Source organism: Sylvia atricapilla, chromosome 6 (assembly GCF_009819655.1).
Source record: "Sylvia atricapilla isolate bSylAtr1 chromosome 6, bSylAtr1.pri, whole genome shotgun sequence".
Classification (NCBI taxonomy): domain Eukaryota; kingdom Metazoa; phylum Chordata; class Aves; order Passeriformes; family Sylviidae; genus Sylvia; species Sylvia atricapilla.
In genome coordinates, this window is record NC_089145.1 from 45,623,047 (window position 1) to 46,199,762 (window position 576,716).

Genomic DNA, 576,716 nt, shown 5'->3' on the forward strand with positions numbered 1-576,716 from the left:
ACAAGGAGTGTGGGCTTCAGTTCATCACCTCAGGGCTCACTCTTGTCCCAAGCAGCTGATTAGCAATTCTGCAGTAGCAAAACTGCACTGCCGCATAAGCCAGGTTTAGATGGTGATCCTTTAAACAGGAATGATCTCTGTCAGAACAGCTTTCTTAAATCCTGAGAGAGATGCTGCTACTTGCACTTAATTGTTTTTCTGTGTATTAGCTATTTAATGGTATTAGAATAGTATGTGCTCCCATTTACAGAGGAAGCGTTTATCTGTGTGCCTTCACCAAAAAGTGGGTTTGATTAATTAAAAAAAGGAGGACGGATGGGATTGCTGTGAGGATTTGAATGTAAATGCACCAGCAGATGCTTCCTGATCCTCCCAGCAGAGTACATCACTTTTAATAAACTCGGAACAGATGGCTGGCTGCAGTGTCAGAGATGATACGTATCAAAGTGCTCTGCACTCCCCTCCCAGACAACCCTGTCCTCAAGTCTCAAAATCCAGAGGGGTGAATCCTCACCTGCAGCCCACTGGCAAAGTTCCCTCCACTTCAGGGGTGCTGTGCTTACTCATTGCAGCCATGGAGTCCTGCCAGGGATGTGCAGGTTTTCTGCTTCATGAGCCCTGTGGAAATGTGATTGAGGTGCTTGCTGGAATGCAGAGCCTGTAGTTAGATTAATCAGGCTGCACAAGAAGCAGCAAGAGATAATGTACAGCTAGTTAAAAGTTTAGGTGCTCTTCTTTCTCCTCTGTGGGAGCTGGATCCTGATGACTGCAAACAGGAAAAGCTCCTCTTAATTCAAAAAGCTGTTGAGCCAAGCCTGCAGGACTAAAGTGACATCTCACCGAAACATTTGGTGTATCAAAATTGCAACTAAAACTCTTTATGTGTTCATTTTATCTCTTGACCAAAAAGACAGGATAAGAATCCCATTTAAAATGGAAAAAAATTAGAAAATGAGTCATCAGTGCTTTTTTGGGTCTTTCTTTCCTAGGTCCCTCTACAAAGAGGATTTTGTCCAAAGAGTAAACTGAGGCACTGGACAGTTCAATGTGTTGCAGTGGTCATGTGGGAAGGGAATGGCAAAGCTGAGCATAGAAAGCAGGTCCCCAAGCTTTTATCATGGGCTGAAACATTTTCCCCAGTTCCTCATGTCCACTACCTAACTCATTGCTACCTTTGTTGCTGCTGGTTTGGGCCAAACTGCAATGAACTGCCTGACTCCTCACCTATTTGCTGCCACCTGAGGGGGCTGCTGACAGTAACTGTGGGAGCTGCTGGCTGCCAGGTGAGCAGTGGCAAAATCTGTGTGACTGCTGGAAAGGAAAAATGAGCTGTATGATTCACTAGAAAATAGAAGGCAATTTTATGAAAACAGGGAGATGAGTCAAGCAGGTCTTTCCCTGGACTATCACTAGGAAGGGAGAATATTTGTCTTGAGGAAAACTACTGCTCAGGTGTTTCTGGCAGCTGTTTCAAAGACCATAGAATTAGGTTAACAGGCTGACTTCTAGGTATCTTTACCATCTGCAGCTCAAGCAATGTAACCAGAGGCAAATGCAGATCTTATTCCATAAAATAAGTTATGCCTCATTCCCAATGCTGGGAATGGAGAATGTCTGGGATCTTGTTAGCAAAATTTTCAATGTGAAATCCTCATGAAGATAAGAGCTGGCACTAGAAAGCTGTGTTCTGTGCTTGGAGAATGAAATCTGGCCTTGGTGCCGCCTAGCAGGAAGACAAGAGGGAATGAAATTCTAAGCAGAAACTGAAGATCTATGCTGAGACTGCTTTTGACACGTCTCTTTTTTTAGCCAAAGCACAACAGAAAAGCATGTGGATATTCAGCAGAAGGGATGGCAGACAGCACAACAGAAAAGCATGTGGATATTCAGCAGAAGGGATGGCAGACTGACAGTGGAATGTCCTGGAGAGGGTGATAAATGTGCAGCTCAAAAGTCCTTTCCCAGGTTCCTCTTTACACTGCAAACCTCCAGTGAAGGTTTAGATGAGCTATACTGGGTCTTGGCACCCACCATTCTGTAGGACAGAGACAATACCTATGGCAGGCAAGCCTGCAAAGCACAGCACTCTGAGCTGCACTTTAAACCAGATCAAAATTTTCTGGTGTTGGTTAGGATGAAGTAAGGACATAGTGTTCAGGGAAAGTGCAGGATGAAATTGAGCTCTTTGGAATTAAAATTACAAAACAGGGCTAGGGGTTTTAAAGAAAATTGGATGGATAGGAAGGGGGAAAGCAAATAAAATGTCAGGCAAGATATTCTGGAGAGAAGAAAAGAAAACACAAATAATAGACATTGTTGAAAGAAACAGAGAGGTTTGAATGCTCTTGTTCAGCATCTCAGTGTGTGTGTGTATGACCCAGTACTTGACCAGCATGGTCCCTGGGTATCACACAACATCCCATAGTGCTGAGGATAACTGCCAGCCTGTTCTTTCTATTGCACTTCTATAGAACTCTCCTATAAAGCTCTGTGCCCATTCATTTCTTGTTCAAAAGTAAAATATTATTGTATATTAGAGGAGTAAAATTAAGATGGCAGTGTGATTGATAAAATCAATGGCAGGGAAAAAATACTTCATAAAACTTAACCCCTGCCAGTAAAATTGAGGCTTTGCTGCTGGATGAATGTCTGTCTTGGGAAGTTCTTTATTTACAGCATCTGTAAATTTGTCACTGTAGCAGGGACCATTGGCTGCAAGAAGTCAGTGACTGCAAAATGAACTTTCCCATGAGTACAAACTTATCATTCAGCTCTAATGATCCAAAGAAAAGTTTTTAATTAATCCATACAAGAAAACCAGGGTTATCACCCAGGGTTTTGATAGGAATAGAAACACCACGGTCAGGGTCACCCCAGCACTATGGAGGAGCTCTGTGTTTTCTTGCAGAAGCACCAACTATGTACCAACTATGGATTTCAAATCAAAGCTCATTGCTCCTGCTGAAGCAAAGAGCCTGTCCCTGGATCATTCCAAAGTCCATGTGAATCCTACTCTGATCCCTCAAGAGTGTATTTGAGGGTTGTGGTTTAACAAAATAGGAGATTAAATATGATGATAACCTTCTCATTATTCATCTGTTGATCTCTGCAATACTAGTCAACATATCCCAAGGTCATTTCTAGTGCTAAAATGATACTTCTAATATGAAAGATGAAAATGAATATATCAATATCCCTCAGAAATGGGGAAGCACCTTCTCTTGGTGTGTGGGACATGGGGTGGGTGTCTGCCTCCGGGCTGAGTAAACACAGCAGCTGGAATAGATGAGCCAAATCTCCAGCTCACTTTTCCTCACTGCCATCATTTCTTTGCTGTGTGGTGGTTTTATTTTACCCCTGAGAGTCTGACTTCTTTAATTAGGTTGGGGGTTTTTTTTATAGGAGTAATACATAAAGATTTCCTTTTCTCATCTCTGGCTAAAAAGAGGATAACAGCTTTGTTAGACAATTGAGTATTCTTCCAATCAAACAGCAACATGTTGTCTCCAGGGAGTTTTCTTTAACCACAGAACACAAGCAGCTGCTGTAATTGTGCTGTTCTTGTGGCCCTCTGGAGGGGCAACCAGGGCCACTGCTTTTTCTGAGAGCATCTTTGGCGCAGCACAGGAGGGAATTCTGTGCTTGGATCCACAGTGTGGATTTCCAATAAGCCCTTCTGATTAGCCACCTCTTCCAATTAATGAAGCTGCTCTCAGAATATGAAAAATTCAGTCCTTAGCCTAAGTCAAGGAATAAACCCCAGATGGTTGTTGCTTTGAAGCAATTGCATGTAAAATACTAAAATAAAATATAAAATACAAAATCTAGTAAAACTGGAGTGATTTTGATATCCAGGAATGTGTGAACAAAAGGTCAGGACTGAACTCCCAATTCTCTTTGTGGCTATTGTACAATGTGTACCTGCTGTTTATAAAGTGTTAATAAAGCATCAATAGATGCAATAATAATTTTATAAACATGAGTAGCCTGTGATTCAGATGGCTATAAACATATCAGTTGATAATGGCAGAGATGGGCTTCAGCACAGTAATAAATAGGGCTGATCAAAATATGGAAAAGTGTTTCTGCAAAATATTTCAATGAACCAGAATTTTTTTCAGTTCAAAAGGTCTGAAAAATTCATACTTATATTTAAAAAGTCTGATAAAAAATATCCCATTTAATTTCTGTTTTCATTTTTAAAAATCACAGTCAAAATAGATGCTAACAATTTGTATAATCATCAAAACCTGTGTAAAATAAGCTGCTAGTCAACTTCCAAGGAGTGAGCTGCATTGCTCTCTGAGGCACTGATCCTGCAGAGAGTTCCAACAGAAATTACTTGGGACACTTATTTCTTTGTTAGGCCCACACCCATTCCTCCACATTTCACAACAAATTCAAAGCAAGTGAGAACTACTTTACTGGACCTCTAAAAGCATGGGGAACACCTGTATGGCTTGGCACCAATAAATCAAGTTAAAAAGCAGCAGGTGGTGTCTGGAAGCTAAGGAAATCACACATCCTTGCAGGGAGGGCCAGAAGTACATACATTAAGAAGTCATCTCTTGCAGGAGCTGAGAAAAGCTCTAATGCCTGGCTCCTTCTGTCCTTGGACAAGTCAAGTCAAGGCTGCACTTAAACTGCTCAGGACAGAGCTGATGCAAAGCCACTACAGGAAACAGGAGAGTCACTCCTGCATAGGCTGGGGGCAGAATGGCTGGAAAGCTGCCTGGTGGAAAAGCTGCCTGGGGGTGCCATTTGACAGCAGCTGAACATGAGCCAGGTGTGCCCAGGTGGCCAAGAAGGCCAGTGGCATCCTGGCCTGTGTCAGCAATAGTGCAGCCAGCTGGACCAGGGCAGGGGTTGTCCACCTGTATATGCAGAATTCAAATTGATTTCTTGTTTTTACTTTTGTTGATGAACAACACTGACTGATGTCTTCCTCTATTTTCGTTTGTTTTTAAAGACATTCTCTGAGCAGGTGTTCTTCCTTCTTATAGCTGTTATCCTCACTTTATTTCTTGCCAAAATATACTTAAATTATATCCTTGCCACTGAGGAATGCATCCCAACCCCAGAGAAGGAAGCTAGGTCTGGAATTGAACCCCAAACCCACTGGAAAGGATAAGTTTTTCCATTGATCTATGTTTGGGTTCAGGCTCTCAATGAACAATTTATTTAGAAATGGAAATCGCACATTTTCTCCTTACATTTCCAGTTTCTCACTCTGTGAGTCTGTCAAGAAGCTGCAATATTTGCCTTAGTACAGAAAGTCACATATTCACTGCAGCTTTAAACACAAAGTGAGCACAATACCCATTTATCTCCTCTACCTGGGGGAAACTCTTCTATTTCTGCTCCTTTGGGATTACACATGACAACAGTTGCCTCCTATGTGGCATGGAACACAAGGATTTCACCATGTTTCTGGTTGTCTAGCTGCTTCCATCAAACAAAAACTGTTGAGAGCCAGCAGATCATGTTTCAGTAAAAACTCTTTAAAAACCAGAAAGGGAAGCACGGTCTGGACTTTTTTCTTGTTGGTTTGGGCTTTTTAATCTCCTGGAAAGTAGAAAGTGTGGTTTGTCCTGAAACATTCTCCCAAGCACTTAGAAGCAGAGACTGAGTGTGAGCTCAGCTGTGTGCAATGGAGAGATCTCTGCCAGGTCAGTGGTTTCCTGACCTTTCCAAACCCTTTCCTCCAATGAGAGCAAACTGGGAGGTGCACGACTTCTTCAGGATCTCCCATTTTTACCTAGGGCTCATCCTGCGATGTGGAGGAATCTGTCAGGACTATTTTGTCTGCACAGCACATGAATAAGGGGGGCTCAGAGACTTTGCTGCATTTGAAGGTGCCTCACGCCCTGTCCCCTTGCCCTGCAGAAAGTAATGGCTGCTCCCCAAGGACAGGCACTGCAAACCCTACTCTCCTGTGACGAAAAAGCATTGGTCAGGTAAGAAACCTGAACTCCTGCAGGCTGAAAAACAAGCCCAGTAACAGTAATTTAAGATTCTGTGGCTGTTCCTCAAGCTGCTCTGTGCTGATGCTCTCAAGCAATTTAATACCTGAAAGGCTACCTCCCCCTGTTCATTGCTTAGTATAGAAGGAAAAGGCTTGCTGTGCCTGTAAAGAGAACATTCATTAACTAGCATTAACATGCAATTTGATGTTCAAAAACTGCCTTATCAACAGAACATCTGAGGTAAGGGCCATCTGCACTGCACAGGCTATCCAAAGCTCTGCTCAGGTTGTGCAGAGAACAGCCTGACCCAAACCAGCCTGAGTGGATGGAGGGAAGTGACTGAGGTGCCAGCTGGGACCAAGAGAGTGGGGATTTTTTTTCTTTGCCTTATCCAGACTGAGTAATTTCCCTGATACAGGCTGGGGCAACTCTTTACTACTAGCTTACTGCTGGAGCATATCTAAACCATCCAGAAATCCTCCCTATCCTCTCCATAATGTCTTTTATGTGAGGGCATAATAGATCTTTAAGGATACTGATTCCTGAGACATCTATGTGTGGCCATCCCTAAAACAAAAGTCAGGGGTTTTTTAGGTATCCCCAAAAAGTTTCTGGGTCACTGAGTGAAGACTAAAAATATTCTAGTGACAGTGCTCTAGTGAGAGCAGGATACCCCAGGATCTCTTTGCATTATGTTGCAGGTAATTATATGTTGTAGGTAATTAACCTGTGGGACTCTCTGGCTAGTAGCCAGGTTTAAAGGAGCCTCATGAGAACAAGATGACTCAGATTGTTTCTCTTGGAAAGGACATGAGTAAGAGAGAAATGTAAATATCATGAAAGCCTCACTGGACTAGGGAAGAGATAGAGTTTTTGTCTTTCCCAGCTTTTAGAATAGAAGAAGAGGTAATTTAAAAATAACAGATGAGATATTTTTGCTGTGTTTAAGCAAGCTGTGGTACTTAATGCCATAAAACTGAGGAAGGTACCACGTTTAAGAAGAGACTCTCAGAGGGACAATCAAACTAGCCACTTCTAATTAGCACTAAAACATTGTGGAGCACTGTAAAATAAATAATCAGGGCCAGTGCCCAGGTTTTGGAAGGCTTGGAAGCTGGGATTCAGCCTGGCACACAGGCAGGAAGAGGCCCTAGTCCCACCCCAGCCCTTGACCCTGCCCCTGGGGGAGGGCCCAGGGTCTCCAGCTCCCTACTCCAAGCCAAAATAGCAATTGTTGTGTCCCAGTGCACCATATTTCCAGGTAGGTGGTTCCAGGGATGTGCTATTGCCATTGTTTGAAGAATAATGGTCTTGAGGGGAGAGCAGTGCCCTGAAAGTCCTTAAGTCTGGCTTTTGGGACAGAGATATGTCGGCAGTACATCTATAAATCCTCACACTTTTCCCTCATCCTTCTGCAAGAATGGCAGGGAAGCAGGCTCTGTGTTCAGCTGCCTTTTCATCTTCTTAAGTGCATTGTTTCTGATCTGAGCAAAGGGAGATCAAAGAAAGCATCCAGAATGCAATTGGTTTAGGTGTTTCATGATTCTATGTGTTTCGTGATTCCCTGCCATGAGCGGGGGGGGTGGGGTGGGGGGAGGAAGGAAAGGTTCTAATTACAATTGCTTTTTAATTAGGGATTTTCCCATTTCATCTCCTTTAATTGGAAAAGTTAGCACAAGTGCCTCTAACTTACATCTCAAAAAAGCACCTTATCATGCTCACAACCTTTGAACTCTGGCCTTGTGGGTAGCCCAGGAGACCCACATTACCCTGTGGCTCACTTGATTTTCACTGAGCAACCGGTCTGGAATGGACAGACTGATTTGGTATATAAAGGAAGAGGGATAAAAAATGATCTCTACAAAATACACCACACATTCACTTAACGTTCAGAACCTGGGCTGGTGCTGATGCTGGCTGAGGATCCGTGTGTTGGCTGTGAGCTGCTGGCAGAGTAGAGGCTGTCTGATGGGCTTATGGAACCCCCACAACAGGAGTGCTGCTCCATAGACCTCAGTCATTCTTGTCATTATTTTCTTCCCTCAACCCTCATGAACCCTGTTAGTGCCTGCAGGTCAGTACACAGGACTGCCTGCCTCTAGCTTCAGAGCTAAGTTAACAATATCAGTTATGTTCTCATGAACTTCAGACCAGTCTAGAATGTATAGAGTTGTTTTACCTTACTGAATATGTACATCAACATCATATAAACTTTGCTGTCACAAATCAAATAAAACCATAGCCAAAGGAACAATCAGTAATTTCCAGAGAAGGCTATTTGAGATCACTGTTCAGGAAGAACCTCTGTCTCTACAACTTTTTGCAGATTCAGTGGGGCTTACAGGAATCAGTGAAGGTTTTCTGTAACTGCCAGGTAAACTGGACCATGGCACTGGAGGGATGTGACATTTTCCAGTTTGGTGTTTGAATAACATTTAGAACAATTATGTTGAGATCCAAGCTCTTTGTAAGGCTGTCCAGATGGCATTCTGTGATCACTACAGAGAAGTCTTTTCTTCCATCAGGGAACATTCTCCATCTGCCCCAGTGAGACCTGTGCATACCAGACAAGGAAGAAAATGGATAGGCAGGGCTAGCTACCATCAGGTTTGGCAAAATGATGGGCTTTTTTTCTGGGGTATAAGTAAACCTTTCAACAGGAAAATAAATTAATTTCAGGTTGGTGCAAGGACAGTCTACACTAAGAAAATCAAAGCAAGTCAACATCATTTTGACTCTGACCTGAAAAAGAAGAGAGGACTGCCTTTGAGCAGCACAGATGAGTATTCACAGCAGCAATCTGAGATTTGAAGCTTATTTCTATTTACAGGCAGACAAGCAAGGCTTGTATGAGGGAACTGAGAGGTGAGTGGGACTGACTAAGGTGAAAGAAGATAAGGTGTGATGTGGGGGTTTTAATAGACTTTGCTAGTAATTTGGCAATGAGCTTACATTCAAGTTTTTCAGTCAAACAGTTATCAATTGATTTCATACACAAGAAGGCAATTGTTGCCCATTTTTTGATTAGTGTCTTCTTGGTTAGGGTGTGGTATTACCTGTGCCTTGGCTTCAAACCTTTTTGACATTTTCATGAAAATGACACCTCCCCTCTTTAAGTGCCTCAGTACCCAGATTTGTAAAATCACACCTGTTTGAAATGCAATGTCAGTGTTTCCAAGCACAGAAGAGTTAATTCTTAACTCAGTTTCTCTCAATCATAATCTCTCAATCAAATGACCTTATGCAAAGAAAGATCATATATCAATTTATGGCTTTTAGGCTGACCTTCTTGTTCCCTCAGCTCAGAGTATGGACAATGCAACAGTGCTGGGTGGCTGCTTCTATCCATCCAGACATTGCCATCTTCTCAAACCACTTGCAGGCTGGGAAGGCAAGTATCTCTTTGTCCATCTGCACATGTTATGTTGGTGACTGCAGGCAGGTCATGGTATATGGCTCTCCACAGTCCCACCACACTTCATGCACAAGAAATTGTGCAGCTATAAGGAAAAATAGAATTGTTCTCTGTAGACATCAATGGCATGTTTAATAAGGGTGGAAGTGGTTAGAAAAGTCCATCTTCACTACTTTGCCACCCATTGAAGATCTACTCCTGTTTTCCATATATTACAACACAAACTACTTTAGAGACTCACAAACCTGTTCTTCCCTTGGAGTCTGCTTCAGACATTGCCTTTCTCTGAGTGGCAGAATACATTTCACTTTTTTATTTGATCACTTTTGCTCTTTTGACATAAATCTTTCCCTGGCATGCTTTACTGTGACAGTTCCTAATATAGCTGTGCCTAATGAGACAAATTCCAAGAGCAGAAGTACTGATTGCTGGATTAACAGTTTCATATAATTTTTTTCTAGGCCAAGAAATAGAAAAATTCATCATCCATCACATGCTATTACAGTGGGAGTATGCATGCCATACCTGGAAAGCATTTAGTTTTTCCTTTGCAATGAACTTAATGGATGCAAGACCATACCTTGAGAAAGAGAAGAGAAAAACAGTAGTTTTAGGCACTACATATCCTGTTAAATTTTTCAAAAAGAGGCCCCAGAGAAGAAAAGGACTTCATGCAAGAAACTGGATTATAACTGAGATAATTTATTGTCCTAATAAGATAGGATTTTTATGTAAGCACAAGTAAATATTGACTAGGAAAACATAGCCTGATAAGCAGATCAATCTGTTTCTCACTTAGGAATACATAAGAATTTACAAGCTTAATAATGCTCAGCTTTTCAGACTCAGAGACTTAAATGCTCTGGTGTATCCTGGATGAGGGAAAGGCCATTGTATATGGCCTCCATGCCTCCTCCTCAGTATATAATTCAACAGCACACCCTGAAAAAAGAGAAAAAAAAGAAAAAAGGAACAGAAAACCCCAAAACTAAACAACACAACAACAACAACAACAAAAATCTCTTAGTCCTGGAGGTTCCCCATGGAACAAGAACTGTCATGGGTGTTCATTTCATAGACTTACAAACATTTAATCAGCCATCACTGCCATCCACAAAGCACTGCTCAGAAGATCAATTTATTTCCATCTTTTCTCTGTATTTAACTAGAAAATACAACTGACAAGAGGAGCTTTGATTTTGTATGAATGGCCTTTTACAATCCAAATATGCCTTTTGAAGCATGCATTTAAATCAGATAGATATTAGAGGACATTTTGGAACACTTTTTCATGTGCACCTGGAGAGAGAAAGGGAAAATGATGGTGCAGTCTCTACTGCCTAATCTCATAGAAAAGTTCTTGTCATCTTAGACAAGATGACAAGTGACTACCTCTTAGATTCTCCCTAATTCCTTGAGTGCAGGGCTCCCCAGTGAGCAGAGTGAGGCAGAGTGGGGAAGAAAGAAGGTTTATTTTTCTGAATTTTGTTTTTTAGTCTAAGTCCCTGCATTTTGTGACCTCTGAAATTGCTTGAGGAATAGAATGGAGTAGTAAAGCTGCTATTCCTAAAGTAACATTGTCCTAAAGAACCATTGGAGTCACTTTTAACAAAATCCAGCTGGCTGACCTGATAGATGCTCCGCCCAAAGAATAGACAGTCATTTTTTCAAAAGCATGGAAATGCTTGTGACTAAGAAAATGATACAATTCGTTGTTTCCTCTCTCTCCCTTGTCAATGCAAACTGGCAGCCAGGTAATCTTGGTTACTTCCACTTTGGAGTGTATTTGTAATATTTGGAGGGTATTGCTCCTTAAGGAGTGTTATAAAACATTGAACAAAGGGTAGCAACCTATTAAAATTTTGCTTGTAGAGTCAGATGGACAGCAGATGCACCAGCCTTTAATCTTTAGCCCAAATAATATCCTACTAACAAACCTTTCATCGAACTGCTGGGACTTACCATGTCCATTGGCAAGTCATTTTCATGGTGACTAGTTTGCTGGAGTGGAGGTCTTTAAAAGACATCTAAAAATTTCAGCACCTGTTCTAAACTTTCACGGTCAGTGAAAGACAAGGGGGTCCTGAGAGGGCAAAACCATCTGCAGATGGCAGTGCTGGCCGAAACACACGAGGTGCCTTACATTTGGCTACAGGCACGTACAGAGAAGGCACATGTGCAGAGGTGTTGCAGGTTGCCAGTGTCGAGTGAGGTGCTGGAAAAGCGGTAACCTGGAAACACACCTCAGAGCCCTCCTGTGCCTGCAGAGTGAGAAGATGGAGCAAGCAGAGCCCGACACCTTCGCACGGGCAGCCGGGGAGGTCGGGGCTCCTCTGACACCCGGCGAGTGATGGAGGCTGATGGGAAGCCTGTGTGCGAGGGGAGGGGGCAGAGGAGGAGGTGGCTTCCTCCTGACGCCATTTCCGAGGGCTGAGATATATAAATGAGCCGGTTGCTGCAGTGCCCCATCTCGGATCTTCAGCCAGGGCACTGGCGTAGATATACACGCTCCGTGCTGGTCTCCCCCCGGCACTTCGCCTGGAGCCCCCACGCCACGACAGTCTCGCCCTCCGCCCTTTTCTCCCTGCCTCCATCTCGCCAGCACCATGAGCCGGCCAGAACTGCTCGCCGTCCTGCTCCTGGCCGTGCCGGGTAAGTGGGGCTGGGATGGGTCCGTGTCTCCCCGGCCCCGCGGCAGCGCTGCCCCCGCCGGCCCCGCTCCGCCAGCGCCTCCAGCACCGCGGACAGGGACGGCCCGAGCCTCCAGCACCGCGGACAGCGGCCGCCGCAAGGTCACTGCCGAGCGCCGCACGGGCCCTGCCAGCCCGGGCCCCTTCCCTTCCCTTCCCTTCCCTTCCCTTCCCTTCCCTTCCCTTCCCTTCCCTTCCCTTCCCTTCCCTTCCCTTCCCTTCCCTTCCCTTCCCTTCCCTTCCCTTCCCTTCCCTTCCCTTCCCTTCCCTTCCCGACGGGCACAGGGCACACCTCCAGCTGCTGCACCCAGAGACCACTTCCATCAGAGGGGGATGCCCCTCTTCTCCACTCCCATTTTTTCAGAATAATGTTTCTCTGCTTATCTCCCAGATTAGATGAATAACAAGATCTCTTTTTTCCTCCACTTACCTTACAGCCGTCTCCCTTCCTGTGACAAATGACATGAATAAAGGCGACACTAAGGTAAGGATGAGCCTGTAGTGGAAGAGTCAAATGAAGAGAAAGGATGTGATTTTTCACCTCCACCTAGGTGGTTGGTTTTGGGCTGCTCCCACTGAAATACCCTGTAGAAAGTGCTGGGAATTTGCATGAGATCCCTCAAGAGATCCCATTTCTGCTACCTTCCTAGCAGAAGTTATCCTTTTTTGCATCCACTTTTGGGCAGCCCAGGAAGTCCCTCAGGATGTGACAGAGGGATCAGGCAAGCTTGTTTAGAGAAGAGATGGAGGCTGGGTATAACTCTCCTTAGTCCTCCTACTTTCAGCTTTTCAAACCTCCCAACAGGAGGTGACTCAAGGGAGAGTGGGGGGAGAGATGTGATTCAGAAACTGTGTGTATTTGCGGGTGTATACATTTGAGTTTGTATGTGTGCTACTTAAACATGCATGCTCTGGAAAAATAGGCAACTGGTACTCTCAGCTTGCTAATCCATCCTCAGCTCCTGCTCAGCCTGTCTGGATGGCTATGAGCAGTGCAGGACCTGGCTGACCTCTCCAGCCCTCCTTTACAGGCTTCTGTGCACATATCTGTGTCACACCCTGCAACATTTATAGCTGCACTTCACAAACATGTGCACTCCCAACAGCCTTTTGGCACCTAAATGCTTGGATGAGGGGGTTGCCCTATGTTTTTAACTATGTCAGACACGACTCCCTGACCCCCCCTCCTCCCCCCTTTCCCATTTTTCGTATTAGCTGATCTCTTGGCTTACCAAATTAAAATTTCTTTGAAAATTCATGTCCATAAAGAAAAGTCCAGCCTTTTTCCTCTTTACTTCTTGAACCATTTCCTGCTATGAAATCTTCTAGCCACATAATGTTTTTCCCCAGGCAGCAGCAGAGGAAGGCACACTGATGCCAGTGTCAGCCACAAGGCTCCATTGCAGGTTACCTGCAGGATGTGTGCCATGAGCAACACCTCCCTGTGTCCTGAGACATGCCTGGGCTGGAGAGCAGTTGCTTTGTTAAGGTTTTTAGCCTTCTCAGCCCTTGCTGGGACTGAGTCATGAACTATGAGACATTGGGTGCCTTCCTCAGGCTGCGTGCTGCTGAGGGAGGGGACTCGGGACAGGTACCGACCCCTTAAACTTTCCATACCAGAGTGGGCATCCTACGGGACAACCCATTAACCATATGATTTTCCTTGTGAGGTCTATTCCCCAATACATTCTATGTGTGCAAAATGGCACTTCTGTGACAGATGGTGCAACTCTATGGAAATGTTTCCAGCAAGGAAGGACTTTCTCAAGACTGCCCCCATTCCCTGGGTATTACACTGACACAGGCTGTAGCTGAGAGCAAAATCAGCTTTCCCTTGAATTTTCTGCAATTGGAGGAAGCCATTAAGGCTTTCCTGCCTTCACCATCCTCTGGGACACAGCATTTCAGGGAAGGAATTCCTGGTCTTATGGAACAGATTAGGGCAGGGATACCATCACATGAATACAACAACAAGCATTGCAGCTCTTCCTACACACCATGCTCTGTGCCAGCAGCATTTGTGGGTGGCTCAGGGTTGTGCAATGGGTAGTCAGCACCTGCAGGCCTTTCCTGGACACCTCATCAGACCTTCCATACACCAAGGGCTTTCCATAGGGAGCTGAACAAGACCAAACCATTTACAGTGTCTCTCGTGTTTGCCCACTCTTGTGCTTGAAGGACACTATTTCTCACTTACAATCATACATTTTAGGAGGGCATAGCTGAGCTCAAATATGGAGAAGTCTGTCCTTGTAAGGAGACAACCCTTTGGAGATTTCTGTGTAGGGACATTGTGAGCTGCTCTAGAGGGTCTAGTTACATGCTCAGGGTTAGATGATAGCTATGGCAAAATTCCAGTCTGAGTTTCTGCACCGGATTAATTACATTCATTTGGAAAGGATCTCCTCCATTTCCTGATGCAGGCTGTTGTTTCATGACCTTGTGAAGTCTCACTCTGCAAGACCTCCTCTAACAAAAAGAGAGTGTTGTGGGATGACTGCACTCTTCAATTCATTACCTTACAAAGCTCCTCCACAGAGTTGAATATGTTTCTGTGGTGAGTGATGTGTCTCTTTGTGCTCAGACAAAGACCTTACATCAGCTTAGAAGTCTTGAAATACTTGAATAGAATATTTCATTGAATCGGAGTCTTGCTTCTCATGCTGCGAAAGTCTTCACTTCCGAAGCTGCATCAAATACTGCTACAATAAGTGGGTCCAGAGGTTAGAAAACATGAGAGGGAAATATCAGAATTGGGATTTTTTCTATTTAAAGATGGAGTGACTCAAAGTCATCTAAAATCACTATTAATGGATTGCTTATGATATAGGAGAATGATACCAGGGAAATTCCCATTTTGTTGTTTTTTTATTTTTTTTAATCTTTCCAGTAGCATTTGTAATCCATTAGGCAATTCCCTCAAACTGTGTAAGGTGTAGAGTTCAGCATTTTACGGCTGTGATATGCAAAAGCAGAATTCTCTCCTTACCCAGGGTGCAAATTTGTCCATTCCAACTGTCCAGTGAATATATCCAACTGCTTGAATGAACAGCACTGTGGATGACTGGGGACTGCTGACTTGTGTTTAATTTCTACTGCAGCCACAGCGCTCCGCTCTCCTGGGAATGGTACATTGTGAGGGAGGTCAGGGCTCTCAGGGCTGCCTGCTGAAATCATCAGGAGAAAGAGGTTCAGTGAGTGGTTTTTTTTTTTTTTTTTTGCCTCCAAGGCCTAAATTGTATTATTTTTTTCAATTTAGCTCCTCTTTTTTCCCCACAGGCAATTGTGAGCCCTGCATTCCTCCTAGACTGGTTTATGAATAATCATCCTTTTGAACTAAGCAACTGATTCCTATGATACTAATCAGCACCAGACTGTAGTTAATACTTGTGTCCTGTGTGATCATTTGAGTCTACGTGGCCACACACTAGGGCTCCCAGTAGTGTGTCTTGGCATGGCAAAGATGCCTGCAATCTCAGTGCAGGTGACAAATTAGATAAATAACAGTTCTGGTTTTACACCAACAAAAAGGGCTGCTGGAAAGGGTGGGCCCAGAGTTCATCCTGTCTGAGAAGCTGTGTCAGAACTTCTTTGCTTTCAGATGACCTGCCATCATGTAGAGCTCTTCCAGTCTATAAGAGATGGCTTGAACACTCGAAGTACATGGTCAAACACTTCTCCAGAGTGTCTTGTCCTTTCTAGGCTTAAGAGCAATATTTCTCATCTGTGTTTGAAAGTAGTTCGCCTCACCTCACCTTCTGTGCCTGGCTTCAATCTAACTATGATGTCTTTCCCAGAGTTTGAAGAACTTTTAAGATTTCAACGTCATCTATTGAATAGCTATGGCCATATTTTTCTCTCTACAATTTCCCACTGAGTGCTTTTCTGAGATGCAGATTGAGATTTATTGACTTAAAAGAGGATGATTTTGGATTTTCTATGTATATATTCAGATATCCTTTACTCTCCAGATGTGTTGAGACTCTGGGATGGTCTGAAGCCATGCAATCCTCAGCTGAATCATGTGTCATGTGGAAGAAGCTCTTTCCACCCTCACATGTAATTTGCTCACTTCTCAGTTGCAGGAGGTACCTTCTGTTCCTGCGTTAAGGAAAACAAGAACTGAACATTCAGTTCTGACTTGACCAGAAAAGCAAGACGATCTGTGCCATCATCTGCAGTACTTTGGCCTTGGTAACAAGTAGGAGCAAAAGACAAAAAACCCAGTTCTTTAATTTGTATTTTTGTCTCTTTCTAGGTGATGAAGTGCATTGTAGAGGTCATCTCTGATACTTTATCTAAGCCAAACCCCCTGCCGATCAGTGAGGAATGCCTAGAAACTCTCCGAGGAGGTACTGCCTCAGACCTAAGGCTGGGTATCAGCAAAAGCAAATCTGGCGAGTAGGGGCTGGTCCTGCCCTGACCAATTGAGCCTTGGCCTCTAGACCCCTGTCAAGGGGTCCCTGACAAGTTCACCTTCCTCTTCCACTGGGCTGTACTGGGCCCCAGGAGAAGGGATGAAGCCACTGCTTGTCCCAGGCCATGCCTCATGCTGGCACTGTGGCCACGGGGGGCACTGGGTGACATTAAACTGGCTGGTTTTCATGGCATCTTCCTCTCCGTCTTAATCATATGGTTAAGAGATGTGAGAGCAAATCAGGCCAAGGGAAAGAAAAGAGTAAATGAAGAAGGAAAGGGATTTGGGGTTCTATTTCATTTCCCGTGGCTGGGGGAAGGTTTGCTTTGACTGCTTTCTGTACTAAGTCTCCCCTGTTGCAGATGAACGAATTATTTCTATCCTTCGCCACCAAAACCTATTAAAGGAACTTCAGGAAATTGCTGCTCAAGGTACAGTGCCACTATATTTTTGGGGAGATGTAACTATGGGGAAGATTGTTTTCTTCTGTTGTAGTGCCTTATAGAGTTTTATTGATTGTTTGGTTTTCTGTTTGTTTGTTTTATTTTTTTATTTATTTGAGATCATATAAATATGCCCTAGGAAATGTAGTTCCAAGATTTTCAGCAAAGACTGTGTGATAGAGGACAGGAATTTTGTTTGTAATAACTCCAATACGTATCTGATAATTTCAATAGCTATCAATGTAACTTGGTGGTTACATTGAGGTGGGAGAACTCAAAAAGGAAACACTGTAATTTGATTCAACAAATAATCACCAGTTCCCGAACTAGAATGTCTAAAGACAAGAAAACCTCTGCTGTGTGTGCAGCTGAAGTCTAGCACTAAACCCAGGCGTGGCAGCAGGGAAGCCCCACTGAACCATGAACAAGACTTGCACCTAAAAGACCCCAGTAAAAATATTCTTGAGCTAGTAGCTATTTTTTTATGGCTTCCTTAACTCAAATGCAAGTTTCTTTGGTTTGGAGAGGTGCAGGCCACTCACCACTGGGCAATGTGGGAGCAGCAGCAGCACCATGGAGCTATGCCAAGGGGTGTTGAGGGAAAAGAGGGACATTCTCAGGTGCCCAGTTGTCCAGAGCTAATGTGCAGATTCCAGGCAAGGCTACTTTAGAGGTAGTCCAAATCCCTCTGTCTGGATGAGGCTGCAACAGGGCTCTCCCCAGGCTGCAGGGAGAGCACCTCCTGGCCTTCCCTACTCGTTCTCCCTGGGGTAACCAGGGGGCTACTGGGTATCACCAGAGAGACAATGACTAGGGCATCTCTGTACTCTGCTCCTGTGTGACAAGTCTGCCAGAGATGGCTGGAAGGCAGTGCCACCAGAATGCTTTCAGAGCAAGGAAGCCACAGAGACAACAGGGAGAAGGAAGAGGAAAAATTCAGGAAGTCAGAGTTGGGAAAGAGTCTCATGCAACTCCCAAAGCCATATTTTAGTGACTGCCCAAATGGCAGAGGGGCCAGATGCTCAGTGACCTCAGATGGACTCTGTGGATGCTCTGGCGATCCAGAAGAAAGAAGGCATGGTCTCTTCAGTATGCTGGGATGTGGCTGCCCAGGCACACCAGGGATTTGAGGAGGAGCACTCAGGCAAGCTGTGCCACTTAGCATGAAGTCCATGAGAAGGGGCTCATTTCATGGAGGTGCACCTTGCTCCACTCTTTCTTCAGCCTGAGCCCATCACACCACTTTGTCCCAGGGTAACATGAGATCCAATCTACCAGTCGCAGACACTGGGGGTGGAACTGTCTTGTAGACCAAGAGAAAAGCAAGAGTGTTAATCTAGGTGTCCTCTGTGCTGGTGCAGCTGATTCTGGTCAGACTGGAGAGCCCATACCATTCAGTTCTGGACTAGAAAGGGTTGGCAGCACTGGCTCTTGCCCTTGCATTAAGGCATAGAAGCCGAGCATGAGCTGGGTTAGACAGGGCTTGTTTGGCTTGCAGATCCCATTGCTGGTTGCCAGGACAGCTGCAGCCTGACCTCTAGCTCATGCTGCCTTCAGACACTTCTCTCCAGGGTGTTGCATTTTTCTAGCAGGCTCTATAATCCCAGAGCTTAAGTGTGGGGCCTTGGAGCCCCAGACTACCCCTGCAGTGGGAATGAATGCTGCTTCTTCCTCCCAGCACCCAGGGGAGAGGGGCCCCCCATAACCAGGCTGGAGGATGCGGGAGCTCCCAGTGCTCACCTCAACAGAGCTGTGTAGGCAGAATCTGGCAGGAGGCAATTTTTATCCTTCAATAGTCTGGTGATGAAGTCTTTTGTTGCCCTCAGTGTGCTGCAGTTCAGCACCTCTTATTCCCTAGAACTCCATCAATATTAGTTTTCCTGGCAACCCTGCTTCTCTATTTAGAGACCATTTTCTATCCTGCAGATGATGTTTTTGATTGTGGTTTTGTTACTGCGGACATTCCCTCCAGTCTCACTCCTCTCAGCTCCCAGGTAGATTTTTCCACTGTAGCAAATACAGAGGGCACCGAACTATTTTCCTACCACTACTTTCTGAAATACAGAAGGGACTGTTGCCTTTCCCTACCTTTTTGTTACTTAACACAGGTGCCAATGAGAGAACTCAGCAGCAGAAGAAAAACAGCGGCTTTGAAGATGAACTTTCTGAAGTCCTTGAAAGTCAGAATGACAAGAACAAGCAGAGAGGTCAGCGTCAGCCTCCACCCCCGAGAAATCCAGGTCAGGCTGTAAACAAGGATCTTCTTTCAAACAGCCTTGATATGTCCATCTGCTTCTCTTGTAGGCATCCTCTTTGATGCTGCTGCTAGTGTTTGCTTTCTTCTTATTTACCAGCTCAAACAACACTACAACAACTCAGTAGTTTCTGAGTTGTAGTAACTGGTGATGGTCAAGTTACCAAAGTGATACTGACTTTTCCACCCTGCTGCTGAGACTTTCACTGGGTTGTAACACTTAAAATGTGTCACAGTCAGGGAAATCCTGCACTGAAAGAGTCAGTGATACAGGCAAGGGTGATCGGGGTTTTTGCCTGTCACCCTTGTTTCCAGGTATCTAAGATATTAAGTAATGAATCTCTGAAGGAAAAATTGAAATACACACAGTACACACACCCACACAAAACACCCATATCTTGGAAAGATCATCTTCAGCTGGGATTTCCCCTTGTCAGCATTTCTCTGCCCTGACTAAAGACAGGCAGTTTAGCAGAGAGGAGGGGCTGGCACCTTCCCTTTTCCTGATCAGGAAGACACAATGCCAATGTGGGGTGATGTGACTTCTCATCCAGCAGCAGCTGGGTGCCCACAGAGGGTCTCAAGCAGCTCTGGGGCACATGGCTGGCCCACAGCAGCACAGTACTGCTGTGTCACCAGTCCAAAACTGCTCAAAGCAATGAGGAGTGACACCCCTAGGGGCTGCTGCTGCTGCAGCCAGCACCACCAAAATCCAACAGGTAGGATGGTTGGCACTGCATCTCCCTACTGCCAAGACACAACTGAAACTCTTGCTCCGGCAGCATGGAGATGAAGGAAGACAAAGTGAACATGAAATGTGGCACATGGGCCATCCAGGCCCGCTGACAGTCTGGTGACACCAGCACAGTGTCACTGGTGGCCTCCAGCCTTGTGTGACCAGCTCTCTGCATCCCCTCATCCTGGCACACTTGTCAGCCCTCCTTGGGGCTGCACTTACCTTTCTGTATCTCTCTGGGGTTTAAACTCTCATATTTTCTTTTGCAAAGGGTTTTCTCTGGCTAATAGTGTTAAAAGAGGCCAGTCTCCCTTGAGCAAGAGCAAACTCAGGCCACATTAAGCTCCTGCAGAGACACCCCTCCTCCCTCCAGCACCCTGTGAACAGGGCTGGCTGCCTCTTCAGCCTGATGGGAGAAATAAGGATGTGATGTGAGTGCAGCACTCAGAGCAGGGAGAGCTGTGCAAGTGCCATATCACTCTGCTAAATAATTTCATTTTACATGCAGTCTGGTTTCATGCAGGGTGAGTTCGTGGCTGGCATCTCAAGAGATGGTGATGAGGACTGTGCTGCAGCAAAATGCTTCAGCATATGTTTAACTTCAGCCTGGCAAGTCTCTCCAGGTGCACAGGCACCAGAGAGAACACTGCCTTGCCTGAATGCAAACATATGCTGAAGTGACTTGCAAAAGTTAGCAGATTGCTGAGTGGAGCTGAAGCTCCCAAAGAAATGCTTGGCCTTTGCTGGTTGTGAAATGAGCTCTCAGCAGAGGTGTTTCTTCTTGTTTCTCCCTCTGTAGATGCAGTAGGGGAGCACCCTGAAGAGGAGCAGCCCACAGGGTCCCTGGCTGAGCTGGCAGCACAGAAGCCCCAGCAAAATGAAGACTCAAGAGAGGAGGGCAAAAACAGCCTGGAGGAGAGAGAACCCAGGCCACAGGATACCGACCTTGTTGAGAAAGAGGATGGGGAGGAAGCTGAGAGCAATGACATCAGGGATACAGAGGATACCCATCGAAACAAAGTTTTGGACAACCACATTGGCAAAAATTTTAGTGAGGATGAACAGCAGCAGCAAGGGGATGAAGAGGAGGAGCCCAGAGGCTTCAGGGACAGCCTGGAGCTTGAGGATGAGGGAGAAGAGCCATCCAGGAAGGGCAAGGAGCACAGCAAGGAGGTAGCGGGGGAGCGTGTGGAGCGGGAGGATGATGGAGATGAAGCTGCAGAGGAGGACCCTACTGAAGCAGAGAGGTCACTCGATTTGGCTGAGGAGGATGAGGAGGCTGAGGAGATGCAGGGAGGTGACAGTACGTATCCCAGACTGCATTGATACCTTCCTGGGGTGAGCTGAGAGCACTGAGACAGATGGGTTAGAGGCTTCAAAGCAAAAAAGTTGAGTCAGGGGCTTACTGGGTTTACAGAAACACACCGGCCAGCTGCCACCCAGACCCCACCACAAACATCTGACATGGGCCTTTGCACAGCAGATAACACAGGCCCTGCAGCTGCCTTGCTGCTCAGCTCTCGTAGCTCATGGGGACAACTAATTCATCTTCCCTGAGCTTCCTACAGGGGTTCTGACTGCTGCCTTCAAACCCCATTACTGACATGGCAGTGTGAGAGTGGGTCTTTCCAGAATCTTGGGAAAGCACACTTAAGTCAAGAAATACATCTCGCATCACCACTGAAGGCTCAATTCAAAGGTGGACCTTAAACATGTTAACAATTGTGTTCACTGCTTTGTTTGATGCTCTTTCAGATGACGATGATGAGCTGGGATTTGGAAAAGACGTCCGGAGCTCTGAAGAGGAGGAAGAAGAGGAAGAGGAAGAACAACCCCGGGCACTGAGGGGAGGAAGGCATCACCTGGAGGATGAGGAAGAAGAGGACACCTTTCAGCCCAAGGATGCCAAAAGCAATGAGATGGAGGAGGAGTCCTCCAGGGAATGGGAAGACACCAAGAGGTGGAACAAAATGGATGAGCTGGCCAAGCAGCTGACATCAAAGAAGCGCATGGAGGAAAATGATAGTGAAGAAGACCCAGACAGGTCCATGAAAAAGACATTTAGGTCCCGCAAGTATGCCTTCAGCAGTCCTGAGGAAGGTGTGAGAAGGTCATGGAAGCGTCACTCAAAGGAGGACAGCAGTGAAGGAGGCTTTCCACTTGCTCCTATGCCTGAAGAAAAGAAGGATGAGGAAGGCAGCGCTAATAGGAGAACAGAGGTTGGTGTACATAGGCTTAAGAATAAATCCCACCCAGTTATCCAAACTACGCTTGGAGATGTGGATGGTATACTGGCATTAATGTAGCTGGCAGTGGTCCTCTGTGACATTAAGTTGATGCTGAGTGAACCTGTAGTCTTTCAGCCTCAGGTATTATTGAAGTTTGCACCCGGTCGGACCTTTGGTTTTTATCCTTGTTTTAGTGACTAGTGCAAAAGCATTCCCTGCCCCCCAGAGTCATGTCTCCAGTAACAGGACTTCTGTACTGGCCTGTGCTGGACATAGTGACCAGGGCTAGAATTGGAGCCTAGGGGTAGTCCTTGTGTTCCAAAGCCCTTCCAAGTCAAAAGGAATGCTTTCCTTATCTCAGGGATGGAGTGAATAATGTCAGACCTCCAACAGAGGTAAATCAGGGGTGTAGCTGTGGTAAGAGACCTGAGGCATTGGGGTGGAAATGGTTGACAGATACAGAAATACATCTGAATCAGGCTTCCAAAGTGAGAGATCTCCTTCCTTGATACCTTGTGTCATGCTAGGTAATAGCTCAGCATGTCCCCAGCAGCCAGGAACCGCTAGTGGGTTCACCTTTGTGCTGAGGCCCAGCTCCAGGCAGAGTTGATTTGGGACAATGCAGGGGACTGGGCAGTGGGGCTGGGTTTGGGCTTTATGGGCCTGGGACAGGCCATAATGGAGTGCCTAGGAACACACTGGGGCAGCAGGTGAGTGAAGCCAGTTTGCTCTCTTGCCTCCAAAACACTCCTCTTTCCTCAGTTATGCACCAAACCATTGGCCAAAAGTTGTCCATCAGCATCCCCCCCATGAGAGCATCTCCAGTTGTGTTGGCTCAAAGCAAAGCCAATGTCTCAGCTCCAAACAGGGATGCAGCGGAGTGGGTGTCCCATCTGCCTCCCACCACTGTCTGCTCACATCCCACATCTCTTGCCCAGGGAGGCTGCTCCCCACCTGCTCCTGCAAGTGGCTTTGGGCTGCACCATTTCTGCAAGGTGGCAGATTCACTTTCTAAATGGGGATTGGAACAGAGGTTGCTGATGCTGCAAAACTGCTGTGTTTACAGCTGCAACAAGACTTTTTTATTTGGTTGGCTTTTTAAACTAAATCAGGGCCTCTGGGAGTCAGCGAGGAAGGCCAGGCACGCAGTGTGGGAAGGACAGCCTCTGGGTGCTGTCCTGTCCCCTCCCTTCATTTTTGGGCCATGGGGCTGTGTGGCTTGGGCAGTGAGGCCAGCGTGGGTACAGGTAAGGGCTGAGAATGCTTTCCCCTGCACTTTCCAGTCAGATGCGTTATCCTCCAGCAAGGTGAGCCTCAGCCAGCTGCTCCCTAACTCACTTCAAACAAAATGTAACAGCTCTTTGGGCACCCCGGGCACTTGCAGGCACCCTACTGTAGCCAGAGCTTTCCCAGGGGCTGAGCCAAGGTCCCAGTGCAGGGGCAGGGTGACTTTTTTCCCTGACCAGGAAAATAGCTCAGGAAGAGAAAAAAACCCTTATTTTTACATACTTCCTTTTCCCACTTCAGCCACATGCAGTGCAGTGGCTCAGTCTGTGGTTGTGGCTGGCAGCTGCTGAAGACAGCAGCAAGGCTTATCTCCCTCTACACAGGAGAGGGGCTGTCACCTTGACTCTACCAATGGAAAATGGTACAGCATCAAGTTTGCTCACACAGAGCCTGCTGCTGCTGTGCTGAATGCAGAGAGCCCAGGTGACCACAGCTGTGAGGGACAGGCAGGGCTGGGGCCGGCAGTGAGGCAGGGCCAGCTGGACATGACCTGAGTTCAGGCAAAGCCATGCAGTCAGGCATCTGAGTACCTGTCCTAAATAAAGCAGCTACAGGTGACAGCATAGATACACAAGAGGGGGTACAGAAAGACCACCAAGTGATGAGCAGCTTGAGCCTTTGAACTGATGGCTTCTTCAGTCACTATTTTCCCCTATTGGGAAAAGTATCTTCTGCTAGTGGAGGTGCAGGCAAAGACCCAGGGCAGGGTGGGGAGAGGGGACACGGCTGTCCACTGCACGGGCAGGGCACATGCTGCACTTCCCGCAGTGGCAGGCAGCAGTGCCCCTCCTGACACCGCTGACACCTCCTGTCACCCCTCCTGACACTCCTGACACCGCTGACACCTCCTGTCACCCCTCCTGACACCCCTGACACCGCTGACACCTCCTGTCACCCCTCCTGACACTCCTGACACCCCTGACACCGCTGACACCTCCTGTCACCCCTCCTGACACTCCTGACACCGCTGACACCTCCTGACACCCCTCCTGACAATCCTGACACCGCTGACACCTCCTGACACCCCTGACACCTCCTGTCACCCCTCCTGACACTCCTGACACCCCTGACACCGCTGACACCTCCTGTCACCCCTCCTGACACCGCTGACACCTCCTGTCACCCCTCCTGACAATCCTGACACCGCTGACACCTCCTGTCACCCCTCCTGACACTCCTGACACCGCTGGCTCAGTGCTGCACCCAGCGCTTTCGGCAGAGCCTGCCCCGGCTCCCCAGCAGCCGTCTCCCTCCAGCCCCATGTTCTGGAGGCACAGCCCCGTTGGGGGCCGCCCTGCCTGGCAGGGGACGGGGGAAGAACGGCAGCTGCGTGTCTTGTCCCCATCACTAGCAGCAGTAATGAAACATTAGGGCAGAAGTAATCTGTCTTGTGCGCACTCGTCTATCCAGAGGGACAAATGAAGGGATGGGGCAGGGACGAGGCCGTGCTCGTCAGCCCCAGGCAGGGCTCTCAGTAGCTCTGGGGGGCGAGGGCTGCCCAGCTGTGGCCGCTGACTCGTCCTGTGTTGTGTTTCTGCCGCAGGACCAGGAGCTGGAGAGCCTGGCCGCCATCGAGGCCGAGCTGGAGCGCGTCGCCCATAAACTGCACGAGCTGAGGCGAGGCTGAGGGCCCCGCGCCGCCCAAAGAGCGCCGCCGCCCTCCTCCCTGCCGCCGCCTCTTCATTTCCCGATCTAAGAGCAATTAAGCCGAGCAGAAGCACCGTGCCTAGGAACCGACCTCGCTAGCGCCCAGGCCTGCCTCCCTCGCCATAGTGTTGTGCCCATCGCGCCGCCTCACCTCATGCTCCTCTCTCCACACGGATGCCCACACGCCCGCGGGTGTGAAGTGCGACCTACATGTGTATTTTCTGTCTGGGTGGGGTTTTCTCCCTCTTTTTTTTTTTTTTTTTTTTTAAAGACAGGACAGCTTTCTAGAAAGTTCTTTCACCGGTAGTTTCACTGGGTAAAAAAACTGCAATAACTTGTTACCTTTTGATTAAAAGCTGAGAACTCTGACTGTAATATATTCTATATAAAAAAAATTTATCTAAGGAAAAATAAAACTGCAGCGGGTTCCTTCCTTCGTTTTGGCAGCTTCAGTGTCGGTGGTCAGCAGGGCCTGTACAGTCCCACAAAGAGTGAGGGAACAGAGGGCTCCCTCACCACAGACACACCGGGATGGTGCTTCCCTCCTTCCCTGGCCTCCAGCGCTGCTGCCCTCAGGGCCCGGCATGGAGGACACTTCCCTGTGGCATGGAGGATACTTCCCTGTGGTCCCAAGCACTGCGGGGCTCTCCCTGCCCACTGCTCAGCCTCAAGCACTGGGTGTCCTGAGTGCTTCAGTGAGACTTGGGTCCCATCTGAGGCTCACCGATGAACACAGAGATGTGGAGACCCTCATGCCATTAAGGGAATTTCCAACTGCCTTTCCCTGGAAAAGTGAAGATTAAAGATATCTCAGATGTAAAAAAGGGCTTCCCATCCATGGATCCTTGCAGACATTGTGCAATGTTCTCCCTGGGTTTCACAAGTCCATCACCCACCCCATGGCATCCCCTTTCCCTGTTTCCCCATTGGCATTGGGGCCTGGTGTCCTGTTCCTCTCTTCCCTATGGTCACTTGTCCTCTGCCCTGCCCCTTGTACCACCCACGAACCTGAGACACTATATAACTGAGAAAGATCACATGTTCCCTCTTTTTGGCTCTGGGTTCACCTTCAGCAGGCTGGAATAAACGCTAGCTGGAAATTGATCTGGGGCTGGGAGCCTTCTGCCTCTCTTGCTGAGCCAGCCTGGTAACTGGTGTGTGGTTGTGTGACCTTGATTGATGCCTGAATACTTCTCAAGTAGTTTCTCTACGGAGAGGCTGACTGGGAGTTAGAAAGGCTGTAACTGTACTCCAAAAGACATACTGTTACACGGATAGAACATAGTTAAAAGTTTAAACACTGGGGCAGTACTTGACCAAGTCAAGCCATGTGGACAACACAGGAGTAGATTAGAAAGAAGCAACAAATAGGCCAGTCAGGAGGAGAGCTACCAGTCTGTGCTCCCCAGAGGTAAAGGGCCATCCTGAGGAGATGCCCCTCCTGTGCACTGGCTCACAGGAGCCATGGTGGCCAGCTGGCACTGTGCTTACAGGCAGAACTTCTCCATCCTTTGACCTTCAGACCACAGGGCAGCTGGAGGACCAAGGGGTGCCTGGGTTAGAGAAGCTGGCCCCAAAAATCTCTGAGCACTGATCATATTTAAGATGTTCTATGTGCATTGGCAGGAGAGGGAAAGATCCACCACTGCCAGGGCTGTATTCCAGATCCCCCAGTCTGAAGCTCAGTTCTCTCCCATCGCTTGCAGTGCACAGAACAGCTGAGATGTTCAGAGAATGGCTACCAGGCTTTAAACTTGACTTACTTCTTTATTCTGCAAAACCCTCAGTGCGGTTGGCCTGTGGAGTGCAGTACAGGGGGGTGGGTGTGTGAGGTTCCTTGGCACAGGAGGTACGTGGTGCCCAGAGCTGTACCTCACCCACAGGGTGAGCTTCCCCAGGGAAGGCCAGGAGCTGCTGGGCACTGCCCTTGCCCCCAGCCCTGGGCAGCCACTCAGTGGCGAGAGGAGGTGTTGAGGCCAAGGTATGGCCCAAAAGCTGCCCTGGCACAGGGCACAATCCGGGACAAGGCACTAGGCAAGAGCCTGGCCGGGGAAAATGCACCAGAGCAAGTTGTGAGTCTTTCAACTCTATCCTGAGGAGATCATACTCTCTTTAACCTCAGGGAAACATGGAGGAACCAAAGTGAAACCAAAGGTATTGCACATAAACATGTCAATTAGGGAGTTACTATACCTGGAGAGATCATATTATACATATTGATATTCACCTAAATTTTAATTTGAATACTGTATTTTTGATCTGAATATTGTATATTGTAAATGTACTGTATTTACAGCTGGAACAGCTTTCCCAGGGAAGTGGTCAGCACTAAGCCTGACAGAGCTCAAGAAGCATTTGGACAATGCTTTTAAGCACATAGTGTGATTCTTGGGATGTCCTGTGAAGGGCCAGGGGTTGGACTTCATGATGCTGATGGGTCCCCTCCAACTTGACATATTCCATGACTTAGTTTCTCCCTTTTCTCTTTGTGAGAGTCTCTGCCAGTAGCAGTATCCATTCAACTCCTTGCAAACTCAGGCCTACACGTAACAATAAATGCACAGAAACCCTCAGACGCCCACCACACCTCTACCAAAACAAACAAGAAGTCCCCACTACACAAAAAAACCAACCTCAAACCCAAGTAACCAAACAACTACAACTCTCACAGAAATGCAGCCACATTCAAAGGAGTTAGACAAGGTTGTTTTTTTTTTTTTACAAAGGATGGCAGAAGCAGACACAGTCCATATCTGACACAAAATCTACAAGAGGAAAAATAATGTTACTTGATGCAGCTACTATAAATACTGTCTTTACTTGGATATTCAAGTAATCACAAATATTTGGGACCCCAGGACTTTTTTCATATGGAAAGCTGGTGTTCAAGGCCTGAGTGTGGGGCTGCAAACAACTGCACTTGGAAAGGCTGTGAACATTAAGTTCCCATGAGAAAAGACCTCCCCCAATGAGCTGCTCACCTCACTGCCCTATCCACTCAGAAAGAGGAAGCAAACTATAACTTGTTATAAGGCATTTATTTTCATTATGTGTTGGAAAGGGACAATCCTCTCTTCAAAACAATTACAGAGATAATGCCACAATACCTACTGCATATTGCTTTACTGTTGAAACCAAAACATTGTCCAAAACAGGTGCTTGGCAAACAGAAAGAAAATTAATATATACCATTGAAATTAATGTTGTTAGATGAAAGCACCATCTCCATTGTCTGATCTGATCAGTCATGCAATTGAAGACGCCAAATAGCAAGTATTTTGGGTTTTACAGTAAGCCACGATCTTTCAAGGGTTTATATAATTCTATACAAATTTAAGTACAAAATGGGAATTATGTTTCAGAAGTCATAGTGAACCAGGCTGAAGCGAATCACAAGACACACTTGTTAACACTGTACAGCTGGATTTGAACACAGATACCAATGAACTTGCTAAACTGAGCACACGCACACAATGGTCCCCGAGATTCAGCCATGCTTGGGTGGGAAGCCATGCTGGAGACTGAAGGACAATATCCAACACTATTCACACCCAGAGGGCCAATTCCCACAGTTGTTTGGATCCCAAGGAATTGTTTTTACTCCATTTTAAGAATGACAGTGTTTTTAGTATGTGGTTGTCACAAGGGTATACACAAGCTGTATCAAATACTGAATCAGAAATAAATAATAAAAGATACATCTAACACATCTTTTATTTTTTAATATTTTTTTACAGCACTGACTTTACAAGAGGATAAACAACTCATTTTTAGGGGCTGCTAACATCTGAAACAAAGAAGTCACTATTTTATACTCAACATATTCTCAACTTTTTAATAACTTTATATATGTATATATGACTTTTCACACAAAAGTTAAAATAATTTATATCTAAAACTACTGTGTAAAGAATGAAGGAGGAAATAAAATGTGGGTTTCTTTAAAAATGCTGGAAGAGGAAGACCTGATTTTCATGAACTCCATTCGCTGTTTTCAGCTATTTCTGGAGTTTCAAGAGATTTCCTGGCCATCAACAGAAACTTCCCAACACATCGGGAGCCCTCTGCAAACTCATGACATGTTGGGTAAGGTCACCTGCTAATGAGTTTGTGTGGACCACAGGCATTTGCTATCATCAGCCCAAGTGGATTCAGGGTAAGAATGATGGAGAGGAAGAAAACATGACCCCAGATTGCTATTAAAAACCACAGAGTGAAAGTCTAGACAACTGGTATTATGTCCACTGGCCAGGATTTTACTCCCAAAGCCCACCCTCCTTGCCCTCCTTCTGCATCACAGATAAAGGAAGTTTTTCTCTTAATGGAGTTGTTTTTTTTTTTATTTCCACAAGAAAGCTGCCCCAAGAGCAGGGTGGACCAGACCCCAAGAGCCACCTGCACACACAGAGCAAAAACAATTCCCTTTTCTTGCTACAAATGCTACTGTGCTTATGTTGCTGAGGAATCACTCTAACATCTCCATTTATGCCTGGATCCTCCCAAACTTCAACCATCTCAAGTAACTTTTGTGGCTATGTAAATGTGACAGAATCCATGGAGGATATGAAACCTATCCAGTCAAAAGTCAAGTGCTGATGGCCTGCATCCACATAGGGTAAACAGTGAAAGGAAAGGTAGTAAAAATGTAGAAAGTATTTTCTGGAGGTTACATTCCTCTGAAATAGATATTAAAGCAATATTACAAATAAAATCAGCAATGTGATCTGCAATGGCATGTCCATTTTTCTATGAAAGTGAGAGATTATATTAAAGGAAATATTTTAATCTACATGAAGCATTTTCACATATTCCTAATTACAAAACACACACCATAAAGTAATTGTATACTGAATACAGAAATCAATACATCTCTTACTAAAAAAGAGAGGGGAAAAAATTAGCAGGGTAATGCAAGTGAACTCCTGCAAGTGTGTGCATGGGGGGACTGCTATAAACCCAGACTCAGCTCATGAAAAAAACAAAATCCAAGATTTTCTGCACAGCTGTGGAAGGCAAGGCTACAAGCTAGTGTGGAAAAGCCTGACTCACTTGTCACTGCTGCCATGCAGACCTGAGGTGTTGGTCTAAGAACTGAGAAGTCTGGATTTTTTTAATTGGATGAAAACAAGAGCATTTTTCCTGTTTTGTTTTTGCCACAGGCAATTCAAACACCTCTGATCCCATTTATTCTGTTGCCTTTGGACTGTGTTCTGCCTCTGTTATCTAACCACTGCTCCACCTGGTTGTTCCCTGGCTGGATACTGCCCACAGTTCATCGAGAAAACTTGAGACTTTATCTTGGGCAATCCTCATTACCTCCTGATGCCTCTGGGTTGGGTTCTTAGCTTGTAATCATCTACAATGAGAACAAATTAAACTGGTAGATAGAATTCTGTCTGTGCGATGTGCTGCACACCTCCTCTGCAGAAACATTCCCACATTGACAATGGAGATCTTTAAAGAGCTTTAACATTACAACAGTCTGAATAGTAATAATGAATCTATCCTACCTACTGACCAGCCCAGTTGATCAGCTCCTCAGTGGATCAGCTCCTCAGCACAAAGGTTGCACAGCCAGACACTTCAATCAAAGGCAAAACATCACTGGCCCAGTGGTTCTGCATTACACAAAGCCTGTAGCTGATGCTGATGGCTTGGTTGCATTTCTGCAGTTGGCTTTCACATAATGATCAGCATGTTCTGGCACAGGCTACAAAGTCAGGCACAATGTGGCCAAGTTAGTTAGAGGGAGAAGAGGGTGACTTTACAGGCAGCAGTAACATCACTCAAGTTCTCTTAAACAGGGAAACAGATCTTTGCCTATTGAAGCTAATTACATAATTACAGTGGAAACCAGAGTCTCATCTCCACCATGCTGACACAAAACCTGGAGAAATTCCAATCAAGCTAATGGTATTCTTGTGGATTTCAAACAGTGAAGCAGAACAGTAATAAATCCCTAAAAAGCTAACTGGTGACCATGTAATTTCAATACAATTGCTCCCATCAGCACAGTAACAGCTATGCCTCTGAAAACACAGAAAAACCTTTTTCTAACCCACAATAAAAAGAATTTAAACAGACATTACGGAAAATCTCCTCAGATTGTCTGCAATTTTAAGAGCGAGGGCATTCTGGTATGGTCTAATGTTACTACACTCCTCTACTTTTACAAAGAAAGACAAGACTACAGAATATTAACTAACTTACTGTGAAGCTTATCTTAAATCAAAACTATCCTGAACTTACCAAATGAGGCAGCAATTCAGAAAAGCACTTTAGCACAAGCTTAATAACATACTCATGCTCAAATGTTTTGCAAGAACGTAATTGTATGTCTGGATACTCGGTAATTTACAGTTTTGGCTTTTACAAACTGGTCTCCCAATTTGCTGCTGTGATTTAGCAACATTCTAGTACACGAGCCATTACCTTAATTTCTGCAAGGAAATATAGTGGTACAGCAAATGCATGGTAACTTATGTCAAAACTCTATTGTAATGCCACATCACAACAGGTACCTGCATAACTGCACCTGGTAAATTAAAGTGATAAGGATACATTCGATAAATAAAAAATAAGTTACAGACTATGGGAAAAATGTCACTGATCACAACAATGACCTAAACTTGTTTTCTAGTTACTGCCAAGGTCTGGAGTAATATTTAAATATAGTATTTCTGCAGGCATTCAGAGAATTACAAAATAAACTTCTAACAATCATTTGTAAACAACTTTAAAATGCACAATTATATTTCAGTAGTTTATTTTGGAGAAAAAAAGCAGTGCAAAATAGGCCAACCAAAATTCAGAAGGCAGCCAGGAAAATAAAATTCTTATTTGATGTTCTAACTAGGAAACAGCATACAGACATTTCCATTGGATCCAACACTCAGATTCATGTAAACATACTTAGTTTGAAAGGTCTCGAGTTAGTAACCCAGTTCTAACATCATTGCTTCATCCCCACCACCCAGTAAAGAAACAAAACCCAAAAAACCAAAAAAAGCCCAAGCCATTGTAATAAAAGGGTGCAATAGGCAAGTCTACAAACACTCCACCAGCTGGTTACAAGAAAGTACCATACAAAAATATGCACTGGCAAGTTCCTTCCTGAGGGCATCTTTTGTTACACATGTAACATAAAAACACTTTTTATTTTTTAAACAAATAAAAACAAACCCCAAACTATAGATGTCAATTTTCTTTTAGTCATGGCTTTACGAAAGGTTTGGTCTATCAGGAATACTTTTATAAACCCTTACCTATGTACATCTGACTCACTCACACCACAGCCATCCAAGACCTGCGAGCTGCAGACAACACGGGATCCAGCAGCCTCAAAGCATAAAAGGGTTATGAAGCGTGCCCAGCTCAGAACTAATCGGCAACACTTGAGGAAGTTGGCTGTGCTTATGTGCACCCTGGGATCTGACTGATACCACACTCATAATGTTCTTCCAGTCCCTACATGAATATTTTAAAGTTAATAATCCCTCCAGAGGTGGAATCATCTTCTATTGTGTAAATCATCCTGAAAAATTCAATCCTGGCTACAGGAAATTCCCAAGAACAGCTTTTTGGAAGAAGACCAATCTCTACAGAAGAAGACCAATGCCTACAGAAAAAGCATTGTTTACATAAAAGAACTGCTACATAACACTCTTCAAAACTTTTTCCCCTCTAGGACTGGTACCATCAGGTAGGGTGGTGACATCTTTTACACAGTTTAATCTTCTCTCCATGATCTACCTGGGCTTTAAGTTCTAGACTCTTTCCTTTTGAGCAGCCATCTAACACATGATACTAACCAAACTGGTATTAAATGCTGCAGTGACAGATGCTTTATGAACATGTGCTATAGAAAAGACAGAAATTCCTGTATTTGCAAGCTAGGAGCTTAACTAAGGAAATTTTCCTAACACCACCCTTTTAAAATGCATTTTAGGGCTAATAAGGGGAAGAGAAGGCCACTTCTTCTAACAAAATAGTGTTTCTGTTCTTAGCACTTGGATATTTCCAATATAGTGTTCAGAACTGGCAAAAGTTGCAGGAATTCTCAACAGCAGAAGCTACTGCCATACTAGAGGATATCTCAAAAGATACAAATTGGCTGTGCTATAGTTTACAGATAGTATAAAGCACTGTTGTAAATTACCATATGGCCTCGCCTGGCAGCTTGCAACAAAGTAATGGGTTCTCCAAGCTAGAGCTGTCCTGTACTTCTACCCTCTATGAAGGTACACAATTTTGTTTATATTTTACAGAAAAAAATGCACAACTGTGTGGATCTGTGGAAGGCAGCGACTGTGTTACCTCTCAGGATAAGCAGATCAAGTGTGCTGCTCCAAGGAAAATGCACAGCTCTGCCAGCCTTTTCCCAGAGTCCTCACGAGTGGCAATGGAAGGAGAATCAAACTCCCCGCTAAGAGACGAGGTGCTTTCATTAACTCTTCTACAATTTCAGTACAAGCAGACAATAGAAAACATGTTATTTAATCTACTAAATGACTCAATCTAAATACCGGCACCCTCTCCGGGTGAAACATCTTGCTGTTGGCAAACATGGTTAGAAGCCAATTTGAGTGAAGCAATGAGGCCTGGGGGGAGAACTGCTAAGCTGGAACAGGGGTGGTCACCTCGGTTCTGTGCCCAGGCTGCTCTGTCCTACTCAAAGTGCAGTGGCTTCACAGCAAGCTACCTGCCAACATCAAGACTGGTCAACATTTCAAGAGATTTGGTTTAGTGATACTGAAGTTGTCTTAGCTTTCTTATGCAATGGCCTACCTGCAAAAAAGAGGAATGGGGAGTTTTTTTAGGCAAATAAATCTCTAGCACTGTTACATTCAGACACTGCATTTCAACATTATTATCTTCTTGATACCATGAGGTCCGATTTTAAAATGCTGGTCACCAGTGATTACAAAGAACAATAGAAATGAAAGAGCAACCCTCCCACAATGAAAGGACTAGTGTTAAAACACGTGTGTGTAAACTCACTACAGATTTGCAACTGGAATCTGATGAAATGGATTTGGATCACTTTCTCGCTCTTCCCCTTTCAGTCCGTTTCATCAGCAAATTAGGTTAAATCAAATGGAAAGTTTTTTTATTTTGCTTTTTTGTGTGGTGTTTTATGTTGGGTTTTTTTCCCGTTTTTTTGTCAATTGTATTGTTAAAGCCTGATCTGCTTGTGGGACCACAATGTGTATCCCTGGGGCTTTTTCTCAGTCCATGGCATTGGCAAGTTATTGAGAAGAAGCTTTTGTTGCCAACGTAGCGACGCAGTGCTGCTGGAAGCTGGGGGACACTGCTGAGTTGCAGCCAAGTCTCTGGTGTTGCAGTTTTACTGAGCTGTTGGTCTCGCTGTCCACAATCCAGGAGGAGTCTTTTCCCATGACGCTGAGACAGCCTGTGCTAGCACAGCATATCCGCTCGTCCATGATCCCACCGCTCTGCTCTGCCAGGAGCTTGCTGCGGTTTAGCTGGGTCACCTCAGGTACCTGACCCTGCAGGACAGCAGCTATGTGGTTCAGCAGATCTGTGAAAAATTCGGAAACGCCCTCATAACCTGAAGAGAGAAAAAATGAAGGAGAGAAAAAAAGGCAATTAAGTAATTTCCTCAGGTTCTTTGAAAGGCTTCTTTTAACAGTTTGTTTCTTGGAGTGTCCATGCCCTCCACTGACCATAAAAAAGCTGATAATAAAACTGATTAAAAAAAGATTTTCTCCATGACATCATTTTAAGTGACAGCAGAGGCAGATCGGCATAAAGGGGAACAGAGACTCTTGCAATATAAGTATTTTTCCAATGAGAAAAACAATTGCTTTTCAGATTTGCTGCTTCTTTTTCCTCCCAAGTATATATACGTGTATATAATTTAAGGTATATTCTATCATCTGTTGCCAAGTCCAGGCTTTTCCTTAAGTTACAAACTCTCTGGTATAACACTGCTCTTTTTCATACCATTTCTAGGTTTACTATGGCAAGTAGCTCTAATGCAGAGCTTTCTTGAGGGTTTGGATCCTCTCCAGAATTTGCCCAGCAATTTCCTCAGTTAGGGAAACCTCAGGGGACAGAATGACTGACTTTATACCCTACAGAAAAGGCAGCTTCCCATTGAGGATGAAGTGATGGGATGCTTGTCTAACCTAACCTAACTTGACACTTAAAAAGGTTTGCTGCTACGTCTGAAAAAACACCTGAGGGACTGGAAATGTGTATCAATGATACAGTATTTGACAGAAACATCATTTGTTCTGTCAATCATTTGTTTCAGTGCTGAAACCACCTTTCTGCATGTTCTGTTATGTGATTCCAGACAATTTACAATGCAGCTTAATGACAACTTTCCTGGTTAAAACAGTTGCTCAAATACCAGGACACATGACACTTTTGGTGACACAAAGGGCACAGGCGTACAGAGCTTCTGGGTCTATTTTAAACACTGTGCTACGGGCACAATTTTATCATTGCATTTCATTTTAAAATTGAACCAGACATGCAACATATGGGTACAATGTTCTGAAATAGATATTAACTGCTACTGCATTGCCTAAAATTATTATCAGTTTGCCTTAGCATTAAAAGGTGACATATGACATTCAGTGTTACTTAATGGGATAGGCTGATTGTTTTAAAATGTCTATAAAAGTATTTTGGAAGTGACCTGGTATTAATACAGGATACTGAAGCAATAAGTAAGTTTAAAAGACCCATGTGAATAGCACACATTCACACAGCAGCACATGAGCACAACCAAAGACCACAAAGTAAATGCATACTTTAAAACACTTTTAGTGATGTAATCACTGGGCAGAAGACTTCCTCAGATCCATAATTAATTCAATTTTAATTTCCATTCTTTAAAGACCAACTTCCTTAGGCAATAAAAAAACCACCTTCCTAGAAAACATGAAGTAAGACTATAATTTCACCTATAACAAATGTAGGGATTTTATGGTGTATTTAAAAGCTGTATGTCAACCAATTAACTCTTATCTAGGCTGTTACATTACTTTGGATTTTACTGTATTTGGTCCCAATTCTCCTAGATACTTAACAGGTCACAGAAAACACCAGCGATGTGAGACAACATCTTACAGTTTCCCTTTCTCAGAGGCCCTTGAGGGGGTTCACCCAACAAAACTCTCAGCTCAAACCACTAGGTTTCCCAGTGCCCCACATGACAATCCACTAGTTGGCAGGGGGCAACTGGGACTCCTGGGGCTGGCCATGGGAGTCAGAACAGGATCTCCACCCCTTGGACAGAAGTGCTTGTTACACTTTCTTGCTTATGTAAAAGCCATGGGATTAGCCTTCAAATCTACTCAAGAGTGCTTCAAACACCCCAGGAATAAGCCATCTCCATAGTAACAGCTTTAATATGCAGCGAGGAGATCCATAGTATCCCAGAGTGTTCCTGTCTGCACACTGGAAACAAACTAGCCTTGTAGGAGGGCACCTGGAAAACTCACAAAGAAGTTGCTTTAATTATTTTAATAGGAATAAGATGGCTAGTTCTTCTGTCCTGAAATCAGCAGATGTTACTGAAAGGAAGCTGTATGTAACAGGCAGGCTCTGTCTGTGCAAGTCCTCTGCACACTGGGTATGTGCAAGTAATTCTGGGCAAGTAATTCTGCCCAGTCACTCAGAAGAAACTTCACAGACTTGGAAAAAGGAAATATAAGGAAAGAAGGAAGAGAATAAGCTGTCTCAACTCTTGGTTTACAGGACACCTGGGAAGACTGCAAACTGTGTGTATTGCCTCACTTAATTCACGTAGGGCTCCTGTAGTTTTCTCAAACTAGTCAGTTGTGGGACACCACTGTGCTGCAATGATAACTAAATCAAGAAGCGCAGATTAAATTACACCTTCAGAAACTACTGGCAATGGATTTGGGATTCGTGTCACACAGGGAAATCAGTGGGAGGATCTAACTTCTGCATGCCTAAAATGAAACTTTCATGAATCCTGCTCCAGCAGGTGCTATCCTAGCACTGCCCACTCAAAACAATTTTGGAAATGCCTGTCTACAAGATGCCTGAATTTTGCTATACTGGGAACAGTCTCCAGAGTCCTCTGGCTGAGCATGGATAGGAAAGATGTCCACCCAGCAATGCATCTGAAAACCAGTGCCCACCTCTGTGAGCTTTGGTGGAGGCAAGAAATGGCTATGACCATTTTTAAGCTAGCATTACACATGCTACCTGCCTGATTTTTCTCCCTGATCTGGCACACTCAGCTTTTCTGCATCTTTGCCTGGTCAGAGCGAAGTGGACAGCCCATATCCCACATTTACAGCCATGTTTCTACGTACACAAAAATACACATTCAGATTTGATGCTCCCAGCTACCATGCAGATTCAGCAGAGCCAGCAGTTCACCTGCATGGTGATAGCCTGCAGCTGCTGGGGCTGGGTGAGCTCAGCCACAAGACAGCAGGCTACCTGGAACCTTTTCTCTCACTTATCTGAGGTCAGACAAACATAACTCCCACATGCAATGTGACTGTGCCTACAGTTTGATATCTCAGCTGGTAACCACTGATAAATATAGTACCAGTAGTTTCCCACAGAACAAAACACACAATAGGCCTTTCAGACATTTATCTTTAAAATCTTTTTGAAGAGTTGCTCGTGCTAATGGAGCAGATAACAGACAACATCCTCCTACAGGTACACCTGCTCTCAATCCTGTTGTTAAACTCATCTCAGATGACAGCCATGGAGTGGCAGATTCAAATGAGCTTCAAGCCTGGTAAACACAGAAGACAGCACACAAAAAAAGGCAGCAAGCCTCTGGGCAGCTGAACAAGGCTTTGGTCAGGCTTGGCCCCAGGCCATGGCTTGAGTTCCATGGAAGAGGCTGTGAATACTCTTTTAAAGGGCATCTCTTCCCCTTCCTTTTCCAAAGCAGTGGTGCAGAGATAATACTCTGGAGGGTTGGCTCCAGTTTGGCTCTACTGCAACTCTTGAAGGCTAAGAGGATTAGAGAAAGAAGAGCAAGGGAGGGCACTTCCTGGGACTGCACTGAGTTAGGAACAGGGAGGTCCCACTGCTGATGCAGGCCACTGGTGACTCTTTTGAGCTGGGCTGAGTGTGAACTTCTCACTAGCAAGGTGCTGGCTCTGTCAATGAAGTCAGTCATTGTAACTCTTCAGTCTTTAATCATACAGGCCCTTGGAGGGAAATGCAATTACCTGTGCTGAACACGCTTTTGAGCAACAGAGTACTCTGTGCCAAGACGTAACTTTGCTTCTGTTTCATTTTACCCCATTGCTTCTTCTCTGACCTCAGCAAACCTTGAGAACAGGGGTCATCTCAGTTCTGCTACCTTTTACAAATATGAAGCCAGTTCTTCCTCTCCCCTGCTTTCTTTTCTGTATGTCTGGGCCCTGCTGCTATCCTCTAGCTTTTCTCCAACTAGTCTTCAACCTACCCCCTGATGATAAAGTCAGTGGTTACCATCACAACCCACATGTTCACCACCAAAAAAACCTGCTGTGTGACACACAATGTAGATCTGCACATAAGAAACTTCCCTGCACTCTCAAGTCTTCTGCAAGGACTAAAGCACTATTAATTCAAAGTCCCGTCAAAGACCAATTACTGTGCAGACTGAAACACAGGACCTGGGCTCAATACTGAAAACTACTGCCTTAGGGTAGAAGTACAGCAGAGCAGTTCTGTAAACTTAAGTGACAAGAAGAAGACATTGGTCCTCTCTAAGTACATGTTTGCCACATTGCTGTTCCCCAATGTAGATTTTTCAACATTTCAAGAGAAGGATTCAATTTCAGTCTGTGCAAAGTACCAAATCCAAAATAATACTTGAAAAAAACCACCCAAAACTGAAAACATAAAGCACCAAACCAAAATGCAGTATACAGAATTGCAAAATAATGTCCTGTATCACTGACTTCAAAACCCAGTGTCTGAAATATAATCCTATTCATAAAACTGATATGGCTCAATCTAACACCCAGTTCATGTTGTTTCACTGCCCTGGGCAGAAGAGTGTTTTCATAGGTTCTGCAAATTGCATAACACCATGCAGTAGAACCATGCTGGGAAGTGACCTGAGAATAGCAGAGCTGAGTTTTAAGAGAAAGCCAGTCGCTGTGGAGATAGACAGACAAGGCACTAGAGGGCAGTAGGAATGAGGACCTGATTTGGGAGCTCAGGACAAGACCTCTAGATGCAAAGACAACACAGCCGTATTGAAAACTTAAAGTCTTCAATGGCAGGTTAAAGAAACTACACAACAGCTTGTGTAAGTCTCTGGAAACAAACACCATCCATTTAGGTGATGAGATTCCCAGAGAGAAAAACACCCTACAAAACAGTATCAAATGAGATGAGGTATTTTTTTCCTGGGTTAGACTACTGAATTTAGCACAAGTGACAGACCATTACTGCCTCACCCTTATTCACATTTACAACTCCTTTTAACAATTCTGGTGATCAAGGAGCTTGTTTATTTGTTTCCAAGGCATATGTTGCACTTAAAAAGTGGAGAATTTAGTACTCTTTTCATTTCAGAATGAGGGCTAGGCCCATACAGGCTGGGTCCCAGCACAGTCCCACACTGCAGTTCTTGAGTTTCCATTTGCACAGGAGGGCACAAAAGCTATGTTACAACTGGCCACTAAAATTTGACTGTATCTCCTAAGAGCTGATACTTCAGTAGCAAATTCCATATCTAGATTAGGATTCTTCCCTTCCCAGACTGAGCTCTATTTGATTTCAGAACCATCTGGTTGCTGCTGTCCCACCACCAGCCTGGGAAGCAATGATATGAGACAACAGCAGTAAACCTTGCTCCACAAAGCAGGAGTGGAAAGGCCTTTCTTACCTGGGAATGCATTTATATCAATTACTGCATGCTGCCCAGTCTGATTGTTAATGATGATATCAATTCCAAAGAGAGAAACTCCCAGAGCTTGCCGCAGTGCTTTAGAGATTTCCCGGATGACGTCGTCATTTGGCCGCTCAAATACTCCTTCAATTTTATCCAGCTGGAATGGAAAAAGACACATTACGATGGGACTCTGAAGCAGCTTTTTTAGTGGAAAGATTGATTTTCAGAAGTTTCCAGGTGCATAGCCACCAAATCTAATTGCAGAGAACCAGTGGCATGAAACCGAGAAAGACACCAAAGGGAAACTGCTTTCAAAATTCAAAATCCTTCTTAAATTGGAGATTCATCTGCTTTAAAGCATCTAGTTCTTCCTCTTCATACTGGTGCAGCTATAGAAGCAAAGCAGTGTAGGAATGAATGGAAAATCAGACTCATTATTTTGAGTACTAGATCTACACCTTAAAAAACAATCATGTGCTGCAGAAGTTCTGGCTATCATTATTTCAGTGTAGATCGAGGTCTATCTTAAAGGGCTGATAGGACAGACTTCTGCTGTTAGTTTAATCTGAGTCATATAATACAACTCAGCTGATATCTTAGGGGCATAGCATACCTTTTATGTGGGTTTTCATGTAGAAATTATTTTGTAAGTATTTATTAAAATGAGTGACTCAGGTTACTTATGACTGGAGGATGCAATCTGCTTCACTTTTTAAACAAGGTGTTACACAGCAGAAGTATACTGTTAGGCCTACAGAAGCATGACTGGAATATGTATTTGTATGAGTGAGATGGCAGGTAAACCACAGGAGCACACTCTCTAAGTCTGAAAGCAAATTTTTAGTAATGGCTTCTCCCTCAACATAACAACAAAAGGAGTTATGACTAGCACAATTACAGTTTTAATATTCAGCATGCCTACCAGTGCTGCACTCAAAATTCAAAATCAAATATGAAATTAGCAGAGTTTGTGAAACAAAAAAGAATCCCAAGACTCAAGAGATTGAAAGGACCCAGTGCTGTAAAGTGACTTTCAGTAGCCGAGTGCCCAAGTACTTGTTAGGATTCATATGGTCAAATCTTATTAAAAGGGCTGGTAATGCTAGCATGAAACTGCAGTGTGCTGGCACTGCTGGTCTCAAAGGACACCCAGAAATGGTCCCATGGTCACAGCTCAGGCATGCTCACATGGCAGACAAATACTGGCCCGCTGTGGCCTTGTGCCAACACAATTTCTATGCTTTAATTTTCAGTGTTTGTCTTTCCTCACAGAACTGAGTCCTACAAGGATAATTTATGCTTATTAATCTCTCTGGACAGGAAAAAGCCAAGTGTTTGCATTCAGAACCCCCTTTTTCCCTTTGCCTAGATTAGCCCTGGGTAGTTTGGGAAGCAGCACATCCCTGCTACAAGCTCTTCCTCACCGGAGCTCGGTAAGGAAAACCAGAGGGGGACACAGTCATGCTGGTTCGTGGTACCAAACAGACCTCAGCCTGCAACACAGAAGCAGACAGCTTGTGAAAGAGAGTCACTAGCTACCAACATTTCCATAAGAAAGGATTAGATAGGTTTCCAGCTGCACTACAGGGAAAGAGACCAAGTGTACTTACCGCTGTTAAGACAGATGAGGACTCTGGTTTGGAAACATTGTGGCTATTGAAAAATATTGATTCTCTGTCTGCAATTAAAAACAGGTTGTAAATAACTTTATAACAGATTTTAATTTCCAAAGGAATAGTACAACGAACAGTAGGTGGCAGTGCATCCCCATGAATCTCATCCTGGTCTCAACCATATACCCCAGCCACAGGGCTCTCCTGCCGGCTGGCACTTGGCTGCCTGCACAGACACATCACCCACGGTTCTCAGGCCACAGATAAACAGAACTGCACACTGGGTAAACAGAAATCAGTTTTCCTTCCTTCACCAGAGCAAATTCACTAAGTTCGGTCAAATAATGAAGTTAATTTTTACTAATGTGCCATACTCAAAGTGACAGTTCCAAGAGGAAGGTGTGTGACAGAAGGGAGAAGCTGCAATCACTGGAGGTGGTAAGCTGGTAGCACCCAGGGTACAGTGATAGCCCTGTGAACCTGGGCAGGGCACTGTCACCATGGCAGAAAGCAATATATTTTGTGCCCAGGACCTTGTTCTTCTTTTGGAGGCACCACAGGAATGCAGGAGACACTCTTGAGGTGACAGAAACCACTAACGAAACACAGCGGAAACCATGGGGAGAATTACACCAGCACCTCCCACCCTGCTTTCTCTGTGCCAAAGGTTTTACTAGCTGAAAGAAATCCTCCACTATGTCTCCTTTAGGACTCCCACCACAGCAGACTGATGGCATCACAGAGACAACCTGCACGGAACACCTGGACCTAAGTCTCAGCATGCAGGTGGCAAGAGTATTTCTGCTATGCTAGTCTCTGACTGGACATTCAAGAGCAGCCTCAGGGCACATACAATAAATACAGGAAAGCTGTGAAAAGCAAATCCATGTCCACCCTGCCGTTCGACCACTAAAAGACTTCTTGTCTTTCCTCTTGTTAAGAAAGATCTTGTACTTTCAGACATAGCTCTTTCAGTGTCTCACAGCCACCAGACCTGCTTAACCATCAGATCTGCCAGGTCAGGCTCCCGTGGCACAGCCTCCTCAAACTCTCCCAATGTGGGTAAGAGAGAGAGACACTTACCCTCGTCTGCCAACAAAACTTATTTTTACGTGGACTTCCAGACAACCTTCAAGTCTTACACTAACAGATGAGGCATTAGCTAAGGCATTTTCAGACAGATGTCTTAAAATGTTCCCTTCCAGCAAAAGTACAGACCAACTGTCTTAACAGTTTATATGAACACAGATTCTGGCCTACTCAATTTCATCAGGACATGGAGCAGAGCTAATTGTAAATACAGGCATACATAGCTACAGACAAGAACTTCTACCAGAATCCTACCACACCTATACTAACAAAATACATATTTGTGTTTGAAATGCAGTGGGGAGCATACACGGACATACTAGGATTAGCAGAAAACACTAAGAAAAGTGACAAAAATCTAGCATTTAGTCATTCATCTCCTTTAGTCTGATCCCATCCTCACTTCCTGGATTGGTCCAGTTGCTATCAGGTCATGCTCGCTCCCATCTATGTGCTGCTAATTTTTTTATGCTTTTAGTAGGCCACAGAATGCAGTTCCCTGGAAAGGAGCTTTTTTCCATAAAGGAAATCTAAGTAACCTTTAACAAAAACCCTTCAACTGCTTCTCTCCAGTGACATACAGAAGAATCATTCCTCTCACTGAAAAATCCATTCCCCCTTCTCCCCGGGACAACTGATATGTACAAACCAAAGGACAATTCCTACCAAGATTTTTGACACTGGGCCTCACATGAAGAGGGAGGCTCATTTAGGGCAGAGTACAAGCAATCTTTAATTTAAAACACATACATATTCAAGGTAAAAATAGGGAGAGGAAGTGCTGAAATGACAGAATCCAGGAAATTCTCTCCAAAGCACATCTATAAACAAACTCCGGAACAAACGACACATGAACTTACTGTGAAAGGAGAGAACTTCTCCCCCTTTCCACATGACATAAAACAGTGTCTAACAGGTAAGACTCAGGTTACCATTGCATAAATATTTACTATATGAATACCATTCGAACATATTCCAGAGCAGGTGAGTTATCTCCCTTCCTATTGAAATAATACAGAAGAGGAAACATAGTATGTCGAAACCAGCTGACTTCACTTCGGCAGTTTTTTCACAGATATTTTCTTCGGAGATGTCTCCTGCCGAGGCTGCAAGAACAGACATTTTCTTTTATATCAGTACAATGTACCTGAGATGCCTGCAGAGAAGTTCTTTAAGGATGGTCTTTTCACCACGGTGTAGGATTCCCCGACCACAAAAACTTTATAGAGCACAGCATTGTGATTGATGAAGCTCTGAATGACACAAGGGGGGCGAACAGCTTTGAGGCCTTCCTGGTTGAAGATGATCGCCATCTGGAAGCACACGCACACACAAGGTTGTGCACAAGGCTGGCAATAATTTCATGCTTACCCACACCTGACAAGCAACAAGGGAGAACATCTACTGGTGGATATATATTGACCATGTGCAAATTCCTTCTCCACATCTTGTTCTATTTCATTATGCTTCATTTAACTGACACAGAGCTCTACAAACACCACTGGCAGTGAAGTTTTCATTTTCAATCAACATTTTATTCACAGCTCTTTGCAATTGCATTTGCTGCCTTTAGCTAGGAAGCCACTGCAACTGCAGGTACAGTGAAAGGGTAAAACATCTGACTAACAAAGATGACCAAGCGTGTATTGAATACAAGCCTGCAGCATGAGAACAACAGAAGGAACAGCTCTGTGCACTAGCTACACAAATTCTTCCCCACAGCTCTATTTCCCTGATTTGGTTCAACCCAGTTGCAACAGACTAAGCACCAGGGCTTCATCCACACCATCAGATAACATTTCTCAGACTCCAGAAGTCCTACAGCTAATAAATGCTGGCCTATCAATTTTCCTGCTTGGTTTCATCCCATTACTCCATACAGATAGTCCTCTTGAAGGCATTGGAATAAATACGCCAGAAAGGAAGGCATTTACTGGGCCTTATGAATGATCAAATAACTGTCTGAACACATGCATAGTAACTCAGTAGATTAACATTTTCTGAGTTCAAGTCATTGTGTGCATTCAATACCTGCTTGCAGCTGATATTCTTGCTGTCTCTATTACACTGCACAGAGTCAATCTGTGAGTGGTAACAACCTGTGCAAGAAATTTCTCTAACAGACAGAATCATCCATCAAGATGATTCACAGCAACAACATCATACCTCATTTGTCTGTAAGTGGTGGCAAGGAAAATTATTCTCTTTCTCCTCTTGTGAGATTGTTGGCATTATAGTGTCTACAACATCACATTGGCAAGAGCTGTGCTATTCCTGTAGTGTTCTGTTCCACTATTAGTTAATTGTTTCCCACAAATAAACATAAGATGAACACACTCAGCCTGTTTTAGAAGTGCGGAAAGCCAGAGTTTATCTTCTCAGCACAGCACTGATCTAGGCTATTGGAAGCTATGTGAAGCTTCTCTTCTGCAAAGCTCTGTGCTGGCAGCCCCATGGACTAGCACACAACCCATATAACTCCTGTGGTGTTGTGTTATGCTGGGTCACTGCAATGTCTCATGGTTTTTAACATGCATGAATAGAGCTCCAAGAATTTGCTTGCAGGGTGCACTTGCTCTTTGTCATCTAGCACAGACCTGCTGTGTCTGGCAGTAACGTGGGTACAATACTTGATATCATAATTTCCAAATAGCATGTCTCATTATAAATGCAGAGGTCTTTTGAAGGCAAAACAAAACATTTGCACCTAGAATTTTTACTGACAATGTCCATAAGGAATTCAGTCTCAAAAAACATAGTCATTCCCTGCCTTTTCCTTCTTGTCCGCTCAAATGCTCAGAAAAAAAGAATTCTGGATACGTTTCTTCAGGCTATGAGTCTCTCATGACAGCTTTACCAAAGATTAGTTACGTTCCGACCTGCTGGCAGCTAGGAAGCACAACTTCCAGCCATCATCTCTGTTCAAGTTTAACAAACTTGGTGCTGGCAAACTAGGGGTCAACTGCTGAGCAGCTGAGGCCACTGCTAGTGCAGAGGCCATGTAGAACTAGGGACACCACAGAAAGGGTGACACCACAGAAAGGGTGACACCACCTCAGCTTAACAACAGCATGTATTACATGAGAAAAGTGGAGTCTGCCAGCCTCACCTGGTGAACTAATGCACCAAATCCAAACTCACACAATGAACTTAAACTCAAGCCTGCACCTTCAGCTGTCCCTGTTAGCCAGTACCTGAACTTTCTTAACAGCCATCTTATAGAATAAAAGCAGATTTCTGGTTAGTGCTCTAATTTTAGTGTCAGCTCTGCACTGGAAATATGGATTTACCAAAAGCCAGATCTATTAAAAAATGGATTTACCAAAAGCCAGACAAGGAGTCATTAATAAAACACACAACTAATTCTTTTTTATGCTCCATCTTTTAGACAGACTGTACTGTAAAGCAGGTATTTATCTTATGCTTCCTTTGTAATTATTGACCATGAGCAATTCCAAAACAGTTCCACTCTGATCATAGTTTATTCTCACTCCTGAGAATTCAGCAACTCCAAAAGTGATTACTACTACAAATACTATGTAAAGTACTATGCAAGACTTCAGGTTTTTTCCAGAGGTCCTACTAAGCTCTAGTCATAATTTCCTGTGATAAAGTGCAGACTATGACTGTATTTTAGTCTAATTTTTGCTCTGGCAAGAGGCGTAGATGTGTCTGCACTGTATGAAAAAAGATCAAAAAAGATTCACCAGGGAAATAAAGTCCAAGCCTAACTGGACAAGTATTGAGAGGTTCATGCATTTCAGTTTGCAGTTGCAGAGGAACTCTTGACAGAAAAATCAGCAGGAAGATTGGAGTCTTAAATTCATTAAAAATCCAGTTCCCAAGTGATCTCAGGAATGACAGCAAAAATTTATAGCAGCTACTCCAGCAAATTAACAGGACTGTCTGTTGGCTTGTGAAATAAGTCAAGGTAAGGCCTGCCTGAAAAGTCTCACTGCATTTTTAATAGGAAGAACTGGTCAGTCAAGATTTGAGCCACAGCCATTCTGCTCATCTAGATTTACAATTTACTTCAAGGTCTTCAGCTCTCAGACATTGCAGCAATGTCTCATAGTGCAAGAGCAGTTGGGAAACCTGGACTGATGGCCATGTTGTTAACAATGGAAGCCAGGAGTTAGGAGAGCCAGAAGCAAGGGCTGCATTCTCAAAACTGATCTGCAGTAAGCAGGAAGGGAGGAAGCACAAATGGAAAAGAATTAAAATAGGACTCAACTCACTTATATTTTGAGGAAGCTAGTCTCATACGTAATGCACTCCTTCCAGGAATATACAACCATTTTAGCTGCAATTGCCTTACAGGAAGGCAGATAAGTTCTACCAGTCCTGTTCTCCCCACAGACCCCACTGTGTTATTACAACTGAACATTGCCTGGAAACCATCTCTATTTGTTACTCCCTTCCCAGCTCAAGGGAAGGCGCCAGCTGCTCCATCTGTAGCACAAACCCACTTCTCATCTGTAACACATACATATTGGAAAAGTAACTTTCTGGGATGGAAGCTTTATTTAGCAACCTCTTATCAAAGGAGAGACTGAAGGAGATTTCTTGCAGACAAACCTGACTGGAGATTACAACCTTCTAGAAGCAACAATATATTAGAAGCTAGAAACTGCTAAAAATAACTTGCTTGACAGGAGGTTCAATTTAACTCCATTTCAGATTTTTGAAAAATAATGGTGCAATTAAACATGAGGGAGAGGTGGGGAAGAAAAGTTTTTTGGGCACAGCCCTCATGCTCTCCACTACAGGATTAGAAATCAGCAGCCAAACCACCACAGGGGGAGTGGGGGACAGGACACAACTGGAAGCAGGGGAATAATACAGCAAAAATTTTTAACTCACCTCATGAGAGTTGGTTCCATGGGCCACTCTGGTTTTACAAACTGGGTAAAGAAAAAAAAAAAAAAAAACACCACTGAAACAGAACAAACAAACTCTTTATAATCCTGTTCCCACCCACACATGCAAACACTGGAGTTCACCAGAACAAGGCATTGACCGTAACAGACACCAGTGACCGTCTTTGCTTGGACCATGTCCTCAATCACTGCAAAGCTTGGCTTGCTCCAAGCTCTACTCTCTCAATTCCTCCCTGTAACTAAGGTGCAAGCACAGATCCTTATTAGGACTGGACAGAGTTGCAAAGCATCAGCTAAGAAGTTAGTACTAGTACTAGGATTGCCATCCTGTCTACTCAGAGAGCATTTTCACAACTGCATAACATTTTTTCTGAAGCTAGAGCTACTTTACAAGTACCACAAAACATCACTGTCCTTAAAACAAAGGAACTGGGATACAGTCGAAACCAACTTATTTTCTTACCTCCCTGCTTTCAGGGAACAACAGGAAATGTAATGAGCTGAACCAAACTAAGATATAACATATTTTTCACAGGCAACCATAGAAGGGGACAGAAAAAGGCAGAAAGCCTAGCAGTTTTTCTTCTTCACATTTATCTGCTCTCTATATCCTGATTCTCACCTTCATCCTGATTAGGAGGAGGAGTAAAACCAGTAAGAGGAAAGAAACAACATGCTACTCCTACTATGAGGCCGGAGAAGAGCTGAAGACCCTAGTCACACAATGACTAGAGCTGATGTTACTTATGTGTTAAGCAGAGGAGATGAAAACTTGCAAGTAGTGGGGGGTGGATAGGACAAGACCTCTTTGCAGGTTGTTAGAAGAATCAAATTGCCAGGCAAAAGGATAGGGAGCTATGAAAGGGAGATAAACTGCTCTAGAGTCCAAAATAACTTGGTAACTTGAAATTTTAGAAAGTGATTTATGATGTCTCACAGACAGGCTCTGGAGAGCTGGACCATTTTTAAGAAAAAATAAAAATACAGACAGGAAAATGAAAAAATACTCCCAGAATACCAAGGTATATTAATTTTCAGGGCTATTTTGTAATTTCATTATCATTTAGTGGGTTTGATTCAGATCTCCAGAATATATGCTGCTGACTTCTGAGGGCTATTCAGTCGTACTGAGGGCACAATGTGAAGAGGAGGGCAAAGCCATTTAGTGGGATTTAAAGTACTGCTCCACAACCTGTCTTCAGGAGACCTGCCTCATTTGGGAGAGCGATGGCAGGGACAGCAAAACATGCTCTGTCCATGAGACTTTACCTCTGAACCTTACAATGAGGCAAGCACCAAGGGAACAAACACCGACTAACGATCCTGCCCACTTTACACTGCAAGGAATCAAATAAAGGAACCAATTAAAGCACACGCCCCACAATGAAACTTGCTACAAAGCACAAAGAGTTCATTGCAGCTGCTTGAGCTGTGGGCCCTTGGAGTCTGTTATCTGTGTTAACCCTCCTTCTTTTTACCCTCTAAGATTGTATTTCCCTGGACCAGGGAAAGGGAGAGGTGGGTGAAAAAAGAGGACAGTCAGCAAGGAATTGATTTTCTCAAGAAAAATAATGAATGCAGCTGGCAGGAGAAACATATTGCACAAGTTCAGGGCAAGAGGCTAACTTTGTTAGAACTATTAGCATTTCCCAGGAATGCATGTTTAATTGTAGCAAGGTGTTGAAAGTAAGGAACATCAATAAAAGGCAAAGTAAAAGCTGATAGGGAGGGTGTTTGTTCCCATTCCAAGCAGACTGCCTCAGAGCATTTGTTTCAGGAAGGTTTTAATATCCTTGACACTTTTGGCAGTGAAACCCACACTCCTACAATGTTGGCTATGTTTTGGGGGGTGCATATGCAGCATTTAGAACCTCCTAGAAGCACCAAAGAAAAGCCCATGTACATACTGAATGGGAATGCCAGTCCATTCTTCTCTATAAGCTGTAAGGTATCTTCTCCACAGGCACTTGTCAGCTCCATAAAGGGTGGTGAACAGATCCTCTCATCTGCAAGAAAATAAAGAGACTCGAATGAAGATGAGGGGTTTAGCTCCTCAGCTGCATCATTACCAGCTCTCTCCATACTAGCTGCTTCTTGACAGTCAGCTTTTATTCATGCACCCAAAAGGACTGTGAGCCACGCCTGAATTTGGGTTTCTAGAAACATTTCAGAAGATGAAAGGCTCAATTTTCAGACAATCTAAATGGCAAAATAAAGCCAGTATTTTCACAGGCAGCAAAAATGAGCACCTAGTTAGGAACACATACCTGCAAAAGCCTTAGCAGGCAAGGTGAAAAGCAATTGAGATCTTAGCTCTTAACTTTACACCTACAAGCATAATTTTCTACAGCATTTAACAAAAAGCAGAATGGTCTGGAAACATGACTAGAATAGGCAGTCTCACAAAGCCATATCTCCTGTGGGGCTCCTCAGTGGCAGATTCCAGCATGTCTTTACTTCAGACAAGGTGTCAGAACATTCTGCTGTTCACTGGGATGGCTCTGCCATGAAAGCAGTGTTCATTTCGTCTGGCAAAGCCAACCAGAGCACAGCTGTGACACCATCATGTCAAGACTGCTCAGCAAGCTCTGGATAAAGAGAAGAATCATGGGAACCATGGTAAAATTCAACAGAGCAGGTCTGCTCCAGAGTTTCTGCCAATGTTGTGCTTGCTTACACACTGGGGTTGCAGGAAGTCTGGAGTCAAAAAGCAGCCCTCTTAGTGACCTGGTAACATGACTTGCTCTAGAATGCACTTTCTGTTCACTGCAGAAGAACTAGATTCCCCTGGGAATGCAGCAGGAAAGGCAGAGACCACTGTAGGACTCATAGAACTTGCACATAAATAGCTTAAGAGGGCTGGTTTGCAGTTCAAGTGTACAGAGAACCTTGGCTTCGGCCATAGCTGAGACAGGTCAGCAGGCCCACAGGTTTTCAGACAAAAGCTGTGTGCACATTGACAACACCAATTAAGTCAAATCAAGGACATCACATAAGTATGAACGACTATTTAAATTACCTCCTCAGTGAGCAGAGCCTTTAAAAGTGCTACTTTCATGGAGTTTGAGCTGTGGCCAGGAGCCACAAATGAATTATAACTTGAGTTAGCTGCACAGTACTGAACACAATTCAGAACGGGTCTGCCAAGACTCGCTTTTCAGAATTATTTCTAGAGAAACAGGATGACACCTTCCTCCAAGAAGCAACTGGAGACAAGCACAAATGGTGGGAGCAACTGCATCTGGCAAACTCAAGTCACAGGCTTATATCAACCAGCAACTTGTCTTGAAAATAAGCAAAACATGGCTAAATCCAAACAGGTGGAGGCCATGCTGTGCAGATGGTGCAGAAACTGAAAAGTGCATGTGAACTAAAACCCCAGCAAAGCTAAACATAACTCATGAGACAGCCATGCATTCAGAAATCCCTTTATAAACATTGTTTAGATTAATACTTTCCGCTTCATTGTAAGTATATATATAAAGAAAACGGAATCACTGAAAGTAACAGAGATGCAAAACTCTCTATATTTTGGTACACCCATCTCAATACATCCCCAAACTTTTGGAATATCTGAGAACTCTGTTCATTAGCAGTGTTGTCACTACAAGAAGTTTTCTGAGAAAAGGCTATTTTCATACATTCTAAAAGGAGCAGAAAGATTGATGCTTTGAGGTCAACCTTTACAAAACTAAACAAAACATCCCCGATTTCAAAGCTTTCAATCTGCTGCTATGAAAACAGAAAGCAGCATCCAAAAGTGACAGGTACTGTAATATTTACAAGCCTTTGCCAGAGTGAAAGTTCCTTAGTTGGATGAATTTAGGGAATAAGATTTAGTTTACAGATACTTGGGAACAACTTTGGCTTGGCAGCTCTCCCACCCACATGCTTAAGGCTCACAAATAACTTGCCTTTCAGACTGCAGATGTAGAGGAACCTATGGTTCCATCTTGCTTCCCTCCGTTTCTCTCCCATGCAAACAGGAATGGAAGACAGGGAAGATTCAGTGATTCTGCTGACTACATTAGACTTGCATGGGGAGATGAAGGAATGGGAAAACAGTAATTTCTTTGACTTTGTACTTAGAAAAGACCACCTGGATCAACAAAAAGTAGTAAAGAAGACTCTTAGCATCTCAAAGTGCTCCCGCTGAGTTTGCACAGCACTGTCATTTTGTCTACCAAGAAGGCATTTCTAGCCCACTGAAACCTCTAAAGCAGACCATTAATTCACAGCCAGACCTGAGGACAAATAAATCCTCACTCAACACAAGATTTCAGTAGAGCCTACAGCTAGAAAACTGCTGCTCTGAGTTTAACTGCGCACACTGAAATTCTAAAGATAGCTGTAGGTTTATAAAAAAAGTCCTCCAGCTGCCAGCAATCATCCTCTCTTCCTTCCCAGGGTGGCAAACACATGCTAAAGCTTTCTCTCATCACCAAATTTCCACTGTCAGAGTGACAGCAGTCTCTGCACACCTTCTTTGCACTGAGGTCCAGGACAGACCTCACTCAATGGCTGAGAGTCAATTCAACACTGATTTACATCAGCTTGGAGCTACATCATGTGACCCACCCAGTGCAAATGACCCCCGTGGTACACTCACTGAACCTTCCCTCCCCTCCTGCTGAGTAAGCTGCTTTAGTGTGAACTTACTGAGCTGTGGTCAGGTGCTGGACTCTTGGCACTGTCACTGCTTCTTTGCAAACCAGAAGTGACAAGACACCATGGGAAATCATTGCCAAAAAGAACAACAGTAATACACACAAACAAGGACACGTAACAGTCTAGAGATGAGAAGGGCATCATGATTCTGGCTCCACTCCTGACCCTTTGTATTGATGCTCCAGCCTAACCCTCTAGTCTAAAGCCAAGCACTATCCTCATTTGCACCTGAGAGCCCGGTGTGGACAAAGCACTTTAATAAAAGTAGTCTGAGAACTACTACAGCATGAGGCCACAGCCATGTCACCCCTCCTGTGCCGCTGCACTGGCCATACACCACTAGCAGAAGTGACTCTGTCAGGACACACCTGATACAACCCAGAACCTGTGCACGGAGCTGATGCTGATGTTCTTCTATCATCAGTACTCAGCTCTGTGCTGTGCACTGAGATGCTGCTGAGTGGAAGAGTCTTCTTCTAAAACATCAGGTTTGGAAAAGACTCTGTCTCATCTTCAACCCTTGGCTATGCACAAATGACCTTAAAGCCCAAGAGATTATTTTGTATACAATTTCTAATATTTTCACATTGCATCTGAAACTAAAAATCAGGCACTTCCTCCCTCGCTCTGGGTGCATACACTGCATCACACAATAAGCAGATGACCACAATTATTTACTCTGTCTTCCTTCACGCAGCCTGTGCTGGACTGAAGATATCAACAGGAAAAGTCTGTCCGTAAGTCTACAGACTGCTGTGAATTAAGATTCTGTACATTGCTATAGTGCACATTTAGAGAATGATATTTATTTTCTAAGCATCTGGATGTCTTAAGAATCCTGCCTTTGAAATATGTCCACAACTTCAGGTGAACCTTGTCAGGTCCAGAACTGCCAACTTAGCACCAACATGGAAAGATTCTTCACATCAGAGTGCTCAGCATTCACTTCAGAAAGTACCAAAAGCATCAGTAGCACTTTTGTTGTTAAAAACAACATACTATAATTAAATTTGAAAGTCAAAATTCTGTCACTCTGTTCCTCCCCAGTCTTCGTCCTCGTTTTTGTTGCATGTCTTAGCACAAACTTTGTGGTATCTGTTTCCCCTATTTTCTTTTAGATAGTCTCCCTTTTCTTCAAGATTATTCGATCTCAGAGGGAATTCTCTCTCTCTCCTCTTTCTTACTTTCTGTATTTTTTCTCACCCCAATCCCCATCTCTCATCAAGGCTGTCCATTTTTTCACGTGCTATTTCTGTTCTTTCAGCGCTACCTACACTTTACCCCTCCATCACCTCTGGATGGAGCTCATGCCTGGAGGGATCTCGTTCACTGCAAGTGCAGGGGGAGCGTTTGCAGTGGGACTCCTGAGGACAGCAAGGAACTGGCACTAGCAGGTCACAGGTGAGAGGCATCAATCACACAGCATCAGGGCAGGCAGCTCTGCCACACCCTGCTGTGGGGTGAGCCTTGTCAGTGTTGTTCCATTCCCATGGAGGAACAACATTGTTATGAGGGCTTGACTGACGATGGCCAGTTTACAGGAAGAGTTACACGGCTAACCAACAACAGAGAGGTGAAAGAGCCAAACCAGGGTGTCGGTGCCAGGAGGGGATTATTCCACATGAAGTTCAACAACAGCGACAGGAGCAATGGGATGTGAAGATGGCGAAGATGCAGACTGAAAACTGCCTAGGGAAAAGCATTTTCTGGCAGTGGGAACTGGTGGAATTCTTCGTGCTCAGGACTTGCTTTAGTAAGAGATGCTGAGTAATGCTTCTCTACTCAGGGCACCCTGGTGGCCTGCAGACAGCCTGCCAAAACAGTCACAGGGTTGGGTTTGGACACCCAAACTCTCAGAAGGCAGAAGAGGCCAAACACTCAACGCACATTCCCATTCAGTAGCCAGGCAAAATGGATGGAGGAAAAATAAGAGAAATACATGGCTGTTCCCAGTTGAACCAAATCTTAAATATAAATCAAAACCACCGTGACAGGGCCGTACAAGACAGTCCTGGGATGGTTTTTGATGAGGGTAAATAGTCCTTGTACTATAGAAGTTTGAGAAGTACCAACACAGTGGACAGCTGTGAGTAACTGTGGGGGGAAAAAAAGCGTGAGAGGAAGAACTTATCTGGATTTCTTTGGTCCTTTTGATTTTGAAGAGGTAAGAAAACAAATAATAGATTTCAGATCCAATGTCCTGCATTCATAAACAAACTATTTCCTTGTCTTCAGAAAAAGAGTTTAAAGAGAATTTATGGTCTGTGAGAATAGCTCAAAACCTGTGTCTAGAAAAGAAATACAATGGGAAGGGCACTCCCTACTAAACTTCAGATTTACTGTCAAAACATTTTTCCCTACCTCATAATTCACCTTCCTTCATCACCTAGCTTAGGGATTAGGAAGTGCAGCAGACAGGCTGAAGAAATGAGTATTTATTCTCAGCACTGCCAACCTCTTTCCACAAGACCACAATGCAGTGAACAAACACAGTCAGACTCTGAACTTCCATTTATGAAGTGGGGAGAAGGCTTCACCTCCCCTTGGCCATGCAGGGCTTTTTGGAGCTAGTTTAAGGAATTCCAAGAAAAAGACTTTTTGATGTTACTGGGGTCATAACAGTAGCTGAGCAAACTGTTTGAAGCTTCAGTCTGAGCACCATCAACCAAAATCCTGAGAGTGTTACTGGAAAAACATAAACCAGAAGGTATTTACTGAAGAATATAATATTTTTTGCCCAGGCTCAATACTCATCATTAGCAGTGCCTTCTCTGTTTACACACAGAAGGTAAAAGATGCACCAAATGAGGAGCGTGCTGAGGACAAGGGAAAGGTAAAAGAAGTTGGGAAACAGGCAGAAGGAAGATGCAGCTTGTCAAAGGAGCACAAGAGGAGGTCTGGAGTCCCCCAGATGTGCAACAGACTTGGCACACCTCGATCCCCTAATTCTGCTTACCAATTCCAAATGGAGCACAGCTTGTGCCTGAGTTACTCTCTGTGGCTGGAAAGGTTGTCAATATTATTCCTGAAAAGACTGGGTATGCAATCTCCATGTCACAGCATGCATTACGCAGAAAAATGACAAAGCTGCTTTGAAAAGTGCTGGTCTCTACTATAAACACCCTTAAGAAAAGCACAAAACCATCTATGTCAAAATCAGGACTGGCTCAACACCTAATGCTCACGGAGCAAATGTTAAGCCTTAAACTACCAGAAAGATTTACAGCAGATGGGAACAAACTCTAAACTTCCTAGTTCGCTGGAAAAAGCCACTCTTCATTAGACTAGTTTGCACTGTGATTTGAAAACATTTAAGACTGTTTAAAAATAAATATATTTTCAGTAAACTGTGCTTCACTGTAGCTTCCATCAGCTTGTGGCACTCTGTTCCTGCAGGAATAGAGAGGATACACAGCCAGGGCAACGTCTTTCTCTCCTAATAAAATAAAGGGAGGAAATCTGAACTTCCAGCTCACCTTTGCCTACTGAGTTAATTTTCAACCCAAAAAACTCAACCACACAGAGAAGCTGGCAAGGTTTTTTTAAGCATGGAGCTGAATTTTATCTCAAAGGTATTGTGAACTACTACATGACAGAGTATTTTGCCCTTTGAATCCCTTTATTGACTGTACATTTATAGCTTTGGACTGTAAGTTCTGCTAAGGTCAAAAGTTGCTACATCAAGGAATCAGTCAAGAGAAGCCAATCCCAGCTTCACAGCAGCCCAGTCCCTATGAACTGAAAGAACCCCTTCTTCACTCCTCCCTCCAGTAGATAATTTTTCAGTTGAAGCTTCATAAACCTGAAAATTTTATTCATAAACCCCACAACTTTAACAGGCTTATTTCAGCACTTTTGAGCGGTATTAAAAATACTCTCAAGTTGTTTTCCCTTTCCCTCAGAAATGCATGTGCCTGAGGAATATTGGCAGAACAGATTTAGTTCAAACATATGTTGATCTGTACTCATCACTGAAAAAAATCAATGCATATATGAATATCCATGTGTTTGCATCTCACTCTTTAAGTCTCTGAGGGGGAAATTCCAGTTCTAAGGGTAAAGCAGCTGTATCTGGGGAGCATTTGGCAACACATTCCAAAGACACAAGAGGGCAGAGCAGACTCAGCTTTGAGGGCACAATTTCAAGCTTGAACTAGCTTGACATACAAGGAACTGCACACTGAATATCTGTGTTAAATGGAACATTTGCAGAGCAACAGTCTTGGTTTTTAAAAAAGAGTGATTTTGAAGCATCTGGGCAGCAAGTGAGGAAATCTCACAACTGAATATAAATATGAAACTATTCAAAAAATTTCAGAATAACTTGTCATTTCCATGCAATTTAAGATTGCTAATTATGGGTTTTGAACATGATGAAATCAGCTTAGACTCAAGAGGAAGTATAAACCATAAAGAAGAAATAAAGGCAAAGGTCATAGTAAGGCCAGCCTGATGGACGTTTTTCTCCCAGATGAGCTCTTCCTCAGAAACAACCATTTCATAAAGCTATGGCCTGCATCAGATCCTCCTTTACTTTTCAGCTCTAGACTTTCATTTTATGCCCACTTTCCTTAGTGAGCAGAATCTTTCTGATTCCTGAGAAAGGAATTCACATCATCCTTTGGGTGCTCAGGCTGAGAGAGGCAGGTTTTGCAGACAAGCTTTCTGCTCACTTGTGCTGATGGAGCCTCACAGGCACCTGACAGTAGAGGAGCACAGCTACAGACATGGCCTCAGTTAAAACAGAGCTGTGGTGAAACACAGCCGTTGACACAGACTGATAAAAGTGTGCTCAGGACCATGTAACAATTTAAGTGGTGAAAAATTATCTCGTTCAGGAGATAGAGTAAAGGCTGGGAGATGGGTGTTCAACATCAAATAGCCTCATTTTTCAGCAGGTAAAAGGGGTTACTCACCACCTTGCAAATGTCAGGGACAAGAAGCTTTGCAGTTGAATTAAAAAAACCAAGCACATCTCACCACAGAAAAAGGAGGCAAATGAACTAGCTGTCTAGGAGAAGGAAATAAACCTTCTGGTGCTCCTTGGGCTCTTTGTAGATAAGAATGTAAGACAAAACTCTCTTATGAGTAACGAGAAGGGTGGAAAAAACCTGCTAGAACAGCTTTTGTTGAAACAGTAACATTTATTCCTTATAGCATTGAAGCTGTACCAAAACTTGGGGACTCATTTTACAGGCAGGAGTGTTTCCAATGTTACAGAAAGAATGAAAGCAATTTTCCTCATCAAAGAAAAAAAAATGAAAGGGAGCATTTTGCAAATGCAAAGAAGCCTTCTCTGCATTTTTGCCCCAATAATGTTCTGCTCAGAACACTGGCATTGAAAGTACTGGTATCTGCAATATCCCAAAGGCATTTCAAGAAGACAGACTATGCAAAATATACTCTGCATGTCTGCTCTACATTAAAATGCAAATGTCAGAATCAGTGTGAATACCTGAACCCCAACTAAAAGCAACTCCACTGGCTCTAAACAGTAATTAGTATCTGCTGTTTCATATGCTTACCTATATATGTTGAATACAGGAATTATACTTAGCATTGCCATTTTCAAGTGACAATGTCCCCAGTTTTAGTATTCCTACCAACATGGACAACCCTATAATGCAGAATGATAAAGAAGTCTCAAAACCAAGTGCCAGTGTCCAAATACAATCTTATCCCATTAAATACAGAAGGTATATAATGGCCCAGATGCAGGAAATTTTATGCTTCCTCTCCCAAATACTTAGCTAAAACATTACTTACACTACTACAAAACAATTTCCAAGTTGAATTTCTACTTTCAAACTACACAGCTACAGGACAGGAACTGGTGGGATATCAGTTTGCATCCCCCTGGCCTACATGGTGGATAGAACACACAGCGTTGTGCACTTCCCTGTACACACCTTGTACACACCTGATTCACAGGAGAAACTGAGACAGCACCAGTTTGCGCCACATAATGAGATGTTCATCATTCCCAGGAATCTAAGGTAAGCTGTGAAGACTCAATGCTGAACTCCTTACTGAATTCATTTGTATGTAACTCTACTCACTTAAAACAGTTCCTCTCAGTTGAAGAATCAGTCTTATATTATACAGCGTGCATTGTCTAATAAAATAGAAAATGCATTCATGGCAGAGGGCATGATGGCAGACATGATGTAGGCAACTTTTTCTTGTCTGTGATGGAGTTCATTTCAAGATACTAGAGTACCCAGATGAGTAGAGTCCACTGATGCTCTTTAATCTAAGAGGGTTGATGGACCTTAACCAGATCAGTTTAATGAGCTTTTGGAAGATAAATCCTGGGAGATACTATACAATGCATGTCCCAGGCCTTCAGCAAACACCACTTCTAATCTACACATGCTGTGCCAGAGGCAAAGCAGCAGCCCACAAGGAGTGCAAAGTAGTGACAAAATTCCCTCCAAGGTAGAGGTAATCCCAGGGACACACTGGATCTGGCAGTACCATTCAGTGCTTAGTTCAAGCCCCCATAGCAAGACTCCTGCAGCACCTGTGCCCCAGCTCCAGCCAGAGAGGAACACAACCTTTGGCTCCTGTTACAAACCATACCAGTGATGACAGGGGAAATATGAATAAATACCTGCCTTTTTTTACTTTACCATCCCACATGTATCTTAACACAAAGTAAGTGCAAGAGTTTACATACAGATTTAGAAAACACAGCAAGATCATGGGGTAACACTGAATAAGAGGAGAGGCACATTGCTGTCACTGCACAGCTGAGCAGGGCTGACAGCCAGCCCTGTGGCTAGGTACCTCCTGCCACCTGTGCTGGGAGGCCATCTCTGTGCTTTGAGTCCAAAGAGATTCGCCAGAGATCTGGTAACCACTTAATTTGAGTTCTTTTATGTAAAGCAGCCACTCAGAGCACAACTACACAACTGCAATGCACTTATTCCTGTGCCATGGGTGAAATGTAAGAATGTGGCATTTCAATAGCAACAGTGGAAAGAACTGTTTGCAGATACCTAAGCAGAGACTTAACTATCAACTCAGCAACACAAACAAATGATCATGGTCCCGAGTCTGTATGCAACATGGGAAACAAGAAGCTAATCCCCTGCCCTAACTATCCTTGCATAGGTTTGCAAACTTCTCTAATGCATGTGGGACTTCTACCTTCTACATTGCTCACCATTCAGAGCTTGCACTTTTCATGGAAGGAACAAACTCAAATGAACAGGCTTTTTTATTCAGAAACAGTTTGTATTTTTAATTGAAGATCATATAGATAATCCTGCAGCACCTTGGAAAAATGTAACTGAAACACTGGTTCCGGCCTTAAAGGATTCTGCTCTACACTTGTTTGCAATGCTTTAATTGGAGTAGGGCACATCAACCGAGACTGCTGCCTACTACAGAGTCTGGTATGATTTGATGATTTTTCCCAAGTGAGGTGGATTGGGCTCACTCCAAATCAATGAGAAAAAATAACTCCTGAGACAAACAAGTTATGAGTATTTTAAACATCAGAAAGAAAAAGACCTATCTACATGGGAAAGCTTTGTTAGTGTATATTTTCTGTTCTAATTATGTTAGTATAACTATAGCAAAGGAATGCACACACACCATGTTGTTTACATTGGATTAGTTTCTGTTGCTAAAGTTTTCAGACAGTCCTGTAAATATTAAGCTATTAGAGAGTGTCAAAAGGAGGGCAGTGAGATGGTGAAGTGCCTTGAGGGGAAGCTGTATGAGGAGTGGCTGAGGTCACTTGGTCTGTTCAGCCTGGAGGAGACTGAGGGGAGACTCACTGCAGTTACAAGTTCCTGAGAGGAGAAGAGGAGGGGCAGACACTGATCTCCTCTCTCTTGTCACCAGTGACAGGACTCAGGGAATGGAGTGAAGTTGTCAGGGGAGATTTAGGTCTAATGGATATTATAAAAAGGTTTTCACCCAGTATGACTGAGCACTGGAACAGGCTCCCCAGGGAAGCAGTACTAGCACCAAGCCTGAGAAAATTCAAGAAGTGTTTGGACAAGGCTCTCAAGCACAGTGTGACTCTTAGGGATGGTGCTGTGCCATCAAGTTGGACTCAGTGATCCTTATGGGTCACTTCCAACTCAGCATATTCTGTGATCTCTTTTCATAAACAACTGCAAAGCGCACTGGGTAGATATCCCACACCAGATCCCAACACTCTCACACTCATACGTGTGAGAAACTAATGGGAGGCAAGGACTAGCAGTCCTTACCTACTACTCTGAAACCATGTTGGTGTAGGAAGCTGACACTATTTCCTTGCTGCCGACAGGCTGCCAGGAGAAAATCCTGTATTACATGATTCTCTCTGGCATCACGGAGAAGTGGTAGTGGCTGCTGAATGGGAAGGGGCACATGCCCAAGCTTGGTATTTCTATGGATGTCATCTGCTAAAATGCCAGACTTCCAGCAGAATCCAGGACAAAGTGGTTTCTACTTCCATTTTCTCTGGCACTGTAAGACTAGGTCTTTGGCTGCATCTTTGGTGCAATCAATGCCTGTGTCCCTGGTTTGACCCTAGGTATGTCAAGCAGCTAGCAGCAGCCAGAAGCCATTTATTCAATTAAAACCTCAGTACTTCAAAGCAGCAAGTCCAGCACTTGATCCCCTTCAATAACACCTGTGAGGAAGGGAGATGGCAATAAAAAGGCAGAGGGGGAAAGACAACTCCACCAGAATGGAGTCCTTGACTGATGTGCCAGCATACATGGGAGCACAAGGAGCCTCCTGAGTCTGGCTGTGAGCTCCCAAAAGTCGTGTGCCAGTGAATAATTGTGACAGAAAGGGAACTTCATCTCACATGGCTCCAGCCAACTTGTATCTGCAAGCTGTCTGTGTACCAGCAAAGCCAATGGAAGCAGGCACATTTGGACAGTGATTTTACTTTATACATTCAGCAGTTTAAAACTAGTAACTTCTGGACAAATCTATCTCTACCTACTGTTTGTAAAATCCTAGTACTGCACACACATGTAAGTTTTAGCTAGACAGTGTGAAGTGCAATAAACAGCCCTTTGCTGCCAGACAATTATCTTCACAAGAACTGGTGCTGCAAAGTAATCTTCCTGTTTTTATGAAATGTGCATTCCTGTCTTGCAGGGAACAATGCTGACCTGTATAGTCTGCATACAAAAAGAAATATCTATCATTTTCTGGCTTCAGTTACTACACTGACTCCTTATTCATGAACTTCCTACTATCTCCTGTCAAGTATGACAGCAATGAAGGAAGAGATGTCCACATGCAGAAAATACCCAGCAAGAAAGTCCAGAAAAGACAGACAACTTCTGGCTGATTTTATAGAATCATAGAATGGTTTGGGTTGGAAGGGGTCTTAAAGACCATCTTGTTCCAAACCCCTTGCCACGGGTAGGGACACGTTTCTCTAGATCACATTGCTCAAAGCCCCTGATCCTTGAGCACTTCCAGAGATGAGGCATTCCATAACATCTCTGGGCAACCTGTTCCAGTTGCTTCACCACCCTCACAGTCAATAATTTCTTCCTAATATTGAATCTAAACTTACTTTCTTCCAGTTTGAAGCCATTCCCCTTTGTCCTATCACTACATGTCCTGGTAAAAAGTTTCCTTAGTTTTTATGTAGCAACACTGGCCAGGACAAATTCTGAATCCTATTCTCTACTTTAGCACACATTAGCTCCCAAATAAACTTTCTAGTATAATTTTACTTGTTTAAAATGGAGTGCAAATATTGCCCTGGACCACCTGACTGTAGATGTGTTTCTGGTTTTGTCTTGGGCTCCCCAGCACAAGCTTACTGCTGTTTCCTGAATCTTATGCTTGTAACAACTTATGAGCCCTTATACTTCCTGCTCTCTCCTAACTATGGAGAGAGGAACTCCTAAGTATGGAGTTCCCCTCACATAGTGAAGGGAATGTTTTTGGTTTGCTGTTTGTTTTCTGTTTATCTCTTTGTACTATACTTTGTACTGCATTGGGCTGGAGGAGTTGTACCTGCCTCTGCAAGTAGCTCCCATCTGCTGACATAGAGACCAGTTGTACTGAGGTATACTTTTTTTTCCCCATTGGTTTATCCATTTAAGACTTGATATAACAGCAATCTCCAGTCAGTCAGGATTTAAGGCACATGGGAGGTGCTTTCCCTAAAAGTTAAAGTATTCTAAACTTTTTTGTGCTTTCTACATGTAATGACCAGGTCTCCACTTCTCTCTTCTTTATGAATAAAGCAAAAAATTCAGTGTCTAGGCCCTTGAATCCTGGAGCATCCTCTAATTAGGGGACAGGCCACAAGTCTTCTAGCACACTGCTGGCTGTCCATTTGTCCATCACCTCCTCTTCCAACTCAATCCTGCCACCATCTCTGACCTTTCCATTTGCACCTACACACTGCCATCTTGTCACAAGCTTTCTCAAGGATAAAATCCTTTTGTGACATTTCTAAAACTAGGTCCTTCCTCAAGTCCCCTTTACCAAATATCAAGCTTATACAGTTTTTTTCCTTTCCCCTGGCAGCTGGATCATTTTAACATCTGACCTAATGAATGAAAGTTGTGAAGAAATGTGTTACATTACATTTATTAGCTTCCTCAGTGAAGTATATATGAAAAAGCCAAGTAATACCTCAAGAGGAAGAAGCCTCATGGAGGAAGAAAACTGAGGTACAGCACAGCCACAGACTGGATCATTTATAAAATAGGAGCTGAGTGTGTGCAGGCAGCTGTGTAGGAGCCTCTTCAAAATTCTGGTCACCTGTCCCCATTTGCCTAGATGTGCTGCACCTACACCAAGGAATACAGGGGATGCAGACTCCTAGAAGGCCTGACTATATCATACACACCCCTTAGCTGTCCAACACAAGGGGGCTCTGACCCCTGTAAGTTGGTAAAACAAGGATTTTCCCTTTCACAACAGCCAGTGACAGGACACATGACAGTGACTCAGAAACAGAAGATGCCTTGAGCCACATGGACTCATCCATGTAAAAAACACCACCATAATTTGTGGCTCAGAATATCTGTAAGATCACTGAGGAGAATAGTTCCCCATGTTTTCAGTGTTAATTCCCACTATTCAACAGATCCTTTCCCAAACGAAAAACAATGTCCCGTGTCTTCAGAAAATGCATTTCATTGAAAAGTAAATAGTTGAAAAAATTTGATTTGTACCTGCTGTCTGTCTTCCAACCCACTTTTCCGTGGTTGTCCATGCTGCAAAGGTATGTCAAAATCCTATGCTCTACAATATGATATGCCCTGCATGAAAGAATTTAAATCACAGGCTAAACTCTTCTTAATCATGTTGTAATAATAAAAAGTTTTAAAGACTACCCAGTCAGAAGAATGCATGATTCATACTATACCAGTTGTAGGATCTGAACTCTGTTCCGTAGGTGGATTAGAAAGTTATGGAAAGAGCAAAATTCTTGGCTAGTTTTCAGGAAGAGAAACATTGCTAAGCTCAACAAGTTAGACAACTCTCAGCATGACCTATCATGGTTTGTATAAAAAGTCTCTGATTTAGTAGAAATGCTATTTCCTTTTTGTCTGATCTATTTCATGACCTTTTTCCAGGCTTTGGGAATCTGGGTACTCATTTTCTTTTTGACAGACTGAAAATGCTGTAGTGAAGTCAGGGCAACAGAAGACATTGAGAGACAGAGCATTTTCAAAATGAAGAACATACCTGTAGGTCTGGGAAAGCTAAATACTTCAAGGACAATTAGTAGATTTCTGAGACATGCAGTCATGTCTTTCAGTCAGAACTTTATTATCTGCTTCTTACTAGATGAAATAATTAGCTAGTATTTGCAAAGATTAAAAAAAAAAAAACCCCAGTATATATTAATATTAGACTTTTCAACTAGCTAAATGCAGATGAAGGGATGCTCATAAAAAAATCCAGGCTACTATCATTGATTTTATTTATTTAGTACATTTTATTTATATAAGCCTCTCCAAATACACAAGGTTCCATATGCATCAAGGTTCCTTCATTCCTGGGCTATCCAATAGCAATTTCATTTTACTGCTAGGGAAGCTGAAGCAGTCCCTCAGTGAACTGATGAAAGCAACAGTGGGGTTTGGTGGTAGGCTCGCTCAGACCATACCTGCAGTTGTCTCATGCTGTCATACAGCACTCCTTGTTTGGAGATATTTCCCTTTTTACAAAGGCAGCACTCATCACCAATCCATTTTACAGCAGTGAAGGCAAAGAAACAAAACCCTAGAAGGGCTCATCAAGAGAAAGCCTGTGGGCAGGGGTGGAAAACCTCACCTTCTGTGCCTGACTCCATCTAAACCAAGAACTTAACCACTTCTGGGGCTGCTCTGAATCAATAGCCACTTGCAATGCAACAGCTGAACAATCTTTGTTGAGGCATTTAAATATAGGGAAAGGAAACAAAAATGCAAACATACTGAAGTAAAAAAGTGCAGTGGAAAAGTTTATAAAAGCTATGAACATTCACATAGAGTATAAGCATTTTAGTTTATTCCAAGAATGTAGAATGTGATTCCACATAACATTAGGATTTGCAGAGATACATAACACAGACACATAGATGAAGCTTTATATGAGATTTCCTTGTGTGTCTGGAAGCTCATATTCCTGTCTGTTTGCTGGGTTTCAACTTGGTGCTCTTGCATTGCTGTGATAATTAGTGATTGCGTATTTTGGACCTTGTGCCCATGGATGATTTTCTGTAAGTGTAAGCTGTGCCACCAGCACTATGAAGGAGTCCAAATGTGCTCATTTCTGTAGGGCCTCTCAAACACAAGGATCTGCATATTGGTGCTCAAAGAACTTCAGAAACAAGCACGACATAGGCTGTACAAACACATCAGTTCTCTGAGGTGAAGAGGCTGTTCTTCCTGACTTGAACTCACATTTGGAGAGCATGAAATTATGCAAACAGAGGACTTCTGAGACCATGAATGTGCCCTGACAAGAACATTTCAGCTTTCCTTCCTCTTCCCCGAGGCCAGCACCGGCACCATTTGAGAGAAAAAGCCTGAGTGCCATGTATTAGGCAGCAAAGCAGTGCAAATACATATTTTCTGGATAATTCGCTCACATTACCAGAGAAAAGGGCAACAGAAGACATTTAGGCCACTGCAGACAAGGTGCTGTAAAATTTAACACTTGTATTAAAAGGCAGGAATGATGTACCTTTGGTTTCTTAGGGAACAGCCTTCAAAACCTGACCTCAGCAGCTTCTCTCTGAGATGAATGTGGAGGAGGATGCTGTTATTTCTCAGTGCTGCTGAGTTCAGCTCAGCAAGAAGGGGAAAGCACTCAGGAAGGAATGCTCTGTTTTCCCAAACAAGGACATGTTAGCACCCTACCGGGATACCAACCCAGGCAGTACCAGCATTTGTTTTGTTCCACTAACTCTGACTATTAGTCACATCTATGTACTGTCTGCAGCAGCCAGTACAGCTGTAGTGAGACATAGGAGACTTGTACAGACAATTCCAGAAACACATTCATCCTGTGCCAAAATACAATAGACTATCAGTTAAAGGGAATTCTCACTCCAAAGGGGTGACATTTTGTCTCCAAAAATGTACCAGGAGTCAGAGGCAACACAGGACCTGAAAACAGTCAGGAATATATCAGGGTTCAGTCTTACAACATGCTTGTCCTTGAAAACTCTTAGTTTTAGCAGAACAAGAGGAGGAAATGCCCTGAGGACTCTTTGAAACGTCTCCACAGGAAGAGACGTTGCAAGTATAAATTATACCGAGTAACTGAAAAAGTGGGAAAAACACAAGTGTGTTCAGAACTAGAAAATCACAGCAGGTGTCAATATTTTCCAGTCTTCAGGCATGTAACATCAACATTTCAAGCTTCTCCATCAAGTGTTTAATTATAGTCTCCTTAGGTTCCTTAGGAATACAGTATACAGCTGAGTACAAAAGCAGGAAACCATTGGGAGATTTGGTGCTTTACTAAAAGGGGAAGCAGAGAACACTCCAAGTTTCTTGTGAAAATAAGATGATCATGCCTTGCATAATGCTGTGAAGGGACAGCTGTGACCCTGACAGTAGTTAGGCTTTTGAAAGTGCCAGAGGACCACATCCAACATGACAGGAGAGCAGCAAAGAGCACATGGCAGTAAGCCTACCTCACTCGTGCAAAAATCCATCACTACCACTATTTGATTTTGCAGACCACTTTCATACAAATACACAGAAGAGGGAGGAATCCCGTCTACTCTGTTCACCTGAGAGCAACAGTTCAGGCTTCCAGGCAGGAACAGGCAGCTATGAACAGAAAGGAAATGAAGTCTAACAGAATTCATGCCCTGCTGAACTCACAGCTTGGTGCTCCTTCTAAACGAGAGATTGAGGACACGACTTTGGTTCTCAGCACTTAGTACTGTCATTATGGACTTCAGGGGCTGCACTAGCTAAACGCACCCTTGTGGAACCAAACTCATTTATTTCCTCCTCATAGCCCTGTTCAGGGCACAAGCACATGGGCTTTACACTCCAGCAGACTCATGGAAGGTGCCATTCCAAGACAGACCAATGAGGAAACCTCAAAACCAGAAATGCCCCTTCCTTCCCAACTAACCCTCATCATTCCCCTGCATTTTCTAGGGGGAGGCTGGTGAAGAAGGCAAGCACTCTCCCACAGTTCAAGGCTCAACAGAATGCTTGTGACATTCCCACTTATTTCAGACATAAGTGAGCCACGGCAGTATGGCAGTTAGCATGTGTATGTGCCACTGGAATAACCAGTGGGAAACCAATGCAGCCACCTTGCTGGAGGAGCTGGAAGCTTCATCTTCCTGTGGTGCCAGGACTGAATCCTACTGTAAAGGAAAGCAGAAGTAGGTCTTCTTCCTAGGAAGATTCAACCTCATGTCCGTGGAAGGCAAACACAGAGAGAACCCAAGGAGGGTAGCACTGCCACAGCCTCTGCTGGCTAAACAAGGCATGCCAGGGCACGGAGCTGGTATCTCAGCATCTTTTGAAACTTTAACACTTCTACAGTATATACTTTATTCAGTTCATATTCTTCACCATGAGGCTGAGCTAGATGCTTATTTGAATGTGCTTTCAAATCTGTAGGATGACCCCTGCCCTGTATACCACGAAAGACTAATTATGTTCACTTTGGCAATAGTTACTGGTCTGTGACTGAAATAAATACACTGTCTTCAATGCCTGTGTCTTAAGTCTGCTCGAGTTAGAGAATATTCTATAAACATATCCCTGCCAACAAACCAATGCATTCATGGTTTTTTCCCCCTAATACTGATACACTTTCATAGCTTTTCCCTTATAAATATTTGCAAGCTTATCTCAGACAAGAAGAAATTAATTTCTTATGAAAGGCAAATAGCAGGACACATGTTTCATGTAGCACAGTGAAAAATGAAGTATTTCAAACATGTGCCAACTGGGAAATTATCAGTTCTTCATTAGCAAGAATTTGAGTTAGGTATGAATGAAGTTAGCAACCTTTCCTCTCTCTTTTCTGTTTATCCTACTAAGCAGGAAATCCCAGAGACCACATTTACTAATGTATCTTTCTAAAAAGTGACTTTAGATTTCTAAAGGATTTACATGTATTACAGTTCATGATCACTTACACACACTCCTCTAATCATTTTTCTTCAGCTTCTCTCAAAAAATACCAAAGGATTTTAATTTCATTTCATTTTTAACCTTTGCATCCCATTTCAAAAGCACTTATATTCTGCAGCATGAGCGTAATCATTATGTTTTGCCTCACACAGAGCTGCCAAAATCCAGGGTTAAACTGCAGTCAGATAAAGTTCAAATCACTTTTTCAGGAGAACACAACCCAGGACTGGCTCAAAAGTTGCTCCTCAGCACAAGCTGGGATCCCCACAGGCAGCATCCCATGCCATCCAGAGGGTACAACCTGCAGGCACCAGTACCAACATTTTTAACATAATTTCACATGTATTTCATTCCAGCTACTCATCAGAGAGCCTGAAAAAATGTCAGCTGTCCTTTCACTAGAACACTCATCTAACCGTAATACGACCAACAGAAGGAATGAGATGGAACAGGACTTAAACACACTGTATTAAACAAACCAGCTTTAGGTTTCCTAGTATTTTTAAGAGACCAAAAAGATTCATCCAGCCAGGATCAGGAAGATGTTTTGTTACCCAGGATAAGACCAATCCTTTGCATTATCCTAATCCTTTACATTACCAGGTTTGTGGACCCCTGTGATGTTTCCAAAAACTGGAAAAGATGTATATTTGTATACATCCCATTAAAAATGTTCCCAGTATGCACCTTGTTTCTCTATATTTTAGTTTTCCTTTAAGTTCCCCCCATCCCTCCCCTTTTCTTTCAGTCTTTGCCAAGGAGATCTTCAGTATCCCTTACTGAAGGGACTTTTTTCCAGTATCAGGACAATGCCAGATCATAATGGCACAAATCAGCAGGGAGAAAGGCTAGTGGCAGGTGTCCAGGAAAGAGTATAAAACCACAAAAGCTTACAAGGATGTTGTCCCTGTCACAGACCCTTGCAGCAGCCCTTTAGGGACTTCTTCAGGAAAGTGAAGGGTTTATCTGCTCTCAACAGGTTTTTCGGACATGAATCTAGTTTCTTTTTTGAATGCACACAAATTAGCATTCACAGCACTCTGTGGCACTGAATTTCCTTGTTTAGCTATGCAGTGTAGGATAGTGAAAATGTTGGGTTTTTTTTTTTAAGCTTACCACCTACTACTTTCATATTTACCAGAAGAAACAAGACATTGCTGTTCCCATTCATCAGCAGCATGCTGCTCCTGATTCACACAGGCCTCCATTGTGCTCCCTCCCCTCTCAGCTGCTTCAAGAAGTTTTAAACTCTGCATTTCAGTTCGATCAAATCCTTTGCCAGTGAAGCTGCTGTACTGGGGATGGAAAAAAAGAGTCTGGACACTATAATGAAGCACTTCAGTAACACAGTGCAGTTTCTGTCAAAAAATCATAGACTTTTGCCTGCAAAGACTTGTTCTGAGTCTATAATAGAATTCTTTACAGCACAAGCAATCTAACAATTTTGTATTCAATGAGGAAGATCTGGAGAAAACATACTTCTGCAAGCGTGCTTTGGGACTTTAGGCTATTTAGGTTGTGTTTCAATGTACCACGTTGTTATGCAGTCTTTGTGAGGTTAGAACAGCCACTGTCTGAAACAAAATGAGGTATTCAGTTGGAAGATGTTGGTGAAATGCAAGAAAATACTATGCTCGTAGATGCAGGTCAGATTTTGAACATGGTCTCCTACGCAAAGTCCCTACCTCTCATATTAAAGTGAACTAAAACAAAAAACCCCTAGTTATTAAGAACTAGAAACTGCTCTAAAAAGAATATGAAATAATTTAAAAACAGCTCTTAATTTAGATTGTCTTAGATCAGAAGGGAATGCATTTCCACAGAGTTATAAGGAAGGTGGTAAGATGCACTTATGCAGCTACACAGCATTAAAAACACCCCACATTCCTTTTGTGTGACTTAGAAAACTAATCAGAGGCCATCATCAAAGAGTTATTATGTAATATCTGTGCAATTAAGTAAGGTTGTAAATCCTCCCACCCTTGTGTTCAGAAGGAGTGCAAAGAGTCTTGCTCCAAAAAAAACCACCACAATCCCAGCTCAGAAATTGGTAGTGCTGGTCAGATTTTCATCCACAATTGCATCTAGATACAAATTTGCAGACTAGCAAACATGTAGGTAGGGCACAATATTCAATTGAGATGCCCGCAGAGAATCAGAATTCCCACCCAAATACACCACATATACCCTTGCCCCACCGAAAAACACTTACCTAATTTAAAATTTAAAATGCCGTATTATACATCTTCTGTTCATTTTCAGATCAAGAAGATAGACAATAACATATAGCTGGAAACAAGCCTTAACTTTAGGTAAACTTTAAATCGAGAATCAGATTTTGTAGCTGGATTAGATTGGGGATTTTGTATTTGCTTTGTAGCAGCAGATGTGTCTGGTGTGTGGCTCAGCTCGAAGAGTTAAGATGCTCAGATTTTGGTTTTGAATTCAGAAAACTCCATATAATATTTACTCTCCCTGCTCCCAGAAGAGATGTGTTCAGCTGATTACACAGGCATCCCTAGTCCCATGCAGCATGAAAGGAGTCAGATCTGAGCAGCACCCTTCCACAGCCCATCTTCTTCCTTTTACCCTGAAAAGGAGCCATAAATTCAGAGGCTGCTGCGATTCTGGGCTAGCACATACTTGGCAACGAGGACTACACCATTACTGGGTAAAGGCGTAGTCTGGAAGGAAAGTACACTTCTCCAGCGGGATGCAATGCCTATGGCTAGATCCAAGTGTGACACAGAAATAACCTGTTCCCTGCAAAGCAACACACAGCACACTCTGCACAGTGAGCTGAGGACACTGCTGCTGCTTTAGGCTTTGCCGGCCCCAGCCGAGCACAGCACTTCAGGGCACTGAGACTGAAAATCAGAGCAAACAGATGTCTCTAATCTCGGTAATAGCACTTGAACTAGTAATTACATCAGAGGTTCTCAGGAGAGTCGTTCACAGGATGATGGTGAGAATTTGGTTGATGGACATTTTCCCATGAAGAAAAATCCTTCAAGTAAGGACATCATCATTATGTACCATAAAGATCAGTACTGGCAAAAGACACTTCAGGAAGCCCTGTGACAAATAGCAGACTTGTCCCAATATTAATCTTATCCAGCCATCAGCTAGGGATGTCTCAAATGGTAAATGTAATAGAAAAAATAACAAATCCTATTTTAGGAACAGCAGTTCTCTGGTCAACTCAGTTTACCAAAGTTTAGCTGCAGCCCTACACAGAGACATCTATTAAGTTAATTAAAACACAAACATACAGTCTGGTTTATTTGAGCTACATTTGGTGTCATACTGCCAGTCCATGGACTTTTACTCCCCTACATCAAACTCTGACTTTAGCATATGTAATACTTCATTTTGAGCAAACAAGCCTTCCTACAGGATAAGGATCACCACATTAAATTATCATTATTTTAATTACCATGATAACTCTGGATATGCTGCCCAGCCCTAAAGACATGTTTTGTTTCAAACTACAAAGCAGTGTCACTCTTCTGGACTGTGTTTAAAAGCCATGACATTTATTTAACCCTTATAACAACCAGTACAAAGCAGAAAGTTAAATTGCACAACTGAAAGGGTAAACACCAAGTTCCCAGCAGTATTAATCTTTCTCTGATCCCTTCTTCCAAGAGGCTGCTTCTTGCAATCTGATGAAACTTGAAAGCTCACAACTACTTTTGGAGATTAGCTGGTGAAGCAGAAAAGAGTGAGTTAGGGTGGAGAGCAAGTGTAAGAAAAGTGTTTAATTCTACAAATTTCCTCACACACAATCCTTGTGGCTTGTCTTATTAAATGTGTTTTATATTACTTGAATGACTGCCTATACCGAATTTCCATAGCCTCTCTTTAGTCAACAAAAGCCCAGCACTGACACCGGCCTTAATTTAAGACTAAAAGGACAGAAGATGGAAGAAAATAGGTAGCCAGGGGTCCCACCAGATCTCTTAAACAATTTATTCATATAAAACACTTGAGATTTTTACTTCACTTGAGGCAAATTGAATAGTGAAAGGCTATGGAGAGAAAAGAATGGGACACTCTAATTTTTGAGATGTTGACAGATGAGGAGAGGGAAAAAGCCTACTGCTTTAGTTTCTGCCTACTTTTGGAGGCATTGGGATCTGAAGGCTAAATATTACCTCTTTTCATTGTTCTTGCTTGTCAGAAGTATTCTGCAATGGTAAGAAAAACATCCTTGTCTCAATTACTAAAAGTCAAAAGCCTAGGCATTAGACCAGGCATAATACAGTGCTACTGCTGGTATGGAAGGACACTTGCATGTTGTGTATTTACTCTGATAACAGTCTTACCCCAAATGATCTGAACACAGAAACTCAGGTACACTCCAGCTACTTCCTGTTAAGACACAGATTAAAACTAACCCCCAAAATTTTATTAAACACTACAAGCCCATCAAGACTTGTGCTATAATGCTCACAAAGCTTATAAACTGGCAAATACTGAGCAGATCAGAAATCCTCCCCTGTGGGGGCCCTGGCACCACTAAGAGTTAATAAAATGGGAAGGCCAAAATGAGCACACATTTCCAGATGCTTAGAAGACAAACAGTACCTGTAAAGCTCCACACCCAGATTTAGCATGTGGATAAGGAAACTGCATTCACAACATTTTGCTGGGTGTTTTTCCTAAGAATAAGCACTCACCAGTGGAATTCTTGCCCTAGTCTTGTACCTGTGTAAAACCTAGAATTAAGCGGCCTTAGGTTCTCTTGCAAATAACCTTGTTTGATGCTTGCACCCACTGAAGTAGAACAGATGTTGTTTAATAATGTTTTTCTTCTCACTAGGTGAGAAGAGAGCAGCAGTATGAGAAAAGCTGCTTCGAGCACTGATGTCACCTGGAACTGAAGATGAACAATCACAAACTACTTCATCTGTCCTTCGTATCCTCTTTTATCACGTTATTTGATATGGACAGAGAAAGTAGATTCTTGAAAAATTTTTTTTACTGTTTGTTCTCCTAGAAGTGTAACTGCTTCCTGTCATGCCCTGTCAGGAAAATTCTCATGTTTCAATAGCTATTCTCTCTACACTTTGTACTAACTTGGATTAAGTTATAGCTAATACTTTGTAGAACAACTTTTAAACAGCTCCACAAGAAAACCCCACCCCAAATTCCTAAATATTAATTACTGACTTCTTTTGCAATATCCTTTTCAAAAGCAGTACGAGTATTTTATACTCATGATTATTAATGCAACCCCACTACACTGCTTCAATTTCCGTTTCTTCTCAATCTACCTTCTCTCACTCATGTTTCCTGTCTGCTTTTTAAGGGAAACAGATAAGTATCCTCCTGGAAAAGGTCCCTGCTCAATCTTACATTCATAGATCATGTAGCCAGAATGAAAAAAGGGAGGCAGAGAAACAAGAGAACAACAAAAGGCCAGAAAACTTTCAGAAATTCTTTCACAACATCGTTCTACATCAAAAGGCAGTGAACTCAGAGATCTGACCCACAAATGTTGGTAGAATCAAAGCAGCCAGATGAGAACTGCTGGAGGTAAACCAGGATGACCTGAGTAATTCCATTCATCTTCCACTTGCAAAACAACAAATTACCCCTACTGTGTCCTGACCAGGGGAAACTCAAAGCAGAGCTAAGCACAATTCTCATTTCATGTAGAGACATGAGATCTGGGACCCACAAAAAAAATTACACGCTTTTAAAGAGAACACCTACTGTCCATCTGCTGCTTAAAATCTTTCCATGGTCCTTCCCACTTCAGGGCTCTAGCATAACAAAGGCTCAGAAGGGGTCCTGGGGAGCATGGAGGCTGGCCTTTCCATGGACAGAAGGAGCTGGGCACCAAAAAACATCCACTCTTCATGGGAGACAGGTCTGTCTCCCCCAGAGCTGTCTGAGCATTGTGCCCCGCTGTTCTATGGACTGTAATTTTCTTCACTCTCAAGGTTTATTTTGAGGTCTGAATTAGATTCTACAGAGTTTCTAAGAGGAGTTCCTGGGTCTAACAAACTGCAACTTCGTTTCTTTGCAGAAACAAATTTCACAGCAGTTCCTGGTACAATGATTTTACAATCTCATTTTTCAGCTTGAAGCAGGATGTGCAGGAATAAGCAGAAGGCATGAAGGCGATGGATCAGGCTGAGGGACTGGTAGGCTGGGCTGATGACATCCATCACTCGACAGAAGAACCTAAGGCAAAACTGGGATTCATGCTGCGAGTAGGGATTGCTCATTTCTGAGAATTAAGTCAAAACATTTTCTTCCTAATTAAATCAATCCTGAGATTCCAGTAAGAATTTCTGATGTATGCTTGCTACTTAACACTCAGAGCAAAACTGCACCACTCACTCCCATCTCAGATTTCACTTTGGTTTGCTGAGTACAAGCTTGCCCCTTCACTAATATTTTGACATCTGCTTTGCTATACTAATTCCTGCAAGTTGTATCTAATATCCTAGGAGCTGCTTTTTGTAACTGCCACCTGTCCAAATAACTCCCCTTCAGCACCAATCATTTTTCATGGAATCACAGAACAGTTTAGGAGGAGACCATAAATATCATCTAGCTCCAATGCACCTCTCGTGGGCCGGGATGCCTTCCACTACACCAGGTTACTCCGAGCCCCATCCAGCCTGGTCTTGAACATTTCCAAGGACAAGGAGTCCACAACCTCTCTGGACAACCTATTCCAGTGCCTCACCACCCTCACAGTAAAAACTTTCTTCCTATTATCTAATTTAAACCTGTCCTCTCTCAGCTTAAGGCCATTCCCTCTTATCCTATCACCATATGCCCTCGTGAAAAGTCCATCTCCAGCCCTTTTGTAAGCCCCTTTTATGTACTGAAAGGCATTCTTTCTTTTTCTAAAAGCTCAAATCCACTTGGAGGTTTCTTGCCAGCCTGAAGAATGCTGCCTTGTATACCATCAGTTCATCTGTGTTTTCTCCCCTCCTATTTATAAAATACACTTTCTTCCAATAACTATCAACAACCAGGACTTTCACACTACACAGTGCTTTAGTGTTATAGTCTGAAGCATTTCTACAAAATGGCTGTGAAATCCAGCATTCCACCCCCTATCCTTCTACTCACATAATAATGTTACATTAAATATGATACAACAATATTTAACCTACATCTCTTTAAGATGTGCAACTGTAAACGTGCAGTATCAGCCCTTCACATTTCACAGCTGACTGAAGAATTAAGTAGAATTCTCCTTTGCCCTCTTCAGATTTGTCTAGATGCTGGAAAAATGACAAACTACGAAAATGATTGAAATGATGCTATAAAAGTAGGCTCTCAATTGGTCTAGGAACTCTCATTCTAATCCGTGTTTTTCTACTCAATTTTGGTTTGCTCTGAGCAAATCCCTTATGAACTGCATGTCGAGACATTTCTATAATGATTGAGTGAACAAGTATTATTTATGGCAAGATTTATGTAACTACCTACACGTGGGAAGCTCCATACAGTGTATTTTTAGCATCAGATACTGAAAGCTTCAAAATAATGACAAAAACTCAATGTTTAAAGAAACCAGGTCACAGCTCAGAATTTAGCTTCCACTAAATGTAGTTGCAAAGGGTTTTCTCTGTATACAGCTACAATTAAAATCTATGTGGACACCATGGAAGCCTTACCATCTTCCCCTAGCATAGCAGGATCATTTGTATTAAAGTGGCATTGCAAGGCCTGTACTTTGAGCCCTGTGCAAAACACGCAGTAATAGGTGGTCTCCCCCTCAGAAAAGTCTCAAACCAAATAGGACTGATGAAGGACAAGGGTGTGAAATGAAGAAACAAGGAGATGGAGAGATTAATACCTATTCAGGTACCATAACTAAGTCTTGAAACAGGATCAAGCCTTCTGAGTCCCGGCACAATGCAGTTCTACAACAAGACTGAACAACTTCAGTGTCTCTCTGCACTTCCTGGCTGACACAATACCCTAGCTTTAATGAAGATAATGACAGTGCTGTTCCTAGATTAATACTATGTGCCCTACAGCCACCAAAACAACACATCAACACTTTATAGTCTTTACAAGTTGTGCTACACTGTGTATAAAGGCAAAAAAAAAAATAATAAATTAAAAGACACAACCAGAGCACAACACAGAAAATGTTTCGAAAAATTCAGTTGTTTTTCTCATATCAAAAAAGAAGAGAAAGTCTCCTTACACTTAGGTTTCAATGAAAAAAACCAACTTGTCTGTAAGCCTGAACAAACAGTCAGCTCAAACAGGTCAAATATATTATAAAATATACAAATTATACAAATACATTCAGCTCAAATAAACCTTTACACAAGGAAAAAATAATTTTTCCTACAAAGGCTAACCAAGTATGGAAAGTTATTAAAAGAAATTCTTTTGGACGAAGTAATATAAAAAACAAAGACTGAATAAGAGCACAAAAGGGAAATGGATCAAAACCACCTACATGTCATGATACACATTACATTGACTATGAAATGCATTTGTTTTACTCTTCAGATCCAGGTTCTTTGATTTTCATCACAACTAAAAAAATACTAATGAACCAATGCAATTCACTAACTTAAAAGGTTAATAATGCACCTGAAATTTGGTGTATTTTTATTTAGGAGACAAATTTTGTTTAAGCATTCTTTTCTATTCCTAAATCAGAAGGGGAAAAAAAACCCCATCTTGATCGTAGGATTAGATAGAGAACTATGACACTTTTGTTCCCGTAAGATAAAATTCTTGCGGTAAATCTAATATATAAATAGGGAAGATAAGACAAGTACTGCCAGCTTCACAGAAGTTTGTGCACATGTAGATGTGATTCTCATACAGTAAATGTCTATTATGCTTTCAACCCAGCTCTGCCTCAATATGAGCTGGTTTTCTTTGTGCACCTGCTCAGGCTGCAACAAGTTGTAAAACAAGACAACACAGACAGCAATTTGTGTTGTTACAAGATGTTATTCCTCTTTGTGGGAAAACCTGTAAGCCTGGACTTGAAATCAGAAGGGATTCTCAGCTGTTTAAGTATCCAGACTCTTGAGCCACCTGCCAGCTGAAAGACATTGACAGAGAGAAAAATAAAGTCTCTTTAATCCAAGGGAAAATGGTCATCAACTTGCTACATCATTTACAACACACACTGCTCTATGGGGCTGGATGGAATCCACCCCAGGGCACACCAGGAGCTGGTGGAAGAGCTCACCAATCCACTTTCAATCACTTATCAACAGTTCTGGCTCACCAGGGAGGTTCCAGACAAACGGAGGCTGGCAAATGTGCTGCCCATCTACAGGAAGGGCCAGAGGGAAGATCTGAGGAACCACAGGTCTGTTCTCCTGACCTGGATGCTGGGGAAAATCACAGAGCTGATAATGTTGGAAAGTTGCCCTCTTTGCTGGGTAAGATCTGGCAGGATGGCCAGACCCCGAGACTGGTGGTGAATGGTGCTGCATCCAGTTGGCATCTGGTCACTAGCGGTGTCTCCCTGAGATGAGTACTGGACAAAGTCCTATCCAATAATTTACTGGTGACCTGGACATGGGGGTTAAGTGTACTCTTAGTAAATTCATGGCCAATACCAAGGTGGGCGGGAGTGTTGATCTCCTGAAGGGCGGGAAGGCTCTGAAAGACAATCTGGACAGGCTGGATCCATAGACCAAGACCAACTGTACGAGGTCAACAAAGCAAAGCACCAAATGCTGCACTGGGGTCACTCACAACAACCCCACACAGCACTGCAGGCTGGGGGCAGAGTGTCAGAGTGCACAGTGGAAAAGGACCTGGGGGTGCCATTTGACAGCAGCTGAACATGAGCCAGGTGTGCCCAGGTGGCCAAGAAGGCCAGTGGCATCCTGGGCTGTGTCAGCAATAGTGCAGCCAGCAGGACCAGGGCAGGGGTTGTCCCCTGTACTCAGCACTGTCGAGGTCACAACTCTGAATCCTGTGTTCACTTCTGGGCTCCTCATGACAAGAAGGACACTGAGGGGCTGGAGCACGTCCAGAGAAGGTCAGCAGAGCTAGAGAAGGGTCTGGAGCACAAGTCTTACGAAGAGCAGCTGAGTGAGCTGGGGATGCTTAGCCTGGACATAAGGAGGCTCAGGGGGAATCTTACTGCTCCCCACAACCACCTGAAAGGAGGCTGTGGCCAGGTGGGGATTGGTCTCATATCCCAAGCAACAACTCAGAGGTCAAGGGGCACTCAAGAGGCCTCAAATTGCTCCAAGGTAGATTTATATTGAATATTAGGAAAAATTTCATCAATGAAAAGCTTGCCAAACATTAGAACAGGTTGCTCTGGGAAGTAGTGGAGTCACCAACTCTTGAGTTACCTAACATACAGACGTGGCACTTAGAGTCATGGCTTAGTGGTGGGCCTGGGAGCACTGGGTTAATGGACTCCATTGTAAGGGTCTTTTCTGTGTTTCTAACAAAGTGGGGAGAAGGAGAAAACCTGGCTAATCTTTTCACTGGCTCACCCTGGGTTTCTGGAATGGGTGGATGATAAAGTGCTTACACCAGACAGGCCAGGACTCAATAATCCTGGTTATGGTGTTTATATTGTTGATAAGCCTGGATACTAAACTAACAGAGAATGAACCATTTCCTTGCAGGAAGAACAAAAAAACACCAAAACCAAAAAAGGTTTGGTGTGCACAACCAGTCTGTCTCGCTCTCTCTTTTTTATGTTCTTTATTTGTTCACAAGCACAAATATACCACCTGTTGAAGCTTTCTCAGCTGTTTTGTTTTTTCCCCCCTCACCTCTGCAATACCTTAGGTGGCTATGACTGCTACATTCAGTGCATGAATCTAATCCCAGCCAGACAAATCTTCACAAACTAACTGTTTAAAGTCCTCCACCCATACCTGCCTCCAGAGACCAATGCTTGTATTTGGCACAGGTTCCACTACAGTTTCAGCTATTTGGTTACACAGTTTTAAAAGCTTTTCTAACCAGTTAAATGATGGCAGTTACACATGCTGTACATCTTGAGCCTGTTTCTCAAGGAATTTCTCCTACTTCACAACAATGACTTTGAAAATAATCAGTCTAAAGGAGTAAGACAAGAGGGAAGAAGCAAAACATGGCATCCTCTTGGACAGGCGTGCACTTGCAGAGAACAGCATCCCCAGAGCAGTTACTGCCAAAGGTGCAATTACCACCCGAAATGGTAACCCTGCCCCAGCACCTGATTAGGTGTAGTCATACAGACTATAAAGCTGCTTTCTTCTGGTACTGTTCATCCCTCCCCACACACAGGAAGTTGAGTAAGAGCATCCACATCAGAGCTGTCATTCACTGGAAGGAATGGAAAACAACACACTTGATGAAGACGAGCCCACAGAATCTCCTAGATGGGACTCTCCTGTAAATCTAGACCCCCACTGGTGTGAGCAGCTTGTGTTTTACTTTTATATTCAACTAGTTTACAGCTATATTAGTCCTTAATGTTAGGTTCAAAACAATTGGAGAGGCCAAACTGCCTGCAAGTGATTGCACTTTCATCAAGGTATGAACTAAGATGCTTTTCAGTGAAACATAAAGCAAAGCTTGTTTACTTTCACATCAAATAAAGTGTCCAAAAGAACAAGTCACCTTTCCTCCTGGGACTTTCGGGCCATTGAGCTGTAGAGTAAGAGTATGAGAGAGGAAGGGGATGAAAAGAGCTATTTTCTTCTCTTCTTTTCCAAATCATGAAATCTGAAAAATGCCAACTCTCTCCACTGCCCATTTTAGGCTCATTATAAATGATCATTTCTTCAGTGAAAATAGAATTGGTATTTTCAGGTCTCTTCTAACTTTATTTTCTTTCAAAATACCGAAAACCAAAAGCAATTACAATCAGCTCTAGTATCTAGGGCGCTCACCTCCCCCCCAGTGCAGGACCTTGAGGGGAAGCATCACATATAGAGAACCGTCTGCATTTCATTAACAGCTTATAAAACAGAAGGCATACAAAAATTGTTGGGCAGTGTTGGAAGACACAACACTGAGAATGACTACAAACCCTGGCAAATGCAGAGCTCTACACTCCCCATAGCACTTCTGCTATCTAGATGAACACATTTTAAGACTTAGCAGTTTAACTAACTGGCAGCCTAACAGCTGATTAGAAATTAATGCTAACCACAATAAAATGCCTGCATAAATTTTACCCAAAAAACCCTATCAGACTCCAAGTTTCAAAGGCAGCAAAAATCAACCAAAACGCCCTACTCTGCAATCTGCTGCATGGCAACCTAGGATAGAACTATGAAATGCTAAAGAATTTATAGTAGAATTCATTTTCCTGCAGCAAAATAGGAGTGTGCAATTGAATTTTCTTGGTGGGAATATCCCTCCTGAAGTGCACTTGCCTCCTTGTCAAATATATAGCGAGTTTTTAAAAAATATTGTCTTAAAAAGGAACTAAAAAACTGTCCCCAAGAGCAACAATGAAATCAGCAAATTACACAGTACAAGAAATCATTTGGTGTGATACACTTCTCTCCTTTTAGAAAGCAAAACTAATTGCCCAATACTGAGGTAACTGCGGTTTATCTCCTAGCAAATGCTTGTGAGGCTTCCCAAATCGGCAATTAGTGTCTGTCCCATTGTGCTTCTCTGTCTAATATCTTATGCAAATTATACAATTTATAGCTTTAGATTTAATGTGTGGTTGCCAAAGAATGCCCAAGGCAAGAGCAGCCTACTGATTCAGGAATGCATTGCTCAACTGCCTCACTCCTGTGAAGCAAGTGACAAACTCATTCCACAGATTTCTCCACTGAGGAAGAAATACTTGCTCTTGCTGCACCACATCCGTATGAACATGTGCAGCCAGCCCACTGCTCCACTCTTGGCATCTCTAAAAAGCAGAATGAAGCCAACTTCAGCCCAGAAGTCAAATAGCCAGAGTAACAGGACTATGTCCAGGTGAAACATGCTGGTTTTCCTGTGGGAGCACAGCCTATCATATCCAGGTCTGGCTGCACTGACCCATGGAAACTGCCTCAGTGGAACCCGAGACTTCTCAGACTGCTTGACTCTTATGCCAGCACAGGTAAACATATGTGATATGGGTCTTGCTCTGTGCTGACCCTGCACAGGACAGATGTCTGTTAACATTGAGCATGACCTCATTAAGATCGCTGGCTCAAACTGTCAGTAGTTGATGATTTTCATTCTGAAGGACAACCAACATCAGGAAGTACTAGTCTGGGAAGGCTACTAGGTTACCTAGCCCAGCCTCAGTGCATTCGGAGAAGACAAAATGTGCTCAACAGCAACACTGGCAGATGTTCATCTATCCAGTCTGTTCCCAAAGCCTCTAGTACAGGAGATTTATAACTACTGCGTTAGTTTGCCCCAGCACTACAACAGCCTTGCTATCAAAAATTTTACCTATACTTACCCCTTCTACTAATGTTTAATAAGCACATTCATAGGCTTCCCAAGTGCTGACTAATCCTCAGAAGGTTTCTCGGAGGGAGCAGGGAGGTTTGGCTGGCATTTTAGAGATCAAGAGAACAAGCAGGACTGTTGTCACAGCCCTGATTCTTAACAATTAATGAGATATTAGAGTATCAGGAAGAAATTCTTCACTGTGAGGGTGATGAGGCACTGGAACAGGTTCCACAGAGAAGTGGTGGATGCTCTATCCTTGGAAATGTTCAGGGTCAGGTTGGCCAGAGCTTTTTTTCCACTGGTCTAGTAGAAGGTGCCCCTGCAGGCACCCCATGTTCTTGCCCATCCCATGGCAGAGGGGTTGGAACTGGGTGATTTTTAAGGTGCCTTCCAACCCAAACCATTCTATGATTCTATGACTAGAGATCCTTTAAGTCTCAGAGACCATGCCTTGCCCACAACGCTGCATGTAGATTAACTGGATTACATGCAAACCAGAACTTAGCACAGGATGGGGCTCATACTCTGTGTCCCTGCTACTTGCCTGCATAGGTACACACCAGTGCCTAAGTAAGGTGATGTGATAGAATAAACTCTCAGTTTTAAGTGAAGAAACTGCTTCAGTGAAGCTCAGCTGTCCCACAACCAAGATCTCAGTGGACCCTCAAACATTAAAAAAAATACAGATCAGAAAAGATAAAGATCTTCCTGAACATTAACGTCTTACATCACCTTCATAGTATGTTTAGCATCACTTGCCAAAAAAAGAAAAAAAACCCTCATTCAGAATATTCATTTGTCAGCAGATGGGTGGTGGGTACATGCCTGCAAGACTGACACTCTGCATCTCTGCAGGAAAGATTTCACTGCTGTTGGCTTGCTGGCACTCAATCAGATACAGAGCAAACACCCGCATGGCATCCTCAAGCTGATTAAGAAGGACCTGGGATATGAACACTCCCTCATGTAGGAAACCCAATGCCATACCTAAAGTTACCACTCTCAGTAACAGCTGAGTGCTCCCTTCCTTCCATGCCCCAGCAGACACCACAGACGCTGGCAGCTGCACTGCAGCAAGGAAAAAGCTGCAGTTATTCTGATCATAGAGTAGGCTTGTTAGGACAGGCAGGTGGGTGAGACTGTGAAACATTATCTGTTCAATCATTTTCATAATTACATAGGAGATAAAATTTGCAACTGGTCATTCTTACTCATGATTTCACCAGGGAGCAAGAGAGGAAATGATACAAAATGTTTTAAAAATCAAAAAGTCCCAGTGTATTAAGTAACGCCCTGTCCCAGACAATGCACCAGCATGATCTGGAGGGTGACCTCCTTGATCCTCTAGTAGAATATAATCGGATAGAAAAATTTCAAGAGTGTTCAGTACCATTCCCTCCCTGTCATGCATTCCCTGTCAGGGCCTGTCCCACAATGTCTCAGTTCTGTCCTCTCATGAACAGACTCTTTTGTCTTGCTCTACAGGGTCTTGATACAGTAGAACAGAGAGCTGTCAAAGAAAAAAGTCATAATCACATCATCCAGCCATATTTCTGAAAGAATAACAGTTTTAACACATCTGGCTCTATTTGAGTTCCCATTTAACATGCTGAGTGCTCATAATGATTTCTACTAAAATACCAAGACTTTATTCACAGGACAGTAAAAACACTAAAGCATTACTACTTGCATGAGGTTTAAAAGTTATGGAGTAGAGAAAGTGTTTTAAATCCTCACTGCACTTTTAGGCATTCTTGCTTCCCTGGAGATGAGAAATGAACACTGGAATTACCAAACCAAATGAGAACACAATTAAACTGACACCATGTCATCTCCAACTTTTCAGCTTGGCAGTGGGTTTCAAATCAAAGAAAAGGGAATATATATGGTCCCACAATAGATCCCAACTCATGGAATTTATAGTTCATTATGGAGTTTCTTTTTAACATTCACCAGTCAGTACTACACACCACCAACCACAATGGTTTGTAAACCTCTCAAACCTAGTTGTGAATGTGTCCTACCTCTTTCAGCCCAGCTATGATCTTAGTTGGTATTTCATGGCAACTGCACAGCTATTCAATGGAACTCCAACTCTGACATAATAGAAAAAAGGGGAACATCTCTCCATTTATTCATGTTTTGTTTGCTCAGGTTTTGTTCCACCTTTGCTACCCCAAGAATGGTTTTACTCTTCACTTGTAGCTGTCTCTTGGCATTGACCATGTTCCTTTTTTCAAGGATTCCTTTCACTTCTAACGCATATTTTTAAATTCAGGAAAGCAGAACTGAAAACAGTCTTTGGGAAAAATAAAGTTTTTTATTTACACAACTGTATGCTCAGCGTCTTCAATGCTATTTTTGGCTACCATAATCTTTTTGTTTGATTCTGTTGGCGTGTTCTCTTTTGACTACTGAGGCTGAGGGGGCAGAAGTTTCCAGTGAGCTACCACTGTGACACTGAGGTCTTTCCTGTGTAGTGAGTCAATGCAGAAGTTAACAATGCATGTCCATATAATTTTTTATAGGCTCAAGAGACTACCATAAAGAGGATCTATCATTATGCTGAGTCTTCACTGTCTTTTGGTAAACCTGTCTGATATTGCTGTCTCCCTTTGTCTGGAGAAAACTAAACAATTTGTACTTATCTAAAAAGTTTGGTATCCTGTGTTCATCTACCTTTTCCATCATTAATAATAAAAGTCCTGAAATGCCACTAGTAGGGGATGTTTGATTTGCCACACTGAAAAGAATTGATTTATCTTCTCCACACCTTTGGTCTCTGTCAAGCACTTTCTGATGCTTCAGTTTACTTAAGATCTGCCCTCTGAGGAGTGACTTTTTTTTTTTTGGAAGTTATTCCAATGTGCTGACTTGTTTTCAGCTATCCAATTTCTAGCGGACAATTTCCAAGAACTCTAATCAGCCAGAAGGCCTGGAGGCAACTAGAGCGACATGGACAGCGCCAGTTGAGGGATACACAATTTCTATTATTCAGACAATCAGCCAGACCTCAGTACCTGGTAAGGTAATGGAACAGTTTATTTCGAGTGTCATCACACAGCACTTACAGGACGGCCAGGGTATCAGACCCAGCCAGCGTAAGTTTAGGAGGGGTAGGTCGTGTTTGACCAACCTGATCTCCTTTTATGACCAGGTGACAGCCTGGGGGATGCAGGAAAGGCTGTGGATATTCTCTATTTCAACTTTAGCAAGGCCTTTGACACTGTTTCTCACAGCATATTTCTGGATAAGCCAGCAGCCCATGGCTTGGACTGGAGCATCCTTTGTTGGGTTAGGAACTGGCTGGATGGCTGGGCCCAGAGAGTGGTGGTGAATGGTGCTGCATCCAGCTGGGGACAGTCACCAGTGGTGTCCCTCAGGGGTCTGTGCTGGGGCCACTTCTGTTCAATAATTTTACTGATGACATGGAGAGGGTATTGAGTCTTTCATTAATAAATTTGCAGATGACACTAAGATGGGAGGATGTGTTGATCTGTTGGAAGGTACGATGGCTCTGCAGAGAGATCTGGAATGGTTGGATGGATAGGCTGAGTCCAATAGAATGAAGTTTAATAAGCCCAAGTGCTGAGTCCTGAATTTTGGCCACAATAGCCCCCAGCAATGGTATAGGCTGGGGCTGGTGTGGCTGGACAGTGCCCAGGAGGAAAGGGACCTGGGGGTGCTGGTGACAGCAGCTGAACGTGAGCCAGCAGTATGACCGGGTGGCCAAGAAGGGCAATGGCATCCTGGCCTGTATCAGGAATGGTGTGGCCAGCAGGAGCAGGGAGGTCATTCTTCCCCTGTCCTGGGCACTGGTGAGGTCACACCTCGAGAGCTGTGTCCAGCTCTGGCCCCTCAGTTTAGGATGGACTTCGAGACACCTGAGTGCGTCCAGAGGAGGCAACGAGGCTGGTGAGGGGCTGGGAACACAAACCCTGTGAGGAACAACTGAGGGAGCTGGGGGTGTTCAGCCTGGAGAAAAGGAGACTCGGGGGTGACCTTATCACTCTACAAGTTTCTGAAGGGTGGCTGTAGTCAGCTGGGAGTCTCTTTCTCCAGGCATCAACTGACAGATTGAGAGATCACAGTCAAAGCTGCACCAAGGGAAATGTAAGCTGGAAATTAGGAAAAAGTTTTTTAGGGAAAGAGTGATAAAGTACTGGAATGGTCTGCCTGGGGAGGTGGTGGAGTTGCCATCCCTGGATGTGTTTATAAGAAGACTGGATGCTGCAGTTGGTGTAGTTGAAGTGTTAGGACATGGGTTGGACTTGATGATCTCTGGAGGTCTCTTCCAACCTAGTGATTCTGTGTGATTCTGTGATTTTAACCCCATTTAAGAAGCAGTGGTTCACTCTCAGTGTACAGAACTAAACAGATTGTATATTTACCTACAAATGGAAGGAGTTCTGAAACACGCTCCACATACACCTTGCCCACCAATAGGATATGAAGGGATGCAACACATGGCTGTGACAGTAGTGCTTTTTCTTCTCAGCATAGCATCTTTTTGTTTTCATGAAAACAAAATCAGCTGAATCAGTTTTGTTTCCTTTACACAAATGCAGTGACTTGAACCACAATTACTGACACTCCAGAGGCGCCAACTGTCTCCATACAGCCTTATCAGCCCATGAATGCATTTGGATCTCTATTCCACCCCACATGCAGCATTTATACATCAGAAAAACAAAATATCAGCACTTTCCAAGCACTACTGTAAAAAGGATATCCCAAATAGAGAGAAAAGCAAGATGTTAGCAATATAGTGTATCAAATGACAAGTAAAAGACCTTGTGCAGGAAGACTATCAAGCAACTGACCGTAGAGGTTTAGTTCTCCTCAGTCAAAAACTATTCAAGAAAGTCATACCATTTCAAGTCCCTCTCATCAACCTTTACACTTTCAGCCCCATCCACTCGAATTTCTGAAAGCCATTCGGGAAATTTATGAGACAGACCCAATGACTGATGCCAAGAACATAAATGCACTCAAAGCTTTCATGATTTCCTTTACTGATACACTCAGCAGAACAGTTGCACAAAGCCAGCAGATAAATGAAATGGGAGCCAATAGTGATTCTAGATGGAATGTTAGTGGCCCTAGTGGTAAAGGAAAGCATCCTTCCAGGCAATGTTACCATCAGCTGATTCCATGTAACCCTGATAAAGCTTTAAGGTCCTGCTGGACTCTGCATGAGGAGAGATTAGAATCTAACCAGGCTTACCACATGTTGGCTAAACACGTATCTGAGAAAATGTAAGGGATGCTACTTTTTTGGTCCACACCACAACTGCTTCTTCAGCATTAAAAGTGACATAAACACATTACACCAGAACTGGAGCAATATTCTATCAGCCAAACCCTGGTTTCCAACTCAGATGAAAGGTCCTGTTTTTCAAGACTTATTTCTTGGCCTTTGATCTTGAGACAATACGAGTAGAAACACTGTGAAAAGCCACTTACTGCAAAAAGTATTCCCAATTAAGTTTTACATCGATACTTTGAGCAATTTATCTTTCAATGCTCCTTCACTACTTTTTCTAGCACCCAGATACTTGGGAAATTTGGATGTCAGCCAAGGAAATTTCTGCTCAAGAGGATGAGAATAACTTGTAACACAACCATAATGGAATTTAAAACATCTAGTTTATTCAGTGAAGACTTCATCATGACAAGAAGAATCCCTGCTCCTCTTTTCCTAATTCTAGAGAGACAGTAATCCTCAAGAATTAATCCACCTTCTGTTCATAAAACCCAAACTGGAGATGTCTTAGGAATGCCCTACAACCACAGAGTGCAGTCATGGCTTATATCCTTACCCCATAAAATGCAGATTCAGTCAATCTTCAGATCCACCCAAGCCCCTAACACAAAATTCATAGATGCTGTCACTTAAATAGATATAGACCTTTCCACTTTTTCAGCTTTATCAAGTAGAAAAATGCTTTGAAATCGTGCATGTAGATGTAAAACAAAAGTTTCCAACACTGGTATGCTATAAATGGATAAAAGATCCAGCCTTGTTTCTTTTCAGATTCTGATAAGCAAAAGAGAGTGAAAGCGGGGTAGAGATTCGTTATATCCAGTCAAAAAAGTACAACAGAGTTAAAGAGTGCACCCAAAAATAACATCTGAACTTTACAGGCAGGCTTATTTTGAAAGCTCAGAGGCCATTAAGACTACTAGGATCCAAGATGAAGATTGTTTGTTGGTTCAAGGAATTATGACTGGCAAACTGCAAGACAAAACAATAAAAATGTTTTCTGTATTATTCTCTGGGCGTCGTGCCTGTTGGCCTGCAGAGTCACTTGAACAGCCCCAAGCTGATGGATCTCAGGAGGTCAGTGGCAGCAGGCTGGCCGACTGCCACTCCCAGCTGGAACAACAAGGACTGTGCCCATCATATCCACAGATGCCCCCAGCTCTCTCCTACCTATGCTAGGACAGAGATCACAGCTCAAAATAACGAAAACCTGAAGGGGGAGAAGATAGGCAGCAAGGGAAAGGAGAGCTGTTCATATTTTCTGATAATGAAATGGCTGACTTTCAACAGTCTTACCTTGGAAAATCCTTTTTAAGCTGCTTTAACAAGAGCAAGACATGGTACAAAACAGAAGATTCCAGGTTCCTGTTGGGGCTTCCCACTTTCTTTTCCTGCCACCTCTCTCAGGACAGGATTAGTCTTTTGGAAGCAGCTGTCTAGTTTAAATTTCAAAGCCAGGGCTTGCTCTCATAACACCAACATTTTGATGTCTCTGTTATCCTCCTCCTAGCTGAATGAATGAGCTTACATGAGAAAGATGTCAGGTGACACTTCCCTGGGGCAAATATCCCAGTGTGCTTCCAGTTTCACAGAGCAGGACTGAGACCTACCAAGTGTTGGCAGCTGGGCATAGAGGACTGCCATGTGCAACACTGCTGTGAGCTGAGGCACTTTAGACAAACTGCTTACAGTCCCAGAGAATATCAATTCCATTCCAACTCCTTCCTTCCACACAGGTGTACAAGTTTTCAGACAGAAATTAAAATCTAGTGAGTGAACATCCATCACACATTTGAGCGAGGTAATAAAGACCTCTATCTGCATGTGTTCTTGGTGGAAAAAGTGCATACAATCAACATGGGAGACTTCTGCACCCCAAAACTCAAGTGGTTATTTACAGTAGCTGACATCAGCCCTCTAACTAAAGATACTTTACTGGTATGTCCCACAAAAAAGTGAGCACCAGGTGGGTGATTAAGAGGCTTTAAAGTGGAAATAAAAATTTGGCTTCAATTTAATAGGAGCTTCAAATGAAAATAAGAGGTGTCTGAAGTTGACCTGTGTGACTATTCTTCTCTCCCCTCTGACCAAAACAGCTCTGAAAAGTAGGCCACAGAGAAAAGAGGCTACAGTTTCAAAGGTGAATGCCTAAAGCTATGTATATACTGCTATTTTCATGCACTTTTAACTGGGTGGCCTGATTTTGAGAAGTTCTAAGTGTGCACTGCTCCAGCAATGCACACACTCCATAATGTCCAAAAACCCCATCCCTGACTACCTGCTTTGGTGTTAGATTGCAGATGCAGTTTTCTACTCAATAACAGGTCCACACTTTCTGTTAGAACAATACCCACAGAGATTGCTTGGCACAGAGACTTGCTGTATCAGAGTAAGTGTCTGTACACCTGGAGACGAGTCCCTGCCCAAAACAATGTGGCATCCAGAGAGGCAGATGAGTGTCAGGAAGAAAGAGATGCAAAGGGGTGACATTCTATGTCCAAAATCATGGAAGCAAGGCAGAACCAGCACCAAGCAGAAAACCCCAAGCCCCAAATCAAATGTCTTACCTATTTCATCATACTGAGCTTGCCTCCTAGTAACAAAAGATGCATGCAGCTGTGAGGAGTATTTCTAAGACAGACAGAATCTGATAAAAAGAAATGCAGGGAATAGAGGATGCTGTGATCTGTTCTATCCCCCAAAATGATAAAGGAGCCCATACAGCAGCAACTGCATCACATATAATAGTAAACAATCAAATATAAATTATTTTGATTATGTGCCGGGATAAAAACATCAAAGCTAAAGGGGTGCATACTGTTTAGAGTGTCCTGAGGAAATAGCTCCCATACTTCAAAGACAACTGCTAGGAAGAGAGAAATTAAGGAGTTGCAGCTTGGGTCAAGCAGGAGTTCTCTTCTAGGAGAGAAAGACTATTGTCTGTACAAATTTTAGATTTGGAGCTAAATCTAAGAACAACAATACTTTAAAACAATGGAAGAAAAAGCCAGGAGTAAGTGGTTAAAGAAATGAACTTCAGGGTCTGCAAGTTCAAACGTTATCAGAGAAACCAGTAAGTCACTTGAGACAGAAGAGGAAGCTGAGTAGCAGATGGGAATACCAACTAGATAGCACAATGAGTGAGTAGCATATTTACTTCACTTTTTGTTTAAGTTCCTTCAATTTGGATTATTATTTATAAGATACATAGGGAATTTCAAAAGCTTTTAATCTTTAAACAAAAAATGTAATGTGAAAAGCTGAGTTAGTGCCCAGTCACAAGGACCATACATTACTATCTTAAGCATAATTTTAAGTCTCAGATTTTGAATTTCAAACATGAAGGGTCACAGCTTTTCAACACAGCATCAGAAAATTTAGTTATTTTCATCAGGTTAGAGCTTTAAAAAGGCAGACAGTTCCAATCATATACTATCCTGTTAAAAATGAAATTTTTATTAAATAATGCTCCTAATCTTTCACCAAACATCACCAAAACTGATCAAGAGCACTTTTATATAAAAACCAGTTCTTCAGAGATAAGTAAACAAAGCAATACAACTGCTGAGAGAACAACTGTGACACTAAAAAAATCTGTTCAGTGATTCATTTCAACATAGACCTGCCAGCTATATAGGACACTAGCTGGGAATGCAACCTTCATTTCTCAAAATCTTTTTAAAAAAATATTCAGAAGCACAGGTTGCAGAATAGCTAGCTCTTTTAGAGCTTGCACTCAAAATAACAGAGACCAGGAAAAAGAGGAAGCCACAGCTCCAGACAGACTACTTATTCCAAAATAGTATCCACTAAAAATCAATGTTGAAGTATCTCTTAAAGCTATTTTTTTTCCCCAGAAGAGAGTCCTACTTCCTTCCAAGTGAGATATCACTGTCTATACTGAATAAAGCCACAATCCCTGCAAATCACCTCAGCACTGCTAGTAGCATGCTAGCACATCAGGTTCAAGGTGAATCCTGGAGCAGGTTGCTCAGAGAAGTAATGCCATCTCTATCTGTGGAGAAACACAAAAACCCAACAGGACACGAACCTGAGGAACCTGCTTTAGAAATTGTGCTTTGAGCAGGGAGCTGGCCAAGAGGCCTTTTCCCACTTCAGCAATTGGGCAAGTCTGTGAGCCTTCTATTTCCACAAGGACTGAGTGGTCACAGTGTCAGACTAGGACATGGAAAGCCCTGGTTCAACTCCGTGCTTCCCCTCAGACCACTGGTACAGCTCTGGCTTAGTTACTGGCTCTCATCCACCTCAGTTTCTTTAGTGACCACAGACTGATAGCAGAGACAAAGAGTGTCTCAGCCACAAAGTGTCTCAGTAACTCCTTCTCAGGAGGCTGAAACAAAGTACTTATCACTCAGACACTTGACTCCATAAAGAGCAAGATACAGGACTTTCAGAAAGCTTAACCGTGTCCACATGCCCAGTCTAGACACTTCAAATAAGGATTTCCCTTTTCCAGGAAGCATGGCAAATTCTGTGTCAAAAGGACTCGGACATCTGAAAAATAATTAGAGTTAAAAATCAAACTATTTATAGACCATGGGGCCCTACCGCTACAGAAGACAGTCACCTCAGCAGAGCATCTGGTCACCCTCCCTTTAACCTAACTGGTGCAAATCTTTAGTTATACAGTTGTTGTAAGGTCTACAGGGTTAAAACAAAGTATAAACTGAGAATCATAAATAAAGATTAATCATTTATAGTTACTTAAAAACATAATTGACATAGAGGCAATAATCACTGAAATCCAAAACTGATCTGTAAATAAAATCTGAATTTTGTTTTTGAAAGACTTCAAACAGCAAAAGGCTTCTCCTTACATATAAAGTCCATCTTTCCTGAGTTACAACACTCCTTTGGATTATCCCTTGCACTGAACTTAACCCATCGCATTAATTTTGTATCCTGTGATAAAAAGAGCTCTCTAGTTACAACTAGTCTTCATTAGGATATTATTTTCTTAGTAGTTACTTCAATAATGAAATTCCAGAACAATAAAGATGTGGCTCCTAAGAGTTCATGCTATTCACAGATGCATTACACCTTGTTTGAGTTTTCTGAGTGCTCATGGCCTTGGGATATGAGATGCTAGCTGCAACAGAGAAAAGGTAACTCAGCAGGTGAAAACAGGGAAGGGTAGAAAAACCCACAGCACTGTCTAGAGTAGTGTAACTTTTCTCTTACTGTAGATCATCATGTGCAGGCATACAGAGGCTGATCTACTTAGGCCAGAACAAGAAGTTAGACAATTATTCCTTTCTCCTGAGATTTCCCCTGCTAAATACAGAGCTGGTTCAAGGTCTTGGTCATGATATTTCTCATTATGAGACAGAAATAAGATAAGGCTGAGGAGGAAAGTTCTGGGGGAGGGGGACAGAGGGTCAGGGGAAATACCGTCACCAAACACTGCAGCAGCCAGTGACAAAAGCTAACACCATTCCTTACTTCATTGCTCAGCTTCTTTTTAAATTGTCAGTTTGACCTGAATATAAATTTCCTTTTTATTTTTCCTCCTTAAGCACTTCTTTTTCTCATTAGTTTGACCAAAGGACGCTGAAATATGCGGAAGACAAACTACTTGGAAAAACTGGATGCTCTCCCAAAAGTATTGTTCTCATAGGGATAATAACTGTACTGATAGCAATTTAAGAAAATGAAGAACAAAACCAAACCCTACTGAATCTCTCTGCTGCTAGAACAAAATCCCAATCACTCCCTCAGAGCGCAGGTTTCCCTCAGCACCTTTCTCCCACTCACAAACAGCAACAGCCACTCAAAAACAAAATCCTTCTAAACTAATTGAGCATTTTCTTCTCAAGAGATTTCAAAGGACTACAGGGAGTGCTGTCAATTGTTAGTCCTATTTCTACATAAAGACTGTAGCAGTGGGGTCAGGCAGGTTATACACAAATAATATGTCCATAAATCCACAACTATAAAAATACAAATTGCTGAGCCTCTTACCTGCCCATCAAGATAGTGATAACACAATCTCAGTGGTATTTCCAATAACATCCCATTAGAACATAGTTCAGAAATGCAATTTTCCTCCATTACAGTCATCTAACCTATGAAACAGTTATTTCAGAGCTATTCTAGATTTAAATTCAAAAGCCAATAAATGTTTCAAGAACATGACAGCAGCAAAAGTAGGAAGGAAATGAAAGACTAACTTAACCCAACAGTTGCAATGGTTATAAATGAGAAGGTAAGAGAATTTTTCAGGTTGAAAAGGAATGACTCCTACCATAGAATACAACTCAAATGATACCAATTAAGGACAATAGTTTATGTCAGGTAACAAGCCAGCACCAGATGTGCATTTATGTTCCTCCTAGCAATTAGCTTGTGCAATGGGCTTCCAACACTTCTCAATCTTATCTCTATTTACACTTGAATTTTTCTTTGGTCCTTTCCAAAAACAACTTTTCTTTCTCCCTCAATTTCAGACCTCAGAATTCTTAGTACAAGCTGCTGCATTTGTACATTTGTCATTTCAATTTACCAGCACACAACAAGAAGATAATGTTTTCCAGAAGATTTCTGAGAGTGCTCACTGTGGTAAATATGCTCCCCATTAAATCCACATCGTATTTTTAATCAGATACAAACCTCCTTTGTGTATATGGAAAAAGAAGAGCACAGGATTCCAGAGGGCAATCCTGTGACACAGGAATGCTTCAGTGTTTGTGCTCCCATGGAGAGACACTGCAAGGGGCCCAAAACCACTACTTCAAACTTCACATATAGCCTCCAGAAGGAAGCTGCTTTCTTCTCTAGTCACAGTAAAAGCCTCCAGGGAGCACAGATATTGGCCTACCTTGCATGTATGCCTCTATTTGCCGAATTAGCTCGTAAGACTTGGATCGGTCCAGAAGTGTACGAATAGCCGGGAGAGGGTCTAGGACAATGGTTTCTGGATGAGCATCAATGTACTCCTGCAAAACAACACAGAGGGAAAAAATGGCATTAGATTGGCTGAAGAGTGTAGAAAAATAATGAGAAGAGAAAATAATGGGGAAGAGACTACATAATGTCAGAAGTCCAGCTTCTCTTCAAGGGGAGCCAAATGGACTTAGAAATTCCCCAGATAGTCAAAATACTGACACTTGAAACAAACAAAAACATCACAGCTAACTGGTTTAGATACCAAATTCCTCCTGTAGACTATCAGTAGCAAAACCTGTGCTGCAACCACATTAGCTCACAAGGGAGCCAGCAAAGTGCTACAGTAAAAACTGTGAGCAGCGCTGAGGAAAGCCATTAGGAGAAGAAAGATGGCACACAGCTATCTTGGGGTCAGCCTTGTATTCAATTACTGTAGTGAACATCACAACTATCTGAACTAGGCTCAGAAATACATCTGGGTTCTTTTATGTTGTTTTTATTGCTGTCTTCCAGCTGGGCTGAAGACAGTGTTAAGGGCTGGATGATAAGGGCTGAAATTTCTTTTGGCAGAGCTGAAAAGATGGCTGCCTCACTGCGTCTTCCTACTTCTCTATGTTCATACTCTCCTTTTCTGACTAAAAGAACAAAGTAAAGTTAATGACCTCATGGGTCTTCATCTTGATAACTCAATTCCCCATTCACTGAGGTCATGACTGCACTACTGCATCTTGGCCAGGAACACTGACACAGCTGCCAGGTATTGGCCTTGCAAACCTAACAAAACTTCCTTCTGTTTCTGAGAACAGAAGCTGACTTCCTACATCTTTGCCCCAGCCTGACTCTATAAAGTCAGTGGGAAACACACATCCATCTTACTCTACTAAAAATCAGACAAATATATCCAAAGTTAGTATCTCTGTTTCACCCAACTTCCCCAAGCCATCCTAGTATTTCCACTTATTTCTTTAAATCACATGCAAAAGCTCCCGCATTTAATAGACTTCCACAAAGTTCTACTTCATTTAAACTGACTGTTTCAAAGAAGAAAACATATGACAGAAGATACTTCAGAGTATGAGGAGGTTATCAAGAGATGCACTTTGCTGGAGAGAAAAAAAATGGCATAATCTATTCCCAGAAAGTGATTTCACTCCAGGTACTAACTGGGCATGCCGACTTCTCCACCCCAGCACTGAGACACTGTTGCTTTCTGGTGATGAACAGCTGATGGCTGCTGAAAGGAGATTATTCATTTCAGGTCAAGAGGATCCAGCATTGGGGTTTAATGAACCTACACCATCACCCACAAGACACAAGCAGCTTTCCTTCACAGGGCACGAGGCACTCCTCAGTGGCAATACTTGTGTCTGACATATTTAGTAATCCCTGCAGAACACAATATGAATTCCCCAAAGATATATTCAACCTTGCTGCCTCATGGGAAAAGGGATAGCCTTTTGCACAGGTGGTCATCAAGATTGTCAGACCCAGCTGTTGTCTCACCCTTGCAGTATGGCCTGGACAAAAAGCCTCATCAGCTCAGTGGAGCAGAAGCTGGGTTCATTTCCAGTCACTAAACCCCAGAACATACAGTTTTCATGAGTGTTTTGACCCTAGTACTTCCACAGTCTTAAGCAGAGCAATCACCTTATAAATACAGACAAAATTGCTTCTTTTATAGAGCTAGAGTATCTTATTACCTAATGCCTCTTAAACACCCACACACGTCTATGCATACATACCCTTTTACGCAGCACCTAAAACGCACCCTGTGGAGCTAGCATGATCCAGTGATTAGGGTGTCAGCTTGAACCTGCTGATACTGAAACTGTACTTGAGTATGTCAGCATCTCCAGAGCTTAACAAGACAGCTCCTTAAGTCCCTCTGTGCATCCGTTTAAAAGACAGGGAGTTACCACACTGTGTGTCTTTCCCAGTACACAGAGAGGATGAGCTCCTTACAGACAGCCCACACCCTGATGGGGCACGAGGCAAGCACAGCACCCACACTGAACATGTCACAGCTCTGAAACGTGGCCTCAGGCACAGCTCCAAGAGCAAGCCACCTGCAGCACTTCTGATGCATGTACGAGGTCTTTCTTTTACACTGTGGTGACCACCCATCTGCCTCGACCAGTCTCTGGTTCCACCTTGACTTCAAGCTCCCCGGACTTCTATCCTGGCCCCCAGCCCCTACTCTGCATATACTGATCCTTCCCCTCACAGATACATTCCTCCTGCCTGTGGACCCCATTGCCTTTACTGTCCTCCAAGGAGGAAATGATTTTTCCATCTCTTAGCTCCTTGTGTACCTTCCTGAATTTTCCTGATGCTCACCTCAGAATTGAGAACTATCCTTGCTTCCCCAGGATTCATGTATTCTACTTGGTAATTTGTTTCATTTTACTCTAAGTATTTCCAGAGGAAGCCTGGCTTTTTATGCTTTCTGTAAGGGAACTTCACAGTGCTTTATTTCTAATGGTAATAGCCCTAAAGACTATTTAAAGACCATCCAAGCACTAAGCTTGCCACAGCATAATGAAGTTTAACAGGAATAAGGCACGACCTAAAGGTCATTCTACACCAGTCAACATGTCAAGAGAAATGTGCATCTAAGCTGACTTTCAAGTGACCAATTTCTCATCCTGTTGCCTTAAGGAGCCTCCAAAGAGCTCTGTAAGGCAAACATGAAATAACTGATGAAGATGAAGGAGGGGGGAGCTGTTTTCCAAAGGCCATTTAGAGTCCAGAGAACTTTAACAATGTTAAATGTTAATGTCAAGTAGAACTGCACTGAGTACAAGGCAACAGTCCCTTCAAACACACAAAAGCTTTTGAGCTGTAAGCAAATCAGCTTTCTTTACAAAACAAGGAAATTTCTCAGCATTAAATCTATGTCAGGTACTATTCCCCAACTCTTCTCCATTTGCAGGCCTAGGAACTTGTACCACCAGAAAGCACAGGAGAGGTGAAACTCGGAGCAGTGAAAATCTGTGTCAAAGCAAAGATCTCAAACTTCAAGTGTCTCCTAGAGCTCATCTGGAGACAGACCACACACCTCTCCTTTTAACTGAATCCAGAAACAGCTGCTTTTCCAAGAGACTCACAATGCAGAACAAGGTCAGTGTCCTTTCTGTATGAACACAGCTAGAGGTAAACTGCTGAAGCTGTGCAGGTGACAGGAGTATCAAAATGCACTCAGGTCCTCATAACTCTGCATCTCTTCTCACACACTGTTTGTTACTTGGATATCCGTAACAAAGCATTAACTCTGCATTCAAAAACAAAACCATCCAGTTGCACCAGGATTGCCAAAGGAAATCACCCAGTACCCCCTTGGACCTTCAGGCTGCCAGCACTTTCCCAGGCTCCTACACCAGTACATCACCAACACATGCAAAAAAAAGTTTCAATAGCCATGTACAGAAAACTAATTCAAATAAGTAATTTTAAAATCTGAACCTTATTCCAATTCTCTACAACAGGAAATTACAACAAGAAAAGTCCGTTTTGTTCATTTCACAGGAACAATTATGGTAGCTGATGTGAAACCTTTCATAAACTTTGATTCTTACTAGAAACTGGTGCACACTCAGACATCGTGTACTACAAATATACTCAGTTTTCAAAGCCATATACTTTGTCTAGAAGGCAGGAACTGGTAGTTTCGTTGTCTTTCTTACCAAGAAGGCAGAACTGCAGCACCAGTAAGTGACCTGTGAAGATCACTTAACATACTGGAAAACTCTTGGTGTAGCCTAAGTAACAGCACTTTTCCCATGGCACAGACTGGCTCCACTACCAGAAATACAGACCTGCATAAACAGGAAGGCTTTCTGCCTGATTATTTTGAAAGCAGATGAGATACTATAGACATGAACTTGAAAATGAAGCATGTGAAGAAGGAAAAAAGAAACACTGAAGCCAAAAGAGTATAGCAGTATTCTCTTCAGTACAGTACAACCCTTCAACTTTGAAATGTCAAGTCTTCTCTCGTCCTTCCAGCAAAAATAACTATGCTCTCTACTTTGGTGCAGTTACTGAAGACTGATATGCAACAGCAGACTCCAACCATCCAGGCAACAATGTGGAAGATATTTAGGCTTTCCAACAATAGATTGAAAGGGCTCTGTCCTTGGGCTGCAGTTCAGCTTGACCCAGACAACATCTATGTTTGCCTTTTCCTCTTTCTAATCTTTGACATAATAAAAGCAAACAAGAAGAAACAAGGAATTTTAGCAGATCCTCCTTTGTTTCTATTCCAGGCCTGGTGTTAAGTCATGCTTTGTACCAGTCCCATTGCTGGCAGAAGGCCAGCAATGAAACTTGAAATCAGAAAGAGACCAATGATTTCATGTTCCCTATTAAATACCTCTGGATATAACCCAGCAATTAAAAAAAAAAAAATACTTTCCTTGAGAAGCCTGTGTATAGACGAGAACAGAACTGCTTGTCGTTTTACCTAAAAAAGGTAGATAATGATTTTTCTTTAATGTTTTAACAGGAAGTTGATACAGTATCTACTGCAACTAATAGCTCATTAGAAGATAAGAGACTCACTGATTCATTGACTTGCTTTTATTACTAAGTAATAAAATTTATATAATGTTTTGTTTAATATTAAACAAAGTTCCATAAAAATATTCCAAAAGAAAACAACTATGCAAAAGAAACAATAATGCCATTTGGATTTGTGTTTTCCCACATACAGAAACATGACAATGACTGCTTGTAAAAACATGTCAACATTTTCCAAGGGAGAAAAAGATATAAAGACAAGCATGTCTAAAGCATTTGCATCGGATTTAAACTTAAAAGCTCCTTTTTGTTGTCTTAGGCTGTGATGGTCTCTTTCCACAGTTACCTCCTTCCAAAAGGAAAGGTGAAGGCATGTTGGGTCTTCAACAAATGCTCACCTCAAAACTGTTTGTCTCTAAATCTAAGAGATTCCTGCAGTGGTTAGGAGAAATGAGGGGTGTGGCAAAGGGAAGGGGGAACGTTCCTTCCCTGTTAGATTTCTATTCGCTGTGTATCTCAAAGAAACTTTCTGAGTACTCAGCTGCTCTGTGCAGGCTTCAGAAGTCCTTTGCTGCTCCATCTTGCAAATCCTACCCACAGAAAGCTATCCTAACCCCTAGCACTTGGATGACAAATTTTTAGTTAATTTTGCTGTTTATGAGGCTCTTCCAGTAATTTAAGATGTCATTATTTTTCAAATGGGTAAAACACAGGTATTAGCCTGTGAATTCAGGTGCAAGTAGACCATTTCAATTTTGTATTAACCTGTCCCCCCAATTAGAAAATTATTACTAAGACATAATAGTTCCCTTTGATTTTTTGCTTGCCTCTTCAGCTGCAAAGTCCCCTACCTCCCTTCCCTTCCAAAATATCTCCCTCATTTTCCTTCCTCTCAGTCCCAAATCCTTCTAAGAAAGCTTTTCAAGGTTAGAAGCGCCCATCCCGGACCACTCCAGAGTTGGAGAGTCAAGAGTTGAAGGGCAGCAGGGGAGGAAACATTTTAAACTTTCATCAACCTGACAGCAAGAGACTAGGCATAAAATCTGCATCTGATCTGTCTTTTTAAGTAGGCTAATGCAAAGAGAACCTGTTGAGAAAAAGCTTTGAAATACAAATTAATAACCCTATTGATTTTACATCACTGGAGCCATCATTTTGAATGCAAAATGAAGCTGCAATGAATGAAGCTACTCAAGCCCCTGTACGGCTACAACAGGCAGCTGCTCAGAGAGCATTTTGCTCTAATCAAAGTATAACGAAGATTCCCCAATGTCTTACATAAGCCAAAACATACTCAGTTTTCAAAGTCATATACTTTGTCTAGAAGTCAGGAACCGGGGTAGCTGGTTTTCTTTCTTACCAAGAAGGCAGGAATTGTAGCACCAGTAAGTAAAAGGCACCCTGTCTCTTCACCTGACTTCCCTCCATGTACCTCTGGTCAAGAAGGAACCACCAGGACTATAACCAATTTTCACAGTTAACTAATTAACTGTGTTCAATCCGTCCAGCTCTGTGTTATAGCGGGTAGGAAGGGAAACTGACCATCACCTCTGTAAATAATGATCATCACCTAAAATAAGGATTTAAGTGTCCTAAAGAGGAAATAACAATATTTCTCCACTTCTCATCTCACACGCTACACTAGGTGCTGCATGCAGTCTTTGTTTTGGCTTTGGATGAGATCACCAGGCACTCATCACTGATTTTCAGTGCAGTGGACAACAGTTGGCATCCACCAATATTCTCCTGAGAAACTGCAGTCCCTACCACATTCAACTAGCTCAAAGACCTCAGAAAGCTCAGCCCTAAAGGTCTTTTGGAGCTAAAAATGCCACTGTCAACAGGCAACTCCTCCATACCACTTTCATTCTCCTGTAATTTTTTTTTTCCAAGACAACTGAAAACAGTCATACAATGGCATGCCAAGAGGCTTCCTGTTCTATTAGCACTCTCTGCCAGACCCTACAAGGGCTCATCACAGACTCCAGAGAGCAGGGACACAGAGTCATGTAAATACGACGCCAGTTTCCTCCTTAGCTCTTTGCAGATTAGATGGTCAAGGCCTCTATAACACACATCTGAAAAAAAAGTCATTCTTAGAAAGGTCATAAATGGAGTCTGGCAGACCATTCCTCCTCCTGTGGTCAAGGATCCCTTGCTCTCTGCTTCCTGGAAGACTGCTTTATGGAGCCAACAGTAAGACTGCTGCCAGGTATCATCTTGCTGTCACATTTATATTCAATAGCAGGAAAAAAAAAGCATAATGAATTTTGCACTGTTTGGTCTGGTTAAGATCATCAGAACTTTTTCAGTCAATTTAATCAACAATAAGGGAACCACACTATTTCCACTTGTGTGTAAGTGCCAGAAATACCACAGTGCTTATATAACACCTCACCCATACAAACAGCTTTCTTGCAAGGAGTAATTTTTCATTTTCTAGGTTGCTCATTGATTTTAGTTTTAAAAACTCAAAACAACGCTGCACCACAACTTTGTAGGAAAGTATTCTTACAAATTCTTTTTCTTATGGAATATGCTTCTTTTAATTTTTAATGATTATCAGTATCTTAAAAATAATACAGGACAGATGGAGACTGGCAGCAATTTCCAGGTAACTTCTGCCCTGGATACGAAACTACGTGACAGTATACTCTAAAACCACATTTTGGCACATAATTCAAAACAGAAAGACCTGTGCTCTGCACCACTGGTTCTTGGTTATACATTTTACTACTGTAGAAGCTTCCTGAATGCCAGTGATGTGGCACAACTCAGTCTGTTGTGCCACAGAAGCAAAGCTTAAGGCCTTACTTGCTCAGGGAGAGGATATCATTCATGTGCCTGCTCACAGAGGCCCTACCCTCTATCTCGTCCTCTATCTTCCAAAATAAAAATGTTTGGAAGGCACTGGGAGAGAATCTTTTTAAGACACTTTTTCTTTGGGAAAACAGTTCTCTGTACCACTACACCCTGCATATTTCTCTCCTTCAATGTAAACTTGAGGGGGAAAAAATTAATGTAATAGGATTTTAAGCACTAGAAAACAGAGTCACTCACAGTAATCTTGATGTTGCAGAAATTAGCATTCCAGGAACTGGGAAGACTAGATGGAACTGGGCCAAACTAATTGAGTGGCTTCTGTCATGGAGAGATGCACATAAAGTGATCTGCAAACACCCATTCCTCTTTGTGATCAGCACTAATACTCTCAAAATGACATAAGAACATTTGGTGGGAAATCAGATCTAACTAACCTTACTGATACAAAACAAAACCTTCCCAAGGTGCAAGTTCATTTTAAACTGACAAGATCACTTTTGCTGGGCTGTCAGTAGCAAGGCAGCAGTGTGCCAGACAGCTCTCTTCATCAAATCCCTAGAAACTGCACAATAATCAAACAATTTGCTGCACCAAAATCATCCTCCTGCTTGAAATACAGAAAGAATCACTTACCTGGAACCTGTGAACCAACTCCAATGACTGGCTGTCATTCTGGTCTGCTTCAAGGATTACATCTGTCAGTTTATGTATGATCACATCCAAAGGGCCCTGATCTTCAATGGGTTTGGTGAGGTCAAGCTGAAGAAACCACAGAGAAACATTTTATTAATATATGGAGGATCCAGGTTCTTGTCCCTGCCACCATTACAGGTGTTGCTGCTACACAGATGACATTTACTTTACACAGTGCCTTTGTTTTGGTATGTTATCCAAATCCCTGAGAATTGACACATCACTGAATGTTAGAAAACTCTGCTCAGACACTTTTTTCTCAGCAGTGTAGCTCTAATTCCATGAAAAACTGTGAAGTCATCAGCAAGTACCATCCATTCAGACATCTTCCTGTGCTTCTCCACCCTAAAGCAACATATGGCTCTTCAGCTCAGTTTCCCGGTATGTTCACAGTTTCCTGGTACATTCACATACATGCAAAAGGAATGAGCTAACAAGGATTAACACCACTAATAAAAGGAAGGTCTGCTGTGTCCTTCACTCACTGGGATTGCAAAAACAGCACCCATGACAGGAATAAAGGTAACACAAAAGCAAGTGACTCAGGATCTGTGGAAATTCATCTGCTACTGAGACAGCTATTTAGCTGGTAAGGAGGGGTGCAGCTCCCAGACAACTTCCAGTAGCAGACTGGCTGTTACCTGGGTAGGAGACAAAGATTTGGGGGGGATGTGCAGAAAGTTTGCTCCAGACAGCACAGGAAAGCATGAAAACAGTGGCAGTGTGTTAGAGGACTTGGTCCCAGTACCAAAGGAGGGCTCAAGAGCAGAGGAACCACCTGCATGGAAAAAGGATTGAGGAATTCTTTCCTGATGAAATATCAATGCAAAGAAGGCTACTGGACCTATATGAGATGCATGCAAGGATCCTAAGAGATCTGGCCAGTGTTACTTGTGAGAGCTTGGATTTGTCAGAATCTAAATCAAAACTATGGAGATTCCAACTAAATCAGGAAAAAAAAAAAAAAAAAAATCGACCACAAAGGCACAAAGGCAGTCTGGTTACAGAAGAGTCCCACAGAGGTGGCAGGATCTCCATTTGTCAAGATTTTCAACACCTGACTGGGCAAAGCCCTAAGCAACTTGGTCTGAATTTAATGCCAAATCTGCTTTGATGAAGATGATGTTTTGCAGACCCCTAAGATGCTCATGGAACTTAATGATCCCAAGAAGCTACTTACCAGATTTAACACTAGTTCAGTGTAAGTGCCAGAATGACCTCATGTTCTAGCCAACACACTGGGCTGCTCACAGCCCAAAAGCTCTGAGATTCAATTCAGCCAGTTGTGAGATCAATGGCAACTTAACCTTGTAAATGCCAAACCAGAAACATTTTTGAGAGGAAAGATGGATGTGTGCTTACTAAAGTTAGCATCTGATTTTACCTGCATAATCCTTTCTATTGCTGCTTTCTTTTTTATTCAGCTCTAGTAAAGAAGGGTGTGAGAAGCACAGAGGGGAGAGGAGTACTGGGCAGAACAGGCTGCTGCTGATACTGTTTTCTGTCTCATTAGCTAGAGTTCTGTCCTACTAAAATTTCCCGCCCTACAGAAACAGCCCTGCTTTGAATTAAGAAGTGAATGCCTTGAAGAAGGTAAAGATAAGACAGGATTAAACCAATAAAACTAAACCGGCAGAGATCTATCAGCCTTATATTAACTTGCTAGTTGCTAATGTAACTGATCCACAGAGCTGAATTACTTTTCTTGGGTAGGCACTCTTATGTGGGCCAGGCTTCTCTGAGCAGAATACCTGAAGGTACCCATGGCACAAAAGCAAATTGAAAGACTGTCAATTCCTCCCTTAGAGACCACCTTTGCTTGCCCATTACTATATGCTCCTACTAACAGTTATGGATTGGGGCCCTTGGAAGTCCTTATGCAGATTCCAATACAACTGGAAAACACAGTGTGTGTCTCTTTTCTGAGGAGACAGACAGAGGCACCACCCACAGGTGGGCAGCTGCTCCCTACAAGCCAACAGACCAACAGGACAAACCTGGTGTGGGTGCTCAGGGATGGGTAAGATGTGGCTTACAGAAGGTCTGGCTGTCCTGACATGTTTTCACTCACGAGTAGTGCAGCACAAAGGCTAAGGGACAGCCTAAGTATCTGTGAAACCAAGGCAAAATGAATTGAACCGCTGTTTGGTTAAACGAAATGGAAGGAGATAGTTAACTTCCTCAACCAAGTTCCAGAAAAATCAGTTAATATCCTTAAAAGAAATCTCAGATGACCACAATGCAGCTTCTGACTTTTTTCCATCTGCCTATCACATCTGGAAGGACACAGCAAAACAAAGGGTCCATTTAACTAGGTCAGAAAATTCATGGTTGCCGAGGTACAAAATTCTGAATTAATCAATTTTCAGGACTTGCAGTTTGAAAAGTGGTAAGAAGCAAGTAAGTACTTGAGATTGGTTACCCCTCCACATTCTTCCTGAACTTCCAGCTCGATCTGCACAGAAACATTCAGAAAACAAGGAAACAGTCCTCCCTTTCAGCCTTGACCCAAGAATAGAAGTAAGCCTTCAAGGCAAATCCAGGCATTTCCAGCACATGTTTTCCACAAGCATAAGACATCTGGGCAAGATAACTTCTTCACAACAGTTCTGTCAGCTAAACACAACAGGCAAATTTTGAGAATGAAACCAAATGCATGTACTTTACACATTGAAAAGCATTAAAAATGCTCCCCCCAGCACTGTTTGGCTTCCCTTTCAGCAGTAAAGTAGTAAAGCAATGTAAGAAACGACAGCATGATAAAGCAGCTTCTCTGGAAGGAAGTTCAGGATCACTTCAATTGCCACAACAAGGACAGCAGGTACATTTCAGCCACAAAAACCTTCAAAATTTGATCAAATATTTTGTGGATTGGAGGATCAAACATTTGCAAGAATAAGTTCTCTGTGTTAGAGCCATGCTGCAGAAAGCAAATATTCCTGGGCTGTGTGGAATTTGGAAGAGATCCACCTTCCTTTTATGCACTAAGAGAAAAAAATAAAAGTAGATGGGAAAAAAAAAAGAGATTTGAGAAGGTAAAAAGAAGCCTTTTCAAGCAGAGTATCAGACCCAAAAAGAAATCAGTGAAAGTGCAAAATCTCTGATGGCCCTCTGCTGAGAAAAACACTGATTCATTGTTTGTCATCAGCTGGAATTGGAGCCCTCCTACTTCCCTTCCCTTTCAGCATCTCTCTCTGAAGGATCTCTGCATTTGACATGATCACCCAAAGGTTTGTTATTGCAAAGAACTAACACCATAGCAACAGAAGTGAGAGAAAAGATTTACCAGCACCAGCTTGAAAAAACAGAGATACATCTATGGTGTCTTTTCTTCTGTGAGGTAGGCTACAGCCTGCAGCATATTCTGCTTGCCCTTCTTTATGTTAAAAAAATAAAATCCAACCATGTATTGGTTTCATGGCATTGTCACTTATTACCAAAACCCAGCAAAACTCAGGTGCATGATATGGAATAGAGTATCAATGCTTTACACAGTAAATATGCAAGACATACATGTGACACAGATGGGTGCACTGTCTCTGGGTAAAAAACTGTCTGGATGGCCATGCACAGAGAGCAGTGATGAATGGCCTTAAATCCAGTGGGCAACAGGTCACACCTGGTGTTTACCAGAGCTCAGGACTGGTGCCAGTGCTGTTCAATGTCATTACCAATGATCTGCACAAGGGCAGTGAGTGAACCCTCAGTCAGTTTGCAACTGAAACCAAACTGGGCAGGAGTTGACCTGCTGGAGTGCAGGAAGGCTCTGGAAGACAATCTGGACAGGCTAGATCCATAGACCAAGATCAACTGTATGAGATCAAAAAAGGTCAGGTGCTGCACTGGAGTCACTCACAACCACCCCTCACAGCACTACAGGCTGGGGGCAGAGTGGCTGGAAAGCTGCCTGGTGGAAAAGGACCTGGGGGTGCCATTTGACAGCAGCTGAACATGAGCCAGGTGTGCCCAGGTGGCCAAGAAGGCCAGTGGCATCCTGGGCTGTGTCAGCAATAGTGCAGCCAGCAGGACCACGGCAGGGATTGTCCCCTGTACTCAGCACTGGTGAGGTCACAACTCTGAATCCTGTGTTCACTTCTGGGCTCCTCATGACAAGAAAGACATTTGAGGTGTTGGAACATTTCCAGTAAAGGGCACCAGAGCTGGGGAAGAGTCCAGAATATGGTTCTAATGAGGAGTGGCTGAGGGAACTGGGGTTGCTTGGCCTGGAGGAAAGGAGGCTGAGGAGGGACCAAATCGCACTCTACAGCCTGAAAGGAGGCTGTAGCCAGGTGGGCATGGGTCTCTTCTCTCAAGTAACAAGTGATAAGAGATGGGGAAATGTTCTAAAATTGCATCAGGTGAGATTTAGATTGGATAATTATGAAAAATTTCTTCACTGAAAGAAGTCAATCATTAGAACAGATCGCCCCAGGAAGTGATGGAATCACCATCCCTGGAGATATTTAAAATGTGGCACTTGCGGATGTAAATGTGGCATGTAAATGTGGCACTTGCGGATGAGGTTTATTGGTGGACTTGGCAGTGCTGGGTTAACTGCTGGACTTGATTTTAAGGGTCTTTTTCAACCTAAATGATTATATAGGTCTGTATGCCTTTCCCGGTCTTTCAAATCCATATATGGAAGAAATCAACCAGTAGATAAATGCTCTTATCATAGCTGCTTGCAGCCAGCCTGCCCACCTTTTAATAGAAGGATGGGCTGAAAGTTACAAAACGCTCTAAGCTTAGAAATGACAGTCTCTCCCACAGGCTTCCCAGAGAATCCACTGGAAAGCAAGTTACAGGCACGCAGAGCTCCGTCTCTGCCCTCCTCTCCCCCTTCCTCTGTTCTCCAGAAACACACAGCCAGCACATTATCCAAATCATTATAGAGAAGGGCAAAAAATGTTTATTTCCATTAAGCATAATTTGTTTAAAGTTTTGGGGTTGTTTTTCTCCAGAACCCTGGCAATCCATCTGTATTTCAGGGACAGGGCGAGTGCCTGGCAGAGTGCCATGGCTCTCCACTGGTCCCAACTGCAATCCCACACAAATGCATTTCTGGAAGCTGTGTTTAAAAATAAAACTATGTCCAAGTGGAGAAAATCTGGATTTGTTCACTCAGGGGAAAAAGAAAACTAAGCCAAACAACTACAAATGCTGGATTTAGGAGAAAGAAATATAATTTATAATAATGATTAAAATAGTTGTGTATTTTTTGTTTTATTCATGTTTCCAGTCCATGGTATAATCAGCTGTATTTCAAAATCTGCCTGATTAGGATTTGTGATTTTGTTTCTTTTTTAAAGCTCGTCTTCCAAAATAGTTTTTGGATTAGCATTCACATGAAATGAAGTTTTAATACCAACCTGTTCATTTATCTGAACCAAAATGAGTAATGTCCACTGCTATATCCCTGAGGAATGTAGAGTCTACATTTCTATTTATCCTCACTTTTCTCTTATTATATTTTCATTAAAAATAAAAGTCCATACAGCTATTCTTCAAACATCTTGCTCTCATTCCTCAGTCCACTAACAAACTCCACTCACCAGAATGCTGTTTTAAGTCCTTGCTATGTTTTCATTTGATGTACTGCTAGGACAGGAGTGTTCTAGGATGTGCATCCTAGAAAAGGAGTGCAACTCCCTTCATAGCAGCCTGTCATGCTGCAGGTAGAAAATGTTCATGAAACTTTCAGCCAAAGGAGGTAAATGAAGGCAGAAGTTAAATCAGAAACCTAAGCGTTCTCAATAGGCAGGCAGCACCAAATCATCAGACACTAACACAAGTGCTAGAAAACTTAATAGAATGCCACAAAAGGGAAAGAATCCGTTCAACTTTCTGGTAGGGAGCTGTTAATGCCCTGCTATACATTTCACAAATAACAGTCCAAAAGTCCCTTTGTGGTAATCTAGCCACTCTCTTGTCTGTGAACTAGACATACAACTTCAGCCTGACCTGACTTCTTTGCTCCTTGATTCCTGAGACTGTGTATGGGATTTTCTACGTGAATCTATTGTATTCTGCTATTCAAATACTCAACTAAGACTGTATTGGTCCCAAGATGTGTGGTATTTATTGCAATCTCAATTCAGCTTCTTAAACTCTATTGCATGAAAACCTTCAGGATTTTAGCCCTCATCTGGGGCTATTTTGTACCCATTATCTTCATCACATACATTTATATCAAAAGGCTTGTAAAATAAAGCTTTTCAAATTCTTCTCCCAATCTCACCTCCAGTGTTTATCTGTGCTGCGCATCAATGTCGAGCAAGTCACAATGAAAAAAAGTCAAAAGCTCCAGATGAGAAAGCCAAGTCTTCACAAAGCTGAACCCTGACAGCTGATCTATTGGTGGACACTGGTCCATGATCTATTGGTTCTCCCAAAAAGCTCAAAGAAAGCATCTAAAAATATCTTAAGCACTTTGGAGAGGGACGGGAAGCAGCAAAAATCAATACAGTCAAGTTCTGTTTACTGTAAAAAGTAAACAAAAATACAGATGATATTCTAATTACAGGAGAAAATGTGCATGCTTTTGAAAGAAAGTGGCAAAATTTCCTGAAACAAATCAGGGAAACAGTTGTGAACGTCCATCCATACCCGTAAGACCTACTTGTGGCACAGCAACAGAGGAGAATCCCACAGAAGCCTGACTGCTCTTGGGACAAACCAAGGGAAATCTATATGAACAAGTAAGACCAACACATGCTTCTTTCATGGATTAAACCCTTCAGGAGCAGTCCACTTCTGTCCTGTCCCTCCAGGGACTACACACTCAAAAAAGCAGCTGTCAGGTCTGTCCAGCACAAAACTGACACAAATTACTCCCTGCCAAAGCCCATGGAAGGTAACAAAGTATGTATCACTAAATATTTCCTCACGAGGAAAGACATAATGCTACCTGGCATTTTCAGTGGTATGCAGGCTCCCCATAGCTCCTAAAATATCCACGTATTACAGCTAAATATTTGTATATCTAGGAGATTTTCTCCTCACATCTCTGAGAAAAAAGTTATCTGGGCTTTCATCATGCCCAGATAGTGCAGAAGTATTCAGCATTTACTGGTGCTGCTAATGGGGCCAAAGGATAACGAAGGAGAACATGAACTCCCCTAGGCAACGAACACCAGCTCTGTCCCATTGCAAAGGGCAAACAGGGACCTCATAATCAAAGGCTGTAAAAAAAGAGGAAAAAGTATACCAAGAGGTGCTGGTTTGCCTCCCCACGCCCCTCTTGCCCAGCACTGCACTAAGCTGCACATCCTGTTGCAGCAGCAGCAATCTGAGAAAGGAAATCCGCTGTGGTGAGGAGACCTTCCCCCTCACCCTGACGAGAGGAGAGGGCATCGCTAACAGCCACCACCTCACATGGGAACTCCTTCCCAAGCAGGAAGGAAACATCTTGAAAATACCCTACCTTCTTCCTGGTCTTTTTGAAATCATGGAAGTTGAAGACTGACCAAAGAGCTTACCCTTCGTACCACCGCAGGACACTACAGGTTACCTGCCCAGCTTAGTTTAACAGAACCACCAAAAGAGAAGGAAAGCAAGTCCCACACTGTGATATGTCATGCAGATTCTCAGCGAAGTATCAATGTCATCCCAGGCATCAAGACATGCCTAAAGGTGAGGAGACGCATAACATAGCCTAAGAACCCTAAGAAGCTGCATTTTCCCAGACACTGAAGCTTTAACACCAGAGAAGATTCTAGGTTTAACAGATCGTTTCTTTATGTTTCATTGCATTCTTGTGTTTACTTTGCATTCTGCTGGGCACAAGTTGCCAGAGAGTATGTGTGAGCACTTTGCATATTTTCAGGAGCTCCACACAGCTGCTCCCCTGGAAGCTTGGTATGATGTCTGAAACATCTGAGAAGTTTTCACTTTTAGCTGTATTCTAGATAAAATGAAGGAAAAGGAAGCTCATTGGGGTTTTTTTACACTACATATACTAACATACACAGACACCATTTCTGGATCACTTCCCCAACTGCTACACAAACTGACTAATCCTTGTACATTTGAGGCTTGTCCCCAAGCAACACAAGCTCCCAGGACCTTGGTGAGCATCCCCTCCCCATAGCCTCCTCTGCCCCCTCCCACAAAAGCAAAGAGTGAGCCAGCACTGCCCTTGCCTGTACAGTGACACTGGGATAAGTTACTGCACCCTAGTTACTCAAACCTCTCCCACTGCTCCCCTCACTTCCCTCCTTACTTCTCTGACCCTGCTACATTTATTTCCACTGAGCATCATCCTCCTGTTAGCACTAAGTTTTGCCCCTTCACTTCTTTTAAAAGCAACACAAGAATTCCCATGTTTGGGCTATGGCTAAAATTCTTCACAGAAACCATTTTCAGACTTTCTATTTTACCCAGGATTGGAACATTGCTCCTAGAACTTTGTTTTTGACTTACAACTCAACACACACACAAAAAAAATTCTAGCATTTAAAGTTTAACATCTTGGTTTATCTCCTGTACAATACTTCGGCAGTTGCAGAAAGTTCTTTCCAGAACTTGCCAAGATGTAGGAACAGGTATTTCTGAGTATGATATTATATTGAGGGCTCATATCCCATTAGGAGTGGACTGCAGTGAGCAGGTTTTTGTAGGCAAGTGGTTAAGCAACTCAGTCTTGCTCAGGAATGGTTTGAAAAGCAATTGCTGATTTTCAGCAGTGCAGGAGAAATAATCAGTGTGTACCCAAATCCAGAAAAGCCTCTTGCTAAGGGTGTCTCCTGAGGTCACCAAGGCTCCTGTGGATTAAGAAGGGCAGCAGAACAAATCCACAGATTAGCAGAGGAGAAAAGTTGAACAGCAAATGTGTGACATGGGAGGATTAGTGCCCCAAAGAATGAAAGCAAGTTATAGAAAAACATGAACCTAGGAGAATGAGCATTTAGCATAACCTGCCTTGCTTCACTTCCTGGAACTGTCAAAAAGGCAATGTTCAGTGCACCAGATTAAAAGGCTATAGAGAAAATCTCTATAGTAGTGGAAGGCATGGCAAAGTTACTAAGTGGTTCACAAATTCACTAGCTCACTTCTGAAATGGGCCAATCAGACCCAGAAACCCTTCTTCTTTTTACTTTACATGGCAGAATTTTAATGGTTTTTTGAGCAAGCTGGGTCAGCTGTAGCCCAGTTATTGAACTGACAGCTCAGTCAACCCTGTAGGAGAGCAGACAGTAGAGGAGGAGTGGAATGGAGATGCTATCCATAGAGAACACTCCACCTAATCCAGAACACAGAAATACAGCCAGTACAGCCCAGGTAAGCAGAGGGAGGGGCATGAGAGAGGTGAACTTCACCTCTCTGAAGTTTTCAACCCTTAATTATATCACCATATATGGAATGAAAAGGTTACACTACCTTACAGTGCTACAAATACTTTTGTTTTTTTAATAACTACTGGATACAGAGAATGTTAAGATGAAGGAAGTATATTCTGAAAGTTTCTCTTGAAGACACACAAAAATGGACTGCCTGACTTCCTTCCTTTTGATCATGGGATTAGATAAGTAGAAAAGCTGATACACAAGAAACATCCCCCAGAAAGGCTAGCTACTACCTTTTAGCCTAAGGGCTGACAAAGCTCAGCTCTGCACTTATACCACGCAGCTCAGGCTCAGCTTTTGGATAATTCTTCAGCACCACCTGTCAAACATCGAGAGCAGTCAGAGCTCCTGTGTGTGCAGCTGTACTTCCCATGAAATTGCCAATGCCTCTGCTGTGTCTCCACTGTAACTCTCCCTTCAACAAAGCTTCCCATCTGGCACAGCCAGGCTGCCAGAACCCTCTTCATTTCTGTTAGCTACCAGCCCCCAGAGAGCTGTATTTCTAGGTGTACTTCCCTTTCTCAAGAGACTCTGGATGATGCCAAGTGGTAAGTGAATGTAGGTAGCACCCAAAGTACATTTAAACCAGTCTGCTCATCACTCTGCTGAATTTATGTGCTCTTTATTGTGTACTAGGAAATTTAAATACATGTGAAGGGAGCAATAGCTGTCCAAGTAGAAAGTTTTTATGTTCTTTATTCACGCCTTGCCTAAACTAATTAGGATCCCTTCTGAAAAACAGACCAAAACTGAAGCTTACTTCTCTTTAAAAAAATCCTCCTTCATCCAAACACATTTTTACAGTGCTGCTCATGACCACTAGATAGCTAGTAATGCTTGTGCAACTGCAAAGCATAGAGGAGGAGGGAGAAGTACACTGGAGTAAGACAGGGAAGAAACACAAAAGCTTTAGAAGACTTAGCCTAAAGGGAAAATAAAAATGAGTAAGATTACTCTTAAACATAAGAGAAGGCCATGCTTAGGCCAACCTAAATCATATCCCTATGCTGCATGAGCAGAAATCAGAAGAGAGATCCTGAAGAGATTGAAGAGACTGTGGCATTCCCTTCCATTCTGCTCCAGCAAGTATTATTTATAGAAGAATGAAGTTGCCTTTCAATTCCAAAGCATTACTTCAGCTTGAAACCACTGCTCCCAGTGAGATGGAATGATGAAACCACCCCTTCCAAGGCATTTAAAGGCATTTGAAATGGTCTGAAGTGAACACAGCTGCAAAGGTGAAACAGGTCATCATTTCTCAAACTGAGGAAGAAGGGCATAGATGGAGATTACAATCATCCCTCACTGGTGCTGCACTGCTAGAAGGTATTGGAGAAAGGAGTGGAAAGTGAAGTTGGGAGAAGGCAGCTGGGACACAGGCAAGGTTTTAACTGGAGCCTCAGTGGGTCTGACTCACTGTATCAGCAAGTACCCTGGCACAGAGGTAGTGATCAATAGTTAATGGCCAACAGTTTGTTTTGCAACAACTGCAAAACAGATTTGCTTTTTACTTTCCACCATGTCTGATGAAGCCTGCACAAGTGGTCCATGGCTCAGCCACACACGAGACTTTTTCCCACCCAGGTGAACAGTCTTCCAACGCAGCACCTGCCCAACACATGGACACCAATAGCCCAGACAGAACATTTTAAGTAAAATTCCTTTTAAATGAGAATGATAAAAGGTCTTGCTGTGCTGCAATCATCTGACAATCCTTCTGAGGTTACAGACCAGCTATTCTGAAGCAGGAAAATTACATAAAATTTAGTAATAGAAAGAATACTCCATGAAACCGTGTTAAGTTTAAATTACAGGATAAAATGGTATACAATTCAAGCAGACTTATGACTTCAGGATGGCAAATGTATAAAGAAAGTAATTAGTAAAGACTGCTGAGTTGTGAAAATCTCCAGGATTTGATAGTAAATGATGCTCAGCATTTTTTGCCAGCATGCCAGAGTGAAGCATATTTTGGGAATACTTAAGAAAGAAGAAAAATTGGGATCTTCGTGTAGCAAGTGTAGGGTTAATATTAAAGACAATATAGAAATAGCCACAAATTTTACACAAATGTTTGGCTTCAGATTTCAACAAGAATAAAGAGGCTAGTCATGGGGGAAAGGCAAGTTGGTGAACAGAGATGGATACAGATACATCAATGGGTACCAACAACCAAAGCCAGAACTCACAGAGTGAGATTCACAGGAGCCAATAACTACATTAATTTCAGGCTTCTTTCTGCATTCAGAGAGAAATGAATAAACACCTTGACATTTCAAATTCATTTAGCCTGTCTTTCATGTTCTAAGAGGAATCACAGCTGAAATTCGCCTGATCAGAAGACGCCTAGTAGAGTGGCACAGATGCCAGATGACTCTTCAGAGTTTAATACGCTGAGGTGAATGGAAACTTTGTCTCTCCCATACTGGATACTTAAAAAAGCACCCCTGAAATCAGAGAACGGGGATACAAGGGTTCTGAATAACTGTATCCTTTATACAGTGCTTTCAAACCATAAAAAAGAGGCAACTATATCAGAGAAAGAGAAGAGGGAAAAATGATGGTTACTTACTGTTCATCTGACCTAGTAGTATAACAGCATTTCAGAACATTTGAAGATGCTGAAAAATAATCAGATCTTCAGGCATACATAAAGAAATGTAGTAAAAAGTGACATGAATCTCAAAAAGACAGACAAGACCCATCTAATTGGCTGTATGAAAATGCAGCAAAGCATTTTCTTTCTTTTTTTTCCTCAGTAAAGCACGCAGGCAGGCGGAACTGGAGAAAGACAAGGACCTGTAGAAGCCCAGGAAGGTGAATGAAGGGCTAAATAAAAGAGAAGCTGACAATGGCTTGCATGCTGAAAGCAGCAGTGGCAAACCAGAGAGGCTGTGCAACCAGCATTCCTCAGGCACTGGCTTTCTGACCATTTTATTTAATATCTTCATTAGCAGTCTTAGCACAGTAAGTAGACTACTGATAGACCTTAATATCTACACAGTGTAACTGGCTCCACCACTTTGCAGTACCATGCAGAAGGGAGAATGAGGAATAGAACAACACTGAGTAAATATAAAATGAAAATGATGATGACATGACAAAAATAAACTCCATTTCACCAGGATCAGGGTATTTTACCTGAGGTTTTATTACTTGAGATTTTTTTAGTGTTAAACTACTGAAAAAGGCATTACTGAGAGCCCTATTGAACAGCTTCACCCAGTTAGGTCATCCATTACTAGAAGAAGAACACCAAAATTTAAAAAAGGCTTAAGAATTCAACCAAACTTTTTAAGTTACAGCTCAAGAACATAGAAAATTCTTCCACACATTCCATGGCCACAGATCCTTATAAACTATGAACAAGAGCATTTGGCCTAATGTAGATTCTTAGTGTGTTAACCACTTTCTGGCAAGAAATAGCTTACCTTATTCTTCAATACTGTTGCTGCAGGGGAATACTGACTGATTTGATGCTATAAATGGGCATTTTGAGGTGTACAGCAAGAACTGAAATCTGCCACCCAGGAACACATTTGTTCCTGGAGTTCCCTAAATATTCTCAGAGGAACAAAAGAACTAGGAGGTACAGCTATGGAGATCAAACAGAAGAATCTCAGGTTTCATATTACTCAAACTTGCATTCCACTTGATAAACAGAGCACTAAGTGAGCAGCACAGAGGCAAGTTTCAAAAAGGACCATCAGAAACATCACTTAGGAAGAAGCAAGCAAAGCAGCACTTTGTCGTTGACCTGTAAATCAAGTCTGGCACACTCCCTAGCTCTGGTGTCTTCCCTCATGCACTTGACCGAGAAGCCAGCCTCACCAGATGGAGAAGGACCCTGTAGCTCTGCCCTTGGCAAGGCAGTCAGGCCATGCTGGACTTCTGCAAGGATCCTGCAGATACCTTGTCTCCCTGAGATGGCTGGGCTGATTAACAGGAATATTAGTGACACAAGAGTAGGTCAAAATTTCATTTTAATTGGTTAATAATAGTTTCAGATATTGTCTCACAAGCCTACCATCTGACTGTTGGGGCTCTAAAATGACATAACCCATCTCTCACTACTCATTTTTCTTTTTGCTGTTTGAACAGGAAAATTACTTCCTATTCAGGGAAGATGGTGAATGCTGGGGTAAATAAATGAGCTAGTAAAGGAGCAGATAAAATTGCATTTCTTATTCCTGACTCAACTCTGTTTACAGGAATCTCAAGTTGTCTTGTCACAGCAACAGGTAAACATCCTAAGAAAATGGAGTCTATAAATTGTTGGTATGCCTTCCACAGACACCAAATCCCATCTTCACTATTCATACTCATTTTGACAGGCAAAGGTGGGAAGGGGGTAAAATAGCTCAAATACAAGGACACAGCCAGAGTGTGAAACGCCTGTCTGTGTAGCTTACAACCACAGGACAAAGAGTGCCAGACACACTCTTAGAAGGTCTCATGCTATAACCTAGTTTTCAAACTGTGTTTGCCTGCACTCTCTCCCTGAGCTCTGATTTCAAGGCATTTGTCTTGACTGTCACTCAGCTGTCTGTCAAGACGCCCTCCACTGCTTCTCATGCATCAGCACAGCTGATGCTTCATTTGCTCTCTCTTTCCTTCTCCAATTTTTTGCATGGGGGTACCTCCAAAGTCTTTCCAAATTTCACCATGGCATCACTTCTCCACAGCTTTCACCTGGGCAAAACCCATTCTGTCAACTGCCAGGGAGGACTGGTCCCAGCTCCTGTCTGGTCCCAGGCCCCCACTCCAGGAGACATTCCCAGCAGCCTCAGTTTGACACTTTGGTCTTCCTCCCCTCAGCTGTGTTCTTCATTGTAACTGTACCTCAAGTTCATAATTATAGTTCATGCTTTTCTACCTCTGGCTCTCACTTCAACCTCTGCTTTTGCTCCTGTCCCAGCTAGCTCTATGAGCTTTCCTCTTACATCAGTCTCTGGGAGCATGAACACCAAATTACTGGGCCTGCTATTTAGAAGTCATCATCAATTCTCTCAAACTCTCTCCTTCCTGCAATCCAGACCTTCCAGATTCCTTGTTTTTCTGACCACATCACCACCCTTCTTTTGGATCAGAGGGAAGCCCTCCACTGGTCATCTTCAAAATTCTTGAGCTTATTCTCTCTCACTTCTCATTCACCCACCAAGCCAACTTCCACATCCCATTTCAAAAATCCAAGCAGTGCCTTAGCATTCTCTTGCATCCTGCTGCTTCCATTTCAGAAGAGCTTGCCCTAAACATAAACACAGCTCTGTTACTGCTAGACTTCACAGCCATTTTTCCAATTCCTGCTTTGCTGGAGTGACATAAACTCTAAAACAGCCAAATACTCAGACATTTTCTGCTTTTTCTCCAAAAGTCTATTTGACTCCATCTACCAGCTTGACTACACCTAGATTTAGTGAAGCAGGAGTATGGGTGTGAACCTAAACATAGCTACACAACCTTGAGCAAGGACACTCTGGACTTGTAAGGGCAAGAATAACATGCACAGAGGTCAGCTGAGCATGGAGGCATCTCAGCTGAACTTAGAGCCTTGACCACTAAGAAAGTTGTTTAAAAAAAGTATAATATACACATTTATATATCTTCTTTTACATATATATTCCTACCTTTCCAAAACCCCTTGTTGGAGAAGATACACATCATCTTCCCTTTGCTTCTAGCTAGCTAACTTACATTTGGGACATAGCACAGAAGAAACGACCACATTGCCACTCCGAGCCATCTTCAGAAACCAAGAACTTATGTTGAACTTCTGTACATTTTCCTGTAGTCATTTGTCACCACTGGAGTATTTAAAAGCCTACATTTCAGGGTGAAAAAGTGGGCTTGGAACCTACTTGAAAACTACACTGCATTTCAGTGACATCACTTGATAATTAGAAGTACTCTGACATTAGTCCTTAAAACTATGACATGAGCACCAAATCTTTCCCTTGCCTGTTCCACTTGGGAGCCAAGCACCTCACTATAACCAGTCGGCTTCAAGTTCTCTAAGCAGGAAAAACTAAAATCATGTATCATAGCTGGCTTTTATACCCAGAAGTTTTCACATCTAATTGGCAAAATGGGCCTGTTTGCTCAAAAAAGCCCTTCCACACGCTTCCTGAGCATTTGGAAGCCTGTTAGCCTAAGCAAAATATCTTTAAACCTCTTGGGTACAAGCACACTTGAAACTTTCAGGATAAATCTGTATTTCCTAATGAACCCTTTCCTTACTGAAAACAAAAGGCAAAAAAGCTTTTCATTTTAATTTATGGTCTTAGTTATGTAAGAATTATCTTCATATAACTTCAGGGAAAACTATTTCATGAGGCTTTTAATGGACCATGCTGAAAAATAGAGCTGAATTTTCCCTCTTTGCATCACATTACTTTTCGTACTTGCTTAACCCACTGGAACTGAAAAGCTGACTTAAAAACCTCAGACAACTGGCAAAAAGAGTCCTGCAGACTAAGTTCACCCTGAAAATCACAGCAGAGTGAAAAAACTATTTCCCAGCAGGAATTGGTAAGGCAATTTCCAAAGGCTGCTTCCTTTATGTTGCAATGTGAGCACAGATGCCTTCACCAGCAAAAGGCAGATCCAGAGCTGTCCAATTCCCTATTCTCACCTTACCAGAGACATTAGAAAGTGTTTCTGACCATGACTTCCCTCTCCACTTTGCATCTCTCCACAATCCTCCTTTATATCCCTCCACCCCTGACAGCTGAGGATGACTACTGAACTGGCATCTCCCTCCTCTCCAGCCAGTTCAGTCAGGCCAGTCCCTGCCAGAAGCCCACAGGGCCACCCCTAGCTGCTGTTTACAGACAGGAAAGAGAAGGTGTGTGACTCAGCTGGCCCCTACTAAAGATAAAGTTATCACAGCTCCAACTGTTCGTATCTACATTTGCTAGTAGGAGGAAATAATCAACTTGTCTGAGCTGGAGCAGGGGATGTTGGAGAACTATGAATTAGAGAGCTGCTTTTGTCAGGAAACTTCTGTCATATGTTGTATTAAAAGGTGTATCCTATAACTGTAGTAGACTACACTCTACCATTATTTCTCCCTATTTGCAGGGGAACAAGTGGCAGGGTGTTGAGGAGGTGACATGGGGAAAGGCAGAGATCTTCACGTAAAACCAGAGATAAACCTTCCCAGTGCCTCATGCACAACTGTAGACACATGCAGTGTCTACTACATACAAGAGCTACACTGCACTGAGAGCATAACTGCTGGCAAACAGGAAGCCCTGCAAGATCTCCATGCATACCCTGAAGTGCTGAACTCCAAGCCAAGTCCTCAGAAAAACACAGAGACTGAAAAACAACGGAGGCATCCTCCATACCAGCTTCCTACTGACCCACAGCTGTGGGACCAGTTTGGTCCTGGATGTAGGTTGGAGGAGTGGCCATCAGCACCGACATTAAAGGATTTTTCATTCTTCATAGCAGCTTTTTATAAGAAAAATACAAGGATTATAGCTGGAACTGCAATGTTTTAACTAAAGTGCAATAAACTGTCCTCCAAGGCATCAGACTCACCTTGAGAAGGCTTGGTTTCTGTACCTGTACAACCAGCATTACCTTAATAAGCTTTAGCAGACTGACTTTCTTTAAGCTGGACTGCCTGTTGTGCTCTCACCTGGAAGTTCATCATCCAGGAGGTCACTTAAGCCTTTTCAAGTTATTTCTTCCACCACGCATTTTTATCATCAGCCCATTTTCCTCTGTCTTTCAAAACTGATCAGGACATCAGAGAAATGCTTATGAAGCTAAAGCAACTTGGAGCCTTACAAGAACAGAACTGACACCCAGGTTCTTCTATTATATCTCAGCTCATTGAGCTTTTCAGGTCTCTGCAACATGAGCCAAAGTCAAGGATCCTGCAGCTTGATACAGCACTGTGTTTAGCACAGCTTCTTGATTCCACTTTTGCAACTAGCCAGGAGCAGGGTCTGTTACCACTTCTCAGCTACAGGACAGTACTGTAAGCTTCTCTGGCATGCTGAAGGCTCTGTGAAAAATCTCCTTTAAGTTCCTGGAGCTAGCAAATATTCCTTCTTTTTCAAAAGAGCAAGAACTGATCTCTGAACAAGACTCTTTGGAACAGTCACTGGTTGTGCTGGGTTTGGCAGAGATAATTTTCTTCACAGCAGCAGCCTGTATGGCACTGTGTTTTCAACTGGTGACAAAACCAGCGTTGATAACACACCCATGCTGCAGTTATTGCTCAACAGGGCTTGCACACTGCTCAGGCCACCTCTGCCTCTGAAGCTGCCCCTGCAGCCTGTGGATAGGGATGGGCAAGAGGCTGGGAGGGGACACACCTGGGACATCTGAGCCCACCTGAATGAGCAGGGACCGGCTGTGGTCTTAGCTGCCCCCTGGAATCAACCCACCAGGAGGGTAAACCAAGATACTGGTTTACAAAGTATCTTCAAAATTAGAGCTCAAGCTGCTGCTAAACTCAGATTTAAAATCATGTGATAGGGTTAGAATTAGAACTAAATAATACATATTAGAACATTTGGCAGGCAAAGAGCAGGCATTTCTGTTGTTCAGGTGAATGTCCACAGCCTTTTTAAAATCTCTTTCCCATCTCTACACACACATAAGCAGATATCCTTGTAAGATGACATGAAAAGAGGAAAGTTGTAGCTACATTGAACATACTAATGCAACGTGACATTTTCAGTTGTTCAATTTAAAAGAAGGAAAGTCATTTCACTATCAGTGAATCTTGAGTTTTGACATTACATTTTTTGCCCCCATTCCATTTGTTTTTCTTTACTTATTTCAGCTGTTCCAATCTTTTCACAGCCTTCAAGAATTATTTAAAACACACTGACAGAACATGCCCTTTTCAACACAGGCACAGAAACAATTTTCTAATGTACAGATAAGAAGATGACCAAGACACATTCCCAATTCCCTGAGAATATTAGTGGACAGTCTGCTAATCAGTCTTACCCAGGACATGTCATTACTTATGGGTATGACTGCTAAATGAGGTGTGGCTGAAGACAGGAACATGCCCTCCTTAAATGAGAGCTACTTATGAAGCCTTTCAGACCATAAAGGGAGGTTACAAGGGAGATGGAGAGGGATTTTTTAATACAGATGTGGAGAGACAGGGCAAAAGGGAACAGCTTCAAACTGAAAGAGGGCAGGTTTAGACTAGAAGTTAGGAAGAAATTTTTCCCTGTGAGGGTGGTGAGGCATAGGAAGAGGCTGCCCAGTGAGGTTATGGAACACTCTGGAGGTGTTCAAGGCGAGGGTGGATGGGGCTTTGAGCAAACTTGGTTTAGTGGACAGTGTCCCTGCCCATGGCAGGGGAGTTGGATGATCTTCAAGGTCCCTTCCAAACCAAACCATTCTATGATTCTATTAAGCCCTTGAGGTTTTTCAAGGGAGGGAGTAATACAAGAATGTGTATGGAATAATCAACCTTCAGCAGAGGATCAGTCCTATAAAGTCACCCACTATTAAGAGTAGTAACAGAGGCATCATGGCTGAAACTTTGTTTAAATCATCAAAGAAAATGAGCACTGCAGACATAGGTCAAGGGTAGAAAATAAAATTTGATTTTGATGAAGGTGTGTTTACTCTGAGACAAATACTGACAGGTATATATAAAAGTCTGGCTGAGTTGCTTATTCACATTCTTCTCAGTGAAATCTGAGTGTAAGAATTTACTCAAAATTGGTAACATTTCTCCTCTGAGCCAGACAATTTAATAAAAGACAACAATCATCTCTGAAATTTGTATGAAAAACGAAATATTTTCCTTACCATTATAATAAAACCTCAAGCTCAAAGTGTATTTTCTCAGGTTACTAAGGAGCTCATCATGCTGGGCTGTCTCCCTTTACTAAGCCCAGGTGTCTAAACAAAAAATTAATGAAGAGGAGAGAAGCGTGAGGAGATGAAGAAGGAAAGGCTCAAAATAAACCAGTGTTATTCAAACACTGCTAGCTCCTAAATAAAACACAACAATACTGACCAAGTGGAGACACGGAAGACCTGGCATGGCTCCAGAACACAATAACCATTTGTCTTCTTTGCCAGAGGCAAGCAGCAGCTGGGGATGCCACTGGGGGGGATAAATAGCACCACGCTACAACTGGAGGATTACTCCCAGGAGCAGTGCAATACATAATAATAAAAGATGACAAGGTAGATGAATGCTCTTTGGGAACCTTTTCACAAAGGACTAACTGTTCCTTAGGAGAAAAAGGAAATTTAAAGATGTGCAAAAAAATGCCAACATAGTTTTGCCAAATTCACTTGATTATAAAAATCAATCAACATGCAAAAGGTTTCCCCTGAATCAGCCTGAAATACTGCAAGGAAACCCTGGCATACCCAGATCTTGAACCAAAGGAAATTTTGTGATAGTACAGTACTTTCCTAAGAGTAAGTGGGAATTCTTTGAAGCACTCCTCAGATTTTGGAGGATTGTTATACACAGCACAATGGAAACTTCTGAGTGGCAGAAATTTCTTGAGGGTTTCATAAAATAGCAGGGAAAGGAATCAGAAAGCCAGCAAGCAGTTGGTATTTATGTACTCATTTTTTTATTTATTTACTGGAAAAACATGCTTTAAAATTAAAGTTATAATACTACCTGCAAGCCTGTTCCACATCAAAATCACCTTTTGGGGAAAGGAATAAGGAATCAAAACAGAAGATTCCTCACAATGCTACACTGGTCTGTAACATAATAAACACCGCTGCATTTCTTAGCCAAGTTCACTCTCCATCTGGCTGCCTCAATATGAATATAACTGAGTGAAAGCAGAAGTGTAGGTGCCTCAGAAATACACCTCTGTGGTAACACAATGCAGAAAGGACCAGACCAGCAATACAGGAAACCTTTCTGTTGCAGGGTGTGGGACATAAACTGGGAGAGTTTTCTCAAGTGCCAATGGGAGGGAGGGAGGGAGAAAAAGGAGAACAAGCTCCAATTGTATGACATTAAGCTTTACATAAAGTAAACCACAGTTCTTTCCAAAAGACCATTAAGTCAGTATATGATAACTTTGCAAAATGCATGGAATGGGAGCATTTCTTTCCTGCCCCTTTCAAAGCTGACAGGAAAAAGAGCACTACAATGCTGGAAGAAACACTGTGACAAGCAAAAAACAAAACAAACAAACAAAAACCAACCAAAAAAAACCAAAAAACCCAAAACACTCACGAAAACAAACAATGGGCAAAAGGGCTTGATTTCCACTCAGAAGGCAAAACATAGGTAAGATAGCCAAGAGAACATAAGGATTCAGGTTTCCAGGTCACAGCTGTGACCTTCAGGTGCCTAAATTTCCTAGGCAGTTAGTTTGAAATTCTTAGGTTACATCCAAGCAAACAAGTTACCACAAGATAAAGGGTGTGGATTTACAGCTCATGAACTGCTGAAGCCAGGTAGCTGTGGAGCAATCCTACTTTCAGCCATGACAAACAGGTGGTAAGGTAAAAGAGTACCAGCATCTGAAACGTGCTTTGCCCTAAAAGAGAGATAATGCATAATACTAGAACCATACAAAATGGGTTAACTACAACTGACAGGGTGACAAGAAGGAAATGGCTGATTACCAGGAAGATTTGCTGGCACACAAACCTGTTAGACCATGGAACAATCTCCCACGGGAACTGGTGAAAGTGCAGTCAGTTGAAACTTTATCAAAAAACTTACACCAAACAACAGACAAAACATAAGCAGTAATTCTGCACTTCAGGAAAACAGCAGAGGTATGTCCACATATACAGAGGCCCCCTCCCTAATTCAGCCACCCAGAAAAGCTTTTCACAGAACTTTCTAAAATGGAGTCCTTTCTTGGTGACAGCACTTTTGCTCCCAGCAAAGCATGACACCATCACCATGCAGGGGGATTGGACCTGTCCCTTTCTGTAAGGCAGCACCGCTTCTGTGACCGCAGCCCACCCAGCTTTGATCCCCCACTCCTCCTCTCAGCCCGGGACCCTGCCAGCCTGCAAAATGTGAAACTAAGGCAAAGAAAATTACCTCCTGCATTTGAAAATTACTGGCCTCCTGCACTCTGCAGACATTTGCCATGTCCTTAACCAAGGCAGGCTTGCAGGGTCACTGTTCCGAATATTAATATATTGCTTACTAGAGACATGTGTCATTCAAGCTTTAACTAGAGTTTTCCAAATAAAGCTCTTCTGAGGTTTAACAAACTCTTACACAGCTCAGCTCTGTGGCATTCACAATGCAGTAGACAGCAGTATATCTGAATACCACTAGTAATACAAAAAGACCTATCATAGCTAGAGTTCAGCCCATTAACTATCCTGTAGCAGCACGGGGCTGAGTAACCACAGGTTTAATAGCTGTGACCTGCAGCTATTTGCAGAGACATACCAATGTAAGTGTATTTTGGGAAGTGCTGTGCGCTGCTATGAGCTCTGTGGTTCCTTGCGTTGACTATCCACAGCCAGCATTTTTAAAAGTCAGCTCATCTGACAAAGGGACATCAGCCTCTCTCTTCACCAAGAAACTTAAAGAAGTGACAGTTTTCAATATTCACAGTCTCACAGTTCACAGTCTCTCCAGTATGTGCACTTCAACACCAAACAAGTTACCAGTGCAAATGAGGAAACTCCCTTAGCAAACAAAACTGATTTTATTTACTGTCTGATAAGAGCTTTCAAAGGCAACCTGGGCTCAGCAGGACCCAGGCAGCAAGGATTATGGAACATGCACTTCCATAGTACATCCTGAGTCAGGTGCTTCAACACTTGAGTATCTGCATCTAGGAAAGATGCTCTAAGAGACAAAGGTCAGTCACAGAAAGGATGCCATGTCATACTTATTACTGCCATGAGTAACTGACAATAAGACTTCAAGGCTTTTCATCCTTCTCACTGCAATCTATCATCTCTCTTTCCCTTCCTCCCTTGATACACTCTACAACCCAGGATGACCCCAGAAAGCACCAAAAGCAGCCAACTCATCTCCAGGGTGCACTGGCAATGAGTACTATGCTGGGGGCAGTCTCACCTTTGGTTTTCCTGCTAACAGTGGCAATTTCAATTATAAGTATTTTCTTGTCTGTAGAAGAAAGCAAACTGGAAAAGTAGCTGAAACATGCTAAATACCACTGCGTTTCTCCTGGTAATATATAGCAGGAACTGGTTTTGTGGTTAAAACCAACAGCACAAAGGTTCACACAGTTGGCACTGGTGGAGGCAAGGCACTGCAATCCCCCTGTATTACCACCATGGCAGTGGGCTTTGCTGCAGAATTCACCTTGCAGCAGAAACTAAGAATATACACAAGAGAATTCAGCTGTTTTCTTCTCTGCTGAAAATAAACGCTTCAAATAAGTGCTTCAAGTAACTTTTAAGTAATAAAAATAGCTCATGAAAAATGGGTCCCTTTCAAGCTGTCTCCTTCTATGGGAAACATGATGAGAAAAAACTAAGACCTAACAGCAATTAATTTCCAGCACTTCCAATAAAGTGCATTTTATCAGTTTTATTTATATCTCAGACTGACACAAAGCAGTTAGACATAAGATAACTACCTACTATAAAGGTGACAGCAATAGAGTAACAATTTATTTCACTTATTCTGTTGGTTTTTTCTTTTTTTTTTGTTTTTTTTTTTGGGGGGGTTGGGGTTTTTGTTTGTTTGTTTGTTTTGTTGTTGGGGTTTTTTTGTTTGGTTGGTTTGTTTCTAATTTTATTAATTTGGTTGGGTTTTACTTTAGGAAGCAACAGCAGGATAATTATTTTTTACCAGGAGTATAAAGTTTCCTCTCTTCATCCTGTGCTTTCTGGAAGGTCGACCTTCATTTTCTTGCTAATAAAACTTTTCTTTAGCAGTTTTTCCTTTTCTTAGACGTTTCAAGTTCATTACATTAGTCTGCTATTTCAGAATCTGAAGGTTGTCCAGAGTTCTGGAGAAAATGGGTAGTATTTTCAAAAACAGGTCTGGGACTGCTCTATCTAAAAGACATGGTATTTTAAAATGGAATGGGAGGCGTGGCTGAGTCACAGGCCCACACTTGTGCTAGCACGAATCTTCCTAGGTAAATTAGGAAAGGAGGACACACTGAGATTGACTTTGGTCCAGATTACCAACGTAACTACATATTTCATAAGCTTTAGCAAATCACCCAGTCCAAGTGGAAAAGATGGTACCTACAAAGGCTACTCCTGCAACCTCACTTTCCCAGCTATACCACAGGAGCACTCACTCCCATAGGTCCTGCCCAGAGCCATCTCCTTGGACCACAGGAAGTACCAGACCACAGAAAAGGATTTTATGAAGTCTCTCTATTGAAGAGAGCTGTCTCTCACACCCTCACCCCTTCAGACACTTTCAAAACAGCATATTAAAAATGCAGCAATAGCTGTTGGTGTGCTTGGTTTTTTTATATATATTATAGGGGCAGAGGTTCTCCAAGTTGCCATGCTACTTGCCATCTATATTTATGTCTGCTATATTTGACCAGTTCCCACAGAACAAAAATCCCTCACTAAATAGTGAAATTTATCTCATTAAAGGAAAAATTTTTCATCCTGAAATTATTATTACAAGCCTTCTTTCCCTACCACATACCTAGCATGCCTAAGGAGTATGCATGTTCCCCTGCATATGGTGGTATGTCATTAACTGCAAAGGAATAAAAGCGTCATCACTGAAGTATTAAGAGCCTGTAATTTCAGTTTTCTTCTACTGAACTGTCAATAAGCACCACGATATCACAGAACATCCAGAACTAGACGGGACCCAAAAGGATCAGTCATAGAGCTGAATTCCTACAGCAGATTCACAATGCAGTATTTTTTAAAAATAGAGCCATGAGAAATACAAATAGCAAAATCATGCTATTTTGTAAAGCATAACACAGGCTATTGCATCGTATTATATTTTGTTCTGAAGTTAGAAAAGTCCCTAAAAAGGGCCAAAAAAAGTACAGCAGTTTCTATGAATGTTCACAGAGGGAAGGACACCAATGGTTTAGCTTCAGCACACAGACTGAGAGGCTCTGCCTTCCTGTGCCCCAAAAGTACAAGTCACATTTGCATCACTAAGTAATAGATGATGTCTAGAACAACACAAATACAAGCAGTTTAACAGTAAAGATGGTCAGAAAATCTGCCAGCATTTGATAATGGAATTCATTCAGAAAAAAAATTTCAGCTAAGATTCTTTGGAGGATGGGTGGACAGATGGGATGAGATTCACACACACGTCTGTGCAGAGAGGGCTGCTGCATTCATATTTACAGTCCAAGGAAACAGCTAGAGGATTTGGACTTTTGCATGAACCTCAACAGTAGCTGCTCAGCACCTTTGAAAAACAGGCTCATTACTTAGCAACTCACCTTAGACTTCAGATATAAGAAGGACCAGAATGGTCAGTCATCTGACTTGTCCTATGACCCAAGCCACAGAACTTCCCCTCACCATGACCTCCATCATAACTGTAAACCTGTCAGAATACTTACCTTTGTGAAAATATTAAAACAGCATTTTAAATAGTTTTTACTAACTGTTCAGTGAAGCTAATTTGATACCTAGTAGAATCTTTTAATGATTATTTAAGGTGCCCTTACTAGAACACCTGAGTTCCACTGTAGTACTACAAATTTCATAGTTCCCACTGGACCTTCTATGCCTTTAAAAAAAATCACTTTTCAAACTCTAAAGGAACATATGAAAAATTTAGTGTTGGCAGATTTAGTTCTGCCACGTTTGTCTCTCAGAAGAGTACAACTGGAGTCAGGCCGTAATTCAGCATTCAGCAGTGGTTCAGGAGGCAGGACTGCTCACTGAGGCTTGCAGCAGGATGCAATAGCAAGTGTTCAAACACTGAGGCTGCCACCTCCAGCTAAGAGCCTAAGAACCGTAGCTTACAGCCCAGGATGTGCCACAGCCACACCCCAGTGGCAAGGCACGCTTCTGCTTGTCCCTGTGCAGGGAACAAGGTGTGACAAACACAGCAGTGTCAGCTGGTACACAGCTAGCAAGGAGCAGAAGGGAGGCAAGCAGTTCAGGGAGAACTGCTGTAAGAGCCCATCACAAAGCAGGAGGCTTCTCATCACCAGTGCTCTCTCTACAGAAACAGGCATTCCAATGCCGTACTTGGCTAGATTAACACGTTGGGTAGGTCTGTGGTTACGTACAGGCAGACACATGCACGGTTTGTGTCTTCTTTCCACAGTCAGAGCAATGGACCCTGGCTCTGCTGGAGATGCTGCTCGGCCTCACTGATGTGGCACAGGGCTCAGGAAGCCAGTAAGATCCATGGAGAACAAAGCCAGTCCTCTGATATGCTAGCACAATTTTGCAACCTTAAAATGAGGAGCTGGCTTGCCTCCAGACAACTTTCAAGTACAAGTACAAGCACAGGACGGGCTCCAAACACAGGTCCTTCAGTACAGTCTGTTCTAAACACCACAGCACAGATGTTTGCGAAGGGGAACAAAGAACGACGCAGAGCTGGTGCAAGGAGTGGTCAGAAGTGTGGAATTTGCTCTTCTAAAGCTCAGTCTTTGTGGTCTCCTCTGGACACTCAAACAGCCTGATGGCTTTCTTATACTGTGGCACTCAAAGTTCAAGGTGATGCCGCCCCAATGCAGAGCAGAGCAAGACAACCCCATCCCCTACCTGGCTGGCAGTGCTCTGCCTTATGCCCCCAGGAAACAGGTGGCCCTCCTGGCTGCCAGGGCACTGCTTGCTCATACTCAACTTGCCATCGACCAGGACCCTCAGGTCTCTTTCCATGGCACTGCTTGGAAGTCATATAAGTCAAGCACATTATTGGTATCAATATACAATAATAAAAGACCTGCAATTTGAAGACATTCAGACCTGAACTTACGATTCCTCTCAATCAAAGAGAACCCCAAGCAAGCAAAAAAAAAACCCAAGCAAGAAAAAGTCCCCACCACAGGAAAAGAAATATTGATTACTAGAAGCAGAAGAGTCTTAGAGCTGCACAAAGAGTGCACAAAGCTGTAAAGTTGGAATAGCAGTCTGGATCCTAGACTCTTCCAGGAAATTTTTATTCCTTAGCTATTACCTGGTGGAGTAATAATTAAGAACACTTAAGATATTAAAGTATGAGTTTTTTCAATATCTAATAATTCCTTCTATTCTAAATACTCAGGAGATGCTCCATAACAACACCTGGAGATGTCCCATGACTATGAACGTCACAAGCAGAGAGCATCACTAGATCAAGATTACAAACATCTAAGTAAAGAATTTTATATGCCCCTCCACATCATTGTGGAGCTGTTCAGTAAGTGAGCCACTTTGTTTTGCTTTAAATTTCTATTTACTTGGTGTTTCTGGCTGTTTCCTTATTGTTTTATTCTTCATCATACTAGCATGAGGGTGTCACTATGCCATACACTGTTGCTAAGTGATCCTCTGCAAACACACCAAGTTCTTGAGACAAAAATCATAAACAATCCTGAGAGATTCAATAAATAAAGTTGCAGCACATCAATCCTAAGAAAATTTGTAAGGAATTAAAATTCCCAGTCATCAACGACTATTCTTAGTACTTCTCTCTACTAAAGATGAAGTAAACTCTGTCAGCTCTTCTTTTAAACATTAACTTGATGGTATTACTGCACCAAAACTTGGCTACAGACTGACATATTTGGGCAGTAACAAAGTAGACCATCAAGACAGCATTTCCATGGACAGATGATTTTTCATGCATGATTATGCTGCATTTGCATTCTGATTCCTTAAACAAGAAGACAGCATACCGTTACTTCAAAATCACTTTCGCCGTAAGCAGAGTTAGGCTGTACTCACTACAGGAGAGTCTTGGACAGTAGTTGTAAAAACCCTCCAAAACTGGGTATATTCAGATTTATGGGAGACAAAGGCAGTGAGATGAAAAGAACATATCAAAAGTGTCACAGAGCCATGAGCTACAAAAACACCAAAAGACCCCTTGACTACCTGCTAAGAAAGTACAGGACACCTGACAATAATCTTCACTAACTCAGGACTGCCACAGTTCCAGGGATGTGACCATGGCTTAGCAACCACATAAAAACAACTTCAAGTCCCATGTGGTTCAAGGATAGTGGGCAGCCCATATCTGCCTTCGGTTTGAACTCAGTCCCTCCAAACTGAGCGGGATGCTCCTCACCTGCAACACTACTGCTGGTGTTTCACTGGGACAACTGGGTAGGGCACTCCCTCATCCATTCCTGCCTGGAGAAATCCTCCTTGCACACAAGGGTATATGCTAGTTGGCAGTGCAGAGACATCGTAAACAAAGCCAATAGTGTGGTGAAAACAGACTTGCTGAAAGCATCATTCAAACCTTTCTGGTGTCTAAGTCAGCACTCTGCCACTTCAGAAGAGAGGACCTTGACAAGGGAGAAGTAGAAGAGACAGATGGGAAAATGCAATTCCAGTTGCCTTCTAAGCTTCCACTACACCAACTACCCACTGCCCATCAGGGTGCCTCACTAGCATCTTTACTTCCTTGGGCTATTCTGAAGTCAAACCTACTCTATACTAATAGAGAAGCAAATATAATCCACTGAGCTGCTGTGCAAAGGGCTGACTGCACTAAACTAGTAAAAAGGCATTGTACCAACAGACCTTTAAAAGGCACTGCAAGGCCTGGACCACACTGGATAGACTGAACATACTACAGCACAAGCAGAAGCACTGTCCTGGTCCCTGAGAGTGCTGTACCTGCTCAAGCACAGCATAATCACACCTGTGTGGCACACTGTGCTCACAGAGCCAATACAGCTTTTGTGTGCATCCACTTATACAGGCTTACCCAAAGAGACTCAGATTTTTGGAAGTACAGAAAATGTAGAAATGCATTGATTTAATTGTACAAGCAGGCTGAAGAAGCTAAGAAGAGACCCAGCAGGAAGGTACTTTGAAGAAAAACAATCACAGCATGTATCAAAAGAAAGCAGAGAACTTCAGCATTCAACACACCTGTTAGACAAGATGGACCACCAGGGTGTAGTCTCCTCACCCAACAGGAACTGAAAGCAGCGTGAGGACATGGCCCTTTACTGGTAGGAAAAAGGTCCTCTGGCCAATGGAGGGTCATCAACCCTAACCTGCCCTTTTTGGCTCAGAAGTGGAACAACTATCAGGAGCTGGGACCAGTGGAAGGATGTCACCAGCAGGGAACAAGTGCTATCTCTACCTCCTTTTTAGACACTTAGTTCACTGATAACCAGCTATTAAGTCTTGCATGGAATGTAAGTCATCACAACAGGCTCATGAACATGTAATCTGCTTTGACTCAGTTTCAAGCTTTGTACTTTAAAAGAAAAAATTCTGTTTCCCTCTTTATAGATGCCGTTCCTTTTTCAGCTACTTAAAGGTTGTTATCATAAAGGAAAGAGTATTACAAAATAAGCTCATCTAGGTCACAGGAAAGAACATTTTCCAAGCTAACCTAAAGTGCAAATGACCTCTCAGCAATCAACATTAATTCTCTACAGAAAGCAGTTAGCCTGTTCTCTAATCTTGCCATCAGTAAGGCAATGAACAATTTAACACTGCCTATGCCGCTGAGCTTACAGGGCACTGCAGTTATGCAACGAAGCTTCTTGTATAAGAAAACCATTTCAGATGCACTTAGACCTTTCAGTAAAGGAAGCTCTTAGCTCCAATCAACAATTTATGACAAAGCTAGAAAGCTTCTCAGATTGCAAAGTCAGCCAAAAATTCCTCTACAGCAGTTGTTTTCCTTACATTTCAGTCTTTTACAGTATTAGCTCAGTCCCAATGGCATCTTTTCCATCTCGTGCTGGGATGATTCTGTCAAAACACTGTAAATAACTTCTTTGGACTTTGGCAACATACCAGGAGGAGGAATAGTATTTTTCTGTAAAAAAGCCCTCACTATCTACTGAATGCTCACCTTAAAATGCACACTCAAACACGGACACTACGTATTAGTTAACATGTATAACAACTTAAAATTAGACATTAACTTATTCAGGGAAACACACCAACTGGGAAATTAAATGAAGCAACTATAATTTACTGAAGGAAGCTCAGGTTGAAAAATTGATCAGTGAATTCTAATAAGCCACTGAACTATCATGGATCCTAAAATAGAGACCAAAAAACAGTGTAAAGTAAGTCCATTCCTCAGCAATGACAGAAGCATTTTATGGTTTTGTATATAGGTCGAGATTCTGCTCTCCCACCTTTAAGCTCTATTGTGCCAGTTTTCAAAGCAGAACCACCCTCAATTTGATTTTTTTTCTTTAAATCATGACTGAAATGTGAGATACCTCACTGACTGGTTAGCTGACAGCATTGCCTTAGGATCCTGCAAGCTGACAACAAACTTTAACCAAAAGCACATTGGACAAGTTCTTTTGACAGGCTTCTATTCACCTATAATATGGGCAACAATTTCTTTGACTCCTTTTGACAAAAATAACCTTAACGTAAGAAAAGAACCATTAAAGTAAAATGTACTTTAGCATCACAGCTTCAATGACAAATCTGCACACTTAAGTCAGGCTTGGGTTTGCTGTGTTTTTAATGCACAGATGAGTCACAGAAAGCACACCTGGATATGGAGCCTCCTGGGAAGAAAATCACCTGTGGGCAGGTGAGCTGGAGGAGAAGCAGCAGAGCACAAACTGTGACTACCATGAACAAAGCTGCCTCACAGAACTGCACAAAGCTGGATGGCTTTTGTAGTTCCTCTGGCTTTGGGATTTATACAGATTCATTACTATGTCAGTAGCACGCTATCTCTAAGTTTCTTCCCTGAAGAAACTGAGCAACAGAGAAACTCACAGCAACCTGCTGGAGAAAGCTTCTCTCCAGGCTCTTCCCAGTCAAAGGGAATAAAGTTAACTCTTTCCCTCAACCTTCTCTTTGAAAAGAGCTTTCCAAAAGGAAGGTCTACTTCCATCCCGTGCTGAAGGACTGCTGTCCTGGGTTGTAGTTTAGGATGTATTCTATCACCATCTTCAGTTAATGGCCCATCAATGCCTTGTGCATGACTCACAGATAACTCCCTCCGGGAGTCATCTCTCTTTAATGGGCCATCAAGGACCTCCTGGATGACTCATCATCCCATTTTGAGATGCTCCACCCACGGGGAGGAGCCAAGCATTCTCACCTGGATATAAGCTGGGATTTGGGACAGTAGAAGCAGCCCTCACCCACTGGATTCCCAGAGGGCTGGAGCTACCAGACCTTTTTACAAGATCACTGCTTCAGGAAGCCCACCTCGTCTGGACTGCTTCCATCACCCTGATCAGGTTGTATTCTGACTCTGTCAGTGGTTTTTCTTTTTGTATTCTTGCATTTATTTTATTATTTTCTTCTCGTTAAATTGTATTTCTGACTTAGAGCCTCTTACTTGGTTTGTTTTCAAACCACAACAACTGCTTAGGGCAGATCAATGTCCTTAGGCATACAATGACTATTTCAACCAATTTATTAAGTGTGGTTACTCACCCCAGCTCCTGGCATAGCCAGTAGAGAACCACACTAATCTCACCCAGAAAGCTGCAGCAGTGACAACTCAAATGAGGGGAGAAGGTTGAAAAAATAAAAATAAAGTTAAAAATTAACATACTACAGCTCTATGAACTGTAAACCTTATGCTAAAGAAACACACATATGGGATAAACCTCACTTTGGAGAAACTACGCTTAGAATAATCTAAATTTCTCCTGTCTTCCTCAAAGTGAAGTCTTAGATTCAACAGTTTCCACCCTACATTATTAATTGCACTACTTTTGGTCCCATTGCAAAATTACCATTAGCAGTAAATTTTACCAAAAAATTGATAGTGATTTAAAATAAACCATCCAAAAGTCCAGAAATATTTTCCATCAAAAGGTCAATATTAGAAACACTTCTGTGGCTGATCCTTTTTCCTCTTCACCAAAAACCAAGCTATTTTCAAACCACCACAGATACACTGCAAAACAACCAAAGGCACAGAAAACTCATACAACATATGCAGAAACCCTTTCTGTCTAGTCTATGTTTAGACATACAGCAAAGAGGATTACACTTTTGCAAAAAGAAATTTAAAGTAAAACCAAGTGTATTGCTATCACCAGAAATGCAGAGTTTAAGTGCAAAATAAATACTTATTCTAGCAGAAGACATCACCCTTAAAACACAGTGCCCCTGGGAGAGAAAAAAATAGGATGGGATGGAATGGGGGCAGAAATTCAGCTATTCTAATTAAGTTGAAGCCACTCTTTTGTCTTCTGCTGTATTTCCATGAAGGCAATAAGGTTCAGGAAAACATTTCCAGTTTTTGCTGGTTTGATTGTGCTCTATTTTATAAGAGGCAGTTTAAGTACATGCATTAGGAGTTTCTCTAGCTTAAAGCTAAAGACCAAATACAGGAAAACCTAAGAAACTCTAGGGCTTAATATCTTTAAGCACCAGGTTTTATTGGAACCATTCACTCTTGCAACATGAATATGTTTATCTCCTTTAATTGTGAAGTGCCAGAAGAGCAAACAAGCATGCAATATTTTCAGATACAATTATCTCAGGCCATAGATCAAAGGAGTAAGTCTTGCAGAAGCTGGAGAAAGAAGAGTCAACATACCCTGAAAAGACTTCCTCAAGCTCCACTGATCTTCTGCAGTTCAGACCTACCCGCACCCTTACTGAGGAAGACAGGCATACACATAGCCTCCTCCACTGCTCTGATGATATTCCCTATACAAAGCTTCTACTGGAAGTAACCAAGTCTGAGCTACAGCGGATACAGGAGTCATTGTTTAAAAAACATCTCTGTGGAACTAACATCAGGACTGAAGACAAGGTTATAACTGCTGTGACAGGAATGAGCTTGCAACTCTGACAGAGCAGAGAACTGCATGACTTCACCCCAATATACACAAAGGATGGGGCATTCATCTGGGAGAGGACAGGGTCAGAGATACAGTCACCCTTGTCACGGTATCATATTAACTCCCCATCCTTCCTAGTCCAAGAAAAAGCTTCAGAAAAGGTCAAAAGAGCTACGTGCATATTTGTACTTCAACACTGACTTTGCAGTTTCAGCAAAACTGCAAATGAGCAGGTTGGTTTTAAAATAAGGCATTTCCTGAGTCACATGCCTCTGAACACGTTCCATGCGCCTGTTTTGATACCATATCACAACACCTGCATCCAGTCAGACAAATAATTCTATTGTTTAATGCAGACTCAAAGCCAAGTCTTTGTCAGCCAATAGGCACCACTGCAATAATCATGATTCAAAAAAGCACTGTCTAATTGTGATTTTGTGCAAAGACTGGGAGTGTGTGCTCCAGAAAGAGGCAAATAAAGAGTTTTACAACCCAGCATTTCTTTGAGGGTCTTATTTTTATCCATACTATTTCTTGATGAGAGATTTATGAAGCTTTGCAGTTCACAGTAATAACTGGGAAGACACATGCTAATGACAGAAAGAATATGATACCCCAATCTTCAGAAATTAACAGCCCCATTTTCCTTCACACACTCATTTGTCTCTAAATCTATCCACTTAGATATCTGAAAGTAACTTAAATGGCATTCCACCATGTGAATTATCTTTATTAGGAAACAGAGGCAGAATTTGTAAGGGACTTGCCTAAAGTGCCTGCAGTAAGTGACAAAGCAAGACAATTCCCCGCTGAAATTTTAGTCCCATTACAGCCACGAAAATCTTGGGCAGAGGTCCCACAGGGACCTACTGGAGAAAATTCCACTAGATTTTCACTCAGGACTTCACAACTCCCAGCCTTTAGCACTGTTAGGAATCACTGCCTCATCACTACACACCAAGGAGTGGGGAGAAGAAAAAGGGGCTGGGCAGAGCTGGCTCCATAGGGCAAAACAATACAAGCTCCAACCTGACACCCATTCATTATACATTAGTTACAGATTTCTAAATCATAGTAATGTTTTCATTCACACAGGTGTTGTCTGCAACTGAATGCAGAACCCACACCTCTCCGAGGCTACTGGGATTCACCATCACCAGAAAGCAGTCAAACCAGTCAGTGAGAGACTCTCTCTGAGATGCAAAACTTTCTTCATGGTTCACTCACTCACTTATTCACCCACTCACCAAAAGTGAAAATAAATCTAAATGCAATTTGATTTGTTTGGCTACTCTAATTTTTAAGAATAAGTGTTTGCTGTTCATTTAATCTGCTTAATCCATATGGTGAAAAATGTTCCATAGTTTTGTCTTCCTTCCTTGCCCAAACAGATGTGCATTTATTCTTCTTTCCCAGTGGACCAGAAAGGCCCATGCTGTACCTAACTGACCAGTGTGCTGATGCAATATAAACCACTGTGCCAAAGTCATCTCTCCCTGCACTGAACCTGGGCTTCATTCCTGCTGGGCAATGCTGCTTCTCAGCTACCACAAAGGTCTCACTCACCATAGAAGGATCTCTCTCCCCAGCCAAGAAGGACCAGGGGGAGGATTCTGTCTGAGATTTGTTCTTCCACACTCTGGTTGTTTCTGGGTTTGAAACTGAGATTAATGCACTTTTTTGGAAGACCCAACTTTGTGTGCTTAGCACACCCTTTTTGTAGCACTGACACTAAAAAATATCAGGATCTTTCCAAGATTTTAAGCAGTGGGCCTCCACCTTTAAACACATGCAAAGTACCTAACACAATCCAGACTGGGAAGGGCTGGAGGGCCTCCATAGCACCATTTCCAAAAATGCACTGAAGGCAAAGCAGGCTGCCATTCTCAGGAAAACATGCACTTTACTGAAGGCCTGGCATGCATGTAAAAATAAACTTTCTTCTCCTAGTACTTGAGAGCCAACTCTCCAACATCTCAACAACCTTGCTTGCTTTGGAAGTTTTCCAGTCACATGTTGCTGTATATGCTATCAAATATATATTTTACAAGCTCCTTTTCTTGGTTAGAACACTGCTGTTTCAAGCTTATTCCATTAATATTTCATGTGAAAATAAACCTCTCCTCATTTCTAGAAAACAACAGTTCCCTGGCAACAAATGGTAGAAACCATTGTCATTAGTATTTCACTTTGATTGAATTAAAAAGGGTGGAGTGCACCCTGAATTCTTCTTTGCAGGCCTCAAGAAAACCCATGTCTCAAAGGACAGTCTTCTTTTCCAGAGTAAAAGATTTCAAATACATCAATTCCAAGAGAGTTGAGGGAAAAAGGACACAGCAGTCCAGACCACTGTAACTACTACAATCAGCTGTTCCACATCAGAAAACATGTTCTCCTTTATACCCACTAAGGAGCATGCAGTTTGAAATATGACTAATCCCACTTTTATAGCCAACTGACTAGAACATGTTTCTAAGATATAAGAGTATTAGTGTTCATTTGATCCAAAAACACCCACCAAAAATAGGAAATCTTCACTATTTTAGAATTAAGAAATGTGCACAAGAGCTCTAGGAAAGTTTGGGTGTGGAAGTGCTTGAAACAGCTTTGAAGTTGCAAGAAATAGGAAGGTGGCAAACTTTGTCACACAAAAACCAAACTGGCAACTTGTCAAAAGCCAAAGGGCTGCAGCTAATTATTCTGGTTTTGCATAGTTTGTGAAACAAAAATAAATGCATGTCTCTATCAGAGGTGCTTGAGATGATTTCCACTTCAGTGCACATGTTTTCACTCTTACACTCTTCAAACTAAGCCAACAGATTTTTCCTGAAAAACAAGGTAGATGCTCTTTCTCTCCCTTGCCAGCACGCAGTCATAAGAAACTGGCTAAAGAACTAGCTAAAGAACTGAATTTTCAATCCTAAATTTTCCCCTCCACTAACATGAGCGATGGAGGGCTGGAAATTGAACAAGATCAGAAACAGCTTTACTTTTAAGACACTACATAAAACCCTTATTTGCTAGATTCCATTACAGAAAATAGCTTTTTTTTTTTATAATAAACACCTCCTCAGCCATCCACTGCATAGCTTTGTAGGCAATCTTCCCCTTGAAACAGTGATGAAAGAATTTATTAAGAAATGCTTCAGTTAAAGCATTTTCTGGCAAGTCACCCCAATGCCAGCACAAGAGCTGCTCTGCCTCAGCCTTGCCAGCTGCTGCCTGCCTAGCAACTGCCTGCAGGCCATGGCAGATGGGCTTCAGTCATGTCTGTCACCTGTTCAGAGCATATCTACCCTTCTCAGGCCACCAGCTCAAGCCATGCCAGCTGAGCAGGCAGCTGCAAAGAGTGGGAAGAGCCTTTAAGAAAGGAGAAGGTATGGAACTGCCACAGGAACCACAAGAGCATTACATTGAGAATACTTTAAATGCAGCCTGAAGATTAAACACAGCTGAATTGGTGCTGCTTTTCACTGGAGGAGAGCGAGCAATCCCAGCCCTGCTGACCACCTTAATTGCTCTTGCCTTCGTGCCCACATAACAGCACAGGCCAGTGGCCACACACTTCTGAGACAGCTGCAGCTGAAATTCCTGCAGCACAGACCCAAACAGCACTGGGGCTGGTACTGCAACAGGTTCCCTAGGAAAAATGGGACACATTCCTCAGTATTTCCTCCTGCAAAACTGGAACAAGAGTGCTTCCTTACCTTATGGGGTACAAACAAGTAAGCACCCTAATTCAAAAAGCATGCTGATACTCAAGTGATCCCTGCTTAAAAAAATAAGCAAATGCCCCATAAAAAGGGGAGAGATGCAGCACAGTATTCTGTTAAGAGCCCATCTTGAAAAGCTAGTAAACTGGGGTTTTTTTGTTTTCTCCTTGTAATATAACGCTGGTTTGCAGCTGCCCCACTGATTTGGATTTAAGTTGCAGAAAGCAAATCTAGATCTAAAACATTGCCAGATTTCAAGGATGCTACTACTCAAGAGTTCTGCCCTGCCCACTGGAAAAAGAGAAATGAGCTAATCCTATTCAAGTTTCCAAATGTTTAGGTGCAGGCTCAGACTCATAGTGTCTTTGGAAAGTTCATAACCTTGAAAGCTTTTTATTTAATTAATCTACTGTACCATCTTCTAAGTCAGCTAGCTTGATGGATGTTACTGGGTTGTACTATATGAAGTTGCACACTTCAGCTCTTGTACTTTGAGTTCACAGTGAATTATTATGTTAGAAATTAACCGGCATTAAAAAAAAAATATTTATCACCACACAAGTTGAGTGGTTTTCTGTTTGTTTTCAATGTGATGCTTTAATTAAGGTCTTACTGCTAGGTAGGGGAGAATGCCTGCTTAGCATCCCACTGCCAGTCCTGTTCTTGCTTTATTTCTCTTTGGAGGATGTGCCTGTTTCCCCGCTCAATAAAAATAGAAAGCTGGAACCATTCTCTCTGCTGGAAGTGGAAGTCTGAGAGAAGACAAAACACAAAACCTGAACACAAGTCATGAAATGTTAATTGCTATCTAGCAGCAGCTCACTGAATCTGTATGGCACAATTAGCTCTAAGAAAGCAAAATAAAACAATTTCATCTGTCTAGCCAAAGAAGAGAGGACTATCCTGAATCCTCCCTTCAGGAAGGAAACAGAAGTCACACAGGTGCTTATTTGAAGACTTCCAAGACTTCCCTTTAGTAGTAGAAAATCCTTTCCTGCTCCTGTGAAACACTTTTGGAAAAGAGTAATCTGATGTATGTTCACAGAAGTCAGCACATACCAGTTCCTCATGCTTTGTACTCTAGAAACTCGTAACCAAACCCTATCTTCCAACTCACTACTTATTACTGGAAAGCAAGTCTACATTCAGAAAAATTCTGAATTTATGTAAAGAAGAAATTAGGTAAACATCCTGTGTATCTTGGGTTTTGGTTTACTTGCTTACTATCAGATCTAAGAGCTGGTTTCTCTCTAACAGGACAAGTTCTTTAAAGGAGAAGGGGAAGCAAGTCAAAGAAATGTTGCTGCTTGACACAGGAAGACAATATTCCCTCTGTCAAACAAACCTTGTGCACCAGATGGACATCAAGACAGTTCTTCATCTAGAAGCAAGCCTAGGGGGACAGATCATGAGAGGTGCCTCAAGCAAAAGTTTCTAGCAACAAGGGATGAAGAAAGAGCCCATTTGTGATACATTCCCTACTGGATGAAGCACATGCATTGGGATATATGAAGCAACACATAAGCGATAAGCAAAGGGCGATCACATATTTCCATCCATCCTGTTCCAGCAGAGCAGCAGGCACCAGTGACTGTGGTATGCCTCTGGGGCACAAATTCCCAGTATAGATTATTCTGACATCTCAACCACACTGTCCAATTTGAGACCATAAATTATGAGACCATAAAGCATTTTCATGGGGACAAAGTCCTGTCTAGTTCTGTCCCAATGTTTCCCAAAATGCTTTCACAATAAGTACTTTCCAATAATTTTGTGTCTATCTGATGACTAGCCATTAAGCTACACAAACATCAGAGTAAGAGGCAACCTGTTGAAGGACAGCAACTTTAATCCATGAGGTAAAATGGAGTCTGCCCTCTGCTCAGCTAATGGATGCATCACTGAATTCTTCTCATATGAGCCCCTTGCCGCTTAAATGTACAGTGCAGGTGCAAGGCACATATAACAAATGCAATCATTAATGCACTGGGGTATTAATAAAATAATAATGTCCCCTAGACAGTGACATAAATATGGGCTAGCTTTCTCCCTGTGCTCCTGGTCAAGCTGTGCTTTGCAAATGCTGGCTTGTTTTTATCAGTCTGGTAACACCATTATCAAAACCGATGAAAGAAGCTACCCTTAGCTCTGAGCAATAGGAAGTACAGGTAAGGAATATGATGCTGTAGTGATGAAAGGTTAAATACAGCCAGCAAAGTATATGCCCTTTGTCCGTCTAACACAATGCAGTTCTCAGACAACCACTCATAACTGAAAGACATACTCTCCACTTAAACCAGCAATGAGAATTTTTTAAGTCTTTTCTGACAGTGGATTCTATAAAATAACATGGCCTGATTTTTCAATTTATTTTCTGTTAAGTACTTTTCTCCTGCTCCCTGCTGGAGTTCAGAAGCACCTTTCACACGGATTTAAGAGCAACCTCAATTACTCCTCTCTCCTCTGTCACCTCTGTTGAGGCAGTTCCATCTCTGTTTTACGAAGTGAAGAACTCAAGACTTCAGGGTTCAAAATGAGCACCAGCTAAGTATGAGCAAGACTGAAACCTATGACTTACAGCTCTTCTAAGCACACAAAATAAGCCAGAAAGAGAATGCTTCCCCTTCCATCTTTTAGGGCTCGTAGTGTTCTGTGTTACAGCTGATAGGTAAGGTAATTCCTTTCACAAGCTGACACCATCCTTTAAGTAACATCTTGTGTGAAATATGACCATTCAGACCCAGGAAAGAACAAATGTAGCCAACACCTGAACTTATCTGTAGATGGGCCACAACCTGAAGGCACTTTAGTATCATTTCACTGCTCACTGGATTACAAAAACATTCCTTCTGCCGTAGCTTTTTTTTCAAAGGGCAGATCTTGTTTCTGTTAAGCTTGACTGCCTGTGAATGCAATTAAAAGAGTAACATCACCTAATCAACTATCAGATCTTATTAATTGACAGACACAAGGAAAGCATTAACTCCATTCCCACTTTCACTAGGGCACCTTTTAAGCTGGACTGCATGTGGGCTTAACACATGCTTCATAAAAGGAGAATTCTATCTTTCTAAAAGCAGTATCTGTTATAAAGAACTGAATGGAAACAAAAATCATTAAGCCCGGTCATATTGGCATCCAAATGACAGTATTTAAAATCAGTATGCCGCCTTTACAAGAAAATAGAGCTTTTACTCACCTGTACTACTTCTACACCTCTTTTCCTGAAAAAAAGGAAGAAAAAAAAAGGAAAGGTTAGTGTTGGAAATGTGGGGAAAATGTAAAAACATAATCGAATGGAAAAGCACTGCTTCATACTAGAATGCAAACAATTAAAATCTGCACTAATAACCTGATTCAAATTCAGGAAAGCACTTGTTCAGTTTCATTCCCTGTCTAGGAAGCACTCTGGCAGATTCTGAATCATGGCCCCAGAAGTAACCCAAGGTGAATACTAAGCAGCTGCAGCACTGGGAATGATAGGGTTGTCAGGTGAGCACAGGTAGGAAGTGGCTGATATTAGGGAGGGAGCATCTCAATTTTAATTAGATCTAGTTTGCTTTTCATATCTCATCTGCCCTCAAAATGTGCAAATTGCACCACACCACATTCTGCATGCTTGACAGATCTCTTATTTTGAACAAAGAATACACATATAAATGCCAGGGAGAAGGAGCACAGCACCTTGCAGCCATTTATCCTCTTATTTACCCTTATTCTACCCCCATCATCTTGCTACATGGGATGCTACCCTGGACTTCAGTTCAAAGACCTGCAGTCAGTCTGATTCTTTCAAGAGCACAGTTCAAATGCTTGGGGTTTATCAGAAAGGCCCAAGCCTCTGGCCACATGGAGACTTTCCAGTGCTCCTGAATTGCCAGGGATGAGAGACTAGAAAGGCTATGAATTATACACCAAAATGTTGAGAACTGCAATTGGTAGAGCCAGCTTAGGCAAATCTGTAGAGACAGTTGTCTACTCTGCTGGTATGAAAATTAAGATTCAGGTACACGCAGTCAGACAATGCTCAGTCACTGCCTTTGACAAGTTATCAAGCAAAACAAACCACTTCTGCACAAGTCTTGAGAGAAGAACTGAATACCTGGCACAAAGCCCAGCCATTCCTGCTCCATGCCCTACTCCCAATACATGCAGGCTATTTAAGTAAGTTAGAATATTCTCCTCACTTTGAAGACACAGGAAATTTAACTTAAAAATTAAAAGCCTCAGCAAGCACAGGACAGGAATCTCTCTTCCTTCTTCCCACTTGCCCCGTATGTGAAAATCAAAGCCCCTTTTTTGGGGGAGGTCATAGAACAGGACCGCCTAACTCTGCCCTCAGTGCTTTTCTATCTAAGAGTGCCTGTGTTGTTGTCCATAGCCACAAACGCTGCACACTGCTGAATACACAATGGCTCCTCCAGTTTTCCACCCCATACAGTACGTCTTTCTTTTGGGAGGCCATTACAAAGATGCCCAAAGGGACAGGCGATCAATCAGCATCTATGACACAAATTGCCCCCTCTTCCACTTTACCAGTCTGGAGTCTCTCTGGCCTAGAAGCAGCATTCAGACAGACACAGGAGAGAGCCTGTTGTGAGAACTCAGCAAGGAAATAAAAGAGAAAATGAAATCAAGCACCTCTTGCTAAGAATTTCAAAGCCCTCTTGCAGATAATAGTAACTGTAAGTGGTCGGTGATTAATACACTGCCATTATGATGTGGGAAGCACTACTGCAGATCGTCACCTGACGCTGGCCAGATGGGTTCCAACTCTGTGGTGAGAAGAAAATATAAGTCTTGTAGAGAAAGCCAAATTGTTGAAACAGTGATTTTTACACAGCTAAGCAAGAAAAATGGGAAAAATTAGGTGGGGAATGCTGTTTCGTAAATCAAGGCCGCAGACTACTCAGAAGCATTCCAAGTATTGTAAGCTAAAACTTAAAATAATCAAACATTTGTGCTGTGTCTGTCCTGGAGTAAACAGAACAACTCAGAACTACCATGGAAATACACCAGGCTTCAGTCAAAACTGCACCAGAGCCCCTGGAAGGACAGTGGCTGATGGCAAAAGCTGCATTTCTTGTCATGCTACATACACACTGAATAAGCTTTATTCTACTTGGAGGAAGATAAATATTCACCAGCTGGGTGCCAAATCCATTTGAGAGAGAATCAGTCCTCATGGTTCCTGTAATCCCCTCCCAAAACGAACTTTGCAAATTTTCTAGGACTTACAGAAACCAACTGCACTGTCCCAGAAGAAGGGAAGAAGCCAGAAGAGCACACAGGAAAGGAGAAAAAGGGTCCCTGCTCTTAGCTACAATGCCACGAGCTTAAAAAGGTACAGGAAGAAGGAAGCAATTACCAAGACTGGCTTGTAGGCTGGTCTTCCCCTTTTCAGAGGGGAGCAGGATGTTCTCTTTGTTACCTGAAATATGAGAACTTTTTCTACTTAAACCTAGGGGAAAAGAAACGATAGAAGCATTTTAAGGAAGCATTAATTAATTTGGGAAAAAATCCTCTACCAGAATATCACCATTTGAAAATAAGTCCTTTTAAAAACAAGAAGTATCCAAATAACCAGGATGTCAAGCCACCATTCACCTCACTTTTGTTATTAGCTGATTCTTTGCCCAGAAGATTTCCTAAGCCAGTGACTCCAGGCTTTTCAGCCAGGCAGGTCACAGTTGCAGGCTCAGGGCAGCAAGACATCCCTTATGTAACCAAGCATGCAATACCATCTAACCACCCAAACTGCCTTACGTCACCTGGGAAAGGGCTTAGGGTCAGGCATGGAAAGAAAGCTGATCCTATGCACAATAAATTCTAGGACCTTCAAAAAGAGAGTAAACAGAGAGCAAACGAAGCAGACTGTGGGCCATAACTCCCCAACAAGGGGTTGCCTGTGCAGGACACACAATGGAGACAAGACAGTTGCTGAATGAACTGTGCTGGGAGTCTGACAGAGCCATGAACCCGTTACCACTTCTTGCTATTGCACTTTAAAAAGCCAGTAAGAAAAACACATCCTACAATTCTCCTGTACATTCTTTTGGGCTGTTTCTTTAGCAGAGGACATGACTGACAGGACAGGATGGGATGACTCTTTCACCTAGTGTACTGACCACTACTCTTGTGTCCCTCATGGTGTTGTCCATGGCTTTCTAGCTTCCCACACAGTTTGAAAGTGAGCCACTGCCTACCAGGGGAAGGGCTCCCATACCCTTGCCTAGCTGCCTCCTGACAAATCTCTCTTTCTGAGGAGAAAAGGAAGGTCATTATTAGCTGTATTTCCCTTCTATCTCAAAAGAGGCAACTCAGCTGTGTCAAAGACAGACTGCATCTGTCCACTTTCATTGAATAGACATTTGGAAAATGGTCAGTTCTAAACCACATTCCCAGAGGTCACTAATTTAAAAATGCATTTAATCTCAAAGATCACCTACACACTACAACACTTATAGGAAAAACAGAAACATTTAAGTAACTGCTGCATTAGCCTGCAATACCAAATAAAACCCCAAAGCTTGTTCCAATTTATTAGTCCTATACCTGAAAGTACTGAACATCTCTACTAGATAATGCAAGCCTCCCTGTAAGCAACAGCAATTAAAATAATTACCATGGTAGTTGACTTAATGTTTAAGTTGGAATGATGTATGGATTTAAAGAAGAATTCAATACCAAGTTACTAAAAGCACATTAATCAAGGTCCTGAAATTGATGTTTTATCGCAGCCTCAAACTATGTAGAATAGATGGCTTTTGGGGTTGGGGTTTTTTTTAACACTCAAAGTAAACAGTTTGGACTAATTCCCCACAGCATCTTGAACCTGAATATCATAGTGAATGACAGCTAAAAGAAAAAATTATTATCAGGTTGTATATGGTAGTCATGGTTCAATTAAACAAGTTCTTCTGCTGTATAGTCTGAGTGACAGATTGAAAAATGTCAAATGGAATTTACAATTTCAAAAGTAAAAGGCAATCTTTCTACTGTACATGCAATGAAATTTATTTTCTCATATATCACTTTGAAAATTTCCCATGTAAAGAATTAGCAAATAATAATAATAAAAGAATTAATAATAATGTATTGCTTTAATATTAAAAGAAGCATTTTCACAGAAAAGCAATACACTGGCATCAAAAGGAGCTTATAAATATTAATGCATCAGAGCAAAAACCTGCAGCCACTAAGACTTTCACCACACTGAAACCAGCCAACACTGGACAGCTACAACCTTGTGGACAGCCCATTTCCCCTCCTGGCATAAAGGCAAGCTCAGCTCAATTGCCTTAGCTTTCCCATCAGCAGAATACTCTGCATATTTTTTATTAAACATTCATGATAATTCATGATAATTCATATTTTAATTAAACATTCATTGTTTTTTATTATTTTTCATCACTGATGGATTCCACCATGTTGTCCATCAAGCAACCAAAAGCAGCAACTCCAATACTGGGGTGCTCACTGTCCTGGGGCTCCAGCTCACAGGCACAGCCCTCAGTGCACATGACATTACCTGAAGGCATCTGAAACATGGCAAGACTCATCTTTAACAGGGGGACCTTTTGTGGTTTGGTTTTTTGCACACTGATTATCAAGGAGGCAATGAAGCAGTTATTGTTACCAATTTATACCCAACTACACTTACCTCTTCCCCACTAATTTGTATTCTGGAAGGTTTTATGTTTGAAATGGATCAAAAGTTGACATTTGGGGGAGGGAGATCTCAATTTCCTCAGTCTGTAAAGCATTACAGATCCAAAGAAGAATGGCAATAGAGTGCACCTTTACAGTCTTGTAGGTACAGATAATGTAGTACAGGACAGAAAGCATTTCACTTCAAGCTCTTAGTGTTCTTTAGATGGGCTGAAAAAAACCCAAGACTTTGGGCTGTCATGGAAGACCTTTCAAGTAGGATAAAACCCCATAGAAGGCAGCCACACTTGTGCATTTCTTCCTTGTTTGTATAAACAGGGAATGGTCCAAGTAATAGGTGCCCTCATATATCAGATGCTACAACACCCTAAGTGATTTTCAACCCACCACCCCATTGACAAACAACATTTGGTAGAAACATCTAACATTCTCCACATCTTCAAAGCCTTAAATCATCCCATTTACAGCCATAAAAATAAGTCTTAAGAGTGCTGTATCAGAACAAAGTGCCCTGAAAGGAACTAGAAAATAAGAGAGGATCTTGGTAGAGCAGCAGCAGCATTGCTCTGGGTTTCACCTGCAGTGCCATGAATTCCACTACAACACACAAACACTCACCAGCATTTCACAGCAAAGATTCAGCTGGAAACCCACCAACCCCTCATCCTGAAAGAGCAATGACAAAGTGAAGCATCCAACATCAATGCTTCAGACATGCAAGCAGAAGGGAGGAAAAAGCCATGAAAGAAAGAAAGAAAGACAGACAAAAAGAAAGAAAACAGGCACTGCAAGCAGTAACTAAAGGAAATAAACTGCCTTTATTCACTAAATATTAAGACAAAGTTTCAGTTTGTTTTATGAAACATTAGAGGGCTACTAATTTCAGCACTAAAAAAACCCAGTTAGTATAGAAATAAAATCTGTGTATCCCAAGTTATAAAAACCATAAAGCCAGTAAATACAAACTCAAAAGAATCTGTTTTCTTTTTAAACTAGGCATTTAAGATCAGTGCTGCTGAGCTCTGCCAGACTCTTTTCTTGGAACTAGTGACCCCGGGTTCTGGGAGCCTCTACTTGCTACTTTCCCAGCAAGGACAGAAAACCTTTAACCACACAGTCTTTTGAGAGGGGGAAAAAAAAATAAAAAAAAAAAAAAAAAACAGACTGAAAAATTATCAGTGGGAAGAAGGAACGATTAACAGCTGCACAGAAAAATTATTAAAGGCAATGAGTTATTCATCCTACCAGACATTCAGAGATAGATTTAACATGATGACAATTATAAGCAATTGGGCAGGGTTCAGCCTTTAGCCATAGTCTTGCCTACCAGACATTATCCGATCCAGTTCCCATCTATTATGGCAAGCAGCCACGCCACGTGATCTCTTTATAACCTTATTAAAAACCACCTTCAAACCAAGCTGTTTTGGAACGTTATCTTCCATTACAAGACGTTAACTTCCCAAAGGTCAGAGTCCTTCAAACTTGCAGGCTAAATTGCTCTAGCATCATCCTTTGGCTTCAATAAACTGCTTGCTTCCTTAAGCACTGCAAAGAGCACACACGTCCTCTCTGCTCCCAGTTCCCTTTGTCTCCCAATGACCCCAATCATCCCAATGTTAATATGACCCTTAATATGCAGAAAGCAAACACACGACCCATCCCTTCTAAAAGTCTTTTTAAGGTCAAGAGACACCAGTGATGGCTCAAGGAGACCTGAGAAGAGGCAGCAGAATGGTGAAGCAGAAGACAATGTCCCTTCCAGGGACAGAAATGGTATTCATCTTTATATATATAAAACTCTCACTGTAGAGCCTATTAGAGGCTTCTAGAAACATATGAACATGGTGGGAGGTTTCCTGTGACTGGAGGGTTGGAATGGAGGATACCAGCTCTTCAGGAAGGATGGACAAGAGAGTCACCCTCTATATGTCAGTGACCAGCTGGAGTGCAAGGCACTCTGCCTGGGAACAGATGAGGAGCACACTGAGAGCTTATGGGTCAGCACAGGTGACACAGGCCACCTGACCAGGGAGACCAAGCAGCTGTGTCTGTGTAGACAGATAGGAACAGCTTCATATTCACAACCTCTGATCTTCACAGAGGACTTCCCAGCAAGACCATGGAACAGATCCTCCTAGAAATTTTATACTAAGACACTTGGAAAATACAGAGGTGATTGAGAAACGCTAGCAAATTATGCCTGCCAAATGCAGTGGCTAAAGGAAGAGCAATTGATGCCATCAACCTGGACTTGTGCAAAGCATTTGACACTGTCCCACATGACATCTTTATCTCTAAACTGGAGATGTGCCTTGATGTTCTGAGAAGAAGCTTCAGCTGCTCTCATCCGCACAAAGACCACCAGGTCAGTATGGCCAGTAAGAAGGGGCTCTGCCAGGCCCCAGGCTGGTACTGCAGGTTCTGCAGATCTCCTGCACACCACAAGGGAAAACAAATGCACAATTCCACTCTGCTAAAGCCAAGGGGTACAGAGAGAAAGGCATGTCTGCCCAGCCAGCTTTCATCTAGAAATGGCTTTTAATCTACTAAATCTGAAGCCAAAGGCTCTATATCCTCTGCAACTTTCCAAGACTTTGGCAAACAGCCTTGAATAATCCTTTGGGGAGTTTTTATAGAGGCCAGACACCCACTGAGACATGCATAAGAAATGTGCAATATGCAAAATTTTTTTCATTTCTTGGATCTCTCAAAGAGATTGGGCATTTTTTTTGGCAGAAATTACAGGCTTATTTAAGTTCACCAACTTGCCATGCAAAAATGAGTTTATTCATCTCCAGACAGGCTTCAAGTAAGATATATAGGCGTCTGGGGCTTTTTTCTTTGTGCAAAGCTTCATTATACAAACAAGAGAAAGTTAGCATGTCTGCTCATTGAAGAAACCTGATTGCAACTCCTTTTTTCCTCTCCATAAGGGATCATGTTTTGGCACTGTACAAGTCAGTCACCAAGCCTCCCTTAAGTTTCATCACCTTTGAGAACCCTTGTGATTTCTTATGTTTTACACTCACCAAGTGACCACTGTTTGCATATGCAAGGAACAAATTTTCCTCTATAGAACTGGAATCAGCCACAGATTCAAAGACATAACCATTAACAGGAGCCTATGCAGGGAAGTTACTGTAGCTAGATAAATGCACTGGCACAAATAACCATCAGGTTAAAAGGACATCCATGCAAAGGTTTAGCATTCCTAGAAAGCTTTTCCCTTCAAACTCTGCATCAGTTCGGGCTCAAATAACTCATCCAATCAACTCCTGTTTGGTTTGAGACGCATTTCAAGGTTCAGCCTTTATTCTGGAGCACTTATGAATACAGCTGTTATTTTAAAGAGGACTGGCTGGTTAAGTCCCAAATAAAAAGCTGGTTAAAAACAGTGTCATCTGAAACAAGATTTCACCTGTATTTCACTATGCAGCTTCCCCAAACACTGTATGAACCATGGCAGTGGAAAAGAGACAAGCACTTAGAATCTGAGAAGTGCACTTCTGCAGTCTGGTACTTTATCTGAGAGGAAAAAGTTCAGCAGAAAATACACAGTACAAATTAAATAAATGTGAATCGAATTGCTTTTCTCCATTTGAACAAATGCAGATGCCAATACCAATAATGGGAATTTTCCTCCACCGTAACGGATTCTTCTGCTCAATTTTACATAAACATAGATCAAAGAAAAATTATTTTACTTTATTTGGAAGCCTCACTAAACAGGTTCATAATAAAATGAAACTTGGCTTCCAACAAGTGATGATCATACTGTTCGAAAATATTCCATGTATTGACATGTGGCCAACTTCCCTGAGAAGCAATAGGACAGAGCATTTGATGGTACTGCAATGAATTTTCTTCATGGTCTACACAAACTACACATGATCCTGGAAATAAAATAAAATTTCTGCAACATGCAATATTTGAGTACGGTCCTTACAATAAAAAGTATCTAAATTAAGAGACATCAAGTACATAAATGTTATTATGAAGCATACAAAATAATTTTAGTATCTGATGTGAAAATTGGGGTGGGAATCAAAAAGAAGAAATTAAACCCAACACACACGCACCCTGAGCAAAAACGCTTACGAAAGAGAACCCAGTTTTCCACTGATCTCATTGGACAGGGCTGCAGTTTGAGGAGCTGGAAATCCAACATACCGAACCAAAGCACCACTGCCAACTTCTTAATATCAAGGCAACATAGACCACAAATAGTCACAGAAATACATCTAAAGCTTTGAACAGGAATAGGTATATATAGGTGTATATATATATATAATATGTATAGGTTTGCCAGAACACGCATTTTCTTGTTTGCTTCAGTGTATTGCTAACAGTGCAGTAAGAGGAAAAAACCCAACTCTCTGATAAATCATAAACCACAAATACTGCCTAGTTTTTATCCAAGCTGTTAGAAAAACCTACATCTTTCTGAAAGGTACAGTGAATGATAAAGACAGAAGTTCAGTGCAAATCCTGTTTGCTTGCAAGAAATTTAGAGCATCCCATCTTTGTGAATGAAACATTCTTTTTCTGATCAGCTTCAGCCCTTCTGCAGGGTCCCTTTGCCCAAGAGGTCCCTTCAGAGCTCTGCCTTGAGCTAATACCCAGAGCACATGCCTTGCTGTCTCCCACAGCCCTGACCTTCCATGGCATTTGTTGCTGCTCCTCTCTCTCTCACACTGATGCTGGGGTACACACAAACACAGAGGGCTCTCTAAATTAATCCTGGCCTTGTTTTTTTTTTTCTTGACTTAGCCTAGACAGCAGCTGTTACACCCATTGTTTCCATCAGCGACTGAACACGTGTTTTGAGATGACAACTTTCCCAAATTTGGCCAGGGCATGCAGGACCTGATATACAACCCCCCAAACACTATTACATTTTCTAACCAGACTCTGCTTTAGCCCAGATTCAGATCTGCTGGGAGGTCTGCTCCTCCACATAACTGGGAGAGCCAGACTATTTCTTGGGCCTCCCTTGATATTCTAGAAGCTGCTTCAACAAGCTAAATCCTACCTTGTACCTGAGCTCTGTTACTCATACCCTACTTCTCCCTCTCAGAAAAAAGCCTTAGCCCAACAGTTCAGCTGCACCTTTCACATTTGCTTCCCTTTATGGACTTATCTAGATTCTCTGGTACCTGCCCCTCTGCGTTACAAGACTGCTGGGATCACAATATGCTGATGACTTTAAAAGACAACATAAATTCCTCTTACAGGAAAAGGAAAAAACGCATTTCTGTTCTAATCTACCAAATTACCATTGTCATCACTAAGGGGGTGGACATATAAACAGCTGATCCAGCTTTTGAGAGGGATTTGGAGAGGCAGCCACACAAAGGCACAGTAGCAGCTAGTTGTTTTCCTCTGGGTCATATTTGTTTGTCTCCACCCTGAAACTCACCCTTCAATGCCAATAATTGGCAGCAACTAATTAGAAGGAAAAAATACAAGTAGTTTATTAAATGTTTGATTACACATGGTCACAGAACAAATCTTCCTTGAACAAGTGATTTTCTCTTGCTCACTTCTTTTGTTTGTAGACACAAGAGATAACCACGAACTGGGATTTCAAGCCTATAGGTGACTGCAAGGCAAGGAGAAGCTGCCCACTCCTCTGCTGTTTCAGACTGATTTCCACATTGCTCATTACTGGATGCACCCCATGTTGTCTCTTTAGGGCTTTCACATTCAACAGTGTTATATACAGGATCACCACAAAAATACTGCCAGAATTACATAACAAGTTAATTGGAGATAAAATCAACATAAAGGAGAAGGACTTGTTAATACTTCCAAACTGTTGTAACTCCAAAATATATACAAGAACTTGAAAAATCATTATACATAAGAAAAAATCTGCATTAAATAACAGCTTCAAATGATGTCAAAAACTCTGAATGTCTTAGAGCTTTGAACTATAAGTAATATGACTTTTGTTCATCCCATTTGCTGTTACTTAAGTTACCACGTAACAGTTAATTAAAATGCCTGAACTATATTATACTACTGAAATTTGAAAATGTACACATTTGCCTCTCAATCTCTTGGTAAATGAAAAAAATTGCTCAGAATATTTTCATGGATTTTTGCTTGTGAGGACAAAAGAAAAAATCCTTGAACAAGTGTCTGCTTTTACACTCCACTAGCAAATCTATCTGCAACGGCAGATAGACCCATGAAGTCTTTTTCCCTGGCAGCATGTTTTCACAGCTCTGTGCACATCAGATCCCTGCAGTCAGCTGTGTTCCACAGTGAAGGAGGCTACTCCACACCCAGCTTTACGTAACCCCCTAGCAGTTGCTCAGCCCTGCTGACTTCACTCTTGTGCTGGGTGGGTATTATCTGCCTAGATGGACTGGCAGGGTTTTGTGCTTGGTCAGCACACAGTCTAAGGTGCCAAATAGACAGGCATCACCTTAATTAAGGGCAAAAACTAATCAAATTTAGCAAAAACATTCCTCTTCAAAATCATCCCAATTGACTATAATAATGTCATGATTGCTATAAAATGAGAATCAAAACCTTGAAAAAGTTGCACTTAAGATTGTAAACTGCCACATTATTTGGACTACTCCCCCACATCTCAGTTCAGCACTACATCACCCTAATTATCTTCTCTAGTTCCCAGAAAAAAATTTAAAAATCGCCAGGTTACTTATGTTTTTGCAAGAATAATCTGCACACCTGCATTCTTCCCTCCATCTGAGTTACAGCATCAACATTCACATCGCATTAAAAATCTTCCTCCAGCCTGGCCTGCACGTCTCCACACTACTGCCCCAAGGCAGACACCAGCCAAACATTCCCCACCCCACAGCTCTCAGAGCTGGAAGGCTGCAGACCAGCCAGCACAGCTGACAACAGCCCACCAGGCCAGTCCAACAGCACCACAGCCAGCCTTGCTATTGCAGCAGAACCCTCTCTCAAGGCCTGGTTTTAAGAGAAGACCATTCCAGTGTAAAGTAGTAAAGTGCAAATTTTCTGAGCGGACAAAAGCACTGACCTACATATTGGTCAGACATAATACCTACAGTACCAATTACTAATTTCCAATGGAGTTTACAGCAGCAGCCCAAGTGCTCCAGGGCACTTTTAAACCACAGACCCTGCTTGCAGAGGTACACTACAGCCTCATTTATGTCCCTGTCTTCAGCATATTCAGTCAGAAGTGACACTGGGAAGGTAAAAGATCATTAATTTAACTATGATTCCACTCTTTTCACACTGTGGTGTTCTCCTTAGAAAAATCCTAGTAAAGTCAGACCTAGACGTTTTACAGAGGACTTTCCCCGGTGAAAATTGACTTCTCTACTCACATCACTACTTGGAAAAAAAAAAATCCTACAGACAAACAGTTGGGAAACGAAAGAAAAAAATGAAAAATTGCATTTTTGGCCATTTAAGGCTATGAACTGAGAAAGAATGAATAAGCCTTTATGTGAAAACAAAACAGAATTTAAATATTGTTAAAAGCAGGAATATTTCTTTTTCAAGTAATTCTATGTAAAATATGCCACTAAACTAAGGCCTTAACCCACAAAATCCTACATCCAATCTTACAGTAAACTGCTTACAGATGATTCCAAAGATAACCTGTGTGCCACACTTGCCATTAAATTTCTCCCTCTGCTCATACACAAGAAAGAACTAGAGAGAACATAACACCAAAGAGGAAGTTCCTTTTCATTTCTTCCTGAAAGTCTACCACTGCCTTGGCACTAGGCTTGCTCAAGATCTAATGTCTCTATTTACCTACAGCCATACAATTCTTGTGCTGTAATTTAATGGCACCAAGCCAAATATCACTGGTCTTGCACCTTTCTAGTAGTCTAAGTAGGCAGGGCTTATGCTGTCAAGTACCAAACACCTTCACTGATGATGAACATGCTCGGAAAATACAGACAACAGAAGCTGTGCATATGAAGCTTGCTATTATTGACTTTTAACAAATGTAACAGAAGCTTGTATTTCTTCTATAAACCCAGACAAAAAGGTATTTTTAAAGAGCTAAAGTTAGAATTCAGTTTTCCAGTGGAGAGGTTTTACATTAAATGGGTTTTAAAACTGCAGCCTCTGAGGAGGATGCACTGAGTTCCATCAGTGCCTCAATCAAAACCCATTTCAGGAACAGGAGGCCAGGACTGTAACTTCTGTCTCTTATACTGTCCCTCACTTTTACTGAGGGTGCTGCTTACTCTCTCACCCACCTCACTGCTCTCACTTGGATCACCAAGGCTTCCACTAGTTGCATCCCACAGGCTCAACAGTTACCCTGGCTAAGTCTGCACCTCCCCCCAAAGGCCCATCTATCCTATACTCCACACAAAAGGAAGGAACTCCTCTTGAGTCCTTCTAAGTTCATCCTGCAGCATCCACTGCCTTCATTTGCTGTTATTAGAAACCCTGAATGTGACACTTGTGCAGTCTGGGACCTAAAGACAGCTGGCTAAGGAGTCCTCAGCCTTCACAGCCCTTGCCTGGGAGGCTGCAACCATCCCTGCAGCTCCCTCACACCAGTGTGACATTACAAGGTGGCAGCTGTGGTGCTGTCCTTTCCATCCTCCCGGGCACGGTGGTCTTGGGGGAAGAGAAAGACATCTGCTAGGGACCATCTTATCTTTCACATCCAAAGCAACCAACAGCAAGCTTTTGAAAATCAGTGAGCATTTTGGACACTGCCATAAACTGGTACCTGCATAGCAACAATGATCCTGGATTTCATCACTTCTCTTTGTATGCTCAAGACAATAGCTGGATTAGCTGGACAGTGGGCCAGTACCATCACCAAGTACTCCATCCAGAATGGAAACTACTCCAGCAGCCCTTTACCACTTACCACACAGCTGCAGAATGGACAAATCACACACAGAATCACAGCACCAATTAGGTTGGAAAAGACCTCAAAGATCAAGTCCAACCTATGACTGAAGACCACCATGTCAACTAGCCCATGGTGACACGTGCCACACCCAGTATTTCCTTAAAGACCTCCAGGGATGATGACTCCACCACCTCCCTGGGCAGCCCACTGCAGTATCTAAACACCCTTTTTGTGAAGAATTTCTTCCTAATGCCTAACTTAAACTTCCCTGGCACCCAGCCACAGCTTTCCCTTACATAATTTCTTCAACACAAGTGGGACCATACAGAAATTCTTCCAAAAGATCTACAAAGCCAGAAGAAAAAAGACCACATTTAAATCTCCTCCTTGAAAAAACAACAAAAAAACCAAACAAAAACCCAACAAACAAATGACTAAAAAAAAATCATACCTTAGAGAAGGTATGGAGAAGCAAGGGAGAGACCAGAAATGCACTCTCCAACAGATTAAGAGAATGGGAAATCTATGGCACACTGCCAGTCTGAGTATAAAATAAGAACACACAGTAAGGATCTCCTTTCCCCGATGCAAACATGCGGTTTCAGAAGCCAGTACTTGTCCACAAATAATCCACGTGGTATCACGGTGAATAGAAAATAGTCTCACACCAGGACAACTCAACAACATGAAATTCCTTCAGAAGAACTGAAAACAGCATCCCAACTTAATTACATGCATGACCTTTGTATTGGATCAGAATGGGTGCTCAGACCAGCTCAGACCATCACAGCAGGCAGCCCACTGACTGCCATATCCACCTTCTTTCCTAGATACAGCTCACAGCTGGCCATTTAAAAAGCCAGAGGAGGAGGCACAGGGCCTTGTAGTCTATACAGGCTTCATTCCGGTTTAGCATTTTATTTTTTCCCATGAGACCATTCCTTGAAAACTTCTCATACCCAGAGATCACCTGAACACACCGTGGTCTGCAGACATACTGTTTTCAGTCCTGTCACTGAGACAACTGACATACAAGAGCTCACCTTAAAGTACTGACCTTCTTCTGAAGCAAATTAACTGCCCCCTTTTTTTCCACTTGGGAGTGTTTAGATTACACTGCTCCACTTTCACTGTTAGAATGGGATCTGAGGCCAGAGATTCACACAACTACATCCTCACCTGTAAAGGAAAACTGAAACACTGCGGTGTGCTGCTTGCTGGTCACTGGAAAGAGGTACGGTGCTATTTCTCAAACATCGTTTCAGAAGATGCATCAAATGATCCTGTATTTCAGAAAATACCCATGCAGTCTTTAAATCTCCTAGGAGATCCAGGCCTCATTCAGAAGGAAAAAATAGTTTCTTGGTACAATGGTGAACAGCAGCTTCTTTTAAAAAAGAAGACTGCAGACCATACCTGGTCTCTTAATTTTTAAATAAGCATGACAAAACCAAGCTGTTACCATGGCTGATACAACCCTCAAACAGCCAATCATTTGAGCCTTTCAGATGTTTAATACAAGTAAAACTGTGCAGAACAAACACAGAGGAGTGCAGACTTCCTGAAGAGCCAGTCCCAGTAAACAACACACAGATGTGAAAGAAAGCTAGTAACTTCAGAGAAGTCATTATTTCTTTCTTTTTCCCTTTTTTTTTTCCCAGTTTACAGCTAGGTATGTTACATAGCACCTTCATAGATAAGCTGCTATAAGAAAAATAAGAGACTCCTACTTTTGGGGGATTTTTTTTCCCCCCCAAACTTCCTGTGTTAGGTAAACTTTCCCATTAGCCTCAGCAGGTTTATGTTCAGGCTCAAATTTATTTGCAGCTTCCAGAGTTTTCATTTTCTTGTGCAAGTTTCATGTGCACTTCGAAAATAGCAACTACTTGCTCTACAGAATTACAAGGGCCTTCTTGGAACTCAGGCCACCACACAAGAAGCAGAGCAAAATGTAAGCAAGAAAACAATTGTGATCGCTATCACTGCCTCTTTGGCACTCTACTGGTACACAGCCTCCTGACCCCTCCTCTCCCCTTTTGCTTTTCAAACCACAGTTTTATTTTCACCACAAATTAAAGTTACCAAGTCAGCAAAGTCAATGCAAGAAGATTAAAGTTTGGCAAAAACTGATTAACTAACTCTGCATATGAACTGAAAACATTCATAAGCTAAGTAAGTCTGAAAGAGAACAGTAGTTGAGTGAATCAAAATTGTTAAAACATTTTGGCATCCTCAACAAATGCGTCCAATGATACTTCTTTATAGAAACCACCAATGAGAAGGAGACAAATTTTAACATTAATTTTTAATTTTGCAGCATGTGTTGGAATAGCTAAATGTGAATCAAGAGCCACTGAAAAATTACAAGATAAAGGAATATACACAAGGGCTCTTCTTCGAGATCCAATGATCTATGAGCAATGCACACGTCATGTTCAGTCACTGAACAGGATTCAAATAGGCTTGTATTATTTCAGACAGGCAGAAAAAGTATATTAGGAAATTCACTAATTTACTTAAGTTATAATGAAGCCTACTACTAAGCCAAAAGCCAACCTCATTTCGGCTGCCAGACCTAGGTCTGATTCAAGCGTCTTCAGTTCCTTGATAGGAGAGTATTCCTTTGCCTAGAAACTCCCTGTACAGCCCCCATCCTAGGGAATACATGGAAGACATCAAGATTTAAACACACTTCAGTTGTTCGCAGCTTGTCTACAGACACCTAGAACTCTGCTCATATTTCAAAGCTGTCTGGGCAGCATGATTCAAAAACCCCTCATAGTCAAACTGCACATTTACAGTACAGCAGGAAAAAGCCATCTCTCAGGTTTTTTTGGAGACCTGCCTTGCAGAAATACCTCTGAATTCCTGTAGGCATCCAACACGAACAACAGGCATTTTAAAGAAATAATTTAATTTCCTGAAATGTTGGAGAAAAGGAAAAAAGCCAAGAAAAAACTTTTCAAAGACATATAAAGAAAAAGTTAACCTTTTAATAGGTTTTTTTCATCAGAAGGAGGTCAAGTTTTACTGAAAGAAAACCTTCATCCCTGCTCTTATAGAAGGCTCCAACAATTATCCTCTCAAAGCCAAAGCAGCTGCTGAAAACAGCCCTGCACAGGCACTACTGTTTCAAAGGCCAAAAAAATATTAAACCAGAAACATTCTCCAGCACAAGCCTTTTACTGTAATATTAACATCACTGCTAGGCGGCTCCATTCTACCTGGATCAGCCCTAGACAACTAATAGTCTACTTCTGGTTAAAAGGAGAGAGAACCAAGAGATTTCACACGGACCATGCACATTTTCAGAAAAAAAAACATTTTGTGTTTCAGGTTTCACCACCAGAAGCAAGCACACTAGAAGTCTATCCTGCCAGGGAGTTTTCACACCAATGTATCAGTCAACATAAGAAAAGGTGACAACAGCACTAACAAGTAACAGGAAACTCAAATACTATATTTGGTCCTACAAAAACAAATTTCAAATTACACTACCATACACTTCCCTGGGCCAAGGAGGCATTTAGCATACTTTCAGTGGCATCATTGTGGCATGGTTTAATTATTACCTACCACGCTTTTGACTCTTGGCCATCAATTGTTGTTATCAAGCCATAACATCTTTTAAGTGCCTGCTGTCAGTAGCTATGGTACAACGAGGCAAGAACAAGCCAATGAAAGAAATCCATGTGGTGATCCAGGTTCGCCATCAACCCTGTGCCAGCATGAACAATGTCAGTTTCCATTCCACTCCAAGTCTCTCTCAGGCTTCCCATTTAAAAAAAAAAAATCTGAACACTACAATATCCAGTTCCCAAGGAATCCAACTACAGAGATTCCTAATAGCTTCACAGGGAGCTGGATTAGGCCAAGATCAGCAAACATGATCAGTTCCCACCAAGGTCAAAGAAACTCAACACCTTAAAAAGTAGGAGCTTTTCTGAATCTCAGCCTAATTCATATGCAAGGATTCCTTTTTCGGGAATAAGCACTTACACAAAGAACTTGCCTCCCATCTAATTTGTCTACAGAATAAGATTTAGAGATCTTGATCTTGCACATCAGGAAACAGCTTTGCACCAGAAGAAATCTTTGGTAAAGCTGTCTTAGAATAAATTACTTGTTTCCAAAGTCTTGCCCAAGCTACAAACCAAGCATTTTAATTAAGGCCTCCTAATTGCACTTAGAGTAATTTGGGGTAGGGGGCAGGGAAGAAGCATGCTTTTCCACAGTCTGCTGGTACCAAAGTGACTTTAAAAACACACACTAGCTGTAGTAAATGTTCTAACCATGTTCTGTGATTTCAGAAACACATTTCTCTGAAGAAACTTCCCAATATCTGTTTCTACAGAATTTTTTTTTCCACAATGACACACAGGAGAAACTAGGAACCGGGGAAAATCGGGTAAGTTATTTGTTAACATATGAACAGATACAGCAGGTCACACTGAAGGTCTAACTTATTCTGCCTCTGGCTGTTCTTTCTATTCTATAGCCAAAGACACAAAAGAAACGTCCCAAAATACTGTTTTTCTTCAGTGATTCCCTTGGAAGCAGAGCTATGCTGTTCCATTATTACTGCAAAAAATACAAAAGGAAAATCTGCCAAAAAGGAAAAGGATTAAGCGTTACATTTTAATAGATTATTCAAGACAAAGTAGGGATCAAATCACAGCATAAAAATATTGTGCCAACCCCCACCCAAACAATACCTATTGTGAGCCAAGATGCAGCCCTTCACTGATCAGGAAACCACTGAACGCAGTAGCACAAAATGAGGGAAGACTTTTACTACAAGAGCTGGTGGTCAGCATAACACACCTGGAATTGACAGTCTGCTGCAACCGTAATTCTCTGCTATGTACTTGAGCTTTTTACATAGAGAAAAAGAAAGAACACCCCCATGACCCTTTGCCTTTCTCATTCGATCACTTCTCACTCCTCACACTGTCATTTTGGGCTTCACTCCAATTTGACTCAAATGAGCACTCACATCCCACCATCTCTTAGAAATATTTACAATTAAAACACAGCAGCTGACCAGCATCAATCAAGCAAAGCCTTCTCTACTCTCCAGGGCCTTCTCAGGGAGACATGAGCTATATGCTAAAGATCCATGTGGTTTGATTACAATACCCAGAAGCAATGATAACCTGGCAGACACTTAAAGATATCTATGAGAGCCTTTAAATTACATTTAGACCAGACAATAGCAAGATCCACTACTTTTACTGAAAAAAGCAAGTTCTGATCCACAAGAATGCTCTACCTTGAGGTGCAATACTAGTTGAAAACGGGCCATCCATCACTAGTAAGCAACAAAAGCAATGAAGATCAATGCCCTATAGCATGCATAAAGAGTAAAGGTAGCCATATTGCACTAAAAAAGGAATCAGAAAGGAAACTAGCTAGAGAGTTCTTGAAACTAAGTTAGCCACAAAAAAAAAAAAAAGGCAATTTAGACTGGTGGATGCCTATGACCAGAAATTTTTTCAGTCTATTGAATCAGACGAAAAACCAAAAAGCCAGAAACCAAAATTTCAAGCACACATCCTCCCAAACGCTGCGAACTGAGGGCCTAAAATAGCATTAGAAAGAGAAAGAAAAACAAAATGGAGTTATAATCCCCTACCTAGTAGCAAGCTGCTACTTTCTGTTTAAAGTGTATTAGAATTTGGTTCAGGAAAAATGTCAAAAAAAGACCTATTCTTTTCAAATTCACTTCAAGCTGGACAAAGCCCCTTGACTTTGCTTTGACCTATTTCTTGAGGCAGAAGGTGACACCAAAACATCAAGCCACATAGTCAAAAAACATCACCCCATCCAGTGCTTGTTCACTTACAAATAGATCTTTTCCTATAGCCCCAATTCCCACTTGCAGTTCATGCAACCAGCAACAACTAAAGATGTAGCACAGACTGTTTTTCTCCACAGATTAAACAAACTTGAAAAGGTGACAGTTCTGAAGAAGAAAATTCTACCAAGGAACAAAGGGTGCTGTTCAATTCTATCATCACATACTTTTTCCCCAGCACACAGTGCTCCAACCCAATATGCCAGCAATACTACTTCCCTTTTACTCCTATGCTTTCCCCTTTTCTACTAGATACAGTGCAGAGGTCAGCAACTACAATTGTGGGGGGATTTTTAGATCATCAATCTTTCATCAAAATAGTAGTCTTGCTAAGTTTCTTTCTCCCTTTCTTCCCTCTTACACACAGTTTTACAGGAGTTTTCATTCAAGGCTTGAAAACTACGGGATTGACAGCTCCAGTGAATTAAGCTCCCTCTTTGTCAACAAAACAAGAGCAGCACCACAGGCAACCTCAGAACAAGCTCCCTCTATCCTTCTCTTCCCACCCCTCCAACTAGCAAGTGTATCTGAATGCTGAGCTTCACACACAGCTCTATCATGCCAGGGTGCCTTGTACAGTCCCTGATAACACAGTTTACCCAGACTATCTCAGAGGACACTTATGTTAAAGCCACACATGCTGGAAACATCATGACTCAACACATTTTTGGGGTATACCCGTCCCAGACAGCACAGTAACTCTAAAACCACTCTGGCTGAGTGCATGCATATCTGTGCTTAAAGACTGGCAAAGAAAATTCATTTCAGACAACAGGGTGAAAGAACACAGACTTGAAGCAACTCTTAAAGTCACACTTGAGACCAGAGAAAGGTGATGTTAACTGAAAAAACCAATAGGATGACCAGAAAAACTCAATGTTCTCAATATTAAATAAAAGTCACGTGCAGACTTTATTAAAAAATGAATTGCACATTTGGCATAAATGCTTGAAAACACAGGGATTTTGTTACTACTGCAGCCCTAATACAGTGTTTTGCTTTCTGACAGTGCCCCTCTGCTATGTTAGCACTTAACCTCATCAGGCAGCAAACGAGGATCTGGTCACCTTTCTCTCAGTTACAAGTGGCTTTTAGGTGTCATAAACCTCTCCACTGTTGGTTTCAAGTCACAGATTACCATGCACTAGATTAAGTTAGAAGATGTCTCTTGAACTGTATCAAATCTTAGTTCCTCCTCCCTCTTCTAGAAGCTTTTTTATTTTTAGCAAGAAAGTGTTTTCTTTTTGGGGAAGAACTTTTGACATCTGAACTTTGCAAGACAACTTGACCAATTTTTTTTTATTTTTTTTTTTTTTTTTAGTTAGTTAGTCAAGAGTCAGGGTGTTTTTGTAAAATGAATACCTACACATACACTTAAAAATAATTAATACCTATTCCTTTACAGGCATAAACGACAAACACACACAGTAAAACCAAAACCCAACAAACCACCTCCCCAGCACACCAAATGTAACTTTTTATTTGCTTATGTTTCTACTTACAGCCCAACTAGAGAACTACCAACAAATGCTAACAACCTCCCTGTGTTCCTGAGGTGGCAGAAATGAAAGTGGGTGCAAAAATGCATTAAAATATTTATGTGGAGCAGATTCATCTCTGGCTACTAAATGTGGTACTATGGACACAACTGCTGCCACAAAAGTCTCTAAAAGTGACTGTCTTTTAGAGGGTCTGCCAAGAGGAAGGTGAACGCACTCACACTCTGTGCCTCATACTTTCCCTAAGCATCTGCTATAACTGCCCCTTCATGTCCTGGGTAGTTTGGTTGAGGTTTGTTTGGCTGTCCTCACACTCTTCAGCTGGTCTGTCACCCCAAACAACTCCAAGCAGCTACAGTCTCTGCTACACAGCAAAACATACCGATGAGCTTGGGTGCAAGTCCCTTGCCATTACCCCTGCCACACTCTCAACCTTCCAGCAGCAGCAAGGAGAGCCCACTCCATCTGCACTGGTACCAGACTCCAGCGACAGCAAGTAGAGGGGGCTGGATCCTTAGCCTGTAAATTCCTCAAAGCTGAGATGAGATTTTGTAATCAAAGGAACAGCACGTTCCTGAAAAAAGCAGCATCTACACGCAGCTGCATGACATGCAGATAGAGCTAAAGAACAACAGTGTTCTGTATTTACATTCATCTCTGTATTTTAACTACAAGGAAATAGCCAAGTTTCCCTCAAAACATACATATCAAATTGGGTTTAAATGGTCACTGCTGGACTCACTAAAAACACCATATTGCTGAAGCAGGCAGTGTTTCATCGCCCATGGGTACAAATGATGACAGTTATCATACTTGTAGGGAAAGCAAGGCGACAAGATAAGGAATTAGCCTAGTCATCCCACCAACTTTTTTAACCAAATGACAAAAGTAATTTAAGAATGATAGGGGGATAGGACTGCAGCACTGTGGCTGCCAACAATCAGGCGTGGCATTTCATAAGTGAACCTTTATGGTATCATTTCCTTCCAGCATGATTAATCACCCCAGACATCACCTGTTCTATCAGCTATTAACCAGTTACCCCAACCCCAACATGAAGATAACTTTATCGAGGTTAGGCAGCAAGAGTCATTACTAAGCACTACAACACACAGTGCCAAGGGCCTTGTTTCCAGAGAATCCTCTGAACTATTTCTTCCTGCTGTAACAAAACACATTGCAGTATTACATGTATTTACCCACACCTAATATTAGGGAGAAAATTACAGAAAGAACAAAGAATCACTAGCACGTTAAAACAGATAGATTTCAGGAAAGGATAACTATGTTGCTTACGGCCAAAACATTAAACTCAGACCAAGTCTTTCAAAACACTGATTTTTAGCTCATTACCGCTCTGAGGGAGGACACTCTCAATATCCATGAATATTTGTGGTGTAGTCTGATGAGACAACTAGGGGGCTTCAGAACAACAGGCAGCAGCATCATGACTTTACAGCTCAAGATTCAATATTCTGTATTTTGCTACAAACATGTCTCATTCAATTATTTTTCCTCCTTTGCCCACAGCACGATGGAGAATGAGAATTCAGTTTCATGAGGCAGTGCCTCGGGACCCAGATTGGATAATCAGAACCAGTGTGTTACAAAGGGAAAGACCCAAAGAACCTTCTTGCCCTTTTGACAAGAAGGCAGAAAGGTCTGTGAGGGGTATGAAGAAGAGCAAAAATAAGCCTGTTTCTGGGGAGGAAGAACCAACTTAGAATTCCTCCAAGCAAGGAAAATTGACTCACCAGTATGTTTCAAGACAAGACATATTACAAATTTTCACTAAGTGGCATCAGAGGGGAGAAGATTAAACAGTTCAATGTGAACAGAACCTGCTTCCAAGCCCTGTGATTGGCTCTGTCAATTACTTTCCTAGTTGTGCCATTAGATCTGGAAACATGATTTTCTCCACTCTATAGATCAGAGCCTTGAGACCCTCAAAGCAACCTCTCAATGTCCTTACACCCTGCTGCCTGCATAGGTAGTATCCTGGCTGTAGGAAAGAGTAGACCTCTGCTTAGGTTCCCAGTTCACAGGAATTATTTTACATGAGTGGCAATCACACCGCAGTCAAATTAGCCCAAGCACCAAAGCCAGGAGGAAAGAACTGAGTAAGGACACTCTGCTTAGAAATAAAGGACCTCCTTCAGTGAAACTCAGTCATTTTGAAAGCCATTCCTAAAGAGCAATGGTTGTCCTCCAAATAGGATTTCTCTCTGCAGACAGAGAGAATACTAACTACTGCATTTCCATAGTATTTGGACAGTATGGAAGCATCAGCAGCTTCCTCCTTGACCACAGAAAGCACATAACTCCTTCTGAGCAGAGTTAAATTCCATCAGTACAAAACAAGCCATTGTTTCAAGGACTGAACACTGAACTCAAAAATGAGAAAACTGAAGATAACCAGACAAGAGAGGGTTTGTTCTACAACACTGTGCCACATATGTGACCAGTCCAGGTGCTTATTTTATCTATTATCACACTTATTTTAGCATGTTTCACATGCACTGCTTCCTTCTTTCTTTGGAACACATTCAAGAATGTCATCTCATCCAAAAATGTCAACTGTTGAGATGAATAGCACATTATCTGGTCAATATCAGGAGATATGCTATCAATTCCCAGGTGCAGCACATTAAGACAGAGGAAACACTTTCTGTCATCTCAACCCGCTCACACTATTGAGCCTCTACACTCAAGAGATCTGCACACATTTAGATGTGGTGCTTAGACTCCCCTAGCCATGACTCCTGAATTAGTCAAGGGACTTCAAGCTACTTAACACATTAAGAATGATTTCTCAGGTACCTTCTGCACTATTACAGATTGAACCAAACCAGGGACAGCACTGACCTCAGGAGAGGTCAACATCTCTGCTCTGAAACAGCACCACAGGCCTGTATCATGCTCAACATATTTGTCCAAGGTGGTTGTAGCGATCTCAAGAAAAACATTTACTGCCTACCTCAACAATTACAGCATTTTTTTCACTTACCTATCATCCCTCCTCGGCACAGTTGAAGGCCACTACTGTTTCTTCTACCTACAACAGAATTGGGGAATATGCGTGGCACAAGGGGTGGGGGGGCATGTGTTGGATTTTTTTCTTTCCTACAACAGCTTTTTATGGCCAAGATCATCTCCAGCCTCTTCTTTATGCTGAACACCACAGTATAATACACTGTATTTACAAAACTTCCAATTCTTCTCAATGCTCTCTTTTGGGCACTTCCCAGCTGATTGGCCTTTCCCCTGAAATGCTGTGCGCCAGACCTAAGGCAGTAGGTGAGGCCACTGCAGTAGCAGTGTTATCAGTGCTGTGCAGAATAGAGACATTACTTCATGTGCCTTGCAGGCTCTGTTCCAACTTACACACCCCAAGACGATATTTGCTTGGGCTTTTTTAGGGCTTTTTTTTTTTAGCAACACTGTCAATTTGCATTCAGCCTGTGATCTGCAAAAGAATGGAGATCTTTCTCAGAAAAGCTGCCACCTGACCATGCTTAATACTGTTCCTTGCTGCATATCAGTTCCAACAGGTTGTGGTAAAGGGATGTGCCATAAGGAGAACGCAAACTTCCTGGACCTGAGGTAAATGATTGCTAGACCGCAGAACTGAGTCGTTATGAAAGGGTGATTGTTACAGTCACTTCTGCTGTCCAGCAGCTGCGCTGTGTTCCCATGAAATGGTTCTGCAAGCATAACACCGTAAGCTTTGTGTGAGAAGAATGCCTGTCAGTAGGTGCTCTCAGAGATTAAGAAAATGCACACATATCCAGCTCTTCTGGGATGTAAAGTCTATACAGGAAGAAGGAGCAGGAATCCAGAAATAGAGTGAGTTTCTCCTCCAAGAAATACACCTTTCTTTGCTACTACCTTCCACACTTTTTCATGGCTTAGTATAATTTCTGCCATTAGGCCAGTTGTCCTTGTTTAGAATTGATGTCAAAGAAACTTACCCACCCATCTAGCCCCCAGTCACTTCTCATGATATAGTATTTCAGACTAACACAACCAACAATGGGAGCTATTGATCAACACACATACATTTCATTTTAATGGATTTTAAAGTTGTAAAATCTAACTGGCACAAGCCAGATATTTAACAAAAGTAGTATTTAGGGGTTTTTGTGGAGAATTGGGGTTAAAGAAAATCCCCTGAGTTCTTCCTGGAAAAAATATGTAATATACTTCCTGCCTGCTATATAAAGAAACAGATTAATTTAATACCCTCAAACCAGCATTATTCTTAAATCTGTCTTAAAAATCATGTTTAGGTTCTTGTGCACAGGCCACGACACACAAGGGACCACAAATAAAGTTTAAAAGAGAAAAAGAGAACCATATGGATCTACAGCACTGACAACAGTGCTTACTATTTTATGGTAGATTCCTAGATAGTGTGATTTCTCATGTGCTAAAATAAGACTTAACTATATCACAAAAATTAAATGGACAGAAGCTGAAGAATCAATTTATCCTAAGGAAAAGGAAAAAGAACCCAAACAAGTTCAAGCCACATAGAAATTTAAATTAGGCATACTAATATTCAGGTAGGAAAAAAAAATCATTGGTTGCTATGTTCAGCAGATCGACCTGGTATCAGCCTCAAAATAGCTTCATCACAACTCAATGAAGAAACCCAACAAAGCAACACACTACAGTGACTTGTCATAACAAAATGGTCTTCAGCACAGGTGACAGATGCTCTGTTGGAGCCACACACTCAAAGTTCTGTGCTAAATCCCAGGCCTGCTGAACTGATGCAGGCCACAACTCAGGAGCACGGCCTTAAGTTTCAAAAGAGTCTTCACCAGTGCACAGCACACGGGAATCCAAACTGAACCAAGACAATTCAGCTTCCTGCGTGTCAGGGGGTGCTATCACTTTGTCATGGATGATCTCACAATGAAGGAAGATGACAATTTGGCTTGCTCACTAAAAATCAAGACAACTGGGCTTTACTAGAAGGCATAACTCAATCAGTCTGCTTCCATTGCCTTCTGTGGGCAGAATTTGAGTTTCTCAGCATGTCTATCATTTCCTGAGAACTTTTTCCTCCCAGATGTTCATCCTGTTTAATGGAAAAAAAAACCCCAAAAAACACAGCAGAGTAAAATCTTACCATAAATAATCTGGTCACTATTAGAGTGCACAGTTCTTCTACCAGTAAAATTGTGGGATTTATTATGACAGAAATTACATCTTCAGGCAACTCTTCAACTCCTTTTCTATTTGTTTTCCACATGCCATTTAAAAGAAATTCTGACTTTTTATGTATATAGCTACACAGAAAAGCTACCACATTACCATGCAAACTAACAAGCTGCACACATGAATGCTTTTGTCCAAAATAACTAAGAAGTAGCTCATCATTTAGAACTGGGCGACTTGAAATTACCTCCCTTTGGATGAAGCATATTTCATTTCACATTACTATAACTTATTCATATTGCTGTGACCTTACTGCCTCGTATCTCCAGAGCTCCCAGAAGAGACTATAGTAAGAGAGTATAGTTGTTCTGACAAGCAGAACAACTACCAGGAAAATGAAGGCTTTTACACAGCAAAGAAACATTTGTAAATGGCTGCACCTCACTAATCTTACCTGGTGCCAAACACACACAACTCATTTTCTGAGTAGATCTATGCATTTTTATGCATATATGACACTCCTCATACGTCATGAACTGGAGTCTTTTCATCCACAATGTCCATAGAGACCCGGCAGCATGCATATTTTACAAAATGATGACATGGGCATCCAAGAGTCCTTACCACCATCTGACACTGACACAACAGCTCTCCCACTTCCATAATGGAATGTGGCATCTCCATTTCCCTAACCTTGTATTACTGCTCATGCACCCGCACAGTGACAGCCATTCCAAGGTCAACGTGATGAGCATGGAACTGATTGGATTGAGAGTCTTTGCCAACTGGATAACCATTAAAGCCAGCTTGAGACAGAAGATGAGACCATGCAGGTAGAGAAAGGAGGAATTGCTCCTTTCAGCAGTAGCAGAGACACATGACAACATCAGAACTACACACTCATATCACACACTTCTAAATTTTCTCTTAGGAATGCCTAGAAACCTCGCTTTACTTTTCAGCAGGGCACAGATACTGTATATTTTGACAACAGACAGCAACCTAAAGCTCTGAGACTGTGACAAGAGCAGGAACAGAACTGAGGAGCAGAACATAAAGGCTCACAAGAAAGTCTATTTGACATGCACCAAGCAGACATTTGCACACTGCAGTCCCACAAGGACCCTACACTCAAGGAACTGCAGTCACAGCATATATGCTGGAATGCAGATAATTCCAAGTGCAACACAAAGCATGGTGCTCTAGCAGCTTTACTAAAAGCACAGGACGACTCGGCAATAGTAGTAAATTGCCTGACTAATAATTTCACTGACAATATAAGAAACATGTACCAAGTGCCCTGTTCCACACAAAAGAGCTCAACCCCATATTACAACTCAAACAGGAACGCCTTCGTATCAGCAAGGCTGAGAAAGAAACTCTCTTCTCACCACTGAAACTGCGCTGATGTGTAGAATAGAACATAAAAGGCTTGCTCCAACGTCAGCTTACGATGCAGCTTATGCAGAAAAGAGCTGCTGGGCAAAACCAAAAACTACCTCAGGAAATAGACAAGAACTGAGGACACACCTCATCCCAAAGGAATGCCCTTGCCATAGTGCTTCAGACATAGCAGGGAGAATGACTAACCTGGCACTGGGGAGCAAAGTCACATTCCTCTCTATACACAGTGGAAGATTCAGCCAGAGAATCAGAGTGAGCTTGGCTCATCTTCAGGTTTGATCTCCCCTGAGAGACATCAGCTACAGACTTGGAACCAGGCTTCCCAGGTGACAGGCCAAGTGCTCTATCCTCTAGGTCAACAGCTCTTAAGGCACTATTCAGAAATCACTGCTTCTCTGCAACAGGCCTGTGAAAACACACTTTTTGCTCATCACTCTGCTCAGAGCCCCCAAGGAGATGCAGAAGCATTAAGGCCTGCACTGGGGTGCAATTCAACAATTTGGTATCACTGGTCTGCGTGACTGCTGTTAGGAGCACAAAAGGATGAAGCAGGCAGCAGGAGGTCAAACAGGAAAGCTCTCCTTTATTTTTCTGACTCCATATACATACAATTTTACAAACAGGCCAAGATTGGCTACACAGGTAGCCACCTCTTCAACCTCGTTGGTGAACATCACCATCAATCATCTTTCTCCTCCCAGAGGAGAAGAATGTAAACAAAGATATAATTTCTAAAAACATACATAGTTTACTTGAAGCTGCGTGAGAACAAAATGCAAACAGTGAAAAGCAGGCAAACTTGAGGCAACAGGTCTGGGCTATAAACATGAAGGTAGATACAACCACAGGCACTACCTTTATCTCTACAAAGTTATGCTCTACAACAAATACAGCTCAAGTAGGACATATCTAGTCTGTCACAGTGAAGACCAAGCGTGCAGGTGAACTCAAAGGCCTTTGATAAGAGGAAGATCCCTGTGTGGATAAAAAGATTATGCAAAAGTCCAAAGACACTATGTTCAGGCAGAACAGCTCTTTTGTCAGTCATACAGAAAGTTTCAAGATGGATACAAACAGGAGCAAAGTATTTAAGGTCCCTACCCAGTATTTGTGGAACAGAAAGGTGAAGCTAGGACTGCCTACACCCCACGGCTACACCTTAGCTTCTGTCGACTCACACTGCCTCATGTCTCATCTCAGCGCAGACAATCTACCCTAAAACTTGGAGCCATGCTTAAGAAAGTAGTCTAGCACATCAGAGTCTATCTCTCAGAGAATGCTTTGAACAGATTTTGAAATGCCTGCCCATGACCTCTTTAGGATGTCAGTGCTTTGCACAAGAAGTGGCTTCCCTTCTTCCCTGTAAAGAAATAAAGATTCTCCTTATCCTAATAACTCCCAGCATGCTTCAGGAGTTCGTTAGGAGGCTCCTCTTACTTTCCTGGACTGTATAACTGCTTCATTACAAACTCGTACAAACAAATCTGAACTTTGTAGTCATCCAGAAAGTATATCCCTAGGCAACAGGCAAATAAATTCCAAGTAGCAGTCACCATAAAGCACATAGAGTAGACAGACAGATACATAGTCCACTCTAACATGAATCACTGTACAGGAATGAGTATGCTTGTCTTGCTTTTTAACATACACAAGATTTCTAGTAAGACGGATGATAAGTTTGGTATGACTTATTCTACAGGAAAAAAAGCTTACAAGCACACAAGTTATCAAGTAAACATTATCCATAAAATACTTGAAATCTTTGCCTAAATGACTGCAGCCTCCCTTTGGGGTCAATAGAAGTTTCTAGGAATGAAAACAGAGCATCCAAGATATCAGCAGATTGTGCTCCAATTACTGTACGGATACTTAAACCAAACATTTAACTCTGCTTGTACAGAAATGCTAATAATGCTTTTAAAAGTATCAAAGCATGTATGAGCAGCCATCTCTATCCAACACCTGTAAATGCTATTCAAATTGAGCTGAGCCTGCACAGGATGAGGTAGCCTAATTTTCACCAAGAAATTAGTAACGTGTAGCAAGAGAGACGCTTTGGGGTCAACTTTCACAGCAGCCTGACGACCCAAAACTATTATTAAGTTTGTACAGTACACAAAGAAATGGTAGATCCATGTTATGTAACAGAAGTGTAAGGAATTTCTGAGGTAGAAAGAAAGGAAGCAAAGCACTTAGCCAAAAAGAGAAACAAGGAGAAGGGAGGAGAAAAAGTCAGTTTTGGAGACTACTAAATATAACAATGTGCAATACATAATAAAGGCAAGAAGTTTTTAATGAATTTTCTGAGAGTCACTGTAGTTTCCAGGCATGAAAAACAGCCTATTACCAAACATCAAGGCCCTAAAAATTACAGTTTCTGTCTGCCTAATAGAGGTAAAAGTGCAATTATGAGCATCACAAAAACTAACCTAAGATTTCACACAAGGGCAAAACTGAGCATTATTCATTGAATAATGAGAAAGCAAAGAATTTTGCTTGGAGAACCACATGAAATTACACATTAAACCAGAACTTGTGGCCCTTTCTATACTCTAAAAAAGTCTTGTAAATTTTGCTGAAGTTTGACAGAGGGGACAAAGAATGCCAAGTACAAAAGCTGATGTAAAAGTGTCTGTCACTTTCTTGAAACAGTTTTCTGTTCTGACCCCATCATCTTTACAGAAAGAAGCAAGTGCTGTCAACAGAAGTTTCACAGGGACTGGTGTTTTTAGCATGGCACACTTTAATTTTAAAGTGTATTTGAAGTCTCATTCAATATATTCTGCAAAGTTTGCAGCATATTTTTCAATTATCAAAACTGATTTAGTATCTTTGTTATAAACTTAGTATTAGAATGAAGAAAAAGCTGTTATTCAGTACCAGAAGCTGTAATGCATGTGTTACAAGACCGTGAACCCACATGGAGTTTAAACTCCCAATTAAATAATAAAATTGTGTAATATCCTGCAAAAGTTATCCTCTAAGCTATTTAGATAAAGTCTAATTACAGCTTATCAAACTAACCTTTACCTCTGGGACAGAACAAAATAGATGCAGTTATACCATCTTGAATGTCTCGTTTACATCCCAAACTATGTTTGGGATTTGCAGACCCTAATTTTATGTATTTTCACACAACCTGAAGGAAAGTTATTCCCAAATGTTTGATTTTTTTCTAATAATAACTCGGCTTCGGAAGAGGGTCTGCAAAGACCCGAAATTACCCTATTTCAACGGGAATACGGGAGAGCACTCGGGAAGCAGGGGCAGACATGTACCCAGGCGGGCAGTAACGCGGGGCTGTGCCGGGCCCGCGCACACCCACGGGGACGCCGCACCGTCCCGGACAGTTTCCCTGGAGCGACGGGCAGCGCCCAGGTGAGCGGGACGCAGGAGCACCCGGCCCGGCGGCAGCGGGGCGGGGTGCCCGGGGCGCTGCGAGCCCTGCGGCCCCGCTCCCGGCGGGCACAGCCGGCTCCGCGGAGCCACGCACCGAGCGCGGTCCGCCCGAGGGCGGCGCGGGCCACGGCCGAGCACGGAGCGGCCCCAGCCCCATCCCGGGGCCGCCGCCTGCCCCGGCGGCCGCCCCGGCGCTCCCCGCGGCGAGGGCCGCCTTCTTACCGGCACAGCTCGGCGAAGGCCTGGAAATTCAGTTTCCTGATCTTCTTCTCGCTCAGCCAGTATCCCACCCGCTTCCCCTTCAGGAAGGTCTGCATGGTGCCGCCCCGCGAGCAGGGGACCAGTCCGGGGCGGCGGGGCAGCGCGGCTGCCGCTCGCACTCGGCGCCTGCCAAGCGACGGCTGGAAGAGAAGCAGAGAAAGGAGGATCAGCCGGTTCCCCGCGGCGGGCGCTGCCCCCCGCCCGCCCCGCTGGACCGCCGAGCCGCGCCAGGCGCAGCCCCCGGCGGGCGGGCAGCCCCGACAGGCCCTTCCCCGCACCGGCGGGCAGCTCGCCGAGGCTGAGCGAAGCCGCTCCCCGCACCAGCCCCGAAGCGCCCAGCCGAGCGCGCACGCCGCCGCCGCCGCCTCCCGCCCCGCGGCACGCCCGCAGCGCCCGCACGCACGGACCCCGCCGCCGAGCTCGCCTCCGTGCCCGCCCGCCGCTGCCGCTGCTGCTGCTGCGCGGCCGCGGTGGTGCTGCTGCTGCTGCTGCAGCCGCTCAGCTCCCCATTCGCCCGCTATTCACAGCCGCCTCCACTTCCTCCTCCTCCGGGCCGGCCCCTCCGCTCGGCTCCCACCCCCCTCGCGGGGCGGGCACCGGGACGCTCCCGCCCCGCCGCAGCGCCGAGGGGCCGCGCCCGCCCCGCGGGCTCCGCGCTGCCGTCGCCAGGGGGCGCCCGCGCCGCCGCCTTAAAGAGACAGCGCCCCTTTCTGGGCCTGCCCCGGCCGGGGGCCCGGGGGCGTGGCCCGTGGGCGCGCCGTGGGATTTTGGGTTCCTTGAGAGGCGCAGTGATTTCAGCAGCACTTAAATTTCCTATTAGTGCTACTAAAAGTGGTTGGCCAGTACATCTTTCACAGAAAAAAGGTTCCAAGTAAGCATGAGTCTTAACTGCAAAACCAAGGGTCTTCTTCTTCCAGCATTTGCAAGTATCTGTAGGGATTAAACAGAGTTTGCAATAATAGCTCTCTCATATTTAACTTTCTTTTGCAGAAGGCAGAAGGCAGGCAATGCAAGCATGGACTGACATTCTAATTTTTGGGTTGTGCATAAATACCGAGGCAGCTGTTCTCTGTTCTATGCTTCCTTTCAGAGGAAGGATCTTTCAGTCTGAATTACTGACTGTGCTACCTCACAGCAAAGTATCATTTCCCCGTTGTTTTTCCCCCCCCTTCATCTGAAACGATCACGATTTCAGCCTGAACATTTTTTCTCTGTCTCTCCAGGAACGGAAAGCATGGCCTTTACAATAACGATGTCTTTCACAGAGGTGTTGGATTGCAGTACCTGCAATCCTGAGCAGAGGTGCAGATGCTGCTTCACTGATGACGCTTTCTGTGAACCAGCCCTGGAGCCCTGTGCAGTGGGAACTGCTCAGCGAGTTCTGCTGACTCACAGTGCCACAACAAATGCGGTTTTGTAACTTCAACAGAGTACTGGAAAAATGGTAGAAGTATCCATGTGAAGGAAAGAAGGGTGAAAACCTTAAGAAATATGAAAAGGGTAATTGATTTAGGGAGTTGGTAGAAAGCATTTTTTACATTCCTGTCATTACTCACATGAACAGTGCAGTCATCTTGACCCAAGGGTATATTGGAAAATAGGCAAGGAATGGAAACACCTGCAAACAGCTCATACCAATGGGTTTTGAAAATTTATATAATAATTTTTTTCTCCATTTGTAGTTGCTTTGAGGAATAAGTATCTTTCTTTTTCTCCTTCATCTTATTTGCCACTGATATGTTCTAACCTTTATCTTACCGAACACTTTTCATCTTAATCATATTCACACTTTTTTAGTTTATTAATTAAAGTAATTAGAATTAGTAAATTTTGATAGCATGATGCCTGCTGCAGAATGTTTCACTGATATTTACACATTCTATGGGAGCATAGTAGTTTTGGAAAAATTTGTAACTCAAAAATACAAGACTTTATCAAACCTTATCAAATTAATATAAAATCCTGAAACAAATTTATTGGGGCTTCTTTGTATGAAGTGCTTCAATTGAAAAATATCAGTGCTTTATCTCAGCTATCATTTCGCTGGGCTTATTTTAGACTTTATTAAAATTTGCATCAGTATATTAAGCTCAAAATCTATATTTGTATCAGAATGGAATATGAATGTATTGAAACATGAAATTATTGAAGCCAACTTCCTAAATTATTTCTTTCTGAATGTTTTCTTCTTTAAGAAATGTCATGGCTTCAGACCAATCTAAAACACAGTCTGCAGAGACAGAAATATTTATGTACTTTTTTCCAGACACAGGACAGCAGGTTTTTAGAGGTATTGAGCATTCCTAACTCCTGTGGAAATGAAGCATTTGCACTAAAAAGGAGTAATTTGCTTTGCTCCAATACAGACAACCTTGAATGACATATATCAAAGACCAGGTTCAATCTTAGGAAGGAGAAAGCTGGTAAATGCCTTCATTTTAAACTACACTTTTTGAATCTTAACCCTTGAACAACTGCAGATGTGAGAAAGATATTTCACCTGATGTGCTGCTGTACTAAATCTTGCTGTACAATGTTGCTAAATAAATTACAATCCTCTGTTTACATTGCAGAGCTTGTTCAGGCAGTGCCAAACCTGCGAGCACAGGAAGCCCCAGGGTAATATTTACGCAATTCCTGACCAAGAGCAAGCTGACTATTCCTGTGAATTTCTGTGCCCCAACTCCGTAAGCTGCAGCTCTTGAGCTGCTTCATGCTAATTTAAAGGGTGAGGGTTGATTAGGATCTTGAGCCCTCAGGCAATCAGAACTATCTTTCTCTTCATCTTAGCTTCAGCTACAGGCCAAAGCAGGTTTCCCTTGTTTAGCTGGAACCTCTCACACCTTGTCTTCTAACCCTTTCAACAAATACAGGGGCTCTCACAAGGCTGGGTACTTGCAATTTGGCACAAGTTAGCTAAATGCCATGGAAATTCATTTCAGAATAATATGAGATATCTCCACTTAATTAGTAATTGAAGTATATATTCTCAGTATTTTTTGAATTATTTTTTCAGCACCTGGCAGAAGTCATGATAGTATCTTTTGCAATGAGCAGAAAGAAGATGGTGAAGTGATTTACATTGCCTGCAGTTTGGAGTTTTAACTTTTATTTCCATTTTTTATTATTACAGGATGCTTGTTACTCTGCTGTAGATGGGCAGAAGGGTGGGCTGAGCCTTCAGTATCAGAACAGTCTCCTCTTTATTCAGTCAGTCAAACCATCAAGTCAGATCATGTGCTAACACAGCACTGCTGAAATGAGGTTGTAGGTAGGAGGGAACACAAGGAAAAATTCATGTGCTGCACGGCAGCTTCTGGGCCCTGAGAGAGAGACTCAAAGGGTAGTCCAGGTGCTACACACCATGTGGAGTTTGTCATCACTAGCGAGGCAGCCAGTGAGAAATGTATGAGAAGCATGGTGGGCTGCCATTTCCTCAGGTCTCTGCTACATCTACAACCAATTCATCACTGCAGGATTCATCAAAAGGACAGATAGGACTTCTTTCCACAGTGGTTCACTAGAAGATGTGTGTGACAGAAGCTCGGTTTCTACAATTTATGGTTATTTTTTGCCTGATTTCTGGCAAAACACATGCCTGCAGCTATTGTCTGGAAACTTTTCTGAATGAACTCTTGTCCAGCAGCTTTTAAATGATAACTCAGTGAAGGTTAGTCCTGGAGGTGACCGCTCATTTCTGATGTGTGAATTCTGACGAACCACAGCTGTCCCTTGCCAAGGGCCACATGACACCCGCCCATTGCAGGGTTCCAGTCACGGCTCCCAAGGGGTCCCCTTTAGCACCTGATATTGCCCAGCCGCTCTGCTCTGAAGGACTGCGTGCCCACGGAGATGGCACAGGACAGGCCTTGGCAGCTGGAAATCAGACAGTCATTGTACAGTCAGCTAAATCAGGTGGTGCTGTTCAGAGCCACAGTCCTTCCAAAAACTGCCACCTGTTCTCACTTTCTGCCACACCCTCCTTCACAACAGTCAATGCGCTTCTGTGGCTGTGCAAGAACAGAATAAAGGAGCCAGGAATTGAGATGGACTTAAACAAACCCAGAAAGCTGACAATGGTATTTAAGTCTTAGGCTAAACCAGCTCCTTAGTCTGGATCACCATTCTTTTTCCTACCTGTTTATAGTGGTACAAGGCAGTCAAGAGGTTGGGAAAAACAAGCCAGGAAGACAAGGCATCAAACACTCTCTTTTGGTGGCAATCCCACTTCACAGTAGCAGCAGGGATGGGGAAGGCATGGTTCACATCTACTCCCTCACTCACCTGACAATCTATGCAGTTTATGCTTCAGCATTCCTATTTTATAAAGAAAAGAAGGATAAAGGAGTACTGTCTGAGGCTCACTGGTATTTCTGATCTTTTAGAGATCAGAAGAAGGAATCCAGCTAAAAGAGATCAAAAACCTTTCAAAAGAGGGTAACAATGCCTGCAGATGACCAGCCCATGCAGGGCCATCCAAGGATTCCAGAGCTCACATCGGTCCCAGGGGAATGCTGCTTAGATGGCTACCTGTCACACTGAGAGCATGGCAAGCTCTTCTGTTCCAGCCATGAAAACAGGGTAACTATGCGGCTTTTTGAAACTGCAAGGAAACTACCTTTATGAGAAGCTACATCTTACTTTATATACAGCTCAAAAGGTTTTCTGTCTGGAGCTCTGATGAATGTATATGCTGCAGGAAAGTAAGAAAAGATCTGGCTGCCAAGTTTGCTTGCTTGTCATGTTGCATGTTGGAAGCAGGCTCTGTATAAGCACATACGCCAAGGAAAGCATTTAATCAGTGAATAAAGAATTTAAAGCCACAAAAAACCTGTGTGGCCAAGACAAAAAACTACCAAGTCCTGTGCCAATATAATTGTTTATGTGTCAGCAGGAGCAGATTTTTTCAAACTGACTAACTTCTGGTAGTCAAAACCCAACTGTGGACACAGACACAGAGCTACAATATGGTAGCTCTCTTGCCTTTTATTATGGCAGTCAGCATCGTGGAAATAATGCTTGTGCAAACTCTTTTAATACAGACACATGGAGATATATAGTTAGGTGATTGCTTTACCATAGTTAAAATTATTCATACTTTTTGTGCAAGGAAATCCTGAAGGATTGTTCTGTGAAGAATTTGGCTGACCTCACAGTTTATTAAGGTTCGGATTGAAACTTGAATAAGGATTAGGCTGCAGGTGAGGTTTTCTCTGCCTACAGTTTCATGCTAAGAGTTATTCTGCTTATAGCAGTAGGTGATTCTTTTAATCAGTGGTTTCAAGTGTCTATAACAGATCTGGGAGCATGCTTACAGCAAAATGAGCCATCTTACCACATATTTTGTATTGCTGTAATTCATTATATAAATAAGTGACCTAGACATGTATGAATCCTACCACTATTGTGCCATATTTTGCTGACTTACGTCTGTCTTCATTCTCCTATTGAGAACACCTTCAAGGTGACCTAAAGAACATGTCCTCATTCCAGTGGTTCTCTACTTCCATGAGTTGTTTGGGGCTACAGTTAAACCTTTTAAACTGGTAAAACTGAGAAAACAGGAAAGATACAAGTCCGGTGTGGGCCACACCATCACTTGCACTTTCTTCTCAGGTTCATGGCTCCAGTGATTGAGGACCCTTTTCCTGTTTTGTTTAAATGCTTCCTTAGAGTTCACCAACAGTTCACAGGCCATTGTACTTGCTGATTTTGTACAGTCCCATCAGGAGACACTGGCTTTCCTCCCTGGGAAGGGCAGAAATTTCCATCTTTTTCAAAAGCTACCACAATGTATAGTCTTACAAGAGCAAAAAGAACAGATGCAGAAAAGCATTTCCAAAGTTTATGCCAGCAATATTCCAAAGCCAACTAACTTTAGTGTCTTAAAGAAAAAATCCCAAACAATCAAAATCCATGTGATAGCATCCCCACCATATGAGCATTTTGTAGAAGGACACACCTCATTTTTGCCAGTGAGACACAGAGGAAATTCAAGCTTCATCAACAAGATGTAGAAAAGCTTTTGGAAACAGCTCCAATCCTAACCAAAATGAGCTTCCCTTGGACAGACAAGAGTCTTTTTGGACGTGCCACAATTATCCTGAAGTTTACTGAAGACGCTCCTGGGTGATAATCTAGAGGCACAGTTGGGAAAAACCCTGCTTTGAGTCAGGTGCTGTTCCTCTTGTGCTCACAAACCTGTCATACTTTGGCATCAGTGGTGCACTGACTTGACTCCTACTTACTACTCTCCTGGAGGCAGGAATATAACCTGTCTTGCTCCACAATCATCCCCCATCCTTGGCTTTTTCCCATTCAGAGTGCATTTCAAAACATTATCTAATCCCCACACTCAATAACCAAAAGAGGTTTTTTTTTTTTTCTTGCTCAAGTACCAGTCTCATATTAAAAGATTAAACTACACATATACATCTCCTCCATGTTACCAACACTCCCTCCTGTAACATCCCATTCCTGCCTCCTACTGCATGCAGCCCTTCTGAAAGAAGGTGGTCATGTAGAAAAGACATGGAAATTCAGGAGACAAGTAAGTTATAGAAAACAGGAGATAATCAGTTGTAGTGTAAAAAGAAAAAGGGGAAAAACCCAAGCCAAACCACCACCACCAAAAAGAGCTGGAATAAATCAAGTGAGACCACAATTTGGTTATAGCTCTGAGCATTTACTAGATGCTCAGGCTTGTAAAGTGAAATAGATAGCTCATTTAGAATCACAAACTTTCAGACATTTCGGATTGCATAGATCCTGTAAGACACTTGTAGTTGCTAGATAGATTATAGATGATAAATTCTGTTAACATTTGTTGTATCACTGTGCTATTAAATTTATTATCTCACATACTCAGCACCTGACAGTCTGTAAATAAAGCTTAGGCAATGAGCACATCTGAACGCAGGAGTTGTTATAATCCCATAGTGTCATTATGGAGCAGCCTGCACAGGTATTGCTTCCCAATCACTTTTTTAGTGGACAGTTAAAAGGGACACTTCCATAGACAGGATCACAGCAAATATTCCAAGTGGTTCTGAACTGGCCACTTCTGTGCTTCAAAATAATGCACCACATGTACAAGAGCAGCCTTTGGAGTTGAACATCCAATGCCAATGCTGCCCTTTGGGATTTTCCCTTCTCTCAGAACTTCTGGAGAGGGGAAGGAATATTAGTGACTGAATGGATGAAGACTGCTTGCCTTGAGCCTCAGTTTCCTGGTGTGACCTATGAAGAAAGCTTTTCACATGGATGAACACTTTGTCCTAACCTGTGCCTGTGAAAATTCCCATTGTTTGATAAGGGATGAGCTAACATTGTACCTATTCCCCTCATCAGAATCTTCCTTTCATCATTACCCAAGTGCCAACTGTCCCAATACATATAGAAGCCACTCCAGAAAAGTATCAGGCTGCCTATTTTCACCAAGCTAAAGATTTTCCACTGAATCAGAGGCTGTTTTGCCAGAGCACTTAGAACTAGCACTTCAAAAATGTGCAACAACCTGAGAATTATAGTTTCTAGCTAGTGAAAAAAGAGTGACAGAATAGAAGATGAAAAAAACCTTGAAATTGTAACCTCTCCTTCAACACCCAGATCAAGATAGGCTTAAGTTTGTGTCACAATCCATTGCATCATCATTTATGCGCTGGATTCACTGGTGAAACACTTCAACTGGTAACAGTTACCCAGAACACAATAAACTCCTGGCAAACAAGCTCTGCACTATATAGAGGAATCATTTTAGAATGGGGGTGCTCTAACTCCTATTAAATAAAGCAGTGCAGAAATGCACCTACAGTAACATGCTAATTTAAGCCAGATAATTTCTCAAGTGGAGAAGGTGTTGATTTGGATGCACTTAAACTTGTTACTGTCTCACGGCAGTGTACTTCTTTACCCTCCCAGTACCTTCATGTTGTTTTGATGACTATGTTTACATTCTGTTCATGAAAGGCAAACCAAACATATATTTATGGGGAGAAGTGGACATTTCCCCTCTTTAAGAATGCAAACAAATGCAGTAATAGATGTGCTAAGCTGGAGACAATTTAAATATTCACTTGGAATTGTATGACAGAGTATGACAGTAGGCATTACTGAGATTTCATTTTATATAGCACAGAGCAGAGGCTTAAAAATTCTGCACAGTAAGGAAAAACTGTAATGCCTTTTCCTTTAAAGATTTGCAAATACTGCTTAATGTGCTTTGGTTAAATGAAATGCAAATACTTACTTACTAATAATTCATTGGAATTTTCCCTTTGAGAGTAACCATCAACTGCTGTTAATATCTCTGTTCAAATGTTCGAGTCCTTCTGGATCTCTGTGCTGATTTCTGGTACAGACCTCTAGCATGGGCTTCAGAAAAAGGAAAATTCAGGTACAAGGCTAGGTGAGTACTTGAAAGCTTCACAGCTACAGTCAACTGACTTTTGTCTTTCACTGAAGATAAACAACAGGACAACAACAGGAGCCCTCCATACAGATGAGGAAGAAGATTTATTTCCAGTTGATGACATTTGTATGAAAGCTTCCCCTCTCACACCGGCTTCTTAGTTGAGCTGACAGTGTGCACTCGTGACAGCTGAGCTGACATTGAGCACTTCAGTGAGTAACAAGGTGCTCTACAGGTCTGGAGCTGGGATAAACCATCAGGTACTTCTGTCAGTCAGCTGAATGGTACTTCTGTAGAATAGGTACTTCTGTCACTACCTCTGACAGTGATTTCCCATTGCCTCAGACAAGTTCTGGTTTTTTATAATCTATGCAGACATTTCTGTGACTGAGAACCTATCAACCCTCACATTATATGAGTGGATGTCTTACACATATACCTCTTGCAGTACATTTTAATGTTAGTAACTATGGGTAATTCCTAAGCTCTAAGAGGAGAGAGGGAAGAGGCTCCTAAAAGACACACACATAAACTTTTTGTTTGGTTGGTTTGGGTTTTGGGGCTTTTTTGGGGTTTTGTTTGGCTGTTTTTGGTTTGTTGTTGTGGTTGGTTTGGTTTTTGTTTTTGAAAGGTTAGATTCTACAAATCTTAAACAATAGGCTCTCTACCTCCTCCAAACCTCCATACTGGTCCATGCAAAAAAGTTGGGATCCTTTGAATTTGGGAAAAGGCCTGATCTGAACTGAATTCTTTCACTATTTATTTAGTAAAAGAAAGTTATGTTTCTGGAAAATCTTAATATAGATACTCCTGTTGCATACAGTTTACAATCCAGAGCAAGATAGGTACATTCTGGAAACTGGGAATCTCAGACAATAACTAAATCTCTTTAAAATAATTCTATGGTATTACTAACTTGCTTCATATAAGCCCCACTGAGGAAGAGATAATTAGTGGAAATTTTAAAAAAGATCACTCCTTTTGTGAGGACAGAGCAGTCACTCTGAGACGGTCAGATGTTTCTCATGGACAGAAGAAGGATTCTGTTTTTCTTTCTAACATGGGTCATTTTTAGTTAACTTGTTTAAATAATCAAACGTTGACAGCAGCAAACTTAGCATGGAAATTCAATTTCTGTTCCTTTCTGGCATTATGAGCTGACTTTAGTTGAAAACATGGACAAGTAGAATTCTCAGGAGATTAACAGCAGCCTTGGAAGTGGACTTGGGGGTGGTTTTTTTATATTATTTGTGGGGATTTAATTAAAAACAATAAATTGTAATGAATAATGGTTTTGTTGAAATGCAATTTATAACTGTAAATGGTTTAACAAAAATTCTGCAGGAAAGCTCTCTTTCCTCCAAGGCCAGTACAGTGTTGGGTCGTATCACTGGAGCTGTAAGGTCAATATCTGCATTGCTTCTGCATAAATTGTATTTGTTTTCTGTTTGAATAAATGGCACGGAGAGGAAGAGTCAGTTACCAGACACTTTTGCCTATATCCTTTCAGTATGTTTTGTCAGTTCTTGTTCAACTTTGAAACCACTTTGTAATTGGCTGAAAAGGAGAAGGTAAAAGCAAAGATTTTCTCTCTTTCCCGCTGGAATTGTTTTAGCAAGGACAGTGCAGCCATGAGAAGTACAGTCAGAGGTAACTAATGAACGAGAAGCACCAGTGTAGTGAAGACTAAGAGTTCAGTCTAAAATACCAAGGCCCTTCTTAAGACTCAGTTCTTTACAGGCACTTTGACAAAGGGTAGTAGTGTTTAATTCTTCCTTTGGCAGGTGTTTACTGTTGATGTTTGAGAGAATGAGATAGCTACTCCATTTGTAAGTATCAAAAAGTTTGTTGGAAAGATGGTAAATATTTCTACAACTAAGAACAAAATATGGATTGTATTCAAAGAACCTGGATAACGTGATTGCCTGAAGCTTAACTCAGATGTGGCTGCTGCTAAAAAGCAAATGGTAGAAGCAGAATTTCAGGAAGTGAGAAGTAGAGATTAGGGTAATTTAAGGTCCCAAAAATTCAAAGTATACAAAGCAAGTCACAAGTGGAAAAGATCACCATTCAGTTCGCTGAATAGCTCTGTTTCATGTGGTCAGTGTAGTCAAATCAAGCAAATATACTATTTCAATTTGAAATGAGAAGAAACAAAATATAAAAATTCCATCCTATAGAAAGGTTTCTTGCATGCTCTCAAATGAATGTGCTACGGTCTATAAAAAAACAGAAAAAAACAAAACAAAAAAGTTCAAAGAAAGACAGCAGTACAGACAAAACAACCACCCAAGAAAAAAGGGAATGAGAAGATTAGAGCCTTTTTTTCAGAAGAAACAAACATTTTAAAACACAAACTAAAGATTCATAAAATAAAACATATGAATTGAAGCAAATTAATGTTTTTAACTCACACTAAATTATAAGAAACTGATCAAAACAACTTATTACACCACAACAGGATAGTGTGAATCTCACTGTAACTACATCTAATAACTAAAACTGCTACAAGCTGCAAAAACACTGGGCATTCATGCACTCACTGATAAAAATTCACAGGAGTACTATAAGCACTGTTCTGAGCAAAAACAAGGCTTTCTCTTCTCCCAGTGTACACCTTAGTTTTTTCATGCATTACTTCAGATTCACATAAAAACCTTTCCCTTCTGTATTTCTTTATAAACACATCACTAACTCTGCTTTTAACACAAAGGAGAGTTGGCCCAGCTGGAGCTGGGGACAGGTATCATGTGAGGCTTGAGTTTCCATGTGTGTTTTCTTTCTCCAGTCAAAGCACTGGTTCTTCAGTTTGCTCTGTGCCCTACTTTTGCAGCACAAAGAAGAGGCTTGAGCTTGTAAGGGTCTGAATAAATCTTCCTTTCTTTCAGTTGTCCTTCACCATAACTGGCAAGGGAGCATTTTCAAGGAGCTTTGTGCTTCATGCTTCACTCCTTAGAATCTTAGCCCTGCCCTAAAACTAGTCTAACTCTCTTTGCTTAAGGTTAGGTATGATCTTCCTCATATGTGCTCATGCCCTGTTCTCCTCATTTATGCCAGTTTTCTCCTTGGAATCCAAACATATATGTAGCCTGTAAGGATTCCAGTTCTCTAGCCAAGAGTTTGATTTAGAGTTAGGATTAAGAAGGAAAAGATCCAGGAACATGGATCTAGATGAATCAAAAAATCAGTGTCCTACAAAGTGGAAGGCAAATGTCATCTTGACAGAAATGTCTCTGTTATTAGATTCTCACTTCTTGATTACTTGTCAGTGAAGTACCTACTACAACTCTGCTAAATGTAAGATCCACCCCAAAGGATGTGAGATGCATTCTGTCCTTCAGCTTCTGCCTTCCATTTGGAAGGCCAACAAATTTTTGTTTTGTAATCATCTCAGGTATTCTACCTTTGCTTTTCTATTTTGGCCAAAATCTAAGCTTAGGAAACACTTTCTATTAATACTGAAAAACTTAGTTTCATGTAAAGATTACAACTAACCCTTCTGATTCCCCTTGTCAACCCTCATTTATCCTTTGTGGTTTGTCAGGATCCTGAGCATCCTAACAGGCCTTACTTAACAGCTCCAACAATCCTCACCTGACCCATTTCAGTTCATGCCTGACCTGTGTTGTATCAGTATATGTCCCCAGCTCAGCCATGACTGTGCTAAGCCATGTTTATCTGGATCTGGAGTTACAAACTGACTTCGTGGCTTGACCTCAGTCATTTTTTATCAGTATGGACCTTCATGGCAATTGCTAGGTGATGTCTGACCCTAGCTCTCACTGGATCTGACCCTAGCCTGTGGGTTACCTTCACAGCTTGACCTTGGACCTGCCTTGTTACTTGCCTGATGCTTGTACTCCTGGCTGAATCTGATGTGCTCTGCTTGCATTGCTCAGGATCTGTGGGACTGGGCTTGGGCAGTGAGGCTCTGGCCCATCACCTGTGTTATTATACTTTGCTCCTGCCCTCTGTGGAGCAGCCAGCTCTTGATCTTCCATTGCTTTTCTGTTTTACCTTCAACATAAACCAAATATTTCTATAAAAATACATCACGTCAAAACTAAGTGAAACACTTTATTTTTTAATGCTACAAAATACCATGATTAATTATCTGATTCTGTTCATTAAATATTATTTCCTTTGGATTTAGCAGACTTCTATCTTCTCCTTTGCTTTCCCAAGCTGAAAAGGGTAATCCGTTTTGAGTCTCACCAGGTGTATGTTCTCATTTCAATATGCAGAGTTATGAGTTCTTTCCCCTTATTATTACCAGCACTTGTGACTGGAATTTGTCTCAAGCTGAGAACAGTTCCTTCTTGTTCTACTGATTTTGGTATTATTCTCTTCCCCCTCAGAGGCCTGCTGCTAAAACTAACCAACCAACAAACTCTCAGCTGAGCTATTTGCTCTGCTCCTTCGTATACTATGGCAGAGATTAAGCATAACATTGAATTTATGCAGATTGAGATCTAGCCCCAAAATACTACAAATCACTCTGTCTGGTGTTATGCCTTAGCTTTCAAAAGCAGCTTGTGATTGTTATAACAACTCTTCAATTTTTTTAGATCGTTCTCTTTATAGCCACAATCTCAGGCTTATGGTTATCACAGAAGACCCTTGGTTGAGTCTTTTAACCTACTTGGTTTACAAGCAGGTTAAATCCTAAACCATCCTCTGTCTCCAACCATTCAGTGAAAAGACAGGCTTCTTAAATAGGAGTAGGTTCCACATTTCACTGATTTTTCTTCAGAATCTTAAGTGCAAATGCAGGCTTTACACTTAGCACATGCCAAGGCATACATTCACCCAGTCACACATTAATTCATACTGAAACCCTTCTCTTTGACATCTAGGTGGGTATTTTAAAATAAACTGGTTCATCATTACCTCTAACCTCAATATAAGAAAATGCAATATACCCATGCTTGTGTGGAAGGTCTGTCAGCCACACGGGAGTTTTATTCACTTTTAGATCAACTGGGACCTCACCACCTGTGAGAATGGAAAGAATGGCATTTAGTTGAGAGAATTGTCCCAGGGATAAATAACTGTATGTAGCCATTCATATCTACATCTGTCATCAGAACTACATTAATGGTTTATTTAAACTTTGGGAAAGAATAATATAATCTTCATTCAACTTAAGAGAAGTATAAAATCTCTGACCTGGGAGTCAGGGTGTTGCTCAGGTTGGCTCTGCCTGTGGTGCTGGGCGCCATCTCGTGTCACTTTTGGGCCCTTAGTGCAATGAGCATTAGAGCAAAATAATAAGTAAAAAACCACAAACAAACCAACCAACCAACCACAAACAACTACAAGCAACCAAGCAAAACCAAAAAAACCAAAAACAAAACCACAAACAACAAAAAAACCCACCAAAAACCAACCACCACCACCCCCCCCCCCCAAGCAAGCAACAACAAAACCAAACCAAACCAAAAAGACCCAACCAAAACCCCACAAAATCCAAAACGGTACAACTTAAGGTGAAATTGCTCTGTGACAGGGGATTTGTATTTCTGACTCTTACGGGCTGTCAACAGTGTCCCTTTTCTCTCCCGATATCTGCGGTGCCATGCATTTCCTCATCAGCGTCCTGACTATAATCTAAAACACCAGCTTCCAACGCTATTCATGGAAACACCCAAGACAGCAGGCTAAGCCATCATAGATTTGATTCTGCAGCAGCGCTTATATACTGTGTCACATGTGCCTACTACATCCCCAAGAAAAGTGGCAGAAGATCCTATGTGTTCACACATAAACAGAAAAATCATTGCTTTAGCATCTTTCGTTTCTTACTGGGTATTCCTTTTTAAACCCCTTTTTAGCCTCCTCCCTAACGCCAGCTGCCTGAGAGTGAATTGTGGGCGCTGCTTCTTTCTCTGTAAGGAACGATAGTTTTCTCACGACTTTAGGATACAATTTATAACAGGTTTCACTCCATATGTAGCGCCCCGCTGTTTCGGCTTTAGCTGGCATGGAGTTCAGCCCACACAGCTCAGGAATTCCGGCAAACACGTCCTGCACACGCAAACTCTCAAAATCATTGCCGTCATCGGAGAGCACACACCTGACCCGTGTGATTTTGCTGTCAATTTAAATGATCTTTTAGCGTCATTAAAAAGCATTTCGCCAAGAGAGCATAGAAACATATAAACCTTAAAGATCATCTGGTCCCAACCATGGGATTAATAAGCATATAATATCTCCTGATAATTTAATTTAATAGAAATAATCCACTACGTCATATTTATATGTATAAGCTCGTACTGGGATTTGACTACACATTTGCTATTTGCTGGATTGTTTCAGTCTCTATTGTAACTTCCTTAGCAGTCTTTGCTGTTACTTCCCTCGACGGGCTCACTCCGCCACTGTGCCGAAACACAACACTTTGGCTCCGTCCCCCCGCGAAGGGGGCGAGCGCCGCCTCAGCGCGACGCCGCCATTTTGGGCGAGGCCACTCCGGCCACGGAGGGGCGCGCGCCCGAGCCAAGATGGCCGCCGGCCAAGGCGCCCGCCCCGGATGCGGCCGCGCGCCCCGGCAGCCGTTGCCCCGTGCCGGAAGTGCCGGTGCCGGCGGGCGGCCATGGCGGCGGGCGGGCAGCGGGGCGGGCCCGCGGGACTCGCCGCCTCCCGGCGCCGCGGCGCGGGCTGAGGGGAGCGGGCCGCCCGCCGCCGCCCTCCCGCTCCCTCCTTCTCCGCCGGAGGAAGGTAAGGAGCTGCCGGCGCCGAGAAGGACTCGTGGCGGCGAAGCGCGTCTGGCCCGGAGCGCGGGTCCGGCGGGCAGTGTGCTCGGGCGGTCGCGGTAGGAGAGCCCTAGTGGGGTGAAGGGGTCTGAGAGCCATCGCGGGTGTGCCCAAAAGCTGCAAGTTGGAGCTGGGTCTGAAAACGGAGAATAACCATGAGGAAACTCTGTTACCTCAGCCTCTTTCGGTATAACCGGGGGCTAGGACTTCTCTTCTGGCTAGCTCAAGGGCAGGATCACAACGCGCTGGTGTTTATCTTTTTAAATCCACTGCTGTTTTGATAGTGTTTGTGCTTTCAGTATGTACATGCCTTGTGACGGCCTCTTTTCCTCGAAGGCGACAACTCGTGAGCCAGCTCGAATGTGCCGAACTGCTGGAAAAAACAGCCCAGCAGCTTATTTAGCGGGTAAACGCAGACCTGTGGTCCAAGTTTTTGCCCTGTGAATTGACAGCTCCTCTCACGAGTTTTTCAGTTGTCCTACGAAACATTTAACTCGGGGTAATAAAGGGACACGTGCAGCTGAGTTATTCAGAAGGATCAGCTGAAAGAGAAGTTGCCATTACTTAAGTCTGCAATAGCTTTCTCAAGTATTTACTGTTCCTTCTCAGGTATTCACTGTTCCTTCCCAGGTATTTATGTCCCTGTATGCTTGATTCTTTTAGCTACCATGAATGCAGCAGTCTGAGGGCCAGAACAATTTCTCCGGGGTTGCCTTGATCTGCCAGATTCTGCAAGATTTAGGATATGCCTCAGTTATATAAAACCAGGAAGTAAATTGTCCAGGATTGCCAACCAAACTGGCAGATTAGTGTGGCTCAGAAAGGGTGATTTAGGATGGTGTAATGATTTTGTATCATTTATGGTAAATTGCCTAATGCTTCTATGTATCATTACTGTTTTCTATGCATAGTTCATTTTTCAATAAGCATTTCTGCCTGGTATTTTAAAGGCCTGGCATATTATCTTAAAACAGCTACATAGATGGATTTTTACCCTTCTCAAGGAAAAGATAAGAAAGGTAAAAGCCCAAAGGTCTGAAAAACCATTTTTTTCTGAGAACCCTAGTCAAGTACAGAGAAGCAGTGGTTCTCCTTTCCATGTGCAAGGGCTGTTTGGAGGGAAAGAGGCGATGACTTCGTTTGTGTGGAGGTGCTCCAGCTGGAGTGTTTGTGGCTGGTTTGAAGAATGTTTCCAGTCACCTAGACCCATGCAGCCAGCTGGAGATTTGAAGCCGCTCAAATTGAGCCCAGTAGTATCTGTGGGGCTCAGATCATTTGTGCTTTTTCTGAAAAGTACCCAGTGGTGAGTGTCTGGTTTGTTCTGTGCCGGTGCAGCGCAGGTGTGCCGCTCAGCTCCTCTGGAAAGCCTGTGGCAAATGTCTCTGCACAGGGACAGCGGGAATATTGTTAGGAGCAAGTGACATGGCTATAGCACCCTGATGTACGTACCTTTAGTACAGCCTTGCCCCTGAACCTCATGTTCAATTTGAAAACATTCCTTTCCGTGGTTCATAAAGCTAGAGCTTAATACAGCTGGATGTTGCTGCATCACAGACAAGCAGTGATGGTACCATTACTGGCTGTTTAGCAGCATGTTTCTCTTGCAGGCATCGAAGAACTTTCCAAACTTTACATATTTATAGAAAATCTTATCTATCCCCACTCTGTGTCTAGAGACATTGAGGATAGATGGGGTAAGTAACTTACCCAACTGATGACTTTTGTTTTGTTCCCAGAGTACCTGATTTTAGCCAGGTATATCCAGATAGCCAGCAGGCCCTAGACTACCCTGGCTCTGCTTACGTTGTTACCATTAACCTGTTGCTGGCAGAGTAATAATTTCCTATGATGTAGAGAAAACTCAGGTCTTTAGAAATTGATTTGTGTGCTGTTTTAACTAATGTGTAATGAAAAATTAGAGAAAGCTAACTTAGGAAAAGCAAGGTTCATCTGTCTCCTCCTTTTCCAAGCTGTACTGAATGTTTGTCACCTTTTGTTCCAGGTGCAGAGCATGGAGAATGATGAACTTCCGCCAGAGGATGGGCTGGATTGGTGTGGGGCTGTACTTGTTAGCAAGTGCTGCAGCTTTTTATTACGTCTTTGAAATCAATGAGACTTACAACAAACTAGCACTGGAGCACATTCAGCAACACCCCAAGGAACCACAGGAAGGAACCACATGGACACACTCCTTAAAAGTACGACTGCTATCCTTGCCGTTTTGGCTGTGGACGATAATATTTTTAATACCATATTTACAGATGTTCTTGTTCCTCTATTCCTGTACAAGAGCTGACCCCAAAACTGTTGGGTATTGCATCATTCCTATCTGCTTGGCTGTTATTTGCAATCGTCACCAAACATTTGTGAAGGCCTCTAATCAGATCAGTAGATTGCAACTGATTGACACTTAGCTCAACTTCTAGTTTCTGTTGCTGATTCGATGCTGATTCTGTTGCTTGATCTAATCACAAGACTGAAGTTCTAAGTGAAGGCCAGAAAGAGCCTTTCAGACTGATAAGGAATGAAGAGAGTGACTGTTTTCTATTTAAAACAAACAAGTAACTACAAAGGTTTTTAATTATGGATCTATCAAGTGGCCAGAGTGGGAGAGCCCTGTGTGACACAAGATGGAAGTATTCCTCATTTTGCCTTAATGATGCAAAATTGCAACTCTCCATCTGAAATGTCCTGTGGGGAAACAAGTTTCTGGTCCACAACTTTGCTCCTCTGTGCAAAAAAGTGATTTCCTATGTTTTCCCTTGGAGTGAAATCAAGGAAAAGATACTTCTTTTGTGGTAAATGTAAAAGGAAAAAAGAAATTAGGACTGTGATTATGAAAGCTGCACTTAACACAATTCTTTGCTTTTTCTTTTTTTTTATCTACATCAGTGCTGTTTTTAATGATTTTTAAAAAAATAAGTTTAGATATAAAAACAGGAAGCAAAGAATAAAGTTTGTGCAAACCTTTAAAGGGAAAAAGTGCATTTTTTCCTGTGATAGCCTACTTCTTTTCAGTCACCACAACAGTCCTACACTGTAGTAGGCAGGCAGTGAGGAGTGGCATAGGCCTGGAGCTTGGTGCTTTAAATTGTTCCTACAACATCAAAAGCAGCCTGTGCTGGCATTGGCCTGTCGTCTGCACAAAAATTCTTTTGTGTTTCCTTCTCCTATTGTGTCACTTGATAAAATTACAGGTTACTGAAATTTATGACCATTCTAATTTCACTCCAGGCATCATGCAAAACCATGTTCCAGGAGAACTGATATATTAGGAAAAACTTTGAGGTTGGGAAAGTTAACTGGTTGAGGTATGGTACGAACAGGTTTTAAGACAGATAATCATGTTTCTTCCAGAAATTCAAAGAAAGATACCTTCTTCTCATTCTTGTGATGAATGCAGATTTCTTCAGTCATACTGAAATTCCACAGAGATTTCTTTGCCATAGTTTCAACCTCTATTTTTCAGTGCTATTTTGGAATAGCATATTTTGAGTAAGACTGAATCTGTTCTTTCTTTCTGTCCATTTTTGTTTCTTCTGAGAATAACTTAATTTTTGTCCCAGCCATGGTGGAAGTAACAAGTATGAAAACAGTGCAAAACACACTTCTCAGAAGCAGTAGGCTCAAAAGAATTATGAGCTAAACTCCTTGACTATAACTTCAACTGTATGTGATTGTTCATACCTAATCATCACAAATGCTAGTCCATTTCTGACTGCTTTAAGGGCATCCCGGAAAGTGTCGTCTTTCTCTTGCTGTGGAAGGAGAACACTATTTTCAGTGTTGCTGTGTTTAAGCATGGCAGCTCTAACACCTTAAACTTTCTGTTTGCACTTGGAGATACTTTGAGACACTGGTTTCAATTGTCTGTGTTGGTGCTAGGACCTGAAAACAATGTAGCCTTTGCAAGAAGGTTTTGAGTTCTAAGTGCAATATGAAAAGGAGGAAGCTGCCATCTTAGTATGCTGGAGTAAGAGTAAATTATAACCTCTGACAAGTAGTTAGTATCTTGGGGAGTCAGAGCTTTTAAGTTGTGTTGTTTCTCAACTTTTGAAATTACCATGCTATTTATCTATAAAATAAAACCTTTTCAATGTTTATAAGCACAAGTCTATTAATGTAGATACTTATCAATAGCTTTTCATTTTTGTTGTTTGTTTTTGGTCTAGTGGTGTTTCTGACAGGCAGCAGTGCTGTCAGTTGCTGTAGCCTGTGCTCATGTCCTTCCCTCAGTGTGCGTGTTCATCTCTTGTTGTCCTCTTACGCTCTGTGTCCTAATTACTTGTTTGTAGCCTGAAATTTTGGGGCTTGCTGGATGAAACTGAATCCTCATGTTTCTTTACTTTTATGTAGGAGAGGCTGGACTGTTTTTAACTTGATGCTGTAGTTTTAAACTGAACAGTTACATTGTGTGCAGATAGAATTATTTAAAGAGCCAAGAACATAAGAGGAAGCATCAAAAATAGAAAATGATAGGAAGAACTGCCTAATTTTCTGTCATGCAAGCATGTGACCCTTAGCAAATTCACTAGCAGGCCTGGTGGGATGACCCAAGCTGTCTGGATGTGGAGCATGTGCTGGGCATGGTGGGACTTGGAAAGCAGAAGCTTGTGTTTGTAGACTTTTCCCTCAGAAGCCTAGTTTTGGATTACAGCTGTTTAGATTACAGGCATGTGCTCTGCAGCTAACCACAGAAAAACACAGTCCAATACAAGCAAATGCTATGTGTGTAAGGATTTGAGCTTGAAGTGAAAAACAGCAGTGGAGAACTATTAACATAGTGTACACAGATACTAGACAATGGGAATAAGAGAAGAGATAAGTTAGCTCTGCTGATGCTTCCAGAATTTTTGGCAACAGAGGAACATCAACAGGTCACATCTTACCCACACTGTAAATAAATGAAAGACTATAAAAATTAATGATAAATTTGTTTTCACTGTAGTATTAAAAAAAAAAGGAGTAGTGAAATAACTTTCAGCTTGATTATTCTGGAAATTTATAGGTTTTGTCAAGGCTGATTTTGTGAGTCACCAAAGACCTGCCTGTAACAGAAAATGGCATCATCTACAAACTTTTGGGATAATCAAGCTTGAAGTTTTGCAACATTCTGAGCTTTCATGTTCTGCCAACAAAGTGAGTAGCTGTAACACAGGGATGATTAATGATCATCTGTGTGCCACTTACCCTGGATTTCTATTTATTTGTGTCACAAGATAAAGCTTTGTCAGACTGCTAGAACATCACCTGAGCAGTCTCAGTGTTAGTTTGTTTAGATGTTTGACCTTCACTTCACAGTCCTGTCCCATCTCAGGAATGTGTCTGCCACGTATTTGTAAGTGCTCCTGAGCCTGTTCTTCACTTTCTGCCTTGGAGGAGCAGGTCCAATGAAGAGCGTAACAGGAGGCTGCAGCCCTTCAAACTTGAACAGAAGTGAGTTACCATAAAATGTGTTCCTATGACACATTTCTTCCAACAGCAAAGTAGGACTGCAAATTTGATTCCTTTTTTAAATTAAAAATATGAGAATTGACTTATCCTGGGAACAACATTCCAATTGGTGCAGAATATGTATTAACTTTCCTTATTTTCTCCTGTCTGGTCCATTTTTTTCTTAAAAGGATACTCTAGTTTCTCTTACCAGTTCTTTAAAAATCTTATGTTTTATGTCAGTCTTTGATGAGAACCACTTTTCTACAAATGACCTAATGCACAAAAGCAGTTTAATAGTTTTATCATGTAGTTAAATTTTAAGATCTGACTTACAGCTCTCCTTAAAGATACCCTTATGGTGCAGTTTTTTTCTGGGAAGAAAGAACATACTACAGCCATAAGAAGGTACTTCTGCTCAGCTTGGTCCTCAGAGTCCACGTCTAGTCCATTTGGTTGGTGCATGTGCCCAGAACCACTGCTCAGGTGTTCACACTGCTGGGTGCTAACCTAGACCACAGATTAAGCCCCATGATACCCTAGCTGCCAGACTACTGAGTATTTTACATAGAATCTGATACTCAAAATAGCTTGTGTATAAATTACCTTTTAAGATGGAGTGAGTGGGAATTAAATGGGCTGCCATGGGTGAATGGCATTCAAATCCTTTAATGAAAACGATGACTCTGGATCTCTCCTGGGAGGTAGGAAAGGTACTGCACTTTTAGACAGTGCCCCAGTTACTGGGCATAATGGGATTATCTCCTCTCCCTCACGGAACTTAGTGCCTTGCGTCCTTGAGACTTAAAGCTTTTTGTTTTCAACACTACAACCTTCCTTAATGTTCAGTTCCTTCATGAAGCCTCAAAGTTGTTTGAACCAGCAAATTCAGTATTTCAAAACAATAATGATAGTTAGGTCGTATAATCCCAGTCTTTGTGAAGGAGACATGCTTTAACATTTTTGTTGTAATGTTTTGTAACTAGTAAAAGTAGTTGGTTCTCATCTAAATACTACCAAGAATTTAGTATCACTTCAGCTCTTTTCATTCCATACAAACATACCAGCATTCTCCCCTTTTTTTTAGTGAGAAAATGCACTGAGTCCCCTTGGGCCAGTAGAACCATGCAGCAACTCTCAGAAAAATGAAGTCTGTTGAGTTGGCGCACTTTTGCCACAAGCAGACACGCAACTTAGAATTGCATAAGGTCCCCTGAAACTCCAGTGCTTTTTTTTTTGTCATCTGAAAGTTTTGATAGCTGCAGTAAGGACTAGGAAGGATTCTTTAAAGGCAAAAATTTGAGTGTTGATTTTTGACTCAATGCTCACTGGTATTTTTCTGGAGCTCAGGTGCAGCATATTCCTGTGTCCAGGCTGACAAAAAAAAAAGAAGTATCCCATTACTGGAATGTTACCTGCACTTACACCTGTGCCAAGTTAGGGTCTGTTGCTTTAGACCAGAGGTTTCAGTCCATGACATAGCAGTGGTCTGTTTACACAGTTTATATGTGAAGGCCACAAATTCTTGCCTAATGTTAAATGCTGCTTTTCAGCCATCACACAGTTCATGTAATTTGTGGAGGGTTTGCCTGGAGGACAAGGGAAAACACTCCTCTCAGATGTAGGTATACAACAAGCTTCCTAAACTACAGAACAAAGCTCATAGAAGATGTCATCACTTAACACAGATCGTGTTAAAGAGCTCTTCTGATACATTTATCATACTCTGTCTTTGTACAAAGTGTTGCCTTTGTCATTTTGATAAGACACTTCCTGCAGTAAATTATCTACCCTAGAACACTTACAGCATTTTATCACTACGATGTTGCAGCCAGACAAGAGATTGGAGTAAGTATAATTTTCTGTCGCCCTCAGCAACTAAACCTCCTTAGTTTGCTAAGTGGAGGTTGGTCTTTTCTTCAGTTATGTCTCTGTCTCACTGGCCAAACGTCAAGGATACATTTACTGGACCTCATCTCTGGCTCCTTCCCTGCATTTCAAATGAATGCAGACAGTTTTTTCCTCATAAAAGTTCGTTTATTTCCACACTTTGTCCTACATATATAAGTCTCAAGATGTGCTCAGTTTTCCATAATATATAAACAGACGGTGCCAGGAGAACACAAGAAAATTAAAATAACCCCTCAAAATGCATTTTACACTATTAATTCAGGCAGTTAAATTCTTCTACAGAACACTCTTAGGCTCTATGGAGTGACTATCATGAGTGTTTTATACCAGTTCACAGAGGCTTCTTGCTTCATACGTGACTAATTCTAGTAGATGACAGGCAAAAATAATCTTCCACAGTAGGACTGTACAGGAATAGGCACAGTCCTATACATGCTTGTTGATTTTGGTACAAATAGTGGTCTTATATTGCTTTCTCTCCATTCAAACACAAGTAGTCTTGTACTTTTAAAGATCATATTTGGCAAAGTAACTCTTTTCAGGTTTTATTGCTTTATTTTAAAAGTGGTATCACATAAAGAAATACTGTGACTCGGAATAAGTTATTAAAAAACATACCAATCAGAAGATTTGTCAGAAGAGTTTTATACTTGCCAACTAGTTTACTAAAAACCTGGTGTCAGCATAACACTGGCCCCCCGTAAACAACACGCTGCTCGCACCCAGGCGCATCCTTTCGGAAAGGCTTCCGTATTAAAACTGTCGGGTGGACATTTCGCATTTAGACAGGAGCAGCAGCGCCGCAGGAGCCGGCCCGTGCGGCGGGCCCGGGACACTTACAGTCGGTACAGCCGAACGGCTCTGTCCAGGCGCAGAGCCGGCCTCCAGCGCCGCCCTCACGGCTGCTGCACCTTCGTCCGCTTCAGCGGAGGGTCATCGCCGCTCGCCGCCGCGTCCACGTTGTTTTCGTCCTCGTCTTCGCCTTCGTCCTCCTCGTCGTCATCGTAGTCGTCGTCATCCCCGCCACCACCTGCCGGAATTCGGGCGGCCGCGGGTGACCGGTGCGGGGCGGCACCCCGGGGCCGGAGGAGGCCCCTCGGCGCGGCGCCCCCGCCACTCACCGCGCGGCGCGCCGTCCGCCGCTGCCCGCTCCTCCTGCACCAGCGGCGCCAGCAGCTCCACCACCCGCTCCTGCAGCTCGCTCAGGGCGCCCCGGAGCCCGCGCAGCTGGGCGGCCTCGCCCTCCTCCGCCGCCGGGTACGGCACTCGCACCGTATGCGTCCGCCCGTCGCGGCCCCGCAGCTCCGCCACCAGATCCCGCCCCAGGCCCGGGTTTGTCTCCGCCAGCGGGTCCGCCATCACCGCCCGCCGCTCACGTGCCCGCCTCGCCGGTCACGTGCTGGCCGCGCGGGCCGCCCCGCCCCGCGGTGACACACCGCCCACGGTCACGTGGGGCGAGCGCGATTCCGCTTCCGCTGTGGCGCCCCCTGGCGCCTCCTTGGCCCCGTGTTTCGCGCCTCACTTCGCGCTCCTCGGCCTTCGCGGCCGGGCGATGGAGGCGGCGGCTCCGGAGGGCGCCGAGCCGGGGAGCGGCGGGAGCGGCGCGGAGGAACCCGTAGTGTCCCTGGCGGAGGTGCTGGCGGAGAACGAGGAGCTGGAGAAGGAAGCGCGGGCCGTGCTGGGGGGCAGCGACCACGAGCGCTGCAGTTACTCACAGGTGGGGGCGGGGCCGGGGGCCTCGGGGGCCGGGGGCGGGGCCTGCGGTGAGGGGCGGGCCCGGGGCGTGGCTCGGGGGGCGTGGTCGCTGTGCGGGGCGGGGCCGGCGGGGCGGGGCGGGGCAGCGCCCTTCCCTCACGCCGCGGCCGGTCGGTGTGTCCCGCAGGGCGCCGTGAAGCGACAGGCGCTGTACGCCTGCAGCACCTGCACGCCGCCCGGCGCCGAGCCCGCGGGGATCTGCCTGGCCTGCAGCTACGAGTGCCACGGCACCCACCGCCTCTTCGAGCTCTACACCAAGAGGTACGAGCTGGGGGGCGGGAGCGGCCGGGTAGGACCCTGACGGCTCCCGTGGCTACCGAAAAACTGCTGGGAATTGTTAAGAACACAAAACCCAGCGTGTTCTCATTTAATATAAAGCCTGAAACGCTACGCTTTTCATTCCAGGAATTTCCGCTGTGACTGTGGGAATAGCAAGTTCAAAAATCTGCAGTGCAAGTTGCTCCCGGTAAGTTCAGACCGGTTTCAGGCATTCGGAGTCAAAATAACAGTCTTGGGAGTTTGGTGCCGTGCCTCAGCCTGTGCTGACTCACGCAATGCCTCCAGTCTTCCCAGGAAGTTTAAAAATGTGGGAATATTATGGCAAGGTATAAAACTGTTAAAGGACCAAAGGGAAACTCTGGGAGGGAGAAGGAACATTTGGTCCTCATTATCCATGAGTGCAGCAGTTCTGCATCCATGGTCAGTGCACTTACAGCGGCAGGCTGGGGTGTTTCTGCACTAAGACATCACATTAGCTTTAAGCTGTTTCAGAATAACCTTTTGGGGTGCAATTTTGCCCTTGCATTAAGAAAATTTAAGACTGTGCTGCTGTCAGAGAAACAGTTCCCTTTCCTTCTTTCTGGTGGCATTAGTGCCCTAATATTTTGTCACCAGAGCCTACTGATGGGATGTTTTTTTACTGTATTAAGCTGCCTATACTTTTAGACTTGATAGGCATTTTGAACTTGTCAAGTAGCTGGCAATCTTCTGGGAAGCAGCAACAGGATGCTGCTTGGCTTGCTTGCTGTGGTGCTCCCAGGATAATAACACTCCAAACGTCACAACAGACAGTGGTTTTGTGTATGCCTGTTCTGTTTGGAGAGAATTGAAATGGATCCAGAGCTAGTCAGCAGTCATGGGGCAGTGATCCCTACAGAGACACCTGTAGGGATTTAAAGATGTTACCATTTCTCATGTGAGTCAATGAAATGGACCACATAGTTGTTCTTTCTGCTTCAGTTCAGTAAAAATTCAGTTGCACTGGTTAAGTGACCTTCTACTGGTTAAGTGTTCATTAATCTGTCTGACACCACAGCTGCCATTTGTTACAAAGGTGAGCAGACTGGTTTTAATCATTGCTTTTGAACTTTAGCATTCCTCATGTGTCCTGTCTGTTGCTCAGTGTTAAGCAGAGGTGTCTGGAGAATATCTTTCTTTTTGTATATTCTGGCTGTTGAAAATAATGATGCTTTTAGGAATTAAGGGGGAACAGAAACTGTGTTTTTATTGTGTTCTGTTTTTTACTGTATTGCCTATTGTCTATATTTTCCCCCTTTTCTCCTAGGAAAAGGGCAAGGTGAATTCAGGAAATAAATATAATGACAATTTCTATGGATTGTACTGTACGTGTAAAAGACCTTACCCTGATCCTGAAGATGAGGTAAGAAATCATGTAGTAATCATATATAGATGGTGTTTATGTTAGATACTGTGTAAAGGGTGGTCACTGAGCTGCTTTTCAAGGAAGATCCCACTTTAATTAATCTTACGTTCCATATTGGTTGTCATGTGTTGTATAAAGTAATTACTTGATAGGGTTTTTTTTAATGATAAAGTGTGTTTATGCCTTAGAGACAGTTTAGGAAGACAAGTCATCATTTGGACAAAATGGAGCTGCAGCTCCCTGAAGTTGCAGAGTTCCTCTAAGGGACAGGGTTATCATCATCTTGAGAAATGTGGCTAGTGCAGAGTAAACACTTTGTACGTGTTAGGAGGGACCAGAAGCTGCTTCCCCATGCCTGCAGCAATGCTCTGGCAAGGCTTCTGGGATGGGGAGAGTCTGTTCTGTCCTGTCCTGTAGCACTAGCTGCAGTCCTTGATGCTGGCCAGAGCATTTTTTGTTTGTGAAATACTAAAACACAGCACTGGATTTGCATGTGCATGCTGTTGTTTGCAGTCACAGAAATCAGGTGTTTTAAAGAACAGGGAAGGCACAAGTCTTTCAAATATAAAAAACAAAACAAACCCAACATTTTATAAACTTCCCTCTCTGAAGTCTAGAGACAGCTAAAAACAGTTCTGAAGAAATCACTAATAGTTGTTTCAAAATAAAGCACTTCAAACTGTCCTGCATGGTGAGCAGTTAAATTTGGTTTTGGGATCTTTCACAGACCTGATGACAGTGTGAATATCAGTATCTTTCATCTGCTGAGCTGTCTGTTCATGCATTTCTGCTTAGAGGAAGAAGGATACCAGGAGTGTATTAACTTTTATCAGCTTTCTGTGAGAAAGCCTTGCCCTGCTGGGAAAATTTGTTTTGTAGTAATAAATGGGATTTCCACAGCCTCAGTCATATGAGAGATGAAGTGTGCTGTTGAATCTGAGGGAAACAAACTGACTAACAAAGCACAAAGTACTTATTAATGGCAGCTCCCTGTGAGGGGTGAAGAGGGAAATGCAATTCAGCTGAGCAGGATTTTTATGATACTGCAGTTTGAGACTTGTGAAAGATTCTGGAGGTTGCTGTTAATCCTAATAATGTGATTGTTCATCTAGATTCCAGATGAGATGATTCAATGCATAGTTTGTGAAGACTGGTTCCATGGAAGGGTAAGGAAACTATAAACAGCAGAACTGCCATTTGCACAGGAATAAGTTGGTGTTGGTTAGGTTTTATGGTAATTCTTACTTGGGAAGTTGGCTGTAGTTCTCAAAAGAGATTATTACATGAGTAACAAGGCATTTGTTTTCAGCCTATGCAAAGGAACATTGAAGGTCTAATCCTGCACTGCTGTCCACTCCAGTTAAAAAATACTGGGAAGAGTCCTTTTAAACTCTTAATTCCTTTAAGTAGCAAGGAACAGACTGTGCTGTTCATTCTTGATTTCAGTCTTTGGGGAAGTCTTCTGAAAGCAGCCAAGCACTGTAGTGAGTGCCCTACTTAATGGGTAAGCGTTAAGGATTCAGCCTCTTGTGCCTTGAAGGACATAAGTGAAATTCTGTGTTTGAGGCTGCAAGATCAAAGAGTAAAAAAGAGATGATTGACTTCAATTATGGGTTCTTGTAGATAAATTCTTTTGTATTATCTGTATGAATGAAGAGTGTTGTGCTGCATACTATGAGCTTTGCTGGAATGCTTTTTCAGAAGAAAGCCACAAAGTGCTTTTAATTGCCCAAATTGTTCTCATCAATTCATGGACAGGTTTGGGACTTAATTCTTCAAGTTCAGTATGTGATCAGTATGGATGCTTCACTACTGTGTGCTTGCTTCTTTCTGACAGCATCTTGGTGCAGTTCCCCCTGAAAGTGGGGACTTCCATGAAATGGTGTGCCAGGCCTGCATGAAACGTTGCCATTTCCTGTGGGCTTATGCACCACAGTTAGCAGGTAAGGAAAGTTAGGAGATTTGAGGCAGTGTTTTGTGAGCATGTATTTCTCATACGTGGTTAATGATGTAATGCTGGTTTTAAGTGGTTGGAAAAATGATACTCATTAATTATATTGGACAATCACCTTCAGCAGTGGAACATGTGGGGTGGCAGTAACTTGTGTAAAAAAACCCCAGTTGTCATTCTTAATTCTGTGCTGTTTGCTTTTAGTTACTTTTTCAAAGATGTTTAGCACAAAATGGATGAAGATTTAATACTTGCCTCAAGGAACTTAATTTCTAAACTGGATCAAAGAACTGAACAGCCATCGTAAGGGAAACAGTGAGACAAACATTTCTTACAGAGGCTTTGAGCAGCAAGGAGTGAAAGATAGTGACCTGAAATTAATATGTTTAATGTTAATCTGAGTAGGGCTGGGGCTATGCTCAGGACACACATTCCCTATGGTCAGACCAGGCCTCTCTCAGCTCTGTGGACTTAAATGGATAGATGACTTGATTTTGTGTAGAAAGGTCTAGTTTCTCATAGTCTCCTAAAAATACTGCTTGTATCAACAGCTGATAGGTCTCTTATGTGCACAAAATTTTGATGGTATTTTCAAGGATGGCTACCTGGAGTTCTTTTCTTTCTAATGTAAATAGTACAGAACAGGGTGTCTGTCTGCTTTTGGTTTTCCTCCTAACCAGCTTTGTCAGAGGGCACATACTAGAATTGGCATCAAAACAGAAACTTGTTTTAAGTAACCAAGAGATCTGTGTATTTAATCTGTGGTGGTGTTTTTGAGGTGTGCTTGGAGAAAATGAAAAGCTCTGACACAGTCAGCAAAAAGGCACATGACTGTTACTGAAACTGTGATAGCTAGCAAGGGGTGTCAAGAAGGACCAGCATCTTAGTAAAGAACTCTCAAATTGTGATACCCTCTTCCCTCTCCTAGGGCTTAGATTTTGGGAAGCAGAGTGTTTTAGAGTAGGAGAAGCAGAGAGAACATCTGTAGGGACCTGTACTTTTTCTGGCACAGCATTTTTACTTGTGGGTATGTATCTTCCAGTTCCTCCTTTGACCAAAGCAAACTCCCTTGAAGATGAAGGGATTGTCCTGAAGGTAGAGGAAAGTGAAGAGCAGAAGAAAGAAATAAAAAAAGAAAGTGGAGCAGAGCACCATGACACAAAGGAGGAAAAGCAATTGGAACAATTTAATGAACCATCCACTAGCTCTGGATCTGCCTGTCCTGAGGTAAAATGTACCTTCTTTTCTGACCTGCACATCTTCACACTGCTGATAGTTGAAGTGAAGCCCACCCTGCTCTGTACAGGCTGAGGGAAGGCGTGCTCTGTTCAGTCTGTTCCCATGTTCCTCTTCAGTCACTGACCCTTCAGACCTGCAGTCCCTGTGGAGCATGGCGTAGGCTGTGGGACAGGGCTGTAAGAGGTGGTGGAATGTCTGTTTGCACATGGGATACATCTGTCTCCCTTCTTCTCAGCCACCTGGCCAGTACACTGAGGTGACTTCTGTTTGTTCTAATATGTGGTATAGCTGCACCTGCATGGTGGTCCATCTGAGTTCTTAAATGCTTACAGTTATTGCAGTAATTTCTACAGAAATTTCCCATGGAACTTGCTGAAACCACATCAAAATTCTCATGTGGATGTTAATATAGGTTGTTTATAAAAATAAATGTGTTTGAGACAAAAGAAAAATCTTGCCTAGAGGAAAAGGACATGCCGAAAAGAAAAGGGTCTCTTTGAAGTGACATTATTGGGTGCTGAACACTCGCATTTTAATTCAGGTAGTTACTAAGAGTGAGGAACCAGTCTGCAAGCTGAAAGAGCTCCAAAGCAAGCCATTTGTAAAAAAAGATACTGCCACCTTTTGGCCATCGAACTGGAGGAGCAAATTATGCACTTGTGAAGACTGTTTGGTATGTATGTTCTCTTCATTACCATCACAGATGTGGGAGAGGCAGGGAGGAGCTCCCAGACAATCACTGAGGAGAAGCTTTAGGTAAAGTCTGTGTAAATATTCTTAACGCTGAAACCTCCCTTCACTCCACATAAGGATTCACACTGAATCCTGTGGAATTAATATAGCATGAAAGGGCTTATAAGTGTTTGTCTTCTCTTTGCTGTTAAAATCCACTTGCTTGGAAGTTGTTATGAGGAGACTCTGAAATACTGGATACAGATTTACTGTATTATTTTTATTGTTTTTATTTGTGATACAGAACACGACAAGGATTGGGGGAGAGCACCTCCATCTGAAAAGTTTTGTCACATAAAAGTAAATTTTACTTTATTCTCCAGAAAATGTATTCAGAGCTTGAAGTCCAGTTCCTGACGGACGAATGTGACACTGTCTTGGCTTATGAAAATAAGGGTACCAGTGACCAAGAGACAGAGAGGAGAGATCCTTTAATGGACACCCTTAACAGTATGAACAGAGTCCAGCAAGTGGAACTCATCTGTGGTAAATACAACTTCATTTTTAGAATCTGCCCTAACACACTTTACCTGAACAGTTTGCCACAAGAGATTGACATCAGGCCTTGTGGTGTAGTGTCAAACAATTTTGAAGTAACATGCAGACAACTGTATAACAGGTTGCACTCCTCGTTCAGGGTTGGTCCTCTCTGGCCCATCACTACAACTTAATTTACAGTGAGACACTAGATGGTGTGTGAACTTTCACCCTGTTTAACATCTTAGACACTGTAATGATGATAATTTATTGTAATGTGAATATTTAAGCATTAGTTTGAACTTCTGCTGTCTGGCTGATTTATCTTACCCCGTTCTGTTGTTTGGCAACCTCCTGTTGGCTGGGAAGTGCCAGCCAGGTGTCCCCTGTAGCTCTGCTGCAGAGCATAGTGACAAGGCCGTGCTGAGGTGTTTTGTACCTAGAGCTGTGTTTCTGTCTCCAGTCAGGGCTCTGCACTGGTGAGGACAGTGTCCAAGTCCCAGGTTACAGCTGGGCCTTTCCACCACGACCCACACTTGCTTTTGCAGGGGGAAGCTGAGAGCAAGGCCAGTCTTTCAGTTAATTGTACTAATTCACTCACTAATCTCTGTACCCTTCTCTGAAATCAACCCAAACAGACACACTACATAGGGTAGTCTCATAAATTATTAGGCTTCTCATGTTTACATTATTATTATTGTTTATTATTATTATGATGATGATGATGAATCTAATTCAAACCTAACAAATGACAAGAGGAAGTAGAACAAGTTGTGTTCTTGAGCCAGTGTTAAACTGAAACTGGGTGTCTTACTGTTTTTGTTTTCTTTGCCTTTGCTTTGCCATCCAGAATACAATGATTTAAAGACAGAACTGACTGACTATCTCAGGAGGTTTGCAGATGAGGGAACGGTAAGGTGCAACTTCCAGAATTTTTTTGCCAGAAAACGTGTTTTAAAGAACTGTTGAGGGCTAGGTGGTGAATACCATGATGTTTTATTGTAATGTTTTTTCTTGTCTCTTGGAATTGCTGGTACTGCAGTAGAAATGAGAAATCCCTTAGTTCATTTGAGTTTAACAATTCCTTAATAACATTGTTGAGAGATAATGGGAACTATAGAAATCTGTCTGCAAGGTACTGAGAACTGTTCTTACATTTAAAGCAAAGTTGTGTTGCTCTAGGTAAGATATTCAGGAAGAAAAGCTCTTAAATGTTCTAGTTTTTCTTAGATTGAATCTAAACCCTTAGAAGAATAAGGACTGATGATGATTGTCAGTCCTGTCAGTTGTTTCCTGCAGGAATTTGCATGCTGTTATTAAGTAACACCTGTATTTTTTTGGCCGACTTGCTGTTCTGCCATTCTTAGATACATTGGAATGACCCTGAAGTCAGCTAGGGAAAATCTTGCTTTGTGTTAAATTTTCTCATGGTAAAAGCAAGAGGCCAAAGTCATTCAAATACCATTGGGAGCTTTGCTCCATGTGTTTGTTCTGCCTTTGGGGAACTCGTTTCCATGTTTATATTATCTGCAATAGAATTTGGGCATTAATCCTCTCCGTCGGGTGCAACAGGAAAGCTGTACCAGGGAAATTTCAGGGTATTTGCTTTTCTGTGCTTGGTGTATTATGTGTGGAGATAAAACAGGATCCTTTAATTAAGCTCTGGAACCACAACTTGGGTTTCATCCTGCTTTTTCTAGGTGGTTAAAAGAGAAGACATTCAGCACTTCTTTGAAGAATTTCAGTCTCGGAAAAGGCGACGGACTAACAGGATGCAGTACTACTGTAGTTAGACTGAGAGGGTTTGGGTCTGAAAGGACAACTGGCAAAGCAATGTTCACTGGCAAACAGAAAAGGCTTCTTCCGTTTTTGGCTTCTCATGAAAATCCAGCTGTCCAAGAAATATCATCATTTTGTCTTATACTTCCTTCATTTGTAGCACCTAAAATACGCTTTTAACAAATCCTTACACTGCATTAGAGGGATTTCAGTACCGCTCGACTTTGCATTCCCGTGACTGCCGGCCTTGTCTCCAGGGGAGGAGGGCAGTTACCGGAGCAGTGTGTCCTGCTGCTTCCCGGTCGCCTCTCCCCTGGTTCCGGCCGGGGCCCGGAGCCGTGGCTGGGCTAAACCCGCCCGGGCTCCGCCCTGCCCTGCCCCCGGTGCCGGGAACGCTCCCGGCTTTCCTCCTTGAATGGCTCTGTCTCCTCCCTTCGGGCCGTGGCGATTGCGGTGAGGGCCCCTGCACCAAGGAGCTGTTCTGCCCTCGGGGGCTGGTGCGGACCTGGCTGCGGCTGAACCCAGCCCTGCTGCTGCCTGCTCCCGCGGGGGAAACACTCCCCGGGCTGCTCACAAAGGGGAAAGCAGAGCTTAGGCTTGATGCAACAGCGTGTTCCATCTGGGTTTATACATTAAAACCACTTATTTCTACTATTGGACAGGGATGATTTCCGTGGTAAAAAAGTTGTCAGATTATCTTAATTCACTCATCGGAACATAAACAGTAGCTAGGAGGAGATACTAAATTACAAACTAAGCGGGAGGTGGGGGGGGGGTTGTTATATACTTTGATTTTAAAAACTAGCCTACAGCAAATTCTTCTTAATAAATGTTCCTGAAAACACTGCAGCATCCTGGTATTTTGTTACAGTATGGAATGTTCTTTTTATAACCACTGTGATAATTATGGGACAGGAGATGTTTCACTGACTTCTAAGACTACACTTAGCTGCAATTAAAAATTAAGATTTTGTAATTGTGGAGCCTAATGTAGTTAGACTCCAAAACATCCATTAAAATTCTAGTTTTTGAGGATTTCTATATCATGGGGTACTATTCTGCGTCCACATTAATGGTTTTTGAAAAGCAAAGGTAGACTTCTGTCATTCTCACTATTAACTGTTTCTGATGACTTTATTTACAAACAGTAGTTTGGATGCTCAGCTGAGCAGTTTAATTGAACACAGAATATTCTGAGCTGGAAGGGACCCATCAGGATCATCACATCCAACTCCTTGCCCTGCACGGGACACCCCAAGAGTCACACCGTGAGCCTGAGAGCATTGTCCAAACACTTCTTGAACTCTGTCAGGCTTAGGGCTGTGAACACTTCTCTGGGGAGCCTGTTCAGTGCCCAACCTCCCTCTGGGTGAAAAACCTTTTCCTGATACCCAACCTAAACTGCCCCTGGCACAACTTCAGGTGTTCCCTCACTCCTGTCACTGGTCACAATAGAGAAGGGATCAGTGTCTGCCCCTCTTCTTCCCTTCCCGGGAAGTTCTAACTGCAGTGAGTCTCCCCTCAGTCTCCTCCAGGCTGAACAGACCAAGTGACCTCAAGCCACTCCTCACACGGCTTCCCCTCAGGGCCCTTCAAGGTCCTCCTGGCCCTCCTTTGGACACTTTCTAATAGCTTTGTATGTATTTTATATTGTGGTGCCCTTTCCTGGCTGGCAGTGCTGGGCTGGAGGCCCCCAGGACACGGGTGGCCCTCCTGGCTGCCAGGGCACTGCTGCCTCATGCTCAGTGTGTCACCGACCCCCAGGGCCTTTTCCTAGTTGCTTTTAAATTTATCTCTGGGTATTGTACATGCTCTTTATTTGGTAGCAACTGTTATGGGAGCGGTAACGGCACATCTAACTACAATACAAAAAAACAATTGTTCACTGCGTACTGTCTTGTTTTCTCTCAGTGCTGCTGTAGTGTTTTGTTTCCATCCAGGATCCAGGCAGACACAGGGAGCCCAGTGGTGGCTGTTAGCCAAGCCACCAAGGTGGGGGCTAGTCAAGCCCAGGATTCCCAGACCATTGTTTCTGCCTGACCCAGGTGTGAAACAAGGGATTGCAGCCTGCTGGTAAGTACAGCTTAGAGCAGGACAGTGTCATGATTTCTCTGTTCTGCAGTTTCTGTGATTCACTGAAGGACTGGGGGACAGGGCACCCAAAGGCAATTGTATCTTCCACAGGAAATAAAAAAACAGTGAAAGGCCCCAGATAAGAGAAATGCTTTATGGCCCAGAGCCAGCCTTGCTGTTTGAGAAAATACAGCAGTGATGGAAAGAGTGAGTTCAAATGTGGAATTCCTGTGGCTCCAGTTGCAGAGCACAGGGTCAGAACTGACCATGAGCACTGTCCATTCCTGGCATCGGCCCGTACTGAAGCAGGGTCCATCCGAAGGCACCCAGCTCCAACAGTCCCTCTTTCCAATGCTGACAGCAGGCATCCTCTCCTCAGAGGTTGGCAGGCTTAGAAGCACTGTTGCAAAGTGACAGAAAGCCTGTAACAAAAAATGTTAAAATTGTCTAATTTAGGAAGCTCCCAGAACTCATCTTCCTGCGTGTGGGAGGGCGTCAGTAATTAATGTGGGACCACACAGTTCTCCCTCTCCTCAGCCACCTGTGCTCTGTGTCAGGATGTAACTCGCAGTATTTTGCTCTGGTATGTCAGAGTGAGAGCAGGCAAGTGGCCAGATGACACTTGTGAAGTTCAGTCATTGCTCTGAAGCAGTGAGGCACTTGTTTCTGAGACGAGCTGCAGTGAATAGTCAGCTGGAAGAGGCGGCAGGGAAACTGCAGCCTGGGAGCGCTGGGTACTGAACACATCTGTGCAGCTGCTCTGATGAGAAAATGAACACACGCTTGCTGGCACTCAGGGCTGTGCCCCAGGGCCCAGCTCTGGGCAGCCCTATTGCCTTTCACAAGGCGTGGCCTGAGTTAGGCTCCAGCCAGCACTCACAGAACTATTTTACTGAAATGCTTTTCATTTTTAACTCCCTGAGCAGTGTGAGTGATCTCAAATCCCTCTTTTACAATGGTTTATATCACGTCTTTGGTGTTCACAGCATTATTGTGCATGCTTTTTCCCAAAAGCCTTTACACCTGGAGGGTGCCCTTTCTGTTTGTATTGCTGGGCTCCTTTCCCTGCCCTGGCCCCTGCAGTCTGGGGTGAGCAGGGCAGGGTGGTGGGTGCAGCCAGGCAGCAGCAGCTCAGGGGAAGCAGCCACACAACCACATTCTATACAAGCCATTTATTTGAAATGCCAACTATACGTAGGATAAAGTCAGTGTTACATGCTTCTCAGCAACAGTAGAAAAATAGAACCAGTGAAAACCTTTTTACAACTGTAATGGTACTCAAAAGAGAAATGTATTGTTTTACAATGCATCACACAAGACTAGAATTCAAGTTTGGAGGTACCTAAATAAAAATACTATTTTTTTTTTTTTAAAAAAACACTATGTACAATTGAAGCGTAAACAAGTTTTACAAAGTACTGGTTATGCAGGTTGTAGAAAAAACACTTGCATAGGACATGAAGTCAGTTTAAGAAAGTTTTCTGAGCCTTTAGCATTGAAGGCACTTGACTTTATACCAGTAACAACACAAGGACAAGAAACAAATCCTTAACACTGCCAAGGGCAGGGCTGCCTTCTGGCAGTACAGGTAATTATAGAAACCCCAAATGCAGTTTTACAAGTTTCCCTCTAAGCTGTTGCCTGCATCCAGCAGGGCTCAGCACCAACTCTACCACAGAAGCATAGAATTATTAGAACAGTGCCTCAAACAGCATTAGTGTTCTTTCAAAAACAAACAAAAAAAAACCCCACCCCAGAAAAACAACCAAACCAAAACCCCACACAAAACACCCAACCCCTCTATGCCCTCCCCTTCCCCGAACCCAAACCAAAGAAACCCCTAAAGACGTACATTTGGGACATTCTGGGACCAAAACCCAAGGCCTACAAGTACAGGTGGTCACAGCCTTAATTTTCATAAGTGAAAATCCTGAAGAACAGGAAAATACAACAGGAAACTGCCAATCAACACAGCAGTTACTAACACACAACTACAATAATTCCATGGAACAACAAAACATTTCAAAGGAAGAATGTGTTTTAGGAATTAAGTTATTCATCCATATATTAAGGAAAAGAGGACTTGGGTTTGGGGAAGGGGGAATAAGACCTTTTTGCATGTTGCTCACTAAATGCAAGTCTGAGCTCTCTCTTTAATAGAACAAGGAGCATGAGTCTCCTTCATTCAAAAAAAATCCAATGTTAATACCTCTATCCTCAAGCAAAATAGTCAATAATCTGTCATCTCCATCTAATTTATAGGAGGAAAAGGTGTCAATTTCCAACCTAATCAGAAAGTGCTTCGTGTAAACAAGGAGCTTCTGCACCAAAGTTTCAGTAGACAGAGGACAAGGAGTAGCAGGTAGCACAGGTATGTGTGGCATGTAGTGAGTGAGATGTAGGATGAACACTGGCTTCTGAATAATGCTGCCATGAAAAATGGTCTTGTCCCTCTGCACATCCCAAGTAGGAAATCCTGCTCTGGAGTACAAAACTAAAGTTCCAGTAATTCAAGAACTCCTTCTCCACTTCAAACCAGCCGCCATTAGCTGCCATCTTCTTCCCAATTCAAAATATGCAAGTGAAAACACAGATTGTCTACATGGCCTGATTGTCTTTGTGGCCTCTAAAGGACTTGTCTTTCATTCTGTATCTACTTTTAAACACTTTAGTCATTCATTCCTTTATTAATACTGCTAAGTTCCTGAGGCTTCAGAAACAATTTTGTATTCTAAAATGCAGACATGTCCTCCCCAGAGGCATTTCTCACCAGCTTATTCCAAAGCCAAAGCATTTCATGATTTCCCTCAAACCATAACCTCAAAACTTCTCATCTTCATCAGCCACACCCCTCCCCTAAATTTCAAGCTTTAAAGTTCTATCTGCAGATCTCAGTCCCACCTCTGCCTAAGTACACAGTGCCACATCAAACTGTGATAATCAAAATAGTTTTCCTGAAATACATCTGTCAGTTTTAGGCAAAAATATTGAGAATACTAAGTTTTCTGAGGACAGCTGTAATTTTTTAGCAGTTAAGCTGCCAACACACACGATGCAAGTCCAGGGAGTTTTGGGGTTCTTGTGTGTGCTGAAAGTTACTGGTTTCCAGTGAGCTGGTCTCATGCTGGTGAGGATGAGACCCTGGTGTGCAGTTAGAGCTACGCAGTCAGACAGCACTGTGCTCAGATCTTCAGAAGAAACCCAACCAGCCTCAGCCCCTTAACCTGCAGCAGCACCATCCCCCCACTGACAACTTCTTGCATTTAACAATGTTCTACATCACAGTCCCATGGAAATCCCACAGAATGGGTGATGCAGCCAGGACCACCCAGTGCCTTGACTGTGGGTAAAAACCAAAATAAGCTGACAGGAAAAAATCATCTCCTCTCGCCCACAAGACACATCACCTGCAGAGTTCAGGCAAGTTTCTGCTCCAGTCCTACACCATGCTTTCTATGGCTGCATCTCAAAAGGAGCACCTGCAGAACTACCACAGATGCAGGTCTCTAGATGTGTCTGCAGGAGACACAGGGTTTATTGGTTCCAAGACCCACATCTTCCTTTATCTGGAAGCTATTTGGTAGCTTGGAAATGCAGTATTCAATGTATTTCAGTAACACTGTTGTTACCAGGCCCTTCATACTTCAATGAAACACATTTGCTAAGAATCTGCCATCAACTAAAACCAAAAGTAAAGTTGCAGCAAGATTTCTGTTAAACAGTATTAAGCACTTTGAGCTGCAGGAAACAATTCAACCTAACCTTAAAGCAGTCCTTAGGTCACACCTGGAATTATAATTTTCTGATACAGGGAAACTCATTATAGAAACTGCATTTAACCCACCCCAAACAGGACTTTACCAGCAATCACTACTCTGCAGTTGCATCAGATCCCAATCCTGAATGCAATGAATTTGTTGTTGAAACTGCACAGTGAGTATTAAGGGTGTACTTCATAACTGTAACCCTTTCCCTGCTGCTGAATCCTGCCCCAGTGGCAGGAGGCAGCCCAGATCAGCATCCTTCCCACCTCACATCCTGTGAACGGGAGAATCTCATTTCCGTGCTTTCAAAAAGCAAATCAGGCAATGGAGGTGTAATTTGAGAGTGCCAAAGCTTCACATGTGTGGTGATGCTGAAGCAGTGACTCTACTCTTGGATTCTGCTCACAGAACAGCTGCACCTGTGGGGCCAGGTAAGGAACACTGCACGATGTCACTGAGAGTGAAGCCCTTTTGTAAGCACAGGCAGGAGAAAGCAAGGCCATCGACTGTCACCCCGGCACCGCTGGGGAGGGGAACCCTCCCATGTGTTCAGGCAACAGCAAAGGTTCTATGCCTCGTCTTCCTGACACTCCAGTTAGCAGGAATCTGCTCATCTGATCTTTGCTTACCCAAGGATGAGCAGCTGGAAGAACGAGTAATTACTGTAATTTTTACAGTATTTCCAAATGGGCAAATCAGCAATTCTAGTCTGTCTAGTAAGTGCTTCCTGCTTCCAGGTGATCATGGAATCCTCCACGGTCACAGCTGAAACAGAAGTAAACAGACTCAAGCTGTCATATTCCAGTGAATTTCACAGGAATTTGGATTTCTAAATATCTCTCTGGATTCTTAAAACCCCAGAGAGATAATTCTTGAAGTGGGTTTGCTATGTATATAAAGATAAGACCAGCTGCCAGAACTTTTCAAACAAAATATTAGATTGGATTCTTGCCATAGTTGTAAAAATCAGGAAGATTTCAATCTAAACAAACAAACAAAAAAAATCCAACTGAAAATGTAGGTTTTTTGATGTGCTGTTCTTTGGAATTCCTATAATTAAAAAATAAACACATTGTTATTATCTCATAAGAAAATACATTTCATAATGTGCAACCCAATGCACATAGGGAATCGGCATGTGAAAGGGTAAATGCAAAAGTATGAAAATACAGTCCTTTAAATGTGACATTAAAGTTTAACCTATTAGTACAAAACTAATACACTAAAATAGATGTACAGGTGCAAAAGGCTACCAGGTTGTAGAAAAAAGGTACCAGTTTCTGTTTTTTTTAAAAGGCTTAATTAAATCTGCTCAAAAAAAAAAAAAAAAAAAAAAGGCAACAAAATAAACCCAGAAGCAGCTTTAAAACCAAACTCATAACATGCTGTCTCTAATAAAGCAATGTATGTACAAAAGAAATGAGCAAAGCTGAATTTTTCTGCTGGCATGAATGAATTTCTCTGACAGAAGTCAGGCCAAAAGTTGCAAGGAATGGGTTGTTTACAACTCTTAGGCACAGAGAAATACTGGAGGTTGCTTTCATAGGGCAGATTTTTTGTACAGGAAGTCTGGTTTGTTTGGAGATCTCCTTCCTCTGCTTACTCCATCTTCCCTTTCCAACTCTGCATTTCTCTGTGCTCCATGTTCCAATGGCTCATCATCTGCCAGTCTCCTACCGGGTCTCTCTTCTGGCACGTCAGAGCTGTATGCAGAGAGCGAAGGTCTGTTGGAGGTTAGCCCATAGGTTAAATCCGTTTCCATTTTTGTTCTTCCCCTGACATGAACAGGGCCATTCCCAGCATTTTCCTGGGTAGCCAGTGCCAAGTCCAGTCGCTGGGGAGGTTGTTCTAAGACATCGAGGTGTATTGGCTCATTCTTTTGCCTGTGTTGATGCCCATCTTGTGAGAGCAGGTATTCCCTCCTAGAATCCTCTTGCTTTTTAGGAGATATCTGGGAAGGTAGATAGGCTGACTTTAAGCCACTTGGTGATGCCTTATTGTGGCTGTACAAATCTGGGCCAAAATAAATGCCTTGTGAAGGCAAAGGACTGTGCCTGTTGGGTGCTGGAGTAGAGGGTCTGCATGCAGCATTAGAGAAGTCATAGAAGTCAGGATATTCCTGCGGATTTTCTCGAGCATCTACCTTTTGCTCTATTGCATGTTTCTTCCTAGAAGTAGGCATGTGTCTGTTCTGAATACATGAAATGTGCTGGGGTGGGCCAGGCCCTACCTCTGTAACCGCCTGGCTCAGCTCCGTGTCCACCGTGAGCTCTGGTAATCTTCTGTCTTTCAAAGACATTGCTGACACACCCATTGCGATGTCTGGCATCAGTTCATTTAGCAGGGGCTGAGTACACTGGAAAAGAAAAGAAATTGGTCCATGGAAGCAAAGACAAGAGCTAAACACAAACTGTATTTAAGACGGTTTTTGTCATTCAAAATGGCATTTTCCTTATTTACTTTAGTCTTGTGAACTTCAGCCTGGAAGTTTCCTGCACTGTTTAAAGAACACATCTATCCACCAACCTTCACTAAGCTGTTGTGTCACAATTACAGCTCCTCTTAAATGCATCTTGCCTTTACAAGGCAAGTAGAAGAACAGGCAGTAAAGGGACCCTGTTACTGTTGAACTTCTTAAAGGCAGGCTTGCTTCAAGCCACTTACAATTATCAAACCAAACAAGGTACTTGGTGCAGAGCCTTACAAATGGTTTGTCACAGTTCCAGTGCAGGGAAGCCACAACACACGTGTGCCATCACTACAGACACAACCCTGCTGCTTGCATTCCCCATTTTAAAGTAAGTAAACTGCAGACGTGTGTACAGGACAGCCTCAGGGCTTGGGGGAGCATCAGCTACAGGGCTCACTAGATCCACAGATTATGTGGAAGCTGTTGCAAGGAATTCTTCTCACCTACCCCATGCTTGTCTCAGTGCAGAATTGATCACATTATAGCATTCCAGACAGAAGAGTGAGAAGTTCTACTTACATTTATCATTTCTCATGAAAGCAACTTTAGTGATCATTGATTAATAGTAACTCTCAAATTGCAGAAAGAATACAGAACAAAAATCTCATCTCTATGAAGTCTATGCTCCCCCTTGCACTACTTATGGACATGTTCCAGCAGAAATATTTCTGATACGAAAAAGGTTACTATATAGTTTCCTTAGGGAAGCCAATATTGATCAAAGGAGAGTGACATGCTATAAATCCCACCTTTGACCAAACAATGACACATTTCTAATATGAAGTTATATATTTTATTTTAAAATAGAAAAAGAAATGCAATTTATTTAAGACAATTGCTAATGGGAAGAAAATCCATTTTTTCCAATCAGAACTCAAGGATCAAATCTGCACCTCTAATGTGCCAAAACTAGGCACTGACAGTTTTTCCACTGCAGAAATAAATCACTGGATTCTTCATTCAGCACTTCCTGTATCTCACAAAGCTATGTCTTTCCTGGATATCTTATTTCATTGTTCATTGTTTTTATCTACCATATAATAGTTCAGCAACTATAATGACTGCTTTTAAATGCTGTAACAACCCCCTTTGTATCAGCAATTACCAATTTCTGCTTGCCAATTCCTTTTCAAATACTTCTCAGCTGTAAAGCTTTCATATTCTTCACACATGTATAAAAGCAACCTGTTTACTTCAGACTACTGACCTGTGAATAGCCAAAATATCCCCACTACTTCTACCTGTGAATTACAGTGTGCAGTCCACTACTGAAGTTGACTTATGCTTTGTTTTAGTGTAGAGCAAACTACATTTGCCACACAAGGGGCAGCTGAGGTCACTTGGTCTGTTCTGGAGAGCCTGGAGAAGACTGAGGGGAGACTCACTGCAGTTACAACTTCCTGAGAGGGGAAGAGGAGGGGCACTGATCTCTTCTCTATTGTGACCAGTAACAGAACTGAGGGAATGGCCTGAAGTTGTGTCAGGTGAGGTTTACATTGGATATTAGAAAAAGGTTCTTCACCCAGAGGGTGACTGGACACTGGAAGAGACTCTGTGGGGCCCTTCCAACTCAGGATATTCTGTGAGTCTCTGATTCCAGAATAGAATGCCTGAGTGCCATTTGCCCCTCCAGTAGTGCTCCTGGTCTGCAATGTTCATTCTCCCAGGGACCAGGGCACGCCTTTGGGATACAGAATGCTGACAGACCATTCTGTAGAAAAACCTCCTAACCAACCAAGACGCTCCTTTTATTTAACAAAGGCAAGTCACTTTACCATACAAATCCTCTCCAGCTCCTTCCATGAGGTACTTTGAGCATCCAGAAACAGGGAAGAGAGGCGAAACGACAACACTTACTACTTGTTTCTCAGCTGCCATCACTGCTGCCGCCGCGGCCACCGTCTGCCGCCCCAGAGCCGCGGTGTTGGTGCAGTCGGGCGGCGCCGCCTTCACGGCGGGCAGGTAAACGGGCGGCGCCGCCTTGGGGGCCGTGCGCGAGTGGAACAGAGAGTGGTTACACGGGTACGAAAAGGAACGGGAGGGATGTTGGCTTGGCACCCTTTGTTTCCAGCCCACTTTGAACTGGTTATGAATAGGAGTTGCTGGTGGGTGGTATGGAGGTGGAGGAGGAGGCAATGGTGGATGGAAGGCCACGAAAGAGTCCAGTTCTGTAAACATGGTTTCTGCAGTGGGAGTGCTGTTGATGCGACATCGCCCGGACTGTCTCACTGTCAGCAGTGGGCTTTCATCCCCAAATCGCTCATCAGGAAAGAACTTGTGAGGATTCTGCAAAGGTAAAAAACCCAGCATGTAACAAGACAAAGTAGGAAGCCATTTAGAAAATCTCCTGAACTAATCCTCTCAGAAACATGCTGATACTGTAACTGCCTGGCTGTGCTACATACAAGTTCACCAACACTCAAGGTGGCTACAGCTACCATGCAAAACAGATCAGAGTTTTTTAAAAATAAGACAAGAAGCATCAGATTCACTGTACATTGACCAACAAATACATTTGCTTTAGCACTGGTGTAATAAACAGAAGCAGGAATTTGAGTTTTCCAGTCCTGACATATACTGTGCAGACCTACAGCAAAGTTATCACTTTTTCTCCTCTCTGTTTTAAGAATAAGTAATAATCTAGGTTTCAAGTTATGGGTTCTACTGTTCTCATCAACTCTCTCCTTAGCAGTTTTATTTTGTCCCCAAAATTTGTGTCAGTAAGAGCCTCCTAAACGGCAATGACTCTTGAGAAAACCATTTATACATTGCACTTACAGCTTTATAAAATCACATGTATCAAATGCAACTGGCATTTGTACCTGGGCAGTCACGCAGGTATTTCAAAGCACTTGAGCACTTGCATGTATACACAGCAAGTACTCCTATGGCAGAGCACACAATCCAGTCCCTTCATGGTCTTGCACAGCCACTCCTCATACCTGCAGGAGCTCAGCAGCAGCATCAGAGAGCCCAAATTCCCTCAGCACACGGATCTGGATCTCGTAGCTGACAGTGGCACCTTCCCCACAGTTCAGAGCGTAGGCTCTCTGCACCTGCTCCGTGTGCCGCAGCTCCTGCAGCCGCTTGATCATCTCCTTCACCACCAGGAGACTGGGAACTGCAGGGGTAACAGAGAATGGGGTGGGGATAACAGACAGGCCTTTTTTTCTGCTGTGAGACAGTAAGTTGGATTGCAATGGTTAGATTTATTCAGAGGGAAAACTCCAATATCAGGTTGCCTTGGCTTTGTTTTTTTTAAAAAGCATCCTGCCAAAAACTGTTGAACTTACACATGTTCCACCAAGCATCATTAAGCCACACGGGGTAACACACCTCATACAAATGATAAAAACACACACCACTTCTTCAGCTTCTGCTAAAATGAGCCACATATAGATCTTTCTTTGTAAACCCCTTATGATGCAGGAATTCCATGATTTGAGGTGGGGGCAGGATATCTTAAATAAAAACTGAATGTTCCCTCATGAATTGCACAGGCCAAGAATTCATTGATTTTTTTGGCATACACTTGATGCTTCTAACACAGTTCTATAATCACAAGACCGTAACACTAGTATGTAACTAGAGAAAGAGCATTTTACAAAAGTTACACAAACTGTAAGCCAACAAAAACCTGTTAAAATTATGTTGTTTTATGCAGTCATATTGAAATAATTTTTAAAAAACCATTCCAAAAGAGAGTAATGTATAATTTGGGTATTAATCCTGTTGCAAAACTTTCTCATGTCATTTCTTACTCCTGTTTGATGATGAATTATATTTCTCTGTGGTATTTCTGTCCTAATGAAAATGTGCATATAAATAGAGAAGACAAATCCAGATCTCTGAGTGTGTAAATCCTGGCATCTGATCCTTTACCAGCTTTACAAGTGTTATGTTTTACCATGACCAGATTTCCATAATGAAAGCTCATAAAAATTAAACAGATCATACAGCAAGAACAGTGTGAAAAGACATTTACATTACAGAGAAGGAGAAAAGCCAACACCACACAACTACAACTGGTCCCAATTTCACAAAGTTTATACTGGTACATGGAGGAGAAATATATGTAGTGCAAAATAAAGCCCCCTCAATTCAGTTCCTGTACTGAGAGGGGAGGGAAGGAACCCATTCTAAGCAGTCTTCAAAGCTTGTAAATAAGTCTTCTATGCTACCCTTCCCACACTTAAATTCTTCTGAAAAATCTTGGTTTAGCAGCCAGATGTTTAGCTACAGCCAGCATTTTGCTAATACTTAAAAAACAGATCTAAGAGAAGTCTGAGGCAGTTCTCCAAAACTAGTAGGCATAAAAATGATATAAGGTCTTTATTAAAAAATACTGTCTTCTCAAACCCTGGTTTGTTTTGTTTGGGTTTTTTTTACAATTATTCATGTGAAACACATGGAAGAAAGATTATGTATATAAAAAAAAATACAATTCTCTTGGTTGCAAGATTTCTAATTCAGACTGAAACTGGAAAATGCGTAAAGAAACTCAACCACTTGCAGAACCTGGCCTCAAGTTAGAGCAGGCTTCAGCTGAACCCAATTTACAATAGTGCTGCAAAAAGAGCACTAAAACACACTGCCATCAGGTTTGTGCAAATACACTCCTCAGGCATTCCTAGGAGAAACCAGAGACAGAGAGGGAGCAGCTGAGCTGTGAAGCACCCCCTGTTCTGAGCCCGGCCCAAGGGACACATCAGGTGCCCAGCTCTCCCCCAGCACCCCTGTGCTCCAGGATGGATTCCTGTACAACTTAGAGTTTGGGACAGGCTTTAATCTCCTCACATTAACTGGGCCCCATCTGCCCATTCTAGCAAAAAGGCACTGGCAAAACAATCAATTCTTTTGCTTAATGACAAGACTAAGCAAAGCAGACGGTTGCCAGGACACAATTCCTGTGCTCCAACTACTGGCCAGGCTCAGAGCTCATATCCATGTTCAAATCAGAGGACTGGCAGTAATTGCTTCCTATTAAATTGTACAGAACCAAGATGCAGGGCAGTTTCAGATTGGTCAAGTTGTCTCATGCTTGCCAACAAAGTCAGTCTTTTTAGGAACATGAGAACTTTGGCAAAACACTGAAGACCTCTGAGAATGTGTTGCCTTCTCTTTGGAAATTAGAATTGAGCAAAGTGGTATCAGAGTCCTATCTAATATTAAATACTTTATATTCAATTCATGCAAAGTGTATTTACACTTTTCTGAGGAGGGAAGTCCAAGTACTATAATGCACTGCTGAGATGCCACAGTTTTGCTGAGAGCTCCAAATTTCTAAACAAACAATTGGTACTTTTATCAATTTTTTTCAAACAGAAGTTTTCAGAAGCTCCTTTTCAGCTTTATCAAGTTTCTTTCCAGACTACAAGCAAACAGATCAAAACCATTTTACAAATTTTCCTAGAAATCTTATAACTAAACAGTGTTTCAAATCTTCCTAACATTTCAAATTAAATTCTCTTGCAGCAATTTCAATCCATGACTTTTGCCCTGACTCTAGCACCCCTAAGAACAGTTTATCTACTTCCTTTCAACATAGCCGTCTGAAGACAGACATAATTGATATATGAAGAGCTTATAAAATGTGTAATGCCATAGGCACAGCATTTTCCGCTCCCTCCACTGAATTAAAATTTAATCTTTGTTATTTAGCTACCTAATCCTCCCCTCCAAAACATCCACTGACCCTTCCAACTTGTCATCAGGTGCAAATTTTGCCAGCGTTTTCTCTATGCACACTGTGTATTAATGGGACAGGGGAAAAGCAGGAAGAGTCAGATGCTTTAGGAACCCCACTAGATACATTCTTCCAGTCTGACCCAAAAGATCATATGCATAAATGATAAAATATATTTAGTATATATTTTCCTGGCTTGCCTATGGGGAATGTCACACCACTCATCCTGAAGTCAAGAGAGGCCATATTTACTTGAGCCTATAAAAATGTACTCTGACACATTCTTCCACAAGGAACTAGATGGTTTGGTGTCAAAGCTAAAGTTTATTTGGTAAATTGAAGTAAACGTGTTTTGAGTGCCCACTTTCAGTACTTTTCTGGCATACTTTGTTCAGTTGATTTCCTTACAAGTTATGTTCTCTGGCTTTTGATTTCTGAAAGAAATTTTCCAGGCTCACAGATCTTACCTATATCGGACAATTGGTCTGTAGAAAACTGAGAACCCTGTAGAAAAATCAGAGTATAGAGAGCCAGGCTCCAGCAAGTGCTCTACTGTGCTTAACCAGTCCAAGAGTTTTGTTCTCTATCTAGTTACTCTGCCATCTAAAACCAGTTGATATCTTCAGACCAAAACAAAAGGACTATTCCTGGTGCAGAACTACACTCTGAGGAAATGATGAATAACTGACACTCACTCCCCCCAGACCCAAGTGCCCACAGGAGATCACTCGGCACGGGAAGCACCAGCGGCTCACCTGGGATCTCGTTGGCTATAACTGAGGGAGGGCTGGTCTGGTTGGTGCTGACTTGCTGGTGGGTGATGACGTGGCAGCACTGCGGCACCGCGTTGTTCACCATGTACAGCGTGTCGGGCACGTTGGACATCCGCACCATCCGCAGGCGAACGAGGTCGGTTTGCTCCACCATCATCTCATCCAGCACCGACTGCAACGACAGCCACCACAGCCTCATGAAGCTCACACCCCATGGCCACTGCTGCAAGCACAGCCCCACAGACACAAGTCCAGCCATGTCTACACCACAGTAACTTCGTCAGGTCACAAACAATAGCTGGCTTTTCATCAGCGTTTTCTATTCCACTTTCCAGTCATGATCAGATCTGAGTTTCAGAGCTAGGAGCAGGCAGGAAGTTTCGGAAGGATGCTTTGTTTATTTTAACCTGTCAGATTAGAACAGACCCTCTCAAGGCCAGACCCTCTGAACTTAATTAGTGCCTGTGAGTCTCAACCTTCTCTGCCATTGAGTAGAAGGCAATAGCCTGAAAATGAAACATTTTTCCTCAGAAAACTAAAATAACAGAAAAAGATTTATGCCTATCCTTTGAAGATTCTTACTCAAGATCAAATTAATTTATTTGAAAAAATGGGAGACTAGCAGGGAAGTAAAGGAATCAAAAATCACTAATTCACAATCTTTTAATTTTACAATAATTAAACTATCAATAGGAGGAGTAAAGTTACCCAAGACTATGTATGAGAGTCCTCCATCTAAGGTTAAAAAGTCTTAAAATGCTTAAAAAATATAAAGAGCGTAATATGAAACAAGTTCTAATAGGTAGGAATCCTGACATGGGTATGGGGGTTGTCAGAACGCACTTTTTACTTTGGATATATACTAAAGCACTTCCATAGCATATACTTGAAAACTAAGAGTCAAAGCTTTTACTACATTTGTTAGTTTTAACAATCCAAGATACAAAGAGAACATTTTAACCAGCTAGTCTTCCTTTGCTATTTTAGTGACACTTGGTGCTCTCTAACTGCTGTGCCCAAAATTCGAAGTAGTTTTATTTTTTCCCCTCACAGAGGACATCAACAACATTTTATACCTTGAGAAAACATTTTCTCTCCTAGGCACAGGACAAAAGCTCCTAATTCTCTAGAGCAGATGTCGGAGTCTGTAGGTGATGTGGACATACACAACTTCATCTAACCCTCTTGTTCTGCTGTCACCTGCACTGCTGGAACTCACAAGCTCTCAAGTCAGAGCTACCTGAAGTGGTGGCACTGGTCAGTGACACAAAAGGCTCCCATTCTGTCAAACAGAACGTGGCACATTCCTGCCCCACACAACACCATCTCCACCCTGCCACTACATGTCACTGCCAGAGACCCTACAAGATCTTCAGCTTGACAGTGCTCAGGCAAGAAATTAAATAGGGAAGCGACAGCCTGAGAGGGAAACAAAGGACATTTAAATGGGACAAAGGATATTTATTCCATTTTGTGGAGGATCACAAGATTTTGGGTATGTTCTGATTCAAACAAGAAGATGAAGTATTAGTCCTCTGTCGAGTGGAACAGCAGTTCCCCACCCAGCTCTGGTGGGAGCTGGGGAGCCTGAAAGAGCTGGGACCAAGGTTGCTGACTAGCTGCAGACTGGGACTCTCAGGCTCTCACCTTGCCATCCGCCTGCCAGGAGGGCTGCTGAGGAGCTGGGCCGGCAAACTGGCTGGAAACCAGGGAGGTTTCCCTCAGAACGCTGCTTTGTTTCCGGTGGAATTTCATCAAGATCTGTCTCGCAAACATTTCAATTTCGACAAAAAAAAATTTTGTTGAAATTTTTTCTGACCAGTTCTAGAGACTTGAGCCTGATGATCAATCTTGTAAGTCTTGTTAAACTGAAAATGTTAGTATTTTAGGCCAGTACATGTAAAGAGACACAAAACATCCCAAAATCTGTCCCTGTTTACAGAACCCCCTGATGACTCCAATCTGAGAACAGTCAAGTGTTGCTGATATTACCTTAGCCTCCTCCACATATGGCGAGAACAGTCTTGGCCGCACATATATTCCAGCATTTTTTTGCCGCAGCCAGGCATTTGACTTTCCACCTTCTGATGTTGGTAGCATGTCTGAAGGAGGAGTACTAATCAGGCCTCTCTTCATCTTTAAGAATCAAGAAAGAATTTTACGGTTTTTAAAATATCAACATGGTAAAATCTTGCATTTAATGCATGCTTTACACTGAATCCTTACACCACTGATTTTTCTTTAGCCTTTTGGTAGATTTAAGGAACACAAAACCTAACCTGAAAGAGTGTTATACATCTATTACTCTCAATGACAACATTTTAGAAGTTAATCTTTAAAATAAACAAACAAAACTGACACCCACCAAAGCAAAAAACCCCCTCACACCTGAACACTGTAACACCCAGAGATGGTATTTGTATGAGACTACTGACTTACTGCATCACTCAGTACTTCACTATTCATGGGCAAGATGTGCTCAATTCGGACAAAAGGTAAAAGTGGAGACAGGATCTCTCTCAGCTCTTCAATGTCAAGATCTCTCCTCTTCACACCTCTTTTATTCACACTGTGAGCAGTACCACTGAGTAAATTGGGCTCTGTGGGAAGGAATAAGACATGCTCAGTTTTCATCAGAAAGTTTAAAGAGGATAGCACGAGGTACAGGGCTTACACGAAGTTACAGAAAAGGAAGAAAAATTCTCATTTTGTATCAGTAGCACTCTTCAGCACTGTTCCACAAAGCTAACAGCTGAACATGGCACTTGGTGCCACAGTCTAGTTGACAGGGTGGTGGATTGGTCAAAGCTTGGACTCCATGATCCTGGAGGTCTTTTCCAACTTAAATGATCCTATGATTTTATCTCATGCCTTAAAATCTTATATGAAGCATCCATAGAGATAGGTTCAGTTTATACCAGCACGGGCCATTGGCACAGCTGCCAGTTTCAAACAGTAAACCAGGCAGAAAACACAAATGTAGCATTTGCAAAAAACATACAGAAAGCTCTGTTAAGAGCTACACTATGAAACAGTTGTACCTCTCTGCTAGCAGTTCCCCCAAGGACTCTATCCTGTAGCTCCTCTGCCTTTCCCCAGCAGTTTCCAAATCTACAAATTTAAGAGTCCTCAGGATACCTTATTCTTGCCTCCTTGTGTAACTCACCTCAGTAACATGGTGTCAAGCCCACTCAAATTGCTCCCACGTTTACAGGACACCTATTTGTACCAGAAGCGGCATCTTCCTGGAGACAGCAAGGTGACCATGCAGCCCACATGTGTATTTTAGGTATTGTGCCCAACCTGAATTCGACTGACTCGCTTCCCTCTTTGAGGAAACCTGCCAAACACACCCACCCTCCCTTGGTACACGCAGCTCAAGTTTTGGCCACAGCTCATTACGTTCTCTAATGCTTTGTGGCATTTTAGTGACACTATCACACATTCAGAGCTGCAATATAAGGAGTGCCAGTGAGGAATTTAGATGAAATTACTAGACTAAATCTGGCCCTCATCTGAGAGAATTTGGCGTCACTATTTCTGCTTTTGCTTATTGTGTTATCCGATGATCCCAGATAAGAGATGTGAGCTGTTTACTTAATGAATGCCAGAGCAAGAAGCTGTGCAGTGATCCCAAAGGAGCAGCTTCTGCCCCAGCCCAGCTCTGCTACTGTTTAACTGGCTCCATTATGTTCCAGTGTGCCCTAGGACAAACACTTGGAAAATCCAATTCCAAAATGTTTTGGAAATAGATTAATACTTATTCAGGACACTAGAAGCACATCCTTTAACTAACTTTTTGTTGCATTTCACAAAACGTGTCCATGACAAAGCAGTTGCACTGCAAGCAGTAACAGTGGATTTCAAAAGCACAGGCAGCCTTCCAAAGACAGTAGTTATATCAGCACTGCTCTGTTTTTACTCAGGCGGGTTCTTCCCTTTCTGTTCTTCTTCTGGCACTATGTGATTGACATATTTCATAGTGCTGATGAACTACAAGATCCTTGCATTTGTTATTTGATACATACATGCTTAACCTACTTCCCATAACCAACACATGTAAGATTGCCCTTGAAGTTACCACTGTAGCAATAATGTGCATCTAGGCTTGTAAAAATACATTTACATCTTCTACAGGGAAAACACTGGTGCCACTTGTTGGCTTGTTTCTCACTACCACAGATTCCTGTCAGAGAGACACACTCAAAGTGAAAGGCTGACACAGTAAACTAAGAATAAGACTACTGTGAGAAGCCTGCATAACAAGATACTGCAGGAGGGTTTTATTCGATGAATTAGTTACAAGAAAAATAATTCTGAGACAACAGGAAACCAATCAGACTTCAAAATCAGACAGTCACAGAGGTTGAAAGGGCCTCTAAAAGTTTGGTTCAATCACAATCAACGCCCTCTTCCCACACCTCCCCAGCTAAGGCACAACACATTGCCCCTTCATTGCATCCAATTGGGATGTGAATACCTCCAAGGATGGAGATCCCACAACTAATCTGGGCAACCTGGGCCAGTATCTGACCATCTTCACAACTTCTTGTATTTCAGTTAATGCCTCATTGCCTCTCATCTTCTCCTGGGTGCAAAGAGAAAAGTGCTGCTGCTCTATTTTCTTTGCTTCCTGCCATTAGATATTTATAGACTCTGCTAAGATCCCCTCTAAGCCTTTTCTTCTTCAGGCTAAACAATCCCATCTCCCTCAGAATGCTGTGTTCTTGTTTTAGATAACAAAACCTTTAAAGAAAGCAAGACCACTTGCTTTGTTTTGACTATACTACGGACAAAGTAGATCTAATTTCCCTAAGTTACAGACCACTCACAAAATAGAACCACCATAAATTTTGGTTTATTTGGTTTAGTACTGAATGGTTTAAAGGATCCTCACCTCGATCTGCTATCCTCTTCATTAACTGGTGCTCTCCCCATTTAATCAGATATTTAAGAATATCTTGTTCACTTGCCTATAGAAAGAGGAAACCAGTAATCTGTATATGCTTAATGCAACATGCACACAAATAAAAGAAAAAAAAAATCACAGGTCTTTTACAGATATAAAGAAACATAGTTGTACCTAAGCATTGAAGTATTTGCATTTTATGATCTGCTTGCCACTTTCTCCTAATATTTTAAGCTCTACTACAGGTATATCACCACCATAATTTCTAGATTCATATTACTTACTGAATCCCTAGGAAGAAATTTTGTACAGAAGGAAAAATTTTATTTAGTATGGAAACTTACAGGTATAAAGTTTGAATTACTAAATTTAACTAAAACGGGCAGATCTACCTCTGGGTGTTTCAAGCTTTTGTTTAACATTACAAATTCAGCAATATAAGCTCTCATGGAAGATCAACAGTACTGTTAACTATAATTTCTGAAATGTTTCAAGTAAAATAAAAGACTTTAAAAAACCACTTCAAATAATCTCTAGCACTTCATCCTTTACAAAAAAGTAAGACTGAGATGAATGCAGTTAAAAAAAAAACAACATAGTAATCTTTAAGCTATTAAAAGGTGGTCATCATTATAACGATATCTCCCCTGAAGAGCAACGGCAGCAAAAATCCAGAATCTTTTTGCTTGCCAGTATGGTTCTCTCTCCCTAAAACCACACAATCACTGAAGGCAAGTCACACACACACAAAAAAATGCTGCAATACTTGTCAGAGGAAAGTATTTTTCTCTCTCCATGAAAATAAATTGAGTTTTCTGAACCATTTCTTATTTATTAGCTCCCACTGCCCCAAATTAGTATGTGTGTTGTAACAGCAAAACTACTCCCACCATGTAATTTTATAAATCTCTTAAACAGGCAAGGCAAAGGTTAGGTTCAGAAATGCTTTGTTTAAAATAATTTGTATCCATTTATAAACTATTATTAGACTTCTAAGCAACAGCATATACCACATTTGGGTTGTGTTACAAGCCAAGAACTAAACAATTTTCTTAATTGCTATTTCCATTTCCTTTTTTTACATATTATAGGAGTGCTTAGTGTGTACCAGCCCTCTTCAGCCTACAATTTAAAATCAACTACTCCCAAGCGTTTCCTAGTAATGGTACAATACATCCTGCTTCTAGCAGGACCAGCTGTGTTCTGCATTGCAGGTTACCTGTAAATAGTCAGACTGAATAGCTGTGAGCAGGTGGTCCTTGCTGAGCTCGTAGAAGACCTCTGAAGTCATGACCTGGGTAAACTCCTCACAGAGGAAATGTAGCGCTTGGCGATGCACCCACTTGGAGCCGTAGGGCTGAGAGCTCCACTTCAGAATGGCAATTAAGGTGTCCAGAGAGATGCTCTCGGCAATAATATCTTCACAGCCTAAGAAACAAGGGCAACAATCAACAATGTTGTTACAGAGGCACTTGGACCCTGAAAGAATAATACATGTGGCTAAATCTGTAATAGAAAGGGTTATATATCTACCCAGTGAGAGTAAAGCCAGGTGCCCTACAGATCAAGGTTGAAAACGAGTTTATATTTTGTCTAAAAGTACAATAATTTTAACAGTGGTTTATGATTCCAACTATACAGTTCTTTACTTTTTAAAGGCACACAAAGCGTCATGGCTGCTGGAATGCCTGGATAAACAACTGGAAAGCTAGTTCAACCCAATCAGAACCCCCTTTGGTTATCTGAGTGTTTAACACATTTTAACATTGAGAATTTGAGTCACTACTGTTCATAGCAGATTCACAGAAACCCATGAACTGCAACAAAGATGGGATTTCTGCCTGTCTCACTTTGCTCATGCACCCTCCTGAGACAGACCAAGCACGGAAGAACCACAAGCTGTAACAGTGCTGGTACTCAGCCACTTGGTACAGGATGAGGGCAGCAAAGCACCATTTTCTGACTCACAGAGAAGGCAGGAAGCAGTGGATGGCTGCTCCAGTCACCACAACGGCATCAGTACCCACCAAGGCACAGAGGGTACCGGGACCAGGAGCACATTCTCTGACAGGGAATCAGAAGGGAGGCAGATTAATGGAGAGTCTGTTACAGTTTCTGCCTACCCACTGCTTTATTAGGATCTACTCTTTCACAGGATACACATCTTCTGAAGGAGAGAGAGTACAGTTAAAACTCTTGAAGGGAAATGGAGCAGATTTGGAAGAAAAGAGGGAAGATGTACTGTGGGAGGGCTGAAAACATGGGTACTTGGGACTACAGAGTTAAGAGAGATGGTACCACAACATTGATAACTTGAAGTCTCCACTAGCACTTTGTTGATTTCATTTGTACTTCTGGTTTAGCACAAAGATAGCAATTTAAAGAAAGAAATTCTCAGAATTATACATTCCAGTCTCAACCCACTACAGCCACAAAATTACAGCTGTGCTTATGCCTATAAGAGGTCCCCAGACAGTTCAGAGCTCCATGTCTACCCTGCAATTTTATTTCTTATACATCATCATTTTTCTCTCAGTTTCAAAGATACCTAAAAACTAAATGTCATTGTTTAGGGATATGTATTGCATTACTGAGCTCTTGAACTAAGCTGAGTAAAAAAGTTTTTAACAGTAATCTCAGCCCTAGTCAAGACAAAGACAGGTCTCCTGATGCCACCTATTTTTTTCACTGGTGGCAGACAGATAAAATGCATTAGCAACAATTACCAGAAATAAAAGAAAAATCTTACTTTTCTACATAGGACAGCATACAGAATATACAGTGTTCATTCCATTTCCATTGTAACTAATAATGTGAAAGACATGTTTTTAAGGAGTAGGTAGTAACAACAGAACAAGCTTCTTCAAGTAGGATAGAATCTGTCAAAGGAGCTACTACTTAGAAGTAAAGTCACTAAAATGGGAATTTAAACAGGAGAGTTAGGAAGGTAGTAGAAAACAATAGTTTAAACATGAGACTGGTTATAAATTTCCCTGTCTTATCAGAAACACATATTTGTACCCAATACTATAACAACCACAATGTGACAACTGTAAGAACAATATTCTACCGATAAAATTTTCTAAGCTCTTCAGGAATATGCCTGAATGCATACACAGTTTTGGACACAATCTTTATTAAATTTCTAAAGCAATTATAAGGGTAATCTTTGTCCCCCAACAGTAATGCATTTTACACCAGTTCATAATTAAACAAAACTTTCCCCAACAAGCAGCTGGATGATGTTTTTTTGCCACGTCTGATTCACCTGAGAAAAGGAAGACTGAATGCAGCCATTGACAGAAGGGCTGCCCAAAGCACACACATTTCTGACTGATGCAGCACATGCGGCATTACCCTTTGCATCCCCAGACAGACGCTCCATTTGCTTTTGGCAAAGGGCTGAGTGGTGAGTTATGTTTCAACACAACTGCTTTATCCTTCACCATTACTGAAATAGTATGGCACTTCTCAGAGCCACCTAACTCCATGAGGTTACATATTATCATTACTACTGCTAGTAAGAATAGATACCTCATTATAGTTACTGACCTCTAACCTGCACGGCAAGCACCGGCCTCAAGTGACCAGGGCACAGGTCACAAAGATGGGTTGGAACACCCCTCCAGTCATCACTGGTACAAGTAAGAGCAGAGCAGAGAACTGCTCTGAAATACACTCTGTGTGAAACTGCCTCCTCTAGACAGGGGAATTCCCCAGATTCCTAAAGGATGAAGTCTTAAGTCTTAAAAAGTTCTGGTCAAGAATCTGAGAAATAGCCTTAAACAAACAAGAAACAACTAAACCATCCAGAACCCAACTTTTCATCAAAAAAAGAGCTCTAAATACTTAATCAAAAAAAGAGCTCTAAATACTTCAGCATATGTCAGAAACAAAAGTAAATGAAGTCTGAAGCTTTCCACTTCAGGACCCATTTTTACCCCAACACCAAAGGGCTGACATTACATTTAACTTTGTCATGCAAAGCTTTCCTTTTGGGGCTCAAGAAAGGAAAATGTTAAGTTAGCAGTAAACCTGGCACGTGAATGAAAGCAGTGACTAGCTGCAATTTGCTTAAGAGAGGAGTTTGACTCCCATGAATAAGAAACAAAATTGTTTGAAACCATTATTTAGGTCATCTGCACTCAGCCTTCCCCACTGAATCCTAACACAATTTTTTGCATGCAATTATTCTGCTTGCATGCAAGCTGACTTCAGCAGAAACTGAAGAGACTGCATTCCCCTGAACACTAAACATCACACAGTAAGGACTGTTCCATTTCAAAGGCAGTAAAGCAAACCCATACACTGGAAACAGTCACCAGGAAACTCAAACTACAAGAGCAGAGACTTATCTCAAAATTAATGCCATCCCTAGTATTTATTTATTTATTTTTGAAGATGCTTGTTCCCTGAAAAGACACCACAAATGCAGTTCCAAAGATCTGAGCAACACTGATTTATAGAAACAGTGCATTAGCTCAGTCTCAATTCTTCTGTCAAGTTCAATTATTGCACAACTAACAATAATATGACATCAGGTGAAAAGCTCATAAGGATGATTAGCAAATAAAACAGTCTTTTTACTAAGTGATTTTAACAATGGGTCAGAAGTGCAGGATTATTAGAAGTATTTTTTCTGAAGTAAGCATAAGGTAATAATTAAAGTGTTTCTTTGAGCTTCTAAATAAATTGGGGCAACCCAATTCTAGCTATGGAAGGAATCCAACTTCCTTTCTTCTTTGGCAGAAGTTTTTTCTGCTTTAACAGTCAGCCACTTGGCAAAAAAAGTAGTCATCTAATAGCCACAACATTGCTCTTCACAGTGAAAAAGAGCATTTTTTCTTGTGAATACTACTTTTTAATACTCAGGCAGCAACAGCCTTCCCAAGATCCATCTGCAGTGTCCCACAGGCTTCTGTGACCATAACTATCCTTCAGAGAGTCAACCTGGAATCTACAAAAAGGAAAGACAACTATCACATTTTGCACAAATTATGCTATGCCATGCACTTCTTTTGCTGGATGCCAATGGACGCTGCCTACCATCAAGTACTGTCTGCTTCCACAGTTCTCTCTCAAATGCAGTCCCACAGTCCTTCCAGAGGCAAACCGCTTGAGCCCATGTTTAGCATTCCAGCTAGTGGCTTGGGATCAGGACAGTTGACAGATCTACTGAAGACTAGCTAACTGCCTTCAACAATTAGCAGAAGTGGCATTAAGCAAAGCTTTTACTACAAAACTGTTAGCTTGATTTAATTCGTTCTGTGGTGAAGACTTTCCCCCTGAACTTGTGCACAACAGTGGAGCCAATGAAAAAAGCCATAGTAAGAATTTCTCTGAACACTGAACTGGAATCTAGAATCTATTCAATGTTTTTTAAGTTTGTCACATTAGGAGAGACCATGCTGGCAATCACAGGAATCATAGTTTTTGAATATTTTGGAACGTGTATTTAATACTGCTACCATAGGATCCCTGGCATTCCAGTATTTTAGCCCTCCTAATGTCAGGCAGTATCTGCTTCTAGATCACAGCTGTGCTACTGAATATGGATTTACAATAAAGTTTCTAAGTTTTTATACTTGTCAAGAGTAAACTCAATGTCTAAAATAAAAGTGAAAGAAAGCAAAAAGTCAGAAATTGAGTTATTTTTTTGTCAGTCTTACTCTAGAAAACTTCTTTGAATCAGGTGACAGAAAAGGTTCTCAGGCAAAACTATTTCATAAAGCCTCTCACAGCGAACTATTCTGTACCATCACCTCAGTGGGACTATTCATGACAGTGGGCAACAGGGCCAAGATGCAGTAGAGGATTCACATATGTAATACAGCTATCTAATGAAACTAATATGCCTGAAGTGAAACTTCCCTGCAATAGCTGGGCAGTACAGTAAGACTGGGAGTGGGGAGTATTTTAAAAACATGTGATGAACAGGACCAGGGAACTGATCTGGTTTTAGTAAGTGTGCTACAGAAGAGCAAGGGATAAGTGATACTAAACCAAAACTTTATGAGTCAGTGTGTTAAAATAATTGCACCAGTACAGTTGACAGAGAGCAGGTAGCATGAAGACAGAAACACTGCAGCAGAGGGTAGAACGACGCAGGCAGAGCATAGAAATGTTCTATTAAGGGATGTACTCCATCCTCCTGGAGAGGGCTCTAATCCTCACAGCCTCTGTGAAAGCCCTGAGGAGCTTCACTTTTCACAGTAACAACTACCAGAGCACCCTTAAGAGCAGTGTCAGTCCTATTAGGTACACATGGGTTTCAGTATGATCAGCTCTATTGACCAGATATGCTTGCTGATTAGTTCATTTACTCAAATTAGTTCATTCAAAGATCCATTTCAGTTTCTCTTGAAAGATAAGTGACAATCCTCAGCTAAAACAAATTAAGATGAAGGCAGAGGAAATTCTAGATAAAGGTAGTCCTGATTTACTTGGATGGTAAAGATTCACTGCACATACACGATCACTGTCTTCACCACAGGGAAACTACCTATTAAATCACAAGTCAGAAAAAGGAGTATCACTGTGCTAGGAATGGGAAAATTTCCATGGAAATAGTCAAAGCTGAATCATCTGCTAAAACTGAAGAAAAATTACAACATCTGGATACTTAGAAAGGTCCCTGAAGACAAATGAAACTAAAATCTGTTGAAAATAAAAACAGCTGATCAGAAGCTTTAAAATACATCAACTTCACTTGACACTCAGTTACAAGCACTCAGGCAAAACCCGGTGCAAGCGAGAAAAATGAATTGGAAAGAGTATCCAGTCTTAACATAATAAGCCCAAAATATTTTCCACGAAACCAGGGAGACAAGCTTTCCCAAGTTTGCAATTGGCTAGCAGGAGTGAACTGAAACAAAAAACTTTAGCTGAGGGTGTGGAAATCTAGAGAAGAAACTTAAGACATCAGCTAGCCAGCTGATGGGATCAGTCAGTACTTGGGCAGAACTGGACACCTGCTGTACCACAGAATGGAAAAACACTGCCCGAAGTCCAAGCTCAGAGACTTCAGGAGAACTGCCTGCTCAGTGGCCTCCAACACCTACACAATGCTGTCTCTTCCACATCCACAAGTCAGATGCCTGAGTGGCAGCTTCCAGCATAGAAGTCTGTTAGCTGTCAAATCAGGGAATAGGATGGACACAACTGAAATTAAGATGTCCCATCTACCTCATGTTAAGTATCATAATAAGTGAGGACAAGATGCTACCATTAAGTCAGAAACAAGAACAGTGGTCACGACTAAAGTACATCTTCAAGTGATCTCAGTCACATGGAGGAATATAGTTTTCCCTGGCCAAATAAGCTTCCTTTTAATTTTGATTATAAGATTATACCTGAACAGTTCTTCCGTGTCTGCACAGTACCAATGACCTAAACATGAACTCTGCAAATTAAGTATGAAACTATTAGATTCTGACTCCACTGGCATATACAGATTTACAGAGTGCTTACTACTTTATTCTGTAGCTAGGGAACACAGCACCAATTTGTAAAATCCTAATTAGGTGAAGTTAACATCTAGAATTTCATTATCTGAAGGAGTGCCAAACCTACATTTTCTGGTATTTGGTAATTTAATAGATTTCAACACTTGCTAATTTCACTGCATTTCTCTGCTATGTATAGCAACAGCCCCACCCCTCAATCTCACTACTTTTGTGGTCAGAAAAGTAGTGGAAAGAAGAAAACCTCTGAATGCCACTGCATCCCTCTACCTCCTCCCTATGACCACCCCCAAAACACTACAGCTCCAGTTCATCCAGAGGGCCACCAAGTCTGAGCCTGCACTGCTGGCTCCAGTCACTCAAGTGTGCTGCTGAGATGCAAGCCCAGTGTAGCTCCTGCTGCTGCCTTTCTTTTTACTCTCCTAGAGGTAGTACTGGGGGAACACTTCCAGGAAAAAGTAGAGATCTTGTTACCACTGACTCATGGAATATACATTCCAGAGCAGCACTGTTCTGTAGTGCATTACTGAAAAGAGTGCCAGCTGATCCAAGAGAGCTCAACTTAAAGTGAGCAGAAACAAACTCAACACCAAATAAAATATCAGCTCATTTTTCAGTATTTACTAACATAGAAAATAAAAGCCATTTTTCTATCTATAAATTTACCTAAGTTTCTCTTGAAAGTTCTCTGTCACTGCTTTTCTGCTTTGCTATAACTGACACTGCATCGTCAGAGCATCTCCAAATCACAGTTGTTCTAGTTTAGGTTTCCAGTGTGAGGAAAAGAATTGTAGCCTGTTCATTTATGAAACAGTGCATACTTATTCAGTGTCCCATCGAGGGTTTCATTTGCCATCTAATTCTCTCATTAGTATTCCCTAAGCACATTAAATCCTTTTGGCACTTGTATATATGTGCACACACCAAAATTGAGACACTCCATCACCTCTTTAATTTCAACCCATTTTCCTTTCTGGCTTCCAGTTGATCTATAGAGTTGTTCTCAAGTACTATTAGCTTGTGCATATCATATAGAAATTAACTTAATACCATAGTTCAACTTTAGTAAAACTTCTTGCCCCTTCTGATACATTAAGTTTCTAGGTCTACTGAGAAAGAAACAACAAAAATACGAAAGATGCAGATAGACAAGCGAGGCTCGGAAGGAGTGCCATGATGATGATCAAAGTACTGGAGAACTTAGCCTATGAGGAAAGACTGAAGGAAGTTAGGTCTCTTCTCCCTCAAGAACCTTGTCACAGTATTCCCAGACCTTGAGCTATTGTAGGGCAGCTGCAAAGAGGACAGAAGTTCGAAGTTCTCTTCTCACAAGAAGCCACATGAAGAGAATGAGGGGCAACAGGCGTAAGTTGCACCGGAAAACATCGCAGCACAAGATGTTCTTGCAATGAGAACAATCACTTCACCAGGACAATCTCCCCAGGGACACAGTATAGTCCCCATCACTGGTGGTTTTCAAGAAATGAGTGGACAGAATGCTGGACAATCTCACCTAGGCTCCCTTTCTCACTTGGATAGGGTTGGATCCTACAATCTTTTGTGGCCCCTTCTAACCTAGGCTGCTCTATGACAGGAAAATTCTGAGCCTAAGAACAGCCCAATTGCATCCTGTAGCATGTTGCCTCAGAAAATACATCCTCTTTGATCTGTTTGAGTTTTATTGCAGTACAATTATTTCAGCTTTCAGCACAATTGGAAAATTAGTTTCCTAATGGCAAATACCACAGGAGTTACAACAGTTCTGTTAGTTTCTCATATCCTTATCACTCTGTTTCATGTAACTATCAGGAAAAAACATTAAAAATATGACCTCTTCCTGCACTGCTTAATCTGCCCTTTCCTGTTAGTGTGCCCTTTCCTCTTTATCAAATTTCCTATTTTATTTAGAAACTAATTTATAGCTTACAATATCAGGTTTCAATCTTGTAAAATTTAATTTGACAGTTAAAAGTTATGGATGTACAGATCTACTGTCAAAAGTTACTTTTGTTAAAAAAATTATTAACAAATGATGTTGCTGATATACCAGTAAGTTCCATTTTCCCTTTCTCAGCTCAAAAGTAAAATTCTTATTCCCCACCAGCAAAGCCTGAAGCAATTCTCATCTTTCATTATGCATCCTATGGCCATTAAGCAGCACAAACACCAATAGACAAAACTGCAGGCAAAGCTCCTGCCACCACAAGAAGTACCATTAGTTCACTGGTGCTGAGACACCTCACTGGAGATTGCAGCAATTCAGGTCAGGAGACTGTATGTAATCAAGATTTGAATGATCTTCAAGAATAATGGAAGTGGTAAAACTTTCTAAACTTTATGTCTGAAAATACTGACTGACCCTGCCTTCAGTTCTGTTCATAGAGGGGCAGACATTAAAGACCTCAGACTAGCACAACTCAGCTGTTTAAGTTTCCCTTCCAACAGCAAGATTGCAGGGTTGGTGTCTTCGACATAAACTACAGAAATAGTCATTCAGGTTTACAGCCTTGTTAGCATATACAGACACTTCCTAACAAGTATAAATATTCCTTCTTCTCAACGAGGATCTCTCTGTAGTTTACACACAAAAAACGGATTACGGAAAGCAGGTAAGCTTTCTAAGATAAGCATTAGAAATATCAAGACCAGTTATACATGCTTGATAAAATTAACATGCTTCAACAATGATGCACCATACAACTAAATCTCTTGCATGGCATTTCTTATGTCCCTAGAAAATAGATGTATTATTGACAACTTACAGATGGAAAACAAATTCCATTTCTAAAGGAACTGTCAGCCACTGACAGCTGGCATCTCTACACTGCAAAACTGTTAAAACTTCTTTTAACAAGGTCATATATTCTACAGAGAGGACATTATTACATACCTTGTGCAAGCATGTTAAACTCCAAGAACAGTGCTATGTGATAAAGCTCCATCGCTTCTTCAGCCCTAGTCATGTTTAGTTTTCCTGCTACAAGAGCCTGAACTTCACTTAAACTGCCCACTGAAGGACTGGAGTGCAAAACAGAGAGGTCCACCACATCTGTATACATACAGTTCAAAATGACCTTAGCATATTTTTTTGGTATGATAGATTCATCCAATATAATTCTAGTTGGAGTCCGTAGAGTTCGGTCCGTGATTTCCTCACCAGTTCGTATCCTCCTCTGCAGCAAGTGACGGAAAAAGGGAGATCGTGATGAAATAATGGCTTTGTGAGCTCTGAGCTCTTCATCTAGACAGTTCTGACTTCCACCAAAAGTTTCAACCAAATCAGAATTGGAGGAAAAGCTAAGAACCACATCGTAGTAGCACATATAATCAAACAGTGCGCGCATGTCAACATCTAAGGAATTTGGTGTTCCAAATTCTTCACTAAGCTGCACAAGGATATCAACATTTTGGAATCTCGAATCCTCCATACCAAACTCGCCCGTATAAAGGTAGTGTAACAAAGCTGAAAACATAGGCATATCTATGCCAGCTGTGTTAATATCCATTATTATTTCTGCCCCATACTCTGGTGAGGAAGAAAGCAGCGTCTTAAAAAAGGGACACCTTGCCGCCAATATCGCACGATGCACAGGAAAACAAGTTTCTTGAAATATTAAGTCAACATCAGTACAATATTTGTATTGATAAAGTTCAGCCATGTCTTTTTGTAGCGTCCTGGCTTCTGGTCTTGCCAAATTAGCTTGTAGATAAAGTTCCTTTAAGGCTGATGTTCCCTCGTATTCTTCTACTAATGCATTAACATCTCTGACATCCCAGCCTGAGAGGAGCTCACGCATCTGCTTGGCGTGGTCAGCAGATCGGCTCGATTTCCGACGCTTAATGAATTTCTTCTTGAGGGTGGCAAGGCCAGAGGTTTTCTTTTTCTTGTCTTGAGGTTTCTCGTGGCCATGGTCAAGGCTATACAGCTTTGATTCACAGCCAAAACCTTGATGAGAGTAGGATGATGTCCCTAAAGGCAAAAAGGAAAATTGAACACATTTATTCTTTAAATTTAAAAGGGAGGGCCGTAACACCTAAATACTCCATCAATGACCCTGCGTGTTACATTGTTTTTCCTTCTCCTCATATTAAATAATTTGACAACTGAAAACCTGACTGAAGTCTTTTCTGGCCATTAAGAACAAAGCCTTTAATTTGCATCTATAAAGTTTATAGTTTGGTGGGTTGCAGAGTGTTTTGTCTTGGTTTTTAATTATTTTTTTAGTTGGTTGGGTTTTTTTAAGAGATGTTCAATTTGAAGAATCAAGCAGTGCCAGTTGATGTAGCTCTACAGCATTATGGTACACTTATCTAAGCAGGAAGAGAATACTGCAGTTGTAACATTAAAAGTATAATTGTATTAAATTTTTCTAAGCCTAACATCTCAGTGAAATACTAGCAATCCTCCCTTAAAAGTGTTTTCAAATTCTGTTCTAGCATTAAGTGTCATTAAAACAACAGACACATACCTGGCATCAGATGGTTATAGTAACAAGAAAAAAAAGAACACAGTACCAAAATACTCAGAGCAAAATCAGCAAGAAAAGTAAAAATCTTGTCATCTGATAATCAAGTAATGCCAAAGTCAAACACAAAAAATGGGCTCCTTTCCACAGAACTATAAATACTAATTTGTGCATACACACCATCAAAAAGAATATAGAGAATGAAAATTTTACTGTATTATTACAGATTTCCTTTGAGCAGAGCATTATACGATTAGAGTATACATATAAGTATTTTTCCTCTTGAAAATAATTTATACAGAAATTATATAATAAACTAATACTGATAGCAATTCAGTGAGAAAAAAGGAATTAGAATCTGCATTTCTACAATTAATGGAAAACAAAAGTAGTGTTTTAGGAAAAAAAAGGAGTTAAAAAATATCTTTAAGGTGAGAGTCATGCTTCTGTTTAAGGGTTATTTTTTAATTTAAGTTTATTTACAGAACTCTAAGCCAGATGGTGAACAACCTCAGACATACATGACAGGAAAAGAGAGAAGGAAGTACAGAAACCCAACTCCCACTTCTGGACCAAAGAAAAACAAGAAGAAAATATCTGCAAATGCTACACAGATTAGTAACAATCACAGTTCATCTGAAATGGTATTTGTCCATTTTCTGTCAGGAATAGTTCATGTTTCTGTTAGCACAGTTGTGTAGCTTTACTACTTGTTGCCTTTTTTATATATCTTCCAAAGCCCATCCTAAAACCAGAGCATTTGGGGTCCTTCACAACTTGTTCTATCATTGCAGTCTCACAGCTCCACCTGTTTCAGGCAGATTCACTGTGATGCTGTTTTGACAGGGATGTTATGGGCCAGTCTGACAAAACCCAGGCCATTTAGTTATCTTGTGATTTCAAATATTTCTTGAACTTTGAAAGACACAGGAGTAATTCAAAGCTGTATTTGAGACTAAGGCAGCTGCAGCAATCTAACAGTTTGCAAATTGTTTAAGCCTCAGTAACTAAGTACACTTACACAGTGGCTTTTATCTCAAGCTATTTAAAACTCCCACAAATCACACAATGAAGCGGTTTTATGATTCTTGTATTAGTAAAAACTTTGAGACAGAACATTGCCTTATTTGAGGAAAAACATCTAAATATTTTAACCAAGTTTAAAATTTGCTTGATCAGGCAATATGTTACTAATCATACTGAAATTTCGAGAAGCAAAAAGAGTATCAATTTAAATTAAAATAACAGGAGTAACTCAAGACAACTTCAACAAAGAAGTTGTGCTGCAAAATCCACCATAAAAATTCCTTCCACATGCTATACTAGATATGACAATGGAAAAGTAGCAATTCAGCCTCCTGCTGAGAGAGACAAGCATAGAATTTCTGCTTCATTTAAAGAGGTACATTTCACAATAAAAGTAAAACTACACTTTTGTCACTCTATAATGACAGATTCTGTTTCCAGAGAACATGCCAGCTCATTTCTATTTGAAGTACGTTGGATTCTAATGGCAAATTTGAGTGCAGAACATTCTCTAACATTCCACTAAAGAAAAAGTAGGACACCGCAAGTCTCAATTTCTTTCCTCCCTGAAGGCTGCTGTGAAGTATTACTTGCACATGAATCACCATGAAATACTAAAACGCCATTCAAACCTTTGTGTACCCTGAGCTACTTAGAAGATTTAACTTTGGATGCACTGCAAACCCTTGCTATTAACCCTTACAAGTGCTGCTACAAAAGCACCACCACACAACTGCTTTTTGTAAGAAGAAGAGATGCACCATCATAAGCTCTCTGGGCTCACAACAGCTGGTGGCTCCATATCCCTCAAAGAATCTGGAAGAGAACGTTTTTGGGCTGCCTGTATTCTTTCATAAGACAGCAGCATTAAAAGTAGGAAAAAAATTTATTCCTCAGCACTATAACTAAAAGGCATCAATCTATTAAATGCTGTTCAAAAGCAATTGCTACTTCATGCCCCTAGACCATACCCAGCTTGGGACAGACAAGTATTTATGGAACAGATGACTGCCAAGAGGAGCTGCTTGGGAACTTGACAATGAAAAATGGGATCTGTTTAGTCCTTTGCATGCCCACACATTTTAATATCTAATTATAGAGCTCGATATAAAAAAGCAAACATCTTGAACAGATGCACCACCCTAGGAAATGGTGTGAAATCCTCCTCCTGAATGCTGCAGACAAAACAGCAAGAAGATGACTAGTTAAGCCTCAGCTAAAACAAAAGTATTATTTTCCAGTAAGCACACTACACTATTTTTTACTGATTAATCTCCTCTTCACAAACTATAAGCAAACTAAGATGAAAACAACTAACAATAGGAGCTAACACTAGGAAACTGCTGTTCTTTGCCATATCAGCCCTCAGACTTCAGCATTCATCCTGCATTTAGCATGAAACATGGTGCGCTGCTTTAACAGTAAAGTAGCATGTCTAAACCAAACCCATAGACCTAAATCCAGTTTCCAGGAATAAGGCAACATATTATGAAGCTATTATAACACTATCCACCAGTTCTGCTTTAGGGTAGTAAATAGATCTAATGCCTTCTACATAAAAAAACCCTACAATAGAAACAGACATCTCTCTCTCCCCTGAACAAATGAATAAAACCCCATAACAAATAAACCCCAAACGTGTAAAAGCTGATATGACATTAAAAAATTATTCTGGCAAGTGAAGAAAACCTCAGCTATCGACTTTAGAATACACCTATTTTCTACTGAGAAAGCTACAAAACCCAATAATGTCAACAAAAATCAAAATGAGGAAGAGTCAAATGCCATGAAGTGGGAAGAAGAGATATACCCATGTGATGTAGATAGCACACTCATGGAACCCCATAATATCAGGATATTTCAGCAAGAATTTTACCCAGAATTGCTCATCAGCCTTCCCTAAGAAGAAAAGAGAACATGCTTTTAGGCCTTCCTCAAAAAGAGTCTCAGCCACAACTTCCCATAGGTAATGGGGGTCAGCGAATTTATTGTGATGTACTACATAATGGGTTGATATTTTGAGTTTAATAATGAAGAGCATCAACTAAACCTTCCACATATCATGTGGAAAGTTTCTTGGGAATTTAACGAAGCCCTTGGAAATCTCTTCAAATCTGCTCAAAAGGTGTTTCAGCTGGCAAATCTGCCTGTTTCAAGGGCTCTAAGGGTTTCTCTTCACTCAACACAGTGGCAGATTAAAGAACACCAAGACATGTAAAAAAAGCATTTTAGCCACATTTTAGAAAGCATATATGCAGACTGGAGCAAGTATTTTACTAGTTAGCTATGAAACACTGAAAAGATATAAACCCTTGAGCAGAACTTTACAGCACAGATACTGTGATGTTAGTACTAAAAGTTCTTCCTTGACATGCTGTGACAGCACACACATCCTTCAATGTAGCAGTTTGTGGTCTGTCCTTAAATGAGACCTCAGAGCTAGGAATGCCATGAAAACAGAGAAAAAAAAGAGAAAACTTACAAAGTGAATCAATTCTTCCTCTGCTAAGGATCTCACCCTGCTTTCAATGGTAATTAAAAAGAAAAGTAACACTGAATATCAATAACTACTTATGCAGTGTTGCAAGCTGAGGCACAAAGGAGAAAAGCCTTTATAAACTATTGATGTTATTTACTGCTAAGATCATTCTTCAGGCTGTCAGGGTTGGTTTTTTTTAAGGAGTATTTATCTTCTCAGAGACTGCCTTCTTTCAGATTCATAACATAGCTGTTTATTATTTATAGTGTGACAGTACTTAGATCCACACTGAGGTCTCTTTGTACTAGACTGAAAAATGCATAAAGGTAATGCCTGCCCCAGTTATAACTAGGATGAGAAAATACTTTCTTAAGGGCACTTCAACACAGGTCTCCAGCTAAGCAAGGTCCTGGCTTGTAAATAATACTGCTAGGACAGTAAGTACCCCATTTCCCCATTTTACAGAAACAGGAAAACAAGTGCCTTTTTGTTCAAGCCTGTCTGTTACCGTAACAGGTTTATTACTAGAGATAGTCCTCCAAGCAGGAAGGAGGTAATTCCCTTGGACACAATGCCAATACTACCATGAATACTGATGATCAAGGGTTTTACATGCTCTGACACAGTTTGACAGAATTCTGAGGAAAAGCAGAAAACAGCAGGAGTATTTAACAGAAAGCAACTGCTCTTGAACTGGAAAAACTATTATGCATGGTTTAACTATAAAAAACTCCACTTATTTTATTTAAATAACCTGGCAACTGTTTACTGGCAAAAGGCAGATCAACTCATTGCATACATAGGCCAAACAGATGGACAGTACTGAATTTCATGCACGATTGAGCTTGAATGGATTCAAACTGGTGACCTAGAAAATAGAAGCTCTCCATAACATTTCTGCAAGCAAATCAAACCCAGTGCATACACAATCCACCACGTCATTTATGTAAGTGACAAGATAACTGAAAAGAGTTACCTATGAATGTCTGTTGTGCCTGTGAATTTCCCCCTACCCTTGGGGAACACGAGTGAGGGTAGTTAGATGCATTAGCACCCATTTTCTTCAGTCACTCAGGCATTCCGCCTGCTGGCTCTTCAATGTATAATCCCATAATCCTTTATAAATCTTCAATCCCAGGTCCAGCGTTCTGTTCCTCCATTTCTGAAGAACAAAAACACCAATAAGGTACATCATTATTTGTCACTAAATGTTACGTGATTTAGACAAAATCAACTCAGCTTCCTGCACACAGTATTTTAATAAAATAAAACCTCCAACACTTTCAAGATAGCCTTTCAATTGAATGATTAAACCAAGATCAGAATTACTTTTCTCCCTACAATAACCTGTAATTTTCCAAACCATTCACAAATTATATGATAAACTGCAACATGGAACAGGATGGCTATCAAACTTTTAGCTAAGAAATATTCAAGGGAAACTCGGTCTAGACTAGGTATTCTCCTTTGACCATACCAAGAAAGACTTTTCATATATGTTTATACCTATTCCCACATGGTTAAAAAATCCCAAACTGAATTATATTGATAGATAAAGCTAAATAAGCCAGTCCTATTGGAGATTATACCACCATCACTGATTTCAGCTGCATTTTTATTAATAAAGTTCACATAGTTCTCATTCAGCGCTGCTTGTCAAATTCAGACTTGAAAAGACCTAGAAGTATGTTTAAAATAGTAAAAATAAGGCATTAAGGATTCATTAATTTTTTGGGGGGAGGCATTTGAAAACATCTTAGAAATCAGTTCTGAGGTAATTTGAACAAGGATTCATTGCTAACATACAACAAAGACATTCTAATTTATTCCAATATTAGCAGTTTTACAATACTAATTTGAAAAATGAAAGTTACCACATGAAGAACCACTACTACTGTCAACTGAACACTTGTGCCCCCTTCCAAAATACAAACATGAAGATAAAGAGTGACACAAAGGGAAAGTCTATACTAAGAATCTTTTGGATTCCCTTGAATACTGTGAACACATATATATTTGCTATATGCTTCTGAATTTTCTTCTTTTCTTGGTAGTCTCTGGCATGTTAAATTGGCCAAGAAAGTGACATGCAAGTGCACCTTTCAAGGAAACACACAGTACAGATCCCGGGGAGCAGAAAGTGAGAGACAGGCCCGGAAGGAAAAGGCTGCAAAACTCCTGTAGGCACAGAGGTGAGAGGAACAAGTGCTCCAGAATGTGATGGCTTGGTATATGAGGAGAAAAAGTAGGGAAGGGTTTGAAAACCTGGTTTTACAGATGTGGTTATCAGGCAGAATCGTTGCTCTGGTGTGCAACACAACCCAGGGTGGCCTCACATAGCTGCAGCCTGCTAAGGACTAGTGGGATTCTGCCAGGGCAGGAGACACAACCATAAAACCACCACAGCAGCTTTCAAGCCAACTTAAACCAACCAACAGGTTTGCAAATGCGAAAAGGGAGCTCCCATGCCTGCCCTCCCTAGAGAGATAGCCAGGTCATCTCAACTGCACACAACCTTGAACTTGTCTCCACACAGATTCAGCTTGCTATACATCAGGAAACAAAGACAAAATACCCTCCTACATGAACAGAAGCCTACTTGGGATGAAGACAGAGCCACAGAACACATAAAACAGGCAACATCACACCACTGAATACCAGTAAATCTTCTCAACAAACACAAGCTGTTGGATCAGTTCAGTCTTAGCCATTGCATGCACTCATTTTCTCCCTTGTGCAGAGATAAGCTATTCCAAGATCACTGAATCCATATGGTGCAGATTTCTACTTCATTTATGAAAAACTTCACTGACTTGAGAAAAAACGCTTAGAAAATAAATTCATTAAAACAGTGACACTCCAAGTGATTTCTATATGCACCAAGAGTATGTTGCTTAAATGTGGTGTAAATTTCTAGATGGAATTACACTAGGACAAACTTTGTGAAGGTAAAAGTCACCTTTCAGTTTGAATGCTAACTTGCTTACATGTAAAGGCTAGCAACCCAAGTAGATACCCTAACAAATTTCCTTTTCTCACCTAAAATTGGACTGGTTCATTTGGACTTGAGTCCTGGAACAATGCCACTGTTATTCCACTTCTCTACATTCAGCTGCAGTGTGATAACTTGTATATTAGATGTCTACAAACAGTTTTCAGTTCTTCCTGACACAGGAAAGAGCCCAGGAGCTAAGTAAAAGAAGAAAGGAAAAAAAAAAAGTGTTGGGTTTTTATTTTTTTTATAAGTAAGCACTCAATATTTAGAATCAAGTCCCAGGAGAAAGTTAATACCTTCCACCTCCTTCCACTTGGCAATAAATATGTGCCAAAAGATAGAAGGAATGCAGTCAAGGAATATATGCAACTATTCAATATCACTAGCAGTCAATGCTTGAATTTGCACACCAGGATTTAAATAAACTTGAAAAGGAACATCATAAAAAATTCCTAAAATATACAATAGATAAAATTAATTTATTTGGAGGCTCACCACAATAACATTGTTACACACTAAGCCCAAGTCAGTATCCTGCAGAAGGAATTCACTCACTACATTTAGAATAGGTAACTTCCATGCACTGCTAAGTCATGTGTCTGCAGGCTGATTTCTTAAGAATATTTTGCATCTTGAATTCAAACGTTTTGTAGTTCATAAAGTGCATTTGGCCCCATGGCTCAAAATTGATCATAGCTTTAGTTCCATTAATGTCCTTAACCTCATGTATGAACTGAAAGCACATTTCTTTTATTTTTTAATACAGTACTAAACTTTACAAGATAATATTATATAACCCATGTTGCATTTCCAAAAAAATTTAGCTAGCACCAGTGATGAACTCGTCCTGGAGGAAGCCCTTCTTTCCTCTTTTCATTCTCATAACCACTTTTTCTACTTTGTTCTGTCCCTAGTATTTTGTAAACTGGATAAACTGACCCAAATTAGAGCCAACTTAACAAAAAGTCAAAAGAGAATCAGGCATCCAATTTGTTTGTTATGGCATCACACAAATACTTGCACAACTCCATCTCTGACAGCAAAGTGTACTTGAACCACTCATGGATTTAGATGCCTTTTGTTGTTTGGTTTGTTTTGCTGTTGTCCACTTCAGCCTCTGTACTAAACACAGCCTACATGAACAGCAATCAGTCTAACATGTAACTAGCTGAATCTAGTCAATACAACTCAGCTACTGCAAAAATGCCAAGTCAAGAACACAGCTACTTCACAATGAAAAGCAATTGTAAAAGGAGAGGAACATAAAAATTAAGGAAAAACTCCAAACCACAAACAACTAGATCTTCAGATGCAAAAGGAAAAATGGATTTCGTTTTTGCTTGCAGAAGTTATCTTGCATACCAAAAGGTCACTTATTTCAGCTTAGCTGAAGAACTTTTTAATTGCATTTTAGCCTCAGAATATGACCATGAAACTTTGTTTTAAAAACTACCATCAGGTGAACTTTTTCTTTCCTTTTCATTAAAAGCCTGCATGCATCCCCGTAAGCAGTACCAAAATGAAACTAAATTCAACATCTGCTGACCAACTGAAACAGTTGTTGAGAGCAGTGACGCATGCACAGATGTGTTATGGACGTACACACACACAGGAAGAGTTAAACTATGTCAAAGCTTGTTTAAAAAAGCCTGTACTGAAGAAAAAAAAATATGGCGTGTGTTATACAAAACAAGAAAGTTAATAGACACCAAAATTACCACCCCAAATCCTACAAAACAGCACAAAAGTGACTTTCAGATTATACTGATACTCAGAATATAATTTAAAACAAACGTAAGTCTGGTTAAAGGTTTCAGTACCTGAAATAAATTTCTCAGTCTTCTCAATATTTGTCACGCTGAACCTATAATCCTAAGAACCTAGATGAAATGCATCTGAGGTATCTGGGCTGACTGCCAAGTATTCCTGGACTGGGAATTTTGATTTAACAAAACGTCTCTGCACAGGATGGACTCCGGGTAACAGTGACACTTTGTTTATATCATCACTCAGTACAAACGTTTCATAAAATGTCCTGTAACTCACTGGGATCCAATTAATATAAAGGGCAAGTTACGGAGTGCAACAACAGGTTTTACAACCATTTGATTTTTCCCCCGTAAAATTTTAAGAACTTTGTGTTTCTTTTGGAGTTGCTGTCATAGGATTATGCAATAGCATAATACTAAAACCAGAGTTGGAAATTATATCAAGTACATGCGCATACTTGTACCAACATGGTATTTCAGGTTTTCATTTTACCTAACATGCTTTAAATATACTATGAGTAAATGACAACCCAGGTATCATAAGAATAACTTATTCATGTTTGCTTAGATTTTTATCCAGACCAAAAATGCTATGCTATTTTGCCCCAACAGCTCTTTTCAAGTAACAAACACAACTTAACTGCAATATGAGATTACAAGACCCAGCAATTTAAAGCACCAACCCCAGTAAGGAAACAAATCAACTAAATTTCAGCGAAGACAAACGGATCTCCACAAAAGTTAGGTAGATCAATTAGATCAGTAACTGAAACAGAAAAAACTTGTGAGAATAGACCATTGCTATCATGCCCACAGCACATCCCACCAGCTTGCCTTAACATCCTTTACCTGTCTCCAGCAGAACAGTGGTTTGTTGACCAACAGAGAGCCCTGACCCATCACAAAGTGATTCAGGAACAATCCCATGCTCAGAAGAACAGAAGGAAGTTCCCATCCACTGAGAAGTTTCCAGAGCCAGCCCTGGCCATGCTGGTTGTTATGCTGGAATTACAAGTCAACAACACCCAAAGGCACAAGCCCTTAAAACTGAAGACGAAGTTGCTTGTGGCTGGAGTTCCAACAGCTTGTTCAGATGTGCATGGAGTATTTACCTCATTTTGCTTACTGTGCTACTGGAAGGTGGTTTTCCAAGTAAGTGGAGTTGACAGGAACTGAGTGCTACCTGTCCTGACCTTCCTCTTTTTCCATGGATGACACACTCAGAGGTACTGGCACACTCTCAGATTTTGTGGAGGTAGAGTCTCCAGTCTCAGAAGTGCACATGCTAAAGGACTGAATGCATATGGGACAGTGTACCTGAAAGAAACTGTGTAACTGGTAGGTAATTTTCTATTCAAAGGAAACAACTGAAATTTGAGGGCTCAGATGATTATGTCTGACACACATGAAAATCCATGCAAAGCCTATTTTGACTCCTTTTCATAATCCAGGCAAGCAATCAACCTTCATCACTATTCCAAATTAACCAGATGATACAATAGTAAGATGCAACTGAACAGTTGAAAAATCGTGGTTTAGATCAGTTCTGTGCAAAAAATACAAAATGAATAACGCTCTTTCCAACGAATCTAAGTTATTTCATTATTTACTGCACTGGAAAGAAAGACAAATCCAGTAAGCAAAACACCAGAACTTAAGCCATATCAGCAGTTACCGGCTCAAGAGGGCAAGAAAAAGCAGATATAACTAGATTATGAAAAGTGACTGCATTACTCAGTGCTTTGCTGAGAATCATGTGTTCCAGCTATCACAAAGAACCCTTTCTTACAGCTAAGCATGAAATTTACAGCATTTTCTCTTCCCTGAAGTAATATGGTTTTCCATCTAGAACTTTCAAAATGGAGGTGTTAAGAACGCTGCAATAGTCCTAGCTTTTTTATTTCTAGATTTGTTGAGAATCAGAGAATTGAGTTTTAGTGGGGAAAACCCACAAACAACCTGTACTAAGTTTCAATCTTTCTCTGAGGAATCAGAGAGAAAGTTAAAAGAACTATGTTCAAATAGGGCACAAAGGAATGCCGACTAGAAGATACACACACTTCAGAAATTGAAAACACTGAGCAGCATTTCAACACTTGAAAAAAAAAACCAGAGAGCTTATAGGAAAAAAAAGCCTCTTTTCAATGTTGTCTTTGCAAACAGTGCTCAAAGTAGTATTTCTGATAATCAGAAAAGCAATTTCAAGCATGATATGAACATGTCACATCGTAGAAGAAAATAAGTAATGTCATTAACAGCGACTGACAGGTCAAATCACTAACAGCAGTGGAGGCAGGGGACATCAACATTTTTATATTCCTCTAAACAAAAAATTTTCCAGCAGCTAAAAAATTCAAACACACAAAGCACACAGAAACTAACTGAATTACAGCAGGACAATCCTGCATGGAATAGGCTGTTCCTCCCAAGCAACTTAAATGTCTTCATATACTGGCAAATAAACCTTCATCTCTCTTACATCAGTGATTCTTCCCGTTGGTTGCAAAAACACACTAATTTACCAAAAGCCTATTCTGATTGATAACATTCATGTGAAAGACTTAACTAATGTTCCTTATGATGAATTCAAAACACTTCTTTCAGCCAAATGAGCAAGAGCTCATTTATGGCCCTCTAGGACTCCCTTGAAGTGAAATGACAGCATGTATTCTTCAATGACACTCCATTTTTCCACAAGTTAACTTGAAAAGAACATTATCTGATTTACATAAAGAACATCATTAAATCTACTTTATAAGAAAATCAAAGAAATCCCATCCACCAAATCTTTATCAATATCACTAAACAGAGTAATTAGGTATGAACATAACCATTTACAGGAAAACAAGTATAATTAATTTTAGCCAATCTAGAATAATTGCAGCACAGTCTGACATTCTGTGATAAATTCTGAGGAGTCTAAATGTGTTACAAAAGGCCTCTTCTGAACAAAAATTACCCACATGCTTTTCTTTTAAGAATGGCAAAATTCTTTGGTTTAGATATATGAACACAACAGCTGGTTAAGACAGAAAAAGGAACTGATTGATTTTTTTTTTTTTTAAGTAGTCTGCCTCTTTTTTTCCTTCCATGAAAGTTCAGGCCAACATTTTGTCTTGTCAGGCAGTGAGCTAACTCAGGGAGATTTCAGCTATATTCAGCTTCAGATACTGAGGTCAAACACCAGTCTGGTAAAGCCACTGCCCTCCTCACTGTGTCTCCAGAAAATGACTGTCCATTATTGCAGCAATATCCATGGCTACCTGTTTCTTCTCCTCCCCTGGAAAAGGCAGAAGTAAAGCAGAAGTAAATAACCTTCCACATGAAGCTCTACCACCTTTATACAGCCTATATTTCATGGGCTCCTTATCCCTGTACCCTTTATCTGTTAACAGGATTGCTGCTTCTTCTGGAACAAGGCAAGCAGCCTTTCATCTCTGCAGTCTTCTACTCTCATGGAATTTCATTCTGTTTAGTCTGAGAGTGCCCCCCAAAGATCCCTGTCTCATTAAGGGAATTCCTCCTCTTGCTCAAGCTGTGACCCAATCACAACACAAAATCCTGTTTTCAATTGTCAGAACGGGAAAATCTTGGCTCACACCCCAATGATATGAAAGATCCCTATAGTTTTCCTTGTACTGGAGCCATTTTCATCTTTTCTCAAGGCCCAATTATTTCACAGAAAGCCATCTACTCTGAATGAGGACGTGGGAGCTTCCTGCACACAATGATGGTTGTAAATTCAGTGCACAGTTACATTCACACTTCTCTCAGAACATGCTGCCTCTGAGAGAGCACTACAGTCACTAATAGGGCAATCGCCAGATACTGGGCTCTGTACCTACGTAAGCAGGCAAGAAGCACCCATCCTATCTCATGACTTACTATTTTCAACCCCTCTTCAAAAAAGCAACCTTTTCATCACTCAGCTCTAGTTCCCTTATTAACTTCCAGAGCCTGAGTCATCTCTAGTGATGACACTGCTTGGGGTTTTCACAACAATAGCTCCAACATCAAAGCAGACTAAAAAGTCTTGGACCCACATACTGATCAGCCTTCCCATATGGGTGGCCTCTTTTAGTACATCAGATGAAAAATTACTTCTGTCTTAATTTAGCTGCAATCAACTCTTCATCCTGCCAGCCTTTCATTGTATCAGCAACAACATCTTGTGGTATTTCTGTTGCTTGGAAGATCATTCCTCATGACTACAGTGTTTCTATACAACACTCTTCCTTTATACTCAAGCTTATAAGATGCGTGGTAACAACAGATAGCTCATCTGTTTCCACTGAAACCCCTGCCTGTGGCTAAAAAATGCTATTACCAATATCGCCATATATCCAAAACATTCTTCTCTACACTTTAGGCCTTAATACACAACCATTCCTTTTCTTCTGTACACCATCCTCTCTATGGGACCTTCTGTCATCACACAACAGCAATTTCATCCATTCAGCCTTTTCTCTTTGATAAAACAAGTGTGAAGTATTGGCTGCTAGCATTACTTCTTACACATTTTAACACTAATGGGTACATCTATATATAATAGAACAACTATTTTTCTATAAACGTGAACATGAAATAGTGTGGTAAAGAACTCAAAACACAATCTAGTCCAGTCATATCACGAGACAACAGGAATTTTATTAAAGAAACATTGATTTTCCTTATTGAAGACAGCATTAAGTCACAGCCTAAAAAATTCCTACAGTTTGAATACTTTGAATTGTTTACAGCTACAGTTTGAATACTTTCAACAGTAAGCCACAAGCCACGACAAGTCTTCCATCCAACAAAACCACAGTTGCAATCTGGATTTAGAATGCATTATTTGGTGTATACAAACCCAAGTTGGTTCATCAACACTGGTTGCACGGACATTTCCTCAGTGCCAGTGCTCACCATGGCTACCGCCAGCATCTCCTCAAAGCTCCTCCATCATGTCAGCAACTCAACACAGGTATTCTCTTCCTCCCCAGTGTCGTTACCTCTCTGCATCAGTTTACCAAATGGCTCACAGAACCCAGATGATGCCACAGAGAAGGAAGGAGAGCAAGAAAAGGTTACTTTGCTCCCCACAATCGAACACAACATGCAGTTTGACTAATACTCAGTTGACAGTCTTTAAAAAATATATATTCCCGGCACCTATTCCTGCAGCTAAGCTGTACTCCTTCACTGTAGCAAACATTTGGAAAGCCAGGCAAGTCCTGCCTGGACTGTGTTTGTTTTCAGTTGATCCTTCAGTGTGGCTGTTCCAGCCATTACCAAGTACAGCAGGACCTCAGTTTTCATTCAGCCAATACCACTGTCAATGAAAGCTCCCCACTTAAAGTAAGGTGTTATAAGCCCACTTTTGCAATACGCTTTTTCTTCTCCAGAGCTCCTAAAAAATTAACAGTAAGAAAAATCACCTGCAAAGCAAGGGCAGTCCTAGCAGTATAAGGCAATTTAGACAGCAGCAGCTACTGCTGGAATTCACCACGACAGTGCTCCCTGTATCAAGGTGGCTGATTGCTGCTTCTTTGGCCTGTATTTATTTTTCTCTGTATTTGTGCAGTTTGTTCCCTCCTTGGTCAATACTTCACACAGCAGCCATAACTACTAAAGAGGTCCATGGGAGATGTAGCTTTTTTGAATGCTTGGATGATTTTAAATTAGCAATGCCAGAATACACGCATCTAGGTATTATTCACGTAGGAAAAAATATAAAGCCAAACCTATGTGAATTTTAATATATTCCCCTCAATCTAGTGAACACATCCTCTGACAGGGAGAAACTAACTGTGCATGCAGCACTCACTGCCTGTCAGCTCTTCACAGGTATGTCAGGGTGATCTGATAATACCACTAAAGCCAAACTAACAGGGAACTGTACCTTTCCCTCATACTCCATCCTGCCAAGGGGTTTTCTTACTTCCCCTCACACTACATACAGAGATTATATGATCACAAACCAAGTCATTTCAAATGGCTGATCCATCACCCCACTGCCAGAGAGGTTGGCAGATAACAGACAGGGAGAGGGAACTCCAGCATGTTTGTCTGACAGGCAGCTAAACTGGAACAGGATCTCACAGTTCTCAATATGAAGAGAGAAGACTATTCCTATTAAACCGCCTCACAACTCCGCAAAACTATACCCTTGTACCCATCCTTTCTGTTCTCTCAGAGTGACTCTTCAAGACACTCTGGCCTGGCACCAGTGCTGACACTCACATCTTCCTCTTGTCTCCTAATAGCCACTGTCACTCTCAAGTCTGTTCAGTGCTGCAGGAAGCAATACAAAATCAAATCGTAAAATTGACTGTACATAGTATGTGTACAACAGTTGACTTATATGAGACCATGTAAACCAGTTATGCACTGCTGCCTCACTGAGCAAAGATGAAATCCTTGGTCAAACCCACAGAACATTTTCCTTGTATTTAGAGGTTTTTAAGACAACCCCCCCACAATTAACACAATGATCTTATACTGTTCTTACAATTATATCTGTATATACTAAGGTTTTAACAGTTACTTAAAAACTCACACATTTGAAAGATCTCTCCTTTGGTTGGACTCTCCTGCGTGGTTAATTTCTACTCATTGACCTCAGCAGAAAAAGTTAAGAGCCACACCGATTTCATCAACCAAGATTTATACCATAACATCTGATGCCAAGAAATCTTCCTATGCTGTATACTTCAAAGATTTCAGCCATTTCAAAGACAGTAGCAAAATACATTAATATTGCAATACTTCCCCTCAAACCCCTCAAAAGTTACACCAGTAACTTCAGTTTCAACAGTTACCTTCATTAATACCTATATTTAGATTCCATAAAGTGTAGCAAGAACTAAATGCTCACAAACTTTAGAGAATGTCCTGCTCAAAACTACAGGAATTCATTTCAGAAAATACACTTTCTCAATGATAAAAGGAATCAATTAAGGAAGGAGAGGCTTAGTGAGAAAACCAGACTAGTACTTAGCCTGCAATTAAGTTAGAGCTTTGTTTACATTTTCCCCTTGGCAAGAAAAGGAAGTTATGTCTTCCACATTTCCTGCAACAAGCTCTCTCTGCACTTCCAAAGCATTTTTTTTTTGTTCTGTAACATGAATATGCAAGTTTTACAGAACAGTCAAAAGAGCATCACACATGTTGACATAATGTTGTTTCTGAAAACAGAGGCACCAATCATGTACATATTTAATTTAATTAATTCAGCCTCATCTACACATAACTCATGAACACAGACTTTTAAAGGCTGCAGAGTTAGAAAAGCTTATGGGGTGTTTTTTTGTTTAATTATTTGCTAAGTCAAATCTGCCCTTTGAACAGACTTGATATGCCTTAACTCCTCTCCACAAGATTTGAAGCTTTTCAGATGTCCCAGAATAATAAAAAAATTAATAGCTTTTTCAAAGAAATCAAACAAAAAACTTTTAGAAGGAAAGCAAAGGTCTGATGCATTGCACTAATTACAGGAGTTATTCCATTACAGAAACCCATTGCTCCTAAAGTAATTTTGGACCAAATTGTGTTTTCTCTCTCATACACAGCTGTCCTTGACACCACAATTCCTTTACATTCAAAGAAAGTGCAAAACGCAGAAACTTTGCCAGCCTATGCTCTATTTGTCAAACCTCCTTTGATTCTTCCATGATTTGGAAAGTTCATTAATGCATAGGAAAAAAGACAACATTCCAAAAAAAAAAAAAAAAAAAAAAAAAAAAAAAAAAAAAAAAAAGAAATCTCACTTCCCTCTCTGCCGAGATGATCATTCCCACTCAAGTCTCCATTCATGTTCAATGAACAGGAAGAGTTCTTAGCTGGATCAGTTTTCAGATTAACAAAAATAAAAGGTTCATTTCAATAAGGAAACACATTAATCTTGTATATGTGGAAAAAATGGCAAGTTCCCTTTCCTTCCAAACATAAAACAAGGATGAAACTCCAGATCCACAAGATATTTAAATAAAAGCACCCTCATTGCTAAGTTGAGGATTGCTAGTGCCTAATACAATTGAGCTTTGATGTAGCTAACAGTCAGTCACAAAATGTGGAATTTTCCAATTTAATTCTTCAGCAAAAATAAGTTGGTAGCTTAAAACAGAATGAGGGAAGAAGGGAAGGAGGAGAAATGCCCAAGGTAGTGGTGGGGAAATACCTAGATTGGCACAAATCTATTAATCCAAAGGAGAAACTTTGAGCCAATAATTAACTGAGAAATTATGCAGTAACAAAATTACCTCAGATGTTCTCAGAGGAGAAATTCAAATGTCTTGAGAAACTCAGAACAAGACACGACAAATTTCATTTTACTTGCAGTGGAAAAGCCCTGAGTAGCATGAACAGATCTTTTAGAAAGTTTGTAATAAGACTGTACTTCTGATTAAGATCATTTTCAGGAGACATGTAATTTAAGCTTTAAAACCAACTTCAAGTAGTAACTGCCCTGGTTATAACATCAAAGACTGTGGTCAAATGCAGTTAAAGACAAGCAGCTTTGATGCAGTGCAGAAATACATGTAAGAGTCACTTTACCAGAGGTTACCAGGTCTTCAAATCCATGCCTAGAACTACAAAATATAGCTAGACAGGTCTTTATACTGTTTGGCATTTCAAGTCTAAATGCATGTTTCCAGAAGTGCTTAATGGAGGACTAAATCCTACAGAGATTTTAATGACCAAATAAGACGCAGGAGGCACTTTCTGACCTAAATAATGTACCTTTTAATGTATCTTCTAAAAAGGATATATCAAATTATTCTCTTAAATATTATCTTTGGCTACACAAAAAACCCCCAAAACAATTGGCCAAGCTGGGATTTGAGAATTTAAAGCAGTAAACACACATTCTTATTCAAAATTTAGATAAGCTAATCACTCATGAAAATAAACTGCAGAGAAGATGGAGATACTTGATACACTGGGAGTGTGGGGGGGGGCTCACAAGAACACTGAGTAGCTTCTCATGCTGTCATACACATGCCTTTGCAGAAATTATGGTGCTTACATCCAGCTCACCAGGAACAACAGTTGCCTCTCAGTACTGATACAGCTTAGATTATTCCTCCTTCAGTACCAAGGCCATCATCCCATCACCAGCGTGCATTTTGTCAACTCAGCATTCTTATATCTTGCTTGTCTCTGTGGTATAATAAAAAAACAATTTCAAAGACTTCCTAGAAATACCTCATTATAGACTGGCAAACTGGTATTTTCGACATAAAATGACAGTATAAGCAGTTTGATGTATTTCAGAGAGCAGCAGTCACTATTAGAATGACTCTAAAGAAATCCATGAATCTTTTAACATTATCTTCCCTACCTGTATTCTGGACATTTTATATGCATTTCATTTTATCTCTCAAGATGTCTGAAGTAGAGATGTCCAGTATAGGATGAACCAAGGAAAACAACATTAACTTTTAATATATTTACATGCTACATTAGTCTGGGATTCTTTAGGGTTTTTTTTTTAAGTGGGTAATACAAAATTCCACTGTGTATATATCCACACTTCAAAATGAAATCTCCTGGTCATTCAGTTAAGTATCACAAGCAGCTTCAGAGGTTGTTAGCCATTTATGTATTTTAAGACATACATCTGGGTACATGAGAAAAAAACCTCTGAATGCCTCCACATGTAAAAAGAACTTCAGCACAACCTCAGTGTATACGCTACAGAATTTAAGTGGATAAGCACTATAATTATCAAGCAGCAGGAAGGCTTTAAATAAGACATAGTTCTAGACAAAGTCAAAAAATCACCAAATCCACAGCAAGCCCAGTTTAACAGTCAACAAACCACTTCTCCCACACTTTTACATCAAGAATCGTCATTTGAAAAAAGCTAAAGCAGAAGATCAAAAGAGATCAAAGAATAAGGGAGCACCAGTCCATAAAATACTGTCTTGTTGCATTCTGATTGTATTTGTTATGTTGGAATGCTTTTAATCAGCTCTCAAGCAGCATTTCCAGTATTGGGGTCAGGAGAAAAAAAAGCATGAAAAGGAACTTTTGTCACACATACTGGTTTTTTTAAAGCACTTATAATAACCTACCCATTTACAGAACTGTTTTATATTCTTCACTGCAGTACAGAGATCTGGAGTAGCAGATAAGCAAAGCAGCACTTCAATTTATCACTAATGCAATATGATCTACTTGGTCAGTCAAAAAATACTTCAATTTTCATAAAAATAGGTATAAAATTTTACTCATGTTGGATGCCTTCACAAGGCACTCATATTCTTGTTCTTTGTATACAAAACTTTGATTAAAATCTCAGAGGCAGATTATGAGAACAATCTTCTCTCACCCAAACTGCAGCTTAAAATACACAGGCAAGCACACACAGATACATTTTGCAGCTCTACTGATTCCACAAAGCTTCTGCAAGTTCTGGGTCACAGATTAATAAGCCTGACTAAAGAAGCAAGCAGCAGTCACTTACTACATTACTGTTTCCATCAATTCCTTCGAGTTTAGCCATTGTTATCATCAGCAGAATGGTAAAATGTCCTGACAGTTGAGACTAGATGTTAACAGATCTTGGACAAGGTTTCAAAATTAGAGGAATCTTGCATATTATTAATTAGCCTGAACTCTCTCCAAAGCACTTCCCACTAGATAACGTTAAAGATCAGAAGTGGTGAAGAAAAAGAGATTAATCTTAAAAGTTACAAGTCACCATAATTAAATGATCCTGTAAGAAAAGAGAGGAGAATAGAAATAAAAAGGCTCTTTAACAATATGGGGAATCACAATAACTGCAGAACTAGAAAAAATATTCTTTAAAAGAGATTTTTAAAAATTAAATTCTACCTTTTACTATTTACTACAGTGGGTTGAAAACAGGGTAGGATAGGAATGAAAAGGATGAACACAAAAAATCCCCAACCTTTTTAATACAGGAAGAACCGAACAGTGATATTTGAGTGCCATAAAAATATACAGTATGAATGACCACCGAATTCAGACAAAATTTGAGGACAAAGATCACATTTGATTTAGAAAATAATCAGTCCGTTATGGTACATTATCAGGTAATGGCTCATGCTTGAATGCCAAGTTTGAGAAACAAAGGAAGATCACTTAGAAGATACTTCTGAAACATAAAACTGATTTAAGATGTTGCCTGGAACACTATATCTCCACACTTCATACCGAAAGTCTCTTCTTAATCAGTTTTGACTGCTGTTAAATTTTTTCTTGCATGTTTTAGCACTCGAACATCTAAATAACCAGTTTAAATCCACTGATGATAGAAGTTCCCCAACAGGCTGGACATGCCTGCAAGGCCACCAGTAGTTAAAGTTCATATTCAGTAGTGTTTGGTGTAAGCTTGCACAACATCTGCACAATATGAAGCAAACAAATCAGATTTAAATTTAACTAAGTGTATAATTAGGTACATACGTGAATCCAACACATCAGGCAACACAGTTCCACTCCAAACCCCTTTACCTCCCTGGCCTCACCTCTAAACTGTGCTAGCAAACAGACTTTCCACAGCGATGTGATGACCCAGATGAGGGATCTGACACAAAGTTATTTTGTGCTTTAATGGTTTATTTTTCATACAGATCAATTTCCTGAATGTTTCAGAGCGAAGCCATGTAAACAACCCTACCAACACAGCTGAAGGGACAGTGCAGGAAGTAAGGAAAAGGAGCAATGGATTGAAAGTGTTTAAACCAATTTCGACACTAAGCATCTATCAAGAATCTCACAGGCGTCCTTATTATTGTGGGTTCCCCCCTGCCAGTGGGACAGGGAACAGAATCAGAAAGCAAAGAAAAAACAGTGCAGTAAAACTCATGGGTTGAGATAAGTACAGTTTAATACCCGAAATAAACCAAAATACAATAATCATAATAACAATTTCAATCTCCTAGTGTCCATTCGCTACAAAGCATCATTACTGATTGTATCCTTCTTGGGAGACATGCAGGACATGGATGGGTGTAGAATGCAAGACTAGATTCACATGTGGCATCTGCAATCCCTTTTTGTAATTCAGGCATACTGGTACACCAACACAGCAAAGAGCATTCTAAAAATCCACAATAGCTTCTATCCAAAGATTTAAGAATACTGACAAGACTTATCCTTCAAAGAACCTGGGAAACGAAACAAAGCAATAGCTAGATGACTCACTGGAAGCTCACCTAACATACCTAAACTAAAAAGCCATGTAAATATGTTAAGAAAAAGAAAAACAAACAAAAAGAAATCTAGAGTTACTACTAAAACTTGCAGTTCTCTATCAAGATCTGCTGTAAGAGCAGATTCTCATCAGTCTCATTAGGAATATAGTTGTTTCTTCTTATGTGCAATCTCACAGTTTCCCTACAGAGCTATTTACTGATTAATGTGAGCTACCCACAGTCCATCCATGTCCATAGGATGTTTTCATTCACCTTACTGTTTGCCTCTGAAAGGCAGCCTGCTACAACTATCTCAGTCACCACAGTGCATCCAAGACATCAGATTAAACTCCCTTTTTCTTGCATGTGATCTGGTACAACAAGAGCAAACAAGCATCAGCGTGGCAGAGGAGGAAGCAGGGTTAGTGTCCCACCTCCTCCTGTGTCCATGTGCAGGATCCCATGACACCACACCACCAATGCAGCTTGCTAACAGGAGGGAAGACATTGTCCCAGCCTAAAATTCATCCCCAAAAAACCTTGAGATGAATTGTCATCAGTGACAATTAATCTGTGAACCTGACACCATGGAAGCAGCAACTCGAAAGGCCACTTTGAAAATGAAGACTTGATATTTTGTTGTTAACTCATCAAGCTGTGGCAGTTTTACTGAATTAAATTTAAAAAGCTGGCTGCAAAGGCAGCGCATTCTACTCAGTGAGCAACACACCTTCACAACACAAAGTTTGGAGCTTCTCAGGCAATCCTGAAAACTAAGAGGGGGAAAACAACTTAAAAATCACTGTGACAGATCCATGCAAGTCTTCCAGGAGAGCTTATAAAAGTAATCCTATTCTCTCACGTATGAGTCTTTGCAAATCAGTCCATGCCAGCTATAAGCATTACACCACCACTGTATCTATGACTCAGCAAGGGAATCTGGACATATGAAGAGAATTCACTTACTAAGGTAAGAGATAAGGATTTTTTAAATGGCAACAATTACAACAATGCCACAGTAAACGAACCAAGACAACTTGTGACCGTGCTCCTTGTATGTTTAAGCATACAAACTAGATTAGAATGTCAAGCCCATTTATATATTGGCTAAAATTTGAAAGCAAGTAAAACAATGCTTAGTGCAGCTGAGCTGAAATACAAAGGATTCAACAGCTGTTTTCATCTCCAATGAACAAAAAACAAACAATGGTTGTACATCTGACACAAAACACTGAGCTCCATTTCCAACATTACCTGTGTGCAGCCCAACTATGCAAGTCTTTTAGAGCTGAATACAAACCAATGAGCAATTGGCAGCTTTATGTTGTAACTTAAGATAAAAGCTTGATTTACTGAGACATTCATGGCATGTTTACATATAAGCATGAACAGATAATAATGTTTACACGACATTAACTGACACAGCAAAGTAGCAAGTTCTTAAATGGCTCAATAATGCTTTGGTCCATCAACTGAGACTAGTTATCTAGTTGATAAATTAGTCCAAAAAGAGAGAAAACATCACAATACATACCTACTCAATACATTATCTTCATACAGATATTCCACATAATAAGCACTCAGACTTTGCCTTGTAAGCATTATGGTCCACAGAATTTGTATGTTATCAACAGACTTCTGTTGCACATCCTCAAAAATAACATCTACAGAATTATTTTTGTTACAATGGTAGCAGACGCTTAGTCAACAAGGAGTGGAGAAAAAAGTATTTTCATTGAATTCTTAAGCAAAAAGTTCAAATAGAGAAAGATCTAAGAAATTCCCCTCCCTGCATGATCCTCTGTGAAGAAGGACACTAATACAGAACTAGGATGAAATATTTGAGACAATAAAGGAGAAGCTTAGAAGACTCATCCTCTTCCCTATGATCTTTCAGACAAAGAAGATAAAGCTTTACCTTCTCAAGCTTTTCAGTATCTCAACATGAGTTACGAGGTTTAAAAATTTTTAATTTGAGCTTTTGGGTTTTTTTTTTTCCTCCATTTCTAAATGAAAACAGAGCATGCAGTATGTGGTAAAACCTGAGGAGATCACATCCCAGTGGTGTATCTGCCAAACGCTTTAAATTTGTTTTTAGGTTACACTGGTTTGGAGCAAAGCCTCAAGCGATGCTACACAGCCTAAGGTAAATTCTCACACAAACTACCATTGCATCAACACGTATTTTATTATCCTACTATCGTATTTTATGTTAGTACTCGACATGTGTGTCATCTTTCACCCAACGGCCTCAAATGGTATGGTGGGGAAGAGCAAGTAGAAACACGAACAAACAGAAAAGCACTTATCCCACTGGCAGCAGGAATATTCCAGAGGCACGAGCTAACACATCGCCTACAAAGCTCTCCAAGTTTCTCCAGGAACACGGCGGTAACACCCGTACAGAGCGGAGGCGGACAAAGCCCCACGAAGCCCGGGGCAGCAGCGGCGGCCAGGCCCCGGCCCGGGCTGCCCGGCACCGGCGGGACCCGCAGCCACGGACCGCGGCCGCTCTCGCACCGGCCGACACGGGCGGCGCTCCGCAGCTGCGGGAGCACGACCCCGCACCGGCTCCTGCGGGAGACGGCTTCAAGCACCTCTCCAGCTCCGCGGGCAGCTGCGCCGGGGCGGAAGGGAGACAAGGAGGGAGAGAGGAATAGAGGGAAGGGGCGGCGAGGCAGGACCCGACAGACCGGACAGGCACAGCCGAGGCCGCCGCTGCCGCTCCGGACCGCGGACCCTGCGGGCCGGGAGCGGCACGGGGAGCAAGGCTCCTTCCCGCGGCGGAGCCCCACGGAGCGGCGCGGCGGGACAGGCTGCCCGCAGCCGGCCCGGCAGGGCGGGCACCGAGCCCCGCCGTGGGGGCGTCGACGGTCTTGCCCCCTCCCCTCCGCCGTCGTGACACCGAGCCCGCGTCCTCCTCCCAGCCCGGCTTCCCGCGGTGCCTCACCTCCGGCAGCCGCTCGCCGCCGCCATCCTCCCGCTCAGCGCCGTCCACTCCCGCCCGGCCCCGCTCCGGCCGCCGCCATTTTGCTCCCGAGCCCCAGGCTCGGCCGGGCAGCGGGAGCGCGCACGGCGCCTGCGCGGCGGCGGCGCTGCGGCGCGCCAGCCACGTGGTCCGGGAGGGCGGGGCGGGGCTGAGGACTGAGGGGCGGGGCTGAGGGGCGGGGCTGAGGGCTGAGGGGCGGGGCTGAGGGCTGAGGGGCGGGGCTGAGGGCTGAGGGCTGAGGGCTGAGGGGCGGGGCTGAGGGGCGGGGCTGAGGGCTGAGGGCTGAGGGCTGAGGGCTGAGGGGCGGAGCTGAGGGTCGGGGCTGAGGGCTGAGGGGTAGGGCGGGCGGTGGTGGCTGCGGTCCCGGTGGCTGCGGTCCCGGTGGCAGCGGTCTCGGTGGGTCGGGGTTCGGTGCTTTTCCCCTCACGGCCGGTCTGGGGTCGTGCGGAAAAGCCGAGCCCGGCGTGTGTGCCCCTGCCGCGATCGCGGCCCTAACGCCGCGTGCACTGCCTGCTCTGTGTGACACATCTCCCAAGCTTGTTGCCATGCCCAGATGCAGAGGTGTCTGCAATGTAAGTGGTCTGTCTGCACATGTTCTTTGTCCTTGAGACTAACGTAAGCTGCTTACATTAAGCCTATGTCTGTCTCCTTGCTTTGCCAAACTGCCGTGAGCCTGTTAGAGGCAAGGCACAGTCAGATTCCAGGTTTATTGTTCGTACTAGGGGTATATACTGCTCACCTGGAAATGAGCTCCCACCACCTTTCCAGTAAGAGTGACCGAAAATAACATCATCATTTTATTAGAACAATAAAAACTCTTAAGTGAACTGAGCAACTTCTGAAAGAATGATGCACCACATGGCTATATTTGAGAAGGTCTGAGAAAAGTTCCATACGTGGGCCAGAATTTTGATTAAATCGCATGCTAGAAAATACTCAGCAAGCTGAAAGCCACATCTGTGGTCATTCCTGGTTGGTAAAAGCAAGCTATGACTGATTACATCCCCTCCTGATTCTGCTGGCAGCCCATTTCTGGAGGGAAGCCTTCCTCCCACTTGGCATCCTGCTTTCCTCCATCTCTGTAATTAACTTGCCCGAATGCTGCAGACCTCCCTAACTACCACTTGGCATAGCATCCCATAGTGCTCAGCAGCTTACCAAGGAGCTAGGGATAAAACAACCTTAATATATTTGTCTGTGCTGTGGACTGTTTTCTCACTGGTTTCAGCCTAAAAACAGAGGAGAAATGCAGTTGGGTTTACAGACAGTATTATGTACTCCTGGGGGTTTTAACCATCTTAGTTATTTCTGTGTTCTCTGATATTGTAACGTACAAGAGCATCACAACCTTTACTTCCATATCTGTGCAGTACCAGAGATGAAGGAATTCTTATCAGTGGAATTTAATCGATGAAGATCATGCTGTCAGGGTTATGCTTGTATCTGTTCAAGGGGGACTGTTTCTTGTTAATGGGATGTCTTTGCAAGCTGTTGTTGCTGTTGTCGTGAGAGCTCATAAACCTGACTGGCAGGCAGAGCTCAGCCTCTTTGAACTATTGCCTGCTAGAGCCTTCCCACCGTCTATTTCAGTCTCTTTTCTTGCCCATAGCCCACTTTCCATTTCCTGCTGTTAGGAATATCCCTGATATGGAATACCATATACACAGTGCTTGCCTCAGTGTTATTTTACCCTGTTTTTCTGTAGAATTGTGGTATGTATGTTCATATTGCCTGCCTGGACATATAAGGATTTAGGTCTATGACCTCTGTGCTAAAATATTTTTAACTCATTGATCCATTTCTCATTGGGGTCCTTATGCACACTGCAGTTTCAGGAAAGGCTGAACCACCAAAGTCAGGCAACCAGCAGACAGAAATGATTGAAAATTAAACTGCAGTAGTTTTAAAAGGCATGGAACTGTTAATTTAAATGTATTTGTTAGGAGAAATTGTTGCAGATGAGGTTTTTAAATACGAACAGTGTGACAACCCTAGCCTCTCTATGTCATTCATGATTTACAATATGATTGTTAAAATTACAGCAGTGGCTTGCTGAAAGCAGCATAGAAGTAAGAACATGTTGAAGTTAAATAAGTAAGGTTCAGGTCACAGAGCTTTTATACTGAAGGGAAATCGTGCACCAGCTTGGTTTTCAGGTGAGAGGAACCAGTTATGGATTTGTTCCCAAAGTTCTGTTGTTAGGTAAAAAAGACCAGTCAATTCTCCACCAAACCTGGTTCATAATATTATAGGTAATGAAAATGAGAAAGGAAGTCTTGCAGGCTGCCTGTTAGTGGTCTTTTTTAGTATTCTCATACCATTAACTATTATCTAGTCAAAATGGATGGTTAGATGAAAGTACAAAGGTCTTGCTCTGCAATAGTCATCCTTCTGATAGCTAAAATAAACCTTCTTACTTATGACTCAGAGACAACAAACTGTGTGTTGGGTAACAACTTAGGGGGGACATCTGGCAGGTTGGAAGTGAGGATGGCTACCATGTGCTTTCTTTCACTTCAAAGCATAGGGGTCACCCCTTGACTGCAGCACACTCTCATTGTCTTTGAGGACTGTGTGGTCTCATGGACTAGACAGCTGGGAAGCACACCAAAATAAGCTGACTAACTCCTTCTGCCACCTGGGATCTTGGTGCAGTAGACAGGTTATAAAACACTGAGTTACAAATGATCTGGAGGAGTGGGAAATGGAAGCTAATTGCATTTACATGCAGGTAATGTGTTTTCTGAGATGAGAGGATAGGAGATTCACACTGTGTGACAAACACCCCCAGAGCATGTGCACTCGCATCACTTCCCTGATCATTTAATTATAATCCTCACCCCATGTTCTGAGAAATAAATTGATCTTCCATTTTTATCATGATTGAGATACATTTGCTTTGATCAATTTAAAATAATCCCTTGATGTCCTAATGAGTGAAATCTTATATATGCCTTAAGTATTGTAAAATGCCATCTCCTCTTTAGAACAAACAGCAGAGTGACAATCTGTCTGAGCTGCACAAGGGTTCTCAGTACCTCTGCTCATACAGAATGATTACTGATATCATCAGTGAGTAATTTATAGAAGTCCCTGCAAAAACATGGATAAAGCACTCATGCTGTGAAGCACTCATACAGTGCTTTATTCATGTTTTTGCAGGGACTTCTATAAAGTGCTGATGATAATCCCTGTACATATACTTTGCATTTTATCTACAAACTCAGGAGTGTTAGGAAAAAAATGATTATGTGCCACAACTTATTAAAAATAAAACCAACCCCAATGTCTGTTGTAGTTCACTTACCCTTCATTTGCACTAGGAAGATCAAGCTTTGAAATGCCCTTTGGATGATATTTATCAGAGTTTATTGAAGACAAAATACACTTGGAAAAAAACCCCAAACAGTTCACTTCCATTTCTTCATTTTTAGTTTGCGATTCATTTCATAGACTTTTAGGTGTTTCATTTGATTTTCATTCCCAGTGTGTACCGTTTGCGATTATTAATAACATATTTATTGGTGTGTTGTCTGGAGGCCATAATCAAACCCAGGGTCCCTCTGTGCTGGATGGTGTGCCAAACACAGGTTATAGTACATGGTCTAGAGAATTTATCCATTAACTGGAAGATGTGATCATGGAAGGTTCCTCCTGCAAACCAGTGAGAAAGCCACATGTGTGTAATTTTCAGTGAGAGCTCGATCACGCCACATGTTGTAGAAGGTACTTCTGGTTACTATGCCTGCTGCAGAAATAATGTCAGTTGCATTAGTTAGAAAATATGGTTCTGTCTTGTGGTAAATAACACGGGTTTATTCATTACCATTTCAAGTGTGACTTTCTGCCATTAAATATCAAATCCTTAAAGTCTGGTTTATCCTGATTTTTTTATTAGTGTATTTCAGCTCAATTTTACAGCACTCAGGGAAGTGTATAATGGCTGAAGAAAAGCTGAGAATATTTAAAATATTATCGTTTTATTGGTAACTGATCCACAACAACTGAATGCTCAAGGGCTGAAAAATAGATTGAAGACTGAAGGTTATTTTTCTAAACAGGCTTCATTTTTATCAATGGTATTGATGATATTCTGTGAATATATAGATCTGGGCCGTAACTATCTCTTTAATGTTATTCTTTGTCTGTTGTCTTTCTTACTCTCTGAGCTTTTCTTGCTATCTAAACCTACTTTGAAGATTTTTAGATGGTCATTTGCCATACTCATATACACATTACTCATTATGCAACAGCTGAGAGACCCTCAAAGAGCAGACTGCAGTTGACATGAAAACCAAAGCAATTGACTTTCTGTAACCAGTGATGGCAGAGCAAGACCTATGCTTCCTTGTGTGAAATAGGTGCTGTGGAAGAACAGCAGTGACAGAAATCCTCTTTCTGCCCTGGTTTTGCATGTTCCTTTAATCACCAGATCTTCACACAGAGACTAAGAGATCCCTATGATCTGGCAAGAGAGCTGAGGAAGGAAGGTGAGGGTAAAGGGTTTTGTTTGCTTCTAGCAAAAGAGAAGGAAGCTGCCCAGGGGCATCTGTGATGGGGGCTGCCATGTAACTGGGATCTGCTATGAGATCTCTGCCTGTTCTGTGATGGAGAGAATTCCTTCTCAGTATGTGCAGGGGAAAGCTGAAGGGCACAGAGCCCACTGTGCTCCTCTGGGGAGTCTGGTGAATTGAATGAGGTGAGGTAGTTGTATCCAGCAGGAAAAAAGTGCAAACTGTTACTGTGAAGATGTTAAACAGGGCCTGGCCCAAGCACATGGTAGAAGACATGTACATCAGGGGCCTTTGAAGAAGACATGGGAAAGAAGGAGCAGCAGATTCCAAAGTAAATGGGGAGACATGGAGATCAGTGTCTGTTTGTGGAGCAACCCAGCACCTTAAGAAATGAAGACAGTGTTGGTGGTGATTTATGCCGGGAGGTTAAACCTTACAGAATTAATGGCTTTTGAAGTCTGTGGGCTGACAATGCTGGGCAGCCTGTGGTCATTACATTTAGACAAACCTACATTGGGAGGTACAATCGAGATCTCAAATTAAGACACACAAAATTAATTGGCTTGCCTGTGTGACCTTTATGTAGCTAACTTCTGCACATTCACAGGGCATATCTCTCGCTCTGATCACCAAAGCATTTCCTAAAAGCAATGTTACCTTACTGTAAATCAAATTTCATTTGGATTAACCTTTAGTTGGGTCCTCAAAAGGAGGTTGTTATGCGTACATAAAGGGGGTTGGTTGTTGTTACTGATGCTACAGTGTCACTGAAGTCTTGGTGAGGGCATAATCACTCATCCTGTGGCTGCATTCCTTGGGAAATGCTCTTTGTAATTTCTCAGTACAGAGAAAGATGCCAAAACCAAACCACTGATGATGATGTCAATTGCTTGCCTTGGCTGTGTAAACCTGCACTGCTGGTCTTTTCCTACCATGCAGTACTTATCAAATGGTGCCTTTCCCCCCATTTCTGTGTGCAGTGTGCACAACGTAAGATGTTTGTGGAATGAGCAGTTATTTAATACTTTGTTCTCTCCTCACAGTTCAGTGTGACATTATGCCTACTTAGCAGCACACTTTAACCTAAATGCAGAGTTGCTCCTTTCTGCCACACCTGAGTCTTTCACAAACACTAATGAATTTTCAAGAAGCCGTTGCTATATCCACTCTGTAGATTCTGATGTGAGGCACACAATTATTCAGATGGAGAATCTGCTTGGTGAGGGGGCTCAGTTGGGTACCCAGGCCCTTGTGGGCTCTAGGCAGCACTGTGGCACCTGCCGTGCTCAGGACTCATGTCCTGTTCTGTTCTGCTGCAGCTGTGAGCCTGCCCTCCTGCAAACTGGGCTCCAGGATTTCGAGTCAAGCACTCGGAACAAGCAGCTAACCACAACTTATGAGAAGTTCAAGTAATAATTGATTATTACACTGTTATTCTTTGGCAGAGGCAAGGTTGGATTCCCAGGAGAGCACTTAGCTAGGAGACAGTCATTTCTCTTTCTAAAATTTCCTGCTTCGTGCCATCTGTGCCTTCCAAGTTCTGCAGCATCCTGACCAAAGATTACCATATGGACATTTTTTTTTTTTTAAATGTGCATCCCTGATTTATACCCAGAATAGGTTCATCCTATAAATCATCTATCTGTTTAGACCCTGATGTGACCCAGTTGGATCTGGCTGTCATAAAGTGCAGTTACTGATGTTAAAAATAGTTTTCCACTGGAACTTAGATACAGCTTTTTATTACATAACATCAGTTGAATTTGTAGCACTGACTGGAATTTGTCTATGTACTTAATGTATGGATCAAATAACGAACTGATTGGGAAGTTCATGTTAGAAAGATGATAGTAGATAATCAGTAGGAGGTGCAAGAACTGATGACATGTATATAAAGCCTGTTCACAGAATCATAGAATCAATTAGGTTGGAAGAGACCTTTGAGATCATTGAGTCCAACTATTAACTCAGCACTGCCAAGTTCACAATAAAGCATGTTCATAAGCACCTCATCTGGACATCTTTTAAATCCCTCCAGGGATTGTGACTCCACCATTGCCCTGGGCAGCTGGTTTCAATGCTGCGTGACCATTTCAGTGAAGAAATTCACACACAGAATCTCACAGAGAGTCACTTAAGTTGGAAAAGATGTTGAAGATGATGTACTCCAACCTTTGACTGATCTTTGCTCTGTCAACTAGACCAGAGCACTAAGTGACATATCCAGTCATTTCTTGAACACTTCCAGGGATTGTGACTCCAGCACCCTTCTGGGCAGTAGGGCATTCCAATGCTTAGCAGCCCTCTCTGTGAAGAAATTTTTCCTGAAATATCCACACCGATCATCTAAGCTCAAGACCTGGCCTTGCACAGAACAGCCCTGAGAATCGCACCGTGTGCCTGAGAATGTTGTCCAAATGCTTCTTGAAGTCCGGCAGTCTTGGGGCTGTTACCACTTCCTTGGTTCTTTGTACTTAAGTTAAACTGGTAAGCCTCCTGAGAAGCTGCTTGATCAGCAGTGGACAAATCTTGTAATGTTATTACTGTCCTTGTTCTACTGTCTCAACAAAGAAACCTGGATGATGAACCTGTTACCAAGCTGAGTGTCTGGACCAGACTAAGTGAGTCTGGTTTATGAAAGAGGTAGTGCTAGAAACATATTGAAACAATCAGTTGTTGTCAATGAAAGAGAAATGCTAACAATGTCTTCAGATGCTAGAAATTTTTGGAGGGTGAAGCAAGAGCAACAGGCAGAGTAGCCAGTGGTCAGAGGGGGAGGCAACCCTGAAAGTAGTCAACGTGATGGAGACCTAAGCTTCCTAAAGAGAGCTGAGCATGGTAATGAGCTGCTCTCAATCAGCAAAATTTTCCTAGTGTCAAATCTAAATATTCCTTACTGCAATTTAAGTTCACTACTTTTTGTTCTGTCAACAGCAGACGCGGGAAACAGGTTATTCTCTTAGTCTTTTCAAATACTTTTATTGTACAAGTCTGGAAGACAGTCACCTTCTCCCCTCCTTCTGTACTTAGACTAAATAATTCAAGCTTCTTCAACTTTTCCCTGTGGATATGTTGTGGTTCTTGGTTATTATCCTTACACTTCTTTGTTGTCTTTGTGATTAGTTCATAACTTTCTTGAACTGCAGGTCCCGGACTAAATGCCAGATTGCAGTGCAGGTTATACCAGTAGCATGTGCTGTAGGGGACTTCTTCAAATGCTTCATGATGATGCTTTTGTGCATATCTCCCAATATTTTACCATCTTGTATTTTGTGTGATCAGTTATCCTGGGTGCAGAGTATTCTGTCCTATGTTATTTGTCTAAATTTTTCCTGTTCATGTTGCGTTGCCTGTGACTGGGACAAGCAGGATTCATTACACACACCTCCTGTTCTTTCTCCACTTTGCATTAGTGCAATGGTGCCGCTCATGTTTTCCTAAGGAAGGACAAATTTTCTGAGACTTCTTTTCCTCTTGGTCATATTTTCCTTAGAACCTGTGAGTTCATTGATTTTCATAGAAATCAGATTTTATTTTGCTGTTCTTTCTCAACCCCTTCACAAAAATGAGAAGCTCATACATCCTAGTCTCAGCTACCTTTTCTCTACATTCTCAACCAGTTTCTCTCTACTGCTTGAAATAAAATGGAAAGTGAGCTCTGTTCTACCTGTATTCAGAATAAACACATACTAAACATCTTCTAAGAGTTTTCTGCATGATCTGTTCCGTATGTGTTTTTTTCTTAATAAATATGCAGATGCTGAATCTCCATGGCTTACAAATTTGTACCTTTGACTGATTCTGCTAGCTGGTCTCAAAAAGCCTGGTCTGCATCATCTGCCTTGTGACACCACCCATGTGCATTTCTTTTTTTGTCATTATGCATATGTTAATATTACAGTAACATGGATTATTCCTCTCTCAGTTGTGCAACTTCAGTAGTAACTGGTTTATTGTATTTGTGATTCCCAGCATTTCTTGTTTATTTCCAGTGTTTCTTGCATTAATAAACAAATATCTGAGATGTTCAGGGAACCGACTCACTGTCCTTCACAGCCTTCTTATGACCTTTATGAATACAAGGCAAAGATACTGATCCCCACTTCTTGTCAAGGTGGACTGAACAACTATGCAGTAATTTGTTGAACAGTGTTTCAGGAACCCAAGCTCTTCTGCTGCTACAATTTATGGAGACAAATGCTCATTTTCAAGATGTCTTTCTCCCTGTCTTGCCCTTAAATCACAGCTGGAAGGATAAAAAAAGAGTTCAAGGTGACTCCCCTGCTGCCTCACCCTCTCTCTTTGCACACTGGAGTTACTATGTGTCCCTTCAGTCTCTCTTCTAGCAGTATCCTTGGCACTCATGTAGATGAGGAGCATGAGAAAATAATCCCTAAACTGGTGGGACTTCCTCATCTCATGAAGACCCAAGTCCTGGCAAGAAAGAAGCTATATGAAGCATTGACTGAAGATATTTTGTCTTTTCAGACTGGGAGGTGTGTAAGACAACAGTGTTGGCTGTTCCACACATGGGACTGACCAGTTTTGCTTCCTGACAGTAGTAGTGCTGATGCTGCCAGGGGGTTTGCAATTCCACACTAAGCCACAAAGCAATCCAGAGATAAACGAAATGTTATTGACGGATTGTAGTTAAGAAACGACAGTTAATGAAAACCTATGACTCCTACTGTGAGATCTGAGATAATGTTAAGAGTGTTAGCAGTGTCTTGTTGCGACAGAAAAAGCGCATGGAAAATCACACAAATACTGACACTGAGATTCTAATGAGTCTTTTAAATAAGAATTTAAGATGAGGAAGTCCTGTATGAACATATTGGGTCCTATTATATTCATGGGATAACTTCTGGAGATGAGAGACTGTATCCCTGGATCATCACAACCAAGGATTAGAATTTGCTGTACCCGCTCACGATATATGCGGAATGGGTAGCACTCATATATCCCATGAAAAGCTTTGAGCTAACAGCTGGAGTTACAGCAACTGCCTGAATGACATGATTGCTTTGGAAGCCCCTTTTAGATAGAAGTAGGTTTAAGCTGTGTCAGATATAGTTCTATGTTGACTGATGATTCAAGGGTTTTTGTATGCAGAGTGTAGGTGCAGATCCTAATAGATAAAGTGACCCCTGAATGCAGTAAACTGAAATTCATAGCATATCACAGTGATTTAAATTAGTAATGTGCTGAAAGTCTGGTTTTGCTTACGTTTCAAGATTTTGACTCTGCCTCCCTTTTTACCTTTGAAGTTAACATTCACTGCAGAGTGATCTTCGTTTTCTCCCAAGCACTTTCATCCTCTGCCTCAGGCCATCCCATGTACATGGGAGGAGATCTGTGTGAAAGGTTTTTTCAAATCCCTTCTTAAAATTAATTTCTGCTATGAATCTTATAAGCAATGATAAGCTGCTACTGTTTGCTTTGCTGCATGTGGTGTTCACCTCATTACTCACCACTTTCAAAATAAAGGAGCCTAATGTGCCAGAAGGTATTACCTTGGTAAGACCAGTTCTGCTTCTATAGACCTTTCCAGCCGTCTGAGGATGTCAAAGCATAATCTGGCTGTGAAAATGGTACTTTAGTGTAAAAATAGGCCTCTGAGGCCTTGTTGAGACAGTGAGCCCACCAATTCCTTTCATGATATTGGAAGAAAAAAATGAATTAATGTCAGATCCTGATAATTTTTCCCCTTGGTGTCTGATTATCCTCCTACTTCACTTCCTAAAGAGTTGCTTTATTTGACCTGTTTAGATGCTAACATAGCTCCTACAGTTTGTATGTTGCTGTATGGATAGCACCCAGCCTTGTTGCATAACATCTACTGGCAGTCCATACCCTGCTGAATTACATCTGTGCTCTGGAGACACCAACCCAGGATTAGACATGGTGAGCAGGTCTTTTATTAGAGCAATGGAACTAATGCAACCAAGCTGTTACATCACTGCTTGGGGATATTAACCTAATTCATTCTAAGAGTAGTACAGATATTTAGCAAGGTGTTGGGCATTTCTTTGCTGTGCACCAGAGGTGTGGCCTTAGATTCCTACAGGTAGTATTCACATTCAGTCTGTAACTCTCTGCAAGCAAACTTTGAGGGTAAAATGAGTGTTGCAGACAGAAGACAAAAATGTCAAAGACCACCAACTGAAATGGATAGCCTGGCTCTGGACCAGACCCAGGATTACAGTATCCTCCAGGGTTGAACAAGGCAATTTCTTTGCCACAAAGTAATTGCCACAATTACTTTGTGATGCCTACCCATAGCAGCAGAAAAAGCCATCTTGAGATCTCATGAAAAAAGATACAATGGTGATTTTAAAAGTAGGTGGTTTTCTGGTGATTTTAAAAGTAAGCACATTACATTTATGCAAATTGGAAGAATGGGGCTACTAACTGGTTTGCTTTTGCAAACTTCCAGCTGATAACAATCAGCTATTGGGATAAATTTTTTACTGACTTGTCCAAAATCCAGTGTGTTGAACAATCATACCATAGGTTCTCTCCTCCCTCTGTCTGGGCTGGCCCAGTGCCACTGTCCTCAGTTGTACAGTGCCAGTTTATACCAGCTGGGACTCCTGACTATGATTTGCTTATTCATCAGATTCCAAGGGGAAAATATAAATAGTACTTAACTCTCTTACTGCTCTTTACGAAAAAAAAAACCAAGCTAAAAAACTAAACCAAACCAAAACAAACAAACAAAAAACTCAAACCAACAATACCCCAAAACCCCAAATCAAACAAACAAAACCCCACCAAAACAAAACAAAAACAACCCTCTCACAAAAACAAACCAACCCCCAAGGAGTCTCATCTACATTTAAACAGAAGGGAAAAGCTAAATGCTGTTCTAGGTTAAGTACTGAAATTTTGATGTCTCAAGGAAAAGGGCAAAAGCTGATATTGTTCCACTAAAATTGATAGAAACACTATCATTGGTAGATGTAGGCTAAATCTTCAAATTGTCATAAAGACCCTTTAGGAAAATCAAATAGCTTTCAGAGGAATTCAACATTTCATTGCTTCTACCAGTGTTAGCAATATATTGATTATTTTTATGATGGCAGATAAAGGCAGCAGCCAGTTTGGGTCTTCACCATCTACAGAAATATCTGCTGTAAGAACTTGCAAAATGCTCCGCTTTTATCAAAGCAGTTGCTTTGTATTGAATGTGAAACGGAATCAGAAGCAGAAAGCAGGATCCTCCTTATTGTGCCTGCACATCCCGGGAAGTGCCTCTCAGTGTCTGGTGGGTCAGACTGCCTGTCAGGCTGGGACTTTGCTGGATTTAGCTGTGTCAGAACTGTAGGAGAAATCTTAACCTGGTCATGTTAAGTAATCCCTGTATCCCAGCTCTTACACCATTGACTATTGTTTGGGTTTACAGAACAAAAATGTTGTATACTGCATACAGCAGCCAGAAGCACAACAGAGAATATCTTTTGTCCCAGGTTTCAAGCAATTTTTAGGTTGTTTTTTGTGCTATTTAACAAGTGGATAAAAATCTTATCCTGGAGGAGAACAAAACCAGAGCAAAGTCCTTGTGCACCCAACCAGCTGTCGATAACTGAGCCTGCTTAAAGTTGCACAATGAATTAGTGCCATCTACAGTGTGAAATGTGTCTTGAAGATGGAAAGCTGTCAAAGGTTTAAACTACGCTCAAAGCAAAACATCATGCACAAAAAATTACCTTACAATTTAAAACCAAATAAAGACATGATAAAAAGCCAGAAGAAATTAAATTAAAAGCTTGCTATGTATTAAAGTAGCAATAGAAAAATTAACATCTTTTAATAAAAGTTTTGCTTTTGAATATGCTTGATTCCAGGTGAGATTGATGTATTCATTTGTTATAGAATTTTTTTTCTCATCTCGTTTATTTTTGCTATTGTTGATCTAACTGAGCTTTAAGTAAATGACAGAATGTCACCTGGTGCCCTTCTTAATAAGCTTTATGCAATAGCATGTCAAACCTGCTCTGGGTCCTCTGATGTCATTGGTATTACTTATCTACACTTCAGGAGGAGAGAATCTGAACTCAGTTAAGTAAATTCCATATTGTGTAGTTTTCCTTGTTAATGCAGATAATCAAAACCTGAGAGCATGTTGCTCTTTTGAAGTGCTCTGCCCTTGACCAAGGCACATGAACATTTGATTGGGCTTTACCTATTAATGCAGGAAGTTTCTCCATTATCTCTTATGTGCTGTGTTCAGGCAGTAAACCAAAAGGGGGGATTTTTTGATGATAAACTGAATGATTCACTTCTTTCTCCCCTTATACAGTCTCACAGCAAGAGGGCCGAGCCTGATTGCTCTTCAGCCTTTACATGCCATAAGTACAATTTGGGATGGAGAATGAGTATCTGACAACTGAATGTGCAGTTATCCTAAACTCTTATACAAATTGGCAATCAACTTCTGAAAGCAAGAGTCTCAATTTCTGCAGCACATCAATGCCTAAGTGGAACCTCTAACAATGATCTCTGAGAGACACCAATAGAGACTGGCTTCTCCATTTGCCACTACTGATATTTCTATAATTAAATGGATTTGAGAATAGGAACTGAAGACGTGGGCTCTGATCTCAAGGTCCCTCACAACTTTCCCCACTTCTCCCCTCTCTCCCCTTTCCTCTTTGCTTGCATTTCTCCTCCATATTTTTATGTCTTTGCACTTAGATCCATTGTTCCCTATGTCAGAGGTATAATGTCTGTTGTACTTAGGGCAATACAAGGCAAATTCAAGAACATACTTTCTCCTTTTTTAATACATACTATGCATAGCAAACTCACTAAATGTCAAAGCAATACTTGCAGTAATATAATGTTCCAGCCATTCTTTCCAGGAAATTCATAAGTGTTTAGAAGTACCCATTCTCATTGATTAGTATGGATACTGATAGATCCATGCAGAGAGCCCACACCAGCTTTGAAAACCTTGCTTGGTTTTCTGAGCCTGGGAGCAGTCAGGCATCAGTTCCTACCGTCAGATTTCACTACTTAACCAAGTTGTCTTTGTTCAGAGCATGGTCTCTCTTAAACTCAGTAGAGGAAGAAGGCAATATGCCTTGTAGATTCAGATTTTGGGTCCACACTGACTGGGTAGAAAGGGAGGATCTATACCATTGAAGGAATCTAGAACAATGATAGAAAGAATTTATGATGTCCATGCTCCTAACTTAGATAACTCGATAAAGTCTGGGGGATGAATTCACTGGAGACAGGAGCTGAGAGGAAGGACACTATTAATTTTTTTTTCCTTTAGAATCAAAACAGCTGTAAAATTGTGAACAAGAAGTCTGTTGTGTCTGTGTTCAAGGACATGAGAATTAATCAGCTGTTTTTCTTAGAAGGATTATGTTAAAGAAATAGCTGCTTTCAATTTTTCTTCTGCTCAGAAACAACCTGTAAAATATAAAATACTCAGTAAATGCTCAAGGCAAAATGCTATCTATAATTAACTTGCAAATGATTTGTTTATTCAAAACACAGTGATGACTTCAGTGTTATTAAGCCTGCTTGGGCAATGCTCTTGAGCAATATGTATTCTGGATTATTAACAAGCAGCGTCTGATCCCAGCATTTGGTTCTTCTCTCTGATACATTCTAGAAATTCAGGAGAAACTTCACTCAAGGGAATGAGCTTTTCCTGTGCGGAACGGGAGCGGGGCTGAGCTCAGTGTCCCCAGGTGGCGATGTGCGCCTGGAGAGACAGGAACGCGCAGGTTCCCCTGCCTGGGGGCTCCATTCACCTTGGCCAAGTCCCATTGCTGCATTAAAAACCCCACTTCCAGCCTTTTCTTCCAAAGGGGCTTCCCATACAGCTTAAACAAGTGTTAAGGGTCAGAAAGAAAAGGTCATGAATTTATAACTCGTCTGGATTGTGTCTATTGCAAAGCATGTTGTTCTGTATCTAAAGAAGCAGCTCACGGTAGAATCGCCACCAAATCCTCTGTATTCTGCTATAATTATCATTGAACTGCAATTTATGGAAAAAAATTATTGATATCAGGCACATTTATAAATGTCAAATGTATTTAATTTTATTGAAGGCAGTTTTTAAAAATGTGCCCAGCTAAGAGAAATAGAACTTATTTTCTTCCAAATATGAAACTTACACAGGACAAGTTAAAATGTTACAAATTTCTCCTTAAAAGAAAATAAACCCCACCCTTCAAAAAACGTCAAGATAATTACAGTTACTTCATTTTCAAATTAAGTTCTTTCATTTCAGCATAGAGGTTAAATACCACCATCAGTACAATTGTCCTAAATTTATATTGCTCTAAGACTCATGTTTTGAATTCTTCTGTATCTTGATGCATCTTTAATCTTTTATGACAGTGATGGTTCAGAATTTCATTCATTCCTACTGAAATGTTTTCTTCTGTGAAAGAGCAAAGACAATCACATATAGTCTTTCAAATATAACATTGAGAGATTTATTTATGGGAATATTGTTATAGACAGACAAGGGAAAAATCCCCACAAAAACCCCAATGGTTAAATTTTTTGTCTCCAATAATGTCATTGGAGTAATTTTATCAGGACTGTGGATCTGAAGATTAGTTATAATGAGTGATAATTTTCAGAGAAGTTTCAACATGTGTTTGGTTCTGTATGTTCTATTTTCTTTAAAATAAGGATTTCAATGTTTATGTCCAGGGAGGGTTAACAATTCTCTGTGCAGCAGGCTTGGTTCCCTCAGATGATATTCTGAAACCAAGTACCATGGAAAATATTACTCAACATTAACTTCCTGCACACTTAGCTCACCTTTTTAAATAAAATAAACAGGTAGCCTTACACAGAAATCAAACTGCTGAAGCAGCTTTACATGTTTATCTACAATCCTCCCCCAGGAGCAAATGGGGGGGAAAATGAGCTACAAAATCAGGGGCTCAGTGCTGTCTCTGTATGTTAATCGAAAGTGCTTTGCACTGGCACTGATGGGGATGTTATTACCTGTACCAGTGGCCAGAGAACCTGCCCTAGGACCTGCCCTCTCAGCAAAGGTGTGAGGAAATGGTACTGGCAAATGAACAAGGGACCTCAGCAACTGAAAAGCAAATTATTCCAATGACAGCAGTCTAAAGAGTAAATACTCTTAAAAGCAGGCCTCTGAAAGAATGAAGGAGCAGGGAACCACCCTATGGGATTTGGGAAAATCCCACGTATGTGGGGAAAAATACAGAATGTATTTTTATGGTAGCCAAGACGAAGAAAGCACCTGGATAAACTGTGCCAGGAGAGCTTTGAAGTTCTCCTGCCATTCTGAAGGGACCAATAACAAACCTAGGAACAGCAAAAGGCTTTTCAAATCTAAACTTAGTGTGAGAAAACTCCTAGTGTTCACAAGAGGTGTGTGTAAGTACTGCCTGGAGGGTTGGCAGTACCAGTATGGAGGAGGCTGGAGCAGGCTGAGCATCCCCAGGCACTGAATGAGACAGACTGAGTGTGGAACAACAGGGCCAGTGCTGAGCCAAGAACAACTGAGCCTTTTGGGGGACACTTTTGACAACTATTGTTCAGTGCCATGTGAAAATAGCAGTGCTCTGGCTGTCAGTGCCCAGGGTGCTGCTCTGTTCTGAGCGGGGGCTGTGGTAATGGGCAAGGGTGGGTTGGATTTACAGCTCAGTAAAGTGGAAGGCGTGTGAACCAAATACATGCAGGTAACACCAAGATGACCACAGCTCACAGCTGAAGTGCAAAAAATAGATTTATTCCATCATCTCACTGGCTGGAGGATTCCAAAATCAAATGGAGACACATGTGCTGCTAAGCTCATTTTAGGAGGGGCAAGGTGTGGCTCAGCCTCAGTCCTGTGTTACAGAAAAAAATGGGGTCTTGTGCATGCACAAATCTTCTCCAGGCTGTGTTTTACAGTCTCTGAACTTCTTATCCCCCTTCCCCCTTATAAAAGGCTGCCAGCCTGTCTGAGGAATGCTGTTATGTTTGTTAACAACACTTTGTTATCTGGGTGAGAAAGCTCTTCCACAGCAGACAGAAAACAACCCAAAGTGAACACAAATACATGAATTTTCTCACACTGAGAGAAATATCTCCCAGGTGCAAGGTTAGTCTTAGAGTGAAAACAATTCTAGAAACATCTTGTTTTCATCTCTCCTTGCCAATCTTCCCTTTTAAACTCTTTCATCCCCACAGAAGAATTGATAAAAAAAGATTGTATCTCATTTTCTAGTGATTGTTCCAGAAAGCTGAAAAATAAGAGCTGAGCATGGCAAGATTAATGAGAGGCACTGTTGCTATTGGAGGACTGTTTGATTTCATTTCAATACAGGAATTAATGCTAGAGTAGTCTGAGCAGGAGATAGAAAGGAGGATCTCAGCATAAATTCACGAAGTTTCCAATCCCTACAACTGTAGGAAAAAGAAAGCCAATGTAGAGAGCGTGAAACACAAGAGCAAATACCTGAAAACAAGTTCCAGAACTCAAACCATATTATTTTAAAATATCATGTATCATCTATCTAGGACAATCTCTTGCTGCTGCAGGGTCTGTCTCAGGAAGTTTGGTTGCTTAGGGTTATCCACCGCGTGCTTAGCTGCTATTGCCTCAGCTGATGAATATAAATCAGGTTTCTGGTTACTTTAGACACATCTTTCAGACATATCTATTTCTGGATAAATTCTGTATTTGTTACAGACAGGTAGGATATTTAGTGTTTGGGGAGAATTTACAGGAAAAAAATACTTGTAATTATTAACAAGTTAATAATTAAATATTAATTATAAAATTACTAAACAAATAATTCAATAAACTATTAATAAAATAATAATTAAATAAATAGTAAACATGAAACCACTACACCCATCCTCCATAAAATCAAGCAATTAAATTTACTGAGATCACAAAACCACAGCTCTGGCAAATGACATGCCAGATATGTCTGTTTAATCACTGATCCACCACTGTTTGTTTGTGTAGACTTCTAACTCTTTGTTCTTCATGCCTTGCCAACATATTCTGGACATTGTCAAAAGCCTTCATGCTGAGGCTCTCCCCACCATCAGTGTGTTGCAGGCTGTCTTAGAAGTGAGCTTCAAGGGTGTACTCTGACAAGAAGCCTAGAGGATTTGATAATTAAAAGCAAGAGGAAGCAGAGCAAAAATGAATAAAATGTATTTAGAAATTAGCAAGGAATCTAATAAATCACCTGTTTACTTCAGCAGAGTAAAAACATTCATGTCTGTGTATAACAGGCATAGAATTAATCTATCAAAAATGTCCATACTGGAAATAGCTCAGTCCATAGCTGAGGGAAGGATTATTTACTTCCCTGCCTCTCCACCTCTGGGTGCAGAAGGAACATATTTTAAACAGATATGCACAGACTGTCAGATGTCTGATTGCTATGGCTGAAAGCTGACTAGCTATAAACCAGCCCCAGTTTGCAAGATGAGCTGCTTAATTAGGACAGTGCTGGTTCCTGGGCTAACAGCTCCTAACACTGGGCTTAGTGCCATGGCACTGTAGCTCTCCAATTCTGCATGCAGAGGAGTAGACAAGTCCACCTCTGTGTCTGCACAGCTACTTGCCTGCTCTAATAATCTATCAGAAATGCTGGTAACATTTTCCTGCCTTTTTCTGTTACCCTATCACACATTTTGATTTGATCCTGAACCCAGGCAGGTGACTTCACATTTCCCTGCTGTGGAAGGCTGCTTTCTCAGCAGGGAAGCCTCACAGCTCCACTGTACACATGGATTAATGATGGTTTAGGTAGGGTGTGTGGGAAGGAAATATTCTCTGCAGTGGGAGCAGGGAAGTATTTTATTTAATTTGGTCATTTATGGGTCAGTTTCTTGAATAAAAGTAACTGAACTGCAAACTGAAGTAAGTGAACTGCAAACAAGAATATCAGAGAGTGTGTAATTGGGGTGCAAGCAATTTGTGTGGAGAGACATATGCATAGAGGAAAAAAGACTTTTAAGGTTCTTGTAGATAGGAGGACAGACAGCTTTCTCCATTTTGCTCCCAGCATCAGCAGCAGAGACAGACTCCTCCCACGCCCTGGGCTCAGCAGCATAACCCAATGTGGCCGTGGGAGGTGGCTGCAGCATCCCCAGGTGCTCCTCTCGCAGCCAAAAGGCACAAACACACACTCCTCTGCTGATCACCAGGGATAGGTGTTGGTGCTTCTTGCACCCAGCCTAAAAACGAAGGGAATTGACTGTCAAGCAGTCTTCATTGAAGAGAATTCAGCATTCTACAGGCTCTGAGCAATAGAAAATAACAAAGGGCTGAGAAATTCCTGGCAGCAGTAGTCACTCGTTAGTCAGGATATCCCAGCTGTGCTCTCTCCTCTCCGGGCTGAACTCATGGGCCCTGTAATGCATTGTGGATCCCGGCTCTTCTGCTGCAGGTCTGCCAGTTGGAGCAGTCGCTGGAGCCACAGATCCCCACCTGAGGACAAAGTGGGACTGCTGGTGAGTTCTGTCTCTGATCTTTTTTTTCTGTTTGTTTTTTTGTTTGCATGTATGTTTGTTTTCTTCTTCTTCTTCTGCAAGTCCATCTTCTTGGAAGAGCTTTCTCTTGCTGTTCTTTTTCATATAGAAAATATTTGCTTTCTTCATCCCAACTAGAAGCTAGCTCTCCCCAGGAACACCCTCTATTCCTCAAAGAAGTTTGTCTCCTCCTACTTCTTAGAAGGGAAATTTGTGCCTGAGAGGAAGGGAATGCTGTCATAGCATCCAATAGAACACCAAATCCATTTCTGTGGGGTGCTTTTTATAATCTTTAATTATAGTCGCCAGCACAAATATTCCAGTGTGATTATAGAAGACTAACTAAAAATTATAAAATTAAAATAAGCAGCAACTTTCTGCCCTATTGTATCAACTCCCATTGTTAAAAGCTCTTTTATCAGAATCCTAGTAAGCTGTGCTACTATGCTATTAAGCAAATAATACTGTTTCTATAAAGATTTTATTTATAAAAAGCTCAAGAAATAGGCCCAAAATGTACTGAATCTGCAGGAAAATAAGACATTTGCCTAATATCTTTTAATGTGCCTTTTATTGTTTTAAATGTGTCTTGTATAAGCATGTTGGTGCATGGAGTGAACTAAGATGCTTTTCTTTCTGACTGTGCTAGTGCTTTTAGTTCAGACATGTTAAATAATACTCTGTGGATTATTTTTCTTTTAGAATCCGTCACATCTCTGGAATTATAGCTGCAGAGGTTCAATAATACCACATAATTTGCTTGGCAATAGACATCTTAGTCTGGGAGCATTTCAATTTGTTTAGCTTTATTTAACCTTATTTCTTTAATTTAGGAGACAATCATTGGATTCTCAGCATTTTCACTGGCAGTTCTTGGACCAGCTGGATGGTTCCTGTGCCACCTTTCAAGCTATAAAAAGAAATAGAAAACATCCCTCCAAAATTAAGATCTAAAGGCTACAACAAATTGTAATACTCCAAACTTGGACTCTTTTGAAGGTCCCCATTCCCACACTGTCACCCATCCCTTGGGCTAAGTCCCAGAAAGCTTTTGCAGATATTGTAGAACTGGGCTCAGATATACAATGGAGTAATGGTACAAAATAGTGGAAGGTCTACTCTGCCATCACCTGCTGCATTGGGCCAGTCTGGATCTGTCATCAGGTACTGTGAGAAATGGAAGACTGATGAGGAGGACTGTGAACATGCTCAGATGACTTGCAGTTTGGCTGTTGAAGAACACATATATCATACTAATTGTTGTTTGACCTTGTATTTTAGACAAGTAGAACATCTGTGTCTAGGAAACATATGCCTTTGGTAGGCTAGAGGCACATGTCAAACATGCTTGAGAATCCTGCCCTCCTGTGGGCAAGATTAAAGCACAAAGGTAAATGATACTTATGTGAATCCCTGAAATACAGGCCTCCACCACAGGCCAAGCTTTGCAGTGCCTGTGTTCCCACTTGTGTGCCTCTCCTGTCTGCTGCTTTGGTGATCCCTGGTTGGTAAGGCAACAAAAATTAGTTTAGTCTTTGCCTTTCATCCATGGTTTTATCATTGTTCCTGCATCCTCTCTGCACCAGGCACCATCAAAAGTTTCAAATAAATAAATGGGAAAAAATAAAGAAAAAATATTTTACAGTCATCTTAGACTAAACCTCTGAGAATTTAGGACAATTTTCTTGAGAGTTTCTCTTTAATCTTTATATGTGTTCTTTAGGTGTTTTCCTCTTCCACCAGGATATGTGTTTTTCTGCAGGTGATGATGGTCAGATATTTACATTTATTTTCATTTTTTGATTAAGATTTTGTATCTTTGAGAGCTTTTCCCATGATTGCAATTACTAGGATAAATACTTTGAAGTCTAGACTAAATTTGAGAAAAATACACTAAATAGCACTTGTTTTGCCATGTTACATGACTAATAAAAAAATGTCTTCTAATGATTTCATGTCTGTCTTGCTAGAAAATACAGAATATGAACCTTTTGTGATGCTTAAAGATTAGTTGTCATGCTTAAGTATTAGCAGAATACAATTTAAAATTCCATTAAGTCATTTGTATATCTAATATCAAAACAGATCCTGAAAGTAGGGCTGTGAATGTGGGGAAGTATATATTCTTGCTGTACTTCTAAAGTATGATTTTCAAATAAATTGTTTGAGTTACCTCCAGCGTTATAACCATGACTGAAGTTTTCAGAGTGAGAATGGAAACATTCATTCTGACTGTTTAACAAAAGTAATACTAGTTGTTTGTGGGTGTTTTTGGTTTTTTTTTTTTTTTTTTTTTTTTTTTTTTTTTTTTTTTTTTTTTTTAAGAAATGATAGCTTTGTCACTTTTTTGAACAGTCTGTGAAAAGCTAGTTGTGTATGTGGAAAGTTTTCCATAGATTTGAATGAGTGTTGGATATGTGCCTGTATTCCTGGTATCCAGAGAAAAAGCAGCGCCAGTAACTGAAAGGCACTTGGACAAGCAATCTGCAGCTTTGCTCCTGCACACTGTGAGTGCATCCCTTGGAATAATAAGGCTATTTTGCAGAATCTTTTGTAAAAATCAGGTTTGAACATTTCAGTGTATCTGCTCATCCTGTATCTGATTTCATCATCCTTCTCTCACCTAGTAATGTTTAAATAAATCAGTAAGATATTACATTTTGGTTGCTGTACTTGTCCTCTTAAATTATGGCAATGAGTAATAAGATTGCCTGATTATAATACATACTCGGGGGTTGTGAGTAAAGCACTGAGAATCGTGTTGGGTGACATGAGGTAACAGATACATAGGGATGTTTATATTGAAGCAGTGATAATTTTTAGAAACTACTTACCTGAAGAGCTACTTAAATTTTAAGTGTTTTCCGCAAATACTTTTTTTTCAGGTTTTCAGTCGACTTCAAGCATTTCTTCCTAAGTACTAATGATTACATTTTACAGGCATTTAAAAATGCTTCAGTCTTCATGTAACCCTCTTTACTGATTTCATGTAGATCTTTAAGCCTGAGACTGGAAGCTCTGGGGAATGTGGTGCATAGAAAACCAAGATGAAAAGGAGAGAAGTCAGGTCACTGCAGGCACCTTTATTGCTTACACTTAAATTAAGAGGCCCAGTAGCATTCAGATTATGGTCCATAAATGCTCTGGGTCTGCAAAAAGTAGTTGGGAAATATTATGCAGTTGTCAATAGGCCTGAATTTGCAATAGATAGGACAATTTGTAAGGATCGGCAGATGAGTAAAATACATTCCCATGTAAAGTGCAGCAGCTTTCCTACAGGATGCTTTTAGGAGTGTCCCAGTTTCGTCATACACTTTCTGTTTCTGACAAGGTTCTTGTCTCTGATAGTCCACCCTTCATTTTGTCCTAGGTTACTCCTAGACTCCTCTGTGGAGCAAACCAGTCTGGACGGGAGACTAGACAGCTCTCTGGCTCCTAGGGTGGCAGCCTCCAAATGCAGGAGCAAGGTCAGTCAGCTTTAGTTGTTACTGAGCCAGGGTCTTGACCCTGGCATGGGTCACAAACTTGGCTCAGGTGTGGTAAAACACCAAGGACCTCAGCAGCATTGGGTGTCGCATGCTTTCTCTTCATTTCCTTGTGGAATGTCTCTTTTGCTCTCTGTAACTGTTTTTGCCCAGCAGAGACATTTTACAAGCATTTTTACTTGAGTGCAGAAGTACTAAAGCAAATTAAATATCTGGTTTTCTTGATTTCTCTGTTCATTCCTTTGCCTTTGGGCCAAGATGCTGTGATAGGTTTAAGAAGGCAGTATTTTGACACTTGTCATTCTGATTCCTTAAGTATTCCCACCACTACAATGTGCTTTTATTTTAGTCATGTAGGTAGGTGGTATAGTCAATTCTGCACAAGTCTGATACTAAAGGTAAGAAAAAAACCCAGCTTTTTGCGGGGGAGCTATAATTTAGCCAGGGTGGTGCTGATTTCCACAAACTTGGCATGTTAGCTGTCACAAAGACTGTGCCTCTTAGAGCACTATATCCAGTCTCTGATTTTATAATAATCTTAGTGCATGCTTATCAAATTCGTTCTAATTCTTTATGCAGGTCACCATGTATTTCTCAAACTCTAATGCCATGGCAACAAATTAAGTATTTTGGTCACTTAGAGGCTAATGACATTACTCTAGGAGAGAAATTGAGGGCATTTATCAGAGATTTTTACAGTGACAGATGCTGACAAATGTAATAATAAAGCAAACATCCACAAACTTAGTTGATAGAAGTATCAGAATAAGGGGAAATTTTCAGTTTTGTAAGTACAATCAAATAACAACTGTATTTCTTAATGTTTTGTGTTCCTGAAGTTGTAATTATTCTAAACTGGGGAAAGAAAGAACAAATATCAACACAATCTGGCTACTCTGTTGGAAACACAGTACTAGCAATGAGACACAGAGCCCTTTACTGCTCCATCTCTCACTTTAAAGCAGCCCAAGCCTGTGATGACTGAAATGAATTTGTCACATGCCAGATGGCATAACTGATATGGGTCGGTGGCTTCAGCCAAGCTTCTGGTCACATCATGATCACTTCTGCCATTACTGCCAACTTGTTCTCTATTCTAATTCTCTACCCTATCTGAATGTCTATCCTACTACACACCTTCCTTCTCAGAATAGTTACTTCCTACCCTCCCACAGGAGGATGGTTGGGTTGATATTCTTTTCTCTACGTAGTGCTGTGTGACAGTACCACTAAAGGAAGTTTTCCTTGCATTTTTTAAGTCTCAGCACAGAGGCTAAAATTGGATATCTTCATCTCAGAAGAAATTATTTCACTGCACAAGACTATACAAGCTGTCAGTAGTATAGTGTTACTTTGTGCAGGCATTATTTTCTGTGAGCAAGAAGAGGTTCTTTCCCTGTTCACTGTCTCTTGGCTCATGCTGGTTAACCCAGGCGTCAGAGCCCTGAGGAACTGCTCTAGAAACCATCCTGTGGCAACCAGGATACATGCTGTAGCTTATCTGAGTTAAGACTAACTGTTCATTTTAATCCCAGCTAGACTTTTTTCCGCAAGTGATTATATATTTTACAATCATTCGTGAAGATTAATTCTTACACAGAGCAAAAATTTAGAGACAAATTTAGTTTAGTATAGTATAACTATTGCTGTGAAATACACTCATCTGAGCCTGAGGGACTCCATCTGCCATTTGAATCCGGCAGGGAGGAGGCTGGTCCCTATGCAGGAGCTGTTCAGGTGCTCCAGTTCCACACCAAGACCATTTCATTGGCATTAGTTTAGCCTTGTAAGTATCCAGAAAGCACTGTGTGGATTGAAAAATCCTGTGAGCCAGAGAAACTTGCCTCCTCCTGCTCCAGTTCACTCTGTTTGGCTTTTCTTATTGCAATTACCCTTTTCCTCTTTCCATGCCACAGCCTTCAATTCAGACAGGCTTGTTGTGATTAAAGGGAAAATTTAGGACATTTCAAATTTGTCCCGACCTTTAGTGCAGTTTTTAATATCCCTATCACAGTGCAGTTATTGATAATTTCCTCCAAAATTGGTGAGGAAGTTTTAAAAAATTGAGCCATTAGATTAAAATAAATTAAATTGGAAGTTAGCTGTTCTTGTTTTGTGTTTTGATAAAACTTAAAAAGCACTTAGGTCCTTGCCTCTCATTCAGGCATTGAAATCTTCATTTGCTTCAAATATTGTTTATATTGCATTGGAGTCTTTGAATATGTCAGGAAAGAACTAGTTTTTATTTAAAATTCAAAGAGAGACCCATGTAATTACATGACTCAGGAAGCTGAGCCTTTAAGGAAAACAGCATGAGAATGTTTTAAGAGTTGATTGCAGTGAACATGTCTGGTTACAGATGTGCAGATATATATCCCTGTAAATGGAGACATAGATTTATTTTTTTACATGCCTAAATTCACTTCAATTTACGAACAGTTTAATAAATTTTCTGTACATGATTCAAGGTAGGCGGGCTTAGGATTTGTGTTTTTCAGAAAGGATTACCTTTCTAAAAGTAGATTTGTTAATGCTTGGAGATTTAAAAGAAAGGAACAGCACTAGATTTTGTGTCTTTTCAAAGCTGAATACTTGAAAATGTAATCCAAAGGGACAGTAGTCACATAAATAGTGACTTCTGCTCTTGATTACCTCTTTTCTTCTTACCGGATATTTCATTAATTTATTCCTAAATTATGTTGTAACTACAGTACACACTCTTAGGCAGGCAAAATTTAGTTAAAAGCCAGCACAATCCACAGAAGAATGTGTTCCACATCCCTTCCACACCTTATCCTTATCCTATATACATATATATGTGTGTGTGTGTGTGTGTGTGTGTGTATGTGTATATATATCCCATACCTTATCCTTCAAAACCCACATTTGAAAACAACCAGACATACACAAGTCCATGGGATGTGACAGGATGCACTCACAAGTGCTGAGGAAGTCGGCCAATGACACTGTAAGACTGACTTTTATTATCTTTTAAAAAGGCCAAAGCAACTGGGTGAATCCTGAAAAATAGAAGAAAGCAAGTGTCAGTCCTATTTTCAAGAACGACAAGTAGGAGTATGTGGGAAATTATAGGCCATTGATCTTTACCTTGATCCATGGGAAGATGATGGAGCAAATAATTCTGTAAACCACTTCCAAACACATTAAGGACAGGAAGGTTATTTGAAGTAGTTAGTGTGCATATGCACAGGGAAAACCATGTCTGATCAACTTGATAGCCTTCTGCAACAAAATTACTAACTTTGTGTAGGAGGCGGAAGCAGTGAAAGTTTATCTTTAGCAAGACTTTCATCAATGCTTCCCATTACATCAGCGAAGACAAACTGATGAAATATGGGCTAAGCAAGTTGACAATTATGTGAATTGAAAAGTGGCCAAACGAACTGCCAGGGTTGTGAACAGGGGCAAAAAGTCCAGCTGGAAACCAGGGATCAGCCCTGGGCCACTGCTTTTTCATGTCTCTGCCAGTGACCCAGATGATGGGACACCCTCGGCAGATGATGCAAAACTGGGAGAAGCAGTTGATGGTTATGCTGCCATTCAAATGTGTCTTGAGAGCTTGGAGATGTGGGCCACATGAGTCTCATGAAGTTCAACAGGTGAAAGTCCAAGCCATGCATATCAGAGGCAACAACTAAACACCAGTCCAGGCTGGGGCTGAGCAGGTGAAAAGCAGCTCTGCAGAGTGACAGGGGGTCCTGGTAGACACCAAGCTGACTGTGGGCCAGCAGTGAGCCTTTGTGACAAAAAGGCCAACAGGATCCTGGGCTGCAGAAGGAAAAGCATGGCCAGCTGGTCAAGGGAGGTGTTTAGACTCCTCTGCTTGGTACTGGTTAGACCTGACTGGAGTTCTGTGTCTGGTTCTGGACTCACCACTACAAGAAAGACACAAATATACTGGAATAAGTCAAGGGAAGGGCTAAGTGATGAAGAGACTGAAGCACCTGTCATATAAAAGGATGCTGAGAGACCTGGGACTGTTTAGCATCAAAGTCAAAAGGTTTAGTGAGGGGAGTGGGTCTTATCAGTGTGTACGAATACCTTAGGAAAGAGACTAAGAAAATGAAATCAGACTTTTCTCAGTGGAGCTCAGTGACAGGACCACAGGGAATTGGCACAAATTGAAATACAAGAATTCCCATTTAAACAGAAGAAAAAACTTTCTACTGTGAGGATGGTCACAAGTTAGAACCATCCTTTTGAACAAGTTGCGTAGAAAAGTTTTGGGATCTTCATGCTTGCAGATATTTGAAACCTGCCTGGACATGACTCTGAGCAATTTGCTCTAGCTGACCTTGCTTTGAGCAGGGAAGTTAGAGTACACAAGCTCTAGAGAGTCTTTCCAGCCTTGAAGATTCCATGATTCTGTGAAATTTCTGCTCATGAACTCAGAAAGTACCATTTATTCTTTCAGTTTTCATCAGTTGGTATGTAAATTTTCTACTCCCCATTCATTTAATGTTAAAAATATGTTCTTTCATTAATGATTTGTGGCCTTTAAGATGCCTGCAGCTTTTATGTGTTCTCTTAACTGAGTGTGTGCAGAGGCAAAAACCGTATGGACATAAACCTTGCTACTTAAAGTGGTTTCCAGTGGAGCACTGTACCCATTTTGTTAGGCATATTCATGAGGATCTTGCTGAGAAATTATGACTTTGGTTCAGCCCAGAGACTTGAGAAATTAATTCCCAGAGTACCACATTTCTATATTTGCTCCTTAATGACATTTGTTCACAATTTAAAGGGTAAGTCTCTATACTTGAATTAATAAACTAAGCAACGATCAAATTGTTTGACTGAACAACAGATTACTTGTATAGGATTTATTTAGGGCTTAGGCATTGTTTACTTAATGCAGAAGGACTCATAAGCAATGAATTGTTTACCATGTACCTGGACTACATGCTGTATTATCTGGGACCTTTTTCAGTAAATGTAGGCATAGCTGCATTTTTCAGGCACTTAAACCAAAGAAGAAATTTTACATGAGAAATGGAATTAATATTTTCTCAGTATATTCCTGCTTTATCAGCCTGAGTGTTTTTAATAAGCTCACCACTCTTGGTATATTTTAAAATACTTATGGAAGCTCAGTTCCCCTCAGTGCAGAGTTCCCTATTGTTCTGTAATGAGCAATAAAGCAGTTCAGATTGATTTGTTGCATCAACAGACAGAAATTCAAAGATGAAACCTGTCTTCAATATCATGAAACCTGTCTTCAATATCTTATTTCAATGAAGTCTGAAAGCCATTTGGCTGTATTTTCATCACTTATGCTCCCTGTTGTGACACAGGGTTGGGGGAAGCAGGTTTGTAGTGTTACACGACCTCTCTGGGCACTTCACTAAATAAATCTTCTAATAAAAGAAAACACTTAAATATTTACTCTCAGATATTTGAATGTAAAAGAGAAAACAGTGATATAAGTTGGCTTTGCTCTGTCTTTGGGGCTCACAAGCAGCAGGGAGTGTGGAAAGAACTATGGCCTCCAGTAAGAGCTCTGTTTTGTACCTAATTAAAGTGGTGTTGAAGAAAGATTGCTCATGCAGTATTTTTAGAAAATTGCTTTCAGAAAAAATGCTAACCAGTTAAATGCCAGTGAACAGCATCTGCCCCTTCATCATGGTTCATGGCACCGAATGTGCATTGTCCCCGTATCAGGGCAGCAGTAATTTGGAGGCATTGCATTGTATGATGAATAACAAAACATACCTATTTTCCTCCACCTCCACAGCACAGTTCTCTTTGGCTGCCACAGGCCTACTTATCTTACACAGCCCAGCATTTTGAGGAGACTATGTTGTGATGGATTTTTTTGTGTGTAAACACCGAGACTTCCCATGCCCTTGCTGATGAAATACTGCTGCTTTCACATTGCTTTTTTAGATGTCTGAGGATCTGAAAAACTGATATGAAAAGTTTCAGAAAAGAAACTCAAAGCTAACCGTTCATTTCTGAGACCTGCTAAGGTCAAGTCAGGACGCTGGTGAAGCTGACAGGATGCACAGCAGTGAAATATTTTCTCTTGGAGCAAATGAGTTTTATTGTTATTACTGTAGTCCAACTACAACTGGACAAAGCTCTTTTCATCCCACCTTCGACCTGGGGCAGTCACCATAGCTGGGATCTGGTGATGGAGAGGGAGGCAGTCGGGGCTGAGCCTTGTCCCCTCGGGAAAAGCGTGGCTGTCCCGAGGTGCTTGGTGCACTCTGGAAACAGGTGGGAAAGCCGGGCCAGAGCCCCCGACTGCCCGCCCGCCTGGGGGACACAGCTGGAGCCCAGGGCTCGGGGTGGGGGATGTACGCACGGGAACAAGGGTCCTGCTCCATGTCAAGGATCACACGGAGCCCACAGCACAGCTCCTGGAAGTGCCACCGCCGCCGTCATCGCTCAGTGCGGCTCCCGCGGAACCGGCGGCGAGGGCACCGCCAGCCCCTCCGCGGCCCCGGGGGCACCGCCGATGCTTATCAACACCTTCGGCTCGGCAGCTCCCGGCTCGACGTTGTGACAAGCTCGGCGGGGCCACAGCCCCACTGGGGCGGGTGCCCCAGGACCGCCCCGGGGCCGGCCGGCCTCCCGCTCCCCATCACATCCCATCACATCCCATCACATCCCATCGCATGCCAAGTCCCGCGTTCCCCGTCCCATGTCGCCGCCCGTCCCTCCTGAGGACGCTGTTTGCCGCGGCCGCCAGGCGCGCTGCCCCTTTAAGCGCGCTCCCGCCCGGTCCCGCCCGCCCGCCGCTCCCCGGCCCGCAGCCCTGCGGCACCGGCAGCGGCACCGGCACCAGCCGCTCCATCGCCGCCGGGGGCCGGCGCTCCGCCGCGCCGAGGGGCAGAGCGGGGCGGCAGCATGTCCACCAAGGCGGAGCAGTGTGAGTAGGGCCGGGCGGGCGCCGGGCCGGGGTCTGTCCGAGGGGAGCGGGGCCGGGGGCACCGTCCGGTGCCGGCGGGGCAGCGCTGCCCGGGCTCCTGGCGCGGCGTGCGGCGGCCGCGAGCGGGCGGTGCAGGGGGAGGGGGCTGCCGGCGTTCTGGCTCTTTCTGCCGGAGCCGCCGCCGGTGTCGGTGGCCGCAGCCCCCGGAGCCCCTCGCTGTCCGGGCCGCCCGCTCGGGGCGGCGGCGTGTTTGTGCGAAGGCAGCGCCGGGGAGCCGACGGGGGAGATGAGGGATCGGGGGTGAGAGTTAATATTGAGACCGCCGGCTTCGCCCCCCGCCCCAGGGCGGGAGCGATCCAGCCTGCCCCGTCTGCCGGCGCTGCGCCCTGTCCCGGAGGATGCAGCCACCTGCGGGAGCAGAGGTGACGCACGCGTCGCCACCTTGCAGGTGGTCTTGCAGTGACATGGAGCGAGAAGAGTCGCGCTGTCGTTCCTGCCCGAGGCGCTCACCTTTTGGCTGAATGAGGCTGGGTGTTTGTGTCTTGCTTACAGGCCGCCTGGCACAATGCCCGGTCCCAGCAGGATTCCCGCAGGTGCTGGCGTCCCCCTGCCCGCGGCCACAGCCTGCCTCTGCCTGGTCACGGGTGTTTTAACCACCATGTTGGCTGGATCTGATCAGAGCGTGATTAGATGACATGGTGGTTGGGGACCTGCATCTGGGCCGTGGAAGTGCTCCCCACTGTTACTGCTCATGACACCTGGTGTGTCTGAAAGCGCCCTGATGGGATGCTGAAAGGAAAATACTGGGGCAGTCCAGCGCATCACCCATGTCAAAGCTACTTTCTTGCCTGATACAGTGTCATGGTCATGAACAGGCAGTCTGTGACCAGGAGATTGGACTGATGTTTGTCATGATGACGTGATGTGATTTGACACTTCACATGCTGAGACTTGCTCTCTTCTTCCTCCAGGTCACTGAGAAGATCCTTGTATTTATATATGCCTATGCTGAACTGATCTAACAAAAACAATACCTGTATTTTTTTTCCTTTAGAGTTTACTGCTTATTTACAGTGATGGATGATTTTGCTTTACAAGTATTATGCAGGTGTTAATTCATTCCTGTAAAAGTGCAGTTCTAGCCTCATAAATAGAGACACAATGTTCTGACTGTGCAGGAGCCCTGAATTGTGCAATGTTTGGATCTGTACCATTCTGTTGTTGCTGCTTTCCCCACCTTCCACCTGAGTTCTGTAGTTGTTCCTTCTTTTGTGTGATACTTATACGTTAATTACACTTCCTTCACACTGCCATGTGGAAGAATTTGTGCTACTTTTTGTCCCAGCACTGACTATGGTGTTTCCTTCCTTTTCTATTCTGCCTTCTCTGTTCCTCCATTCCTAATGCTTTTGGTCTGCTCTGTTTGAGCTTCTTTCATATTTTATCCTTGACTATTTTTCCTTTTCCTCCCTTTGTACTTTTCAAGACACTACATCTAGGCCTGCCATATCCCTATTGCTCTCTATTTTAAGATTTACTTGAGGTCCAGATTTCAGATCTTTCTGCCTTCTAATGTTCCTTTTCATGATACTCAAGGAAGAGTATTTGATTAATGGACATATTCTGTGTGTTCTAACCTGCTGAATGTATTTTTTTACCAAGGCTGCTTCCCTGATTAGTTCTTATGGCATTACCAAATGTCTTTGTCTTGACATAACTTAAAGATTCCCTCACCAGCAATTTTTGAGTAATGGACTTCTGACAAGGATGTGTTGGTGTGCATACATCACTACCAGTAAAACTTTCAAACCCCAGCTGTTGCTGTTGTTGCTTCTGCCCTCACTGAGTGACAGGCAAGAACCAGAATGTCTTGGGAAGGACTCAAGTTACAAGTCATAATGAATCTCAGTTTACCAAGAACATCAGTGAAACACTACGACTGAGGAATCACACTGATTGGAACAGAAGATGTGCTGGTCTAAATATGAATCCCACAGCTCTTGGGCAGGTTCTCTGAAAAACAGGTAAAATGGTGTCAGTCTGGGAAGTGGCCTGGAGAAGCTTCTCTTTTTTTGTGACCACACACGTCTTGTGTTGCATACCAGATGCATCGACAGTGACTTTCAAGATTTGACACTTTGCAGCATGCCTGAGGCGTTCTGTTGTATTCAAAGAAAATGAATTATTTTTCACCTTAAAAAGCAGTAAATGGTGTTTAGTTCTGGTAAGTAATGTCCTGGGAATGCCTGATGCCTGCTCTGTTCCCCTCCAGGACAGTGGAGCAAACAAGGCCCTCTTTAAGGACTCCTAATTGTTTCACTCTCTATTCAGTCAATGCTTACATGGGGCTCAGGAGTTTAATGAGGTCTGTGTAGATGCTAGAGAGAAACCTATTAGGTTTTGGTGATGACCCTATGACAGTGGTAAAGTACTTCCACAGGGTGACATCACTTTTTGAAGTGTGTCTCTGGGTACTCAAAAACTCAGAAAATTGGGTCATTCACATGCTTTCTGTAACTTGAAAGCTGGGAAAGTTTTTGCTCTGGGACTTTCCTTCAGAAGTTTCTTCATGCTCTCAGAGGTTGTGCTGAAATGGACAGAGTTTTGGAAAATGGAACTGAGAAGTGAGGCTGAAACCTTTAGCCTAAAGCTAATGTTTATATTTTGGCTTTATAAATAAGTTTTCTTTTTTGGTATTTAGTCTGATACAATGGCACAACAATGCCAATTAATACAAATAAATGGATTTCTATCTTTATTAAAAAAAAAAAAATAGTTCAAGTGATTCTAGATACCCTATGCCCTTTATTGAAAGTTAGTAACTGTAGGGAAGAACACAGCTCTCTGAAATACATCTAGATATGAATTCTGTAATAATCTTTGGCAGTTTTTTGTCCATTTAATTTACAGATATCTGACAGCAAACCATGGCAGCCACAGTAATCTGTGCACCTTGCTGTGATTTGTTCTTAATTGGATACTGTCTTGCATAGTCTGTGTCCTTTACAAATACACTTAGTTTAATTTTTTTCCCTGACCAGAGAAAGTAACATCACAAAATACATTTAAGAAGTCTTTGCTTTCTTAGTCTAGAAACCAAACTAGGTTAGTTTTTATGACAGTTTAAAGAAGTGTCTACCTTTTAAATAATCTGATGAGACAGCCTGCAAATCTGGGACTAGATTTGAGATTAATGGGCAGAAATAATGAAGTGTGAGATGAGAGGGGGAAAACAGTCTTGGACTGCTCAAGTGAACCTCTGTAATGTGGAGTGAAACACATCCTGCCCAGATGTTCCTACCCCAGTGGTTTGGGGGCTGTACAGGAAGCCAGCTGGGGCTGCTCTCACACAGGACAACCTCCTGCACAGCACAGTTCACGTGCCACAGGCCTGCCTGGTGGCCTGAAAGGCTTTTGATCTTGCTCCCACCTATCCTGAGGTGATCTGAGTCCGTGAGACGGACTTCAGTTGTTTTAGGGGTAGGGGAAAATGTCGTGATTGTTTTTTTAGTTATTTAATGTCACCTTAAAATAAACTTGTGAAGTGAGAGACTTAAAGATGAGGAAATATAGCTAAAGATGCTTATGCATTTTTTAGTGTGTTTCTTTTGCATATGCATTATGACAGTGTCCCTGGTTGCATTTTTGCTTGTTGATATCACCTAGACCCCAGCCCATCAGTCACATGATGGGCTTTCTGCTTGTGATGAAGCCAGGTTTATGTCATGGGGGAGACTTTTGTCTGTAGCAGCTTCACTTGCTACAGGAACTGGCGAGTGCCATCCTTACAGCAGGAAATCAATGACCTTGGTTGGGTGCTGCAAGACTGGATTTCTTGTCATACAGTCAAGAAAACAGTATTCTTCATTTGATGAGTATTTTTGTATTCCTCATTTTATGGATAATTAACTTGAAATTGTCAAACTTCACTTGCTGTGTGGCTGGTCACTCAGGGAATCTTGTTTTCTGGAGGTGAAAGTCCAGTGTATACTTTTACCTATACTAGCAAAATGGCTCTCAGTATCTTGAGCTGAGCCTTCAACAGTATTGGCAGTTGCTTTGCTTTTGGTATCTGTCTGTCCATCAGCCTTTTTCTGCAATATGGATACGTCACCCCTTCTCATTCAAGTCACCAGCGGCTTAGAAAAAATCAGAAAGTTCATGAACTGTTCAGCTATCTCAGCAGTGAGAGGCATAGTGATGTCCTTCAGGTAGTTAGTACCTTTCTGTTCAGTGGAGGACTTAATGGTATTCATTCCTTAATAAATGTCATTTGACCATGAGAATAAAACAAAGTATTGACTAATTGCTTGTTTAGGAAGCATGATTTATCTTCCACACTGAAGGAGCCCTGTAGAGGAACAAGGTATATCTTGGTCTAGTGACAGGCTGTTATAATCCATATGCTTAAGGGCTGAAAGAACTCAGAAGCATCTCCCCTTTTAACAGCCTGTTACAGTCTTGGTGCACTTTTGACATGATGAAGAGTTCCCAGGAAGCTGTACTTCCATGTCTGCAGTGCAGCACAGCTGAGCAGCCTCTGCCCTAGCCAATGCACTCTCTCTCAGCAGAGTTGATTAATCTGAGTGGAGCAAGAAGAGTTGTGTGTGTGTGGGTGTCTCTACATGAGACTGTCTTGTGCTGAGGCAAAGCAACTAGGGGGGTAATCACTTTTTTGCCAATACTGAGCAAGGATTCTTATTAGAAAAAAAACCCACTGTTACTTGTAATACAGCAAAAATCGGTTTCAGTGGAGGTGTACACCTCCTACTGCTCTTTGAAATCCCCTTACCTGCTTGATCACACTTCCTAAGGCAAATAAACAGCAGACACTTTGCTCTTTTCATATCTTTAGTTCATTGCATAAAGTAAATTTATGGCTCACAGTAAATCACGTAAGGTCTCTCTGTCTTAGCTTATATCTCTGCTTTGGCTGTAGAAATACTTATCTGTCTCACATGAACCTCCTGTGATCCAATGACTCATTCATTATAAATGAATCTTGAGATTCATTGGAGAAATGGAAGGAGTACAGAGTGGTAATATATATTTTTTAATTTGCTAGCATTAAGTTTGCCTAATACAGATGCAGAAATTCACTTCCATGTGTTCTCCCTGGCACTCTTTTGCAATTTTTTTTCAGTCAGAACAGAAGGAACAGAGAGATTTTTCTGTTTGTTGAGTTTAATACTTAAAAAAAAAAGACAAATGTAAAAAACAGACAGGATTCTGTCAACCTCTGCAAAAAAAACCTCTAAATGAAAGTTTTTGTGTTTGTCTTCTTGTCTTTCATGTAGTTGCTTCCAAAATCCGTTACCTTCAAGAATACCACAACCGGGTTCTCCACAACATATACCCTGTGCCCTCTGGGACTGACATTGCAAATACTCTGAAATACTTTTCTCAGACGTTATTGAGGTAAGTTTTGACTAATGCTCTTGAAGAAAAAAGAGCTAAAGAATTGTAGGGGATATTGATTGGCTTTGAATTGGTTGCCAAATTTAATGGGTCAATGGTCAGCCAAAAAGAGTCAGAGCATAATTTAAGAAAAACATGGTATGAATGAATCTCTTCAGTGGCTGTTGCCCAATTTGCCCAGTTAAGCCCCCTTATTGAGTGACTGATTCTAGAATAAACTTGGTTGATTATGCATTTGCTTGGCCCTCCTAAGACTTAGCTGAAGACACAAATACGCTGAACTTGTGAAGAAAAGAGTTTGTGACCTAGAGAGTTTTAGATGTGTATAATCATGACCTTGGCAGTCCTGGTGCCTCAGACTCCCAGAGTGACAAGCCAGATGAGCAAACAGAATTGTGTTCTTTCTGTGCCATGGTTCAGCTGTCCTGGGTTCTGGTTCAGTCCCTTACAACAACAGGAGGAGACACAAAGTTTGTATACAGATCTGGATTTGGATGGCAACAACACATCATCAGAATTGTTCTGACCCACCGTTTTTGACTTAGTCTAATGTTTAGTAATAGTATATAGTGCTAAATACCACACGAATACGGAATACATTATGAATAGAAAATACTACCTCTTGTCTTCGTAAAAAATTGAGAAAAAATGTGAGACTTTATTAGGAATAATGTACATTCCACAGTGCCGCCTATTGGATTCATGTTTCCAAATTGTTTTTAAAATGGCTTTTGACTATGAAAAGGGGATTTTTATCTGCTGGTTTTGGATGGCCCTAGTTTTTGCATCCAGAAAAATGCAGTTCAAATTGCATTTCTATGCCTAGCTTCCTTATTTATACCTGGAAAGATTGTCCCTGCTATCAGAAGGTAATTTGGAAATAAAGCTATTTGCCTTACTGGAGGAGGAAACATTAACAAAATACAATTTACCCATATATTTACCCAGGAGTACATATACTCCTATGATGTATGCAAGTTGAGAAGCAAGAATTTAAGCTTGAGAGAATGAGAACAGTTCATTCTAACATTCAAAGAGCCTGGAATACACCAAAATTTTCTTGACCCTAAGGAGAGAGACATAGATAGAAATAATTTTTAGTGGAACCCCTGTCCACAGCAAACTTGAAACCTCCTGTTTATTTTTGAAGGTTTCAGGAGCAGAACTGTTTGTTTCCCTTTGCATTTAGAGTGTTGAAGAAATTTTCAGCAGCAAATAGGGCTTTTTGTTTGAAGGTAAAAAAATTAAATTTTTTCTCATTGTATTGAGCAGTGGGAAAAATGTTCAAAGACTCACTAAACATACTTCTGAAATGTGTCTCTGTTCACACACCTCAGGCTGTTATGATGGACTGTTTGTACAACACACACTTAAATTCCATTAAAATAAGGTTATTTATGACAAGAGATTTTTTTCTTGAATACTGTGACCCTTTAAGCTGTTAAAGCAAGAAGGTTGGACTTGATTCTGGATGTTTTCTCTTTTGGCTGTAACTACCAAGTGCTATAATGAGATATGTTTGTTTTTGGTCAGAAGTTCACTGGGATAGATTTAGAATGTGCTGTTTAAAGAAAGCATCTTTACACCACTCTGTGGTCTTCATCTTTCTAAATAGTACAGCTGACCTGTCCTGTTGATAAATTCTTCACACTCCAGGTGCAGTGATGTTCCTGGGCTTACTGAAAAGGTTTTGTTCTTAGCAACTGTGAGAGTGGATCAGAAATCAGGGCAGCAATTGCACAATCAAGAAAGTCAATTTGTTTTATTTCATGTTCAGAATGGGACTGAACCAGAATCCTCTTGTTGATAATGCTGAACCCCATGGGGCAGAAGTGATACTCATACCTGATACACACATCTACACAAATGGCTTTGTCCTTCATGATCTGGGATCTGATCAGCCTCAGAACTGAAAGGTTGTGAGAAATTAATGCCACGACTTGGATCTAAATTTAAGTGGACTGAGTTTTGATACTCAGCAAGGTCAAATTCACATTCTAAACCCCTGTAGTTGGGGAGTTTGAACTATGGATCAAAGACTGAGTGCTATGGTGGAACCAGTATAAGTTTATACACTTGCTGATACTAAGAAAAAAAATGGATAAAAAAGCAAAACAACACACCCTGCATTTAGTGTGGCAGATGGAAAGAAGGAAACTCCCACCCACTGTGAGCAGATCTCTGCAAGATTTACCCTAAAACTAAACAGACTGGTTAAGAACCTTTTTGAAGAGCGTGTTCAAAAATTTCTTTGAATAATTTGCATGCTGAGTCTCCTTTCTGCCTCCTACACTGAGACTCCATTACACAAGGGTTAACATCAATGATAGAAGTACATGGTGGAGAATAATCTTTCTAGCTTAACACAGAGCATATGCAATGAATTTGGGCTGCTAGGAACAAACAATTCTTGATGAACGTATATAGTCATAGAAATAATGAAGGAATAGTCAGAGAAATTCCACATGATGATTGGATTTTGTAGTAGATTTTACTGTTTATTACACTTTTACTTTCCCCTATTATGGACACGCTGATTGTGTTCTTTTCAGTGGGCTGTGCCCACTGTTTTGAATCACATTCATATGTGGTATCATTTTGCTGGCTTAAGATGGATTGCACAAGAGATTAATTTGCTCCTTTGCTCTGTATGCAGCCTCCATAAATTACAAACTCAGGGGTGGGGGGAACGGATGTGGAATGACTGAAAAAAATAAATTCCTTATTTCTATAACAAACATCACATAAAATCACCATACACAATGCATAGCACATTGATTCATTTAGTTCTTCTTTAATTTTCTCTTTGGGAAAAGCATTTCTTTACATTACAGCATGAATTTGTTTCATGCCCTACTCATTTTCAGTGATTTCTCCCTCATTTGAGGAATGATCTAAAGCTTAATAAACATCTTGCAGAAAAGCTTATTCCTTCACATTTTCCTGAAGAAAATTCTCCATATGTATTTCTAAGTAAAATACTTACTGTGAAGCATGGTTATAAATGCCTTGGTGGCTAATTAATGGTCAGGCTTGTTTTGCTGCCTTGGTGGGATGTAATTTCACTTGTAGGCATTTTAGGAAACATTTTCAAGAAGGCAGTAGTTTTGGGATAGATCTGCAGCAAAGATATACACATCTTGAAAAAAGTCTTGGTAGCTTTGCCCCTTATTGCAGAGCAAGTTCAGTATGGAGTAAGCACAGTATGGAGTTACGATTTGCAGATATTCCAAATTCTCAGTACTTGGTTTGAATTGAACTGGAACAAATTGCAGTCATTGTATCTTGGTCTTAAGGGACCTCCTAGATTTTCGGTTTTGACTCCTCTGTTTATTGCCTTTTAAAAATACAGGTCAGTCAAAAGCCTGGACATGAAAATTTTGGGGTTTTTAAATTTTTTATTTTAATAAATTTGGTGTGCTTCCAACTGGAATTTAGATCTAGTCTCATTACTGTTAAACAAAAGGACACCTTGATCAAGATACAATAAGTGTGCTTTGGCATCTAATCCAGAGATGGGCCTGTAGCTCAGTGTAAAAAAAACCAAACAAATACCCTTTCTGGAAATAAGTGCACTTGGAGTGATGTTTTGGCAAGTAAAGAGATGAGTAATTGGTATTATCTGTTGGTAGACAAGAAAGGAATATAGTGTAATACCTTCATATCTCTAAACATAAGCTGAAAAATAGAGCAAATGAACATCAAGCAAATTGAAAGGAATCAGCACTCTGATAATTTGTTTTTAAAGTCAAACTAGATCTTAGGTGATGTTCTGATACAATTTCATAAACACCACTGTGACAGTGATCATGTTCCTTTTACTGGACATTGGGTAACAGAAACCAAAATAATCTGCCAAATATGTAAAGCACAATTAAAAAAAAAAGAAAAAAAAAAAGGAGTTTTGTAAGACAGACTGTGTCTGTCAACTCTGACTGTGAGGGTGGTGGAATAGTGGCCAAGTAGCCATGTAATAGTAGCCAGTTGGCAAAGAACTGTTTTTGTAAAAGTGTTTTATATTTATGGCACCTTAGCAAGAGTTTGGCTTACTTGTGTAAATTGTTGAATTAACTTGGGGGTAAGATTTGCTGAGGTGGTTGTATGGTAGGGATTTCTGTACTGTTTAAAAGAAGAGAGGTTTCCAGAAGTGCTGTCTCTTGATTTAATTCTACTCTACATAAGTCAGTGGAAGTCTTACTGCTACTGACTTGTCTTTTATGTTTTAACACTGGCCGTGGGAACAGAGTTAAACCAACAGCAACTGCTTTTGGAAATCCCAATGACTGAGAGGTGCAAAAAGGTGATTTAAAAAGGAAAAAAAAAAAAAAAAAAACAAACCAACATTGCGTGTGGGTTAATATACTTAAAAGGTGTATTATATTTTATAGGCACATATGGAGATCATGAACTAACCCTATAATTGCTTGATAACTAAAATTTAACACTGCTTAAGTGGCAAATTATCTCTATTTAAAATAGTGGGGTTTACTTTTAAAATAAATTAGATTACCATGTTTACAACCATGTTTGCAACATTTTTAAAACTACATAACAAGCTGGTTGACGTATAGCCTCTATTTTGATTCCCACTAAATTCTTTTTATTTTTTGAAATTATCTCTCCTTTAGTTTATAGTGAGTTTTGTTGAATAATAACGTAAGTAACAGCAGGAGTGTATGGTAACATACTGTCTGATCTGCAGTTACATAATTGGTCTTGCTTGCTTAGCCCTTTAGATTTTTGAAGGTAACTATTTACCCAAGGAGTGTTTGTATTCATAAAGCAAAATGTTTCCTCCCTAAACATGGGCAAAATTAAAAACACACATAAACAGCCATTATCATTAGCTCACAAACATATGCTAAAGACCATCTACTATATATTATTTTATGACTTTTCCAAATGTAGTTTAGTTAACATTTTAGAAATATTATATTATTTCTAAATCCATGTGCCTGTTTAAACTTCATTATCTCAAATGATACTGAGTGAGTGGTCATGAAACAGTATCATAAAATACATACAGACATTATTTTAATGCAATAAACATGTGATTTTTAAGACTATCTTAACAAACACACATGTTTATTCTTTGCTAAAACATGTTTCTGCAAGTGCCACACCTATATTTTGCATGTTTTCAGTCAGTTGGCTCAAAAGATTATAGGGGGGAAAAATAAATCTCTCAAAATACTTAGAATCTCAGAGCAAAATACCAGCCTGTTTTGACACAGCTAAACACTTTTAAGTCTTAGAATTTTTCTTAACTGTGAAACATGGGTAGGGCACTGAAACATGCATTTTTATATTTTTGCTCCTTATGAACCAGATAACACATGAGATGCAATGAAATTTTCCTAGATGTCGATTTCTAATTCTCTTGCCTTGAAGCATGGAAGTAAATGGTTACTAGATTTGTAGACGTGCTGGTTTCGGTAGTGATTGCATCTTATGTGGGATATATCTGGTCTTTTATTATTTGTTTTATAGTGTCATTTCAATGTAATGTGCTGTTCTTTGTGTCTTTGTTGTCTCTTTTTTTTCTTTGTCCCCCCAACAGCATTTTGTCCCGCACAGGGAAGAAGGAGAATCAAGATGCCTCCAATTTGACAGTGCCCATGACCATGTGTCTTTTTCCTGTGCCATTCCCACTCACCCCATCTCTAAGACCACAGGTCAGTTCCATCAACCCTACTGTTACTCGCTCCCTCCTTTACAGCGTCCTGCGAGATGCTCCATCTGAACGTGGCCAGCAAAGTCGTGATGCTCAGTTATCAGACTACCCATCTTTGGACTATCAAGGACTTTACGTGACACTGGTGACACTACTGGATCTAGTTCCCTTGCTACAACATGGGCAACATGGTAAGCAGGCCCTTGAATGATTCCAGTGCTGTGAATCCATGAGTGATGCATATATCCAGTAGAAGAGATGGGCCTAAACTGACCTGGATCTGGATTTCAAATCTCCTGGGATGCATTTATATCCAAGTGTTCTGTCTGACTTTCTTAAATAAAGGATGCTTTTTTGCTAAATGTGGATTTGGGTTTGAATTCTGAGGTTGTCTGATTTTTAGTGATGTGCTGATGGTAACTAAAATACAACGGTATGTTACAAAAATTAGACAGGTGGGTGTAAAAATATGCAGATTTTTAACTTGAATCTGCTGGGATGACTTCAGACTGTCTTTTTGGGTTGAGTCTTTTAAAAGCGCACAAAGAGCTTGCAAATGTGTATCTGGCCTGTAAGAAATACACAGATTGAGTGTTCTGGTGAAGGTCCATCTCTACACAGAATATAGTATATATCTAATTGAAGAAAATGCCATGGTAATTGTGCTTTGAGATGGCTTTAAAATACTCCTGTGTGAAAAAGATAGCAGCATCTCTGTCTGACTCAGGGAAAAACAATATTATCTTATGTTTTAAATTAGCTACAAGTAGTTTTTGTGGCTGTGTTGTGTTTGTATTGTTTTCCTCAAGTTCTGCTCTGCATTTGTCTGGCTTGTTAATCTGTTCGCTTTTCCATACTGGTATTCAGTAGCCCAGTATTCTCCCTATGTACTAGCTAATATTAATTTCCACTGTGGTGTCATGATGTATTACTTATATAGTTCAGTATAGGAAGATGATTGTCTCTCTGATAATGCTGCTGAAATTCTTCGGGAGGAAAGTTGTTTCTGTTAAGTGCTGAACTCCCTTTGAGCTGGCAGCAATATGTTTCAATCCAAGACTGCTGCACCAGGAAATGGTGTGATCTTGCAAAAGCAGCAAGATACTTGTTGACTTAACTTCAATTCTTAGAAATGGTGGAGTTAATTAATTATCAAAAAAGTATTTTCCTAAATAGATAACCTGGTGATAATTAACAGTCAATGGAGACCTGTAAAAAACAAATAACACTGAGCAAACATAATATTTTTTTTTATGGCAACACAGTGGTTCTCCTTGTGTGATTTTCCTGTCCCTAGTCATATTTTTGTTGCTGTGTCATTTTACATCCTAATAGGCAATCCTGGGACATGGTCCCCACTTGAGTAAGGAAAACAATCTAGGAGTAATTACCAGTGGCTTGGCAGCTGGTAGGATATACTAGTGGGAAATCTTACAGGAGTCTGTACTAGGTCTAGTGTTACTAAATATTTGAATTTTTTTACTTAGCTGATAGAATTTAGGTTTACAAGTGTTATCAAGATGGTTACTAGCATGTGCTTTGTGTGAAAGATATGTGACTCAAGTAATTCTGGCAAGTTGCATTCTGTTTTGAAGTATCTCCAAAGGAGAAATGTAAAACACTATGCTTAAGAGAGAAATGAAATAGAGGCAATACTAGCTTGGAAGCTGTACTGCAGAGAACTCTGGAGTTCTCTATTAACAGTAGATGTGTTAACAGTAGATCAGAGAAGACCATAAACCACTAATATATAAATATTATTCTAGCAATGTGTAAACATTTTTTTTATGTATGAGACACCCAGAGCATTATGTTTATTATTCTAACAGCCCTAGCAAGACCTCACCTGGAGTAAAATTTTTGTCCATCTAGCTTCAAGAAAAATATGTGCTGTTTTGAGGCCTAGAAATTGTGAACAGTGAGGAAAAAAAAAAAAAACCAACAAAAAAACCAACAAAAAAACAGAAAAGATATGGTTTATCTGTCTTAGAGAAAAATGGAAGGGGGATGTGATTATCATATGAAAATATGTAAAGGTTGCTGTGAGTAGAAATAAATGAAACCAATCTATTTGTGGTTATAGTTGATCAGGATAAGAAGTTATACACTTAAATAGCAGCAATGGATTTTTTTTTTTAATAAAAAAGGTCTTTATATGATAAAGATGATTAATCCTTAGGATGAATTAACAGGAAAAGGAGTGTACTGTCTTGCAGGTTTTTAGGAACATTTTGGATAAATATGTGCCAGGAATAATTTGGTTGGCTCGTGCTTGGGGCAAGGGGAGATTGCTTGCTGATTCTTATGGTTTTGTATGGTTTTTGTGCGGGGAATTAAATTTTGCAATACAACTTGTTACTTATTTCTTTCTCAGCTTAGTAATTAACTAAAAGAAATACGTATTTTTAAATCAGAACATTCCCTGTTGTTTGGTAAGTACAACTGCTGTGCAAGGCAACCCTGATCTTTGGCCCAGTCAAAGACTGTAAGACTATTTAGCTGGTGAAGATGTATTGCAAGAGAGAAGCACTGTGTAGCGCTGAGGCTCTGGTCACACTCTTGCATAGAAGGCTGGCCAGAACCACTGAAATGGAGTGCCAGTTTTAATTTTTGCTATGACCCGAGATGTTTACAGCTACAGATCTCTGTGCTTTACAGAGACAGTTTTACATCACTCCAGTTGTACAGGTGGGACTGAAGGCCTGTGTAATGTACTTAAATTGGGGAATAATTAACAAATGCAGGAGGAAGGCCTTCTGATGTCTTTGGATTATTGTACAGGTTCATACTCAGGGTTTATTGAGGGCTACAGCCTTTGTCAGAGGGTTATGGGCAGCAGCTCTCATTTGGGAGAGACTGTAACAATTATTCCACAGTGCCCAGATAAACAATAAACTATGCCTTCCCTTGGGATCTTAAAATGGTGGACAGTTATTAAGTATCCTTTCCAAAGAGTTACAGTATGATTTATTAGAATAAGTATTGAAAATCTTGATAAATATTCCTATCCTTTTAAGCTCTGGCCACTTTTGGCCTCAATGATTTCCCTGGAAATCAAGATCTGTAGTTTAATCACATATGATTTTGAAAAACACAGTGACGCTTCCTGTAGTCAATATCTGTGAGATACTTTGTGGAACTCTTGAGGGTAATTAAGATAAACTTCTAATTTTAATATGACTGATAAAGACTAGAATGGTTTTTGCAAAATCTGGCCTTCAATGTGCATTTCAGATTCTGATTCTAGTAACATCTCTGCTTAAATTCAAGCCATTGTACATTCATCACTATATGATTAAAATCAACATGGATTTTAACTGATTATTTTATAGGCTGTAGCTTTGATATTCCCTTCAGACTCTTTGGAGTTGTGTTCAACAGCTGTTTCCCTCTATTTAGGAGGGACTTAAAAATTGAGGGTGAACTCACTTGTCTACAGTGATTAACTACCCAAATTACTTTGAGAGGAAAGCTGGAATTTAAATATAATTTATTTTTTAGTTTTGTAAACAAGAAGTACATAGTCATAATTACATTTTCATTGTAATGATTCTATATTTCTTTCATTTTATTCAACAGATCTTGGGCAATCAATTTTTTACACTACTACATGCTTACTTCCTTTTCTCAGTGATGATATTTTGAGTACTTTACCCTATACAATGATTTCAACATTAGCTACTTTTCCTCCATTTCTGCACAAGGATATCATAGAGTATCTCAGCACATCTTTTCTGCCTATGGCTATATGTAAGTAGAACTCAATCAAGTATTGTTTTATCTTGGCACATAATAGTATCAGACTGTGCAAGTCAGAATTTGATCTGTCATTAAATTGTAATGGAACATCAATCTACTTACATACATAAAATAATTCCATGTGACTATTTATTGAAGGGAAATAGCTCTATAATTTTTATTTATTTCTTATGCTGCGTTTTGGTGTGAATTCTTCCTTTGTTTAAGAGGTGACGTTTATTTAAGAAGTCACTGTTTTCAGATTCAGAACTTTCAGTGCCAGGAGTGAGATTTTGAATACAGAATCAATGGGCAAACTTCTCCTGAAATAACAGATGCAATAGCAACATGCATAATTTTTTGCATCTGGACTATAGCTGGATGTACAAGTATGATTTTTCTCAATGTGGTGATGTTGTGGTGAATTTCTGATTTTCTCCCTCTCTGTCTTCTTGGCACTTTCTCTCTAAGTTCTGTACTAAATAGCTGTGCCTGTAATGTCTCCTATCCATGAGAGGTAGGACTGAATCTGATGGTCCTTGCCTTTTTTCCTCTTTTTTCTTTTTATTTCCCTTCCGTGAAGATGTTGCATGATTAACTTCATAGTCCCTGCACACTGTGGATCTTGAGGTGTGTTCTGAATGCTTGTCCATGTACCTGAGAAAAAGCTTGGTAGGACTTGAGCAGTAATGGGAAATGTAACCATTTTCTGCACAGAGAATCATTAGGGTCAATATTAGGTCAGTTTTCACCAATAAGCCTTTTACTGTGGATGACCAAACACTAGAACAGTTTGCCAGAGTGGTTGCAGATTCTCCATCCTAGCAGATGCTTGAAACACAATTTGCCCTGGGTGTCTGCTCTAGTTGCCCTTCTTTGAGCAGAGGGATTGGCCAAGATGATCACCAGAGGTCCCTTTTAACATCAGCCATTCTGTGGTTTTGTGAGAATGTCTCTTCCCTACCTCTATATTCCTGAACTTCATGGGAAAACATTAACAACTTTTGTACAGACATCAAGAGTAATGTCATTTAAGCATGCAGAAGATGCTGAAAGAAGCATAGTCCAGTGTTTTGAGATTAATATTTAATGCAAATTTATCGCCTGTATTTTCTGATTTGACCAGTCAATGATCTTGGAAAAGTCCCCTAACTCTCCTGGACCTTAGTTTTCCCATGTAAAATACTAAATTTTAATACATTGTAATGAGGTTTTCTCTATTAACTTTGACACATCTAATGACAGTGTGCAAATCAAAATTTGCTGAGAGATATTTCATACGTATATGCAGTAGGCCCTCTTTGTGCTAGTAACAGAATGTTGCATTAATCAACTTCTTTTCCCACTGCTGTAACCTGTTAGAGAACAGCTGAGGGTGGTGACTTACCCTGTTTGTCCTCAGATCTGTAGAACTATACCTCAGAATAACTGCTTGAGTCAAATCCTTGGTTTACTTAAATAGATGCTGTTCCCCAACTGCCCTTGACAGAGATTGCATCCTTGCATTTGCATTTGTCATGCTGGCTTTCTTCTCCATCAGTTTTGGTGAGATTTCTGTATGAAACCAGTCTGCTGCTTTTTAAATTTACCAGTTTGGTACTGTGTCCTACTTTTTTGCTGATGCCTGTGTTTAATTGCCCAGTTAGAACTGCCAAATGTTTTTCAATTTAAATCCATAAAAATACACCTTTCTGTAATAATTTGGGGCACTTATTTGTGTGGTTAAGATTCAAAAATAAATGAATGAAGTGCAGTGAAGAGAGCCATAGTAATGTTGTGTCATATGGAGAACAGATAGGGAGAAACTCTCCATTTTCTCTTCCCTCTTTTATTTGTATTTGAGTGTTTTTTAATTAGTCTCCTTGTCTTTCCCTGCTAGGAGTTACATTCTCCTTTCCAAGCAAGTGCAGAACCTTTCCTTCCCTTAGTGTTTAGCTCTGATTCAAACCAAAAGGGAGAATGCAAGAGATTGTCTAAGCAGTTGGAGAGCCAGATGGGAGGGATGAAAACAGCTCACTGAGCGGGTAGCTGCAGTTCTGTGCTTCTATCCCAAATGCTTGGTATTTGGGTCCTGGCAGCCAGGCTTGGGAAAGTGCTGTGAGGGTGGAAAAATACTTGTGACATCTCTGTGTAGGAGCTTGCCTTCAAAGCCATGTTGCCATGTAAAAGTTCTGCAGGGCTTTTCCAAATATATACATTTAATAGTAACCCACTTCATGGGAGACCAGGAGGAGCTCCAGCCACTTTCTGTGTGAGGTAAAAGATGCTCAGTGCTGCTGCTCATCCTTACTTCAGCACAGTTCACATAACAATGGGACTAATGTTTCTGATATGTAGCTATAACTTGAGCTCTTAGCAGATGCTCCCTGAGGACTAATCTGTGCCATGCACCAGCAGCTATCACCAGCCCTAGCCCTTCCTTGGCATGCCTCAACAGCAGACTTTCCATTTGTTCTTGACTCCTTACCCTCCTCTTTACCCCTCCTACAATCCAAGGCCTAGGTGCACTAGGCTGTACAGGGGATGTTATTTTGAGCAATCTGTGGATTCTGAAGGAGAGGGCCTGAGAAGGCAAATGGTTGATGCAGTTTTAGGGATGAAGTCACACTGATCTGGAAAACCAGGTGTGCACCCTGTGGATCAATACCTAGCCATCTTTCTCTTCCACCAGAAAATACAATACCCCCAATACAGAGTGTTTCTAGTTTTTTAGACGTCTTTCCCTTTATTTTTTTTTTTAATTATTTTTTTATTTTTTTGTTTGTTTGGATTTTTTTGGGATTTTTTTTGCTTTGTTTTCATGACATGGCACCTTAGGAATTTTATCTGCATGAGTTGGAATCAGTTACATGCTATTCTCGCCTGATTTTCCTATTAGAATAGAAAATTTATTTTTTTTTCCTTTCTTTTAAGTGGGATCTTCAAAACGAGAAGGTGTTCCAGCACATGTTAATCTGTCTGCATCATCAATGCTGATGATTGCAATGCAGTACACATCAAATCCAGGTATGTGTAAACATACAACATAGAGTATCATTCATTCTGAAGCTATCGGTCAGGAGGTGTTGTGAAATGCAATCAGAAAAGTTTTCATTATGAGAAAAGACTGATTTATTTTAGTCAAAACTGAGATTTCTGAACATCATGCTGGAAATAATCACTATGTAGATAAGAGATCTCTTTGTGGTGAAGAAATAGGACTTGGCCCAGTACTGGAGACTTTGATCTACTCATGCTTGACATCAGAATATAGTGTTGATATATATAATGTCAATGTTGGAGAGAAGTACCACTTACCTTGACCACAGAAATTCATAATAACTGTCTTATACTATGATTCAAGTATCACTGAATTCACAACTGGTGCTGTCTTTCTGAAGAAGACAGGTAATGCTGTCTGGAGGGTTAATGGAACTATAATGAAGTTAAATATAATTACAAGTATCTAAACCGAAGTGACGCAGTCCCTGTGAAACCATTGGGATCACATAACCAAATCAAAACAATATTTAATCCCAGTGAGCAGTTACATTGCATGATCATCAGCTGTCAACTATCTCCTGTCTAATATGGATGGGTAAATGGAGTGTGTGTGGAGGAACCCCACACTGCATTGTGTGAGGAGTGTCACATCATCCTAACGTGCTTCACACAGGTAAACAAAAGCAGAACACCATTTTTAAAAGCTGCTTGCAGAAGTCAGCTTTTTCATTAAATGCTTTGTCTTTGCTTTTTGTGATTTCTGTGTTCAAACCATCAGAGAAGAATGTTGCCCTGTGGTTTTAGGGAAGTCAGACGTGTAAAGTAGTTCACTTGGCTCTCATGTTTGCTTGATACAGACTGGCTCCTATAGCCTTTGGTATATGTGGGAATAATATATTGTTACATGTGACTGCCATTGTTGCCTCAAGATGAATGACAAGATACCCATTTGCACTGTGAAAGAGGGACAAAGTTTTAGGGAATCAGCAGGTATTTTTCAACTAGATGCGTTTGAAAAAGATCTCCATTACTGTGCAAAACACCACACCCTCATGGTAATCATCTTCTTGCATTTCTTGGCAGAAAGAAGTTACTAATATTCAGTTTCTTATATTTTGTGATGACTCTAAGGGTATTGATTCTGTAGCAAGCCCTTTAAAATAAGAAATATTTGAATGAGGCGTAGAGTTTTGGTTAGACAAAGCAAAGCCAGTCAACTGATTACATCACTTTTGTAACCTGAGTTCCCATGTTCATATTAAGTCTATGCTGTCTTTTCTCTCTCAGTGTATCACTGCCAATTATTGGAATGCCTCATGAAATATAAGCAAGAAGTTTGGAAAGTAAGTTTATGATCATATATGCTTTGTGGAAATGACTGTGATTGGGTAGTAATAAAAACCAGATGGCTTGAAAATTGAACTGACTGTACGCCAAGAAGTTGTAAATGATCTTTATATCCAATCCTCCCTCTGGATTATGGAGAGGAAGGTCCCTCTAATTTTTAGTTTACAGAGGCAATTCCATGTTTTATAGAACAGAGCTCTGTTTCCTATGTACTGTGTGGTTGTGGCTCCAATGAGCTGAAATTTTAATAATGAGCAGGCTTCTCAGTTCATGTGGGACTGGACTTTTACAAGAACTATTTGCAGTGTTGTTGTCTGAATCTACTCTGAATCTGGTATTTGTCTGTATTTCACCTCTTTGCTCCATGGCTGGACAGAGAATTTGTTTTGCTCTGTTAGTGCACTGTAGGGTGGGTGCAGTTGCTGTTGCATGCTCTGATCAAACTCAGAAGCATTGAAGTTGGTCATCTAATGTGTCTCTAAAAGCAAATACAAAGGAAGTTTCTTAAGGCATGAAATGTATTAATTTTGTGTGTTCAGCTGTCTTTGAACAGAAGTACAATATATTGAATTGCAGTTTTTTACCTTGCAAAAATAAACATTTTGTACATATCTTTCCTTAGGATTTGCTATATGTAATAGCCTATGGACCATCTCAAGTTAAACCTCCAGCAGTACAAATGTTATTTCACTATTGGCCCAATTTGAAGCCCCCTGGGGCTATCAGTGAGTACAGAGGACTGCAGTACACAGGTCAGTGCAACTGGTTTGGTGTAGGCCAAAATAAAAAAAATGATGTGAAGTGTTAAAGGCACATTTTTACAGTTCTATGATGTCTTTTGACTTTTTTTGTTTGATAAATTGTACTTTCCTAACAATATGCAATATCCATTTATCTTCATTTTCAAGAGATGTTATGAAAAATAAAACCCCAGATCATGTAAATACGTTGTCTTACTGACAATATTAATTAAACCTGAGCAGGAGAAGAAATAAATGTCGTGTTTGTAACAAATAGTCTGTGAAACTGCTGCCTGGGCCTCCCAACAGTTCTTGTTTGTGTTCTTTTCAATTATTGCTTTGGTTGCTTTTGTTGTGCCAGCTGCTAATGCTGCTGCTGTTGCTAAGACTTCTTATCTGGCTGTTACTGTCAAAAAAAGTCAGGTGATGTCAGGTGCAGTTAGTATAATGGATAAATTCTCAAGGTTGGTTTCAGGATGAAAATGGGGCACAAAGTCAGGAGAGCAGCTGGAGCAGGTGGATGGTACAAAGTCCTCTGTCTGCCAGACTCCCCAGAGATAGTGATGGGACAGTGCTGCTGCAGGGGTGACTGTCCAGCAACAACCGATGACTTGCTATTCCTGCTTGTCTGTCTCAAATTGTTTCAAATAATCTCTGTCGTATGGCGTATGTTTTGTTCACTTTTAAAATTTTTGAACCAGAATGTGACATTTTTAATTATGAAGATGAAGGGTTGGAAGAAACCTTAGAAGACCCCTAGACCAACTCAAGGCTCCCTCACACTGCAGCCTGAAGGCTCCCAGTAGAAATTTGTCTAATTTGTTCTAAAGCCTTCCATTGAAGGGTTGATCATTGAAGGGTTTTCTTAACTATTTCAAAAATAAGTTAATTCTTCATGTACTGCTCTGCATCACTTCTTCCATGCAAGCAGGTCTGCAAAGACACCATGATAATATTATTTTTGAACTGTTACTAGCACTGGATAGACTGGATTTTTTTCCTTATATGTAAGACTTTTGCTAATATATCTCAGAACAGGATGAGTATTTTCTGCAGTTGCATGGTATTTTGACCTGAGGGAATCCTGTAGAGCATCCAAGTGATGTCATTTGAGCATCCCTTTGTTGTTCCTGTCATTACACAGCTAAGGCTCATTCTGTCACTGGACTAGTTTTCCTTGGTCATAGCTGTGTTTTAATTTTGCCTGAGAATGTAACGGAATTTTCTCAGCTACTCCTACCATCTTCCTCCTGGAGTGGAAGGATAGTTAATTATTTCAAGATGCTGGTGAAATCAAGAAGAGTCTGCAACATGAATGTCTCTGTGTCTTACTTTTTCAATTTTCTCGCTGAATCTATAGTTCATTTAATTATGTTGTAAATAAGTCAGAAGGCCTGTATGTTCAAGGTTGTTTATTATAATTATTAATAATTATTGTAATTATTCCTGAGGAATGGCTATTTGTATCGTACTCATATTTGTATAGTACTTAGTACAAGAGGATCTTGTTCTCAACTGAGACCGCTAGACACAAAGAATATAAATATCTCTTCTCATTTATTAATCAGCCATGTTTTGGTTTTGCAGCCTGGAATCCTATTCACTGCCAGCACATAGAATGCCATAACGCCATTAACAAACCAGCTGTGAAGGTACTGCTGCTAACCCCAGCTGTCTGGGGCAGGGGGAGGTTGTACTTGGACCCCAGCCATGTGCTGTGGGGGTGTGCAGGTGACCAAAAGCAGGTGCTATGGGAGCAGCAAAGCCTGTTGACACCAAGGGGGCCACACCTTTGTGAATATGTTCTTTGGCTGTCTAAAGCAAGATGAGGTTTTTCCTGCAAGTACTGGAGGAAATCTTGAAATTAAACATGGCGATGGTTGTAGAGCACTTTATAAAATTCTAAGCTAGCTCCTGGCTAATCCATGTAAATGTTTTCCTGGACACATATATGTGTTTAAATGTGTGCACAAACATTACTGTGTACAGGAAGCATTATCTCAGTTATGTAGGTACATGTTTACCTTGGTATCTTGATTGAGCTCATACAATGCACCTGCTCTGGTTATGATCTTTGCTTGGAATGTGTCCTAGAGCAAATAGCACTAAAGCTTTACTTATCTTTTCTGCAGGCCTCTTTGAGGGAGCTAAATTGTATCTTTTCTGTTTACGTGTGTAGTAAAAATGAAAAAGGTTTGACCAGGCTCACAGAACAATTTGATAGCAGAGGCAAGAACAGCAATCCAAGCCCAGAGCGTACTACAGTTAGGTGTAGTGATTACTGAATTTTTATCTAGTTAAATATGTAGGTACAACCAATTTCCCTGGAATCAGTTTTATACTAATATAATTTCTTTAGTCAAACAGTTCTTCTGTGAGCCTTTTCCACAGGCTGTGATAGGACATAATGATGACACGTACCTCAAAAGTCCTGCAAGGGACGACCTTCTTGCCCACTCCAGTCATTTTCAATGATCCCTCTCACAGGAAAGATGCTGAAAGGTGTTCCTTCATGCTGTAGTGCTCACTGGATTCAGGCTAATAACAATATAGAGCATAATATTTAAAAATTATAGTTTCAAGCTTTTCAGATTAAATACCTGAATATTTTTGAGTGATCTGTTAGCCTACTTTTGACAGAACCAGATTTGATCAGTCATCACTCAGAAAAATGTGGCCTGTTTTGTCCTGAATAGATGATTTGGTTAACAAAGATGAGAAACGTTCAAAGAGGTATTTGTCTTTATAAATAAAGTCTTGCACTCAAATGGAGTAGGAAACATTTTGATCAGAGTGGTTATGATACAGTGTATGCGTACTACTGTTGCATGTTTCCTTAGTAGTACAAAACGTTTGAACAAATGTGTGTGGAGCTGGCTGTTAACTGTAACTGTTTTCTGTAATTGACTTATGTGAAAGGATAAAAGCTAATGCAAGACAAAGTCTGGACCTGTGTTGCCAAGGGAACTGTGAGTCTTTGTTCTGTCACTGCAGTTGTGCTCTATACTTAAAAACTGTGATGACTGAAAATTAGATTTTGCTGGAAGAGGCATTTTTGAGGCAGAAAAATCCAGACCTTTCCATTACCTTGTCCTAAACAATGGATCCTCTGTCTCTTTGGGGAAAAGAAGTGGCAGTGTATAGTGAATATGTGACGTGAGTATATAACAAAACGTACTTGTCTTTCAGAAAGCAGTAATATTGGCACTGGAATATGTCCTATTTTGTTATAGGCTCTCAAATCCCTATCTTTGTTATAAATAGTTTGAGACCTTGTAGGCTACATGCTGAGTATTTTCTTTCAGAATACTAAATGCTCCTAACACATATCAAAGTTGTGTTATATATTATGTCCTAGCATTAACATGGTGAACTTCTTCAGTAAGCTTCAGGGAACAGAGATGTTAATCCTTTTCTTTCTCCATGTTTCAGATGTGCATTGACCCATCCCTGTCTGTGGCTTTGGGTGATAAGCCACCTCCCCTATATCTTTGTGAAGAATGCAGCCAAAGAATTGCAGGGTAGGTAAACCAAGAGCTGGAAAGTGATTAATATTGTCAGACTCCAGAGTTCAGAGCTTTGGAGTTCTGCTTTTTAGCAGTATGATTAGCATATAATTCATTTAGGTAAGCCTGTTGAAATATATGGAGCACACTGCCATTCAGTATGGATAAGGATTACAGATACTTACCCCACATGATCAGCATTTGCACCTACCTTAAACAGAGCTTTTGTTTTGAGATCTCTGAAGGAATAGATACTTTGGGGATACATTGACTATGATAGAGAAACCTTTTTTATGAACCATCTTATGCTTACGAAATGCTTTTTGTCCTCATGTATTGGTTGTCATTTAAAACAGAACATTACAGTGAAAGTTCTTTTACAGAGCTTTCACTAATTTTTTGTAACGTGTATTTCAGATTAGTCTCTCAGATATACCATGAAGCAGCAGAGATCAAAGGAATTGATCCAGGATTGGCCAGTACTTGGAAGGAATATGCCCTGAGATAAAATAATCTCACTTAGTTTTTGTATTTGGTTGTCTTTTTTACCTTTAAATTGCTACTTTGGTTTGCACTAGTATACAAAATCTACTAATACTTACAGTCAGTGCCCATCATTACTTCGAATGGACAAGGTTGCAGGTAGTTCAGAACCTAAAGGCGTGTTTTTCTTGTCAGACAACTTTAAATTATACTGGCTGTGGGAAAAGCAATTACATCTCACCTTAGGTTTTTTAAGTCATCACTGTGTTAAAGCTGCAGGAAAAACTAATTGAATTTGGGAGAAGCATAGCTTTTAAGGACACTCACAGAAAACAATACTGGTACTTTGGTTTCTTTTCTGTGTTCATCTTTTATTCTTCACCATGATTTCTTAGCTGTCAGACTTTCAGAGCACACTCTCTTTTAATTTGATAAATTTAGGTCTCAAAAGTAATTTTTGAAAGCCTTGAACATGGTGATCAACATCGTCAAAGTGGCAATTTACAGTAAGACAGCACAACAAAGAGATGTAATATAAACCAGTCTGCAATTTATAAAACTACATTTGAAAAAAGCAGCTTCAGAATAATGACATTCCTACCACATTGATTTATCTAAATTTCCTCTGTGCAAAAAGAAATTTATGTGTGTGTGTATATATATACATAGATAGATAGATATGTATGTATGTATGTATGTATGTATTAAAACAAAGCTAATTATATATACACTTTTACAGGGATCACAGTGAATGGTTGATTGATGTTCTTCTGCCACAAGGTAAGAGGTATTTTAAGGGCAGGTACAAACTAATCATAATTGTACAAAGCTATGCTGATATTTGTCCATACTGTACTACTTCAACTACTGCATTCTGTTCAATAGTGTTGATTTTTTTTAATTTTAAAGTAGTTTTTACTTAATGCTGCTTAATGTCCTTAAAGTACTATGAAGAATTGGCTAATCCTCCATCTGAAATACTATGCAACTCTTTAGGTCTGAGGAAACAGAGACAATTGAACAGATTTTCAAACCTTGAAGAATTCACAATTGGAGCCAAGTTTTTAAAAAGTATTTGTGTCCCACAGTGCTGTCCAAGAAAATAGGGCTGGTTCTTCCAGTAACCTGTGTCTGATTTGAAAGCTCTAAAAGCTGCTGAAAATCTATAACATCACACTGCAAAGGATGTGAGAAAAGGACATAAAATATTTTTTGATGATCCAGTCATTGATCCAATCATTGTCCTTTGGCCAGTGAGAAAACCTAATACTTTGGTATCTACTAGGAATGCAGACAAAATGTGTTGTCAGACTAATCAGCATATTATCTAAAATAACCCTTCCAGGGATAGAATGAAGACACTGTCTCTTTGCTTTGCAAACTGAAAATTCTTAAGCAGTTGAGATTGTTTTGCTGTCTGCTTTTAGTTGAAATGTTACCCAGATTAAGGAGGTTTTATTTACTTAAGGGAAGCACTTCTTTTTAATCAGCCATTTAAACTTACTGAATCATATGTTGCCAGGACTACAGATTAAATAGCTACTGCTTACAGGTTGAATCAGCAAACATTTCACTCTGAAATGATGGGCCTCAGACATAGTGTCTGCTTCTACATCGTTCATCCATATTCACTACTTTTCTATGCCAAGAGCTTTCACAAGCAGTGTAGACCCACCTGAGCCATGTCTCCTACAGCATGCCCCAGTCGTGTGTACAAGGTGTGCTTTGGCAAGTCTGTCTGTGAGGCAGAAGCAGAAGGAGATGGGTTGCGGAGCACACCACACTCAATGCACCAAGGCTGTTACTGCATTTCAAAGTAGAAATAGCCATAGGCCTAAGTGTACAGTGTCCTAACTTATGCTGGCTTATCTGGAAACACAAGTTTAGCCCAGAGACTTCCTTGCAGGATGTCTGTTTTCCCATGGATGCTGTAGCAAACCAGAAAGACCATCACTTTGTGTTCATGTTCTGTATGCCTTCCCCTTACAGCTGAAATTTCTGCTATATGTCAGAAGAAGGTAAGATTCAGCCGTTTGTGTGATGAGGCATGATTTGATGTTGTGTGTAATGTCATTCCATTACTGTGTAGTGCGTTCTTCTTTGCGCCATTCCAAAATGTCACAATTTATCCATTAATGCATTTTTTGGTGGATGGAAATGATTCAGCAGCAGCAGGTTTCTTTTTGTTAAAATTGGCAATGCTGATTTGAGTTGTAGGTTTGAGTTTAAGTGGCAATTAGTAAAGCAATCCAATTATGTAGTTGACCTCTGTTTGTGTTCTATAACTCTGCTTATGAAGAAGATAGAACAAGAGATGAATTTTAAATCTAAGTGTTTATGTATCTTCTCATCTTCTTAAAGTCTTGGATTAATCCTAAATTGGGCAAAAATCATACTGTAACTGTAAAATGTGTATTTTTAAAAATACATGGACCGAAAATCTTCAGTACTTGGCTCTGAAAAGATTGCTGACAAAAAGAATCTGCTTGCAGTATGTGCCAGCTAATGTGTTTTTAATAAGACCTTAGTAGCAAGGAATAAAGTGTATAACATACTCTAGTTCTCATGTGGTAAAAAAAAGCTTTTCTGTTGGGCTGGATTGCTAGGTGACAGAAATTTCAGGTGCTTATTTCAAAGGCTTATGCAGTTTCCTATGATAAGGCAGATCCTTACATAGCATAAACTGTGGCACGGCGGCACCATTTTTTTGCACTCGTAAGGATCTATCTGTTGCTGCCTGTAACTTAAAGAGACGTTCTGAAGCATAAGCAGGTGCTAAGAGAACTACTGTAAAATTTAGAGATTGCTCCAAGTCAGGAGGTTGATGACTTAAATGTCAGTTTGGCGTTTCAGAAGAGGAGCGACTGTGACATTTAAGTCCAGGCTCAGCAATTGGTCCTGATCTTATCTATCTGGAAGGTCAGCGATGTTTGGCATCAGGAGGTTGCAGCGTTGTGCTTACACAGAGCGATTTTGGAAATTGCCGACACTTGAGCCAGCTCCCTGGTGCCGACTCTCATCCCTGTTTCCGGCTCCATTCCCTGATGCCTGTGGCCTGACAAACCCTTTTTTATCTTCCAGAACTGCAGCTCCCACGTCAGGAGAGCTGTTGTCACGTGCTTCTCGGCGGGCTGCTGCGGCCGCCACGGCAACAGGCCCGTGCGCTACTGCAAGAGGTGCCACTCCAACCACCACAGCAGCGAGGTGGGCGCGGCCGCCGAGACACACCTGTACCAGACCTCGCCGCCGCCCATCAACACCCGCGAGTGCGGGGCCGAGGAGCTGGTGTGCACCGTGGAGGCTGTGATCAGGTAATGCGTGTGGGGCACTCCGGCTTGGGAGTGTTGGTGTGTGAGGCAGGGTCGGGCGTTCGTGTCGATGTTGCCTGTGGATATTGCGCGGGTGGGTTTTAGTTACGCCGGGGTGATTTGAGAGCAGACGCTGAACTTCTGCTGCTTTAGCAGAGAATGGCTCACGTGTGAGTGTTGTCCTGATGAGGAAGTCAGCCTGGAATCCTAGGATTTGATGTTGCTTAGTTTCAGGGAAGTGGTGACACCTGATGGCTTAACATCTAGTTACTCTTGATTAGACACCTGTATCCATTGAAAGGTGCATTCGCTGACCGCAAACTTGTTTTATAGCTTGCTGAAAGAAGCAGAGTTTCATGCAGAGCAAAGGGAGCATGAGCTCAACCGAAGGAGACAGATGGGCCTCTCCTCTTCCCATCACTCCCTGGACAACACAGACTTTGATAATAAAGATGATGACAAGCATGACCAACGCCTCCTGAGCCAGTTTGGAATATGGTTCTTGGTAAGAAATTCTTGCTTTCTTCTCTTCTTGGTTGCCTCTTCTTTACTTTCTGAAGTTTGTTTTACCTCTTTTTATTTTTTTCCTCACTTTTTGGCTTTAGTTGGAGACTTATTCTGATTTGTAAGCAAAACTTTGTCCTGTGAAGCTGTCAGACTTGGAGATTTCATAACTAGTTTGGGTGGAGCTGATGACTGCTTCTGAGTCTGCTACAAAGTGTGTAACAGAATTATTCACTCTCAGTTTTTTAATTGACTTTGTATTTGCCATCAGCTTCCATTCACAAGTGCCCCCTGTTGAGTGCCATTATTTTAACTTTAAAAGGCAGTCCTCTAAAATTCTATTTTTTACCTTCTAGCTTTCAACATCCCTTTCTGGAAGCAGAGCTTTCTCTCTTACCTCTGAATAGGTTGGAGGATCCTTAGTGGGATGCTGTTCCTTCCTGCACCAGCTTCATCAAGTTGTGTCAGTGTTCTAGGGTGACTTTATGATGCTTGTTTCCCCAGTGATCTGTTCTGTTTATGCTGGATATTAAATTCTGCACCTTTCAGACTGGTTCCGAGAGCGAAGGGAGGAAAGAAGGAGTGTGCAGTTTGTTTGCAGACCCTGCACTGGCTCCTCCACATTCCTTCTCATGGAGTGTGTTGTCTGCAGCATGGACAGCAGGAGAGAGCTCTCCTTTGCCTTCAGTTAGTTTTTTAGCTAGCTGAGGCAGAGACATTCCCCAGACTGTGGCTTTTCTTTTTCTTGGAGCTGTTCAGCCCTGCTCTGGACTGAAAACCCAGAAAAACACAGGGAACTCACACCTGTAACTCACACCTCATCCCCCCACCGGGGCTGAGATGGGGCATTTTCCAGTGTAGAAGGGACTGAGTGAGCCGAGCTGCACCCACAGCAAGGACTGCCTGAATTTGCCATCTTTTCAGGACAGTGAGTGGTTTTATTGTGTAATATTATTCATTTTTTATGCTTGTGAATACTTTGCTTGTTAAATAAACAGCTTTTTCCACTTTTCTCCAAGGAAATCTTTTCCAGAACCAGTTGGAGGAGGCACTACTTGAATCTGCTTTGTAGAGGAACCCCTTTGGAAGTTTCCTCCCAAACTTGCCCCAAACCAGGACAGTCAGTCATTGTACTCCATTCACCTGCTGTGGGTTGACAGAATGAAGCCCTGCTAGTTCTACCCCCACAGTAGCTACCAGAGATTATTCCAAAACAGCAGGAATGCTGCTGGCTAGTTCATGAGCAGGCCAGGCTGCAGCCTGATAGATCCTCAGAAAATGCATTTTGCAGTTCTCCTTAAGGAGAATTCTCTTGCTCAGGCTCCTTCCAATTCGCCTTTCTTCTGAGGCTCTCTCTTCAGTCACCTAGTGACAGGTGGGCAAATAGCAGGACCCCTCATCCATTCTCTAAACAGAGATATGATCTCTGGGTGGCAGGGTAGTAGGTGTGGAATTCCATAGTGCCAAAAAAGCTCTTCTGCAGTTTCAAGGGACTACATAAATGAAGTTTATATTCTGCTGACATCTTGTGGCTTTTGTTGTTCAGTGTTGTTTTAGAATTAAAGACATCTATTTTTTTTATTGTGCCACGTGCATCTATTCTGTATCAAGTAATGTTTTATAAAGACTGAAGGTCTATATTTCCAGAGGTAGAATTGAAGTGCAAACAGAAAAGGTTATGTTTCACTGTACATGCCCCATCCCTGACATTCAAAGTGTACCTTTCTGCATCAGGGAGGAAGAACTCACTGTCTCCATTCTATTCTTGTGAAATCTCTTGGTCTCTCTGGTCTCTCTGTAGTGGGTATTGACAGAGATGACCACACAGGTTGTGAGAAATCTCAGGTTGCTCTTTTCCTTCATCAAAGGACTATCTTTTGTGAAGAAATTGGATAGGGGTTAAGAGTTCCTACTAAAGAGGCTGGCAGCTGATACTGCCTTTGAGTTAATGCTCAACTGAGCCAAGTACAAAGAAACAGACACCTTAACTTCAACCTGCAATGAAGTAGAAGACTGTACTTTGAATTGGCAAGGGGGTTGATGGCTGCCACATCTCAAGAAAAAAATCATGGAGGAAAAACATTTGTTAAATAGGTTCTGGTTTCTCTGGGAAGGAGAGCTGTGGTTTCTTTCTCCTGATATGACACAAACACTTCTCTGTTGTTCACTTGCTGTGAGGCAGTGGTCACCAGTTTCAGGTTGCCAAGTGCTGAGAGTGCAGCTTTCACTAGGAAATGAAATGAATAGGTGACAGGTGGTTAAAGGAGCTTCTCAATTCTCCTGTCATCTTTTCTTTGCTTTCGGTGCAGCAACCTGACTTAAAACTTTGTCTCCTGTCCCCAGAGGATGCTAAGAGCTCCAACATCATGTAATTAAGAGCTTAGCAATGTGCTGGCCTGTGAACTGGAGTAGAAACTTGGTCTCAGATTTGTGACAACTTTACAGTCCATGTATCATTTTAGAGAGTTTGGAGAAAGGGAGAGAAGAATGTTAATCATTATGTGGGAATTTCTGAGGACTTAAAACTCATATTCTTACCCCAAATGGGGACTAACATTCAAGACTGGAATCTTTTTGCAAAGTGAAGATCACTTATTACCTTAGATAGGCATTTTCTTTCAGAATTTTTAAATTCTTGATTTGACTTTGTCTTTTTCTGGTACATATGTGTGGGTATGTGTATCATATATTTTACTAGGTATTACTGTATCTTCAGAAATTAATAGGAATTTTAAATTTCAAACAAAAATGTTTGTCAAAGCACTCTATACTGATTTTTTTTCAGTGTTGAAAGTAAACAAAAAAATTCAGTGCCTGGATTTTTTCCCTTTTATTGTTATTTTCTGGTTATGACATTTTTTGTCAATTGTCCTGTACCAATCTCTACTTAAAACTGATCATCTCATTTGTCTCCTATGTAATCTGCATCCTCATAACTTTGAGAATGTGCAAGGTATAGTAGACAAAAAAATTCCCACTTTTAATTCTAGAAATGAAAGCTGGTTTGTGTTTCTCTCTTCCAGGTGAGCCTTTGCACGCCCAGTGAGAATACACCCACAGAGAGTTTAGCAAGGCTGGTTAGCATGGTGTTCCAGTGGTTTCACTCTACAGCTTACATGATGGATGATGAAGTTGGTAGCCTGGTTGAAAAGCTGAAGCCCCAGTTTGTTACTAAGTGGTTGAAGACTGTTTGTGATGTCCGGTTTGATGTCATGGTTATGTGCCTCCTTCCTAAGCCAATGGAGTTTGCCAGGGTAAGAATGATTTATCTGAAGACCCTCTTATTTGCTACAGAGATTAAAGTCTGAAGTAAAATCATGTTTTCTTTCCCAGAAGGGACAAAGAAATCTCAGTGGTACAGGGAGCAGTGGAATTCGGAAATTTTTCCTCTTCTTAGCATTTTTAGTTTTGCTATGTTAGAAAGTAGGCATTATTTACACTAAAATGAAGGCAGGTTGGAAGAATATTATAGGTATGGAAAGATACTGTACATTTTTGATAGCTGCACATTTTCTTTATGCTGCTGAAGTACCCAAACTTGTCTTTGCTAAAAGGTATCATTTGCCTACTCCCAGGTGTAAGCCTGTCCTTTAGTGATGTTTCTTTGCTCTTTGCATACTTCATCTCTGCAGCTGTGGATTAAGGTTCATGAAATCACACAGTTGCAACTGAAGGGAACTCTGGGAATACTGATGCTAACTTCAGAGACCAAATTGGAGTGACTCAATCAAGATGCCAGTCTGACACGGTTTGCTTGTTGCTGATGGAGAGAGAGAGATTTACCTGGAAGGTTATCCAGGGTGCCTAAGTGCAACCATTGGCGCAGCCTCATCGAGAAAGAGTCATTCTTTCTGTCCATTAGTTATGAAGCAGAATTCACCACTTAGTCATTAGCTTTTTTAAGACTTTTTCTGAGCCTCTCACGTAAAATGTCCAGAGGACATGTTGGACTTGTTTCCTAAAATTAGGTGGCTAGACTTGGAAGGGCCATAAAGACTTAATGTGATGTGTTACATCATCAGATATGAACTGTACATCCGTGTTTTTTTCATGACCAGCACAGATGTGTGTTTCACTCTGAACCATTGCTCTAAGGTACTCCTGGCTGTGGGAGGATTGAGGTCTGCTGAGGCAATTTGAGAGGTGGATGGATGCTTCAAATGTTAGAAACTGAGCAAAAGAGACCATGGCCTTGAGGTTAAGAGGAAAAGGAAGAACTGAACCTCATGCTGTAATCTCTTACAAGGTTTTTTTTCTTGGATCCAACCCTCTTTTGAGTTTTGTTACCCCCTACTGCAATACTTAAGACTAGACCAAAAACTTGCCAGATTTGCAAGGCTTCACTAGACAAATAGCCATGAAATTAGCTGTGATAAATGAAGGAAAAATAGTTTGCTGGCTGAGATTGCCAATAATTGCTGCCAAAACAGCAGGCATCTCTAGAGCCATTAGTCAGGAACAGCAGATGTGAGACGAGGTCAGTCAGAATAATTAATCTCTGTATGCCAATTGCTTATGTACTTAGAAACATATTTTTTTGCTTCCATCACTTAGAACCTTTCTTCAAAAAGCACTAAACAAACAGCTATGAAAGAACACCTTGTACGGACCATGTTTTTCAAAATAAAGACCCAGCACTGTAACAAGGTGCCCAGAGCAAAAAATTGATGGTGTAAGTTTGACCAAATAAATCTGTCCCTTTTTGAGAATTCATGGCTGAATTCTAAATTCTGCCTTGAAGGTATTAATGATCACCTCCAAAAATTTCCTGGCTGCAACACACTGAGCAAATTTGTGATACTGAGTATGTTACAGGGACTAGAAATGTTGTTCATCAGTATAATTCTTGGAAATTCCCATAGGTTGGTGGATACTGGGACAAATCCTGTAGTGCTGTAACCCAATTAAAGGAAGGTCTGAATCGAATCCTTTGCTTGATTCCATACAATGTGATAAACCAGTCGGTGTGGGAGTGTATCATGCCAGAATGGTTGGAAGCTATAAGGACGGAAGTGCCCAATAACCAACTGAAAGAGTTTCGGGAAGTGCTCAGGTATGTATGGAATCCATATGTTGGAATCATTCTGGTTTTGCGTATGTTTGTTGAGGGTTTTAGTATTGTGAGATGGTGACAACTAATAAAAATGCCTGCGTGTGCAATAGACAGTAGTGAGTGAGTGCTTCGGATTTGTTTTTATATCTTAGGTTTAGACTAAATGATTTAAGCTTTGGGGAAGTTTTCTTTTATTGCTCCTGATATCTTTGTATCGAGAGCCAACTAGATGGATGTTTCTTTGGTGTGAGCAAGGCACATTTTTTAGTGTGCTTCCTGCAGTGTGTTGGAAGGACCATCTTTCTCCTCCTGTCCAGTTGATGAGAAATGTCAGGGATTAGTAGAGCTGGCATTGATGTATATGTTTAGCTAATATCTTTCCCTATTGAGCAAAGGAAACACCAGAATAAGAATGGTGATGGAGACATAATTTTATGTCTAGTTTATGACTTTGACAGTAAAACTTCACATTGCCTTTTAACTGATGACAGGGCTCTGAAACTGACCTTAAGTTCATATTTGTAGGTATTGCTCTAAACTTTTTTTAGTGCAGAAGTGGAATAATGGACTGATGAGATGAGAAATTTTCCAATTTTTGTATTGGATGTTGGAAAACATATTGCTATCAAATGGAGCTGGACATATGTGATGTCAGTTCTTAAGGTGCATCACCAAATTCAGAGATGCCCTTGTATAGTCAGGTCAGGTGGTATCAGCAGCTAAATCAGCTCCCATGGAGGGTGAGGCTGCAAGTAAGATTAGCTTTCTACCAGTTTTCTATTCTGTCTCACACATGCTGACTCAGTGATGCTACATTTTTGTTCTGTTTTCAGCAAAATGTTTGACACTGAGCTTTGTCCTCTCCCTTTCTCCTTGGAGGAGATGTTTGGCTTTATTAGCTGTCGATTCACAGGGTATCCATCTTCTGTGCAAGAGCAGGCGTTGCTTTGGCTGCATGTAAGTGTTCTTACTGGACAAGTCATGCTGAAACAGCTGATAACTTTGAAAAAGAATCTGCTTTTCCGAAGTTGATATACCCCTTCTGCCCTTTGCTTAGCTCCAGTATAAGGATGGTTGGTAGACAGACCCTGGGTGTTGCTAACCCATCATGAGCAATGTTCACAAGGTGGGGATCAGTCAAAGGTTGCACTCAGTAATCTTGGGGAATCTTTTCTAACCTAAATGATTTACTGATTCTTTAAAAATGGAAGCCTGGGAATTTTTTTAACCTTTGTCAGTTGAGTCTTTAGGGGCATTCAGTTGGCTGACTTTTTTCCAGCATTACTTTTCAGTCTGTAGATTCCAAAATAAATTCCAGACTCCAGAAACAGCTGTAGTTGTTTCTGCATATGAAGAGCTGGATTAGACTAGCTCTGTACCCACCAAGCTTTCTGCTGCTCTGGCCCTTTTTGTGCTATATTTGCCCACAAAACTGGCATTCACCCAGTGTTCACATTAAAAGCTACAGGGATAATCATGTCAGCTGAGGGCAATGAATTCAAAAAGGATATAAAATTTTCCACAGCACCTCAGAATAATACCTGTACTTTTCATTATTGCCTCTTTTCTGCTGGGGGTTATTTTAATTAAGCCTCTGCAAAGACAAGTTTACCTGACTGTAATTTCAATTTTCACGTATACAGAGTTTTCAAGTAAAGCATGCTTTTTTTTAGATTTTTCTTGCATTAATAACAGTTAATGACAAGTACAAATGAGCTTATATTTATCTGAGTGTTGGTGGCATAATAGATTGTGAATGTTCTCTAAGTGATGTGCAATTAACAATCCTGTCACTGTGTTGACACCTGGAGGCTACTGTTCTGACCAGATTCTTAGAATGAAAAAAGGAATTCAGTTTTAGGTAATAATAGATAAATAAATAGTTTTTCATTCAAGTGTTGGTAAGACTTCTGCTTTACAGAAATATTTTTTGTGGAATAACCTCACATCCCTGTGTGTTTGTGCATAAAACTGATCTTAAGGTGCACCGAGTGGATACCAACAAATATTTTGAAAATGCCTGTTTTATTTTGCCCTGATTCTAACAGAAATCTAAGCTTGCACTTCACCTCATTGAATCCCAAAATCAAATGCACAGAACTTGCTGAACTGAATTATATGTTATACAGATATGTTACATATTTTACAAAAATGGTACATATATGTTACATGTTTACAAAAATGCATATAAAGTAGCTGGCATTTGTGATCCAACTTGAAACTCATGCTTTCTTATTTATTGTCTTTCCTCAGGTGTTGTCTGAACTAGACATTGTTGTTCCTCTTCAGTTACTAATCAGCATGTTTTCTGATGGAGTTAATTCTGTAAAAGAATTAGCAAATCAAAGAAAATCAAGAGTCAGTGAACTGGCAGGAAATCTTGCAGCTCGAAGGGTAACTGTTATTTATCCTGATTAATTTTTTTTGCTTATAACCATCTTCCTAATTAGAATCCACATGAAGAATAAAAATCCATTTTCATTATGGCAGCATTTGATTGAAAACACTAGACATTTTGAAAATGAAAGGAAATTCAGCATGACTTCAGTTAATGTCATTTTATCATATAAAAGTGTAAAGATAATACAGTTAGGAACTCGGTATCTCTTCCAACCTTTTTTTATTCCTCGAACCTTTTATTGATAACCATCACGAACAAATTGTTATAGACAACTGGTCATCCAGAATGACATTTTGTGTTCTGGCATGAATTTGGTATGCTTGGGTATGTTCTCTCTCTGAGAGAGCAGAATTTATTTCTAGTTGCCAAACACAAGAGATGCAAAATTTGATTTAAAGTTGTCTGTCAAAGGCTTATGGTTTAGAAGAAAACATGTATAAATCTGTAGGCACTACACTTAGTCTGATGTGGCTTAACTTCCAAGTAGTCTGGATGAAGTGCTTCAAGGACACCAGGACACCTCTCAAGGTTGTTTGAAAGACCTGATTCTTTAGATTTAAGGAACTACAGCATCTAGGCAGTTGATGATTCCTTACATGTGGTCTTCTGGTCTTTTGCTGTAGCCCTGCAGAGAGCACTGCCACACCTAGCCCATGATTACTTCTAAACTAAGCAGAAGAAATGGACAAACTTACTGTTTGGTCTTTCAGACCGTAGCTGTCCTGAAAATAGACTACATGTGTCCTCTAAGTGTGTCTCTCCCTGCAATGCCTAGAAGCTCGCAGGTTGTTTTAGATGGCCTACTGTGGTGTAGGCATTAATCAGTGCAGACATATACAGCTTATTGCCATTGTGTCTAGTTCATTTCCAGCTACCTGTATCCTTGGTACAGCCTTAGTTAACAAAGTTCTCTTGAGGTGAGCTCCTTTATTAGCCTTCTGCTATTAAAGTCAGTGTCCATTGATTATGGAGCAGATCATTGTAACCTGATGGCTGCTTTACTGCCTGCACCAGTTTTCAGTTTAGTTTTTGATGTTGAAATTCTCCTTAGTAGGAGTAATATAATGGATGTCAGCCACTTAGCTTACGAGAATGTATACATCTGGGCAGAATATGGTTCCTGTACTTCCACTGTATCTTATCGTTCAGTGGTGTTAAGGAACACCTGTATATTTTGCACAAAAGCTGCAGAAGGGAGTGGCAACGCCGTCAGAGTTCTTGCTGTTTTTGGTATTTTCATATTGAATGAGATTGGCTAAATGTCTAACAGTCATTTGGACATGTTTTGTTTTTTTTTTTAATGTTTTCAGGTAAGCGTTGCTTCTGACCCTGGGCGCAGAGTTCAGCACAACATGCTGAGTCCTTTCCCAAGCCCCTTCCAGAGCCCATTTCGGAGTCCAATACGTAGTCCTTTTCACAGCCCTTTCAAGAATTTTGGACATCCTGGTGAAAAAACAATTGATTTTGAGTGTGAAGATGAGGAAATGAATCTTAATTGCTTCATTCTGATGTTTGATCTAATCCTGAAGCAGGTACTTGCAGAAGAAAAACATCCACATGCAAGGAACATTGAAGTTGTGTAGTCACTTTTGGCTCTCCTCTTTCTGCTTAGGGCCTGACATTGATTCTTTTGTTCCTGTATTGATTCTCTTTCTGCTCAGGGCCTGGAATGAAGTGTAAGGCATTTAAATCCCAGTACAGCTGTCATCATATTTATCTCTATATAAATAGGTTCATGTTCAAAGAAGTTAGGTACCTCCACATTCAGGTTAGATACAAACCTGACACTAGTGAAAGGAACTTTTCCTTGGAGTTTTGTTTATTTTTACAGACTAGAGGCAGAGATTTGTTGATGAGCTTAGGTTAGATACATAATTTTTGGATAGCTAAGTTTTTACATTTTGAATCCAAGGACAAGTGTTTTGGATGAGAGTTCCCAGGTGAAATTAATGGATTCTGTGCTCCAGGTGTTTGAGCTTGGGCCTCAACACGAGTGGCAATTTAAAATTCTGAGTTACAGTTTATCTCAGATTCTTCCCAGTAGTGTAACATAAAACTACCAGAAACGTAGGGAGAGGCAGACAGTTTGTACTCTGCCTTTTAAATGAATAATAAATCCTTGCTCTTCTCCCTTTCTTTCAGATGGAACTCCAGGATGATGGTGTCACTTTGGGCTTAGAGAACAGCATTTCAAAAGATATAATATCCATCATAAACAATGTATTTCAAGCACCCTGGGGTGGTTCTCACACCTGTCAGAAAGATGAAAAAGCAGTTGAATGTGGTCTCTGCCAGTCCAGCATTCTGTGTTACCAGCTGGGTTTTGAGCTGCTGGAACAGCTTGCTCCAAAGGAAGAAATCAGGCTTGTGGTAAGTAGAGCAGGAAAGAGTTTTTTATTGGTGTTCTGAAAATCCTTCACTATTCTCATTCCATTTTGCTCAAGGGAGCAAAGCTGCACTGACTTTTGGCATGAAGGATTCAGGAGGTTAAAGCAAAATGCCATTGAACTGTGAAGTTTCCTAAGCTTGAATTGATTCAAAGAACCCAGGGAAGATGGCAATATTAATCCATCATGGACTCTTCCCCTATAAACACTGAAGTGCTATTTCACTTTGGAAGTGCATCACCGCAATTCTACTGTGTCCCAGATAAAATGTGAAGTGTTAAGACTTATCTTTTGTTAAAAGCAAAGAGTGGGTACTCTGAAATGATTAACGATTTTGAGTGAATCAGTTGTCAAGTGCACAATCCTTAGTTGGAGCTTCACTGTTTGAAATGTTGAGCATTGTGGGAAGACTAAATTTACTTCAGGTTGAGTATCCAACTTTATCAGACCCAGATATATACTCTCCAGTCACTAGTCATCGTCAAAGTTCTCTGTAGCTTTGCAGAAGAATTGGAGCATTTCCTGTGGTGGCGGTGGTCTGATGAATTTATTTAGGCTGGATGTCTATTAGATTTAACTGTTCCATCTAGTAGTTGAGAAGAAGTCATAGTTTGGTTTATTCTGATTTTCATTTGCTGTGGTGTGTTACTAGCAGATTTTTATTAGCTTTTTTCCCATCAGTGGAGGGAATAATTATGCCTTTTTAGGTGTCAAATTTTCAGAATTCCATTAGATATGTATGCTAGAAGTAGATATTTTTCACATGGTATTCAATAACTTGTGCTGGAAAAATCATCTTGTGCTCCTACAGCACAGATTCACATCTTAACTGAGAATTAGCAAGTAGTGCAGTCTTTTGGGTGCTGGGACACTTCCAGAATTCATCCCAAAATTTACAACATCAGTGTCACAATGGGAGCCTTTAATCCTGAGTTCCGTGCCACAGGCAGAAGGAACTCCAGCCTGGAGTTTACATTCTTCTGTGTGAAAGTGTTTGAGGTAGGTCCTGCCCCTCAGCTTGTAGCTCCACAGTGGTGCAGGAAACACTCTGCTCTTGTCTGTTCCTCCTTTCAGGCAAGGATGGCAAACTTGGTGAGTATTGCCCCTTTGCTTGAATCCACCTCAGCTCCAGTATGGATATACAATTTCTGTTAAAGCAATGTCTAAAACACACTATTTTTGTCCGTATGCATTTGCTGATGCGAAATATGCAGGTGATTTGAGTGCACAAATGTACATGGAACTAAATGAAATCTGCCTCATTTGAGCTCAGTTTGTCCCACCAAATGTAGCTTAGACATCAGGATATGGCCTCATGCAGGTGATGTCAAGAAATGAATTTAACTTATTATATTCTTAAAGGAGCCCACAGATAACCTCGAGGATAGTCTTCTGTATACTAGACCTGAGTTTATTATAGGAACTGAAGGGGAAGAGGAAGACAAATCAGCACCAAAGCATGGAGAAAACCCAGGACATCACACAGAAACCACAGAAAATTCTGGTAGGTAGGAGCTGAAAAGGTTATTAAAGGTTTAAAAGAAATTATTATACTCATATACGATACAAGTTTCTGAAGCAGTCTTAAGTCCAGCACTGCACAGTCACTTTTTTTTTATCATGCATTTAATTCTTTCTTAACTGAATAGGCTGTAAATAGGTTGATAGTATCCCAGAAGTGTTAAAAGAAGTCTTGGCTTTTTGAACACATAAAGTAGCAAAAACATTAGATGCTACATTCCATGCTATGCTAACTTTACTGCCTGCAGTGTTAGTGTACGTAGAATTACTTTCTCTCTCATCACCTTAGCATTCTTTAGTTTCATTTGGAATTCAAAGATAAAAGAATTTTAATATTGTCTGTAACTTACATTTTTAACAGCGATAAAGAATGACACAGAAAGAAAGTTTTGTTATCAGCAACTTCCAGTTACCTTGAAGCTCATATACACTATATTGCAGGTAACATTTATTACTTGTTAGTTTAGTTTGTATTGTTGGCAAGGTGGTGTCATTGTGTTGAGAGAGGAACATCTGTTTACACAGGAAATGTCAAGGTTTGAAGAACCAGACATTCTTTTTAACATGCTGAATTGTCTGAAGATCCTGTGTCTTCATGGGGAATGCCTGTATATAGCAAGAAAAGACCATCCACAATTTCTTGCCTATATTCAAGATCACATGTTGATTGCAAGGTGGGTTTTTATTGCACATTTTGTCTTCATACTTGGTTGGTTCTCCAGGTATACACTTGTTGTTAGTGTCAAAGAATTTGCAAGTTTACTATGGAAAATTAACAAGAGTGGTAGAGAAATGTGGAAAGATTAAAAACCTGTATAAAGTTATTGCACAGGCTAATTAAGATGTAAATGAAATCAAGGTAACCCTGCATTGTCCATCATGGCTACTCCATTGTGAAACTCCTCTTTTGCAATGAGTCAGAGTCTCTCATATTCAATAATACCATTACCTGAGACTGATGTATCTTCCTGGACTCTACAAAATAAAATAAAGGATGTTGTGGAGGCAGACCATATAAACACAGTTTATAGGGCCTTAACATTAAAGCTGAGAGAACAATAGTATTTCACCTTATTTTTATGAGGGACAGGAAACTTGTTCACTTAGAGTAAATTGGATTGAAATCTGTGTATTTTAAGATTCTCTTTGGAGAAAGGAACTTTTGCAGAAGACTAGCTGAGTAAACATCAGCATATGATCTCCTGAAATAGTGTTTGTCAGCACTTAACAGCTGCTCTGTATCAATTTTACTGAACATCTCCTGGGACTTAGGGTTTTAGCAGCCTAGAGAATCTGTCCTGGACCTAAATACCAGCAAATTGTGAATACCCAACTTCTTAGTTATTTGTGGATGCCCATGATTTGTGATGCCAAGACAGTTCATGTGGCTTATGTGGTGTAGCTGGTCATGCTCAAACTCCTAATTTGTAGCACAGATTGTGTTCCATGCCAGTTGTCTTGAATTAGGCAAACTCTTTCAAAATGAAGTATTTGAAAGTGAGGAATATTTGAGCCTGGATCTTCAAGAAAAAAAATGCTGTAGTTGGAGATTTGCGTTAGCTCTGTGTCGTGATTTATGGCAAATTTGGAAGAACTTCCAAAGGAGTCCGTCTAGAAAGCAAATTCAAGTGGCTCCTCCTCCAGCTGGTCCAGGGTAAGATTTCCTTGGAGAAAAGTGGAAAAAGCGGTTTATTTAACAAGCAAAGCATTCACAAGCCCAAAAATATAAATAATATTAAATAATAGTTTAAAGCTCTGGTTGTTCTGAAGAGATGGCAAATTCAGACAGTCCTTGCTGTGGGTGTAGCTTGGCTCGCCCAGTCTCTTATCAGCCTCTCCAATGCTGGAAAATGCCATGTCCTGGGCCCTGGTGGGCCGCAGGTGGGAGCTCCCGGTGTTTTTCTGGGTTCTCAGTCCAGAGCAGGGCTGATCAGTTCCGATAAAAAGAGCCACAGTCTGGGGAATGTCTCTGCCTCAGCTAGCTAAAAACTACCTAAAAGCAAAGGAGAGTTCTCTCCTGCTCTCTGTGCTGCAGACAGCACACTCCATGAGAAGACAAGATGAAGCTCTTATCTCTGTGTTTTGAATACAACCACCTCAGACATTCCACTGGTTCTCCTTCTCCCTACCTTCACTCTCAGATCCAGTTTTAAAGGTGGAAAAATTATTTCTGGGCTAAACAGATGGATGGGGATACAATTCAGCATCATAAAGTCACCCCAGGACACTCAGTTTTCCCACTCTGTTTTTACTACAATCCGCTCATAGTATTCACATAAATACCCTGCATGGCTCATAAAGTTTTTTCGTGGAAAATTCTTTACAGTTAGAGGAAAGGATATTAAGGGAGTGTCTATAAGCAGGCTTGCTCTCTTTTGTCTTGCCAGCTTATGGGGAGTTGTGAAGTCTGAGTTCTCTCAGCTTTCTTCCCTGGCAGTCCCACTTCTTCTTCATGCACTTTCACTTCCTCATGGAGCTGACATTTTCTGGACAATCATAAACAGCAATTTCAACAGTAAAGACTGGAAGATGAGGTTTGAAGCAGGTAGGCCTGAGAAATGTACTCTATTTTCTCTTTGTTTCTTCTCTGAAGAACTAGACCTTTCTCTGCAGTAACTGAGGAGACATATAATAGATGATCTTTCTGCTGCTTTGGAGAGTTTGGAGATAATTTGGTGCTAAACTATGGCACGACAGTGTACAGTGAAATAGAGGAGAAGATGAGACGTTTTGGATAATAAAAATCAAATTTACAACTCTTTCTACCTAGTTTTCATTGTTACTTTCTCAGCTGTGCATATTTTTAGGAAATGTGTGCTAATCAGTACATAAACCATTGCCCAAATGAATATGCCTCTTGTCTTGCTGCTACAGTTGAGAAAGTGGCTGTGTTGTGCAGATTTTTGGATATTCACTCTGTGACAAAAAACCACCTACTGAAGTACTCTTTGGCTCATGCATTCTGCTGTTTCCTGACTGCTGTGGAAGATGTCAACCCAGCAGTGGCTACAAGAGCTGGACTATTACTTGACACCATAAAGAGGCCAGCTTTACAGGTGGGTGCGCTGCATGGGAAAAAATACATTCCAATGGGAAACTGGCTTTTCACCTGTTTAGATGTACAACATCACAGTCACTGCTAATACCTCTTTATGCAAGAATTATTGGTCTTGCAGCTTGACATATGCGCAGAATAGCCAAGGGAAATGATACTGCCCTACCCCCAACTTAGAATCATAGAACCATTTACATTGGAAAAAATAATTTTTAAGATCGAGTCCAACCATAAATACTTTAATGACTGCAGTGGATTACTATTGTGTTTGAACTGCTGTTGCAGAAAACTGTAAAATTATTTTTGATTATTTGAAAATAATTAGATATTTTTAAGTTAAAAAAATACATTTCTAAGTCTTATGAGACCCTGCTGAGCTCACAGTGAGAAAATATGTTTGAGCACAAACAAACATGGTCTTGATCTTTTCAAGATTTACTTGGCATGTAATTTTATGAATGTGAGAGAGCCTGCCAGTCAGGATTCACATGATTAAATCTAAACAGGTACATTGGTGAGAAAAGCAAGATAAAAAAAAATCTCATAGAACAATTCAGTTCTAGTTCTCTGGAGAAGAGAATAAATATGTATTTTTAAGGGTTCAGGGTTACTGCCTACAAAAAGCTGTTAATATTTGCTAGTTTAACTCCATTTGGTACCTTTTCAAAATAGTTTCCAGAGAACTTGAGTTCAATGACACTGTTACTGAGCTTGGGTTCAATGAGACCAGTATATTTCACTTTCGTATTCAATATTTGGGCTTCTCAAGCTTCAACCTTGACACTACAGACAAGGTTCTAGTGTGGATAATGTACAGAAGAATTTCGAGGCAAAGAATTTCGAGGCCTCTGCTACACTTTGCAATGTAATCTTTCTGCCCCTGTTTAGCATTGGTGATTAATTCTTTTTGTAATTAAGGGCTTGATTCTGTTACCTAAATATAAGTTTTTTCTCACATGGAGAGTGTGAGCAAAGTACTTCGATATTGTGTACCAAATATGCAATAAGATAAAACTTTGCCTGTACCTTTGTATTACTCAAATTCTTAGAAAATTTTACATTCAAAATATGATGCTTATTTATCTCTTTACCTTCCTTACTTTCCCTTTGATATTAGTAGTATTAGTTCTGGTTTAAAGGACTTGGTAGAAAAAAGGAGCTAAAACATGGTCCTGCACTGACAGGAGAAGTTACGAGCTTTGACCTCCCTTTGGTTTAAAAAAATCCTTAAAAGATCTCATGTCTCAGTTATGTGTTGTTTTCTTTGTTTCCCTCTATAGGGTCTCTGCCTCTGTCTTGATTTCCAGTTTGACACAGTTGTCAAGGACAGGCCCACAATTCTTAGTAAGCTTTTGCTACTTCATTTTCTAAAAGCAGATATCCCAGCTTTGAGCTGGGAGTTCTTTGTGAATCGCTTTGAGACCCTGTCTTTGGAGGCACAGCTTCATCTGGACTGCAACAAAGAATTTCCTTTCCCAACAAGTAAGCAGAATTCAAATCAATCTGATCACTTTTTATCAGCTTCTGGAATTTTAGCTGCCTGCCAAAGTCTGACAAGAGTTGCAGGTCTCACATGTATAAATTCCCTGAAATTAAGTAATCTTTTAGGCCAAAATAAAATAAATTGAAGTAAGCACTTTTTACTTCTTGAATACAGATTAGGCTGTATTCTGTTGCACCTTTGGATGTCGTGTTTTGCTCTCACTAGGATGTCATTGCCAGCCTTGATTGAATTGTGGTCTGGTTCTGTGATCACCTGTAACCTGCATTAACCCACTTGTTCCACTGTAGAAGTTCTAATGCTGTCACATTTGCCATTCTCCACATCCCAGATCATGCTCAACCCTGTCCTGTGGTGATCTTTACAGAGTCAGCCCTAGGAGATATCTGACTCTGAAAAAAGCCCTGATGTATGAGGCACAGCATGAGAGATACATGGAGTCCTAGAGCCAGTGCTCAGATAACTATTTTTTGCAGTGAAAAATGTTTTTAAATGTTTGTTCTCTTTGTACTTGCTTTCTTGATGAGACACCAAATCTCCTTCCTTTCACAAGAGAGATGATAAAAATTAATTAATGCATAATTTTTTAGAATGCTGAATAATTGAAAACTTCCTGACCCAAGTGATGGCCCATGAGTCAGATCTATTTCCATTTGATTTTCCTGGAGGAGATGGGAGCAGTTGTTTGAACAGTGCGTGTTCCCTCAGCAGCCTAATGCTTCCTTCTACTTTTGCATGGAGCCCAGTGCCCAAAAAAGTCTAGGAGCTGTGACTGCTCCACAGGAGAGGGGTGGAATTACAAAGATAATCTCTTCTTCATATGTGAGTAGCTTTACCCAGTGCTGGGAACTGCTGCTGTGGCCTGAGGAGGGAGTCTTGGTACTAGTTTCTAACACCTTTGACAATAAATGTAGGGCAATATCTTTAAATAGGAATATTTTGGAGTGATTTAAAATAAGCAGAAGATAATTTTCAGATTTCTTTTTAATCTTTCTCTTTGCCATTTCAAAGAGATGCAAAGGATGGGCTCACCGACTTCAGTCACTTGATGATTAAACTCAAAGGCTTCCAGTGCACTATACATATGAGCATGGAAAAGTATTGGTGATACCATTAAGACATGCAGTGATACTGCTGATAACACCACTGTAACTCCATAATTAACACTCACAGGTTTTTTGATTTCAAAATAAGGATGGTAGGTGCAGACAGAACAGGAGGTTAGTAAGGCAAAACTAGAGGCCATGGGTAGGTGTGAGTGCACTAAAGGTGATCCATACTGGTGAGATTTCTGCCCTTTTAAATAGGGGTACCTCTTATTCCCTTAGCCTGAAATTCAGTTTTTGTTTTCAAGAATCTATTTTTGACCAAGTATCAGCGTAATTTTTAGCACAGTTATGCCTTTTGGGGTTTTATTGTTCTCAGAATGAGACTGTGCAGATGAGTATCTTGCAGGTGGACCCCGTGGGCCCCATTTGAAGCTTTCTTGGCCTGAGTGGGACCCGGGGCCCAGCTGCATTTGGCACTTGGCAGCAGTAGGACCTGCCCGTGCTGTGGAATGAATCCTAACTTGCTCCATTGCATTTGCAAAGCTATCACTGCCGTCCGGACCAACGTGGCCAACCTCAGCGACGCGGCGATGTGGAAGATCAAGAGGGCTCGCTTCGCGCGGAACCGCCAGAAGAGCGTGCGCTCCCTGAGGGACAGCGTCAAGGGCCCCGCCGAGTCCAAGAGAGCCCTCTCCCTTCCAGAAACACTGACCACCAAAATCCGTTGAGTATCCGTCCGTGTTTTTGTGACGCACCTGTGTCTTCTCCCCTAGGATCACATGCCATTGATGGGTACACCTTGGAGTTGCCAGTATTTTTCCAATTTGGGATCGCAGGTTTAGGTTTCTGACTGCTTTGGGCATTACTCAGATAATGACAAGTTAGTGAGTTTCACAAAGAACACAGACATTGTGTTGAGTTGTGTCTGTTTAAAATGCCAGAATAAAATGCTCCAAGACTAGTTCGTCTTTTCTAGATCTTCATTTTTATTTGTTGTTCATATTTTATTAGCATAAAATATGCTAATATTGTCTTAAATAGATAGAGATTTTACAGAAAAATTCCTCTATCAATAATATATTTATTATTTATAATTTTAATTATAATTATTAATTAGTGCATGCAGCATATGCTAGACATCTTAAAAAGAGCTGTTAATGTATCAAATGGGTTTTTGAATATATTCAAAATTCTGTTGTTAAGGAAACAATGTCCATGCAACACATCCTTCCTGCTGGCTTCTACAGGAGGACCTAGGTGCTGGAAAAACCATAGGATTGTATGGAATTTCATGCAAATGCCTTTCCAAGCAAAAATAAAGCTTGTCTGTTCTCATTTACAGAATTTTGCAAACACAGATTAGTCTTTATATTCAAATTTGATCTCTCACATTGCTCTTACCTGTATAATAGGAACTGATAAAACTTTTGAACCTGGGTGCTAGTGAACTATTAACTTAAAAGGTAATTTTCTTCCAACACTGCAATATATATTCCATCCAACACAATCCCCTCAAATATTTTGGGATTCTTAGGTAATCCTTCATGACCAATTACTGATGCTGCACAGGGACTCCTGTGTACTGACTCTTGTACCAGCAAAAATAAATGATGGAGAAAATTACAGTTATAGAACATGGTGCACACAGTCTGTAGGGCACAAAAGTGACATGTTCCAAGCAGTAACACTCACTGCCTGACAACAGTGCATGAGTAAATGAACATAAATGTGCTAGCACTGAATATATGCCAAGTGTAAGATGTCAGTCCTACCGTATTAAACAGAGTTGCACTTGTTTTTTTTAAAGCTGTGAGCTTGACCAGACATGAGCAGTCTGCACCAGCACTTGGAGGAACACCAGAGCAAACACCAGGTGGGTGTGACAAAGGAGGTGTGTTTTGATGGAACAGGAAGGCTCTAACTCTGACTTTCTTGCTGAATCATGAGATAAACTTACACAAGATGGAAGTTGTCTAAATGGCAGAGTGAATCACATCTCAGCATGGTTTCAAGGAGTGTAGATTGAATTTGCTCTCAGTCTGTACTGAAAGCTGCCTCCAGTTGTAAATAAGATGTTGGAGTTGGGAGGAGGTTATTCAGAGTCAGTCAGCTGTGCCAGCAGTGCCTCACCCTCCTGTGTTTGATTGCCCACAAGTAAATATTTGCTAGACTGGCCCCATGGATCACCTGTTTTGAGTGTGATCTTCGGGTCCTTCAGGTTTTAAAGACAGCAGACAGAATGCTTTTGCTTGTCAGTACTGTATATTACACTTGTCTCCTCTTCATGCTTATAGATATCTCAAATCCCTTATTGTGTATTTACTGACATTTTCTGAAGATGTCAGGCTTCTGTCAGGCTTCTGTAGAATAGGTAGAACAGCAGGATCCAAGTAATCTCTCAATAATTGTGGCAACTGACAGTTATTGCTCTGAGTGCTGTGTAGATTGATAATTTGGAAGTGAAAAGATGTCAGATTCAGATCTTTTCATGTTCTGTCTTCAAGACTGGGAATACTTCCAACAGATGCAAATTCCTAATCAAAATATATCAACTTATTCGATGATCAGCTGAAAGGAAAGTACCTTGTCACTGTGGGAGCTGACTAAGCTGTTAAATGAAAGAGGGGAGTTTATGAGTTAGCAGGATATAGCCCTGCTGTGCTAGCCCAGTGAGAGCTAGCAATCAACCAGTTCCTTACAGAACATATGTGTGGGTTGTCACAGGCTCACAGAGGGAACAAGCAACATAATGATGCAATAAACAGGTATATCAGTGGATGATTGTTCTTTGTTTCATTGCACCAAGCACCTGCTAAATACTGGGCTTAAAGGAATTTGTTGCATAAAGGAATTTGTTACTGCATGCTCACAGTAGGCATTGTTAGCTATTGTGGGTTTATTAGGTGTATTTTGGTATTTCTACACTTTACTTTCCAGGCTTAGGTAGTTCATTATCTAAGGTTAAAACAAAGTTTCCACTAAAAATGTGTATATAAAATGTTCCATGTAGCTAGTAGCTACTGATCTCAAGAAAATGCTGATAATATGATTCAGAATATGACAGATGACTTGGGAACTGGAAGACTAATTGCTGTCCATTTTCTCCTGCCCAGTATTTATTGTTTCTTTTTAAAAGCTTAAATGTTTGTAAAAAAATATTTTTGTGGTTTATTTCAGTTTTTAATGCTGCGTTGGCAGTACTGAGCATATCTGATTTTGCTGAGGGACTGACTCTTGAATGGAGGATGTACATCTGTTGAAGAAAAACATGTATTTTATACATAGCCCTTGAACAAACTAGTTCTCATGCTCTTTCCAGATCTAAAACAGGCGTCCTTGCACAGTCCAAATGCAAGCTGAATTCAGTTTGCATTCTGTATGGATTAAAGACCAGGATCATTTGTTCCTGGTGTTTAATCCATACAGAATACTATTTGTAAATTCTATTTGTTCCTATGTCCTCTACAGTATCCTGGACAGTCAGTGAGAGAGTTTCATTGAGAGGTTGGGGTGATGAGGCATGATGTAATTCTGATCTGATGCTTTATGTTACATTGTGAGATACCTTAAAGTACTTTGGAGGTAAAGGGGTCTGGTATAATTGGCACATTAATAAATAGATTAATCTTTGGAGGTAAGGCTAGACTGAATTCAGGCATGGGGGCTGTGTATTTGGTGATCTGAGAAGGTTGAGATGAGGGTTGGGGATGATATGTGTGTATATCAATATACCTTGTATAGGTATGTAGAAATGCACATTAATTTTAAGGGATAAAAACTACCTTAGCCACTGTAAAGACAGAGCCTGTCTTGGTTTTGCATTCCTAGCTTGGATCTAAACAGCCTCATGTAATAACAGTATACTCTGTATCTTGTGTTGATGAAATGAATGTTTAGTTCAGGCTTGAAATAACCTAAGACTCATTCCAGACACCAGCAGAAGTTTTCCAGACTCTGAAGATCTATTGATTAAGTTGCATTTTACATTTTTTGTAGTTTTGAACAAGTAGTTCTCCATTGCTGGTTTTTTGCAGGTTCCTGCATCAGAAATAAAACCAGGGTGACTGACATTCCATAGACTTGATCCTTAATAGAAATACAACAAACAAATCAGGGTGAAGCTCTGTTCATTCTATCCTGCTGTATAATTTTCCCTGAGGGTGAAGTATGAGAAATGAGATCTTTAATGCATCAGAAAGTGTACTAATATTTCTGGAAAAGAAAAATATCAGGAAAAGTCTTGGAAAGTATCTGTTACTAGCTATCTGTTAGAGTTATAAAACACTGTCACAACTGAACATTTTATCACTGAGCTTCTGAATTATATTGTTCACAAGTGAAAAAAAATGGTTTAATCTTTTCAGATTAATTGCTCTTTGAATTCTATTTGGAGAACCAGTATTTATTTAGAGCCTGATGATCTTTTCATTAATTTAATCTTATCTCCTTTATTTTATTGAAAAATCTCACAACATGTTATAAAGATGAAAATCAATAGGGCTGAATAATACAGTCAAGATATCATCCGTATGAAAATTGTGTCTCTATGATATAATTCCATGGAAAAATTTAACCTGGGTGTAATATTATATAAGAATATAAGATTATTTCTCAGTTTATGTCAATGAAGCTAAGATTACTGTCTGTGTACATTTTTGAAGTACTTCTCAAAAATTTTTTTTGCTTTATTTCTGATTCTAATTATTTCAGAATTAATTGTTTTCTTTTTGTATCTGCAAATCTTGGTCCAGCAAAAGCTTAGGTAGAGAATTTCCAGTTTGAAGGAGGGTTTTTGAGTAAAAAAAAGCCCAGTGAAAGCTGTCTGGAACAAGGAATATTGTATGACATAAAGTTCATTATTTCTTCTAACCCAAATAAGACCAATAAAGGAAAGTTATTCTTAGTAGAAGCGGATCTGAAAATTCCTGCCCCCTGCATATTTTTAATTTTCACTTGTCATAGAAATGACAACCATCTCCCATGCTTTGCAAAACAGCCAAACAAACCTTGTTCACCCACCAATACAAATGCAATATACTTTAAAATTATTTTAAAAAATTACAGATGTTGCAGTTTTTCTTGTGAAGAACCTGAGACAGATGTAGTTGTACCAGCAAAGGAGTCCTTGGTCAGAATAGCATATCTCATATTGAGAATATGGGTAAATTAGAATATTAAAATAACACTATTTATTTACAAGTTATTTGTAGTAATACAAGTTATTTAAGAGAAATACAAATTCGTGGTAATAGAGGAAGTCTTCATTCTTTGTTTAATCATTATTTGGTACAATTCTTCATACTTCCTACCCTTGCCATTTTGTACATTTTCCACTGGCAAAGACTGATGTCTATTAACATTTACTGAGGAAAGACTGATACCCAAACCAGATGAGAATTTGGTGGCAGTGGGGTTTGATGGATGCGGAAGAATAATAATGTTCAATTTGCTGGAAATGCACTGGGATGGGAAATAAGGTGCTCCACTAAATATGGAAAAGCTGAGAAATGGAGTCGAGTAGGTGTTTCTGTGCTGTTGGACCTGAGGCAACAGAGGAACAATGTCCTCAGAAATGCATGCTTGTCTCCTGCAATTTCATTGTTTGTATTTGGGCACAAATGGTGAACTAGAGAAAAATAAACTCTGGTGCGTTCTGTACCCTGTTTTTTGGATTTACAGAGTTTACACGATGTCGTCCAGTGTCTGATACCAATGTCTCTTGTGCCTATAGGACAACCCTCCCCAGAGAATGATAATACAATAAAAGACCTGCTGCCAGAGGATGCTGGGATTGACCACCAGACTGTCCACCAGCTGATTACAGTGCTCATGAAGTTCATGGCAAAGGATGAGAGCAGCGCAGAGTCGGATATCAGCAGCGCCAAAGCTTTCAACACAGTCAAGCGCCATCTGTACGTCCTGCTTGGCTACGATCAGCAGGAGGGATGCTTCATGATTGCACCCCAAAAAATGCGTGTTTCAACCTGCTTTAATGCCTTCATTGCTGGAATAGCACAAGTAGGTGAAGGCACTAACTAGTTTGTGCTGCTATTTGTTACTGCCTGTTGTTGAAGTAATGGTAGCACAGCCTACTTTATAGCAAAATAATGGCTGAATGGGGTAAGCCTACTTAAAACTTCAACACCTTTTCAGCTTGTGGAAGAATTTCTTTCCATGGGTAGTCTAAAGTTGCTGCATCACTGGCAAAGAAACTGTAGTTTTGTGTGGAGGCATGCAAATGCAAATACTACCACAATGTGAAAAATCAAAGACTTCTTCTAACCTCTGCCTTCTTTCACTAGCCTTTGAATGCCCTACTTTCCTCATGAGTATTTTGTCCTTTCTTCCTGAGGAAGACCTGGGATCTCTGTGTTCTGTTTTGTTTCCGTATGTGAATGATCTGTGATCTCTTCAATGTTCTTCACTTCGTAGGAGGCTCAAATTTCTTCCTTACAGTGCACCAGGACTTTCTGTTTCTCCCTTTCCTAGGGTGTGCTATTGCCAACATGAACTTTTGCCTATATTGTTATGATTTATGTCCAAGCACATCCTTGCCTTGTGCCTTCTTTCTCCATCTTGTAAGGAGGACCATAATTTTCTATCTCACAAGGCTTTTCTAAGGCTCAGTTAATTCTCACTGATAGAGTAGTGGGTCATACAGGGCTGAAAATGTTATGCACTTGCAGAGTATTTCTATTTGCACTGGAGCATCATCATCACTTCAATGCTTTTTCCTTATCACAGTCTCTCATAAAGGATTACCTTAGGGGCAGAAGAGGGTCGTGATTTTGGCTGTCTGCTGTAACCTTCAAGCATTGCTGAAAGCTATCCTTGTCTCTTCTGGATCTGCAATTCTTACCAAGATTTTCTGGTTCATGCATTGGAATCAGTGATTTTTCACAGTTAAATGTGATGTTGATAGTTGGATAAACCTTCACAGCTGGGGAGATGTCAGGTACATCTGTATTTCAGGAGGCAAAAGAGATGGTGTTAATGCAAACTGGGTAGCTGCAAGTGCATCGGGTTCCATTGTCTCAGAGCACCATGGCTCTTTCATTTATGAAATCATCTTTCATTTATGCACTTTTAATTTAAAAGAGTGTAAAAGGAGATTCAGATCTGTTGCCCTTGTATTGAGAGTCTGGAAGTAGCAGTTCAGATCCCAGATCCCATCTTCCAAATTTGTGTTTTCCAAATGTTTTCCAAGTTTGAAAGCCCAAATTTCAGTGATTGCAATTGGCCTGATTTTCAGAAGTACTCCTTGCTGCAGCTATAAATATCAGCCCCTGCCTTTCTCTTCCTTCTTTAAATGTCTTGTGTTAGCCAAAGTCACCATTTGTCTTTAAAAGCTTTATAATTGAATCCTGGTTCCTCTGATGTCAAAAGGAGCTGGAGAGCTTCAGTAGACCAAGGTTTTTGTCTGTGCAGCAGACATCAATTTTAATTTGTATTTTGGGACAATTCTTTTCTTAGCTGTAGGGCTGCTTGGTGTTTGGAATCACCTTTGCTGCAAGAGAAATGCGCTTGCAATCCAAAGATATGTTCACAGAGCGAAAACTTAGTAGTGAGCTCTTTAGAAACCTATTTCAGTTACTCTTCTTTCCGACGCCATAAATATTTGCCTTTCCCCGTCAGCTCCACGAAGCTTGGGATTAGGTTGGCTTGCTGGTTCGTTGATTTTGATTCGAGTGGACAGTTCAATTAAAAAAAACCAAACCCAACCTAAAAACCACCACCAAATGTCTCAGTGTTTTTCACCGTGAGCTCCGAGTGTTTGGGACTCCCCGAAGCCCGGCGCTCTCTGCAGTGGCGCCGTCTGCCCGCGCGGTGCCGCTGTTGCGCAGCGCGTTGTCCCGGCGCGGGGCTCGCACCGCCTCTCCAGCGGCCTGCCTGCCTTCCTTCCTTCCTTCCTTCCTTCCTTCCTTCCTTCCTTCCTTCCTTCCTTCCTTCCTTCCTTCCTTCCTTCCTTCCTTCCTTCCTTCCTTCCTTCCTTCCTTCCTTCCTTCCTTCCTGCCTTCCTTCCTGCCTTCCTTCCTGCCTTCCTTCCTGCCTTCCTTCCTGCCTTCCTTCCTGCCTTCCTTCCTGCCTTCCTTCCTGCCTTCCTTCCTGCCTTCCTTCCTGCCTTCCTTCCTGCCTTCCTGCCTTCCTGCCTTCCTGCCTTCCTGCCTGCCTGCCTTCCTGCCTTCCTGCCTGCCTTCCTTCCTGCCTTCCTGCCTGCCTTCCTGCCTGCCTTCCTGCCTGCCTTCCTTCCTTCCTGCCTTCCTTCCTGCCTTCCTTCCTTCCTGCCTTCCTGCCTTCCTTCCTGCCTTCCTGCCTTCCTGCCTTCCTGCCTTCCTGCCTTCCTGCGTTCCTTCCTTCCTGCGTTCCTGCGTTCCTTCCTTCCTGCGTTCCTTCCTGCGTTCCTTCCTGCGTTCCTGCGTTCCTGCGTTCCTTCCTTCATTCCTGCGTTCCTTCCTTCCTTGTTTTCCTGCGGCAGCTCTTAGGATGGCTCTGCTCAGCGCCGTGGCTGTTTGCGTTATAGGATGTGCCCCGTCGGGCAGCGCTCTGTCTGCCCTGTATGGATGAGCTTTTCCTGCCCGTAACTGGCGCTCCCTGGGGGAACGCGGCATTATGGGGCAGGACCGAATTTGGTGATTATAAATCGTGGATTCCACTGGCTCACCCCACATGGATAGACAGGGGATTCATCCGTTTAGCTCTACACATGCAACACAGGTATTTGAGACAGCTGCACGTCAAACTGGAGAACTTTAAAGGGAAAAGCTGCTTGTCAGCTTGTTCAGGAGACAACTTGAGACCACGAGTTTAGTGTTTGTGAATGACTCTCATCTGCTTGTTCTAATAAAAACAAAACAGAAGAAGTGTAGACTGTGTGTTTAGGTGTAGAGAGCTGCTGATAAAATCCTGTAAGTCCACTGAACCTGCAGGGGCATGTTAGATTTTGGGGTTTGTGCTGGACTTGCCTTGGCCTGCTGTAGGGCAGCATCAGACACAATCGCTTTGTGCAGCCTTGTTGTGATCTAGTTTGACTGCTGATTTCAGCATGTGTGATTTTAAAAATAGCTCATGTTGGAAGACTCATAGGAAGATTATGAAAATAGGTGTTGCGGTTTCAAGCGAAAACACAGTTGTGCCAGGGTAGTGGGAATATACAGCTTCACTGCCCTTTTGAATCATTCCTAGGATTCAAACCACAAGCCCCAAATAGCATGATGCTCTTCAAAGGTCTTGGTGGAGGTAAGGCATGTCAGTAACAGTAATAGCAACCTGTCTGCAGCAACACCCCTACTTAAGATTTATGAGCATTTTATTTAGAGCAAGATATTTTTCATTTGCTTTATTCTTGGGTCCTTCAGGATTTATGTGCTTAAACTTCCTAACATAGTAGACACCTTTAGTGGAGAGTGGGAATCTAGTGTCATTACCTGATTCCAGAACCTGGGGCTTAAAAAACCCTAATGCTTAATGTCACAAGCCTATTGAGAAAAAAACCCCTGCCAGTACAATGCTAAAATGTTAATGCAAAGCCCCCAGATAATCAAACTATTCGACCCCCCAAAACTCACAAGTGCATCCTGTCTGTTAAACATGGAATATACGTGATACTGTTTTGTGTATTGAAGCATGATCAACTTGTGCTATAATATAAGGCTATTTCAGCATAATATATTTTATGAACTTGCCAGTGTATCTTAAAATTTAAACTGTTCTGAATGAAAGGCTTTCAGAACACATTTTCTTTGTTTCATTCTGCATATTTGGCTAAAATGAGAAGATAACAGCTGGCAGAAAGCTTCTAAATGGTAGTGAGATTTCTTTTAAACCACTGATTTCTTTTAACTTACCTAATACCTCAACTGCATTAATGATTTTGTTTTTTAACATCAGTAGAATTGGTTTTGGTGAGGTAACTCCTGTGTTCTTTTTAGGTGATGGACTATAACATCAACCTGGGAAAACACCTTCTTCCCTTGGTGGTGCAGGTGTTGAAATATTGCAGTTGTCCTCAGCTAAGGCATTACTTTCAGCAGCCTCCTCGCTGCTCCCTCTGGTCCCTCAAACCTCACATTCGGCAGATGTGGTTAAAGGCTTTGCTTGTTATTCTCTATAAGGTGAGTGGTCTTAACAAGACACTGTCCACAGGAAAATTTCTACTTCAATTTGAAATTTGTTACAGGGAACACCTAAATGTATGGCAAGTGAATGGAACTGTAAAGGACAATTTTCGTTGATACAATTACTGCATTTGATTTCAGTGTCTGAAATAGTTAGGATTTAGTTTGTGCTACTGACTTCCTCTGTGCTTCTGCAGTCTTTATTGTCTTTCAGGTGTTTACCTGAGAAAGGAAAATAGGGATAATAAAATAGGAAAATGATGTATGAAATTCCAGTAAGGAGTATTTTGAGTAACTTAGAATTAGTTTTAAAAAAACAGTTGTAACTTTAAATGGGAGAGTGTGTCAGTTTAGCAGTTTGTATTCTTCAGTGAGTGATGCTTTTTAGGAAATGCTGTTAAAAGGTAATGCATTTATGCACTGTAATGGAGCTGCAAGTACCTCCAATATGCTTAACAAGTTTCTAGCAGGTCTACAGGGCGCACAAGGAAATGCAGACACTAAATGTTACTAATGTGGACTTTTAACATTTTATTAAAATAATTCTGTGTACAAAGCTGACAACAGTTCTGCTTCTCGTGATATATTTGGAAATGTATAATGAAGGGAAGGCAAAGGGCATCCAGCTGACAATATTATTGTAATTTTTCTGTTTTAATGCCTAAATGTTTATTCAAGGAGAGAAGTTAGTTTTTAAGCTGAAGTTTTTCTCTTTTGCTGGCCAGTACCCCTACAGAGACTGTGAAATCAGCAAGATTGTACTTCACCTAATCCACATCACAGTCAATACCCTCAACGCTCAGTATCACAGCTGCAAGCCCCATGCAACTGCTGGTCCTTTGTATAGTGACAACAGTAACATAAGCCGATACAGTGAAAAGGAGAAAGGTATTTTTAACACTCTAATTTGTATGAGAGTCATTGGTTTGATTCATTAAATCTGGCAGATGTTGTAGAAATGGGTAAATATGCTCTGAACTTTAGAACATAATACTTGGAATTGAGTCTGAAATGTGACTTACCTGACCAAGATAGCCAAGTATAGTAAGAGATGTTCTCAGCTGCTCCACAGGCTGAGCATAGCACAGTGGTCTCATGTCTCCCAGGAGAGTGTATCTTAGACATAATGGTTCAGCCGCCGTGCCTGCATGGTCCTTGGCCTTTTCCATGGCAGCTGATCCTGCAAACACACAAGGTGTGCAACCAGCCTGACACCACATTCTGACTTAACATTGCAATAACATGAAATAGTAGCAAATACTGATACTGAAAAGAGAAGGCTATGAATTCAGTCTATAGTTTGCTTTCTCTTTAAAGTAGCTGAAGTTTACAAGGTTAATGCAAATGTGTAGGTGGATGTCTAAATGCAAAAGAATGGTTTTGTGTTTGATTGTGAGCTCTGTATGTGCTTGCTAGGTCTAGCAGAGGTACTGTGATGAGGTGAACTGGTGTAAGCTTGGAGCTTCAAATGCCATGGTGTCGCTGAGTGTAATTCCTTAGGTTTGTGAAGTTAGTTACATAATAAGTGTCAATGATTAACAGGTTCTTTTGATATTCTGTAGCCTTCTTTCATCTAGTTTGCCTTTTAGCTGCTTATTGGCTGTTTACATCTTCCTTCTCAAATAGTCTTAGTAGTAGGCAGCAAACTCCTCTGAAGAAAAATCCGAGAAACATTCTTGTTTCATGTCAGTACCTTTTCCTCTTTTGCTGCTTTTTGGTTGTGAAAAGATGTCCAGCAAAACAAGAGCACAACATTTTGTTGACCTGAACACCCTATTACTCTGCTCTAGTAAATTAAAGCAATATTAATGTGGATTTAAATTATATATTGCATAACCTCACTCAGCTGGACATTTTGTATTGCTAGTGGAGGCTTGAGAGAGAACTGTGGCCTTGCTATGAATTTGTCTTGGTTTTGAGATAAGTTAATGACTGAATTCATAATGACTTACTAAGGCATTTATAAAGTGCATTAACTTTCTGGATTGATTCTGAGACATTTTAAAGACAAATTGAGGTGCCCAAGTACCCAGCTTGTCCAATACTGGTGCCCTGGGTGGCCTTGTGTCTCAATTCAGGAGTTTCCTTATGTTTACAGTGACGAGAATAATATTTACTTGCTTCCCAAAGCTATTGTGAAAGGCTTTGGGCTGCATGGAGGTAGAGGACCATAAATGGGCAAATTTTACTCTGTAAATACTGACTTAACCATAGGGCTTGTTCTCCTCCTTTGTGGAAGGGCTGCAGAAAAAGGAGGATGTAGAAAAGTTTCCTTTCACCTGCAAAAAGCTGCCAGTGTAATTCCAGAGGGACTTAGAAAGTTGAAGCCTTTCCCACTTTTTCTCAAGAGACTTGTTTAATCCCTGGTCAGGTAGTGTGTGTGTTGCTGTCATCATCCGAGGTGACATCTAAACATCAGAGGTGGTGTTTACATAGTGAACAGATGAGGATTTTATTGTCAGGCAGCAGAAATTCCTGTGCTAATAAAGATGGATTTCCCCACTATTGAACTTTTTTCCTAATTTTTCTGCCAAACTTTGTTGTGGGGATCATGATTGTTGTGGGGATCAAGTGTACAGGGTGCTGTAGAACTCATGTTAAATATTGTGACAAGAAGCATTTGTTCCTAAGGGGAAGAAGAAGTTACACATAGGACATGACATTAAAAGTGATCTTCTAACTTACAAAAACCAGTTCCTCTAGAAATTCTTACTATCAACTTTGATTAATTTTTCTGGATTCATCATTTCAATGAGGTATCTTGTCCCTGATGCCTTTAGGTGGCACTTTCATATCTTCACATGTACTAGTAGCTTCCCAGCAATTTCAAAGCAAAAGATTTTTATGTCTCATTTATAAGTCTTCAGTTTTTGTCCATTCTATCTCTGACTTACTTTTCCCTTCCCTCTCAGACACCAAATGCATTTCCTCTCCCTATTTGCTTGCTAGAATAAACAAGGCAGACTTTGTTTTTCTTTTGAGTGCTCTGTTTTCTTTATTGTCCCAGTAGTGTTTCTTACTTCCTTGGAGATGAATCACTGGACGTAGAATTACAGAAAGATTCCACATGATAACTATGGAATGTTTGTGGATTTTTTTTTTTTTTAGTGGCCATTTTATGTAAATGGTATGAGGCCTTTTTTTTTTTTTTTTTTTTTTTTAATGGATAAATAGATTAGGATCTTTCTTCTCTTTGCCATTTTCATCTGGCTGGTCTCAAATCAGGGCATAATGTTTTACTATTACTACTTAGATCAATAATTCCATCATTCAAACTCTTAGATCTTATTCTATTACTATTATCATTATCAGCTTCCCAAGATGATCTATTTATTCACTTTCTTATTTTGCTAGTTTGTTACTTACCTTGCAGTTCTTTCACTAATTTACATCTTGTTCAATTTACCATTTCTCAGTGAGCACTACAAAAGTTGTTTACTCAAGTCAATGTCCTGATCTAGTGCATTTCTTCCATCTAAAGAAGCTTTATTACTATCAGTAGAGAAGATCAACTTAGAATGGTAAAAGCTTTGTTATGCTTTTGTTGCACTGTAACCCATTTTTCATTTGTCTCTGACCTTAACTCAAGATGTCACAAGAATGACATGGAAGTTAAACCTGGGATACAAATTTTCTTGCAATCTTCATTTTTCAATTCAAGTTTAGTTGCCACTAGCTGAGGTTTTGTTACATAGACAGCTTTTCGTTCAAGAAATTGCATTCTCTCAAGAGTAACAATATTTTTTGTTTCTCCAGCAGAGGAAGACAGTGTTTTTGATGAATCTGATATTCATGATACACCAACTGGACCTTGCAATAAAGAGTCTCAAACTTTCTTTGCAAGACTGAAAAGAATTGGTGGCAGCAAAATGGTGAAATATCAACCAGTTGAGATGAATGCTCAGAGAAGTATGAATTGTTTTGTTAGTATAAAGTCATGCAGAAGTACAATATCTTACTCTTAGTTTCAAGCTATCAACTTTCTTTGTAGAGTTTGTTGCACTGTCTAATTTTAATGTAACTACTGTGTCTGACTCTGAAGAGCACTCATTTCCCTGAATGAGTTATCTTTCAGGAATTTCAAAGTAGGCACTTCAGAGTAAAAATACCTAAAATCAGCAGTTTTCTGAAACATGAAGCCCTTCTGAATTAAAAAACAATTAAGAGGATTTTTTATAATTTTTTCAATCGTTGGGCTGAGGACTTTTTACTTAAATTATTTTTCCTAGAAATTGATTTTATTGATAAGGTGGAACTATATATAGTAAGCAAATTTGTTGCTGCTGCAGTTATTATGATTTTGCATTGGCAAAAATGGGGTGTTCAAAAAGTAGGCACTATTTTGATTTCAAATTTAAGTGTCTGGAATCAATAGCCTAAAAAAAGTTGAAGAAATTTTCACTACCAACACACCTGCCTGTTTTTTTCCCCTTTTGTTGGGAGGTTGTAGAGGGAGGGGAAGTGATTCTGACTATAGCAAACGCTTAAACTTTTATCACTGTTTTTTCTTCACGGTGATTCGTATATGGAGCATTTTGAAATATGGGGATATTAATTATTAAGAATATCCTGGTTTATGTGGAAATGTGTAATTAATAATAATAATAATGGTGGTAATCTTTGGAAATGTTCTCAGTGAGTGTGTTCACATAGCAAAGTACCAGTGCCTGCAGTGCCAGCAGTTGCAGCTGTGCTCACTGCCCTCCTCCCCAGGATGAGGAGGGAGGACTGAGTGCTGTGATAGCTGCTGGACCTGGTGTTCTAGGATCACCAGGGAGAAATTGTCTGATCTCAGGCTTGTGCTGCAATATCCTCATTGCCAATACTACCCTTGCTTCTTGAATCAGAACCATCCATTTTAAGTCCTTTCTGCTGCAGTAAATAATAGGTGTACTTCATGCACCCATCCCAAGTATCTGTGGAAATTACATGCCTATGCTACCTCCTTTCAATGCACAAGGTTAAACAGTCTGTCTTCAAGGTACATCTGTCCAGGATGAATAGACTTTGGACAGCATTTAGGTAAACTCTACTATCCAAATAGCAGGTTTTTGTTATTATTTGTTGTAAAAATCCATATAATTTGGTTCCGAGGTTAAAATGTAGGCAATGTTGACTAAACTGGGTTTGTATTTAAAATGTCATGTTGAATTGTGATATAAAGATGAAGATATCTGCCAAAAGTCTCCAACTGAGGTAGTATTAGCTTTTTCTGTTTTGATCAGGTGAAATAGAGCTGGCTGAATATAGAGAGACGGGGGCCTTACAAGACAGTATCCTACGCTGTGTGAGAGAAGAAAGCATTCAGAAAAAAAAACTGCGCTCTCTGAAACAAAAATCTCTTGATATAGGGAACGCAGACTCCCTGCTGTTCTCGCTAGACGAGCATCGCAGGAAGTCCTGCATTGACCGCTGTGACCTAGAAAAGCCGCCTGTCCCCGCTGCCCACGCCGCGCACAGGCACAGCGACCACGGCCGCTCCCGGCAGAACTCCTCTACCAGAGCTGAGCACATGGACACGCAAGACAGTCTTCCTCACACTGAGAGTTTCCAGGAAACAAAGAGACCCGTTATACCAGAGGTTAGGCTAAATTGCATGGAAACCTATGAAGTGAAAGTGGACTCCCCGGTTAAAACCGCTGGTCCCAAGGAAGATTTAGATCTGATAGATTTGTCCTCTGATTCAACATCGGGTCCTGAAAAACAGTCAGTGCTCTCCACTTCAGACAGTGACTCTTTAGTCTTTGAACCACTTCCTCCCCTTAGAATAGTAGAGAGTGATGAAGAAGAAGAAACAACAAACCCACTGAATGATGAGGTCTCTGGCAAAACTGCTATTTCATCTCCTTCAACTCCTATCAATGTGTCTGCACTCAGCCTCAGCACAACTCCGCTGGTACAATTCAGCATTGAAGATTGCTCCAAAGACTTCAGTTCTAAGGATACAAGCAACAATGCTTCAGTGGGAATGGAGGAAGTAATTTCCTCTTCTCCCAAAGATCAGAAGGACTCTTCAGAGTTAATTAAGCCAGAAGAATTTCATGACATGTCCTCTGGAAACTCGCTAACACTGAAACAGAAAAGGGACCTGCTGCAGAAATCATCTGCCCTTCCAGAAATGTCCCTTGATGATAACTCTGAGCTCAGTGTGGAGGAAATTAAACCTAGTGGAACAATTCCAAGCCCAAATGTAAAGACAGTCCTTATTAAAGTCCCTGAAGATTCTGAAAAGCAAACAGAAAGTGATAAACTTGATACCAATACAGAGTCTGACACCGAACAAAACACAGAGCAGAAACAAGAAGGGGAAACTGAGGAATCTGAATTTAAGATTCAGATTGTTCCTCGCCAGAGGAAGCAGAGGAAGATTGCTGTGAGTGCTATTCAGAGAGAATACCTGGACATTTCTTTTAACATCCTTGACAAGCTGGGAGAGCAGAAGGAGGCAGGTGAGCTCTCTCACCCGATCAAAAGGTTTATTTTTGCATGAAGGTTTTAGTAACGGACCTGTGTAAGGAAATGTGTATGTTTATAGAGAGATGTGGGTATTTATAGCATCTGATGTGCTAGCTGAGTGCTTTTAGGTGTTTGTTTTTTACAAGGAAGGTGCTAACCATTCGGGTATGATGAATGTGTAAAGGGCCCATTTGAAAAGGAAGTGGAGTTCTGTGGCAAAAATACTCATTCTGATATCCAAGTTCAGGAATTTAACCCCCTGTCCTTTTGATGCTGGGAGTCAGAAAAATGGTCATACTTCTGTGCCTTTTATCTTGCTAATCTAGTCCATGCTACGCTGATTCTCTTTTGTTGTAGTGATTTTTGGCACTTATTTCTTTTGCCAGCATAAGGCAGTGGAAAGCAGAATGGATCACAAAGTGCAAGGCTGAGCAGGCTGTAGACTTCAGCAGTAAGAGCACTTGGAATTAACCACAGTTTGACATAGACATACATATATATTTTGGTTTTATACACTAAAACCTGTTTGCAGCCTTCTTTGTATCCACAGTACTGGGTATCCACAAAATTTTGATGGCCTGTGTATGTTAAAGATTTAAAAGTCAAAGACGGGCAGTCCTCTGTGTACCCTACGCATTTTTTCAGGTGATCTCAATGGAAAGTTTTATTACTAAGTTTTTTCAGTTGAAGAGAAAGTGAGTTTTAGCTTTTCCTCAGATTTCTGTTGGATCTATCAAACCATTTGAAAACCTGTAAGCTGCTGTGTTTTTAATTTCTTGGCTGTGTGGCTGGTTTTTTCCCTAGGATTTTTCAAGTTATTAGAATTTTACTAGTTTTTTAACATATTAATAAAAAAGGACAGAATCTGTCAGGCTTCAGTTCTTTGTTCCCATTAAAGTGAGGGGGAATATTTATGAATTCCTGACCTTACTTTTTTCTTAATTACTTCAGAGGGAACCACAGTATAAATTCTTCTTAAGATATTCCACTTTTGCAAGGTGAAATTGTTCCGTGTAATCATAGTTGTTCCCTTTATATTTCAGGCCTGTCGTCCCATTTATGGTTCTAATAAGCTGAAGGACTGCTGGAGCTTTATAAAAATTAAAGAGAGCTGAGTGCTTTTGAACCTTGCATATAGAGAAGCATGGTCTTGAAAGAATTGTTCAATTAGACTCGGTGCTTTTTTGACCATTAATAAGGGCCAGTTTTCATGCAGCAATGAACACTGTTACCATTGAAACTGCTTGGAAGGGCTGTCCCAGTTCTGAAGCACCACGTGGAACCTTTTTAATGCAGAATTTTAAACTCTGAATCTTCAGGATCAAATCGTAAATCAGCAGCCTCTTGAATGAAAACTGATGACATATTGGAGTTAAGGCTTTTAAAAGATGCTAAGCTGTCACTCAAACTAGTTTTATATCAGTGGTCTCTCTCTTATTTCCACGTTGGTGGTTCCAATAATCTCTTGAGTGGGATCAATATCAAACTCTATGTGCATTTATTAGTTGTGAATTCTAAAGACCATAGGCAGAATTCTCTTTTAAAAAGTGATATAAAGAAATAGATCCCTGTTCCCCTATCAGAATTCTTATGACAAACACACTGAATCGTTTTAAAACTGCTGGGAATGCCAGATGGTGAATGGATGACTGAAATGATGTGAAAACAGCATCTAGGGAGAAGAAGGATAAAAAACTTTGTTGATTTTAAATGCTGAGAGTTTAAGCACGATTTTCACATGCAGATCCTGCTGCCAAAGGACTTTCAACGCTGGAAATGCCAAGAGAGTCATCATCTGCACCAACCCTTGAAGCAGGTGTTCCAGAGACAAGTAGTCACTCTTCCATATCAAGTAAGTTTATCTCTGGTTTGAGGATTAAAATCAAAGTTACTGTATTTGCGCATCAGATGCACATATAATGTATGGTAAATTCCTTCCTCTGAGTTCCTTTGATTCTTTGAAGTACAGATGTTTTGTATATCATTGGAACTGTTAAATCTTTGATGGTCAGCAGCATTTTAACAGTTAGTAGCTGAAGATTTTCTCTTGGGACATGGCAAGTTTGACAAATGTGGTTTTCTTGAATTAAGTAGGTAGCAGCTAAAAGCAGTAATTCACTAAAGCTGAATGTTTATTTTCCCCTGTGAGAAAGCATTGTCAACTGTCAGTGCACAGAAGCAGAAGATGAGAGTCCACAGGGCTGTTACTATGGCCTTTGGTACATTTTTTGCTGTACCTTAGGAAAAAAAATCTCTTGCAATTTTTGTAAAATGACTTGAATGCCACTTCCTCAGCTGTTTGCTGAAATGTGGTAACTCTTTATCTGGGAATCCCATAGCCATCTGGAGTGAAAGTGAACTATGTTGTTTAAAGTAGACATGACACATGGCTTAACAAGCACATGAAGATAAGATGTTAAGGTGGGAGATACCTTAGAACACTTAAAAAATTCAGAATTGTGTGTCCATCTAGGTAACACATCTGAAGGCCAGTGGGGGAGAACAGTGGCTGGTAAAAAAGCGAGGGGAAATGACTTCCTTCGATACCAGTGAACTTCTAGGTCATCTCAACTGTCTTGCTGAACTTCAATTTCAGATTGCTGTAGCAATGTTAAATTCTAGTTTCTGAAATTCATTGTCTGCTGATTTGATTGGAAGGGGTGTCTGGCTTATTAAAGGAAGAATGTTATTTTAGAAATGCTAATTCAATACCTCTCCGGTTTTCCCACAAGCATCTCAGGTCATGTGCATTCTGTAGAGTACATTTGTTGGCCACCTAATGATACAGATGTCACTTACTAAAGCAGCTGAAGAGGTGCCAGTTAAGACCTATCTCTCTTGCTTTTAGCCTAGTGCTAAAATTCCTGGAAATTCCAACATATGAAACTGGGAATAGTACCTATATGATGTTGAGCCTGCATTCCTATGTAGATATCTCTTTCCTCTTTCTGGAAACTTGTCTCAGTTTTCAACTGCAAAAAGGGATATGAATTCTTCCATTGTGTCTCTTGTACAGTTAGATTGAAATGGTTTTAATCTTCTACTATGTATCTTTACAGTGCTTTGCATAGTAGGCCCAGATCAGGACTATGAGCACAAGGCACTTCTGTAGCACAAGTAGGTAATATTACTTGTACAGCCAGTGCCTGGCCACACAAAGAATACATCATTGACTGCAACGGGAAGGTTTTGCCTTTGGACTTGTCTTTTTGAGTACAGAATTCTAGAGGAAGGGAAGGGTTGACAAGATCAGTAGATAACAAATGGAAAGTGTTGCCAGCCACTGTATGGTTACTGATATTTTAATGGGCTTGTTCAAGGTTTCTTGTAGAAAACCTGATAGAGGAAAACCTCCCCCCTGTCAAGGTCTACCGCCAGCCGGCATCCAAGGCCCAGGCAGCCACTTGCCCACACTCCCATCACCAGGACAGGGGAGAGAATGGGAAGGGTAAAACCTGGAAAACTCATGGGCTGAGATAAAGACAGTTTAATAGGGAAAGCAAAACCTGTGCATGCAAACAGAGCATAACAAGGAGTAATTTCCCTGCTTCCCATGGACAGGCGTGTGTTCAGCCATCTTCAGGAGCGCAGAGCTCCATCACAGGTAATGGTGACTTGGGAAGGTGAAATTGATCACTCCCACACAGGAGGGGGAGTTGACACAGAGGAAAGTATGTCCTCCTTTCCTCCTTCTTTCACCCACTTTATATACTGAGCATGATGCCATATGGTCTGGAATGCCCTTTGGTCAGTTTGGCTCACTTGTCCTGACTCTATCTCCTCCCAAAGTTTCATGCACCCCCAGTCTCTTTACCAGTGTGGCAGCACAGAAAGCAGAAAAGGCCTTGGCTCTGTGTAAGCCCTGCTCAGCAATAGCAAAACATCTCTTTATTATCAACCCTGTCTTCATCACAGATCCAAAACACAGCCTTGTACCAGCCACGGTGTTGAAACCAGTTGAAACCAGTGACCTCCCTTTGCCACAAGTCAGTCACAGGCATGAGAAGTCTCATGCTGCTCCACAGCAATCATCCTGGATCCAGCACTGTTCAAAGGCTGGAAAGTCTGATATTTTGGGGGTTTTAGAGTTGGGGTTTTTTTGTAGCTCTTTGGTTGTTTGGATTTTGTTGTGTTTTGGGTTTTTTTTCCCCTTAACTTATCATTATTTGAAATCATTGCTGTGATTGAGAAAACAGGTAAATAATCCTGGAAATCCAAACCTGCTCAACAAAAGCCTGATTATGTGATGTATTCATTAAGTTTTTTTAATTACAAATGTAAAGCTGCTAAGAAAATTCAAGGAGATCATTTTCTCTATTTTGGCAGTCATCTGCACTCCAAGCAGTCTTGTCAGTTCTAACATTAATTGCTCTTCTTTTATCAGGAAAATCTATGCTTGATAAAATGATAAAGCATCTATTTAAAATCATTGCCCTGGAAACGATGGAAATTCTATTTTTCTCTTGATTTGCTGTGAAAGGCAACTGCAATGTAACTTTTAAAAGTCAAACAGAGAATGGTCTCTTGGTCTGGTTTAATTCTACGAGTTCAGTTATACCAGAACTGCTTTGCAGAAATGCTGTACTAGGGCTAAAAGGAGTTTAAATGCACTTCAAAGGATGTAACTGGAAAAGATGTAATGAGGGAAAACTTAAATACTTTAAATAATGAAATAATTTCAGTGCAAATTTTCACTGAAGTATTTGTTTTGGTTGTTATTACTCAAGGCTTGTATTTTGTTTTTGAGGGACTACACTACTTCCTCTGAATTTTAAACTCTTTGGTAGAAGATTAGTGGAGCAAGTTTAGGAGAAGTCACTCAGCTCTTCAGAGCTTTCTGAAAGTTGCAGTTTATCCCTTATCTGTACTTCTTTACCACAGTTAATAATGTGAAATGCTGTGTTTAATTTCACAGCTTAGATGGTTGCTGTTTGGAATTTTAGAATAGAACTACCTGATAGTTAGTGGTCTTTTTAATGATGTTGAATGTGGTTGTGGATGAAAATAATTGGAGAAGATTTTACTTTGTTGCCCTTGCTTTAAGGGCTGATTGAGGAAAAGACTTAAAGCTGTGCTTAAGGCAACATTTTAAAAGCTTTCCTGGACAGTTGTGTCAGCAGTTTCACTTGTTCAAGCAGGGCCTTAAAACTCTGTCTTTGTACAGTGAACAATGATTTTAGTTTCAATGGTGGCGGTATACTGCCCAGGCACAGTTGTCCAGGTGAATGTATTATACTTGTTCAATTTGATTTTTTTCTATGAATGGAGAAGAAAGTGAGAACATCAGGAGTAGTGTATGATCTCTTTCTTCCTTAATCATTTAAGTTGGAAATGAGCTTTAAGATCCTTTAGGCCAACCTAACACTGCTAGTCCATCACTAAGTCATGTTCCTAAGCACCACACTGATATGAACCAAAAGTCTTAAGTCTTCTTTAAGGTTTTACTTAGAGCATTATCCAGCAACACATATTTCATAAATCAACCTTTTAAATTAAGTTTAAAATTGAATGTTTGTTGCTTGATATCTCTCCCTAAGAAAAATGACAGTGAAGTTACAGAAGGGTCTCATCTTCGAAGGCTCCACACTTGAGCAGAATGTGCAGGTGTTCTGCCTGAGGGGTGGCTGTGTAGGAGGGGAGTTCAGGTCCTGCCACCCATGAAGGATGCTGGTGGTACATGGTGTCAGTGAGTTTGCTTTCCTAGGTTCAGCATGGACACAGCAGGCACGTGCTTTGCTGGGAGGAGGCTGAGTTTCCTTGCTTGGTATGTGAGTTGTCTATGAGTGAGGGTCAAGTGTACATTTATTGCCTCTCAGCCATGGGAGTTTTGGGGTAGTATCTTAACACTTCACAGATACCAAATCTTTTGATGAACTTTCGTAATGTTTGAAGGCAAAAAGGCACTGACAGTTGACACCGTGAATCCAGGTCCCTTCTGACTCATGGCATTGGGGCCAGAATTGTACCCTGTGTAGTTGTATGCAAGGTGCATACTGACTTGAGCAAGATCCTTAGAGCAAGCCATCATTGTCATTTCAGTATTTGTATTATGCTGGCTTGTAAGATGAGGAAATGAGAGTAGTTCTAAATGTTGTCTGAGCTCCTGAAATCCTTTTGCATTTCTGACTTGCAGCTCAGTTCAGACAAATGAAAAGAGGCTCTTTGGGAGCTCTGACAATGAACCAGCTAATGAAGAGGCAGCTGGAACACCAGTCTAGTGCTCCCCACAATATCAGCACTTGGGATACTGGTGAGCTGCATTTATTGTTTTTTATTTCTGTTTCCTAAACCAATTACTGTGTAACAATCTACTTAAAAGAAAAAAGAAAAAAAAAAGAATATTTCTATTCTACCATTTCATATAAGTGATCAGTATCAAGTCAAAAGTGAATCTTTAAATCTTTGTAGACAGTACAAGATTATCACCTAGTAAAAGTTGGAATAGTTACATATTTGGGAGATACACTCGGGTGCATCGTTGTCTCTTTAATAATTGTCCATATTATTCAGATTATTTCCTGGTCTTGTTGAAAGAAGTGGAAGTATCACTGTTGAATTCATTAGGTATAGGATTTCATCCCTGGTGCATGGAATCATTTATTTGTATGTGTGTTTACCATGGTATTGGTACACCACAGAGTTGTGCCTTATACCAGCCGGTTTTGTTTCTCTTTAAAGAAGTTTTTACCAACTCATGCTGAACACCTGAAGTTTCTGTTTTACTCACTGCTTTTTCTCCTTTTAAGATGAATGCAAAGCACTGAAAACTGAATTAAGCATGTAATTTACTCACTACTCATTTTATTCTTTTTTCTTCTGTGAAACACTTTCAGTTATACCAAATTCATAGCAGATGTCACTAAACAATAAAGTCATTCTGTTTTTTCAAAAATGCTAGCTATTTTGTGCCCATTTTGATGTGGGTGACATTACAAAATTGTGCTTCTCAGGAATTTGTCAGCAGATCCAGATGCATCTAGAGAAAGGAATGCTTAAAATATTATATGGAATTTAGCATGCTGAAGAATGTCTTACCATCAGCCCTGGACAGCTGAGTTGAAATTTTTGGTTAATTTAGTCTTCAGCATCAAGTTCCATCAAACCTTAGCTAAAGAGGGGCTAAAGATATGGTGCATAGTTCAGGATTATACTTTCTATTCCAGTCTGCTGAATAGCATGCTCAGCATAAGAGCCTTAAATCATAAAAGTCAGAATTTGCCAGTGGTAACAGTGGGGGGTTTTTTCCCATCAGCAGGTAAGTTCATTTATTGGAGAGACTTAGCTGGATCACCTGCCTGAGTCTCTCAGGCAGGGTTTTAGAGATTTAAAAGTTACTGCCTTTGTTCTACAAAGAGGACTTAGCTTGTATTCAAAATTAACAGGTCAATACTCAAAACTGTTCAGAATCTCTGTCTAGTTAATCCTGTTCCAAATCTAGTAGCTTTCTTCACAACGTCTATGAGTTTTCCTTCAATATTCAATTCAGCTAAAGGCCTTCAAGCACGCAGAGGCAAAATGGAATGTTCTTTTCTGGAAAGCTTTGCATCTCTCAGTCTCTTGTTCTATCACTAGCTTCAAAGTAAAACTTTTATTTGGACAATGTTGTTTTGTTTTTTTTTCTTTTCAGAACATATCCTCTGTGTGACTGTTTATCGTTTCAATGTCCATTTTAAGACTCATTATACTCATGTATGCCAACTAGGAAGTAGTCTCATCCCACATAAATGTATGATGTGTTTGATCCATGCATGCTTTATTAATTTATTTTTTATTACCTGGGTAGGTGTCATGTCTCTTCCATTCTTATATTCTTATTTCAAACCAGTCTTTTCCCAAGCTTGCTGTCTGTAAAAAAAAAAAAAAAAAAAAAAAGTGCCTGGCTTCTGTCAGTACAAACTATATCTTGTGGTGTCTTGGTATTTTCTAAACACTCGTTTCTTTCTCTTTTTGTGGCTAATATATTCCATATCTTGTAGAATATTTATGGCTAGCACTTTCTTTCCTGTTTAATGACTCCTGTCTAAAATGCCTTCTTTATTATTTATTAGGTTGTCTTTGTCCTTTCTCCTGTATGGACTTCTTTGGCCTTTCTTCCACCTTCTTTTCTATGCTTAAAAAAAAAAAATTCCTTTTTTTCTATAGCAGTTGTATTTGTCTTTCACCTATTTTAACTGTTTAAGACTAGTGGTGCTGTTGACTGGTGACAGGAGCTGGATTTGTGGTTCTGGAGACTGAAGTTCTTTCTTTATTCACAGAGCAGATACAGCATGGAAAGAGGCTGTGCAATGTCCCTGTTTGCCTAAACCCAGATTTGGAGGGACCACCACTGAGAATCAGAGGTTAGTTCAGTGTTTGTTTGACCTGGTCCTCTGCCAAGACTGCCAGGAAGATTCCATGGTTTATATGAAATGGTGCTGAATTTTGTGTTCTATTCAAGCTCTTCAAGCCCTCAGTTGTCCTGCAGAAAGTATGATAGTGAAACTTCCAAAGTCATGGCTGATGGATCTTTATGCATATGAGAGGGGAAGAAAAATCTGTCTATAAAATGTGTACCTGTCCCCTGCGTTCTGGATATTCTACATTACTGGAGTATTCTAGCCTCCCTGAAGTGTCTGCTCAAATCCAATAAAACCTTAGGGAGCAATTATAAAGTTCTGAACTATGGATGTAAAATAAATGTTTCTTTCCATGCTTCATAAAATGGTTGTTTAAAACCTGCCTTATTCTCATTTCACTCCATTTCACTTATTTTAAGTTCAGAAATTGTGGGAGCTTCTTAGCTTACTTTGCCTGTGAGCTGATGTTAAATTTTCTTTTCCTGCAGTAACCAGGATTATGTAATAATAAATTCCATCTAAACCTTACATAGAGAAACTTCCTTCTGTTTCTATAGTTAAATATTACCAGAGCAGGCTAATGTTAACATTAAATCTGAATCTATAGATTGAAGCAACCAGAAAGTAAATTTGCAGTGGATTACTTAAACTGTAATTTGGGAAAGCAGAACTTGGAGAAGTCAAGAGTTTGGATATTCCATAATCAATAACTTTTGGATATTCCATAATGCATCTATCAGAACATAGGTGCACAAGAACTGCCAAGGGCAAAGGTAGCCCCATACGTTGGCATGATGACAGTGGGCTGTGCTCTCCGCTGAACAACTCAGCTTTGAAGACTAAAGATACTTTTGAAGATTTTCAATGGAAAGTATTTGTAATGATCAGCCCTCTAATGTTCATAGTTCCTTATGAGTTGTTTCTTCTTTGTGTCCTTTCTTGATTTATCTCCTGTGGCTCTGTTAGGGATAGTATGAATAGATTGATGACCTGGTGTCAAGACATGTGAACTTAATCCTTCTTCATGTAACCGAGAACTATGAGAGGTTGTTTCCCAAATGTATGGGGGAATACTGCAAATCTGCTGATGTCCAGTCTTGTAGCAACTGTAGAATCGTCTTATCTACCTAGTAGATACAATTGCATCCAATTTCCTGGAATTTTTGGTTTATGTTATCTTTTTTCCCCAGAGATTTATCTATTTTTAATTGATAGTTCTAGCTAATTGGAATAATCTAGCAGAAGCAAAGAATGTGCTTATATGTCTCTTTATAGACACAATTTATTTCTTATTTCTAGGGACAGTAAAGCCATTATGGCTATTCTTGAGAAGTCTGTTCATCAAGCATTTTGGATTTCTGTTTGATGATTCTTTCTTTTTTTACATTCTTTTCCTAATTGCCTTAAGGTGCTACAAAGTCTAGTTTGCTGTCAGCACCCAGTATAGTCAGTATGTTTGTACCTGCACCAGAAGAATTTGCTGATGACCAGCCCATTCTTATGACTGACAAGTAAGTGGGTTTTTTTCTCTCCTTTCAAAGAACTAGTCGAACTTCAAATATGCCAAGTATAGATATACTTGATGCAAATACAGAGTCCTTTCTATCATTTATCTCTATGCTAAGTTTGTTTTTTTTTTTTACTCCAAGGTAAAAATTTTCTAAACACTGCTAGCAGGATGTGTTTTCAATTCAGTAGAACCTGGATGATTGTGCACAGGTGAAATGATGACTCAGGCTATTGCATGTGCACAGGGGACAGGGGAAGCACTTTCCATCTTACTTTAAATCAAGGATTCCTTGTGATCCATCAGAAACCTCTTTTGTCCTAGGGGAAGGAAAAAAAAAGAGAGAAGTTCCATTTTAAAATTCCTTTGGGTTTCTGTTGAAACCTGTAGCTGTTGATGTGTCCTCATATGTAATGTACATAGCATTTTTAATGCTGATACTCACTGATCCTCAAAGCTTTTGCAAGCCTTTATTGTTTGGTTAAAATGCCTGTAAAGGGAATGTTACACAGAAGTGTACTCATTAAATAGAGTAGTAAAGCAGTCAGCAGGGAGCCATGCATTGATTTGTTCAAAACTTGGGAAGAGAAACCACAAGTTCCTCTGTGTGCTCAGTCCAGTAGACAGACAGACATGCAGGGATGATCACTGGAGAAAGACAGGACCATTGTGCAGGCCGTGACTGCTAGTGGACTTCATTGTGTGACAAAGTGAAGCATCCCAGAGTTAGTCTGGTCTGTGGCACTTCCCTTGGCCGTTTCACCAAAGCTCAAGCACTGCCTATTAACATACAGACATTAACATACAGAACTTGACTTCCATGACTTCGTTAGCATATTTTCTTTATGTTCAGTAAAAAAGGCAAGAAAATTGCCTGTTCAGTTCCATTAAGTTAAAATCTCACAATCTGTTGGAGTCATTTGCAACTCATTGATGAAATTAAGCCAGCCTTCTTATGGGGCTGAGATAAACCAATTTCCCACATTGGTTTGCCTTTTTCATAGGTTGTGAAAGCCTGTCTTGTCTCTCCCAAATCTGACATCCCCTTTATAATTTGACATTTTGGAGCCCTTTCAGACTTTCATCAGTTGTCTTTGAGCATTTCAGGAAGGATAAGTGACTCAGCAGCAAATCTGCCCTGAGAAAGGAGACTTTTCTGAAATCTAAGGTTCTGTGCCCCTGAGAGGTCTTTTCATTTATTTCTTAATAGCTGTAACTGCTGTGGGAACCAATCACATCATTGTTTTCTAATTGTATAATTTGTTATTCATAATTTATGACTGACAGGAAGGGCAATGTGAAATTGTTCCATCTCTTTAAGATCATCTGTGAGTGTCATTGTTTGTGTCTATGGTGCCTGGGACTTAGCCCAAGCTGCACAAATGGGCTGTGCTCACACTGCTGAGGGCCAGTCTTCACTGCTGCAGATTTCTCTTGGATAGTGCAAGCTGATGCAGCCCAATAATGAGGAAGCTGGAGTACAGTTACCAATGAAGGATTCAAAACAAGGCCTGCCCTCTTTCATCTGTCACTAAAGAGACAGGCAGTGTAGCTAGCTAGAAGTTTTATTAATGTTTGAAAACTATGGACTGTTACTAATTATAGAAAGATCACGATTACGTTATCTTTCTAAATAAATGTGGAATAGAATGTACTGAGTAATAATACTTTTAAAAGACATAATTATACACAGATCTGTGTATAGTAATGCTTTGTTTGAAACTTGTTAACATGAGGATTAAAAACTCCCTTGCAGGTGCCATGACTGTGGGGCTGTTCTTGAAGAATATGATGAAGAAACACTCGGCCTGGCCATAGTTGTGCTCTCAACCTTCATTCACCTCAGTCCAGACTTGGCTGCTCCTCTGCTGTTGGACATCATGCAGTCTGTAGGGAGGTAAATTCAGGCCTTTCCTCTCTCCAATGAAAATGAAAAAAATTTATACTTGGAATTGGGTTTACATAAACTTCAGTGTACAAAGGTGTATATTTTAAAACTCTTAAGTGAATAACAGCTGGTGCTGTCTTGTGTCTTTGTTACTCATCATTTTATAAATTTCTTACGTAATTTCTTCCACTGTCAGTTCAATTTTTGGCAGCTCCTTTGATGTTCTCCCTTTTTACCCTCCAAGAGGAAATTCCAGCTCAGGAATCTCCTCAGCTTGTCCCACTATAAGCAGTGATGTAAAGAATAAATTCAGATTTTCTACAGTACCCTTATTTATTTACTAGCCTGTTTATTACCTGAATGATAACTGGGGCAGCAACTGGTGTGCTTCTTATTCTTATTATTATTAGTCCTTGAAAGAAAAGAAAATTCTACTGTTAGTTTTTATTCCTCCTCCTAGTTGCTCCTTAAGCTATTTTTGGAGCACTTTGGTCCGCCCTCCTAGTGGTTTTTATACCCCATTTGTCAGAATTTATGCTCTTTTCTGCTTTCATTTGAGACAAGACTTCATCTTTTTGAAAGAAGCCTTCTCTTTTCTAATAACCTCCCTTACCTTATTTTCTTCTGCTCTCTTGAAGTCTTTCTTAACAACTAGAGTGCCTTGGTTCTGAGTTTCCAGTGTAATGCTCATAAACAGCTTCTGTGCTTTTTACAAAAATTGAATTCTCTTGACTCCCCCTTGTTGCTGCTTTGACAAAATTTTTCACTTTTATGTGGTTCCTGCTTTAGAAGTAGTCAGCTTTTCTGAACTTTGCTCCTGGAGGAGTGTTGGCTCCTAGATATGATCATTCATTGGCATACCTGATAATATTCAGGCTTTGCAGCCATATTTTGTATGCTAGTTGCAAATTTACATTACCTTATAAGGGCTTCCAAACCATCTGCTCTGAGATTGTCTCTGAGAAAGTCAAATGTTTGCTGCCATTATTTTTCTCTAGTTACTTTTACCCAGTGTGCATGGGATAATTGAGGTGTACCATTACCGTTGGATTATGTGTGCTTGCTGTCTCAGCCACTTCCACGACTTCCTGCCTCAGAGGTGGGATGGATGTGATGGAATGTTCCAGAATAAATTTCTGAGCAGCATTAGACCTGCAGAAACGTTGCACAGCTCTCCTCCTCCACGTTCTTTTTGGTGGCTGAAGTTCAAATTGCTTGACTGTGGCTTCTCCAGGGGCATGGCACGCCACAGCCCTGCTTCTCCTCTCCCTCCCAATTCCATACAGCAGCTCTTCAAGTCCTCCATTTCCATTAATTGCAAGGCTGCAGTTCCCTGCTTTCACTGCTAATTAACTCTGATGGAGGCAAAGTTTCTGCTCTAGATGGATGTTACCCATTCTGTGTGACTCTTGTAAATACAGCAGTACTACAGGCACAGAGAGGAGATAATTTGAAAAATGAATTATCAAGGAATGAGGGGTTCATGGGCTACCTTCTTCTGTGTTTTGAGGGGGAAATGCTGCATCTTTAGAGTCAGGTGACTTTAGAGAAGCAGATGACAGTGCAACATGGGGTATTCCTGGTAAACGTTCTGTCTTGTTCCTTCTGGTTGCAATTTCTGACAAAATTTCTAGGTCAAATAAGAGGCTCGCCACAAAGGAATTACTTTGAAAATATGCAAAATAAGCAGCATATATAAGCAGAGAAGCATGGTCTTTCAGAATACCTAAACAACACACAGAAAGATTTTCAAAAGTTATTTAGGTACCTATGGGCAAATGTAGGCGTCTGTTGGGATTTTCAGAAGGGAAAAAAAATTCTGAATTCACATTACTGACAAGTGAAGTGTTTCTAAGACTCTGACATGCATTTAAGTTTATGATCTGGTTCCTGAATCAAGATTTTTGACTTGGTGGTTCTTATTTAACTGTGAGGTTTATCTTTCTAAGCATTAAAGCTGTTTTTGAAAGTTATATTTAGACTTGATTTAGTGAAGAGCTGTGAAGAACTTAACTTCTGTTTCTAACACGTACAGATTTGAACACATCCATTTCCTGTTCTGCTTTGTGGTCTGCAAGGTGGAGGCAAAGATGAGAGTTCACGACATTTGTGCAATAAAATATTTAGAGTAGTAATGATAAATATATACAGACTGTACATTTCGAAAAGTTTCAGATGTTCCCAAGTGTTTACTGTAGTTCAAGTCAGGTGAAGTTTTCCAGAGTTAGAAACCTAGTGTTTTGTTTGTCACAAAGCCCATGCTTGCGTTATCATATTCAAAAGGAAAAAAAAAAAGACATATTAGACTTTGATTTCTTTGAGAAAAAAGATTTTACATTGTTGTGTTTCTGTTCTTCAGTAGAATTTTGAAAGTAGGCATCATGCCTATTGGGTATGTGATTGGTCTTGTTGCATTCTGCAGAAATTTTTGTGTGCCTTACTGTAAGCTATTGCTACAGTTATTCCAGAATAATAGCCTGTATTGCTTGATGGTAGCTTCAGGCCTTTGTCACCCAGAATTAGCTTTGCACACCAGAAAGAATGTGTTGTATTTTAGTCAGGATTCCTCTTAACGATACTAGAGTCAGGAACTCCAATGTGTTTTTCTTATTTCTGCTACTGAAAGATAATATTAGCTGAAGTTAATATTATCTTTAATCCCCTGCACCATCAAGTTGAGATTATTGCATTGTTGGAAGTATGCTGTGTCTCCAGCTTGTCATGCATAATTCATTAAAATCACCATAATTTTGGTTCATGCTGTTGCATTTGACTGAGCTTCCTTACGGTCCTTTTTGGATTTTATTGTGTTGATTAGAGATGAAACTGTCTTCAGAACAGAGGGTGACCAAGGATGAGCAACAGCTTAATCCAGGATAAAAGGATCATGAATCAAAAAAGCCCACTGAAGATTAGATATAAAATAGTGTAGCTCTATGAACTTTTCCCTTAGACTTATCAAATAACACCATCTGAAATACTGATTTGCAGCAGTTGCAAGTAAAAATTTTATGGTATTTTGTATATAAGGGATGATCCCAGTGTCAATCTTTATATTGGCTTTAGAGTGTACAGCTTTTTTAGTGACTTTTGGTATTAAGGTGTTTGGCTTTGATATTGTAAACCCTGATTCTATTCATTTATGTGTCCTGCATATTGAATTGCGTGATTTTACTTATTTTCACCACCAAATGCCCATATTTGGCTTTCAAGTCTATATTTAGATACTAAAATGAATGACCTGTTTTTTGAGAATAGGGTATTTCTCATCTGACACCTGACTTTGGAAGAGCTTGTAAGTAATTAGGGTTTTTGAAATTTGGCTTGTTATTTAGGTGCCAATATCTGGAACTAGAAGCCTCCATTTAGACAGCCAAGCAAAGAATTTTTGCTTAGTCTGTGTTGTTGCATTAATCTGAAACAATTCAGTCAATAGGCAGCTTCTGGAAAAAAAACTTTCTCTCTAAAACATTAGTTATCCGTGATGTGCTGTAGGGCAAAAATATTACTTCATTATCTTTGTGCTACTAGAGGGAGGCAAGATTCGTCTTTAGAGCAGTTGAGCATTAGTGGACTGCAAGACTGAATAGAGTTTATGTCATGCAAACATGATTTTTCTGAGTTTAGGTGCTCTTGAGAAGATCCTTATGGTAACATTTTAAATGTTTCCTAAAATTTGTGTGTATTACTTACTTGAAGCAGTACTTTATTAGCTTACTTAAAAATGAAACACGCACACACAAAAGGTGTATGAGCTTCAATTTCTTTTTTTATTTTTATTGCAGGTTGGCATCAAGTACCAGTTTTTCTAATCAAGCAGAAAGGTATGGTAGCAAAGGATTGAAACAATCAATCTAAAATATCGTCTTCCATGACCTTGAAATCAACTAAATTTAACTTTTAAAATATGTTACTTAAAATTTGTGAGTAAAAGGAAAAAATCTGCCTTTACTACTTGTTTCAAATATCCCTTGTTTTCTGGAGATGTACAGGAGCCTATATTCATTTGTATTAAAGCTGAAAAAAATCGGATTCAGATGCTGTTTGGTCTTCACAATTTCAGTACAGCTTTTTCTAACTGTTTCTGTGTTCAGTATTTGTCTTGATAAACTATCTCCATACACTCAATCAAGTGAGTCATCCTTAGCCATGGAGAATCCCTGGTAGTGATGCCTCATTATGTAAATCGGATGCTGAATAGGGTAAATTGATTTTGTGAAGCTGTAAAGCATGTTAAGATGTGTAGTTTGTGAGTAAATAGATAATACTTAGGCTTTTAAAAATTAAACCATTCATTTATGAATGATTAGGGAGTACTTCACCTTTTGAAGGAAACTGCAGGAGGCAAATGAATATTGTAATGTTTTTGTTTACCTGTTGTTCATGTGTTTTATGAAAAACCAGTCTTATGCTGTCTCATTGAAATACATAAGGTGAGAGCAGGAATATATTTCAAATTCAGATGATTCACAAACAAAACTGTGTGGGCAATCAGGAAAAATACAGGTATTTATTGGGAAAAATATTTCAAATACATGTATGTAATTTTTTTATCTATTCATAGTTGAGCTCAAGTCTTAAAATCAACATGCTATATTTTTTTTCAGGATCAAGACACTTCTGGTTTTGAGTGTCTCACTCATAACTGAACACTTCCATAATTAAAAAGAATAGCATCATCTTTATTTTCTTCACGTAGTCAGCTATGACAAGTGTTTAATCTGCAATGCAATTTTTTTTTCTTCTTTTCTTTTCTCTTCATTTTTAGCATGATGATCCCTGGAAATGCTGCAGGTGTGGCCAAGCAGTTCCTCCGTTGTGTGTTCCATCAGCTGGCTCCCAATGGCATCTTCCCTCAGCTCTTCCAGAGCATTATTAAAGGTAATGTGCAATACCTGAGTGCATTTCTGACCCTCAGGTTCCTCTGTAGGAGCAACCAGTGCAAAAATGTCATTCAAATTTCAGATGGAAGCTTTTTACGGACCTTAGCCACATCTCTGATGGACTTCAGTGAGCTGAGTTCCATTGCTGCTCTGAGCCAGCTGTTGGAGGTATGTTGACAATTGGCTATGTTAGTGATGCTGATTTTATTAGCATTATCAGGGTAAGTTCTCCTCATTCATGTTCAAACTTGCTTCATCAAAACCACTGTATTTTTGTTTTGTTCTCCCTTGGAAGTAATTAGGCTGTCCTCACCACTGGTAGTGTGTCTCATTCCTTCCGCAAGGACTATTTTTTGTTTTCAGGAACATTTCTACTCAAACATCACTGTTCTCCCTTTTCATTTTGTCTGATGACAGTTTCTCTTAAGTATTCCAAAAATCTATTGCCTGCCTTTGACTGACTGCCTTCTATGCAGCTGGCTTATTTCTACTGTACCATTTTTCCTCCTGTTAGAACTAGTCACCTGCATGTATCCTTCTCTTCCAAGAACATGGCAATTGCCTCATACAAGATGTTGGCATCACCTTAAAATGGCTCATGTATTTTCAGGCCTCACTCTAGGACACAAGCCACAAAAGCATACATGGTCTATGGAACATTAATTAACATATCTTCTTTAAAACCATATAAAGAAAAACATGAAAAATCTGCTGATGAATACTTCTAGTTTTGTTTTTTTCTACTGCCATGCTAGTCTACGCACATTATGAGTTAGGGCCCTGCTTATTATATTTCGGCTCAAAATCTTTTTGTCAGTACTTTAGGAACTGTTAGACTAACTTTCACATACATAGCTCAAATTCCCAACAACACTATCATTAGCATTATAGAAAAAGTATGCAGTATTTGGTCTCAACAAATTTACCTCAGCACTTCCAAGTACCGTGTCAGGGACCATTTCTGCCTGTGTATGATTGTTCACAGTTCTCGTTTTGTTTCCCAGGGCTTAAACAACAAGAAGAATTTGCCAGCAGGGGGTGCGATGCTACGCTGTTTGGAAAACATTGCTACTTTTATGGAAGCCTTGCCGATGGATTCCCCCAGCAACCTCTGGACCACAATTAGTAACCAGTTTCAGACCTTTCTTACTAAACTCCCATGTGTTTTGCCTCTTAAGGTATGATGTGTGGACATCTGAAGCAAGCTGTGTTGCCGCTGGTCAGGATGTACTGAAACTGACTGGTTACCCACAGTTTTTGCACAGAGCAGGTTGTTGTGAATGTTTCCTGATGATTCAGCTAATCTTTCCAGAGGACTGGATTTATTGTATCTCTGATCCACCCCTTTAATTGTGTGTTCTGTGGGTAACAACAGCAACTCTGACCAGGGTACTTTTCACTTCTTTCTTGGCATTTTTCCTATGCATTTCTATGCCCTGTCTTGGACTAGAATGCTGCATTTGAGAGAGTCAATATTTAGACAATTAAAACCCATCTGGTTTTAACTATTAAAACGATATAAAATTCTTAAGAAGAGCAGCACCACCTATTTAATTTGCTAAAAATACACATTAGTCAGGCAGAGAGAACTGAGACTACTGGGACTTGGGCTTAGCCTGTTTGGCTGACCAGGTTGTAGTTCTGATTGTTATAGAATTTTGTTACAGAAACTGAACCAGAAGCTCTGGGCTCTGATTTCTGAGCTCAGAGGTCAAACAGCAGGATCTTATATTCTAGTGTGTATATTTCAGCAAACACAGTAAAAACTTCTGAGTCTTTCCAGTAAACTGTGGTGTGAATAAACCCAGTGGTAATTTCTTCTGTACAAAGCAGTGTTGTTCTGTATGGGCTGAGGGATCCAAAGTCTAAATCTGTGACTGATAACATTGTGTTTTAAATTGGTTGTTACTAACTGGCTACATGAATGATATTAAATTCCTTGGCACTATATGCAATAGTCAGACCTTGAAACATCTTTAGATTTTGGTAAATTGTGGCATTATCCTTCAGCACTTACTAAGCCAAACAGGCAATAACCATTGCTTCTGTGTACTAGCCACCCCAATCTACTGCATCTTAAGTAATTGAAATAAATAAAAAATTATTAATTGGATCTTAGTGATTCCAACTGCATATCCACCATTCACAGAACCTTTAGGTGGAGTGTTTACTCTGATTTCCCTTCCATTCATGGGAGGTATTATTAGTGATACAAGTAAAGTGATAGCTTGCTCCTGAACTTTCAGTCTCCTGCTCTTTTCTTTAGGGTCGTAGGGGGCACTTGAATATTCTGGATGTTTACAGCAGGGGTGAGACAAGACAATGGATTGATCCTGAAAAGTCCATTCAGTGCTGTAACCTGTATGATTTACTTGAAATAAAGATTACATCATAAGGAACATCTTAAGGAATCTGAAACAGCTGCTGCCAGGGCATATTCCAGTGTTACAGGTTGAGAGATGTTTTGTGATGTGAGGGAAAATATCATAGTCCAGGACAAACACAGAAATATAAAATAAGGTAGATGGTGGGCACCTATGCTCTGGTATGTTACTGCTGAAGAGGTATGATTAGGATAAGATTGTGTTCAAGAATAAACCAGTTTAGAGAAAGTAGTTAAAAATCAATCATGAGGGATCATTTTTCAGACGTCACTTGTAAGTTAGTCATAGCTGCTACCACTATAAGCAAGATATGTACACAAAAAGGTACTAATTTCTTTTCTTTTTCTTTTCTGCCTTCAAATATGTTCAGTGTTCTTTAGACTCTAGTTTAAGAATCATGATTTGCTTGTTGAAGATACCTACCACTAGTGCCACCAGGGTAAGTTCCAAGAAGACAAAATTCTATTGCCTCAGATTTAGCCAGCCTGTGCAATTGTATGAATGTGTTCATATCCCCTGGCTAGGAAAGTATTATATGTAAGCATAAAATTGTGCAGTCCAATACTGTTTGGAGAATGATAAGAGCTTTGGAATCTAGGTTACATTAAAGTGGGGGTAGAATTACATTCGTGTGTGGGTGTGAATGTATGTCTTCTTAAAGATTTGATGTTCTCTTTTTTTCCTTCTCTATTTTTTTCTTTAAAAAAAAAAAAGGAGCAATGAGCTTCTTTAGACATTTTCCAGTACAATTCCATTGAAGTCAGTGAGGTTTTCCTGCATAAACTATACAGAATCTCTTATAAACACTGTGTCACGAGTGAAACTATTTTCTAACTTTTTGTTTGTAATTTCTGACGGAAGCATGAGGAGGCATATGGTACAGCTGTTTGACCAAGCCAGTGTGAATCCCAGGCAGATAGCCTCTGAGCTAAAAATAGTGCTGTTCCATTCAGGCATTTCAGAGCTGGAATGCTGCTTTGCTTTTTTGGGCCATGAGTTATTGATTTCTGTAACACATGTCATTGCAGAGTCTTCTGGAACCTTTTTCAAAATTACTAAGTTTTGTAATTCAGAATGCTGTCTTCACTCTGGCCTACCTGGTGGAACTATGTGGTTTATGCTACCGAGCCTTCACAAAGGTAACAATGACACTGTTTCTTCTTTTAAGGATGAGTGAAAATAGGACAAAATTGTGCTTCCTACAAGTAATTTGGAAGTAAAGATGGGATCAGTGTCAAGGTTCAGGCATATCAACAGTTTTAACATGGTTTGGTTAATCAAGCAGTGATCATGTTTCAGTGCCTTTTAATAATGCTGAGTTTTACATTCACAGTAAAGACACAGATGATGGGAAATGTTGCTCAGAAAAGTATTTTGATGTGATTTTGGGACTTGGACTTTTTTTTCTCATGTTGAGAAGATACCTGGTATTCATGCATCACTTAAAATGTCTGTGCAGTCTTATCTTTTCCTAGTGCTCAAATTTAGCCATGTAACTTAAAAACTTAAATATTCCTGGTAGTGCCTTTTGAGAGCACAGCTGGGAGGGGAGGCAGTAGACAACTAACTAAAATGGAAGACTCCAAGTTAGGAGTCTTAGATGCTGTTCATTCTGTACTGGATATTTTCCTTTGGCATGCACGGCTGTTGCTGTGTAAAAAAGAGAACAGTATATGTACACTTTTAAAAAGTTTTAAAAGTTCCTGGATGAAAGCTGTGGTGTACAAATAACAGTTATTACTTGGGTTCATTTTTGTAGCTATCAGTGAGAAGTTTAACAAAAAAGGAGTAGAACCTGAGGTCATATATACTCCATTATGTAGATTGTCAAGGTACTGAGCAAAAATGTTGCCTTCACCACTAAGTGCACAGTTTTCCATCCTTGATACATTTGTCAGAACAGTAAATAATCCTCAGGAAACGTTCTGTCATAAGTAGCCACATGATTCTCTGTTTTGATAATGTACAGCTGGAACATGCATTGTTTGAGTCTTGTAAAAACTTAAAATATCACTGTACAAACAGTGAAGAAGAAGTAATAAAAGTAATGACACTCTCTCAGAAAAATTGCACCACAAGAAAATAAGAAGCATTTTTACAAAATGTAGTGGTTTGAAGCATTAAATAGAAATTATCAGTCTGTTTAATGACAGCAAGAAAATTCTAGCTTTTTGTCTCATTTGAATGAGAAGTCTTTATGCAATGGAATAATCCTGAATACAGAAGAGATTACCTAGCTTTTGGAATTATTTTGAGTTATATCTGTAGTTAAGGGCTTGGGCAAGGCAAAGTGAACAAAAAGTTAACTTCAAGCCTAATAATGTTTTTTTCATTGAAACAGAAAAGCCTCATTTAAAACTGAGGCAAAGATACCCCTCTTGCATTTGTGACCTTATCAGAGTGTTTCATACACCTGCTAAAGCAAATTGTGAACTGCAGGAAATTTTTCACTTTCCTCAGGCTCTGCATTTTCAGAAAAATGTAATTAAAACCATGACATTAAAAAACCCACACGTGTTCCTTGCATGCTTCCTGGTTGATTGTTCTATTAATATAGTGAGTACTTAATTGCACACAGGAAGCTTGGATTACAGTGCTTGGTAAAATCTTCTTGATTTAGTTTAATGCAACCTGATGACCCAGAAATGGAAGCATTAGTGGATGTTCTGCATTGTATAGCCACAAAATAGTTAATTTAGTGGAACTCCACACTACATTATCTTTGTTATTTCTGGAAGCTTACCATAGTTTTGCCTTAGAAATGTCAAATTAATGACTGCTGTTAGAAAAAACACCGAATCAGTTATGATGTCTGTGTTTCTCTACAGTGGAAATCACTGTAGGTAAATAAGAGTGTTGTGGTAGAGGCCCACATAGAAGTGAATTGCAGAAGGAGTTTAATTGTGAGCACTGAAACTATTCAAATGCAATTGCTTGTTTTGCAACTTTGAGTGTACTGACTGGAACAAAACATCAACTTTCAGCTAAGCTGTGGAGGATTCCTGTCCTTCCAAAGAGCAAGCTACTCTGGCATGCACTTTGTAGAGATCAGTGCAGTACAACCACTCCAAATCTTTTTTTACTCCAACGTTTTCCTAATACCCTGTGGCAGGAATATCTGAGTTTCTCTTGTCTTGGAGCCTGAAGACTCACGTCAATCTGATATTTCCTGTCTGAGTTTCTGTTCCAGGTCAGCAATTTGGTTTTTTTCAGTGCCTTTGGAACTCTCAGTTGAGAGAGAGTACCATCTCTTCTTTGGATTGAAATCTTCTTATCTTTAGTTTTCCTTTCAAGTGCCTTAAGGTCCTAAATGGACAGTTTTTTGCTTTCTTATCTCTTACAGCTGCAGAAGCTTGAACCTAAACTTAGGCTTTTGCTGGTGTTCTGTTTTCCCTTACTAAGTAAATGCAGGATGCCACATGATTTTACAATTGAACTTTTTTAAGAATATTAAGAGGCAGATCTTCAGTATTTTTAATTACTGTAGTAGCAGCAGTGATAAAGATTTTTGCTTATACTGGATTACTTGGAGGATAGCAATCTCCATTAAAGGTCCAAATTTACTCTTATTATTGAGTTTGGACCGTGTGGTACTACTAAAACTTCAGTAGTTTCATGTTCTACGTATTTACATGTGGTTAGTCTCAATTTGAAGGTTGCAAAGCTGTTTTCTATAGGGATTCAGGGGCATTTGAGAGAGTTAATTTGGCTGAACAGTAATGTAATCTTGACAATTCTGGTACCAGATTTATACATGTGGCTCCCCTGGGTGTTATTCTCAAGAAACAATGGCTTTGTGGCAGAATATAAAGTTTATACATATTTATCACCAGCAGGATCATAGGAATAAGTAGACTTGGATAGGAAGGGTACTCTGGGCCATTGATTTATATGTCATCGCTCCTGATGTACAGTGCAGGAAGCAAGAGGTCAGATGTCAAAAAACCATTTTGCCTGATTTTGCTAAATCTCTCTTCATTGCATGTGCTTAACAAACTTTAAGTTTAGACTGTGAGATAGGAGACTTCTTTGAGAAAGAGGCAGTTGGCTGTTGTATTCTCCCTAAAGCCAAGAAAAGCTGGGATTTGTGAAGCCTGTGCTTCCTTTCCTGTGTTCTGACAAAGCCATTTATAATGGCCCAATTATATCCTGTATAGGATAGATGTTGGTATGTAAAATAGCTGAATGCTTTTGAAAGAATTATGTCTTCCTTCTTTTTCAGTATGTGTACGTAACTGGTCTGGGTTGCTGATAGGAACTTCTGTCCACTCTTTGGGGGGATGTAATTGTCAACTGACTTGAGTGTGGCACTGTGTGCTGTCTGTGTCTCATATCTAGGAGGGCATATGATCGTGGGAAGAGACACTCTTCCTGGGGGAAGCAACAGGATTTGTTGCTAACAAGCAATCAGGATTTGTTTACACCATGGGTATTGTGCACCATTCTGGTTCTCTCAGAATGTCATAGTATCAGAGAAAGTTCAGGTAATGATAGCAAGAATGATCAAACGGTTGGAGTTCCACATACAGAGGAACTAAGTCAGAGCCCTTCAGTCTGAAAGAGCAGCAACTGATGGGAATGTGAGAGAGGTCTGCAAGGTCACAAGTGATCCAGACAGGGATGGGTAATTTCTTTACTTTCCAGTGCAAAGAAGTTTATAGGAAGTAGTCAAAGCAAATAGGGGGAAGTGATTATTCAACAGTGTGAGACTCTTTGCCAAGTACCATTTGTGGTAAAGGTTGGCATGAGTAGTCCCAAAGGTCAATGGGCAGTTACATGGAAGAGAAATACATTGAGAGTTTTAAATTGTACAGAAACCACACTGAACTCAGAAGTTCCCTGAGCTGAAAATAGTTGGTAAAATTAGACATGCTTGCCTTGTTTTTGTTCTTCCTTTTGCTTCTGCTTATGGCCTTGTTGGAGGTAACTTACTGCAGACATTTGTTCCCATCTGACCTCCCCTGGATATTCTTATATTGTGTGTTTTTTTATCAGAGCACCACTCATGCATGTGGAATGTGTGACCTTTGAATATTTGTACCCTCAAGTAATGGTTTCATAATACAGCTGATTCTGGAGTGTTAGCTTCCTGCAAGTTTAGCTGCCTATACTGCAGCAATATAGTCAGACAAAGACAAGGACTGCAGTTTGGGACCCATTCTGTCATCTAAATGTGCTATCTGTCTGACACTCCATGTAATCAAAGAGGAAACTAGGAGCTAGGAGTGTGGTCTCTTCATTCACAGACTGCCATCCTAACTTCCATGAAATACATACCATTCTGTTGTTTTGGCACCTTCTCTCAAATCAAGGCCTGATATTTAAAAATCTATTTTTGTTCAAAGATATGTGGGTGCTGTGGGAGACATGCATTGGTGCTGCAAGCTTTGTTTGACAGAATGCCATACAGGTAGTGTGGAGACATCAGCTCTCTGAAGAGGAACACTGTGACTGCTTGGTCTGCTGCAACAAAAGCTCACTCTCACTTTCAGCTTCTCCTGTGTGCAGCTGGAGGTGGCCTTCAAATTTTCTCTCACCAATGAACCTCATAAAACTTCTCTGAGGAAGAGACAAATGATCCTATTTTACAGATTTTGTGGAGAAACTGATGCCTTGAGTAGAAATTTTCACACACTTAACTTAAGTGAGCAGGCAAGTGCATAGCATTTACAAAATGGAGGATACTAGGTTTTAGATTTTAAGCACACTTTGAATATACTCTCATTATTAGACAATTTATTTCATCTCTCATGGTGCTCCTGCTTATCAAAACATGGAACATGGTGCTCCTGCTTATCAAAATTCTTGAGTTGCTGTTGTCAGTAGCAGGTTATAGATTTGTTTCATGTTGTTATCTTGTTTAAAGTTGGAGAATGTCAGAGTAAGATGTATGACAAGCCCATCTTATCTCTTGTGCCTCCTTGCTGACTCAGCCCTACAACTCTATTCTTAATCTCCACTGGCTGATTTCCACCATGTTTTGAAGTGTTTCTGTTGTAGCAGCTGTAGCCAAGACTGTTTTTATTGTGGAAGTGGAAAAGTACTGCCAGTCTAATGAGTGGAAATAGATGGTCCAAGCAGCTGTACTGAAGGCACTCTTTTTTTAAAGGGGAATAACAACAGAAAAAGAGTATGGTGAAATGTAGACTGTTTTTGGCAGGTTCCATGAAAGAATAATACCAAATACTAGTATTGTTCTTCTGTGTCATTTCTTACTGCTTTCCTCTTTTCTCCTTTCATGGGACTACTTAATGAAAGCTATGTTTGCATACCTGGGCTTTATAACAATTTAATAAAATCTATCTGTATTTCTTGTGTGAAATATTAAATCTTGGATATAATGTCTGATAAAACATCAAAGAAAAATGACGTTAATTGATGTCTGTTCAATTTAGTCTGTAGAATTATATAAATTGTGAGTGATGTTGGCTCTTTTTTAAGACATCGGAAAACAGTACATTTCTGTAACTTTGTTATTCTCAAACTTAGATAAAAAGTATTTTTATTGTTTACTAGCTGTCAGTGAATTTCAGGACATTCATAATTTTGTGGTTTTTTGTTGCAGGAAAGGGACAAATTTTATTTGACACGCTGTGTTATACTGGAATTACTGCAGGCACTCAAGTTAAAGTCACCCTTACCAGATATGAATCTGCTGCTGTTGGTGCAGGTACAGGAAATTCTGATGTCATACTGATCCTGTCTTGGCCTAGGTTTGGGAGTGGGGCAGAGGCTGAAAAACTAAGTCCAACATGGTTGCAGAAAGTACCAGCAATGTCTGGGGAAGCAAAAACTTCTTAAATCCAAATCCAGTTACATTTGTACGCATTGGTGCATACATTAAGGCTCCTACATTAAAATTTAAGAAACTAAATTAGGAATCCAAATTTCACATAATGATAATGACCTCTGCATCACTGCTAGTATATTGAAGATCACAGAATATGAGTTGGAAGGGACCCATAAGGGTTGAGCCCATTGAGTTTTATATCATGTCCTGTTGGGGCAGCTGCCCCTGGTGCTGCCTTGTCTTCATACCCTAGCCTCAAACCCTGTCATCAGCTAGTGTGGTAAGGGCTGCTAGTTGATCGTGGGTCACAACTCGGGTTCTGGCAGTAAACTTGTCTAGTAAGTGGCCATTTTCTTTTGACCTGTAGTTTTCCAGGAAAGAATACGCTGACAATATTTCTGCTGCTTTCATTCTATGGGGTCAAGCTACCACTGAAAAATATGAGAAAATGAGATACAGACTTGTGAAAACTTGTGCCTCCAAGAAGGGAAGTGTAGCAGAGTTTGGCATCACAAGCCTGTCCCACAAAAACAATTTGCTGAAGTCCATTGAATGTAATCACAGGTTCTCTCAATGATAGTGGGCTCTCATTGTTCACAATGAGATAACATGTTAGGAACTTAAATTTAGAAACTTAAAATTATAGGGGACCAGCATAACAGCACTTCAAAAGGTCCAGGTGAGGTATTTATTACATGGATCCTTCATAATGCTGCAGCATCACAGCTCCATTCACTCTTTCCCTTCCCATTATGGGTCAAGCTTCATGTAGCTTACTATGGACTCATTTTCTTTTGAGTACTAGTACATTACTCATGGTAAGTAAGTGATTACCAGTTGACAGAGAAATACTGACAAATGAAATTATATGGCAGTTAGGATAACTCTGAAAACAATTATTATGCCATGTGTTAGGGGAAGAAGTTGGGAAGGGAAGAATAACACATGAGGTATTTTTTTCTTTTGATGATTAAGGGTTGTTTGTAAAAATACATTGAAGTTAAAAAGCACAAGTTCGTAGTTTTATTTTTTTAATTATTGTTAAACCCAAACTTATTTTTTTCAGTCCCATTTCATACCATCAAATAACAACCACCAACACCAACTGCAGTGATGCACCTTGATACACGTACATTGGTTTTTGTTGACTTGAATTGACTTTTCCTGTATTACAGAATAAAGCAATTATTCTGCATTACTCTTATAGTTCAGTTCTGTGGATACCCAAAGCATGACAATCCCCTAGCCTAGTCCTTCCTGAATTTGTCATTTGAGAATGCAAACAGGCCATGTCAATTCTGGCAGCGGGATTTAACTGATTTACTTGTCCTTCATATTGAGTCAATTGTCTGAGAGACCCAGTAAGCAGAACTCTCTCTTACATTACCTTTATCTCATAAAGATAAAATGGTAATTGCCTGGGTTTTCCTCCTAGCACTGTTCCCATATGCTGTATTCACTTTGGGATGTATTCATACCTAACACAACAGCATCTAATGTGGATATAAATGTCTTTTATGATGTCTCTCTTTCAGAGGCTGATGAAGTGATTCATATTTCCTGCTATCCAAAGCAGCCAGCTTCTGTTTTTATGCAGTCAGTGGTGAAGAATAGGGGTTGTATTCAGACCATCTGCCATAGATGCCTACTGGAGGCATGATGACTGCTTCTCCCATTGACACTGCAAATTGGCAGCTCTCAGTAGTATGTGGTCTGAATCACTCAACAGCCTCTGGAATTGCAATACCATAGTAACCACTAAGCCCATCTCAAGCACCACTATAATTTAAGAAGTCTAGCAGTAAAAATGCATTTGTCTCTTATTTTTTTAAATTTTCTCTGGTGCTGTCAATAGAATGAAGAGTTTGGTTCACCTCTTTACCACACAAAGCCACTGTGATTTTAATTCAAATTGTGTGCTTTTGAATGAGCAAAGCCATAGCAGAGTTAACACAGCACCAAACGGAAATGGTTTTAATTTCCAACAGTCATGTCTCCATGGACAATGTTAGCCTGTATGTAAGATTCTATATAGACAGTGCACACAGAATACAAAGATTCTGTCAAAATGTTCCAGTTAACAAAGGAGCTAGGAGCACTTTAATTTCATGATAGATCAGTCGTGGGCTGACTAACAAAGGAGTTCCTAGAAAGGTACATTTGACACCCACGTTTATCCAGATTACATAGTGCCATCAGTGTCACTGGTGACATTAAGGCTAAGATGAGAGTTAACTTTATCCCACGTCACAAAGAATGAGGATTTTTAACCAGATCGCTCCAATCTTTGCATAGGTGTCCTGCATGATAAAGGGCACAGAAGGATATTTGTCCTAGCAAATGAAAGCCATCATGTACCTGCTGCTGTTCTATGGGTTTCCATAGGAACTGTTCCTTCAGAGCATTTTGTTTCCCAGTACTTTTCTCCTGCTCACATTTCATCAGTACACATGTTCAGGATTTCCATTGACTTCAAATTATACTGGTGTCTCTTCAGAATTTGCTTGTTCAGTCAGTTCCTAAGATTTAGTGTACGTGATCTGTTTTGTTGTAAAACTTGTGGAAGTATAAGAGTGATTTCTAGGGCTGTAAAGGATGTTTGGAAATACTTTCATAAAGAGCAGTTAGTCATTGAGAGTACTGCTAATATGCATTAGATGACCATAAAATGCGGTAGTCAATATGTGTCTCAGTTTGGGAATATACCATGGTATCAATTAATTTTTAATCAGAAGGAAGATCAGGGCTTAGACCTCAGTTGACAGTCTGTTTCTGACAGACCTCAGTTTCTGTCTGCTCTTTTTTAGAAAGTTACAATGCATCACTATGGACAAAAATGGGTCAAGTGCAGATACAACGTTACAAGAAGAAGTTGTAGGAACAAGCAAATAATTTGCAGAGTGTCCAGTGCATTATTGAATTTTATAATTATTACATAACAGCATTAGCAAGTTTAATGTATGAAGGATGTGGGACATTGGAGATTTTAGGTCAAGGGATTTGGAAACAAAAAGAAACAAGAAAAAAGGTAAAATAAAAGCATGAGAAAAGCAATGAGAGATATTCTAGTGTAACAGCCTGACACTGACCATCTCTCAGAAGCAGCTTGTTTATGTAATATTGTGCATAAGTTATACCACACCATACTAGTACGTTGTCAGCTTCAAAACCCTTCATATAATTCATCATTGTAGAACTTCAGTGAATATGTTATAATATCACAGTGAAGAGTATGGCATCCTGCCTTATTCTCTCTCATGGTTCACTCTATAATGAAAGAGGAACATTTGATAAATGGAAGAAAGAACAATTTATTAATTTCATAAAGGAAGTCTGATTTGTTACACAATATTCTTCAAATTGCTCCTGTACAGCATATGTGTTAATTAAGCACGTTAAAGTCAGATTTTTTTTTCAATAAAATTATCTCATTTATAATGGTGAGTTAAGTAGGTTGTTTATAAGGAAAGAGATCTCTAAAGGCAAATTACCATGAATAAAAGCAAGAAGAGATCTGAACTGATTTTAATGAAGTAATGAATAAATTATTACTGTCTTCAGGTTCCTCAAAAAATAATTAAAAATAACTTGTCTTTAATTTCTTCTTAGTTTGTTTGTGCAGATGCTGGAACAAAACTAGCTGAATCAACAATCCTACATAAACAGATGATGGCCTCAATGCCTGGAGTAAGTACTGAAGCAAAGTCCATTTATTAGTTCTGTTGTTCTGATTTTTTTAAAAATACATCTTATTCAGCTTGCTTTGCTTCATTTTAATGCTCTTTCCTTTTCAATTCTCCTCTAATTTGCCAGATGTATTGCAGGCAGAGGTTGAGGTGCTTCATCCCTTTTATTAATGGTGGAAAAGTTCAGAATTTGATGTTACTTCCCTTGCTTCCACTGATAACCTTTAGTCATGTAACTGACTTCAGTGGAGCCTATGCTCAAAAAGGCAAAGCAAAGATCTGCAGTTCTCAGTGGGGAACAGACCAGCTGAATGCATTAAAAAATGGTAGCAGGATGGAAAGCTACGAGCCATTGCCTCCATTCTCACAAAAGATTATCTGATTAAAGAAGGGACTTAATGGTACTTTTCTAGTAATGTGTAAATCATCCATCTATATCCTGCTGATGAGTGTAGCTAAATGACAAGTAGTCCTAATTGCCTGGGCACTGAATATGCACCTGGTGAATATGCGGAGAAGTAACACAATGAGAGGTCTTGATGTGTTCCAGGACATGTGACTGAGTACCCAAGCAGATGGAAGAGGGTTAGCCAAGGTTTGCTTCACAAGCTGAGTGAGGAAAACTTGTTTCCATATGTGTGTGTCAGCTTTAGGGATGACTTAATAGGATATTTCCATGTATCTTCTGAAGTGCGTGATATTTTAAATGCCAATCTTTAATAATACCTTTCCTTCCAACAGGATAGTTTAATTTATACTTGCTTTGAATAGATAGACTAACACTGGTGTTACAAGGTGTGATAGGAACATGATCATTTCAGAAGAAATCATAGAAAATTAGGCTGCCTACTGCTTGCATGAAACAGAACAGGTTGATGGAGAAAAGTCTTGTGAAACTGAACATTTATTTTCAGAGATTGGAGTGTAATCTCTTTACCAATTCTATTATTCAATATTCTAGAACCCAGGTCGAGTCCTTATTGCACATAAACTGAATGGAGGCTATACTAACAGTGTTCCCAATGACCATATTTTAGTGGTTTTTATTCTGTCATGGGAACTGACAGGAACAATGTTTGACAAGCCAGAAGGTGGCATAGTAAGGTAACATACAAAAATGAGGAGTGCCCAGGTCAGTTGTTTAAATAGAATGCTAGCAGTTTTTCAAATTTCAGCCACTAAAACTCAGCTGTGGCTTAATAGTTTTGTGACTAAAACTAAATCTGGTTCGTTTGTATACTCAGATAGGATTATCAGCTTCTATGCTTCAAAGTGCAGGTAATCAAAAAGAAGTCAAAGAACAGTAGTTTTCTTCTGTAAGCTTTACTGCAGTGTTCTGCCCTGAGCCTATGACTTGGGATAAAGTAGATTTTCATGACTTCAAAAAGATATCTAATTTTGTAATCTAATAATGATCACATTATAAGATATCAAAAAGATATCTAATAATGTGATCATTTAGCCCCAAAAGCTAAGCATTTATTTTACTTGGCTGTAAGAATGAGGCATCCATAGTTCCTGTTGAATTCAGCTGGTATGATCTTCACCTCAGACTATTAACATATAAACAGAGGTTTATGTGATACCTGGTGGGTGGGTAGTATCACCTTTGGAAAGCTTCCCTGCAGGATTCTTTGATCTGTTCAAAGCCCTTATTTAATCTGACAGCTTTGTTCTGTTGACTCCTTTATGCACCTCAGGCACATCTTCTGCTAGCGGAGGGCTAGATTCATATTTGTCACTGTTCTAGGAGAAGGATTATGAAAATTTTTAGTGCATGAATACAGCAGGCACCACATTGAGTCCTTTTGTTTTCCCTTTGAGGTTGTTTTTGCTCTGGCACAGGTGGCTTCTCAATAAGCTTATAACTTTATGATCTAACTGGAACACTGCATGGCAAGTGCCATTAAGATGCTGTATTTTGAATGCTTTTTCTTCAAAAATATACAAGAAATATTTATTAGTTTTTTGCAAAAAGGAAAAAAACATAATACATTTCAGTGATGCTCATTTTAGTGATGTTTACATTAAAAATACCTGAAGTTATTTAAACTGTTTTTCCATTGTGATTAAAGTGAAATTAGGGCATCTGTGCCTGTGACTGAATTTTGTTTTGATTGTAACTGATTGATTCCAATTGCTGAATTACTCAGCTGCTTGAAAAACTGAGTAGTTCAATTCTCAGCGAGTTTTTAAGACTGATTCTGGGCCACTATAAAGTTCAGGATGACATGACAAGAATATTCTTGGAAGTTTCATCGGTTGATCTTTTATTGCTGTCATAGATAAGAGTATTTTATGATGCATGAAGAACTCACAGCAGCTGGCCTATCTTCTTATAATATAATCAGATAAGAGGACATAATACAGTGAGAGGAGGAACATCAAAGAATACCTATTCCTAATTATTCTAACTAAAAAGTAAAATAAAGAATTTGAGACAGACCAATTGTATTCTGGTGAAGCAAAACCCGGTACTTAAACTTATTCTTTTTATGTTTTAGTGTGGAACTGCAGCAATGGAATGCATGAGGCAGTATGTTGGGGAAGTGCTGGATTTCATTGCAGATATGCATACCTTAACCAAACTGAAGGTTGGTTCTGGCATACATTGTTCTAAAGTGTATGAATTTTTTTGACAAAAATAGTTTTCTTTAAGGAACCTGTCTAGGAGACATGGTAGGAAGTATTTGAGGATGACTGACAGGTTTTTTTTTTGTTTCTCTTTAAAAAAAAAAATATTAGTGCTGCTGTAGATTAGAGACTTCTGTGGTATCAGTACAAAGTAGCTTATGTGGCATTGAAATGGAGGCCAATTCAAATATTGTAAGCACACAATAAAAATGCAGGCATGATTTTTCTGAAATGTTGATGATAAGCAAATGTCATACTGAAGTCACTGTGAGAAATAGCTGTGTTTAATATAACCCAGGGAAGCAAAAAACTCCTTGCCTGTACAGCTAAGCATACTCTTGTGGATGAATCCTCTGTCTTTCATAGACACAGACAGACACTGAAATTTATTGGAAGCTCAGAGGTAATTAAAATGCAGTAATTAACCTAAAAAAAGGGGGTATCTTCTAATGGATACTGTTGCTTTCATTTTCAGTTTATATTCTGTTGAGATGGGGAAAAACCAAATAGTTCTTACCTGTATAGTTCTGCATTTTGGCTTCTTTATATTAGCTGAATGACAAATCGTTAAGAGGAGTGATAGGAAAATACTTCTGTTAAAATAAAACGTTATATTTTAACAGAATGCATTTCATCAAAGGATCCTAGTACTCATTAGCTGATCAAAACCTAGAATTCCTGTTTCATGGAGGAACTTCATGCTCCTATTACATTTCCTACAGAACGGAAATTCTCTAAGATGTTTGAAAAATAAATAGCCTAAGTAACATTAATGATCTGAAGTTTATTTTTGAAGCAACGAGATGAGAATTTTTACACCAAGAGTTTCTCACACACTCACTTGTTCACTGTCCCTCTGGCCCCTCAACCCCACCTTGTGCTAGCTCCCAGCTAAACTGAAACTTGTGCCTTGAAATTCACTGTAACTGTATTTTACTAGACAAAATAGTCCTTTTCTTAAATTCTTACCCTGTTGGCCATGAATTCCTTTGAATTGAAAAAACATAGTCTAAGGGAAGCAGCCTGTTATCCTGGAGTAGAAATTTACTTCAAAGCACAAAGTAATTAATCATTTGAAGTTGAATTGGATTGCCTTCCCACTCTATCCTATTAAGTTATTCACCCATTTCTGTTAAAGTTTAGAACGGCTTTCAGAATAGGTAGGCAAATGAATCATAAATAAGGCAAGAGATACATCTGGTTTGCTAGTTCCACAGGAAAAAAAAAATGGGCTTACCTGAAACCAGGAATGGGGAAAATTTGGTAATAAATACTTACAGGTATCCTCCCTCCTATGCAAAATGTTTCTGGAGAAAACTTTCTGTCATTAGGACTTTTTCCTTCTGCCCATCTCCCTTGAGCTGTAGTCTGATTTTTAGAATTATTCTTACAGTGATGAAGTCTGATGATTACTTTTTATCCTCAGTTGAACTATTTAAAAAAAAATAAAAATTATATATGGATATAGGTAGAACATGAACTAAAACTTTTACTGTTTTTTTCACTTTCATGTTTTGAAATTGGACAAGAAGCTCCCCAAACCAGTCATCTGTCCATTTAAAACTAAGTCAGAAATTTCATATTGTTTTGATTTAGCCATGTAATGCAGGAATCTGAGGACAAAATTAGCGTAATAGGAGAGTCAAATATGACCATAATTTTATGCATTGCAAAGAATAAGCTTTTCTGTCTTAGAAAATTAAAAGCCAGTTTTTATTTAAACAGATAAAACTTACTTTGTGGTTTCAACATGTTTGAGAAAATATTTGTAAGCATTTCTAAGTTTACAAATAGTCAGAACTTCAAACAAATTCACAACATCTAGATTCAAGTTTTAGCAAGCTAATTAAATATATTTACTGACATTGCTTGGGTTTTATTAGCAGAGGTGTTTTTCTCTTGAAAATGAGTCCTAAGATCATCCCGTTGTACAATTTCTTACAACAAGTGTGTATTATCAACAGCATCTGGGGTTATAGCTAACAAAGAATGCCATATGATTTATATGACCAGTAACAATCCCAACAGCAGAAGGTGGTTTTCAAATTTGGAAATTTCTTCTCTCTGTAGGAATTCAGAGAACAGACAGTTAAAGTTGTTTGTTTATATCCACTGTCATCTTTTGCGTATCCAAGAATAATTTCTTTGAAAGAGGCTAGTTATTTTCAGTTCTGTATATTAGGAACTTCTCCAGTAGAGAAAAGATATAAATGTTAATTCTCAAGATAATCACATTTCAATGTACTGTTTCTGTTCAGTTTCTTATGGTTTCTTTTTCCCTTTGAGATGGCATCCTAATTGGTAAAGTTTGGCAAGATTTTATTTAGAAAATTCCACCATTTTTGAAGATGTGTGATGTATCTGCCCATATAACTGTCTATCTGTTTTACCTGTCTGTATAACAAAGTTATTAAATATTCATGATAGCACATAGGGTTTTTTTTATCTTGAAACAGATTTTAAGCAATTTGATCGTGTAAGTTTCTGGGGTCAGATACTTATCTGTTACAAAAATATTATTGGTTCACTGGTTTCTATCCTGTTACAGTAATTGAATAACTGATGACCTGATTTTCTTGTGCAAAACATATGGCTCTCCTTTTAAGCAAGCAACTGCAGTCAGCCTGTGTTCTGTTATAGTCTAGTACCAGAAGGTAATGCAAAGTTAGCTTAATAGAAATACAGAAGTATCTCAGGAAGCAGCAGTGAAACATCCCTTAAAGCTGGCAAAGCTGAATAAATTATCTTTACAGGCATAAATATTTAAGTGTTTCTTGGTAAGAGGTTTGGCCTTTTTTATTGCCAGAGCTGAAAGGCATTTGTAACTGAATAGTGCAATATGGCTGACTAGTGCAATATAGTCATATTGCTGGTGAATAAGTGAGAGCTTCTTTCTGAACATGTAAATGGAATACTGCCCATGGAAGGCATTTCCTGCCCAGATGCTGTCGTGTTAAATGGTTAGATTATTTCATTTTTACCTAAGCTCTCTGGATGTGCAAGCACTAGTTTGTATTTATCAGCTGTTGAGTTTGCTGATACAAAAGCTGCCTATACATTTTGCCCAATTTATATTTTGTCTGGCCTCTTAGAATTGTGGCCCTCTGTGGAAAGATCTGCATCATACAGGTAGTACTAATACAGGGATTGGAGAATTTTAAAAAATCTATTTCTGAGCTTTGTTTTGTAGACACAGTTAGAGATCCTGAGAAGGAATTGAAGGGGAGTGAAAGAGAATATGTTGTTTTTTGGAAGAACTTAATTCAAGCAAAACACTCTTTTTGGGTAGGAAATCAGATCTTTGCCTTGCAGAGTCACATGAAGACTTGCTCTCAACCACTGCATGAAGACACGTTTGGTGGACATCTGAAAGTTGGTTTAGCTCAGATTGCTGCTATGGAAATCACCCGGGGGAACCACAGGGACAACAAAGCTGTGATCCGGTATTTGCCTTGGCTTTACCATCCTCCTTCGGCAATGCAGCAAGGGTGAGAACGCTTTTCCACAAGAAGGAATACTAAAATGAGTTAGAAATCTTCACAAAATTACCTTTTTATTGCCAGATTCCATAGATAAGACCCACAGAAGGAAGTGGTGGCAGTGGGACATTGAAACAGCTGCTGAGCATCTCGCTGATCTTAACAGGAGTTTGTCAATGTAATATTTCAGGTACATGCCAGAGAGATAGGGGAGGTAACTCCAGGGGCTTGACTAGAGTAACACTGGGAATTAGCTCGATTCTTGGTCTAGGTGCAGACAATGAAAAGCACACAGGCACTTACTTGATCAGTCCTAGAATTGCAAAAAATATTCTCTGAATTGTAGATAATACAATAGGAAATGGCCTTTGAAATTATGGAGTACAGATGAGTGAGAGCTCTTAAGTCTAGGCCTACTGCTGTATGATAAACTACTAACTTCACCTGGCTAAGTTAAATGAGAGAAATCCTGCTCAAGACGTATTTTCTGTCCCTTTTCAGTGTGAGAAGTCCTGATGTACAGTGTTTTACTTTCCAAAAAAAGAGGAGTACTGTCCCTTGTGTTGCAGTGACAATGAGTTGTTTTGAGTGTAGGCAATTGGACTGTGTTTCAATAAACCTGTACTTCTGTCCCAGCTTTGTCCCAGACTACCTGTCCAGGATTCTGGGGACTAAGCTGTTTAGGCTCCAGTCCTTAAATACATCTGCTTGTGCATTTTCATGGAGCATATCTGCTTTTGGAAATAATAGATTGCTTATCTCCTTGCACTTTAGCTCCTTACATGTAAAGAAAAGGAGCACATATTCTGAATTGAAAGTAATAGATTACTTTAAGATCCTATAGGGACTTGAGGAAGAGCACTGTATCAGATTTTATTAAAAAACCAAAAATTAATGGGATGCCTCCTGGGTAATATGAGTCTTTGACAATGACATCAAATTAGAAGGTAAAACCAGCAGGGAGAGTGGCCTAGTAAATAGTGATTTATTGATGGAAAAAAAAATTATTTTTTCCTGTGCCTGTGAATTCAAATGAGTATTTAGTCAGAGCTTGGAAGTGGCAAAGGGACAGACAAGATGTCACCAGTAAAGGGCTCTTCCTTTTTAGATTATATAAGCACAATGCTTTGCAATTAGAGGCTGCACTAGATGGTGGATAAATACTTTTGTTACAAAAAAGCATAGTCCCTGCCCTCAAAAGCACAATCCAAATGTGCAAGGAGAGGCTCAAGAACACAGAAATTAACTCCACTCTACCAGTGGAGAAGTGGAACACAGTGCAGGTAAGGAAGCTGCCTGGTGTCCAGGGGAGCTTGAGAGGAGCATTTCCACTTGGGCAATCCTTCCCATCTGATGATATCTGTGTAAAAAAAATCACTGTATGGGGAAGCAATGAATCTGTGAATGCTTTAACCTTTTATGGAGACTGTTTCTTCAATCCACTAAGTATGTTCTATTGGACTTGTATATGCTATGTCAAGGCCACCAAGTTCTGTGTGGTTGGAATCTTCCCGCAGTGATCTCTGTCTCCAGCACACTGAGACTGCATCTGCCAAATGTGCATAAGGAGACTCCATATTTTGAGGAAAGCCAGAAAACAGTATAATTGTAAAATCTGCTCTTTCTTGACAGGCCCAAGGAGTTCATAGAATGTGTCTCACACATTCGTTTGCTGTCCTGGCTGCTTCTGGGGTCTCTGACACACAACGTTGTCTGTCCAAATTCTCCATCATCTTGCATGCCTATTCCACTGGATGCAGGTTCACAAATTGCTGACCACCTTATTGTTATTCTGATTGGGTTTCCAGAGCAATCAAAGGTAAGGGGTTATGTGTTTTAAGTAGATATGTCTTATGTATTTGCCTTATTGCAAACATTTATTTTTAGTAAGATAAAAGGAGGGGTAAAAGCTTAATAAAACCCAGGACCCAGGAAAGAAACTCTACTAAGAAAGTAAAGGTTTTCTTACATACCTAGAAAACTGATGAAATGACTACACTTAAGTTTGAGGTTTGACTATTTCGAAATGTCTGAACAGAGGAGTGAGGAAAGAAAAACTGAATTCCAAACTGAAGCTTTAGCAATGACCGTCTCTGTAGCAAATCAAAGAAGTTATTTATTCTTGTTGTATATTTGCATTGGATAGCATGTAAATGATTTTATGATCAAAATAATTACAAACAGTGATGATTCAAGCACAACATTTTTCTTCAGGTGTTCAGGACAAGAAGAGTTATTACAGAATTTAAGACATTTGTGACAGTAGCTTAAGACAAATATAGCAGCAGTTTTTGACACCAACCAGGTTTTTATTAGTGACAGAAGCAGAATGATCACACATTTATCTTATACATAAAATTCTCCTTTCTTTCCCTCCACTCAGCCAAGACACTGGTGCTTCCCATTCATTTCTTTGGCTTTTTTTTTGCTCTTTCAAATGCCTCTTTCCAGTTACCAAGCAACCATTGCGATGTTTGGTGCAGTCATGCTGCCACAGAGCATGAATCCCTCTTGCACTTGCAAACTGAGAAAACATCTCTGACCAGAAGCATCTCTCTTGTAATGAAGTGGTTAATGTCCAGCAGTCCTGGAGGCTCAGACACTGTGATATATAATGAGGATTAGCAAGGAGCCATGCCTGAGTATGCAAAATGAATTCTCTTTCCTTGACTCTTTCATTGTGACTGTGAGCTGTCCCAGCAAAGCAGAAATGGATGACAGATTAACAGAACAGATGTAAAATCACGTGTTTTGTATGATAACTGTCCTTTCAGGTTCTGAAGTAGAGTCATATGTGCCAGAGCCTTCAGACCTTTCACAGATCGCAGTGGAGATTTCCATTAAGAAAGTTTCAGACATAGTCCTGAACACCTGTTTTGCAAAACTAATTTTATTTTGAAGAGACTAACCTTAATACCAGGCACTTAGATGGCATGGGAGCATATTTGCAAATGCAATTTTTGGTCTGAAAATATAAACCCATTTTTTAAACATGGCAAAGATGTTATCAAGTGTACTTGACTTACTAGCTCCTAATGGGGAGGGAGACAGAGGAAAGTGAGGGGCAGAACTGCACAGTGGGACACATGGTAGGGCAGGAAAGCCTCAGCACTGTATCTCAATACACTTATTTAAATAAACATTTTCTTCTATTTTCTGTTCCTACAGACATCTGTTCTGCACATGTGTTCCCTGTTCCATGCATTTATATTTGCTCAGCTCTGGACAGTGTATTGTGAACAAACAGCAGTAGCTCCAACAGTCCAGAATCAGAATGAATTTAGCTTTACAGCAATCCTCACAGCCCTGGAGTTCTGGAGCCGAGTGACACCGAGCATCCTGCAGCTAATGGCACATAACAAAGTGGTAAGTCAGGTACTGCAGGTGGATTTAGTACAGATTAAACTCAGAGGAGGCTTGGCTGTGTTTCAGGGGAATACAACAGACTATGAATAACATCATAAAGCGACTTTGATGCTTTTGAGAATTTAAAAGGATAGCTAATTAGTAGGGATTTAACCTCACAGTGGGCCTGAAACAGGATCTACCTGAGCAGCATCAGGAGCTTGAGTTGCTGTTTGTTGGATTAGGAGCTCCTTGCATCACTTCTCATTTTATATATATTCCTGCTCTTAGCTGTAGTCTGTTGTTTAATCTGACTCTGCCTTGCAGCAGAAATGAACTGTTCTAGGATAATTCTGTGAATATCCATTTGTTTATTTTTTACCGTGTGATGGTGAAAAAATACACAACTGCTGACAACTGGCCACCCATAATTCACAGGTTACTCATTATAAGTAAGCTACATAAATACCCCTTGAAACATTTTTGAGTAATGAATGACTGGAAGGAAGCATCTAGAGATAAGATTTAAAAGGGAAACATTCACTGTGTCCAGAAGTCATCCAAATCATTTGCTTGGAAATAACCTTTAAATGGTTGTTTATTTGAAATACTCTCTTCTGTTGGAGCAACTTGTACAATGAGAACCCAGAGGGCTTCCAGTAGCCCTCCCATAGCTGCTCCTTTGCTTGCCCTTGAGTAATGATTCTCTGTACCTGCAGGCTTAGGGTTAAGAGCTCATTGTTGATGGGCAAGGCCTATTGTGTTTTCCACATCCCAGATAGTCACAACAGGTCAAAACTTTTTAACTGAGGTGTTCAGTAGTAGTTTTCTGGCTCTGGAGAGCCTGATGTTGGCTTTTAGTGGGAAACATTTTTATACATGGCCCATTCCTCTCAAGTTAGGTCTTAATGTTTGGGTTTTAAAGGTTTGCTGCTACCAAGGTTTTCACTCTTGTTTTGTTTGGGTTTTCTTTTTTTCTTTTTTAAATGTAGACCTGCCATGTGTAGGGAAATTGTTTTATATAATTCCCCTTTGCCCATGTGAAACATCTTCCATCTCTGGCAGGTATGGACCTTGCCCTTTTAATTGTAATTGCATGGGCTGCAGTTGAATGTCTCAGCTAATTACTATTTCCTGTGTCTTGTCCATATCAGGCAAGGATCACCTAAAGCTGTCCCCAGATGATATTTTAGCCTCTGAGATGTGGTGTGGTCTCTGGTTCACAAGCCATTGCTGAGAACAGTAGTTCAGGAAGCTCCATTTGAAGGAACAGGAGGTGTGCGTAGCATTTCCAACCAACCAGTTGTTTAGTCAGACACAAAAGCCTCTTGTCAAGTCCTAGGGACAAGAATATGACTGGGAAGTCCCAAGTTCCAAGCCTTTTTCTGAAAGTATATCATTATGTAGCTTTAGAGCCACAGTTAGTAAGCTCTCTGCCTCAGCTCTTGCTCTGTGAAATGTAGATAATAATACTTGCCTGTCTCACAGGGATGTTGTGAGGTTAGTTAGAGTTTGTGAAGCACTTTGAAGATGAAAAGCACAACATAAAAGCTAAGTTTATTATTATCAAGGGGAATTTACGTGTAGTTTAGACAGGTGCTGTAAATAATCATTGCTGGCTCAGGGTGCTTGTCTTGTACCTGTGAATTTACACAATATAAAGCATAAAAGCTGTCTACTCCCAAATAACTGATATTTGCATCTGTCATAAATTATGATACAAAATGGAAGAATTACAGACTAGCTGTCAGTTCAGAACAATAAATTATCTTTTGATGGAGGATAAAAAGATGGGTTTTGTGAGCATGTTAATTTTCAAAGATTCAACAAATAAAAATACCAATTTCTGACACACAGATTGATGAGAATTTCATAGTGAAGGCATAAAAAAACAATTTATGATGTCTGAAAAGAAGCCAAAGACAACTTGTTTTGATGTGTGGTAAGAATTAAAATATATCAAGGATTGAAATACTTAACAGATAGATGTTATCACACTGGGGTGAAACGAAATAAAGAATAACATCCCATATGTGCTTATGTAATATTAAGTCTTGTATGTCAGTGGTTAATAAATGCACACCTGGTGGTACAGTGTAACTGCCTAGCAAATACAGGAAGATCCTTCTTAGAGACTGTTGGCTTATTTCACTACATTGTTATGCTGGATAATTATTTGGTTTTACACTTGATTTTTCTTTTCCAAGATGGTGGAAATGGTGTGCCTGCATGTGATCAGTTTAATGGAGGCTTTACAAGAGTGCAACTCTACTATCTTTGTAAAGGTAGGCATACCATATCATGAATATTTATTAAAGGATATTACCTGATTGTTCTGATATCTAAATGTATTGTCCTTTGCTTCCCCTCCCACTCAAAAAAAAAAAAAAAAAAAAAAAAAAAAAAAAAAAAAAAAAAAAAAAAAAAAAAAAAAGAAACTGACTTGAATGTTAATGCCACAATATAACCTAGCAGGGCAAACTGAAAAATAAAATCTGTGGTAAGAAGACCAGATCACAATCTCACATTCAAGTTCTCCTGATTTTTTTAAAAATTAACACCTAATCTACTTCCTCTTTCCATTGCTACTAATGTCAGTAATGATTTTATTCCTCTAATAGACACAACTAATGTCACTGACTTTGAGAACTTCTAGCTATTGCCTGAATTTTTGGCCATTCTGTGTCTTTTAATCATCATAGTTCATTTGCAGATCTCCTCTATGTTCTGAGCCTCACATTCTTTTAGGTAAATAACAAAAACTTTTTTCCACAGTGTATGAGTTGTTTCTTTGGAAATCCATAGCCAGTCTTCCATGGGTTATCACAGTGTTTGCAGAAGGGTTGAGGAAGTCTCACAAGCATAAATCAATTTTACTATCCTTTATTATGTTTTCCCAGTGCAAGAGAGTTTCCACATAAGTAGTTAAGGTTAATATAATTCTTCTGTTGCCATGAAGGAAATTTCTGACTATTGCTTTACTCCAGTCTTTTATGATCAAGTAAGAACTGAAAATAAAGTAGCTAAAATTGAAGGTCTTTATGTCAACTGACATGAAAGCGTTCACACTTATTGTGAAAATATAGATTTGTAAGGTCTTGATTCACTACAGAAATTTTGTCACTAAGGGATGTTAAAGTGATTATGGCTATGTCTGAAAGATATATGGGCTTCTCTTTTTGCCAGTCCAGGATGTTCAGAATTTGACAAAGATGAAGAGTGGCTTTAAAGCTGTGAAAAGAGAGGCCTTTAGGGCCAAATCCTTGCCACAAATCAAATTAATGCCTTCAAGGAGTTAGGTTTGAGAGTATATATCAATGTAATGCTAAGTCAGGTTAAAAGGACATTGTTGTTACTATAAATTCAAGCTCATAAAACCATGGAACTCTGAGTTAAGGTGCTAAGCTTTTATGTTTGGTGAAGGGAGATGGAAGAGAAGAATTTGGGTGACCAAATCCCCTTTACACAGCCCTAAAGTGGAATCTTGCATGAACAATATACATGCATAACAGTACTGTAGGATTCATAGTTCCAGGTTACTACTTTTTTTTCTGAACTAACTGATTGTAAAAATATTTATTGTAGATCTGAATGAAAAATAAGTGCCATGATTTAGGGACTTATTGTATGTTTGAAGTCCTTCAAAGGCACAGCGGTGCAAAGCTCATTCACACAAGAACCAGTGAGTGGCTTCTCTAATTTAAAAAATCAAATTTGAGACAGTCTCTTCTTTAGTGACTGTGAAATGAAATGAAAGTGTTCCACTTCCCTCCTGCTTTTCAATGTCAAAGGAACTGGGGAAGTGGCCAAACCATGTTAGGCACTGGTGTTGGAGACCAGTACCTTGCTGGTCACATCTTTGACCATCAAATGTATCTCTGAGGAACTTGGGAGCCTACAATAAAGACAGGAACAGCTCAAGGCCTTTTGCAGGGACCCAATGTTTTTGGGCAGCTCCAGCAGCTACTGTGCAGCTTTTCAGAGAGTTGGGCAGGCAGCAGGTTTGGGGAGCCAGAACAGCACCATGGCCAGCCTGTTCTACAGTCTGGTTTCCCTTTAAAAATGAAACTGGAATGAATATAGTTCTGTTGAAAATATAAACTCAAAAAATTTGATAGTGTCTGACAGCACTCTGTTCTTCCAACTGTTCTTTCTAACTAGTGTTTTGTATTCTTCCTTTGTGAAGAAAAGGCTGGCTGAGGATTAGTTAATAAAACTCAAGTGCTTCCATAAAAATGTCTTCTTGTGTGACTTATCTATCTGGCAGCTGTAGCATTAGAGAGTTTTCTTGCTTGTGCCTGCAGCAGAATGTTTCATTTCCCTAAATATGTCCAGGCCCTGCAAGACAGAACTAGTGCTGGAGGACAAAGATCTGTATCTGACCTTAGACTTGTCCAGAAGAGATACTGATAAAAGCTAGTTTCCATAAGTGCCCTTTGCAGTCAGTATTTTTGGACGTGATTCATCTTGATCTATTTTAGATACTTGCTTTGGGACAAGATGAACTGGATGTGAAGTGCTTGATTCTCTCAGCTGACTGTAAAAGTTGTCCAGTGAATTGGTTCAGATGCAGAGGGGCACCCTAAGTTTTCCAGCTGGCTGCCCTTCTTCCTTGATGGACTTTTCACACCAGTCCTGCCACCACTGGCTAACTCCACAGGAGCTCCATCAGTGGCAGATGAAATTGTCAGTGATGTTTTGTTGATGGTAGTGGAGTGTGGAGCATGGCCTCTCAGATCTGTTCCCTCCTCACCAAAAACACACATTGGGATTGTGGTCACTGCATCTAATTAAGCACTTCATTAGTGTGAGAGCCCAGGGAAGGATGTACAGAGCTCACATGTCTGCTGCATCTGGCTGCATTCCAGCTGTTTTAGCATTCATCTGTCTGTAAATGCTGAGGTTTGACTATGGTTCTTCATGTGGTAGACTAAGTAATGAGTCCTGACAGAGCTGCATATAATTCTCCAGCAAAAGAGCACTGAAATTGAAACAATTATCATTCCTTTCACAAGGGAAACAGCACTTTATCTAATGTTGTCAATAGTGATTAGGTTTAACTTGCAGCTCCCGGTAGCATAATTGGCAAATTGTAAATTTTAATGCCATTTGGAGGAACATTTTAGAACAGTAGCCTCAGTGGTTAAATTAATATTGAAAAACATGAATACTTTTGGTAGAAATTCCTCTCTGGCTTTCATAAGGTTGTCATGTTACACTTCCTCAGAAGTAAAAGTTCCCTGAAAAGAGGAGTCTGAAATACATGTCACTCCAGTCCAGTCGCAGCTGACAAATTTGCAGACCTCCTCACCTTGTCCTTCTGGGTAGCTTTTATCTCTGCTCCTCAGCCTTCAGAATATCTCACATTCTGCAGTGGAGCACTGATGTACCTGTGGCTTAAAAAATGTTGGTTACCATTTAAATATATGACCTATTATTAAGAGCTACTGCTGCATGGGGTTTTTTTTCATTTCTTGATGTATACCTCACCATGTAAAATGTTTACTCTGTTTACTCCAATATTGCTCACCTGCACAAACAGATACCTTACAAGGATAGTAAGATGTGACTTCCTGTAACAAGTTTAATTCTGTATTTTCATCAGTGCCTTAAAACAGGATATCAATAATTGTTACTGGTGACAAGGGAAATTGCTACTATAAGACAAGGGAAACTGGCTTCTTTACATCAGAGAGTTACCTTCTCCAAGTACTTAAAGTAACCACATTTTCAGATTCCTGGTTCAGACCATGCCAATTCAAATGGCTAACTGCATTAGATGTATCCTTCTCCGTCTCACAGTAACTGTAGCATGTTTACTGTCACTTGTATAATAAAAAAATGCATGTCTTCTTGCAGCTCATACCAATGTGGCTGCCAATGATACAGTCAAACCTAAAGGTAAGTTGTTTCTAGTACCTTATCCTTTTATTGTTAGTATTATACATTTCTGTAAATTCTGGAAATAAGACGTGATCTCCATATTTTCTGAAAATAGATTATTGTAGCATATGCAGTTGAGATGAAAGTGTGAGCATAGATGGAGCATTATTTGCTGAGATACTTGCCCTCTAGTCAGTACTGCTCTCCTTTTCCCTTCTGGAACACTTTCCTCTGCCCAGGTTCTGCTTTGGGGTCTTTCCACTCTATTTACTGAGATTGGTTGTTCCCTGAGCTGTGGTGTTCTTAATGCCTTAGGCTTGAGAGTTCCCTGAAAAATCAGGATTGGGACTCTAACTCAGGAGTTAGATTTGGGTTCTAAAGGAGATATTGTGGGCCTATTTGCTTGGGTCAAACTCTAACCATCTGGCCCTCTTTGTAAGGGAGAGCAAAGTGGATGTGTGGTTTGTGAGTCAAGAGATTTTTGGTGAAGACAAGAAAAGTTTTGGAGTTGGTCTCAGTAAGGAGTTGTGTCTGTAAGCACATTTACCTTCCACGGCAACACCACAGGGCAGGATGTGGAAGAAAGAAATTTGACATGGGGCAGTGTAAAGAACTCCCTGGCCAACAACCAGTACCCTTCACATTGCTATATTAATGTATGTATTAAAGGTAAGAAACTAAATGTTTTGCATCATTTCAACAGCATTTATCTGCTGGACTTCAGCTCCGCCTCCAAGCCATCCAGAGCAACGTCAACCATCACAGCCTGAGGGTGTTACAGGGGTCAGGACAAATGAACAATAGCTCATCTGTGCTCCGCAAGTGGCTGCAGTGCACCCAGTTTAAAATGGCTCAAGTAGAAATTCAGTCATCAGAAGCTGCGTCTCAGTTTTATCCTTTATGATTCATGTAATTTGTTCCAAAATATTAATTTTTTAGCCTAGCAATAACAGGATTAGAGCTGTAAAAGACCTTTTGTATAAATCCATATACAGAGTATATACTGTAGCTACACTTTTTAGCCTAGGACAGATTGTGAAAAAGCTTATAATGGGTGAAGATAAGAGCCTGCTCCTGCCAGTTTATAATCACAGTTACTCAGGATCAACAGGTTCCAAGTCTGCGTTCATGAACATGGATTGGACTCAAATCTATCATATTGTACATATCTCTCTGATCATTGAAATAACTTGTTCTTAAATGTTCCTTTACATTATTTTTGAAGCTAAGACAAAAATCACTTTCCTTTAACTTCTATTTTTTTTAAAAATAGAATTGTGGGTATTCACAAACATGGAAGTGCTATGTTGCTATTTTTTGACAATTACAAAGAAAATAGGGTTTTTAGGAACCTTTATATAAGTTTTTAGGGGGGATGTCTTTTTTTTTTTTTTTTAGATTCACAGCTGGCAATGCAATAAAATCTGTCACTATAAAACAGTGATGTTCTAATGAGGCTTTTTGTCATCATCTTCTGGGAAAACAGCAGCTTGTAAGGAGAGTTGTTATGAAGTGCACTTAGAAATTAGGTTGTTAAACTGTGCCAATTAATTTGTGGTTTTTTTCAGTACATTTTCCAAAACTGCCAGGTCTGATTTATTTTTTTTTTTAAGTACTGCTTTTACTTCATTGAATCTCTGTTGCTCTTCTTTGTAGGTTTCATAGAAGCCTCTTTAATTTTGTGACTACTGTATTGTATTCTTCTGTCAATTCTTGTATACAGTGCAATTAAAAAGATATCCCAAATCTATTCTTATTGATGCCTACAGAATTTATGTTGCAAACTTCAAGAGGAGCATGATTGGACTTGATACTTTTGCATAATGATATTTACAAATCCCAGTATTTGCATACTGTTGCATACATGATATTTAATAACAGATGGATTTTAATATCATTAGGAGACTCAGCCAAAGCCCATTGGAATCTAAGAAGAATCAATTAACTCAGTGGATTTTACATAAAATCTTGAAAGCATAATGATTTACCACCTCTTATAATAAATATTTAAATCTGTGCAATCCCAGTTGTATTTTCTGTATTTATTCTGTAATGCACTGATTAGAAAAATAGCAAATGTTAAGTTGTATATTGGAATGGTATTAAATTCCTAGTGTTAATTACCACTGTTAGAATCTGCCTGAGTACGTTTCAGGTTTTGTGAAGGGCCAGTCTTCCCTCACTGATCTACTAAAATAAAAATGGAAATGTTTGCAGATATGCCACTAAAGTACTCTTATGCTTTACAAAAACAACCAAAATAAAACCAACCAATGAAACAAAAACCAGTAGAGCATGTGCTAGCTTGCCTAAAAAATGCCCCTCTGAGTGTTTTCAGTGGAGGGAAATTGATTTGGATAATCTAAAACTGAAAGCAACCTAAAATGATCTACATGGAGGCTGGGGATGAAAAAACAGTAGGGATAAAAATAAATGAGGGAATGAGAGAGACCCTCCCACTGAGTCAAGATTCAGAGTGGACCCCCTTGCCAAAGTGAGCCCCAGACATGGCCAACAGTTTTTGGGCCTAAAGGTTAACAGCACTGAATTGATAGCCTAATTTAAACAATTTAACCAAGTATTCTACAAACACACCAACTCACTTAGAAGCCTATCTTACACACCTAACATACTTAAAAATCCAAGAGAGAACATTCACAGTACACTTACTACAGCACCTTCACACTTCTGTGCACACAGACCTAAAGAGCATGTACAAGGTCCCTGTGAAAAGTTCCCCTTAAGTGCAGTACTCACATCGGGTGCCTTTGCATCTTCTCAACAGGTGATGGTGAAAGTGAGCTCCCAGGAGTGGGGGTAGCAGCCCAGGCTCAGTCACCAGCATCTGCTCAGAGGGTGGTGGCCAATGAGCCTTTCTGAGATTATAGTGTGGCTTGAGGAGGAGCAGGGAGGGGGATGCACCACCTTGGCATGCTCTTGAGTTTGGAGTAGGTTCTTCTCGAATATTAACCATCTTTCTTGCATCCCTCTTTCATCCAGGATCTTATCTCTTGGGATTCTTAGCTCTCTTATCTCATGTTGATTCCCCATACTGTGTGCATTAATATACAGGTATTTCAAAGGGGTGCCCAGCATGATTTCCTGAAGGGGTTCCAGGATTTTCTCCATAATGATTCCCTGTAGGCACTTCCCTGCTCATCTGCAGAATGCTGGCGGTTGAGCCATGTTTTGTTGATTTTGGGATCCCTTCCTTTCACTCCAAGCTCTGTCACTCCCTCAGGGGGGTGCAATACCATGCTAAGTGGTATGCAGTTGGAACTTTGCCCTTGGGCAAAAAGGAGCTGTGGTCTGTGTTGTCAGTGGGACTCGCTCCTTCCATCCCTCAGCTGTGTCTTCTTCAATCTTGTGCCTGCAACACAGGTGATACCTTTGCTAAGTAACCACATTAATAGGGGGTCCCTGTGTAGGGGCTGGGGTCACCTACTGAAATGGAACTGCTGTTGGACCCCTGAAAATGGGACATGTAGGAGAGAGATTTTTGCTTTTTAATATGCTGTGATCTGGTGAATCTGAAAGACCAGGAGAGGGAGGGAATTTCAGGCCCTTGGGCATGAGGTGGGTGAACTCAGATGGCTGCAGTGGAAATTGTGGAAACCTAAAAGATGAAGAGATGATTTGCAGGAGAAGAGCAGAGCCTGAGAAAGCTTCTTGTTGAAACTCACTTCTGGAAAGGAGAATCTATGATCAGGCACCTCAGTGGATAATGCACGGAAGCAACATGGTGAAAGCTCTTTTCCTGCCTAGCAAAATCTGCTTCAAAGCATTTATGTTCAGACTGGCAAAACTCAAAAAGAATGAAAATACAGTGGTGGGGAGTTACTAAAATTAGCACGAGCCAAAGACAGACCTGCTGAATCCAGGTCTTTTAACAGTTTAACACTGTGGGAATTGAGATTTGGTTTCAGCTCTGTGTTTAGAGATAAGAGTTGGTCACAGAAACTACTCCCATGTTTCAACATAGGATTTAATATGTATCTGTCACTGATTATAATTAATATGGTTCTTATGGAGCTGTTATGCCTAGGCAAACTAGGACTGCAAGTTATTAAGAAGCTGCCTTAGCATAGGGGATATAGCCTGGAAGATGGTATGGTCAATGATTAGGGGTGTTTGACTAATAACAACAAATAACATGGGGCTTGACCAGATATATGTGGTTTAAGACTTCAGGAAAATCTTTGAAGTGCACTCTAGGGATCTTCAGAAGCATAGAAATCTGCATTAGTAGTTTTTTAAAGCACCGTAAAATATATCTTTACGGTGCCTGAGGTCAATACACAACTCAAATGAGTCACTCACATTATCTCTCTGAAATAGCCCAGAGCAGCAATTCTTTATATTCTGTAGGAAGATTAGGAAGTAAATAACATTTGGTGTTCCCTGAAAATGCTACCAAACAGCAGCAGCCAATCTTGCTGCTCCGCCACGCTCCCAGCACGGCTGTCTCTGGGTGTGTGTCAGCAGGAGCAGAATCCATCCTCTAGGATCATAGAGAGCTGCCATTTAGGAGGAGTGTTTAGTCTTCTCTTGCAATAAGCTGCTTAAATCAACGCTTGTTACCAGGCCTGACCTAGTAAAAGAATTAATTTATGGTGTGCTGAACTGTGAAATCCCCAACAACGAGGGGCACTTTGGAGGGAGCAGTGGTTAAACCCCCGCTCCCGCTGGGTTACGTAACCCGTGTCCTGAGCGTGGGGTTAATGTCTGCCTGGGCATCTCCAGGGGCTTTCCTCTGCCTCTGGGGAAAACCACGGCCTGAGCCACACACAGGGTCACACAAAGGCTTTTACAGCACATCAGTTCCTACCTGCACACATGCTTTATCTTAAACGTAATGCTTCTGCAGCATGTCATTAGAGCCGTGGCAGTTCAAAGGCCCTAAAAGCACAGTTGGTTTTCTGGCTTTGTTTTCCAGGCTATGACAGCAGTCGCTGTGCTGTAGGACTGACGAACGTTCTGAGACAGAAGATGTCTCTGAACTCTGGCTGCAAAGCCTCCTTTCAAGCTGGATGAAGATAACCAGAGCCCAGGGCTGTTTGTCTTTGCTAGCGTGTCCTGGCAAAGAGTTCTGCAGCCAAGAATCCTGTGCTATTCCCCTAGCTGCACGCAGCTCTGGGAGAGTTCTATCCACAGTTTTTATTGTTGCCTCTTAATGTGACTCTTGGACAAAGATGAAGTCTATTTTTTTTTTCAACAGGATCTGAATCTTGATTGTACAAGAGCTGCTTAGTCAATGATGTGCGCCTTCACCTGACCATTGTGCCCGAAGTCAGGCAGAGGCAACAGCCCTACAGTTTGTTGGGCTTGATGAAAACCTGAAAAGGGCTCTGCATTTGTCACTTGGTTTCTAACTCTTAATTATTCTAGCCACTTCTGCCTCTCCCTGCTGTGCACGATTTCAGTTGGAGTCTGAACATCAAGAGACAGCAGTGAGAATAGCCATTGAAGAGGAAGATGTCCTGATGCTCACCAGCTGCAAAGTGATCAGGAAACCTGAATCCACCCTTGGCATTGGCCTTCTCAGGGTTTGCTGATGGGGAGTCAGTGGCCAGCATTGGAAATGCCTCAGGCCAAAGGACAGAAGGCCACATGACAAAGAGTCCTGGCCTGCCTTATGACCTGCTGTGCCTTAGTCCTGCAGCTGTGACCTGGGGGGTTCCAGCTATTGCTGCGTGTGGTTTGTGAATTGTAACGTGCACAAGGAGCAGGAGATTGTGAAGAGCTGGTAGAGCCTGGCAAGAGTGGCTCATTTCTCATCCATGCTTACAGAGCATTATCGTGGAAAAGTGGAACCCATGGCTCAGTCACTGGAAGTCTACACTGTGAGTTATTTCACAGTATTTTGCTGGATTTGATAGATACCAGAGGGCTTTCAGCCAGCTGGTGAGCAGCCTTCAGTGCACTGCCCCAGGTAACCTGTTCTGACAGTGCATTTAACCAGCTCCCCATCAAACCTGACAAGCCACAACTGTGAGCTGGGACACTCACGGTTTGATAGACACCATGTAATGCCAGGTCAGTTTTCTCAAGGTATGATTCAGGCGGGACAACAAAACTGTTATGGCTGTTCTGCAACTTTAAATCCTTTCAGAAAGGCACAATACAATGCCTGTGATGCACAGAATAAAAATTTTATAGGTAATAGATTTTTTAGACAGGTTAGATTTTTTGGCAGCTCCACTATTTTTGGATGAAGTCAAATTGATTGCAGTGAAGTACTTTACAAAAGGTTTGCTACACCTGTGAATCCTTGCCATCTAGGCAAGTGTCAGTAAAACAGAATATAAAGGACCATCACTAAAATAAATAAATTATTTATTAAAACTCTTACCTAATTTGCACTGCTAACAAAATCCTGTGTTACACAGTGTTGATTCGTGATGTCCAAAGCAAATACAAAGTGCAATTGTACTGAAGTCTACAGAGAGGCACAATCTGTGTCTGTTGGGGAACAAACCCTGTGATAGCTCAGAAGGAGCAAGGATTGATATGGTGGAATGACCATAGCAATCTGTGTTTCAGGTGTTTGTGGGTTCCAGGGAGGTTTCACATATAAACTGCTAAACTGATGCAGCCATGATTTGATCTTCCTCCGGATACCTTTATTCAACACCAGGTATTGCCATCATTGTGCAGTCAAGCCAACAATGCAAGTTTTCTTCTGAGTCGTGCATGTGGCACATTTGTTCCCCTGTTCTTGCCTCTTGGTTTACTCTGACCACACACAGCTCAGAGCTCAGCATTTTCCTAAATCATCTTAGTGCTCCAGGAGCTGCAGCTCAACTTTTGCTCAGGAGATCTTATTAGCTGTATCTGACCAAAGCATTTTCCAAGCCTTTCAATAACAAAATCGTGCTTTTGGCATTTTCTTCCCTGTGATCACCACACACCAATCTTCAAATATCAGATATTTATCTGCTCTAAGCATGTGTCACTGAATAACAGTAGCCCAGACACGTTTCCAAGCTTTCCTAGGAAGAATGTTAGAGAGCCAAATTATTTTACCAACTGATTTTACAAGGCCAGCCTTTAAATTTAAAATAGTTTGTTTCCTTTTCCTTGCACCAGATCCTCTATCAATCCCAACATCTATGCCTGGATTCCAGTCAGAACCTTCTCAGCCCACCTTTAATGATTATTTGATATCCATTAAGCATTGTCCGGGTAATAAAGACTGTACCAGACAGAAAGAAGATATGCTTCCTACTGATTGTATGAAATTCAACCTATGCATCCCCAGCATTTACAGTTAAAAATTTCCATGTAGAGACTGCCTTCTTTGGAACCTTTTCTGCAGTAATATTTATCTTTTAATTATAACTACTTTAGTATTTTTTAACATTTCAGTCAAAATGAATTGCAGCTGATTCACCTAATGTGTACTAATTTGCAAATTAATTCTATTAACCGAATTAGGCTTAACTGATCTGTGTTGTCCAATTATTCATCTGACTCACCCATCCACAGACAGGAGGAGTAGCCTCAATGGGTTATTGTTCTGCTCCTTTTGAAACACAAACCAGCTGCTAGTTTTCCCCAGCTGTGAGGCTGAGATCAAACATTAGGGCTGCTGAAGATGCTTCACTCAAATGAGGGGATTAGAAGCAGGGAATTTAATGCTGCCTCAAGTGTCACAAGGCAGTGCAGAATGACATGGCTTGGAAACCACAGCAGCATTTCAAGGCTCTGTTTGGTCCCAGCTTGAAGAGTGTTTTCCTGTGTGCTGTGACATGTTTCATGTGTGAGCATGTCCTGTAGGGACCTGAGGACTCAAGGAGGAGCTGTTCCTGCCCTGTTCCAGGTGTGAGTAGGAAAGGTCACACTCAGATGCCTTGGGATGTGTAGGTGGACCTGTGCCAGTCTGAGGCTTCCCTGACCAACTTTTCCAGCAGAGAAATCTGGATCTTAAATTTTAGCCAGAAGTTAGTATTCAGGTAAGCAATAGCATATTGGGGTATTTAAAATGCAGCTCTAGTAAAGGGTAGTTCCAGAGATTAGGAAATGAACCTTTGCTGTTGGGACCTTTACATCCCTTGCAGCTAGTTTTACTCTTTGCCATGAGAGAGCTATTTTGGCTCTTACCTTGAGCAGAGGGAAACAGAGCAGGCACCTCAAACACATCTGTGCAGTTTGAGTCAAGGTTAGAGCTAAATTTAAGAGGCTAAGAGGCTTTTGTTATTATTCCAGTGCAAAAGGAAGAGCTGATCTGAGTCACAGACAACGTGAAGGATCCTGGCATCGTTGAATAAAACCACTAAATATTACTTATCTTCATTTCTCTAAGCCAACAGCATCTTACCTGAGCTGTCACATGCTTCTGAAGTGGATCCAAATCTTCTGTGCCCTCCTAAGTCCACCCTTAGTAGTCTCAGTAAAATATTAATTTTCAATGCTGCTGTCATACGAAAAGCTGAAAGTACCAGTGAAGTGTATTGATTTTTAAAAGTGAAGATTAAGTCTCGAGGGAGTCTGGCTAGCTCAGAGGGTTGAGTAATGCACTGATGAACCTGAGAGCCATTGCTGTCTCCAGAAGAGAATGGTGGCTCATGGCTGTAGAATGTTGCTCACTTCTGGCACACTCTTAGGGAGCACAAGCCTTGACCTGTAGAGTTTTCTGGGCATTCATCTTACAGGGAGCAGGCGCTTGAAAATCACTGCAGTTCTGGGCTAAACAGCCTCAGTTCCTGATACCTAAATTTTTTTGTTTGTTTTAGAGGGTGTTCTGTTGCTGAAAAATCTCTCTTTAAGAGCCTTAATAGAGATGGATAGCAATTTAAGAACTGCAAAAAGGAAAATATATTTTCATCATTGAGAGGATTGATTTGCAATTTTTGAGATAGAAAATGTATTTAAAATTCAATGATTCCTTCTCCTCCTTAGTATGTTTAAGCAACATCAACATAGCTCAGAAAATCTGCAGGAGTGAGCCCCAAATTGTCTTTGAAAATACCATCTTTTTCTGCCCTGAATATTGCAGAAGCTTCTCAGAACAACTTTTTAATTAAAGCAACAAAATGTGCTACTAACAGAAATGAAGTGGCCTCCTCTTTGCCTTCTAAATAGGAATTATGATTTCAGCTCCTTCATCACCACTTCTTCTAAGCAAGAATCAAAAGCAATCAAGTCTGAAGGACCATAGGAATCTCAGATTAATACAATCAGCCTGACAGTAGGGTGACTTCTTTTTTTTTTTTTTTTTTGTATAAAAATAGCAAATAATAATGCCAAGTAGGTACTTTTTATTTTATTTTATTGTGTTTTAAATTTTTATTGCCACTTGCTTCACACCATTAAATGCTTTGGAAGAAACTGCAGCTGTTATGGTTAAACTTTAGATGAATGTACTTGTCAGAATATAAATGAAATCCTATATCACTTTGCTCATTTTGTTTTGTTTTCCCCATCCTAAATGAAATTACAGAGAATTAAATTTTTGAAGCATGACCATTGCACAGAGAATTATTCAGCCAAGAGCTGGCCACCTGCAAGAGGATCTCTCCTCCCTCCCCTTAAGCTTGTTATTTATTGTCTCTGTTACTAATTAGGTTTCCTGACTTAAACTTAGTTTGCAGATGATGGATTTTAAAGAATATTGTAAGGGACAGGACATCAAGGTCAATATTTGAAATTGGCAGAGAAGTAACCTTCAGAGGGCTCGTGCTCTGTGATAGCCCAGGACAGAGAGAGGCTGTGAGCTGGGTGGACAGTCTTGTTAGTGGCTTTGGTTGGTTTTCTGAAGATTTTTTTGGGTTTTCTGGTGGTTTTTGGTGGGTTTTTGTAACCCTTAAATCACAGCACACAGCAAATAGCACTTCTGGTAGTGACAATATAGTCATGACAGTTAAAAGCCTTACTCATTAAAAGCAGCACCTGGTATGTGAAGGGCTTCCCTAGGCGTCTGGGGAATGCTTCCAGGGTGGAAAACGATATTTTCTTGCAATCTAAAGGTAAACTGACAAGGAGCACAAGGGAGAGGGAAGCACTATAAGCATTTTAGATAAACAATGACTGCTTTATTGCTGACTGAGAATTTAGAAAGGAGCTTTGCAGGGCTGAACAGAGAAGAGTCATAAATGGATCCATGGCTAATTCTGCAGCAGTGAGGTACAGTAGTAGCTAATCTCTCATTTCTATAAAATGGAAAATTCCACTTCAGTCCAGTTCTGGTGCTAGATCTACTTTAAATAGCTATTTTCTCCTCCATTAGACCTAATGACTTCATTACAGTCTCTTGCAGTGTAAGGCACTGCTTGGAGCAAATCGGGTGATTGGAGTATTGGACCGTATTGGAATATGGTCCTCCACTTGTTTCGTGGTTCAGGGCACTTTCTGAGGAGCAGATTTTCACCATTTGGGGCTAGGAATTGTGAGAGCAGTATTCGCCAAGAATGAGCCCAGGGTGAAAGAGCAAAAATTATTTTAGACTGTGTGCACATTTAGTGGAGTCTGTCTTTCTGAAAGACCTGAGCTGTTTGTTCAGACTGGACAGTTTCTTTCCCTGACTGATGTGCTGGTGCCAGAATTTTTCTTCTTTGACTTCTACAGTACTTTTCTTTTGGATGTGACAAACTGAGGCTCTAATTTGTGATCAGCCCAGAACTGCTCAGGCAGTTGGACTAGATGATCGTTGACGGTCCCTTCCAACAGAAATAATCTATTTTATTGTATTGAATTATATTATATTTTATTCCACTCTATTCTAGAATCCAGGGTGCCATGTCCAGGGCTGGGAATTTGTGATGATTGTTCCTGGAGGCTCTTTTTTCAGCATCAGCTGCCGTCACAAAGATACACAAACTCTTGGCTAGATCTTCAAAGGCTTCTGTAAGACTTTTTCCTATGAAATGCAGGTGGCTGGGGCTAGAGCCTTGAGAATCTTCCCTAAGAAATCGAGTAAGTTGTAATAGTTATGACTCATTCATATACAAATTTATAACCAGGATGACAACCTAAAATAAACTTGGAATCACTCCCCAGCTTTACAGAATATTCCAGTAACTCGTGCAGTACTGACAGAACAACTCAGATATTTCAGGGGGGTTTTGCTCCACACTTGCTTGGGATATCTTGATATTTATCTATGCAAAGTCTCTATTTTTCACACTGAGATTAAGTGGAGGGAATCACTCATTTCAATCACTCTTACATTAGTAATAATTCAGCTCTCCCCAGCAGGTTGATTAGGTACCCTGGATAAGACAGCTGTAGGATCTGCTGTGACAGGAGAGAGTGACTGCTGAAACACTGCTGTTCACGGAGGTGGTTCATTTGGGAAGTGTCAGCAGTGGGTGAGATGGAAAGGATGTGTTTGAGAGCTTAGAAGCTAATGATGGGACATGCTTCTTGCTACAAGAGAAAGCAGAGGACTTGGAGTAATTGTTGCTGTTTTTATTCCAAGTCACTGCTTTTTATTGGATTAGCCTAGCTAAAATCCCCTCTAAATTAATGCTCAGGAAAAAAAACATTTGTAATAAAAGAAATAATATTTATGTAATTAAATTTGTTTGTCCTCAAATTATCTGATCTCCTTTGCTGTCACAGAGAGTCATATTTTTAAATTTGCATACTGTGATACTACACTTAATTCCAGCATATACATCTTTACGTTGTCACTGAAGTATTGAAACAACTATTTTATGTTTTTATGAGGCAAACTAAATAAGGGAATTGTGTAGATCTACTCTGCAATATACAAATAGGGAAAAAGAATTGATTCATATGTGTTATTCATTGAGATCCAGTGATTACATTGAATAGTAATTGTCAGCAGCCTAATGACCTTCATGGGAATGTCCTGGGATAGGACATGGAGAAGAGAGGTCTGACTTCCATCTTCTTGGTCCCACACTAGCACCAGTCTTAGACAAAGCATCTGTGTCTCAATTCCTTTCTCATACTGCAAGGGAGGTAAGACTGCCCTCCCTCAGAGCAATTTTATAAAAATGAGGTTTTTATTTGTAAAGCCCTCTGAGAACTCTCAAAGGAACTTGCCCAGGCCCTTTGTCTCTGTGTAAAGATGTGTGCACAAAAGATGGTTCAAAAGGAATTTGAAGGGCCCAGGAGGTGGAGATCTGAGGTAGCTATGGGGTCTCAATGGGTCAGTGGAGGAAATTCCATGTGGACCAGTAAGCAAAAAAACAAAATCAAACCAAACATTTGTTAGGCAGTTTTTTGTAAATTTCAGTACTTCTAGAGAGGATATTACCCACTCAACAAACAGATCAACTTTTTCTGGATGTGATACCTAATTTCGGGGGCACATTGATTCAAATGAAAAAATAGATTAGCTTACATATCACATAGGGCAGCAAGAATTTAATTTACTGAACCTTTACAGATTGCATCATGTTTTGAAATTTGGAAGTGAACTTATAGTCCAGATTGAATCTGACTATACTTCATGCCAAAAAGACTGATTATAGCCTAAGAAGGGCAATTTGATATGTTTTCATAACAATATTTTGTTAGTGTTAATAGGCAGCCAAATGCCAAACAGAAGATTAATTGAAGCTACAGTCAGAGAAGAGCTGAAGTTTGCCTGAGAAGTCCTTAATGAGCAAAATAGAAATTGTGCATCACTGTCAGTGACCCATAAACATTTCTGGGATGAAATATTTCTTCCTGTTATGAAGAAAAGAGATGTTCTTAAATTTAAACAAAGGGGAAAGCTGGGAAAGAAAGGTCTTGGTAATAAAAAAGGCAGAAGGAGGAAGCATGATAGGCTGTGGGAATAGTCTGCATTTTCTCTAGAGAGATGGCCTTTAGTTTTCTGAACATCTGATGTCTTCACTGTTGTTTATTACTGAAGTTCTGGATCCTGAGCTACTAGTGGTCATTCATGAGATGGTACATGTCTGATCCCTTCAGGGTAATTTGTATGCCTGTCTGTGATGCAGGAGGGGAGCATTAAGTTGCTTCTTCTGCACAAGGGAGCTGTAGCCCATTTTCCTCCTGAGGGGCAGTGTGTGCAGTCCCTCTCGTGGGGCAGGATTTGCTGGTGGGGAGAATTCTGCTAAAAATCCAAACTTCTTCACTCCTTCAAAGATTTGAAATGCAGTTACCAACCACCCCAAAAGACCAAAAAGATGGACCCTTGAAAATACCAGACCAAAATCCAGTGCTACTGTTCAACAGTCAATATATATCAGCAGTGATAGCAGCTTTGGGTTGGGCAATGGAGTGGGCTCAAAGCAGGAGAGATGCCAGAGTCCAGCCCATGAAGGCAATCCAGTCTGCATTTTTCTCCAGATATGTAAGAAAATTTGGTTTTTTGGGGAAAAAATATTGCTGCTTACAAAAGCAGGTGTTTTAATTTCCTTACTTTTGATGAGGTATTTTAGTTAAAGGTTAAGGCTTATATAAAATTCTGACACTGCAGAAAATATTTTCTCCTGAGATTCAATTTCTACTCAGTTTTCCTCAGCAGAACAACTTCAGGCCTTGCATGGCAGAGGAGTAACACCTATTGAGCCTCAGTGGCAGGGAGCAATTAGCTTAGTAAAGATGTCACAGGGCACCTTGCTTGCAGGCATGTGTGTAGAGTAACAATTCAGGGACAATCTGTTAAAGTCCAAAACAGGCAACTCCTTGATCAATGAAAAAACATGCTCAGAAAATTAAAGTGCTAAAAGTCAAGCTTGGTCATTCATCTTCTATAGAGTATGATGGAGTAGGAAAAGCAATAGAAAACAAGCTGTCTGGCCTCTGAAGGCCTGCTCCCTGCTCTGTGCCAGATTTCCTGCTAAGTGCCCTCTGTGCCAGCTCTTGCAGGTGTGTGAGTCTGCGTTGGAACAATTTAATTACCCATCCCAGGAACAGTGGTGGAGATCCTGTGCACTCCACCTGTGGGAAGCTCTGGCCTGGATGCAAGAACTTTCTTCTCCTGATCCTGGGAGAGAGGCTAAAGGGAACCTATATAATGCACCCACTTTTCTTGCCATGTCTAGAAGAACTTCCAAGCTTTTAATCTCAGAAACTTCAGAAACGTACTGAATGGACAGCAAAGCTTTTTGAGGTCTGGCATGGTCTCAGGAGTGGATACAGTGGCATCCACTGCAGTCTGCTGGCCTGCCTGCTCCTCAGCTTCCCCTCCCTCTTTCTGGGATGAGGGTGGGTGACTCTGGTGCTCAGGGTGGGCTGCCCTTTCTTGCCTGCTTGCTGCACTGTGAGTGTGGTGTGGAACAGCCGTCCTGAAGGACAGCTGCTTGTTTCCTTAGTGTCACATAAAGCCTGTCCAGGGGCCTTTGGTGGTGACTGTATGGGATGGAGAAGGGGGATCATGGATGTGCTCTTCAAATATATGAATATTTATACAAAATAATAGATGCATGAGTGAATTATTGCCAGGGAATGGAGTCAGGGCACATAAGGTCCTCCTGCAAATGTGTACCTATTTGTACTCTGGCATGAAAATGGGGGTGTTACTTTCAGTGATTATTCAGTTAATGCCAGCTAAGGCACCTCTGTACACTGCTGCACTCAGAGCACAGACATGTCTTCACTCTGACTTAATGCTTTTCACGACACAGGCCCCTGGGAGCCCATGGAATGCTTTTTGGGAAGCTGTGAAAACTGATGAAAACAAGCAGGCTTTTATATATACCTGCAGCAATCCTTGTGTCTGATGTTTCTAGAGGAGATTTCTGCAAACAGGACTGACTGGCTACCACCTCCTTTGGGTTCTCTGTTGGATATCTGCTGAGGGTCTGGCTTTGTTTGTTGTGTCCATGTCTTACCAGAAGAACATGACAGAATGGGGATTTACACAACAGTAAATGTCTCCCTGACTTCGACAAAAAAAAATTTATAATTTCAAAAGGAAAGTTCTTTTGGATTGAAACTAATTGTTAAGGGAGGAATAAGGGAAGTTGTTTACAAAGTGTGGTTCTTGGTTCACAAGAGAAGAGGAAATAGAATTTATGTAATAGGTCACATAGGTGACACTGTTCGAATTTCAGATTGTGGCTGTTTAGAGGAAAATTTTATCAGCAAACTGTTTGCAGAAGGATAGCCAGATATTGGGGTTTGTTTGGATAAGAAATAATGAGAAATCTTCTTGCATGAAGAATTAAAGATCCTAAATGAAGAAACAATGTCAGGTCAGAACATCAGCTGCTCAACTAATTAGCTTAATGGATTTGGCTCTCTCTAGAGAAGTGGTTCTGCATCATTTTTCCTCGTGGTTTTTTTCTTGTTTGTCTTGCTGTTGTTTGGTTCTTTTTAATTCCACATTTGAGCAGTGTTAATTTTAATCTGATTTTCCTGATTCTGTGTTGTCCCAATACCTCAAAACTTTTGTAGAACATTTTCATGTACAACAAAAAACTGAGCCCTGCTGACATTAGACCATAAGATACAGTTTTAGTTTTATGCCCATTTGGGCAGTGGAAGCCTAAGAGGCTTTGCCAATTTTGCTGGATATATTCACATTTTGACCTTTCTCTGCTATGAAACAGATAAATATAGCAAAATTGGTTTTCACATCTTTGGGGTAGATAATTTTCTGATTGAAATGCTTCTCTGAGGCATGTTCTTTTTTGTTTTATGAACTTTCTCCCCCAGCTAGAAAGAAAAATAGAAACCTTCCTGTCTTAACTGGTTTGGGCAAGCAAATCAAGAAGGGATGCAGATATTTAGAGTGGTTACCAGAAATTGTCATCATATATGTTCTCTTTAGGAAAGTTAGGAAAAGATACACAGCCTTTGAACAGCATCATCCATTGCAAAAGAAATGCATTTCTTCCAAAAGGAAAAAATGCCAAGGAAAAAAGCAGCAAGAAGAGGCACATCATAACTTCCACCACAGACAGTGACTGAAAAAGGAAAAGAGTCAGGTGATGTCAGAAGAGCAAAACAAGAATGAAGCACCGAAACACAGCAGAGCAGATCAGAAGAGGAGGGCAGTACATCTAGTACTGCAGTGTGGAGATCCCCTATTTACAGCACATTCATCAGGCAGCCATTGATTTTTAAGGAAAGGCTGGGTACAGTGGATAAAGGAGCATTACTATAATAATGGAGATAAACTGGCGCCCTGGAACCTGTCTGGAGAAGTGTTCTGTGTTTGCCTAAACAATGGAGATAAGGTAATGAAAAGCTCCGGGATGCTGGACCCGTCCTTGGGCTGCAGGCAGAGGGCACAGGGCTGTGCAGGAGCAACCACAGAGACAGGGAGAGGGAATAGGGCAGACACTGCCCCAGAACAGGACCACTTTTGCTCTCCTGACGGTTTGGTGAAAGGAGAAAAAGGTATCTTTGCTTTCAATAAAACTGAAGATCCTTTGCTCTGGTGGGAGGTGACCTTTTACAAGGTGAAGATTTCAGCTCATTTCTATGAATGAGGCAGATTTATGGCAGTTGGTCTATTTTGAATGAAGTAGCACAATTCTATGGGAGGAAGAGATTGAAGCATGAAATATTAGTGGGGCAAGACTGTGCACTATTTCTGTTCTTCGCTGACAATCAGAGATGGATAAGTTACCCATAAGACCGTTCTTTATTTCATTACCTTGAGGCTTTTTTGTGAAGAAAACTTGCTATAAACCATGGGAGTATGTATACATAGAGTATCTATCTATCTATAAAATATGTAAAGTGAAAAAAAAAAAAGCCACTCATGATAACATAATCAACCAATAAAAAATTCAAAATGTTGAACAAAAGAGAAATGAAGAGAGAATCAAATTTTGAAGTGTGGTTTCAGTCCTGTTGCCTCAATAACTTGAATTTAGTGGCTGGAAATGGAATCCGACAAATGACTTTTTGCCAAGTTTATCCTTTCCTACAACACCCACTGCCAGTAAATGTAAGGTACATGTTCCATGGGGAGCTAAGGGGCTCTGTCTGAACAGTCACATTTGCCTTCAGGGAGGTGGTTGCATATGGAAATAATTAGTGCCCTGGGGAACTGGTAAAAAAAAAAAAAAAAAAAAATTCTTCTGACTCTACCAAATGCTCTTTGTGGGCCCTGCATCGATGTCTCCAAAACAGTTGTCTCAGTTTACCTCAGCTTTGAGGCTGTGACCCATGAGGGCTAATGCAAAGCCAGCAAGAGATGGTTTGTCTGTTACCCCTTCCATCCACATGGTCCAGGGAGAAACTGAAGCTTTGGGGTTCCACAGATTTCACAGGATATCTGGAGCTGGGTCCCTCCCTTTGTCCAAAGCCTTGAAGTGCAAGCTAAATCCAGAAAACATTTATGCTTAAAAAACCCCAAACAAACAAACAAACGAAATGAAGTCTTCTATGATACGAAATCCTTGTATGCAGTGAGCAGAGAAGAACCAAAGTGGTTGCATGAGCTGCAATGCTGTGTCTGGAGAGGAGTATTTGGGTACTTGCAGTCCATCAGAGCCTGACCTCATGCACAGGCTCTTGTGCCACTAGGGAAGAACAGCACATCTCTAGAGGCTCACACAGGTACCCACAGCCTGCCAGCTGTCATGGGGAAAAGCTCCTGTCCCAATCCCTAATTCCATAACTTCAGTATCCATACAGCTGGCGATGTCTCCTGAAGCACTGCTGATTTGTGGATGCAACTGGTGTCCACTGGGGTGCTCTTACATTTATTACAACAGAGACAGGTTTTAAGTTTGGTCTGAAAATGTGGCTCTTAGCTAAAAACTTGTCTTTCTGTTGAGTTATTTTGAATTACAGAGATGAAGACCCAGGAAAAAAACTAACACCTTCCTTTTCCAGGCTAGTTTCAGCTTTCAAAGACAGATGAAAAAGCTTTTCAAACAGTAGCCTGTTTCCTTTATTCTACCAGTAAAACTGATTCCCTGAAAGTTGTACCACGAATGCACAGGTTGGCCTTGTGCTTACCACTCAACATCAGTCCGGAGAGGAAGACATGATCTGCACCATGGGCTTCATCAAAACAGGACAACTTTTCCCTCCAGCGCTTTTCCAGAGCTGTGACTTTCTCTAAGGATGGCTCCACGCAGCACAAGGGGCTGAGCTTGAGGTTGAGCCAGAGCAATAAGGTGGAAAGTGGGATGAGATGCTCATTGCTCAGCTCTGTTGAGTCAAATATTCAAATTTAAAAAAAGTATAAGTACCTGCTGAGAAAATCCCATTTAATTAGAAGGCAATAAAATGAACATCCAGAATAAAAAGGAGACCAGAGCTAATGCAGAAAAGAACTTGAAATAATCCATCTGGAATTCTCTGAATGATTATTATTAACAACACTGAGCACTTATGCAGCATTTTTTGGGTCAAGTTCATTGCTGTAAAACATCACAACAAATGTGAAATGTAGGTTATCCTTCAGCATCCAAACCTCATGTCTAATGCATATTATTTTAGTTATCACTGTCATACAATAAAGGGGTCAATTCTGTCTTTGCAATTGAAGGGCTTCCACCTCTATCCTGCAAATAATAATCTTACCACTTGTGCATGACCTGTGTCTGATTCCTGGCATATAAATTATGGAATAAAATGTACAGAACTTAATATGGAATAGCTGTTTTCATCTCCAGTGTAGTTTTAAAATATGTTCCATTATGCAACGGGGTATTTTAGACAACTATTTTATACTTTGGTTTCAACAAACATTATGTTCCCTACTCCAAGTCCCAGAACTCTGTGTGAAACATCACTCACTCTCTTTAGTCTAAAAGCCTGAATATGAACCCACCAGCAGCCATGGTATTACACCAGCCAGGTCCATGGGAAACCAGGCACTCAAGTAAGCACACTAAGTGCACCACCGTGTGAAACCCACGGACCACACAACTCTGCCTCCCCTCCTCAGTTCTTCAGGTCTGGCAGCTTCAGCAGATCCTTAATCATTAGCAGCCATGATCATCTGCTGGGCACTGCACTTTCTGCAACACCTTTGATAGTTAGAATTCCTCTCTCTGATCTAATATCAAGGGTTTGCAGCCTCAGCTGGTGAGCTGTTTCATTCACACACATTATTTACAGTCCATTGTCTTAATTCAGTTACAGTTGAAAATTAATACAGGTCAAAGCAAGATTTTACATAATGATTGTTTTCCAGACACACTCTGGAGACTGATGCATAATCTAACAAAGTATCCTGAAGCAGATCTCGCCTTGTATAGGCAAGTTGTTTGCGTAAGCAGAAGACCAGTTAACAGGTTAGAAAAACCATTGTGAAACAGCTATTTAAAAAAAAAATAAATTCTTTATGCTACAAATAGCACCCACAAGAACATTCCTGGAGTAAAGGTGTATTTTCCTGGTATAAACGTGCTTGAGAGTTTAAAACGTTTGGGAAAAGGTGTGTTGGTAGATAGCGTATATATACTATATACTATATATACATATATATATACATATATATACATATATATATATATACACACTATCTATATAAAACACACACACACACACACATATATATGTGGGGTTTTTTTTGTGTTTTTGGTTTTGTTTTTTTTTTTTTTTTTTTTTTAATTTCTGCTGATTAAATGCAAGTCGAGGCATTAAATCCCTGAGAACACAAAACCCCACCGAGTGCGGATTGTTTTTAATCTCCCCTGGGCTGATGGGGTGTGGCGTTGTTTCCAGCTGCTCGGTTCCCTGGGAGGAAGGGCAGCCTGTGCCGCGGGGGCAGTGACAGTGACAGGCTGCAGCCATCAGCGCCGGGCTGGCTCCTCGGGCAGCTCGGGTCACTCCCGCCGCACATGTGAGCGGCGGGCTGGGCACACAGCCCCGAGGCCAGCCAAGGGCTTCGCTGCCTCCCTTCTGGCTTCCTCCCCTCCTGATATGTTTTGTGGGATTAATTCACGTTTTATGGAAAAACGTGATATAAAATCATTCCGCGTGTAAGAAATAAAGATGCGCCCGGGAAACTGCAGCCTCTGCCGGGAACAGGGGAAGCGACCCATTTGCAATAGAAAGAAGGGTGTCTCCACCAGGAGATGGGTCTCCTCCGAAGATGGGATTACCAATGACGCAGTGATGGACGCCTGATGAACACCTTATCTCCATCGGCCGGGGTGTGCATCCCAATGCCTGGTTCCCGTAGATGCAATCGAGTGTCCATCCCTGCCCGGAAAACTGTTCATCTGACCGGCAGCAGGAGGAACAGAAATATCAATATGCAACGAAGACAAGGTGGACAAAAGGATGAGGCAACCTACATTCCAGTTGGAAAAACTGTATAAAACCCGACCCTGCAAAGACAGACTTTGTGAACGGGGGGATTTGGTGCAAAGAGGCCTGGTCTGAGGTACACCCAGTACTGACCCCGGGCTCCGTGCTGTCCTTTGCTTGTGGCTTTCTCACACTTTCATTTGGCAATTTTTCAATGAATTTCTTTATTGATAAAATTGGCTGATCATTTCTTACCTAGGGAGAGGATCTTCATGCTCTTAATCTATTTGCAACCTGCATTTCATGCTCACTTCAGCAGTGGGCCCAGTGAGCTGGGCCCGGGGCTCCCTGAGGGCCCACTTTGGGTTTGTGTCCCCAGAGAGAGCAGCCCTGAGCCCACAGGGACAGCCTGTGTGTGTGTGTGTGTGCTGGCAGTGAGGGCAAGCACCCCTCTGGTTGTCCCCTGCAGTGGGTGCCTCACCAGACTGTGCAAGTGACCTTGAAGGAATTATATTCCGAAGATATATTCCTTGTCTGCCCAAGAATTATTGTTTTCAGAATAGCATTCATCTAGGCAGCCTGAACTAAATTTCATCCGTGTACACACACACACACACACACAGAGTGTTCACGGTGTTTTCATCAAATTTCCTGAATTGTATACTTCCTAAATTTATAGAAACACAGTTTGTTTAGTATTAATTAATCAACTGTGTTTTCCAGAGTAAAGTTGCATTTTCTTTACAAGCTTGCATGGATATGCCCGACCATGGATGGACTGTTTGTACTGTGATTATTGATTATAATCACCTAATTTTACATTATTTTCCACTAAGATGGGTATCTGAAATCACTGGACTGGATACTACCCACCCTGCCAAACTGCCTGAGTGCTGCAGCATCTGCCCTCTCAGCACCAGTAAATTCAGACTCTGTGAGCCTTGTCCTTTGTTGCAGCAGTTGTCCCCGTGTGACCAAAGAGAATGGGGTTGTTCAGCCCCCTCAAGGCACAGGTATTCGTTTCAGGGGAAGATGGGTTGCCATCTGGAGTTGCTATCTTTCTCCTTTGAAAACAAGGTTCTGGAGAGCTTACCTATATTAAATGCTAGATTTTTTTTTAGTTTGGTTAAAATTAGATAAGAGGAATCCTGGCTCAGGTGCTTAGGCTTCATAAGTCACAGGTGTTGAAAATAAACTTCTTCTCCCCTATAACAAATGACAATGCACTATTATTGATATTCCTCAAGGTACTGGTGGCAGAAGTGGAACCAGTTCAGATCACATGGTGTTGCACAGAGAATCTGTCATCTGTGACATCAGCCAGCACAGTAGAAATACCAAATTAGTAGAAATTAGTAGAAATTAGTAGAAATTCCATGGGAATTCATCACGAGACTCATCTTAGTAAGTCAAAACTCTTTAGACTCTCTAAAGGAGTGTTGAATTTAGAGCATTCTAATGTTCAAATTTATGATAGATTAGTTTTCTGTTTGCACACTAAATAGCATTTCAGAAAAGACATTTTTCCCCCTCAGAATGATAAATTTTAATTCTAAAATTGCTTGGCTCCATCTGGTATCTTATCACAACATTACAGTTACAAAAATAAACTTCTGTTGATTTTCCCCATGCCTATTGCTATGGAGTAGTTCTGCTGCTTTTAGTAGGGCTGTTAAAGGTAGCATGTGACCTTGTGGACACCATACAGTCTGATGCTTTAGCTAAGGAAGGGCTTGCTAAATTTTCTTTTTTTTTCTTCTTCTTGTACAGCTTTGACTCAGAAAGATCATAACCCAAAACCAGTGAGTCTCTTAAATATAGATGAAAACTGAGTTAGGAGACTTAAATTCATATTTCAGGTGATGATGCATGAGGAAAAAACCCCAAACTGAACCAAAAAAACATAGCTGCCAAATCAGTAATTTCTCAGTTTGGGCCCATTCCTACAGGCCCATACAGCCTCAGTAACTTCAGACACGCACCTTCAGTACATAAAAAAAAAAATCAGGGAAAATTATAAACCCAGAGATATTTTCCACTCCCGCCCTACCCTTGCTCCATAATTTTCCAAAGAAGAATCAAATCATCACGATTTTGCCTCAGTGACTGGGGCAGGGAGAAAAGCTTTCTTCAATAAGGTTAGGCTGCATTGTCATGGAAAACTGCAGATAGCTGGTGCTCATTTCTAGGCAGGCAGTGTCTGTGTGTGTCTCCATGCAGGAGGCAGGGAGCTGTAGAATTGCACCTTCGTCCATGCAGTGCCCAAGGTACCAGAAAAGAGGAGAGCAGAGCAGATTCATATGGTCATTTATCTGAGGGATTTCTCATGCTGAGGGTCTCTGCCTGCATGTATGACCAACATCACCTGTTTCAAGGTAAAATAATACCATGAGTGGAAGGCATCTCTGGTTTATTTCTGCTAAGTGGTTTTTCTATTCTACTAAGGCTGTTTCTACCAAGATATCCAAAGATGAGAGCAGCGAACTTCCATGCAGAGCAAAAGTCACCACTGATTTTGAACAAAATTTACAATAGTTTTGATGTTCCAAAAGTAAAGATTTAAGAAATGAATTAGCTGAATTGCTTTTATTTAGCTGTACTCCTGACTTTATTCACAGCTATTGAATGGTTCTTGAACGAGAATTGATTGAAATTCAGTATCTTAATTTTAGTTGGAATGGTAAAGATGGAGCAACCTCACCTCAGAGAGGCTTTTCAGTGGACTTATTTATTCAGGACCTATGGCCTCTGAAGAAGTGAAACCATGAATTTCCAGAAGCTTGTAACTGGCAGTGAAATTATTGATCTTCTTGTCAAATATAATCCCAACTCCAAATACCTAAGGAATTAGAGATTCTCAATAAAACAGTCAGAACTTACTGCCAGGTTTTGTTTTAATATTTTCTTCCCGCAGTATCATTCTTGGAAACAACAGGACTGTTCTGCAACTCCTGGACAAATGCAAAGGTCAACTTAAAGCAGAGTGTTAGCATGGAAAATTTCAGCACAAACTGTTCACACCTTTGTAGGTTATAAGCACACTAAACACTGGTCTTCAAATAGAATGACTCAAGGAAGATTACCACTGTATCTGGCATACACTGTATCCACTTTTTGCGTTTTTACCATCCAAACTTGTTCCTGCATTATACTTAAAATGAAGATGGAGTAGGTGTGAGACATTCTTGGGAAGATTTACAGGTGAGTTTTCTGCTCCAGAGATTTTCTGAGGGGCCATTGCAGGAACACCAGAGGCATGTAGTCTTCTAGACTTTTACTTGATGATTTCTGATGCTTTCATCACCTGCCTCTAAAAGTTACCAAGGGAATGACTTTGAGCAATCCAGATCTGTGTCTGTCAAAGCTGTCTTGTCTGCCAGCTAGATAGGTGAGGGCAACCTGCTGCTTCCAGAGCAACTTCCTAGAGACAAGACAAATAGCATTTCTTCCCCTGGATCCAGAGGTCACAAGAGACATCCTTGTTTGAAATTCCACCTGAAATTCTCGTGTTATTGTTGTTATTAATATTATACCCATCGTTTAACATCACTAAGCCATCACCCAAGCAGCCAAGATCTCCATTTTTGGGTACAGAGCCATGTACCTCGTGGTGACCCCCCAGGGATTTGGCTGCTGTTGGCCAGGGCAGGCAGGGTGAGCAGGGTTGTGATGCTGGGCAAGGGACAATGCAATGCTTTGCTGTGCATGAAACAGGCACACTGAGAGGCTTCCTCCTCTCCAGCTTGTCACCTCTGAGTGGTCCATGGGTCCAGACAGGACTTTCTTCTGCTGTGTGGGTTCAATGCCGGGACCTTGGCACAGGGTGATGATTTCAGCTGCCTCAGTGTGGCTGAGAGCAGGCAGGGCCACCTGGCTTTCATAAGCAGCTGCTTATGAAAATGCTTCCATTTCGCTCCTGAATGCCTGCCTGCCTTTCAGCTACCTCTGGAGAGGTGAGCAGATGAGTGATCAGGTGCATTTATATTTTAATCCCTTGTTAAAAGGAGCACACAGGCTTTGAAATACTCTGTTTTAAGCAAATGGCTGCAAATAAGGTGTGAAGCCCACAGCCAGGATATGTCCCTCACTGTGCCCTTTGTACTTCTCTCACTCTTGTGGTACCTCCTGCACAGCCGCCTCCTCTCCCCCCCTTTATTTTTTTTAATTTTCCGGTAGGCATATCAATTAGATGAGAGCTTTTCCTTTTAAACATTGGGATTTTCACTCGGCCTGCTAAGGCTGTCAGGTCTCGTTTGCTGCTGAACAGTTCATGCTTTGGTGCTGGACAATGCATGAATGTTTAAATTGCCTGAAATGTCTAATTGAATTATCCTCAAATTACAAATCAAAATAGGGGAGGCTGTCTCTGGCTCACAGGCTCATTCACTGGGATGTGTCTGCCATGCTGCTGCTTTTCTTTATATTTTCTTTTCTGCTTCCGACTAGGCCTGTGTTAAATGAAACTTAAATAGTGAAAGCATTTCTGTTTGCGTGTGCAGGGGGAAGCGATGCCGAACGTAAAGGGAAATTTATTCACGTTCCGGCTCTGAGTTCTTTTTGTGCTGCACGAAAATGAATTCATGAAATTTATATCAGTGCATAGGAAAGGAAAACAGCCAGCTGCTATTTACAAAGAAACTTCCTTTCTCTTTCAGCCACAGCGATACATCATATAAAATACTTTCAGGCAGATATATATAAACACCATTTAACTATTTTTTATGACAGCTCACAGATTAAGGAAACCAACCGCCATAAAAAAGATTTGGTATATCTAGCCAGTACATATGATAAAATCAGCTTCCTAAAGCCTTACCATAATACAAAAAGGGAGAAATTTAAACCCATAGGATTTTCTTTTCTGAGCTGGTAGGGGAGGCAGAGCTGGGTCTCCATGCATCACGTCTGCCCTGTCCTGCACCCACCCCAGCACCCTTGGAGGCTGCTCAGGACTCTAGTCAGTTCAATAATGCTTTTTTCATGGATGTAATACTTTAATTAGAATTTAATAATACACAATACAGGGGGTTTAACTACCTACATCCAGCCTCAATCATTTTGTTACTGAACCTTAACTTGTCCAACGACTGCCTGAAACAAGGGCTCAGAGTGAGAGCTGCACACTGCATCCAGCACTTGCACCATCCCTCCTCTCCCCCAGAAAATAGCCCTTGAAGGACTGCACACTTCATCAAGGCATTGATGCCTCCCCCTGCGTCTCCCAAGACATCCCATGTGCTCTGGGTCTGCTGCCCAGGTAAGGAGCCCGTGCCAGGGCTCACAGCCCTGCCTGGATGCTCACACCCACACGGGCTGGGCTGGCAGGACACTCAGTCTAAGCAGGAGAATTGCCAATACTTATGCATACATCAAGCTGTGCCATGGTGCAAGACAGAAGCAGCAGGACAAGAGTTTAAATGTTGCAGTGAGGGCTTTTGTTATAACTAAAGACAAAAGCAAAACAAGTTCAGAACATGCCAGCTATCTTGCTACTAATATTCTCAGTATTTTTTCCTGAATACTAAAAATCTTAAATTTTAGGCCACTTTCAAGGGCAACTTTTCTGTAAACTCATAATTAGACAACTGGTTCTGTGCTATAAATATGGTTGAAGACATTGCAATTATGAAAGAACCTTAAGGAAATGGCTTAGATAAAATATTTATTAATTGAGGATCAGCTCTGAAGGGATATTTTTTATAAGAAAGAAACATATTAATATTAAAAATGCTAACACTTCAGTAATTGAAGACTAATGCATACTATAACATCAGTTGTCAGTTGGTTTTGTTTTTTTTTTTTTTTAACATTTGATTGCTTTGTGTGCAAAGGTTATACCTGCATGAATCAAGTATGCCCAAATAAAAGCATCTTTCAGAAATGGAGAAAGTTCTGATTCGGAACTAATTGTACTGGGCATCTTTTAAAATGTGCCCAGGTGAAAACAGTGAAAAGCAGTTCATGATTTTATATTACCAAAATCACAGAATACACATCTCTCATTACAATTTCTTGCTCCCTCTCCAAATGATATAAAACCCCAGTAATCTAATTTCATCCCAGTGATGGGATGGTGAAAGAAGAGCACCTCAGGCAACATCAGGGTCTCCAGCGAAGTTGCTGCACCGCCTATTATTTAGCAAGGTTTTCAGCTATACTCAAGACATAACCCTGGTTTCAGGTTTGGAGCTCTTTCACTGCACTCTAGGCTAATCAGATTTGCACCCAATCCTCCCATTGCTTGTTGTGGCCATCTCATCACAACTAAAGCCAGACAAGAGCTCAGTCAAACAGCAGTGAATTTGGGGCTGATACTGTTAGTAGGACTTGAGGGACCACACCAGGGTGCGTTCTGCTCTCCAAAGTGACACTTCTCTTCCTCTGCAGACTGGAGGTAAGGATGTTAATCAAACATTTTGATGCCTGAAGCATGGCTCAATGACTTCCATTTTCTTTCTCAGTGGTCACATAGAGATTTTGATGTGCATGTTTTCTTCTGCAAAACCTGTCTTACATTTAAGCATGATGGATATCATAGTTTATGGCATAATGGTTATTGCTGTAATTCATTAAGCTGCCCCTCAACCACTTTGCATCACAGAATCATAGAACTGTTTAGGTTGGAAAAGACTTCTAGTATCAACAAGTCCAACCACTTATCCTGCACCATCACATTTACCACTAAACCATATTCCCAAGTGCCACATCTACGTGTCTTTTAAATAGGTCCAGGGTTACTGACTCTACCATTTCCCTGGGCAGCCTCTTCCAAAGCTTGACAAGCCTTTAAAGGTAGAAGTTTCTCCTAATATCCAATCTAAAACTTCCCTAGTGCAACTTGAGGCCATCTCCTTTTGTCCTATCACTTGTTATGAGTAGAAACTTACCTTCATCTTGCTACAACCTCCTTTCAGTTACCTGAAGAGAGAAAGAAGGTTTTCCCTGAGCCTCTCTTTCTCCAGCTAAACATTCCCAGCTCCTTCAGCTGCTCCTCATACGAGCATTGTGCTTCAGACTCTTCATGTTCCCAGCATGCTAGATGATTATTGTTGCTCTGACTTGTTTAAGATTTTTTTCCAAACTGGGACATGAAATAATTCCTAAGGTATTAGGAAAAATAATTCCTAAGGTAACAGCAAAAACTGTTGGGAACTAAAGACAACCAAAATGCTTCCCTATTTAAATAAAATCCTCCCATCCCATGGCAGGTGTTAGCTGACCTCACCCAGGTACCTGGCAGTCACTGGGGAATCACTTCAGCCTCCACCTCTGGCTGGGGAAGGAGGAGCCCTGCTGAGAAGAAGGAGTGCAGGCTGTGGCAGCCCCTTGGCTTCCGAGGGCCTCACAGGCTGTGCTCTTCACCTCTGTCTGGTAAAGGCACAGAATTGAGAAGAGGCAACCCCAGGGAAAGGACCCAGGTTTAGCTACAGTGTGTCAGTGTCCATCTGCTGAAGGACTGGACCATAAACTGCTTTCATTCTTGAGTGGAAAAGGAGGGTGAAACCCATCCAGGGAGTTAGAATATAAACGATGAACATTATCTCTTGCACCAAAATAAATAAAGATATGTAGTGTTTTGTGAAAGATGAAGAAATCACTTTAAAACTAGACTATGAAACTTCCAGCCCCTCAGCACAAGAGAAAGGGTTCTATGAGCTTTGAGGGGCTTCAGGAATGCATGAGTGTAATCCCTTTGTTTATGCACCAGCAGCAGAGCACAGATCTGGGACAAGAACTAACTGCAGGGTTAGGTGAGACAGAACAAGGACCTGTCCAGACACATGCACAAGCCACGAGCTTCTCCAAAAGCACAACAGAAAGTGTTCAAGCAAGTCTGGTAAATTTGGGTAATAGGAGAAGTGCCTGAAGAAGCACTGCAGCCATTCCCCCATTCAATCCTCTCAGCTACATAAGCAACAGGACACAGCGAAGTTTTTACAAGTACATTTTTATTTAAAATAAAAATTAATTATGGTGCCTTTTTAAAATAGGGTACTGCACAATCTGTATATGCAACACAGTTTTTGGTACAGAACATACTTATTGAGCAATATCCTTAAATACTAAATATACATTAATGGCTTGTTTGAGAAACATGACAACATTAACTCTGATAGTTTTTTCTCTTTAGTCATTTAACCACTGATACAGATTTCCTATAAACAATATTCGTTTTCATCTGTACATGTGGTACACAGTCAAGAAGGCAGATCTTAGAATATTTACATTCATGCATTGATTTAAACACACTATTTTGCAGTTTAAAATAATATTTTTTTGTTTGTACAGGTGCAGGGAGTATTGTAAATAGATATCTACCATAGGCCTGATTCTCCACTGCTTGGCAGCATCTATGGTCACGACCTGGAGCAGGGTGCCCACACTTTCTCCGTGTGCTGTGACCACACAGCATGCAAGACTGGAAAATTAGGTCTCTGTATAGATACATATCAATATATTTATATTTTATACTTTGTAGAACTTTCCCCTTTCTTTCCATGTCTGTTTTTGCAGCATCTGTCCAAGGCAGAAATGCTTCCCTGGGCACATCACTGTGTCAGGTGCAGGATGGGAAGGGCAGCAGGGCTGGGGCTTCAGCTCCACTTTCCTGTCTTGTGAGGAATGAGGAAACTCAACATTTTGCAGCTCAGGCCCTTAAGGTGCATCCCCTGCTAGTGGTGATTCCTAAGAAGAGATTTGGAGCTGCTGCTCTCCCTCAGACTGAGGGCAGCAGTTTGCTGACTTTGTCTGGTGGTGGTCAGAGCACAGCAAGTACCTTCTGTGTAGAAACTGGCCACCTTCACATCTGCTGGGGATCTGACTGTTTTCCGAATGGAGCTAGGCAGGTCCTTTCTACCCCTGATATTTTAGTGGCTAAAAAGGAACTCAAAATGCTTGTAAAGCTGCATTTTGGGTTGCCAGTTCCCCAGATCCAGGATCACTGCTTAGTGAAGCGCTTATGTATCTGGCCTATTCCTTTCCCTTTGTATTTAATTACAGTACAATAAGGAAGCACAGAAGCCTCTCTTATATAAGCTCTGTAAGTAGTCTGTAAAGCATTAAACATAACCTTAAACCCCATCAGCAAGCCTCAGAAATCACTCCTCAGTGACGTCCTCTGTCTAGCCTCCCTTTTCTAAAGGTTACATCTGATTACAGTATACTTTTCCATGCGCCTTTCTCAAGATCACTTTGGTGCAATTTAGTCGACTGTACTAGGGCAGGAATCTAAAGGCAAAACTACCTCATGCAAGATTTCCCACCTCTCCCTGCCATGCTGTGATGTGAGGGCTGAGAGCAAAGGGTCTGGGCAAGCAGAAGAGCAGCTCTCAGCCTGTCTGCTGCTGCTGTTTTTCTGCGGCCAATGCATTATAAAAGCACATGAGGAAGGTTTGCTCAAGAACTGTTATGGCAATTATGTGCCCGATATATTTATCAGCATGTTGCATACAACGATAGTGTGTATCTGCCTAGCAAATAAACTACATGGATTTCTCTCAAAATACTGCCACAGAGCTGGTACCTACTTTTATCTTGATTATACAGATGGGTAAACTGAGGCACAGAGAGGCAAAGTTACTTGCTAGTAAACAGCAGATCAGTGGCAGAGTTGGAAATAGATCCTAGGCGGCATGTGCTGTGTCCTGCAATGCCCTCCCTCTCCACTTTCCACAAAGTTCTTAAAGTTTATGTTCTCCTGAAGAGTCTTCATGGGGCCTGGGCAGGGTTTGCCTGTGGGCTGTGTCATGCACCAGCATCTTCTCTAGTGAGGACATTTTACCACTGATATCACTGAAAATCAGACAGTGTTTTGTGACACGTTTTGCAAAAACAGACATATTTTGATGGACATAATGACCTACAAATCCCTTTTGCGATTTTGGCCTTACAGAACGTGCCTTTAAAGCTGTATTAGGAAACAAAAAATATCAACAACTTTTAGGAAAAAGTGCTAATCCTGAGCCTGTATTATGCTAAACTTATCTGCAGTCATACTTTATACTCTCAGATAAACATGCAGCCAGTCTCAAACTATGCCACGTCTCCACATTTAGGCTGAAACAACTGGAGTGAAAAAAGAAAGGCAAGCATAGGTAACTACACCAAAATAAATGTTGTAGCTTAAAAATATTCTAGAAATATACTTGTAATACTTTTATTATAGTATTTAGGGGCTAAGTGCTTTCAGCAATCAGCATTTGAGATACTAGACTCAAATTGTAAATTCTGTCATTTTAATCCCACTTTGGACCTAAGAATAAATCATTGTGTTTTGCACAAGCACTCAACATTAATGTGGCTTTGAATGATCATACCTGTGGGCAAAGGGTTACTTCCCTCCTTTCACTTTTGCAATTGCATTCACTTCCCAAGAAAGTCTAGCTTTAAAAAAAAAAAGAATTATGCAGTTAAACTTTTACATATTGATGACAGACTAAAAAGCTAAATGAATAACTACATACATTTCTCAAGAGCAATATATAGCAGCATTTTATTTTGTAATTGAAAAGGTACTTATATTTACATACACCCTATTGTTCATAGATAATAGGAAACTGTAGATGGGCCTGAGCTGAGACTGCTGATTTGAACATTTGAACAGAGCTTTTTTTTGGGAAGATCTGCAGAACACTGTCTTCCTCTACCATCACACCAAACTCTGCATCCCAGGAACAGATTACCCACAGGCTGGAATGTGCTCAAAATCAAGGTCTGATTTCTGCAGTTCAGGCACATCCTTATACAAAACTGAAAGTACTGGTGTGCTGCAGTACTGAGGGACAGCACAGCTGGGGGGCAGCCAGTTACCCACAGACATGGAGACAGAGTGGTACCAAAGTTTTATGTCCAGACAAGAAGCCAGGGTGTAAATTTGTCTTTGACTGCATCACTACCTTCAGCACAGAGGTAAATGGAGACGTACAGCTGGAGATGTGACACTAAGGAAAGTTTTCAGGAGGTAGGGAAAGACCAGCATCTCAACTAGTCTCATCACCTTTATCCTAAGGGCTACTTACTGAGTCCATCCTGAGATCCTACATGAAATGGATTTGGGTAGATTCAACTTTGCTTTAAATAGCCTGCATGTTTCCATGTGATAGAAAGTATACTGACCTGCATGCTGAACTTGGCACCACAGTCAGTCTCGGCTCAGGAGAGGCAGAGACCAAGGTAACATGGCACAAACAGACCCCCAAAAGTGGTTCTACAAGCCAGACCTGCAATGTTCTCAGTGTGTCACTTCAGGAGACTCAACACTTTCAGGGAAACGCACTAACCAGTGAATGAAGATAATTTCAAAGGGCTGCTAGTCCTTTTGACACAATCCTGCCCAAACACTCACACCAAGATGTAAACAGTATCTTTCCTGTAGGAGTTTCCCTGGGGAATCAGTGTGGTGCAAAAACAGAGAACCATGGAATTTCACAAAGGAACATTTTTTAAGATAAAATAAAAGTGTGGTGAAAAAAAGGAGTCTGATTATGAAGTAATAATGTTTAAAGCACATCTTAATAACATCTCTTTCAATAGAAATGCTAATTGCTAAAATCTTACATTTCAATTTCTTCTGCCTGAAAAGCTTTCAGCCATGAAAACTGCATAGTCACCAGACCACAGATAAATTTCCTGGGATGAGTCACAAGTTCAGAGCAATTTTGCTTGATTGCTTAACAGAAACCTTTATTCCCTTTTTAATAACAAAATAGTAAGAAAGAAAAGAATGAGGCATCAGCATATGAAACCACACAGGCTGGAGAAGCACATAGGTGACACCTCACATCATTTAGAGGGAAGTGTCCTCCCATTTAGAGGGAGACACCTCCCTGTGACCCACCTGCCATAAACTACTGCCACTCTGGCAGATCACCCTCTCCTCAAAAGATCCTACTTCAGGAGCTTTTTGTGGACACCCAATTCAAACATAAAAGTAGGGGAAGAGAGGAAGAAGAAGAAGCGGGAGGCATCGCAACATCGCTTTCATGGGATGCAGCATGCAATGCTTATGCCTCTGCGAGGCCTTTTCTCTGGGCAGCCCAGGTGGGTGAGTTTATCCTCCCTTGGAGCAGCAGCAAGCCTGGAGAGCAGCCTATTTTTCTCTTCTGGATCACCGATGCGTGCGCTGTTTCTGAAATGAAGTCCTTGGCCACACAGCTCCCTTCGCTGCCTCATTTCACCCACCTTGCGTACTCCGTGTGTGTGCTTTGAAAGTTTGCCACCTCCTGCGCCTTGGCGGGGCTCCGGGGATTATACGACCGCATTGTTATCAACTGTTTTGTTGTTTTGGGAGGAGGTCATTGCATATTCGGACCGACTGGTTCCGTTCTCTTCTTTTCTCATTGGTTTCCTTGGGTGATCCCAGGTTCAGCGATGTACAGGCAGGGGAGGGAGAGAAGAAAGAACAGAGATCAACATCTTCTTTGTCAATACAGATCGAAAGCGAGGACATGTAAGGTACATAATAGTACTGAACTTCTGTCTATTTCTCCCTTTCTGAACACAGGCCAAAGCAGCAGCTGATTTTGTCAAGTGCCATAGTCCACCTGGAAGGTGACAGGTCTGATCCTAAGGTGTCATGATGTGCTATTGGTGTTCCTATGCTAGTCTGGTAATGGATACAGGTGTCCCTGTTGCATGGGATGAAGGTTGCTGGCAGCAATGTCCTCCACCACCACCTTCATCTCTGGAACACGGGCTGGGATGCTGGGCTGGGTGCTGGGTTGGGCCCTGCCTTGGGGCAGTCGTGACCTTTCTCCTCAAAGCGCTGTATCATTCAAACTGGGATGATGACCAGTCATGTCCACCAAGGACCCAACTCCCTCACCAGTCACCAGGACATCACTGTGTTTTGTCACTAGGGGTGGACTCATCTGACCAGTGCAGCTATCCAGACAATCTCCACAGCCAGTGGAGAAAAATAGGTACTTATAAAATATAGTTCAGAACAGCTTAAAGTGGATACCCAAAACATGCCAGATGCTTTGTGCCCAAGGCAGTTGTGTTTTCCTGCACTGTCTGCAAAGGCAGGCTAATCTGCTAGCCCAGGTACAGGTGTCTTTGTTCTATGTATCTGAGTTAGTGACTGAAACATGGTGCCTGCTGTAACCTACCAGACTTCCAGCACCATTGCCTTGTTCTGTTTAGTGGCCACTCATAATATTTGGTAACACAGTCCAGGATCACATGTTAATTGTGAAACAATTCAGGAAATTCTCAACAGGTGCAGAAAACTATCAAGCATCTGTACAGCACAGAGCAAAATCATTTATTTAGGATTTTATAGTTAATCTGAAAAGGGAGACCTGAGCTTGTCCTGTAACAGACCATGCTCCATCTTGTAACTTCCCCCCACAACTTCCCTTCTCAAAAATGGCTTAACTTGAAGCTTTAAATGTAGTAGGAGGAAGAAAGCTTTGTGTTTTCCACACAGATATTTCAGACATGAGTGTCTTGAGTTTGAGGTGTTGCTGAGGACAAAAAGAGGACCAGATACATGTATTGCAACATTCAGCCTCTGCTATTTTCTTGTCAATGTTTAACAAAACAAACATCAATTAATAATAAATGGTTAATGATATTTAATTTCAGCTAAGTATTAATGAAAGATTTATGGGGAGTGATTACAGGTAGGTAAATTTGTTTGCTTGCAATCTCAAAGAAAACACTTCTGATTGTGATATTTTGTGCCTCTCTACCTGGTAAGAGTTAAAGCTTGTTAATATTAGTCATGATTCCAGCTGTTAGAGAATGGAAATGGAAGGGAAGGAGAGACTAAGAGTTAGGGCGACTAAGGGCTTTGATGAACTGTTTTTCAGTGCTCAACATGCAGTGCCTGTCTGCATCTGACATGAGGTCGTGTGGGTCTTCTGTGACACTGAAAGCACACATCCACCATGCCACATCTTTGACAGGAAGGATAGAAAATCTGATGGCACTGATTTTTTTTTTTTTTTCAGGAAAAATGATTATTTTTTTTTCAGGAAAAATGGTGTGGCTGTCTAAACATCTCTGCTGCTTTCAAAAATTCTTTTGTTTTTCTTTCCTCCCAGTTCCAAACCTATCAATAGTTAAAAAATGAAAACATTTTGGCCATTTTTACTTGCTGTTTTTCTCCTATTTACCCCTTTTTTCTTTGGTCTCTTAAGTTTCTGTAGAACCTCTCTAGTTCCATTTTTTTTCCTGTCTAGACTTCCTCTTCTTTCTTTATGTTAAAAAATGTCTTCTTCTCATTTTTGTCTACATTATTACGTTTTCTAGTAGTTACTTTAAGATGCACTTCTTCAGTTGTCCTGAAATCTGCACTTTCCTCTCCCCAGGCTGGTGTCCCACCCAGACCTGGATGGACCAGAGGCTGTCCTCTGAGGGTGAGATCTCTCTGCAGACCCTGCTAGACAGGTTGTCAGGGATATCACACCACTGGCATTTGCATGCAACAAAAGACTATTTTTTCAGAGCCTCCAAATAAGCGAATGGAGATTTTATCAAGGTCCTGCTTCTGCCTTATCAATTGTTCAGGGTTAGTGCTAGCAGAACACAGCAGTTATTTTCTTGAGACTCAGTGAAAAGACTTTCATCAAACGCAAAAGTTCAGGCTTGGAGACTGCTCTGTTTAACTCCTCTCAGTTTGTTTTCAAATGCACAACAGGCAGGGATTGGGGTCAGACTTGCCCCAGTTACACCACTTAAATCACTGGATTGGCACAGTGGTGTGCACTTGTCACTGTGATTAAACTGGCCCATGTATTTAGATGTACAAGGTCATTTTGGCTTGTGATTTTTCAAGTCCCCTCTTGAACTAGGGCATTGGCTCTCTGTATGCCACTAACTCTGTGCCACTAAACCTTTTTACTTCAATTTTTGTTGACTGTTGAGATCCAAGCATGCAAATTTTCTTCTTGCACGTCAAGGGGAACCCTTTTATCCTATTTTCTGCCTAATAAGTCAAATTGTGCATGATTTTCCAAAGTGTAATACTCCAAGCCCCCTTTCAGATGATAAAGCCATGGACAGGCATTCATGTATTTCCATTCCAGAGTTGCTCCTCATTGGTTAAAGGGAAGTTTCAAATTAGTGAGGAAATGAGTGGGGAACTATTAATATCTTTGACATACTCACTTGGTGGCAGGCGAAAACAGGCTTTTCACTAATAAGTGGTTTGCATTGTTTTACAGTATAATTTGCTATACATTGTTTAGCAAACAAACTGGGTCTTCATGCCAAACATCTGTGAAACTCTGGCCATGCAACTCTGTACAGCTTAACACATGCCTGAAGTGATGCCTCAGAGTCCACAATGACCTCTCCACCATGCATGCATTACCTTGCACGAGTCCTAAAATCAAGAAAGCATCAAACAGCCGTTTAATAGTGTATTTCACAGGTCAAGCTAAAATTTCAGATGAGGTTCTGATCACACTGTATATCTTATTTATCAAAGAATTTCATACTGGCTAGTCATATTGGCTTGTTCCAATCCTCTGCAGAGTCCTGGGTACAGGTCAGTGTACTGATACACATTCAAACAGAATTTTTATGTTCTACATTTAGAAAACTTTTTGAGGAAACAGTTTTTGGCCCTTTATCATGTCTAGTCACAAAACTTAGTTGGTGAATTTGACAAAACTCTCCTTGCTAGCTTTGGCTATTGTGTAAATTTGGCATAGACCTACTGTTTGTAAGGTAATTATGTGACAGAGTACTAGGAGAGGGCTTCACCTCATGTCCCATTCATACACACTCAAGAAAATTTCTGTCTCTGACTACTCAGACAAAATCAAGTAAAACCAGAGCAGACTATTCATTTAATCATGACTTTATCATGCCTCATTATAGGCTTAATAAAGCTCTAAGAAGAGTAAGATCACTTCAACATGGGAACAGAAGTTTTGTCCAGAACAGTAAGCTGCAAGAGAGTTTAACACTCCCAGTGCAATCCACATCAGACACTTCCAGGTGTTTCATGCTTGAAAGGGATGAGAGTTTAGAATAAAATCTTATTTTGTAAGACAACCTGAGTGTTGCAAACCTGTTTCTACTGACCACCTCCATAGCAATGTCTCTGTAGAATGCCAGTACATCAAGTCCAGCATCTGGGGAGGCTGGCTTCCAAGGAAATCTAATCAAGGTAGGAAGGGGTGACCTTGGGCTGGCAGCAGAGACATGACAAGATCTCAAATTCACCTCCTTCTGGGGTTCCCATACCCAACTCAGCACTGCCAGGAGACACCTGTCTCCACTTGGGGATTAGTTGCCCTGGATTATTCTCTGGGGAAACAAATATCCTATTTCTTCCCAAACGGGAATAGAGGGTCATGCTTCTTTTCAGATACAGTTAGAGGAGGAAAGACTGCTTTTTGGTAAGCATTGTTGGAGGGGATGACCAGTACTCAGAAGTTCGAAGTGAAACTTCCCTCATTGCTGAAGAGTGGAACAAAATTGTAAATGCCAACTGCAAAAAAATCTCTCTCTATGTACATGTACTGTATGGGTATCAGTATGAACTGACAGAGATTTTACTAAAGGTGAAAGCTATGAGGCATTTCCTACTGTCTTTGCACAATTACATCTCTACCAATGCACAGGCTGCCCATGCCAAAAATCCCTTTGTGTTTTCAGTTCCTCTCAGGAAGGTGCTTTTAGCAGCATGTAAAGAGCTTGTCTCACCCCTGAACAAAGTTCTCTGGGCAGCTCCATTTGGCAGCCCCATTTCTGATGCTGGGTTGAGTGCGTGCCTGCTGGTCTCTGGGGCAAAGTGGCTGAAGGGAGAAGGCAAATCAGAGAGCTGTTTCACTTTTATGTGCAGTGACCTCTTCTCCATAATGATATTTTATTAGCTATCAACACACAAAAGTTAACAATTTTCAATAATATTTGGTCTCATACAAAACACCCATTTGCTTCATAGGATTGGTGTATCCTCAGGGGATACATAAATAGAAATTCCCAGAAATATACACAGAAATATCCAAGTTACCTATATACCAGTAGAGATCAAGCTGCAGTGGCATCTTTCTGGAGAACAAAAAGTTGTCCAAGAATCAGAGTAGATATCTGTATAGTTTATTTTTACTCAGCTTCATGTCCAGGGCTAAGATGCTAGCAATACCTGTAGCAGCTCTGCTGAGAGCTCCAGCTAGACTTCACTGCTGGATGCCCAGACAGGATGATGTGTGGGCTACATTCACACTTCAAATACATCCTTATTTAGCAGACAGGAATGGAAGAATAAATTTTGTCATGTTATTCAATTACTAGACCATCACTCTGCATGTTTATAATTGGAATGTTTACAAGAACATAAAGAACATGAATGGAGGCTGTTTACATCTCAGTACTGGGGGCGTTCATCAAACAACTCTTTGATTCATGCTGGCCATCAGTCATCAGAGGTGAATCGCTTTCCATGAGGACAAGTGGTGGGACAAGAGAAGTTGCTTTCTAAGACTGGTTTGTGAGCAGGACTCCTGCTAGAGGAACTCAGTGCATTGACAACAGTTGCTTTCAGGGACGCAGCCATTAAATTTGTGTGCAGCCACACACAAGCAGCCTTGCTGGCCAGCCTGGTGCTGTGGCTCAGACATATGGGGCTCATGTTGGAGGAGTACACTTCTCTGGTGAAAATCTTCAGAATCATGGAAGGAGTCACATTCTGACTTCTACCATTCACTGTCTCAGAGAGACAAGAAAAAAAAATCAGTCTGGATATATTTTACTTGTGAATGTAATGACAGAAGTCAAAGAAGAAACCCTAACGATGAAAATTCTCTGGAACCTTAGTTTTCTCTATTAAATTAGCTAATGGCCATATGTGGACCATCTATCTGTCCAGAAAACAGGCAGTACACTATTCATTACTCGTAGGAAGAGGTTACTGGCTCTGCTACCTCCCACGTACAAAACAAATGTTTTACAGTTATAATAAAAAGCAGCTCCATCTGGACAACTTTTAGCAACACACTCACTACTGCTCAGTGTTTGTCTCCCAAGGCTTTTACCTATATCCCCCAAATTTCCATCTCCACTCAGATAAGTTAGATAGGCTAGCATCTAAAAGATGAACAAACTATCTTGCCCCAGTGTTTATTACTTTTTATCATAGTGTAGGATTTTTAAAATTACTCTTCCAAGCTAGAAAGTGTTATAGGTATCTTGGATGATACTACCTGCAGTATTTGAAAGGACTATGTATATTGGATTACTTTCAGTTTTAGACATTTGATGGAGTTCTCCTTCCTTAAGCTGCATTGCTCCTTTGCTCCTTATGAAAACAAATAAATCTTTTGTTGATCATAAAAGGCCATTCTTTCCCTAGAGACCTTTGAGTACTTCAGTCTTAGCCAAACTGAACCAGTGGTCACATGATAAATCACATTTACAAGAGCAAGTAATCATACAATTTTTAACATCTTCAGACCCTCTTCTGTCTGTCTTGTGTGGAGAGGGAGAGAAGATCTGTGCAACTGCTCTGCATAGTGCCAGGAAGATTATGCAAAAGGAGAAAGTCACTTTCACAGCTCTGGAAATCATGTTGCAGGATAGCTTGACATAACTTCAAGATGCCATCTCCCAAGGAGAGCTTCTTCTTTTCTGACTGTTCACGTGAGCATTTTGAAGCCTGTGCTTTACAGCTAACTTGGCTCTGCCTCACAGCCAATTTTAGCTGACCAGTTTCTGGAGTATATTTAAGCAAGCCCTGCTGGCATGTGGGCGATTTCTGTTTTGGGATGGTTCACACTCAAATTCCCCTCTCTGTGCATGGATTGAGCCTTTGCTGAGTGTTTCTCTCATGGAAAAAAAAAATCCAAACTGCTCGGCAGCCATCCACCAGCACTTAAGAGGTTCCCTGAGCTGGCACACTCAGGCTGCAAAGTGAGGGGGGCAGATCTCTCTGCAGAAGTGCACCTCTCTCAGCCTGCTGAAGTCACTCTGGGGATAGCTAAAGGGAGGATTTGGACTGTTCAGATTGCAAGTAATTACAGTAGACTGCTGAGCCACATGTGAAATTTAAGAAGTGGAATTTAGTCTCCATTTATTTTCAGCAGTGCAAAGTCAGAGTAATTCCCCAGACTTTGTTGGACTTGAGGAGGATGTGTTCTGATGTTACACAGGAAGAAGATCTGTCCCTGGGAGACAAAGGTGATGGATGCAATCCCATTTCCTACTAAGTCTTCAATTAAGCTAACTTCAGAATTATGCTCCTACACAAAACCAATCTTAAGGAAGAGAAGCAGCTTTATTATTAGACTACTGGACAATTAACTGACATAATTGATAAAAGTACTTTCAGTGACCCCTCACATAATAACCCATTCTTTGCATTCCCTCTAATGATCTTTAAAAGGTTTTATTGACTGGAAGGATATTACAGCTGACATTATCTGTTGGGTGTTTTCAGTGTCAATATATTTTGATTACAAAAGGAGAAAAATGAATGAGACTAATGTAAAAAAATGAACTCATAATGCCAGCTTTTCAGACTGGCAAAAACCTACTAAACAAGAAAAAAAATTAAAAATAAAGTTTAAAAAAGACATTAAATGCATGAAATGAAGGCACTTAGAACAAAGCCAACACATGCCTGGAGGATGGTCATGGCCATGACCATGCCTGGCAGTGGACTGTGCCTGGCAGTGGCCTTTGGGGATGAGCTGGCCACACTTCTGCTCCTCAAAGGCCTGTTCTGTTGCAGAGCAGTGCAAACAGCTAAGGCACAGTGGTGGAGCTCAGTTCGTGGTGCACCACGCTCTGCTAAGCATCACAGAAGCAGCCTGGGATTGGAAATATGTATGTGTCACCCAGAAAAATGGGATTATTTGTAACTCTACTGCATTAGGCATGATCTGCCCCCACAAAACTGAGACATGCATGTTCTCACAGGTACTAGCATGAGGGCAATAAACTTATCTGCCACTCTGTTCATACAAAAACACCAGTGGAAGCCCAAACCTAGATCTCTCTCTTAGTTCTTTAAAATTCTCTAGACTTTCTGGAACGAATTGAACTATTCAATGCTTTCTATCTTCAAAATGCTTAACACACATTAACTAGGAAAACTGAAGAAATATTAGAAGGTGTCCTTACAGAAAGATATCCATATTGGAGGGAAAAGTGGAGGAGGAAGAAGGAACAGGAATTCCCCACCATGTTTGCAAACTGAATGGCTGTTGCTGCCTGTGCTCTGGGGCAAAGTGGGCATCAGTACTAGAAAAATGTGGGGTTGAAATAATAAGGGACAGAGAAAGGAGATGAACAAGGGCTGCTCTTCCCTGCTCTCCTGCTCTCTCTCAAGGACAGTGTGCTCCTCATCAGTCAAGTGACTGTAGATCCTGGCATTTTAGGCAATGGACTTTTCCATCTCCCAAATTATGGTACTTTGTGTCCAGATATTTTGTGGAATGCAGATAACTACCTTGCCATTTAATCACTGTCAAACATAGGCAACAACTTGAATGATGGACTTGGTCCTTACAGCAGAACAAAGCTACTGCTATTTCACAGAACCATTTAAATATAATTTCACAACATTATTTAAATAGTATGAATAATTTCTGTGCAAATGAACAAAAAATTCTCTGCAGATTTTGTGTTACAGAAATATCTTTGAAAGAAGAGTGTCTGCAACACAAATAAACGCAAAGAGCTGAGAAGAAAATTAAAACTTGTGAAATTAACTGACCTTTGCAGCTATCTAGCTCACTTTGCATTAGAGGCAATCTGTCTCTGCCTTCAACCAGACAGACCACTGATTTTCATGCAGCTGCTTCTGGCTTTCTCCACTCACAATCAAGAGTCTGCACAGCCAGACCCTGCTCTTTGCAGGATAAATGCAAACACAATGTCCATGGACTGTACAGGACAGTCCCAGCCTTCCCATGCTCCAGGTGTGCAATGGGGCAAGTCCATGAAGAGGCAGAGAAACCAGCAAGTCCTGCTCACTTTGATGTCTATGCAAAGATTTGGTTTTGTGCAGCTTTAGGCAATTGTAGCTGGGGACAATTTCTGAGGAAGAATTTGAGTTTAGCCAGTCTCCACACTGGCTTCTCAGGGCTCAGAGCCAGTGAAGGAAAGAAACTACAGTTCCAGCTGCTTGGGTGAATTAACATTTTTCATAAGGTTTCAGCCACTGCCTCAAAAAGCAGACATGAAAGGCAGCAAAATTTCTCCATGTGGATCCTCTTCCCATGGCCTCTTTCAAAGGCTGATATGAGGAACGACCCTATTTCCTCCTTCTACCTCACACACAGCTGGGATCAGACTCTTTATGTACACCTGTCACACACATCATAACCCTCTGTAAGTGCTTCACTCCATCTCCTGGCATTATCTTGGGCAGTAGATGTTGTGACATCCCCATGAACACTCTGACACAAGTTATTAGCCAACAGCTCTCCAAGATGGACAAACCAGTAGCATCCTTCTCCAGCCCACCACATCAGGTGCCCATGTGCCTGCTGATGGGGGGCACTCTGGAGTGAGAGGGAGGCAAGGGTGTTGTGGAGAGGGACCACCCCAGCAGACACCATCTTCCCCCATGCCCAGCTCTGCCCACCCTGACCTCCTGTGTGTCTCTCCTTCTCGGCAGGGCTCCCGGAGCAGGGAGCTGTGTGCTGCTTAGCAACCCTGCAGCATGACAAATACTGAGCAGTAAGTACAGGAGCTGCAGGCTAGGAAGGACAGAGGTAGAAGAAATCAGACTGTGCAGCCCCTCAGGCAGTTGCAGCACAGGCCCAAGGGGCTCAGGTATGGCTGTGATTGATGTGCATCCCATGAGTGTCACAGACATGCAGAGGGGGACCCTGTCTGTGCCTTTTCCCTCTGGAGAATGCAGCTGTAGGCAACGAACAGCAGAACAAGGTGAGGGGGTGTGACATGTAATCTCCCTTCAGCTGGGACCCTCAAAACCAGCTCAAGTCGCCAGGAGCTGCAGTTGTTCAGCCAGTGGAGAAATCAGGCTTTACTGCTTTTACTTAAAATGCACTGCAAATCCTTTGTGGAAAGCAAAGGGGGGCAATAAGGCCACCAAGGAGGTTTCCACGGGATTCTTTTTGTGCAGAGGGAATTTCTGGGTGATAAGGAGCTGGAATATGGCTCTACAACCCCACCCTACTACCATGGATACAATTTTCTCTAAGTCACAAAAATATTGACCCAGGGACTGCAGGCTGCTGCTGCTGCTGGGTTCTTGCAGGTCCTAAGCTCAGTCCTAAGCTCAGATGCTCCAGATAATCAAGACAGAAAGTTTTTTCAAATGTCTCTGCACACTGCACTGGGTATGCTTCAGCCACAGCTGTGGCTTTTCACCCACAGGGTCAGCCACAAGTGCCCTCACATCGCCTTGCAAAAAGTATGGCTGGCTAAAAAATCAAATGAATGCCTAAGAAAATTTTATTTCTTTGTGTTTAGGAAAAAAATGTAATAAAAACCTCATGGTGGACCTGGCACCTCTCCTATATGTTTCAAAGTTCTAGTATTAACTTGTGTCTTCTATTTGTGTTGGAGTACATTAGGAATGCTGCAACCAATATGATTAGACCAGCATGAGCATTATATCCTGTCACAAGTGTGTGAAATCCACCCATGGCTATCAGAGTTGCACTGAGGCAGTAACTCTCAGCAATACTTGGCTGTATGGTAGACTTCTGCTCATTCACTGTGGCACCCTCATCTGCAGTAGAAAACAGAAAAAATGGCAATTTGTTTCTGGTCACACTGAAAAATTAATTTGTCACAGGACAGAGCATAATTCTCTACAGATTTCTGTTGACACCTTTGTCAATATATCACAAATTAGGAGTGAACAAGTGCAAAATGATCCATAAGAGAGTATTCTGTGAAACAACTGAACCACTTGTTTTACGCTAAAGACTAAAGCCTCTTGGAGGCTTTCAGTGCTCCTGGCTATGAGAAACAGTGGGGCATTTTATCCATTTATCACCACAAACTTTCTCCCTAGCAGAAATTTTGAATTTGCATAACTCAGAAGAGACAGAGAAATCCTGCCCTACAATAGTTACAAAAACATGTAGTATTTATAAAATCCTAGACCGACAGCGCTGGAGACAAACAGACCCTTCTGCTTTTCTGACCAACACATTCTGCACAGACAACAGCAAAACAAATTATTCTGCACAGCAGTGCCCATGAGGCTTGGCTGAACCATCTCTCCAAGTAAAAGGCTATTTTGTCCTCTTCACTCATCAGCCCTTGAACTGTCAAAAGAGGCTAACTACTTAGTTGCAATACATTTGCTATTCTACTTAAAAAACGACACCAACTCTTCTTCATCTTGATGCACCCAACAAACATCAGGCAGCACACACTACTAGTCCCCTGTCCAAAATCCCCACTGATGACACTGAATCAGCAAAATAAATACAGCAGAGCTCTGGCATCTCCACTGGGCTTGGGTCAAGCTGTAAAATTCTTCAAGAGGTTGTCCCATAAACACTAATCTTGAAATTGTTGCACAATCAACATCCAGACTTCAATACCGTTTGGTAGAACAACTGATTTTCCTTGTATTAGCACTCAGTTTTCCTCAGGCAGGGCTACATTTAGATTAGTAAATTAGTTTGAAAGAACGCAAGAAAATCAACAAAAACTCTCCATCCCTGGAGATACTCAAAACCCAGCAGGACACAGACACAAGCAAGCTGCTCTAGCTCACTCTGTTAGGGCAGAAGTTTGGATTAGATGTTTTCAAGCTGTCCCTGCCAACCTCAATCATCCTGTGATTCTACAAACTCATTCCTTGATGATTAAAAAATGGGATCTCCTGCAGAAAGATTGATTGCTCAGGGCATTTAAATTGTCTTTAGCAGATCATCTGCAGCCTCATTCCAAGGATGGGAATTCATTCACTACTGGGAGATGATTAAGCATAGAGGATAAGCAACACATGGGGAAATTGGGCTTTGGTTAGAGGTGACAGAAGACCTGGACAGTGGTGTTCAGTGGTAGATACTAATCCTGTTGCTGATAACAACATTCAGACAGTGAAATCAGGCTTAATACAAAGATCTTTTTCTTACTTTCCCAAAATTTTAAAGTCTGCCTTTTTCTCAGCTGCTCTCAGTAACAGTCCCAGGGTCTTTCTATGAAGACTATTCCCTTTTGAGTGGCACTTCTTAGGGACTGATCCCTTTTGCAGAGCTGTACTGGTCTCACATCAATGAATTGCATCAAGGGCACAGATATCTGCCCCCACAGACCTTCTTCCCTTTGGGTGTCTCCCACTCAAACAATACTTCTAAACTTATCTTTTCCACCAGCTATCTCACTCTATCTTGTGAGCAATTACTGTCTTTCCCTTCACCTGCTAGGAATAAAGGCACCATTCTAGTAAAAACTCCTCTAATGTGTCAGGGAGAACAGGAGAGATTAACAATTTCAATTCACCTTGACCAGCCTGCCATCAGTCATGCTGTGAATTGCTCTTCAAAGCAATTAAGTACATTTAGGATTCTGTCTTCTCTGCTCAGGCTAAACAGCACAGTTTTGTTGCAATTAATACTGATTTCAGATTGGATCATGCTTAGCCTCAGTAGCTCACAGGAGATGACCCTGTGGTCACACAGTTCTTGCTCTTTGGGGGAGTGAGTGGTACAAAACTGGCTGGGGAAAAGTGCAGGGCTATGGCCTTTTCAGTAGTACATAAATCCCTGCACCATGGGACACCTTCACCACAGCCCCCACTGCCAGTTCTTGGTCTCCTTAAGAAAGTCTCAGTGTCTTCCCCTTGCAAGTATCTTGTTAAACAAAGCTGAATTTCAGAATCTTGCTTCCACTTCTGAAACTAGACTTTGCAGTATACAGGGGCCATAAATCATACACGAGTACTAAGCACCCTAAAAATACCTGAGCAATGAATTATAAGACAGTTTAAATATGACCTGTCATTTTATTTCAGTACAATATTTTTTCCATTTAATTATTATTTGAAGGTGAACTCAGCACCTATTTAAGCAAGTGCCTATGTAGGCATTTGTGTTACCTTTCTCTCAGGCTATGAAATGCATATAAGAGAGTGGCTTCACAAAGTTAGAACAGTGAATAAAAGGTGTATCATGTAAAACTTGGCTATCATCAGCCCACTTTCCCTGCTGATTTAGCAGGAGTACCCTTTGGCAGCAAACCCTGCGGTACATCTGAGAACAGATGGATCCATCCTACCTGAAATCCAGCAGAACCAAGGAGCCACATCACTAGGCACAGTGACTTGCTCAGGGGTCATCTCAGATTGGAGGGATGCTCCAGAGATACCGAGTATATATTTTTCACATGTTTGAAAGCCATCTGAAACACTCCCTGCCAGGTTGAATAGCTGGCGCATCACTTGCCATTGAAGACCAGGATGCTCAGCTTTGCTTTCGCCTTCGAGGTTTGACAGATGGCTCTGCTATCTTAATTTTATACAGGGAGCCAGGGATTTATTTTTCCCTTTTATGTAAATATCTTACTCCCCTCACTGACACACCAGTGAGATGCAGAAATAGGATTACATTGCCTGTCCTGTTCTCCCCCATCTCAGTTGCTTATTTACCAAACAATTCTCATTAATCCTCTTTACTGTGTTTACTTCCCACTTCCCTCTAGTCTTAGTGTCTTACTATTATTCAGGTACTTGGAGATGTTAAAAAAAGCTTAAGAGACAGTCACCTCCAGGACTGATTAAAAGTAATTGAATTCCACTGACTGTTTTTGAATCTGCATGGATTTACACTAGATGAAGGTTTGTTAGAGCTGCTGGCATTCATAGTGCACTTGCCCAAAAATCACATAATACTGACATGATCCAGTCTTCTCCACCTGTGTTAGTTTAAGAATTGTCTTTATACCTCCTGCTTTTACTTCTTGATTACAGTCTTTTGGAGAAAGGGTGAAAATGTCAGGTTTTTACAGACAAAGACATAGCAGAGAATTACTTGGAAGTATTCTAGGTTTTGAAGCAGTTATTCATCTGCTCTTTCTATGTGTTACAGAAATCATTGGTTATGAGATCACTTTTTTTATCCATGAAATGTATGGAAAAGTCCCACTGCTTACACTGAAGCTGAGCCCCAGCCAGTGATTAAGCCTGTTCTAGCAATCTACAAATGTCACAGAGGGTACTTACTGACTATCGCTAATTTTCTTCTGATATGCTATGGAAAAGATTCTTAAAAGAAAATCTACATTTTTTAAAAAAAAAGGTGGAAATACCCCTCTAACACCTAGACCATAGAAAGTAGCTATTTCTCCACTGCCAAACTGAGGGTGGTTTCATCAAGTAGCCATGCTGCAGCACAACATAATACCTCATGTGGTCTCCTGTGGTGCTTGATCTATGCAGCAGGTACACATCTGTACCTGCTATGCCAATCATGTAGTGTCTAATTCTGCAGTCACCAGCAACACACAGAGGAAATGTAGAAGTTGCTTGAAGCACGTCTGAAGTATCACTCCACGTGTATCTTCCCAAAAGTTCAACCCATCTGGGTGTTAAAGCTGATGGATGCAACTTGATGAAAGTTCCCTCATGGACCAGAGAGGTCAAATTCATTCACTGGAATGGATTTCAGCATTTCTTATGACCATTTCATATTGGAAGAACCTGGGTATTTCCAGGGCAGGTGCAGGGATGGAGGAAGAAGTGTACTTGCTTGGTTCTAGCCCTTACTACATACAAATAAACACCAATCCACCAGGTTATATTTCATTACAAATCGCCTTCGCCTTAGTACCTAAAATTGGTGATACATTGAAGCTTTTTAGCTTTTACGAGGAAAAACAAACTACCCTAGAAGATACAGTTTATATATAGATTGAATAAAAACACAGTTGAGTCATGAACCTTGAGGTCACTACTCTTCCTGCTACAGAAAAGCAGATGTAAGAGAGTTTGACTGTATCTGACCCTTTGAAACCAGTAAATGAGATTTCAACTTCAGGACAATAGGATTTTTCTTTTTCTTTTTCCTCCAAATTTGATTCTTATGAAAGTGAGGGGTTAATACAACAGATCCAGACTCAATGCAAATAAATCCCTGCTTGCATTTTCCTACTAAATCATTTAACTCTTGTTACATCCTACAACCATCTGACTGCTATTACTTCACTCCTTAGCACCTCTTCAGTGGAGGTAGGAGACAGATTTGTCAGAGGTGGTGCAGTGAGAGATGTCCCAGTTCCAGGAGATGTGCAGGAAAGAGGGGCCAGGAGGAGGAGTGCAGAGCAAAGCTGGTGGGATGAGGGTATGAGAAAGGACAGGCCAGATCGTGGTTATGGAGCCTAAAGCTGGGAACACACTGGAGAAAATCTTGGTTTCATCACCCAGATTAATCTCCTTACTCTTTCTCTAGTCACTTCTACCTTCCAGCAAAAAACAGAGTGAAGGATTTCTCACAGTAGCTAAAACCAATTCAGCTCAACAATATGTGATAAAACTGTGTTGAAGCCAGAGATGCTTTTCTTGTGAAGTGTCTGATCTTATTTCCCAGCATTTATTGATAGATATCTTTTACCGTGGATCAAGAAACCTGAACTACTGGGGAATGCTGCCAGGCCCTTCAGGGCATGCTTTTAGCAGAACTGTTTTAGGAAGGACTCATTGATGAAAAGAAATGCTCTAGTTACCCTGTAAAATTATAATTAAGACGATTTTCTTTCATAGCTGTCCATTCCACATCTGAGCAGTTTTCAGCTTAGCATTTGTCAGCAGTGTGAATGTCAAAAATAAGAAGATCTAAGAGGAATTTTCACTCTTCTCTGAGCCTAATGCCTGTTCAAGCAGCTGACTTGTAGGTTGATATTCATGCTGTTGACAAATAATGGGTGTCTTCAGCAAGTATTGGTATTATTTTGCATTGAAACAAAGCATGAGACTGTATGTGAATTCCCCAAACCTTTACAAGGCAGCTCTAAATTTGTTTCTTTAAATTTAATTTCTGTTCCTCCCACCTATTGCTCCCATCTAACAACATCACAGCAGATTGGAAAAGCAATTCCTTGTGAGGCACAAATTGCCCTGGGGAGTTACTGCTCTCATACAAATATTTTGCAGCCTTGACACAAATAATTCACAATTTGGCAGTGGGCAGACAAACACAAATGAGCAGCAATGGTAGACCAGCAACCACAAGTGTGAGACTTTGCACTGTGCTACCAATTCAACTGGATTCCAATCTCAGTCCTCCAAAGATAATTTTTCAAAGTGTAGTTGCTAGAGTGAAAGCTTTCCAGCTCCTCCAAAATAATAAACATTTTTTTTAGATAAACTAGAATAGCAAAAATACTTATGTAAATTTAATAAGAACTAAAATAGAGACTTTCTCTTATTGCTGGAATTCTCCCTTTTTGGTGCTCTTTCAAATCCTGCACAAATTTTTCCACAACCACAAGACATGTCCCAATGCTCCACCATTGTGATTTTCCACTGAGACTTATCAAAAATCTTGCAATCATGTTGCATGCACATAACAATTTTCACGAAGAGTATTTTCATTTATTTTTCTTTTTCCCTCACTCCAAAATACTATCACTCAGAAGCTGAAAGTTCTACTATCACTATCATGAAGTTGAAAAAAACTGTCGTTTAATCCAAGCTGAGATTCAGATGTCACTGCAGTGTCTCATGAGAGCTGTGGATGGGAATCCTGCACTCTATACTGCAGGCTGGGTCACCTGGATACTAACAGCTCCCAGCCAAGACCCTCACAGTATAAAACAGTGACACCACAAACACTCAGCTGTGGGGTGTTTTCAGAGGCACACTAAAAACAAGAGAGGAGAAATTAACCTTCATCCATCTGGCATATAATTCCTACAAATTACTTTCCCTTCTAAATCAACCCTTTGGACTTGTATTTGGAACCTTAAAATGGAAATGTTAAAGTTTTGACCTTTTTCACCAGAATGATGAAATTTTATTTAAGTGAAGAAATTATTTTCGCTCCTATTTTTCTGTGTAACTGAAGTCAATACTTCCTAACTACTCAAGGCCTAGGCAAGTGCAGTTATTGCAAAGACAGTGAGCTGAAATAGCTACTACACACTGATGTACATAGGCTTCACAGAGGCTTTTACATTAAAAGAGAAAGGTTTTGAATTTCATCTGTAGGTTGTAATTTTGAAGTAAGAATAAATTAGGAGGTATGGTCTTCAAATGAATAGCTACACATATTACACCAAGTAGACTTTGAGTTACAAGAGTTTGCATTAATTGGAAAGACTAAAATTAGTAATGGACTGGGCCAAGAATCTCACATCCCACATGTAAGTTTTGAACATTACCAGAAGTAATGTTCAAATACAAGTAGTACAGTGTTTTCTACTTCTGTACTTGGCCAAGCCAAAGCTCTCCACATTCACCAGCAACCTGCAGCAATTTGACTTTGGGTAAATTCTTATTAATCTGAACAATGTAGCTCTATACTGTTTCTAGTTTTCCTCTTCCTTATGCCCATGACTGCATTGACCTACACATGCAGGATACAGTACACAAAGTGACTTGCCAATGAAAATATACATTTGCTACAGGATGCATTTTGCCTTTTGGAGGCCTTTAAAATAAACAAGATGTCACGAGACAAATCTTGGGTCAGTATCTGTGGGGCTGCATTGCCCCAAGCACAGTAGAAGCATCTGGAGTCTCTTACCTTTTTATGGCTTTGTAGCAAATGATGACAACTACAAAGAGGAACACTAGTGTGGCGCAGCATACTGCAATGATAATAACCAGGCCTGGCCACCAGGTCTCTTCAGTGGGACAAAAGGTAGACTTGGGAGCTGTAAAAAGAGAGTGGAAAAACACATTAATTCTCCCAAATCAACAGGGTATTATCAGATATGCTTTAGTCACTCTTGCAGCAGCACTACACCAGGATCACAGATACGTGCAAAGATGTTATTTCACACTTAGGACCCATTTCTTTCTTTTCCCCAAGCAATCAATTTCTGTTATTGGTACTGAGTATTTCTTGTCATAGCTCCCAGATGACCAAGTTCTCTGTGTCAGTGTTATCTACAACCTGGTACTCAGCATGAAGGGGAAAGGCTCAGCTCTGCTACCCGTGGGAAACATCTTCTTCCTCTGCATTCGCCATCTCCAGCTCCCTCAGATTTAATTTCAGAGAGGGATATTATCCTGATAAGAGCACATTTTCAAACCCCACTAAGAGGTTTGGTGGGAGCTGAAGCAGTGCCTACCAATCTGTATTGTAGCTAATATTACTGTAACCTTGGAGTGAGGAAGGAGGATTTGTTTTAAAAGAATATCAGTTCTATTACATATACTAATTGCTTTCAGAGTATTACAGTTGACAAGCTTATTTTCCATTACACTACCTTTGAATTCTAAGCCAAGGTATGTTAATATTAAGAAAAGTTAACTTGTGGAAATATAAGCTATTATTATTACATTTTTCTTATTGCATTTAAAGATAGAATTGTCTATTTAAGTACCACTCAAAACAAGAAATATTTTGTATCTGGTGACATTTAGTTAAAATATTTTCCTTCAGGGCTATGATCCTTTTCCCATGCTTTGAGGCGACACGTTTCCTGAAGGATGGTGAGTAACAGGCAATGCCATGGGCAGTGCCAGTGTATTGCAGAGAGAAGAGAGAGCTTTAACACAGCCTGTGCAACCACATAAATTCCATGAGAATTTTAGTCACTTTAAGTGACATTTAATAGTGAATCAGTTGATGGAACTGCCTATATCTACGTTCTCAGCTAAGTAGGTGAGAGCATGAAATACAGCAAAAGGCTCTTTTATGAGTCTCATTGTTTAATCTGATATTCTGAATATCCAGTTATGCACATCACAAAGAGCTGCACAAGTTATGTCAACAGTCCAGTATCATTTACTGTGATCTGACATCTCCTCTGTCTCCTGTGTTTGATTAGGAAAAGGCATACACATACCCTTAGATTAACACTCAGTAGATTAAATAATGAATTACACAATTACTGAGAAAATTTCTTTTTTCCATTTGCAACATGTACAGTGGAGTTGGCAACATTCACCACAAGGAACCTGCAGCAGCACCTTAGGAAAAGATTAGGTAAAGAACTATAGGAAGCAATTAGAATAATAAACCCAACAGCTTGACAACTAGTGGTTCCCAGCTTCTTTTTTGACTATATTCACTCCTAGACTTCCTCAGCAAGTGAATTTCTACTTTATTACTATGTCAGTTGCAGAAGTCTGTTTTCAGTGGGTGATGGAACTATACTGCGTTTTGATAAAGCTAATGATTTTAATATTCTCTGAAAGTTTTCAGTGTTGTTAGATTCCAGAACAGAATGCATTTCAGAGATGTCAAAATGTTTGCATGAAGGAGTAGGCAGTGCCAAGGTCAACCCTACCCTCCTGTTTTTTGTGTCCTGAAAAATACAAAAGGGAGCAGTGAAATAAAAGGAAAAACATCGATCAGCAGGTGCCATGTAAAATTTGATGAGATCACAGAAGATGGGAGAAGTGGGGCTATCCTTCTCTAGCCCTTGTTCTTCAAAGGCACGATCAACCAAATTAGCCATAAAGCAAAAGAGAGGTGAGACTGGGCTGCTCCTCAGCACAATAAATGGGACTGACAAATGGCAGAGACAGAGTATAAAGACAGACTTGTCACATGTCTGCACACCATGCACTCCTTGATGGTTTGTCACAGGAATTTTACATGGAGAATAAACAGATATATGTGAGATTGGATAGTAAACATTACTCCTAGATGTAGTTGTTAATGACAGGAAAATGAGAATTGCTAATGTGGAAGTGACTCCTAATCCACCTGGCTCAGTTCCTTTCCCCACTGGTCCAGACTGGGCACTCAAAAAGAAGCGCAAGAAATCATGCTGGAAGCTACCAAAGCCTGTTTCTAAGTGGCCCATGGTTTTATACAGATTTAAAAAATATTTTCTATTTCTACTTCTCACTAATGCAGTGCTAATCTTGTTTTCCTTTGAAATGTCCACTCCTTTTTCAATAAGATCCTAGTTACATGGGCTTTTCCGCCTTTCTCAGTATGTGTTCACATAGCTTCATACCCTGGCATTTCTATGCCCTTAATGCATTTCTCCTCACAGTTATCCTCTGAGGAAGAGGAGAACTGCATTTAATCCCCTTATGATGATGGGAAGGCTGAGACTGGCCGGCATGGATACTCCTCTGTGTGCTGCTAAAAATATCAGCTGAGAGGGCAGAACCCTCTCAGAGCCAGCAAGAGCCCAGGAGGAACCAAATCTAAAGAGGGGAGGCTCCTGATGAGTCCCACCCTGAGCTGCTGATGCTGGGGAGGTGTTGATGTCCCAGTTCCCTTGGGCTGGGGCTCACAGCTTTCCCTGGGGCACCCTGGGGCTGGGCAGGCTCTCCATTCCAGGTTGGACTCCAAGATCCCAGCTTGTCCATCACACCTGGGGCTGCACCTGGGAAGGGCTGAGCCCACGGGTGTCAATGAGCTCTCAGTGATCAGAAATTACCCTGTGTGAGGGCACCTGCAGCACCCTCTGGCAGCCGTGCCCCTTTGCACAGACCAGCAGTGCATTTCACAGGCACAGCCTGAAAGAGCAAAGACATGAGTCCCAAATGCTCCTCTAAGGAGATCCTGAAATCAGGACACTGAGCAAAACACGTTCCACACTACCTATAACAATGTCAGTGTCCAGGTGTTTCATCGTCTTCACCTTTGCTGAAGTGCAGAAAAGCAATTCTCCTGGTTGCCTCGTTTGTACCTCCTCTTTCAAACACATTATAAAACCCCAAAGCTGTATATTTCAGAACCAAATTTTGCCCTTTCCTTTGAGTAAAGAAACAACAAGCAACGTTCTGCTGTTGCTCAAAAAGGTGCATGTGGGGAGTGGAGGACACCCCTGGGTGCCTGAAGTCCCTTTGTCACCCCCACTGGGCCATGAGAGCTGAGGGCTGGCCAGCCTGGCCGCAGAGGGTGCTCCCTCAGCACCCATCACTGTCTCATGTGAGCAGCTTCAGCTGCTCAGAGCGTGATTGCTTCTTGGTTTGACTCATTCCTGGCTGTTCTTCACTGCTCTCAAAATCAGCTGAATGGAGAAAATTATTTTCACAGTACAAAACAACTCAAGGAAAATTTGCTTTTTCGGCTAAACCTTGAAGTGTCATTATGCACATTGAACACACCGCTGAGTGGAAAGTAGTAGGAAAGTGATGACATTTTAAAGAAGATAAGCAGGTTGATCTAAGTAATCACAGCCTGACATCCTGACAGGAATTCTGCAAAAATAGTGAAGATCTCATTCAATTAATAAAATATTAAAATAAATAATTGATGCTAAACAGCATAGATTTAGGAAGACATCTTGTCAAACTAGATATTTTCTGAGGAGATTGCTAGTTGATATATAGCTGTACTAGTGCTAGTGTGATAACTTTATGCAGTGATATGACATCCAACTTAATTCCACGTGATGTTGAGGTTATGAAACTATAAAGCTACACACAGAGTAAGTGTGGCACACATAAGTTAAGTTAAAAGCCAGAGAACCAATATATCTCAAAATCTAACTATAGACAGAAAGTCACTGCTAGAAGAATGTAGTTTTTACGAGTGACCTTTCTCTTCCCCCCCAAAATACAGCGATGAATACTGATACAGTTTGCAAATAACTCGGGAACGTACTCAACTACAAATGGAAACAAACATATTTAGATTAGAAATAGGGTAATTATAATCATTAAGGATAATTAGTCATTACCATAGTCTATAATTTCTGGTTAAGTATTTAAATGAAAAACTTCGTTTAAGGTAGACTTTTTATTTTTGCTTTAAGAGGTCTAAATTCAGCTAAGGAGATTGGACTCAGAATAAGAATTGGATAAGTAAAGAAAACACTCTGGCTCTGGAAAGTCCACATGAGTACAATGCCTTTTATCTCTCGGCCTTAAAATTTATGAAGTACAAATGTTGGTTAGGTTTACTTTTAAAGGGCCATCACTTTCTCCTATTCCCAAGGGCACCGGGCCTAAATAAATACAATGAGCAAATAAACCCATTTCAGGTCTGCAGTGGGAAGATGGATCCAACTTACTCAAAACAAATTAACAAAGGAGTGCTTTCAGATCAAACTGTTCAGCGTCACAAAAATCTTACACCTGCTTTTTTTGACTAAGTTTGTTTTGAAGGATCAGCAGAAAGCTCTGACTCTAAAGTTAGAAGGTATCTGTACACAGCTGGCTCTAGGCAGAAATGTGCAAAGCAGAAAAAATTAGCTCAGCTATTGAGGGTTTCCCTCAATGTCTAGGCACAAAAATAGAGGTTCTATCACTGGAAAGAATGTTTCCATAAAATTCCCCTGAAGTTCTCTGATTTTTTTTAAATCAAATCTCAGTGGGTCACTTACAAAATTGCTCTGAGCTTCCAACAAAAAACTGTGATAGAGCTGTTTTAATCTTCTGGGTTAAGCATTGAATAGTTTTCTGTGTGTTGTAAAAGCGATACATGTACTGCCTGAGACAGAATCTAGAAACAGGACTTGGAATCCTTAGATACACCATCAGGTTATCTTTGGTGGTCATGGCTGTAGTTTATAAAGCTCACAATTTCAAAATCTAGTGCTCCCATAATTTATTTTGATTAGTGTTATTACTTGCCATTACCATATGGGGTTTGGGCTAACTGCTCTTTGCATGGGAATGCCGGGACATTAACAAGTGACACAAGTGACACAGCCAGGTCTGTCAGGAGACAGAAAGTGCTCTCTCCCCTGCTAGACCCGTGCCCCCCAAGCAGCTCTCGGCAGTGATGCTGAGGCAGGGAGCCTGCACCAGGGCACCCCTTCCCACTGCTGATCCCACAGCAGCCAGCCCTGCAAGGCAGAGGAAAACAAAACAGGATAAAGAAAAGCAAAGCAAAAAAGAAACAAAACCAAAAAACAACCCAGAACAAAACAAAATCAAACACACGGCTGGGCCGGAAAATAGCTAAGGGAGGCAGTGACCCATGCTCCCACATGTGATCCCAGGAGAGCTGTCTCCAGTGGAGGTCTGTCAGTTCCCTCACAGACTGAGACCCAAGCAGCTGGGGAGTGCCACTGATGGGATATGGAAGGGTGACAGTGACCCCCATCACCTCTCTGCAACAGCAACTTCATGCCTAAAACAGGAAGAGCGCTTTCAAGAGAAATCAAAACTGATCATTGTTTTTCTTTTGCTTTTATTCCTGTTCTTGCAGAAAGGTCAAGTGTGCTGTCGTAATCATCCTTATGAGACATCTGCCTGTTTTTAATATTGTATACTCACAACAGGCTAAACCCTGCCATCTCTATGCCTGCAGCATTTCTCTTGCTATTGTAGGGCTGCCTGAATCAGCCACGCACTTTTAATTAGCATGCTAGGAAGCAGGATGGGATTTTATTTTGAAGCCAGACTTATATTCCAAGGGCCTCAAGTGTTTTATCAGTCTTGGTTGGAAATTAAAAGGAACTGAAGATGCAGGCAGTGTGTTTTCAGCAATCTCTATGTATGTCACATATTCTAGAGACCTGGTAATCTGCTGGCTAAAACAGGGTGTGGGTCCTAGTCTCATCTTCACTCTTATTTATTATTTTGATATTCATGTAAGTTATATGTTGACATCTCCATTTGCAAGGCAGAGAAGACACTAGTTCTTGGAGCCATTATCACACTAGGATGCAGGGACAAGCCCAGAAAACACAGAGAAATTTAAATATGATTTCAAATGTCAAGGTATATGAAATAAACTCCCAGGACACTCCAGTATCCAATCCTAACTCCTCATTAAATGTAGAAAAAGATTTTGAATTTTACAGTTTGAGTCTCCACATCAAGGTATCTCATCTGAGCTCCTGTGGAATAGAGGAGCTCAATGAACTCCCTGACTAAGATTAAATAATTTGGATTCTGTGAGGAAAAACCCTGCAGAGGAAGTTACACAAACACCAAGGCTCAGACATTTACTCTAGGCATTGTGATATGTAAACCATGAGGAACGAGGAGAGCCTCCATCATATGCTCATTTTTTTGAGAAAGCTGATTTCAGTCCTGAGCCTGAGGCCTCTTGTCTACTTTGGCATAAGGCCCTTCACTCCGCCCAGCAGTGTAGATTCACCCCAAAGTGAGTGCTGATTAATTTAATGCTGATTAATTTCACTGTATGATAGGATGAAGCCTTAGGCAGCTAATAAAAAAGGTCCAAGGGCTCAAAGTGATGTAAACTAGCAGAAGTCCACCCGGCTGTGAGACTGGTGCCATCTGAGGACCTTGTCCCAGCATCTGCATGATGATGTTCAGCAGAGAAATGTAGCTGAAGGTCAGGATCTCAGTCTCCAGAGCCCGGGAGGCTGTGGGCTCTCTGGGAACAAGATTGGTTACCTAACCCAGGGCCATGGGGAGAGATCTGTGAGTCAGTGTGAGCTGAAGCATCCCCTCTGTTTGCTGTGTTTCATCACATAGGGATTGCTACAGATGTGTTTGGATAAGGCACGTGGTAGGACGTGCTGCGTGTACCCAGGGCTGCTCACAGTCAGAGGCAGCCAGCATGGGAAAAACAAATCCTTTACAAGAGCCTGCTAGTGGGGTTTGTGGTGCTGCTAGACTTGATACAAATATAGATCTTCAGCTGTCATTCTAAAAGGCATTTTAAGAACAGGCAAAGTGTGTGTTCGTTTCCACACTCTTGGATTTAAGTGGAAAATTTCCTGGGAGGATGGGGAGGAGGAGGCTGACAAGGAAATGGGTGATTTTGGTGTCTGCTCCTGGGGCAGAAAACCAAGCCTGCAGATATGACCTGCATCCTCACAGTGCCCCAATGCACAGGCCCTGGGGCTGTGCTTGGCCAGAGAGAACCCTGAGCTTGCCTTCATGTGGCAGCCACAGCTGCCTGCAGAAGGCACCCCTCAGGCTGGTGATCAGGGACAGACAGGCTTGCTGAAGGAAGGATTGGCGTTTTCCAGATTTGTGGAGAAGTGGCTTGTCTAGCCCTGTCAGGTTTCCTCGTGTTGTGTTTGTTGGTTTGTTTTTGTTTTTTTTTTTTTACTCCCTTACAGATTTCTGCCCTTCCTGTTGCCTGTAAGCTTAGGGCCACTTCTAGAGTGCCATGAGCCACTTGGGTAAACAACCAGGCAATAGTGGTGTGCTCGGCAGAAAGCCTGTCCTAATTTATGGCCTCCCTGGAGTAGCTAGGTTAAATAACACTGGTAGAAATCAGCTCTTCCTGTAGCAGATGATACTTCTGTTTATCACACTTTGTTGCAGACAAGTTTATATCATGCAGCTGCTCCGTGCATATGTTCCTACTACACTTCTAAGGGGGATACTGCAATCACTACGCAGCGGGAACTTCTGCTATAATAAAAACATGTATGGGAATGATGCTGGAGAAATTCCCTCCCCCGCAGCTCTTACACTGTAGACGCTGTTATTCTACACTCTCAGTTGCCTCATCTTAGTTTTCTCCTCCTTTCTAAAAACACTGTTCTTCTGAAACAAGAAACACTCAGTTTTGTGCTTAGTTTTGGAGACTGGAGTGTGAAGGAGGTGAAGGAAAGAGGTAGCTCTGCAGGAATTTTTTGGAGGTCACAGGCACTAGAGTAGTGCACGGCTAATTGCAAGAAACAGAACTGGAACTGCAGGTGAAAAATCCTGAGTGTGGATAGTCAGTAAGGAAGAGAGCAGCTGGGTGGGGGAGGTTAAGTGTGATGCTCAAGATCTAAGCTTTAGGAGTTGTTGAACCTGCACACATTTAGGTTTGGGTTTAGCAGTGGATTTCAGTAAAGCTCCATGTTACTGTGCTTTCTTGGTAGGTGTCATGCAGCTGCTTTCTCTTGACAGATTTGGGGTTCTAACAGAAAATATATAGAAAATATGTTCTTATAGAAAATATTGTTAGAAGCAAAATAAAATAGTAATAGGTAAAAATATTGGTTGGCCAGACATAAGTAAAGCACATTGTGGGGAAGCAGCTCGTGCAAAGTCACTGCACCTCAGTGAGAAAGCCAGGAAAACAAAATGTCTTTTGACTCCTGGCCAGTCCTCCCCTCTGGATTGTGTTGCCTCTTCTTTGGGAGTAAACACAAACAACTGATTTGGCCAGAACTAGGTTACAGGGGTGGAAACAGCAAATTCCCTTTCTGAGTCCCCAGGCAGGCGCCAGCTGTCTGCCTCAAGGCGGCACAGTGACACCATGCCCAGCAGCTCAGTGTGCCCCAGCCCTTTGGTCAGAAACAAGGCAGGATCCCACAGGATGCCCTGGAATGGCTGACACTGTGGGGATAACCTGTCTTGGTTTCGTACAATTGCAGAGGGAAACTAGAGAACAGCTCAGAGTTCTACATACATATGGAAATATGCCGATGCAAAAGCAGAGCAGTCAAGGGATTGTCAAACAAACTAGGAAGGGAAAGTCTGTGCTCTGTATGATTGACGGGCTGAGGGCCAGACCTGCCTACCTTAATCCCATTAGGTTTTGGGTGAAGCTGGTGGGACACACCAGAACTGAGGGACCCCTCAAAGAGGGGCAAACCATGTTTTCAGCTGCTGAGGTCTTTCAGAGGAGAGCAGGGTTAGAGAGCACAGAGGGAGAATCTGTTCTCTAAAGCATGATCTGGAGAAGCAGTAGCACTTACAGACCTTGTGGAAAAAAGGCTTTTAAGGAGATTACATCATAGCTAGCTGCTGCGTTAATACTCAGCTCTGGCATTTATCTTTACAATGCATGCTCACATCAGCCACTGCCCTCTGATCTTTGTCCTGTGTTTTTCTAACCAGCAGTCTCCTGATGAGACGCTGTTTTTCACTCACCATCTGATTCTCTCTCAACATAAAGGACTGAATTGTTTTTACCCTGATTATATCACACCCTGTCGCTCTCTGTCCCGACCAAATGAGAACTGAAGCCTGTGCCTTGCAATGCAAACTCCTCCTTGCAGCAACACGAGCATTTGGGAGAGCCTCATAGGCATCATCACACTGTCTGCTCTCCACACCCTGGGTCACTGCCAGGCTGGGCAGCACCAAGACAGTCCCAGTGACACCCCCAGATAGGCCTAAGTGCTGCCTCCCCACGGGAGCCGTTGCTCAGGCAAGCCCTGCCAGACTTTGGTGGCCTGTTTTCTGAAATTCAGGAGATGGTGATTGGATTAGTGGGTATCTGGTGCCTCTAAGAAACAGGCCATAAGTGCCAAAGCATTTGATGTTAAATTAGTACTCTGGCATTTATTTTAGAAGGTAACATGCTTTTCCAGAGGTTCTTAGCGCTCTGAGAACCAAGATGCTTTAAGCTGGATACAAAGACATGCAACCTTAAGTTCAGTCTTCTGAGTTTCATGATACAGGCTTTAACATCTCTGTACTGAGGCAGCATGGCAGTGCAGAAGACAGAAATTCCCCTCGGGATGGGGTTTCCAGGCTCAGATCTTCTCCTTGCTTGCTAGGTGATTTTGGGACAATTTCCACTCCAGCCTTGTTTCTCCTTCTCAGGGATGGGAACAGTAACTCCAGCTTTCTAAATGGTTGCAAAGGGTAGGGATAAAATGTGCAACATAAGGCTGCAAGTCAGCACCATTGCTATTTCTTTCCCAATTCTTTAATAGAACAGAAAGGCCCATTTTTAAGTACTTCATCTATATTTCTAGAAGAACTAGCTGTAATTCCCTGACCTTCCTGTCAGCCATCAATTCAAGGAAACACAGCAGCAAGGCCTCGGTCTGTGACAGAAGAGCAGAGCACAGCACTGACCTGGGGACAGTAATTCTCAGTTCTTTTGAACAGAGGCACCACTGAAAGACACAGAGATGTGCCAGCACAGTACCATCCACTTCATTGCACAAACACACAGTCTAACTCTTCAGTGGCAAGTGATGTGCACAGGCATGTTATGAGCACTTGCAGTTCTTCAATGGGGAAAAATGAGTGCTGAGCATAATCTGTTTGTCCTGCCAAACTGTGTGACCTCATCATGTTACAGTGACAAAAGTGAAAAAGCATCCAGAAAAAAAGAGGCCTGAAAACACTGGACCTTCACGCTAAGTCTGCCATTTCAGCACATTTGTTCTTATTTCCATTAACAAGCACACACATGTGCACACAGACATGCATACAGCTATCTGGGGTTGTTTGCCTAGAGAAAAGGAGGCTCAGGGCAGACCTTACTACTCTCTACAATGGCCTGAGAGGAGTTGTAGCCAGCAGAGGGTCAGTCTCTTCTCTCAGGCAATCAGCAATAGGATAAGAGGACAGTCTTAAGCTGAGCCAGGGGAGGTTTAGGTTGGACATTAGGGAGAAGTTCTTTACAAAAAGTGTGATGGGGCATCGGAATGGGCTGCCCAGGGAGGTGGTGGAGTCACCATCCCTGGAGGTGTTTAAGGAAAGATTGGATATGGCTCTTAGTGCCATGATCTGGTTGACAGGGTGGTGTTGGGTCAAAGGTTGGACTTGATAACCTCAAAGGTCTCTTCCAACCTAAATGATTCTGTGACTCTGTGAATAACTTCAATACGAGCAGGGAGAAGTTTGCTTCTGGGAATCAGATATGTGGAGACTTCTTCAAGCTGCCAGGGAAAAGGACTATCTTTGCTTGCAGGCTTATGGCACTGTGCCCTGCACCATTTGACATCAAACAAAAGTAGGAACCAGTGAAAGAAATAAAGGGTTGCTTCTAAACTGGAACTCACTAGGTACAGGACATGCATTTTCCCACCCCAATCCCATAGCCAGTATCACCTCCCAGGTCCCCTGCAGTAAAATATGTATAAAAAGAAATTAGACTTCGGGACAGTTTCTCCTCCAGTCAACCTGTTTTGCTTTCAGGCTGTTTCAGAGGTTGTTTTAAGGCAGAAGATGGGCTCATCATCAGTACCAGGAATTTCTGGGAAACAAAGACTCCTTTGTGGGGCAGTGCAACTGCAGAGAGATACTCAAGGGAAGCAACTGACAAAGAGCAAAGACATTAAGTAGAAAACTTGCCTCATCCTCCCTTGTGACCTGCTGGCAACCACTAACCTTAGATCAACAGTGAGGAAGTGATTAGTGAACAGCACACAGAAAACATCTGTCCACTCCAAAATAAGGTGGAGTGGGCCATGGCTTGGGACACTTGCTGAAAGCTAAAAGGTTTGGAGAGTTCATTCAGCACTTATCTGCATTTTTAGGTGATAAAAGCCCTTAAAAAAACTAGCCCTTGCTTCCATTGTGCCTCAGGCGGAATCCATGCCCTGAAAGGTGCCATGAAGGCAGGTTCTGGTGAGCCTGTTAAGGCCCTGTGGTAGTGGCAATTGTATCAACACTGTAAGCACATACAGCGATTGTGTTTCCAGGTTGTTAATTCCCTTATCTGCTGATACACTCTCCCTTACCAGGGCTTTGCTGAAGCTGTATCATCACTGGCAGAGGAGTAGTAAGACAAGCCAGAGTGCTGTTTTTAGTGTGGGTTCATGTCCAGCCCCTCAGGCTGCCTCGTTTCATTCATTACTGCACAGTGACAATGTGGCTGTAGGTGCTGCATCTCACTTCTGGCACAGTCCTCACTGTGTGATCATACAGCCTCCTATTCCACAGGACAGGACACAGCTGATCACTTCTATAACAATTGCCATTACTTTTGAGCCTAATAATAATAATAATCTTCAGTGCTTCACACCCACAAGTCTCAAATACAAAGTTTACAGGGATGAAAACATATCTCTGTTTCAGCTGTGATAACTCTGGGTGTCTGATATTGTAGTTGACTCTGTTGAGATCTCCCTGCAGGTTGGTGGCAGAGGGAGAAGCAGAACCCTGGACACTCTTTCCACGATTCCCTGGTGGGTGGGCAACGTGTCTCCTTTGTGGGAGTCACAGTATGTCACCCTCCAGCCTTCTGAAAGCTTATCAGTCTTTCAGTGAACAGACCTTCCAAGGAGGGACGATGTAGGCTGAAATTCAAACAGCTGAAATGTGATTTCAGGAGTCTACATTCTTACAGTGATGACCAGTCTTTCGCCAGCAAATGATTAATGAGATACCTCAGGCCTGGCAAATTCAATCCCACAGAAAGATGACAGGTTTTCTTGGTATAATGTTTTATATACAGATTGAATTAAAGTCCAGATTTGCACAACTTCTTAGAGTTCAACAGTGTTCCCCTGAGTGGTACCATCAGTCACAAGCTACGCAAAGTGAATAAAATTCTGTGCTACTGGTATTAAGACATTATCTTGTAGATCCTTAACAGCTTTTTTAAGAGCTTAAGAACCTCTAGGTAATAGCAAAGATTAGACAAACCTCACGTCTTAGTGCTGACACTTTCTCAAAATTAGTGCCTTCAGGGAAGTCTGAGACAAAACCAACTGCAGACTGAATTTCCTAAAACAGATTGTGGAAGACTTGGAAATACTCTGCATATTTTCTCCTAATGTGTTAATAGGACAGTCTCTAAGGTACTGGTTTGTGTCCACCTCTGAAAAATAAATGGTTTGCCTGTTGGGCACCCCACTATATGAAGAGAGTGACTCTAACAGACATATACTTTAGATTGGTAAGTGCAGATGGCTCTAAAGAGTTCACTTTCCAAAGAAAGCCATATTGCAAGTCATATGTCTAAGTTTTAGGGAACAGCTGGCTCACTATGTAGCTGATACTTCTATTGATGTATAGCATCTACATAAACATTATCCTCCTGTTTGATATTATGTGGTTTATTCCTTGTATCACTTCAAAAACTCAGTTATTGGTGGAATTAAGGGCTACAGTGATCACTTAAAGATGTCCCTAAAGAGATCGATTAATAATGCCCATGCCTACTGCTCTTAAGTTCCTTTTCCAAATTGTATTCAGATTCAGCTTAAGGGAAATTAAATTGATGACCCACCCAGAGCAAAATGGAACTGAAATGTGAAAGGCCTTCCAAACCAGGGGTAAATTTAATTCTCATATAAGTAAAATTACATTTATCAACTAATAATTTTTCATGCAGTTTCCATAAAATACAGAACACTTAAGAAGGCCATTACATCACATTAACAGATCAAGGCATTTCACCATGCCAAATGCCCTTATATGAAGTCCTCAATCATCACTCAGTATATTTGGAACTCCCAGAAAGCTAAAAGACAAGACACAGGTTTCTTTACAGTCACAAATGCAAGCAAATTGGTTACAAGCTGCTATCTGCACTGCCCCCAGGCTTCACACAGACCATGACTCCCTACAGCAGTGGGCAGCTCCCATGTACAGTGATGCCCTGAAAAGCTGAGGCAAAGCACCTGCACCTTGCCAGATTGAAACAAGAGTTAAATCAAACCCTTCCTTGTGCCTCACTGATAGTCATTTCCTTTGATAATGGCTATGAAATAAAAATATGCATCATTTCCAGAAGAAAAGGAAAATGTCCAGTGATGATTCAAGAGAATCTGCTCCATTGGTAAAAGTCCAGTTTAACAGCAGCATTTGTCAAGCAACAGATCTTTGTCTAAAATTATTTCTAACCAATGAACTGATGAAATACCAGTTCCATTTAAAAGACACTTCAAAATAATAAAATAATTCATTTAAACAGCCATTAGGGATCCACAATTTGTTGCTATATTTATGCAGTTATAATGCAATATGATTTACTAGTTGAAGGATTAAATTAACTTGCGTAATTACTAGTGACAGATTTTGGCAGCAGCATAAATTATTAGCTGATATTCATACTGTATTAATGGACACTATGTCCTCACTTTGGGATAACATCCCAAATTTCCAGAGTACTGCTTCCTTGACCTGCTACATTGACTTAAACATTACCTTTAAATTGCAATTACACAGGCAGGGCAATGCCTTTATATCATGTCCATAAGAATACAAGGCACAAACCCCTTACAAGAACATATTTCTGTAGGTCAGCTTTACCGAGGTCAGCTGCTCAGCCCTTCCTGCTGGAACAGCTTGTGCCAATTAAGCATTTACTTCTGACTTGTCAAGATGAGGCACAATTCCTTCTGCCAGGAGCAGGTGAACCTACAATTACTTGTAAATCAGCAGCCTCTGACTCATCAGTAACTTCACTGAAGATGTTGTCTTCTCAATCAGTGAAATGGTAGGCATGTCCAAATGGACTGCCATCCACAGAAGGAATTAATGTCTTCAGCTTAGCTAACTCCTTCTGCTTAACAAAACAAACAAACCAACCAAAATCACCAAACCTCCAGATGTTGGAGTATGCACCTCAGTGTAGAAAGGACTGTTCTATTGCAGAACCAGTTTAGTATGTGATGGTTCTTTTTTAAAATTGGACAATGCTTTTAATCTATAGACAACAGAACTCCCACTGATTCCTGCACTGCAAAAACTAGCCTGAGGCTCTTACTTTTAAATACTTAAAAATGCATTTTCAAGAGAAAGGATTTTTCCATTATATCAATTTATTGCTGTATGAAAAATTCAAAACAAATATGCAAGGTCCCAGAGAGAGGGAGGTATTCATCACTTGCCTAAATAACAATGAGATTTGACAAAACATTTTAGAATTTATTGTGATGAAAAACTCCGAAATGGGAAATCACTGGAAGCTGTGACTGACCATTTGCTCTTACCAGTGTTTCAAACACAAAGACAGAGATTTTACAACTCAGTATGAGGAGATGTTAGGTGAAAGAGGGACAGCAGAATCCTATCATGAAAGTATTAGTATGAACCTTTCCAGTCTTACCTGCTTTCTAGTCACTAATCCTGCTCTTCAGACTTAATATAACATCTTAGATGCTCAAACTATTTCAAATTTTGTATTTGATTGCTGCTTAACAAATCTCCTCACCATAAATAATTTTCTTATTTTGACTGAGAGGTGAGGACTTGTAACTTTTATTCCTACACCAGAAATAACTGAGCTAAATGGAAAAAAATAGCAGGATTTTAAAGTCTTTATGCCTTTGGTGACAAAATCAGAGTGCCTGCAATTTGAGGCAGAAAATCCAATCACTGCATTTCTGATTTAGATGGGTGAATTCTGCTTAATCCAGTCTTGGATGCTTAATGATTTGGTTCACTGTGCTAAGAGTGAAGGTAGTGTCTGTGATGTGAAAACAACGTGATGGGGACCTGGACTAGGCTCTACTTGTGCCATTATCCATGGCTCCAGGCTGCAGGGTTGGAGTTCAATTTAGATTTGAAAGCCTCTAAATCCTACAGCCAGTTCTGAGAGTCACATTCGTCCAGTAACACAATAGTGTATGTGGGAGATGACAAGAATTGAATTTTGGTTTTGCTTTGTAAATTATGAACAATGCTCTCACACAAGACTGCAATTCACAGTATGACAGCTGTGTTACCAAAACTGGAAGGGCTTCCCTGCTTCAGCATTCTGTTTGTATTTAAAAAAAGTCACTGTCTAGACCAGACTTGCTCTCACAGTAGCAGTCACTACTGTAAATGTCACAGGAGACAATGTGACCCCTGCCATTTTGGGGCTACTATAGGCAGAAGGGCAGTAGGTGAAGGCTGGTCCTGCCAGCTGAGCCCTTAGGGTCAGCAGCTTGGCAGTGAGTGCTTGTAAAGATAGAAAGTCCTCACAAGATTAAATGTCTAACCAAAGTGAAACTTCAACTCAGAGCTCTCTGAGGATGAGTTGAGATGCTCAACTCCTATTGCAGCAGCCTACATCAGACTGACCCAAACTGATTATCGGGCATCTCATATTTGAAGATACATTGTGGCCTCCAGGAAGATTTCAATTCATTTTGCAATCACAGCTTCCTCTCAGCTCCTGGGGGATAATCAGACCTTTGCCAAGGACAAAAGTTCTTTAGGCATTGAGCTGGCAAACACATCAGCATCCAAGTACAAGAAATGCAGTGGTGAGCATCAGGACCATGCTCAGCTTTCCTGCTGGAATAGTGACATGGAGAGAGTATTCAGCATAAGCTTCAAACTCATTCTTTGAATCCACACTGGATCACCTGTGCATTCTACCATCAGGATTTAGGAATAGAAAATCCAAAGGAAAACTCTTTTCTTATTCTTTTATGTCCTAGAGCCATACAATGTTTATTTTTATAACAAGTTCTTGCTGTGAAAGGCTATTTTAACAATTAAGCAAGACAAATCTGAAAACTTTGATTACTTGAAAACCTATGCAAAGTTTAAGAAGTTCCAGGCTATTCCTGTTCTTCAGATTCCTGCCTAATATACACACATTATGACAGTCCAGAGATGAGTGGCATTCCTCAGGGGATGGTACTAGGACTGGTGCTGTTTAATATCTGTGTCAGCAGACAGTGGGATCGAACACATCCTCAGCAAGTTTGCTGATGACACCAAGATGTGTCATGCAGTCCACATGCTGGAGGGAATGGATGTCACCCAGATGGAGCAGATGCCATCCATAGGGACCTTGACAACTTTGAGCAGTGAGCCTGTGCAAATCTTGTGAAATTCAGCAAGGTCCTGCACCCATGTCAGGGCCATCCCAAGTACAAACAAAACCTGGGAAGAGAATAGCTTAAGAGCAGCCCTGAGGTGAAAGGCTTAGGGGTGCTGGTGGACAAGAAGTTTGACACAACCTGGCAATGTGTGCTCACAGCCCAGAAAACCAAGCGTGTCCTGGGTGCATCAAGACAAGCATGAACAGCAGGTTGAAGAAGGGAATTCTCCCCTCCACTCCCATGAGGCCCCATCTGCACTACCAGGATCAGCTCTGGGCCCTATATAAGGAGGACGTGGACTCAGTTCTCTTGGAGTGAATCCAGAGAGAGGCACAAAGATGATCAGAGGGCTGGGGCATCTCTTCTATGAGACAGGCTGAGAGAGTTGGAGAAAACTCCAGGGAGACCTTATAGCACCATTCAAGACCTGAAGGGAGCCGACGAGAAAGCTGGAGAGGGACATTTTACAAGGGCATGGCTAAGGACAAGGGGTAATAGATCTGAACTGGAAGAGCATAAATTTAGATTAGATATAAAGAAGAAATTTTTTACTGTGTGGGAGGTCAGGCACTGGAACAGGCTGCCCAGAAAACTGTGGATTCCCCATCCCTGGAAGTGTTGAAGGCCAGTTTGGATGGGGCTTTGAGGAACCTGGTCTAGGGGAAGGTATCACTGCCCATGGCAGGGGGATGAATTAGATGATCTTTATGGTCCCTTTTAACCTGAACCATTCCATGAATCTATGATCTGTCCCAAACAATCTGAATGTCCTTAGCTTTCCTACTTGCACTGAAAGGATCCTGTATGCTCTCTGAAATTAAGCTATATATCTGAGCTTATATAGCTGCCAAAAGGTTTCACCCTTCTTGTAGTTGGTCATTTTTATTTTGGCATCTTCACCAGTCCAAATAATTAGTTAATTAGATGCTCTGTCTCCAGAGATAAAGATTTCACTCTGAAAAACAAAATGATACAATTACTGCATGGAGATTAGAGTCCTCTGCAGTGATGTCATTCACTTTGGCTTTGCACTGACATGATCTCAGCTGACAGCTCAGGGCAAACATCCACTAAGGTCAGGAGCTGTAAAGACTTCACTGTGTACCTATGTGAACCTCAGAGACTGGTTCATGTATCCAGACTCAGATTAAGTCTCCTCCTCCAAATTTTGACAGAAGCAAGGTTTGACTGAACACTTTCATCCACAGAACAGATGGCAATACCATGGACTGTTCACCCAATATGGGAGAAGGGTAGAGCAGAGACAGCAAATGTTGCTCACCAACAAGTGAGGAGTACATGCAAGAGCATCCTTACTCTTCCTTGTACCATTTTAAAGAAGTCACTTCTGAATCTTTTTTGTAAGACCTTACACAGGTTAAAACTGATACTGACTACAGTGTGTATCTAGCTCTAACCCCTTCCCCCTTTCCTGTTTTCAAAGACTGGCTTTTACTTCCAGACAAAGTCCTTTCTTCTTTGCAATGCCCCTGGAGAGACCTGCATGCTCACAGAGTATTTAGGGGTTGACAACAGCAGTTTTTCAGATTTTTAAGGGTCAACATCATTTGAACTAGCTTAATCTCATGGGTCCATGAAGCCGGGTTAGAAATGCTGCCTAAACAAGTATTCCATCCACCTTGTCTCAGTCTTGGCTGAAATCCAGAGACAAGGAAGAAAGCAGATGGAGAGAAAAAGACACAGTTAATTAAAGGCCAGGTTCTGAGCATCTCTATCGCCTTCAGGTCATTACAGACATATCCAGGGAACGCACTCAATTTCACTGAAAGTTCCTTCTTCCTTTGCTGTCAGCATCTAAGTTTAGTTGGCCTTAGGCCCCTTAGAGCCTCATGAGCTTTCCCTTCACTTCATCAATGAGCAGTTTTCTAGGCATGGGTTAAAGAGCAGGCTGCTGCTTGCATAAAGGGAGTTACTTCAGAAACATCAATGTGCCAAACCATCTGGAGGAACTGCATGGGCTCAGGGACCATATCTCCTGACAGCCTTCACCATCACACAGTCTCCACCATCCTAGTTACTTCTAACATGGGCTGGAGTCCCTCTCCTCAGAGCCCCTTGGTAAGGTACACATCTGTATCGAATCAGACCGCAGTATCTCAAAGGCATAACAAAAAACTGCATCTGGAAAGAAGCTCAGGAAACTCAAAACTCAGAAAGTCCATGTGTCCCACTTTGCAGCAAAAGGTAAGGATGAACCAGCAATACTGAGAGACCCAGCATGAAGCATGGCTGATGGTAGCTTTCATCTAGACACTCTAGGGCAGATGGATTCCCAGGAGGAGGCACAGGGTTATGCTGCCATGATGGAATTAGCTGCAGGGCAGAGGCAGTGCAGGCAAGAGCAGGGGTTGGATGGGGCACCATAAACACAATAACATAAACACAAGTGATCCACATGAAGGAGTTGGAAATGTGGGGAAAGGAGACCTGGGGTCACCCTGAAGGAGGACAAAAACAGTCTATTTAATTTCCCATATTCATATAGATTCATTCATTTATTCAGTGCCTCCTCAGGATGTGCTGAAACACTCCCCACACATTCTTGATGTAAATACACAACTGTAATTGGGAGGTGTCTCCTAAACCACGGAAAGCTGGTGCTCCTAACACTGCTTGTGGTTTTAGACTGCCTGCTAAGCTGTGTGATTCTACTCATTTTCTGCAGAGGGAATTAGGTTATTTCCCCTCAGAGTAAACACAGCATTTGCCAGCTATTATATGTGAATTCCAGGATTCTCTGCATTTAACAGATTTTGTATAAATCTATCTGCAGGAGGCAGAGCTAAAGATTTGTTGCTGGATCAACCTGTCAATATTGAAGTGTCTAAAGAGACACTAAATGTACTATAATTGTGCCTAAAAGTCCTCGAACACAATAAAAGCCTTTCAGGGAGTGATTCAGCTGCTCACAAACAGTTATGCAGTGCCATCCCATACAACCAAGTAGGGTTTGTAAAACAATCAGGTGGGACTAATAGAGAGGACTTTCAGGGGGTTCTTTGATTTTCCACAACAGAGCTGGAGGATATGTCAAAGAGCACTAGATGCTTCCTATAGCAGATGACTGAATGTCAGTGTCTGTAGTGACTGGAGAGACAGGATTTTTGTATCTACCCAGCCCAAACCATGGTAGCTACGGCTTTAGAGTTGATCTCAATCTCCAGCAACATTCAGTTTAATTGCAGAGAGAGCTTTTAAGGAGCCTAGCAGACTGCAGCCTTTTGTGGCTCACAAAGCTCTGAAAGCAATTCCAGCATCTTTATGTAGTACCTCATGGCACAGACATTGTACCTGTAAAGGTAACAATCTTGCAGCTCCTGCATTGCTGGTTTTTTGCAGATGTCTTTCCAGTACTAAACTTTATTCACTTAGAAAGTGCAAAGTGCAAGTCTAGCATCAACCACTTCACAATAGCTTTTGGCTCTTTACTTCCCTCTCCTCTGAATACCATTTAAAAGCAGTGTCTATAACATCAATATTTAACCACGAGGCTTGTTCTTTCTCCCAAGGAAGGGGATTGCTGTACACATGGACTAAATCACAGTGCCTAGACAGCTGATGATAATGAAAGCATCATTCAAAAAGAGATATTTGATTGCTACTCTAAAGCTTACCAGTGAAAGAAATGTGTAATCTCTTTTTTTCACTTTATTTCAAATGAAGTCACTTGCTTAAATATTAGTCATCTGGATTTATATAGCTCATTTTTAGAACTGTTTTAGCACCTGGCAATCCAGCCTGAGAAAGCTTCAGGCTATCCCAGTCACAGGCCCATTTGATTTCTTGTTCTTCTTTCTGCAATGTGTGACAGACTTCTTTTTTTCTGACATGATTTACTTCCCACTTGACAGAGGACAAATGCAACTCAGAGCAGCTGCCTGATGGAGAGGAAGCAGGCTGGCAGTGCTGCTCCCTTCCCAGTGCAGCTGGTCAGCAGGGCTAGTCCCTGTGCCAACACTCTGCCACATCTCACCCCCCTCAGGGCAACAGGGTACCCCAGGCACAAGAAAAGAGAGTGACAAAGTACTTTATTTTCTGGCTGTGATACAAAGATCAAGGTAATTTTCCATATTACTGCCCATGACATTTTTCTGAACATTGAAAGAGATTTTTCCTGCTATAAAAACTATCCCTCTCTGCTTTCCCAGCTGTCTTTGTACTTCCTTTCCCAAGTGTTTCACTGTTAGTTTTTCTCTGCTTTTGCCTTAATTTTCTGCAGTGTAGCACAACTACAAAGCATGCTCCTGGCAGAAAAGACAGTGAAAAATTCTGCCCGTCCTCCTCCTGACTAAAAGCTATGCAGAAACCTTCTTCATGTCTTCTGCATATCTGGAGATGGCGCTGATAAAGACAAACAGCCAGATGATGATACCTAATGATTTATTTTTCCTGGGGGGAATTGTTGAGGATACTGGATACACTTTGCAACACTGCTCCCAGGAGAGTTTATATAAGCAGGGAGAAGAACTAAAAGGCAGCCTTATAGGGAGAGAGAAATTTATGAAAATGCATAAGCATTAAGGAGATTTACTGGAATACCAAACACCTGGCACCCAGTCTGGATCCCTGAACCCAGTGGGTGCATATAGAATGGGAAGGTCGCTCCCACTGTGCAGGGACCATGGGGACAGATATCATTCTCCAGAAATTATCTGTATGTCAGGGATCAGAAGAATACTGATGTGGAAAGCAGCTGCAGAACTAGCCAGCAGGAACTGAAGGCACCAGGGGTGCTGGGCATGGGGATTTATGGCTGGAAAGAAGTAGGAGCTTGGATGCACTGGGTAAGGCTTGGGAGCACTGATTTGTATGAAGAGAAGGAGATGAGTCTTGGCCTGTATGGGCATTAGTGGGAAAATGGCTCACTTGCCATTGACTCCTGACACGCCTCCTATTTTTGTAACAGTTGTAAGGAACTTAAAACCAGTGAGCCTGACTCACTGCTATGGTAAACTGCTCCAGTGTCTTGACAACAGTCAAATGTACTCGATGGTCTAGACAGAGTGTTTGGATTTTTGTCTGCTTATAAATTAGTTTGCCATAGAGCATCCAGACCCTCAAGCTGCACATCCGGCAAAAACGGGGGTCATGCAACTCAAAAGGCAACTATGTCTCTGTAGGAAAGCATTTCCCAGGACTAGGGGATTAGGGAACCGTTTAAAACTAGGGAATCATATATAACACAATGAAAGGAGGGAATTTCTCTGGCTTCCCTCCAAAAGCCAAGCATTATTCATTGATCAGAAAACAGATCTCCATCTCTTACTGAGAACATTTCTTCTTCCATTTGCTAAGTGGAAAATGACAAATGAGCTAGCTGTGCTCTTTTGCACACCCTTTCTCCTGGCTGTCCAGGTGTCCCCGTGGCACTGCCCTCCTTCAGCACACCACAGCTGTAGCAGAAGTTACTTACTTGGCACCACTAACAACCTCGGGGGCGGCGGAGGTGGCGGAGGCGGTGGTAACAGTGGAGGTGGTCTGCACTGGCACACTTCCTGGCAGCTCTCTGTAAATTTCTCTGCTACAGGCTTGGAACATGACTTCTGGGGCTCACCCTGAGTGATCTGTGAAGAAAGAAGTCATTGCATGAGCAGCAGAACAGTGAAAACTGATTAATGTGTTTTTAGACCTAAGTACCCGAGGGGCACCTCAGACCTGTAAGTGAGAACTGAGCTAAAGTTCCTAATATGTCCCTTCCCTACATGGCCCCCATTTTTAATATTTTTTATTATTATTTAACACAATATCTTCTTTCCCTCTGTCCAATTTGGTTGAGATTGGCCAGCTGGTGTCTGAGTTATTACGGGGTAGGGAGAAGGCAGGCAGTGGCAGACAATATGATTGCATAAGCCTTCTTTCCTTAGGAAAGCCATCTAGCAGCATGCATTATTCACAGGGTCATTGCTGCAAGCCAAGGAGAGCTAATAAAAATTACAAGGCAGTTAGGGTCAGGATTATGTTCATTTTCCTTATGGCAGAACTGAGAGCCAGAGGACATCCCTCCTTTGCTTTGCCAGCCTCACTTGGAAGTTCAGAGAGCATTTCACAGGGTGTTTCGCTTCCTGCCATGAGGAGAGGCTACCCGCGTTTTAATCATCTGTGGACCACAGCAATAACATGGTTTAAATGGAAATGCCACATTGTAGCCTCCTGTGAGATGCACTGTTGGCTGATAACAAAAGTGGAGATGAGGCACTGCAGAGCCCAAGCATGAGCATGACTTGGCCATGGGCAATGATTTAGCCAGCACTAGTATATGATAAATTCAGTAGCTAGATCTAGTCATGACAAGGAGTATTTATTAACAACATACTTTTCTTATCATTGTAGTATTTACATAACTAGGGATTCAAGGATTATTCAGTAAAATTCCGTAAAATATAATGCTACAAAATGGACTCAGTCCCCAAAGAAAAGGAAATTTGCTGAGCATCACAGAAGCTTCTGAGAGGTGTTAACTTCAGAGGTCTCTAAACCAGCTCTTTTTGAATGACTTATACAGGGTACAATTTCGAAGAGACAAAGCAAAGCCTAAAAGATTAATAAGCATGTTATCTAACAAGCACTTTGAATGTAAGTATTAGGAGACCGCCTGGGACAGACTTGTGTCCTGCTGAAGCTAAGGACAGTTGTGCCAGCATATTGTCTTGGACAGTTTGGTCCCAGGCGGGTTATTCTCCTAATAGTTTTAGCCTAACATCATCTTCTTTAATTAGCTTTTTTCCACAACATCTTGGTCATCACAAAGAGGATATCTCATGCCATGTTTTCTGATCTGTTTTAGGCAGGCTTCTTCTGCCTCTCTGGCAGGGTCACCCAGGGTTTCCTTCTCCCCACTTCTCTCTACTGCCCGAGTTATTCTTCCCCTCCTCTGCCAGGTCTGTCTCCTCTCCCCTTTCAACCCTGGCCCCCAGCACAGACAGTGTGCCTCTTCCACTGCCCACAGTGGGCACCAAGGGGGCTGCACTGCCCTGCAGGAAAGCTGTATACAGTCGTTTCATGCATTTCTGGCCAAAAAGAGAGACGTGGTTAATTAAAACAACATCACTGCACAAAGGACGTGTTCACATGCGTAGGAGGTTTCTAAATGCAGAAAGACGCATTACTCTGGCCTCAGGGAAATGGAGGTAGGGCTTTGTTGATTAAATATTATAGGGAGGGAGGAAAGAATAGAAAAGGCTACATGTAGCTAAGTTGGAAGGATGGCTCAGCACAGCATAAGGCAGAAGGCTCAGTTCTTTAAACAGCTTGTCTAAATCTATTACCAAACATAGGGAAAAACAAATTCAGCACAAGTGCTTTCCAACTTTCCCCTTCACCATCAGGTAACAGTAAGAGAGTGGTTAAAGACCATCCCAGACAGCTTCCAGGAACTTACACAAACTCTCTGAACATTCTAATGAATCAAAGTGACTTGGCTGCGTAATCTCTCATGAATGGTAATAAATCTGTCTGCTAAGAAGGTTTATTTGTTTTTAAAGTAAGTGATCCCAGGCAGCAGAATATCCTCCACTCTGCTTCAGCTCTTCCAACACTGCACACATGAGGGTTTGGGGTTCCAGGCATGCTCCCAAGAAGAGCCCTGTGACAGAAGTGTCCTTCCCATGCAGTGTTGGGGGCATACCTGGGGTACCTCTCTGTTCAACAGGTGTGACAGGATTTACTGACAGAATGAGACGGGTAACACCTCTCCCCTGGGTCAGCAGCTGATTAGGAAGCAGCTATTAATTCCTAGCTACCGCTCCTGTCCCCTGCCTAGGCCCTTGGTTACTGAACACTGAGAGCTCACTACAGTCTTGCAGGAGGCAGTGTGATGGGAGAGGATGGACACAGGGAAGAATAACATTGAGCAGAGTTGGAGCCAGCTTCATTTGCAGATCAGGAGCAGCTTTGCATATGTAAGTCTGAAGACAGCACTGCTATGGCAAAGCTACACTGACTTATTGCTCTGACTTAGTGTCAACCAGAACCAAAGGCTTGCTCTGTCTTTTTTTAGAGCTATTGACTGCTTTTAAATCCCTGGAGGCTCTCCTACCTTAGGCTGGTAATAGAGTGTCCTCAGAAAATAGTGGTTAATTTTCTCAATTACTTTACAGACAGGATTAACCCTATCATAGCCGGTCACTTGCTGCAACAGATCCTGTCTACTTTAAAACTATTTTAGGGAGAAAAAAAAAAGGAAGGAAATTAAAAAAAGGGAAAAGTTGCTTTGTTTCTGAATACTTTAGCCTGAACCTCTATAAAAATTTCCCATGATCATTTTTAAATAGTCAGGAAAGAACTGACAATTAAAAGCATGGGCTTTATCACCTCTTTGTTTCCCTTCTCCTGTCACTGGGTGAAATGCGTGGTTGTTAGAAGACAGAACTAGGAACACAAATATTACCTTGAAAAGGGTTTGTCTTAAAGGCTTAATTTTAAAATCAAAGATATTTTAAGTTGGCTGAAATCTGCCAGGAAAAGGAAAGACCCAAATTGAGGTTGAGGGCCTCGGGGAGGAGAGAAATCGTCAAGGACTGCAGCAGGAGGACAGAAAAGTAACAGTAATATAAAGCAGCAGATAACAGTAGCAAGATAGAATCAGGGAAAAAAGGGAGGCATTTGGCTCCTTTTCAAGGAAAAAATATCCCCCTGTTGATGTCTATTAGTCTTCTTATGAAAGAAACAAAGTGTCTTCTAAAGGTAAGCAGAAAAAAATCACCAGAAAATATGCTTTAGGGAACAATCTTGCTCTGGCAGAAGATGATGAAATAATACTCCATTGTTTCTTTCTTACTGTCTGTAATTCAAGGTAAGCTGCCTTTACAGCATGTGGCAGGAAAAGAAAAGCATTTTGAAAGAGCCACACCTTTCTATGGCCTGGTCATGTAAATGAATCTGGCCTCAAACTTTACTGATTATTTGTTCTGGCAGACTCTTCCATGGCCTCAGAATGGCTTTGGAAGACCTTTGCAGGTCGGGTGTAACTGGAAACCCAGCAGGCTGCCAGGCAGTTTGTGGTACAGAGGTTGCTTTGGCAAGGGATCACCTTTGGAGATGGACCCACAGGGCTTGCTCCCTGGCTCCTCCAGCCCTTCCTCCAGGTGCTGGAGGTGCCACGAACACGTTTTCTTGGCTTATCTGAAACTTGTTTGCCTGTTTGCCACGAGGCTTTCTTAACACACTGAACAGCTGGCCAGTCTACACATATGCTGCCTGGACTTCAAGCTGATGGACTTTATTCCCTGCTCTGAAAATATGTAGAGTTGACTTTATGGATTTGTGCACTTGATGTGAACATGTTTTACAAAAAGGACAAGTGTTTTAAAATACTTATGGAAATGAAAACCTAATCCACAAATATCCAGAGAAGAAGAAACAGAAAGTGGTAACTGGTGGTTTCCTTTTGCAGTCTGTCATGGTTTGTGCCTGTGGAATATTTCTCTTTAATCCAATATTTCTTTTAGAAACAAGTCCTGCTTTGCATAGAGTGGAAGAATAAATCTGCATGTGGTCAGAACTGTTTAGTATTTCAGTAGAGTCCCATGGGGTTGCAGCAGTCCACAAGCATGTTCTACAGAGTGGGATGGGAAAAGAGGATTAATACAGTCCCTGGAGGGTGGCCTTCTTGTGACTTTTTTTAATCAGGTAAAAGGAGGAAAGCTTTAACAGAAAAGTGCAGTTGACTGAAAAGGCACAGAGACCTCTAAAAGCCTGCTGATGTGGCAAGAGCTTTGTCTCTTGGAAGCAGTCTACAGAGACGAGATCTCAACACCGCTGCATAAATCCCAGGACAGCTCTGTGCAATTCACATCAGTTAATCCAGATCCATGTTTACAAAACCAGAAAAAAACTGTCCCTGCTATTTATCATGACCCTTTCTGCTCTTTTTTTAAATTATGTCAAAAGCCTCTGACAGAATCATCCCTCCTGTCTGGACAGAACTGGCTACCACACTAATAAGAAAAGATTGTGGCTTTTGTTTTGGTGTTGTTTTTAGTAAAATAAATGCTTCTCCTTTGATTAGCATCTGACTGATTCTCTGAAGTGTCTCAAGGCAGGGCCTAAGGAGGGAATGCTGAGGTGGGAGGGAAAGCTCTGCCACACAAAGTCATTGTGGGGACAAATGATGAAGAGGGGCTGGGGGATGTGAGAAAACACGACTGCTGCTATAGATGGAGCAGGGGCAGGGGAGCCACGATGCAACATTAGAGAATTAGTCAAGGAGAGAATGGCTTGTGAGAGTGAAGATAAGAGCAAGGATTATGACTCAACATGAGGAAGGGAATCATGGGAGGGGTTCAATGATGGAGTTTCAGTCACAGGAAGGATGGAAGGCTGGCATGCCAGTGAGCATTCCATACCTGCCCTTCCCATTGGAACCTACTGATGAGAGCCCTAGATAAAGCTTAGTTTTGGGAAAAGTGGAAAAAAAGCTTGAGTATGAGCAGGCTTATTGTTTGTTTTTCCACAGAACAGCAAGCAATGGCACAAGTACAGTTGATGAATGGGACATTCATCCAAATTCCAAATTATTGCAAGGAAAGGCTGGTGGGGCTTTTGTATTTCTCAGAGCCTGTTTCAATTTTTATAAATGCAATTGTTTCTGAAAAAATGTTTTAGATCATGTGAGTGGTTTGCCAGAAAGATATTTATCCTAGTTCTTTTTGTTTTTTCTCTGCTCATTTGACTGATAGGAGAGAGGCATCTCTTTTCACCCAAGAGTGCTTCCCTAAAAAATTCAGTTATAGGTTAACTTAAGATTAGCTACCTAAATACTTGAGGAGGACAGCAGGAAGGTAGTGCTGGCAGAAATTGTTATGACAGGACATTGGTTTAAAGGTTGTTTTTGTTGTATTTCTGTTCATTTTAATCCACAAGGAGCACAAATCCTCTTTGTCATTCATGGCAAGAGACAAGATGCTAAAACAAACATCTCTCTTTAATCTCTTGGGAGTCACTAAGTTTAGATCAGGGAGTAAAAGACGTGGAGTCTCCACTTTGTTTTCCCAAGAAAGAAACTGTAATTGGTCTGTTCTTGAACGGCACTTGGCTGGCTCATCAATCACTTCTCTGAAGACATATATTATAAATAAACTTTAAAATATCAAAGTGACGCATTTGAGCTGAGCTTTGCTGCTGTTCTGATTCTCCAAACTGGATGGGCGCTCTCCCTCACTGTATACCAGTTTCTCCCGGTCTCTCTTGCTGGCCACCCACATTACAATCAAGGTCACGCAACACCACAGCGTCGGAGTTGGCAAAAGCCGATTCAGCCCTTTACCCAGAAAATCCTCAATTCAATTCGCAACCAATACCGAAAACCCACGGCAAGGCACGACCGCCGCGCTCCGCTCCGCCGCTGCCTCTTCCCGTGCATCTTGCCTCCTACAGCAAAATGCGCTTCCCAACCCTCTGACCGCCGGCGCGCCGAAGAAAGTCAACTCCATCCTGCTGGGAGCGAGCACTCTCGGGCCGAGTTCAGCGCTCCGGGGCCGGCAGCGGCCGCCCGTCCCGCACACCCGCGCAGCAACAGCTCTCCCGGCTTCGGGGCCGCCTGCGCGACCACCGCCCCGCCACGGCCTCCTCCCGCAGTGCCGGGGCTGCCGGAGGGGCTCTGCCCGCCGCCCCGCTTTTCCCCCGCCCCGGCCCCGCCGCCCCCCGCGCCCCGCAGCCGCGGGCGGCCTCGGGCGGCCCTACCTGGAGGGACCCCCAGAGCGGGTGGAGGGCACAGTGCAGCAGCAGGGAGGACCAGCAGCAGCGGAGCAGCCCCAGCAGCTGCCGGAGCAGCATCCCTCCTGGGCGGACGGGCGGGGGCGCGGGCTCCGGGCGACCTGGGGAGGGAGCAGAGCGAGCCGGCTGCAGAGGCGTTGGCTCGCACCCATCCCCGGAGCGCGACTGTCCCAACTTTAATTCTGGAGGGGAGGGAGGGAAGGCGGGAGGGAAGGAGGGGGGGGGGGGAGGGAGGCAGGGAGATGGGCGGGTGGGGAGGGGAAAGAGTGGTCGGGAAAACCCGAGAGCCCTGCGAGTGCCGGCTCCCTCAGCAGGGAGACGCGCCTCCACCCCCGCCGTGCCCGCCTCCCTCTCCGCCCGCCCCGCCGGCTTCCCCTTCCCGGGATGCTCCGGCTGTCGCCGCCGGCAGCCGCTCTGTGCCGGGGGCTTCCCGGCCGGCGCTCACCGCTCAGCTCGGGGCTCCCGCACACGGGAGGGGAGCGGGCGGCGAGAAAAGTTTGGAGCCGGGCGCGGGAAGAAAGGGGCAGGGCCGGGGCCGGGGCCGGGGCCGGAGGGGAGAGGCGGGCAGAGCGGCGCGGCCGCGCAGCCCGGGCGTTGCATCTCCCCCCAGCCCGCCGCCGCTGCTGCAGTGATTTTTCAAGCCCATCGTGGCAGTCCCTTCCGCGCACGGCTCCCCCGGTCTCTCTCCCTGCCCGGGCTCCTCCCGGCGGCCGCTGCCCTCCGCCGAGCCCCGGCGGGGCGGCCCCGGGCGGCTCGGGGGCTGCGGGAGCGAGGAGCGCCGCGCCCGCCCCGCAGCATGGAGCGGCACCGGCCCGAGGGGGAGCGCGGGATGAACCCGCAGCCCGCTCCTGGAGCAGCCCCATCCCGAACTGCGGCCACGAGGTTTCGCGGCTGGTGGTTGTCGTTGTTCACCCCTTCTCTCATGAGTGATGCGAGGGCTTGTCCTGTGACAGGAGGGACGTAGGGCTTGGGTCGGCCCGGTGTCTCTGGGATGTAATAGAGGAGATGCTTCGTGGCATTTGTGGTTCTGTGTTCTAACATAACACCTGAAAATGGGGGGAAGTGGATAGACCACCCCCCAATATCCAGGCACCACAGTGCGGCTTCCCCACAGGAAGGAAAAAGTCGAAAATCAAGGATGAAGATGTTTTTGCTTCCATCTTTAGTGAAGCACTAAAAGCAAAGCATCTGTTTTGTGAATCGTGGCTACTGCTGAAAGTTGGGCCTTGTGGGTATCAAGATGGTCATAAAACATTTGCTGTTGGGTTCCTGACACAGGGATCCAGTTTTTAATTTAATTTCAGTAGTTTCAAATGCACTAAGCACATGGGTTTGAACAAAATACTAGTTCCAAGGTTTACATTTCATACTGAGAGGTGAATGAGTTTGAGGATATTGACTTCAGTTTTTCTTTATATTTCTTCCACTCGCTGAAGTTTCATCGTCAGTTTCATAAAAATCTATTTAGAGAAGCAGGAATGGAAATACATTAACCTCTGAACGGATACACAGCTAAAATTCTTTTTTCATATAAATTTCTTTTTTCGTACCACTGTTACATTCATTTCATGTCCATTCATTTCAGCCCCGACAGGCACTGTTTTAAATGTCAGGACGATCAGACCCAGCAGCATTTTTCAAATGAGAACAGCACACTGGAATTTAATGGCGTGACACCTGAGTTGAGGTAGAGTCGTTGAACCTAGGCATCTATTTGTAAATCCCTGTCTTGTGGCTTTATAAGAGCAGAATTCGGAGAGGCAGAGACATTATGATCTTGGATATAGGCAGTAATTGTACAGCAAATAAATTTTCTGTAATGATGCTGAAAAAGATGGCATCCTTTTCTGTAAGCCTACTGTGTAATACGTGGAGCTTAATATACTGTGCTCATTCAATTATAGTTTTAGTGAGCTGGAGTCACAAGAGATAGCAAAGCTTTTCAGGCTTTCTGGTGATTTCCTGAAGGTATTTCAGCACTTGGTCACAGTACAGAACATAATAAATTGCACCATCTGTATCCATAGTTCTTGGTTCCTGACAGAATGAGAGATAAGGCTTTAGGCATTGTACGCCAAAAAAAAATACAACACAGATTTATTTTCTTTCAGTATTTACAATGCCTTAATGTCTGAAGAACTGTGGGTTTTCCTGCCATTAGCGACTGCCCAAGTAGCTGTCTCAAAGCGCTGTTCCTGCGGTTCAAAGACAACCCAGGGAACTGAAGAGACAGAGCCAAACTCAACCCACAGTCGCACGGAAGCAAGAGCAATCAGGGATATTGTTCTGAAACAAACAAGAGCAGAGTTTGGCCCAGGTAATCAGCATCTTTTCTGTCTCACGCTGGTTATTGACAGTTCCCTTGGGAATATGATTGGGCTGCAAATATATTAAATCCAGCCTCTGGACCCAGTCATATGGTGCACACCATTAGTCTGAATGGCTGAAGAAAGGGCTGAATGTGTGTCCTGTTCTTGTCCATGTGACACCAGTACTTTTCATTAGTTACTTCGGCTTCTCTGTAGTTTCTATGGAGAGAAAGTAGAGTGCAGGAATTTTTTCACCCTTATAAGGAAGATAAATGATATAATGCTTGCAAGGCAGTAGGCCCTGAATCAATGGCAGGCTTGGAATGTTTTGCTTAATAACACATTAAGTATTTTGTAGCACCAGGACTGGTATGTGGAAGAACACGATGACTTGTCTGTAGCAGTCACACTACTGAAGTGTGGAGAAGGATAATAGCCAGGGCCACCATCCCAGAACCAGGATTTCCTGGGGTGTAGTCCCACTACTACAGACTCCTTCTGCTACCTTGGGCATGTTTTTAAAATTACTTTTACCAGATCCCCTCCCTGTCGAAGCAGCACAATGAGGTCCAGCTACCTGAAATTCTTACTGCGTTTGGTGGGACAGGCAGTAACAAGATCCTGTCCTCCAAAATGTTTAGCTCATCATAGAAACATAGAACAGCACCAGATCCTTTGCTGGTGTGATCAACAAAGGTCCCTGCTCTGGTTCAGTGCTGTGGAGATGAAAAATTATTTGTAAGTGTTACACCTCAAAATAATAACTTAAACTATTTTAAAAGGGCGTCCCTTTTCTTTTTGTTTTCAGACAAAAGACAGCATGAACAGCATCATTCAAGCAGTTTCTTGAAAAATTTAAGTCAAATATTAATATTCAGTGGAATGATGACCATTACTCTTTTTCATCTTTGGTCTGATTACCAAGGAAGGATATTTATCTTATTTGTTTCCTGTTTTTATTTTTTTAAACAATTGCTGATAATCAGAGAAATCGTGATTAGCACTCCAATGCAGCAGCTACTCTGGAAACATTAATAAGGATTGCAACAGTGATTAGATGTACAAATATTATCATATTCCTTTAATCTAAGTAGCCATAATGGTTATAATGGACTTTAAGAGGCTATTTATTTTTGTCTGTATTGATGGAGTTTACAACATAAATTCAAATGTTCAGAGAGCACAGTAGAAGTTTCTCTTTAATGTTGACTTGTCAAAACTTTATTAAAATCAATAGATATTCTCCAGTCTGACTTTAGGCAAGTTTTGTTCCTCTGCCTTCAGAGACATCAGAGAGGTTTTAGCTGAAGCCAGTAGCAGAGGAAGCAAAGGCAACCTCTTCTCAGCTCTGTGGTTAGTCTGGCCTAGGAAGAATCCACTTAAGCTTTTTTTACTGATGACATTTCTGGATACAGGTCAATGAACTCAAGAAGAGTGTCCAACATGGTGAAATGCTAGAAAACATAAACAGCACTGACTTTTCTAAGCCTTCTTTAGCCTGGCATGGTCTGTCCCAGATTAAGTTTTGGGTTTGAGTCTAGAAAAACATCAGCAAGCAGGTAAATGTACAGCATCACTTTTGCTTGCACTGAAAATATTTTTGTTGCTATTTTTAAAAGGTATTTTTATTACTCCATAGATCTAAAGCAGTGCTTTCAACATGTGGAAAGAAAATTTACTGGTTTTGGATTTAAAGTTTCTACCTCGAAATCCACAATTTATTGGGATGTTTTTAGAAGATCAGAAATCAATAAAGGTCACTGCAGCAGAAACAGTGGATGAAATTGCATTTCTTCAAATACCATGACCTCTTCCCAAGGAGGGGAGAGAATTCTTCTTGATGATCCGAATTATTTAATAAAACTGACGACCATACAAGTAACAGATTTGATTTTTGGAAGATTCAATTATTCAATTGTTCTATATTTCCAACTTGTGGGAAAAGATTCCCAATTTTGAGCATATCTCAAATACATTTTTATAACAAATGATTCTTTCATTTCCATGATATTCAAGTTTTGGAAATGAGTTTTAAGTTTCATAAGTTATCTGAATTTCAATAAGTGCTCTTTCTCTCAGATAAATGCAGGCTATTGCACTGCATCTGGCAAACAATTGTCAAGGTGCCTCCTTTTCCTTGCTATAGGTCAGAAATACTGTAATCAAAATCAGTGTCTCCATTTCAGGTTAGGTGAGGAGTGAATAGGACCAACAGGGAAAGTTGCGTGTAATCTTTAGCTTGTAATCTGAAATTACAAGACATGGCAGATTTTTATTCATGACCAAAAAAGCTGTGGCTATACATCATACAAGCCTGTTCTTGTATTTTCAGTTTTCTGGCTCTGAGGTGCTGCTTTCAGTGGTAAACAGGCCTCCTGCTTACTCATGCTTACTGAATAGTTTCTCACATTTTGTTCTCTTCACAAATGGATTTGCTCAGCAGTATCCCTGCTCTTTGTTTATAAATATAAAGGTAAAATGTGTGGGATTAGTTATAAAACTGTCCAGAAAAATCCTAGATGTAAGGAAGAGATTGTATGCCCCAAATATGTCCTCTTTTCAACTTTATCAATTGTTCATACAACACATTCCTTCTTACATATATTACATTTTCAATCCCCTGTGACTTTATAAAGAAATCTGCACATGCTGAGTGAAAAGCAGGTTGCAGCAATCACTTAAGTGCTATATCACTTTTTCACTCATACATTGATGCTTAGGTCTCAAAAATTAAATACTTGTTATTTGAATGTGTGAAAAGTGGTATGAAAGCATTGCCTTCACATTTACTCTTGGACTCTGTTTGCCCAGATCCTATGGAAAAGGATGGATGGCAAGAACAGGGCTGAGTAAATGTAGGAGAGTCTAAGTAGTTCCAGTTGAAGGGCAAGGATGGAGAATTGCTGCTATTAAAACAAAATTATCACTATACCTTCTTTTTTTTTTTTTTTTTTAAACTCGCCCTTCAAGGAGAAACCTGCACATATTTGGTCTGACTGATCTAATTTTGACTGTTATTTTAATCAATCCCCAGCATCGGAATACTCCCTAAAACTACAAGTCTGAGAGTTTCTATGCATAGCAGAAATATGTGACTACAACTACTGTGTGCAGGTCTGTATATTTGACAATGTTTCATTAAAAAATGCATGAAAAATCAGCAGATTCACAGAACATTGTTTTCTCCTTTTTCTCTCTCTCTGTTGCTTTTTACCTCTGTTTCTAGTTGACGTTACACCTAGTCTGAAAAATCACCAGGAACCAGAAATTAGAAAGGTGTCAGTCTGCAGATCTCAGCTGTGGGTTGTCCAGCCTGTCTTTGTAACTGCAAGCACACAGACCATCTGGGTTCATATCTGGGTTCCAAGCTGTGGGGATGCTGGGAGAAAATCACAAATGTGTCATTAATTATAATAAGAAAATACTGGTAGAAACATACCCCACCTTTGTTTTTCTTCACTTACTCATAAATTCCACAGCAGTGGATTTTCGTAAAAAGCCATTCGATTGTTTCTTGAGCAACACATTCAACAAAAGTGGCACACACTGTGGTGAGGTGGATGAGATAATCTGTGCTGCTGACACACGTGTGATGTTTGTTAATGGTAGGGGAAGACATATGAGGTTGTGCTGATGTCTAACACAGAATTTTGGTGAATACTTTACATCAGCTAAGGTTAAGGGTTAAGAACCAGACTCTGAGCAGGTCAGATTATAATGGATCCATCTGTCTTATAACAAGAGCTATTGATTGGTTATAAGTCCCAGCTAGTGGGGCACTATCACAAAGACAGCACCAGCTCACCACTGACCTCCTCTGTGGTCGTTTAGCACTGGGGTTAATGGGGAGAGTTTCTCTCAGATGTCTGCATGCTGAGCACCAAACACTGCTCTGGGACAAACACAGCAGATCCCAGGGGCATTACTGCTAGCAGGTCCCAGTTCTTCCAGCAAGTCTTTTTGGTATGTAATACAGGCCTTTGTTTTATATATTAATTCAGAACTTTACAACGCATTTGTGATCTCCTGTCAGCAAACTGTGGTTCTGTTTGCAGATGGAAAGGAAAATCCAGTAACTTGTGGTTTCTAGACTTTTACAGCTTGTTAAATCTTTCTAAATATTTTGCATTACCTCTGTCTGAAGTCACCTTGAGGTACACCAATCCAGTTGGTCACTCCTGTGATTTCTTAGATCCTGTGTGATCTGTAGTATCTGAAGAAAGAGAAGAAAGATATCCAAAGTGGTGCCTGAGCTTTCTGGTATGCAGAAGATATCCTGGGATCTGCCTGCTGGCAGTAGGTGGTAGGTTAACATTCAGTAAGATATTGCTAGAATTTTGTTAGATTAGGGCAGTAGCTGGGAGCATGGCTCCTTGTAGCTTAGACTGCCTGTCAAAGGGCCACACACAGGCTGTCTGACAGACCATGTTGCCTTCCCTGTGCAGAAGACAGCCAAACACACTTACAGCACTGACAACTGTACTAATCCTGGCTTGGCCTTTGAAGAACATAGATGGATGCTGCTACAAAAATTCATTAATTTACATCATAAAATATTTCAAACATTGAGGTATGGGAAAGCATATCACATCTCTTGGCAGTAACCATGTGTTCCTAAAGCAGTCCCACCAGGCTGTGCCTGTGGGTTTCTGTTGTTCCCTCTAAGTGTTTTCCAGGTTCAGAAGACATTTTTCTGGCAGCAGCAGTCTCTGCAGGGGTAGACCTGGTCACAAACACAGTGCAAAGATTTTTCTCACATAGACATAAGGGAAAGGCAACAATATGTTCAGGCAACAATTCTACAAAAAACGGTATCAGTTCTGAAATACTTTACCTTGAGCCTAGGCTATGGGTGTTTTGATGAAATCAGAGATTGCACAAGTTACAAGCAGTAACTTCTTTTATGCCACAAGTTGTCACTGTAATGCCAAATTACTTCCCTGGCAGAATCTTATGCAAAATGTGGGAACGTCTCTTACTAAGGCCACCAACATTAGCAGGCATATATCAGCAGTTTCAATACATCTTTTTTTGCTCTGAATCAGCCAATGGATTGAGATCTTACTCATTCCAAAAGAAAAAAAAAATCTCCTATTAATAAAATCCCAGTTATTATCTTTACGTTTCTAAGATTACAGTGTTCTGTCTTTTTTGAAACATTCAAAACTTGATCTGTTCCTTTTCCTTCTTCATCTTAACAAATACAAGCACTAGGAAGAGGAAGAAAACTCTCAATAGGGCCTGGCACTCCATAGTTCCTCCAGCTGAAGCACTTACACATTGGCTCTTTACCTTGCAGTCTACTTTGTCTCGCCAAACAGTGAGAGATCTCACAGGAGGTTCCAGGAAGACAGTGATTTAGGTTTCCATCTTCATGGCTCCTACCATCACTGCCCACACTCTGTTCCACACAGGCTGAGGTGTGCTCTCTCTTGCTTTAAATTTCCATTCTGCTCAGCCTACTGAAAACAGATGAAGGAACGTGCTAAAAAAATCCAGTGCTTTCTTTATTGTGATGAGTAATGAGCCACATCATGGTTTTGCTGGTACTAAGGACTCTTGGTTAGTGAGAAAATTTTGGGGGTATTATTGTATTTGCAATGTATTTTTCTGCTGCTTATTTGCAATGCATTTGCTTGCTGCTTGCATGAACGCACTGTGGTGTAATCAGTGAGAAGAAAGAGGCTAGATATATATTTTAATTGCTCTATTACTGGATATTTTAAAGGATATTAGAAATGCATCTGTAAGGATCAACAGAACCTGAACCCATTTGAGGGTTAGAGGATGTATCAGATCAGTCTTTGTCAGTTCTTTCTCTTTCCCCAGACCATCAAGTATTAGTCTGGTGTGTTGGAAATCCCTGGGAGCCACTAGCTGCTGATTTGAAAAGAAATGCACCCAGAGCCATCCTGCAAGACTGACATCATCATGCATTCATCTCAGTGCCTCCTAAGCATTTTGAGATCCTCTGATGAAAGCCATTACATAAATGCATAACACTGTATTCTTAAATGTTTAAATCATGACAGATTTTGAGTACATTTTTTTGTGACTCAGTCATGAATTACCACAATTTGCATACAGTATTTTCCTGTATTCAGCATACCCTCCTTCTCATTTAATCCTTCTTGACTTGTGCTGCTGTAGTGACTTTAAACCTGAATTACAGAAGCAACTGTGGAGTGCCTTGCTGTTAACTTGGTGATGAGTAATCTTGCTGTACCTATAGGCAGGAATAAATGACAATTTTTTGTAATGAGCAAGGTGGAAACCTGTGATCAAAGGAAACATTTCTCTATTTATGAACAGGCATGTCCATTTTACTCTCTTTGTATCCAAAGCTGTAGTGGCTGTCTAATGTGAATATTATTTTCTTTTGCTTATTGCTGCAGTGGCAAAGGATAAGCTAATATTAGGCCTTCACTTAATAAGGCCCTGGTCAAATGCTGAGGAATAGGCAGGGATGTCCCAGTGCACTTACAGTCTTAAAGAGAAGAACAGTGAGAAGTTATCAAATGCAAGCATTAAAGGATACTGAGAAGCAATTCTCTGTCTTTGAAATAAGGTTGTTCGCAAAGGGTAGCTCAATATTTCTTGAGAACACCCTGCTATTTATTTAATCATCTCCTTAGCTGCCCTTTTCTGGTTTCCTCTACAAAAATTGGCCAGGTGACAGCAGCAGTCCTGCTGAGTCCCAGCTGTGGCAGAGAAGCTGAAATGCTTGCAGCAGCCTGTGTGTGCCCATGCCTGTACAGCACTGTCCAGTGAAATGGAAATCCACGGTCCAGCTCCACATGTTTGTCCTACACATCTAGAAATGTAATTTTGCCATTGTATACTGGATATTGCAGGCAGAAGCCCATTGTCTTTGTTGTTTTCAGGAAGAACTGGAGTTAGGAACTCCCTGGGCCTGCCCTGCTGCTTTCTGTAACAATCCCCCACTGTCCTTTTGAATGTTTTTGCAACGTCTCCTCCCAGTGGGAGAGGAAATCAGGTCCTGAAGATGGTATATCCTCTGGCTCCTTTAATTATGGAGAATTTAAACACTGATGATTTCTTGCCTGGGGGATTAAATGTTTACTCTTGAGATAAAGAATTGCCTCAAAACAAAGCTGTTTTAGCAGATACTGGTTTGCTCCATCCCTCTCCTGCACTTGAATGTATTTTCATAATTACTTTTGCTGTAATAATCCAGCATCCACTATGCTGACAGTTCCACACAGAGCTATTTAGAACAGCTAAGGGTTGATTTGGGTCTCAGAGAAAACAGGCTGGTTCTCTTTTCCCTTTTTCCCTCCTTTTTCCTTCTACAGGTTAACCTGGTGCTGATCTCCCCTTCTCAGCCCTGTTGGTTGGGGAGGTGACAGAGTTGGGGGCAGGACAGAGGCACTCTCTGAGGTGCAGCTCCAGAGTCCCAGAGCATTTACTCCTAGCTCCCTTGGTGGGGATGGCAGCACAGTTCAGGGTGTGCATTAGTGCTTTTCTTTTCAAATTTGTGGTGCTGGAGCAGGATTAGCTCTCAGCTAGTGGAGGTCTTGCTCCTTCATCCTTCAAAATGTGCCTCAGTCATCAGGCTTCTTCTGAAGCATTGCAGATAAGGAGTTATTGGATCCCATTTTGGTGTTTGAATCTGGAAGCTGAGCTTGCCACTGGCAGTTTGGAAAATAAGTCACCAACCAGATGCAGAAAGAGAATAAATGCACCAGAAAAATTTTGCTGGAATTACTTGAGGTAAGCTGAACAAACTCAGTGGGTGCATTTTCACACTCAGACTTCAGTGGGGTCCTATGTGCCCAGTGAACCACCTGTGTGCAGAGGCCTCCAGGCATTTTCAACTCTGCTAAAATCTTCTGTCTCTCACAGCTCAAACTCATTTCTCTAACACTCAAGTGCAAGATGACACCAATTCTCTCCTCTCTTTACAAGTTTTAGTTAGAACAAGGTAAAATTTTGGTTCTGACTTACTTGAAGTAGAGAGTCCTGGTGAGCACTGTCAGACCCTACTGGCATCTACAGGGTGGGAAACTCCATCAGCAATGGGCACACTGCATATTTCAATTTTAATTTTGGAAAGGGAGAAAGTTTTTTGTTCAAAAGTTTGTCCAGTGTCAACCATCTGCTTTCAAGAATGTTCCTCTTTGTGCTATTTCCAGTCTGAACTGGGGGGTGAGGTGCATCCATATATCATCATACTTCCTTTTCATTTGTTTAAATTGCTCATCCATCTTGTCCATCAATATGTTTCTTTGCCTACCACAAAGATAATAAATTCCTGTGCCCATAAACACTTTGGTCCATAACTTCTCTAACATAAATATGCTTATTAACTTTTCTACAGGATGACTTCCATGAGGAAGATGGCATATGTGCACACTGGAAGGAAGATAAGAGTCTGAAGTAATTGGATTAGCTTTAATAGAAAAATGGGTGAGCTGCAGGGATGGAATTCACCCAGGACTAATCTGGAGCACAGAATATCAGAGTGCTGCAAATCTGATAGCAAATGATGCTTGTTTAGATTGCAGATCAGGAAGCTTTATAAGTGTATTTCTAACAAGGAATCAGTATATCATCTATAGGCTGTAGTGTCCATGCACCTACAGATACCTGCATGCAGCATTCTTTGATGAAAGGGTGCCCTGATGAATATATTTATTCAGGCTAAGAAAACTATAGGAATTTCACTATATTTCAGAATCCAGTAGAAATAACTGCCCCCACATTCTGATATAGCTATGTTTACTTCTTTCCTTCTTTCCTTATTCTCCTTACCTTTAGCTTTCAAATTTGGAACAACTCTTGTTCCCTCAATTGGCATCAGCTGGAGGCACTGCTTGTAGGGAATAGTGTATGTTTAGTCATGGAGGAGGTTCTTCAGAGCTAAAAAAGCTCAAAAAGAACAGCACTGGCTTTTAACCCAAGAAAGGTAATTTAGAAACAATTTTTATAGAAGAGTTTGATATTTCTTCCAGAAGACTGGCTGCAGAAAGACAGAGCCAGGACAACTGACACATTGGGTACACACACCTCAGACACATCACCTGGACAAGCTGAAGTTGACCTACGAGTACCAATTGTACTTTGTGTTAAAATTTAAAGAAACTGCAACATTCTGCATTCTGAATTTCTGCTCTCCAGTTACTCATTCCTTCTCCTGTTGACAAAAGATTCAGCTTTCCTACTGGTCTCCCTCCTTGAGCAGAGGTAATTATTCCCCACAGTGGTCCCCAGGACCTGCATGTGGCTCATGGAGACATGAAGGTTCATGTTCAATGTTGTCACAGGTGCCCCAAGAGCCAGTTCTCTGGGGCCTCTTGACAGCTAGTCTCAGCCAACATTGCTGTAATGTCTGCCAAGGGCTGTGTTGCCAGGGATGGGGCTTTGTTTCCAGCCCCTCTTTACTGTGTTTCACTTCCATCTGATTTATAGTTGTCTCTGATAGTTGAGATTAATGTGGGTTTTATTTTACACGCAAGCATTCTGTTAATTTTCAGAGTATTTATTGCTCCAGCCACATAGAGGAGATAAATCACCTTAGAAAAAAAATGTCCTCTTGCATGCAGTCAGCTCAGTAAGTTTGTCCAAACTAATAAAAAGTTGTCATTTAATCTCTGCCTGGGGTCAAGTCCTGTGAAACTATGACTGAGCAGTACAACCGTAGTGAGCAGTACACAGGACAGGCAGTGCCTGCATCCACCTTTCAGAAGTACTCAACCCTTACTTATTTCCACAGGCTCTTCAGCTTTTATTCAATGCTCAGTGGAGATAAATATAACATGCCCACAGCTCTCTCTTGAATGGAATAAATTAATTTACATATTTATTCACATAGCTATATAACAGTGCATTTTAATGTAATATAATGTAATGTATTTTTAACAGGATATAGCAATGTGTTTTTAAAAAAACCTACTCACTACATAAAGGACCAAGATCTCCAATAACAACTAATAATTTTGAGTGGCAAAGTTGAGTTGCTCAGCCTAAGACAACAACATCAGCTTCACTGAGACTTTTGGGATACAACTTAAGCAGGTGACATGCCCATTCACCAAAACATTTTTCTGAGTATCATTCATGCCTCCTGTTTTACACCAGACCAGTACTGGTCTGACTGTTTACATTTGCAGATCATTTCCCTCCCAGGTATATATGAACTTATGTATTTTTCTACTTCAATGTCACCTGTGAGGTAGGTGACTTGACTTCTCAGTCTGGCCAAGACTGGCCATTCTGAGATAGATTTGTAGTAAAACTTGATTTTATTCTGTGCAATCAACCAGTCCATTCCTCATGCTTGTGTTGCAGTTGGTTTTGGTGTCCACTTAGAAGAACCAGAAACAAATATGCCTTGTTATCTTGTTAGTAAGTGTAGTGAGAGACCCAGTTCAGAGTCATCCTGAGTGGCAATGACACCCACTATCTGTATGTTCACGTACCTACTTTTGCACTTTGCAATCCATGCTGATTTTGGAAGACTTTCATACATAGAATAGTTGGAATAGTTGCTGTTACTGCCTGCATGGCATCCAACAGCTCCATGGCACTGTTTCTATGCTTGTAATGCTAAGTAAACACAAGTTTTTAAATAAATTTAACACATCACTTCTATTTGTCAGCAGTTTACAATGGAAGCCCCATGATTTTTTATTTATAAAATTTGTCATGTCTCCAATCCTGAGTATTGAACTACTGGAGAAAAACTGGTGTTTGTTTTCATTCATGCATTCAACTGCTTTTGGTGAACAAAATGTCATATGTTTGATTTTGCTTTCAGCTTCTCACAGAAAATCTGCCTGTTCTAAGGAGACCTGTTGGATAAAATTAAATAACCATTAGATGAGGAGGTCGTTTCACTGTGATTTAGTAAAGCAGAGCAGGCTTCTTCTGCAGCTCGGAAGAATAAGAATTAATCCCCTGCTTGTTCCAGTTCTGTGCCCATTCATATCTCTGGATACTTATGAAAAACGTAACTCACAAATGAGAGAATACCCTAACCTTATTGCTCATTACAGATTCATTTGAGATCTGTATAACAGATCAGCATCTCTGTGCTCAGCAGAACAACTGGAGAAGCTTCCTAGTGTAGCAGATAGGAAAATGGCTAAACACAGGGACAGGAGTGTGTCGCCCTGATTTTCAGCCTTCTTTCTCTGCTCACCTCTCAGTTTGACTGAGTATGGTTCTTTTGTGTCCCTAACAGCGACAGGAATGCACTGATAACTGCCACAGATCCAAACCTGCGAGGTGATCACAGTAAAAAACAGGAGAGAAAGCCCCCCTTCTAAAATAAAACAAAGCAGAAAACAGAACAAGCGTGAACTGAAGTGATAAATTATAGAGGACTTCATGTAGAGAAATCAAATAAATCTCTAAATATTTTTAGCACACTCACTTTTCTTTCAATAGCTCACCAGGAGGTTCAGTGGTCTCACCTGGCATCTTATTAATCCTGCACTGATTGGTGAGTGTGCAGGAATGGAGCAGCACTGGCATCTGGGTTAATCACGTCTTCTAGGAAATTGTGAAAATGACACAGGAGACACTTCACAAATGGTGAGCTGAGGTTTTGCTGCCAAAAAAGGCTCTGTTTTCGCAGCAGGTGGTCAATAAATCTAGCACTGTTATGGATCATAGCTATAAGTCAGGTTTCAAATTTTCCCAACTGCAAGAAGCATCTGACTTATTTGGAGTCTGAACACAAACAATCTTTGCTGCAAGTGCAAGATGTAGTTTCTCCTGCATTTGGGTTGTTACTTTCATTTGCGTCTTTTACTTGGCCACTTCTTTGAATCCTGATACTTCAGAAAACTATTTTTGATCAATATAATCCTTATGCAGTACCAGCTGATTTCCTTATTTTGAACTAAAAACCTCTTTCATAAGCAATTCCCAATAGAAGTATTCCTTTTAGTCTTATGCACTACTTGGATTTTTCCTCAGGGATGGAATGTTATTTTTCTTTTTAATTCTCTCTAAACTGCTGACACTAATGCTCTCTATAAAACTTGTTGTAGGCCCTGCTCTGTATCTAGTCTATATTTGGGATTAAGGAGAATTTATTATCATGTGGTCCTAAAGCAGCTTTTTTAAAGTCTTAGGTACACTCTCCTGTCAGGTGAGTGCTGATTATATATTACAGAAAAAAAAATTGTTTTAAAAATAGATCCAAGAGTGAGAAAAATCCAGGCTTGAGATGAACTGTTAGGAGAAACAAGACTAGGAGGAATATGCAGCAAGAGAAAAATTTTAGTTCCCATGGAGGATGCTCAAGTGGATGATGCTCTTTATTCTGAATGACCCAAGAGGTGACCCAGCGGGGCTAAACACCATGACAGCCCAGGACACCTGAGCTCACTTCCCACCAAAAGACAAGATTTGGAATCTGGAAGTTTGATTCCATTCAAGGGGACTGAGAACATTCACAGCAGAAATCAGTCAGAGAGGTCAGTGCATAGGCACACACATACTGCACACATAAATATACACGATCATTTGGGAGACGTAGCAAGCTCAAAATCCACCCTTTGAACCAGGTTCTTTCCAGACACCCCAAACCAAACACTTAAATATGGAAAACAGCCCCAAAACCAACCTTTTTTGAAGGTGTTAGTTTGGCATTTCCAGTGCTTTTGGAAGAGGTATGTAAACTCACAAAGAAATATTTCACACCTTACACTTAAAGTGATTTCAAAGGCAGTCACTCGCTGAAGAAAAAGAAAAGAAAGTACACTGCCTCTTGATGGTCTCTAAAACACACAAGTAAAACAGAATCCTTTGTGTTTTGTAAAGGGGAAATCTCAGAGGTTAAACATGGAGGTTGTGGAGAAAAATGCTTTTTAGTGCAAAAAGAAAGGGTACTCTAAATGTTGTCCTCCTAAAACTGGTATTCCTCATCACATACATGGTAACTGTTCAGAATTTATAACCTTGATAGTTTTAACTAGAACAATATATATATAAATAGATCAATTTTTATTATGTTTAACAGCAATCTGACAGAGATAAATCCTTCAATGAATCACTGACTCAACTTCTTGTTTGAAGTTAGCAGTAATTTAATTAGATTTGACTTCAAAAAAACACCTTAGTATGATTTAATGGTATAAATCATGAATTGTTCAAATTGCTCACTGAAAAGACACTATTTAAAGATATATTTTAAATGTAAGCAAGAGTAAACAAGCTGTATATTTGATGGGTAACACATTTTATTCCCAGCAGACCATTTCACACTGGGGACTATCACTACCTTGTCAGTGTGATATAGTGGTATGGGCAGGAGCATCAAAATTGGTGCTTGCAAGGCAGAACGTATGTGATCTTGAGAAAGACATTTCACTTCTGCATTGTTTTTTCACCTGTAAAATAGAGACCAGTGGAAAAGTAATGAAGCTCCCTGGGGTCTGCAGTAAGTTAATATTTGTAAAACACTTGAGGGTTGTGAATGGAAAAGGTGTTAGGGAAGTGTTGTAACTTCAATTATTTCTAATTTTTTTCAGGCAGGGATCAGAACCTCAAATTTGGCTTTTTAAGAGACTGTAAATCTGCCTTGAAGGTCAGTTAGCAGGAATTTGTGCACACTGTAAAGCTGCCTTTCTATTTATTTTTGCTGCAGTTTAGACCCTACAGAAACACCCAGCTCCATTTTTCACTTGAAACTTAATAAAGACATATGATACAGGTAAAGAATTAAAAACTTTCTAAGAAAACCAGCATTTCTCCATTCTTGCCTAAACCGATCTCCCAGTATATCCATCATACTGGTTGCTTTAAAGCAGGACTGTAGCTCATTTGTTCTTGTGGTATTTAAAAGCCCAAAATCACTTGTTTCCATTGCTATTTCTTAACTCCCTAAACTAGAAACTGGCACTAATGACTTTAACACCTCTTGCCTTCTTGGCTGACTTTGATTCATGCAGGCAAACCTATAAAAACGTTAAACATTTTTAACGTGTCCCCCTTCCCAGTCTTGCAGGTTCCAGCAATAATTTCCTTTCCTTACTCTCCCATCAGCAAAATTTCCACCTTAAGTGTTCTGCCTCTCTGAAGCCAATTACTGCAGGTGTGTGAGAGACTGGAAGGACTGCTGGCTCAAAACCTTCCACGTGTGTGTGGAAGAGCCTTTCCCTGGTGAGGCACTGCCCTGCTCCATACACCCCCCTGAGCCTCTATCCCAGCCCTGCAAGGGCCACCAATCCCTGACACACTCGAGGCAACACTCCACACCAGCCCCTGGAGCTCCCAGCCCAGCTCCTGAGTGGCCAAATGACTGGAAGCCCCACCTGGGGGAAGGGCCCAGGGAGGCCAAGGGGTGTTTAAGGCCAAATATGAAACAAGCACATCTTGTCCTCCTTCCTCTCAGAATTTCTATAAGTTGAACACTGCTGGACCCCAGGAGCTGATAGCGAGATTTGTTGTTTTCTGTCTTCCTTCTTTTTCTAGGTCCACCTTGGAATTTTTGAGTAATTTAAAATCAATCTGGCTTAGAGCTTGTGAGAGTAATGCTTTGAGAAGTGTTTTATGTTTATTGAATGCTGCTCTAAACCTTTTGCCAAACTTCTCTAATTGTCTGAGGTTGCCAGTAAAGTTGTTGTTTTTTGGTTTTTTTCTGTTTTGAACTCTTGAGAGTATCTTGTCAGTATTTCTCCCATGCATCTAACTCAGAGTACATGAACACCTGTAAGCCCTTCTAAAAGTCTCATTGAGTGAGTTTTTTGGGGCCCTAAAATGTGACATAGAGGACAGCATGCTGAATCTCTAGTTCCTCCTTGTTATGGTTACTGGAGACATGGTGACCTCCTGCAGTGTCCTGTGTAGTACAGGATATTGCCTGGTCAAGAAATATTTGTACTCCCTGTAGACAGGACAATTATAACTCACATCTCCCTCCAAAGAGAAGCTATTGCTGCATTATTTAAAATGTATTCTTCTGTGCTTGCTTGGTGCTGGCTGTCATAAGACCCAGACTGCTGGGTCATAAGTCCTGAGTCTCACATCTCTTTTTTTTTTTTTTTTTTTTCTTGTAGTCATTAAAAGCCTTTCAGGAAGGCAAATTTAGTAGAAAGACATCATTGAAACATAGGCTAACTCCCATTACGTAATGATAACCTCTGTCTCTGGGAGTTATTAGCCAGGGTGACAGGCTATGCACTTATTTATTCTTCCAGTGGCACTGAGATCAGAGCACAAAGGTCCCTTGGGGACTGCTCCATCTCAGTCCTAACTGGAGTACTTAATAGTTTCCTACCACAGGCTTTTAAGGTTTATTATGAACTCTGTCCTATTAGCCAGAAACCACTGTTCAGCAAAGTGACAGCCAAATCTTTTAGAATATCATTATTTTTTTGTAAACTAGCCTAAGGCTTTTGGGTGAGAAAAAGGGAGAAATAATTGCTTAGTACTCGGAGAGACTCAGGCACAATTTAGAATTTATCCCTATCTATTAAAGTGGAATAATTTCTATATTGTATATTCAGGAGCATAATGAAAAATTAGATTTGTACTTACAGAAAGAAATGTCCTTTCTTGTTAAATTGGTTCCTACTTGGAGAACACCTGTCAGCACATTCTATGACTGTATTTCAGTCTAATCCACCATTCAGGTGTTTCAGCCTAAAAAACACCTTAGTGATTAAATTCTCTCTCTGCAGTACATGTCTCCAGGGGACTCTCTCCCCCTGGCACTAGAGCTAACCAGGCACACCTTGTCATCTCAGAGTTCAAAGCTCACTCCTATTCAGTGCATTCCCAGAATCCAAGAAGCATAATGTTTTTACAAGACTCTGATTTTTTTCTTGCCAAGGGTGCTGGCTTTTTGTTCCAGAATGGAATATATGCTAGAAGGCCAAAATGAGAGGCTTGAAGGCCTCCAAACATTACCTGCTTGATGCTGTTCAACAAATAGATAAGACTGCAAGTTCAACATAAACAAGAATTTTACTCATGTGGTTTACTGAAGCATGATTTAAAAAAATAAAAGAAAACAATGAAAGAAGCTTGGTCTTCTCTCTGCTGCTTTTTGATGAGTAAAGCTTGAGAAATATTTATTTCCATCATCTGGCATTGTCACAGTCACATAACAAGCATGTGCAGACTATCTCATTTATCAGTCTATTTTTGCTGGGTGTCCTCTTTATAGCTCCCATAAAAGCACTGTAAAGCCCAAGGTACCAGCCTGCAAGGTGCTCTGGGCTGGTTTGTATTTCCACCAGATATTCTCTGGAAGACAGAGGTACATAAAGATAAATGGATAGAAGGGGCTTCATTAGGTGAGAGGAAAGAAATTACTTACATCCTGAAAACCACAGTGCATTTAAGGTATGGTTTGAAAGTATAGTAAAAAAGAGCTATCCTACAGTCATCATGGCACATTTCTTCTTTTGACATACATTCTATCACAGCAGTAACATCCAACCAATCACCTTCATTCCTATTTTTATTGTATTGCCTTTATTTGCCAGTGCAGTGTGCCAGATTTGGTCATGTCTCTGAAGCAGCAGGTCAGGACATGGATGTGTGACAAAGCAGAGAGGTCATGTGGAAAGAGCTGATTATTAATTTTGAAAAAGAATGTGTGCTCATGGCAATAATAGCCAAACAAGAGGATGGCCTTAGGTAAAGGGAATGGATTGAGTGACAAACCTTGACTATGTTAAGCATATAACTTGCATACAGATCAGCAAGAGTTTTCTAACTAACTTCAAGAGGAAATGAGTTAGTTGTGAGTCTAGAAGGTGATGATTTAAGAACCTTTGCTATTGTACAGCTGCTGCTACATGAGGAAACACACAGACCAACCAGCTTTATGTATATCTTCTTATCCTACTTCATATATCATCTCTTACCCATCAAACACTGCAGAGAGAGACTGCTCATGCAGCTTTGTGGAAAAGAATGAGACAACTGGTACCCGAGCAAACTGTCCTGAAATATGTTCTTATATTAAAAAAAAAGTAGTGTCTTGCCTTGTTCAGCTCTTGTCTATAAATCTTCTTTCCTTGGCAGGGTTATTAAGAACAACTGGCTGAAGCAGCACTGTTGTTAGCTGAGATTCTTGCTGTCCTATGAACCTGTCAGCCAAGTTACAGGAGTAAGTATAGAGAATCAATAATCTTTTTGGCAAACTAAAAGAGCTGACATTGATTCTTCCAACTCTGGCAGGTGCCTTTCATACTGTACCCTTTGAGGTGTGATCAAGGCCTGGCTATGGCCCCATTGCCATAGAGTCCTACAAAGCCACATCTTCCCTAACTGCCACAAGATAAGGAATGGGTGAATTTGACAGAACTTCAGACCTTCAAAGGGATAGATGGGATTGGGTGAAAAGGCTCCTCTTACTCCTTCCTGTCTTGGATGTCTGACCATCTGGCAGTGCTCTGTGAGTGCTCTCAGTGGACTTCTGGAGAAGTCTTCTGTCATAATTTAATATCTCTGACTAGATAATAAGATACGGTCCAGAAACCACCATTAAATTAATAACTGTAGACTACAGTCCCAGGCTATGTTACAGACTAACAAAAGCTTGAACTCCGAAATGAGCCAGGTTACTGAGATTTAACACAGGCACAACCAGAGAAGTGGTCTACCTACAATATGGTAACACCAGGGAGAATCATGGTATATTTCCTTCTTTGCCCCCATACTTTCCTGCCACTGCTCCTTAAAAACAGTAAGTGATATCACATTTGGCTGATGTTGCTTTGCAGAGCTTTTGGGTACTTGCTTTTTCTCGATTCAACTATTTTTTGAAATGTTGTGCACCTCTGCAAGAGCCCAGTCACAGGTGGGTAGAGGTTTTACTTTGTAATGATTATTCTAAGTCCTAAATGCCACCTAGTAAAACAATCACCCATAGTTTGACTTCATTAAGTATTCTTTGTTAGTTCATTGACCTTGGCATTGTCAGCATGTTGCCACAATCAAATACAATTTATTCCATGTTGTGCAATGAGAGCTGAGGGCAGATTTCACACTGGGCTGTCGTCTAATGGACCTGGAGCACCTGCTGAATGTAACAGTGCACTGTGCTCAATATAGACATCTAAAAAGGGGAGAGGATGTATGTGCTGGAGATGACCTGGTATACACCCAGGTGCTGAGCTGGGCAAACCCAGTCCTTTAATCACAGTTTCGTCAAATACCTGACAAACTTTCTGAAGCCCAGACTGGTTTCATGCTTAAGCTACAGCTAAACTAGAATTCCCACAGGACTGTTTCAATTTTGCTTACTTCAATACTGCTCTCAGAGGAGGAGAGAACTGACATATAGGCTTTGCTCAACATCTGCGGTACTTTTCAAACTGCAGATAATCAGTGGATAATGCAAAATGATATAATTTGCATCAGAAAGATAACTGAAAAGCCTCTTACACATATTAGTGGGCATAATTTAGCCCTTTGATGTAAGAACAACAAAAGAATATTAAGGGCAAATTCTGCTTTGTGTAATATGTGCTGATAGAAGAGCTGAAGCTAATGACATCTTGCAGATTTCTGCCACCTTTTTTCATGTTGACCTGCCTGTGGCCAGCTCCCAAAGGTCCTGTGCAGCAACATGTGATGGAAAAAGCCTCAGGCCCAGCTGCTTGGGAAGGATAACTTCCTCAGCTCAGGGAGACAAAAAGACATGCTAAAGCCAAGCACCTTCACTCATGCTGCAAAGGTGAGGAAAGGGATAAAAAGCACCCTGTGAAACTTCTTCTCAATCTTGTTACAAGTAAGAATAACTGAACAGTGCAAAGTGTCATAAGTGATTTGTCTCTGTGTGACAGACAACAGACCTGTTTTTGAAGGTGATGATTACACTGACTTCCCAGCAGAAGCTCAATCAAATCTCTGGTTATATGGTTTCCTTCCAAACTGGAGAACACAGCAGTGCTGCTGTTATTTGATAATGATTTTGTGGATATGAATTTATCACATGCTTTATACTTGGGCTTCCCTTCAATGGCTGTGTCAGTCCAGACTCAATGAGCAGGACCATCCCATCTCAGCCAGACATGCCAGCTTGCTTCAGTCCTGACTTTCTGTCTGGTTTGGACAAAGCAAATACAATATTCCACAGCGTTTAGGCCATGTCAGTAGTTTTTAAGAGTTATAATTTCCAGTGTTGTCTACGTTCAGGAGACAGCATAGTAAGAGGAAAGTGCTATATCTTGTGGGCTGTAGTGTGTTAAAGGAAGATAAAGTCATGTACAGCCATGTATGCAAATAGAAGAACAATACTTAGCTCTTTGAGCTCTGTAAATTGTGATTTTGTTTTACCTTCTGGACCTTCCCTACAGCCCATATTTGTAAAGAACACTCAGTTTTCCCCCAGCTATTAGTCTTTACAAATAAAAGATTAATTCTTTTTAAAAATATAAAAAAGCATTTGTGTTTCTTTAAAAAAAACCCCAGCAATGTTAAGATGGTAGATTTTACAGGTGTATATGACTCTTATGGGAATCTACAGGCCTTTCTGTTACCTAAGATACCCTTTTACAGAACTTCAGGTTTTTATCCATCCTCTTAATGTCATTTTATTACTGCATCTGAATCAAAGCACTCTGCCAATAGCAGAGGCAGGCCTATTGCTTTTCCTTCTTCATACCTATTTAACACCTATTTCTTGACTTCATTTTGGTATCTGTCCAGAGTTGTCCTTAAGATATCTCCTCATAGTATTATTTATTTTTTATTTGCACCAGTTAATATTCCAAACGGCCTGTCAGCCATCAAACTTTCAGCTAGAGGCATAATGATATTTTATTGGTAGTGATTTGCCCATTTGAGCCTATAAACCAGCAATCAGTTCTGATGACAAATAAAGCAGGTATTTATCATTGCAAACAATGGACATAAGTTGGACTTCATCTACTTACTCAGATTATTGCTGAGTTACACCAGCATGCATGAAATCAACCCCCCAGTGTTCTGACATCAGAGACTGTCATAACTTCTGTGGAGTCAGTAGATCTGTCTGCAAGTGTAACTTAAGTGAACAAAGTGGCTCCTCCTGCTCTTGTTGAACTAAATGGGAAAACCCCACTAAATCAACAGGATCATGATCCGGTCACCTGGGGAGTGTCTGTTTACAGAGAGACCAGTTCTTCTCAGAATCAAAGAATATGTTGAGCTGGAAAGGACCCACAAGGCTCATAGAGTCCAGCTCCTGTCCCTGCACGGAAAAATTCCCAAGAGTCACACCGTGTGCCTGAGAACATTCTTCAAACTCTTCTTGAACTCTGTCAGGCTTGGTGCTGTCACCACTGCCCTGGGGAGCCTGTTCCAGTATCCAGTCACCCTCTGGGTGAGAGTCTTCTTCTAATATTAAACCTAAGCCTCCCCTGACACAACTTCAGGCCATTGCCTTGGATCCTGTCACCACAGAGAAGAGACCTGTGCTTGCCCCTTCTCTTCCCCTCACAAGGAGGTTGTAGACTGCAATGGAGCATTCAATTTGGACATGAGGCAACTGAGGTTTTATTTGCTATTTCAGTGAATAATTAATAGCTATTTTTGAGTTGGGTATTTTATTATTTATCAAAAAACACCACTTCATCAAAGCTAAGGAGTCTATTAAAAGCCTATTGCTTTTGGGAAAGCCTGAGCCTTGCAGAGTGTAATGAGAACAAATGTCTGAACCTTGAGTATTTCAGAGACAAGGTCCCCAGTTGGATGGAAGGCTATTTAACTTTGCTCACATTGGCAGTGGCCTTGGGAAACAGCTATTACCTAGCAAGGTTACTGCTGTTGGTTTGTTGGAATTTCTCAGAGATTGAGAAATAGGGTTGGGGGGACTTGGGGAGAGACACAGGGCAAACATTTGCCCAAGTTTCAGGGCACGTTACCACCTAGTCAGCACCAGCTGGGCTGGCTCAGCTTCTAGAAGTAAAGCTTTGGTAGTTCCATTACACCAGCAGAAAGTGGGAGAATAAGGAGGTGCTCCCTTCCAGCTTGTGCTCTCTGTCCTTGGTGTGGAGACCCCTTGTCTGGGCAGAGTTTGTGGCAAGGCATTGCATCTGCTGATTGACTTGACAGGCTGTACCCTCTGTAATGCTTAACAGGCCTCCTGGTCCCTGGGAGAAAACAACTTCCTCTTTAGATTTAGGAATACTCTTATTATGTTCCCCCCAGCCCTGATAGCTATCTCTGACTGCAAACAGATAGTAAGGTGGAATGGTCCCTTCTGCCTTCTGGATCAATGTTGTGTGCCAGTGGCCAAGAAACTGGTGCTCTGTGAAGAGGGTCAGTGGGTGCACACTGCCTCATGCAGGAGTGTCATTTGCCTTTTTCCTACTGTAGTGGCACAGGCTTGAGGACGTACTAAAGTCACAGTCACCTGCTAAAGGTCTTCATTTACTCACTGACTTTTGGAAAACGTATATACATGGAGGGCAGCTGGGTAAGGTCCATCCAGAGCCCTCTGATATTTGAAGTGTCACCACAACCATACTGGAAGCGAGCTTGTGCACACATGTATCTGTGGGTGCATGGGAGAGCTCCCTCAGGCCCTGGTGTGAGCTGAGCATCCTGACCCTGGGCTCTGCCCCTTGCTGCTCAGCCTCCCTCCCTGCCCAGGTCCAGGAGAGCCAGCCCACTGCACTCTGTTCCTGCTCCCAGTGTCTGCAAGGCAGAAATTGCTGAACACTCTTTTGACTCCAGCTGGCCAACTCACACTGGTAGGAGGATGAGTCTCAAAATCCCCTTAGCTCTGTGCATGCAGACAACAAAGTTGTATGTCTGCATATATCACATCTTTGGTATTGGGAAGGCATTTGCAGTAAAGCTGAAGGTGACTGGGATCAGACTCCCAGGCTGCAAATTAATGTAACTTGCAGGGACATCACTGAGTCCAGAGAAAAAAGAATGGCATCGCTCACTGAAGAGCTTCAGAAATAGGATAAGTCAACTTTTAGTCCACTGTAGTCTTGTTTAACTGGCAATATTTCTTTGCAAATGTATAAACCAGGCAGTTCTAGAGGCAATGGTGAGCCATTAAATTGCTCGTATGTTTTTGCAGAATGGCTCGCTACTGTTTTATGGTCACAAATGTACTTTCTGCAGCTGCTCTCAGTCAATGCTTCTGAAAGCTTTAACAGGGTAGAGTCTAGAGTCTGACTATTGCCACAGATTAATCAGTCCCCATCTCACCCATTTTTTTTTTTGTTTTGATGTCCTTATATATGTTTTTTGTTTTATTTTGAGGAAATCTATTCTTGAGTTGGTTTGGGTTTTTTTTTTGGGGGGGGGGAGGGTTGTTTATTCGTTTGTTTCTTTGTTTCATTTTGTAGCATTGATCACAATTGAAACAATTCTTTTTCATGTTGTTCCTGTGCACCGTGCTTTTTAAAGTCCATGTAGCTTCATATTTGTTCGAGCAGAAATGCTTAAAATCCCTGGCAAGGGGTGTTGTTGTCAGGGGTAATCACCTCCCCGCAGAGATGAGAAGTACAAGGTGTAAATGAGTACCTCTGCTCCCAGAGGCAGTGTTAGCCAGCAACAGCCACGCTCCAGGATGCGTCTTAGAGGTATTGTGGAATGTCTTGTTTTTCCACATAAATCATTTAAATAAATTATCATGATGGCTGGAAACTGCTGGCTGGTACTAAAATGTCTCAAATGAAGACAGAAAGATAAATCTTTTAAGCACTTACCATCATGGCATGTTCCATTAGTCCATTATTTAATTACTGGCGAGGGGCAGTGTCAGGGAGGGGTGCAGGAGGGTTGTGAAAGGATTTTCTCCTTCAGAAGGAGGGCAGCCAGGGTATGGATTAAGGGGCAAGCTGAGGTCAGTACTGTTTCAAAAGAGTGAACCTTCCTGGCATGCCAGCCCTGTTGTGTGGGGATACCTGAGGTGGTTTAACTAGCCTGCTGGGGCATTGGGAAGGTTTGGATACCACTACCTCAAAAGGGGAATAATGGGGCACATGTAGGGAAGGAGATCTGCTGTGCTTTAGATAACCTCTTCAGGCAGGTTTCCAAGGGCAAAAGACGAAGTTTTGGACAACACGGCTTAAAGACTCTGTTCAAAATGTTCCAAAGCCTGGGCCTTTCAGGTGTGGACCTTGTCTAGGGGTTCACCCAGAACTCAATACTTGGCACGCCTGCTTGTGACTTGTCATTTACAGCTGATGAAATTCCACAGGAAGGCCTATCGTGTGATTCCCATAGGGGCTGCATGCACTACACTCACTTTCACAATTCAGTCGAGGCAGGACATGATCAGAACTGGTCTCACTAACAGCCATGAGCATTGGGTCTGCTGACGCTGCTCCAGAGCCGCCTCCTCCAGAGGGCTCACTAGCCACAATCCCCTGCACAGGAGAGGGTAGTAGTGTCAGCTCTCCATCACTCACAGTTACTTTATCTGCAGTGAGGTGGACCTGCTGGACCTGTTCAGGTACCTCTGGCAGTCTGCAGCAAGCTTTACCCCTTTTCCCCAGCCTGTCTGGCCATCATGGTCCCCGGATTATTCCCTTGAATACTTCTCACTGCACCAAGCATTGCACCCTGAGGTGTCACCCTTGCAGTGAGTTCACTGAAATAGTTTTTGTTCCCTTTCAATGGCAGTGTGAACAGGGCCTGATGCCAGCTACCTTCCTGTTTGATGTGCAAAACAAAACAGGAGAACTCAGGATTATGCACTTAAAAATGGCATCTCCATGTACTTAAATGAAGTAGGGTGCATGAATTCATTATGATCTGAAAGCTCTTCAAGCACTGCCAAAGGAGGTACAACAGCTTCAGATGAGCTTCAGGTCTAGTTGATAATGCATATACTTGAGAAAGTTTTCTTGCTGTTTTTCCATGTCTACATACAGCTGCAGAGCTTCAGCTTGAAAAGAGTGTTCATGTAAAAGGAGGTACACTAAACGAAGCCAACAGCTACAAAAATATCATCAACTTAATTTACTTCTCAGTTGCATCTCTGCAGTTCTCAGGACTTCCCTTCCTCTATGTAGAGAGGAAAAAAACTCTGCCTTGGTTTAGGCATTACTAGTGATATAATAAAAATAATAAGGCTTGGCAGACAATTTTGTATTGCACAGAAAATAATATCCTTTCTATAGTATTGTAATTTTAAAGCTTAAAAGGTTCACTATGATCACAAGATTGCTATGATGATCTTCTCTGACTCCTTGGTTCTATTTAGTTTTCTATTTTTTCCATCATTTAATAAAGACTTGTATCTTGCTGTAATTTTGATAAGCCTGCAAGCAACAATCCTTGCTATTTCCTGCAAGGAACTGGAATCAGACCTGCAGTTATATCTGCCAGATATTTGTTTGTATTCAACTATGTAGGAAATTAAGAAAGAGTCCTGTAGCCGTGATTAAAATACCTTAACCCTCTTGCTCATTTGTACATGTTGTCTTGATAAGTCTGTGCAGGGAGATAGCTTATATCCTTAATTAATTTTTCATCTCTGTTAAGGAGACATTTTCCCTGCACCTTGCACAGGGATTCCTCCTCTTGCTGTGCCAATTGCAAAAGTTTGGTGGCTCTACAAAACATGGTTTCAGTTTTTCAAACCTCATGACCACTCAGGGGGGTTTCAAATCCATTAGTGGGACAAGCTGTTGGCTTGCACTAGCTCTCAAACCCTGCCAGTGGGTGAGACAATTTCCACCACAAAACGCCAGTACAAGACACACAGGGGGCCAACAAACTACACATTACAGTGCCAGCTGGCATTGGGGCAGGTCCTGTCCTGTGTCCTGTGGGGACCTGCACTTGGGCTCTGGCATGTCTCCTGCAGCCAGCCAGCCCTACTGCCATCAGCAGCCTGGGATGCAGGATGCCCTGGCATTGGTCACAGCTGAGCAAGATGGAAACTGCCTACCCCTGATCCCCCGTGTAATTTCTCACCCTGAATGATCAAACCCCAACTCACTTCCCTTCGCAGGACCAAGACCCTGGGAAGTGAAGTCCTTTCAAGTCCTGTTTTCAAGGGCAGGTCAGTTCACTGCACATCCCAAGATGCAGACAGAGCATATTTTAAAGACAATCCTTTATTTCTGAGATGAAAAGGTCATGAATATCAGTCACTATCAAATTCAAAAGGCTGCTTCATTCTATGCAGGGAGGTGAAATGTCACAGGCTGTTCTCTGCAGTCAGTTCTTTGTCCTGAGTGTCAGAAATGCTCACTGTTATCATAGACACCCCTATGATTACCAGCTGACCAACAGCCCCCACTGCCTGGGACCAGGGCTCTTCCCATAAGCCTTTCAGAGCTGGACCTTAAACAAAGCTGTGCTCATGCCCATAGTGCAGTGCAAGTCACTGGAGTTGAAAGATCAAAAGATAGGGCAATAAGAGACATACCTCAGGCGCTGTCCCTACCCACAATATGAACAGATAATCCCTGCTGCCATGCCGGCAGGAGCTGAGCTCTCCCATTAGAGCAATACAAAGAAAGAGACAGAGAACAACTGACAGGGACACCAAGAGGGAAAAAGATTCTGCTTCCTTCCTGAACAGGCATGGTGATGCAGGCTGTACCTGGAGCCAGTCTCCACATTGTGTGAACAACAGGAAGGGGCAGTGGTGCTGCTGGGACCTGGGCAAGGCTGGGAGCTCAGATATGTACAGTGTGTACGTACAGTGATACAGATGCAAACAGCATGGGCTGTGTTTTGCTTTCATCCCTGTCCAGGAGCATTCTTGAGGTAACACTATTTCCCTGCACACCCAGAAACTTGAGAGACATGAGGATCCTGCTGCCCTGCTCTCCTGGGTGGTCCATAGCCCCAGGATGGACTGTACCATATCTGTGCCCCAGGAATAGGTAGGGATTGAAAACAGACCCTTGAATCAGGGGCATAGAGGCACAAGGAAGAGTTAAAGGTGCTCTAACAACTGTCCCCTGATGCTGACAGGCACTCCAAAATTGCAGCTGCACACCAGTATGTGACTGCTGAGCACAACCAGGTAACTCAGCATTTGGAGGGCTCTGGCAGAGGGTTTTAATAACATAACTTCAGTCATGTCCTCAGGACAATCTTCACTTACCTTCAGTTTTATTTGTTATGAATTTTGGTTCCAAATCTGCACAGGGGTAATCATTTTATTCCCTTCATCTGGGAACAGGGAAGAAGTGAATCACAAGCCAGCAAATGTGGTCTTTCTAAACAGAGATTTTTGTTCTAGTTAAACTTTGCAGTATCTTCAAGGAGATGTTCTTGAACTTGCATTTTCCAGGCATTTAAAGGCATCATGAATTAAAATATAATTGAAAAATGGGCCTGTTTCTTAGAAATGAAGTGTAACCAATAGCCCCTGTCTGCTGACTTAATAGAGAAGCTTAACGTTATTATAACCATTTTAATAACAAGGCCAGCTAGCCATTAGCAAGAGGAGTTCATTCATTGCAGCTCTCTGACACTTTCCAGCTTGCTTTTTCATGGCAAATGAGTGTTGCTTGTGCTCATTTTCTACTCAGATAATTCCCAGTAGCAAGATAAACATATGGGTGAGATCCTACTTTTCTCTACATCTAAGTAAGAGCTGTTAGCAAGATGATGATAGAAATAATTTGAACCTATGATGAAGGAAAATACAAAGAGGAGAAGCTGAAGCTCAGCCTGGACAGAAAACTAAAGCAAAGGACAATGAAGTCCTGGCATGTTAAGTTTTCTGTGTATTACAGTTGCTGAAATAATGCTGAATGGTTGATGGGCACGCTTGTGCATTAAAATACAGAAACAGGTTTAGGAAAAAACCCTTCTGAATCAGTTCAGTTTTCAGTTGTTAACTTTGTTCAATTTAATTATTTTTACCATGGTTTTTCTTTATTTTTGCTCCTCTTTTTTTTGGTAACAGCTATCCTGGGAAGTGCATTCAGATAACAAAATCAGACTCAGTCCAGTGGTGACAATAGGCGTTTAAAAGGTTTTAGAAAGTCACTGTTAAACAAAAACAAACAAGCAGATGATACTGCTGATAATTTTGTAGGGCCAGTTAACATTTTTTTCTTACAAAGGGTTTGTAAAAAGACAATGTTTCGTTCAAAGCTGTGAGACCAGGTCTGCCATGACATTTTCAAGCTCCACTTATTCTCTGTGCAGCTGAAATGCTGCATTCACCCTGCAGTGGCTGGCTGCACTGGCCTGGATGTAAACATTTTGCCAGGCACATACTGTTGGGAAAGATGGAACAGGAAGGGCCTATGGATATGATTGGTAAGAAATAGTGGAGATATAAAATCTGTGAGTGATATAGAAATGAAGGCCAGCTTTGAGATGTAGGCATGGCAGGCAGGAAGACAGTGATTAACTAGAGACAGGTTGAAGGACAGAAAACAAAAGGACCCAAGAATGCAGTCCATCTCCACCCTGGTAATTCAGTAGTTCTCACAGGTTGCATGCAAAGTTTGTAGGTTTTGTATCTTGCACCGGTTGGTCACTGTAAATTAGAATATTCAACACTAAAGGAGATATAATGTGTTGGAACAAGGTCCTCTCTCCTCTCCTCTCCTCTCCTCTCCTCTCCTCTCCTCTCCTCTCCTCTCCTCTCCTCTCCTCTCCTCTCCTCTCCTCTCCTCTCCTCTCCTCTCCTCTCCTCTCCTCTCCTCTCCTCTCCTCTCCTCTCCTCTCCTCTCCTCTCCTCTCCTCTCCTCTCCTCTCCTCTCCTCTCCTCTCCTCTCCTCTCCTCTCCTCTCCTCTCCTCTCCTCTCCTCTCCTCTCCTCTCCTCTCCTCTCCTCTCCTCTCCTCTCCTCTCCTCTCCTCTCCTCTCCTCTCCTCTCCTCTCCTCTCCTCTCCTCTCCTCTCCTCTCCTCTCCTCTCCTCTCCTCTCCTCTCCTCTCCTCTCCTCTCCTCTCCTCTCCTCTCCTCTCCTCTCCTCTCGCCTCTTCGCCCCTTCTCTTGTGTGCTCTCTCCCTCTGCTTCTTCTACCTCCCTCTCTCCTACCGCCCTGACCCTGGCACTCTTCTTACCTCCCTTACCTCATACCCCTGCTCTCTCTCCTTCTCTTTTTGGGGCTTCCCTTCAGCCGAGGCTGGTGGCTGAAAGCAGCACTCTTTACCCATGACCCTTGCAATAAAACCACGTGTTTCTAGAATATCTCAGGTCTGCAGAGTTCCTTTGTCCCTGCTGTCCATGGATGTCCCTACAACATACAAACCCAAGAATGACTCTACTGTATGAACAAGGTATTTCTTACTTGTTACATCCCATTTCAAAGGTTTCGTTCACTTAATCAAGAAACATGGCATGATGTGACACAGCTGAACTGACATAAAATGAATTAACCCATTAGATAAAACATGGGTAACCCAAATGGTCCAGGTAATAATGAATGGATAATTAATGATTAATTCTTATTTAAAAACAAAAAGTAGCTTTATTTTAGTCCGAAGGAGTTTCTGACCAGTGTGTTTGCACAAATGATATAAAGTAATAGCAAGAAGAGAAGAAAGGGAATAATGCATCTGCATCAAGCCAATGAGGCTACCATGCCAGAAACTTTTGTGGTATTCAAGCAAGCCTGTCCTAAAGTTGGCAAACAAAAGTTAAACAAAACACATGTTTAGAGACAGTTTTGTTCCTAGATGTTGTGGGATCACATTGGGCCAGTTCAGTTCATATAAAAAGCCTTTCCAGTCTCTTGATAAATCACTTCTTCCCTCAAAGCACATTTACCACCACCTCCTATTTGGTCCTCCAAGTGCTTGTACTGGTAGAGACCCTGTGTAGAAAACAGGGTCTGGTCCAGGGTACGGCACAGTGGACTACCCCTGTTTGAAGCAATCCTACCTGGTGACAGAGGACAGTCATGATTCTGTGCAGCTTTTCTTAGCTAGTGTCTGGATGCAATGGCACAAAACACCAGGTGTCTTCAAAACCTTGGAACAATCTTCTCTCTCAAGAAATTCTTTGGTCAGCTTTGCCTCTAGAGTGACACCACAGAATGACATGATGCTTCTTAAAACAAACCAGATTAATAATAACAAATCCATATAAACTAGGAGTTAACCAAATTCCTGAGATTCATGAGCAATTCCATGGAAAATAAAGATTCTTCTGAAAGAATATTTCCACCTGCAGGCTGTTTTACCAAGCCACGGCTACTCATGCTAGTGAACAACTCTGGTTTCTTCTCAACACTTCCATGCCTGGAAGAATGGTTAACAAAATTCTCTTTGTCCTGACAGAGTTCTCTAAATTTCAAATTGTACAGACAGACACACACTGTTTCATTGATATTACTTATTTCTATTTACTTTCTTTTTAGCAAAAGTTGTATCATTGCATAGCCATTTATCTGTCTTGAAACAGTTCTTCTAAGACTGTTCCAAAGTCCAGCTGCAGAAAAATATAAGTTTGTGAGAGAGGATGTGTATTCGGAAAGACATTTGACAGCTTGTGAGTTATCTAGGCTTAAGAAGTTGACAATTGGGTTTCTAATATCTGAAATTAATATTGCTAGTTTAATTACCAAATAGATCTTTGGAAATGTTTGGGGAGCTGATGGGGTACTTTCTTTGGACACTATTCCTCCTGCTTTCCTTGCCTTTCTTTCTTTCTACCTGCCTGATACTGCATCCATGATGTTATTGGTATTAATTTATTAGAAAACAGGAAAACTTACTTTCTATAAAAGCTTTTTTATCTTGCCTAAGGTAGAGTGCACAATGACTGCTTTTTGGCTGGGGAAAAGAAGAAAAAATTCTCTATTTTCACAAATCACTGTCTGCATTTTACGATACTATATCTCTCTGAGCAGCTGCAGTCTAGTGTAGGGATTGCCCTTCTTCAGCAATACGTGTCCTTAAACAGCTGGAGATGAGCACATTCAGAGCCTTACTGAGAACACACCATCGCATTTCCATTGGTAATGAGCGAAACATCCACAGTACTTTCCATCTGAAATGAGCTTTACTGTAAGCTAAAGATACCAGCAACCAAGAAAAAATACCATGTCAGGTGGGCAGCAATCTCCTGAAAGCATGGTGGCTCTTGCCTTTTCACATTAGTATTAAAAATCATCCCTATGATACTCCAATAAACACAGATGCTTACTTGCACCTACAAGGGACGTTCTTCTCCTTCTTAGAGTTACAACAGAGGTGATTTTGGAACAAAGAGGGTGCAAAACAGCAGGGATACTACATGATAAGGAGATGTAAGAATTACACAGTTGCAGATACCTCTATATTTATTTTTTTTCCTCCCCCATGCTCAGATTGTGGTTCCTGTGTTTACATGGTAGCTGTCAAGGAGTACATGAGACAACATGCTGTGCAGCAACACTGCATGAGCACGGACTGCCTTTGATGTTTCTGGAGGGCTCATGGCAGAGCCTGGATCTGAACATCTCCCCAGATCAGTGGCTTTCTGAGCTGCTCCCTCAGGTCACATTCAGGCTCCTGTGGACAGCTGTGGCATTGCTCAGGCTCCCAGAGCTCCTGCTTGGGGCACAGAGAGAAGAGCCCCCTCAGCCACAGCTGGGCTGTCAGCATGAGTGAGTCAGGTTGGGTTTGAGCCTCCAGGGATAGAGAAAGGACCTCATGCTCAACTGCCCCAACTCTACCCTTTAAGCAAGAGTAAAGAAAAAGATGACTAAGCTGTTGTGGTGCTCTCGTTTTCCTGGGCCATTTTGGCATGAAACGCTACTTAATTGGTTTACTTCACACTGGCTACAGCAACACAGTAGCTGCCAAAAAGCCTGCTGAGCAAAAAATGATGGCTACTAGCTGTTCCTTGCTCTGACAACCTCCCATGTGGAAACAGGGCTGGCTGGCTGTAGAAGCAGCAACACTGCTGAGTCAAGACCCCAAAGTAATCCTTCCTAAAGGGAATTCTAACATGAGGCCATCTTTCCCTCTGATTTTCCATGCTGAAGCAATATAAAACCACCCTCCACTCTGTCCAGTTTCTACAAGTACCTGTTGGGTTTGACTTACTGAGATAGATGAAGTGACCGTACAGTCAAATTTTGGGCTACACAACCAGTTCTCACAAACATTACTGGCCATTTTTCCTTTGAGAGAGCAGCTGCGCTGGGGCTAGGCTGTGGGCTAGCCCTCTTTGGGCTTTTCAGGTCAGATGATATGGGAATATGCACCATTAACTTCCTTCTTCAACAGTAAAGTTCCCTATTGTCTCCATATGGGATCCAGAGAGGTGTGCAACAGGGGGAGTTGAAATGAGGTGTCTGGCTGAAGTCTGTGTTAAACTGTCCCTGTGGTGCCCCACTGCCCCAGGGTCTCCAGAGACAGAGAGGCACCACTCAGTGGAGAGGAGGCAGGTTAATGGCACATTTTGTATCCGTGACCCTGTGAGATATGTGGGAGGTAAAAAAGCTCTGTCTGGATTTATATGAACAAGATACCCATTGAAATACTTTAGCATTTTCAGAAAATCCTGATTAAAAAGTTGGCTTCACTTCTAGCTCCAAGCAGGCAAGGACTGCAAATAAGACATCGCCTCTCTCCTCTCACTCTTCTATTGGGAGAATTTTGCATAAATTAAAATTAATGCATTTTTTCAACTAGGTCAGTGGAATGTAAATGTTCCGTTCCAGGGAGGATTATACATGTAACTCAGTTAAGGGATGCACAGCACAGATCAATCCTGCTGCATTTATCAAAGCTGAGCTGTTTGGAACAGAAAGCAACCAAAGTTTTTCTACCAAACACTTCATTGCAGTATCTGAAGGCTCATGGGACTGAGGATGGGTATTTGTCTCACTCCTGGGAAATCTTAAAGTCTTTGGCTTTTGTCTAGGTGTCAAATATGTCTTCAGATGTGGTCATGAAATCTGTGTGATAAAGTGGGACAGCAGAAACAGCTCCATCTCAGTGGTTTTAGCTCCATCGGGAACATGCCTCCTGTGTTTGCAGACCAGGCGATGCAACGTGAGACTCAGCAGCAAGTTGAACAAAATTGAATTTATGCTGCCCCTGGAGCTTTCTGCTCTGGCTGTCAGGTCTGTATCTGGCTGCTGGCAACTGTGTGATGTCCTCAACAACTGCCTTCTTTATGTCTTAGACCCCATATTTAGTCTGGATGCAGATACTGTGCTACTGAACTAGTGCATCTAAACCCCTGGTGGGGCCTTCAAACAAGCAAATAAGAATGTAATTTTCTCTTTCTCTCTCTCTCTGGCTTGGATTTTCTCCCGTGCCACAAATCTGCAAGCACACACACACTCAAGTGTATGGAAATGAATGGCCACCCTGACTTCCAGCTGTGCTGGAGAAAGGCTTCAAAGATAAGCAGGATGTTGTTGCTTTCAGAACTGGACTAGGACTTCAGTTTCGATGGGCCTAGTACTGTATATTGTGGGTATAAGGAAAGATGCTGTGACTGAGACCATAATACAACAGCAACTGAAACAAAATCTTCTCAAAAATATTTTTTTCATGATGGATAACACTTTGAATTATGTTAGCTCCCCTTAGAACAATCTAATCTTCTAAATAAATCATAAATAAACCTTTCTGAGTTGCAGATGTCCTTTTATGAGGATCAAAAAGAAAAAGAACCAACCTGTTGTCAATGCAGAATTGTCTCAAACAAACTTTTAAATAGAAGGTGGAGAGAAATGGGACCGTGTTTTTCATATGGATCCAAGTATACCCTTTCCTTGCCTCTCACTGCATAATACATCCAGGATGTATTTTCCCATTCCTTCAAATGAAAATGCTTTATTGATTGTGATTAAAGGTCTCTATAGTCCAGAACCTGACCTCAGGTGTCAGCCCGTGAGGATATTTAAGGAAGTGCACAAGGACATGGGCAGTACACAGTGGTCTGTACTGTTCTGGCTTTTGATGATTGATAATTTCAGAAGTCTCTGAGCTACAGGTTGAAGGTGGATATTTCATCTTAATAATGATCCTATAAAAGATGATTTTGTCCAAGTCTTTTTAAAATATATTTGTGAAAGAATAAGTTGCTGTTTTGGCAACAAGTCCCATGGTTTAATGCATCATGTGGAAAATTCCTTCCTTATGGTTTAGATGTAATGTAGGATAATTCAATTTGCTACTCCTAATTTTTGCATTGGAGAAACACAAATAAACCTTGTTCTGTTTACCTTCTCCATGCCATTGGTGATTTTATACACTTACACCAAGTCTTCTTTCCAAGCTGAACAGCTCTAATTCAGTCTTTCCTGAAAAAGACACTGTTACAAAATCCTGACCATCCTTGCTAGCTGTTCTATATCTTTTTGAAAGTTATTAGATCAGTGCTGTAATACTACTTTCTGTTCTACTTTATTGAATTCTCTCATTCAGCAACTCCTACTATCCAATTTGCCTTTTGACTGTTGCAGGGCAATAAGTGATGTTTTCAAAAACCCCATACCTTAATTTCAGTTATCCAAGATCTTTCTAAAGTGTTGCTATCTAGAGACTGTCACTGCACATGTATAAGTAGAGTTATTTTTTCCCTAAGTGCCTTACGTTGTACTTGTCAATATTGAATTTCATCTGGCACTTCACTGTCAGTTGGTATTATAAGCTCCTTTTGCAAGTCAGCTTTAGCTTTTATTATTGTGAATAATTTTGTATCATCTGCAAACTTTGCCAGTATTCACACACTTTGACATGCCACATACAGAGATGGTGAACAGCACCAATCCCAGCATAAGCCCTTGGACACTCCGTCTGTAAATTTACCACCAGTCCAGAGAAAATGTTGCTTTATTTATTCTGTCACTCGTACAGCTACCTATCACATTACTCAGTTTCATTCCTTGAGATGGTGGTTGGTTTAAGCTCTGCTTTGGTAGCTCAGCAATTTCATATTTGAGCTCTTTTAGCACACTTAGTGGCATTTTGTCCTCATAGTTTGACTCAGGTTGGTTTATCCAAGAGAGTCTGCTTTACAGAAGACTGTCTGTGATCTTCTTTGTCCACAGTTGTTCCACCTCACCATCAAAGCTTCAACTCTGGGAACAATGCAGGTATTTTTCTTGTTTACTTGTTACAGAAATGTTGACCTCTTGCATTCTCCAGCAAAACTAATCCTTAAAAGGGTCCTGTATACATAGATTGAGCTCTTAGACTGAGGGTGATTTCTCTACCAGCTCAGGCCTGGGGACTCCTTTAGTATCCAAGAATTAGCATTCTGTTGAGCATGGGAGTGCAGTGGAGTAGTCTTTTGTTTTGTACCAAAGAAGTGGGTTAGGGGGAACTGACTGTTGCTAATCAAAGGTTTATTTCTTAGAGTCCAAGTGAATAAGTCTGTGTTGACATCTGTATAGCGCACAAAATCTCTGCTCATGTGTTCCCCTGAACTGGGATCTGGAGCAACACATATAATATGCTTATACCTCTTCTTGTAAGGGAGAAGAAGACTTCTAGCAGGACAGCAAGTTGCATTTTCACCCTTCCATTTCTTTTCGGTGCAGGCAGCTCTATAGTCTACAGGTCTTTCTCTGACAAGCAGGTACAGAGCTTGGCTTCAGTCAGGCTGGCACACTGCTGAGTCTCTTCTAGTTTACTTTGTTAACTATCTAGTTTACACTCCTCTGTGCTAGAACAAACAGCAGGCACTAAGCTGAGGATTGACAAAGCTGTTGCTTATATCACTCTCTGCTGTCCTTGAGCGCAGCTCTACAATATGCTTTCATTAAGAAAACAAATCAAATTCTGCTAAGTATTTTAAGTATAAAAGCCTCCTCAGATATAAAAGTTTCATCAGATATAAAACTGTATTGCATTAAATTGCCAAGGTGCAATTCACAATGCAAGTAATAGACATTTAAGCTACTCTCAAAAATAGCTACAAATCTCATTCACCATGAGCTACTGATTATAGAATTTTGTGAGTAAAGCACTGCTTAAAAGCACCATCCAGCTGGACTAATTTCCCTGGTTCCCATGATGGATGAGACCAGGACCCCTAATATCACTGTCTCTCATGTGAAGCTCTGCTCATGCCTGGCAGTTGCACGCACAGACCTAGCCTGTGCAACAATGACAGACTTCCCTATGTACCAGCTACATTGAGGGTAGAAAAAAAAAAAAACAAAAAACAAAAAAACAGACTTAATATCAGACTTGAAAAATTTAGGTTTTAGACAACGTATTCTTTTTATTGTCATTAAAAAAAATACCTTTTTTGTCTTTATTAGCATTCTCCATGCAAAAGATGGTTGAAAAGATTGTTTTAAGGCCAGTAAACATGATTTTGTTTTGTTTTGTTTTGCTTTGGTGGTTTTAGTTTTTTCACTTGACTATATTGGTGTTCCAAGTCCTTTACATTCTGCAGAAGCACATACCAAACCCTACTGCCTCCCATCAACACCCACTATAGGATCCCGGTGGATGTAAACACTGTTATAGCCCAGAAAAGCAGAGTGCTAATCTGCTCCAAGTACCCAGCTCTTGTATTTTTAATAGAAAACTCATGATGGAACATAATTTGGTACATGTAAAAATCCATGCTCATTTAAAATTTGGCTTCAGTGGTAGCAATGAGCCCGGAACACCTGGAGCAAATACTGAGCTCCAGCAGAGACTGATTCTGATCACCAACACTTTGATTAATACTGGCTTTGTGATTTGCTCAGTTTCTTCAGTGCAATATGTTCTGCAGACCCCATTTTCCTCTGACAATCCTCCTGATGCTTTTTGCAGGATTGGTCCCGAGGAACTGGACTCAAGCACCTGGAAAGTGCTCAGGCACCACTGAACTGAGGTTGCCCAGGATTTTGCTCAGACGTCTTTGAACCTTTTGCCGGGCAAGGGACTCGTGGACACAAAAGCTCGTTCGTTCGCCCGCGATGGCTTCTCCTACTCTCCTGGTGCATTTTAGCGGCAGCACCGTGCGGGGAGAGGAGAGCACCTCCCGACCGCACCTCCATCGCCGTGAGAAAGGGGAGGAGAAGAGGAGAGGGCGTTTGTTATAAGAGACAGTTAACCCCTAATGTTGGCTCTTCTGGCCGGAGTAAAGGCTGCCGCTGCCCGGCCCGAGAGCAGCGGTGGGATGGAGGCAGGCAGGGAAGGAGAGAAGGAGAGAAGGAATGAGGGAAGGAGGGAAGGAGAGAAGGAAGGAGAGAAGGAGGGAAGGAGAGAAGGAGGAAAGGAAGGATGGAGGGCGGGAAGGAGGGAAGGAGGGAGGGAAGGAGGGAAGGAGGGAAGGAGAGAAGGAGAGAAGGAGGGAAGGAGAGAAGGAGGGAACGAGGGAGAGAAGGAGGGAGGGAAGGAGGGAAGGATGGAAGGAAGGAGGGAAGGAAGGAGAGAAGGAGGGAAGGATGGAAGGAAGGAGGGAAGGAAGGAGAGAAGGAGGGAAAGAGGGAAGGAAGGAGGGAAGGAGAGAAGGAGGGAACGAGGGAGGGAAGGAGGGAAGGAGAGAAGGAGAGAAAGAGGGAAGGAAGAAGGGAAGGAGAGAAGGAGGGAGAGAAGGAAGGAGGGAAGGATGGAAGGAAGGAGGGAAGGAAGGAGAGAAGGAGGGAAGGAAGGAGAGAAGGAGGGAAGGATGGAAGGAAGGAGGGCAGGAGGGGGGCCCTCGGCGCGGAGCAGAGCGCTGGTGGCTGCGCGGCCGGGCCCAGCTCCCGCAGCGCCCCCTGGCGGCACGCCGGGCTCGCAGCGCGGCGCCGAAAGCGCGCACGGGCGGGCGGCTGCTCCCCGCAGCAAAGGCGTGCGGCCGAGCGGCGTTTTCCACAGGTGACAGACACCTGCCTGCGTCAACACAGCCTAGGAACCAAACGCATCACTCCGAGAGGCAGACCTGGCATATCCAGTTAGCCTCGAGGTGCTCAGCTCAAGGGTGCACACTTGGAGACCAGCAGGGCAGTGAGGGTGGCAGCAGCTGGCGCTGCAGAGAAGTGCCTGGTTCTTCAGTCTGTGTGACCATCATTGCCTTTTCTGTGGAATTTTCTCCATCTACCCAGCCTGCAGAAAAGCAGGCCTTGAAAAGCTCCTTGTGCCCAGGTTGCTCAAGTGCAGCATGCACTTCCTGGTACTTCTTCACTTTTCCAGGCACTCACCTCCTATGGACCATTCTGGGCATTGTCACGGTGACCCTCAGTAACAGCTGCAGCCCTTGTCACCTTTGCATACTCCTTTGAAGCATAAAGTCAGCTTTAGAGAAGGACACTTCCAAAACTGGGATGGAGGGATGACATCAAACTTGGTACACGCTGGTTCTATTTCCTTGTGCAACGGCTGCCTACTGCAAAGGTGGCTGAATCACCCAAACCATGAATAGTGCTAAAGTTATCAACCAAGACAACAGGTAGTGTAGAGAAGACTTAGAGATCTTTAGAGTTTTTTCTAAGCCCTCTGCATGGATCGTTCAGCCCAGCTAGACTGGATACTGAGTCTTCATCCTAGCATGCCTCCAGTAGGACACTTAGGGTGGCAAGAGGTCCCCCATAGGTTCTGTACTGCAGACGACCAAGAGAGTTTGAAGATCTGGTCCAAGAAGAGAGTTGTAGTTCATCAGATATTTGTATTGTTACAAGTGAGAAAGGAATTTTTTTTCCCAGTTTGACAATAATGACCCTTGTTATTTCTAACTGTTTATCAATAAAGAGAAACTTTTTAAATGGTAGTTAGTGATAGCTTTTATTGTCTCTATCAATCCTGTGTATGAAATACCTCAAACAAGTGTGGGTTTGTGCTGCACAAACCAGTCTGAGCTGGGACTGCTTTGCCACAGAAACATAGCTTGTTAGAGCCTCAGTGGCCCATTAATAGAAGGAGGAGAGAGAGACCAAAGACACCCTTTTGCCCAGACACCTCCTGGCTCACCCTTTAGAGGGAATGGCAAAGGCACTTTAAGCAAAGCTCATCCTTTCTGAACTCTCTCTGTGCTGAGCCAGTGCCTGCACACATCTGTGGGTGATGTTCACAGACCAGCCAAGCCAAGGCTCTTGCCCTGCTCCATGGGGTGATTCACCAGCACTTGGTGTGCAGACACCGTGTCTGGAAATACAACAAGGGAGGCAGCCCCTTGTTGATGGAACCCCACACTGTGCCTTGCTAGATAGACTGCTGCCTCCCTGAAGCCTCATGGTCATCCTGACATGGGGGCCAGCTCAAGGCAGCACTGCCTGGGGCTGCCTGCACCTTGTCCAAGTGCCAAGGGCTGCCAAGAGCAAGTGCAGCCCCAGCCAGGCTGTGGTATAGGGCCATGCCCCATGGTAAGGGAATGCAGGTGCAGGAGTGTCAGGGGTGTGTTTCTGAAGGGCTGAAGAGCCCAGCACTGATTTCAGTGCAGAAACACCCATGGGGAGAAGCCTTGCAAAATAGAGTGGAGCAAGGAGCAGGACTGTGAGGCCCTGGCCAAAATGTGGGCAGGAGGAACACACTACCCTTTTGATCTGGCATGGCTCTTCTGTACCACGCAGTCAAGATCCAGGCTCTTTCCCCATCCAGAGCCTATTGCGTATTTCTTGTTTTGCAGCTTTTTAAGAGAAGGCTGTCACCCTTTCGTATGTACATATTAATTGTTTAAATACTTTTTGCAGCAATGTTTCTCATCAACAGACACACCCCATAACATTTGTCATGGAGTTTATCCTGATCTTGAAATACTTATTTACTTCACAGTTATGTAAAGAAACTTGTATTTGACCCTGTTGCTTTTTTCAGTGTGTACCTGCCATGTGGGGAGGTGGAATTTAAACCTTCAGAAGGACCAAACCAAGGCCACGCTTTTTTAAAATACATTATCTTATTTACCAGAAAGAGGAGCACAGAAAGGCAGGATAGGCTTTGATCATGCCTAATTATGGAGCATAATATTGGATACAAGGATACAATATTGTCATGGGTGCCTTTTTTCCTGCCCAGAAAAACAAAATTCTCCTTAAAGAAACAGCTGTGTCCTGCCTGCAGCCTGCAGAAGAATGGCATTAGTCACGTGCAGTCCAACACGTAGCACAATTGTAAAGTTCTCTCTATGAGACTGACAGGAGCTATTCACATCGGCCCCCTCCACCATCTGCCTGAATGGCAGGCTGTGGGGCAGCAGCAGCCCCCCCGTGCTGTCTCTGCACGGCCTCAACACTTACTGCCTGCTCAAAGTCTGTCCCCAAGTGCAGAAAATCAGGGACTGAAAGCAAAGAGAGGATGTCACTCAGGTCAAAGCAGACTGTCAAGAGGGGAAAAAAAAAGGAGAGTGGGGAAAGAGTCAAAGCTTCATCTGCTGGAGTACTAGGCTGCTGTTTTCCTGGGAGCAGAGGTGTTAGTTTCAACAAGAAGATGCGGAGGGTGAGGAAAGGGGACAACTGGAGAGCATGAGAATGGAGAGAAATTTCACATTCTCCTCCCCTGAGCTTAGAGAACTCAGCTCTGGGGCAGGACCAGGCTGTGTGAGTATCAGTGCCAGGGAGAGATGTCCCTGCTGCTGTCTGCAGCATCTGCGTGCTGGGGTGCAGGAAGGGATGCCAAGGCCTTTGGCTGCACCCCTATGCACACACTGTCAGACATGAACAGTCCAAATGAACCTGCAGGCCCTGGAATGAACAAGTTTCCATCCCAGGCTGGGGCCAGGCTCTAAGCCAGTTTGGGATCCTGAGTGCCATCAGTACCATGCCACCTTTCTCCCTCATCCCTCTACGCACTTTGAAGGTCAAACTAGATGGAGGGAGAGTAATTTTTATCCTATGACCTGATTTCCCTTCTCATTTACACATAGTGACATTTTTCCTCATGACAGAAATTCCTGCTATCAGTTCCTGAGGTGCGTGGCTCAGAATTCCTCCAATCCTTTCCTCTCCCATTGCATCCCCTTTAAGGTCACCCAGTTCTTGCAGTATGATGTCAAATAACATCTTCCATTTTAAGGCCATCAGTGCATCATTAACATCTTTCCACTTCAGTCACTGTCAACATGCAATCTAAAATCAGGATTCCCAAGGAAGAGCTTTAGTGGTCCTTCTCCATCCCAATACTACTCCTCTCCAGGCCAGTACTTCTGCTTTCACCATGAATCATCACCACCTCCCCTCAGGTTCTTGGCTCTCCTTCTCAAGTGTGAAGACAAAGCAGAGGCTTAGGAGGCAGCAGGTGAGTGAAAACAGATCACGCAACTGAATTATCTTTGCTTTTAACTGCCCATAGTGGATTGGACAAAGAAAACAAACAATTCACATGTGGCCCATCTGACATGTTCCAGCTAACTGTCTAACATTTCAGAACAGTTGGACCCCATTTTCTCTTTGCTTCAAAGTCCACATCCATTAGGCTCAACAAAGAGTAACAGGACTGTCACCCAAATGGGGAAAAATAGTTTAAAAAATTTATAAAACAATGGAAAATTATTTTTTACCTTTCCTCGTCTGTATCATCTCTGTACTGTTCAGTTGTTCACTGAGCTGCCTTTTGCTTTACCAGCATGACTTAGGTATTCCTCTCCTTGAAATACTCGTGGAATTTATGGGGGAGGGATCCCTACCCCGGGTAATGGTGTGCATTTTGGTTAGGGGGTGTGCTTACATGGCCCAGGATAACCTAATGCTGGAGTACCTTTGCTGAATGGGCCCCTGAGCCTGGAAATAAACTCTGTCAGGTTTTGGTGTAGAAGTGACTAAAAGTCGACATTGCTTACAATTAGTGACACTTTAAAAAATTTGCGGGTATTTTTGTGCAAGCAAACACTCTTTCCTCTCTTCTTCATTTAGTCTCAAAGGAAATACTTCATTTTAGGAGAGATCTTGCTGCAATTTTCAAGTGAATGGATTTATTCTTGTGCTTTACTTAAAAAAAGGAGTTAGAAAACTTTACATACCAAAAATTCCCAAGAAGACAGCTGTCAGGAGGTGACATGTCGGATATGAAGTAGCTCTCCAGCTGGTCCCTGTCTGCATGCTGGGAAGGCATGTGGAGACATTTTTTCAATTGCTGTACTAGTTTGACATGTTCACAGTGGAAAATGATGTATCATTCTTGAGCCTTTGCTTGGTGGACACTTCAAAGTGCATTGGATCCTCATAGAGGAGTGCCCTATTGTTAATTGTTCCTTTCACATGTACATTGGGATGAACATGGCGAGAGCAGCGAGGAACAAAAGGGCTCCGGTGGCCTCTTAGAGAAAACCCCGTGCAGCTCAACCTGAGTCTGACCTTGAAAGGGTGGGTTGCTCTGGTTTTTAAATCCTGCTTGCTGGTTCATTCCCCTCTGGCACCCCACTGTTACCAGCTGCAGCGGAATGGGATGGCAGAGAAGCCAGAGGAGCAAGGTGTGGGGACCTCCCCCACCCCTGCCTTGTGGTGCCCGAGGAGCCACATCCTGCATCTCCTTCTGGGAGAAGATGGGCATGGCTGCAGTGAAGAGCTTGGAAAGGGCTTCTGCAGGGAGTGTATTGGAGGTGTGCTTGTTGTTATCCTCCAGTAAGCAGGCAAGTCACATCCACCCTCCTCAATCCAACCAGCCCTCAGGCCTAGAGCACAGCCCAGGGTTTTGGAGTCCCCATGATTGGATGTAGGTCTCACAATACATGGCACGAGTTTCCCAGGCCTCTGAGGACATAGTTCATTAATATCCTGAGATAATCTTTGACTCCCAGGCACCTGTCACATATGTCTCTATCTCTCCCTTTTTCCACCTTGGGAAACCAGCTACCTTTAGTGGGAAACTTCACCATGAAATGTGGTATCCCAGGCTGGTTTGAAACCTCAAGCACAGGAGGCAGTTTATTCTTGCAAAGAGAGACATGACCTCCTGGTGTGCATCTCTTTCAATGAGCTAGACAAAACCTCTCCCTGTAGCCTCAGCTGCACTGAAGTGTCTGTGCAGGCCACACAGCCACTAGGAGGAGAGAGGCACACCTGCAAATAGCAAATCAGCCACCGTTTTACAGCCCACCCTGGTGCAAACAGCTCTGCAGCGCATTCTGTTGCAGGATGTCCTGATCCCAGGCTCTCCCTACACCTCAGCCTGGGCACCACCATATGTGGCTCAGGCCAGACTGAGAGAAAAGGTGTGAATAGGGATGAGTGCAGCAATGCAGGGTTCATGAAGAGTCATCCCAGAGGCCTTTGCCCAGACTTCCATATAATGGCACAGTCTGGATCTTGGCTTCCTCTGATGAAAATTGGATAAATAGAAATAAAGTAAAATAACAGTCAATAAAATACTTGTAAAATGTAGCTGTTTCATCCCTCAATGCTCAGGCCTTTGATGCCTCATGTCAGTAAAGTAGATTTTACTTCCTATATCACTTGGACTTCAGTCCCTGCTTTCCTCAGCACACATCTGTGTTAGGTTCAGAGCTGGCAGTATCTCTCTGATGGTGGGTGCACAGGTCCTGTGCCCCTATCCAGTCCTCCCATCCCCCAGGGTTCCGGGGACTGGAGAGCAGCAGCAAAGCTTCTTCAGCTGTGGGAGGCAGTGGGTGTGGGCTGGCATTCAGGCTGCTGCCAGCTCTGTATCATTAGTGCAGACCAAGGGCAGCTCTTCTGCTCTCCTTTTCCTCCAGCTCTAGGTTTCACTGTGCTTTTAAGTAATTGTCACCCCTTAGGGACAAGCCTTCGAGAAGGCAGAGGGCTCGCATAACTGTGGATCAGTAAAGGAAGCAGCTCAATTAGCATTTCACACGCCTTTTCTTCCCTCTGTTCTTACCTTCCCTGCAGCGGGCATGCTTTCCCCTTAAAGGATTGTCCTGTTTCTGCTCCTTGCCAGCGTTGGCAGGGTGACAGTAGTCGAGTGTGCAAACTTGTGCTATTGTCCCCAGGCCAGGGGGAGTCATGGAGACCCACTAATATGACACAGGAAAATGTTTGCTGATGGCAATTCTATGGGCTTTGTCTAACTCTTTCTCCATCATGACGACTCGATTTAAGTCTCTAACTGTTTGACTACAGATGCAAGAGTACTATCCAACTCCATCCTTTTGTTCGGGTAGTTTGAATGGGTAATTCAGCTTTTGTGTAACTCAATTGAGGGGGCAAACATAAAGACAAGATTCTTGAGCGCTCAAGCTCCCTTTCCATGGATATCTGCACATCTCTTTAGAGATTTGTTCCTTTCCTACCTTTTTCTGACATCATCCTCCCCTTAAAAAAAATGCTCTGATGGGGAACGGTTAAAAGTAGGCTAGTCCAGTCCCCCCCGTATTATATTGTCCTGTGCCAATGAAGCATGTTTAGTATCAGCCCCCAGACAGCTTTGGAGAATGCAGAGGAAGGGTTGTCTAAACTTTCCTAACTGATCTTCAGCATTTTTGCTTTGGATTGTGTAATTTTTAAATGAAAGGTTTCCATCGGGGTGAAGAGGATAGGGAGAATGGTAGAAATCATGGGGAAATGATTGTATTTATTAGCTGTCTTTCTGCGGCTGTCCCCATGGAGACAATTTGTGATGGCAAAGAATGCAAGGAGGGGAGGCTGATGCCTGATTGGGATGCTTTGTATTTGGCAAAGTGGCTTCTGATTGGCCTGGGAGAGCCCCGAACTCGCTGGAGTCGATATTCATTCAGCTTGCTCAAGTGCTTGCTAAACTACATCCAAACACTGGCGGGCCGGGGCTGCCTCCGCCGAGGTTGGTGGTGTGTAACCTGCCTAACGAGATTAGCGGGGAAGGGGCTCTCTCTCCCTCTCCCTCTCTCTCTCCTCTGCAGCGACGCAGCCGCCAGCACCGGTGAGAAAAGCTGCCGCACGCCGGGTGAGTGTCCGTGCTCGCTCCCAGGGCGGCCACCCCGGCTTCTGTCCACCTCGGCGCTCCCTAACAAGATTAGGCGCTGAGCTGCTGGCACTTGTGAGCCGGTCCCCGTGCCGGTGTGTGCTGGGGCAGCAGCGCGGGGCGGTGGGCTGCGGGCACGCGTCCGCTCCCGCTGCAGTTTTCCTCATGCAAGCGAGCTGAAGAACAACTTGTTTGCGTGGCTGAGAAGTCTGACATGTCCCCCTACCTAACCCCTCCATTTGGTTAGTGCTGTTTGAACCAAGGCTTCTTGCTCAAAAGTCTGCCTGTCATGTTTCGCAGGTTTGCCAAGGTTTGTCTGAAGAAGGATTATAAACTTTTCATGGGAAACTCTGCACGGTGCATTCAGTGAGATGGCATCGGACAGCGAGGTAAAAACTCTGCTGAACTTCGTTAACCTGGCTTCGAGCGACATCAAAGCGGCTCTGGATAAATCGGCTCCTTGTCGCCGATCAGTTGACCACAGAAAATACTTGCAGAAGCAGCTCAAGCGGTTTTCTCAGAAGTACTCGCGGATCCCACGGTGTCAGCCCAGCAAAGCCCCCGAGTGCGGCTGGCGCCGCGGGGCAGAGGAGCGGGCCCGCGGCCCGCAGCCCGAGGCGCCTGAGCCCGGCCCGCACGGCGGGGCTGCGGCCGACAAGGTGATGCAGGCGGCCGAGGCAGAGGAGAGCCTCACCGGGGAAGGGGTTTTGCAGGAACAAAAACCAGAGCCTGCCCGACCGGACCAGGTGCCCATGAGGAAGCGACAGCTCCCCGCGTCCTTCTGGGAGGAACCGCGGCCGGCCCAGAGCCTGACGGCCAGAGCCTTTCCTGCCAGCCCCGAGGGGCTCCAAGCCCCCAGAGACCCTCCTCCCTATGAGGGGAAGAAAAGCAAAAGGAGCCCGGACCCTGCTGGCCCGGAGAGCCCCCCGGACACCGCCCCACATGCCGGGGAGAAGGACCCCGCCGGGGCCCTCTCGGGCCGAGTGGGTGCTTGGACCTGCTGCCCCTTCCCCTGCCCCGGGCCAGGCGTGTTCCAGCCCCCGGGAGCGATGACCCCGCCGCCCTTCCCGGGGCTCGGGCTGTGGAGGAAGAGCGCGGCCGCGCTGCCGGCGGAGGTGCCGCACTTCGGCAAGGAGGCCGACGGCCCGGGGCAGAAACTCTACAGGCCCATGGTTCTGAAACCCATCCCCACCAAGCCCGCCATCCCTCCACCCATCTTCAACGTTTTCGGCTATCTTTAGCGGGGCGGGTGTGGGAGTCACGCCGAGCACGACGGCTCCTGAGGGCGATTTGAAACGCCCGGCCAGCCTTGGGGCGTGAGCTGCGGGCAGGCGGAGCGGCAGGCCAGGGAGGCCGGGATCACACCCTGCGCCTCGTGGGCGGGCTGGAGGGAATTAGAAACTGCTGGGAAGGTCCTCGGGCTGCGCTCTCCCCTCCGTGCGCGGGGGTAACTCGGGAATAAACCTTGCGAAGCCGCTGGCGTGCAGCGTGAGGCACGCCAGGTCTCTTTCATCGATGGGCATTGTCTGAGCCGCGGGGCTGCGGGCCATTCAGAGCTGCTCTTGGAACACCTAGGAGACCTCCTCCATGTGGGAACATCTTTCTGGGCCCTGCCCTGCGGCAGCAGCACTGAAATGGAATGAATTTAAACGCGTTCAAAGAGTTTTTGTACTTTAAAGTAATTCCAGAGAAGTCAAGATATTCAGGTCATTTCGTTTTGCATGCAAGAGACTGGAAGGATGGTATTTGATATAGAAACCACTTGTGATTGATTTAAGCTCTTGTTGTATGTAAATACTGAGAGAATTAAAAGAAAAAAAATAAGAGAAGAAAGAAGGTAATTTTATTTTGGCGATTCTGCAAATGCAGTCTGTTTAGTTCTGCCCCAGTGGGTAGACACGGGTTTGATTTGCAACTGGTGGGGAGATACGAGGGCTGAAATCTCTGCCTTTTCAGATTGATATAAATCAGAAGTAGTTTTTCTGGGGCTAGGATATTAGCTAGTGCTAAGCTGGTGCAAATGGAAGGGGGGTGAATTTCCACATCAGGAATTGCCCTGCATCAACAGAATAAGTGAGGAATTGTATTAGTTTAATACAAAACCATTATGTGTGATGGAAGAAAAAAAGGAAAGAATGACTGCCTTGATTTCTGGTTGAGAGGCATCTTTTATTTTGCCTGATTTTAAGATGTTATCACAAGACCTGTCTATAGATGTTTTGCCTAGTATTTTCCTATTTTTTTTTAACAAATTGGCATTGGAGAGTTTATTAGGAAGTGTTTTTAAGTTGGGTTTCTCTAAACCCATGGAGAAAGTGGTACTAAGGCACAGAACATGAGATATGAGGGATTTAATACTGCAGGTTTATGTATCTATTTAGTTATACTGGAGTAAATCACTGAAGTCAAGAGAAATATATTTTAGGAGGAAAAAGGGCCAAAGAATGGACACCCTGACCTCCCAAGGTCTGAACCTGCTGTTGCTGATGGGAACTTCTACCAGGACTCAATAAAAAGTGGTCTTGATTGGTTTGGTCTCTGACTAGCATAGCTCTCCATGACTCCCAATAGCTCTATAAGGGGAAAACCAGAAAACATTCATTTGAGTGCATTGCAGTCATTTAAAAAATTATCATCTGAAGCAGTTGTAGAGTGTAATTTTGTGTCTTCTGATGGCCTTGGTATTATATAACCAGGTTGCAACTTTTATTAGGATATGAACTTCCACTGGCATTAGCTCAGTTGGTTAGAGCCTGGTGCTAATAATGCCAATGTTGTGTATTTGATCCCTTATGGGATCCAACCCATTCACTTAAGGGTTGGATTTGATGATCCTTATAGGCCTCAACTTAAAATATTCTGTGATTCTACTCCCAGGCTAAAAGTGGTTTATTCTTTCCCCAAGCCTCATATATCCCACCAGTGTTCACTTTTATGGAAACAATGTCTGTAATGTGTTTGTAGTGCAGGTGAACAGTAGAAATAGAGATGGCTTTCATTGCTTTCTCCCTGCTATGGCACTGGATATGTACCAAATGAGTATAGGCTATACCTGTAGGACAGAGAGCAGCAAATGTCTTTGGTAGCCCATTCCTGTAGCTACATGTGAGGCATGAGGTGCTAAAGAGCTAATCTAGGGGTTAAAGGTGTCAGGTCAGCTCTTGATCCAGAAGTGAAGATAGGAACATAGATGCCTTTCCCTTTTTTGGAAAAAATTCATGAGGAGACTCTGCCCCTCTCCAGAAGGAGAGTAACAGAAACCAGAGCCACTGAAGTTAAAGGTAGAAGAACAAGGGCCTTTAATTTACAGACCTGTGGGAAGGAAGTTTTTTTACATGAAAATGGGGGGCTTTTCTCACATCAATAGCTCTGTGTCATGTAATCCAGATGCAACCAGATGCTGAAACCGAGTTCAGTGCTATCAATGCAGAGCAGCCTCCTTGGTATTGGTCTGTATTTCCATCTGGGTGGCCAGACCAGGTCATGGAATGAACTACTGGTATTGCAGTAGTTACCGTGCTCAAGTGTTCCTCCTTGAGTTCGTTAGGGAAATTTCAGTGCTGTGGATCACCCCAGAATAAGGATTTCTATAAAAATTGAAAAGTGAATAGCCTCTCTATAAATTTTATTCCTGAAGAAATCCAGAGAAAGAAGAGAGTTAAAACCAAGTTTCTATCTTTTGAATATGAATTCCTAGTTTTCTTTTTTCTTCTTTTAAACTTTTTTTATTTGAATGTATATTGCTGCACATTTTCCATGTAGTAGAAAAGTGTGTTTTAAAGTTATCATGAAGGATTGAAACAGACCATTCTAAATGACCTCTGACTCAAATATTTATGCTCCTACACTCAGATTTAAACTAATGTCACCTTTTCAAAATCCTTTGTGACATGGAAGTTCCCCCCAACCCCAGCCCAAGGCAGGGGCTTGGCCCTTGCTGGGGCTTTGAACTGGAGCAGCAGTGAAGTAAAACACAAACGAACAGAAGACAATTGTTAAGTATATTCAAAATCCCTGAATGGGGATGTGTGAGACTTTCCAAAAGGTTTGCAAATAATAGCAACTCTGCCTCCTCTCTAGCAATACTTACTGTTCTCTCATCCCTGAGGTTAACAACAGAATTGTTAATTGTTCAAGCTTGGATAGATTCAGAATTTTCATGGATGTTTTTGTGTTTGGCTGGTTGATGGTTGATGTTACTATTCAGGACAGCTGATAGTCGTTAAGAATCTACTTTTTTATTCATACTTTGAAAGCTGGAAATATAACATTTGAGAGCAGCTATTTACTAGAACAGTGCAGACTTTAATTTTTAAAAACACAATAGCTTTTATAAATAATGGGAAGGGGGAAGTAAATGAAAAACTTCCATACAAAATGAAATTAAAAAAAAAGCAAAAAAGTGCACAAGAACATCAAGTGAATTGCACATGTTGCAGTTAAAAAAAAAAAGGTACAGTAACCTGGTAATGAAATATTCCTAGAACATTTCACATAGTCATTGTCTCTGGAGGAGTCTAACTATCACACTAAGTGAAACAAGCTGCTTTACCTTGCACTAGAATTGCTGATCTGCTTACAAAGCCTGGCTTGCCTGGGTTTTGGAGTATTTTTCTTTTCACAGTAACTTGTATATAAATGCATTAAAGGCACATCGAATTTGTGCAGATTCATTATTGTGCACAAAATAGTATGTCATTCACTGGAGTGGAGAGGTAGTGGGCTCCATTTCAGTGCAAATAAATGTAAACTGAGTGTGTGTAAAGGTTTGCTTTAAAGATCAAGCAGAAAGGACTTAATAACATTGTAATTACCAGACTCCCTCTCTTACAGATAGACTCTTCTCACCTCAGTTTCTGTGCACAGCATGCACTTACCCTTCCCACAGTTGTGTTATGTTCCCATCAGACCAGTGCTCTCTGGCTCAGTGACTTCTGCTCAGGACAGATTGTTGACAGCAACCAGGACACGGGTCTCCCAATAGAAATGAAGGTCTTTTGGTTGAAAGAGGAAATGTGCTTTCCATATTTATCCCATTCAAACCCAGCTTAAGCTTCTCCAAGGTCATAAAAAGAAATAGCTGCTTGCTCGACTTTTGTGGACACAAAAATGTTGGCTCAGGGGAAATTCCCAGTTTGGGCTACTTATGAAATCCCACCTCTAGAGTTATGCATGTACTTGGTGATTGTGAACCCTTCTACCTGCCAGGGTCTCCAGGGCTGTCACTGCACACCAAACTCTGAAGTGGTCTCCACCAAGCTCTGTCTGTATCCACCATCCCCTACAACTCTGCTTTGTTACACTTACTTGATTTCAAGGACTTTTGATTTCTATCAATGTAAGACCCAGACTGTTGTTGTTCGGCCCCAGAAAGTGAGAGATGCATGAACTCCACAGTGATTTTCTGTCTCTCCAGAGAGATAAATACAGGGCCTTCACTGGCAGAACTGATACAGTGATTTCTTTTTCCCCATGCTTTTCTATCCACCCAATATTTTTCTATCCTGAATCAATTAATTGTTTGCACTGCAGGATCCTGAACTGGTAGTAAAGGAAGTTAGTGGCTGAAACTTCACCAGTGGAGGAATCTCACTTGAATTTCCAAAGCTTTATAAGAAGATCAGTGTTCAGTGTGCATTGAAACTCTGTTGGTTTTTCAATTTTTGCATTTATAAAGGGGACAGCAATGGACAGAGTAAGCAATCCTGTAACCAATACTTTTTCTGCTTACATCCTGTCCCACAAGTGATGAACACATTTCACACAAAGTCATCACAGTCTGTGTGCCCAGACAGATTGTATTACTTGTATTTGTGCAACACACCTTAGTCCTGTGTTAAGGTATAAAACTCCACACAAATAAAACTCAGTGCAATGTATTTTCCCTACTTAGATTTCTGTCATATTCCATGGATGCTATGCAGGCCAACAAACAAAACCAGATCTGTAAGGTCTCTGGTTGAGACTCCAAGAAGACCATGGTGCACAGCTCCTCTATCACCTAAGGTAAGGAGCAGGCTTCTAGCATAAGATCTTCAAAGATGTAGTTCCAGATTTAGTTTCTTCCATTCTTTCTTAGGTGCCTAGTGAGGAATAAAGCACTCATCAAAGCAGTTCAGCAAGTCACACCTGTGAAGTGATCTGTAGTCACTGCCAATAACTGTTCATGGTCTCCTTGGCCTCCCCAGCTGAGAGGGAATGTGACTTGTTAAAAACTTCAATAAAAGAATTTCACGGACAATTATAGTGGTTCAGCAGATAGATGGTGACTTGTTAAGCTGCCATAAATCAGTTGTGGATCTGAGCTGTAAATAGGTGACCTAATTTTCAAAGAAGCTGAGATAATAACTTTCATCAGTGTAAAAGGAAGCTAATAAATACTTCAAACTTCCAAAGTCAGAAAATTCAGGGCTAAATTCTGAGACATTTTTTCTGCCTCAGTAATATCTGATACTGAACATGACTCCCCTGGTTTAAGTGGAACAGCACCTGGTGCAAGCAACTTGGCATTGTTTAGGCACCTGAATAAGGATTTGGAAACTTAATTCTGGATGTTCATTTCCATAAATTTTGCAGTTTGAATGCAATAATTTTGAAATAATTTCTCTTACTTTCGATCATGGTATTATTACAGCCACAGAGGTCCAAGGAGGTCAGAGAGGCTGGCTTTTGTAGAGATAAGATCTTCTGGGGGAGGAAGAGAATGAGTTGGTTCAGCAGTGCTGCCTCTCTCCTTCACATCACTCTGTTCCTGCTCCTCTAGGGATTTGTTCTGTTCTGACACCAGCTTCATGAAAGCATAAACCTACTGTTTACAGTGCAGCTACTTCTAATTTACACCAAAAAAAAAAAAAAAAAAAAAAAAAAAAAAAAAAAAAAAAAGCTTAGGATTGCTTTCAAGTCCCCAGTCTAGGAAATTCTCTCAAACAAAATTTCACTTACTTCCTATTGCAAATATAATACAGAATGAACTGTATTCACTATGTGCAAATATAATTCTTCCATCCTGCTTAAATAAACTGACTTTTAAAAGATTCAGCATTTCTGAATTTTAGTCTTAAAGAGTTCTGAGATTTGAAGTCAAGTACTCAACAAGAAAGGTACAAAAACTGAACTAAAAGTGTTAGCAAGGTGGTGTCAAAATATCAGAGAATTAGCAACCAGCACACTTAGCAGAAATCCAAACAATAGAATAGAAACTATAATATAAATTTCAGTCAGTGAAGGTAATGTGATTGTTTTCCCAAATATATTGATTCTTGACAAGTTCTGAGTCGTGACCATGGCAAGGATGCTATACACTCCACCACAGCTTCAGGACACTTTTGAGTTGCCCACTGAAACTTGCTTCAGCGCTACTCATTTGTCAGTGCTGGCCTTCATTTCTTCTTCTTTGCAGACTAAGATCTGAGGTGAATGGTATGTGTTTTCTCTTGAAAAACCTAACAGCAATCTCCTATGTTAGCTGTCTCCTCCCTTGGCTTCTCACTCATGCTTCCAAAGCACATTTCTCTTAGATTAGTCACAGCAGGGTGCTTGACCAAGCCAGCAGCAATTCCTCCCAGGTGTGCACCTGTGCCACGGTGGTGACACCGAGTGCCACACTGGGAAGCTGCTGCTTATCCCGTGTGTTTGAGGTCACTGTGAGTAATCGTGCTGTAAATACCGGATCAGCCTGTCTGGCAGAGGCAGGGTGTCAAGGAGCTTAATGCGGTTTCTTCCAACCAGGCTCCGTACCTTGATGCGGCAAAGGTGGGAAAGAGGTCGTGGAGGTTCTGAAAGACAGGCGGGTCAGAAACATGAGCAGGACGGGTTTTAACTTGAGGGACTTGAGCTCAGCTTGGGCAGGACAGTGTCAAGAGGGGAATGGGAGAAGGAAGAATGAAAAAAGGGGTTTTTTTCTGTAATGAAGGGATAATGTGTCTGGGATCAGTGGGGGATCAGATCTGGGATCAGATCATCTGTTCTGAGGCATGACATAGGGAAGGATGTGGGGTGGGACAGTGGGGTGCTGTACCCATCTCAGCCATAGCAATGAGCTTTCTAGGAGGATTTAAACAAGCCACTTCAAAGTGTTCAGCCTTCCCGCTGAAAATAAACGCAGTAGGTACCAAATCTAGCTTGCTGCCAGAAAACTCATTCTGATAATATCTATAAAATACTTTTTCTTGAGGGCAAGGATATTAGGAGAGTGGAATATCAATAAAGGCTTTAGAGGCCACTGGTGCCTGCTAGGCTGCTGTGGAGATAGCTGCACTGCCCACCGGTCCTCATCTGACTGAACCCCAGCTACATCCAACTGGACCTTTCTGCACTGCTATGCTCATTCCCAGTGGGTCAGACAGATGGCTGGTGTGCATTTCACACCACAGGGCCAGTGACACCCCAGAAATTTCTGACCCTCCTACCTGGTCAGTCACAGCAAGGGAAATCCTTTCAAGTTTATGGGATGAATACTAAGAGGAGATGGAGACTGAGATTTTAAATCCAACAGTGGGACTATTTGTGCCAGATTCTTTTCTGGGAGACCATACCTGCTTTCTCTTTAATGACAGCCCAGTCCTCATAGCTGTCAATATGCTCCTTGAGCCGGGAACAGAGCCGCACATTACCCACATAATCCAGAAGAACATCGATGATCGGCCCGGCCCAGCGACTTATCTCTGGAGTAGACACCATTTCACAGAACTTCAAGGAAAAACAGGTTGGCTACCATCAGTGGGACACAAATGCACTTGTGGAAACAGCAATTGCAATAGCCCTGACAGCTTTGATGGTACCCCCCTTCCACCAGCTGTAAGGCAATCATCAGTTTCCTTTCAGGAAACTTCAACTAAAGCCTGTGCTTTTCCAGCTGAGGATAGAACCCCCTCTTTGCAATCACAGGATGACACAAATCCCTGGTGAAGTCCTAGCTCTGAAGCATGGAATAATGCTGAATTTTTTACAAGTCCCAAGATCCTACTTCCACAGAAGTGCAAGGGTAGAGGAACTTTGCCTCAAGCTACTCAGGGGCTGCTGAAAGGTCCATGCAGTCTAGGGCCCTGTGACTGGCATGCTGAGTCCTTTCCCTTTTTATGTGGGGCTCTGTGGGGCAAAAAGGAATCCTAGGAAAAGAGGGAGATTCAGAGGGGTGCAGCACCTCTTGCTTCCTGTGAACCTGCTAGTATCTGCAGCTTTGGAGGACCAAAGATCTTACTAGAAACCAGTCTGGAGAAATCTCTCCACAGATGAATCACAGATCTTCATGTAAGAATTATCCTCAGCCTAAAAAAGGAGTGCCTTCCTTACTCAGTCCTGGATCATGCAAATTTTCTATTGTCTCCAGCATAAGATGCAGAGTACCCAAATCCATTGCATGGAGGGCTTGACTTAAGGACCTGACTTAAAGCAGTCTCATTAAAAAAAAAATCTGTCCACTTTAATCTAAATATGTATATTATACCAGTCAGTTTCATCTGTCTCTCTTAGGGTTCTTCATATGATGAAGATATCCGTGGACGTAATCTGCATGCAGGCAGTCAGGAAGTTTAACATGAATTAAATCATGTTGTGTGGATAAGAAGTCAGGCACATGGCCAAACCCTATTGAATGATGGTGGCTGAAGCACCATCCATCAACATAATCATTCAGACTGTCTGCAAACACCTTCTAAGCCCACACCAAACAGGAAAGAAAATGCACCAGCTTAAAGCTCTCTCAGTTTAAATTCCAGTAACTAGATCAAATTAGATTATTCATGCATGAGTCTTAACTCAAAATCATTAAACTCTTGTGTGGATACTCTTATTCGGAAGTAAAATTATATTAGTTCACCTAGTAAAATAGAGCTGCGGAAAAGAAGGTTATTTTGTTCAAGGTGAGAGCATTCACAGAGGTGTTTTACTACCCTTCTGACTCTTATTTTTCACTGAACATCACCATGTAATGTTTCCCAGAACAAGTAGAGACAGTAATGTCGGAAGGACCGTGGTGGATAATGCACAGATCCCCTCTGGGCTGTTTATAGGAAGTGCAGTTTTGTTTATCTGGCTGTCACTCTCCGGCGTGTGTCACTGCCATGGAGTTCCCGTGGCACCTGACTGGGCACCTGCACTACCACCTCCTTGCAGTAACTGCTTTATTAGAGTGAAATAAAGACATGTGTAGGGCCATAAAACACTGGATCTTACTTGCTCTCGTCTCCCCCAGAGACCTTGCCTGCCTTTTTCTCGTTGCCCTGTTCACAAGCTCGGCTTACAAAACCATCTTCTGGAATAAACACGTTTCAAAACACATTGCAGGAAAACAAGCATAGCAAAATAAAAAAAATAATGCAAAACTGCAACACCGGACAGTGGGATTGTCTCAGAGAGAAAGTGGCTCCGAGCCTCCGTTCTCAGCAGAAACCCGAATGCCCTCTCGTGGCAGTCCCGTCCTGCTGTCCGTCCCTCCTTCCCGGGATCAACAGCAGCTCCGGAAACATGGAGGGACTCAGCAACCAGGGGTTTTTTGTGTTCACTTTCTCCAGCACATATTAATTTAGTATCATCAGTGATGATTTATATTCGTGCATTTTCCAAATCCAGTTATAGTGGTTCATAGTCTTTATAAAGATTAATAATTCAGATTTATTATCCTTACATAATCTTACACAAGAAAATAGATAAAGAACGTCCTTTGTGTGGAGAAGGCTGTAGTTTCACAGGATCCTCTGTATTTCAGAATATAAACCATATCAAAACTACTTATCATGAAGCTATCACACAAGCCTAACTTTTACTAGCCAAAATCCTAGCAGTTAAAGCAAATTAAAAACAGTATTACAGGGAAGAGATCACTTTTTCTTCTGTGTGCATCTGTCCTCACTGCTTTCTCTCTGGGCACAGATAAATTTTTATACAGTTTTTTCTATCTCTGCCTTATGTTATGTGACCTTTAGATGCGACTCTTTTGACTAATATTTTCTTAGGCAATAGCTTCAGGTGAGATCCAGAAGGAACTGGTTTTGAGTGGCTAGAATTCCACAGAGGGCTACAGACAAACTCTCTCTGCTTGTCTTGGAATCCCATCTCCCTGTTCACTCAATGGGCTACCATATCACAGATCAAGAACTAGAGATGATATATTTTATAAATTTTTCTTTGACAAAAAATACGGTATCCTGGAGGAATTTTGTTGTGACAAAGACTCTTGAGGGTGAAGCCCTGTTTGGATAAGAGATTATTGTGACGGACTCTTAAAATTCTCTCTATAAGATTTTCTTTTTGGTTGTTTTTTTTCCCCAGATATGCTACTGGAGGGTAAAGTCTTTTGGAAGACAGGGCTGATAAAAAGGTCAAGATTTCCTAGGATCTTTTTAATGTTTTCCTTTACTCTTTCCACCACCAAGGAACATATATTGGTAACCATACCTCTGGGATTCTTCTGAATCCCTCAAAGCTGCACTTAAACTAGATAGACGCTGATTGATTTGTTTCATGATTCTTTGCAAAATAGAATAACTGCCATGTTGAGATTTAATTTTTGTGTAGGATGTTGAAAGACAGCAAATTTTGAGTGGAGCATTAGATTTTGAGATACATATGGGAAAAGGGAACATACAGAAATCAGAAAAAAAGTGTAATCTGAGTGCAAAATCCTTTAAGGGATTGAGAGTCCCATTCCAGCCCAATGAAAGCTGAGCCCAGCTGCATTTTAGAAAGGACTGCAAAGATACACGTACAAAATGTAGATATCTAAAGCCTATAAGTGGCTTTGAAAATATAAAATCATGGACCTAAATCTCCTAATCTCTTGTGAAAACATCAAATATAACTCAGATATAACTCTCACATAGCTAATGTAAAAAATTATGCCTCTCTCCATGACTGCTTATCCAGTAGACCCAGAAATTGCAGTTGTTCACATTCACTAGTAGTTTACCCTCACAGAGTGAGGCACTAGACTGTTTTCATGTAGCCAGTAGCTAACATTATCTATCAGACAAAACAAATCCTTCAGGGCAAATTAAAAAAGAAAGTTTCTACCACCCATATGCTATCATCCGTATGTTTGTCAGGAAAATATGCCTCACTCCTGGCACCTCAGGTCCAGAGGAAAAGAGCATTGTAGAACTGTTGGTAAGACTTTCAAGATGGCTACAATTCACTGTAAATTCAAGCTGTGGCCTCAGTGGCTGTTCCCTACCTTCCTGCAGTCATTGGACACAAACTTGGAATGTTTTTATGTAAATAAAATAGGGATAGTGGCATATTCTCTCACAAAGAATTTGGAAGAAAAAGTACACTAAAGTTGTCAAAACTCACTGGTAGATGTGCTCAAAAGTCCTGTAGGTAGACTAGGCAGTGCTTACCTGTACTACAGTTGGCTCCCTGGTCACCTGAGGATCATTAAGTCTTTCCCGCCTGTAATTTAACGCAGGGTGTGGGCCATTTCCATACTGACACTCAAAACAGGAACCCGCATCACAACCCAGATCCAGCAGATACTTCAGCACAGAAAGGTACTTCATTGAAAACATGATGGTAGCTGGAAATGTGGTGGGATGACTTGATATGTAGGCATCAATGTTTGCCCCATGGTCAAGAAGCAGTTTCATGGTCTTCAGGCAGCCGTGGCGGATGGAGATGAGTAATGGGTTAATGAGGTCAACGTTGGGGTTGGCTCCAGCTTGCAGCAGCAGCTCTGTGGCATAGATATTGTTGTTATAAACAGCAAAATAGAGAGGGGTGGTGCGTCTGTCCTCATAGAGGCAGGACCGCTCATCAGAGAGGGCAGCGTTGACCTCGTAGCCAGCCTCTATCAGCTCTTCCAAGATATCGTCATTGTTGCGCTCGGCCGCCAAGTGCAGGGGGCTGATGCCACTCCGCTTGACACGGGTGCGGCTGGTCACAGGGATCAGCATGGACACAATCCTGCCAGGAGGAGAAGACTCGGTGAGCAGCAGTGAGCTCTAGGGGTTCTACAACCCTGCAGCGAGTCAGAGCTTTATGACTGTACCCGTAAGGCAGAGCCTGCTAACTTGGGCACAGGAGCCACTCAGAGAAACCAGAGTGCAAACCTCAAACCTGTCAGCAACTCCCTGTGCACCTACCTTGCCAAAAATGAGAGTTGTGTGACATTCCCCTTTCATGGAGGAACGCATTTTTTTGAGATTTCTGTCGAGTTTCTGTGATGTAATGGCAACTACAGGGGCAGTTACAAGGAAGAGATGACATTCTGACATTCACCCACCCTGTTGTAATTTCTCTTAGGTTCCACAGCCTAAATGGCAGATGACCAGCCAGGAACTACCAGATACTTCATCATCGTGCTGTGGGTAGGACTGGAGGAAACGGTGCACAACCTCCCGCCTGAGGTGCCAGCAGAGAGAATGTATCTCACCTTCACAGAGTTATCTTTACTGCTCAGCAGAGAAGGGTGCTAACACCAAGTGCTGGCAGGTCTTGTGGGTCACAGCCGCAGTAATAGGCTTGACACCAGACAGGAGGTGAAACCCCGTGTCTACAGGACTGAGCCAGGACAAACTACAGATTTGGTTCCCAGGAGCCTTCCCTATTAGATTTTGCAATTAAGTTATTGCCCTGCATTGGTCCCTATCCTGTAGGCCTTCACTGTGCAGCTCTTGGCTATGGCAAATTCATAGAGTTATTGATGTCCATCCCAGATCACAGGGAGTCAAAAAGACAATTAGTAAAAGGGAGAAAAAGAAGTAAAAATCTTTTCCAGGCTGGTTTCCATGTTTCAGCTGAGGGAGAAAAAATGTGTGGCCAAGTCCTAAACCCCAGTCATGAGGGATTGCTATTGGGAAGCGTGACATGGCCTTAAACACAACAACATAAATCAAGCTGCTCTAATATTTAATATGAATTTCAAATATATGATGAACGGGAGCCCTGCAGTCACAAATCCATGGTCATTTTTCTGTCTGCACAGGTGTCAGTGGAGCTGCATGACCAACCCAATGGGTTAAACCTTCATTTCCTGCTCATGAAGTTGGGTGATATAGCCAAGGCCCTAGGTTGATTCTGTAGATACAGACAAGTCACCTCAAGCTACTTTCAGAAAGAGCCTAGGGATCATCCAGTCTGAGTCTGCCTGATGTGTCAGGAGTTGCCCACACTCCCTTTGTAATATCTGTGTAGAGGAGGATATCTTAAATAGGCACTTGTGTGTGCTGGGAAGCCAAGCACACCTTTCCTGCCTCTTTTCCTCCCATGCAGACTACTCTACCTAGCAGTCAACAGTTCTAGTGACACACAAACATGCAAAACTCAGTTTCCTACCATGTAGTATGTCTCCTTTGAAATGCTGCATATCTTCAGCTTGACTACAATGGCTAGTTTCAACACTGGGCCCTCAAACGTATATTTACATAATGAACTAAGCCAGTAAAATCTTTGTGATGATCTTGTGATCCTGTAAATGACTGAGCCTCCAACACTCCCAGGAGCTGAAATAAGAGTTGAAGATGCATAGCATTTTACAGGATTATGTTCCTATTTACATGATGGATTGTTGATGTCTCCAAGTTACTTCTACATCTCATTTTTAAACAAAAAGGCTTTTTAAATTATGTAAATATCTTGGGAAAATAAGCACCTTTTTTTTTTTTTTTTTTTTTTTTTTCTCCAAGCAGTCACACTAATTTTCCAGCACTGTGACACTTGCCAGGGAGCAGGAGGTTTGGGTGCTGGTAAGCTGGCAACTTCCCACCCTCAGCAAGTGTTCTGTAAGAGTCTAATAGCAAAAAGGGCACAGAGCACTGTGAGGACACTACGCCAAGTACCAGCATTACTCATCCCATGATCAAATGTTTTGAAGATTTAAGGGTCTGTTTTGTTCTTTCCCTCCAGCATGTGTGCTTCAGCCAGCTCTTCACATCTGAGTTAAAGAGGCACTGCATCATTTCTGTCTGCAAGGGGAACCTGAACCTCGCTACACGGGTGCCACGCTGAGGTTCTGCATCCAAATACTGCAGTGTCCTGGAGCTCAGTACAGTCCCTGTACCCCACATTTATTTTGGTATGACAAGCAGGAAGCATAAAATTTTTATCAGTTTAATTGCGTAGCTTGAACCTGCGTCTCTTTCTCATCCTCCAAAGTAGGTCAGTTCAGTAATATGGTGCCTCTGGAGCATTTCTGAGAGGGAGACTGCAACTCTAGTGAAGGCAGCTGAAGCCAGACAAGTCAGACCACATCCCGTGTCTGTCACAGGGATGAGCTTCATGTACAGTTTTTAAATAGTGCCCAGATTTCCCTAATCCCTGACAACTGCTTCTGTGTTTTTTATTTGTTAGGGGTTATATGGAGGAGGAGGCAGAGCATCCTTAGTGTGAGCATGGCAAGAGTTTACTGACATGTATTTACTTAATAAATCTGCCCACGCTTCATGCCATCTTCCCTTCTCAGCATCTCTCAGTTCTAAGTGGGAAAGAGTTAAATGACTGCTTGTGATTGTACTACAGCTTATGAGATGACCCTTATGAATTTCAGGTCAGTATTGACAAGGTGTCATTTAAAATAAACAAACACCAAGCAACAAGAGTTGACAGTTGAGCCCTGGGACCACATTCTTGGCTTTTTGATGGTAGGGAGCCTTCGTGCTCTGGCAAAAAGTTGAAGTGTGGAATTCCTGCAGAATTACGTACTAAATCTGTAGGAATACAGAGGTCACCATAAAGGGTGTTATTTTACTGAATACGAGAGGAATTTAGAATGATAAGCCAAATGGGCTAAAGTTTTGTCATTTAGATAAATATTTATAAGAGAATATATTTTTCTTTTGTCTTTCTTTTCAACTTAGTTTGCAGCAGTTGTGCACAAAATTTTTGTTCAGTCTTTTACAAGTGAAGGAATGCAGAGTTTGAACTAAATTATTGTCTCATTTGTGCTGCTGGTTGTTAGGAATAATAGATATGAGCCCTGAATCAGGCTCTTGCTTTCATAACCCAGGGGTGAACTCAGGTTGTGGAGTTTCCATGTAAATACCTTTTCAGGTCAGAGTGTGAGACTACTGGGGGGGTGGAAAAATTCAGGGATCTGGCTTGTACTCTATATACAAATTGGAATCAGATCAACTTACTGTACTTTCAGATAAACTTCTTAGAAAGTGAACAACTGATTCTGAGTTCTGTCTCTCATGCAAAAAAAAAAAGACTTTATAACTCAAAACATGGAGAAGATTTTGAATCACATTTATGTTAGTCAGTGCAGGGTATTCATGCGCATAAGTGTGTAAACCTGTTACGTAAGTTGACACTGAGCTACCCTCTAGAATACACAGCTTGCACTAGGAAGCAGGCCTACTCCAACTAGAGAAAATTAATATCCTCAGGTGTATCAGAGTGATTTGAGAAGCTTAATTGGCATTCCCAAGCAAATCTAAATGCTAGAATGAGAAACATTATGGGAAGGTATAGTGATGTTAAAAGCTTTTTTTCCTGAGATACTGTGAAATATGTAGGAATCCACTTAAAAAAGTTCTCTGCAAAGATAGCTGTCCTGTCCAGAAACACTCACTGCAGTTGGACAGACACTCTCATTTGCCTGTTGTAGAAATATTTTGGTAGAAACTGTGATAGTCAGAAGAGCCCTCTACAGTCACCAAAAGGGTCTGTTACTGCAATAAAAAATTTTCTGTGGGTCACTGACTCTTCCAGCAGTGAGGGATTAAAAGCAGGAAGTAAAAATTGCTCTAGGACCAGAAGTAAATACTATGGAGTTCAGGCTCAGAAGCACGCTACAATGTCCCAGGTTACTACTTACATGACAGTGCAACCAGACAGCATCTTCTAAATTGATATTTTTTATCACAGACTATAGTTTATCACTTTTCTAGTAAAATCTCTGTTTCAGAGGACTGGTAATTCTACCTGATTTCTGCTTATTTTTTCCACTAGTTACTTTTCTCCCTGTTTAAAAAATATGCTCAGCTCTATCCCAAACACATTTAATTTCAGAAAGAAAGAAGTGGGTCCTTTTATGAATTTGTCTGTTACAGTTAAGAGTTATTTAATTACTCACTAATAATATATATTTTCCAGACCATGAGAAATTCTTGTCTTTCTTTTTGGAAGCCTTTACAGTTTCCTGAAAGGTTTCTGGAGGCAAGAATATCAGAACTGGACACAATATTCTAGCAACAGTCTCACTAATGCCCTAGAGATCCACTTAACCACTTCCTGTTGTCAGGATCTGAATCGTTTTAAAAACCTGAACACACCAGAGACAAATCCTGCATCTTCTGCTTGTGCAGAAGAATCACAATGAGCCCATGTGGGAAAATGATTGCAAACCATGCTGCAAAAGCTATTAAGGGCTAACACTCCCCACCAATACTTTTTCTATTATATTTCAAGAATATTTCGAGGACTAAAGTTTAATTCACTTCCAAGATACATGATGTTATTTAGAAATAGTAGGTGATGTCTAGGTAAAATTAAAGGAATCTTTACCCAACATTCCACCTCACCCCATCCCATCCCAACCTCCAAACACACTCTCCAGTTTATAGTTTCTAGCCTGAGCTCTGCAAACAGAAAGCCCACTTCTCAGCTGGTATCTGCCTTGCTCACATTGCTCAGAATTACTTCTGGGACATTACATTCTCCTTTTTGTAAGGACTTTGGATTCTTGTCTAAAAGACGAAACCATGAAACTAACAAAAACTTACTCGCAAATCCCTTTTTTGGCTGCTATGTGAAGAGGTAAGAGGCCATCCTTATTGGCTTTGTTAGCATCTGCTCCTTGGGACAAAAGAAACTCCACAATAGGCACATGTCCATTTTTACAGGCTTCATAAAGGGCAGAGGCGTTATCACTGGCTTGTGTATTTATATCAGCACCTAGGAAGGAAGAAAACCTTTCAGCACTAAAAGGTTAAAATTAGATAGGAGGAGCATACTTTCAAATAACACTTACATTTCCATGGCACTGAAGCTATGAAATGTGCTGGATGGGGATGTGAACACAGTCATATCAGAGGTGGCACAGTCATATCAGTTATACACCTTTAAATTATAGATTTACATTGGTTTATAATAGGATGGGAATTTTATGAGGGACAGTTTATCATGGGTGGCAACTGTTAGATCCCAATCATGAGTCCAGGCTCCATCAGCTGAAGCTCAAAGGTAAAAAAAAAAAACAAAAAACAAAACAAAACAAACAAAAAAAACCCCACAAAAACTGGGCTGTTCTTTATATGGCATAGCCTTTCCTTCAAGCACAGCAATACCATTAATATTTATGTGTTTACACTATGTATATATATTGTTCCTGAGCAGAAGTTTGGACTAGATTATCTCAATAGGTGCTCTCCAAAATTCTATGGGTATCTATTTATGCTATATATTTATTTATATGTATCATTTGTACCCTGCATAGTCACACTGTAAGTATTACACACATTTATAATATTTATACTCCTTTTTAATTTTAGCATGTGTCCAGGCTAAAATAGTACTTTATAGAATGACATCTGCATGGTGCTGTTCAACAATTCTAAACAGGTTTTACTTGGGAGTGCCTTAATCAATGAATATTGCATCTTAAAACTCAGCACCTGAGGCCATATCTCCACTTCAAGATGGTTGAAGTTAGGCTAAAATGCTAAGTTTTACTACAAAAAAAGAAAAATATTATTAAGGAACTAATAGATTATTTGGGAATTTCTGTCTTGGGCTCTATTGTGTTCTTTGCTTAATAAATAACATGCAAGTATAAACCAAGACAATAATTTTTTGCCATAAACAATGTGGAATCTATCTTTTCCCGTTGTAGATATTTAAGGCCCTTAAGCCTGGGTTTTGGCTGTCATATACTGTACCATGGTGCTCTCAGGAAGGCTGCTCTATGTGTATCCTAAATGGGAATGACAGTTCACTGGAGTTTTGCTTCTAAACTCCAATAAAGAAACCAGTCATCTGTTTGATCATGAAAACTCCCTGCCAATGAGGACATTTCCCTGGGCTCTTACCCTAAGCTGAAACAACTGTGTTGTGTTTGGCCCTTTGAAGATGTTGTAGCTGGAAACGTCAGGAGAATTACAGTGACAAAACATAACACAGGACTACGTTCCTAATGAGAAAAAGCCCCTTTCTATTATGAAAGTTGCTCATCATAAACAATGAATGATATCATTCCTGGGATGCTCAGAAGAGCTTTTCAGGGCTTGAAACAACTGGACAGTTCTCTTGGATTTTTTTCTTGTGAATTTTTCTCAGAATTGAACTTTAAGGAAATCTTAATATCTATCTGATTTTAAACACAAATCTCTTTCTGGCTTAGTTTCTTAAGTCATAGGCGGCATGATGGACTAACTGGTCACACAAAACTCTCTTGACAAGACTAGCTGGGCAGCAGAACACATTTTTTGTTTCCCACCTCTCATATCTTAATCATACTAACTTCTTCAAAAGATTTTCGTATCTTCATCACTGGTAAGCTCTTGTTTTGCAAGTGCAGGACCCATGTCTTACCTTCATTGAAGATATTAGTCCATTGTGAAAATAAAATATGCCTCAGAACAGTAGAGAAGTGTATTGTGCTTATTGTAAAGCTGTTTTTAATGAGTGGAGCAGTAAAAGATATGTTTAGTGTAAATTAGATTCAGATTCACTCTTTGTATATGTTTGAACATTTACACATAGGGAGAGTGAGTCTGCTTCTATTTGATATAAACCCATAAACTCTACAGTGGTACTTTATTTTCAGAGGATACATTATGAGGACAGCTAACCTTGCCCATCACAGCACATGCCCATGAGCAGATGGGGTTGGCTGAAGTTCAACTCCTGCCATCTATGACCACCTACAGCTGTCTTTTATGACTGACTGGATTTTAGACTACGTGTGCAGCGTTATGGGTTTAGAAAGCTGTTAGGAAATGCAGTCAGACAGCACCACATGACTACCCAAAGCAGATAACCATGAATGAATGCTGAAGAAGCACATGGGCTTCATGTATTTCATGCTCTGTGAAGGACCCTACCCATTCCCACCATCGGGGCAACAGGGTTTTAGTGCCTCTGTGAGCCAGGCTTTGCCTCAAGAGACAGAAAAACTGAGCCAGGGAAATTACTGGGAAACTGTGAATTATTAAGGATTGAATGAATAGGTGCATGTAAGGTGCATGTACTCACCACATCTTGCAAGGTATCTCAAAGCTTCCAGCTGCCCACTCTCAGCTGCCACAAATAAAGAAGTGATCCCATAGGCATTTGCTGACTCAATCTTGGCACCCCCTTTGACAAGGATATCCATGATCTCCAGGTCATTTCTGGAGACAGCCTCATGGAGAGCAGTCCAGCCTCGATTGCAGCGATGGTTGGTGTCTGCATTGTACTGCACCAGGAGTCTTGCAGCCTCTGCATTCTTGCGCTCACAAGCTGTTTTAGAAAAAAGGGAAGAGACTAGGACAGGATTTTGAAAATACTTTGAGTGTTGTGTATCCATTTCATGTAGCCCAAAGCAATATACGTACAAGTAGGCTACAGTAAGACCAAAGATCCATTTGGGTCTGTATGAGAGCAAAGGCTGCTGCCAAGTGATGCTGTCTGAGACTCAGAAAGGGTGAAGCCAGTCTTCAGGTGGACCTGGCTAAGTGTCCCGTGCAGGGGTTGTGCCAAATATGGTACTTGGGGGAATCCAGCCCAGCACATTGGTACCAACAGGAAACCACAGGGACACAGTGAGATGATAAGGTGCAGTAAGTAATTTATGAAGAACAAATATGTTACAGTAATCATGTGACCTGAACACTTTCTTCCCAAAATCTGTGCAAACTGACTCTTCAACTCACTGCCATGGACTGCAAATAAAGCTCCATGTAGACAAGGAAATAAAAAAAGCTCAAACCAACAGTTGTGTGAGTTGGTAGCACTTTCTCAATTTATAGTTCAATTTATAGTTCAGGACCATCTAAAGATAGTTTCTTAATAATTAATAGCATTTTGTTGATTTTTATTCTAACAATTTGTCCCATAGGTTTTTGAATCCCAAATCATGAGGCTTCCCATGTACCTTAATGGCAGGACTCCAAACTAAAGGTATGTAGGATGAGTAGCTACACTGAAAAGCCCCCATTACCATCTGTTGTGCAATGTACAGAGGAGAAGCACATTTCACAGCAGTTAGTTTTTTCTTTGAAATAATAGTGTCTTTTCTCACAGAGGTCCCACCTTCTGGTTTTGATTCTTCCCTTGCAATAGCTCTGTGGTGTTCTCCCCCATAAGAAGGTATCACTCATACACTGAAAGCAACTATGTAATTAGACCTTTGTGTAAATATCTACCCATAGCTCTGCAGAGTTTAATTTGCTTACATATGAGGAATAACTATTTTGTTATGATAGATTTTTTAACTCTTTTGTTGTTGTTGGAGTATGGTGTAGAAGATACTGCATTGAGGCTAGCCCACTCTTTCTAACAGTTCTTCTCTGGCTAAAAAGTGTTTTCATATCATTGTTGTGATTATTATAAGCAATACTACTACTACACTGCTACTGCTGCCACTGCTACTACTACTGCTACTACTGCTAATGTGTGCTTAATGCACAGCTGAACAGCTTTTCCCTAGTCAACTAAAAGCCAAAATTTTAAAACAAAAGCATTTAAAATGCAGCTGTAATGCTAGGCATCCAAAGTTGGAGGCAAGATTGCTGTTTTAGCTTGTAATACATGTTTTTAATGTTTTAGAGTACTAAGAAATGTTATGACAGGAGCAAAGGAGGTTGGATTTGAAGGTGTAAGAGGTCTCCTCTGAATGTTTGTGATATCATGGATATATTGCTAGGCTGCTAAAAGAAGAAAGGGTTCTCTCCAAACAGCAGCAAAGGGATATGTCAGTGTTAAATACTTTATCTGCCTCACTGAATTGTTTGTAATTGTATGACTCTCCCATAGCACACAGCCTGGCCTGACCCATGCAGTATATGAATCACTGGCATGTCTACAGTTACTGTACTTGCACATCTAACAGCTACTTAGGTCCTACTGTTTAGCAAAGCATGCACAGTCCTTCACTGCCCAGCTTTCTGTAAACTTGGGACATGGTGCAGAGAGCATGCTTAGGGCCCCACTGAGAATCTTGCCCCCCCACCCTCAACACCCCGTCACAGCCTGCACCCTACAGGGCAGCTGCCATTCCTGTCTCTGTTGAGGATGAGATAAAAGGCCATGGCATGGCAGGTCAGGTATGGGAGACAGAGGACTACTACAGGGAAGAGGAAAACAAGAGCTAATCATTGACTTTCAGCACCCCACCACAAGTGATCCTGCAGTTCTGCCTTGGGGGTGCTATAGGAGCTCGGCATCCCTGTGAGAGCAGCTCCTCACCTTTGTAGAGCGGCGTTTCTCTGGCCTTGTTGGAGATGTCGGGCTCAGCCCCAGCCTGCAGCAGGGTGAGCAGGCAGTCCAGGTTGCCCCGGCTGGTGGCCAGGTACAGAGCTGTCTCCTCATTGAGGGTGCGCTGGTCGATGGTGCCTGGGTACGCTGTGAAGGAATGGCGAGCCCAGAGTCATTGTGGCATGTAGTGCACAACTATCGGCAGCACCACCACCCTCCTAAATGCTTCAGGGTTTAAGGTTTTGCTGTTTATTCATTTCCATAAGCAATGTAAGTTAGGAGTATACTACAGTGTTACTATAACTCAAGTGGAGTATTGAAATCTATCTTCAGTTTAGATTGAAATGTTCGGCTTTGGCCACTAGTGATGCAGAAAGTTGTTGAGCAACTGCTCTTCAGCTGCAGTTCAAAAACAAACTACAGTAATTAACTTCAAGCACCAGCAAAGAGGTGCTGGGTTGGATGTACCCCCTGGGGAAAGTGGAATTATTCCTGTCAGCATGCAGCAGGCAAACAGCTCATAACAGGAGAGAGCTCAGCTTCAAGGCCTGAGCATGAGAAATCCAGGGCTTGGCAGAATTTATCCCATATCACTTTCTCCCAAATATCCTAGCTTTTAGAGGCTTCAGTCTGGAAACCTACTTTCCAAGAGAAGGTGAAATTAATATACAGGCAGGGAGGTTGGAAAGAAACTTCATACACAGCCCCAGGCTAGGATTGAAATACTGCTAATTTTGCCTTTTAGTTTATTCATGCTCTTCTTTTCCCTTTTGTAATGAGTTAGTTTTAACTTCACTGACCTTTTTGCAGCAGGCTCAGGCAGCCCACTTGGCCATAGTATGCAGCTTCATGGAGGGGTATCCAGCCATCCTTATTAGGTATAGAAAGGTTTTTTCCTGATTTCATCATGTTGCACACTGCTTTTTCATCTCCATCCCTGATTGCTGCCACTACAGGGTCAGTTTCCCTTTAAAACAAGATTAAGACTTGGTTATTGCTCCATTCATCACTGAGAAGCTTTCTGCAGCAACGTCACTGTTTTTTGCCAAACATAGTGAACCCCTGCAGCCTATATAGCATGTATTTGTACAGTGAGACCACCATAGGGCCTGTAAAGGTAAAATTTGTAGTCTCTAATTTTGTCACAGTTATCAGATCAGAGGAATCACTGTCTGGAGACACTGATCGCTCTCCTCAGAATGTAAGGAAACTAGGTAGGTGTACCTAATGTCTGACACAAACACTTATATTTTAGATGTTGGGAGTTGTGGAAGATTGGCTCTGACATTGCTCTATACACTGTGGAGTGTCCATGACTGTGATAATTGCATCACCTTGCTGTCTCATCTGGCATGGTGCTTCCATATGAAATCTTTTAAATAAGATCAACTTTGAAGAGAATTATCCTTGTTCATCCTTACAGAAATTTTTAGATTTGATTTGCAGGTGGATGTAACAGCAATTACCAATAAATCTTACTCTTGGATTTTTAAGATACTTATTTCCCCACACAATCCTGTTCTAAGAATTTAGCCAGTCCACTTATGAAGAAGGGAGAGCTCTAGTTAGAGCATGTAAACACTGGGGTGTTAGTCTTGGCTCTCCTTTCTTCATCCAGGGAGGACTGAAAAAAATCCACCTACCCAAATCCCTCTGCCAAGCATGCATTCCACACACTCTGGGCAGCAACCCATTTCTCTGAGCTCTCTGAGTGTTTGCAGAGCAGGGCTGACCTGGGCACACCAATCCTACTGCAGAGCAGCAGTGACAGCTCCTGTGAGCCTCCCCACACAGTGGGAGCCCCAACACTCACTGCCTGACAGCCACTTTTTTCCCCAGGTCAGCAGCACCTGAGCAGGACCTGTCACCCTCCTTCCACCCCATCTGAGGCTGCCAGTAGCATGGCAGAGGTCGGGAGCTGGGGAGCTTGTACCCTGCAGCCAAGGCAGGCAGGGCCCTTGCCCGTGGTGGGCAGCAGCTCTGCACATGCTGGTGCCTTCCAATGCTGGCATCTGCTTGGACTCCAGCTGAGCTGTGCTGGGACAAGGCAGCCACAGCTTTGTTACTGTGATGCACTAAATTACTAAGATTCAGCACAGCCAACACCATGAAGGAGGAAGCACTTTACCAGTTCTAATGGGGACTTGCAAAAAATGAACGTGGGCTGTAGTTTCAGGGACAGAAAACAAGAAGTTGCAGAAAGCACTGGAGCTGAACTAGCTCTGCAGAGAAAATCTAGTGGGCCTGAAGATAGAGAGACATGGGAGAGAGGTGTGTGTCTCAGATTATTAGCATTGCCAGGGCAGGAATGCAGCATGTGGTGGAGGTCATGCAGGCTAGTGATGATGGGAACAACCAGAAACTCCAGTTATGACAAGAAGGAAGTCTAAAATACCGCAACAGAATGAGATCAGAGACAGAAAAATATGGGCAGGTCAGCACAGGAGTCCTCACAAAGCAATATACCGGAGCAACCTCTGCACTTCGTGGGAGTTTCAGGAGCAGCACTGAACTCCATTGCCTTGTAGGGGCTGGACAGACCAACAGTCTGAAACTCACACAGGCTTCACTAAATTAAGTCTGCCCAAAGGCACACAATCTATGCCATAAACACTGATATTAGCGTTGAAAGAAGTCACCAAGCTGGTTTCCTGAGGATAAATTCAGGGCCAGAAATGGAACAGGTGATCTCAACCCTTGTGGCAGAGAATGGGAAAAGACACCATTTCCCAGGTAAAATAGTACTTGGTGCTACTTGCTCCTTCTCTATAGCTGGAAGCAGTGATTTCAAGACAGTAGGGTCACAAAAATAGCAACACTGGAATGAGGAGAGATATGAGACACAAGAGCAGGCATTTTTCCTGAGAAGATAACAACTAGAACAGGCAGCTGCTGTCCTGGCCACAGCCCTCCCAGGAGGAATTGACTGACCTTCTGGTAACTGCTGGCCAGATGTCCCAGGGACACTGCTGTATCTCCAAACCGCTTACAGCACCCTGGAGACTAAACCTAAGATTCCTAATTGTGTACCTGTAATAGATTTTTGTACAGGTGTTTCAAATTGAGCATTTTGTTGAAGTCTGCTGACAGCAACTATTGGCATTTTTGGCTGGGAGAGGAGGCGGAGGTGGGGGATCTTCATCTTTCAACACCTCTGGCACAAGGCTGCTGAAACCATCTGTTGTTCTCTGCAAAGGCTCATGTTACACATGTAGGGCTGTGACCTCAGCATTTGGGCACATGATATAATTACTGGTGCCTAATGAATTACTGCATGCCAGGTGGGCCATGGCAGGAGTCTGCACATGGGCTGGCTCACAGCAAATGCAAGGTAAATCACATTATCTGAGACCTCGGGGAAGCAGGAGGGTACCTTGGATCTGTGCTGGGCTTAAAAATGTGTGAAGAATCAGTTACTATTCTGCTTAAGCCCTCAGATGTTGAATGAAGCAAACTTCTGTCGGGTTCCTTGACCTTAAATGATTCCTGAGTAAGATGAGGGGGTTTGCTGGACCAGGCTGCGCACACTTTAGCCAAGAAAATTCCAGATCAGAACAGAAGGTTTAATGAATCTCCATGTGAAATCATTGTTTTCTGCTTGACTTATAGTTGGCTGTTTCAAAAACCTACCACATTCTGCTGCCTGGATTTCATCAGATATAGAAAATACAAGTATTAAAACTATGGAGGAAGTCTGAAAATATGATGAAATCTTAACTTTATAAGCAGCTCAATAGAATCACTGCATTTCAAAGACCAGTAGGCAAGATAATAAATACCCCTTGCAGATGAGATGTATGGTGCGGTCCTGAGTGCTCAAGAAGAGGTTCAGTGGAGCATGGAAAGGTTCAAGAAGCTCCTTCTTTTCCTGACAGCCTGGAGAGATGCAGGCAGGATGATGGAACACCACTTCCCCAGGTGAAGCCAAATATCATCCCTGCCTGGCTCTGAGACTAGGGCTATGAAAATGCCAGTCATGCCATCATGCTCTCCTAGGACTTCCCAGATATATTTTTGCTCTCCCTGGCAGCAGAGGAGGGCTGGTTTATCATCCTTCATGTATATTGAACTCTATGCAGCTACCTGGTGGAGAAGAACAGTCTGCCCTCAAGTCCCCTACTGCATCAGAGGCATGCAAGGAGTGCAGAGCACCTAGTGAGAGGATGTGATTTCAGTGTGTGGCCAAGGGAAGCTGGCAGGTGACAGGGATAAGGCAGGAGGTTTTCACAATGTCAGGGAGTGCCATGCCAGGGGAGGGCCAGGAACAGAGTCTGGATCAGCCAGAATGCAGGAGGAGATGGGGGAGATGGAGGAGATGTGTGAAAGGTGAAAGGAAGAAGAATGGTGGAATGGTAGTCACCTTCCACCTGTGCATCCAGGGAGGGGCATTAAACAAAATTTAAACTGGGTAGATAGAAAAGGTGGGGAGTTTCTTTTCTGCAGGACACAGGGAAGTGCTGGCTGTAACGCTTTACTCTTGTCATTTGGTAGCTAAGGGCAGGTGCATGTATGTATTCTGCACTACAGAGAGTTGTAATAAACCCATCGTGGTCCACACATTTCCACTACACACAGGCACTGGCAGAGCTTGGGCCACTGTCTGCTTTTCTCATCCATGACTGTGTTCAACTAAGCTTATTTGCAGCCTCTGCCAACAGCAAAACATGGCCAGGAGGATCAGTCAGTCAAGAGTTTCCTCCTTGGACAAGTAAGCCCTCCTCAGTGTGACTGGACAGCACAGGTATGGCTGGGAACAGGCATGGCATCTTGGGAGCATTTATGAAATACTTATTGGAAGGACTGGACTTTCTCTCCTTGTTTATATACAGTGATACATTTTCCTCCTACTTTTCCCCAATGCTGCACCCTGAACTCAATACCAATGCAATTACTGTCAGCACCTGCCTGCCTCATCTATCCTGTTGATAAGTGAGGCAGCCTGTATAAATAAACCACAGTGCAGTCATCCCTGCCCTGTTTTCCTTGTCACCTCAGACCTTCTGACTGACCCAGAGTCCCCAGGACATGAGCACTGTGAGGATGGAGAGAGATGAAGAGGGAGAAGAGAATTTGAGGTGGGTCACTTGAAAGAGCACGAGCATGGCCTGGGGCAGCAGGGAGGTTGGAAGGAAGAACAGGAGTGCAGCCAGGGTGAGGTGCAGATGTCAGTGAGACCTCCTCCAGATGAACACCACATTTCCCCCCACCAGGCACCGTCACCACCCAGAAGACATGTCTCAGGGAGCAAGGGGGCAGCAAGGCTTGTTTTGACTGCAGGGGAAAGCGGGAGAGGGAGAGGGAGACACTTACACGGCCTGGGATGTGCTGAACAGGCTGCTGTCGTACCTTCGCCTGAGCCCCCAGGCTGCCCCCGAGCTGGATGGCTGAGCACGGCCTGTCTGCTGGGCTGCCAGTCTGGAGTGGCGATGACATGAATGGAATAAGGAGAAATACTCCGAATAGGAGAAACAGGTCATGCTGAGGCAGGAACAGAGACACACATCCACAGAGACGAGCGAGCGAGCCTGCCGGTCAGGGCTTTGAATAAAAGCAGATGGCCACGGCTTGCTCTGCTCTGGATTCAGCTGCTCACTCGGCTCGAGTTTATTTTTGGCCCTCTGAGGAAGCGTCAGGGGATTCAAATGACCATATAAGACAACAGTGTGGTTAACCCTACCACCACCACCACACAGGAAACAGGCACAAAGCGAGGTGAGGTGACGTTCATCACCTCCACGGGGCCATGCAAACACATCAGAAGTGGGGGCAGAGGAGGACCCAGAGCCACTGGATGTCAGCTCCATTTCCATCTCTGCTCTCCCAGGTGGCAGGAGGATCAGCAATGCTACAGATTTGGTGCTATGAGCTCTAAAGGTTTTCCCTCTGGTGAGAGGTTGAACCCTGCTGGGCTGAGGCAGGAGAGGTTAATGCACAGAACTGCTAATGCTGCTTTTTCCCAGAATAGCAGGTGTTTGAAGGACCTTCAACAAGGACAGGAGCAAGTGGCCAGGGAAGCCCTTATTCTCCCCTGCATCACGTCTCTGCAGGAGAGCTGACTGTATAGGTGCACAGTAATCACACTGAGAAAGCACAGCCTTTGGTGAGAGCAGGTGGCTGCACAGCATCCTGATTCCACAGCTATGCACATCTTGCTGCTCATCTAATTGTCCCCAGTTTCCCAGCCTTGGAAACCAAACAACCACAGGGGTAATGAGCAAGGTATCGGAGGGTGGTGGAGTTATGAAAAAGGAGGAGGAACAGAGCTTCAGTCACTCTCAGTTGATTAAAAAAAGGAAATCTAAAGTAACTTAAAACATTAAAAGGGTATTTTTTCCTTGCTTTGGAGGTGACTTGGAAATCTATTCCCATCTCCCTTGAGAAATCTAAGTTTTATGAAATGAAAGGGGAACAATATCTGGGTCTGAAACTGTCAGCAGGTCTCTGTGACCACAGCTCAGAATTGCAGGAGAGGTGGGTGCTGCCACGATTTGGTGTCTGGAGTTGCTCTTGCTTAAGAGTGGCATGCTTGAAGTCAGACTGATCTGAAATAACTTCATCCTTTAAGAACTGAAATATTTAACAAGTAGTCAGGTCTCATTGTTTTATGTACATGTTTTTTGTGTCTCTCTTATGTTTTCCCATAACAAATGCTTTGCTCCCTCTCAAACCTAAGCTTGACATACAGAGAGGGAAAAGAGCAGCTGGCCTTGGGAGGGCTTCTGTTGTTCAGGAAAGCTTGTGGCTGTGCCCCCCCTTTTTTTTGTTTTATTTGTTGCTTAAAACAGACAACACCAAGCAAATCCTCCCCTCCCTGCGAGCACGTAAATTGGTGACCTCATTGGGTTTATAGCAGACTCCAGCTCTGACACTAATGACAGACTCGCAGAGGAGCTGCCTGGCAGAGCTAATTAGAGAGCACGTGCACTGACAGGGAGCTGCTTTCCCTCCTGGGCAGGGCTCTCTGGGGGGAACAGCGGGGGCTGGCAGTGCCTTACCTTTGCCAGGGGTAGATGCGGTAGGGAGGGTTGTGTGGGCTGGCACGGCTTGGGGTGCCCACCTCACTAGCACGGGCCATCAGCGACTTCTGGGGGCTCTGGGCTGCTGGCTGACCTGCTGTGTCCTCTTCCAAGCTCTGCTGGATGGCCATCTTTATAAGCTCATCTTCACTCAGGCTACTGTACAGACTGTACTCCTCGCAGCCTATCGTTTGTCTTTGAGTATTTGCTGCTGTCGTAGCCATTTTTATAATTCTTTGCTTCCCTGCAAAAGGAAATTGTGAGCATCAAAATCTGGAAAATGAAAAAAATCAACTATCTTGTACTGTCGTTCGGGTCTGCCTCTTAATTAGGCTGACCAAAAAACTCTTCAGAAATCCTTCACCAGGGAAAGAACATTATCAGCTAAAATCCGCATATAAACTTAATGAACTAACTCTTTTCAATTACAAAGAAATAACTGGTTTATCTGGTGTTTAGAAAAGAGGGAGTTGTTGCAAGCAAAGCAAGTTTTTATCTGCTTATTCTGGTTACCCCATCTCAAGAGAAAAATAGGTAAAGGAAATCCCCTTAAGATTAAAGCGACAGATTTTTGAATTTTATTTAGGAGAAGACCAAGTGATATTTCTTTTTGTTAATTTTATTTCTTGCTGTAATTGCAGGAAATTAAGGGAAGAGGTTTGTCTCTTTGCTGGTTTTCTGTGAGGACAGGTTCTCCACCATGAAATGCAAAGAGGCTTTGTAATTTTTTCCACCTTATCTGGAGATCTCTCAAGCAACATGCAAAGCTATGCTTTGAAGTGACTGTTTCACTCAGTGAGGAGAGCAACACCACAGTGGTCTGTTTCACTTCTGATTTTTTGCCTTTTCACAGAACGAAGTTCAAGGTCATGAGTGAGATGGAAATGAGAGAAGGGAGAAACATTTGGCACACTCAGCAATCACAGAATGACTGTGAACCACCACTGCAGGACTCTAAAAGGCAAAGACAATTCAAAATACAGCAGAATTTTCAGTAGTGATAGGGAAGTACTGATGCCGTGAATAGTACAATGCTCTAGCAGGATCTCATTCAGATGCCAGAGAGAACTCTGGCCATCAGTGTTTAAGACCTAAGGATTGATTTCATGGGAGGAGGTCAAAAAGCTTGCCTCTTTTGAGAAGATAATAGCCACTGTGGAATAGGTTTGATTTTATAAGTGCTGAGCAAGAACTTTGTAAAACAGTGGGGAGGGAGCACTAGGGTGGGGAGCACTGGGGTGGGGAGCGATGGGAACAGGCTGCTCAGGAGGACATTGAGGTGACAGGGGTGGACAGGGACCCAGCAGGACAGGACTGTGGGGACATGTCCCCAGGTGCAGAGAGGTGAGAGGCTGCCTGAGTGTAGCAGTGGAGTTACTGAGAAAGCTGCCTGCCCCCACCCTGTGGCCGCCAGCCCCTGTCCCGTCAGTGCCACAGCAGGGTTGGTCTCCAGCTCCACACAGCCCTGCTCTGGCCAGGATCAGCTCCTGCTGATCTGAGCCAGCCAGCAGAGCCATCAGCATGGGGGCAGCAGAACCACCCACCCAGCTTCCCAGTGCTCAGGAGCTGCCTCAGCAGGAGCCTCAGGGGTGCTGTCAGCTCCTTTTCCTCATACAGCTGCTCTCTCCACCAAGTGCCCAGCTCAGCCTGGTGTCCCGGGCACTCACACCAGCACCAATGGCAGAGGGATCTAGCAGTCCACAAGTCTCACACCAGGGAAGTGCCCTGCTGCAGCAGCCCTTGCTGCTGTGTGCACACCCAAGAGACAGTACTGACCTGGAAGAAATGGCAGCTCCCCAAATACAGTTTGAAGAAATTGCAAGAGCTTGAATCAATTAATCAGGTAATCAAGTAATTTAAAATGTTGGATTTAGGCTTTTCACTTCAGACATGGTGATATCTCCCACATAAACAGCCATCTCAGGCTCTAAGCCCACTCCAGAAGATGTGGGAAGACTTCAGGGTAAAGGGAAGCCCAGCAGATTTCAGATTGACATTATGACTTTTAACAACAAAAGATATATTTTACAGTCATGAAAAATGCCAAAATAAAACCTTCAATTGCTGTAAATAATGCAACCCAATTTTGGTGGTTTCTCTCTCTCTCTTTTTTTTTTTTTCTTTTTTTCTTTTTTTTTTTCTTTCTTGTATTTTCATCCACATCTCTCATGGCTGCTGTTGCTTCCCTTCTGCAGTCAGTGCCTCAGCTCTGCTGACCTTTGCTGTCCCAAAGATCCAAGCCCAGCTCTTGTCCCAGATCCAAGCACAGTAGCTGATATCCTCCCTGTGCCCCCACTGCTCCGGTACCTGCCTTTGGCTGCTCTCCAGGCAGCAGCTGGCCAGGAACCATGACACAGCTTTGTGTGTCCAGCAGCTCCTGCTGCTGTTGGGCTGGCTCAGCCCCTGGCACGCTGGGCAGTACTTACACAGTCCTCAGCCTGGGAACTCAGGTAGTGACTGGTGAGCTGCAGGCGTGCGGAACCCGCCGGCTGGAGCTGGAAGGAACATCCAGCAGTCGTCTGCAGCATCCAGCACTGCAATGCCTGAATGTAGGGACTTGGCCCCAGTGGTGACTCAGACACCCAAACAAAGCTGTCAGCAGGGAGGGCAGGATCTTAAGCTCCTAATGGAGGTGATGCACAATGAATCCTTGGAGAAGGCAAGAGTGGAGATGAAACTGCTCCTCTCTGAGGGCAACCTGCACCAGTGCAGGCTGGGACACAGATCCCTCCTCTGTATCCTCCCCAGTCCCATTGCCAGCGTCCTTATGGCAGTGAATCCATCGCTGCTGTGCTTCTGAGCTGGGTGTTTCAATGCCTTCTGTGGGAGCCTGGGCTTTAAGGACTATACAGAAGACCTCTGCTAACACAACTCCACACCCTGGCTCAGAGGGGATAACTGATATAGCTGCTTCACCATATTGCAAATGGATCTAGGTATAAAGGCCGCTTCTGGACCTTCTTCCCCTCCCTCCTTTTTGTTTCACACATTCTTAAGGCAAAGGGAGCAAAAGGGAAGATTTCAAATTTGTGGAGATCACTCCTATTTCATCCTCTTACCTTTTGTAGGGGTTAACTGGGTCCAACCCACTCACGGAGAAAAGGGAGAACCTCTCCTGCATGTTGGTGAGCCTTGCTAATCTAAATATTTTGACAGGAGTTCCATAGAGTGCAGAAACAACAGTGTTGGCTACAGCTCCCATCACTGACTCATCCTGCAGGGAGAAACTTCATAGGGCTCAAAATAGAGAAAGCTTTCGGTTCTGCTCATTGCACTGCACGAACGTGATGGAGGTGTGGGGGTCACATCCTGGGCTGCAGGAGCTTTTGGGTCCTTACTGAGAGCCAGGGACCAGCCTTGGCTGCCCTGAGCCCCTGCAGAGAGTGTTCTAGTTGGGCTTGAAGCTGTCCCTGCGTCCCCCTGCTGTCTCCACTTGCTCAGACAAGTGTGTGTGAAGTTTGCGTGTGTGCTGTGACTGATTCGGCAGGAGGCAGGGCACATGCCTTCTTCCCGGCAGCTCCCTGCAGAGTGGGGCACAGCAGAGCCACCACCCTCCCTTTCCACCTGAGGATGCTTTTGTTTGAAGCTGCAGGAGCACCGGACAGGGGCACTGGTCTGAGATGTGTCTGTAAGGAGCCGCAGTGAGACAGCTGAGCTGCAATAGCAGGCTGAGCACATGCCCTTGGCTGGAGGCTAATGCAGCACAGCCTGATTCAGTTTACCCTTCTTCCCCCGAGGCCAAACTCAGTGGCATCACCTGGCAGTGCCCTGGCTCAGCTGACACAGCAGGGCTAAGTTTACCCCATCTGAGGCCATCAGTGAACTGCCAAACACAGGCTTATAAAAGCTCACTAGACTAATGTGCTATAAGCTAAATATTTTCCACCTTCTGTAATGTAGGTGTGAAAAAAATCAATCTTTGTTGCTAGAAATATTTGAACAAGTCTGGATAATAAGATCTGGCCAAGGTGGTCTTTCTAAATGCAGCTTGAATCTACTCCCTTGCTCTAAGCCAGCTTACTGTAGGTTTAAATTATTGGAATTAGATTTAGAAGTTAAATACTGCATTTATTCTTCATCCTGACTTAAGGTTTTGAGGGAATGTTTTAACTGTTCTCTGCATTTCTCTGGCAGCCCAAGAGCCCATCCTCACACACAGGTAGCACACAGCATCTACTGGGACAGCAGAACCTGATTTTTAAAGCTGTGGGTATAGGGCCAATATTATTTCTTAGAGAGTGCTTTGCTCTGGTGGCTTCACTAGTGATCTCTCTTGACAGAGGCATGTCTTGGGATTCTGCTGTCAGTGCTGCCATTTAGTAGGTCAGTCTGACAAGATCTGGAATCTAAACTTACCACCATTTCCACACAGAGTCTGATCCTGATTTTAATTTTGCCATCCTGATTTCAGTGAGAGTTTGTTAATTCAGGTATGTAATCAGGCCATACAGAAACAACTTGGATGCATCCAGTGACCAGAAGGTAAAGTTGGAAATAAAATACTTGTGCAAGGACCATGCTGCAACATTCTAAACTGTGAGCAGCTGTACCTGGTAGATCTCTGAAACCCAAGGTACTACCCACAAGAGGGACTACTAGTTATCACCTACATGATGGCAAAAGCCAGAGACAAACACAATTGGGTTGCTATTATATTCGGACTACAAGCTCTGTCAACATACTGCTTAGGAGAATGGGCCTCTGATCCCTGATGCAACATAAATAAACAAGGATTACGGCTGGCTTTGAACATGCAGAACCGTGCAATTCAATACCATTAGCATTTGAAACAACTGGTCCCTGTTGATAGCACTTCTTTAAAGAAAAGCTTAGCGAGGCTGCCTGTCTCCCCTCAATGGAACCCAGGCAGCAGAATTAGCAGAATTACTTATTTCTGTCAGAGAAGGATGGCAGATGAGTGACAAGGTCATTAGGGGAACAGAGCCAGACTTTGGCTGCCTTTGCGCTGAGTTTATTCCAGTCAGCTGGTAACTGAATACAGAACCTTGTTATTTATGGCTCAGGGTGCAATAAACCACATTTGTGAAAACACAACCAAGTCTTTGGAGGCTGCAAAAGAGAGAGGGAAGATGAGCAGCTTCATCAGTTTGCCTTTTGCAAGGCGTGGTTGAGCTCCTGCTTCTGCAAATCCGTGTTTGCCTTTTCACGTGTTTGTCTTTACTTCTGAAAGCAGCAGGAGCACACGGGGGAAGGCAAACAGGGCTGGATGTCTTCACAGCAAACTGAGCCTCTACTTCAGCTCTTACTGTGGCACCTTTCAGGACAGAGCCTCCCTGGGCGATGGAAACCAGACCAACTTTCAGCACTTAAAGAACTTACATTTTTGCTGTATTTTAGGTCAGTTTCCTGATAAATCTTTGCAGTTTTCCAAGGGTTGGATAACTGTTACAAGGAAGCAAATGGGTTTTTTTTAGAAACAGAAAGATTTCAGTGCCCGTCAGATCTACCAGAGCTGAGACATCAGAAGGATGACACCTCATGCTGTCCTGCTGCAGCAACAAGCAAGGATTCTTTATAGTGACAGCTTATGCAGACCACTCAAGTTCTAGCCCAGTGCTGAAGGAGCAAAGCCAGGCTTCCCGAAGGAATCCTCTGAGCAAACAAATCCCCTTGTTCAGCCCCAGCTGTCAAAACAGGTCACCTATCAGAATGGCATATGCCCTGATGCCACCGAATCATGATTCTGCACAAATTCTTAACTGAAGATCATACACCTGCAAGCTTTTATTTTTTTTCAGAACATATTAATTCACACAGAAATCAGTGCAATATTAGCTTCATGTCAAACCAACTAGAAATGTAGAAATTAAAGAAATTATTTGCTGATGTAATTTTTCTCCTTCACTCTGTGCCTTGCATGCTACATTCCACCTTAGTATGTTGTAGCTACAGCATTGATTTCTGAGCAAGATATTCTAGGGACAAAGATACAGGCACCACCTTTGAGTAAAAGAAAGATAAGGAATGACAGAGCTACTGTTCTGTTTAACACCAGACATTGTATTATGGCATATTTTAAAAAAACCCAACCAACCAAACAACCAAAACAAAGCCCAAAACAAACCAAAGCAAATCACAAAGCTCCCAAGACTGTTCGGGTGTTAGGTTACAAACTGCTGTAGGAATAAATATTTGCATAGACATAATGAACTGAGAGATTGAAAGTACTAAATAAGTTCAAAACATGCATATTTGCATTACCTTTTTGTTCTGAAATAAAAGGGTAGTAATAGTGTTGCAGTGGGTTATCTCCTTGGTTAAGTCTTAATTCAGAAAATCCTCGCTGGTATTTGTCTCCCTGCTTTGCCTGGATGTTTCGATCAACTGCCGGACAGCTTTGAAACACGCTCGCTTTGAAGCCTGGAGTTTATTTCTGGATCACCCCATGATCAGCGAATACAAGCCAAAATATAAGTTGTTCCCAATCTCAGATTTCCTGTTTGAAGATGCACAGCAGAAACTTGTACCAATCCTAAAGTTCTTCTTTGTTGCATTATCTGAAGAACTTCACTTCATCCACATCCTGTAGCTAAATGACACAAAATCTGACCTTTCTATTACATCATTATTTATTGTCCCTGACAAGTAGACCATATATGGATATGTTTCTGGAACCTAAAGAAGAAAAAAAACCTGCCATATAATCTTGAATATGCTGTCCTGGAGAGTTTAATTTGCTTGGGGAGAAGTGACCTCTATTTATTTTTGTTTTAGCTGATGCTTATTAAACGAAACAACCAAACATTACATGGGTATTTACTGATGTCTTGGAGCTGTTCATACATTTTTAAGGCTGCAAGTTGGAGACTTCAGGATTCCAAAAGATGACAACAGCACTTGTGAACCCATTCCAAGTATTTATAAGAGCTTACTAGTGGAAAAGGACTGCTCTCATACCACCTAAGTGTGAACAATAGACTCTCCCTCAGACTCCTCCAGGCCATGAATGTGAAAGGGTATCCATTTTCCCTACATCTGGAAGAGGGCAAGCTGGCCAAGGAGAAGATAGCACTGATCCAGGGATGAGTTAGAAGAGTGAGGCATATATAGGAGAACTGACACATGGATCACCTGGATCACAGGAATAACAATGCTCACTTTGGGAAGGTTTCCTTGTGTTTGTCCAGCTAATACAATAAATGAAGGGAAACCATAATACTTAGGCCTATGTGTTTTCCTTCAGCTCCTCTTTCACTCATTCCCCTAACAAAACATTGCATATACCAAGAATAAAGCCTAGATGGGAGTGGGTCTGGAATCCTTTCTGAGTACCCTGTGGAGGCTCAGGTTCACTGCAGGCACCCTGTCAATGCATGAACACCCTCATTCAAGGCTTACCGGGAGCAGTCTTGGAGGAGGGGGAAAAAAGGCAAGAAAAAGCTGTACCTTGCTTGATATAACAAGACCATATCATCCACTAATATATGATTCCTTTCAACTCATCTGCTTTGTTTTTAGATCTTTCAGGACCAGCATCATTCCCTCTCCATGCTTGCTCCTGAATCCATCTTGCTCCAGCATGACATCATGGTGAGTGCATGGCACATCTTCCTTCCCTACTGTCTGAAAAACTATCTTCCCGTCATAACTAGTGCTGAGACTTGTTTTGTCCAAAGTTGAAGTCATTTAGCAGTTACTGTGACAAAGGAGCCCTGGATGTCATCACCAAGAGTGTGAGAAACTCTTATGCCCTTGACAAGATGCCAGCCAAACCTCTGTGACTTTTAAACAGCACCCACTGCTTTTTTCCTTGATACTATTTCAAGAGTGTTACTAGCCTTGGCGTAAAACCAAGTCTATCTCCCACATTTAACCCTTCTGCTTGCTCTTTGGCAATTTCTCACCCTTGATCACTGAACTCAAGAAAAATTTCTGATACTGTGATGCAGGTTCATGCCTTACAAAGGCAAAGGTGTCTGTGTTTTCCAGGATGGCCTGTTTGATTATGGAAAGACATTGGGGCTCAAGGTCCCGGGGGCTATGGACGTTGCAGGTGGCTCCCCATGCCATTCCCAGCAAACACAGTTCCCTTCCCTCCCACGTTTCTGGGCTTCCTTGCAAAACTCTGTGCGCCCTTGATGTATTTGAAGCTGCTATGAATGCTGATGCACCATTTTCCAATAAAAGCATGGGACTCTGCTTCAGATCTATTTTCAGATACCATTAACTCTCTCTTTTGTCTTGAGTAAATCATTTAACTCCTCTGTGTATCATTTTCTACATTAGTGAAGTGGAAGTAATCAAATGCATTAACTTCAGAGAAGAGTCCAAAATTCCTTGCAGATGGGAAGCCAATGGGACTACTTATATGGATAGAGACTGCTGAATAAGGCCTTATTTAATTAGTGAAATCTGTGAAATTCTCAGAGGACAACCTCATATAAGTTCAAATTTTAATTACAGAAATAATACTATACAGAAATGAAATCATACATTTGGGGGTTGATTTTTTTTCCCAATAAAATAATATTGTGGCTTTATTACAACACATCCAAAGCATAATAACAACAATCATGATTTATTAGCATTGCATCAGATTGGCTAATATTTCCCCTGAGGCTTGCAGAGTTACAGATCTGCATTTTCAGCTTGACCCTGAGACATTTCAATAGATTACAAGTGTTGCTGGCAAAGATAAATATATAAATTTACACTATTTTCAGATTTCAAACTGAGACACTATAGATATTAGAATAGATATTAGATCTATTCACTTCCTTTAAATAGAATTGATGAAAATGACCAACTCATGCTGATGGGGGTGAGTCAGCTAGGGTCTCACAAACAAGGTACATTAGAAGAGATTTGAATCTGGGAGGAAAAAAGAGGGATGACAATGTGAAAACAAATGGCAAAATAGTCAGCAAGATTGTTTTTTCCTTCGTATTTCCTCAAAATATCCAGAAGCAGCCAGATTAGGAAAGTACATTTAAAATTTCTTTCCTTTGTCTCTACTTCTATTAGTTGAATTAATTAGCCCATCATCACTACTAAGCCCTTCAGCTCTACTAAGCTACACAGCTGAGTCTGGCAGCTGAGGCTGGAGGAGAAAACAAAGTTTGTTTGTGCATCCCAGGAGACCAGAGAGCTTGTTACTGGCTCGTTCTGTGTGCAGAGGAGCCACAGATGTGCCTTCACGTGAGGAAGTGCAGGTGAGAGTGGACAAAAGCACAAACTATCTCCCACAGCCTGTGTCTACCAATGGCCACTAACTCCACTGCATCCAGACACTTGGCACATGTGTGGCTGTTCTGAAAGGAAGAAAGTACTGACTAGTTCTGACAGTAACAGTTCCTGGACAGAAAACCCTCATAATACTTTTCCTCAGGACAGCATATCTCTTTGTGCTCCAATTACCTGTAACCATCATCTTGTTTGTTAGATGTGGTCTGAATTTTCTACTGCAGACAGACAGCAAGGTGTTTGGAGTGGCACATTTCCCTGTGAGCATAGAGCTAGAATACGCAGCTAGAGTATGATCCTTTACCATCATATCCAGTGAGAAGAGCTTTGCATTCAGTGTTGCCGTGCTGTGCTTCCATCAGACAGTCCCAAAGATTAAATGCAAACACCAGAACCGCAAGCACCTCTCCTGTGCCTCCTGCTACACAACCCATGTTCAAATAATGAGAATGTAGAAACTCCCACAAGAAAAGATGGTTTCAATTTCCTTTGCAAGAACTAATGATTGCTTTGGCCACAATACCCTGAGAGAGGCAAGAAGCCAGAGGAACTTCTATGGGAAAAGGTGCAGGATGTCACACATGCCCAGGGGTAATGAATATGATATACATTATTCCCTACTAACTTTGTTGCCTAAATTCTTTTTTGCTGGAATGATGTAGCTGTTTTTGAGATCACTCTACCAAGATTATAATTCCTCTTTCAGGAGGAATTTATCCAACTTCAGTGGTTGCTGGCACACACCCTGAATCAGGGTGGACTTCAGCTCAGTGTATGACTTCCACCTCTGCATGGTAGCTCCTCACAGAAAATTTTTCCCTTTCAAACCTGATCAAAATGAAGTCCTCACTCCTCTGGAAATGTGACATAAACACAAAGAGGAACACCCAGTATGCAGGTCCTAAGACCACTTTAAGGCATCCAGTGACTCAGCCCTGCCAGAGAGCTTTGTAAGAGTGTACCGCTACTACAGAGTCAATGCCACTCTGCAAATGTCACCATAAGGTCACATCCACTGACTCAACCTGAAAGAAGAATCAGTCAGAGGGAACATGAAAATCTAATATGAAGTGAACACAACCCAGAGACTGTATAAACAAATACATGTTCCTTGGAGGAAGATGGAAACCACAAACATTATCATTCAGTTCTCTTTGCTGTGCAAATATCATTTATCTTATGTTATAATGTATGTTAGTAAGAATTCTAATGAAAGACTTGCCTTTACCTTGACCTTTACAAAATCCACAAAATTCAGAGATATTGCTGCAATCCCAGGGCTCTGAGGCTCCTGCAGGGAAGCAGAAGGATGGGAATGGCAACCTGAAACACAAGCCGCTATGGATAGCAAAGGTCCTGGGAAAAAGTGTCTCCAAATTGACAGAAAGATGAAACAAATTTTTATGAAAAACAACATTTTCATAGGGTTTTAAAAGGAATCCTTGCATATATGCAATGGCTGTTTACCTCTCCATTTAGTCTCTTAGGATAGTTTGTTAACAAACTCTCTTTTGAAGCTTTTCTGTGGTCCCCTCTGATTCCTTTCAGACCGATTTGTTTCTAACTGCTGTGCCTACTGTATGTAATAAGACCTTTATTGCTCTCCTTCCTTTCCTGCAACAACATGAGAAGTTTTCTGCGTATGAATCAGTCTTTGCTTCCCTCTTGCTACAGACAAACAGACCCCAAAAACCAAAAAATCCCTGCCTAAATTCAGCAGCTTATGGTAATGTCTGTAACTTTTACCACAATGAAGTTTGAGGAGTTACGGCTCCCTGTATGCTTGGAGTGAAGCTAAGGCAGGCACAGGCAGAGCAGCAAGGCAGAGCAGGACCCTCCCGTGCACAGCCCCAGGGGAGAGGTGCAGGACTTGGTCTCTAGAAGGATGGGCTCCAGCCTGGCTTGGGATGGATGCTGGAGGTTGCTCCTGACCAACCTGACTGGAAGTGACTCTGCTGCTGTGGCACTCAGGGACTGAAGGCAGGGGGACAGGTTGTCCTCCATGTTGATCCTGCTGTGCTGGCCCACTCTCTTGATAAGGTGGCCAGGCCTGGCACATGGGTGGTTGCATGCAGACAAGAGCAGCAGAGGCTCCAGAATAGTCTGTGCTAAAGGACACTGCACCACCCCCTCTATTTACCCAGTGGTGGTTTTGTGTGCTGTCAAATTTGTATGTAATAAATACAATCCCTGAAGCTCTGGGCAAATGAACTGTCCTTTATACTGCCCTGGAGAAAGCTTCCTTGTACTGCACTGGCTGAGCATGCAAAGTTTATGCCTCCTTTAAGTTCAAATCACAAAGCAACAGGTTTGATTCACAAGGCTGACATTTAATTATTTTCTCTACATCTCAGGTTAAATTTAGAGCTAAATTTAGAACAAGTGTCTGGACAGAATGTCATGACACCAGTGTATATCTGTTGCACAACATGCCACACGAACATGTAATGTTCAACTAGGTTAAAAATAACTGTGCACTTACCTAACTCAGCAGACTTCTGTACTCTGTCTACTGAGCTGGTAAACAGACAGTGCAATAGTAAGAGTCACAAGTATATTCTGGAAAGAGATATTACTAAAAGCAAGAAAACAGAAAAAAACCTTTTTCTCTTTCTGTTCTTGCTTAGCTTTTTTTTATCAAGTAGTAAACACTGTTTCATTGTAATATAAGTATGACAGTCCAGATAATCTTAAAAGTTGATGTGAATAAGTAAATTAGAGTGAAATTGTGGAGAGTTTTTTCATGACTGACATGAGAGATCACTCATTCCTTAAGAGCAGAGTTAAATGGCTGTTAAAACTCCCACCTTAACTCTAGAAGAGGACATATTCTTTCACAGTAAAAAGGTAGCTTACTACATACAATCTACAACAGGGCTACGCAACACCGACTGATGTGGCTGAGTCAGGTAGACCCAGATCTCCAAACTAAGCATCATTATCTTCCTTGAGCTGTGTTTGCAGATCATAGCTCCAGGAAAAAAACACTCCTGTTTTACAAGTGTCAGAACCACAAAGTGAGTTGGAAAATCTGTTTAACACCTTTATAGATAAGATGAGAACCGCACAAAAGCACAGATGAGGGCTGGAGTAAAGAGCTGAGCTTCAGCCAAGCTGCTTTGATGTCACTGAGAGCTGTAACAGTAAGCAGAATGTATTTTCTGTACTTGAGCTGTGCCCCTGCTGCTGTTTTTCGGCGTTTATCTTGACCCACCCTGCTGATAAGGACAGGTTTGGGTGTTTTCACCAGGCCTTGTTTGGTGGGGCTGCAGGTACCTCAGCCATGTGTGGGTGATGGCCATCACTGCCATCACTGCCATCACTGTTCTCCAGTTCCAGGAGCCAGCAGCCCCCGTGGCTCCTTGCTGAGGAAACATCCTTGGAGGGCCCCAGCTCCTCCCTGGAGCTACAGCCTGCAGAGGGCAGGTCACCAGGGTGTGACAAAACACTGAATGCTGTCGACCATCAAAGGGGAGGCCAAGAGCTGTGCAGATCAGCTGGGTGTCAGGGTGCACTGAGAGCACCTGGGCTGCATGCAGGGCTGCTGAGCAAGCACTGGGGGAGTGCCTGTGGTAGCTGAGAAGGGATCGAGTTTTGTTTCAAGGTGCTTCAGGTGGGATACAGACAGTTCCCTGGGTCATGAGGCTAAAGCTGGTCCAGCCTAAATGAAGGGGGCTGCTACTTGAGAGTTGCCCAGGAGCTGTGCAGGCTCAGTCTGGGGACAGGATGATCCATCACATCATGGGCTGCAATGGTACTGTCTGGTCACCTCAGCCAAAACTCTCATCCTCAGGTGGGACAGTCCTCTGGGACCAGAGCAAGGAACACCACCATGTGTACGGAAATGTATCCATCTATTTTTTGCTTGCTGTCTGGATACCAAAGCACAGGCATGCCAGCACAACACCTTTCAAAAGTGCTTAAAACAAGTTATCATCTCTTCTTTTAATGAGTGATTTCCTTTTGACCTGAGATTGTGAGACAAGATAAGGTGTCTTAAACTATTCACACTATATACGAGTGAAATGGGTGCATGCAGGATGTCAAAGATATTTTCTCTGAAATGCTGCAAAGACTGAGTCATTTCTTGGTTAGCACATTCTGTTTTTCATAAAATTGTTTTACTTTCTCTGCTGCAGTTGTACATCATGTCTGTCATGTCGGTTGTGGTCACTATTATGTGTCGTGGATTAACCTCTGATATAATCTTATTTTCTGTGGCTTGGCACCTAAAAATCAATCAGACCAGTGGTCAGCTTAAGTGGACCCTATAGGCTGACCCTAACAGTGGTAGTTTGGGAGCATTTGCAAGAAACTCTGGTCAGGATAGTTCTCAGACACATCCTGCCAGTTCATGATGATTAGATTAAACGTTCAAAACTTGCCACTTTGCAACCTTTCCAAATATTTTTTGATTATTTAGTCCTCAATAGTCTTGTTTTCAGATAACACTGAACCCAAATAAGAATCTTGCTAAATTATTTATCTCTGTGAAATTTTGAAACAAGTCCCAGAGCATCAAACAGCACATTCCTGTGCTATTGTTGTCAAGCTTCTGACAACCCCTTGCTGAGTACCAGTGAATACCGACACGTGGTTGGGACACCAGGAGCAGGGACCTCGGTCCCTGGTGCCTGCAGGCACTGTGGGTCAGGCCCAAGGGGAAAGCCAGGCTGCAAACACCAGCCCAGATGTGAGTCACACGGAAATGACACTGGGGTATGCTGGAAACACAGAGTTCAGGTTGCACAGGGACTGTGGTTAGCTTTTAAACATAGCCAAAAGAAAAAAAATCTGAAACTTTATACATACAGCAAGACTTCCCTTTTTCAGGCAGCAGGTTTTAATGCATGTGCCAGGTGATTCACTGGGGCAGCCCGTGCAGCACATACAGCAACAGATCTTGAGACACATTTGTGTCTGGCAAGAGCCAAAACACTCCTTCCTATCTCAAAAAACAGGCGATTGGTGGTGTAAATTTTCACCATATGAAACTCATGTGGGTATTGGTTCACTGCTTAGGATATGAAGAGGAATGGAGTGTTTAATAGTATTTTTATTTTTATTTTTTAGAGAGGAGGAAAAGCGAGGATTTACCAGAAACCACTGGAGTTAGTGAAGGGTGTTGTCCTTATTACTGATCTTTGTAATTGCAATCCATACCACATGTCTGGCCTGAGGATCAGTTTGTTTCTGCTCTGCATCACATCTGTGTAACAAAGCATGGAAACTAATATTTGTTTAGTAGTATGCTCAGTATTGGTTCAGTACCAGGGAAGCTGATGGAGTGAGGACAAAGCCATCAGCCAAAACCCCTGGAGGTCTCAATAATCTGGAAATAACACCCCTAAATCTGTAAAGAAATCATAGATCAACGAGGTATCACCAAACTTTCTTTCCCCGGGGTAATTATGTTTTGTTATTAATGAAAAAGTATTATTGTCTCTTCTGACCCTCTGTCAAGAGACACTCTCTCTCTTTGTAGGTGTATGTGCACATGAACAGATATTTTACTACAAATCTGCTGTGTTTGGGTAAAGACTGAAGTCATTTACCTGAGATATCCATTACATTTAGTGTGGAAAAAAGAAAAAAAAAAAACCAAACCAAACCAACCCCAAACCAAAAAACCCCACAAAACCAATAAACAAACCACCACAAAAAAAAACCCCAAACCAAACCAAGCCACAAAAACAAACAAATAAACAAAAACCCCAAAAAAACCCCACCCCAAAAACCACCAAAAAAACAAAACAAAACAACAAAACCCAAAAAAATCAACTAGGGAAAAGAATTCAGAAGATATGGGCTTTCTCCAGCTTTCTTCCTATAAAGAAATTGTTCATATAATTAAAACTCTACTTTCAGACAATTTCCATCTGTCCTTGCTGGAAAACTCACAAAAAAGGGCAGAGAATGCAGAATTTTGCATTAATTTATGTAAAGGAAAGGCAGATCCCTAGGTACTATAAATCAGTGCCTCCCTGATTATTTTAGTGGAACTGTGCTTACTTGCTTCCAAAGCAAGTGGTGCTCAGGCCTAGGAGCACAACAGGGAGAGGCAGATGTTCCATCAAGAGATTTTTAAAACTCAGATCTGTGAAATAACAACACACAAATGGTGCACACTGACTTGCAGTATGAATTTCTTATGAAAGATTAGCACTTTTCCTTTTAGAGCTCCAGATCAATATCCTGTGTTGGATAAGAAACAACTTTCAAGCTCTTTTGAGGTGAGTTAAAAGTCTGTGCTGATCTCATGGTTCAGGGTAATTTCCTGACACCCACAATTACAAATACACCTGGAAAGGACATGATGCACAGAATCTACCACCATCTCTGAGCCAGGCATCAATGAAATATAAGAAACAGGGGTGCATTCTGCAGGTAGTTAGGTTACTGAATTGAAGTAAGCAGGAAAAAGAGTTTATTATCAGGAGTATCTGTTTCTCTACCACCTTGAGTGCACAGATCAGAATTCTGCACTAGCTAAGCCTCCTCAGAAAAATATCATCAGAAAGCTTAGCAGCACATTATGCATATTATCAGAAAACCAAATGAAATTACATCAAAATAAAGCTACTGTTCCATATAACTGAAATTGCATAAATCAGATACAAGCATGGGGCTCTGCACCTTTGCTTGCTTCATACAGGAAAAAAACACACTTTGCTGTGCAAGTTGAACAAAATACTGCTGAGACAACTTCCATTGGGAGGAAGATTAAAAAAAAAAAAAAAAAAAGCCCAGATAAAATTTGTGTTAAAGATAAAATAAAAGATAAAATTTAAGATAAAATGTACCTCTGCACACGCTGCATTAAATATGGACAATTGCACCGCAGATGCAAAGAGAGGGCTAGGAACTGTGTGAAAAAAGGACAGCATCAAGAAAGACAAACACCTTCTGAAAAAATCAAAGAAAACTAACCCCAGCCCTCCAATTCTATTTGTAGCATTTGCTATTTGAAGCTATCCTTAGAACTCATTATGTTGCATTTTTTGCAGTTGATTCAAAAGCCTTCAGGCTGAAAATTCCCCCAAGGTCTTGCACTCAGCAAGGAAGGGATGTTTTCCCAGATAAGGGTGTTAGCATGACTTGGCAGGTCTCTGCATAGTGGCATGCAGAAGAAATATTTGCCGAGGTAGGCCTTGAGGTTTGTGCTCACCTGGCCACCACCTCTGCCTGGCCATGGCTAAGGCTGCTGGTGGAACATGGGCTGTGTCTGTGGCCAGGAATTTGGCTCCCTACAGCCCTTTCCTGCTCAGCAGAATGACTGAGTAGTAACTTTCCTGTACACACAAAGACCTCTGTCTGTACACTCTGTCTGTATACCTGGTGTTGTACGTTTATGGGTGGCACCTCAGAACATAAAAGCAAACTGGAATGATGTCAGTAGGCACTGACTGAAGTTAAATCTGTTTTGCAACATGGGGAAGGGAGATTGTAGAAGACAGTGAGGTGATCATCATTGCAAAATCAGAATTTATAGAAATCATAATAGAATCAATAAAACTATAAAAAGAGAACAACATCATGAATAATAGGGCATGTATGTACAGAACTGATTGACTCAGCCCTAGAGAAGCTTAGGGCAGACCTGGGAAACAGTATGTGCAGCTGCTGCTTATCCATTGAGTGCATCTAATCCATTCCTCAGCCACAGTGTGCCCAGCACTGTGGTATCTATTTACACAGCACAAAGCTGTGGCAAATACATGCACTGATCTGCTCTAAGCTGCTGCACAAACCTACTCCCTCGCTGCTGACATTGAGCTGCCATGTCCATCAACCTGCTCAAAATGGTGCAAAAGATTCAAGATGCACAGTCCTTCCCACATGTGTTGGCAGCAATTCTTTCCAATAGAGTATCTCTCCAAAAGAATCAGCAATGTACCAGACATACCCATTAGATTTGCATATTTCAAGACCATTGTCTTGCAGTTTGCCTTCAAAGACACTCATCCCCCATAATAAAAGACTCCAGACTTCCAAACTTTGTATCTATGAAAGGCATGAAATGCATAAGATCGCCTAAGACATTTTCTACAGCACTAATTCTGAAACAGATTCTGTGCCCAGCAGAAAATCTGTAGCTGGGCCCATGTCTCATTTTCCTTTTTGTAAACCCTATGAGACCAGGTACTTTCTCAGATATTCCAGCTGCCATGCCCATCGAATAAATCTCTGCAAAGGTGGTAGGACAAACATTTCGTTTGAAGAAAACCATCAGGAGCTGTTTAGCATCCATGCATACCAGAAGATCCATTCCAAAGACCATAAATTCAATTGTACTAATAAATACGTGTCAATCTTGCCTATCAGGACCTGGGCTCCCAGATTTATAAAAATTTCAGATCTTTGGATTCAACAGTGATGTTAAATCAAAGTGCAATACAAAGGTGGTCATGTTGGTAACTGCTGTGTTGAATCCTCCTGTTGGAAACATCACCTTTCTCCACTGTGCAATATGATGTCATGTATTTGCTGCCTGGTCCCTGTGTGCAATCCTGGAGTATAATCTTTGCACCAGCTTTGTCAGGAAGCTGGACTAGTGTGTTTTATATTCCCTCAGTCTGTATTTAGTCCACTTTGTCCTCATAAGGAGCCCTGCCCACATGGATATATATTTTTAAAAAAACACTCATTTTACATGCAGAATGTCTCAAAGTAGAGTCATCTCTGTAAACACTCAGACCAAAACCCCTTTGGCACTGAAACTGCTGATGCCAGAGCAATAGAAGGGACTCTTTTCTTTGTCTCAACACAGCCCTTCTCCACCTTTGCTATCATGCACTACCAGGCAGAGCTGTGTTGCTGTAGACCATGACAACGCATCACATATCATTGCTATTATCAGGATCATAGAATCAAGAATCACAGGGTATTCTGAGCTGGAAAAGACCCACAAAGTTCATCAAGTCCAACTCTTAAGTGAATGGCCCATATAGAATCCAAAACCTTGCTATTATTTAGCACCGTGTTCTGACCAACCAAGCTAATCTGTATTAGGAGAAAAATCTTACCACTGCAAGCTGGTATTTTTTGTGCAAGGTCTGATTCCAGAAGCAAATTCTTGATCTGTTTCCAAACATGCAGTGTAATCTTTATTTAAAAAACAAAATCTAATAAAATACATCAGATTTCATGTGGTATTTCCATTTAACTTAATATTGAACCTAAAAGATATGTTGAAATAACAAAAAATATCGACATGACCTTGCTTCATAAAATTTTCCAAGTCCTGTAATTGCTTCTGAAACCAATCCATATATATAAAAATCAGAATATTAAACTTCTGTATTACCAATTCAAAATTGTTTTAAGATCTTTTCAAGCCATCACTACACTGAGTGTACTCAGGACAAATTAACTAGAGACAAGTAGATGCATCCTGCCCTCTTCTCTTCTAACCTGCTTATAACACCAACAAATGCAACCAATTCCTTTTTAATTTGCATTAACATCACTGAACTTACAACTTGGTCAAAGAATTACATAAGGATGTCACAACAGAAAGTCTGTAACTAGGAATATCTTGGAAGGAAAAGATGGTTCCTCATTCACCTGTTAAATGCAGCATTTAATTTCTCTTGTGCCAGAATCAAGCTTTTATTTTCATAAGTTTCTTTAAGACTAACAGTGGGAAAAGGAAACAAGGCAGCACAAACTACTGAGCAGAAACAGAATTGAATGAAATGACAGAGGGAGAGAAAAATAAACTAATAGCAGAGCTTGAAAACTGAGAATCAGATAAGGCTAAGCTCACTCTGCCACAATATCAGACTGTAACACAGGGCTGCCTCTGCACACAGTCTCATCTGACCTCGTGCATGTCCATTGTTTCAGCTGTTAGTAAATGAAATTAGCACCATGTTGCAGTATTGGTAATAGGAGCAAGGTACTAAAAGGTACTCACTGCATCTCTAGGTCTTGTCCCTTGCTGTAAACAAAAATATGCACAATACTCATTCAGAATATAATAAGACCCATCAAAAAGGAACAAGGAAATCTGGGCAAAACACATTAAGGGGCTTCAAGAACAGCTGAGCTGGACAAGACAAATGCTGTTTTAAACCGAAAGGGGGCTTGAAATTTGTGAGCTCAGGTTCCTTCTGTAGGCAGTGAGGATTAACCTCTGTTATCTAGCCTATTTATCAATAAAGCAGCCACCTAAAAAAATGGGGGTGATGGATCACTCTCTCCCCCTCCTCTAGTCATGATTTAAATACAGTGGCTCTTGACTGTGATGAGAAGCTCTCCAGGTTTAACCCCCAGGATATCAGCTGGTGATCAGCCACTTTTGATGGGGGTCAGGGATGAGCAATGGATGATGCTGCTCATCCTGAGCAGTGCTGAGAATGAGGTGACACAGGACCTGCAGCTCCCCAGAGGCTCCTGATGCCTGTGGAAGGGTGCTATGTGATTTAGGCACACCCAGCATTAGAGGGCTTTCAAAAGGCTGTAACTTGCAAGGACGGGATGAAAAGGGATGGTGTCCAACATGACTCTTGCCCCAGCTCCTGTTACACCCAGTAATATATTGTTCAAAACCTCTTTCCACTGATTACAAGATTTTTTTTTTTAATTGACTCATGGCCCTTTATTTCTTTTGCTGCCAACTCTATCCTTTAGCTCAGCTGGCTCTCCCTTCTCCCTGATGTTATGCCCTTGCTTTATTTATGGAAAGCCCTGGTATCCACTCTGGATATTTTCTCCGTAGCGGTGAGCCAGCCAAGTTCCCGTTGTTCCAGCCAGGCTCTCTGCTCCCCTGGTCTGCTCAGATCTCCCTACTGCACCTGTGTGGTCCGAGTCAGCCTTTTGGACACACTGCATGCAGTATCTGGGGGTAGATCTCATAAATGTCCAGTACCACAGGACATTAATACTTGCTATTATTAAGTATTATGGTGATTTTTTTTTTTAGGAGATCACTGGGAGGCTGAACTGCCAGAACTGCTGGATTTTCCCCTCAAAAGATAGTTGTTTTATATGCGCCTTCAACATCATAGAAATTCTCTTAATGAGGCAGAACATGATTAAAAGCTCCTTTGACACCAAAAGGTTCCTTTAATAACACCTTTCATTCTTACTGTTTGAACTAACTCTTCTAGGATTGTCTTGTGTGTTTCTCCATTTTCTTTGCAAGCTGCAACAGCTAGAGAGGCAAATTGCTAAATACCAAGTCTGTGAAGGATTTCCTGCTGAAAAACAGTGACAAATTTCCTGACAGTGTTACTCCAAGGCACCTGCTGTCTCCTTTACTGTAATAACAGCAACTGGCACTGCTCAGTTTGCTCCTGAGCTGGGTCTGGTTACCAGCGCTCAGCTGTGCAGTGCTGTGCTGGGGGCACCTGGCAGCAGGGAGCCACTCAGACCCATTCCAGGGCCTGAGCCTCTGTGCCTGGTCAGCACAGTCAAGGGGCAGGTAGAGGGTGAGAGAGACAGATCCCTTCAACAACAGCAGCAGCCCAGCTTGACCCTGGGGTCTGCACTGCCTCATGGCTGGGAACCAGGAGCACAAACTCCTCCAGCTGATATTCTGCCCAGCACAAGGGGCAGAATTCTTCAGCTTCCCAGTACAACTGTGCTTGGGAAGAAAGTAAGTCAGGACTGCACAGTGCAGCTCAGCAGCATCACCAGAATTAATTGATGGTGTCCACTCAGGAACTGGGTTGCATCAAAATGACATGAAATTGCTGGAAGGAGTCACAAAGCGTCTGGTTCATATCTGCCTTGTTAAGCTTGATTTTCAAGGTGAGCTCTACAGCATGCCTCTTGCACAGGATGTTCTCAGACCCGCAACTCTGACCATTTACCACAGGCAGCAGGTGTGCTGAGCCTGCAGAAGTAGACAGAGATACTTGGACAGCTACAGCACATTAACCCTGCAAGCACAGACTGGGCTCAAAGTGGCTATAAGCATCCTGAGTCTCCTGAACCCCTTGTTTCCCATTTCCCTTGTTGGCTGTTAGTTCTGTTTTGCTCCTGGCTCCACACAACCATGCAACCCTCAGGTGGGGCCAAGCTGGAGAAAACTGCCTGGACACATTGCAACCTATATATGGCCTTGCTCAGCACTTTTCTCAGATCACATAGGCACATCCTCAGCCCCCAGGACTTGGGTTTTGATTATGGTTGGATTCCTCTGCTCCAGATGACTGAGTCTTGCCCTAAAATGGCTCGGCAGCACATGCTCACATGGGAACAATGTGGATGGGAGACAGCCCTGAAATTCTACTTCTACTTCTGCCCTTTTGTGAATGACACAGTCTTATCATTTCCACTTCTTTATTAGGGGATTAGAGCTGCAGTAGAAGAGGCTCCAGACTGTTTTATTGCTCAGTGTTTTTCAACAAATTGGTTGTGACCCCTGCAGCCCCATGCAAGAGGGTTGTGATATGTTGAAACTTTTATTACACTATAAAATGAAAAGAGTCCTGCTCCCTGACCCCCTCCCCACCACGTCTAAGGTCAACTATGCTCTGTCAGCTTCTCCAAACAAGCAAACCCATCCAACAAGCTTTGATATTTTTTCTTACTTTTATAACAAATACACCGGGGTCAGGGGAATATTTATCTTAGAATGAGGGGGGCCACCATCCAGTGGAGGCTGTTTAACACAGATCCAGCTTGCAGAAGGCTCATTGGGTGTAGATAAACCCATTTGTGTTTTAATGCCATATTTAAACACTTAAGTGATTTTTTTTCAAATAAATTCCCTGTTGTGTTGTTTATATACAGGTAAAAGACCTATCATTATCAAGCTCCATAATCCTGCTGAATTACACAACATTAGAGAAGATACAGCAAATACACCTTTTTAAATGCAACTTAAATCCTACCTGAATCCTTCCTAACATTCCAGGCCTTTGGTCTACTCTTAATCTGGAGTGATAATTTTGCACCAAAAGCTTTATTAGCCAGAGCTATTTAGCACCTAGTCAGGTGTTAAGCTTACAAATAGTTTATCTCTTGGCAACATTTAGACCTTGAGCTAAGAAAAGTCACTGGCTTGCTTCCACTGTCAGGTCAAGTCTGTTTGAAGGAGTGGCCTATTTAAAGGACACAGAAGTACCTATGCAGAAATTAAAAAACATCGAAACAACAAAACCCCCCCAACCTACAAAAACCAAGCCAAAATCCAAACCAAACAACTTTTCTTAAAAAAACCATTTTACTTATTGGTGTGAAGTCTCACAATGGATTGATTTCCTTGTTGGATCACTATTGAGTCCCACCATATTAATTCTCTATTGGTGGAGCATCATTTTACTTGGGGGAGAGTTTTCCTTCTTTCTGTCCTTATCACCATGTTTTACAGACATTAAGTTCCCTGAGATTAGAAGTTTAAATCCCTCAAGTAGGAGAGGTGTGAAGGCCCATTCATTTCCCTGACAAAACTTTCACACGAAATCACTTCATCTGCTTTGTTTTCTTACCTTTCACATTCTCTGAGTAGAACAGGGTTGTTTCCTTTTGTCACACTTTAACTGGCACAGGCACTTACACAATTTTCTCACCTCTCAATCTACTCATGCTTTGGATTCAGCAGGTTAAGCAACATTCCCCCTGCACAGGTTGAGGTGGGAATGAAGGCAGTGTGGGTTTTTTTCCTCAAGAGTCTATTTCAAGCCTCTTCAAAGTAGCAGGGAAACCTGCAGTTGCACCCGAAAATGTGAAATTCCCACATTTAAAAAACTCACAAGCACAAATCACTCCCAATTTCCGTTTTTGGAATTCTTCACTGTTGAGATGACCTTCAGATCCAGTAGAGGGGAGCAAACTGAGAGCTGAGATACAAGTGCTCCTAATTAACCATCTTGAATCACGTCCCACTACGAGATGCATGCCCCAAAAGTGAGATTAGGTTGTTTTGCAGAGGTCCTGGTCCTTTGTGGACTTTGTGAAGTGCAGTCACTTCCTGAGAGGTCCATGAGAATCCTGCAGGAAGCAGTCAGTACATCAGTAGGATTTGGCTCCTACCACACCATGAAAAGACCATAACGTGTATGTGATAGGTGGCACCTCTATCCACTCTGTGTTTCATTTCCCTCTGTCCTTCACCGATCATTTGAAACATTTGACAACCCAGGTTGCCATCAGGAAACACAAGACTCACCTACAAACCAGATCTTGACAAAGAATTTAGTCATCCTGTCAGATGATCACAAAAATAAACCCGCATGACCCTGAAGACACGCCATGGGAACGTGATACCACAAAAATTGTAATGTCATTAAGCAGGTTATTTCTGGTTTATAAGGTGGTATTTAGGTCGAGTCATACCATCTAAAATCAAATGCTTTGGGGTGCTGAATTTCATCTTCTTGCAAGAATTTTTTAGACTCACACGTAACAGCTGAACAGGAGAACATTTTTTCAGCTATTGCTGACCAGAAATATAAAATATATCTCCCTCATTTGAACAGGGAAGAAAAAAATCCCTTTTGTCAAATGAGTGGTATCAGTGGCCACTGCACAGTCTGGATACCCTCCCTGTTGGAATCTCTCATGGGTATCAAGTGGGTTCCTGAAAGGAGGCCAAGTGCAATCCAGGCCACGGTGACACACAAACATGGTGAAGCCTATTTTTGACACATGTTTACAAAATGTTGCTACTGAGGTTGATTTCTGTGACTAAAAGAATACTCACGATATTTTTGGTTCAATTGATCATCCTTATTTATTATTTCAATTTGGATAAATTGAGAAACTATGCTCTCACTGTGAGAGAAAGCAGCCCCAAAAAAGCCTGTCTCCTCATATGATCACCCTGGATCTGATCAATACTCCAAACCAGGTCCCAGGAAGGCTCCAGTGCTGCTCACTGGGCATGGGCTGTGTCTGGGTAGCACCAATCTCCTCCCTGACCTTTCTGCTCAGCTATGGCTGAGTGCTGGTGCCACAGCTGCTCGAGGTTTGCCTCAGTACTGACAGAGAGACAAGCTGGTCCTACCAGCAGGGACAGACAGACAGCTGGTCCTGCCATGCAGAGCCCTGGTGCTTGTGGAGCTGCCCAGCCTGTGCTTGTCCCTGCCCAGCCCCAGAGCAGCACGGGCAAATTTGCAAAGACTCTTGGAGTCACTAAGAAAGACACTGGTACCTGGAAGCCACCAGAGCCAGCAGTCACTCTGCAAGTGAGAGGCACAACAGTGGGTCAGCTTGGTGCTCTCTTCATCCAGATGCTGATGAGAGAGTTTTCCCACTCCAGAAGAAGGGCAGCATCTTGTGGAAAAAGAACCAAAGAGCTGTAGCTACACACCACCCAGAAGAAAGGTCACTTCAGACAACAGGTGAGCAGGTTGCATGAGGCCAGCCAGAGTCACAGGGAGGAAATGGGGACAGGGACAAAAGCAAAGTGGCATTGCCTAGCTGCCAGAAGAAAGAGAGGATCTCCCAAAGGGATCTGTACTGGGCTGAAGCCCTGCTCTGTCAGCATGGGAAGAATAGCCTTTTCTGGGAATTTGGCAATCCTCAACTCTCTGCAGGGAACAGCAATTCACACAGGGCTTTTGTACTGGGGCAGAACCAGGGGACAGCCAGGCTGCTGTCAGACACCCCATCATGAACAGCCCTGGCAAGGAGGAGGGATTTTCATCAAGCCTCAACATGAGGCAGGTAAGCAACAAACTTTGAATCTGGCACATCTGTGGCACTCCTTCATGAGGACTACACACACCCCAGTGTCAGCTAAGCCTCTGGGGAATTGCCCTGCTCACCAAGGCACCCTGGCAGCTGCAGTACCCCTCAGATTAGCAGCATTGCTGATGACAGCAGGAGTACAAATAGCCAGGAACAAGGAGCTCCAAACTGTCTCTCTGCTCTACCAGCAAAGCTACAAAGACACTGGGAAAAGGTGACATAATGCCATGCTTGAATTTCCTCACAAAGAGCAATAATTCTCCAGCTTTCGCTTTTTCTCTGAAAATTAATAGGTACATTAAACAACAGAAATTCGGGAGGAAATGTGCTAAAAAGTGTTCCATATCACCAGCAGCACATGCATCTATGCATGTCTGGTGTGCATGTTACTAGTCTCATCTTGCTGCCAGTCTGCAACACTAACAGTGCTGGTGGATTCAGCTCCTTTTAGCTGATCTAACTACAGACAGAACGTAAAGCTAGGTCAGGGAGACTTTTTGACTGAGATATGTCACAATATTTTCTCCAGAGCTGATTTTTTCAGGATTCAGCCCCTGGGAATGCAAGCCTGGGGAGCAGAGTAGTGTTGGAGAAAGCCATAGAGCATGCAATCTGCTAGAATAAATAAATCCACTTGGAGACTGCCTAAGTTTAGCTATTTATGGACATTTCTAGAAAGTGAGAAGTGCCATGGTTTTTCCATCAATATTTAAGAGTTTTCTCCAAAACAGCCTTTTCCAAAGCCCTGTATTAAAGGGATTTAGCAGAGTAATCCTGTCTTAACAGAGACACGGACACATGCTTGATCAGAGGAAAGGGAAAAGAATAGCATCCAGACCGTTCCCAAGATGTTACCTCTTTCGGTCTAACTCTGAACTTTGCATCAGGTCTCTCAATCTTCAGTTGAAATCCTGGCCCCTATTGAGACAAGACAAATTATTTTACTTTGCAAAAATAAAGAGGAAGGAGAGAATCAGTTCAGCTTTATGGTCTCAAATCTCGGATTATTAACCTAGTCTGTGTCTACGTGCAAGGGCAAGAAATCCTAAAGGTAGGATATGCTAATAACAATAAATAATCCCAGTACTGGCCAAGAATAAATAATAGTGTACATAACGAGATTCCTTCACTTACTGTGATTCACTCTGCCTGCATTCTGAGCTACAGCATGTGCCTGCAAGGGACAGCACAGCCCCATGACAATGCTACGTGGAAGGCACAGGCTGAGGAGAGCAGAACTGTAACTCAAATCCTGTAGATTAAGAGAGTACTTAAAGCAATTAATGGTTTCCTGCAGTTGAATCCTCTCCTTTTCATCGCTAGAATTTACTTCTGAAAAAATTCATGTCATGCACTTAGTGATGCAGACAGATGAATCCAGAATGTTACCATTTGGTGTTGGAGACCAGACTATGTGCAAGATGCTACAAAGAAGGCACAAAACAAGTTACCAGTGGGTAGCGATGGAATAATATAATCTGGAGAAAAAGTGGAAAGCATTCACATGGCACAGTTTTGGATGAATGTACTGCTGCTTTTAAAATGGAGAGCCTCAGCATTAGGCTAACTGGTTTTCTTAACTTGTTCTTCTTCTAATGTCTTTTAATTTCTTTTCCCAGCATATCCAACTTGGTAAATGTGTATTTAACTGCTTCAAAATGGAAACACAGTGATGTTACACTGATAATGATGGGAAGCAGTGGGATTAATGTACGTTTTGTTGCACTCTGATTCAGGGCATCCACTTTGAAATTAGTGTAGGAACTCTCATTTTAATTCCTTCTTCTCTGGGAAAAAGAAGGTGTTACTGGAATCACTCACAGTGTCAATGTAATATCATGGTACTTCAGAATCTAAGGCCAGTGGGGTTCAGAGGTTTTGGCCTCCTTGTTTCCCCACACCAGCTCCTCAGTAGCTCACTCTACCCATTGGATTTACATTAATCCCTTGAAACTTCCCCTGAACCTGGAGTTGAACAAGATTGTGCTGAAAGTGATCCTAACCTCTCTCCCCAGTGCACACAGTGCCCTTCCCAGTCCATTATTCAAGTCAGTAGCTCCAAGAGCACTTGAAGTCAAAAAAGGAGAATGGAGTGCAATTCTTGCTCATCCTCCCTTTTACATTCCCTGCTTGATGACATTCCACTCTTGGGGGGCTCCTCAGCTCAGGGGATGAAGAGATAGCAGGGGATGAAGGGTAGCAGGACCAGAGGCTCTCCAGGGCCAGATGTGAATAGCAATGGAGGAACAAGAAGGGGAAAGATGCAAACCCAGAATCACTGATCTCATGACAGTACTTTGGTACTGGCGAGTAACACACCCTGTGTTGTATTATCACCACTCTGTATGAGAAATTATTTACTACCTATGAAACACAGGGGCTCTGCTGGCTTATGCCTGTTGAATACCTTACCCAGGATTTCCATAACAGCATGTTCCATTCAGTTTTCCTGCCAGCTGCCAAATCTCTACACTAGGGCAGGCTTGCTAGAAAACCCTACCAAATTGGAAAAGAGGCATCTGACACTGCTTTGCACCAGGCTGCAGGGAACCAAGCCCTTGAGTTCTCCCTCACACCATTCTAAACAGAAAAGCTGGTTGGTGAAGTTTTGTTTCCTAAGAGTCATGGAATTAGGCACTCCTAAGTGACTCACCAGCAGATGAAGCTGGAGGCACTCATTGCAGGCAGCATAAAGTTCTTTCAGATCTAGCATCAAACCCCTTGCCTTTTGTCTCAGTCCAAAGGTAGCATCAGCTTTAATAGCTCTGGCAGCAAACCACTTGTCAAGACCAGCCCTCCATGAGTCACAAAAAATTATCCCCAGCTAGTAAAAACCCTGTGGGACAGCAGCTGAGAAGAGTTGCGCTCCATGCTTATCGGCAAACTCAACAAGGATTTGTACTGGTGCCAAGGATGCCAACTTTTAGGACAGGTAGATAAGTGGTGGTAAGAACTTGCACTGGTGCCTTGGCTGGCAGGTGTGGAGCTGTGTCCAGAGCAGAGTGTCACATGCTCTCCAAAGTGTCCCACCACTGTGCTGCAGGTCCTGCTCCCCTCTCACCTCGAGGATCCTGAGCTGCTCCCTGGGTAGCTGCAGAAGCAGGGTTTGCAACTGCCTCCACCTTGCTCTTGCCCAGGCATTGCCATGAGAGGTCGTTTGGCCTCTCAGCCTGATGACAGGGACCTGGGTAGGCAATTGTGGTGAGAGGCTTGTCTCTGCTTCCCCCATGCTCTCCAGCAGGGTGTGGTAAAGATGGCTCTTCATCCAAAGCATGGGATAGTGGGATGGGCGAACCTGGGCTGCCCACTGGGCTGCACTGAATGATGTACGGGGTGAAATTTCTCCTGATCACACAGAGGAACACCTTTTGTCCAATGGTACCACAGCCCCATGTCCATTCAGTCCATTGGTAAATGAATAACAATTTCTTCTTTCAAAAAAGTGTGATGTAGCAGTTATTTCATAGAATGAAATAGAATGAAATTGGGTGAGTTGGAAGGGACCTTAAATACCACCTAGTTTTAACTCCCCGTGCCATAGGCAGGGACACATTCCACTTCACCAGGTTGCTCAAAGTCTCGTCCAACACTTGGCCTTGGGCATCCACAGCTTCTCTGGGCAACCTGTGCCTGTGCCTCACCAGCCTCATGGGGATGAATTTCTGCTCTATATCTAATCTAATCCTGACCTCTTTCAGTTTGAAGCCATTGTCCTATCTCTACATGCCCTTTTAAAAAAACTCTCCTCCAGCTTTCTTGAGCTCCTTTAGGTACTGGAAGGAGCTATAAAGTCTCTCTGGATTTTTCTCTTCTTCAGGCTGAACAATCCTCAGCCTAAACTCTCTCAGCGTGTCTTCCCAGCAGAGACGCTCCAGCCCTCTTGGTCAGCTTTGTGTCCCTCCTCTGGACTCACTCTGACAGGTCTACATCTTTCTGAGGTTGGGGAACCCAGAGCTGGTTGCAGTACTCCAGGTAGAGTCTCAAGAGAATGGAGTAGGGGAAGGGAGAGTCACCTCCCTCAACCTAACTTAGCCACCCCAGATCCTGTTAAGTTCCACATTTCAGATTTTTGAATGATTTCATGATACCACAGTTACTACATCTAGTGCTGCTGTATGGCTAAAGACCAGAATGAACCAGTACTCCTATGGCTGATAAAAATAAAACCCCAAACAAAATCACTGAAACCACATCACCTGGGCTCATTTGGAGAAGGACATGGATTGTCCTTTGGTATCAAATGCTAAGTTCAATAGTATTTGGAAGCTGATATTATTTGGTATGGGAATTATCAAAGTTCAGTTCACAGCTTAGAAACCTCTAGACGACATCCTCTATATAAAAAATATCTGTACAACCATCTAGGACCAAGTCAAGAGACCAGCTGCAAATTAAGCTGTACAGTAAAATAAAGAAGAAAATAAGAACGTGTTTAAAGACCTGAGGCAGACAGGTGTTCTTGCTGCTGATGTGTTAAGACAAATGATTGAAGAACAGTTTGTGCATATGAAACATGACCCCAGTAAGTCTGTCCAGTTCAGTCAG

The 576,716-nt window shown here is 41.7% G+C and overlaps 9 protein-coding genes and 1 long non-coding RNA gene across 20 annotated transcripts; 6 read left to right on the plus strand and 4 right to left on the minus strand.

The window, feature by feature from the left end:
• The first annotated feature begins 11,847 nt into the window (after positions 1-11,847).
• Positions 11,848-25,064, plus strand: CHGA (chromogranin A). The gene is made up of 8 exons (XM_066321784.1): positions 11,848-12,033; positions 12,509-12,555; positions 16,330-16,423; positions 16,851-16,919; positions 19,040-19,138; positions 20,721-21,224; positions 21,677-22,140; positions 24,980-25,064. The coding sequence occupies exons 1-8, from the start codon at positions 11,988-11,990 to the stop codon at positions 25,061-25,063; spliced, it is 1,407 nt and encodes a 468-aa protein (XP_066177881.1). The 5' UTR covers positions 11,848-11,987; the 3' UTR covers position 25,064.
• A 3,038-nt stretch (positions 25,065-28,102) lies between these two features.
• On the minus strand, positions 28,103-171,945 carry ITPK1 (inositol-tetrakisphosphate 1-kinase). Of its 3 annotated transcripts, none has more exons than XM_066321795.1 (11): positions 171,780-171,945; positions 171,334-171,512; positions 140,473-140,497; positions 101,319-101,444; positions 93,277-93,394; positions 49,436-49,534; positions 47,512-47,552; positions 43,796-43,961; positions 41,557-41,624; positions 39,941-40,103; positions 28,103-34,654 (listed from the first exon to the last, which is right to left on the minus strand). In XM_066321795.1, exons 2-11 carry the CDS (start codon positions 171,426-171,428, stop codon positions 34,332-34,334), a joined length of 1,224 nt encoding a protein of 407 aa, XP_066177892.1. In that variant the 5' UTR covers positions 171,429-171,512; positions 171,780-171,945; the 3' UTR covers positions 28,103-34,331. The 3 variants fall into 3 exon arrangements, with proteins under 3 accessions (XP_066177892.1, XP_066177893.1, XP_066177894.1); XM_066321796.1 differs by having other exon boundaries at positions 171,797-171,939; XM_066321797.1 differs by lacking the exon at positions 171,780-171,945 and adding an exon at positions 171,651-171,775.
• Positions 171,946-186,360: 14,415 nt separating this feature from the next.
• Positions 186,361-190,643, plus strand: LYSET (lysosomal enzyme trafficking factor). Of its 5 annotated transcripts, none has more exons than XM_066321789.1 (3): positions 186,372-186,502; positions 186,874-186,943; positions 188,540-190,643. In XM_066321789.1, the coding sequence occupies exon 3, from the start codon at positions 188,556-188,558 to the stop codon at positions 188,949-188,951; it is 396 nt and encodes a 131-aa protein (XP_066177886.1). In that variant the 5' UTR covers positions 186,372-186,502; positions 186,874-186,943; positions 188,540-188,555; the 3' UTR covers positions 188,952-190,643. The 5 variants fall into 5 exon arrangements, with proteins under 5 accessions (XP_066177885.1, XP_066177886.1, XP_066177884.1 ...); XM_066321787.1 differs by lacking the exon at positions 186,874-186,943 and adding an exon at positions 188,145-188,231 and having other exon boundaries at positions 186,377-186,502; XM_066321788.1 differs by lacking the exon at positions 186,874-186,943 and having other exon boundaries at positions 186,361-186,502.
• A 4,790-nt stretch (positions 190,644-195,433) lies between these two features.
• On the plus strand, positions 195,434-203,667 carry UBR7 (ubiquitin protein ligase E3 component n-recognin 7). The gene is made up of 11 exons (XM_066321785.1): positions 195,434-195,598; positions 195,764-195,897; positions 196,042-196,102; positions 197,201-197,296; positions 198,412-198,465; positions 199,137-199,242; positions 200,293-200,477; positions 201,031-201,162; positions 201,545-201,707; positions 202,549-202,610; positions 203,399-203,667. The coding sequence occupies exons 1-11, from the start codon at positions 195,434-195,436 to the stop codon at positions 203,489-203,491; spliced, it is 1,251 nt and encodes a 416-aa protein (XP_066177882.1). The 3' UTR covers positions 203,492-203,667.
• A 3,040-nt stretch (positions 203,668-206,707) lies between these two features.
• BTBD7 (BTB domain containing 7) lies at positions 206,708-258,562 on the minus strand. Of its 2 annotated transcripts, XM_066321792.1 has the most exons (12): positions 258,447-258,562; positions 239,563-239,748; positions 233,506-234,585; positions 224,372-224,580; positions 223,141-223,216; positions 220,683-220,843; positions 220,236-220,379; positions 219,891-220,004; positions 218,226-218,415; positions 214,727-214,905; positions 213,642-214,070; positions 206,708-211,670 (listed from the first exon to the last, which is right to left on the minus strand). In XM_066321792.1, the coding sequence occupies exons 2-12, from the start codon at positions 239,642-239,644 to the stop codon at positions 210,855-210,857; spliced, it is 3,480 nt and encodes a 1,159-aa protein (XP_066177889.1). In that variant the 5' UTR covers positions 239,645-239,748; positions 258,447-258,562; the 3' UTR covers positions 206,708-210,854. The 2 variants fall into 2 exon arrangements, with proteins under 2 accessions (XP_066177889.1, XP_066177890.1); XM_066321793.1 differs by lacking the exon at positions 219,891-220,004.
• Positions 258,563-277,135: 18,573 nt separating this feature from the next.
• Positions 277,136-278,912, plus strand: LOC136363224 (uncharacterized). The gene is made up of 2 exons (XR_010743936.1): positions 277,136-277,468; positions 278,320-278,912. It is a non-coding gene; the product is annotated as an uncharacterized lncRNA (long non-coding RNA).
• A 14,181-nt stretch (positions 278,913-293,093) lies between these two features.
• UNC79 (unc-79 homolog, NALCN channel complex subunit) lies at positions 293,094-396,198 on the plus strand. Its single transcript, XM_066321798.1, has 51 exons — positions 293,094-293,284; positions 298,845-299,149; positions 302,538-302,708; positions 305,610-305,702; positions 306,966-307,021; positions 307,648-307,777; positions 309,353-309,417; positions 311,198-311,286; positions 312,494-312,534; positions 313,744-313,772; positions 314,836-315,065; positions 315,396-315,567; positions 318,590-318,820; positions 320,429-320,619; positions 321,453-321,576; positions 322,873-323,013; positions 324,331-324,552; positions 325,163-325,390; positions 326,770-326,911; positions 327,290-327,369; positions 327,454-327,602; positions 329,316-329,473; positions 329,803-329,984; positions 331,264-331,465; positions 333,077-333,256; positions 334,341-334,406; positions 338,265-338,551; positions 342,463-342,645; positions 343,374-343,536; positions 346,405-346,557; positions 347,874-349,097; positions 350,849-350,956; positions 355,238-355,354; positions 357,360-357,443; positions 358,849-358,951; positions 360,704-360,844; positions 364,621-364,659; positions 365,604-365,716; positions 365,801-365,886; positions 366,723-366,896; positions 368,473-368,541; positions 369,131-369,241; positions 374,668-374,772; positions 378,502-378,579; positions 381,083-381,172; positions 384,525-384,700; positions 386,324-386,510; positions 387,860-388,057; positions 390,244-390,321; positions 393,896-393,937; positions 394,623-396,198. Exons 2-51 carry the CDS (start codon positions 298,903-298,905, stop codon positions 394,821-394,823), a joined length of 7,929 nt encoding a protein of 2,642 aa, XP_066177895.1. The 5' UTR covers positions 293,094-293,284; positions 298,845-298,902; the 3' UTR covers positions 394,824-396,198.
• A 25,744-nt stretch (positions 396,199-421,942) lies between these two features.
• Positions 421,943-472,301, minus strand: PRIMA1 (proline rich membrane anchor 1). Of its 3 annotated transcripts, none has more exons than XM_066321799.1 (4): positions 472,058-472,301; positions 465,792-465,942; positions 443,644-443,773; positions 421,943-426,356 (listed from the first exon to the last, which is right to left on the minus strand). In XM_066321799.1, exons 1-4 carry the CDS (start codon positions 472,148-472,150, stop codon positions 426,257-426,259), a joined length of 474 nt encoding a protein of 157 aa, XP_066177896.1. In that variant the 5' UTR covers positions 472,151-472,301; the 3' UTR covers positions 421,943-426,256. The 3 variants fall into 3 exon arrangements, with proteins under 3 accessions (XP_066177896.1, XP_066177897.1, XP_066177898.1); XM_066321800.1 differs by lacking the exon at positions 421,943-426,356 and adding an exon at positions 429,250-429,341; XM_066321801.1 differs by lacking the exon at positions 421,943-426,356 and adding an exon at positions 431,147-431,674.
• A 46,009-nt stretch (positions 472,302-518,310) lies between these two features.
• On the plus strand, positions 518,311-519,218 carry FAM181A (family with sequence similarity 181 member A). Its single transcript, XM_066322297.1, has one exon. The coding sequence runs from the start codon at positions 518,349-518,351 to the stop codon at positions 519,216-519,218; it is 870 nt and encodes a 289-aa protein (XP_066178394.1). The 5' UTR covers positions 518,311-518,348.
• A 4,407-nt stretch (positions 519,219-523,625) lies between these two features.
• On the minus strand, positions 523,626-553,677 carry ASB2 (ankyrin repeat and SOCS box containing 2). Of its 2 annotated transcripts, XM_066321817.1 has the most exons (10): positions 553,545-553,677; positions 547,302-547,566; positions 545,617-545,721; positions 541,107-541,273; positions 540,298-540,453; positions 538,105-538,350; positions 535,635-535,806; positions 530,313-530,874; positions 526,512-526,665; positions 523,626-525,752 (listed from the first exon to the last, which is right to left on the minus strand). In XM_066321817.1, exons 2-10 carry the CDS (start codon positions 547,544-547,546, stop codon positions 525,616-525,618), a joined length of 1,944 nt encoding a protein of 647 aa, XP_066177914.1. In that variant the 5' UTR covers positions 547,547-547,566; positions 553,545-553,677; the 3' UTR covers positions 523,626-525,615. The 2 variants fall into 2 exon arrangements, with proteins under 2 accessions (XP_066177914.1, XP_066177915.1); XM_066321818.1 differs by lacking the exon at positions 545,617-545,721 and having other exon boundaries at positions 553,545-553,676.
• Positions 553,678-576,716: the final 23,039 nt, after the last annotated feature.

Excerpts from the sequence above, each read along its gene's own strand:
- FAM181A (XM_066322297.1), top strand. The coding sequence starts at position 518,349 with ATGGCATCGGACAGCGAGGTAAAAACTCTGCTGAACTTCGTTAACCTG.
- UBR7 (XM_066321785.1), top strand. The coding sequence starts at position 195,434 with ATGGAGGCGGCGGCTCCGGAGGGCGCCGAGCCGGGGAGCGGCGGGAGC. Across the intron at positions 196,103-197,200 it reads TGCAGTGCAAGTTGCTCCCG|GAAAAGGGCAAGGTGAATTC; the intron begins GTAAGTTCAGAC and ends CTTTTCTCCTAG. Across the intron at positions 199,243-200,292 it reads TTATGCACCACAGTTAGCAG|TTCCTCCTTTGACCAAAGCA; the intron begins GTAAGGAAAGTT and ends TGTATCTTCCAG.
- CHGA (XM_066321784.1), top strand. The coding sequence starts at position 11,988 with ATGAGCCGGCCAGAACTGCTCGCCGTCCTGCTCCTGGCCGTGCCGG. Across the intron at positions 16,424-16,850 it reads CCTAGAAACTCTCCGAGGAG|ATGAACGAATTATTTCTATC; the intron begins GTACTGCCTCAG and ends CCCCTGTTGCAG. Across the intron at positions 19,139-20,720 it reads TGACAAGAACAAGCAGAGAG|ATGCAGTAGGGGAGCACCCT; the intron begins GTCAGCGTCAGC and ends CTCCCTCTGTAG.
- ITPK1 (XM_066321795.1), bottom strand. The coding sequence starts at position 171,428 with ATGCAGACCTTCCTGAAGGGGAAGCGGGTGGGATACTGGCTGAGCGAG. Across the intron at positions 93,395-101,318 it reads AGTTGGTTCACAGGTTCCAG|GAGTACATTGATGCTCATCC; the intron begins GTAAGTGATTCT and ends GTTGTTTTGCAG. Across the intron at positions 41,625-43,795 it reads CTTCTCTGCAGGCATCTCAG|ACAGAGAATCAATATTTTTC; the intron begins GTACATTGTACT and ends TTTTAATTGCAG.
- PRIMA1 (XM_066321799.1), bottom strand. The coding sequence starts at position 472,150 with ATGCTGCTCCGGCAGCTGCTGGGGCTGCTCCGCTGCTGCTGGTCCTCC. Across the intron at positions 465,943-472,057 it reads CGCTCTGGGGGTCCCTCCAG|ATCACTCAGGGTGAGCCCCA; the intron begins GTAGGGCCGCCC and ends CTTTCTTCACAG. Across the intron at positions 426,357-443,643 it reads TGCTACAAAGCCATAAAAAG|GAAACCAATGAGAAAAGAAG; the intron begins GTAAGAGACTCC and ends GGATCACCCAAG.
- ASB2 (XM_066321817.1), bottom strand. The coding sequence starts at position 547,546 with ATGGCTACGACAGCAGCAAATACTCAAAGACAAACGATAGGCTGCGAG. Across the intron at positions 541,274-545,616 it reads TTCAGCACATCCCAGGCCGT|GGAAACTGACCCTGTAGTGG; the intron begins GTAAGTGTCTCC and ends CTTGTTTTAAAG. Across the intron at positions 540,454-541,106 it reads CCTGAGCCTGCTGCAAAAAG|CGTACCCAGGCACCATCGAC; the intron begins GTCAGTGAAGTT and ends ATTCCTTCACAG.
- UNC79 (XM_066321798.1), top strand. The coding sequence starts at position 298,903 with ATGACCATGTGTCTTTTTCCTGTGCCATTCCCACTCACCCCATCTCTA. Across the intron at positions 311,287-312,493 it reads TGCAGCCAAAGAATTGCAGG|GGATCACAGTGAATGGTTGA; the intron begins GTAGGTAAACCA and ends ACACTTTTACAG. Across the intron at positions 355,355-357,359 it reads TATCAGCACTTGGGATACTG|AGCAGATACAGCATGGAAAG; the intron begins GTGAGCTGCATT and ends CTTTATTCACAG.
- BTBD7 (XM_066321792.1), bottom strand. The coding sequence starts at position 239,644 with ATGGGTGCTAATGCATCTAACTACCCTCACTCGTGTTCCCCAAGGGTA. Across the intron at positions 220,005-220,235 it reads CATATGTGGAGGAGGCTAAG|ATCTTGATGAAATTCCACCG; the intron begins GTAATATCAGCA and ends TTTGCGAGACAG. Across the intron at positions 211,671-213,641 it reads TGGCAGCTGAGAAACAAGTA|TGTACTCAGCCCCTGCTAAA; the intron begins GTAAGTGTTGTC and ends TTTCTTTTCCAG.